Source organism: Molossus molossus, unplaced genomic scaffold, assembly GCF_014108415.1.
Source record: "Molossus molossus isolate mMolMol1 unplaced genomic scaffold, mMolMol1.p scaffold_m16_p_8, whole genome shotgun sequence".
NCBI classification, from domain to species: domain Eukaryota; kingdom Metazoa; phylum Chordata; class Mammalia; order Chiroptera; family Molossidae; genus Molossus; species Molossus molossus.
Genome location: NW_023425402.1, coordinates 48166405 through 48743120, shown reverse-complemented (window position 1 = coordinate 48743120; position 576716 = coordinate 48166405). Strand labels below are relative to the sequence as shown.

Sequence of the window (576716 nt, the reverse complement as noted above, 5' to 3'; positions counted from 1 at the left end):
CTGTGTGGCCATGACTCAGCAAAAACTCTGAGCACCCTCCAAATTCTGAGAGTCCCCACACAGTTCTAGTGCAGTCCACCCTCTCCCTGCCGGAGCCCAAGATGAGTGTCTGTAGCTAATTTAGTGCTCCGTCCTGGCCCTCTGTGCTGTGGAGCCGGCTTGGGGTTTTAACCCTGGGAACTGCTCACAACTAAAAGAGCTGCTGTCTGTGGGCTCCCAGACCGCTTTCTCGTACCACCGCAGACCTACCAGGCTCAATTCAGTGTTCTTTTTTCCTGTCCCTGCTTATATGGGTCCTCTCCAGCTGCTTTTCTGTTGCTTTTCTTGACAATTTTTCTTTATTCTAGTTGTAATTTCAGTTTGGTTTTGGGAGATGGTCTGTGTAGCTTCCATTCACTCTGCCGCCATTTTGGAAAATCAAAAAACTTAGTATTCTAAAGATACGGATTCTTCCTAAGTGAATTCAAATTGAGGGTTCAAATAAGGTAGTGATATAGTACAGGAGGAAATGATCCTACTAAATATAAAAACGTATCACAAAGCAGTTATATTAAAATTATGTAGTATCGGTATAGGGACTAATGGAATATAACAGAACTCAGCAACGTAGACACACATTTATGAATACTTGACTTATGACAGAGGTGTTCTTCAGATCACTGATTAAGAAATACTTATTCAAAAATAGGCTGATGTAACTAGCGATTCTAATAAAAAGATGAAAATGAATCTTCAACTCACACCATACATAAAAAAAACAGTTCCAAAAGAAATAAAGATGTAAATATAAAAGATAAAGCTCTAGAATTGTTGGAAGAAATTATAAGATGACACTTTAATAAATTTGAGGTTGGGAAGGATTTTTTTTTTTTATCCTCACCTAATAATATTTTTTTATTTATCTTCAGATAGAGTGGGAGGGATAGTGAGAGAGAGAGAGAGAAAGAAACATCATACATCAAGTATTCATAAATGTGTGTCCATGTTGCTGAGTTCTCTGTTATATTCCATTTGTCCCTATACCGATACTACATAACTTTAATATAACAGCTTTGTGATAAGTTTTAATATTTGGTAGGATCATTTTCTCCTGTACTATATTACTACCTTATTTGAACCCTCAATTTGACACATCAATTGCCTCCCGCATGACCCTGACCAGGGCCAGGAACTGAACCACAACCGAGGTATGAGGTATGTGCCCTTGACCGGAATTAAACCCACAACCCCTTGGTCCACAGGCTGATGCTCTTACCACTGAGCCAAACCGGTCAGGGCTAGGAAGGATTTCTTTTTTTTTTATTTTTTATCCTCACCCGAGGACACTTTTCCATTTTTTGTTCAGATAGAGTGGGAGGGAGAGGAAGAGAGAGAGAGAGAAACATCGACGTGAAAAGGACACATCGAGTGGCTGCCACCCGCACGACCAACCAGGGCCGGGGACAAACTGCAACCGAGGTACATGCCCTTAGCGGGAACCGATAGGAAGGATTTCTTAAACAAAAACCAAATGTGTTGGGGGTGGGAGTGGGGAGGAGGGAGTCAATGGGGAAAAGGAAGGGGAAATCTGTAATACTTTCAACAATAAAGAAAAAAAAATGTGTTAACCATCAATGATAAAATTGATAGATATATCTATGAAGGAAATCAGAGTAGGCTACTTTGGCATAAATATTATTTTAAACTGAAGGCAATGAGAAACAGCAGATGCAGTTAAAAAAAACTCTCTACTCTCCTCCTTTCTGCCTAAAGGCAGGGTGCAAATTTCCCTTGTGAAAGTGTTTTTCTGGGGTAGAGTGGGGCAGTGCCCTGGGCTGTGGATCCCCAACTTGGTTCAGCAAACAGCCCTCTGCCCGTTAGAACAGGAAGGCTATACATAGTTAACTTTTCCAGTAGTCTGATGGTTCTGATGTCCATTATGGATAAGATTGGGACCCTTCCACTTGGAAAAATGCCACTATCTTCTCAGGAAGCTTAAATTAAGAGGCAAGCTGCAAAGAATTAACAAGAAAACATTGAAGACTCAGAAAAAAATGGTGTGAAACACAAGAAAATTCTTACTACAGGAGAGTTAAGATGAAAAAAATTGTAATAGCTTGTACCAGCAAAGCTCTGGGTTGACCCATGGACGTAGAAAATCTTCCTGCCCTCCTGCCCCATGTGAAAAAAAATTAACAGGTTTTCTTTTTCTACTTTTTTAAAATTGTGATGTTTTTAAGTGTTGTCTTCCTTTTGATCTCCCACCCTCAATAAAAGTCATTGTCACGTTAAAATAAATTGTGACTTAAATTTTTTAAAAAATTTTAAAATGTGGCAAAGCCAGGAAAAGAAGAACCATCAGCGATACTGAACATCCCAGAGACTGTAGGAGGCTGAGTCTGCATAACAAATCTTATTACAATAACCCTTATCTTCTACTGATTTCCCCCACATATTTACCTTTCCACAATTTACCACCCCTAAAAGTCCAAACCCCATTTCCTTTGTCTTGTCACTTCTGCAGCATCACTTCTCCCCTTTGCACTTCTTGTCACTTCTCCCCTTTGTTTATTGTCCTTTGTTAAGATGGTATTTAATTCACAAATTCTAAGCAGCCCTTTGAGTTGCTCAGCATTGAGTTCTCACATATATGCATGTTGCATACATAAATAAGGTCTGTGGGTTTTTGTTTTTTCTTCTCCTGTTAGTCCGTCTTTTGTCAGTTTAATCCACAGGGTGGCTACACTGCACTACTTCATGAGTGTCATTTGCACTGCACTGAATGTGAATGATGCTGCAGAAGAGTATGCAGTGAGTTCCTGGACTAATGCCCAAATATGTGATACTGGTATTTACCTTCGGGGGTAGGCAAGTGGATGGAAAAGACAACTACATGGAAAAGTGGGCAAAGGATATAAATTGGTAGATTACAGAAGAGAAAATCTGAATATAAAAAGATATTCAATCTTACTAGCAATTAGGAAACATTTACAAACTAAGACAAGTTACCATTTTTCATCCATGAGATCGGCAATATTTAAAAATCTGATAACATGAAGTATTAAGAAGAATGGGGAGCCCTGGCCAGTTTGGGTCAGTGGTTAGAGCTTTGGCCCTCAGACGGAAGGGTCTCAGGTTTGATTCCCAGTCAAGGGCAAATACCTGGCTTATAGTTTCTTTTCTTTTTTTTTTTTAATTTTATTTTTGTTACAGATATTTCTCCTTTTTAACCCCATTGACACCCTCCTCCCTATCCCCCCCTGCCCCGTCCCCAGCTTTGTTGTCCATGGCCATTGGTTATGCATACATGCATATAAGTTCTGTGGTGTATCTCTTCCCTCCCCCCACCACTCCCTCTTCTGAGGGTTGTCAGTCTGTACCCTACTTCCGTGTTTCTGGGTCTACCCTATTCCTCAGACAGTTATATTTATTATATTCCATATATAAGTGAGATCATGTGGTATTTGTCTTTTTCTGCTTTGCTTGTTTCACTTAGGATAATACTTTCCAGGTCCCTCCATGTCATCTCAAAGAATAAGAGATCTTTCTTTCTTACAGCTGCATAGTACTCCATTATGTATATGTACCACTGCTTTTTCATCCATTCATCTACTGATGGACACTTGGGCTGTTTCCAGATCTTAGCTATTGTAAATAGTGCTGCTATGAACATGGGCATATATTCATTCTGGTTGGTGTTTCAGGCTTCTTTTTTTTATCCTTACCCTAGGACATTTTTTTCATTTTTTGTTTAGACAGAGCAGGAGGGAGAGAGAAGAAGAGAGAGAGAGAGAAATATCGACGTGAAAGGGACACATCGAGTGGCTGCCACCCGCACAACCCAACCAGGGACAAACTGCAACCGAGGTACATGCCCTTAGTGGGAACCGAACCCGGGTCTCTCTGGACCGCAGGCCAATGCTCTAACTGCTGAGCCAAACTGGCCAGGGCTGTTTCAGGCTTCTTAGGGTATATTCCTAGAAGTGGGATCACTGAATAAAAATGAAGTTCAATTTTTAATTTTTTGAGGTAACACCATATTGTTTTTCATAGTGGCTGCACCAGTCTGCATTCCCACCAGCAGTGCACTAGAGTCCCCTTTTCTCCACACCCTCGCCAACACTTGTTGTTTGATGATTTGTTGATGGCAGCCATTCTGACAGGTGTGAGGTGATACCTCATTGTTGTTTTAATTTGCATCTCTCTGATGATTAGTGATGTTGAGCATTTCTTCATATGTCTCTTGGCCATTTGTATGTCCTGTTTGGAGAGGTGTCTCCTCTGCCCATTTTTAAATTGGGTTCTTTGTTTTCCTTTTGTTGAGTTGTATGAGTACTCTATATATTTTGGAAATTAACCCCTTATCTGATGTATCATTGGCAATGATGTTCTCCCATACAGTGGGTTGCCTTGCCATTTTGATGGTTGTTTCTTTTGCTATGCAGAAGCTTTTTAGTTTGATGTAGTCCCATATGTTCATTTTTTCCTTAGGTGTTACCTTAGGTGATGTATCAGTGAAAATTCTGCTGCGTATGATGTCCAAAATTTTGTTGCCTACATTTTCTTCTAGAATCTTTATGGATTCACGGGTCACATTTAAGTCTATTATCCATTCTGAGTTTATTTTTGTATATGGTGTAAGTTGATGGTCTAGTTTTATTTTTTTGCATGTAGCTGTCCAATTTTCCCAACACCATTTATTAAAGAAGCTGTATTTACTCCACTGTATGCTCTTGCCACCTTTGTCAAATATGAATTGAGCATATTGCCTTTGGTCCATTTCTGGGTTCTGTAGTCTGTTCCACTGGTCTATATGCCTGTTCTTGTGCCAGTACCAGGCTGTTTTTATTACAGTCATTTTGTAGTATAACCTGATATCCAGTATTGTGATCCCACCTACTTTGTCCTCCCTTTTCAAGATTGCTGTGGCTATTCGGGGTCTTTTTTGGTTCCATATGAACTTCTGAAGTATTTGTTCCAGTTCTGTGAAATATGTCGTTGGTATTTTGATGGGGATTGAATTGAATCTATAGAATGCTTTGGGTAATATGGACATTTTAATGATGTTAATTTTTCCAATCCATGAACAAGGTATGTGCTTCCACTTTTTTATATCTTCCTCTATTACTTTCTTCAGTGTCCTGTAGTTTTCTGCAAATAGGTCCTTTACTTCTTTGGTTAAGTTTATTCCTAGGTATCTTAATTTTTTTGCTGCAATGGTAAATGGGATTGTTTTTTTTAGTTACCCTTTCTGTGAGTTCATCATTGGTGTATAGGAATGCCTTCGATTTCTTGACATTAATTTTGTATCCTGCTACTTTGCCATTTATTAAATCTGGTAGATTTTTGATGGAGTCTTTAGTGTTTTCTATGTATAATATCATGTCATCTGCAAATAATGACAGTTTCACTTCCTCCTTTCCAATTTGGATCCTTTTTATTTTTTCTTCCTGTCTGATTGCTGTGGCTAAGACTTCCAGTACAATGTTAAATAAGAGTGGCGAAAGTGGACATCTCTGTCTTGTTCCTGTTCTTAAGGGAAATGTTTTTAGTTTCTGCCCATTGAGTATGATGTTGGCTGTAAGTCTTTCATATATGGCCTTTATTATGTCAAGATATGATCCCTCTATTCCCACATTGCTGAGCGTTTTTATCAGAAATGGATGCTGGATTTTGTCAAATGCTTTTTCAGCGTCTGTTGATATGATCATGTGGTTTCTATTCTTCATTTTGTTTATGTGGTGTATCACATTTATTGATTTGCAAATATTGTACCAGCCTTGCATCCCTGGGATGAATCCCACCTGGTCATGGTGAATAATTTTTTTGATGTATTGCTGGATCCGATTTGCTAGTATTTTGTTCAGAATTTTGGCGTCTATGTTCATCAGGGATATTGGCCTGTAGTTTTCTTTCTTTGTAGTTTCTTTTTCTGGTTTTGGAATTAGAATTATGCTGGCCTCATAGAACGAGTTTGGAAGTCTTCCTTCTTCTTGAATTTTTTGAAATAGTTTGAGGAGAATGGGTGTTAGTTCTTTTTTGAATGTTCGGTAAAACTCCCCAGTGAAGCTATCTGGGTCTGGGCTTTTGTTTGCTGGGAGAGTCTTGATTACCTCTTCAATTTCCTTAGTTGTTATTGGTCTGTTCAAGTTTTCTATCTCTTCCCGGTCCAGTTTTGGGAGACTGTGTGTTTCTAGAAATTTGTTCATTTCACTTAGATTGTCGAATTTGTTGCCATATAATTGTTCATAGTAGCTGTTAACGATCTTTTGTATTTCTGTGGTATCAGTTGTTACTTCTCCTCTTTCATTTCTGATTTTGTACATTTGGGTTCTCTCTCTTTGTTTCTTGGTGAGTCTAGCTAAGGGTCCATCAATCTTGTCTATCTTTTCGAAAAACCAGCTGTTTGTTTCATATATCCTTTGAATTGTTTTTTTGGTCTCTATGTCATTTATTTCTGTTCTGATCTTTACTATTTCCTTCCTTCTACTTGCTCTGGGGTTTTCTTCTTGTTTGCTTTCTAATTCTTTAAGTTGTGCCCTGGCCGGTTTGGCTCAGCGGTTAGAGCGTCCGCTTGCAGTCCGGAGAGACCCGGGTTCGGTTCCCGCTAAGGGCATGTACCTCGGTTGCAGTTTGTCCCCGGCCCTGGTTGGTCGTGCGGGTTGCAGCCACTCGATGTGTCCCTTTCACATCGATGTTTCCCTCTCTCTCTCTTCCTCTCTCCCTCCCACTCTGTCTGTACAAAAAATGGAAAAATGTCCTCAGGTGAGGATAAAAAAAAAAAAAGAAAGATAATTCTTTAAGTTGTGAGGTTAGACAGTCAATTGGAACTTTTTCTTGTTTCTTGAGGTAGGCCTGTAGTGCTATGAACTTCCCTCTCAGAAATGCTTTTGCTGCATCCCACCGATTTTGTGTTCTGTGTTTATTTTCATTGGTTTTCAGGAAGTTTTTAATATCTTCCTTGATCTCCTTGGTAACGCATTCATTGTTTAATAACATGCTATTTAGCCTCCATGTGTTCAAATGCCTTTGCATGTTCTTGTTGCAACTGATTTCTAGTTTCATGCCATTGTGATCTGAAAAGATGCTTGATATAATTTCAATCTTCTTGAACTTGTAGAGATTTAGTTTGTGTCCTATCATGTGTTCTATCTTTGAGAATGTCCCTTGTACACGAGAAGAATGTGAATTCTGTAGTTTTGGGGTGTAATTCTTTGTAGATACTTATTAAATCCATTTGGTCTAGTACTTCATTTAGAGTCTGTGTTTCCTTGCTAATTTTTTGCCTAGTGGATCTATCCAGTGATGTCAACGGGGTGTTGAAGTCCCCTGCTATGATTGTATTGCTATCGATTTCTCCTTTGAAGTCCTCCAGAAGATTTTAAATATTTTTTGGTGCTCCTATATTGGGTGCATATATGTTTATCAAGGTAATATCTTCCTGTTGGATAGATCCTTTCAATAGTATGTAGTGGCCTTCTTTGTCTCCAGTTATGGTCTTCGTATTGAAATCTGTTTTATCAGATATGAGTATTAATACCCCAGCTTTTTTTTCCTTTCCATTTGCTTGGAAAATTTTTTTCCATCCCTTCACTTTCAACCTATGTGAGTCTTTTGTTGCGAAGTGGGTCTCTTGTAAGCAACATATAGATGAGTCATGCTTTCTTATCCAATCAGCTACTCTGTGTCTTTTTATTGGAGCATTCAGTCCATTTACATTTAAGGTGATTATTGATATGTACTTATTTATTGCCATTTTTGTTTAGTTTGATTATATTTTTCTTCTTATTTCTTCTACTAATTAAAGCAGTCCTTTTAACATTTCTTGCAGTGTTGGTTTGGTGCTAATGTATTCCCTTAGCCTTTTTTTGTCTGGGAAACTCTTTATTTGACCTTCTATTTTGAATGATAGCCTTGCTGGGTAGAGTAGTCTTGGATTCAGATCCTTGTTTTTCATGACCTTGATTACTTCATGCCATTCCCTTCTGGCCTGTAGTGTTTCTTATGAGAAGTCAGCTGAGAGCCTTATGGGGTTTGTAACCTGTTGCTTATCTCTTGCTGCTTTTAGGATTCTCTCTTTGTCTTTAATTTGTGGCATTTTAATTACTATGTGTCTTGGTGTGGGCCTGTTTGGGTTCTTCTTACTCGGGGCTCTCTGTGCTTCTTGAACTTGAATGACTTCTTCCTTCACCAAATTAGGGAAGTTTTCTGTCACTATTTCTTTGAATATATTCTCTAAGCCTTACTCATTTTCTTCTTCTTTGGGGACTCCTATGATGTGAATATTATTACGTTTCCAGTTGTCCCACAGTTCTCTTAAGCTCCCTTTCTGTTTTTTAATTTTTTTTCCCTTTTGGTTTTCTGATTGGTTGATTTTTTCTACCCTGTCTTCTAATTCACTGATCCGGTCCTCAGCTTCCTCTACTCTGCTCTTTAGACCTTCCATTGTGTTCTTTATTTGTGATATGTCACTCTTGATCTCTTTCTGGTGGTTTTTAATTTCAAATTTGTTTATTTTCAGCATCTCTATGTCCTTACTCATGCTGTTGAGCTTCCTCAAGATCATGGCTCTGAATTCTAGCTCTACTGTATTAACATGCCTAACTGCTCCACATTGATATCATCTTCGGTGGAGGTCTCTTGTTCTTTCATTTTGCTTTTGTTTCTGTGTTTCACAATTTTGGCAGTCACAGTGGGCTTTTGAGCCTGCCAAAGTTTTCCCTGTGGGTAATGGTGTTCTGCTGTTTGTGGCTCCCTCTCCTGGGTTTAGATAAGCGAGGGAGGACCCACATTAAACACCACTGTCAAGTCTTACTTTCCTGGTTAGAGTTGCTCCCCCAGAAATGGTACTGTTATCCTCTAGCTTTTTGCCTGGAGGCTAGCAGTCCAGGTTACTTGAAGAATTTTAGGTTGTCAGTTGATTGAAAAACTCCCTCAGGTGCTCAGCATAAGGGGATTTCCCGAGGGTTGGGCAGATGCTGGTTGTTAATGGGCCTCAATTTGCAGGGTGGGGTTGGATCTCCAAGGGAGGGGCTGCTGCCTCTCCCCAGAGCCCTGGGGAGGAGCAATATGGCCACCATCCTGTGTGGCTGCACCTCAGCAAAAGCTCTGAGTGCCCTCCAAATCCTGAGTGTCCCCACACAGTTCCAGTCCAGTCTTCCCTCCCTCTGCCGGAGCCCAAGGTGAGTGGCTGTGGCTGTTTCAGCCTCTGTCCCGGCTCTGCGCTGTGGAGCCGCCTGGGAGTGTAACCCGAGGGTGCTGCTCCCAGCTAAGGCTGCTGCCGAGCTGCCGACCGTGGGCTCCCAGCCCCCGTCTTGCACCTTCGCAAGCCTACCAGGATTGAGTCAGAGTCCCTGGTTATATGGTCCTCACAAGCTGCTTTTCTGTTGCTTTTTCCCATCGATTTGTCTGTGTTTTAGTTGTAATTCCAGTTTGGTCCTGGGAGATGGTCTGTGTAGCTCCATTCACTCCGCTGCCATTTTGGAAATCCTGGGATACAGTTTCAATCCCCAGCCCCAGTTGGGGTCATGTGGGAGGCAGCCAATCGATGTGTCTCTCACAGCAATGTTTCTCTCTCTCTCTCCCACCTTCCCTCCCTCCCATTTTATCTATAAAATAATGGAAAAATAGCCTCAGGCGAGGATTAACAAAAAAAGAAAAAGAAGAATGGGGAGATATATGACTGTCATGAGCTTGTGCAACTGTAAATTAGTATAATTAGGCCATGTTTGGAAAGATGAAAGACAAACACACTTGCTCTAGGACCCAGAGATTCTTATTCTAAGCAAACACCCTAGAGAAACTTTCACTGTGATACTCCATGCCCACTGCTGCGGTGTTTGAAAGAACCTAATTGTTCTTCAGGAAAGAAACTGAGAATAAGAATTCTGGAAAGAGACTTCCAGTCAAGATAGTGGCGTAGGTAAATGCGGTATCGCGTCCTCCCACAACCACATCAAAGTTACAACTAAACTACAGAACAACCATCATTCAAAACTGCCTGAAATCAAGCTGAATGGAAGTCCTACAACTACAGAATTAAAGCAGCAGCCGCATTGAGACTGGTAAGAGGGGTGGAGTCGGATGGGCTGGTCCCACACTCACATGTGGCAGATAAAAATCAGGAGGACACCTCGGCTGGGAAGGTCCTCCCTGAAGACTGAGGGGACCGTGTCCCACACCAGGCACCCCGCTTAGAGTTCCAGTGCCAGGAAGAGAATCCCCATAACTTCTGGCTCGAAAAACCAGTGGGAACTGAGGCTGAGGAGGCTCGAGCCCCAGGCAGCTCCTCTTAAAGGGCCTGAGCACAGACTTATCAGACTCACTCCCTCTAAGCTTGGAGGGGAGGCAGCTCAAGGGGCACCAGAGACATACAGGGAAGAACTGAGCTGTTTGGCATTGGAGTGAGGGCTGGAGAGGCAGCTTTCTCCTGGACAGACGTGCTGTCAGAGGCCTTTGTTCCTGTGGTGAGCCCTTCCCTGGGGCAGCAGACAGTCGCCATATCTGGGACTCCAGCAACCTGGCTCACACTGGTAGCCCCGCCCTGGTGATTCCCTGAGGCCCTGGTGATTCCCTGAGGCCCTGCCCCACCTAACTTTCATGCCCACCCCAGCTGTTGACAGTAGCTTAACCATAGGATTGGCCTATCTTGGATCCTGCTTCAGGTTTTCCTAAATTCTATCAAACGAGCAGTATCTGGTCTCAGTTAGCCCCATACCTCCAGTTAAGTAATATAGAGAAACAAACACAGGGAAACAGCCAAAATGAGGAGACAAAGAAACAGGTCCCAAATGAAAGAACAGAACAAAACCCCAAGAAAAGAACTAAGCGAAATGGAGATAAGCAACCTAACAGATGCTGAGTTTAAAATACTGCTTATAAAGATGCTCAATGAACTTAATGAGAGCATCAGCAAACTTAGTGAGGGCCTCAAGAGCATAAAAAAGGACCAGTCAGAAATGAAGGATGCACAGTCAGAAATGAAGGAGGCACTAACTAAAATAAAGAATAATTTACACAGATTCAATGTAGAGTAGGTAAAGCCAAGATACAAACCATCGATTTGGAATATAAGGAAGCAAAAAACACCCAATCAAAACAGAAAAAAGAAAAAATAATTTTAAAAAATGAGGATAGTGTAAGGAGCCTCTGGGACAACATCAAGCGTGCCAACATTCGCATCTTGGGGGTGCCAGAAGGAGAAGAGAGAGAACAAGAAATTGAAAACCCGCCCTGGCCACTTTGGTTCAGCGGTTAGAGCGTCGGCTTGAGGTCCAGAGAGACCCGGGTTCGGTTCCCGCTAAGGGCACGTACCTCGGTTGCAGTTTGTCCCCGGCCCTGGTTGGTCGTGTGGGTGGCGGCCACTCAGTGTGTCCCTTTCGCATCGATGTTTCTCTCTCTCTCTGTCTCTTCCTCTCTCTCCCTCCCACTCTATCTGAACAAAAAATGTCCTCGGGTGAGGATAAAAAAAAAAAAGAAATTGAAAACCTGCTTGAAACAATAATGGCAGAAAACTTTCCTAACTTGGTGAAGGAAACAGAAATATAAGTCTAGGAAGCACAGAGAGTCCCAGACAAGATGAACCCCAAGAGGCCCACACTAAGACATATCATCATCAAGATGCAAAAGTTTCAAGACAAAGAGAGAATCTTAAAAGCAGCAAGAGAAAAGCAGTTAGTTACCTACAAGGGAGTTCCCATAAGACTGTCACTTGATTTCTCAGAAGAAACTTTGCAGGCCAGAAGGGAGTGGCAAGAAATATTCAGAATGATGAAAAGGACCTACAACCAAGATTACTCTATCCTGCAAAGCTGTCATTTAGAATTGATGGCCATATAAAGAGATCCCCAGATAAGAAAAAGTTAAAGGAGTTCATCATCATCAAACCATTATTATATGAAATGTCGAAGGGTCTTTTTGAAGAAAAAGATAAAATATATGAACAAACAAAATGGCAATGAATACATAGCTATCAACAATGGAATCTACAAACAAAATGAACAGGCAGAACAGAAACATTCTCATAGATACAGAGAACGTTTTGTTGGTTGACAAATGGAAGGGAGGTTGGGAGAATGGGTGAAAAGGTGAAGGGATTAAAAGAACAAATTGGTTGCTAGACTGACAAACCTCAAAGGGAAGGGAGGTTTGGTGGGGTGGGAAGAAATAAACCAATGAACTTATATGCATAATCAATGGACACAGACAACAGTGTGGGAAAAGGCAGGAGGGGGGCGGGATTGGGAAGGAGGGGGATCAATGGGGGAAAAATGAGGAACATCTGTAATACATTCAACAATAAAGATAAAAATTAAAAAAAGAATTCTGGAAAGAAGCCAAAATGTGTGTATAAACATGAAATGAATATGAGTGGAGTTAAACAAGTATCACCATATTATTTTTACTCAATTTTTAAAATTGAAAACTATCTCATATATCTAAAATAATTAGAACTTGTTACACATTTGTATTGCTTGTGTGCTGACAGGAATGATCTAGAAGAGTGAGAAAGATTGAGGAAAAAGAAGAATCTAAAGAGTAAGCCCTTTGAGCCCTGGCCAGCTTGGCTCAGTGGTTGAGTGTCGGCCTGTGGACCAGAGAGTCCCGGGTTTGGTTCCTGCTAGGGGCATGTACCACAAAAAAAATAAATAAATAACTTTAAACTCATTTACAGGCCCAACCACAGTGCTGTCTGATTTACTCATCTCTTTTTTTATTAAGTTTTTTTTCTTCTTTATTGATTTTAGAGAGAGAAGGAGAGAGAGATAGAAACATCGATGAGAGAGAACATCCATTGGCTGCCTCCTGCATGCCCCCCGTGGGGATTTGGCCTACAACTTGGGCATGTGCCCTGACCAGGAATCGAACCGGCGACCTCTTGGTGCATGGGTTGACGCTCAACCAGCTGAGCTGATTTAATTATCTCTCTATGTAAGACTAAGTATTTAAGCTAAATTAAAAGCTGGAGCCAGATTTGTAGACTCCACTCCAAGCTCAATTCTGTGCACCAGTGCAGCCCCGATGAGTGAAATGAGAACTTAGTCCATTAGGTGTTCTAAGCCTCTAAAAACTACAATTCCCCTAATGCATTAGAGCAGGGGCTGCTTCAGAAGAGGAAAAGAAATGGGGGGTTTCTGTGAAAAAAGTTAAAAATCATAAATAAGAAATAAAATATAGTCACTATAGTCAAGCTATTAAATTACTGACATCAAGTGGGTTGAAGTATGAGGAAACAATTCTATTCTTGTTTTACCGAGCTTGGGAATTTAAACTTTTAAACTTTCTAGTTCTGCATCAATGCCTGGCTATACATCAAACCTCCAGATCACCATCTGATTACCCACTGAAGGATTAAGGAAAGAATGCTCATGTTTCCAGACCACTTGACATCCAGTATCCAGACTACTGGTTGTCCAGAGCAATACCATCTCAGACCAATCCAGGGGCTAAGAATGCAGGACTGATTCTCCTTCGGGATGTACTTTTCACCATAAGAACGCTTTCTGCTTTTCTTGCTTCTTCAGAACACTCTGGATCTTGCCTAATTATATTTCCAGTTTGCAAACCCTAAGACCCTTGAATAAATATTTATCATTTATTTCCAGCCTAAACCTTCTGATTCATTTATGCTCAGTACACAAACATACTACTTATTAATCTCACAGCAGTTCTTAAATATTAATTAGCAGTTTTATTTTTTATTTTATTGTTGAAAGTTAATTAGCATTTTTAAGTTGAAAATTTAACTTGATGCATCTAATGAAATATGTATTATTTTAAAGGACAATGACCACCCTGGAGAGTGTGGCTCAGTTGGTTGAGCTTCAGCCTGTGCACTGAGAGGTCACCGGTTCTATTCCCAGTCAGAGCACGTACCCGGGTTGCTGGCTTGACCCCATTAGGGGCATGCAGGAGGCAGCCAATCGGTGTTTCTCTCTTTCCCTCTCCCTTCCTCTGTCTCTAAAATAAGTAAAAACATATTAAAAATAAATTAAATAAAAGCCAGTGACTAAGTTGATTCTATGTAATCCAATAGTGCACAGTATTCTTTTATCTCCTTCCATGGTCATGCATGATCCTACAGCAATTTTGTCAGTTTATAATAGTACTGATTAACCTGATTATTGGAAGATTTAAAAATATATCTGTATTCTTTTACAAACTACTTAAGCTAGTAAATGCAACTATGTATCACCTGTATAGAATGTCAACAGTATAAACTGAATTGATATGAAGTTGTAATACTGTTGTAATTAGCTAGTTAATAATAACAGGAAAGGAGCAAAGGGAAGGCCAGATGTCATTTGGGCAGCTTCACCAGGAAGCTACAACTTTAAACTCCCCAGGGGTTCAACAAAAGGAAGGTAGATGCATGCCCATTAAAGTTGGGGGGACTAGGGAAGGTGCTTATTGTCAATCACACCTGGGGACAGAGATGGTTGCCAGAATGGGCGTGGCCAATGCAAGTAGAAGGAAATTTGGGCCATATAATCCCATAACCAAAGAAGTTCGCTCTCTTGTGTACTCTTAGCTCTCTTGGGATTCCAGTGATTCTGGGCTTGTGGGGCTCTTTCGGTCCTGCTTCTCTTCATATGGTCCACAGCCACGTGGAACCCACACACAATGCACTAGTGGACTGTAACTAGCCGGATGTTGAACTGGATCTGGCTGCAACGTGAAATGGAAACTCTGGACACTGGCTTTGCTTCTAGCTCTACTGAAACCCCAGCTATACTTCTTCTATGACTGGACTAAGGGAAATGGACTTTGCAACCCCAGGGTTGTAATTCCACAGAAATAAAGCTTTCTACCATGTCTCATTCTCCCATGGGTACCCCAAGAACCCCACTCCCACGAGCAATAGGGGAAGACAAGGCATGTTTTTCTCCAATAACAGTTGTATCACTTCAGCAATCGAAACAATTTCTTTTTTTTTAAATAAAACATTTTATTTATTTACTTATTTATTTTTATCCTCACCTGAAGACATTTTTTTGCATTTATCTTCAGATAGACCTGGAGGGGGAGAGGGAGGAACAGAGAGAGAGAAACATCGATGTGAGAGAGACACATCCACTGCAACCAAGGTACGCGCCCTTAGTGGAACCGAACCCGCACTCTCTGGTCCACCAGCTGATGCTCTAACTGCTGAGCCAAACTGGCCAGGGCAGCAAATGAAACAATTTCTAACTTCTTTTTCTGATTATGCGAATGCAATCAAGTAGTCACTGTGTGAAGCAGTGAAGACGCAGTGAAATGAAAGTGTGTAGAATGGGAAACGGAAGGGAGGTCACTCTGAAAACAAGAAAAAAAGACTTTCTAATTTAACAGAGCATGTATCTTCGTGAGCATTTATGTGAACATGTATGAAACTTCATGCCACAGGCTGTCCCTTGGAAGTTCTTCCTTTAATTTCTGGTTTTTTACATGGCAATAGGGCTGTTTCCACAAGGTCCACTTGCTAAGCAATATTTTCAGAGTTGAAGTTTTGTTTTATTTTATGATATCTAACCACCTACTGCCTGACCAATAAACTGGACAGGTATGACTCAGTTGATCTTTCTTATTATCTTTCCATTGATTTTTTTTTTTCTGATAGAGAGGGAAGGAGGGGCAGAGGGAGAGAGAGAAACATCCATGTGAGAGACACACCCATTGGTTGCCTCTCCCACGATCAGGCCAGGGATTGAACCTTCAATTGAGGTATGTACCGTTGACAGGGAATCAAACTTGGGACACGTCAGTCCACAGGCTGATGCTCTAACGGATAAGCCAACCAGTTAGGGTGACTCGGTTGATCTTTTAATCTCTTTACTCTCCCTCCCCCCTTGTTTTCTTTTTTAAATATTTGTATTGCTTTTTAGAGAGAGAGGAAGGGAGAGAGAGAAACAAATATCTATGTGAGAGTGGAACATAGATCTGCTGCCTCCTGCACACCCCCTACCAGGAATGGAACCCGCAACCCCCGCATGTGCCCTTACTGGGAATCCAACCAGCAACTTTCTGGTGCACTGGAGGACGCTCAACTGAGCCACACTAATCGATTAGCCAGGGCCAGGGCTAATCTATTTACTCTTGAAAAAAATGATCTTTACTTCCTTTATATTGTCAGTAAATTCTGGTGGGTGTATATATTTTCCTGGGGACAACGTCTATAATTCTCAAAGATGTTCCAAAGGGTTGGTGACTCCAGAGAGGCCAAGGCCCATTCTATTAACATAAGCTCTCTTCAGCCACGTGGGACAACTGCGCCGGCTTCCGCGCTAGGCGTAGGGCCGGCGTGTCCAGGGGAGACCCTCCCCGCGTAGTCCTCCCAGGCGCGGCTTCCAGCAGGGGTCGCTGCGCCACCGCCGCGCCCGTGGGCGCTGCCCGCTGGTTCTCACCGGAAGGGGCGGGTTACGGGCAGGGCGGTGCCTGGAGGCCGGAGGTCGGCCGCTGCGGGGAGGGAGGGGGAGGAGCGGCTCTGACGCGCAGGTAACTGCGCCCCTGCGGGCGCGCCCTGCCCCCGGCCCGTGCCCCTCTCTGTTGCTTCACCACGTGCACTGGTGAATTGGGGCTCGGCGAGAGCTTCTGCCCGCCGGTGCTTCTGCCGGATCTCCGCGTGAGTCTCCCGCGTCTTGCCCCAGCCTCGGGACGCCCCGGGGGCTAACGGGGCCGAGGGAACCCGGCGGGCGGGCCGAAACTGGCCGCCCCTGGGCTCGGCACCTACTGCTGTCGCCAACCCAGACCCGGAGCTCGAGGGCGCAAGTGTTCAGTTCCCCTTGACCTTGAGCACCCGGACGGGCACAGCCCGCGGGCGTGGGGAGGGAGCGGGGAGAACCCAGCCCCGGCCCTGCAGTCAGTCCGCCTCGGGGCCCGGGAGGAAGGAGGACTTTTCATTGAGTGGCCCTCCAAGCAGTTAGAACCGGTTCTCCTTCCGGAGCAGTGAGCAGGCTCAGGAACGCGGCCGATACCCGCAGGTCAGCCCCGCGTTGCCTCATACAACTTTCGGTCAGGTCACAGATCTTGTATCTTTTCTGAACATCTCACCTGAAACTGCCGTCGGGCTTCTTGCCCTGATCACCCCTGTGCTTACGTCCATATTGTCGCCAAGGAAGTCTTTTAAAATGCACTCCTGTCTGGTCACTTACCTCCTTAAGACCTTTGGTGGCTCCCATGCCGTCTGGGTTGAGGATATCTAAGATATGCAAGGCCCTTGGAGATCGATCAATCAGTCCATCAGATTGCCCATCAATCAGTCCAGCCCCATGTTTGTTCTCTTTTGGATTTATACGAATGCCAGTTCTCCTGATCTACTTTCATTCCACAGTAATTAAGTACTTACCGTGTGCCGGGCACTATTCTGGGCACTTCGGATTCAGCAGAAGAAATAATATAGGTGAAGATCCCTACCTTGTGGCGTTTATATTCTAGTAGGAGAAACAAGCAAAAAATAAACATAAAAACCACCAGTAAGTTATATAATATGAGAGCAGGTAATAAGTACAATGGGAGAAAAAAAGTGAGTCTTCAAGTATTCACTGGTTTTTGTGTGTTGAGCAGATTGGGGATGGGAGTGAGGGATGGGGCACAGTTCCTGCCCTGTCACTGTCCTTAGAGTCACTTCCATTGGGAGATAATAGTACAAAAGCATACAGCCTTGGTGCAAAGGGAGTTTGGGAAAGGGCACGGTGAGTGTGGGCAGGGGAGGATGGAGGAGGATGGTGGATTTTGTGTGGAGCCTGGAAGACAGGAGGAGGCCATGTGAAAAGGGCAAACATTTTTTCAATAGTAGAATCCTTATTTTCCAATGAAGTGTCAGGAAGCCCAGTGCTCACCAGCACTGCTGTTCTGGTTGAGGGGTTGGGGCTGCTTAGCCCTCCCCTCTGGCTCTCCTCCTCCTCTGACCGGTTCCAAAGCTCGAGGCACAATCTGGATTCTCTGACTCCACCTCTGTGGCCCTGGGTGTCCACTGCTAACTTCTACAAATGGTCATCATCTCCAGCCACAAAAATTAGGTTAATGTGTTTGCTCAATTTTATGTGTATAAATTTTATCTAAATTTCCAGCATTTACCAACACATGCCTGCTGGAGAGGGAAGCGGCAGATCAGAAAGAGAGGGAGTGAGTAGCTAATAAACAGAGGTACAGTAGTGCTTGGCATCCCATTTTGGTTATGTTTGTTGTAATGACATATGAGTGTGATTTTAAGGTTATATTGTGCTTGTAAAATTTCCTAGTGTAGGTAACTATAACTATTTGAGATGCATGCAGAGAGCACCATCATATCCAGGCATTCCTCATAGAGACAACAGTGTGGTACAAAGGCAGGACTTTGGGGAGGGGTATGTGGGAGTCCAGGCACTGATATGTAGACATGACTTCCCTCCCCCAGGATGTCGCCTCTTAGGATTTCTTCTAAGTCAGGGCGACACTTCCACGCCTCTGTTCTTGAAATTCTGCATTCTCTCTACTACTGCAGTCAGTGAAGGTTAGCTTTTGTTAAAAGGAAAATGACAAATGTCATGGTGTAGCAGAAAGAGCAGTGGATTTGGAGTCAGATTGGTGGGAGGTTCAGCATGGTAGTAGCCTTGATTAGGAGCCAGGGAGCCTGGGTTTGAGTCCACTTAATAGCTGTGTGACCCTGTAACTTAGATGGGCTTGTTGGAAGGAATAAATGAGTTAATATGTAGAGCAATGCCTGACCCCATAGTAATCAATGAGTGTTAAGAAGACTTGGCATTGGAATCCTGGCTATATCACTAGCTCTATGACTTAGAGCTACTTGTTAAATTGCTCCAAGTCTCATTTGTACTCTTCGGTAAAATACGGGACCTGCCCTGGACAGTTTGGCTCAGCGGTTCGATTGTCGGCCTGCGGTCCGGAGAGACCCGGGTTCGGTTTCCGCTAAGGGCACGTACTTCGGTTGCAGTTTGTCCCCGGCCTTGGTTGGTCGTGCGGGTGGCAGCCACTCGATGTGTCCCTTCAAGTCGATGTTTCTCTCTCTCTCTCCTTCCTCTCTCTCCCTCCCACTCTATCTGTACAAAAAATGGAAAAATATCCTCGGGTGAGGATAAAAAAAAAAAATACGGGACCTGCACTGAGTTATCCCTGAGAGGCTGCCTTTGTTATCTCTGTAGACTCCAACAGCTCTGGGAATATTGTTAATTGGGGTGGAACATGCAGGCTGGTTCTGAGCTCCAAGGCCTGAATATGGCCTTCAGCATTTTACCTGATGGCAAAAAATAATTTGCTGAAGTCACTTAGACCAGTGTTTTTAAACTTTTTGTTTATTGTGGTCCACAGTAAATATATTACATGATGACCCTGTGTGTGTGTGTGTGTGTGTGTGTAAATGTAACAAAAATTTTATGAAGCAGTATTTACTCATACTATATGTGTTGCACTGTAATATTTTCTATACCCTTCAGTTATAGCTCTTAAAAAGTAAAAATTTTAATAATGGCTCATGACCCACAGTTTGAAAAACACTGACCTAAAGACAGGCAAATGATTTTTGTTGTTGTTTTGGTGTTTTTCTTAAGGTATTGTAGTTTTATTATTATTTTTAGTCCTCACCCAAAGACATGCTTAGAAGAGAGGAAGGGAGAGAGAGAGAAACATCGATGTAAGAGAGAAACATCAGTTGGCTTCTGTATGTGCCCCAACCAGGAATTGAACGCACAACCCAGGTGTGTGCCCTGACCAGGAATTGAATTGGAAACCTTTTGGTGCACAGACAATGCTCAACTAACTGAGCCACTCTTGCTGAGCCAAATCGTTATTATTAATGTTAGTCTTCATCTTCATTACATGAACATCTTATAAACCAGTCTGGTCTAGGCCCAAACCAGGGGGTGATTTCAGCCAGGGCTGTCTTGGCCCATAACTTAGACATCACCTGGATAAATTCTAATGAGTCTAGAACTGAAGCCCAACACAGAATTCCTGAGGTTGAGCTCTGGCCACTTATGGTTAGCCTGCCCATGTTTTGGTTGTGGTTAGGTATGAGAGGTTCTGCTTATGAGTGAATTATTTTTCTTAAAATTTTACATTGTGAAGAATATATGTCAAAAATGTTAACAGTAGTTATCATGGAGTAGATTATTGATAGTTTGACTTTATATTTTTTTCAAAACAAGTTTTTAAAATTATTTATTGATTTTTTTTTTTTGAAAGAGAAATAGTAACCTGTTGTTCCACTCATTTATGCATTCATTCGTTGCTTCTTGTATGTGCCCTGACCGGAAATTGAACCCACAACCTTGGCATATTGGGATGATACTCCAACCAACAGAGCTACCCAGCCAGGGCTCCTATTTTCTAATATGAAACTATATTTCATATATAATCATCGAAATCTTCTTTCTCTTAATTATATTAATACTAAAAATCCTTACTTGGCAAAATAAAGAATAAAAAATATCTTTACTTGGCAAAGTAAAAAGTAGTTCACCATTAGGTAACTTAAAAAAATTGATTGTAGTGACCCTTGGGAACTACTAAAATAAACTATTTTCTTTTTTTTTTTTTTAATTCTCCCCCGATGATATTTTTACATTTATCTTCAGACAGAGTGGGAGAGAGAGGGAGAGAGATTAACATCAGTTGGTTGCCGCCCGCATGACCCCAACGGGGTCTGGGGATGAACTGCAACCGAGGTACATGCCCTTGGCTGGAATCGAACCGGGACTGTGGTCCGTGAGCCGACACTCTAACTGCTGAGCCAAACCAGCCAGGGCTGAAATAAACTATTTTCTTCCTTTACCCCTGCTGATATAAAATTTAAAGTTCTTTCTATGAATGATTATTATCTATTCTGTATTATATTAGATAGACCATATATACAAATAATATCAGTATTTCTCTTTAAGGTGCTTCAGGTGGTTTCTATTCAGTATTTTAGAGTACTCTAGAGATTTCATAGCATTTAAAAATTAGTTCAAGTTATAGTTGTGTTTAAAAATAGCCCTTAAATTGAGCCTGCTTTATTTCTCAATCAAGACTCACACTGGGGTCCCAAGAGCACTAAAATAGAGTTGAGCTTCTGTAGTCTGCCTCATTCATGCCAACAAAAATAAGGCCCAAAATGTTAACAAATATAATTTAGAAGTAGCTAGCTATGTGCTATTGAGTGGCTCACAGGTAATTGCTGTTGTCAGCTTTGTGATGAATGGAGAGTAAGAAGGAAAAATCATGTGAATCATTATCAAATCAGTCTGAAAGTATAGCCTTGGCACAAAGGAAAGTCATTTGCAGGCTTGAAGTATGAGGATATCGACCATATGGCAACCCTTCTTGCATTACTATTCATGGTGTTAAAACCATCTTGATGGACTTGGGAAAAGTCTGCCACCATCATAATAGTTTCTGCTGCTTTTGAGACAATGTAGGAATTGATTGCTCTCTGGCATGTCAGCACCTCAGTGCCTCAGGAAACAATTACCTGATTGTGGGTCTCCAAGCCTCCAAGCCTCTTTCTCCTCTGCTAGCTGATGCCTCTGCTAAACAGTGGGAAGATGTAAAAAGTAATGGAGGTAAAATGTGTATCTGTCCAGTTGGTTCATTCCTAGCTCGGATTTGCTGGGGTTGGAGGTTGAAATAAAGTTTACAGATTCACTCCGGGTTTTACGAAGTTATGATCTGATGTCCTTCCTTGGCAAAGTCAATATTATAAGGATGTAATATATGTGAGTAAATAGTCTTTCTCTCTATGAGATTTTTCTTTTTAAAAAACAAATCATCGCCCTGGCCAGTTTGGCTCAGTGGTTGAGAGTCGGCCTGTGGACCAGAGAGTCCCAGGTTCGGTTTCCGCTAGGGGCACATACTACAAAAAAAAAAAATAATAATCGAGAACTATTGTTAATATTTTTCAGTAGCAATGAGTACTAAGCTAATTTGGGGGTTGGAAAGAGTAGAACCAGTGTTTTTACACATACAAATATCTAGTATGACCCTCATGACCATCCTATGAAGTAAGCATGTTAATTATTGCTTGGAGACTCACCATCATACAGTGCATGGCCCTCCATGCACACAAATCAATGTGGCCTTTTGTAAGGGAGTTTAAGGACAGTACTGGATATAAAATGTCCATGGTGCGTATGGTTTATGTTGTAAGAATTCCATTTCTTACATTTATGCATTTGTGAAATAAAACTGAATTATTGTCTGTTGCAGGTTATATGCACCATGGCAATGACTAGTGTCAGATTGCCCACCAGTATTTTAAGAAAACCAGATACCTGGATTGGTCTCTGGGGAGTGCTGCGAGGGACACCTTCACACAAACTCTGTGCTTCCTGGAATCGATACTTATATTTTTCTAGTACCAAATTAAATGCATCAAATTATAAAATACTTTTCTATAACATTTTCTCACTGAGACTCCCAGGACTTTTAATATCTCCAGAATATATTTTTCCATTTTCCATAAGACTCAAAAGTAATATAAGCTCAAAAAAATCTGCTAAAAAGACTCTGCAGAAAATTGAAGATGAAGAGGACTCTGATGAAGAGAGAGACTCTAATGAGGTGAGTGAGCAGGAAGAGCTCGAGGATGACCCCAGCGTGGCCAAAGACTACAAAGACCTGGAGAAGGTGGTGCAGTCTTTTCGGTACGATGTTATCCTGAAGACAGGCCTAGATGTCGGCAGAAAGTAAGTATGATGTGAATTTTATTACAAAATCACTTGTTGGTTATTTTAATGTAGCATTACCAGTCACTCAGCCCATATTGTAGTGAAGAGTATCCATAGATATGAAAAGACCTTATAGGAAACCTGTTTCAATTATTTCATTCTATTGATGAGAAAATTGATTCCCAAAGAAGTGAAGTGACTGCCTGCAAATCCTATGTGCCCTATTTCCTTGTTCCTGAAACTCCCATAAGACGAACCATTGATTTAGTAACATCTTTGAGGAGAAAAGGAATCACCGTGTTAGATGTATATAACAAGCATAAATGCATCTGGGTTTCACAGATGGTACAGTGTGAAAAAATACCTCTTGGAATCAACAGAAGCAAGATAACATGGTGGTGAAGAATGTAGTCTCTGCAGCCAGACCGCTGATGTTTCAGTCCTGGCTGTGTGACCTTGAGTGGAAATTTACTGTGCTTCAGTTTCCTTATCTGTAAAATGGGGATAATAGAACCTGCTCTAGAAGGTAGTTGGTGGGATTAAGTGAGTATTTCTCTATGTATTTAAAGCACTTATAGCAGTGATTGGCATACAGTAGGTACTCAATATATGTTATCTATGATGATGAAAATACTGTGTTCACATATAGTGCACAGATATTAAGTGTAACTTTCAAGATTTCTTTAATCTCATTCTCTTCTAGACTATAATTATATAAGAGTAGTGACCCTCATTGTTCATTCATTCTTGTAGCAGTCATTGTGTGCATACTGCATACAAGGTAAGAATTGTGGAATGAATGATAAATTCAGAAGGATTTTCTTGTATAACTTGCATTTTTCTGACCTAACTTAATGGCATAGTTTAATTTTTTTTTAATCCTCACCTAAGGATATATTTTTATTGATTTTTTTTAAGAGAGAGAGGAAGGGAGAAGGAGAGAGAGAAACATATCAGTTGCCTCCTGTACGTGCCCTGACCGGAAATCGAACCCGCAACCAGTCAGTTGGAACAATGCTTCAACTGACTGAGCCACACTGGCCTGGGCCATTGTTTGATTTTTCAATCTGTGAAGCTTAGGGACTAATAACGGTGACTCTGAGCCCACAGGCAACCTGACTGGGATTTGTTGAATATTCTTTAAAATCTGGCAAACTCTTAAGGAGTCCTCTCCTTCTCCCAGAGTAGTAGCTGTTGCTATTATTAAGTAGAAGCCCAGATGTCAATCACCTGGAATCAGCATAGGAAGAAAGGGCACTGATTTTTGTCTGCATCTTCCCCTGGTCTAGTTGCCCCATTGATTAAATTCAGAGAGAGCAGCAGCTGCTGGATTGGCGTTTTCCCAACCTCAGTGCAGACTAGTAGAGGATTCCTGAATGGCCCCACTTTACATGTGGTGCCTGGGTTTTCTCTCAGGGCACAGAGCAGGTATGTGAGGGGAGGGAGTGCTCGCTGACTTGTGGTGAATCTCGGGAGCTACCACGTTGAAGGTGGTTGCTGCACAGGGAGTCAGGTGGAGAACCCAGGCCCTGCCCTAAAGGGGGCAGGTGCACGTGCTGGGCTTTCCGAGAGGGCAGATCTTTGCAGCAGGTCAGCGTCTATTCGGGGGTACCCTTTCGTCTCCCTGTTTCAGATACATATACGAGCTGCTGACTTTCACTTGCCCAGCACCGACACTAGATTTTGTGGGGATATAGGTCACTGTCAGAATAAGCATTAGTGGCAGGTGTGTTTCTCAAGCTTGTATGATGGTTTTGAATATATTTCTATTTTAAAGCACTTTGACTTTTTTTTTTTTAAGCAAAGTGGAAGATGCATTCTACAAAGGTGAACTCAGGCTGAACGGGGAAAAATTATGGAAGAAAAGCAGAACGGTGAGATACTAAGACAGCCAGATATTTTTATCTGTTGCTTTGCCAGCACTCAATTAATGTGCCCCTAATTTACCCTCGGGCTCCTTACTTGGGGCATCCTTGTGTCTGTCTTACCATTTCTAAGGTCTCCCTAGGGCCTGGTCACGCTAGTGAGAATCACCAGCTGGCTTCAGTCACCCAGATCACTTGCTGTTTTGCAGCCATAATGACTTTGAGGTGAAGCTTCCCCATATTTCTTTAAATGTAAGATGACAATCAGAACTGGCAAAAATGTATTTTTTAAACTTCTTAGTCATTAAATCATAAATATCAGGCTAAAAAGAAACATTTGATCCATGGAGAGGTTTTCTTTGGCCTGCTGTTGTTACCTGAGCAGATGTGTAATTCTGTGCAGCCTGGCAGTACGCCCCTCCCCCAGCACTGCTGGGTACATTGCTCCGTGTGCAGGGCGGTACCAAACAGGAGGGTCCGTGTTTTCTGATCAGTACCACAGCTCCAGATCAATACTACTGTTAAGTGGAAGAAGTCACTTAGAAGTGTTATAAAAAAGTGTATTTCTAGTATCCAGTGTTATAATAAATCATAACTGTTAAATATATGTATTTTTGTAAAAATAAATTACATAAATATATACAACTAGAATTAAATTATTAATATTACTAATATTTTTAGGGGCATTACAGGTTATATTTTCTTAATTTTTTACAAGTATGTATCACTTTCATAATTGGAAAAAGCAATAGTGAAGGTAAAAGTTAACAAAACAAAAAAATGTATGACAAAGACCCTTAAAAAGTTTGGAAAACACAAATCTATGAGGCATTGGCAGACATACTGTAACTCTCAGTGTCCAGGGAACAAGACACACTTTTGGAGGTTATTTTTATTTTAGCTTCTCTCATATTTCAAAACACCCCAGAGGCTGGAGGACCTGAGCTGTGTCCTGTTGCTCTGGGACATGGGAGGGTGGGAGCCGATGGCCCTGGACCTGGGTGAGCGCGGAGGCTTTCTTCAGTCTTTTCTCCCAGGATCAGTGGGGACGGGAGGGGGACTCCTCAGTAATTGCGTCAGCCGCCAAGTCACAAGGCCTGTGATCCCTCTGATGGCACCTGACCCAGCGGGTCCTGACTGTGGCTGTGTGCCGTCCTGGGGAGCCGCAGGCAGTCAGGCACTCCAGCTGCGCTTCTGGAGCTCAGGCTCTTCTGAACGCCTGTGCTTTGGGGCGCTAGCCCAGCCCCTTCTCCACAGCCACGGTGCTCCAAAGGCAAGACCTGGTCTTGGTGCAGTGTGCGGGGTCTCATTTACAAACACCATGAGTCTGTTTTTCTCCCTCTGCTATGAGATACTGTTAACTACAGCCTAATTGCTCCTTCATTCTGCCTTGGGTGTTCTGTTGTCTTGGCTGCCTTCCAGATTTCTCCTGAGGGTCAGCAGAGGAAGGGGCCAGTATTAACACTCTGCTGCCTTGTTACTAGGAGACCTGGTAGCCATAGTAACTGTAGCTAAGGAGAGATTTGAAATGTAGGTATTTGGAACTGCCCCTAATCCCAGCTAGTTTTGCTTTGTGTCTGCTGTGCGTCTCCCACATTATGAAGGACAGGGCCTTGCAGGGAATAAAGAACACCTCCCCTTCCATGGCCTGCGCCGGGGGGCCTGAGCCTGGTGCTGCAGCTGTAACCCTCGCTGCCTGCAGCTGAGCAAAGCTGTTCTGTGAGCTGCAAAGCAGTTGGGCCCAGAGTGCTGTGGGTGCTGAGTAACTGTTGACTCAGACAGAGTATGTGGAGCCCAGGTGTGGGGATTCAAACCTTCCTAAACTCTGCTCTCCCTGGGATAGGCTGGGTAAAGGACAAAGATTCCTTCCCACCTTTCTCTTAAAGGGCAGGCGCCACTCACAGTATGTCTAAGAAAGGACACACAAGAAGGGTTGCCTTTTCTCTATATCCTTTTGTACCTTTTTGTTTTGTTTTGTTATTAGTCCTCACCCAAAGATATTTTTCCATAGATTTTTAGATAGAGTGGAAGGGAAGGAGAGAGAGAAACATTGATGTGAGAGAGAGACATTGGTTGGTTGCCTACCACAACTGGGGCTGGGGATTGAACCTGCAACCCAGGTATGTGCCCTTGACTGAGAATCGAATCTGTGACCCTTTGATCTGTGGGCTCTAACCACTGGGAAAAACTGGCCAGGGCTCCTTTTATACCTTTTAAGTTTCATATCATGTTGCATATATTACTTAATAAAAGATGAGCTCTCGTGAAACAGAGTTATGCCAAAAAAGGTAAAGCACAGTCCCAAACCTAGCGTTTTTGGACATTAATTCTAAGTGTCCACACAGTTGGAGCTGTGTCATAATTTTTTTTTTAATTGAACCCAGCAGAACTACAGGAGGATTCCTCCCCTAAGCCCCACTCCCAAGTGATTTCTAGGTCAGTCCATCCACCAAAGCTAGGGGAGAAAGTTAGTGGTTCAGAACAGGTGTGCGCTTTCATCGGGCTGCTCTGGGCTGCCTGGCCGGACCAGCGGAGCATTGTGACGGGCAGGTGTGCAGTCCCCGGTTGCAGCCTGAGTGTTGAGCCGACAAAGGCCATGCGTGGGTAGGAGAACAGATGTTCTGAAGGCATGAAATTATGACTGCCTCAGAAAGCATTCATTGGAAAATCAGATAAAAGTCAGCATTAGGCGCCAAAGTTCTTAAACAGAAGCCTTCCAGTAGGCTTTTAAGTGGCCCACACATGGGGTCCCCCTTCCTCTTGGAAGAGTGGTGAGCAGTCTGTGATGGCCCCTGGTCATCCCTGGCTTGTGTTCTAGTAGAAGAAGCACATGGCAGGCGGGTCAGTTTAGCCCCTTCCTGAGTTGCTGGGCAGATGACCTGGGATCTGAAATCACCAAGACCAGGTATCTATCCTGGGCGGCCAGCACCCGGCAACAAAGATATAGCGCCCCAGGGCATGCCCTGCACCAGCTCAACGCAACGCTCCCATCAGGACGAGAATGGGTTTGACCTCAGCCCTTGAACCCTCCAAATCAGCATCCAACTCGACCTTCTTTTCTGTGGCATTCCATCTGTGTGAGTTGAGGAGTCCTGTCTCTCTTTTTTAAAAAAAATATAATTGGTATATAATATTATATTAGTTTTAAGTGTACAATGTAGTGATTCAACATTTTTATACCGTATAATGTGATCACTCCACTAATTCTAGTAATTATCTGTCACCATGCAAACTTATCACAGTATTACTGACTATATTCCCTTCACTTTTTTTTTTTTAATCCTCACCTGAGGACATGCTTAGAGAGACAAAGGGGGAAAGAGAGAGAAACATTGATCAGTTGCCTCCTTTACACACCCCAACTAGGGATCAAACCTGCAACCCAGGTATGTGCCCTGACCAGGAATTGAACCACCAACCTTTGTGTTGTACAGGACAATGGTCCAACCAACTGAGCCACCTGGACTGGCCTTGTTTCTCTTTTTTGATGATGTGGCATCACTGAGGCCGATCAGGGCTAGAAGAACAGTTTCGTCCATTTCTTTTTTTTAATTTATTTTTTATCCTTACCTGAAGACATTTTTGCATTTATCTTCAGATAGAGCTGGAGGGAGAGAGGGAGGAAGAGAGAGAGAGAGAAACATCAATGTGAGACACATCAACTGGTTGCCACCCACACAACCCCAGTCGGGGCCGGGAACAAGCTGCAACCAAGGTACGTGCCCTTAACGGGAACCGAACCCGGGTCTCTGTGGTCCGCAGGCCGACGCTCTAACCACTGAGCAAAACTGTCCAGGGCAGTTTCTTCCATTTCTTTAAGAGCTACAGCTGACCACCATTCCACAGTGACTTCCAGCCAACTGCCTAGTGCTCAGTTGTGGCTTATCTGGATTGAAATCAGTGAAAAGTGTTGCACTGGACATTGTCTTCTCAGGGCATATAATAAGTAATTGCTGTGCACATAATCTCTAAGATTGTGTCCCACTTTTTGTCTTTGTCATTGTTATCAAAATAAATGCCTCTAGCCCTGGCTGGTTTGGCTCAGTGGTTTGAGTGTTGGCCTGTGGACTGGAGGGTTGCATGTTTGATCCCTGGCCTTGGAGGGGGTCATGCAGGAGGCAGCCAATCGATGTGTCTCTCACATTGATGTTTCTCTCTCTCTCCCTCTTTCCCTTACACTCTATCTAAAAAGCAATGGAAAAATATCCTCAAGTGAGGATTAAAAATAATAATAATAATAAAAATATAAATGCCTCCAGCCTTGGCTGGTGTGGCTCGGTTGTTTAGAGTGTCATCCTGTGCACCGAAGGGTCATTGATTCACTTCGCAGTCAGGGCCCTTGCCCAGGTTGCAGGTTCAATTCCTGGTCAGGGCATGTATGGGAGGCAACCGATCTATGTTTCTCTCTCATATCAATGTTTCTCTCTTTCTCTCTCTCCCTTCCCTCTCTTGAGTCAATGAAAAACATATCCTCTGGTGAGAATTAAATAATAATATAAATAAATAAATGCATCCATTCAAGTGTTTCCTTAAATCATCCAAAGAGGTATTTGAGCCACACCACACAAGGACAGTCCACAAGCTGCCAGTAGTCAGGCTCTGAGGGAAGGGCGCTGACCGGCACAGAGCCGCACGTGTTTGAGGCACTCAGAGAGTGGCCGTAGGCACAGTGGCTTTGCAGGGCCATCAGGGCCGTTCCTCACCTGCCCTTGGACGGTCACCTGGGAGAACTCAGCGCAGAGACGTCTGTATTGGCCTGCGTTTCCCAAGATGTAATCAAGGCTCAGTTTTTGTTTTGTTTTTTAATTTTCAGGTGAAAGTGGGAGATACTTTGGATCTTCTCATTGGAGAAGATAAAGAAACAGAAACAGAGATAGTGATGCGGATTCTTCTGAAAAAAGTGTTTGAAGAGAAGACTGAAAGTGAAAAATACAGAGTGGTCTTACGACGGTGGAAAAAATTGAAATTGCCTAAAAAGAGTACGATTAAATAAATGGATTGCTTTTTAGCGATAAAGCTGTTTTCTAGTGGTGGGGAAGGAGGCAGCTCAAAAAGCAGACGTTTTTATTGAAATAAAGTTCTATCATTTGTGGAATTTGCTGAGCCGTTTTGTGGAATCAGGATCATATCTTGGAGACACTACCTGTGGCCTGGATTTCCCTCCTGGGCTTCATTTGTGCTTAATTTGACATCATGAGCATGAGTGAGATGTGTGGAATGAACTCTGCCCAGAGGGCTTTAGTGACTGGCCTGCTGTCTCCCATGTTAACCACCTCGGAGGCAGTGTCAATAAACTGGCCTTGGCGTTAGTGTTTTTATTTCAACTTTATCCCTGTTGGCCAGCTTCCCTGGATTCAGGCTTCTTAAGGCAAAACCAAGCCAAGTGAAGGTCACCCTTCCTAGTCTTGGAGGAGCATGGGGAAAACTCCACCGGCCTTTCTGAAGGACCAACTGGTTCGCTTTTGTTCCCCCTTCAGCTTGTCTTCAGAAGTATAGACGAGTCAAGTTCCAACAAATACCAAATGGGCTAGTTAGGGCCCATTTAAAATGGACTTTTTAGGGCAGGGGTTGATAAACGGGGCAGCCAGAGGCCTTCTGCACAGCACTCGAGTAGTTTTACATTTTTAAAGGGTTTAAAAAATAAAAAGGACTATATGACAGAGACCTTATGGGGCCCGCAAAACCTGAAATATTTACTATCGGACCCTTTACAGAAAAAATGCGGTGACCCCCTGGTAGAGGGTAATAAGCTGAGGGTTTAATTTTCAAGTGAAAGTAGAAAATACACAGATTTTTATCAGTGAAGAGAATAAAGAACCAGAGACCGAATATTCTGATTCTCAAGAATGTTATAAAAGGGCCCTGGCCCGTTTGGCTCAGCGGTTAGAGTGTCGGCCTGTGGTCCAGAGAGACCCAGGTTCAGTTCCTGCTAAGGGCACATGCCTTGGCCCTGGTTGGTCCTGTGGGTGGCAGCCACTTGATGTGTCCCTTTCATGTCAATGTTTCTCTCTCTTCCTCTCCCTCCCGCTCTATCTGAACAAAATGTGGAAAAATGTCTTGGGGTGAGTATAAAAAAAGAGAATGTTATAAAAGGGACAAAGCCTAAATATATAGAGTAGTATTAGAAGGAACACACGCAAATATACATCATCTAAGGAAAGGTCATCTGCATAAATAAATGAGTCCGTAGATTCCTAGGAAGGGTCAGCTCAGATAGGTTTATTAGGCTGCGTACTGTCAGAAAGACCAGCTGTGTTTGGCTCCGGGAATCCTGGGGGATCCAGGTTCACTGATGGTGAGGGGACACTGCTGTAGCCTAAGGCATGGGGCTGTTTGGGCCCATGAACAAGCTCAGATTTCAGAAGACCCGGGACCATCAATTAAATAAGCTCTCAGAAAAAAGTATACTGTACACTGTAACAGAATTTTTCTATTTTACCATTTATTAGTTGGGTTTTACTAAGTCATCAGTGAAAATAGTACATTGAATTTCAACATGAGCGAGTTATTAATTGTAGTTAGATTATATTGATAGCCACACTTTTTCTCATTTCCTTCACCTCTGTCCATTTCTCCCTCTCCCTCCTTCCTTCTCTCTCTCGCTCTTCTCTTTGGAAAGTAACAGGAAGCCTGAGAAGTCTCGGAGGGTGAGGGACAGCGTGATCTGGATGTGTGAAGGGTCCTGGTTTCTAGGTTCAGTCTTGCCCTTAGCAAGTTGTGTCACCTTGGTCATAGTTTGACCTTAAACTCTCTGAGCTTCGGCTTTTTCATCGGTCAGATGGGGTCAGGATACTAATGGCCTTACCTGTGTCTTTGAAGGAGGAAGGAAATTAAAATGTACAAGGCAGATGAGTTGGTGGTAACTAGAGAGCAGGAAGGGCCACTTGAAAGGCTTTGAAGCTATTGGTGATTAGCACCTAACTTAACTGCTGGCAGGGTTGGGCCCATTCCAGACTTCTGTTTTTCAAAATCAAACTAATGCTGTGGCGGGTTTGCGCAGTGGTTAGAGTTGGCCTGCAGACTGAGGAGTCGCGGGATCCATTCCCAGGCAAGGGCATGTGCCTGGGTTGTAGATTCGATCCCCGGCCCGGGTTGGGATAATGTGGGGGGCAACCAATGGATGTGTCTCTCTCACATCGATGGTTTTTTTTTCTCTTCCTCCCTTCTACTCCATCTAAAAGTCAATGGAAAAAATATCCTTGGGTGAGGATTAACAAAAAATAATAATTAAAATAATCAAACTAAGAAAGAAGCAGGTGGTAAAAACCAGAAACAAAAGCAGTTCATAAAGATTTATAGAACTCTCTCAGCTCGCACATCCATTACTCCACCCAAACGGCCGCTGCTTTACAGTGCTTTCCTGGCAGAGCCTCCTCACTGAAAGTGTGGCTAACGTGATGAAAAGAGAAAAGATTTGGCTGTTTTGCCTGGCCAGTGTGGATCAGTGGATTGAATGAAAGTCATCCCATGGACTGAGAGGTCCCAGTTTAATTCCTGGTCAGGGCACAAGACTGGGTTTCGGGCTCGATCCCCAGTGGGGGGTGTGCAGGATCCATATTTCTCTCTCACGTTGATGTTTCTATCTCTCCCGTCTTCTCTCTCTAAAACATTTATTAAAACATATCTTTAAAAAAATCAATAACAACATTATATAAAAAAAGATTTGGATCTTTCTAATGAAGTGATTCTCAACTGGGGGTGATTTTGCCACTCGGATACATTTGGCAATGTCGAGAGAGATTTTTGGTTGTCCGAATGGGGGTGGTATGGGCATGGAGTGGGTAGAGATCAGTGATGCTGCTAAACATCCCATGATGGCCCTGACCAGTTTGTTCAGTGGTTAGAGCATTGGCCTGCGGTCCAGAGAGACCCAGGTTCGGTTCCCGCTAAGGGCAGGTACCTCGGTTGCGGTTTGTCCCCAGCCCTGGTTGGTCGTGTGGGTGGCAGCCACTCGATGTGTCCCTTTCACGTCGATGTTTCTCTCTCTCTCTCTCTTCCTCTCTCTCCCTCCCACTCTATCTGAACAAAAAAATGGAAAAACGTCCTTGGGTGAGGATTAAAAAAATATCCCATGATGTACAGATAGTCTTCACAACAATGAGTTATCTGACCCAACATGTCCATAGTGATGAGTCTGAGACACCTCCTCTAATGGGAAGACAAGGAAGAATTGTTTTCAATAGTTTTGTGTTCCCAGGAAGTATGAAAATGCTTCGTGTATGTTTGCAGTTTTTAAAGGATGAGCAATTTAAAGTTATGACTGGGTAGAGGCCTATCTAGCCTTTTACCAGAAATGGCCAATCCTTTCAAAGAAATAGCTTTTTTCCTAGGAAATATGGTGCTAATTGCATTTCTCAGCCAACAGTATTTATATCTTTCCTGGAAAGTTAAATAGAGGGCTAGGCAATAGTTCCATTATCTTTTTAGCATTTGGAAGAGAAAAGTAGACATTTGGGGGAAAAGTCATGGTTCATTTGGTCAGTAATGACTGGGGAGATGGAAATATAACTACTATTTTTCAAGAAACTAAGAAGAAAACAAATTTTCAGTTGAGGTGATACTGCGTGGTCCATGAGCCTTAATTAAAGGGTGTGCAGTGTATATGACATTCTATTAAAGTTCTGCCTTATCTTGGTCATATATATTTTGACTTTTAAAAATTTACTTTCGAATTATCAGAAACTTACTGACAATCTCAGGGAGCAGTGAGGGAAACTGTATACTCCACAAGCAGACTAGAGAGCGGCGTGTGCGTGTCTTCCAAACTGTTCCCTTTCAGTGAGTCACATCGGTCGCTTAAAATCAGCCTTCATGGTATTCTCACCTTGGCAATCAGCAAACACCATGAATCAGGGTTTGCTTTCCCCTTGGAGAGCCAGTTGTTCAACATTTACCAACATGCCACCGGGTGGAATGGGGCTGCACACCCACTCGTGGTTCCACTGGGAAATGCCCCGTCGCCAGTACCCACCCTCCAAGTTTGCCCACGTCATTTCTTCTCTCGTTTCCATGTATTTCCACAGGTCCTCCTCCCTCACTTTAGCCAACTGTTCTGATGTGTGTAATGTGTATCTCGGTTTGTATGCATTCTTGTAAAATGTGTTTTGCTGTTCTGTGCACATATATTTAAATTTCATAAATGGCATTACTACATTATTTCCTGTTGTATCTTTTCTCGCTCAGTGGTTTTTAAGACCCATCTAATGGCACCATAGGTACATCTAATCTGCCGCTTCTCTCTGCTGCATAATAAATCCCAGTGTCATCCACCACATTTTGCCTATCCGCTCTTTTTTTCTTTTTAAGAGAGAGAAAAACATTGGTTTGTTCTTCCACTTGTTAATGCATTTATTGGTTGCCTGTTGTATATGCCCTGGCCGGGGATTGAACCCATAACTTTGGCGTATCGGGACGATGCTAAAACCAACTGAGCTACCTGGCCAGGGCCTTACCTGTCCGCTCTTTCAGTGACCTTCCAGACCCCACGCCCCCTCCACAAACAGCAGTGCTTACCTACTCTCCACAGGGCTGCACCAGGCAAGTGCCCGCAGACCCACAACCTCACCCAGTCCCTGGCATGATCCAGCTTTCTGACTCTTGCCCGTCTAATATAGGTCTAAAGCTATCTGGTTACTTATAAGATCCACTCTTCTTAAGTTCTCCTTTCCTGTACATGTAAGTGGAGCAGGCAGCTGAACAGCACGAGCAGAGAGCAAGGGTGGGCCAGCTGCCGAGGGTCACCAGTGCCAGTAGCCCGAGGTGCCTTGCACCAGAAGCCCTTGCAGAACTACGAGCCCTTGCACAACCGCTCCCTTAAGCATTAACCCCTTGAAGAGGACATCTAGGCTTCAGCTGTGTGTCGGCTCCAAGTCCAGAAAAGCAGCAAAATCAGAGGGAGTAACACCATGACATCAGGACCAGCTGCATTGACTAATGACCCCCTGTCCCCAACCAATCAGTGGAGACCCTGAGGAGACACACTGGGAAAACTGATGAATGTTTTATTGAGATCCTCCCCCTGAGACCTCCAGATAAAAGCCCTCAGAGTGGAGGTCCACTCAGGAGGCATTCTCTACAGAGCGCCCCCCTCTTTGCTAGCACGGACACCTCTCCTCCCTCACGGCGCAAATCTCTCGCCCTCTCTTCTAAGCTCTAAGGGCCCTTCTACTACTTCTGTGACTTTCTAAATAATCTTTCCCTTAAGTTCCTTGGCTCTGAATTCTTTCAAGCCAAACTCAAGAACCGAGGTTGCTGAACCGAGATCCCGCCTAACTCGCCACTAACGCCTGGTGCCGTTTTTCCGCCGCTCACACGAGCCCCCACGGCCTGCTGCTTCTGCTTTTCGGTAGGTACCCCGCCTATTGCTTGGAAGTTCACTGAGGGCTCTGGAAGGGCCTGCAGCCTTCTGAGACGGCCATTCCCCTGTTGCTCTCAAAGACATGCGTGCTGGCCCTTTAAGGTTTTTCTTCATCCTTACTGGTTAACATTCCAGGTACAGCAAAAGCAGGATGGTGGAAGTCTACGATTTTGCAAGGTCCGGAGGACATGGACCACTCTTGATTCCGTTGCATAGATGTCAACTGCACCCAGGGGGCCTTCCAGCTGGGTCTTTAATTCATAAAGTAGCTGGAGGGACCTTCCCCAAGGCAGACAAGGGAAACCCCAAAGACTGTAGTCAGGGTAGAGTAGCAAGTGTCTAAAACAGGCAATTTCTATGTAGAGGTCTGGACTGGTTATAACCATTTCTGGATAATATATCCACCCAGAGGGGTTAGATACTATGAGATACTTCCCGACAGAATGTGTACAGAATCCTTTAACTCTTGATTCTGAGACAAAAGTGAGGCTGAAATAATAGCAGCAACCCTGGATCAAAGCAGCACCATCACTATTAGTAACCTGAAGAGAAGGCACCATCACCCTGGGCCTACATAGGCTGGAGTATATGCCTTATTGTGCCTGGAACTGTGCCTATGCTGAGACTTCAGCTCCTCAAAACCAAGGAGACTTGGGTTTAATACCTTGCATCAGGAATAGTAGGAACCGAACCCCAGAAAGATCAGAGCTACTGAGTTCTGCAGCCAACATTCACACATATGTAGCAACGGTGTTAGTCTGTGAGACACAGGAGAGTCGGGAAACGAGAGCTCAGGTGTGCCTCAGACCAGAGCCAGCCCAGCCCCAGCTGGGGGGCTTCAGCTGTCCGCACTAAGGGGAAGGGTCCAGGCCTTGGTCTGCTTACCCCCATGTGCATCTTGAAAATTATTTTCAGGCAAGAGATGTAAGGTTTTGTGCTATTTACCATCAGAACCTTCTTTCCAAGCTCAAACTGGCTTAACTACCAAGTAGTGAGGTTGGGACTTGTTAGAATCATGGAACAGTGCCCAGAAGGTAGCAGGTGTTACAAATGGTTTTCCTGGATGAACTTTAGAGGCAGAGATGATTCTTCCTATATTCCTTGTTCTATTTCCTAGGGCATTAAAAGGTTTTGTGGGTCAAACACTCTCTCACTTGGATGGATCTAGAAGCTCAGAGACTGGAGAGTTAGCAAGAGCTCAATGGCAGGGGACCTCTAGGTAGAGAGATGGAGGAATTTACTCCACTTGCTATCAAATGGCAGCACAGAAATCAAGAGCACAAACTTGAGAGTCATCCTGGCCATCATTAGAGGCCCCAGCTCTGCTACCTACCTGTACGACCTTGACCAAGTGACTTAACCTCCAAAAGCATCCCCTTTTGTAACATGGGGGATATAAATATCTAGCCCACAAGGCTTCTGTGAGGATTACATGAAATCATGCTTGTGGGGTTCCTAGCACATTCTTGGCCTATTACAGGTGCTCAAAAAACGGAAGCTTACAAAAAACCGAACTCCCTGTAATTTAGGGACCTGTTGTCATTTCTTTTTTTTTTTTAATCCTCACCCGAGGTTTTTTTCCATTTTATCTTCAGATAGAGTGGGAGGGAGGGAGGGGGAGAGAGAGAGAGAGAGAAACATCAACATGAGAGGGACACGGTTGCCTCCTGCACGACCCCGACCAGAGCTGGCGGTGAACCACAACCGAGGTACGTGCCCTTGGCCGGAATCAAACCTGCGAATCATTGGTCAGCAGGCCGACGCTCTAACTGCTGAGCCAAACAGGCCAGGGCCTGTTGTCACTTCTGAATATACAGCTGTCACATGGCAGGGGCTTCTGGAAGGAGCGCTCAGCCTCTGTGAAGGACACAGTTCACCACCTGGACAACACTCTCCATTTAGAAGAACAAATGAATCCTTACTCCTTAAAATAAAATCAACAGACATGCTTCGCCACACAGAAATGTTCTGACAAAAGGTATCACATTTGGCCAGTGCCCCTAAGCCTCGATGCTGAGCATCTGTGAACCACCTCTTCCTACTGACCTGAAAGCTAAGATTTCCTTTACCACCAGTTAAGAAGTAGTCAGTTTTATTTGAACACAACAGGAAACCACTTGTTTCAGCTCAGCTATATTTCTAATGATCAGGAAAGTGCTAAGCCTTCAGTTTCTGTATATAGAGATATTCACAACGAATTTTGTGAAGTTACTGTAGTGCAGTAGTTATCTGAGTGTGGCTCCCCAACATCAGCATCACCTGGGAATGCAAATTCTTCTTCTTTTTTTTTTTAAAATGTTTTTCCTCTATTGATTTTAGAGAGGAAGGGAGAGGGAGAGAAAGAAACATCTATGAGAGAGAACATTGACTAGCCCCCCAACTGGAGATCGGGACCACAACCTGGGCATGTGCCCTGACCGGGAATCGAACTGGCGACCTCTTGGTGTATGGGTCAGTGCTCAACCACTGAGCCACACCAGCTGGGTGGGAATGCAAATCCTTAGGTCCCACCCTAAACCTACTGAATCAGAACCTCTGAGGGTGGGGCCCAGAGATCTGGTTTAACATGCCCTCTGGTGGTTCTGCCCTTGTGGGTGCTGATGGAGTTCCACCCAGATCCCCTCTGCCACTGTGCCCATCCTGTAGCTGTTGAGGGCCCACAGCCCTTCTGGAGCCAAAGAGAGCCACCCTGCCGGGCGAGTTAACCTTTTCCCATGGGAAAGACCTCAGACACATCATTAACTGGCCCTTTTGCCTTAACTGAGACTGATTCTGCCAATCAACTCGTATTCCAGGGCTTCTCAGTAGGTGGGAATAAAGCTAGACTGCAGTGGAAACACACTCCTGCTCGTGACCTTCCCTGGCCCCATCCGGCTTCCCCCACGCCCGTCTCCTGACAGCATGCCCTCAACCAATTACACAAGAACCCCCATCTCAGGCTCTGCTCTTCGGGAATGCGATCCACAGCAATTCATTTCACAACTTCAAAAAATGTACTACTCCCAGACATGTCTGCCCACAATTCCCCGTTATTTCACCCAGGGCAATTCCAAAACCCACACACCCATACCCAGGCCCCCTCGAGGCTTAGCGGATGTGGGTGACAGGACACCAACTTGCAATTGTTTTTGGATCTGAACGTTTGTATGTGGTGGCTCAGGGGGTGTTGAGCTCCTGAGACTGTGCAATATGGTCGAGACAAGCTTGGATTCACATCCTGGCACTGTGATTTGCAGGTTGTGTCAACTCGGACAATAAACCTACTTCTCTCTCCTTCCTACCAAGAAAATAGGTAACAGTGCCCAAAACACCGAGGTTCTTATGAGAATTAAATGAGATGGCAGACACATCACTCAGGGTCTTACCTTTCTTATTAGGCATAACTATGGCCTTACCTCATAGGGCTCTTGAGAGGATTCTTAGACGGTCCAGGTACAGCTCTGTGTGCCTGGCACATGGTATACACTGAATGAATGCCAGGTGCCATTGTAACAGTGGTTCTCAACCTGTGGGTCACGACCCCTTTGGGGGTAGAACGACCCTTTCATAGGGGTTGCCTGAGACCATCGGAAAACGCATATTTCCGATGGTCTTAGGAACCGAGACACCGCTCCTCTGTGCATCTCCAGGCGGGTCCGCCCACATGCAACATGAGGAGCTGGATTAAAGGGCTGCGGCACTAGGAAGGTTGAGAACCACTGCCTTCCTTATAAATAAGGAGCACACTTGATAAATGCTCCTTTCTTTCCCAGTGGCCGGGGTAGTTTAGACTCACCTGGAGACTCCTTCGAGCCCACTGCACCGCCCATTCAATGACAAAAGGAGCTGATCTGGGTGGCGCTCCTATCTCTGAGAATTAGGTTTCATAAGGAAGCTCGCATTTATGAAAATTCTCTGCACGTTCTCCTTTTTAAATCCTCACCCAAGGATGTTTTTCCATTTATCTTCGGATAGAGTGTGAGGGAGGGAGGGAGAGAAACATCGATGTGAGGACACATTGATTGGATGCCTCCTGCATGACCCGGCCAGGGGCAGGGACTGAACTGAAACCAAGGGACGGGCCCTTGACCAGAATTGAACCTGCGACTCTGGTCCATGGGCCAAGGCTCTAACCGTTGAGCCAAACTGGCCAGGGCTCTGCATGTTCTTTTTGGTAGAAAACAAAGATATTACGGCTAGAAGGGGCTTAATGAATTTAGCCTTCCATCAAGTCTTGCTTAGACTTGCTCATGTATTTCGCCTGTGGGGCTCCAGGCCTTGACCAGTCCTAACCTGCATCAGTTTAGGGCACAGAAGTATCAGGACTCACAACAGCCAACATTTGCCTAGGAAAAGTGTTCCAATCACAAGCCACAATTTACTTCACATACTGTGATCCTTGGGCCGAAAAACAAGTTCTCTGACAGCTTGAGACATTATTTTTACTATGAAATATTAAAGTCGATGATTTATAATTAGCCAAAGGGTGAGAAAAAACATGCATCCTTTGGTTACCAGTAACACTTAGCTGAGAGGACTGACCTCCCACTGAATCGGAAGGGAAGAGAGAAAGGAGGCCCCGCCTGCTTGGCCAGGGCAGATGCTCCTCCCACTGTGCGGCCAGGAAGCGGTGTGTGTAGAAAGGGGCCAGGATTTATTTGGCGACTTCTCAGTCATTCAGCTGTGACAAACTGAAATCCTGTGAGGTGCAGCCCAACACCCGTGTGGAAGCCCGGAGGCCGAGCTCTGAGCATTCGTGTCTTCCCCATGGAGTGGGTGAGGCGGCCGCGTGGAAAGACAAACGGAACGACACGTGTCCTGAGAGACCTCTTCCCTACGAAAATAAGATGTTACGAGACCATATTTTTTCTGTTTTTTTTTTTTTTAATAACATTTTATATAACTCATAAAACAGTGCTTGTATAAAAATTCACACAAAGTTGCTAGAGAGCATACAATTTCCAAAAATGTCCTGGGTTTTTGTTACATTCAGTTTTCTAAGGATGCACTCAAATCAATGGTAAAATGCAGACATATTGTGATATTTCATTATCTTTGGTAAAACTATTCTCATTATTTTGTCTCCTCACAGTATTAACTCTGATATCCACTTTGTGCAGGGTCTGCTATCACTAGGATGTCAGAAAAACATTAAGGCTGGATCTACTCGAGGCAAGTATTTCCAAATGGCAGTATAGCCCCTTGGCCCCCACCCCACTTCATATCATCTGTCTACACAGGAAGGGTGAGACCTCAGTGACCTCCAGTCAGGGGTCTTGAGACCCCTGCCCCAGTTAGGCAAGAGGCGAACATTTGGGGGAACGGTGGAAACTGAGGGCATCTCTCCAGGAACCCAGGGCCAAGCTGCCGTAGGTCAGGCCAGTGACTCTTACCACTTTAACAGCTAATCCATTCATCACTAAGTAGATCCCATTGGTTGGTTGATGATTGCTGCTGATGTGATCCCTCCCCCCACAACTTACAGAAAGCAAGGTTCCGGGCGGACACTGGATGGGGAGGGGCCCACTAACGCCCACGACACAAGACACGACTTGATTCCCTGTGAAATGGTTGCTGTCATGTACACACAGCCAAAGTGAACTGAAGCAGGATTAGAACACTTAGTACATTCAGGGCTATCTTCATACATTCTTTTAAAAGTTCCTAACACACAAAATGAGGGACACTACCGCCTACAAGATTTGCTATTTCACTTATCAGAATGTGTCTGTGCTAATTCTTTAGTTCTCCAGATATGGGGGTGGGGGGGCAAATAAAACCCAAAAAATTTAGATAGAGGGAAGGGATTTGCCAACAGATTTTATGGAAAACATTAAATTTTTTTGGGGAAAAAAGTATTTTGTACTTGTATTGCTTCATGTAGAAAATGCCCCTGTGTGGCTGAGGGCGCCGAGGGAGGGATGCAGGACCTGCACGCACTGCCTGCTGCCGGTCCACCTCCTTCACTGAAAGGGACTCTAAGATGGGGGGGGGGGGGGGGCAGGGAGAAGCCCTACACAGTAAAGTATTAAGGAAACCATCAAAATACGGTCTCCAAAAACTGAACAAGCTCTAGGTTATACTGAGACATAGTTCATCCTTGGAACCTAGAATCTTTGATTTAACGTGGGTAGATAGGATTTTTTAAAATTATTAATAAATGATTGTGCTTCTGAAGTTGCAGGGTCCCATTCCACCCTCTAGAAAGCAGGACAAGTTTCACATGGCTTGGAATCCTCGAGACGAGAAAGAATCCCACAGTGCCCTCCAACCAACACGGCTGGCGGGAGAGCGCCGCTGCCGCCTGTGGGGAGGGCGTGCGTGCGTGTGCGTGCATGCATTTGTGTGTCGGGGAGACTAAGGCATAGAGAAAGGCCCAGGTGAGGGGGGAAGTGAGCCTCCCGGCTGCTCCAGTCCCTTCTTTCCAGGCACAAAGAGGTTGAACTCGTTAGGTAGGTCCCTGTCACCTCACTTGTTTTTTCGTAAGAAACGCGTGTGTGCATGTGTGGGTGGGTGAGGGAGTCATTAAATCCCTGTGCATTCCTCAGTTTCAATAATTTAGGCCTGCAGTTCCAAGAGAAATAATCTATAAATGACATTTAAAAGCAAATTTACTAAAGTTAGATCAGCATGTAGACATTGCTCAAAATTCTGTCATATATATATTTTTAAAAAGCCCGCTGAGTGCAGGCAAAATTCTGTCATACAGCCCCTGGAACTGAAGTCCTTATCAGCTGTATAAAAACAATTCACAGACTGTTTCTATTGTTTCTGCATTTTAAGGTAGCCAATTACTAAGCTACAAGGGTTCTATGACTACCCTGTGTGACTCACTCATTTTTCCAGGTTTCTGGTATGATGTATTTAGTTAGACTGTTTCCTTTCCCTCTTAGGCATTTGACCCCCAAAGCCAGGTAAGTAAAAGCACTGTTTTCAAGGACTTGAACTATTAGGAATTTCCTGGCGGGAACTCCTGGAGAACATGCCACTGGCCTGAAGTTGTTTGACTTTCCCAAGCAGTAGGGAGAAAAGAAATGTCTCACCCCAAGGCCAAGGGACCAGCCAGATGTAGGGCAGCAGGACCTTCTAGGGTTCTGAGGAGAAGCTGAGTGAACCCTAGGAAGGGACATGGGAGCCCCATTTGAGATGACCTGTGTCCTTCCAATACCAGGTATCCCCAAGAGGGCCTGCAGGTCTGGGCCGCCCTGAGGAACAAGGACGCACACTGACTGGAGGAGCTAACACAGAGGTGTGGTGAAGTCGCCAGACAGCCCCCAGAACCCAGATTTTGTACAAATACACACACAGAAAGTAAACAGGTCTGGTGAGTCCAAAGGGACCCATCCTTACATCAAACAAGAAGCCAATTATTCACACACACTATTCTCCAAGGAAATGTGTCTGCCCCTCCAGCCAGCACCCTCATGTGGAGAGGGAAGGGGGCAGTGGAAGGACGCAGCTCAAATGACATTTGTGAACGTGTTTCCACGTCTATCTACATTCATATCATCATCATCCAGTGTTCTTGTCTACTTGTCTACAGAGAGTGAGCACAACATTCTAACGACCAAGCAACGACGAACAGGCCAGGCCATGAGTAAGCCCCTTCCTAGGCACTACAGTGAAGGGGAGAAAGCGACCACGGTCAGAAAGGACATCACGCTATCCCATCCCCTCTACTGCCATCCAAGGGGCAGCTTGACTCTTCCAAAATCAGATGCAAAAAGACAAGGTCAGTAAAGTCGGTCTCTATGCCACCTGAAACTATTATTAGCCATCATGCATAAACATGGCCATTCTATAAATTTCATAAATCTGAAACCATCTTAAAAAGAAATCCCAGCAACTGAAGTCATCTAACAGTATTTCACCATGAATATTTAAAATATTTTTTTTTCCTAAGCAAAGTGGCCCCCAAAGAGCCCAATGATCTTTTTAAAAAAGGGTTTCCTTTTAATGAAAAAACAATTGATAAAAATGGAAGATGTAAAATGTGGGAAGAGGAACAGGGAATTGCTGACGTTGCATTTCAAATTGAGAAGAGGGGAGGGCAGCCAAGGAGGGGAAGCCCTGCTCCTGTGGCCTGCAGGCTCTCAAGCTCAGCCATCCCCAAACTGGCTGCACCCCTGGGGAACTGAGGAAAAGGCTGAATGCAGGAGAGACCAAATGTAAGGCTTCTTTCTTGTGGTTGGGTGGGTGTTCGTGTGTGCAAAAGTAGTAAGCCACTTCCCACTGACATAAGGTGCGTGTCTGTGGACCATACACGTGCTCCAAAGGAAGGCTCAGGCCCCAGGGTACCCATCACTTCTCCACTTTCTTGGCTTTCTTGAGGATGTCACATTTTTTCCTGTTGGGGCGGCGGCACCGTTCGTCGATGCTAGGGATACATTCGTAATGCCACACCTCCTCCATCTTCTCCACGGGGTACACCGCCTCCACGTAGTGTCGGATGAGCCTGAGCCGCGTGGGGTCCAGCTGCTTCTTGTTGCAGGCCCCAGAGTGGTTGTACTGCAGGCGGAGGTTCTCGGCGGTGAAGAGTTCGGGAAAGAGCCGGACCAGGAGGCGGGCGGCGAAGTTGCCCACCGACAGGCTCTGCTGCACGATCTCGCGCACCTCCTTGTCTGACAGCAGGTACAGCGAAGGCACCGGGAAGTCGGGGGAGGGGACCACCAGCTCGTCCAGAGGGATCTTGCAGAAGTCTTTGCTGCTTCTTTCGGGGGGCAGCGGAGGCCCCTCAAATTCCTCCCGAAACCTCTCGGGGTTGATTGCATAGCTTGCCAGGTCTCTGCACTCGGGGCCCGGCACGTGGACCTTCCGCTGCTGCTGGTAGGAGCGCCTCTGCTCCGTGTCCCGGCGCCGGCAGCGCTCGTCCAGTTTGCCCACAAACTCCAGCGTCCAGACCCGGTCGTTCTTGGCCCGGGGGTAGAGCAGCTGCACGTAGTGGCGAATGAGCTTGATGCGGGACGGGTCCAGCTGCTTCTTGCCGAGGGAGCCGCTGCAGTTGTACTGTTTGCGCAGGTTCTCGTGCGTGAAGAGCTCGGGGAAGAGGTGGACCAGCAGGCGCGAGGCGAAGTTGCCGATGGACAGGCTGCTCTCATAGATGCTGCGCAGCTGCTCCTTGCTGAGCAGGCAGTCGGCGCCCGGCACCTCGAAGTCGGGCTGGGGGATCTCCAGCTTGTCAAAGTCGATGGGCACCAGCCAGATCTTCTTGGACCTCCGGCCGGGCCGCTCACCCTCGAAGCTGTCCTCCACCTTGACCACGGAGATGTCGTCGGGCAGGCTAGAGGAGTCGTAGCAGTCGTCCCGCGGGGGCTCGCCCTCACTGCCCCCGTCCAGCCCCAGCCCCTCCAGCTCGTCGTTGATGCGCTGGGCACACTGCTGCAGCCAGGCCTCCTCCTCCTGCATGTCGGGGAAGTAGATCTCCGTGTAGTTGCGGATGATCTGCAGCCTCTGCGGGTCCAGCTCCTGTTTGCTGCCATCCCCGTAGCAGCTATACTGCTCGCCCAGCTTCCGGTGGTCAAAGAGCTCCGGGAAAAGCCGGTGCAGAAGGAAGACTGCGAACTCGCCTGGTGATGAGGCTTCGTCCAGGAACTCGGTGAGGTCCTGCGTGTCCACCACGTGGTCTGAGGCGATGGTGCTGCTCCGATCCAAGGACAGGGCCTCCTCTTGGTCTTTGTTGTCCAGGAAGTGGCCAGGGTCCACCTGCTCAGCCTCAAAGAAGCTGGCGACCTGGCCCCCAGGCTGGCTGTCCTCCATTTCCCGCTGGGCCCAGAAGCGGCTGAAAAAGTCGTTGAGCTGGGGAAGGCACTCGGCCTGCCACACGGCTGTATCCTTCACCGAGGGGTAGTAAACCTCCACGTAGTTGCGGATGAGCTGCAGGTGCAGCGACTCCAGCTTCCGCTTGGCCGCAAAGCCACAGGCACTGCAGCCGCGGGAGAAGTCCACGTCACTGAAGAGCTCGGGGAACAGCTGCACGAGCAGGCGGCAGGCCAGGTCACCGCCAGACAGGCTCTGGTCCACGATCTGCTTGAGCTCGGCAGGGGTCAGCTGGTACTCGGGGGGCGGCTGGAACTTGGCCACCATCTCCGTGGGGCTCACCTGCTTCTTGATGCGGCTCACCTCCAGGGACAGCAGGTCTACCTTGCTGTGCAGCTGGGACATGTTGGAGGAGAGTGTGTTGAGCATGTAGAACATCTTCTGGATCAGAAAGTAGATGTTGGGGTCGCCATCAGTGGTCATGGCTGCACTGCCACCGTCCCGCTTCTGTGTCTCGTTTAGGAGCCGCAGCGGCGAGGGGCTGTTGCTGGGGTTGGCCTTCTCCAAGAGCTCATACGTGCTGAGCACATCCCCCGCAGGAGGGTTCTTCTTCTCCATGATCTTGTGTGAGATGCCATACAGAGGCTTCTTGTAGGAGGGGGTGGTCACGTCATTGCAGGGCTCCTCCTCACCCGGCCACACAGAGACCAAGGTCTTCCCCCTGCCGGCCTGCTCCCCATTGCCCTGGCAGGGTGAGCTGTTCTCCCGGTTCCTCATGCCCGCCAGGAGCGCCTAGAAAACAAAAGCTGTGTTAGGGCGCTGTTCTCACTTACTACACTAGACACAGGTCTGTGTCACACGCACGGGGGCCAAGGTCAATTGCGGTAGCATGTGAAGAACTGCTTCCCTCGCCCTCGAGTCACTCTGCCCGTCCAGGATGTACAGCGAATACGAGCCTGCATCCCAATGCCAAACCTGCCCCTACCTCCTGCATCCTCAAGAGAGGCTCAGACTGGACATGAAAGGCTTCAAATTGTTGCAGGACACCAGCTCTGGCCTTCCTGCCCACAGGCCCGACAGAAGACGGAGCACAGTGCTGACAAGGCCAGGCAAGAACCCCGCTGGAGATGGGAGAGAGACCACGGGACCGAGGAGCTCCTGTGCCCCTGCCATGGACAGGTCACCTCACTGACCCAGGGCTCAGCGGCCCTCAGACAGGAGTCACGACTCCTGCCTGTGGCAGCTCCCCAGGTCCTCTAGTCCGCAGCCTCTAGAACAGGCGTCTCCGCTCGGGACACCTGAGATGCACAGTAGTGGGCACAGAACTGGTCTAGACAGTGGCAGTGTGCTGCCAACTCTACCACAGCCTGGAATCACATCTTATCTGGGACTGGAAAAGGGCAAGCCCAGAATTTTCCAGAGCTTGTGTTACTGTGGGATTCTGTGAAATGATGGGGCCTCCTGGGTTTCTAAGTCTTGGTCTCCTTTATTGGTCCAGCAGCCCTTCTCAACCAGAATTCCAGGAGAGAAGCAAGGCCCACTGTCCTAAGTCCCCACTGGATGTAATGAATTAATGTGTATCTTATGCATCTAGAAGGGTTCTTGCTATGTATTATCCAGCCTTGCTCAACAGAGGTCTGTGAGAGAATTAAGCCCTACCAAAAAAGACCTGAGGGGTGGGTTCCTCCACTCACCCAAGGATGGCACACTCCACAGGTCCCTTGTTGCTGGACTCCCAGGGAAGCTCAAGGACCCCAAAGCTGGACCTCATATTCTACCACTGGACAGCAATCACCCTAATCACTGGGGACCAGAGTTCTCAGTGCTTTCATCAGTTTTCCCTACTGCCAGGCCTAAACATTTTCAGAGGCTTACTCACATAGACATGGCAGGTGATTTTCAAGAAAGGTCCAAAGGCAAGTCAATTCCACAAATGATGCTGGTTCATTCCACCATGATCCATACATAAAAACAAACTCAAGCCCTGGCCGGTTTGGCTCAGCGGTTAGAGCGTCGGCCTATAGTCCAGAGAGACCTGGGTTCAGTTTCCGCTAAGGGCATGTACCTTGGTTGAGGTTTGTCCCTGGCCCTGGTTGGTCGCGTGGGTGGCGGCCACTTGATGTGTCCCTTTCACATCAATGTTTCTCTCTCTCTCTTCCTCTCTCCCCCTCCCACTCTATCTGAACAAAAAATGGAAAAATGTCCTCGGATGAGGATTAAAAAAAACTCAAAATGGATCATGGAGCTAAATATAAAACCTAACTTAAAATTCTAATACTTCCAGAAGAAAACATAAGAGAAATCCTTTGTGACCCTGGTTTAGGCAAATGTTTCTTAGAACACTACAAGCATGATCCATAACTGGGAGAGAACAAACTGATATACTGGACTTCATCAAAATAAAAAACTTCTGCTCTTTGAAGGACACTGTTAAAAGAATGAAAAACAAGCCCAGATTGGAAGAAAATACTAGCAAATCATTGATCTGATAAAGGACTTGAAACCAGAATACTTAAAGAACTCTCAAATACATTAACAGCCAACCAAATTAATTATTTCAACAGCCACTTCAAAGAAGATATATAATAGATGCTTATTAATAACATGCAAATAAAAACCACCGTGAAATATCACATCACCCCCACTAGAACAGGTATGATAAAGAAGACAGACAATACAGAGTGCTGGAGAAGAGGTGAAGGGACTGGAACTCTCAGACTCTGCTGGTGAGAATATAAAATGACACGACCACTTTGGAAAACACGTGGTTCTTTCCCAAAAAGTTACACACACATGGACCACATGATCCAGGTATTCCATTCCTAGGTATTTATTTACCAAGCAAAATGAAAGCACAAGAGCATATAAATAAATACTTCTAAAAGCAAATGTTCATGACACCCTATCTATAAATAGCCCCAAACTGGAAACAACCTACTTTTTTTTTTTAATCTTCACCCGAAGACATTTTTTCCATTTTTTTGTTCAGGTAGAGTGGGAGGGAAAGAGAGGAAGAGAGAGAGAGAGAGAGAGAGAGAGAGAGAGAGAGAGGAGAGAGAGAGAGAGGAGAGAGAGAGAGAGGAGAGAGAGAGAAACATCGATGTGAAAGGGACACATCGAGTGGCTGTCACCCGCACGACCAACCAGGGCCGGGGACAAACTGCAACCGAGGCACGCGCCCCTAGCAGAAACTGAACCCGGGCCTCTCCAGACCGCAGGCCAACGCTCCAACCGCTGAGCCAAACCAGCCAGGGCCATTTTTATTAACATGTAATAAACAAAAGGTTATATTTATACAATGGATTACTCATAATAAAACTGTTACACATAGTACTCATGATAGATCTCTAAGTAATTATGCTGAAAGAAGCCAAACAAAAGAGGCCATTTATATGATTCCATTCACATATATTTCTAGAAAATGCAGTCATATCTATAGTGACAGCAGATTATTGGTTACGTGGGGGGTGCAGGGAGGATGCAAAGGGGCACAACACTTTAATGGTAGTTGATGCTGGATACGTTTATTATCTTGATCGTGGTGATGGCTTCACTGATATACATGTGTCAAGACTTATCAAATGACATTTAAGTATGTGCCACTCACTGTATTTCAGTCCTAACTTTATAAAGCTGTGTTTGACAAATGTTGAATTTGACCCAAAAATGTATGGGACTATATTTTTGAGGGTTTAATGAAGCAGAAGAGCACTGGTGAGCACTGGTGGGGTCAGGGGAGCAGGCAGGGTTGAAGTACAAAGTGTTGCTTTCACACAGGCATGTGTCCCGGGCAACTGTGGAACGGACAGGAACAAAGTGCATCCTTGGACGCTTCCACGCCCGGGAACACAGGTGGCTTAGTCTGGCCTGGCCCAGTGCTTCTGAAACTCTAGTGTGAGTCACCTGGGATCGTGCTAGAATGCAGATTCCGATCCCTGCGTCTGCTTTTCTAACAAGCTCCTGGGTGTGCTGCTGGTCCTGAGTCGCCAGGCCCGCAAGACAGTGCCCGCTCTGTTTTTCTCATGGGGGCAGATTCAGTGTCATTTGTAAGCCTTCAGGTAAGTAACGCCAGCATCAAACCACACATGATGAGGCTTTTCTCTTGCAAAGAGACGATTTCAAGAGGCGAGGTTTACAACAGCAGGTGAGCAACATGGCACCGAGAACAGGTAGGCCCAGGCTGAAAACAGCCCGTGAGGCCACGTAAACATAAAATTCTCATCTTTCTGAACCTCCCAGGCTATTTTTCATTTAAATTAATAAATTACTTCCTTGACCCTCTTAGATAAAACAATGACTCATTACAGAAAGGTTCATTTTTTTTCTTACATCTGTTAACCATGCAAAAGAAAAGCTATTTTACTCTCCTCAGAATCTGAAGATATAGGACTTCTAATGTTTTAATTATCCCACAGAACTGCCCAATGCTTTCTCAGGGTTTGTTTGCCTGTACCTCACCACCCCCGTGCTTCCTAAGAGCACAGGACCAGGGGCATGTTGGGGTCCTGGAGCCTGCTGCTTGCCATTCCCTCCTCGGATCTTCTCACCAAACTGTCCCATCTTCATCCCACTGCAGGATGGTTACATGACCCATCCTGAGTCCTGTAACACAAGACCCGACCACTCCTGAGTCCACCCCAATGCCTAGCAAACTGCCCTGGACCCAGATGAGCTCAACGAATGTCAGTCAACCACACACGTGGATGAGTAAAGCAGAGCAAGGGGTTCTACCACTGTCACACACATGCTTAAGGCAGAGCAGCGGTTCGGACAGGCCACTCGCTTCACGAATAACATGACTGTAGAGCGGTGAAAATGGATAAGCATTCAGCTCAACCGTCAGACTGTCCTCGGTGTGACCTTGGCCGTATTACATGACCTTTCACACCTCAGCTTCCTGTGTTTAACTCAGGGATAAACAATGGTACCTGTTTCACAAGGGTTGTACGGACTCAATAAAATAATGTACATAAGTACTTAATATTTATTATTACAATATGATTATTATTAAACAATGTATTCCCAAGCCAGAGCAGAGGTAACACTATAGGCCTTTTATAAAACGAGCTGTAATGATTATCTCAACCAGTGGCCAGGAGAGCTCTCCTGCAGCACCAGGAGCAGCGTGAGTCGCTCATGGAAGACACAGCTTAGAGGCCTGTTTGCCTGGGAGGAGTACAGGACAACTGAGCTGAAGTGGGGTTTTACGCTCTTTATGCTTTTTTGTTCTGCTATCTGGCAGAAAGCAAAGGATTGAGAAGGAAGGAAGGAAGTCCCCCTGTCCCCCAAATACACACATCAGAAACTTGGGAATAGGAAGGAATAGAGATTGTTGGGAAAAGTTTTTTTTTAATATGTTCTTTTTATGTTTTTTAAAAAAAATTATTTCAGAGAGGGGAAGGGAGAGGGAGAGAGAGGCAGAAACATCAATGATAAGGGAAACATCAACTGGCTGTCTCCTGCATGCCCCCTCTACTGGGGATCGAAGCCAAAACCAAGGCATGTGCCTTGATCGGGAATTAAACCAGGGAATTCCTGGTGCATAGGTTGATGCTCTACTTCTGAGCCACACCGGCCAGCTAATATGTTCTTTTATAATTAATTTTAGAGTCCGGCTGGTATGGCTCAATGGTTGAGCGTTGACCCATGCACCAAGAGGTCACCGGTTTGATTCCTGGTCAGGACACATGCCCAGGTTGTGGACCCGATCCCCAGTGGGGGGCATGCAGGGGGGGACCAATCAATGTTCTCTCTCATCAATGTCTCTATCTCTCTCTCTCTCCCTCTCATTTCCTCTCTCTGTAAAATCAATAAAGAAAAAAGTTTTTAAGTATATTAAAAATAAATAAATGAATAAAATTAATTTTAGAAAGCAAGAGAAAGGGAGAGGGAGACAGAGAAACATCGATGTCAGAGCAATACATCAATTGCCTGCCTCCTACACGCCCCCAACTGGGGATCAAGCCTGCAACCCAGGTATGTGCCCTGACAGGGACTCTTACTGGCAACCTTTTGGTGCATAGCACAAGGCTTAACCAACTTAGCCACACTGGCCAGGGTGAGATAGTTGAAAATCTTTACCCCTAATGCAGTGCATTTGGAATGGTGAGTCATGACCATTAGTAAGTGGTGAAAATGACTTGATGGATCCTGACTAGCATAAGAGGGAGAGAAGGCAGAAGTGTGAAAGAGAAAAGACAGGAAAGAAAGAAAACAGGATAGAAAATATCAGAGCTCATTGCACACAGTAGTTAAATTCGGGAAAGTTTTATTCCATTTCTCTGTGTGTAGCTACATAATTACATGTAAATCCATACCTGTGAGCTGTATTTCTCTCTAAGGTGGATTTATGACGGTGGGTCACTGTTGAGAAGCACTGCCCAAATAAATTCAAAGTGCCTCACTTGTTAGTTCTCGAGGACTGTAAATTAGATATGTAGCAACTTATTCACCATTAAATTCTATTACACCAAAACAATTTGAGGTCCCATGGATCATGAGATTACCACGAGATTTAATTAATATAGAGAAATTTGAGTTTGTAATGCCAATCACTAAAGCAATCATAACTGCATTGGGAGTGACTTTAGAAACAGGGTCTTTGCTTTACAAGTGACCCCACTAATATTTCTAAAAAGATTCTGTGCAGAGAGATCACCAGAAACGCACATGCCATGTAGCAAGAATACATTTTTAGAGGGAGATCTGACCTAACCAATCCCCAGCGCAGAAGGCAGGCAGAAGGTCAGAGTATACTGGAACTGGAAATCCCCTCTATAACTCTCAATATTCAGTCTCATTAATAAAAACATTTCAGTTTCTACCAAGCATGTTGGAAACACTGCCACCAGCTGAAACATTTTTGGCTAACTGGCTTGAATAAAAAATTAAGTTAGAGTCCCAGTAGAGGGCAACATTCCTCACTCCCAGAGACCTTGGATACACAATTCAACACAAAACACAGCACAAACACCAAAGAGAAGGTTCTTAGATATCTCCACACTGGTGTCCTGTCAACTCAGTGCTCTAATTAATTCCACAAATGCTGACAAGGTGACGATGGGCTGGCTGCATTTGCAGCTGCTGATAAAATCTCTGCTCAGCTGTCTAGGAGTATCAAGAAATCTTAAATCTGTGCTACTTGGCACTGGGTGGCTGGCTGACACCATTCGTAATTCTCCAAGGCTCATCTTCCAACCATATGGGAACTCTGTGGCATAGCTCAGGCTCTGCAGTGCCAGCATCTATCCTGGATTTGATCAGGGCATTTCATTCTACTACCAGCATCCTTAGACTCAAGAGGCAATGCCCAAATCTCTTGGCTGAAGAATGTGAACAAAAAAGAGGATGATGTTGGGTTACAAGTGAAGGGTAAGTAGACTACATAGGAGAGACTCCATGTGTCTGTGCTCAGTGACATCCCAGGGATTGGGTCACCATGGAGATGCTCTCTGGATTAAACAGCTTTCTCAGGACTCCAAACCCAAGAGCAGTCACTGAATTCAGTTCAACGAATGATGTGTTGCTAAATGGTGCCGAGAGTCAGCAAACTGGAACACCAAGAAAGCAGCATGCCTTCCAGAGGGCAGGGAACGAAGAATTAATGTGGTATCAAGGGCAGACCCATATGAAATGCCTCCGGGGGGCATGCATCGCCACCCCTCCAAATAACTGAAGCAGGGGTGATGCTTACCTTTGCATTTTCAACGGGATTTTCTTCTTCACATATCATCATCATCATCATCATCATCTGATGAGATATAGTTTAGCAAGGTATGGAAGAGCTCTCTAGCACACAGAGCCAGGAAACAAATATTACTGAGTGCCCTGCATCTGGCAGGCACTGTGCGAGGCCACGGACACACGGGGAATGAGCCAGACACAATGTCTGCCCTCACGGCTTTTCCCCTTGGGGCTGTCCTTACACTGCCAACAGAGTATGGTGAGGACGAAGAATATGCCATGAAGCCCAAAGAAAGTGGAGACAGAAAGCAACTATAATGGACAGAAGAAAAAAAAGGGACAGCAAAATATCAGGGCAAGAGGCCCTCTACGGTTCCTCACAGCACCTTCTAAGTACCCCAGGGCCCTCAGGGCTCCCACGGCGTGGAGCTGCAGTCCTGAAGGGGGCAGGCTGGGCAGTGCTGACTCCCTGAGCCTCGTGAACGTGGGAATGGCCGTAGCATCTATCTGCTATGGTTGTTGTGGAACCTAGTCTAAAGCCCCAGCTGGTACCACAGAACGGACAGCGAGGTGTTCAGGACATTTGCACTGAATGAAGACATGGCATTTCCATTCTCCAGAAACAAACCAGTGACATTTTAGGGTTAAAAACAAACACAAAAACGAACGCCCCCAGAACAAAGCTAATTTCTGCCTGGCATACAGCTCTTGAGCATCGCTCCCACTCCATGAACAAAAAGATGATTTCCAGTAAATATGTTGGCCACTCACCTTCCAAATCTGCTGTGGTGGCCATGAGCCTTTTCCAGCGGAGGCGCCACGTAAGTCTGTACATAACCTTTTTTTCGATTTTTTGAGGGAGATTTTCTTTTTCTTCTTAGTACTGTACTAAATGTCACTCATAAAAAGGTCATCAGCTGTGATATAAGGGTGCATGTGACGTCCCTTTAGCACCAGAGCTACCACTCAAATCCTCCCCTTCCCCTGGGTTTGGGGAAGAAGAGAGAGGTGGTCATCTATGCTCCGACTTGAATGGTGCTCAGAACCAAGGGTGCTCAGGCCTGGGGTGTCCTGAAGGGCACCAGATGGCTGCCCTTGGAGGGAGGCAGCTGAATATTGACCACGAGGGGTGGCGTTCGATATGGGGGCAGGGGGCAGTAAGCAAACCTTTCTGAAGGCTAACATGGACCAGGCCCTGTGCTGGGTTCCTTGTGTGGGCATCTCAGGGGTCCACACAGGAAATGAGGTGAGCAGTGTCACCGCTCATCACTGCAGAGGAGTCTGAGTCCAGGAGGTCACTAACTGGCCAAAGGTCCCATGGCGAACCCCCCCTTATCTGACTCTAGAATTTGGGCTCATTCTAGTCTTTACTGTTCCTATGGGCTGGATCAGAGAAGGTGGGGCTCAGCTGCCTGGACGGGGAGCAGGGAGCCAAGTGTCCCAATCACTCTGCACCAGGAACAAGGCTGCACCTCTGGCCTCTGGCACTTTAACTCATGTGCCTGAGTTTGCTCATCTGTCTGGTGAAGATATTAATTCTCTCCCATCACTGATGTGGTATATGGATAAAGGAAATAAGAAATGGTGGGATTTGTTGAGTAGGCACTCAACAGTTTATTTTTTTTTTACTTTAAAAAAATTTATTGGGATGATATTGGTTAATAAAATTATATAGGTTTCAGGTGTACAATTCTATGATACACCACCTGTATATTGTATTATGTGTTCACCACCCCAGATCAAGTCTCCTTTCATCACCATTTATCCCCCTTTCCCCCATCTCCTCTCCCCCAATAACTGTTAATACACTTCCTTCCCACCTTACTGAATATTGCTTGTTTCAGCCTCCTGGTTCCTTGGGTCTCACCTGGGGATGAAAGTGCCTAAGAAAGTGGATGGACACCTCATCTCCACCCCCACATATGTTAGAAGGATCAGAGAAAATTCAGGGGGCGAAGGATAAAGGACTATTCACTCTGAATTAGAACTATCAACATATACTATAATTTCATAAAACTGATGGATTGTTCTGAAGTCCCCAGGGTTCAGAGGCTGCTGATTAATTGAAAATTCGACTTACACAAACTTTAGAAGGAAACACTGCCTTGAAATCACATGACACCTTTCTACAAGGAGCTCAAGAATTTCAAAAGGTTTTACTTACATACATTCTTTTTACAGAACAGGAAGGGGTGCAAGGATACCAACCTCACTTTATATACACTAAGGAAAATGAACAAAGCTAATAAAACACCCAAAATAAAATCCAGGAGGAAACATGTCTTTTCCTTGCCAAAATCTAATGAGTTAGAACTGTAGCAAATCTACTGAAAAGTAAACACGGGACCAATTAGAATATGTAAGTTGGACGAGTCATATTAGAACTATTTGAATACATTTTGGTTCCCTTTTCTCTGAACATGTCGGAATTCCCGGCGAGGCAGAAGCTCCGGCCTGATAGAGCAGGCTGCCTCACAGCTCGGGGTGGCACTCGAGACCCAGCACATGGCTCGTGTGACATGGGCAATCCCTCCACCACGGCCCTCAGTGCGGTTCTAGCCCAATGCCACATCTTTTCTGACGTGCTTCACATCCTGGAGGATTCAACTAAAACACAAATCTTAAGAACCTTCTCTTTACCTCTCTGCTCCAAGAATACAAAGATGCTCCCTTCTCTATGATGCCATGACAACAAAAATGTATTGAACAAAGGGACAGAGTGACACCACGTGTGCACTGAGGCAGTGGGACCACCTGGGACTGTCCACAAAGGCCATCGCCCAGGCCTCACGTGATTAGCACTCTCTCTAGATGCGGAGCTTGTCTGTACTGTCGTGAACTGTTTATGAAAACAGCCACCCTAGTTCCCTCATCCTGTGTGAAAGCTCTTGGCAATGGGACTTCGTTGCTCCTGCCATCAGGGGTGGGGGTCTATTTTCCCACCCCTTGCATCCAGGTTTGGCCACATGACTAGCTTTGACCTGTGGGACATTAGCAAACATGAGGCAAACAGAGGCCTGAACAGTTTGCACTCCAGAGCTTGTCCCGTCTTGCCCCAGGAACTCTTCCATGTCACGCGAACAAGTCTGAGCTGGCCTCCCAGAGGGTGAGAACGTGCATAAGGGGGACGGTCCAGTCATCCCTGCCAGCCCAGGGGAGCCTGGACACGGGGGAGAGGACATCCCAGACCACCTCACCCCAACCGTGTCAGGCCAAGTCAGGACAACCACCAGCTGACCCACACAATTTTGAATAAAATGGTTGTGGTTTTATGCATTTTTTTTGAGGGGAGGGGAGGGGGGTTGTTACATAGCAAAAGTGTTCTACTTCTTGAACTCTGGCTTTACTCACGAACATGAAGGATTTTGTAGGCTTGATCATAAGCAGGTGACAAACAAGAATTTTTAGGAGTTCCTTTAGGAACATAACATAGTGCTTCTCGAACTTTTCAGCATTTTCAGAATAACCTCTAGGAATCCACCCATAGGGGCCCTTACAGAAGGGCACCAGGTTCATGTACATGGATGGGCGTGTGGCACTACTGTGACAGTATAAAGCGCAAGACACCTAGGGAAAAGGATAATAAGTTATGTCTTAAAGTAAAACATAAGAAAAAGCAAATGGAGAAATGTTTTTCAGCTATTCTACTAACCATCTTGCCACAAAAGGTATTCATCAATTCTTTGTAAAAAAACAAAACAAAACAGGTTCATATAGGTATAAAAAACACCAATTCTTTTTCTGGGCATTATAGATTATTTTAAATGTATTACTCGAGTATGACTCATGATAATCAAAAAGTGAAGCAACTCAAATGTCCATCAGCTGATGAATGGATAAACAAAATAAGGTATATTCACACAATGGAACAGTATTTGGCCATAAAAAGGAATGAAGTGCTGACACATGCTACAGCATGCATGAACCCTGAAAACATTTGCTAAGTAAAACAAACCAGACCTAAAAGACCACATATTCTATGATTCCAATTATAACACATTCAGAACAGGCAAATCCACAGACACACACAAGGTAGATTAACGATCGTTAGGTGCTAGAGGAGGGGAATGCAGAATGACTGCTGTGGGCACAGTATTTCTTTGTGGGGTGAGGCAAATGTTCTAAAATTTGTTGTGGTGGTGGTTGCACAACTCTGTGAACATACGAACAACCACTGAATTGTACAATTTAAATTGGTGAATTGTATAATATGTAAATTATATGTCAATAAAACTGTTTTGGGGGAAGGGCCTAAACAAATAGGTAGGTAGGTAGGTAGGTAGGTAGACAGATAAATGTATCATCGCTCAATGTTCCACGATGTGGAATACAGGTCAGGCCTCATTATAATGTAATGTACACATGCATATTTTAAGTCCTGCTGAAAATCTTAACCTCAACATTTTGCCATTCAAATAATAGCTTTTACTTACTGCAGACTCAGTCTCTAAAATCTATAAATGACTAATTTATTTGGATCTGCCCCAGCATTTAACAGAGGAGAATTAAAACAGACCAATAATAACCCAGAGAGTCCCTGAATGACACCCCATGGTGTTCTGGCTAATGATAATAAGTCTTGAAAATGGAGGCTCTTTTGGATAGACACGCAGAAATTGAAACAACTATCTGGAAGACCCAAAGATGGGGGTAAGGGCCTGGACTGGAGAGTTCAGGGAAATGTTGTAAGGTGTAAACTGCTGGTCCATGGAGACATCCCAGGCTGGATACCCCTCGTCTCCCAAAGCTGCCTCTCTCTCCTCAGTCTGCACTGTTTTGTGTACGTGTCTCATCTCCCATCTGGACTACAGGCTGCTAGAGGGGCCACAATGGCAGTTCCATTTTCTCTCTCAGAATTTAACAAAGTTCAATATAATCGGCAGGTGACGAAGAAATAAAGTAAATTCATAAAATAGATAACTTAGGAATAACAGATACAATACAGAAGAATCCTCCGCTTCACAAAAAAAGGTTCATGAAAAGTTTCTTTAGGCAACAAGCTCCCCAATAGACATAAAAGATGAATCTGATTTGGGAAAAGACCTGCTGGCCCGGGCTGGGAATCTGTGTTAAGAGTGTACTACGTGGAATGTAGGCTGCCGTCTGCAAGCTCTTACCTTCCCTTCTGTAGAGCAGGGCAAAACAAAGAACTCGGAAGCAGATGCCTGTGAAGACTTACCCACCCTGGCCCCCACTCCTGAACCCAGACACAGACGAGATTCCAGTTAAGGACACTTTCCGGACACTCAAGCCAGAGATGGGATAGCTGAAATGAGGGCCTTTTTCGGCCCAGGGGGTTAGGAGTTGCCCAGATCCTAGGAGTAGAGATTCAGCATCTCCTCAGAGGGTCAGAGCCCAAACAGTCATGGAAGGGGCTGGGCCCTCACCTCAGGAATCAGCCGCCGCCTCTTCACATTGGAGACGGCGTCTGGCTGGCCCTCGCTGCCCGGCTGCTTTCGCTTGCTGGCGTCCTGGAGGGTGGTGAAGACGCTGTCCAGAGGGTGCTTGTCCGAAGACCTGGAGTTCACTGAGCAGTCCAGAGCAGCATCCTCAGTTTCCGTCTCCACTTTCACAGTGTTATTTTTCAGAACTGTGGCAGAGAAGAGAGAGGGCTCAACAGGAGACCACTGGGCCGCTCCGAGGTCAGCAGGGGGCCGTGAGCGACAGGCTGTTTGTGGGCCGTCCTCTGACACTACCGCTCAGATGATAAAGTCTAGTCACAGTAAAACCGCACCTTCCAACCAAGCACTTTTCATCTTACCGCGCTACTGCTATATAATAAAACCATGTTCCAAGAACATTTTGTTCAAAACTGGTTTTAAAGTCTTTCTGGAGGGTGAGGGGGGAGAGAGGAGATGGAGGGCAACAAATACTATCTTTTAAGTGATGCTTTTAGAAAAAGTAAACTCTGAAAGGTGCATGGGTACCAGGAGAGGGAGACTTTTCAATGATTTTTCATTTTGTACCTTTTTATATTTTTGAACCATGTGAATGTATGACCCAATAAGAGTATTAAATTAAAAATAATTTTTAGTAAGTTTTTTGTTTACCTTCTTCTACATCTTCACTGAATTCAGTTGAGTTCATCTTCTATTCCACTACATAAAAAGACAAAGACAAAGTCTTGATTTATTGCTTGATTTGTTTCTTAATTTCCCCCACAATGAGAAATCCCCTTCCCCTCCCCACCCTGGCTCTGGGCAGTAGGAGGTTAACCGTATCCTCTTATTCTCGTCTGCAGTTGCTCCGAGCAGCCAGGCCCCTGTGCACCTGCTGGGGGCGCTTCTCCAGGGCTCTATGTGGGCCGAACGGGGCTCAGGGCTTTTGCTGAGAGCACTCAGGGAGCTGGGGGGACTTTACTGAAGAAAATCAAGTCTTTTTTTATAGACTCCAGCTTAAATGATCTGTTAGTCCCTGCTTTATAAATTTCAGCCACAAAAAATGAAAAGGCTGATCAAGGATGGAAGCTGTGAATCCCGTGGCCTGGGCTGAGGTGGCCCGAAGAGACCTGTGCTGCCCTTGAGTGTCCCCACAAAGCTCCGGAGGACTGGAAATGTGCCCGGTCCAAATGGAGATGTACACTCCAGCTTGCAAAGACTTAGCAGAGCTAAAAGAGTATAAAATATCTCATTATTAATTTTTATACTGATTACATGTTGAAATGATAATATTTTTGATTTATTAGGCTAAATAAAATACTTTATTAAAATTAATTTCACTTTTTTAAAATGTGGCTACAAGAAAGTTTAAAATTATATATGTGGCTTGCATTATGTTTTTATTGGATGGTGCTGGTTAGACTTTCCTTCAGAAACAACTTTCTCTTTCAGAGAAAGAGGCACTGTGGGTTTTCAAAGCTCTTGACCTCCACACAGTCTGGTCCAAACCCTTCTTTTTATTGACAAGAGAATGAGGCAGGTGAGGTGGAAGGTGCCCGACTCCCACGCCCCGGCTGGAATGCAATGGATACCATGACTAAAAGCACCATAAGTCTCTGCGATCCCTCAGATTACATAACAGCACGTCCATATAAACGATACGGTATAAACGAGGTAGTGCAAGAGGACACATGTGACCGCCTTTACTACTGACACTGAGTTGTGCTTCCCACAATTGATTGAGCGGACAAATACCAGTCTCATTTTGGTTAAGGATCAGAGGAGAGCAAGACTCAGGAGCACCTCTTAAGAAATTTCTATAAGGAAGAGGGATGCCATCTACAAAGTCCAGTAAAGCATCCGCTGAGTAGCTGTGGAATGGGGTGCGGTCCTGTTTTACACCACTGAGTGGAGGGCTGGGGGATGAGGCAAGACAGAGGAGCGTCCAGGTGATCTCGGCACAGATAATTTCCAAACCCACTCGCACAGCGCTTCTGACATGGCGCACCTTCTCAGTGTGTCACGTTATCTTTTGACAGGGACAATTCCTTTCATCCCTGCACTACTCATTTTCAGAGTGTGAATAAGAAAATTTAAGATTTGTCTGAAACTGAAATTAACACCACAAGTGACTTACCAGCCTATCTCCTATCTGGAAAACATAACACACAAGGTGATACTGTGGGGAAATAAATGATAAGTAAACTTCAAAAGTCCAAGAACAATTTTACCAGAGGTGAATTCTAGCAAATACGACTTGTATTCCAGGCAAACACCCCTCATCATGCTCGAGGACATCGTCTGACCTGGGTCTCTGGGAGAGGCATAGGCAGGTAGGTGGGAATTTCCCATTTGCAAGTCAAATAAATGCACAACTGCATTTCAGACAGGAGGGTGACCAACGTTAGGCAGAAATCAGGCCTCCTATGCCCAGCCTAGTCACAGGCCTCTCAAGAGGAAGACTTCAGGCTGCCCCCGAAGTGTGGCGACTGCCCTTGGATACCTGCCACAGGGTCAAACCACCGGTTCCCTCAAATCCAGGGCAGAGGCGAGCGCAGCGGGGAGAATGAGAGAACAAGGGGGCACACTGTACCCAAGGCCCATTCTGGAGAGAAAAGGCAGGAAAAGGAGTAGATGGAGGATGACTTATTGGGGGGGGAGGGCGGAGTGAGAGAGAACTACAAAGACTCTGGCTAAGTAGAAAGCATTAAAAGGTCGAGTCAATCCTAGAAGAAAAGAAAACAGGAGTGGATGAGAAAACACAGCAGACAGAACCACAGAGCTGAGCAGGATGGTATGGTCGGCTAATATTACATCCACCCACCCATAGTTCGCGCAGCGGGGGAGGGGGGCAGGAGGCTGACAGCTCCAGGCCTGGAGTCAGGGCTGGGTGTGGTCTCTGCTGGGCTGTGGCTCAGTGAAGCAGGAAGGGTATTTTCTGAACCACCATCACGTGACATGACAGCAGTCAACTTAGCACCTGAATTCTGAGCTCCTAGGACTGTCTTGTCAGAAAACCATGGCGGAGCACCCCCTGGAGCCACCTGTGGTGTGAGGAGAAGCAAGGGGGAGCTGGGAAGGCTCACAGGGGGGAGGTGGGGAGGACAGGGCGGCTGGCTTTCGTGGGCATTCAAGATGCCCAGCGTGCATCTGCTTTGGAAAACATGTCTGTGTTCATTTATAGACCAGTGACAGATGCTAGATCAGCACAGAAGTAACCCAGAACGCAGAATGGCGGCCCCTTCCCTCTGGGCCAGCAAAGAGGCCATGCTTTTTGGGAAGCTGGGGAATTTCCCATTCGCAAGGCCTGAAAAACCCACAACTACATGGTGCTCATGTGGTGGGGAGTGGGGTGAGGGTCCTCGGTAACACCTGCAGCCCACGGGCCGCATGCCGGGCACTGCTGAGCACTCTGGGTGCCTCCGTCTCACTCTGAGCCATTTTAATCCCGATTTCACCGATAAGGAAACCGAGGGCACATGCCCCAAATATACACAATTTTTATTTGTCATTGAAGCTAGAAAAATATTTTTATATTTTGACTAAGGAAATAAAATATTTGAATTCTGAACAAGGGAAAGGGGAACAAGGGAGGTAACTTGCCAGTGTCACACACACAGCTGTAAGTGGCGAACACAGTGCTGCAACGGAGTCTGTGTCTCTCCCGTCAGCCACCGGAGAGGAGATGATACTAAGCGAATGCTCATTCTTCTGCTGAGGTTCTGCTGAACACAGGGGCCAGTTTTCAGCCTTAGATTTCTCGGTCCAGCAGCAGCTGGAGCATCCACATCTTTCACCTCCAGGCAGCTACCTGGAAAACCAGTGTCCCTGTGCCTCTAAACGGACACCAGCCCGAGCTCAGACGTTTCTGCGAGGCGGGGGTATAGGTCACTTCCGGGCATCCTGAGCTGACGTGGCGACAGCACGCACCACATCAGGGTTGGGGGTGAGGGGACGGGCACGGTGTTTGCTACCTCCACTTCCTGGTCATCTGCAACATGAAGGTCACCGGGTTGCTCATCCTGGGTGGATACTGAATATCCGGATGCCAAGCATGCCACAGAAATTCCTTCCGTTACTTAACTATAGGTTATGGAGGAGCCACCAACTACCACAGCTCCCGCCCACCCAGGCTGCTAAGATTGCAATCTCCTCTGCCTGTGGACTCTGCAGAATTTTAACATGCGCTCCTTTTCAAAACCTCCTTCCTCTCACCATGAATCTCAAATTGTGAGATGGTCTACGCATCCACAGCTTTCTTCCCAAGGGCTGGCTGTTCCGTGTCCCTCAAAACCCCTGACCAAGCCCAAGGGAAGATGATTTCACTGCCTGAAGGGAATGTGTATCGAGACCTGTGTGGCTTGCTGCTGCCTCTAGTTAAACCAGCACAGGTTCTGAGACCCCAATGAGCTACCAAAGGGTAACTCTCCAGTGGCTAATCTAATAAGTGAAATGCTCTTTAAAAAAAAAAAAGCCCTAGCCCTGGCTGGTTTGGCTCAGCAGTTAGAGCGTCGGCCTGCGGTCCTGAGAGACCTGGGTTCGGTTCCCGCTAAGGGCACGTACCTCGGTTGCAGTTTGTCCCCGGCCCTGGTTGGTCGTGCGGGTGGCAGCCACTTGATGTGTCCCTTTCACATCAATGTTTCTCTCTCTCCCTCCCACTCTACCTGAACAAAAAATGGAAAAATGTCCTCGGGAGAGGATTAAAAAAAAAAAAGCCCTGGCTGATGTGCTCAGTGGCTACAGCATCAGCCTGCTCACTGAAGGGTCGCAGGTTCCATCCCTCGTCCCCATCCGGGTCTCTCTCACACAGATGTTTTTTCTCTTTCTCTCTCCCTTCTCCTTCCCTCCCTTCCACACTCTCTAAAAATCAATGGAAAAAATATCCTCAGTTGAGGATTAACAAAAAATCAAAAAAACAAAACACACACACACACACACACACACACAAAACAAAAAACAAAGAGGTTAGGAAGCCTGAGGCGAAGTGACTGTCATTGTTACCAAAAGGTTTTCAATGTTGCAGAGCATGTAGGAGTAGATATAATTTTATTAAAATGCCGCCTAGACTTTACCCTGTGCACAGAGTGAGATGGACAATATTCAATTTTCCACACACGGGTGTGATTCTGTTTGTGGCTGAGGGAAGATCAGAATGTCATCAGAAAAGCCTTCCGTTTACAAAAAGCATGAAGGAGAGGGTAAAAAGTAATCCCAAATGTTCACGAATAAGATGCTTTAGCCACTCAAATATCAAATTCCAAAGGATAAACTGGTTCAAGTGAAGGCATAAACGCAGTCTCGGGCAGAGCTGCCTCCGCGCCTCACGCCGGAATGAGGCTGAATCTGAACCCCGAGTAGCAGCATGCACCTGGCTTGGGCAGGAAGAGACTGAGGAGGGAAGGAAGTCTGTGAAGCCAGACAAGGAGGCAGAGCAGTGAGAACCGCTCACTGGTGCTTAGAAAGAACCAATTCTGCCCGGCCAGTGTGGCTCAGTGGACTGAGCGTCATCCCGTGGACTGAGGGGTCCCAGTTTGATTCCTGGTCAGGGCACATGCCCGGGGTTGCGGGCTCGATCCCCACTGGGGGGCATGCAGGAGGCGGCCAATCAGTGTTTCTACCACTCCCTTCTAAAAAAAAAAAAATCAATAAAACCATATTTAAAAGAAAAACAAAGAAAGAACCAATTCTAAGCGACGCCAAAAAGCAATGGAAAAGCTGGAAAGATTTTCAATTAGAGGTCAATTTATATTTTTAGAGTTCATTTTAAGGGAAGACTCTTAAAATCTTTCATTTTTTTTCCTTTTTGACTAGGTTATACATGCACAAGAAACAAAATTGAAAAGCTGAAAAAGAATATTTGGTTGAAAAGTCCACTGTCCTCCAGTCTGGAAGTAACCATGCTGTTTTTCTTGCGTGTCCTACCAGAGATATTCTGTGTCCATGGTTCTCAAAGCGTGTTCCATATACAGTGGCTCACTGCAGCCGACTCACACCGGCTTGTACACTCTTTCCCCAACTTCACTGTTAGCAGGGTCAAGCTCCTAGCTTCTCATCGGCCATAGTGGGAGTATTTACACCATGGAGATTGGCATGTGTACAACCAGGGCATTTTGTCTTTCTTTCTGGAGAGCAAGTTTACCAGTACATCCAAGACCCTTGCAGGGAGTCCATGAGATCAAAACTGTTTTCATAATAACACTGAGATGTTATTGCCCCTTTTCTCACACAGGTATGCAGGAGTTTCCTTGAGGCTCCGTGATTTATTAGTTTGCAGGAGACTGAGTACAGAGGCAGATGTGAAAATTCAGGTGTCTTCCATTAAGTCAGATGTTAAGGAGTTTCACAAAAAATGTAAATGATACCACTCTTTTCACTAAGATTTTCATTAAAATGTTACTGATATTAACTTGTAATGAATTTATTATGGTTATCTTAAAATGCATTAATATTTAAATATTTTTGTTTTAATTTCTAACACAGTAAATATCAACAGATATAACCCATATAAATAAGCTCTTTGGGATCCTCAACAATTTTTAAGAGTATAAAGGGATCCTGAGAATAAAAGGTTTAGGATCCTCACTCTTGGAAATTTTACTTCTTTTTTTAGTTTGAGTTCCCCCAGAGGCAAACTGTAAGGCAAGAATTGGGAGTCGTTTCTTTGGGAAGAGAGAGCGAGGGCTGAAAACCTAGGAGGCATATTAACATGGGCTTCCAGTGGGGAAAAGCCCTGGCTCCAGGCAGTGCGGATGGCACTAGGATGGCACTACTGCCGGTGTCCAACGGCCTGTGGGAGCAGAGGGCCGCCCCCGCCCCCGGGCAGCTCCTGGAAGGCAGCAACCCTGCTGGGCCACCCCTTTCTGGTACTTACCACACTGCATCCTACACTGTGTGGAAGCTGCTGTGTTAAGAGCTTTACAGTAAACTGAACCTAACAATCCTATCAGGCAGAAACCTGTTTGTCTCATTTTTTCAAGTGAGGAAACTGAGGCACTGTTTTAGAGCCAAAGCGACCTCAGAGACCAGCTTGTTTCACAGGTGTGGGACCCAGGGCTCAGAAAGGTTATGAACACGCTCAAGATCACACCTTCAGGAACGGCGTCCTGTCTCCCTGCCCTGTGCTGTGGTGGTCACAGGCCCACAGTGTGACAGGAGCTGCTCTCTGTGCAGGGAACCCGCCGAATGCACCGCTTATCCACAGGGACCACCACCAACACATGGGAGGACCGGGGGATGCAGGGGAATCTCTGGGAACGTCGGAAGTGGGGATGAATAAACACCAGAAGGTGAAAGTAACAGGAAGGAAAGAGCAGTCAGAACCCCAAGGTTAGTAGAGAGTACATTAGGGTTTCTATAACAACTAACACATCTAGTAAACACAGGCTGCGGGCCATGGCAGTGCAGACCACCACCACGCTCACAATTCTGGGCTCTAGATACAAACAGTTTTACACTTTAACGTTTACCTACAAGACTTTTTTTCTTGCAGGGGTGAAATCTTAATCCAAGAAAATTCTAGGGGGGGAAAGTCTACTTGGAAAATAACTTTGTCAGTGTTCACATGGGTATATTTTGATTTTCCTCATCACTTTCAGTTTACGAAGACCTGAAACCAAATCTTTCTGTCACTTACAGAGCCTCATACACTTGACAATTATATGACACGCAGTCGGGACGATGAGCAACAGCCAGAAGGACTAAACAAAGTGCCTGGACCAGCAGGTCTTTTACTTCACAGTGATCTTAGGTTAAGACAGGCAGGAACTCCAGGGTGAGACTACTCCTAGTGCACAGCACGCCTTCCAAAAGCCATGGTTCATTACTGATAAATTCCGCAAAAGGCTGCAGAGAAAGTGGAAGGAACAACCAACTGAATGTGACCTGGACTGAGACCATCACACAAAGTCAACATCTGCCCGTTTCCTCAAAACATCACTTCAACCGCTGCTGACAGAAGGAGCCAAGCATTCAATTATGTGTAAAGACTCAAAATCAACTGTTCATTACAGGGCTACCCAGTCAAGAACAACATACTTCCAAGTGCACGGGGATATCTCAACTACGTAATTAAAAATGCCATAAAGCAGCTGGAGTGAAATATGCCAAAATGGTAATTACTTCCAATTAGGAGGATTATGGATGATTTTTTTTCCTTATGTTTTCCTCTACTTTCTAAATGTTTTACAGTGAGCATGCAATTCTTTGGAAACAAAAATAAATAAAATTTTAAATGAAAAAAGAAGCACAGTAATTTTTACTAGTAAGGTCATATTCTGAGTTAGGTCCACCAACAGAAACAAGTTAAGAATGTAAAATCATTAAATTTCAACAAATGACAAACTAGTGAAGAGCTTTCATGTCGTAACTGTCCCTAAATTATTGCCTCTGAAGGTATAAAAAGCTCCTCAGTATGGGCTATCACAAAACATGCTCAGTCACAAACCCAGGTATGAGTAAGACCAGCTTTGTCATTTCCTGGTGGGTGCATTATAGGCTCTATCAATGCATTTGATACTTGAAGTATTTATCAAAATAAGCCAAATTTCACAGGAGGAAAAAAAGATAAAACCGAACCACCTTCTGGACGAGGGCTCCAAGCTGGGTGCTGAGAACCAGGTCGTTTGGAGAGTGTGTGGCTGCCGGGGACACGGATGGACTGCAGAGCAGCTCAGTGCCCCACCAGGCCCCCTGCCTAACCTGCTGGGCGTCTGCATTCTGGATGGCAGACGACCGTTACATGTGGTCCTTTCTTTGGGGATCTCTGGTGTCTGAGCATCCTGGGAGATGTTCTGACCCCCTCCTTCCATAACACCTAAAAGCTGGACCAAACTGGGCAATGTGAGGCTTGTTCCAGGGGCCTGGATCCAGGGGGAAGCAGCAGGCAGCACTGGGGACAGAGTCTGCTGAGAAGTGGCCAGGCCACAGGAAAAGGAGGGAGTGTAGGAAGGTCACTGGTTAAAAATGGGTAATAAGGAGTCACACAAGAATCGAATTCCGGCCCTGGCCGGTTTGGCTCAGCGGTTAGAGCATCGGCCTGCGGTCCAGGGAGACCCGGGTTCAGTTCCCGCTAAGGGCATGTACCTCGGTTGCAGTTTGTCCCCGGCCCTGGTTGGGTTGTGAGGGTGGCAGCCACTCGATATGTCCCTTTCATGTTGATGTTTCTCTCTCTCTCTCTCTCTCTCTCCCCCACTCTATCTGAACAAAATATCAAAAAAAAAAAAAAGAATCGAATTCGGGGTAAATTCTCCTTTTTAAAAGTTGGATACAAGCCCTGGCCAGTCTGGCTCAGCGGTTAGAGTCCTGGCCCTCGGACCAAAGGGTCTCGGGTTTGATTCCAGTCAAGGGCACATACCTGGGTTACACGTTCGATTCCCCAGACTCAGTTGGGGTCATGTGGGAGGCAACCAATTGATGTGTCTCTTTCACACTGATGTTTCTCTCTCTCTCTCTCTCCCCCCCCCCCATCCTTCCCTTCCAATCTATCTAAATCAATGGGAAAAAACATATCCTCTGGTAAGGATTATCAATGACAAAATAAAAGATCTGGGTTCAAGACCACAGCAACACCCAGGTATGGCGATTCCTTGGCAAAGGATCATTGGTCTCTTCCTTAATGTCCCTTAGGTTTCTAGAGGAAAATGTCCTCTAGCCCTGCCACAGGGCGTTGACATTGATCTGTGGTGTCTCTCTACTAAGTTCTACAAAGAGAATGGGCCACTCCTGAGCAATCAGCGAGACCAGGCCTCTGGTAAGAGGAGAACAAGGCTAATCAGAGGCACCAGAGGCTTGTGGCTGGCCAGTGTCACACAGGACAAACGGCAGGCCCAGAAATGGGAAGTACTTGGGCTTCCTGAAAGCCTGAGGTTCAAATCCCAGCCAGCTGACTCAGGATTCCTCCCTGTCTCCACTAAATCAGAAACGGCCACTGAAGGTAGGATTCGCCTCTGGGCTGAGGTGCAGGTCCGGGAACAGCTGGCCCCTGCCCTGCAGCCCTGACCTCAGGCCACTCGGGGCAAGTCCTCCTCACCTCCCAAGTCATTTTCCAGGTGTAAAGCGAAGCAAACTCTCACCACTGCACGAGGGCTCCTTGAGAATGTGAGCACCACAAGATGAATGTGACTGGCTCCTGAGACCATGGGGACCGTACTAGTGTAGCACTGCCACATACAAAAAGTACAGCAGAGAGCCCTGGCCGCTTTGCTCAATGGTTAGAGCACTGGCCCACAAATCAATGAGTCTCGGGTTTGATTCCGGTCAAGGGCACGTATCTCGGATACAGTTCGTCCCCAGCCCTGGTCAAGGCCATGCAGGAGGCAATCCGTCAATGTGTCCCTATCATGTCAATGTTTCTCTCTCTCCCTCTTTCTCTCTCCCTACCACTCTATCTGAAGATAAATAAAAAAATATCCTTGGGTGAGGATTAAAAAAAAAAAAAGTATAGCAGAGAGAATATGCTCACACCATTTGGCAGGTGTTATTAATAAAACATACTCAAGAATTTAGAAAGTTTTACTAAGACCTACCTAAACCTCCCTCATCCTTTTCTCAACTGTCACACCACATGATCTGATTTCCTGACACCTCTCTCCTGCAGGTCATACTGATTTTTAAAAACGAAACAGAGAAAAGGAGGACAGCAGCTGACATTCACGTAGCATCAGCTCCACGGTCCGAGTGTTTCACGTGTTAGCCCACACAGTCCTCACAAGAGCCCTCTTATGCTGCAGATGTAGGACCAGGGGGCCAGCAATCTCTGCCTCACTTGGGGGAGGGTGCTGCAGAGAGCAAGCAGAGGGAAAGGTGGGGTACACACCAGCTGATGGTCTCATTCTAGTCTTCCAAGCAGAGCTGGGACCCGATGGGGCATGACCACCCCTTCCTGCTGAGCACCCATCTGGAGGCTGGGCTCAGATGCAAGAGCAAGTCAACTGGCCACATGGACCCTCAGACCACCAACATAGGGACTAGTGTGGCTGATCTCACAGATAATGGGATTCCCTACTACACTTTAGAGTCAGAAAGAACTGGGTTAAAACTCTGGCTCCACCTACGTGTAGTTTCTAGCATTGGGCAAGTTGCTTATCCACCCAAATCCTGGTTCTTTCTTCTGTAAAATGGAGCTGAACACACTACCTCACTTAGAGTTTCAGTGAAAACCAAAAAGGAGAAAGTACCTGGCACACAGCACTCAGTAAATGTTACCTGTTTTAAAGCCTTTTAAAAAAAGATGTTTACAGTACATCTTCATAGTGACTATTTTTTTAAAACTGCAAAATTAAATGACTTAAAGCTTTTGAAAAGGTTAGTATAGCTTGCCTTTCAAAGGAGAAGCTGGGAGTGAAATCAAATCGAATGCTCTCCCTAAGGACAGGAGGAATGTTCCCATGCCACGCTCTCCGCGGTCTCTGGGCTTACAGGAACGGCGGGGAGCCTGAGGGCTCTCAGAACCGGCCTCTCGGCAGTGGCATCCTGCCCATGGGACTTGCAGGACATGCTTGCAATTTGTTTTTATTTTTAGACACATTTGCACACGCTGTTTGAAAAATACCAGTCCTCACAAAACCAGGGCAATTTCCCCCCGAGTTGTTCCGAAGCTGTAATTGTCAATGCTGTCCTTACTCAGCCAGGGCACAGCCTCATCATTCAGCACGCAGCGAACCACAACCCTGCCTGTCTGCGAATCAGCGTCTTGCCCTCGTGACACTGCGTTTTCTAAATGGGACTAACCATGTCTTCCTGAGCGAAAGCAAAGGCAACCACGCTAGGCGTCAATGGTAAAAGGCATAAGGCTGCTTATAACTTTAACCTTGGCATGCAGAAGCTGGGCTCAAGGAGGAAAAGAAGGCCAGCACATCCCAGCAGCCAGCCACCCATGTGACTGACTGGACAATGGTGACTAATTTTCCTAGGAGGTATAAGCTGAGTTTTCTCTGTACTTCCCATTTTTTCAAGTATGCAGTCTTATGACTACATGAGCTAATTAGAGTTGGGGCATAATCTGGTGTAAACTAACCCCATCCCACCCCTAAACCTCCATCCTTTGCTTTACTAGCTCCATGCCCAAACCAACAACCCCTGTATACAAGACCACCAAGCAATGTATTCAGCTGAGCAATCAATGTCCTTATAGAGACTGAAACAACTGTGTTTCGCTGGCCAGCAATAACTGAAATCAGTCAAGAAGAGAGGAGAGGTGGCTGTTGGTAGAAAACAAAACACTATGAGGGCTAACTACATGTGTTGCAAGTTGGATTAAAAATGGAGGCAAGGCATGTTACCAGGTGAGCTGCTGAGAAAAACTGAGCTCTGAAACAATCTGGTCACTCAGTGATGAACATAACCACCACTCCGAGCGAAAGAGCACCCCTCCTGTTTACACACCAAAGGCCTGATGCCAGTAGGGAGAGCTCTTAGCTTGGCATGTGCAGGTCATCTGTAGCAGCTAGTTCCAGAAACCACAAGAGCTTTGGGCTGAAATAATAATGTTGCAGGAGACACTGGAGCATCAGAAGGGGGAGAAGAGCAAGTATCTAATCTAGAAGGGGAAGAAACAGCAAAAGTAAGGTGATGTGCCCAGTTGGTGTGGCTCATTGGTTGAGCATCAACCCCATGCACCAAGAGGTCGCTGGTTTGATTCCCAGTCAGGGCACATGCCCAGGTTGTGGGCCCATCCCCAGCAAGGGGGGGGGGGGGTTGCAGAAGGGGGCCAATCAATGTTCTCTCTCATCGATGTTTCTATCTCTCCCTCTCCCTTCCTCTCTAAAATCAATTTTAAAAAATTGTTTTAAAAAGGTGATGTACACAAAGCACATTAAAAATGTCCATGTTTTTGGCATGTGCCCTTTATGTGACTTCAGATTTTATTTTTAAAAATTATCATACAGTAAAATTTACTTTCTGGAGAGAAGGGTGTCCAATTCTATGAAAAGGCACATGTAGCCCTTGTTGGTTTGGCTCAGTGGTTACAGCATCGGCCATCAGACAGGAGAGTCTGGGGTTTGATTCCCAGTCAAGGGCATGTATCTCAGTTCCCAGTTTGACCCCCAGCCCCAGTCAGGGTCATACGGGAGGCAACCAATCGATATGTCTCTCTCGAATCAATGTTTTTCTCTCTTTCTCTCTCCCCCTCCCTCCCTATCTGAAAAACTCAATGGAAAAATATCCTTGAGTGAGACTTAAAAATAAAAGAAAGAAAAAGCACATGTATACATACAACCCCGTAACCACGAATGAGAGGATACAAAAAGGTTCCATCACCCCAAAGATTAATTCTACAAGTCCTCCAAACTTATTTTAGCCAATAATGGGCACAATGAATAATAAGGGTAGCAGCCATAATTCTCCACTTGCCATCAAAATTAAGTGCCTGAAACAAAACACTGCCCCCAGCCTTCTGGACATTAACACCAAATTGTTTTTGCTGGTTGGCCGGCAACTTCCTTGCTTCTACATTATAAAATCTGAGGTTCGGGTTGTTTCTTTCCTCAGTGCTTCAGAGGCTTTCTGGACAGCTCTAAAAAAGGGGTAGGCGAGACATTCTGCAAGACATTCATTTTTTTCACCTAATCAAACCTCTATCAGGGTTGATGCCAAGTTTTCTCTTCCTAACTATCTGACATTCTGCTGTTCCTCTGCTTACATAAGGGATGCTTAGGAACTTAGAAAGTGACCAAAAGGGAGTGTGAAATTAAATGTGTCGATGTAATACCCTTCAACAGATTGGGAGGATGACTATTTTGTCTGCTAGGTCCTAGCTGGTCTCTCTCGCTGTTATTAGCGCTTTAGTGGTAGTGGTGGGGAAGACGTAAAACTTTTCTCTTAAATTACTTCAACAAGGAGAAGGCATCTCTGGTAAAACCCACCTTCAGTGGCAGTTGTTTTCACGTGACAAATTTTAAAGGTTCTGTGAATTTCATTTTTTTTTTTTCATTCTCACCTAAGGATATTTTTCCATTTATCTCCGGGAGGGGAGGGGGGGCATCCACTGGTTGCCTCCTGCAACGGAACTGCAACTGCGGGAGGTACGTGCCTTTGGGCAGAATCGAACCCGGGACTCGGGTCTGAGGGCTGCCTCTCTACCGCTGAGCCAAACCGGCCAGGGCTCTGTGAATTCCATTTTAAGGGCCATGTACAGACAGGCTAACCCACCAGCAGGAACAGGCTGCACTAAACCCACCTCTCTTCTGGAATCCAAGAGGCCCTCCATTCATTTAGCAAATGCTTGCCTGAGCACCTACTTAGTTATCAAACACCGGGTTGGTGGCTAAGGTACAAAATCTTGTGCAAATCTCGAGGGTGAGGGAACTGACAGGATCCTGTATGGTGATACAAAGCCACAAACTAGGGATGGTTGTTTTTTTAAAAAAAAAGGGGGGGGGGTTGTTGGGGATGAGGATAGCGAAAGAACCTCCTCCATCCCTCTTGTTTGTGTACCGAGCCAGCCCAGAGCTCAGTTCCTTGCCTCAGTTTCCCGCAACCTTCGCTTCCTGGCACCCTATGCGTTGCCCATGGCACATTAAACATGTCCAAGTTACTTTAAATGGGTGAAGTTGCACATTTCCGACGCTGAAGTGCTTAGCACTATTCCACGCACCCTCGTCTGCTTAGCCCTGGCGCATAACATTCTCCCCGATAGGCCACCTGAGCAAGCACTCTTTCACCTCTGTAAAAACACCTTGTACAGAAATGTATGTCTCAGTACCACAGGTCCTCACCGGGGCTGCTGCACAACTCACCGATAAGGCGAGGGCAAAGTCTGCGTGGGCAATCACGTTTGCAAGAGGAAAAGGGGAAGGTCAGGGGCAGCGGCGAGCGCCCCAGGCTCCAGTCCGCGGCCGGCCGCGAAGGCCTCGCGCCAGCCGGGGTGCACACCCAAGGCGCCGGGCCCGCCTCCAGCTCCCGGGCAGCGGGAACCGCGAACCGCGCCGTGGACTACGGGGAGGGAACGCTGCGCCCCCTGGCGGCGGGGCCTGTATCCGCCCGCTCCCGGCCGCCGCCGCCGCGGGCCGGCCTCACTCCATTTGCAGACTCCGGAGACAGCGTCCCTCCGAGCCGCGGCTCCTCTGGCCTCCCGCGCCCCGCTCGGCATCTCCCTCCAGTCCCCGCCCCCTGCTCCGCTCAGACACCCCCCTCTTCACGCCGAACCGTCCCCCGCCGCAGCCCGGCCGAGCGTGAGCACCGAGCCCCCACGGGCTCCGCAGAGCCTTCCGGCGGCCCCGGCTGCTCCATCGCGGCGCCAAGCGGGGGTGCGGGGCCGGCGCGCGGCGCGAGTGGGGCGGGCAGCGGCGGCAGCGCGGACCATTCCACTCCGCGTCTCCCCCTTCTGCCCCCGCGCGGCGCGCGTGCTCCCGGGGACGCCATGGAGCCGCCGCGTTCCGAGCGGCACAAAGGGGTGCGCGGCACAATGGGCGCGGCGAGCCCGTGGGCGCCGGTGCTCGCTCGGCGGCTCGGCCCAGCACGGGGGTGGGCGCTCCTCCCGCCGGGCGCGCTCAGGGCAGCCCCCCTTCGCGTCCCCTCCCCTGCTCCCGCCCCCACCTCAGCATGGATGTTGCAGCCACTCTCCCGTCCGTCTGCCCTGAGCCGCCGTCGCCTCGCAGCCGGCTTGATCCGCCCCGCACTTACCTGGGACACGAGTTCTGTACTTTGCAGAGCTGGCCCGCGCCGAGTTTGGCGCCACGTGGGGTGCGGGGTAGCGCAGGTCCGGGGAGTGGGGGACGCGCGCGGAGGGCCTGGCCGGGGCGGCCCGGGGAGTTGCTGGGGGCGGCGGGCGGGCGCCGTGTATTTTCCCCTCTCTTTGTGTGTGTCCGTGCGCTGCGCTCTCGCGTGACGTGACGGGACTCCGTGTGTCATTTCCGCACAAGGACACAGGAGCCCCCGCCGCATTAGAACCACAACCCCTCCGCCCCCACCCCTGGCCCGCCCCTCCCCCTCAGCGGGGCACACGCGGGACCGGCGGCGGCGCTCGGGCGTGAACGGCCGCGGCGGGGAGCTGGGGCGCGCACTCCAGGGACCGGGACGGCCCGGCGCGCTCGGCGGGTGCCGCGCTGCTCCACGTGGGCCGGCGCCGGTTGCCCAGGCGGGGGGCGGAGGCCGCTCACCCACGGCGCTCCGGGGCAGCGCTGGCTAACAATGACTGCTGCGCCCCGTGTGTGCTCCCCCCGCGAGTCCTGTCTCTAAAACGTGGTTCCTCAGACCCGAGGAGTTTGACCTGAAAAGCCTCTTTTTCTACTTTTTTTTTTTTTTCCTCCGCGGGACGGCGACTGTGCGGGGCGTTTCCTTCCCGAGCGTCTCTCTCGAATTCATGGCATTTCCGTGGTGCCCTGGGCCCCCGGGCGGGTGTTCCCGCGCCAAGCTCGGCACAAAGACATCGGGGGCGCGGGGACACCAGTGGCCCCTGCGACCCAGCGGAGCCCGCATGGAGTCGAGGGCTGCCGGAGAGCGACCGCAGCGCTGGGAAACGCTGGCTCTGGCCACTCCCCCAGCGAGTGGCCGCCCTCTGTTGTGAGCCTAAGAGCTAAAAATCTGCCTTCTACTTGTAACCCGAAGTTTGGAGTTTTGAGGCTGCAAAGCGAGAGATTCGGAAGTGCGCGCGCTCACAGACCCACATGCCGCAGACAAACCCACGGGATATCCGCGCCCAACGCTTAAAATAGGCACGAGTCGCTGTCTGAATAAAGGCTGATTCTTTAGACTCCTGACTCTGGACTGGAGATTTCAACTTGATAAATATATAACCTACCCCTCGGGTATTTTCTCTAATCTCAGTGACTTGAAAGGGGTATGGTGGGTGAGGGTCAGGGTAGCCCAATCTAACAATTAAATCGCGTTTTTATTTTAGGCAAAAAGAGAATGTGATTTTTTTTTTTTTTTTAATGCTTTAACTTGTCTGTCGAAGAAAATATAAGAAAAATGCAAATGATCCCATCTGCTGCTCACAGCTGGACTGGCTGCAAGAGAAGACCATGTGGCCCAGCCCTGAGCGGTCAGTGAATAGGTAGAATAGATTCTAAAATAAGGCATATGCTGGCTCCTTGTTGCCCAGTCTCGGGAGGGTTTGAATGAACGTATGGCTTTGCATTACCGTATCCTCCAGACCACTCCAATTGGGAATTTAGTCATTATGTAAGTTCCTCCTCTTCGGGTTTGAAATAAAGCACAGGGTTATCCATGACCTCTGAGGAGCTACGTGGGACATTCACGAACTGTACTTGGATAACCCATTTCGAGAAGTCACACTAATTGCTATGCAAAATTAGCAAACTGGCAGGAGAATGGAGCCCTGCATCCAGGGGGTGGTTTTATAAAAGAATCCATACATGCTCAGTGTCATTCAAAACAGGATGATGAAAAGAATGGAGCCGAGATAGCAGCCCTTCAAATTCAAAAGGCTTGAGTCGCCCTATCTACATTTAAAATAGGGCGGAGGGAGGAAGGGAGGAGGACCGCAGGGGGAGAATGGTTAATTTATACGTTCCCAGAAGACAGAATGGAGGCACTTAGATTTCTGCCAGGGACTTGACTTTTACACTCGCACATTAAATAACCCATATGACATAGTGCGTCGCTTGATTTAGTTAACAGATACAGCAGTTGTAGTCTCACCTTCAATTTAATGTGACAGTCATAATTAGAATTTTAAAAGTATAAATTGCATTTCATTAGTTCAGTTTTCTAGGATTTCCCAACAGGAGAGTTAGGAAGAGTTAAGACTAGCACTTAAGCTCACTTTGCATTTTTAAACAACTGGTTTTAAAATGCAAAGTGGTTTAAAAATGTAAAGTGACTTAAATTTTTACCACGGGAACTAAATGAAATGTGTATTTTGAAAGATATATCTTTAGTCAGTCACTGTATCAACTCAGGCATTTAAGAATAAATTAAATAATACAAGATAACAGAAGTAAAATAATAGAAATGCACATTTCATATTGTTTGAAACCAAAGATGTTGTCAAATAGAATGATTTTATTAAAAAATAGCATCTAAGGCAATCAACATGCTTAACTGACATAGTTGACTTTTCAAAGTACACTCTTAAACTAGACTCTTAAATTATATGAGAGTGAGAATTATAAATATGTGTCTTAATTTGCACAACTGGATCAATCTACTTAACAAAATAAGCTCTTCATTCCAAATAAATTATTAACAGAAATGGAAATCACTGCTACCTAGGAAAGAAATCTATCTAACTTCAAATGGTTTTGTATGTTTATATGAGTTGGGTTTTTCTTTTTAATAAGCAGTGTTTACAAAAAATTCAACCAAGTAAATTTGAAGATTTAATTGGCTCTATTTAGCAATTCATGAATCAGGCAGCACCTAAAAGAAGGGTGGGGTAAGGGAGCTATTAAAAGAAAAGAAAGGATTATTTTTAGGCCAGGACATCTTCTTTAGGGGGGAAGCAAATGGCAACCGTTTTTATCATGCAGATTGCCTCTTCTTTCTATTGGGGTTGGGGGTGGGATTGAGGGCCCACGTGACGGATTACCTCACTGGTGCTTGACCAGAAAATTTCAGTGTAGTTGTGTAAGATTACATTTCTGGGAAAGGTTGAAATTGTAATTAGATCAGGTATTAAATCTACGTTTGATATCATGGGCTTTTAGCATGAGTGACACCATTTGGGGCCTATGATTTTTCTCTTTTAACAGGAAGAAGGGAAACTAATAAATAAAGGTAAAGCCAACTGCATTAGAATAGTTGTATTTCAGTTGTATTTTGGAACCTTTAAAAAAATAATAGTTCTGAAAATGCTATTGGATAAAAGTAATGCCTTATGAATGAACATAGAATAAGGTGAGGAGAGAAAAGAGGTTCGAAAAACAATTGGTGCCCAATCCAACCCAAAGAAAAGACTGTTCGTGGTTTATAAGGATGTGAATGAAGTCCTGAAAAAAAAACAACAACCTGATTTTTAGAACTCTGCTTGATTGGAAATTTCTTAATTAGAAATGTGTTTTTCAAGATTTCAAATTAGAGTTGCTGCAGTTGATCTAATGAACTCATTTCCAATTTTATGAGTAAAATGCAGCAGGGGGGAAATTGGCTACTTGGCCATATAAGGGACTCATATAAAACACTAATTGTAAAATCTCAAATGGAAAATTACACAGCATTCAATGAGGAATGGGATGTATATATGTGTGTGTGTATATATGTACTATATATACATATATGTGTGTGTGTATATATTGTGTAAATATATATGAGTGGTGGGCAGACAGACATTAGGTTTCAGGTATCTTAACGATTATTCTAAAGGTTTTATTGTTGCTAAAATATATTTATAGTTGCCAAGACAATATTTAGTAGGGCTTTTTTTTTCATTAGTTAACTCTTAAAACAACACAACAGATTTCACTGTTACTTGTGAGACATTTCCATTTTATTTCTTGCCTGCTGGATGTATAATTTTGCCAAGTCTTCAACTTCAAAGAGAAATAGCTGGCAGATCCAGATTCCGTGAATACTCAAAACAGAAAAGTAAGGGAGAATGAGGGGAAGAAGAGCACTATTAACCTTATTGAATGGAACTTGAAAGACACACCTCACTAAATAACTTGCAAAAATGATTTTTGGTTGGGAAGTTGGGCCCAAGGAGTTGTTTGCTGAGGGGAAAACAACTACCTTTAGTGGAATCAGGAGCAGGTAAATGACACACTATGACACAATGCAGGGAGTGGGGGGGGATGAGGTTTTGAATGAAACGCTGAAGAGAATTGTGCTGGGCAGTATTTCTTATGTGTAGAACTGTTTAATAATTTATAGCAGCTTGAGATGTGAAGTACCCAACACAGCCATTAGGATCTGATTTTAGTTGAATATCTGGCTTGCACAATAGGATCCTCAAAAAGATACTAGGGAGAGTGAAAACTACTGCAATCCCACCCAATTTCAAGCCCTTGAGAAAACAAACGCCAAGCCGAACTGTAACTCATCGTGAGCCCTGAGTGCTGGCTGGAGGCGCTGCAGCCACCGGGGCCCCTTGCCCAGAGGGGCGCCCACGGGCCTGCAGTCAGGAGTGTGCACACTGATCACAAAGCTGCAGCAACTGGCAGGAAGCAGGGAGCATGGGGAGGCTGGGTCCCCGGCCAATCAATCAGACCCCATTAAAAAAGAAGAAAAGGACACACATACTGCTCTAGTGATTGTTTGATTTAAAAAAATGTATTTGATGCTGTGAATGAAAAGACTGTAAATGAAATGTATACATACATTCATAGATAGATGAGAGAGAGAGAGAGAGAGAGAGAGAGAGAGAGAATCTTATTTGACTTGCCTAAATCCTTTTCTGTAAAATGAAATAAACTCAAGATCGAGTGATTCTCCATCTAGGAATCTGTCCCTAGGTAATAGTCAACAGAGCTACATCTACAGAGATGCCCACTGCAGGATTGTTCATAATAGCAAGAAAATTTGGAGAGAACTTGGTAAATAGTTATTCATTTAACTATTTCCCATACCATGTGCCATGGTATACTATGTAGGCTTTAGAAAAAAAGAAGTTACTCTTTTTGGCTATGATAAATTGAATAAAAGAAGAATACTACAGCCCTGGCCAGTTTGGCTCAGCAGTTAGAGCGTCAGCCTGCGGTCCAGAGAGTCCCAGGTTTGGTTCCCACTAAGGGCACGTACCTAGGTTGCAGTTTGTCCCCAGCCCCAGTTGGGGTCATGTGGGTGGCAACCACTCAATGTGTCTCTCACATGGATGCTTCCCTCTCTCTCTCTCTCTTCTTCCCTCTCTCCCTCTATTTCAAGATTTTTTTAAAAATGCAAAAATGTCCTCGGGTGAGGATAAAAAAAAAAAAAAGAATATTACAGATCTATATATAGTGTAATCCCACTTTTGTAAAAAAAAAAATTACATATAGCCCTGGCCAATTTGGCTCAGTGGTTGGAGCGTTGGCCTGTGGAACAGAGAGTCCCGGGTTTGGTTCCCACTAGGGGCATGTACCAAAAAAATATATATATAAATAAGATAAATAGATAGATAGATAAATCTATATCTGGTGTCAGTAAAAAAGGTATGGGGAACATAGTGGTAACCCTGGATACCTCTGAGGTATAGGATGGTAGCGAGGAAAGGGATTTTTACTTTTTCAGGTTATACTTTTATGTAATGTTTGACATTTTTTCCTCCACAATATATGAGCATTTATTGCTTTTGTGGCCCTTTTCTGCTCTCACAGAGTGGTCACCATGGCCTAAGGAGCAGAAGTCACCCTGGAATAGCTGAGCCATGCCAAGCTGGTGTGAGAGCCTAGATTTATTCCTGTCACCAGTCTCCCCTTTATCTACATATTCAATTGATTTAACGAGAGAGAGAGAGAGAGAGAGAGAGAGAGAGAGAGAGAGAGAAGGGAGAAGGGAATAAATCTTAGTAATAATGCTCCAAAAGTAAATATGATTTTGCTACAGAATCCATGGCCCCCTTTCCCAAAGCTTCTATAGTGTCAACACAATCCGGCCAGTGTGGCTCAGTGGTTGAGCATCGACCTATACACCAAGAGGTCGCCGGTTCGATTCCTGGTCAGGACGCATATCCAGGTTGTGGGCCTGATCCTCAGTGTGGGGCATGCAGGAGGGCCAACTGATGTTCTCTCTCATTGACGTTTCTCTCTCTCTTCCTCTCACTTCCTCTCTGGAAAATCAATAAAGGAAAAAGAAAAGAGAGAGAGAGAGATCTTTCTTTAAAAAATAAAGTGTCAACACAGTATTTTAGAGCCTTACCTGTAAGTCTGAGGATTTCCCTAGAATCATGACACATTAGGGCCTGAGAGATAACAGATGCTGACTGCCTGATGCGACCAACCAGGAGACCGAGGCAAAATGAAAGGTGGTTTGCCCGAGGCACACTAGCCTCTGGAACAATGTTTTTGGGTTCCTCTTTCTTTTTTTTCTTTTTCTTTTTTATCCTTACCTGAGGACATTTTTCCATTCTTTATTCAGACAGAGCAGGAGGTAGAGAGTGGAAGAGAGAGAGAGAGAAACATCGACGTGAAAAGGACACATTGAGTGGCTGCCACCTGCACAACCCAACCAGGGCCAGGGACAAACTGCAACTGAGGTATGTGCCCTTAGCGGGAACCGAACCCAGGTCTCTCTGGACCGCAGGCTGACGCCCTAACCGCTGAGCCAAACCGGCCAGGGCGGGTTCCTCTTTCTATGTTATTTCTCTGAAAGGCCAAACATTAAAAAAAATAAATAAAAATATCAAATTCCACCATAGAGTGAAATATACAAGGTCTAGGCCTCAGAGTTGTATTCATTTAAATGAACAGCCCCTGAGTCCAGCCTCATCTTTTAGTCCAGAGCAACTTAGATCTGTTTCTCAAGAGGCCTCCTATGTCCCCAGTCTGGGTTAGAGTCCCTGTTCTGCCCTTCCAGGGCACCTTATTCTTCCCCTGTGGTGGGGACTGTTTTGGATTGAATTGTGGCCCCCACGTATTCATGTTTTCAAGTTCTGTCCCCCAGTCTACCTCGGAAGGTGACAGTATTTGGAGGCAGGGTCTTTTAAGAGGTAATTAAGGTTGAATTCAGTCATATGGTGGGCTTCAAGCCAGTATGACTGGTGTCGTTGTAAGAAAAGGGAGAGACAGCAGGCACGAAGGAACGGACGCAGAGAGAAGGCAGTGGTCTGCAAGCCGAGCGGAGGCCTCAGAGCAACAACCCTGCTGGCACCTTCGTCTTGGACGTCCCACCTCCAGAACTGTGAGGAAAGACCTGTGTTGTTGAAGCCCCCAGTCTGAGGACTTCTGTTTTGGGATCCCGAGCTGGCGAATGCAGGCACCCTGCTCACCGGAGCTGTACTGGCCTTTTTATGTGTCTGTCTCCCCAGCTCGAATGTCTCTTGGAAGGCAAGGCCCTTTTGGCCACTCTGTCTCCAAAGACCCGAGACACAGCTGACTGGTGAAAGAATAAATGAATAATTGTTAGATATCTATCTTCCAGTCCCCTTCTATTTTATAGAAAAAGAAACAAAGGGTCAAAGATGAAGTGCAAGACTGTCCTAGTCTATATCAAAGGCACCTCCTGGACTGGTACCCCGCGACACCTATGCAGTCACGAGGGAATATCCCAAAGACAGCTCACTCAGGGCAGGAGCTGGGCCACGGGCCAGAGCCCCGCCCTCCCACTCTAGGGCTCCCTCCGCCACGCCACACCAACTCTGAAACAATACCACCTAGCTGTCACCTTCTTCCCCTGGTTGTGTCAGTCTGCTCAGGCTGCCATAACAAAATACCAGACTGGGTGGCATAAATAACAGCAAGTTATTTTCTCACATTTCTGGAGGCTGGAAGTCCAAGAGCAGAACGCCAGCACAGTTGGGTTCTGGCGACAGCTGTCTTCCTGGTTTGCAGCCCACCACCTTCTTCCTGTGTCCTCACAGGGTGGGTAGAGAGAGTAGGCCTTCTGGTATCTCTTCTTATAAGAGCACTAATCCAGCCTGAGGGCCCCACCCTCCTGACCTCCCGAAGGCCCCACCTCCAAATACCATCACCTCAAGGGTTAGGGCTTCAAACTTATGAATTTGGGCAGGACACAAACATTTAGTCCACAACAATAGTGTTTTCACATTCTGTTATCCTGTTTGCTCTTGATCGCAGGTCTGAGAGAGGTGGAACAGGTAGATCACCTCCCCACACCAATCCAACCCACTTTTAAACTGATGAGAAAAAAATAATGTCCAGAAACATTGCATGGGTTGTCATTCGTTCCTTCGTTTAACAAGTAATTACTGCAAGGCTAACGTGCCAGGCTCTAGATACACGACTGGCAATTTCCTTGACCTACATTATATCCAAGTATGAATTCTGCTGTTTTCCAATTAAGTCTAGTTGTTTCCCAGTTTAATTGCTCAAAACGTAATCTTTTCGTTTTAGAAAATTCAACTCTACTCCAAGACACGAAGGTGTGCTTACACACTCCTTCCTACTCAGGATGAGCGTGACTACCTCCTCTGCCTTTGCTCGTGATGCTTCTACAGTCCTCTTGTCAACTCCTATTCATTCTTCAAAGCCCAGTCTCCACTGTGAGCTTTTCACCATTCCCCTTCCGCACCAGAGGTCACAGCACCCAGGTCTATGTCCCGACGGTGCTCTACTTATGTCTTTATTACAGAGAGACCTTAGTTCAGTTTAACTGGTATTATTTGGTTGCACTGTTCATTCGTATCTTTCAAGGTGCTCTTTTTAATTTCATTTTAATATATATTTTTTTAATCCTCATCAAAGGATATGTTTTCACTGATTTGAGAGAGAGAGAGAGAGAGAGAGAGAGAGAGAGGGAGATATCAATTGTCTTTCTTCCGCACGCATCCTGACTGAGGACCAAACCTAAAACCTAGACGAGAATCGAACCTGCCACCTTTTGGTGTACCAGACGCTCCAACCAACTGAGCCACACTGGCCAGGGCCCAAGATGCTCTTGTACTGGACCCCATGCAGCTGCAGAGCACGCCATCCCTCCTGTTGCCTTGCTGTGCCTGTGACACATGCACCGGACACTCCAGCGGGCTCACCTGGGGGCCGAGGCTGAAATGTGGGTGGTCATTCACATCTGCATGTGGGTCATGCCAGCCCTTGTGGGGTGGCTTGGTGCCAGCCCTGCTCAGGAAGAGGACTCTGAGGTGGACAATGACAAACCCATACAACCAAATCTTCTGGCATTTTCTTTCCTAGGGTTTGCATAACAAAGTTCCACAAACCGGGTAGCTGAGAACATCAGAAATGCATTGTCTCACAGCTCTGGAGGTAGAAATCTGAGATCAAGGTAGTGGCCGGGTTGGTTCCTTCTGAGGGCTGCGAGGGAGGTCTGTCCCAGGCCTTTCCCCTAGCTTCTGGTGGCCTCAGGTGTTCGCTGGCTCACAGATGGCTTTCTCCCTGTGTCTTCCCATCGTCCTTCCTCTGTACATGTCTCACTCATGTCCACATTTCTCCTTTTTATCGGGACACCAGTCATATTGGATCAGGGCCTGCTCTGATGCCCTTTTATTTTCCTGGTTGATTTTTAGAAATAGTGGAAGGGAGTGTGTGTGTGTGTGTGTGTGAGAGAGAGAGAGAGAGAGAGAGCGAGAGAGAGAGAGAGAGAGAGACATCAGTGTTGGAGAGACACACTGCCTCTCAAACCAGGACCAGGGGTCAAACCCACAACCCAGGTATGTGCCCTTGACCAGGAATCAAACCCGAGACCCTTGGGTCCGTGGGCCAGTGCTCCAGCTGCTGAGCCACATGGGCCAGGGTTGACGCCCTCATCTTAACGTAATCACCTGCAAAGAGTCTATTTCCAAGTAATGTCACATTCCCAGGGGCTGTGCCGCAGTATGTTTTGGAGGACACAATTCAAGTCGTAATAGTTGGGAAAGAGTAGCATGCTCCCTTGTACTCAGCCCTAATATCACGGGAACACTGGGTCCCAGAGTGATGTTCTACTCACAGGGTGGCTTCTTGTACTACAGTTTTTACTCCAGAAGTTCTTGCAAAACACTGTCATTGCAGGAATCTGCCTTACCTTCTTTTCTAAAGAATATGCCTAGCCCTGGCCAGCTGGCGCATTTTGGTTGGAGCATCGTCCTGATGCACCAAGGTTGCAGGTTCCACCCCGATCAGCGTTGGGGCACAAGCAGGAGTCAACCAGTGAGTGTGTGACGGTGGAATAACAGGTCGATGCGTCTCTCTCTCTCCCCCTTCCTCTCTCTCTCTAAAATAAATGTTAAAAATGTAAAAATCTTAAACAAAAATTAAAAATACATTTTAAAATAAAGAATGTGTGCCTAACTTACTTTTGCTGCTCTTTGGGAACTTGACCACTTGAGTTCAGATCCCCGCCCCTCCCCGGGCGCACGGTCCTGCAGACAGCAGGTGGTGATAGAGGCTGTTGCACTTGCTAAGTGTGGCGAGCAGGCCTTGTGAAGTCCGACGCCTCTGGATTTGAGTCCAGGCTCCAGCATGTACTCAGCTGACACCTTAGGAAGCCGGTGAAACTCTCAGCTTCCATTTCCGCATGCACAGCACGGGGCAACCGCACCTACAGGGCCGTTGTAACGAGGCAGTTGTGTATAGCACTGGTACAGTAGCTGGCATAAGGTTAGTTCAATAAAGGATAGCTGTTATTTTTTATTGGTTATATATAAGGTGAGCAAACTGTTGAAATAACCAGCGCCCAGGCACATAACAGTTAGGGTTTTGAAAAACACATTTCTAGTTCAGCAGCAAAAGCACAAAGGTTCACAATGACCAGCCCGAGTGCTGTCTGGAAGACACCATAGGATCCTGCTTGACATCCAGGCTGCACCCAGAGAGGAAACAGATACCACCATATCAATTTAAAGTACGTGATGGTCCCCAAACCACAGCTGGAACGCTCGTTCGCCTCACCCCACCCGGGAGGAAAGGAAGAGGCGTCTCTCCCGGGCCAGGTCCTGCAGCCTCCATCACGGTGCACGCTGGTGACCAGCCTCCGAGCTGGCGAACAAGCCAGCCCCTGAGAAGGCAGCGGTAGGGCGTGCACATCTCAGGCCGTGCATCTGTGAGTAATGAAGTAACTGTTTTCATCACTTACTTTCTGCTTTGAGCCCCATTGTTGTGGAGTCCGTTCCACCCCCAGTGGGCTTCCAGGGGCCTGTGCCCTTCAGGCATCTGCCCACACGGGCTCATTCCGCCCACCACTGCCTGCAGCAGCGGCTCTGTCATGCCCAGCCGGGGACAGGGTCATCTCTCTGCAAGGCTGCCTAGAACAGGGATACGTGAGGCAAATGCCTAAGGGAACAGGCGAGGAGAGTTCATGAGTGAAGCAGGAGGTGTGCCTGCTAAACGCGGAAGAACATTCTTCGCTTCTACAAAGACATGCACTAGCTCCCCTGTTTCTTTCAACAGGAGCCATCTCCAGCCTACCTTTCGTTTCCCACTGATGGAAAAAATCATGGGTAAAGAGAAACACCGTCTCCTGTCTGGAACACGATGAGCGGCAGCTATGGGCGAGGGCGAGGGCGAGGGCGAGGGTGGAGGTGGGGGTGGGTGGGGGTGGGTGGGGTGGTGGGGTGGTGATAAAGCCAGGACTTGGGCAACGAGAGCATTCATTCCTTATCCCCCCGGGAGCCGGGACAGCCGGAACCCAGCAGGGCCAAATCTGCCAGTTATCCAAGAAAAGCCCACACCCAGATTTTTCTGTGATATTGCTTAGATTTTTAATGCTGACTGAGAGTTATATGGGCAAACAAAGTCAGACCTAGCCCACAGGCCTCTAGTTTGTGGTCACAGCCCACAGTTACATCTTCTTTGGGAGCAGGCCTGTCTCCGGGCCAGGGGACTGGAGAGCCCGCCCAGCAGCCCTGCTGGTCCCAAGGCCCTGCCCAGTGTCCTCCTGCTTCTGCCCATGACATTTTGCCGATGGCTCAAATCTCCTCCCTGCTGGCGCTTAAGCTTTTAGAAACAAAAGCTTGAGGGCAATATTGGCTTTCTGGTCCACCTCATCCCTGTCACCAAGACAATAAACCCAGATGGGAATATGTGCTTCGAGGCAGAGGAAACACCAGGAGAAAATAGTGTAGAGTAATATCTCAAAGATTTTATCTTGCCACACATACTGACTAAACATATTTGATCTGAGGTTATTTATAACACCTTTTCAGAATTTCTTTATGCTGTGGATTCTAAGGAAGCACTAGGAAAATCTTTTAGGAAGAAATTTCCAATTCGGCCAATTAATCAAAGATTACATTTTTCACAGTAAAATGTGTGTATCTAACACAGCATCTACTTAATGATATATTATGATGTAACATTTAGTTTTATTAGTATAGTACCCTGTTTTCTTGATTCTACCATGGGTAATTTCGGAATGCAATACTAACGTTTTTGAAAAAATATGTAATACCTTGAAGATTTATCCACTGAGTTAATAGTAAACACATGATACTAGTTATTACTGAGCCACCGTTGGTTTGAAGGACTAACATTATGACTGAGCCATTACTGGTTTAAAGTACTAAAGCAATATAACCCTTGTGCTCTGGGAAGAGGATACATTTGGAAGCAGAAAGTTCAGACTCAAATTACCTTTGTTTGATCATTTTCTTTTGTGATGGGGAGAGATGCTGGTTTTACCAATACTGATTAGAGTGGTCAGGAGTGGGGCAAGAATATCAGAAGTATACCCGATGAAAATCCTTCAAATACACAACCTTATCACCCTCCCGACCTATATACTCGGCATGGAGCAAAGAGGAATCATGGCCCCTTGGAACCCAAGCGTGTGAGTTCGAGGGAAAAGGGGCCAGAGGCAACAAAGCCTATTACCTGCTTCTTCCCTCTGAATAGTTTACATTAGAAATTAGAGATGTTTGGGGTGACTTTCCTCCAATAACATTAAAAACATTTTTTTTTAAGGGAAGTGTCCGCATCAGCAGAAACAAGTGACCCAGGTACGGTAGCAGGGAGAAACTCACAAGTTTTGGGACTGACACGGAACTTACGTTGTGATTCTCTAAGACTCAGACATTTGGTGTTTCCTGAATTCGCCTTCTGAGGATACTGATGTTTTCAAATGGTATATAAAATAAAATATATTACATCCAAGTTGATATCTAATGATTTAATAGCATTTAAATATTAAAAAGTTAAGGCACAAGAGGCACAGCTCCTGTAGCCGTGAAGACCCTTCCTGAGACGCTTGCTGAGGTCTAGCTCAGGCAGCCAGCTCTGCGCTTGTGGAACCTGCATGTGTTCAGCCTTGACATTAGTGAGTAAGTTATTTCCGTGCCCAAGGGACCTCCAGTCTAAATGAATGTTTCTCAGTGCCTACAATTCCAGAGAGTTTTTGCAGTGACAGAATTTGGCTCGTATCAACTGCAGAGAGCTGGGGGAGACCCTTGGGTACTAAACAGAGCACCCATGCAGGAGGCAGGCGAAGGTGAGATCACTTTGGAGGACGGCCTGACCAGCTTTAATATGACCAAAGCTTTCAAAATTTAATGAATACTTATTGAACACCTATGACTGCAAAGCTTTGATTCTTTGGGGAATTAAGGAGTGGATAAGGCCCTGGCCGGTTTGGCTCGGCGGTTAGAGCGTCGGCCCGAGGACCAAAGAGTCACGGGTTCAATTCCGGTCAAGGGCACGTACCTCAGTTGCAGTTCGGTCCCTGGCCCTGGTAGGGGTCATGCTGGAGGCAACCAGTCAATGTGTCTCTCTCACATCGAGGTTTCTCTCTCTCTCTCTCCCTCCCGCTCTATCTGAAAATCAATGGAAAAATATCCTCGGGTGAGGATTTAAAAGATGAATTAATTAAGGAAGGTCCCTGTCCTCACAGAGCTTTCAGCCCACCCTAACAATCGATCGTGAACCCTGAAAACGACGACGTAAAGCAGAAGGTGCACCAGGGTGGGGCAAGTGAGGAGCCGGCAGAGCCCAGGAAGGCCCCGGGAGGAGCCAGCTGCCCTTGGAGCCCCAGGCAGGCTGAGCAGGATTCTGACCCACAAGGGCTGGGTGTGGGGCATTCTCAGCAGCAAAAACTGTAGGCAGAAGCTGAGGTAGAAAACTGCAGGCTAATAATGGAAAACTATAAATAGCCCTTTTGAGTGAAAAACAGACAGCCTTGAAGTTAGAGGGCAGGCAGAAGGAACAGGTAAGTCAGAGCGATAGGTGGTGGGCAGATTAAGGCCTTCCTCTGGTCTGTGCCACAAATCTTCGCAAACACTCAGCTTGGTGCTTGACAATTTCATTGAAGACAAATGTGACCTCCGCAGCCACAAGCCAAGAAGACCTTGATCCCAAACCGCTGGCTCTGCTGCTCTCAGCAGCACAGGTCTCTCGGACGCCTGCCTCCGACTCTGAATGACTCAGCTGTAACTCAGAACTGGGAGGATGCCAGCAAGAGGGCTGGGGACAGACGGAGAACATGACCAGTACGTAAGCACTGTCCCTCCACAGACTTGCTCTTTCATGCACCTTCCAAAGAGCCCCGTTTGTGCGTTTGGGGTCATGCTTAAGAAAAACTACAGTAGGGTCACCTGTTTACACAAGGAAGGAAAAGCTAATCTAACAAACCATGAAATTTAACAAAGAAGTAACCAAACTAAGAGTTTCCAACCGAGCCTGCTGGATAACATGAGGTCATCCACAAAGGCAACTGTAAATTTAAAGTTTCATGGCATTTGTGCAATGGTGTTAATATTCCCTGGATGGAATTTTCCACCTTTGCATGTCTTCCTTTTCTTTTTTCCTGCTTGAATATCAATTAGCCTCAGCCTAATAAAGGCTTTTTATAGCCAACCAGAAACACTTACAGTAATCGAAGGCTTTAAAATAAAAAATATAGTGCTATTATGTTGTCAGCGTTTACAGGATCCTTGATAAGCATAGTGAAACCCCATGATAATGCAATCATCAAAAATATAATTTTAGAGCCCTGGCATATGCCGTCAGTTTGGTTCAAATAAACTGTTAAATAGATACAAGGGCAGGCAAAAGTAGGTTTACAGTTGTGAGTATGCAAAATAGTTTATTCTTGTATTAGGTATTTTTCCATATCACAGTTGGCAATTAGCTCCCATTTCTTGCCTAGTCCCTGTTTGAGAACAGGGAAAGAATTGGGGTGAGAATTAAAGTTCTATACTAGGGATGGGGATAGGGGTCTCAGAGTAGAAGCCAAGGCCATGAAGGTAAAGAAAAGGGATGCAAACTCATTTTAGAAAGAGAAGAGGAGAAAGGTGAGTTTCTGGCCTTCATTATTCTCAGAGCCGAATCTCTGAAACTGGCCAACTAACTGGGATGTTTCTGGAATCACTTGATGCTATCCTGCTGGCTCAGGACTGAGAACTGTCCCCAACAATATTTAAATTGGAGCCACCCCCTACCACCAGGTGGCACCAAATCACAGCTGAGTCTGGCATGAATTTCCATAGGGCAGCTGGACTCCCAGAATTCCTCAGCCAGCTCCACAGTCTCACACTGCTTACTTCATTGTTAATCTTACAAAAAAATTGAGGCCTTGCCCTGGCCGGTTTGGCTCAGCGGTTAGAGCGTTGGCCTGCGGTCCGGAGAGACCGGGGTTCGGTTCCCGCTAAGGGCATGTACCTTGGTTGCAGTTTGTCCCCGGCCCTGGTTGGGTCGTGTGGGTGGCAACCACTTGATGTGTCGCTTTCACGTCGATGTTTCTCTCTCTCTCTCTTTCCCTCTCACTCTATCTGAACAAAATATCGAAAAATGTCCTCGGGTGAGGATAAAAAAAAAAAAAAAAAAAAAATTGAGACCTCACATTTTACATGACTGAATTCTGATCCAGTTACAACAGGGTTTTACTGTATTAATTTATGAAAACCAAAAGAAGCAAGTGCTCTCTTAGTAAATACCAGAGGAGATTAAATTAGACATTTTTCTATTTGTTTATATAAATGGCTAATTTAATGCCTTCAACAACGTATGATGTATAGGTTGAATGATGTGAAACTACCATTTTTATAGGTCAAATGGTCAACTATCAACATTTTCACATAGTTAAATCTAATAGTTGTTATTAAAATATTCCTTCCGTGCTAAATTCTATATATACCTCTTAGTTTGAGTTCATTAATTGTATTATTCAAAATTTCAACATGTGCACTCATGTCTGCTTGATTTATCAATTTCTGAAAGATGTGGTCAAAATCTTTAAACTACAACTTTATTTCTCTCTGCATTTTTTTCAGTTGTTTCTTGTATATTTTGAGGCTGTATTGTTAGGTGCATACATGTTTTTTGTTTTTTGTTTTATCCCCACCGAGGATATTTTTCCATTTTTTGTTCAGATAGAGTGGGAGGGAGAGAGAGGAAGAGAGAGAGAGAGAGAAACATCGACATGAAAGGGACACATCGAGTGGCTGCCTCCCACACGACCCAACCAGGACCGGGGACAAACCGCAACCAAAGTACGTGCCCCTAGCAGGAACCGAACCCAGGTCTCTCTGGACCACAGGCTGTCAATCTAACTGCTGAGCCAAACCGACCAGAGCTGCATACGTGTTTTTGATGGTTATATCTTCTTGCTCTATTGTTTATTTTATCAGAATATAACACCTTTTTTTCTTTGTCCTTTTTTTGTCTTATATTTTATACTGTCAGATATTAAGATTCTTCTCATTTTCTTTTGGTTTATATTTTTTTCCATCTTTTATTTTTTATCTTTCTTTGTCTTTTTTTAAGTTTTTTTTTTTTTTTTAGACAACTTATTATTGGATTTTGCATTTTTTTTTCTTAATCCTCGCCCAAGGATATTTTTCCATAAATTTCAGATAGAGAGGGAGGGAGGGAGGGAGGAAGGAAGGGAAGAAAGGAGAGAGAGAGAAACATGGATGTGAGAGATACATCTATTGCTTGCCTCCTGCACGACCCTAACCAGGGCCGGGGATAGAAACACAACCAAGGTACATGCCCTTGACTGGAATTGAACCTGTAACTCTTCGGTTTGTGAGCTGATGCTATAACTGCTGAGCCAAACCGACCAGGGTGAATCTTACATTTTAAGATAACCTGAGAATTTGTTTTTTAATTGATGAATTCAATTAATTTTTATTTATTATAATTCATTATGTACTCATTTCTGCCATTTTATCCTATATTTTTCATTTACTACACAGTCTTCTTTTCCTCCTTCTGCTTTCTATTGGGTAGATTTTTTTCCTGGTATTAATGTTAAGCATTCCAGTCTGCCTGGAATCTGTTACTTCAAAGCTGATGTTCTGTTTGTTGCACAACACCAAGAGTAGATGTCAACGGAACCCTAGAAATTTGCCTTTTACCCCAGTAGATCCAAGACTGGGATATTTATGAGAATTTCTTGGAAGCTTATGAGAAATGTTGATTCCTGGGCCTCACTTTCAGAGATTCTGGCTTAGTAGGTCTTTATACACCATGATTATAATGCAAGCCCCTGATTTAGATGCAGGTAGTTCACAAACCACACTGTGCAAATACTGTTCCCATCCAGCCCCATAACTTTCCAAATGGTAGGCTTTACACTTGTTCTTTGCCCTTTAAATGTACATCCCTAGGAGGGCTCTAATCATCTCCTTTCTGGATCCTTTCTCACCTTATATTGTCCTATATGTTACAAGTAGTCTCTGGACCTACTTTCACAATCTGTATTCTTCTAATTAGTTTGTAACCCATTGTTCCTTTACTAGTAGTCTATTTCACTTGTTTGCTGCATCATTATAAGAACGTGTTTCCTTTAACATTTACTGAGTGTCAACCTCTGTAACAGGTGCAGTGATAGGTGCTTTCAGACCCTGAGCAGCCACCTCACCAGGGAAGCATGACTGTCTCCATTTTTACAAGAAAGCAAGAAAAAACTTGGAGAATTTGCTTTATATCACATTCAGTGGAGAAGTTAGGATTTGAACCCAGATTTTTCTATTCTACTTGTTATATCTCACTACTTTCAAAAAGAATGTGATCCCGCCCTGGCCGGTTTGGCTCAGCGGTTAGAGCGTCCACCTGCGGTCCGGAGAGACCCGGGTTCGGTTCCTGCTAAGGGCATGTACCTCGGTTGCAGTTTGTCCCTGGCCCTGGTAGGTCGTGTGGGCGGCAGCCACTCGATGTGTCCCTTTCACATCGATGTTTCCCTCTCTCTCTCTTCCTCTCTCTCCCTCCCACTCTGTCTGTACAAAAAATTGAAAAATGTCCTCGAATGAGGATAAAATAAATAAATAAATTAAAAAAAAAAAAAAAAGAATGTGATCCCAAGAAGCCCACAAAATAGAGGGGAAGACACAGATAATCTCAGTCTACGGTCATCTTTGCATCCAAGACGTGCTTTGCACATAGTGACACTGAATAAATGGCAGTAGAGAGAAAGCATGCATTTACCCTGTTTTTGTTTGTTTTTACTTCTTTCTGTATTGATGAATTTCAAGTCAGGGGAATCACAATTTGGTAAAGTAAAGAAGAAACTAAGAGGATTGCTTGGGAAAACACAAATTTGAAGACAAAATAGAAAGAGCCTATTTCACACTGTGAGTCTCCTCCTCTGAAGAGCTACCATTAAATGGTCATCCAAGTCCCATTATGTGAAAATGTCCATTATAAAGCTAGGGCTACTTTTGCACGCTTTAATTTATTTTTCTAATTAATCCAATAAAGTCTTTAAGCAATATAAAAATGTAATATTAGTACGACTTTCTCCTTCCTGAACTCAATTTTTTTTTTTTTTTTTTTTTTTTATTATTATTATTTTTTTTATCCTCACCCGAGGATATTTTTCCACTTTTTGTACAGATAGAGTGGGAGGGAGAGAGAGGAAGGGAGAGAGAGAGAAACATCGACGTGAAGGGACACATCGAGTGGCTGCCACCCACACGACCAACCAGGGCCGGGGACAAACTGCAACCGAGGTACGTGCCCTTAGCGGGAACCGAACCCGGGTCTTTCCGGACCGCAGGCCGATGCTCTAACCGCTGAGCCAAACCGGCCAGGGCCTGAACTCAATTTTATAATGCCGTTGTTGAACTCAATAGAGCAAGCAACTACACGTAATTGTAGAAATTATTGCTGAGAATTTGCACATGAAATACACACCTTTTACTGTCTTTAGTTGGCATTGTTAACTAGGTAATAAAGAGTCCAGCTGACACACTGCGAACAGAACACACTTTTTGATGGGCACATGCTATGAACGGAAGAAGTGTTCAAATACAGTGTTTCCGTTGGGAAGCTTTCATTAGAACCAGCCAAGGGTGAAAGTGATTTATTTCCTAATCATAACCTTGCTTAAGAATCTAATCATATAGAAAGGTTTTTGGAAAAGCTTTCTAAAAACAGCTATTTATGCTACTGTTTAGGTAAACAAGTGATATATCCAGTCTATAAACATATCTGATAGTGTTGATGGGCACTTCAAAAAAATTGAGGCCCTGGATGGTTTGGCTCAGCGGTTAGAGCGTCCGCCTGTGGTCCGGAGAGACCCGGGTTTGGTTCCCGCTAAGGGCACGTACCTCGGTTGCAGTTTGTCTCCGGCCCTTGTTGGTCGTGCGGGTGGCAGCCACTCGATGTGTCCCTTTCACATCGATGTTTCCCTCTCTCTCTCTTCCTCTCTCTCCCTCCCACTCTATCTGTACAAAAAATGGAAAAATGTCCTCGGGTGAGGATTAAAAAAAAAAAAAGAAAAGAAAATTGAGCTACAAAAAAAAAATAGAAAAAAAAAACAAAACAAAAAAAGGAAAAGAAAATTGAGCTGTTCCTTTTGGGTTAAATATTCTCTTATGTACATATGTGGACAGGCAAAGGAAGTAACAGGACTAAAATATAAAATTGCAAAGTGAAGATAAAGCTCATACTAGGTCATTTTGCTGACATCCTCTATTGGAATTTGAAAAATGTAAAACTATTTTTAATTTGTATTTATTTATTTATTTTTTAAAATAATTTTTCTTTATTGATTTTTGAGAGAGAGGAAGGGAGAGAGAGACAAGAGACATCGATGAGAGAGAATGATTGCCCGCCTCCTGCATGTTCCACATTGGGGATCGGGCCCACAACCTGGGCATGTGCCCTGACTGGGAGTCCAACTGGAGACCTTTTGGTGCATGGGTCAATGCTCAACCACTGAGCCACACCAGCTGGGCTAAAACTATTTTCTTTAAAATATATATATATATATTTTGTTTGTTTTTAATCTTTACGCAGAGATTTTAGAGAGAGAGGAAGGGAGAGAGAAACATTAATCAGTTGCCTTCTGCATGCACCCTGATTGGGGATCGAACCCAAAACCTAGGTACATGACCCGACTGGGAATCGAACCCGCAACCTTTTAATGCACAGGACAACACCCAACCAACTGAGCCACTCGGCTAGGGTTTAAAAACTATTTGAAAAAATTTAACTATTGACACAGAACAAAAATATGTGATTAATTTGATTGTATGACCATAAAAATTATAATTATTAAGGCAGTATTTTTGCTAGTGTTTTATATTGCTAGAGGGCAAACATTCAATAAAGGTTATTGAGATCTGTTTAGTCATTACAACGAGTAGGTATAAAGACCAGTGATGACTTTTGTAAATGACAAATATAACATTTGCAAACATCATTATATTTTTATGAGCTGTAATAATTTGGTTTTCAAAGGTTTGGGTTTTGTTGTTGTTATGGCTGAAAAGCAACTACGATACAGAATTTTAATGCTCAACCTCTCATCCAGATGACAGTAGAGGTGAGGGGGCTTGGGACAACATTTTCTTCTTACGCCTTTGTTTGTAGGCATCTATATTTGCCTGACTGCCTCGATACCATGGCGATAGCTTAGCAACAGCCAGATACAAATTAAGGTAATCTGTCATGCCAGGCACTGATCATAAAAAGTTGGTAGGTAGGACACTAGAAAGAGAAACATAGATATTTAATCAAAAAGAGACTTGCCGTCTCTACTACTTGTACTATATACATATAGTACATTTATATATATAAATTACAAACTCCAGTGTTATAATTGATGAGATAAAATTTAAACCTTCCTTAAGTATGGAGCAAAACAACACATTTTAATCTTTCTTAAATAGGAACTAGATCACAACGATGCATGGAGAACCATTTCTAAAGGATTTTGTCATACTAATTGACATTTGATTTCTGGTGACAGCGATTAGGAGGACAGAGTTACATGAACTATCATACAACGTCTTTGGCCTGGCAGATGTGGAGGACGCAATGGGTGCTGCATTTCTAAAGTGCACACACTGTGCGATGCCTTTCATTACCGTATTGTGATCATTTACACGGAAAGCAGATAAAGGAAAATCACCTGCAAGGAAGAGCATCCCACTCGGAAATCCAGTAGTAAATAAAATCACCTTGATTTTCAGGGCCATTGTGTTTATTTCAAACATTCCAAAATGGTAAAAATAGAGGGTAAAGCAAATAATTATCTAGTTGAACAGAGATGGCAAATAGACTCTGGCTTGTGTGATAGCCTTGATCTATTACTGGCTGCCTGCCGTGCTGTGTTGAGCAGGACTCTGAGGTTCTGTAGAAAAAAGGGCTGTGAACGATGAGTGAACGTCTGTTAGGGCTGGGAGGGGGCAGACCAGAGGGTAAAAGACTGGTCAGTGGGATGGGGAGGTGGGTGTGGAAAGGAAGGAGGGTTAGCCCAAAGCACCCAACTAAAAACTCTAAATTTATTTCAAGTCTTACATTTTATATAAAAATAAATGCAAATCTTACATTCAGTTCTATACTACATGTCCTTGGTATGCCATAAACATTTAAAATACCATTTGTAGTTAAATTACCTAACTTCACCTCTGTGAGGAGAAAAAAAAGTGTTCCCAGTCTATGTGCACATTCATCCTGTGCACCCCTGGGAATCTCTGGACCTCATCTCGTCTCCGAAGCCCACACCTAGAAGATGGATAGAAATTAAAGGGTTTAAATTTGTGAACACAAATATAAGATTTCGAGAAGTTAGGCAACCTGCTTGCCAATGGTGAGCTTCGATTTGAGGACCCTAAAGCTCAATTTCTTAAAAAAGACCGTCTACAGCTGTCCTGCCATATCTGTGTCTTTGCGTTTGGCAATTTCAATGCCCCGCAGTCAAAAGTATTAAATGGAAAATTCCAAAAATAAACAATTCATGCTTTAAATGGTGTGCCATTCTGAGCAGTGCGATGACTCTCACACTGTCCCCTCCCTCTCGTCCAGGGTGTGAATGGTCCCTCTGCCCAGGGTAACACGCCATACACGAGATCCTCCCCTAGTCACTTAGTAGCCGTCTAGGTTATCAGATCCACTGTCATGATGTCACTGTGTTCGTGATCAAGTAACCGTTATTTTACTTAATAATGCCCCCACAGTGTAAGAATAGTGATGCTGGTAATTCAGATATGACAAAGAGAAGATGTAAATGGCTTACTTTAAGTGAAAAGGTATGTATGTATAGGAAAAACAGTGTCTGTAGGGTTTGACACCATCCTCCGTTTCAAGCATCCACTCGGAGTCATGGAACGTAACCCCGTGTATAAAGGGGGGCACTGTCCCTCCAAAGACAAGTACCAGGATTCCCTAAGATTCAGAGGTTCGTACTAAATTACTGATCTGAAAAAACACTCGGGGGCCACAGAAGACCACACAGAAAGTAGTAAGTTGGCAATTTCAGTATTGCTGTTAAAAAGAAAAACATGGTTTCTCCCTTTGGGGTGATGGGAAAGTTGTGGAAATAGTGCTGGTGGTTGCACAACTGTGTGAATGTCACTGAATTGTAAGTGACTGAAATGGCACATGTCACGCTAAATACATATTGCCATAAAAATTATGATTCATAGATTGGAAGATTAATATTAAGATGGCAATTATCCAAAACTTGATCTATAGATTCAATGCAATCCCAATCAAAATCCCAGCATACTCTTTCGTAGAAATTTACAAAATGATCTAAAAAGCTTTATGGAAATGCAAAGGAACCAGACTGGCCAAAGCAATGTTTTAAAACAATTTTGAGGGGCTAACTCTGTGTGTCACCAGAAAGGGGACCTGGCCCTGAGCAGGTCTGTCGAGGGCCAGCTGCTAGTGTGTGGGTTCTTGGCTTTGCGCAGAAAACATTTCACAACATGAGTCCAGGTTACTTTTTTGGAGGACATTTATTAAAGCTGGGGAAAGTGAAACAAGGAAGGCCTGGGAAAATGAGCCTAGGCGGGGCTGCTTTGCTCATTGAGAAGTCAGAGAAAAGGAGGCCTGGAGGACAGGTTCAGGGGGTTTGACTGGGACAAACTGTTGCTGCCCATTGCTGCCCTGGTTACAAGCCTCATGGGGTAGCTTGAGTCTAGGAGATGCTGCCTGTGGGGGGAGAAGGGACGGGGGACGCACATGGACATGCTCCTGGGAGCATGTCCGGGACCATTTTATTTTTTATTCTTTTATTAATTTATTTTTGTTACAGATGTTTCTCCTTTCCTCCCCCGCCCCCTGCAGATGCCCTCCTCCCGACACCCCCCCCCCCCAAAGCATTGTTGTCTATGTCCATCGGTTACACATACATACATATAAGTTTTTTTGTTTGGGACATTTGTTTTGAGGGATTTTAAAGGCTGAGCATTTATGGGAGGATTTCAGTGGAATATTCATCAACTTTATACTGATGAACCAAAATGCGATTTATTCTCTCTTTTTTTTTTTTTCATGTTGTGTTCTATTTTTTTTTTTTATCCTCACCAAGGACATTTTTTGATATTTTGTTCAGATAGAGTGGGAGGGAGAGAGAGAGAAATATCGACGTGAAAGGGACACATCGAGTGGTTGCCACCCGCATGACCCAACCAGGGCCAGGGGCAAACTGCAACCAAGGTACGTGCCCCTAGCGGAACCGAACCCGGGTCTCCTCGGACCGCAGGCCGATGCTCTAACTGCAAACTGGCCAGGGCGCAATTTATTCTCTTAACTTCATCTGTCCTTGGGTGTGGTTAGCAAATAGCACTAATTGGATTTCTGCTGTCTTCCTGAGTTGGGTAATTTAATCTATTTACTCTGGTTGGGGAGAAGTGCAAACCATTTACTCTTAAGTGTCCCTGGTTTAGGGAAGATAGGATTTACCAGGTGGCTGCAAACAGCTGTTTAACTATCTCGGTTTCCCTATTCTGCTTATCCTGGTTTACTGGGCTGTCTCAAAAATAGATTACATGTGATATATGTCTTTCTCTGATTAGTTTATTTTGCTCAGCATAATACTCTCCAGGTCTCTCTATGTCCTTTCAAAGGGTAAAAGATCTTTCTTACAGCTGCATAGTACTCCATTGTGTACATGTACCACAGCTTTTTTATCCACTTATCTACTGATGGACACTTGGGCTGTTTTACCAGATCTTAGTGATTGTAAACAGAACTGCTAGGAACATAGGGGTGCATATATTCTTTCTGATTGGTGTTTCAGGCTTCTTAGGGTATATTCCTAGAAGTGTAATCAGTGGGTCAAATGGCAGTTCACTTATTTGTGGAATAAAATGAACAAAATAAGCTGATGAACAAAATAGACACGGAAGTAGGGGAAAGACTGACAAACCACAGAGGGAAGGGGGTGGGAGGTGTTAGCTCTAACTTCCATATTTCTGCCCCAAGCCTCTTAAATCTTTTATTTTCATAATGATGCCCTAAGCCTCTTATCTTTTAACCTTGCTCTAAGCCTCTCATTCCAGGAAACCAAAACCCATCACTCCAGTCAGGAGGAACAGAATGATGGAACCACCCTAACCCACCCCAAACTGCAAACAGTTAGTCGCTCGACAAGAAAAACAAGTTTCAGGAGACCCCAGCCCCAACCAATCAATGACGACCATGACTCCTCGGCTGAATGACCACCCACCCCAGCCCTAAGTTTAAAAATCCTTAGTCTGGACGAGCTGGTTGCTATTTTCTCCTTAGAGGTAGCCCGGCAGGTCTTTCTCTCAATAAACCTGCACTGTTCTGGTTACTCAACACCGCCTCGTTCTTACAGGAGGGCGGGAAGAGATAAACCAAGTAACTTATGTGCATATATGCATAACCAATCGGCACAGACAACAGTACGGTAAGGTGGTGGGGGAGTGGGGTGGAGGGTGTCAGTGGGGGGAAAAGAAGGGACATCTGTAAAAAAAAATCATAAAAAGAAAAACAGATTACAGACTCAAATATCAGAGCTAAAACTACAATTTTTTTTTTTTTTTTTTGGTACGTGCCCCAATGGGAACTGACCCCGGGACTCTGGGCTGTAAGTCTGTAAGCCAGCTCTCCAACTGCTGAGCCAAACTGGCCAGGGTAAAACTGCAGAATTTTTAGAAAAGAACATTGGAAAAAATTTTGGTGACTTTAGGTTAGGCAAAGATCCTTAGACAGGACACAAAAAGCATGATCCATACGGGGGAAAATATTGATTAAACTGGATCTCATCAAAATGACCTTTACATTTCAAAACACCATTATGAAAATGAAGTTAAGCAATGGATGGGGAGCAAATGTTTGCATGCCATATATCTGATAAAGGACTTGAGCCCAGAATGACTATGATGCAATGATAAGACAAACTGAGGTAGGTTGGTAAGCCAGGACTGAGACAGAGAGAAAAATGGCCAAGCAGTTTACAGCCATCTAGTAAACCCTCAAATGTTATCTCCCCTAACCAAGGACACTTAAGAGTAAATGGTTTATACTTCTCCTCCCCAAACAGAGGGTAAATAGTGTAAAACCACCCTACTCAGGGAGAGAGATAACAGAAATCCAATTAATGCCATTGGCCAACCACACCCAAGGACAGATGGAGTCAAGGGAATAAACCCCATTTTGGCACATCAGCATAAAGCTGATGAATATTCTATTGAGATCCTCCCCTAAGACCTCCCCTAAACCCCAGCCTTTAAAAACCCTCAAAACAAAGTACCCAGCACATACTGTCCCTCCCGGGAACACACCACTGCCTGTCCCTTCTCCCCTCGCTTCCCCCCAGGAACCCAACTCCTAAGCTCTAGGAGCCCCCACGAGACTTGCACCCAGGGGAGCAGTGGGCAGCAGCAGCTCATCCTGGCTGACCCCTGAACCTGCCCCAAGGGTCCGTTTCTCAGACTCTCCAGGGAGCTGACAGCAGCCCACCCTGGTTCACTTCTTTCCCTAATGTCTCTAGAGCCAGAGCAGTCTGCCCAGGTCTCTCCTGCTGCTGCTTCTATCCCGGCCCGTCCTGGTTTCTCTGTTCCCAACTTTAGTAAAGCACTCCCCAAACCACCTGGACTCGTCTTGGGAAATCCTTCCTGCATGGAGTAAGAACCCACACACTACACACACTGTCCCGAAGCACCCCACGCCAGGCCCTGTCTGGTAACAAAACAACCCAATTAAGAAATAGGCAAAATATTTCAACATATTTTACCAAAAAATGTGTACAAATGGTTAATATGTTCATGAGAAGATGCTTAACATTGTGCTGTCATGTTTATAACCCGTAATTGATGATTGGTAAATTATTGTGCTGCTCCATAATTGATGATTGGGAAAGTCACTGTATGCCCTCAAGCTGAACCCGGTTAGTGAAAATAACCTCAGGAATTTGGAATACTCCCTGAACCAAAAAATTGTTGGGAGCTGGCTACATGTCTAACAGAGTCCAGAGATCCTGGAGGTCTTGAGTCAGAGACTCAACCTCGCCTACAATCTCAAGGAATCAGGCTTGCATTGTGTTTGTGCAGCTCGGGGCTAAGTGCGACCCAATGTACCTCGAAATATTTGAAATACCTGGGTGTGCCTGGGTGTTCCTGGGTGTGCCTGGGTGTTCCTGTCATCAGCAAGGCAAACTAATTCTATACAGCATTGTTGTAGCCCTGGGCATTATATCAAGAAGATCCTACTTGCTGTAAGGTCTAAAAGGCATGTAATGAAGCATATCGGGTCTGATTCCAAAGACTCTATCACAGGGGGTTCGGAATCAGACACCGGCCGGCTAATAAACGGCTCTTATTTGGACTGCAATTCTCTAGTGGGCTTTCTTTGACTCTGGCGCCACAACAATTGGAGGCCCCAGGGCTGGTCTCCAAGAACTCGGGGTCAGTCACTGGCCAGCTTTACTATTTGGCTCTGGTGGTCTCTCGGTTCTCTCGCACCACAACAAACATCATTAGTCATCAGGGAAATGTAAATAAAAATGACAGTGAGATACCATCTCATTCCTACTGGAATAGCTATAATAAAATGGGAAAAACAGGCTGGCAGGGATGTGAAGAAATTGGAACCATACGTGTTGCTGGTGGAAACGTAAAATGACACAGCTACTTTGGAAAACAGTTGGGCAATTTCTAAAACGTTATCCGTAAATTTACCATGTGACTAAGCAATTTCACTCCTGAGGATCTCCTTAAGACAAGTGAAAACATATGTCCACACAAAGACCTGGACTTGAATACTCAATAGCAGCATTATTCATAATAGGTAAAAAGTAGGAACAAACCAAATGCCAACCAACCAGGAAATGGATAAACACATGTGGTATATCCCTACAATGGAATACTATTTAGCAATAAAAAAGAATGAAATAATGATTAGTGCTACATGGGTGAATCTCAAAAACATAATATTGAGTGACAGAAACCGGATGCAGTAGACTAAATATTGTAAAATTCTATTTCTATAAAATGCCCAGAGAAGGCAAATTGATAGCGGCTGAGAGTGGGCTGGTGGCTGCCTGGGACTGGGTGGGAATGGGGGTTGACTCAAACATGGGACGTTTAAGACTGAATTGCTGATGCTTGCACGGCTTTGTAAACTTACTAAAACTCATTGAACTGACACTTAAACTAGGTGAATTTTATGGTATGCAAATTATGCTTCGATAAAGGCTGCTTTTAAGAAGGAAGGCAATTTAAGCAATTCTAATGTTCAAAAGAAGAAGGGAAGGAAGAAGGCAAACCCGCTGGTATGGCTCAGTGGTTGAGCGTCGGACCCATGCACCAAGAGGTTGCCAGTTCGATTCCCAATCAGGACACATGCCCAGGTTGTGGGCCTGATCCCCAGTGGGGGGCATGCAGGAGGCAGACAACTGATGTTCTTTCTCATCGATGTTTCTATCTCTCTCTCCCTCTCCCTTCCTCTCTCTAAAATCATTAAAGAAAAAAAAAAAAGAAAGAAGGCTAAAAGGAAAGAGAAGCAAGGTATAGAACTGCATAACGAGGCAGCCATTAGGAAGTTCAAAATAAACTGATCATGTTCCAGGTAAAGTAGGTTTCGGTAGCTGCGATGCATGCTGCGCAGGGCGGGCGGGCACGGGCATCGGCACCGCGCCCAGAATGTGAGGAGCGACACAGACAGTGACAGTGACGTTACAAGGGTTCACTGGAGGCAGGAAAGGCTGCAAGTGGAGCTTAATTCTTTGAGCTGATGTCATTTTCCAGTTCATTTGAAAGCTCAAAAAAAGACCCAAATAAATCAACAAAACACAATAAAGCTCACACTGTTATAGCATGAAAGATTTTAGTCAAAGATCATTTTGTTTTCCTTCGAACAAACCCTAGGAATTTCCTTCTCCCAAATCTTTGAAGAAGCAAAGACGGCCTCTCCTCTCCTACGAGATGGTGACTCCTGGTCTTGGCCAAAAGCAGAAGCTCTGACAACTGCCTAACGCCTCTGTCCTGCCCTGCGAGGCTGGGAACGTCAGCGGCTAGAAAGAAGTCGTCACACTGAAGTGCGGCTGGCTGAGAACTCACAGCCACGCAAAAGGAAAATCGCAGGGTGGGAGTCCATCCTGGGCTCCTCTCGCCGGGATGGGAGCCGTCAGCTGAGGAGATGAATCATCCAAGTTGGAGAATTTTAAGGGAATTGTTCCACAGTTTTAATCTGCTGCCGCGGAGGACCTGCAGGGAGGCACCATTTCTCCAAGGCAGAGGTCTTCTTAGCAGGTCGGGAAGTGGACTTAAGTATCTGCCAAAGACCCGTTTACAGCGGAGAAACTAACCAGGAGCAGAAATCCAGATGCTTGCTTAGAATCGAAGCTACTTGTCGATTACGGCGTGAGGACGACAGCACCGTGGAACAGCGTTCAGGACGTGCCATGTGAGAACAGCACGGCTCAAAGTTGGATTTATACCACGACAAGCATGTGAACGGGAGGGCTAGGAGAATTACAGAAGAAACAGTGATACTGACTTGTTAGCGTGGTGAGATTGTGAGTGACTGATTTTATTCTACTTTCCAAAATTTCTTTAAAGTGGTTATCGACTTAAATGTACTTAAAAAGTGAAATGTAAGCAATTCCAAAAGGCTGTGCAGTGGCGAACTCGTGTGCGCAGGGACGGGCGGTGATGGGCGCCGTTAGCCTTAGAAGTGAGCAGATCGAGTTGAGAGAAAGCTAATGTAGTTCTCCCAGGAAGATGGCGTCAGCATTTCCAGAGTAAAAGAGTAAAAGCCTGAGAAACTTTCTCTTTCTATGGAAGAGAAAGAAATATATACCTCGAAAGAACATTCCTTCACTAATAGAGGTCTAACACCTAGCATGTCAGAACTCCAAGAGCAGGTGGGGTGAGCGAAAAGCTATCAGCTTTGACCCCGCTTGACTCTCCCCAGGTGACACCTCTTTTTCAGTTGCCTACAGAAGTATGTTATCTCCTTAACGGAAAGGCAGGGCCCGTTCTGGGAAAATACAACAGTTCATTTCAGCAGGGATCAGGACTGAGGGTAGAAGAGAAAGAAGTAAATGATTATCTTGTTAGATGGCTTTGTGTTTTTAAAGAAAGTGCATAACTTGATTATTACTAAGACATGACTAACAATAATGGGAACTATTAATAATAATGGAATGACAATCATGCCCTCACAGTAAGTGGATTAGAAAACCAAGCCCATCCATCTCTGCCTTTTGTGCTGTGGGTGCCCTCTCTGGACTGAGAGGCAGTCATTAGAGTCTAAAGATAAATCCTGGAGCTTCTATTGGCCAGAAAGGTGATCTTAACAATAGGATTTCAGTGGGAAGACAACATGAAGAGGCAGAAAAGGATCTTCCTGAGACTTAAGTCTAGGAAGGAGACTGAAAAGGGTTTTCTGAAAAGCAAGGTTTTTCCTTATCAGAGATGGACGTGCTGATTAGCTAGAGTCTTTTTTTAAAAAAGCATCCTTTAGCTGCATCAGTTTCCCCAAACCTGCTTGCCCAAAGAGATCTATCCATGTTGTAGTAGCAACCTGTCAGGTTTTGAAAGGTGATCATATAATCAGTTTATTCGGATTACTTTCTGGTCACCTGAGTTCAATGGGTTGTATCTGTCTTTTACCCCAAGTGGTATAAGTGGTATGTAGGTATCACCCACCTCCTGGGCCATAGCAATAACACTGCACAGATAAGATAAAGTCTCCAACATGGAGAATGAGACCTGGACCAGGAAACAAGTCACTGGTCATTTATTTGTGTGTGTGATCAGATAACCACATTGTATGAGCAAGAAAACCTAAGAGGATCTGGTGTTATCATCAGGTAAAACTTGGATCAAAGTTCAATGATAAGCATAATCCTCATCTTTCAAAGTGACTAATCCTGAATGCCAAATAGCTCACTATCTAATCTAATTGATATTCTTTTTTATGCCAGAAAAGTTTTTTTTAATTGGGGAATTTTTAAAAAGAGGACTTACTGGGGCAGGAAACTGCAAAATAGAATTTAAATGGTTAGAGAGGAATGTCTCTAGGGGCAGGGTTAAGAAAGAGATGTCTGAAGGGTAGTCAGAGAAGGGAAGAATCCAAACAGATGGGGTGCAGGTGCCAAGGCGGACGTTTCAGGTAGAACGTGAAAGGCAGTCAGTCCAGGGGTACGGCGTGCAAATGTCCCAGTACAGCCATCCTCTGGGGCTGTGTCTCCTGGAGCTGTGCAGAGACACCTGATTTGTTCAGCACGTATTCTTCGAGTGTCCACAGCGTTGCCATTGGTCCAGATGGTGGGGACCTGGGGGTGATGACCAATTGCAGGTTGAGGAGTCAGCAGCCTGTAAGAGGGGGTGTTGGTGAAGCTGGGAGGGGAAAGGTAGAGGTGGATGGGTAGACGGGCAAAGGGAGTACTCTTATTTCAGGGACAGGGCGAACCCAGCTCATTCACAGCCAGCAGAGGAGACACTGAAGATTCAAGAAGAGGACGTGAAGGAGACAGGAGGATACAGGCTCGAGATTTTTGGGAAGGAGAAAAGAATCCTATTTGGAAGAGAAGTAAAGGAAGTGAGAAAGAGGTACTATCTGGAAAGACTCTCAGTTGGGGAGGCGGGGTGTGAGGTTTGACAAAAGCCTGCCAAGAGGTGGGGGAGTGAGAGCTCCTAAGCAAGGCCTGAAAGGAAGGGAGGCCCCTGTGGGCAGAACAGAGCTGCCACTCAACAGTGAGGGCTGTGGCAAGGTCCCCAAGGAGGCAGAAAGGTGGCCGTTGAAGCAGGCGGCCAGGACTACATGTCATACAAAAGGGGGCTGGAATACTTCAGGCCACCTGCGAGGCAGCTTAGCAAGACGCTGGCCGTGAGTCCCTGTGTTCCTTCAGACCCTCTCTTTGGGCTTCGCCTCCCCTTGTCCTTGAGTCTCACATAGCATCTTTGTTATCTAGACAGTCAGAAATGGCAAACTTTTAGGAAATAAGGCAAAGCTGGAAGGGACTTCATACACTGTTGTTGAACCTTATTTTATAGATGAGGAAACTGAGGATCAGAGAGAAGTGACTTGCTTGAGGTGACACAGCAAACAAGCTGCTAAACCACAATCAGAAGACCCCTGGGGTCTTGCCTTGTGTCCTGAAGCACCTGGCCCTCTGCCCAATAACCTACAGCTTACTTAACTTTCTGCGCACCCACACAACACCATGCACACCCACACACCATGCGCGCCCACACAACACCATGCACACCCACACAACACCATGCACACCCACACACCATGCGCACCCACACAACACCATGCGCACCCGCACAACACCATGCGCACCCGCACAACACCATGCGCACCCGCACACCATGCGCACCCGCACAACACCATGCGCACCCGCACAACACCATGCGCACCCACACAACACCATGCGCACCCACACAACACCATGTGCACCCCACACCATGGGCACCTGCACAACACCATGCGCACCCGCACAACACCATGCGCACCCACACAACACCATGCGCACCCACACAACACCATGTGCACCCACACACCATGCGCACCCACACACCATGCGCACCCACACAACACCATGCGCACCCACACACCATGCGCACCCACACAACACCATGTGCACCCACACACCATGCGCACCCTCACAACACCATGCGCACCCACACACCATGCACACCCACACAACACCATGCACACCCACACAACACCATGCACACCCACACAACACCATGCGCACCTACACACCATGCGCACCCACACAACACCATGCGCACCCACACAACACCATGCGCACCCCACACCATGGGCACCTGCACAACACCATGCGCACCCGCACAACACCATGCGCACCCTCACAACACCATGTGCACCCACACACCATGCGCACCCGCACAACACCATGCGCACCCACGCAACACCATGCGCACCCACACACCATGGGCACCCACACAACACCATGCGCACCCACACAACACCATGCGCACCCACATACCATGGGCACCCACACAACACCATGCGCACCCACACAACACCATGCGCACCCACACAACACCATGCGCACCCACACACCATGCGCATCCACACAACACCATGCACACCCACACAACACCATGCACACCCACACAACACCATGCACACCCACACAACACCATGCGCACCCACACACCATGCGCACCCACACAACACCATGCACACCCACACAACACCATGCACACCCACACAACACCATGCACACCCACACAACACCATGCACACCCACACAACACCATGCGCACCTACACAACACCATGCGCACCCACACAACACCATGCGCACCCACACAACACCATGCGCACCCCACACCATGGGCACCCGCACAACACCATGCGCACCCGCACAACACCATGCGCACCCGCACAACACCATGCGCACCCTCACAACACCATGTGCACCCGCACACCATGCGCACCCGCACAACACCATGCGCACCCATGCAACACCATGCGCACCCACATACCATGGGCACCCACACAACACCATGCGCACCCACACAACACCATGCGCACCCCACACCATGGGCACCTGCACAACACCATGCGCACCCGCACAACACCATGCGCACCCTCACAACACCATGTGCACCCGCACACCATGCGCACCCGCACAACACCATGCGCACCCACGCAACACCATGCGCACCCACACACCATGCGCACCCACACAACACCATGCGCACCCACACACCACCATGCGCACCCACATACCATGGGCACCCACACAACACCATGCGCACCCACACAACACCATGCGCACCCACACACCATGCACACCCACACAACACCATGCACACCCACACACCATGCACACCCATTCAACACCATGCGCACCCACACACCATGCGCACCCACACACCACCATGCGCACCCACACACCATGCACACCCACACAACACCACGCGTGCCCACGCACCACCAAGTGGCCCACACACCACCAAGCATGAGCCCCTTGTGGAAGTTAATCATTAAAGCCTAGTCTGTTCAAAAGCTTTTAACCATAGTTACTAATTAAGCCAGTTTCTGTGAGAAAAGACATTTCAAATACAAAAGTGTTCTCTTAAGCTAAATCTATAGGCCGTCAAATTGTAGTAGCATAAACTGTACGATTATATTTCAAGTATACTTGAAAATATTTCATAATGTAATGCATCAACCTCTGTAGCCTTGGATGTTCTCTTCATTGCAGGCCTCGTGCTGGGCCCTGATAAAATGGTTTTATAACTTTGGTGGGGAGGAGGGCGGAATTTAACTAAAATAACTTCACTTAGTGTTGGAGTGAACAAGGTAATAAAATCTGTTTGCTGTGTCCGCTGTCTCCAGATAGGGTTGTAATTACACCGCATGAGGAAGAAAGGTAGCTGAGTCTCAATCTAGACCATTTATGTAAACTCAGCCTCCTTGTCAACGGTGTTCTCATATTACACGCACGCAAACCGCACAAATCTCTCGGAGCCCCACAGAGACAGTGTCCACTTGCAGGCCTGTGAGCTGGCTTATATTCTTTCTGAAACTGGTGTGTGTGGTTCAAAACCAAAAACTGACATTCTGAGGTTTAAAAAATGTATTGCCAATGAATTCCCCAGGGCAACAATTACATAGATATGAAACATGTAAAAATTAAAGGTATCCTTTACGCCAAAGTATTACACAAAAATGCATTTTGCTTGAAAAAAGTATCTTGTTCAGCTTTTTAAAAAAGTTTCGTTCTTTAAAATGAGTTTGAAAAGAAAACTGGTCTTTAAGGAAGAAAAACAGGCAATTCCTACTACAACCAAGTTAACATTTGATAACATTTTAATCTCTTAATTCAAATATTTGGCATTTTCCCCCAGCAATTCCCCTCCAAATCATACAAAAACCATGAAGCGCAAAGTATATTTCTACTGTATCTATAAATACAGAGACATTATTGCCAGGTGACAAAGCATAGTTTTTTCCTCTGTTATGACAAATTGGTCACTGGTTTTTAACCCGAAGGTCCCCCCCGGCTGGCGCTGGTCGTGTTTCTCTCGACACCTGCAGCTCCCAGCGTGCTCTGTCCTCTCTGCAAGGAAAACCACAGGCCACCGCCCTGGCGCCATCCGCGGCTCGGTCCAATCAATAAGGACTTATTTCCTGTCCATTTGCTGAGGTCACAGGAGCGAACCTCATTAATTATTTCTGCTACTGCAGCCTCAAGTGTGCTTCTGACGTGACAAGTGAAAACGGCTTGACCTTTTTTCGTCTAATTTTGTTTGTAGCAGTTCCAAAAAGAAGGCAGTATTCATTTAGCGATGTGATAAAAGGAAAAAAAAAAAAAGTGTATGTTTTTCAAGTCATTAGCAAATTTAGATATTTCATTATGAAAGCTCCCCGGATCACCTCATTCCTGTATTTTCAGCTAATGAACAATAGTGTCTTTTTTATTTGGTGTCACGAAAATCTGGTCACAGCAAACACAATGTTTTCTAAAGCAGATCTGGCCTCGGAGGGAGGGAAGCTCTCCAGGGCTCCCAGTGCCTTGTTTCCATGGTAACGACACAGGTCAATAGCTGAAGTCACACCTTTGCCAGCTTTGATTGTTTCTCGCAACTGTTAAGAAACAAATGCACAATAAAAGTCAGTTTTTAAGGTACCACAACTAAATTGGGGAAGGGAGGTGGAAAACAAAGCAGAGGACAACCAGTCTAGATTGCGTTTCTGCTACAGCCTTCTGGGGTAAAGAGGACACGGTTCCCCGGGGTTCCCCGGGATCTCGAGGCGCTCACGTTCCCCGCGGCTGCCCTGTGAGTGCGCCCGGAGGAGCACGCAGGCTGCGACCCCCTGATACACCTCCCGCCCCGACATCTTGAAATGCGCCCCACTGGGGTGGCGGGACTAAGGTGGAGGCACCCAATCCCGGGCATTCTGAAGGCAGCAGCCTGATTTTCTCGAGGGAGGAAGGCGTCATCAACACCCCGGTGTATAACTCATTTCTTCTATACTGTATGTTGACACAACAGTCCATATGAAAATTCAAGAAAGATACCACATTAAAAAAAAATGAACACTACATTTTTAAAACTAAAAGACTTTATTTGGGAAGAATGAATTTTAAACACCCTTTGTAAAGACTAAAGGTAAACTCTTGATAATAAACAGAACTGATTTCCAATAAAATGGTTACACTTTAGGACTGAAAAAGAGTTGGTCTGTCCGCCTTACCATTGCCCCGATTCCATCTTCTCTTTCTCAGTGACTACCTCAAATGTCCGCCTAAACCCCTGGTCAGAAATCTGGGAGTCCTCCTCCATCCCTCATATCCAGTCAGGCACCATGGAGCACCAGAGTTGTTTACCCATGGCTGCACTTTCTGGGTCCCAAAGACTGGGTGGGGCCAAGTGACAAGTTCCAGTCCATGTGAACGATGCGTGTCACTGTGGGCTGCAGCATGTAATTGTCCATGTGAGTCCCTCCAGAGCTTCCCCTATGGCACATCCACAGCCACACTGGAGGCGCCCCTCAGCCTGGATCCCAGAGGGACCACCATGACCCCTCCGCCTCGTGCCTCTCCCACCAGAGCAGGACATGCATCGTGGGCGAGAAACACATCTCTGTTGCTTGAAGCCCCAGAGATTATGAAGGTGTCTGTAGCCCTCTTGACTGATACCGTCACTAAGTCCTAGCCATTCTGTCTCCTTTAAAGCTCTCAACTTTATCCTCTGTTCTTTATTCCCATTGACACTACGACAGCTCAGGCTCTTATCATGCTTCACCTGGGCTATTTTTTTTTTTTTTATCCTCACCCGAGGACATTTTTTGTTCAGATAGAGTGGGAGGGAGAGAGAGAGAGAGAAACATCGATGTGAAAGGGACACATTGAGTGGCTGCCTCCCACACGACCCAACCAGGGCCAGGGACAAACTGCAACCGAGGTACGTGCCCTTAGTGGGAACAGAACCCGGGTCTCTCTGGACCACAGGCCGATGCTCTAACCGCTGAGCCAAACCGGCCAGGGCTTCACCTGGGCTATTTTTCACAATCACCTCCTAAAGAGTCTTCCACCACCAGTAAAGAGTCTTCCCACCGCCAGTTCTGCGCCCCCGGAACACATCAGTTTCCCCCTTTCGTCATGTATTTAGGGAAACTACTTGTAGATCTCATCTCCTCTGAGACTCTCTTCATCTCTGCACCCAGCCCCCAATCCCACCTGGCTGGATTGCACTCAGCTAGGATGACAGCCTGCGGGGCTAGCTGCAACTCTTCCCAGGCACGGCTGTGGGGCCCTCTGCAGCTGCAGGACAGCGTTACCCTGCAGCGTGGTAATTCTGCATTCATCCATCTCTCTCTTCATTAGACGTTAAGCTACTGCATAATTCATGAAATATATAGGAGTAAAAGAAATAACCTGTTTTATTCCTCTAACTATAAGAGACGACAGAACAGAGGTCCTGGGAAGCTCAGTGGCTCAACCTGGATCATAGATGGGGATAGTGGCAAAGCTGAGATGACAAGCCAGGTTTTTCTTTTTCTTTATTGGTTTTAGGGAGAGAGATGAAAAGGGAGGAGGGGAGAAAAGAGAGGGAGAGAAAAACATCACTTTGTTGTTCCACCTATTTATGCATCCATTGGGTGATTTTTGTATGTGCCCTGACATATCAGGATGACGCCCCAACCAACTGAGCTACCTGGCCAGGACCCAGAGGCCAGGTTTCTCTAACACCCAGCCCGACAGCACTTAATAGTATGCTCCACCAGACTCTCAAGCACTCCACGGATATTTCCACCCTGCATGTGAACATGGGGACTCTTGCAGCCTAGGGTTCCCTGGTCTCTTGCCAATCACTGAATGCATGAAGACACTAAAATGGGGCCGGGCATCAGAGGCAGCCAGATGTAAACTCCCATTCTAGCTGTGTAATCTTAGGAAAGCCATTTAACTGCTCTGAGTTCTAAATGGAGAAAACATCAGTCCCTTGAAGACCGGCTGGGAGGACCACACGAGACAGCAGAGTGCTTGACTGTGCTAAAACACTACAGAAGTTCCCAACGGCTTAATGCTTCTTCCTCCCCAAGTCCTTAGCCACTGGCCCATTTTCATCAAGTTGTGCAGGAACGAAACCATGCCCATCCGTGGAAGTACTGTCTGGCGGCTTTTGTGCTGCAATGGCGGAGCCGAGGAGCTGCCAGGGAGACTGCTTGGTCTGCAAACCCTCACATGTTTGCACTCTGGCTTTTGTAGAAAAAACTCTGCTGGCTCCTAGACTAAATCAATAAATATCTTCTACCTAGGTTCAACAATAGTTAATATTTTGCCATTTTTATTCTGTGTGTGTGTGTGTGTTCTGAACCATTTGAAAATAAACTGGGGGCAGAAGCATGCTGCTAAATTAGCTCTCCAGGGGAGGAAAAGCTCTATTTGTAACATCTGCAGAATTTTGTGGTATGAATCCTCCCATCATGGAGTTTCAAGCTACCAAGCGTTGTGGGCTCACAAAATCCTGGAATATTTAACAATAGGCTCCAAGCTGGTAGGACCTGCCTTGGACACACCACGAACACAGATGCTCGCCCTTGTTTTGATATGCATCTCCTAAAATAAGAACTCCCCTGACGTAACCAGTTTACCATTACCACAGCTAGAAACGGTTCTCAGCAATTCTCTAATACTATCTAGTATCTACTCCATGTGCAGATTTCCCCAATTGGCTCTAAAATGTCTTTTTTAGCTTTTAAAATTCCAGCCATGATCAATCCTGGTTTACATACTGCATTAGTTTGCTATGACACTTTCATCTTTCTTCCCCCTATGACATTTCTCTCTCTTTTTTTTTTTGGACATTGCTATTTTGAAAGGACCAGGCTGTGTTGTACAGTGTTCTACATTTTGTATTTCTCTGACCGTTTCATTCGGTTTGGTCTTCTATTAACCTCATTCAGGTAGGCTCACCTGAATAAAGGTGGCTCATGGGGCTGTAACCCTACAGTGAGGGGTAATTCAGACTGGGACAAGAAAACACCCAGGAAGGCATCACTGAAAGTTACTCACATCCTAAGAGTTCACTTCTCTCATCCAATGACGATTTTACTTCCAGTTAATAGCTGAATCTGCTCTCTCCACAGAGGTGGGCTCACAGGGCTTTTTATACCAAGGGACCTGCTAGAGTCCAGGTGTAAAATGCCCATTTAATGACTCACCAGTAATCTAATCTTTCATGCAGGTATTGTTCCTCACAGTCATCTGTAAACACCTCCATCAACTACACAAACTACTGGCTCAAAGGAAATCCTTTAGATATAATTAATAGTCTATAAATAAGATTCATTTTATATTGTAAATTAAAATAGGCAATGGGTTTATTCTGGCACAACAACCTTGTCCTATTTATATAACTATGACAAACAAACAAACAAAAACATTAGCTGGGGTTCCCAAACTTGGCTGACCATAAAATTCACCTGGGGAATTTTAAAATGCAGATGCTTAGGCCCCATTCCTAGAGATGGAGTCAATATGATCTTAAATAAATGGTTCTTAGGTTATTCCAATGACTAGCCAGATGGAGGAGCACCTCACTAGCTGGGGCATGCATTTTGAGTTACTTTATTTTGTATTGGGTTTATACTGTTTCAGCTACACTTCCAACTGGATGTCTTTGCAATGATCTAATTCAATTCAACAAGCATTTGTTGGGCACCTATGTGGCCTAGGTATACTGCAGGGGCTGGAGATACAGAAACACTGCCTCTCAGGACCACCTGTAAGAGGGGCTGTTATAGGGCTACAGGACCAGAAAGGATTAAACAGAACACAGAGGGATTGGACCTATAACCTTAGTTCTAATAGCTGCAAGAGAAAAGACCATAATTAAAAACATCCTGCCACTTTTGCCTTCACCTACATTTTGACTGGGCAAAGGCCAAATTAATACAGAGACAGACTTTCCATATTAGGATGTGGCTAGAGAGCTAGTGTGTCCTCACTCACCCTTATGACTTGAAAAACACTTTAGCTGATAAATAACACACATACACACACACCCCCCAAAGGTGAATTATTAGTCTGTGTTTTACTTCCCTGATATAGCACTTTAGGGCACTAATATAATTAAATCTCCAATTAATTCCACTGAGTAATTGTATAATTGTGGCATCACCTGAAATAAATTAAGTCCAATCCCCTGCTAGAATATCCTATTAAAGACATTAACACAGAAGAGGATGTGAAGTACTTAAAGTTAAGTGCACTATTACTTAACATTTGTTAAAAGGTGTTACTAAACACCTTTTCAGCAATAAATGTTGCTTTACGAGATCCTTTTGAGAAAATCATTATATGTCTCTAAAAACCATTTGCTTCAAAAGCACAAGCCCCTGCCATGGGGTCTAAGTACCTTCAGGAGAAGTGGAGACAGAAGTCACTTCTGTCCAATGAAACGAGAAAGAGTTTAAGACCTAGAAGAAACCCCAAGCACAGTCTTGTCTTCTCACTTCATTTTGCAGGAGATACTGAGATGAGAGAGACTGCACATGGAATTTGTGAAACAGACTGGTTTCATTTCTCACATCCAGGGCTCTTCCACTCGGTAGCACTGGAAAAGATTAGGTCACCCCACGTTTTACTCCACCCAGCCACAGAGTGCCTGGAGAAAACTGAGATGCTAAAACTCGTCTGGAACACGAAACAGACCTTGTTCTGAAGAAACTGGATAATAGAGTAAGAGTATAAAACAATACATTAAAGTTTTTCTTTAACATTTGCCCGAAACCCGGGCAGGTGCCCTGACTGGGAATCGAACTAGAACCTCTCAGTCCATGGGATGACGTTCAATCCACTGAGCTACATGGGCCAGGCACGTTTTAAAACAAATGTATTTATTGATTTGAGAGAGAAACTTTGATTTGTTGTTCCACTTACTGATGCATCCATTGGTTGATTCTTGCAAGTGCCCTGACCAGGGATCAAACCCGCAACCTTGGCGTATTGGAAGATGCTCTAACCAACTGAGCTACCCAGCCAAGGCACATTAAAGTTTTTTTAATGATTGAAAACACCTGGATAATAAGGGTAAAAGAAAACAAATGACAGCCATGCTGAAATGGAAAGAGACCACATCTTAATCCGGGGCAGAAGTGGACCATGCTTCCCTCATGGAGATTTTGAAGTGAACAGAAAGGTAAGAGGCGGGAATGACAAGGGACTTCAATCTTTGAACATCTGCTAAAACTCACATTCCATAGTTGACAAATTCTTGGTGTGCCTGATTGATAATCTTACGTATCAGAAGACAGAAGACGTGCTTCTTGCTTAATTATGTCAACATAATTGGATGTAAAGGTGACAGGAAACTGGCAAAAAAGAGAATGCCATCTTGGTATTAGACTCAGGTTGAGAAAGGACCGGCAGGCACGGTTTGAGACACCGGGACTGTACTTAGAAAAGTGCACTGCAAAAGCTAGTGAAACGAGCACCATGACTCTAAGAGATCCTAAGTAGAACTACAAGGTGGGGCCAAAATAGGTTTACAGTTATTTGTATAGAAAGTAATACAATAGTTAATAAATAATAATACAAGAATAAACTCTGTGTTTCACATACTCACAAGGGTAAACCTACTTTTGCTCCACCCTGTATAGTTTAAGGGTGATAGAGCCTCTCAAAAACTAAATTCCAACAGTGGTCAAAATTATGAACAAAACCAAAATAAATGGCTACAGACTAAGTTGTCTCAGGGCTCAGACTTGAAAAGGTCCAGGTGTGAGAGGAGGGGCAGATCACCCTGCCACCGCTGGGCCCAGCTGAGCACCTGCTCTGCACACAGCAGCCCTCTCTATAGAGACAGGACACTACCCCTGACTGGGAGGAGCTACCCCTGACTGGGAGGAGCTACCCCTGTCTGGGAGGAGCTAACCCCTGACTGGGAGGAGCTATCCCTGACTGAGGGGAGCTATCCCTGACTGGGAGGAGCTATCCCTGGCTGAGGGGAGCTATCCCTGACTGAGGGTAGCTATCCCTGACTGGGAAGAGCTACCCCTGTCTGGGAGGAGCTAACCCCTGACTGGGAGGAGCTATCCCTGACTGAGGGGAGCTATCCCTGACTGGGAGGAGCTATCCCTGGCTGAGGGGAGCTATCCCTGACTAGGAGGAGCTATCCCTGACTGGGAGGAGCTAACCCCTGACTGGGAGGAGCTATCCCTGACTGGGAGAAGCTACCCCTGAGGGGAGCTATCCCTGACTGGGAGGAGCTATCCCTGACTAGGAGGAGCTACCCCTAACTGAGGGGAGCTATCCCTGACTGGGAGGAGCTATCCCTGACTGGGAGGAGCTATCCTTGACTGGGAGGAGCTAACCCCTGACTGGGAGGAGCTATCCCTGACTGTGAGGAGCTAACCCCTGACTGGGAGGAGCTACCCATGACTGGGAGGAGCTATCCCTGACTGGGAGGAGCTACCCATGACTGGGAGGAGCAATCCCTGACTGGGAGGAGCTGATGAAGGAGAGGAATAAAGCTGTAAAAAACGGTGTGGGAATCCACCAGTAAGTCTGTATTATCATCAGGACACTTGTCTAAAGTTCCATTCCTCATAGAAATATGTTCAGAAACAACTAACTTTGTTAGAATCCACAAAAAGTGATGGATTCATGGGGAAAGAATAATAAGGGGCTTCGAAATGTCAAGGCTGAGTTTAAATAAAAACAAGTAAGCTCGCCTGGGCCTGTGTGGCTTAGTTGGTTGGGCGTTGTCTTGTGCACTGAAAGGTCACCAGTTGGATTCCAGGTCAGGGCACATGCCCAGCTTGTGGCTGTGATCCATAGTAGGGGGCGTGCAGGAGGCGGCCAATGGGTGTTTCCCTCTCATGTGAATGTTTCTCTCTCTCTCTCTCCCCTCTTTCCCTTCCTCTCTCTGAAAATCAATTTTAAAAAATCTTTGAAAAACAAAACAAAATAAGCTCAAATAGTTGCAAAAGATGTATTAGTAAGAGAAGACAGAGAGGAAACAGAACAACTAAAGAATGAATTAAAATTGTAATGACTAAGATAAGTTCCATGAGGAGAGAGGCCTTCAAGGATGAAATGTGCATTCACAAAGCCCATTACAAGTGGTGAGGGAGGCCCTGGATTCAGCTACCATCTTGGCTTTCTTCTGGCATCTGGTGTCCTTCACTTTCCAAGACCACCCACCCTCCCAGCGCAAACACATCTCTAGGACAAGTACCCGAGAGCCCCCTCCCCACCAGCAGCTCTCTCCCTCATTCTGTCTGAAGTCCCTGTTGGGCTTCCATCTTCTGGCTCTTCCTCCCTCTGTGTCCTCCTCACTCTGGAGACCTGGCTCCTGGTCTGGCGCATCTTCCAGAGGCACCCAGCCAGCTCGTCTGCTCCTGCCTGCTTGGAGTGCACCCCCAAGTCCTTCCCACTAACTGAGAGACAGAAATCCTAGAGATGGTGAGATTAAATGACTTTCAACATAGGACAAAAGAAATGAGGAAAAAGGTGCACTCTGGAACACAGACATGTGGATTTATGAACAATTAGGGCAAAATCCCAGAAAAGGTTATTAAATGGTTTGTGGGTTCCAGAAAAAGGCGGTGGTGACTGCAGTCCCAGGGTAGGTCACAGTGAACAAGTAAGTCAAGACAGAACTCTCATTTGCCTTTCGATATGATCACTTGGCTGTTAGCATCAGAAACAGTAAAGATAAGAGTATATTCAGGTTTTGGAAACTTAGTCCTTCATGGATAAGGCAGAGAAATGGAGTCCGGATTAGAGTATGGTATTATGGATCTGAATATGTAAAAGAACTACTCCTAGGAAATGGTTAGTAGTGAGCAGACAAGAGATTTCGAGTATTGTGCTATATAAGACTAAATACCTGGTTTCTTTCCCTTATCAAAGTTCTGTGCTTTACTTGGATGAAGATGGAGAAGAAATGCATTTTAAATTTTAATTTTCAGATGTCATACAGCCAAGAGAGAGACAGCTAACACATGGATAGCATCAAAATGTTAATGGTTTTGAACATTGAACAATAGACTGATACTAGCCAGATGAAATGTAACAGGGATAACTGTATAGTTGTGCATTTAGATTTCAAAAATTAATCATAAAAGTGTAAGCCTCTGTTTGGCAGTGACTTATTAAAAAATGCTGAGACTCTTCCCTGGCCGGTTTGGTTCAGTGGTTAGAGTGTTGGCCTGCAGACCAGAGTCCTGGGTTCGATTCCCGCTATGGGCATGTACCTCAGTTTCAGTTTGTCCCCGGCCCCGTTTGAAGTCGTGTGGGTGACAACCACTCTATGTGTCTCTCTCACATCAATGTTTCTTTCTCTCTCTTCCCCCCTCTTTCCCTCCTGCTCTACTGAAGATAAATGAGAAAATATCCTTGGGTGAGGATAAAAAAAAATGCTGAGACTCTTTGATAACCACATTCCTTAAATAATTCAAGACTATAATGTAGATTTTTTTTTTAAAAAAAGCAGATGTAAACTTTGGCAGCATCAACAGATGTACATTTCCAAAATACAGGCAGGAATGGTCATATCACACTCTGATGGTCAGCTCCTGTTTAGAAAACTATCTGTGCCTGGGAGCCACTGTCATGTGTGAGAGGGGCATTCAAGACAGACGGGGTCCAGGATCAGGATGAAGAGCATTTGGCGACATGTCATCTAAGAAAATGTTTAACCTGGAGGAAAGGATTAAAAGAAATTATGAAAGCTGTTTTCAAATATCTAAAGCAACTAAATGGAAGAAGGAGCAGTCCTGTTCTATATGCTACAGGGGACAGGACAGGGTGACGAGGTGAAGTCCTGGGAAGAAGATTTCAATTACAAATATGAAACAGCTTTCAATGACTAGAGTTGTCTAACAACAGAACAATTATTTTTGACAAGTTGCGAACTCTCTATTAATCAAAGTCCTTAGCAAATGGATCATGTCAGAGAAAGTATGAATGAAACAGCAGGTGTGGGAGGTGGGCCAGCCTGCCTCCAAAGTCCCCTCCAGCTCCAGGTTCGGCTGACGGCGCTGCACGAAGGCCCGCCCACCGCTGAATGGCAGGCCTGCACAGCGGGAACGGCTGCAGGGGAAACCTTCCTCTATATGATCGGATGTGAAATGTACTGCCAACAGCATAAAAAGCATTCCTTTTTACTTAGAGTAACAGATTATTTGCAAGCATCTATAGGGGGAAAATCTACTAATCTTAACTAAATATCTTACTTTGGCAAAGAAAGGAGACAGAAATAAGAGAATTCTTAGTTGTTTTCTCAATCACATGCAAAAACAATAAGAATTATATTAAACTGAGGCTCGAGAAGCAATCAGTGCTTTGTGCTTTTCACAGGAAATCTTAATGATTTATATTGTAAATAATCATAGCTTTATCCATATTCTCATTGAAAGCAAAATTTTAATTTTGGTGTCACATGCCAAAGAGGAACTTAACTCTACATGTCGAAATTCAAAAAGCAAAACTGGGACCGTGAAGCCTGTTAGGAAACTGTAACAGAAATTCAACAGCAGAACACAGCGTAGGTTGTTGAGTGAAGCAAGGAGCCACCCTTGCCGGTAGCTTTTTCAGGACTGAATCAGTAGGTAGCAAGCTCTGTACTCTCACGACAAATCCTATGCTGGTTGTTTGACTGCAGAGAACACTGAGGGACGAGGACACTCACATCATGTAGGTGGCAAAATAGTCCTGGTGGTTATTTGAGGAAAACATAAGCTACGTAAGAGTGAATTTGGGTTTCTGTTATTTTACTTTAGTCCGTATCTGACTTACACATTTCTTAACTCCTCAGGTCTCAGTTCGCACCTGCTTTAGTATTTGGTTGCTGATATCACTTCCCTCAAAACTACTTCCATTGCCACCACCATCCACATGGCCCTATATTCCTAACATCCTAACACGGATCCTGATAAAATGAGCTTAAAACACATTTACGACTTCCATCTCTAGAAAGCACCTCAAACTACATTCCGTGAGAGGAATGACAATGAAACAAATGTGTACCTCAGCCAGGTCTTCCAGGCTGCACCCGGCCCGGGGAAAGCAGGATCCGTGTCTGAGCTGAGAATGGCCCTCTCTGTGCCACGTAACCGTCAGCACATCTGCAGGGGCGACACCTCTTCCAGACCTGAGGCCTCTAGTGACAGTGTTATAGGGGGTATGTTTATAAACACAGACCCCTGCCTCCCTCAAAAGAATGATGATAATTGTTTTGGTTATATCTATAAAACTTTCTTGGAAGAATGAAGAATGCTTACCAGTTTTCAAAAATATTGTAATAGTGTGGCTGGTGTGGCTCAGTGGATTGAGTGTTGTCCCATGGGCTGAGAGATCCCGGTTCGATTCCCGGTCAGGTCACATGCCCAGGTTGTGGGCTCGATCCCCAATAGGGGGTGTGGAGGAGGCAGCCAATCAATGTTTCTCTCTCACATCGATGTTTTTCTCTCTCTCTCTAAAAAAAAAAAATCAGTTAAAACATTTTTTTTTATCCTCACCCGAGGACATTTTTCCATTTTTTGTTCAGGTAGAGTGGGAGGGAGAGAGAGGAACAGAGAGAGAGAGAAACATCGATGTGAAAGGAACACATTGAGTGGCTGCCACCCGCACAACCGACCAGGGCCGGGGACAAACTGCAACCGAGGTACGCGCCCTTAGCGGGAACCGAACCCGGGTCTCTCAGGACCGCAGGCCGACGCTCTAACCGCTGAACCAAACTGGCCAGGGCAGTTAAAACATATTTTAAAAAATCATAATAATTATTGCACTGGTTCAGCAAATATAAATCCTAAGAGAATCTTTTTAATAGACAGTCACTGTTTCTGAGACCAGAACTATGTTAGGTTACAGAGCAATGCATAATGTGTTCTGGATGCCGTCAGACCAGAGCCCGCAGGCTCTCCCCTACTTCTGGCTGCGGCGTGTCTGAAGCACCTCGAGAAGCACTGTGGCAGTAACACGGTAGAGTCAGCAGACCTGGGCAGGATTATGATTCCGTGCTATGTGAACAATGTTAGGTCATTTGTTCACGTCTCCATAAAATGAAGGACTTCAGAGATAGAATTTGATAGAAACATCTGATCAAGTGTGTTTCGAACAGAGTGCACACTGGAGAATATGTGCATGATGGCATGATGGCATGCATCATAGAGAGATCACAGCACGTACAAAGGCCTGCAATCTTTCCTAACCAGTGCTCACAAATGTCAGAATGGATCACAGATAAAAGTTAGCAGAATTTCCTGAGATCTAGAACAGGGAGACCTTCCATAGGGGGCACCCCTGCGCTATGCAGGAATCAATCTTCGGCAATACATCTTTGGCTTTACTCTGACCTGGTGAATAGGTAACATCTTTCATCAAGCCCGGAGGTCAAGGACTTGGGGGAAAGGGACAGAATCCTCCCAGTCATAGGGCCGCTGAGCAGTGCTTTGGGTCACTGGTTAGGAAACACGGCTTCAGATGCACCAACAAATTACAGGTTTCTGATAGAGCAAACATCCTAAAATCACAAAATCCTTAATGCTGTACAAAATGAGGCTGTAGGGTTAGTATATAAGTTTGGAAATACAGTCATCCCTCGCCACTTCGCACTTCGACTTTCATGGCTTCACTCTATCGCAGTGTTTTCAAATACAGTAGTATAGTAAATAAAGAATCCTACTTCGTGGAAATTCACTTATTGCGGTAGAGTCTGGGACTGATTAACTACGATAATCAAGGGCTGAATGTATCAATCTAGGTCATGACAGACTTTTAAGTTACTAAGACCATATTCAGCATCTACACAGAAGTGCCTCTCTTTCCTTTCTCTCAAAAAATATAATTTTGGAAAACCCATGTTTCTCCATTGTATCTGTTTTATGACAAGGAAACAGACACTCTTCCCTTCAGCTCTCTCAGAACTGGTTCAGGGACTAGACAGGCTCCTCAGTGGGACAGAAGGCTCTGTCCTCCACATAAAGGCATATAGGCTCTGCCTGTGCACAGGTGGCTCCTGACACCACAGACTGGGAGCAATAATTGAATCCAGCTATCCCATGGTGCAGAGCATTTACCCACACAACCAGCCTGGGAGGCATGTTTAGTTAGCTTTCTCGACTAAGATTCGAAAGATTATTCCGATTAAAAATATAGTTGGGGGGCCCTGGCCGGTTTGGCTCAATGGTTAGAGCGTCGGCCTGCGGTCCGGAGAGACCCGGGTTCAGTTCCCGCTAAGGGCACGTACCTTGGTTGCAGTTTGTCCCCGGCCCTGGTTGGGTCGTGTGGGTGGCAACCACTCGATGTGTCGCTTTCACGTCGATGTTTCTCTCTCTCTCTCTCCCACTCTATCTGAACAAACTATCGAAAAAAAAAAATGTCCTCGGGTGAGGATAAAAAAATATATATATAGTTGGGGGAAAATAACAGGAGCAATGGTGGAGTCAGATATGCCTTATGAATTAAAAGTACAGAATATAGGCACAGACATTTGGCATACCTTGGTCATTCATTCATTCAACAATAATTCAACAAATATTTATTGGGTACCCAGTACGTGCCAGGCACTGCATTAGGCCCTCAGGGTATATAATGGTGAGCAAAACCAGACAGGATTCCAGGCTTACAACCAAGAATGGGTCACTGACAATCTCAGTCTGCCCAAGTTTCCTGGTAAATGTTAGTTATTACGTAAACATGTACTTTTTTTAGGGGCCAGTCATTCAAAATGGCTGATTTAAGAATGGGAGAGATTGCCCCAGTAAATATTATTGTTATGAACTAAGTAATTTCACTTTTTTTTCTTTATTGATTTTAGAGAGAGAGGAAGGGAGAGGGAGAGATAGAAACATTGATGAGAGAGAACATGTATTGGCCACCTCCTGCATGCCCCCTACTGGGGATCAGGCCCACAACCTGGGCATGTGTCCTGACCAGAAATCGAACCAGCGGCCTCTTGGTGCATGGGTCGACACTCAACCACTGAGCCACACCAGCCAGGCTAAGTAATTTCCCATTTTATATATATAATTAGAAACCAAAGATCACAAAGTAGGAATATATGACCTGAAGAAAAATAAAAATGACAAATGCTTAGAGGATTTAATTAAAGTAGTATTAATAGTATTAGGCTAACAAGTGAGAGGGTGGCATACTTCATGATGTCATACAGAGGCTTGTTGATACTATTTAATAATTTTATTCATGATGCACAAGGGAATAAAGATCATGATAATTAAATCTGTTGATGCCATTGAGGTGTGTGGAATTGCTAACACCTCAGAGAACAAGAATCTAATTTAAAAATAACATTAAGAAATTAGAAGAATAGATCATCAAAGAAAGATGATAGCCACCGAGGACCAATGCAAAACAATATACTAGGAGCCTTTAAGAGGAAAAACAAGTGTGATGGTGAGCAATGAACAAATGTCCAGAGGGAACTGCTTTGCAAAATGAACTGAAGGCTCATGATCAGGCACACTCTGGGTGAAGGCGGCAGTGGCTGCACATTTGATTAGAATCTACTTTGATTAAAAGTTTCACATGGTACAAAGGCTTCTAAGCTTTATTGTGAACAGAAACTAATCAATGATTATTTTTCCATCATTAATAATCATAGATTGAAGGAGATTTGGAATCAGAGCAGTAGTTGCAAAAACTGATTTTATTTTTTTAATTTTTTTTTTTTTTTTTATCCTCGCCCGAGGACATTTTTCCGTTTTTTGTACAGATGGAGTGGGAGGGAGAGAGAGGAAGAGAGAGAGAGGGAAACATCGATGTGAAGGGGACACATCAAGTGGCTGCCACCCGCACGACCAACCAGGGCCGGGGACAAACTGCAACCGACGTACATGCCCTTAGCGGGAACCGAACCCGGGTCTCTCCGGACCGCAGGCGGACGCTCTAACCGCTGAGCCAAACTGGCCAGGGCAACAAAAACTGATTTTAGTAAATGAATTATCCTGAAAACCAGATTAAGCAAAGTCCATTCATCATTATTGCTGCAAGGAAAAACACTTGTCTGAAGTGTGATTGCCAAAAGAAAAATAACTGGTTGTATCTGTTTTTTTTTTAAAATTAATTAATTTATTTTTGTTATAGATGTTTTTCCTTTTTTTCCCACTGATATCCCCCTCCCCCTTCCTCCCTGCCCTGTGCCCAGCTTTGTTGTCCATGTCCATTGTTCATGCACACATGCATATAAGTTCTGTGGTTTATCTCTCCCCTAACCCCCTCTTCTGGGGATTGTCAGTCTGTACCCCACTTCCACGTCTCTGGGACTACCCCATTCCTCAGACTGTTATGTTCATTATATTCCACAAATAAGTGAGATCATGTGATATTTGTCTTTCTCTGCTTGGCTTGTTTTGCTTAGGATAATACTCTCCAGGTCCCTCCATATCGTCTCAAAGGATAAGAGATCTTTCTTTCTTACAGCTGCATAGTACTCCATTGTGTATATGTACCACCACTTTTTTATCCATTTGTCTACTGATGGGCATTTGGGCTGTTTCCAGGTCTTAGCTATTGTAAATAGTGCTGCTATGAACATGGGGGTACATATATTCTTTCTGATTGGTGTTTCAGGCCTCTTAGGGTATATTCCTAGAAGTGGGATCACTGGGTCAAATGGAAGTTCAATTTTTAATTTTTTGAGGTAACTCCATACTGTTTTCCATAGTGGCTGCACCAGTCTGCATTCCCACCAGCAGTGTACTAGAGCCCCCTTTTCTCCACACCCTCACCAACACTTGTTTGATGATTTTTTTTTTTATCCTCACCCGAGGATATTTTTTTCCATTTTTTGTACAGATAGAGCGGGAGGGAGAGAGAGGAAGGGAGAGAGAGAGAAACATCGACGTGAAGGGACACATCGAGTGGCTGCCACCCGCTCGACCAACCAGGGCCGGGGACAAACTGCAACCGAAGTACGTGCCCTTAGCGGGAACCGAACCCGGGTCTCTCCGGACCGCAGGCCGACGCTCTAACCGCTGAGCCAAACCGGCCAGGGCTGATGATTTGTTGATGGTGACCATTCTGACAGGTGTGAGGTGATACCTCATGGTTGTATCTGGTTTTTAAGGAAACAAGGAGTGGGGATTCTATGCTTCCAGGTGGCAGCTCTGGCAGGTTCTTCCCAAAGGGCACTGTGCTCTGGTCAAACAAGGCAGCACCTGCCCAGGGCACTGGGCTCTCAGCCCCCTCCACGGCCTCCAGCACCTCCAGCACCTCCAGCACCTCCAGCACCTCAGCTGCTCCTGAGGCCTAGCACACTTCACGGTGTCAAAAAACTTACATTTTCCAACTTCACTTTTCTGCCTACTGCCATAGAAGCAAGCAATTCTTTAAGAACCTAAACATAAATTCTGATTATATCACTGAAAACACATTTTTTCAATTCTCAGTAGCCCAGGTCATAATCTAAAAAAAATTCCAATTCAAATCAGAGTACACTTTGAAAACCTTAAAAAATCCTTTAAAAATACAATGCATTTCTTATTTTAAACATGCTTAAATGTTGTCACCTTAATGCCTTCATTTACATTTGTACATGTTGTCTTCTAGTCTTTACCAAGCATATAACATTTTACATAGTTGCATCCATGTCACAGTGGTATTTGTTTGGATGATTTCTTTTTCAATTCTATAGGGTAGAGCAAAAGTGTGTGTACAGTTGTTTGCATGGAAACCAATACAATAATTAATAAGTAATGAAACAGAATAAGCTCTGTGTTTCCTGTGCACCTACTTCTGCCCCACCCTGTATTATAAACATCTGATCTAATTGGACCACAAGTCCTTTATGGAAAAAGATGGGAGCAGGAAATGTCAATGCTTCTACTTAGTCTTCATAATTATCACTAAAACAGAAATCCTAAATGTTGAGACAACTTCCAGAGGTTAGAGGAAAGGAGAGATTCCATGCCCCCCGAGATGCTGTTTGGGATATTCTACCAAATGAGCTAATGTAAAGTCCCAGGGTAGGAGAAGTAGCATCTGCCCAAGAAAGGGGTACAGGGAAGAGAAAACACAGCAACATCTGGTCTTTAAACATGCCAATGTGAAAAATCCTCATAGCCAATTTAACTAGGGTTCGGGATAGAATGAGCAGGCAAAAATTGTCTGCCAAAAAAAGAAAAAAGAGCCTGGCTTTGTCAGTAAAGACAAGACAGTAATATTTATAGAAAATTTTCTATAGTCAAGGTTCAGAAAAGGAATTTTGGACTCAACATGCAGCGAAATGTTTGACACAATCTATGTGTAACAGAAGAGAAGAACCAGCTAAAAGGGCAAGCCTTGGAAAGAACCGTGACCTGAGAGAAAGGCTCTTTTCTTCTTCAAGGGAAGCGATGATATGTGATCATGCAAATGCAAATGTCTGCGGGCTGCACTGTTAGAGGCTGGAAGAGAATTTTAATGTGTATCCTATGCAAATAAGTTTTATAACAAAACAAAATGTGCAAGGCCTTCTGAGGGCAGGGAGGGAGGAGGGCAGCAGCCGCTCCAGACGCCTGCCGGAGGACCGAGCCCCGAGAGTGTGCTGCTTTGGGACCCTGAACACATGCCAGGAGAGAGCAAGTCAAAAAGCTACTCCTTTAAAACGATCTCTTACATTTGACTGAGGACTGGATGCCTGATGAATTAACACCTGCAAGATCTTTCTTTACCAAATGCTTATCTTGAGCAATTCTCTGTGCTTAGAGTGAAGGCAGAGTGAGAAGACATTAGAAAGAACACCTCAGCTGCACTGAGTCATGGGGGAAATGGTATGAACTGCACAGCAATGACTGGAGATGAATATAAAAAAAACTTTTGTACATTTAGAGTCTGCATGTCAAAATTAGCATGAATGTCAAAGCCCATTTAAAGCTCCATCCCAGGCACTTGTGAAAGAATAGTAGGAGGCTGGCTCAGTGCTGACAGGGTTTGGTTCTGACCAACTGATATTTATATGTATCTGTGTATATGAAGCAATCATAAAAAAGAAATCAGGAAAAAGCCTGCATTTCTGTGATGGAGATATTTAAGCAAGCCATTCTGAATGTGTTAAAAAATTAAAATTGTAGAAAGCCGAACCATAGGTGCCATGTTTTGCCTGAAGTGGTAGAAATACCATCTGCCTGTCTTTTAGCAGCATGCCTACTTCACGAAGCCATGGCTCAACCGCAGGCATACGCTCGGCTCCAGCTGGGGAAAATACACAGACGCTAAGCAAAAGCAGTCAACATATTCGCTTTCAGACATATATATTAGTTACCATAGCAAACCGAGTGTGACTGGTCCGAGAAGCTTCTCCACCAGTCCCAACACATGGCCACACATTCCTACAGTTCGATAGGTGGCACTCTTCCCTCTAGCACGGAACGGAATCACCCGTGCTTACCCTGGTGGCCAGAAGCCCCCGGAGCATGGCACAGTCTGAGACATACACACCTGGGCTGCAGACCAATCGCGGTAATTAAGATCCCCATGGCATTGTGCATGTGAGCGAAACTGTGAGCACCTGCTCCTTGGTCACAATGCATTTCTGGTAACTACATTCTAATGGAACTCATCCTGCAGTTTTAACTTGGTAGGTAAGCTGTTTCCTGTGTTTCCATTTTGAAAGCTACTGGGCAGAATCGCCTTCCAGTTAAGCAGCGACCTTCCCTGCGCAGCCCCTGGTTGGACAAGTTTCAGGCGTGGGCAGAGCACTCCTATGCGCCTGTTCCACCTTACAGAGGCGGGAGAGACCTAATGAATTAACAGCTGTCAAGTGCTTTGATATCTTCAGATGAAAGGCACTGCAGGCCGTGTAAGACATTCATATCCAGGCTCGACTGCAACAGGACTCAATGGAGAAGTAATTCAGTTTCTTATCTGCGTGTGTGAATACAGCTCACTGTTGTGCTGAATGTGACAGACATCCTCCAGGTCCTGCTAGGACTGCTTTTGAAACAGTCCCTCTCCTGCCCTCCCCCCACGGCCTCGTCCTTCTGAGAATAACAAAATCTCAGAGGTGGCATCCTACAGCCACAAAGCACACGGCCATAACGATCTCGTATGGTCCTTGAAACCTATTTTTTCAGATAAAATCTTGCTTTTGAATACAGACTCACAACTTGGCCATAAAGAAATTTCCAGCCACAAATAAATTTCATGACGGTCTCTAGAAATGGCCACTGAATTTCAAATGTGGTGCTTGCAGTGGTCAGTATGAGTGCCGTGACCACACAAAATAAGAGATGAGTCGACTTTAGGTCGTGATGTGTACACCACGTAAGAGGATACGCAGCTGCACCTACGCCTCCTCCATACTCAGCAGAGACGGATACAGTCTTTCTTCCCCATGTGACTTGGGTTTAGGTCTGTGTGAGGATTACAGGCCTGGATTAATTACCTAAAGTTATGCCCTTAACTTTCAGACTATCGCCACCTATGCCAGGGTGGTGGGTTTCTGTTTTACTGCATGAGAAATATTGTCACTGGGCACTTGGGAAGGTCAACGTAGGGCTCCTGGACATGGAATGGACTGTGTTATATAGTCAATATACTCTTTAAAAGGCCAATTTGAGCCTACAGTTCTTGAGTCCAGAGTTCTCATGGTGTCCTGCACTTCTCCTAGCATAACACGGATGCCACACTCATCCACACGCACACCAGGCCCTCCTACACGTGAGCCTGTGCTGGGTGCAGGGGATGCGGCCAGGAGCAGAGAGTCCCCGTGCCTTCAGGGCTCTGACAATCTAGTAGAAGAAGAAAAACACACACAACGGAATAAAAATGATAAATGTTAAGAAGAAAAACAAAAGGGCAGTGGGGAGTGGCTCCTCCAGCTAGGGTCCGAGTGCAGGAGAGTGCCGGCCAGGCCTGTGCCAGCCTGGTCGCGGTGGCAGCCAGCGCCCGCACCTGCCGCACACGCACCAATGTCACACACAGTGTCGGGGGACGAGGGGGATGAAGGAAGGCATCTGGACCTCAGAAGCACACAAGATAAGAATGCCCCGCCCCCACCCAATGTCTCCTCTCAGATTTGGAATGGGCCTAAGGGGTAAAGCAGCACGGCTCTAAATTGCTCGTTTTATACTAAAGAAACTGAGAGAAGACTAAGGAGGTCAAGTGACTGATATCAGATTTTGCAGGGAGTTGGTTGGTTGATCTGGGCACCATATTTTTTTCTTTTCTTCAAAACTTTTTCATTGTCATGTGCTTCTGCCAAAAGAAACCCTAAAGGAATTCTCTGAGTCATAAACAAGAGTCAATGATCAACAGTTACTCGACTGCCAAATTGTGATGTCTTTTCCTTCATAAATTAGCTTTCTCTTACTATCACAGTGAAATCCCAGCCTTTATCTCCACACTAGTTTATCACAGCCTTCCTCAGCAGCCGTCCAATCTGGCTGATTCCTGCAACATGTGTCCAAGCTTTCCTTTCCTCTCTGATTGAGATACAAACCCGACAGTCGTCCCTGCCACTTCGCGCTTTGACTTTCGCAGCTTCACTCTATCGCAGTTTTTTCAAATATATTGATTAAAAAGTTGATCAAGACAGTGAAAACAATACAGCGCGTGCTTGGTTGTGAGTCAATTATACAGCCCTGTATTACAACTAAAATTAAAATTACTGTACGTATGGACTGTGGGCCTATGTATTCGAGCACCCCAGGAATCCTTCAATGCCAGGTGCAACCGCTAGAGTCTGGACCAAATTAACCACGATAAACGAGGGACGACTGTGCCAGATTTCCTCCTGCAGCTAACTTCATGTGTCTTCTATTTTCTTACTCACGGCCTCACTCACTCACTCATTCACACACCATTTGACAAGTGCCAGGCACTGTTAGGTACCAAGTGTACAAAGACAAATAAGACACTGTCCCTGCCCTCAAAGAGCTCACAGTCTATGATCTGTCTCACAAACGGCTCATGATATCAGAGTAAGCCAGTGACTGAGAGATCCACAATGTACTGAAGACTGGAGGAATGCACCTCGTCCAGGCTGGGAACCAGGGAGGACTTCCTACAGGACATGATCCTAAACTAAGCCTTACTGGAGGAGCAGGAGGAGCCAGATAAAGGGGGAAAAGCACCCAGCCGGTGTGGCTTAGTACTTGAGCATCAACCCATGCACCAAGAGGTCGCCAGTTCGATCCCTGGTCAGGGCACATGCCCAGGTTGTGGGCCAAATCCTCAGTGCAAGGCATGTAGGAGGCAGCCAATAGATGTTCTCTCTCATCCATGTTTCTATCTCTCTCTCCCACTCCCTTCCTTGCTCTCTAAAATCAATAAAAATAAATAAATAAATAAATAAATAAATAAATAAATAAATAAATGGGAAAAAGCATTCCAAGCAGAGGGTTCAGTGTGAGTCAAGGCATAAAGAACAGAAGCAGCGTGTTTTGTGTAATTTGGTGCTGCAGAGGGTAGAGGAGAAGCGGGAGCGTCCCTCTGGGAGTGAGATCACACAGCCCCAGTCTAGCAAGCTCTGAAACTGCTTTACCGACAACATGGAGCTAATGAAGGGTTTTAAGCTGGAGTGTGAAACTGTGAGATTTGTGGTTTAGACATTGTGAGTGGTAACAGATTTGCAAGGACACGGAGAAGCAGGGAGACCCGTCGGTAGGTTTTCCAGTGGTTCAGATGAAGAGCCTTACACTGAGCAATGGAAGGAAGATCAGAGCGGGGGTTGGAGTCAAGAAAATGTAGGACATAGAACTGGCATGACAGGAGGAAGGGAGAAAGAGCACTCTAGGCTGACTGGTGGGATGCCAGTGTCAACAGCAGGAGACCAGAGATGCAACGCTAAAAGTGGACCCTAATGCACACGGTGGACTTTGGGTGACAATGCTGTGTCCATGTAAGTGCATGGACTGTAACAGACATACCCCTCTGCTGCAGAATACTGATAGTGGGTGAGGCTGTGCGTGTGTGTGGTTGGGTGGGAACTCTATACTTCTAGCTCAATTTTGCTGTGAACCTAAAGCTGCTCTAAAAAATAGTCTATTAAAAAAGTAAAGAGGCCCTGGCCAGTTTGGCTCCGCGGTTAAAGCGTCCACCTGTGGTCCGGAGAGACCCGGGTTCGGTTCCCGCTAAGGGCATGTACTTCGGTTGCAGTTTGTCCCCGGCCCTGGTTGGTCGTGCGGGTGGCAGCCACTCGATGTGTCCCTTCACGTCGATGTTTCTCTCTCTCTCTCCCTTCCTCTCTCTCCCTCCCACTCTATCTGTACAAAAAATGGAAAAATATCCTCGGGTGAGGATAAAAAAAAAAAAAAAAGTAAAGAGACCAGAGATGTCTGGGAAGATGCTGAGTTCTGTTTAAGACGCACTGAGCTCTTGCCTGTGGGAGACCCACGAGGATATGTCCACAACCCACATTTGGGTATATGATAAGACTCAAGTAGACATCTGAGACAAAGTGACAGATATGGAAGTCCAAAGTCACAGATACAATGCTCCTATTATCTCATTTTTCTTGAAGGAGGCAAAATTTGTGAAACAGAAAAGGAGGGACTGCATTTCAGGCAAGGAAAGGAACAGAGTACAGGCGTGGGCCCCCGTGCGTGCCTCGGGGCGGCCAGGAGGGCCAGGGTCCGGGTCAGCCCTGAGAGCGCTGTGGGATTCAGCGCCCCCTGCAAGCAGAACCCTTACAGATCGTAGTTTTTCCTCCCTGTCTTGGAGTGCAGGTGTGCTCACACCCTGGCTCTATTACTGCTGTTGCACAAACCAGATGCTTACCATGTTCCTTTAGCTAGGCATCCCACACACCTGCTAAAATGTGCCATTTGTCCTCGAGGGGGAAACGAATGTGACCCAAGCGTGTTCCTAGGCGTCCCTGGTAAACTGAAATCTGAACACCCCAAGCAAGTTTTAACCGAGGCTGTGTGTCGAATGATCTGTGGCACTAACCACTCTCTGCCAACCACCGGCCGCAGGCATCTTTCCAGCAACGCTTCTGGACCTTACTTACCCTGTTTGTTTTTTTCTTCACAGCACTACTCTCACCTGACATTATATTATGTATCCATTTAGTTTTTTATTAGTTATCTGTCTCCCCAACTAGATCATAAACGTCTTGAACAAAAGACTGAATCTGGCTCACTGTTGTGCTCCCAAGACTGAGCATGGTGTCTGGAATGAAGCAGGCACTCAATAAACTTACTGTTGAATCAATCTTATTTTACCTGCTACTGCCTGATGCTTTACAGGAAATATCCCTCAGCTTTGAAGGTGATTATTCCTTTACCTTTCAAATATAAACAAAAACCAAACACCAAACTAAAATATATAAAACTGTGTAGTATAAATACAATCTACCTACCTTAGCATAGTCTAATCTTCCTTTTTCTTGAGCCTAAAATAGAAAAGGGAAAATTTAATTCATTAGTTCTTTAAAAATTATTTAGTGCTTCCATAACTTTTTTTTATTAAAATTTTTTTCTTTATTGATTTTAGAGAGCGATAGAAACATCAATGAGAGAGAACATCGATTGGTTGCCTCCTGCATGCCCACCACTGAGGATCAGGCCCTCAACCTGGCATGTGTCCTGACTGGGAATCAAACTGGCGACCTCTTGGTGCATGGGTCAGTGCTCAACCACTGAGCCACACCAGCCAGGCAGTGCTTCCATAACTTTTCTTCTCAAAGAATAAAAGTCAGCTCCCTCCTATTTATTTATTTATTTATTTATCCTCACCCGAGGACATTTTTCCACTTTTTGTTCAGATAGAGTGGGAGGGAGAGAGAGGAAGAGAGAGAGAGAGAAACATCGATGTGAAGGGACACATCGAGTGGCTGCCACCCGCACAACCAACCAGGGCCGGGGACAAACTGCAACCGAGGTACGTGCCCTTAGCGGGAACCGAACCCGGGTCTCTCTGTTACGCAGGCCGACACTCCAACCGCTGAGCCAAACTGGCCAGGGCCCTCCTTTCTATATATCTCTACATATCTCCACAATGAACTATAGAGATATATAGTATATATGTATATATTTGAGTATATAGTCTATATATAAAACATTCAAACATATTGAAAAGTTCAAAGAAGAGCACATTGAGCACATCATGTGCTCTATCTAGATTTGACAGTAACGTCATGACCCTTAACCCTTCCGTGCTTTAGCACACATCTTGTAAGCATAGATCTCATACACAACCACGTGACTACTATCAAAGTAAAAAAATGAACAATAATGCCGTGTCATCTAACATAAAATGCATATTCAAATTTCTCCAATTGTTTCTAGAATATCTTTTATAGCTTTTTTTCCTACCCAAACCAGAATTAATCAAGGTTCACACATGGCATTTGTTTCTTTTTTATTTTTTAAAATGTTTTTATTAATTTTTTTTACAGAGAGAGGAAGAGAGAGAAACGTTGATTGGCTGCCTCCTGCATGCCCCCTTCTGGGGATCAAGCCCACAACCCGGGCATGTGCCCTGACTGGGAATTGAACCGGGACCTCTCGTTCATGGGCCGATGCTCAGTCCACTGAGCCACACCAGCTGGGTAAAACTTTTTTTAAAAAATATGTTTTCATTGATTTTTTTTGAGAGAGAGAAAGAGATAGAAACTTGATATGAGAGAAAAGCATCAATAGGCTGCCTACTTCACATTTGTTTATTTTACTAAACTTCATTTTTGTTGTTGACACTATTACAGATGTCCCTATTTTCTACCCCTTTGACCACCTCCACCCAGCTCCCACCCCCCTTCCCTCTGGCCATCAACTCGCTGTTGTCCTGCGTCTATAGGCTACGCACACATGTTCTTTAGCTAATCTCTTCACCTTCCTTCATCCAGTCCCCCCATCCCCTCCCCTCTGGCGGCTGTCAGTCTGATCCATGTATCCATGCCTCTGGTTCTGTTTTGTTTGTCAGTTTATTTTGTTCGTTAAATTCCACATATAAGTGAGATCGTATGGTACTTGTCTTTCTTTGACTGGCTTATTTCACTTAGCACAATAGTCTCCAAGTCCATCCATACTGTTGCAAAAGGTAAGAGATTCTTCTTTTTTACAGTTGTGTAGTATTCCACTGTGTAAATGCACCACAGCTTTTTTATCCATCCATCTACTGATGGGCACTTGGGCTGTTTCCAGATCTTGGCTATTGTAACTAATGCTACTATGAACACAGGGGTACAGATACTCTTTCTAATTGGTGTTTCAGTGTTCTTAGGATATATTCCCAAAAGTGGGATCACTGGGTCAAAAGGCAGTTCCATTTTTAACTTTTTGAGGAAGCTGTATACAGTTTTCCACAGTGGCTGCACCAGTCTGCATTTCACCAGCGTTGTACTAGAGTCTCCTTTTCTCCACATCCTCGCCAGCACTTGCTGTGTTTTGATTTATTGATACTAGCCATTCTGGCAGGTGTGAGGTGATATCTCAATGTGGTTTTAATTTGCCTCTCTGTGATGATTAGTGATGTTGACAATTTTTTTTTCATGTGTCTGTTGGCCATCCGTATGTCCTCATTGGAGAAGTGTCTATTCATGTCCTTTGCCCACTTTTTAATTGGACTGTTTTTCTTCCTGATGTTAAACTATATAAGTTTTTTTATATTTTGGAAATTAATCCCTTATCAGATGAATCATTGGCAAATATGTTCTCTCATATAGTGGGGTCCCTTTACATTTTATTGATGGTTTCTTTTGCTGTGCAGAAGCGTTTTAGTTTGATGTAGTCCCACTTGTTTATTTTTTCTTTTGTTTCCCTTGTACTAGGAGATAAATCAGCAAAAATAATGCTATGAGAGATGTCTGAGATTTTACTGCCTATGTTTTCTTCTAGGGGTTTTATGGTTTTGTGACTTATATTTAAGTCTTTAATCCATTTTGAGTTTATTCTTGTATATGGTGTAAGTTGGTGGTCTAGCTTTTTTTTTGCATGTGTCTGTCCAATTTTCCCAGTACCATTTTTGGAAAGACTGTCTTTACTCTATTGTATGTTCTTGCCTCCTTTGTCAAAAATTAATTGACCATAAAGATGTGGGTTGATTTCTGGGCTCTCTGTTCTGTTCCATTGATCTATATACCTGTTCTTATGCCAGTTTCAGGCTGTTTTGATTACTATGGACTTGTAGTATAGTTTGATATCAGGTATTGTGATTGCACCAACTTTGTTCTTCTTTCTCAAGATTGCTGAGGCTATTCAGGTTCTTTTTTGGTTCTATATACATTTTTGGAATATTTGGTCTAGATCTGTGAAAAATGCCATTGGTATTTTTATAGGGATTGTATTGATTCTGTTGATTGCTTTGGGTAGTACAGACATTTTAATGATGTTAATTCTTTCAATCCATGAGCACGCTATATGCTTCACTTATTTGTATCATTCTCATTTTCTTTCTTCAATATCCTATAGTTTTCCGAGTACAGGTCTTTTACCTCCTTGGTTAAATTTATTCCAAGGTACCTTAGTTTATTTTTTGTTGCATGCATTTGTTTTTCATTTCTCCATTAAATCTAGACTAGTTCCTCCTCATTTTTCATGAAAAAATATAAAACATTACTTTTTTCATAAAAATCACTGTCTTATAAAATGTCTCTTTTTGGGTATTTGTCATATTACTTTTTTATTGTGTCATTTTACTTGTCCCTATTTTTATTTCTTTTTCCCAAATCCTCACCCAAGGACATTTTTCCATCTATTTTCATATACACAGTGGGAAGGAGAAAGGAGGAGAGAGAGAGAGACAGACAGACACACATTGACTGGCCGCCTCCCGCATAACCCTGACCAGGGCTGGGGACCGAACCGCAACAAAGGTATGTGGCCTTGTCCAGAATCAAACTTGCAACTCTTCGGTCCACGGGTCGATGCTCAAACCACTGAGCCAAACATGCTAGGGCCAACTTGTCCCTATTTTGCTTGCACTCTGAAAGCCGGGTCTGAGGAAGCTTGCTTAGGTTTAGGTTAAACATTATTGGCAAGAACACTTTATGGGGAACATTATGTACTTCACATTGAATCAATTCAGAAGGCACAAAATGTCATGCTGTCCCACTCTTAGTAATGCTATAAATTTCATCACTGGGTTAAAGTGACGACTATCAGATTGTTCTACTGGAATGACATATTTTCTCCTGTATACTCAGTAAGTAATCTGTGGGGTCAGTTTTTTTGTTTTTTACTTCCCTTGGCATGATTTTTATTATGTTGTATTATGTCAAAAGACACTCACATCCACTCCTTACCCCCACCAGGAATGAGGATAGGAAGAAAAAGTGGAGGTGAAGATGTCCCATATAGGTAAACTTTTTTTTTTTTTAATCCTCACCCAAGGACATTTTTCCAGTTTCTGTTCAGATAGAGTGGGAGGGAGAGAGAGGAAGAGAGAGAGAGAGAAACACTGATGTGAAAGGGACACATCGATTGGCTGCCACCCGCATGACCAACCAGGGCCGGGAACAAACTGCAACCAAGGTATGTGCCCTTAGCGGGAACCAAACCCAGGTCTCTCCGGACCCCCGGCCGATGCTCTAACCGCTGAGCCAAACCGGCCAGGGCTGAAGTAAACTTTTTTTTTTTTTTTTATCCTCACCCGAGGACATTTTTCCATTTTTTGTACAGATAGAGTGGGAGGGAGAGAGAGAGAGAGAAACATCGACGTGAAAGGGACACATCGAGTGGCTGCCACCCGCACGACCAACCAGGGCCGGGGACAAACTGCAACCGAAGTACGTGCCCTTAGCGGAAACCGAACCCGGGTCTCTCCAGACCGCAGGCCGATGCTCTAACCGCTGAGCCAAACTGGCCAGGGCTGAAGTAAACTTTTAATTAAAAATATTTTTACACCCAGCCGGTGTGGCTCAGTGGTTGAGCGTCAACCCATGCACCAAGAGGCTGCTGGTTCAATTCCCAGACAGGGCACATGCCCAGGTTGTGGGCCCGATCCCCAGTGGGGGGCATGCAGGAGACTTTTAATTAAAAGTTTGATTCCTGGTCAAGAGCACATACCTGGGTTGCAGGGGACAAGAGCACAACCAGGGCCGGGGTCAAACTGCAACCGAGGTATGTGCCCTTAGCGGGAACCGAACCCAGGCCTCTCTGTACCGCAGGCCGACGCTCCAACCGCTGAGCCAAACCGGCCAGGGCGAGAATTTAGGGTTTTCAATCTGCTCTTTGAAGACTTTGGGGGGATTTAGGATTCTCAGTGAACTAAGAAGAGTTTGAACTTAGTGCTGAGCTGTATTATACCAACAGGAATATGAGTCAATTCTTACAGAAATGTGAAAATCAAGATTGTTCTCCTCTCAGATATTTTATATTTACTTGCTCTGTCTATGTACGAAAACGCAGCAGTTTACCTGTGCTGACCATCCCTCGCCCCCTGTGGCCCTGCGGAGTGGCAGGAGCCTCAAGCACATCTGCGTAGGGCACTCGCGCCCGGCCACTCACTCAGAGGCTGTGCAAATGTGAACTGACCTTGATCCTATGAATAATCCATGGCTTGTGACCAAACTTTCAGCAGCAGCATTTCATAATATGCTTAGTCTTTAAGTTCTCAAACTCTTAGCTGTCTCTTGTATTCATTTTAGGTTAAGAGATATGACATTGAGCTGATCCTGTGGTTACAGGTTTTCCACCTTTTCCATGGTTCATCCTTTTTCTTGTCTCTTGCTGATCAGTATGGATTGCCCAGGCACTGCATGTTTTAAATGATGCAGAATCGTTCCTGCTCTCAGAAAACTCACTCCTGAAAACATCTGCTATCTCCTCACTACAGCTCCTCATCATTCTGGGTCTTTCAACATTCTCATCTTTCCGTGTTTAACACAGAAGACGTAAAAAGGGTTGAAAACGGTATTTGTTGAAAATTAAGAAGTTTAGGAGCTTTTTTTGTGTTTTGAGATTGCAAGGCAAAGTGTGGAGGAACTACATAATTGACAATGACTTAGGGTGGATGCTGCCTTCAGGAGGCATTGAGCCATGAAAACGGAAGTCGACAGTGTTTCTTCAGGTAGTAAGAGTGAACATAATGCTGCTTATAAATAAGGACATCTAGAGCAGTCCTACTATAAAACCACTTTTTCTGTCACATACTTCGCTTATAAACTAATCATCTCAGAGAATGCTATTAGTCTGAAGTGTTTGTGCTTAATCAGTCATAAGCTCTTTTCAAACACTCTCATTTTATTTTATATTCCTAGCTCAGCCACCACCCTTCCACCCTTTGCTGGGGAGGATGACAGAGAAATACCATGCGTATAATCCACGTGTGTTCCGGATCAGCCCTTAAATGTTTTGAAAGTTGAGAGGTTAGGAGGCTCCACAGAAACAGCAGCACGGTGGCCATGGCACGGTGACCACAGCACGGTGGCCACAGCACGGTGGCCACAGCACGGTGACCACAGCACGGTGGCCACAGCACGGTGGCCACAGCACGGTGACCACAGCCAGCGCAGCCTGAACAGACTGAAACCCGGGTGGGCAGCTCCCCGGGGTGCCCTTTCATGTCATAACCACACTAACTCTGTGGAACCATTTCATCCTTAGCTGCTTTAGCTTATGCATAAAAGAACCATTTATTTTATAAAACAAATATCGTAAGTATTTAAGTCTGAAGTACATATTCTGATATAAAATTTTTTCACCAAAAGCTTTTAGAATAAAAATACAGCAAATAAGAAACAGATGCAAATGATGATTTAATCCCCGACATAAATAATATTTCTCATTAAACACTACCTATTCCATATTATTGTGTAAAACTGTTCATTTGGGAGGGGCCACAGTTTCTATTTCACCTGATGGATGCCAGCCACGAAATAATTGCCCATTGTACAGTTATTAGGCTTAAGTACCAGAGACACAGCTGTGAAAAGACCAGGTCACGATCTCTGCCTTCCTGGAGCTTGTACTTTAGGGGTTGCGCTGTCTTGTATTAGACAGGCTTCACATACAACCTCCTTTAGAACTAAGGCTCCATGAGAGTAGGGAGATTTCCCTCCTGCTCACAACTGTATTCCATGTCTAGATCAGTGCTAGCATATAGTAGATGGTCCATAATATCTGGTGAATGAATGGATGGATGCTTTTTCTTTATGTGTTGGTTATGTGCACTGTCTATTCAGAAAACGTACAAAGCGGGGTTCACTTCACTCACTCCTAGTTCTGGGAAAGCTGGGTGTTTAGGTTCAAAGCCAGTATGTAGCAGATGTGGAGACATTAGATGTGTCTTACAAATAATGTTTACCCTTACTGAACAGCACCATATTTTCACTTCATTACCCAGCTTCTATTTATAAGTAGACTAAGGAAGGGAACCCATAGAAAAGAATGCATGAAAAGCCAGCCACAGAAGGGTGGGACAGACGAACGAGCCTGCAGGAGCCTCCTCACAGAGGCACTGGTTTAGTGTAATTAAAGCAGTACGTTCAAGTGAACAGAACCCGGAGTGCAAGTCAGGCGACCTCAGGAGATTTCAAGATGCACACCCCAAAGCCTCTGGTGTTGAGTAGGTCTTATCTACAGAGAGCAAGTGGCCTACGAGCTTAACTGTGACCACTCCAGAAGGATGGATACGCTGGGAGGCAGAAAATATGGTTTCTAGTCCATTATAGGGTAATACCTTAAATAAATTAAAAAACTTATTTGGGCCTTGTTTTCTTATTTTATTTATTGTTTCCCATCATCATTTATCCCCTCTCTGGGGCCTGTATTTTCTTATCTATAAAATAAGAGTACTGGACCAGAGCAGACCAGCTGTTCCCAAATGCTGGGCTCTCACAAACACCGGGCGGGCTGTATCAGAATCTCTTGGGCAGCTGGTCAAGCACACAGATCCTCTGAGCCTGGCCCTGAGATTCTGATTCATCTGAGGACTGCTGGTCTAGCCCACGTCTAATGTCCTTTCTGCCTTTCCCTTCTGTATGCACCCGTGTTTACTTCAAAGGTTAAAGGAGAACAACTTTATAAACTCAAGTCTCAAGAAAGTGGAGTGCTGTAACTTCCTCCTTTTTCTGACACCTGCCACTTATCATGGGTATTTCTAGCAGAGCAAGATTTTATTAAAAATAACTTTCTCACTGGGGCCCAAAATAGGCCGATGTAAAAGAAATGCAGACTGTATTTCAGCAGCTGGCAGTGCCAAACCTGTTTCTGCCACCCTGTTCGTTTCCAGAAGCCACCGAGAATTCTACACACCGCAATTCCCGAAGGGCTTCATTACTAGGGTCTCTAAAAGGGACTCACTAATCTTTCTGCTTCCTGTAGGTGTGCTTCTTGTCAGTCCAGGTCATGAGAAAAGAAGAATTTTTTCCAGTCTTTAGCAGTTCGCAGAGAATATATGGTTTGAACCTTGTTTTATCTTAAAAACATGAAATAGGGGGGATCTGAGACGGCAGCAGAGTAGCAAGAAGCTACACTCACCTCCTCCTAAAACCAAACTGGAATTACAACTAAAATACAAAAAAATCAACCTGAATAATCAACAGAAGACTAGCTGAAGAGAAGTTAATAACCAAGGATTTACAGAAGAAGCCACATCGTGGAGAGGGCTGCCCCCAACCCCCCATGGGCAGCAGTTGAGATTCTGGAGGGATAGCTCAGCTGCCGAAATTTCCCCCCCGAGAAGAGCAGGGTCTCAACCCTAAGCCGGGCTCCCCAGCCCAGAGCACCAGAGCTGGGAAGAGGCAGCTACATAATATCTGTAAAAATCCATGGGGATTCTGTCCACCAGGGAGGGACAGAGTCTGCCAGAGACACAGGGGCCCTCTTAAAGGGCCAATGCACAAAATCTCATTCCCAGCCACTGGGCCTGGCTCTGGGGGAGGAAGGGTGGAGCAGGCCAGAGTTGTGGGAGGAAAGACTGGGGTTTGTGGATCTGGAGAGAGCTGAAGGGCCAGCCACCAGGATCCCTGCACAGAGTTCCTCTCTCACACTGCAGATGCCATGTTTCCTGGGTGGAGCACTCCTCAGTGGATGAGTGGATAAAAAACCTGTAGTACATTTACACAACAGAATACTACCTGGCCATAAAAAAATAAGAAAATCTTACCTTTGTGATAGCATGTATGGACCTGGAGAGTATTATGCTAAGTGAAATAAGCTAGTCAGAGAAAGACAAGTATCATATGATTTCACTTACATGTGGAATCTAATGAACAAAATAAATTAACAATCAAAATAGAAATAAACTCAAAGATACAGAGGAAAGACTGACAGCTGTCAGAGGGGAGTGGGGTTGGATGCAAAAGGTGAAGGGATTAAGCAAAAACAACAACAAAAAACCAACCCAAACAGAAACAAAACCCAAAACCAAAACCAACCAAACAAAAACTCATAGACACAGACAATAGTATGGTGATTACCAGAGGGGAAGGGGGGTGCCCGGTGGGGGTGGGGGAGACAGAAGAGGATAAAGGGGGATAAATGACTTTGGGTGGTGGACCCACAATAAAATATACAGATGATGTATTACAGAACTGTACACCTGAAACCTATGTAATTTTATTAACCAATGTCACTCCAATAAATTAAAAAACAAAACAAAATTATGTGAAATAGACAAGATAGTGTGCCGGTGCTCATGACTATGGAGGCCTCCTCAGACAGCCACGGTGAGCACTGTAAAACAATATTCTGCACAAAAGCAAAAAGAAGCCAGCACTCTGAGAGGATGCACAGAGGGATTAATTCCAAAGGTTTATATACCAGTCTCTGCAGAACAAAGCCAGATAGATTCCCTGTTGGTAAGTAATAGATGTACAATGCGGTCTTTTATTTTAAGAAGCAAATGCTTTTTTTATAAGTCAGGTAACAAAGAAGGATTGGATGACATAAATGAACTGTTTCCAATTTCCAACTACCGTTATCTGGACTTGAAAGCTAGGTATTGGGAAACCTTTTTCTAAAAGCAGAAAACTAATATTCCACAGCACGGAGTCCAGAAATTGCTACAGACTGATCATCTCTATATATCATGTTATTCTTCCCCCATGCTATCAGCTACATTTTGGAATAACAGTATTTTTTTAAAAAGAGACTCTTTTCTTAAATCTTCAGAGAAAACTACCCTTCTCTCAAAATTAAAAAAAAAATCTTTTTAAATACAGTAAAACCTTATTATAACAAACTAATTCAGGCAAGGGGGTGTCCATTAAAGCCAAAAGTCTGTAATATAATAAAGGTTTTCTGAATGCATATGTTAAAAATCTGACAAATTAGCCCTGGCCGGTTTGGCTCAGTGGTTAGAGCGTCGGCCTGCGGTCCGGAGAGACCCGGGTTCGGTTCCCGCTAAGGGCACGTACTTCGGTTGCAGTTTGTCCCCGGCCCTGGTTGGTCGTGCGGGTGGCAGCCACTCGATGTGTCCCTTCACGTCGATGTTTCTCTCTCTCTCTCCCTTCCTCTCTCTCCCTCCCACTCTATCTGTACAAAAAATGGAAAAATGTCCTCAGGTGAGGATAAAAAAAAAAAAAAATCTGACAAATTAGTTAGTTTACCTGTTTTTACTTATGTAGACATGTTTGTATAATTAAAATTAAGTATGTATGAAAAGTTTAATTTCACAGAAAAGTTTTCTATATGTATTACTGCAATTTTAAATTTATATCAAATAGGTCTAGTAAATGGATGCATTCACCAGGCACCGTGAGTGAACAAATGCACACGGCTGGGACGTGGCTTAGCGCATGTGGGAACATCAACTGGCATGAGTTCAAACTGCTGCAGAAAGTCACACCACACAACAGAACCAATTACTGAGCGACATGCAGTGTGATCACGTGCTAATTATTCACCATTTATGAGTGGTGACTCTTGGATTTAAATATGTAGACTATAATTGCAGATATGTAATATTTACTTATGTTGGCGAAATTACTACAGTGTTTTTTCCAACATATGGCCTGTTTGTTAAAATCCGTTAAATCAAGGTCTGCAAAATCAAGGGTTTACTGTATGTTTTTAATGACCTTCCTTCCTTCCTTCCTTCCTTCCTTCCTTCCTTCCTTCCTTCCTTCCTTCCTTCCTTCCTTCCTTCCTTCCTTCCTTCCTCCCTCCCTCCCTCCCTCCCTCCCTTCCTTCCTTCCTTCCTTTCTGTCCTCGCCCGAGAACATTTTTCCATTTTTTTGTTCAGGTAGAGTGGGAGGGGAGAGAGGAACAGAGAGAGAGAGAGAGAAACATCGATGTGAAAGGGACACATCGAGTGGCTGCCACCCGCACAACCGACCAGGGCCGGGGACAAACTGCACCCAAGGTACGTGCCCTTAGCGGGAACCGAACCCGGGTCTCTCAAGGCCACAGGCCGATGCTCTAACCGCTGAGCCAAACCGGCCAGGGCTCGCTCTTTCTTTTTTTAGAGAGCGGAAGGAAGAGGGAAGAGAGAAACATTGATGTGAGAGAGAAATATCGATTGGCTGCCTCCTGCATGCCCCCACTGGGGATTGAGCCTGCAACCCGGGCGTGTGCCCTGAACAGCAATGGAACCAGTGACTTAAAAAAAAAAATTTTTTTTTTATCCTCACCCGAGGACATTTTTCCATTTTTTTGTTCAGATAAAGTAGAAGGGAGAGAGAGGAAGAGAGAGAGAGAGAAACATGGACATGAAAGGGACACATCAAGTGGCTGCCACCCACACAGCCCAACCAGGGTCGGGGACAAACTGCAACTGAGGTACGCACTGGGAAGCGAACCTGGGTCTCTCTGGACCGCAGGTCGATGCTCTAACCACTGAGATAAACTGGCCAGAGCAGAACCAGCTGCTTTTTGTTTCATAGACCGACACTCAACCAACTGAGCCATACTGGCCAGGGCTCTCTCAAACATTTTAGTTGAAAGAGTATAATAAACATCCATTTGCCCTCCACCTAGATTTACCAACTGCTAATATTTTGCCATATTTGCTTTCTCTCTAGATGACCATTTGTTGAGTAGATGAGAGTAATTTGTAGACATCATGATGCCTCATCCCTTCAAAGAACAAAATGGTGTTCTACATAACCCAAACCCATAATCACATCCAACAAGTGTAACATTTACTATAATATTTAAGATAAAATCCATACTCAAATTTTCCAAGTCAACCAACAGTGTCCTTCAGAGCTGTTTTTATCACAATCCAAGATCAAATTAAAAATCATACATTTCTAAGGGATGTCATTCATGGCTTTTCATCTCTTCTAATGTGCATATTTTTGACATACCTTTTTTTTATTCAAATACCATTCTGACCACTCAGGTCCAAGAACTTTCAAATAATAAACCAAAAAGAAACAGATGTTAAAGATTGGTTTTCAAACATTATACCCAATGAGGCCATGCTTTCCTATGATCTGGCTGACAGAAAATCACACCCACACCTCAGTGGCCTCCAAACCATTCAGCAGAGCTTCCTTAACTGTGAGTTCTTAGAAGTTACCAGTTTGAGCATTACTATTTTTTTTCAAGCTCTGAAACACTGTAGAGATCTTGGCAGAGGCTGGAAAAAGCAGTTCAACCTTGGCATAGTGCCAAAATGTGGCCAAGTGAGGCATTTACCAGCATGGGGTTCTTCTTGGTGAGGTTATGGACAAATTGGACCATGATTCTAGGATGAAAATTCTGTAGCCTTGAATGGCTGGTGCATATCCAATATTGGCATTTTCTTTCTTTCTCTTTTTTTTAAATCTTTATTGTTGAATGTATTACAGATGTTCCTCATTTTTCCCCCATTGACCCCCTCCTCCCCACTCCTGCCCCCCTCCCACCTTTTCCCACACTATTGTCTGTGTCCATTGGTTATGCATATAACCAAGCTCTTTGGTTTATTTCTTCCTACCCCCGAACCCCTTTCCCTTTGAGGTTTGTCAGTCTAGCTATGAATTTGTACTTCTTAATCCCTTCACCTTTTTTCACCAATTCCCCCAACCCCCCTCCTAAATGGCAACCAACAAAATGTTCTCTGTATCCGTGAGAATGTTTCTGTTCTGCCTGTTCATTTTGTTTGTAGATTCCATTGTCGACAGATATGTATTCATTGCCATTTTGTTTGTTCATATATTTTATCTTTTTCTTCAAAAAGACCCTTCATCATTTCATATAATAACAGTTTGGTGGTGATGAACTCCTTTAACTTTTTCTTGTCTGGGAAAGTCTTTATATGGCCATCGATTCTAAATGACAGCTTTGCAGGATAGAGTAATCTTGGTTGTAGGTTCTTACTTTTCATCACTCTGAATATTTCTTGCCACTCCCTTCTGGCCTGCAAAGTTTCTTTTGAGAAATCACCTGACAGTCTTATAGGAACTCCCTTGTAGGTAACTAGCTGCCTTTCTCTTGTTGCTTTTAAGATTCTCTCTGTCTTGAAGGTTTTGCATTTTGATGATGATGTGTCTTGGTGTGGGCCTCTTGGGGTTCATCTTGTTTGGGACTCTCTGTGCTTCCTGGACTTGTATGTCTGTTTCCTTCACCAAGTTAGGAAAGTTTTCTGCCATTATTGTTTCAAACAGGTTTTCAATTTCTTGTTCTCTCTCTTCTCCTTCTGGCACCCCCAAGATGCGAATGTTGGCACATTTGAAGTTGTCCCACAGGCTCCTTACACTATCCTCATTTTTTTGGATTCTTTTTTCTTTTTGCTGTTCTGATTGGACGTTTTTTGCTTCCTTAGATTCCAAATTGATGGTTTGCTTCTTGGCTTTACGTACTCTACTATTGAATCTGTGTAATTATTCTTTATTTCAGTTAATGCCTCCTTCATTTATGATTGTGCATCCATCACAATCTTGACTGGTCTTTTTTTATGCTCTTGAGGCCCTCCCTAAGTTCACTGAGGTTCTCACTAAGTTCGTTGAGCATCCTTATAAGCAGTATTTTGAACTCAGCATCTGTTAGGTTGCTTATCTCCATTTCGCTTAGTTCTTTTCTTGAGGTTTTGTTCTGTTCTTTCATTTGGGACCTGTTTCTTTGTCTCCTCATTTTGGCTGCCTCCCTGTGTTTGTTTCTGTGTATTACTTAACGAGAGGTATGGGGCTATGTGAGACCAGATGCTGCTTGTTTGAAAGAATATAGGAAAACCTGAAGCAGGATCCAAGACAGGCCAATCCTATGGTTAAGCAAGTGGCAGCAGCTTGGGTGGGCCTGAAAGTTGGGTGGGCGGGGTCTCAGGGAGTCACCAGGGCGGAGCTACCAGTGTGAGCCAGGTTGCTGGAGTCCCAGGTATGGCGGCTATCTGCCGCCCCAGGGAAGGGCTCACCAAAGGAACAAAGGCCTCTTACAGCACGTTTGTCCCCGAGAAAGCCCCCTCTCCAGCCCTCGCTCCAGTGCCAAGCAGCTCAGTTCTTCCCTGTATGTCTCTGGCGCCCCTCGAGCTGCCTCCCCTCCAAGCTTAGAGGGAGAGAGTCCGATAAGTCCGTGCGCAGGCCCTTTAGGGAGCTGCCTGGGGCTCCAGCTGCGTCAGCTTCCTTGAGCCTCAGTTCCCGCTGGTTTTACAGCCAGAAGTTATGGGGACTTCTCTTCCTGGCACTGGAATCCTGAGTGGGGCGTCTGGTGTGGGACGGGGACCCCTCAGTCCTCAGGGAGAACCTTCCCAGCCGAGGTGTCCTCCTGATTTTTATCCGCCACACGTGGGTGTGGGACCAGCTGGTCCGCCTCCGCCCCTCCTACCAGTCTCGATGTGGCTGCTGCTTTAATTCCGTAGTTGTAGGACTTCCATTCAGCTTGATTTCAGGTGGTTTTGAATGATGGTTGTTCTGTAGTTTAGTTGTAACTTTGATGTGGTCGTGGGAGGACGCGATACTGCGTTTACCTACGCCGCCATCTTGACCGGAAGTCCAATATTGGCATTTTCTAAGAGTCCAGGTTAGTTGCTCTACAGAATGTCCTTTATCCTGGATTAATGTGATTGTTTTCTCATGATTAGATTAAATTTAAAACATTTTGGCTAAATCATTATCTAGATGATGCTGTTACAATAGGAATCATACGATACCTGTTTGTCTCACTGGAGAAACTAAGTTTTTTCAATGTATTTAGTGTGTTATCTACAGGGTGCTTTGAGTCCAAGTGAATATTTTTTTCCCTATTAACCATTCATCCAATTGTCTCAACCAATTACCTATCAATATCCTTGTTTGATTAAAAGGTTACATTGATGGCTACAAAAATAAAGACATTTTAAAGGTATTTTCCCTTGGCAAGGGCAGAAATATCATTGGTTCTTTTAGAGAAAACAGGCGTTACCGAAAATAAACTCTCTGTACATTTGCACTGGTATTAAGAGGTAGAATTTATACATAAAAAGGAGGTTTGTTGGGGGACAGAAGAAGGAAGTATACCTTCATCCTCATCCTAGAATGATTTGGGTATAGTGTATGAGGATTTAAAAAGGTCACAAATCAGAAATCTACGACGTTTGCAGGTCTTGCAGTTGAAACAGCCAGTTGAGTTTTGGTTTGGTAGAAGAATCAGGCCTTCTACTGTCAGGCTTTCCAGTGACAGAGCTGGAAAGATATTAGAATATAAAGAAACAGGGCAGGACTCTTTGCTATCTTGACCATCCTTGACTGCCAATAAGAAAGCACAGAGGCATCTGCAAGGGAGTCTACACCATTTGGAAGTGGACTGCTCAGGCACCTCATTTTATCATCTCTTTCGCCTGGGAAAGCTAATCTTTGGAGGCAAATGTGAATGTCCATGGATTAACTCTCTCATATTCTTTTCCTTTGTTTCATTGAGAAAAGAGGAAGCAACAGACAGGTGCAGAAGGCTGTGGTGCCCAATGGAAAAAGAAAGAGGAGGAGCTTGTATTATCTACATAGTAAATCTCTCTGTTCAAAAGTCTTGTTATTCCTTTGCAAACCATTTTTCTTGCTCTCTTAGAATCTGGAAGAGACATGAAATTTAAAATTGCACAATTTGCCCTCGCCAGTTTGGCTCAGTGGTTAGAGTGTTGGCCCATGGACCAGAGAATCCCGGGTTCAGTTCCTGCTGAGGGCATATACCTCGGTTGCAGTTTGTCCCTGGCCCCGGTTGGGGTCATGTGGGTGGCAACCACTCAATGTGTCATTCTCACATTGATGTTTCTCTCCCCCTGCCCACTCTATCTGAAGATAGATGCAAAAATGTCCTCAGGTGAGGATAAAAAACAAAAATAAAAAACAAACAAACAAATAAAAATAAAATTGCACAATTAGACCAAGGAAAAAAACCTACCCAAATTGCAGAAAAGCCATGAGGAAGGAAATTAGGTTGACAGTGGAACTGGGTTGTTTCCTCCAGTGGCCAAGTCCCAAGGTGATGGCCACCAACCCTGATGGTACACCTCAAGCTCACCAAACTGAAACCAGTTTTTCCATTTCACTTTTTTATTTCTCTTCATGATAAAATTCTTCCTGATATCCAAGTTCAAAATCTTGGTTTTGGCCTCTCCCCAGTATACAACTCCCAGCTTTTCCCTATCATATCACTTTTCAGGTTCCATACATTTTTCCCTCTGAAAAATTCTTAATCTCCTTACCTTCCCATTCTTGTTGCTAACACTGTGACTGGGACTTTTCTCCTGTACTTACCCACAGGTTCCCCCAAACCTCCTAACTGATCTCCTTCTCTATAGTATCCCCTTGTTCCTTTCATCTTATATAGAAGGTACCAGATACACCTCCCTAAAACACATTTCAGACTTTGACACTACCTGGCTCAAAAACTTTCAATGTCTGTTCCATGACTTTTCAATCAAGTTCATTTCCCACAGGCAAACATCCTAAAGTGTTTTGTGTTTTTTATTTTTAAAGTTGAGGTAAAATTCACAGAACATAAAATTCACAATTTTAACCATTTTCAAGGATACAATTCAGTGGCATTTAGAACATTCACAATGTTGTACAACCATTACCACCATGTAGTTCCAGAACCTTTTTGTCATGTTGTATTTGTATCAGTACTTCATTCCTTTATGTGGCAGAGTAATATTCACTCGTATGGATATACCACCTTTTGTTTATCCACTCATTATTTGATGAACATTGGGTTGTTTCCCTTTTTGGCTACTGCTGATCTGTACATTCATGTACATGTTTTTGTCTGGACTGAATTCTTTACATATAGTCATTATGTACTATTTTAGATCAATTCTATATCTCCCCTATACTGTCCCATGTTTTCCACATTCCATCCAAATGATAACACTTGTTTTTCTTTGAATACACTGCACACTTGCCCATCTGCATCCCTTTTTTGTGGCCCCCATTGCTCGGAAGCCAGCCCTTCACTTCCATCTTTGTTGTCAAGGTCATCAAGGACCACCTCAGACAGCACCTACTGCACAAACCCTTTCTTGACTTTCCCAACTCAATATGAACTCTCCTTCCTCTGAGCTCCTTATATGTGTGCTTTTCTCATCCCCTCTTTACCGGGCCAGTGACAAGCTTTAGGCAATTTACTGCTAGACCTCCTGTGATGAAGCTCCCTGTCCTTAAGGGCAACAGAAAACCTTAAGAAAAAATTTTATTTAGGTGATATCTAGAACCATTTCATAGGCTTTGTGGTTTCATATACAGCCCTTTCAGATGCCCTCTATGGTAGAGGATATTGTCAATTTTACTCCTTCTGAAATAACTCAAAATAACTTAAATAATTAGAAGAATATCACATGACATTTATGAGGACTCTATGAATGTGCATTTTCTCTTTTGTTTATAAATATGCATGTTATGTTCATGCACACCAGCCTTGCCTAACGATCTGTTTGCCTTTTTGAACAATAGTAGATATCTAGAGACAAGTGAGTTACAGCTTAGCAATGGTAATGTGTAGTTCACTTAAGGTATTTTATGGCTGGTTATGACAGTGTCAGAATGTCACAAGCCTAAGTGACATTTCAGTACTTTCAGAAATAACCAAGAAAATATAATCATAATTCTTATTTTTTCAGGTGACTTATAATGGCAGCAGAAAACTAGAAGAATCATTAAAAATAAAGCTGCTGACCTGCAATAGCCTCTGGACTCCCTGAGAGACTCAGAGCTCTGTGATTCCCTGAAAGATGCTACTTTTTTTTATTAGGAATCAAAATGATAACTGAGTAATGACTTCACCTCCCTAGGGTGAGTCACCCATTCACTACCAGTATTTTTACCTGATCATTATTTTTCAGCAGCTACAAATTTAAATTTAAAATTAAGGAAAGAAGAAATCTGTAAAACTTAGTGTGGAGACATTACCCAACAAGTATTTTTCAGCTGTTTCAGGTCTGGCCTGGTGCCCTAAATTGCCTTTTATGAAAGAGTATTGTGTGTGGGTGTGTGCGTGTGCGTGTGATTGCACATGCCTATCGATGTGATGGAAGAGGGCTATCTAATCTTAAGATTTTTTTTGCGGGGGGGAGAGGGGGGATGGGGTTGGAGAGGAGGAAGCAGGTCTGATAAAAAAAAATTCCAGAGGTGCTCTTCTTCCTGGCTTCACAATGATACTGAATGGGCACTAAAGGTAAGTCATCTTCTCCCTTCCTTGTCGAGTCATTAATGCTCACTTTCCCCAAGCAGGAAATCAAAAGAGTGGATGAGACACAAACCCATCTGAGCAGAGTGGGCATGTAATTTCATATGTGATAATAAGAAATCATAGGTGACTTCTATCATCGGGAGCAAGACTTTTCTATTTCTCAGTGTCAAAACTAGTATTAAGCTTCTAATAGAGATAAATATTTTTCTTATGATGCATCTCTTGCCTAAGAGACCTACTTTTTAGAGTTATTTAGGAGCTACAAGGGACCTTAGAAATGATCCAGTTCAAATGCCATCATTTTACAGAAAATAAAAAACATGAAAGGGTGTGATTAAGGTTATACAGATGCTAACAGAGCCCATCTAGGTCTTCTGAATCCTGATCCTCTATGGGCCATTTCTACTACACCAGCTCGATGTTTCCTATTTAACAAAACAGGGCTGCCATCCAATATAGCTTACCCTGCAAAGACCACACCGCAAATACTTTTTTGACAAGTATTAACTGAATGACTACTCCAAGCAAGTCACTACGCCAGGTACTATGTATGAATAATGCAAAGGTGAATTCCCTATTATCCTTAAGGATCTTGCAATAAAATTCAAAACCTGGGAGAGGGAGTGGAGGAGAAGGATTGCAGAAGAGGTAAATTTCACAAAAATATTGGGAAAAGAGTACTAGAAAGAGCCAATTTCAGGATTAATAAGAAACCTTGAGATTTAGGACAGAATGCCTCTCTCAAGTGTTATGTAAATTGTGTCCCTAACTCATTCACAGAGCAAGATCATTACCTTATAGAGCTTTATATAAACATGAATATTATAATTTAGAAGATTAAAATAAACTTGTTGGATGTCTTTAATCGGAAGAATGTTGCCACCTGCATGACAGAAACTAACATTTACTTGTTTCAGATGAATTCATCTTCTCTCATTAGTGACCCTGTTCATGACTCAGACACGTAGATGCAGATATAAAGAGAAGGATGCATAGATCATATGGAAAAGATATCCCTTTGAATTTAAATCAAGTTGGGGATAATGATTTGGGAATAGTTCACCAGCTGTTTAGGAAATCCTGGACTCTCATGTTGTCTACATTTACAACTTGCAAAGAAACTAAGAGGTAAATATGTTCCTTTTCTGTGAAGCTTCTTTAAAATGTATATCTATGTTACTCTTACATGTATATGTATATATGTAAATAGTTGGTAGGGAGAGTTGGTAGCTTTCATTGAATATATTTAGCTGTATCTTTTCAACCAAAATGTAAATCCGTAATGTATTCTAATGTAACTCAATTAGAGCTACTAACACCATCTGTATATATATTTTCAGTTCAGCTGTCAAAAAACACACAAATATACCCTAGTAATACAATATTCAATAGTTGTATAATATTTCAATGTAGGATACTTGATTTAACCTTTTTCTATACTGAAATGCATCAATTTTCGTTTTCTTCCTTTTATTACTTTAAATAATTTTTTTCTTTATTGATTTTAGAGAGAGAGGAAGGGAGAGGGAGAGAAAGATAGAAACATCAATGAGCCCAGCCGGTATGGCTCAGTGGTTGAGCATTGACCCATGCACCAAGAGGTCGCCGGTTCGGTTCCCAGTCAGGGCACATGCCCAGGCTGTGGGCCAGGTCCTCAGGGGAGGGCATGCAAGAGGCGGCCAATGGATGTGCTCTCTCATTGATGTTTCTATCTCTCTCTCCCTCTCCCTTCCTCTCTCTCTAAAATCAATAAAGAAAAAAATTTTTTTAAAAAAGAAACATCAATGAGAGAAAACATCCATCGGCTGCCTCCTGCATGCTTCCCCTTTAGGGATTTGGCCCACAACCTGGGCATGTGCCCTGACTAGGAATTGAATTGGCAACCTCTTGGTGCATGGGCCGATGCTCAACCACTGAGCAAGTGTGGCTCTTTTAAAACGTGGGCCCAAATTCTTAGAAACTCTTCCCATTGATAGGTGAGGACTACAGCCCCTCCCCTTGACTTGATAGGAGACCACGGAAAGGACTGCAACCTGGGAGGCTGGTCATAAGAAAGGGTGCAGTCTCTGTTTTGTTTTCTGGAACACCTGTGTTTGGAGTTCTGCTCTGGCAAATAAGAAATCTGACCACTCTGCCACTGCTGTGCCATGAGAAAGCCAAACTAAACGAGGGGCCACGTGTGAGCACTCTGGTTGGTCAGCAGCCTGGTTTTCTTGACATCCCAGTCCAGGGGCCATGTGAGAGTGGAGCCTCCAAATGATTCCAGGCCCCAGGATTATTGAGTCACTTCCAGCCACTGGGTCTTTCCAGCTAAGGCCCCAGAAATCATGGACCAGTCATCTCCTCCATGCACTGTCCAAGTTTCTGACCCACAGAATCCATGAATATAACAAAATGATTATCTGAAGCAGCTAAGCTTTGGGGCAATTTATTCCGCAGTAACAGTAACGGGAGCCCTTACTTTTCTATGTGCCTATCATTAATTTGTCCCTAAATTCTCCAAATTCTCCATATGATCACATTAGATCATATGATCAGTACCATATTTTTCCTTGGAGACAGATCTCCTGGAGATCTCTGTCCTCTTGTCCCAATCTAGACTGGATGCATAGCCATCACCTAGAACTTGCTTGGAATAGAAACAGTATAGCATGTGACTTTAAGGATGTGGGCCCTGGAGCTAGGCTACCTGGGTTTGCATCCTGGCTCCACCACACGCTATCTGTGTGACTGCACACAAGTCAGTTAAATCCTCTGTGCCTCAGGTTTCTCAGAACAGTTCTTGGCACATGGTAAGTGCTTGTACTGTTTGCAATACTGTTGCAGTTTAATATTCTTCCCTTCATATCGTCCTAGGATTTCTCACTGCCTCACACCTATGTCTCACCCCATTTCCTAAATTCCATGTTTTCTTTTTCTTAGTTACTCTCATGCCTTGATGGAATATCTCACCTGCTCCCTGAAAACAGATGCTTGGAAGGTAAGTTTTTTGAGACTTTGTTTATCTGTTTTAAATTGTCTTTATTTGCCCTGGCCAGTTTGGCTCAGCGGTTAGAGTGTTGGCCTGCGGTCCAGAGAGACCCAGGTTCGGTTCCCGCTAAGGGCATGTACCTCGGTTGCAGTTTGTTCCCGGCCCTGGTTGGGTCGTGCAGGTGGCAGCCACTCGATATGTCCCTTTCACATCGATGTTTCTCTCTCTCTCTCTTTCTCTTCCTCTCTCTCCCTCCCGCTCTATCTGAACAAAAAATGAAAAAATGTCCTCGGGTGAGGATAAAAATAAATAAATAAATAAATAGTCTTTATTTAACGTCACACTATAACATGGTTGGCATAAAATTCTAATTCGGCAAGAAGTGTCTCTTTGAATGCTGACGTAAACTCCATCGTCTGGAAGCTTTCAGTGTCACTACTATGGCCATTCTGATGCTTTTTTTTTAAGTCCCTGACCGGAAGTGAACCCACAACCGTAGTGTGTTGGGACGGTGCTCTAACCAACTGAACCACAGGGCCAGGGCCCCATTCTGAGTCTTGATCCTTTGCAAGTAGGGTTTTCTTTTTCTTTCTGTAAGTATTAGGCTATCTTCTTTATCCCCACTGTGTGATGTGGGTCTTTTAAAATTCATTATTTAGGGCACCAGTTCAATTTGGAGGCTCAGGTCCTTTAATTATTAGAATATTCCTTTTCTTTTAATTCTGATTTCTAAGTCTTGAGTTGTCCTTTTTTAAAGATAGCACCTGCTCTTATTTCACGGATTTAATATCTTATCTCCTCAGTATATTGATTATAGTGCTTCCTTTTTTGCACTATCTTTGTTTCTTTTAAGTTCCCTCTTTTTATCAGTCTGCATTCGACTCGTTCTTTTTGTTTTTTTAAATGTTAGTTTCTGTCTTTTATTAACCCATATACAATTACTTGTCTTGAGGTTTGTTGAAGCAATAGGTCAGACATTTGCCACAACAGTGTCTGTCAAAGCGGCTGCCAGAGAAACTCCAGCACCACATTCACCTGAAGGGCACTCCCGACCAGGGCGACTGGTTTTGCCATTCTCATCCCATCCACCTTTTGTAGGACTTCAGGACAGCCAGCTTAACCTTCTTTCACTTATGCTTCTTCTTCTTGGAAGTGGTGTAAGACTTCTTCCTTTTCTTAGCACCGCCACAAAGTCTCAACACAAGGCGAAGAGTGGACTCCTTGGATGTTGTAGTCGGATAAAGTCCGTCCATCTTCCGCTTGCTCGCCAGCACAGGCCAGTCTTTGCTGGTCAGGAGGAAGTCCTTCCTTATCCTGGATCCTGGCCTCTACATTTTGTGTTGTATCCGAGGGTTCAACCTGGAGAGTGACGGTCTTCCCCATAGGGTGTTCAGGAAAACCTGCGTCTTGGCGGCGATTCCACCACAGATGACGGATCGGAAAGGGAAGAGCCTTGACTCTTTTTTTTTATAGCAGAGGCTTTACTCAAATGCCCAGGGTCCTCTCGTACCTATTGTACTGCATTTGGATTCTTTGAGGCTTATCCACTAGTGTCAGGAACATGGCACGTTTACTGGGGGAGCCTCAATCATTCACATCTGTAGGTCTTTTGGCCTGGGTTTGACAGTTTGCCCAGAAAGGAATCCTGTTGTTTTCTACCTGGTGAATATGAGAGATTTTAAGATGGCTAATAGCATTTTGAGAGCCAGTAAGAGAAGAGGGGTAGGTGAGCAAAAATCGTATCTTTCTGATGCAGATATCACTTAGGACCTCTCTGCTTTAAGTATGGTGGCCAGCCTCACCTGTGCCTGGCTCCTTCCCCATGTCAGTCTCAGATTAACCCGGTCAATCAGATCCACGAAGCTAAATAAATTACATGAAGCTTTGGGTAAAAGGGCAAGAGCTTTTGTACTAGAGTTTCTGGATTAAACAAAAACCAAAAAAAGTTTATTTTCATCACCACAACTTCCCCAAACCCAAAAGAGGGAAATTTAGACGCTTTAAGCCCCTTGTACCCCTCCCACTTAACCATGATTCCCCCCTATGAAAATGCCTCAGAACTCGAATATTCTCCACGATTGTTTTAAAATAACCCAATGAGCTGACAGACGGACCTCCTGGAATTCTGCAGCTTGTGCTAGAGTCTACAGATGGAAAATTGCCGTCAGTTAAAGGGTGGTGCTATTACCACAGCCCAATTTTCGAAAGCCTTTAGAAAATAAAAAAATCATCTGAGTTCATTAGTATTCACCACAGGCACTAGTTTTGTGTTGCAGTATTCTAAGAACTCAGATAATAACAAACACAGCATCGCAATTTCTAACTTGTAACTAACAGTTTACCTCATAATGTAGGTTATAAAGCAAAACTTTTACCTGTTACATGATTAAGCCCTTATATGGCTGATCTATATGGCTGATGTCTTAGATCAGCATAAAATAAAGTTATGTTGTAAAATCAGCTAATACTACTGGCATCTAAAATAGGAGTGATTTCATTTACCTCGCCAATCTGTCTAATCCACAAATCTCTTCCAAGAATCTCCTGATGTAAGACGACAGGGGCTGAGTTCAGATTAAAAGTCATGGAGTCACTGGTTTTTTCTTTAATAAAAGGCTGGAGATCAGAATTTATCTAGAAGAAGCAGTCAAGAGTTAAATCAGTGAAACACAGGCACTAGTATGCTTTGGTCATATACAAAAAGCACTATGCAATAAAATGAAAAGTCAAACTTAATGAATGCAGGTTTTAGATGTCCTATAATAAGCCAAAGAACACTATATGATTAACAATAATCTTTAAAATATTTAAAAATAGTTTTTCTCTAACGCATTCCTTTTTTATTTGGCAGAAACCTTTATTATATTCTAAGTTCAAGGTAAGAGTTTACAAAAATATTTAATAAATACAATTGCTTAACAAACTAACCTAAGATTTAATTAAATATATTTTAAAATCTGTATATATTCCATTTATATTAATATATTTCCCCCTCCTATGAGCTATTTAAGTAACACCTAAGGTATATCTATATTAAATGAAAACTTACAGTTCCATATACACATAGAAAACAATATAACAACTAATCTTAGGGCATTTTATATTTCAATATGCCCATTCAAAAGGATCATCTATTAGAATTAAAGCTTTCAATTTTATTCAATGTATTTCCAAATTTCATTAACTTTTCACAATCTGTTTTACATGAGGAACTATAATGGAACTGTAATAAAAGTGAAGATATTTTTCTATTCTATAAATGGTAACATTACATGTTATTTAATAATTGCAAGAGTTCTTTTAAGAACCCTTTTAGCTGGTAAGACAAACATCACAAATATGGTTAAAGTAAGCTGTAGCTTTCTGTCAAAATTATACACTATCCACCAATCACACTGTTTATATACCAATCACTGCCTAAGACTGATAAGTTTCAAACACACATTAAACATTTTTTTGAGATCTAAATGCTTATTAAGTGGCCAAAGGTTTCTTGTGTATCACTTTAGTTCTTTAAGTACTGAAAAGGAGAAAGGGTGTGCAAATACCTTGTGACTCATGGCCATGTGCTTCCCATACTGGAACGCCATATCCTGAACCTCAGCATCGTGCTTTGCTAATTCCATTGCAGCTTGGCAGCTCTTTGCTAATAAGGCACCATGGGAGAGAAAAGTCTGCTCCTTCCAAGTTGATATTCCAATGTCATTTGTGATATAATTTTCCTAAAAAATGCAACAAAAGCCATAACAAAAAAGGTGTGGGGAGTAATTTAATTGTTTTGGTTTTAGAAGAATAAGAGTTAAGATATAAACTATCCAAAACATTCATGCTATTGCAACAAGACAGAACTAAGAGATGCTGAACTACCTAAAGAAAACTAAGGAGGCGAGAACTGCCTTTTTTAGGGTGGCAGGGTAGGGAATGAAAAAAAAAAAGCTGAAGCAACTTTTATCTTCAGCTGGCGACTTCTATGAAAATATATTTATAAAATAAAGCAAAATTAGAAATTAGGACCTCTAACTCCCTTCTATATTCATACCAGTTCTTAAGTGCTAGTATTTCAAAATACAAGAATCCTATTGCCTTTAACTTATATGAAAACGTCAGAGACATAATGACAGAACTGTGTTTTTTGTTTGTTTGTTTTGTTAATCCTCCCCTGAGGACATTTTTCCATTGATTTTTAGAGAGAGTGGAAGGGAGGGAGACAGGGAGACGGGGAGAGAAAGAGAGATATCGATTGGTTGCCTCACACATGAACCTGACAGGGGCCGAGAATTGAACCTGCAACCCAGGTACATGCCCTTGACTAGAATCGAACCTGAGACCCTTCGGTCTGCAGGCAGACACTTAAACCACTGAGCCAAACCAGTCAGGACAAACTGCATTCTTTTGTAAACAGTTATATAAAAAAAAATCAGAGAGGCAGCAACCCATCAAAATGGAGTATGGTTAGATTAGATTATTCATCAAACTTTATTCCCATAAGAAGAAACAATGTGATAAGGGAGGATAGAACTCTAGTTTATTTGATTTCATCCTTTTAGATGATGAAAATCATTGTAGTATCTGTATGTATACACACACTTAGTGATGGCCAATAAATGTATAATGTAAGGCACATCTGCAATTTAAAATTTGCTAGGCAATACATTAAAAAAGTGGAAAAAAGGTGAAATAAATCTTAATGCTATATTTTATCTATCCCAATATACCCCAAATATTACTTCTATATATAATCAATATAAAATTATGAATGTGATATTTTATTTTTTCATACTAAGTTTTCAAAATCAGTGTGTATTTTACACTTACAGTACATCAATAGCCACATTCCAAGTACTCAACAGGTACAGGAACTAGTGGCTAGCCTATTGGACAGCTCTGCTCTGCGCAGTGAGCTCTCTGAGGACAGAATGATGAAGTAAGTACATAAAACAATGTTTATTTTCTGGTGTTTCTTTGAAACCTTTAACTAGAATCCATCGAGAAGGATTAATTAGCCAAAACACTTTACTTCCTGCTGTTCATACTGTAATCCTTCTTTCACCATTATTTGAGGACGAAATAACAAATAATAAGAAAACTTTAAAAGGAACCATTATTAGGTCAGCTCAGATTTAGCCCCACCTCTTTCACCATGCTGAAGGGAATCTTTAGCCGACTGATCAGATCAAATCTTTGGCTTAGTTTATAAAGCCTTTAAACAAAAACAGAGTTCCACTTATAACAACAGTTGCAAATATGTAACACGGCATTCTCTAATAATCAGAAAAGTTACACAAAGGAGAAACAGTGTATAAAATTAAGATCTGCTTTACAAGCATTAGGCATAAATCCAAACATTTAATATCAGAAATCTGAGAATGTTATTTTAGGATGTGCAAAGTTAATATATTATATTAATAAACCTAAGATTAAAACCATTATCTTTCCATAGATACTAAAGAGGCAGATGACAAAATTCAACACCTATTCTTGATAAGGAATAAAAACACAAATAAAATAGGAACAGATGTGCATTTCTTCAATATGACAGGTATGTGTGTGCATGTATGTGGGTACACATGCCAAAATAATCAGCAACTACTTCAGGGAAATACATGAGCCATTCTTCCTAAAATCAGTAATAAGACAGGGATACCCATACCACCACTGCCTTTCACAATGTAATGGAAGAGGCAGAAAAATGACAGATGTATAAAAATTAGGAGTTTATCATTCTTTGAAGCCAACATACCTGTATATTGGGAAAAAAATAAGAGACAACCAAAAATGATTACAAACAAGAAAATAATTCAGTAAGCAACATATAAAATTAATTTATAATTAATATAATAAATGTATTAACCATAGCTTTCATACACAGAAACTAATCAGAAAGTAGTATAAATAAGGTCTTTTCTTCTATTACAGCTATGAAAAGAAAGATAAAAAAGCTGGGAATAAACTTAGAAATATACAAAATTGCTATGAAGAAAATGTTAAAATACTACTGAAGGAATAAAAGTAACTTGAATGAATATAAAGACATATATGTTTTAAAATAGTAAGATCCAACTTCTTAAAGTTACTTCAATAAAACTAACCCTCTTACCCTACCCCTTGCACCAGGCAAGCTGATTGTCAAATTCATGTGGGAAAAAACCGACAAGACAGAAAAACTGCAGGAAAAAAAAACAAAAACCCACCACTGGGGCAGGGGGTTATGGATGTCTGGCCCTGCCAGATATTATAACATACTATAAAAAGCCTCAGTAATTGAAAAAATAGTGTACTCTTAAAACAGACTAATAATGAAACAAAACAGACAATCCAGAAATCAATCAAATTTATATACAGGAATTTCCCTATATTTTAGAGAAACGCCGGGCTTTTCAGTAAATAGTGCTGGTATAACTGAATAGCTATCTGGAAAAATAGACTGCTCTGCATTTCACATCATTTACCAGGATAAACTCCAAACGGCTAAAACAAATGCAAAAGAACCAACCACAAAACCAAAGACAGTGTTAGTAGACAAAAGACAGAATGGAAAAGTATTTTCATTTCCTATCACAGACAGATGGTGGTCAGTTAATAAGAGGCCCCCCACAAAGATGTCCACATCTTTTTTTTTTTTTTTTAGAGAGAGAGAAGAAGGGAGAGAGAGAGGTAGAAACATCGATGTGAGAGAGAACCATCGTTCCGCCGCCTCCTGCACGCCCCCTGATTGGGAATTAAACCGGAACCTCTCAGTCCATGGGACGACACGCAATCCACTGAGCCACACCAGCTGGGCAGATGTCCACATCTTAACCCCTGGAACCTGTGAATGTTACCTTACATGGCAAAGGGGGCTTTGAAGTTATGATTAAGTTCAGAATTTTGAGCTGGAGGAATTATACCAGATGAACTCAGTGGGTTTACTCTAATCAGAAGGACCCTCATAAGAGGGAGGCAGCAGGGTCTGAGTCAGGAAAGGTGACAACAGAAGGAGAGAGATTGGAAGATGCTATGCGGGTGAACTTGAAGATGAAGGAGAGGGCCAAAGCCATGGGATGAAGGTGGAAAATAGAAAGGGAAGGAAATGTATTCTTCCCTTGAGCCCCAGAAGGATTGCAACTTAATTTGGGGGCTTCTGACCATGGAAAAAACTTTCCACCTTCCCAAAGTTTCACTCTTAGTGTTGGTGAAGCTAAATAGGCCCCTCAAACATGGCTGGTGGCTGTGGAGGCGGGACAGAAGTTTCCCAATAGCTATCATAATTACAAATGTATTTGCCCTGTGACCCAGCAATCCTACTTCCAGAAATGAATTCTACATATAAGCCCATACACACGTGAAATAAAATACATACAAGGTTACAGTCTACTGTTTACTCAGCTGCCAGGGTGATAATTTAAAAACATAAGCCAGGACAACCACCATTATTATTAGCTCATCCGTTAAGACTTGTGAAGTTGCAACTGTCCTAGAAAATTGAGGGCACAAGGTTCGGTATTCAAATCCAGCGGAAAATGAATCAATTACATTTTCTCTTACTGGAGTTGCATTTTTATTGATAGATACTAAAGAATGCTTTATGTCAGCTGAAGAAATATTCCTAGGCAAAACTGAAAAGTTTATTAACATTCACTAAAATAGATTTTTGGTTCTGTCTGCTGCCCTCCATGGGTCCGAGGAATGGAAACTGATGTTCAGGAGTCAGCAGTGACTCCTGGGCAGTAACTTACAGACACTTCCACTACACAACACAGTGAATGCTATTAATCTTCTGTGCAGGATAGCTCAGATCACCTCCAAACTATACATAGACTGCATCTGCTACATACAGGATGATAACAACTAAAACTTACATCATTGAGCAAAGTCCTATTTGGAAAACACTTCAAAAGATAAAACTGAGTGATTTATTTAACCCAATTTAGAGTACCAATTATAAATGTTCTTTTAAAAGAATATGAAAATAATTAGACCAGTTGAATTATAATGTTCAAATATATATTTACTTTAAAGATTTTTAAAATTTAAAAACTAAAAGTGGAAAACAAACAAACCATAAGCCAGACAGAACCACACTGCCTTCGAGCTGTTTCCCAGGCGCCCCAGGCGTGATTCTCCTTGAGGCCTCTGCACTTGCTACTGCTCCATTCCGCCCCACCCCCACCCCCAGGCGTTTGCACGGCTTCAGTTCTCATTGTTTTTTGGTCTGTAATCAAATTTCAATTCCACATCCCTACCCATCACTTGCCCTCTCTTTACCATGCTTTAAACATTGATACTACTGGCCCCCTGACATGGTTATTTGTCTGATGTTTTACTGCTTGCCCCCTGACTAGAATGCCAGCTCCAGGAAAGCAAGGACTTTGTTTTGCCCTCTCTGAGCCATCAGTACCCAACAGAGTGCATTAGGCGTGCAATAAACACTTGCTGAATCTCTATCTTTCTTTTGGTGTCTTTCTCTTTCCCTTCCACCTCCCTCTATCCTTCCTACACTGGATATGATAAAGGACTGAAATAGTGCTCCCTGAACGCTTCCCTACCACCCAGAGAAGCAAGGTGAACTCTACAGTACAGCTTCCAAGGCCCTCCTTTTCGATACCAGGCAATACTTCTGGTTCCATCTCCTGCCCCAAACATCCCCTTTGAGGCCTGAATTTTAGCAACACAGGACAATTTGCTGATTCTTGAAAAACATACGTATTTTCATACTTGTGTGAATTTAAAAATATCATTCCTTTCAAAGGGAGTAGCATCTCCCACTCTCTGCCCACTAAACTGAATGTATCCCATTCAAATATCACTTCTTTGAGGAGCATTCTCAAATACTGCCACAAATATTTTCCTCTTTAGGCTAACATTACCTTATATTTCAACATAGCACTTAATTCTGTCTGAATTGTATGATTTCTTCTTTGTCTGCTTCCTTGAGGGCTGGATATGGATTTTAGTCATTTTTATATTTTTAATTACTTAGGCCATCTTTAATTTTTGTCAAATGTTTGCTAAACGAATAGACTGTATCTGTTGTGTTTATTAAGTAGTTGTGTGTTCATTAAAACATTTTAAAGGTTAATGAGTAGATATATCCATATAATGGAATGCTATTCAGCAATAAAAAGGAAAAAATTGCTGACAAATGCTATGCCATGGATGAACCATAAAAGTATTAACTTGCCCTGGTTCGTTTGGCTCAGCGGTTAGAGCATCGGCCTGCAGACCAATGAGTCACAGGCTCTATTCCGGTCAAGGGCACGTACCTTGGTTGCAGTTTGTCCCAGCCCTGCTCGGGGTCATGCAGGAGGCAACCAGTCGATGTGCCTGTCTCACATCAATGTCTCTCTATGTCTCTCTCTCTCTCTCTTTCTCTCTCTCCCTCCCTCCCACTCTGTCTGAGATAAATGGAAAAATATCCTCAGATGAGGATTAAAAAAAAAAAGTATGAAGCTAAGTGAGCCCTGGCTGGAAGAGTCACAGGTTCAATTCCAATGTACCTGCGCTGTAGGTTTGATTCTTGGCCCTGGTTGGTGTTGAGTAGGAGGTAACCAATCAATGTGCCTTCTCACATCAATGTTTCTCTCTCTCTCCCTCTCTCCCTTCTACTCTATCTAAAAATCAATGGAAAAATATCCTTGGGTGAGGATTAAAAAAAATTTTAAAAAAAGGACTAAGTGAAAGGAGCCAGCCACAGGGGACCACATACTACTGCACATTCCATTTATCTGAATTGTAGGTTAGTGGTTGCCTCAGCTGGGGGTAGAAACTAAAAATGACCATGACGGACCTTTTAGGGGCATGTTTGAAAATGTTCTAAAATCAATTTATGGTGATGATTAAATGACTCAATAAAGTTACTAAAAATCATTAAATTATATAGGTAAAATGGGTAAATTTTATGATGTCGAATATATCTCACTAAAGTTGTTCAGAAAGAAAAAAAGGTAATGAGTATAATTTTACATTTCTTGGTCTCAAGTGCTTAAATGAACATTAAAAAAATTTATACAATTCTGAATTAACCTTTTATGGTTTGTATGCTATCTTCCTTTAGCCGCATAACAAACATTTATTTTGGTTCTACTATGGGTCAGGTTGTCTGTGAAGCAATATAGATCGTACACAGCCTACCCTCCAGGAGCTCACAGTTCAGGAATGGTATGTGTGTATCTCTGTATCTTTATCTATATGTGGTCCTAAACATAGATGACTCAGTACAGTTCTGTGGTTGGCAATTAGAGGCATGAGCAGAGCAAGGATGATGGGCCAGATACAGAAGGTCACCAGAGCAGAAAGCCCCAGGTGCCTAGCAACAGGAAAAACTGGGATGTCCCCTAACAAATTGCTGGTCATGCAGTTTAGACACCCTGACCTTTCATATCGCTGGTATGTGGACTGGACCCTCCCCTGACCTGTCCTCCCCTGGTATGTCACTAGTCATGTGGGAGATCCCCTTGGAGGAGGAACAAGGGGCAGAAGAGTGGCCTCATGCAACTCCCATGTGGGCTTTTGCATGTCCACTCCCTTAAGCATTGACCCCTAAGGATAACATGTAGGTCTCAGTTGTGTTTCAGCTCCAGGCCCAGAAAGTGGCAAAACCAGCCCTGGCCGGTTTGGCTCAGCGGTTAGAGTGTCGGCCTGCGGTCCTGAGAGACCCGGGTTCGGTTCCCGCTAAGGGCACGTACCTCGGTTGCAGTTTGTCCCCGGCCCTGGTCGGTTGTGCGGGTGGCAGCCACTCGATGTGTCCCTTTCACATCGATGTTTCTCTCTCTCTCTCTCTCTCTCTGTTCCTCTCTCTCCCTCCCACTCTACCTGAACAAAAAATGGAAAAATGTCCTCCGATGAGGATAAAAAAAATAAATAAATAAATGAAAGAAAGTGGCAAAACCAGACAGGTGATGCCATGGCTGACATCAGGACCAGCTACAATGACTAATGACCCCTTACCCTGAAATAGACCAATCAGTGGAGACCATGACCTGGAAAGTTAATGAATATTCCCTTTAGATCCTCTCCTGGGACCTCCCCTAAAATCCCTCCCACCTTTGGAGTGCAGATGAAAGCCTTCAAGAGGAAGAACCCAATGCAGTTCTCTGCATGGAAACACCTGTGCTTTGCCCACCTCCTTCCCCCAGGCACCTTCCCCCAGGCACCTCTTCCTTGCCTCTTTTTCTCCTAAGCTCCAAGGGCCCTTCTTTTGCCTCTGTAACTTGTTTCCTGAGCCCTTTTCTTCTATGACTCATTTCTTCTACCTCTGTGACTCTCTAAATAAACTTTCTCTTATAGTTTGAGTCTTGGCTCTGAATTCTTTCTTAGCCAGAACTCAAGTATGGAGGTGGCTGAACTGAGGTCCAATCGCCAGTAACATTCTGGTGCCATTTCACTGCCAGCAGTTCTATTTTAGAATAATTCTTCAAGGATATCCAATGATCAAAGATTAGTTTTGTTCATTATATTTTCCTTATTGTGATGAAGACATCTTATTATTCATCATTTCTATACTTTTAATTATGTAATACATGATCACTGAAAAAAGTTAGAAAATTCAGATAACCAAGAAACAATTAATTGTCTGTTGAAATCTGCTACCATAAGTTAATCAGGTCACAAGTGAATAATTCTGTTCCTAAGTTAGTCAGAAATTCTATTATTTGAACATTAAATTATTACTTATTGTGAACTTGGTTACAAATGAAACAGTCGCTCCATTAATTTTCATCAGCTTGCCATTATATATATATATATATATATATATATATATATATATATATATACATACACACACACACATACACATACATACACACACTAAGAGAGCATGCTCTATTACAAAGAAAAAGTTAATGTACAATTGTAAAATACATGAAATTTGTTTGCTAATCACATCCAAATCAGCATCTTCAGATACCAGATGTATATTTTTGGTGTGAAATGAATGAGTGCTATCAGGGTAAATGAGATTGAGACAGACTCAGAGCATCAAATGACATATGTGCAATTTTTACTGAGTATTTATTATATATAAAAGGAAGATACATTCAGTAGATATTTATTTTTGGTGGGATTCTCTTTTTTTCAGAAAGGTAAATGTATACCAACATATCTATGGAATGACTGTCAGACATAAGTACATTAATTTGGAAAATGTAGGTCTCATTCAGTGTCGCATGACCTTTTTGCTCAAGTAAGGCTGGTTCAGAAACACACAGGAAAAAATCCTGAAGCTTGCAAGACAGTGTTTGCCCGAGACAGTGGCACCAGTGGATTTGCTCACATATAATATGCTGTTCTGCTAGTGCGATGTCCGGGGGATGTGTACTTTGAGCTGCTTTTTCAACAGTAATGATACATTTGTACATACCTATTCGCATGACACCAAAGTGTGTTTGTAAAAGTGGCTGCTCGAGATTAAAGGTCTGGTCCATGGCCACAGGAAAAGGGCAAACTAACTGACCCAGGAGATGTCAAAGTCCCAACTAGAACCTGCCATAGCAGAAGGGTTTAGAAAACCAAGAAACTAACTACCTGTTGAATTAAAAGAACTTTAAAGAAGGTATGCAAATATTTCCTGTTCTCATGCTTCCTACTTCAGATTCATACTTTGAGCCCCTATCTTTATAAATAGAGCATAAATTTGAATTTGATAAGAGATCAGATCCCTTTAATGCCACATCAGACCTGTTTAAATGTTTGCTTTGAATTGCCCTTTTCAGCTATTTTGAGAAGTTAAATAAGAGCCAAACAGTTTACTAGCCTTATTTAAAAAAAAAAAAAAAAAGTCAAGTTTAAGAAATTTTCAATAAAGACCTTCTAAATTTAGGGGTGAGAAGACAACATGGCAGAGAATAGAGTCTATTTCCTGGGAGCTAACTATATAATGACACTTTCACATTCATTATTATATTACCTCTCAAAAATTCAATTATCATTATTCCCATTTAATAGGTAAGAAAATTTAAAGACTGTATTTTGACTATGATGAGACATTAGTAAACGGCAGACATGGGTCTCAGATGTATAGCAACTGGATTCTACTTGCTTAATACATAATAGAAACACATGCAAAATATCTTATAGTTTAAAAAGTAGGTTGTGAGAAAAAATAAAATAAAATAAATAAAAAGTAGGTTGTATTGCCCAGCTAGTGTGGCCCATGGACTGAGAGGTCCTAGTTCAATTCCCAGTCAGGGCATACGCCTGGGGTTACAGGCTCGATCCCCACTAAAGGGAGTGCAGGAGGCAGTCAATTGATGTTTCTCTCTCACATCAATATTTCTGTCTTTCTCTCCCTTCTTCTCTCTCTAAAAAAATAAAAACATATAAAAATTCTATTTTAAAAAGTAGGTTGTATTTAGGAGTAAATTATATGTTTCATCTGTGTATCCAAAAAGCATTTTAGCCCTGGCCGGTTTGGCTCAGCGGTTAGAGCGTCGGCCTGCGGTCCAGAGAGACCCGGGTTCGGTTCCCGCTAAGGGCGCGTACCTCGGTTGCAGTTTGTCCCCGGCCCTGGTCGGTCGTGCGGGTGGCAGCCACTCGATGTGTTCCTTTCACATCGATGTTTCTCTATCTCTCTCTGTTCCTCTCTCTCCCTCCCACTCTACCTGAACAAAAAATGGAAAAATGTCCTCTGGTGAGGATAAAAAAAACAAAAAAAACAAAAAGCATTTTAAACCTGTCACTTCAGTCTTTAATAACATCCATTGAAGAGATCCAAGAGTCTAAAGCATATAAATAACAAAATTACACATAGCAGATATCCTAAGTATTTTTTCAGGAATCTTAAGGAAGGAAAAAAAGAATACTATTTTAATAGCATCAGCTAATAGGATGAAATAATTTGCTCAGATTTATAATGCAATCACGTTGGAGAGAGTAAAGTAGGTATATGAAAACTTTACATCTATGTAAATCATGGAGAAAAAAACTGGTAAGATTTGATAAATGTACATAACTAAAGTCTGTTTTTAAAAGTGCTTCTATACAATAAATAAAGCTATTAAAATTTTACTGACAAATTAGAGAGAAGGGTTGTGAGGGAATTTAAAAACCAGTAACTCATTGGTCTAGTATGGCCAGCCAACCCCTTCCGACCCTCCCCACTAGTCAGCTCCTGCTGAGATGCATGGGAACGACCATGCTGAAGAGGGGTCAGGATGAAGAAGGGAAGACCGTTTTATAGCACAAATCCTCTAGCAGGGGTATCCTTAGGATGGGGCAAGCTTTCAACAGCTAGAGGGCAGCAGACAGTCTTCAGATGGGTTGTACAGTAGAAGCAGCAGGAATACTAATTCTTTGAGAAGAACAAACTGAACAGCACCAAAAAGAAACTTGGCTTGCTTTGAAACACTGTGTATGCTGGTACTTGACATACTGTGTAAAAGTAGATGCAGTTCAATTGATTGTGTGTGTGCGCCTACTACATGCCAAGCACTGTGCATATTACTCCTTATAATTAGGCATTACTCCTTGACCTTTAGTAGAAGTTCAGCAGGGGAGAAACACAGTAAATAGTCAGGACGTAGTTTGGTATGTGAAAGGAGAGCTACGCTTACAGCACAGAGAAGGGAGTGACTAATTCTACCAAGGAAGGATTAATGAAGGCCAAGTCTGGTTCTAAATAATAAACTGAAATTAGCCAGAAAGATAAGGTAGGAGATGACGTTGGGGCAACCATATTAGTTCCATGTTGTTGAAGCCTACAGTGGGGAGAGGTAGGCGAAGAAAGACAGGACTAGTAAAGTAGTTAAGAGGTCCAGAGGCTGGATCTCATCTAGGTGTTAGGAAACTGTTTTCAGCAGGAAATATGATTACACGTGCAAGTCAGATGGGTTGCTCCAGAGACAGTTTACACTGGAGGGGCAGCAACTAGAAGAGCCATTAAGGCAGTGGTTCTCAACCTGTGGGTCGCAACCCCTTTGGGGGTAGAACCACCCTTTCACAGTGGTGACTTAAGACCATCGGAAAACACATATTTCTGATGGTCTTAGGAAATGAGACACCGCTCCTCTATCCGTCTCCAGGTGGGTCTGCCCACGTGCAGATACGCCCACATACAACATGAGGAACTGTATTAAAGGGTTGCAGCAGTAGGAAGGTTGAGAACCACTGTATTAAGGGGTAAAGTGCTACATTCGAGGTGAGCAAGGATAAGGCACAGTGGTGGCTGGTGGGGGTTGAGGGGCACAAGCAATATCCGTAATTCACAATGGGAAATAAGACAGTTTCCTACTGTGAACATGACAGTCCCTAATCCAGGGTCCATTTCCTTCTCCCTCCTTATTTTGTCCAGGTGGCCACTGTTCTTGCCCATGATTAATTTAGAAATATACACAGGTTCTATTCTAGGCAATGAGACATGAGGGAAGTAAGTCTACCAGAGAGCTCCTAGAAAGAGACCCAGGTAGAAGTGGCAAGTTTTTTCTTTGGACGTTGCTCTGCTTTGGTGAGACACATCCAAGACTACTGTAGCCAAACTGCCACCAACGTGACAATGAACAGGACATGAGGAGGCAGAGCAGAGAGACAGAGAAAAAGTTGATAGCATCATGGAATTGTCACATTAACTGTCCTGATGCCTGACTACCTCGGAACGTTTAGGGTAAAATGTATTCCCTTACTGTTAAATCCATTTAATTGGCCTGTTTTTTTTTGTTTTGTTTTTGCAGTTGAAAGCATTTCAATAAATTCACTCCTTAAGATGAAAAATGTTTATATTATATGAAGTCTATACAAACTAAAATACTTTAGGAAGAATTTCCTTAGGATGGTATATTAGTTATCCATCACCACATAAATTACTCTGAAACTTAGCATCTTTTTTATTTTTATTTTATTTTATTTTTTATCCTCACCCGAGGATATTTTTCCATTTTTTGTACAGATAGAGTGGGAGGGAGAGAGAGGAAGGGAGAGACAGACAGAAACATCGACGTGAAGGGACACATCGAGTGGCTGCCACCCACACAACCAACCAGGGCCGGGGACAAACTGCAACCGAAGTACGTGCCCTTAGCGGGAACCAAACCCGGGTCTCTCCAGACCGCAGGCCGACGCTCTAACCGCTGAGCCAAACTGGCCAGGGCGAAACTTAGCATCTTAAAACAACAGCGACACAAAGGGACTGGAGAATCTGTACTCAAGCTGTTGGCAGTAGGTGTCAGTTCCTTGCCACGTGGATGGACAGCTCCGCAGGGCTGGTCACATGACATGGTAGCTGGCAAATGATCCAATAGAGAGCCAAAGCATACCCCAAAAGGAAGCTTCAAAATCTTTTATAACCTAATCTTGGAGGTGACATGCCACCATTTGTGTTGTGTGCTATTGATCACCTAGACCAACTCTGCAGATGTGGGAAGGGACCACACAAGGAATCCCGGGTGGTGGTGCTCACCGAGGGCCAGCTGAGGTGCTGGCTACAACAGAAGGAGTCCATGATTACAGCACTGGGTCAACAGCCCTGAACAGTTTAGTCTCTTAAAGCACCCTGCAAGTTGTTTTATAGAGTCTTCTGATGTACACATGGACCAGCCAAGTTTGAGACTGTCTGGCCACTAAATAGAATTATTATTTTACTTGTGAAGTTAACAGGTAAAATGTGGCATTTCATTTAAATATGGGGAGTCACTTCATTTACTAACCATTTGTATTTCCTCCACTTATTCATTTGTTAAAGATTTACTGAGTATTTTCTAAGTACAAGGTATTGTTTTAGGTGCTCACGCCAGTGAGCAAAACCAGAGAGTCTTTGCAATCATAGTTCTTATAGTCTAGTGGGGAAGCCAGACAATTCCATAACCTCACAAATAGATACATACCTTCAAACTGAGATACTTCCAATGGGGGAAATGAATCTGACTGAGACTGGGGCTTCTGACTATGTTATCCTGAGGAAGTGACACTCGAGCTAACATAGGAAAGACAAATATCATAAAGAAGATGATGTATGTTCTAGGCTTCAAGGACTGCATATACAAAGGAGAATGGCACCTCTGAGGAATCGAAGAAGGCTGCTGGGGCTGATATGCAGACAGTGAGGGGGAGAATGATACAAGACAAGGCTGGAGGGACAGACTGGCATCAGACTACGCAGGGTCTTTTGGGTCACTTTCAGGGTTTTGGTCTTTATCCCGAGGGATGGGATGTCTCTAGGGGTTGAAGTGGTAGCACAACAGCATCAGATTAGCATTCTGAGATCCCTGGTAGTATAAGGAAAAGACCAAAAGGTGGGAGATGTATACAGGGAGATGAAGGAGGAGGTTATTGGAGGAGCTCAGGCAAGAGCTGACAGAATCTTGGGCCGTGCAAAAGGTGTAGGCCTGGGGCAAAACCAGGCTGCAGTTTGTGTGTGTGTGTGTGTGTGTGTGGGGGGGCACGGCATACACAAGGTACTGCTCTTGACTGTGGCTATGCACTGAATGCATATGTCCCTACCCAGTTCATATGTTGAAGCTCTAACTGCCAGTGCACTCACATTCAGAGTAAGGGAGTAATTAGGGTTAAATGAAGTCATATGGTGGGGTCCTGATCCAATCCGATTTGTGTCCTTTAAGAAGCACCCGAGAGCTGGCTCTGCTGGCTCCACCATGTGAGCACGCAGTGAGAAGGTGGCCACCTACAAGCCAGGAAGAGAGCTCGCACCAGAAACTAAATTGTCCAGAACCTTCGTCTTGCACTTCTAGCTTCCAGAACGGTGACAAAACAAACTTCCGTTGTTTCAGCCACATAGTCTATGGCATTTTGTTATGGCAGCCTGAGCTGGCTAATATAAGCACCTTCTAATAAATCTTAGGATTCAATCAGTGATGTTTTGAAAGTATATTTATACTGTTCCTTGCAACAGCTTCTCACTTGATCTTAACAACCATCACATTAACATACTACCTTAAAATTTGTTGGAAAGAGCTATATTCTGGTTATCTATCTCTGGACAAGAAACCACCCCAAAACTTAGTGGTATAATACAACAACTATTTTATTATGCTCATGGATTCTGTGGGTTAGGAATTCAGAAAGGGAACAGAAAAGATGGTTTGTCTCTGTTTTAGGATGTCTAGGCCTTCAGATGAGGAGACCTGAAAAGCTAGGGCGATTCAAAGGGCTGGAGCTGAACAACTGAGTGACCAGGGATCCACTTCCAGTGAGACGGCTTATTCACCCACCCACCCACCCATCGGGCCCACCTGGGACTGCTGACTGGCGCACCCATGGTCTCTCCTCCTGGCTTCTCACAGCACGGTGGCTAAGTTCTGAGAGACAGCAGACGGAGGGAATGTGTCGACAGTGAGCTCTCCTAGACACCCTTTAAGTCCCAGCCTGAGAAGTCAGGAAGCATCACTTCTACCACACTGTTGGCTGAGGCACTCATAATCCCACTGAGATTCAAGGGAAAGGGACACAGATCCTCATCACTTGACGGGAGGTGATGAGAGGAGAGTAAAAGAATTTGTCTTGGGGACTTCCAGTCAAGATGGTGGCATAGGTAAATGCGGTATCGCGTCCTCCCACTACCACATCAAAGCTACAACTAAACTACAGAATAACCATCATTCAAAACCGCCTGAAATCAAGCTGAATGGAAGTCCTACAACTACGGAATTAAAGCAGCAGCCACATCAAGACTGGTAGGAGGGGTGGAGGCGGACAAGCTGGTCCCACACCCACGTGTGGTGGATAAAAATCGGGAGGACACCTCGGCTGGGAAGGTCCTCCCTGAGGACTGAGGGGTTCCTGTCCCACACCAGACGCCCCACTCAGGATTCCAGTGCCAGGAAGAGAAGTCCCATGGCTTCTGGCTGTAAAACCAGTGGGAACTGAGGCTCAGGGAGGCTGAGGCGGCTGGAGCCCCAGGCAGCTCCCTAAAGGGCCTGCGCATGGACTTATCGGACTCTCTCCCTCTAAGCTCGGAGGGGAGGCAGCTCGAGGGGCGCCAGAGACATACAGGGAAGAACTGAGCTGTTTGGCACTGGAGCAAGGGCTGGAGAGGGGGCTTTCTCGGGGACAAACGTGCTGTAAGAGGCCTTTGTTCCTTTGGTGAGCCCTTCCGTGGGGCGGCAGACAGCCGCCATACCTGGGACTCCAGCAACCTGGCTCACACTGGTAGCCCCGCTCCGGTGACTCCCTGAGGCCCCGCCCACCCAACTTTCAGGCCCACCCAAGCTGTTGCCACTTGCTTAACCATAGGATTGGCCTGTCTTGGATCCTGCTTCAGGTTTTCCTAAATTCTTTCAAACAAACAGCATCTGTTCTCAGATAGCCCCATACCTCTCATCAAGTAATACACAGAAACAAACACAGGGAGGTAGCCAAAATGAGGGACAAAGAAACAGGTTCCAAATGAAAGAACAGAACAAAACCCCAGGAAAAGAACTAAGCGAAATGGAGATAAGCAACCTAACAGATGCTGAGTTCAAAATACTGCTTATAAGGATGTTCAATGAAATTAGTGAGAACCTCAGCGAACTTAGTGAGGGCCTCAAGAGTCAGAAATGAAGGATGCACAGTCAGAAATGAAGGAGGCACTAACTGAAATAAAGAATAATTTACACAGATTCAGTAGTAGAGTAGGTAAAGCCAAGAAGCAAACCATCGATTTGGAATCTAAGGAAGCAAAAAACATCCAATCAGAATGGCAAAAAGAAAAAAGAATCCATAAAAATAAGGATAGTGTAAGGAGCCTCTGGGACAACTTCAAGCGTGCCAACATTCGCATCTTGGGGGTGCCAGAAGGAGAAGAGAGAGAACAAAAAATCGAAAACTTATTTAAAACAATAACGTCCCTAACTTGGTGAAGGAAACAGACATACAAGTCCAGGAAGCACAGAGAGTCCCAAACAAGATGAACCCCAAGAGGCCCACACCAAGACACATCATCATCAAAATGCAAAACCTTCAAGACAAAGAGAGAATCTTAAAAACAGCAACAAAAAAGCAGTTAGTTACCTACAAGGGAGTTCCCATAAGGCTGTCAGCTGATTTCTCAAAAGAAACTTTGCAGGCCAGAAGGGAGTGGCAAGAAATATTCAGAGTGATGAAAAGCAAGAACCTACAACCAAGATTACTCTATCCTGCAAAGCTGTCATTTAGAATTGACGGCCATATAAAGAGTTTCCCAGATAAGAAAAAGTTAAAGTTCATCACCACCAAACCGTTATTATATGAAATGATGAAGGGTCTTTTTTTTAAATTTTTTTTTTTATACAGACAGAGTGGGAGGGAGAGAGAGGAAGAGAGAGAGAGGGAAACATCAATGTGAAAGGGACACATCGAGTGGCTGCCACCTGCATGACCAACCAGGTCCGGGGACAAACTGCAACCGAGGTACATGCCCTTAGCGGGAACCGAACCCGGGTCTCTCCGGACCGCAGGCGGACGCTCTAACCGCTGAGCCAAACCGGCCAGGGCGATGAAGGGTCTTTTTGAAGAAAAAGATAAAATGTATGCACAAACAAAATGGCAATGAATACATATCTGTCAACAATGGAATCTACAAACAAAATGAACAGGCAGAACAGAAACATTCTCATAGATACAGAGAATATTTTGTTGGTTGCCAGATGGGAGGGGGGTTGGGGGAATGGGTAAAAAAGATGAAGGGATTAAGAAGTACAAATTGGTTGCTAGACTGACAAATCTCAAAGGGAAGGGGGTTGGGGATCGGAAGAAATAAACCAAAGAACTTATATGCATAACCAATGGACACAGACAACAGAGTGGGAAAAGGCAGGAGGGAGGCGGGAAGGGGGCGGGAATGAGGAGCAGGGGATCAATGGGGGAAAAATGAGGAACATCTGTAACACATTCAACAATAAAGATAAAAAAAAATAAAAAGAAAAAAAAAGAATTTGTCTTTTTTGTTTTTAAACCAGTACACTGTACTTTTTTTTTTAAAATCCTCACCCAAGGACATTTTTCTATTTTTTTGTTCAGATAGAGTGGGAGGGAGAGAGAGGGAGAGAGAGAGAGAAAGAGAAACATCGATGTGAAAGGGACACATCGAGTGGCTGCCACCAGCACAACCCAACCAGGGCCAAGGACAAACCGCAACCGAGGTACGTGCCCCTAGCGGGAACCAAACCCGGGTCTATCTGGACCACAGGCCGATGCTCTAACCGCTGAACCAAACTGATCAGGGCGAGGCAGCGGTTTTAAGGATGACTTTTAGGTTTTCGACTTGAGAATCTGGATGAAAGTGGTACTCACTGTGAAGAAAGAGAACAAGGAATGGTCTGGAGGGAAAGAGCACGTATCTGGTCTTAATATGCACTGAGCCTGAGATGCCTGTGATACCCCTGAGTGGAAATGTTGAGTAAGCAGCAACACATTCAGCTCTCCATCTCACTAATCTGGGATGAAGATATAAATTGGAATTCACTGGCATATAGACAGATGGTAATTGAAGGCTTGGGCTTCGTTTTCTGAATGGTCTATTCTTGTCCTGGGATCAGAATGGCATTCTATTAAACAATTTACATGCTTAATAGTGATGTTTCATCTCTCAGGAAAATAAACTGCCTTTTAAGATGTTTTGCTGTGATAGCTGTCAGTGAGTGACCTCGAGTGCCTCTAAATGGTATATAAATTCAATTTAACATTTAGCAAATAAAAACATTCACCAACCAGACCCACTCTAAACTCGAGGGTTTACTTAATCAAAAGGGCCATTATGTGTACTAAGCTTACTCAGTCACCAATAGCTTTTCTGCCTTCTCATTATCTGTATCAACCTTCACTTGACCACCTTTGCATATCTAACCTAATACTCCTATATCTGAATTCTAATATATTCCCTTCACAATACATTTACCGCTTTTTCCTTCACATAAAAACATTTAGTAAATTTAAAAAGATATACAGTATTATTTCTTAAATGTGGTGGTGGGTACCATGTGAGTGATATAAATTTGAACAGATGCCCATGTTTTATTGGCTCGTAAATACATGCCTTGGGTATAGTGTGAGGGGCAGGTTATAAGTAAAAGTACCAGTGAAATGCACCCCAGAGTATCTTAATGCTTTTATATAGCATTCACTGTTTTACTTTTAAACCTTTGGAAATATAGGCTTTCTTTTAGAAATAGTTTTTACATGTATATATACTTGGGATATTTTTAACTTCAAAGTGTGGATAATAAAGTTTTCCTATTTCTAACCTACAAAAGAAAACTTTCAGTATGAGCTCCCTTCTACTTTGATAAGGTTAATTAGCTTCTTTGAACTCAAACTTATTGCGTCTCTCTCTTAGTAACCCTCCCATGGCCACCTTCATCCATTTCTATGGGAACAGTCTACAAAGCTCTGGATTTCCCACCACTGCTTGTGCTTCTGTTTGCACACTGCACTACAGGTCCCCACATGGCTGCCCGGGAGCCACTGCCATCATGGACAACACGGCAACTATCCCAACCAGGAAGTTCATGACCAACCAAATAGTTCAGGGGAGGCAAATGGTCATTGATGTCCTTCATCCTGGGTAGACAACAGTCTCTAAGACAGAAATTTAAGAAAAACTCACTAAAATGTACAAGACTACCCTGGAGTCATCTTTGTATTTGGACTCAAAGCCCGTTGTGTCAGTAGCAACACAACGGGATTAAGCATGATTTATGTTTCATAAACCCAAGTGTGGACTTGTAAGACATGGCCTGTATGAAAAGCAAAAGACCTCAAGAAACCAGTGAAAGAAACACAAAAGCAGATTGAGGAAGTCAGGGGCCCACAAAGGCCAATGTTGGTGCTGGTAAAAACAGGGAGCAGATTTTACAATGACTTTATCTGTGGTAACTGTGCAGATTCTTCATAATCAGACTAATAAACTATAAAGACGTTAAGAAAGGCACAGAAAACAACAACAACATGGAGGTGCTTCAGGAACAGCCCTCACGTGGCTTTTCTGACACTCCAAGTACTAAGCCTTTGCTCTCTCCAGGCTGGGGAGGGTTGGCATTCCCTCCTGAGTGCTCCTAGCCCTGGAAGCAGGGCTTCGGTCCTCAGGCTGGAAGCCTGCCTTCAACTCCTCGAATCAGACAGGCTGAGCCTAGACCTCCAGGTCCCCACAGGTTCTGACTCTAGGTCACTATTGGTGAACCTACCCCCAAACTCAGTGCCTTCAAATGATTACTTACTATTGCTCATGTGTCTGTGGATCAGCTAGGATTTAACTAATCTAGACTGGTGGCTCTGCTTCTCACACCACGAGCCATCAGACTCTGGGGTGGCTGGAGAGGCTCTGCTCCAAGTGTCTCTCACTCTTCCTGGGCCAGCAGTCTAGTCAGGACATGTTTTTCTCATGGTGATGGCAGAGGCCCAAGAGAACCTCCAATTGGCCAAAGCAAGTCAAATGGCTAGGACCACAGTTAAGGGCATGTAAGTACACCTGTCCCACCTACTGATTCATTGATCCTTTTAATTTTAAAAATGGGTTTTTATTAATTTTTTTTAGAGAGAAAGAAACATTGATGTGAGATGGAAACATTGATCGATTGCCTCCTGCACACAACCTACTGGGGATTGAGCCTGCAACCTGGGCATGTGCCCTGATGGGGAATTGAACCAACGACCTTTTGGTGCATGAAATGCTGCTCACCCACTGAGCCACACTTGCCAGGGCTCATTTATCCTTTCGAAAATTATCACTCTTTCTCAGCAGGGCCCCTTTGCTTCAGCTCTGACTACAATTTTGTGTCCATCTCAGCTCTCAATTCAGGTCATCCCCGTTACATGGCAAAAGACATGGATATGTGTATGTTACCTATTGCTGCATGATAAATTACCCCAAGCTTGGTGGCTTAAAACAATAGTAAACATTTATTATGTCTACAGTTTTTGTGGGTCAGGAACTCAGGAATGGCTCAGCTGGGTGATTTTAGCTTGGGGCTGCTCATGAAAGACTAGAACTGCTATGCTATATTCTTTTTTTCCCCCTTTATTATATTGGGGGGGGGGGGGAGAAGGAGAGAGAGACAAAAACATCAATGAGAGTTAACATCGACTGGCCGCCTCCTGCATGCCCCCCACTGGGGATTTGGCCCATAACCTGGGCATGGGTCCTGATCGGAAGTCAAACCAGTGACCTCTTGGTGCATGGGTCAATGCTCAACCACTCAGCCACACCGCCTGGGCTAGAACTGCTATATTCTGCTGACAAAGAGGCTGAAATAAACCCGTACAAATATGCTATAGTTCTAATTATTGTCCATTACTTTCGAAAACATATTTTTGTACAATGCAATAAATTTTATAGGAAAATGCTGTTTAAAGGGTATTTAGAACAAAAATAAAAGACTGTGATATGTCAAGAACAGGTTAAAAGATCATAAACGTTGACCATTCCACAAAGTTGAGAGACAGAATACCTGCCTAACTCCTGGGCCCTTGCCCTATACTTGTTTCCAATGCCAACAATCTTGCCTGTTGCTTTACATTTGTGTTACTTCAACTGGTCTCTCTGCTTCTAATTTCTCTAGCTTCCAATTTGTTCTATTCAGAACTTTGACAACAATCTTTATCAAAGATCTTCTTATTGTATAAGATCCTATGGTGCTTTCGACCTGTTTACTGTTTTAATTCCAAACTCCCCCAAACAAATGTTCAAGATCTACCAACTGATTCATTGATCCTTTTTAAAATTATCACCCTTTCTTAGCAAGGCCCTTTTGCTCCAGCTCTGACTAGAATTTGTCTCCATCTGAGCTCTCAATGCACAGGTACGTCATTTGTCTAGCACAGCTGCTAGCATATACTAGGTACGCAATAACATTTGCTGAATGTTATTTAGGTAACTAAAATAAAATCATAGGTTTCTTTCCTTAGTTTTAGCTGAACTTGTGTCCAAAGCACCTTCTTGTATAGGTAACATATATTTTCTTTATAATTTTTTTTCCTTTATTGATTTTATAGAGAGAGAAAGTGAGCAGGAGAGAGAGATGAAAACATTGATGAGAGAGAACATCGACTGGCCGCCTCCTGCATGCCCCCCACTGGGGATTTGGTCCACAACCTGGGCATGTGCCCTGACTGGGACTCAAACCAGCAACCTCTCGGTGCATGGGTCAATGCTCAACCACTGAGCCACACCAGCCAGACAACATATATTTTCTTTCTTTCTTTTTTTTTTTATCCTCACCCAAGGACATCTTTCGATATTTTGTTCAGATAGAGTGGGAGGGAGAGAGAGAGAGAGAGAGAAACATCGACGTGAAAGGGACACATCGAGTGGTTGCCACCCGTACGACCCAACCAGGGCCGGGGACAAGCTGCAACCAAGGTACGTGCCCTTAGCGGGAACCGAACCCGGGTCTCTCCAGACCGCAGGCCGACGCTCTAACCGCTGAGCCAAACCGGCCAGGGCAACATATATTTTCTTAATACCTGTCGACCTCCCTGAACTTACCTCCAACCACTCCTCTGTTCATCAACCATGTTCCAGCTGGGAGGGCCTTCCTTCTATTCCTTGGACACATTAAGCTGGTTCCTCTCTCTGGCCTTTGCCTGAGTTGCTTTCTCTTCCCTGGTATGCTTTTCCTTCTTCTTTTTTTTTTTCATTTTCATTTTTTCTCACACAGCCAGCAGCTATTTGTCATTCAGATCTTAGCTTAAGTTATTTCCTCAGAGAGGATTTCAATGAACATACAATCTAAAGTAACTCTCTCAATCTGTCACTATCACTTCTCCCTATTTAGTTCTTAGTTATGCAGTATCACTGTTAGCTATTTCTCTTGTTCATTTATTCATGTGATTGTTATAGTCAGCCTCTCCGCTAAGATGTGGCTCCATGAGGCAAAGCTGTCTGGTTCGCTGAGCACTTGTATTATTAGTGTCTGCCCCACAGCAGGTGCTCAAAAGACATGTTAAGTGAATAAATTAACAAATCTAACTTTCGAGATAATGTTCAAAGCCAATTTCCCGATCCAAGCAAACCTCCACTACTCCTAACACCTTCTAATGTTCAACTTAAAAGAAAATGACCTCATTCAAGAAGATTCCCCTCTATGCTGCTGATTCTTAATTCTGCCCCTTCTTCTACATATTTAGCCTGTACTGTACAATTTTATTTGTGGTATTAGGGTAATTGCTGTCCCGTGGTTTTGAGTGCATGTTTTCCTGAACTATAGCATCAGCAGATCCTTGGGGGCAGGTGTGTATTTTTTGGTGCATTCTGTTTTGAATGCTCCAGTAGCACTTAGTGTGTTATTGTGCACAAGCAGCATTTCAATACAATTTCCCAACGTGCACCAAAATATAGAGCTGTATCAGGTACTTTATCAAGACCGCCCACTCAGTAGAGATCTAAGGCTAACGTAGGATTCATGATAACAAACAATTCAACCAGAATCCAGCGAGAAACACTTCATTTAAATTTCCCCAATACAATATCTTTATTATTACTATTATTTTCAATCTCTTTATTACATTAAAATATCAGGAGCTTGAATCTTATTACCTGTTTTCCATCAAAAGAAGTATCTTCACTAAGATATACATTACTACATGTCCTCTGATTTCGGAGTACATGGTGGGAGAATTGGCTATTTACAATTTTGTGTTGAAGGTACGATTCACTGTATTTGCCAATTCCATTACATAAGGGCCTATCACATATATTCCTATTTATTTGATTTTAGGGGAACATTTCTATACAAAAATTGTCTGCAGCCTTAGTCATCAAATAATGAAATATTCAGAATACAACATATTTCTCTTACAGTCTTAGTTGGGGAAAAACTGTCAAATTCAAGTCCACCTACAGCACATCCTGGTACTACTGATTACCATTTCAACTTCCTTTCCACATTCTCCATCCTATTTTTATTTTGCTAAACGTTTTTGTTTCTTTGAATACCAAAGTCCATCTACCTGAGTCCACAGAGAGGCATTCCCACGCCCACTCTCGGGAGCTCTTGGCTTCCCGGGAGTCTGCCAGCCCCTCAACATTAACCTGACGCCAACTAAACTCCTTCACTTCGCTCCGTAACCACCCCTCTTTTATGTTAAATCCATCATCATTTCTTTTTTTTTCTCTTCTGTTCTGCCAGATGCAAAACAGTGGTGCCGTTTCTGATTTCTTAATCTCATGGCTAAAGTGCCCAATAGATACACTAAAATAAGCACTTAGGGTACCAGCAACACAAAGGTACTATAAAAATTATAGGGGACCTTTTTATATTTGTTATTTTTCAAAGTCATTAATACGAATCAAAAAATAAAATCATGATGACTGGTACTTCCAGCAAGATGAAGCAACAGGATTGGATTTACTCTCCCATCTGAAACAACTAAAACACTGATGAAATATATGAAACAAGAGCTTTAAGATACTTGCAATATGGCAACAAAGAACAGTGATCTTTGAGAGCCGTGAAATAAATGAGACTTAGGTTGTTTCAGTTTAGTGCCTGGAGAGAATTCAAGGCGGCCGTAGAGCCTATATTCTCCTTGAGTTGAGAAGACGGCCTTGGGTGTCTGGAGAGGCCACAGACGTTAGAGTTAGGAGCTTGAGATCACAGGGCAGAGGACTAGAGAAGAGAGATCTGTCCAGAGAGTCTTTTTTTAAAGATCGAATTTATTGGGGTGACATTGGTTAATAAAATTACATAGGTTTCAGGGTGTCCTGAGAGTCTTGAAGATGTAAAGAGGGTTTCCCTGAAGTCTTCAGCTGAGTAGTACCAATACCCGGGTGCAAAGGAACTATCGACGTCTAGGAAAAGTCTCATTCAGAAGGTATAGAAGGAATAATCTCTACAGCTCACACAGGGCCAAGAAGAGTTCCTGTTCCGACCAGTCAGAGTAGAAAAACTCAAAATTCACAGGGTGTCAATAGACTACTTAGAAATATTTAGCCTCAGCAGTGGAGAAAATTTGCCCTAGACCAAATGCTACTCTGGTCCTGCCTAACAAAGCTTAAAAATAAGACCTAATTGCCAGATGGGAGGGGGGTTGAGGGAATGGGTGAAAAAGGTGAAGGGATTAAGAAGTACAAATTCATTGTTCGACTGACAAACCTCAAAGGGAAAGGGGTTAGGGGGTGGAAAGAAATAAACCAAAGAACTTATATGCATAACACATGGACACAGACAATAGTGTGGGAAAAGGCAAGAGGGGGACAGGAGGAGGGAGGAGGGGGTCAATGGGGTAAAAATGAGGAACATCTGTAATACATTCAACAATAAAGATTAAAAAAAAAAAGACCTAAAAAGGATCAAACTGTTTCCAGTAACTTAATTTCATTCCTGAAGGAGGCTCAAGAATATTTACAGAGATGCAAAAATATCTAGCATCCAACAAAATAAAATTCACAGTGTCTGGCATCCAATCAATAATAAGCAAGCATGCAAAAAAAAAAAAAAGGCAGGAAAATATAACGCATAATGAGGAGAAAAACCAGTCAATTGAAATCAACTTAGAAATGACACACAGATGATAGAATTAGTAGACAGGAATATTAAAACAGTTTTCATAACTGTATTCCATATGGTGTAGGAGCTAGAAGAAACATCAAGCATGTTAAGTAGAAACATGGAAGATATAAATTGGTGAACTTGAATGCAAACCAATAGAAATTATCCAACATGAAATGCAAAGAGAAAAATACTAAAAAAAAGAAAAGAATATCGTATCAGTTGGTTATAGAATAAAGTCAAGCAGTTTATTACATATGTAATTGGAGAGCCAGTGAAAGAGAAGAGAGAAGGAAAGACAGAAGAAAATATTTGAAGAAATAGTTATCAAAAATTTTCCAAATTTGATAAAAACAATAAACTCACAGGTTCAAGAAGCTCAATGAACCCCGATCATAATCATGAAAAAAGTGACACAAATTGCTCAAAACCAGTGGTAAAGAAAAATGCATACAACCAGCCATGAAACTTAGACACATTATATAGAAGAACAAAAATAAAGATGACAGCAGCTTTCCTGTTGAAAACAATGTAAGAAGATAATAAAGCAATATCTTTAAAAAACTGAAAGAAACAATTTCAATCTTGAATTCTATATCCCATGAACATATCTTTCAAAAACAAGGTCAAGCCCTAGCTGGCTTGGCTCGGCGGTTAGAATGTCAGCCTGCGGACCAGAGAGTCTTGGGTTCAGTTCCCGCTAAGGGCACATACCTCAGTGGCTGTTTGTCCCTGGCCCCGGCAGGGGTCAAGTGGGTGGCAACCACTCGATGTGTCTCTCTCACATCGATGGTTTTCTCTCTCTCTCTTCCTTCCTCTCAAAAAACAAAAACAAAAAACATGGTCAATACACACAAACTGAAATAATTCATCACCAGTAGAACTGCACTATAAGCAGTATTAAAAGAAACCTTTTAGAAAGAAGAAAAATAATACCACATGGAAATCTGGATTGACACAAAAAAAATGAAAAGCACTGAAAATGTTAATTATGTGGGTAAATATAAAAGACTTAAAAAAATTAAAATCCCTAGATCAACGGAACAGAACAAAGAACCCAGAAGTTGATCCAAGACAATATGCTCAATTAATATTTGACAAAGGCCCTGGCCGGTTTGGCTCAGCGGTTAGAGCATCGGCCTGCGGACCGGAGAGTCCTGGGTTCGATTCCCGCTAAGGCACGTACATGGGTTGTAGTTCGTCCCCGGCCCCAGGTGGGGTCGTGTGGGTGGCGACCACTCGATGTGTCTCTCTCACGTCGGTGTTTCTCTCTGTCTTCCTCCCTCTCCTTCACACTCTATCTGAAGATAAATGCAAAAAAGTAAAAAAATTAAAAAAAAAAGGTTGGAAAAAAAAATTTTTTTGACAAAGGAGGCAAGAGCATACAGTGGAGTCAAGATAGCCTCTTCAATAAATGGTGTTGGGAAAATTGGACAGCTACATGCAAAAAAAAAAAATGAAGCTAGACCACCAACTTATACCATACACAAGAATAAACTCAAAATGAATAAAAGACTTAAATGTGACTCATGAATCCATAAAAATCCTAGAAGAAAATGTAGGCAGTAAAATTTCAGACATCATATGCAACAGAATTTTCACTGATACAATGCCTAAGGCAAGAGAAACAAAGGAAAAAATGAACACACGTGACTATATCAAACTAAAAAGCTTCTGCACAGCAAAAGAAACAACCATCAAAATGGAAAGGGAACCCACTATATGGGAGACCATAATTGCCAATGATACATCAGATAAGGGGTTAATTTCCAAAATATATAGAGTACTCATACAACTCAACAAAAAGAAGACAAAGAACCCAATTAAAAATGGGCAGAGGAACTAAATAGACACCTTTCCAAACAGGACATACAAATGGCCAAGAAACATGAAAAAATGCTCAACATCACTAATTGTCAGAGAGATGCAAATTAAAACAACAATGAAGTATCACCTCACACCTGTCAGGATGGCCATCATCAACAAATCATCAAACAATAAGTGCTGGTGAGGGTGTGGAGAAAAGGGGACTGCTGGTGGGAATGCAGACTGGTGTAACCACTATGGAAAACACCATGGTGTTACCTCAAAGAAATTAAAAATTGAGCCCTGGCTGGTTTGGCTCAGCAGTTGGAGCATCGGCCTGTGGACCAGAGAGTCCTGGGTTCAGTTCCCGCTAGGGGCACATACCAAAAAATAAAATAAAAATTGAATTGCTGTTTGACCCAGTGATCCCACTTCTAGGAATATACCCTAAGAAGCCTGAAACACCAATCAGAAATAATATATGTACACCCATGTTCATAGCAGCACTATTTACAATTGCTAAGATTTGGAAACAGCCCAAGTGTCCATCAGTAGATAATTAGACAAAAAAGCTGTGGTACATATACACAATGGAGTACTGTGCAGCTATAAGAAAGAAAGATCTCTTATCCTTTGAGACGACATGAAAGGACCTGGAGAGTATTATCCTACTAAACAAGCCAAGTAGAAAAAGACAAATATCACATGATCTCACTTATTTGTGGAATATAATGAACGAAACAAATTGATGAAGAAAACAGATCCAGAAATGTGAAAGTAGGGTACAGACTGACAAACCTTAGAAGAGGGGGATGGAAGGGGGCAAGAGATAAAGCACAGAACTTATATGCATGTATGCATAACCAATGGACATAGACAACAAACCTGGGCATGGGGTGGGGAGGGGGATGGGGAGGAGGGTGTCAATGAGAGAAAAAGGAAAAACATCTGTAAAAAAAATAAATTAATAAAAAAAAAAATTCCTGCCTGGCCGGTGTGGCACACTGGTTGAGTGTCGACCCATGTGCCAAGAGGTTGCTGGTTCAATTCCCAGTCATGGCACATGCCCAGGTTGTGGGCCAGATCCCCAGTGGGGGTCATGCAAGAGGTGGCCAATTGAAGTCTTCATCGATGTTCTTTCTTTCCCTCCCCCTTCTTCTCTCTCTAAAATCAATAAAGAAAAAATATTTTTAAAAATTAAAATCCCTTTAAAATTTAATAGAATGTTTGAAGCAACAATAATAACAATGTGTTATGGGATTTATAACATACAGGTATCCCTTGCTTTTCAAAAGTTTGTGTTACACCACTTTGCTTTTGTTTTTTAATCCTCACCTGAGGACAGTTTTGCATTTATCTTCAGATAGAGTGGGAGAGGGGAGGGAGGGAGAGAGAGAGAGAGAGAGAGAGAGAGAGAGAGAGAGAAAGAAACATCAATATGAGAGAGACACATCGACTGGTTGCCAACACATGACCCCAACTGGGGCTGGGGATGAACTGCAACCGAGGTACGTGCCCTTAGCAGGAACCGAACCTGGGACTCTGGTCTGCGGGCCGACGCTCTAACCGCTGAGCCAAATTGGCCAGGGCCCACTTTGCTTTTTGAAAGACCTACATTAGTAGCTATTTTTGCTAACTGAGAGAAATACAAAGAGAATTTTTGCTTTTATAGAAGGCAAAAAGTGTAAATAGTGTTTGCTTTGCAGCAAGCCATTATAGAGGTAGTGGGTACCGGAGCTGCAAGAGTGGTCTCACCAAGGTATTTCCCTGGAACTACACTCAGCATCAAGTTGCCATAGGTTTGAACTGTGTCTGTGAGCACATGTGCTTCATCTCAATTTATTTTGTTATCTATCAGCAAGAACTGTGCCCTGAAGTATCAGAAAAGCCTAAGAGAGCCTGAAAGTGTGTTCCATTTTGTGTAAAACTAGATGTAATTGAGTATTTCAACTACAGTAAATGAGGTGAAGACATTGTGCATGAGTTGAATGTGCCTATACCCACAATTCATACTATTTACATGCAGAGAGAAAGATTCTTGAACGCTGCCAAAGTTACTACTGGTTATGCTAGTAGTAAAGTGGTCTCTGAGTCAGCACCCAGTAATAGATAAAAATAGAAAGTCTACTGCCTGAGTGGATTGATGGGTGTACAAGGTATTGTGTTCTGGTAAGTTATTTATACTTAAGGGGAAATTGGTTAGTCTTTTTCATAAGCTGAAACAGAAAGCACTGGATGATGATGATAAAAGTGTTGCAAAAGTGGAATTTACAGGTAATTCTGGGTGGTTTGATTGGCTTTTGAGGTGAGGGTAGTTTCAAAGTTTACTGGAAAAAGTGCTTCAGCTGTTACCAAAGCTGCTGAGAAGTTCCCAGAAAATAATTACAAAAAATGGTTATTCATATAAGCAAGTGTTTAACTGTGACAAAACTAAAATTTAAGAGAAAAAATTGCTGAGCAAGACATTTATTGGGATAGGAGAAAAGCAGGCTAAGAGACACAAGGCACTGAAGAATAGATTTACCCTAATGCCTATTAATGATACCGGTGATGCTTTCCTTAAGCCTCTACTATTATACCATTAAGAAAAACTGAGCCCTGGCCGGTTTTGCTCAGCGGTTAGAGCGTTGGCCTGCGGTCCCGAGAGATCCGGGTTCGGTTCCCGCTAAGGGCATGTACCTTGGTTGCAGTTTGTCCCTGGCCCTGGTTGGGACATGCGGGTGGTAGCCACTTGATGTGTCCCTTTCACGTCGATGTTTCTCTCTCTCTTCCTCTCTCTCTCTCCCACTCTATCTGAACAAAAAATGGAAAAATGTCCTCGGGTGAGGATTAAAAAAACAAAACAAAAACTGAGGGTACTTAAAGGTATTGATAAAAAGAAATAAACAACCTAAATAGCCCAATAGGTTTTTATTTTTTTAAACTTATCTTTATTGTTGAATGTATTACAGATGTCCCCCCTTTTTCCCCTAGTGACCCCCTCCTCCCCGCTCCTGCCCTCTTCCGCCTTCCCCACCTATTGTCTGTGTCCATTGGTTATGCATAGAAGTTCTTTGGTTTCTCTCTTCCCAACCCCCTCCCCTTTCCCTTTGAAGTTCATCAGTCTAACAACCAGTTTATACTTCTTAATCCTGTCACCTTTTTCAATCATCCTCCCAAGCCCCCCCAAATCTGGCAACCATCAAAAAATTTTCTGTATCTATGAGTCTATTTCCATTCTGCTTGTTCATTTTGTTTGTAGATTCAATTGCTGATAGATGTATATTTATTGCTGTTTTATTTTTCATATTTGTGATCTTTTTCTTCAAGAAAACCCTTTAACATTTCATATAATACTGGTTTGGTGGTGATGAACTTTAGCTTTTTCTTGTTTGGGAAACTCTTTATATGTCCATCAATTCTAAATGATAGCTTTGCAGGATAGAGTAATCTTGGTTGTAGGTCCTTGCTTTTCATCATTTTGAATATTTCTTGACACTCCTTTCTGGCCTGCAAAGTTTCTTTTGAGAAATCAGCTGACAGTTTTATGGGTGCTCCCTTGTAGGTAACTAACTGCTTTTCTCTTGCTGCTTTTAAGATTCTCTCTTTATTCTGAACCTTTGGCATTTTGATGATGATGTGCCTTGGTGTGGGCCTTTTTGGGTTCATCTTGTTTGAGACTCTCTGTGCTTCCTGGACTTGTATGTCTGTTTCCTTCACCAAGTTAGGGAAGTTTTCTGTCATTATTTTTTCAAATAGGTTTTTAATTTCTTGCTCTCCCTCTTCTCCTTCTGGCACCCCCATGACGTGAATGTTGATATGCTTGAGGTTGTCCCAGAGGCTCCTTACACTATCATTTTTTGGATTCTTTTTTCTTTTTGGTGTTTTGATTGGGTGTTTTTGCCTCCTTTTATTTCAAATCGATGGTTTGCTTCTTGGCTTTACCTACTCTACTATTGATTCCCTGAAAATTATTCTTTATTCAGTTTGACTGTGCATCCTTCATTTCTGATTAGGCCTTTTTTTATGCTCTTGAGGTACTAAGTTCATTGAGTATCCTTATAACCAGTGTTTTAAACTATGCATCTATTAGATTGCTTATCTCTGTTTTATTTAGTTCTTTTCCTAAAGCTTTGTTCTGTTCTTTCATTTGGGACATGTTTCTCCTCCTTTAGGCTGCTTCCCTGTGTTTGTTTCTATGTATTAGATAGAGCTGCTATGTCTCCTAGGCTGCCTAGGGTGGCCTATTGTAGTAGGTGTCCTGTAGGGTCCAGTGGCACAGCCTTCCTGATCATTCTATTGTGCCCTCAAGGTGCACCCTCGTGTGGACTGTACACCCTTCTGTTGTAATTGAGTCTTGCTGTTGGCATGTCAAGGGGAGAGTTTTTTCCTCAGGCTGATCAGCTTCAAGGACTGGCTGTGCCCACTGACCACTGGCCTCTGACTACCTTGGAGGATCAGCTGTGTAGGGGCTCACCACACAGAGCAAGACTTACTACAGCAGGGCTCTGGCACCCACTGAGTCCACTCCTTGAGTAGGTCGCTTATTGGGGTGGGGGGGGTTCTTTGACGTGGTCTGAAGCTGTCCACTGGGTATACTGGCTCTGGGGCAAGGTCAGCCACTGCCTGTGTTCTACCTGGGGCCACCAGGCATAAGCTACCAAGTGATCTGCAGATGGCTGCTTCTTGTGCCAGGCCTGGGGTGACTTAACGAGAGGTATGGGGCTCAATGAGACCAGATGCTGCTTGTTTGAGAGAACTTAGGAAAATCTGAAGTAGGAGCCAAGACAGACCAATCCTATGGTAAAGTCACTGGAAACACCTTGGGTGGGCTGGAAAGTTAGGTGGGGCTGGGCATTAGGGAATCACCAGGGTGGAGCAACAGTGTGAGCCAGGTTGCTGGAGTCCCAGATAAGGCCCTTTGCCAGCCCCAAGGGGTAAGGGCTCACCAAAAGAACAATGGCCTCTGCCAGCACATCTGTCTGGGAGAAAACTGCTTCTCTAGCTCTCACCAGATGCCAAACAACTCAGTTCTTCCCCATATGTCTCTGGTGCCTTTCAAGCTGCCTCCCCCCGCGCTGGAGCCTGGAGGGTGTGAGTCCAAGTAAGTCCGTGCATGGCCCTTTAAGAGGAGCAGCCTGGGGCTCCAGCCACCTCAGCCTCCCTCAGTCTCAATTCCCGCTTGTTTTTACAGTCAGAAGTTATGGGGACTTCTTTTCCTGGCACTGGAACCCTGAGCTGGGGGGCCTGGTGTGGGACGGGGACCCTTCACTCCTCAGGGAGGACCTTCCCAACCAAGTTATCCCTCCTGACTTTTATCCGCCACATGTGGGTGTGGGCCCAGCCTGTCTGCGCCTCCGCCCCTCCTACCAGTCTCCATGTGGCCTCTTCTCTAATTCCGTAGTTGTAGGACTTCCATTCAGCTTGATTTCAGATGGTTTTGCATGATGGTTATTCTATAGTTCAGTTGTAATTTTGATGTGGTTGTGGGAGGAAGTGAGTACCATATTTACCTGTGTTGCCATCTTGACCGGATAGTTTAGCCTGATAGTTTTTAAAGCTATTGATTTTTAGTAAAAACTTACCCCCCCAAAAAGGTCCAGATGGCTTCACTAGTGAATTCTATCAAATGTTTAAGGAAGAAATAGTACTAATTTTACACAAATTCTTCTAAAAAATAAAAATACTTCCCAATTTATTTTGAGGCTGATATCATCATAGTACTCACACCAAAGACATTACAAAGAATTAAAAATAACAGACCAATATTCCTCATGAATATAGATGCAGAAATTAACAAAATTTTAGCCTATCAAATCCTACAATATATATAAAAAGGATTGCATCATGATCAAGTGAGGTTTATTTCAAGTAAGGTTGGTTTAACATTTGAAAATCAATCTATTAATTCACCATATTAACAGACTAGAAAATAATCTAAAAGAGAAAAAAAACTAAAAAATAAAATTATGACCTAGCTGGTGTGGCTCAGTGGTTGAGCATCAATCCATGCACCAAGAGGTCGCTGGTTCAATTCCCGGTCAGAGCACATGCCCAGGTTGTGGGTCCAATCCCCAACGGACAGCCAATCAATGTTCTCTCTCATTGATGTTTCTATCTCTCTCTCCCTCTCCCTTCCCCTCTCTCTCAAATCAATAAAGAAAAAAAATATTTAAAAAAATAAAAATATGATCATGTCAACAGCTACTGAAAAAAACTGTCAGAATCCAACATTAATTCCTGATAAAAACTGTCAGAAAATTAGAAATATAAAGGAACTTCTTTACTAATTAAAAGCCTCTACAAAAACAAAAACCTATATCACATTTAATGATACAATATTGAATGTTTTCCTTCTAGCATCAGGAGCAAAGCAAGGACGTTCATTCACACCATTTGAACATTGTATTGGAGGGTCTAGTTGTTGGGTCTGAGATTTGATTTTACCCTACATATTAAATAATGAGTTAGCCTGTAACTGTTTTGCAGATGCTAACAGAAGACACAAGTCTGGGTCAGGCAAAAAGGACTTTATTGTTCATGGCACAGCAAGAAGCATGTACATCAGCATATTTGTGTTGGTGACCCTTGGCCCCAAGTCCTGCAGGGGCAATACAATGGGATCAGATGGATACGGTGCCTTCAGTGGATTAGTGTTATAGCTAGAGAACACAGAGTTTGGGGGACCTACTGCTTTTGTAGCAAGCAGTAAGCAAGGCTGCTCTTTGGGAGTGATGGATATTTTTATTATCTTTTATAATATATATTTTTTAATCCTTAACTGAGGACATTTTTCCATTTTTTGTTCAGGTAGAGTGGGAGGGAGAGAGAGGAACAGAGAGAGAGAGAGAAACATCGATGTGAAAGGAACACATCGAGTGGCTGCCACCCGCACAACCGACCAGGGCAGGGACAAACTGCAACCGAGGTACGCGCCCCTAGCGGGAACCGAACCCAGGTCTCTCAGGACCGCAGGCCGACGCTCTAACCGCTGAACCAAACCGGCCAGGGCTATTTTTATTATCTTGATTGTGATAGTAGCATTGGTGCACACATATATCAAAATACATCAGACTGTGCACTTTAAATATTTGCAGTTTTTTGTACATCAATAAAGGTATCCAAAAAAATGAGAAAAACCTTCCATTCCAAGCATTCTAGACCTTTCTATAGCATTAATTTAACCAATATTTTTGAGCTACTACTAATGTGTTAGGCACTGGTCTGGAATACAATGGTAAATAAAATCCCTCTTCCTACTATTACAAGCTACTATTCTTGTAAATAACAAGTAAAACACCAAAGGATAATAACTGTGATAAAAAAAAAAAAAGAGAGAGAGAGAGAGAGAGAGAATTAAGTAGAGTAGTTACTTCAGGTTGGGTGGTGTTCTCTCTGGGAGGGTAACACTGAAGTAGAGATATGAATATCAAGAAGGGTCAACCAAGTCAGAGCACCTCTGGCCTTCATTATTATTTCGGCTGCCTGACTATTCTCATTTCCCTTCAATCTCTTGTAAATGACTGCTGAATTAACTTTCCCAAAGGTTAATCTGATCATATAATTCCTTTGTCCAAAAGCCTTCAATCTCTTTCTTATCTCAATTATTATATGATATTAGCTCTACATTCTGGCATTACAGTCTTCATGCATGTGATAAAACCTATCTTTCTATTCTTCTCACTATTCCTTTATTTTCATATTTTACTTGAAAGCTGCCTGAGAGGCAAAGGAAGATAAGCATAAAGATAAAACAAATAAATAGACAGAATTTATTTTGTCCCATAAAAACATAATAATGAGATAACATAATAATAAACATCATAAGAGAATAATCTACTGAAAATATAATCTGGCTTGGGAAAAAAAATAGAACAAATGTTGCACTGGTCCGTTTGGTTCAGTGGTTAGAGTGTCGGTCTGCGGACCAGAGAGGCCTGGGTTTGTTTCCTGCTAAGGGCACGTACCTCGGTTGGTTTGTCCCCGGCCCCAGTTGGGGTCATGTGGGTGGTAATCAGTTGATGTGTCTCTCTCACATAGATGTTTCTTTCTCTCTCTTCCTCCCTCTCTCCCTCTCACTCTAGCTGAAGATAAATGCAAAAATGTCCTCGAGTGAGGATAAAAAAATATATATATAAAACGGATGTTTACCATTTTAGTGACTTGGTTAAAACCAGTTATTTTCCAAGAGAAATGGATTCTCTTTAAAACCTTTTCATTGTCCTGAGACTGGGGCTAATCCAACATAAGCAAACCTTCTGAAGATAGGGGAGAGATGTGCTGTTCCCCACCTCAACACCAAAATGATTTGAAGACAGTTCCCTTGCAGAAGCCTTGATTAGATTCTTAGGGAGTGGGTAAAAAATAAACAACAAAGAATCAGAAAAAGAGTGTGTTGGGGTCCCCAAGACCACCCCCAGCTTTGATGATTTGTTGGAAGGATTCACAGGACTCAGCATATAGTTAGACTGACAGTTATGGTTTATCACAGCCAAAGGATACAAAGCAAAAACAGCAAAGGAAAAGGGTACATGAGATGAAGTCTGGAGAAAACCAGGTGCAAGTTTCCAAGAGTCCTTCCTCTACCAGTGGAGTCACACAGCATGTGCTTAATTCCTCCTGTATTAACACATGTGAACTAACATGTGATAACACATGTGGAATGTGTTATCTACCAGAGAAATTCATTGGAGAATCAGTGCCCAGGTTTTTCACTGGGGTTGGTCCTGCAGGCATCCTTTGAATTTCAGACTCCCAGAAGGAAAGCAGGTATTCAGCATAAACTACACTGTTTGCAGAGACAGTTCAGGTACACTGAGCTGCCCTTATCATTAGAGAATGGTGGAAACATTCCTAAAATCCAAGTTCCCAGATGCCAGCAAAGGGTCAACCTTACAAGTAGGCTTTTCTGCACAGGGATCTGCAATATGAGTATCTTGCAAATCTGCATATGCAATGTGAAAAGATTCTTACTTTTTGATCCAAAAATCTCACTTTCAGAATTTTTTATATACAAAATGTTCATCACAATATTGTTTACATTAGTAAACAAAGTAAACAAGGTAAGTGTCCAAAAATTGTGCAATGATTTAGTAAATTATAGTACAGTAGTATAAAGAAATATTAAGTAGGCATTAAAATTATATTTTATATATCATCTATATCTATCTATCTATCTATCTATCTATCTATCTATCTATCTATCTATCTATCTATCTAATAACTCCCAAAATGGGAGAAATCCAGAAGAAAATACATTAAAATATAGTAATGATTCATTTCTGGAGGATGGTTTAGATAAAATAATTTTTATTTTCCTCTTGATCTACATCTATGATCAATTTCTTTTTTTTATCCTTATCTGAGGACATTTTTTCATTTTTTGTTCAGATAGAGTGGGAGGGAGAGAGAAGAGAGAGAAACATAGATGTGAAAGGGACACATCGAGTGGCTGCCACCTGCACAATGACCCAACCAGGGCCGGGGACAAACTGCAACCGAGGTACATGCCCTTAGCAGGAACTGAACCCGGGTCTCCAGGGGCCGCAGACCGACGCTCTAACCACTGAGCCAAACCGGCCAGGGCTATGATCAATTTTTATTTGATGAACATGTATTTACTTTTCTAACTAGAAAAGATTATAATAAGATAGTTACATTAAAAAGATTTTAGATATAAAGATCTGGGTATTCAAAGCCAATTTTGCTAATGTGTTAAATATTTAGTGTGTATAGTGAGTAACATGAGTACAATGTATAAGGCAGCTTGATTAGAGAATTCTTAGAATGGCAAACGACCATTTAAAATGAGATTTTTCTATTTAATATGCTTTTTTCTTCAATTAGCTACCATAAAAAAAAAAAGTAAAGAGAGGGGAAATTTTATAAACATTAAAGAAAGCACAGTGGCCCTGGCCAGCCTGGCTCAGCGGTTAGAACATCGACCTGCGGTCCAGAGAGACCCAGGTTCGGTTCCCGCTAAGGGCATGTACCTCGGTTGCAGTTTGTCCCCGGCCCTGGTTGGATCATGTGGGTGGCAACCACTCTATGTGTCCTTTTCACGTCGATGTTTATCTCTCTCTCTTCCTCTCTCTCCCTCCCACTCTATCTAAACAAAAAATGGAAAAAAATGTCCTCGGGTGAGGATAAAAAAAAAAAGAAAGCCCAATGACTAATTTTTATTGTGAGGAACAAACGGTTTACAAATTAGCAAGTGTAAAAATAAAAATGCTATTTTTCAATGGCTAGAACAAAGAATAAATTTCCTAAATTTCTTTCAATGTTTACATGATCACAATTTACAATCTGTTAAGTATTACTAAAATAAGTCACATACATTTTCATAGTTTTAAGGAGGGTTAGATAATTACTCTACAAACCTCGTCTGCAGAAGGTGATTTCAAACTTATCCAGGTCCAATTCCCCTCCATGTGCTTAATGCATCTACCCTCATTACACAGACACCGCTCCACAGAAAGCTATTGTTGTACTGCCCAGAGAGATTCTCTAGCACTGCTGTTAAGTAGCCATATAGAAAACAGACCACTATTGTCTCCTCTCATCCCTAGACAGAAGAAGTGGTTTGCAGCTTCTTTTAAATCACAAAGCAATTCTTTTGTGTACTGAATTGGCCCACGGCTAGGGAGGTTGTGCAACTCACTTCCCGCATGACCTCCACTTGAGGAGGCTCCCAGTCCTGCCAGAACAGGAAAACCTTGAAGGCCCTCCACGTGGGCCAGTGCTTTTTTTGCCTCTGAACTGATTCGTGGGCCAAGTCAGAGAAACCAAAGTCTGAAAAGCCATTTCAATGGCAAACACACTCAGAGAGGGCGAAAAAGCCAGAATTTGTATGGTTAGGAAGAGAAATGTGGTTAACCTACATTGGACACGGGGCATGAAGGGTCATCAAAAAGCATGCCTACTGCCTCAGTTCAACTATGCATTTTTCCTCTCTATATATATATATTTAAAAAGCCCTTTAAATAGTTTGGCTATATTCAGAGATGTAACTACTTAAAAAGGTCTCTAGTGTATTAAAGGATTGTTTTGGGGGAGTGACAGGGAAAGAGGGCGGATGAACCAAGCATGGTTACAGATGCTTTTGAGTAAAACTTATTTGCTAATCAAGGTCAGCCACTTGCTAATTGGTGCTTTATGTATGACCAACAGTCTTTCAAAGATTTTGCTGCTCATCTTTTCTTCTTCCCAGGAAGAAACAGATTATATAGGACTTGAAGTAAAAATCCCGGGTTCAGTTCACAGCACTGTCAAACATGCATTAACAATTTCCAGGCGCTATGTTTTCCTGCCATTTGTCACTTCTGAATTTCGGGCTTTACCTCTATAAAGTGGGTACACCAAGAAATGTCACCCTTTCCATAGGTGATTATGTAGGAAGAAAGTATGTATAAGCAAACTCTAAAGAGCTATCCGAGCATTTACTATGATTGTTGCCATTAGGTCTTCTTGACACATAGAAAGTACTTAACAAATGTTCACAAAATTACTAATGAACTGGGATAATTATGGTAGACAAATGGTAAGAGTGGATAAGTCATGAACCTTTAAGCCAGTAACACATTTACTTAAAAAGTAATAGATATTTAACTAAGTTGAACACCTTGAAAGTATCCTGGGGAAAACAATGCCTCAGCTGCCAGAAGAGGTCACTGTACTCATCATATACGGGGGATCCTAGGTATGGCAGATGGATACTAGCAAATCAGGTTTCATTAGGGTACAGAGGCAGTAGAATGAGAGGTTAAGAGCCTCAGCTCTGGAGTTTAAATCTCAACTAACAAGTTGTGTGACCGCAGGCAAATTACTTCATCTTTTCTAAACCTCAGTTTTCACCTATGTAAAAAGGGGATAGAGTAGTATTTGCTAGTATAATTTCTGTGAAGATTAAGTGTCAAAACACAGGTGAATACTTACCACAGTGATGTCTGGTTAGCTATCTATCTTCATCATACCATATACAGGATGGCATTCTAGAAGTAGAACTAAACCAGGAGCCCTCCATTTTACAATCTGCTATTAACCTTTAGCCATGGTGAACTATGGTCCTATATCCTGCCGGTCTCCACACACCACAGTGCTGCTTGGGTGGACTCAGATATGCTTACTGGGAACTGTAGTTCCCTCAACCAAATATTAGCAGATGTCCAAGGTATAATTCTTCACATTTCACTAACCACTCTCTGAACCATCCAGAGTCCCTGGGTTATACTTTTAAATTTCTTATCCAAGTTGCTCATGCTCTATGTTTCATTTCTAGTAAAATTTATCTTCCTTTTTTCAAATGAAAATGTCAAAAGCTTAAGATGAGCATACATGCATATTTTTTCTCATTTGCAGTGAGTGAAATCTTGCTAATACAGAAGATAAAAAAGTTAGAATAATGAAACACTATGATAGGAACCCCTTATAATAGGATATACCACATTAAATGATGATGGTGGTCAATGAAGCAATTGCTTCACATTCAATATCCTACTGAAATGTATTAACTGCATTAAAAAAAATAAAATAAAACCTAACCCTTCTTGAGATGTCCTGCCAAATGAGTCAAAAACCTTAATTCTAGATCTATAAAATTTATCAAAATAACCCAACTGTGAAACCACTGAAATTCTTTTCATAGAGAATTTAATAATGCAGTAAATTCTGGATCTTGGATATAAAAGACATTCCTCCTTCATGCCCCCAACAGTCATCATCTGGAAATCACGTCTACTGCTTTGGGACACGAGAGGCCCCTTCCTCTGGGGAGAGGTTAGCCCCAGCCACCTCAGCCTGAGCTGTTCCTCCAGTCTGCCTGTCTTGTGACAGTGCTACCTGCCAGCCAGCAACGTCCCGGTGTCTACTGGGCAGCTGCAGATTGAACAGACTGTGAATCCAGCTAGAGGATAAGAGGTTGTTTTAATTGGCTAAAGCTGCCATGTACTAAGCGTATGGCCATGAATTTGTAGCCAAAACACTAATCTAAAAAAAAAATGTCATGTGCAATTAAAACAGAAAACAAAAATGACATTTTCACTCGTCAATTCCAGTTTTGCCACAAGGGTTTTTATCCTAACATTTTATAATGACTACCAAATCCTTACCTTTGCTGAAGTAGAATTTTCATGGTATACTCCTTGTACCAAGTCCCTAAGGGCACTTGCTAAAAGTTCCACAACCTAAAAAAAAGATCAAAAAGTAAAATAAACCATTTAAAAAATTTATCCACATTTTTACCTCAGAAGGCTTAGAAGCAAGGCAGTATTTGTGTTTGATAGAAAAAAATAAAAAAAGAAACACAGCCCACAGGGTTATGTGCAAAGATTCTGGCAAACAGCATTGCCCACCTGGATATTAAGTGCTGTGATCCAATTTTTCAGTCACAATTTAAGCAACAACAACAATAAAAAAAAACAGAAAGAAAGAAAAAATCGTATAAGCATAGCATTTAACTAATATACATGTAAACCCAGTAATAGCCATTTTGAACATAAACTTAGATTTCAGACAACTAATGAAATCTTAACCCAATTTATTTTCTGTATGTTTATTTCTGTCAGGTGGATACTTTTTCAATATCCCCATTCTGTGAACCATTACAATGCTAATTTTCATACTTAATACAGAAAAAAAAGCAAATGCAAAAGAATGGTCAACCTGTCAAATGTGTTCATTCTGTTGTACTTAAAATGCACTGTGGATATATTCAGTGTAGGAACCCTGGGTCAAACATACCTTATTTTTAAACCTGAAAATTTTTACAGAAACATAATATTGAAATCGTATTCATCAAACCTGTATTATTTTCAAGGCTCAGACTATTAAAAAAAAAAAAAAAAATCAAGCAAAATCAAAAGCTTTGAACTTGTTCCAGAATGTAAAACAAGCAGAAAACAGTAAATGGTCTCTTTGGAACTACTGTACAATTTAGAGTTGTTTGCATAAATCATCTTAATTCAAAAGGATAAAATAGTGCAATTTATTATAATGTTCACTGCAGCCATTTCAAACAAGAATTCCTCAAGGCAATCCTATCCTCTTCTTATGAAGTCTTAATATCGTGTATATTTAGCTTTCAATATTATGCAGTTCCATATCTGATTCTCTTTGTTTCCTAAAATTTAGCTCAGTTCTGATTGAATTAAAGGATTTTGTTTCAGCTTTTATCATTCTTGTAATTGAAGACATTATTAAGCCAAAGGATACAGACCCAAACAACAAGGTATTTCAATTTCAGGTACCCTAAATTTAATAAACATTTTCTTACAGACAAATTACATTAATTTGTAGAAAGACTTGCCTTAACATTTTAACACATGAGTATTTATCTCCAAATTTATATTTATATGTATACTGCATAACATACACAAGGCTGCTGATATGGAAATTTTGATGATTAAAGGCATGCTTTTTTTCTAGTCTGCAAATAAGTTAATTTGTAAGACCTATACAAAGTCTTTTTTTTTTTTTTAAATCGCATTGCCCTTTAGGTAACCAAATACTTAAGAAATATTGTAGCAATATGAGCTGCAGAGGAACTGGAAGGACAATGATCCTACAGTGTTACCAGATGTGTTGAGTTATTTAAGTGGGGAAGAGAGAAAAATGAATGGATTTTTTCCCCCTGAAGGTATCAGATAAGCCCTATTCCCAAATCCAGGAGGATCGCATATCACCAACAGGTCTATGAAAGACTGTAACGAAATGCGCAGCATCAGATTGAATTACAGTTTATACAAGCAACATCCCAAGATCCTCCTGATGGCTGGACACATAATACAGATCACTCACTCACTAAGAAATGTTATGGTTTTGAAACAGTTTGAGCTCTGAGACCAGCACTGGTAAAGGAAGAGGGAGTTACAAAGAGAAAGTCTGACACTAAATGTCAAAATGATGGTATGAACTTTTAACAAAGAATCTGGATCCATGTTCCTTTACTTCCCTGAAATTCCAGACCAGGCAGAAGCGAGAAAAACATTTTATTCTGACTCATCTTCTCTTAATGAAATCAGCATATACAGGCAGGCCTGTACTTACAAGTTCATAATTTGTAAATGACCTATACTTCCTATACAAATGGCCATACTTACTTGAGCAGAACACACCTTCATAGCCAATGACAATCATCAAGGAGAAAGTTTTGGAATATTGTGGGTTAACAAGTCCAGGAAGATAAGAGATTACGAAAGGCAGGAATAGCCTAGAGGAGTTGAATGTGTCCCAGGCAAGGGTGACTTACTCAGTGCACACATAAATCTCTTTCCATTGCCTGCAATGTTTATTTTTAAAATTATACCAAAGAGAGATGTGTTTAAGTATCCTCTTCCTTTAAAATCGCAAATATTTACAGAAAGACCACAGGGCTACCAGCCACCCGTGCTTTAACAAAACTAATCTTCTTTTCACTGGATAGTTTACTACCTCAGGCATTCACCTATTTAGATGCTTGTTGTACTACAATATAAGAAAGCAGTTGCTGCCCTGGCCGGTTTGGCTCAGCGGTTAGAGCAAAGGCCTGTGGTCCTGAGAGACCTGGGTTCGGTTCCCCCTAAGGGCACATACCTTGGTTGCAGTTTGTCCCTGGCCCTGGTTGGGTCGTGTGGGTGGCAACCAATCGATGTGTCCCTTTCATGTCGTTGATGTTTCTCTCTCTCTCCTCCCCTCCCTCTTTCCCTCCCTCCCTCCCACTCTATCTGAACAAAAAATGGAAAAAATGTCCTCGGGTGAGGATAAAAAAAAAAAAAAAATAAGAAAGCAGTTGCTTAATGACATTTTCCCCCTCAGATTCTTGAGAAATAATTTGTTCAAGCAACCCAAAAATGGTAGCAAGGACAAAGGCAGCCAGAGACTCCAGAAGCCTAAATGCTGGATGTCCTCAGGCTAAGAGCCCAAGGCCCAGAAATCCTGTGCTTTACACAAGAGCAACCAAGAGCAACCATGAGAGACATTCAAGGACTTAACAAAACAACGTTTCTGAAGCCCAGGGCAGCAAGCAAACACTTTCTAAAGGAAGACGGCCTTAATGAGCCTGATGTTAGCCACTCTGAAAAGCCCAACAGGTTAGACTGGGAGGAGACAGAGCAGGTGATGAGCCAGAGGATCTAGATTCTACTGCAAGGCCTACTACTTATTTCATTGTAAGATTTTGGGCAAATCAATGAATCTCTCTAAGCTTTGGTTTTCCTCAACTATGAAATTAGGAAAGTTGCAGAACATAATTCCTTCAAGTCTCTTCCAGTTCTAAGGTTCTGAGCTTCTAAAAATGTAAATCTTAGTATTTATAATTAGCCATGTAAATTTAAAAACTACTTTTCGGCAATCTGTTCTTTTCACATTGACCTTTTCTTCTGTCTGAACTTGTCTGATTATCCGTGAAACTTTTTGTCCCCAATCCCCCTTGGTTCCAATTCCTAGAATCAAAAGGAAAAACATTTCCGTTTTTTTTAAACCATTATGACTGGTAGTCTATTCCATCAGCTGACAAAAAAGTCCTACATGAGTCAATTAAAGATCACATTGCTGAGTTCCGGGTCTCGAACGGCTCTAAGGCTTGGGAGTAATTCACACATATCAGATTCAGAATGACATCAGGTTTAAGTGCAAAATTGCATCAAACAAAAAATGGCAGTCATTGGTCATATTACTTCCTTCCCTAAAAAGTAAATATGTAGATCATTTATTTTATTTTATTTTTTTATTTAAATTTTTTTCTTTATTGATTAGAGAGGGGGTTGGTTAGAGGGAGAGATGGATAGAAACATCAATGAGAGGATACTGATTTGCCACCTCCTGCATGTCCCCCACTGGGGATCAGGATCACAACCTGGGTATGTGCCCTGACCAGGAATCGAACTGGTGACCTCTTGGTGCATGGGTTGACACTCAACCACTGAGCCACACCAGCTGGGCTGTAGAGCATTTAGAAAAGCATCTGGAACATAAGTTTTAGTGAGTGTCAACTTATTAGTCTTCTATACTTCTATATTATTACTCTATATTCAGTACAAATCTTAGATAGATGAAAGGCACTGTGTGAAAAGCAAGATTACGGTGTCTTTTACGTTGTGTACACAAACATTTTAGAAGAAAGTGGGGTTTAATTCAACAACAGAACACACAAAAAGACCGTTTCAACCAAAATCAGAGACTTCTGTAACACTGACTTGTTGCATTCTGAAATAATTTCAGATTATATGACTTTCACCATCAATGTTATACAATTTACTTCAGCAGTGGAGAGGAAACAAAAAGGAGATAATTTTCTTCATTTCTGCATTTCTGGAGGTTGTGGGAATAGCAGAATTGCTCACCTGTACATTCAAATGCAAAAATGCTTTTCTCTTCAATTTGTGCCATATGCTCACATTGGACTGCACAGCAATGCCATACATATAGCAACCCCAGTCTAACACCTTGGATTTCAGTGAGACAGAATTGGTAACCATACAAATGTCACTGTTATGAGCTGGCCTCCCCTGCTACCTCATTTTTTGGCTACCAGGAAGGCCATATAGAAAAGTAAGTGAACAGATACCTCCTTCCAAATGGTATTCTTAAGCAAATGTTGCTCTTTCTCAATTCACTCACTACCCTCTCACCAAAGACAAGGAATAGGTAGTATTCATATGCACCTAAAACTTAGCATACAGAGCTGATATCACTGACCTTTGGAATAAATTTCTTAAACTGTAAACCAGAACACTTTGGTTTGGTCGGAGCACCTATTCAAAGTTAAAAGTACAGTGCAACTAAATCTTCAGAAAAAATGTTAACTATAAACGAATGTGGCCCAATTAAAGTTAGCCAGCATAGGCTAACTAAGTTGATGCAATAAAGCAGTGAGTTGTATATTATTTCACTTTTAAAAAGTTGCTACATACGCAATTTGCTTGGTAGGTATATAAAAACTGTGGAGGCCATTACAGATTTATAATCTTCTTTCAAAAACGTGTACTGGAAAGGTTATTTTAATGACGGTTTTTACTGCAGTGTGGCATGACAAGACAACATGTGATCCATCACGCTATTTAGGAGGCATATGAACACATGGCCCTCAGCCTTTACTACTCTTCACAGCTGCTAGCAAAGGAAAGTTGCGTGTGCACGCATCTGCAGTGCTGATGGCATTAATTACACGCAAATTTACTGCACGCCTCCCCCACCCCCGGGAACAAATAGCGGCGCATAGAGCAGTAGCAAAGGTAAAGTGCCCTTGGGGAAGAATTATTTCGCATATACATCGTGGGAAGAACAAAAGATGAATTTAATGTAAATATGTCCTTTTCAAAGAGCTTTGGCACTTGAATGGATATTGTCAAGATTTTTTTAAATCCATGAAATCTATATTGTGCATGGACAGGTCTTACAGAAAAATACATTTATAGATGAAGGACGCTGAATAGTCTGCTAATGGTAATCAGAGCAGTTAGCAACACTCTTTAGTTCCTCTTCATACAAGAGAGATGCAGGCAAAGACGGACAGGTACGAGAGAGAGGGAATGGTTAAGGAGTAGTATGCACCCATACAGAGACCATTAATAACCTCTGATATTTGTAAAGCACTTTATCATTTATAAACTGGGTTTAACCAAGTCCATCCATGTGGATTCAGTCCCCAGTGCTCAGCCAGAGCTACAAAGCTGGCAGGAAGAAGCAACCTCAAAAGAACACGGTGAGCAGCAGCAGTGGCCAAATAAGGGGTGAATCTCCTCACCCACCACCTGGGCACACAGAACCCAGATGAGCCCTAATATGCAGTGCTGATTAATATAAATGAGTGGCTTTAATAGAGCCATTGATGAAGTCTACGAAAGAATAGTTCTCTCCACTCCTTCCTATCAGACAAAGACTAGGTTTAATGACGACAGTGATAAAAGGTCTGTTGCCATAAACACACCACCAACTCACAGGAGTTCTGGAGGAACTTCTAACTTGGCTTTTTGAAGGGAGCCTTTTCAGTGCTGCCAAACGTGTAAGGCCGAGCTTACTTGTGGGAGGGATGGCAATCTGTTCTCGGGAGCTGGAAGTTCTTTCTGGCTCAGGGGGAAGAGCTGCGAGAGAAATGGCACTACCAGTGGGCCAGGTGCAGCAAAAAACTAAGCAAATTGATAATCTTAATTTTTAATTTTGAACAGCTGATACATTGGTTTATAAACTCTAACTACTAGTAACATTTGTCAAAAAGGATTCAGGAAAATTTAAAGAAAAGGATAAAATCACAACTAATAGAGTTTACAAGAAAGAGGCCACAAGTTCAGGAAAATAGCTTGAATCTGAAGGGTTGAAATTTAATATTATTATTGACTAGTGCACTCATTCTATAAACACTTGCTGAGAGGCAATTATGTGCCTGGTATGGACTAATGAAAGCAGTCACAGCCTCATAAAGACAAACGCCATTAATTTGTGTTTGATCACTTAGAAGATTAAGTCATAGGTAAGCTACATGACCTCGGGCCAGCCACATCAGTTCTTTGGGGCTCAGTTTGCTTGTCTAGGCAAGAGGTGTATGCTTTATCAACAGTAAGCCCCATGGTCAGAAATAACTAAATGAGCAGCTGTATACATTTTTTTTTGTTCAAAACAACTGTAAGGAATAATTATTTAGCCAGAAATGTGGATTCCTTTTACTAAGTAAAAGGATAGCCCAACAATATGTTTACCTTTTGAATGAAGGTACATCGTTCTTGGCCGTTTGTCTGTCACTGAACAATGACAAATAATCATTTATTTATTTAAACAATGATGAATTTCCTGAGAAAGTGGCAGATCATTAAAAATGCTTGAGTCAAGATGGACTTTACATAAGAAATAAAGAAGGAGAGGCCAAGTATCTAGCTTTACTACAAATAGGTAAATAGCAGCTGAGAACTGAGTGTTTAAGACATGAAACAAAGTGATTCTGACATTATCATACAACAGCTGGCTTTGTGATCCTCCACCATCTTCTATGTGGGAATGACACGCATGCAGTCTGCTGTACTCAGGGGGTCCCACATTAGGACGCTCCGCACTCAGAGGCACTGCTGCACCTTGCTCTGGCCAAACTTCCTCTGACAGAATTGTGTGTGCCGTTTCAGTGATCTGCCCACTTTTTCCCATATGGCTGATAATCTCCATTTTCTTTCAGTTATGTTAAGTGATGTTTTCCAAGTGTGATTTTACTTAAAAGTTAAACTGGAGAAACACAAGTTCACACTGTGAAACATCAACACCAGAATCATAGTACAGTATTTCATTCAGCTGAATGGATGCTGCTGGCTAGAGCACTGCCTAACAGCACTGACTTCCAAAATTTTATTATTATTATTTTTATTTTTCTATTGCTTTTGGGGGGGGGGTGGCAGAGAGAGAGAGAGAGAGAGAGAGAGAGAGAGAGAGAGACATCGATGTAAGAGAGATACATGGGTTGCTTGCCTCCTGCACAACCCTGACTAGGGCTGGGGAATGAACCAGCAGCCCAGCTACGTGCCCTTGACCAGGAATGAAACCCGCAACTCTTCAGTCTATGGGCCAGCGATCTAACTGCTGAACCGAACAGCCCAAGGCAACTTCCACATTTTTAAAATTGCAACCACAGTAAAAACTGTATTTCACATCATGACAAAGTATGTGCATACATATAAAAACGAATAAAAAGCTTTATTCTTCCTCTATTTTCTACTACAATCCACTAAAAACAGTGTTGATAGTGATTTGCTAAATTGATTTTACCACCCACCGATAAACAAGATGTGATCTGTGGTTTGAAATATCCTACATCATGCTGATATGTGTCACTCACAGCTCCCACCCTGGTTAGCCACCTTAACTGCACATGAAGTTCCCAAATTTTTGTTATTCTGAAATATGTTTGTAAAGGCGTTAATTCTTTTATCATTTTGTATCAAAACATTTAAATTAACTGAATGTAAACAGAGGTAGGAGGCAGGATGAAAGAGAACAACTCTTGGGTAGTATGGGGTTCATTCTGTTAGGTGCATATCAATCTTGTTGGTTTACATACCTGGTGTTGACTCTTAGCTTTAATCTGACAAGATTTATAAAAAACAATTGCCTGAGACCACATTTGGACAAAGAGTAAAAAATTTCAGGATTTTTCTGGAATTCACACATACATCTGGAAAATTCTAAGTATACTGTATCTTTTGGGTAACACAAGTCACTTTTTAGCTCAACCAGTCCCCTTTAAATTGGGCCACACTAAAAGGCGGATGTTTGTAATTTAGAGACATCCTAAGGTTTGTGCTTCAAAGGCAGCCACAGAAATAAAACATGAATCATATGCATTAAAATCCATGCATCTTGTCTAAAACTGTAATTGTATTTCTTCCAAATACCTCCACAGCTCTCCAAAATGTGTGATTCAATGGAATTCTAAAAATAACTTGGCTCCACTGGTACTACATTCTATAAATTCAGATAATCCTTTTTTCCCCTCCATAAACATCAGGTAGTAGAAACTTGAGACTGACTGCTTTGTATCCTTGAATCAAATATTGGGTACCCTTGAATTAGGAATTCTCGTTTATAAAGATGCACATACAGGTTTTTAAACTGGTACCTTCAATGCTTCCTTAGCACAATGCACACAAAAATTTTGTTGACTTGCCAATACTGTTCTAGTATGTAAATTAGTTATATCAATATAACTATTTAAAGACAATTTACAGTTATCATTTTGTTTTATCACTATTTTCAGAAATTTACATTTGCGTATCACCTTATAGCTTTTAAAGTTTTGAACAAATGAAGGGGTATAAGTTCCTCATCACAAATCTGCCATAAAGGTGAGTTTATTGCTCTGGCTGGTTGGTTCAGTGGTAAAGCCTTGGCCCTCACACCGAAGGATCACGCATAGTTAAGGGCACATACCTGGCTTGCAGGTTTGATCCCCAGCCCCAACCTCGTGGGAAACAACCAATCAATCCCCAACCTTGTGGGAAGGAACCAATCAATGTCTGTCTGCCTACCTGCCTGTCTGTCTCTCTCTCTCTCCCATCCTCCCTCCCTTCCTCTCTCTAAAAATCAATGAAAAAAATATTCTCTGGTGAGGATTAACAACAACAAAAAAGATGAGTTTATTAATTTAGGGTATTGCTTTAGATCACTGAATTATGCATCTATATCTGTGGATCTCTTGCATTTATAAAAGATTTTGGATTCTCTATTATATCTCTGATTTTATATATAATTTTTCTTGATTTTCTTTTATTCTTTCATAGATCTAGTAATACAGGTTTAGACTCTTTCCTACAATACTCAGAATTACAGAATATTGGAGCAAGAACCTACGTTAAGAACCTACGTTAAGAACCTAAGATAACGCTGCCTTATTTTACAAATGAGAAAACTAAGAAAATAAGTTGTCTTTGCTTAATAGTTATTTCTCTATAAAGTGTTTCCAAAGCCCCTATTGATGTTTATATTGAAATATTTATTCCAATATTTAAAAACTACTAGTTGTTTAAGATATAAATTCCAGCCCTGGCTGGTGTGGTTCAGTTAGTTGGGCATCATCCTATGCACTAGGAAATCTTTGGTTTGATTTCCGGTCAAGGGCGCAGGCCTGGGCTTTGGGCTTGATCTCTGGTAGGGGGTGTGCAGGAGGCAGCCGACAGATGTTCTGCTCTCATATTGGTGTTTTTCTCTCTCTCCTCTCCAAAAACCAATAAACTATTTAAAAAAGGATATAAACTCCAGGGTTGGTAATTGCAAAATTGCTGGCAAAAAGTCATGGCTCTTTGTTGGCTTGTTGGTTCTCTACGTTAGTTAAGCATGAGGATTTTAGAGCCAAATGACCTGGATTTAGACAGCAGCTCTGCCATTCAGTAGCAGCAGTGCTGTAAAGAAACTACCTAACCTTTCCTCAGATTAAATGGGTTTATATGCGTAAAGCACTTACAACAGTGCCTATGACATAGTAAGCACTCAAAATATACGTTAATACTGTTTCAATGTTTGGTAGTAATTTTTATAAGTATTAAATATTCTACATTATGCCCTGGCCAGTTTTTCTCAGTGGTTAGAGCATCAGCCTGCGGACCAATGAGTCGCGGGTTTGATTCTGGTCAAGGGCACATACCTTGGTTGTGGTTCATCCCCGGCCTTGGTCGGGTTGTGCGGGAGGCAACTAGTCGATGTTTCTTTCTCTCTTTCTCTCTCTCTCTCTCTCTCTTCCTCCCTCCCTCTCACTCTATCTGATGATAAACAGAAAAATATCTTCAGGTGAGGATTAAAAATATATATATATAGCCCTGGCCGGTTTGGCTCAGTGGCTGGAGCATTGGCCTATGGTCTGGAGAGACCCGGGTTCGGTTCCCGCTAAGGGCATGTACCTCGGTTGCAGTTTGTCCCCGGCCCTGGTTGGGTCGTGCGGGTGGCGACCACTCGATGTGTCCCTTTCACGTCGATGTTTCTCTCTCTCTCTCCCTCTCTCTCCCTCCCACTCTATCTGAACAAAAAAAAAAAGGAAAAATGTCCTCGGGTGAGGATAAAAAAATATATATATATATATATATATATAATTTTATTCTACATTATGAGGTTTCTAATTTCATTTGTAAAGTGGGATAATTAAAACATTAGATAAAGAGTCTGGAAAACAAAAACAAAAACAACAGATCTGAACCTGGAATTCTGAGAGGTAAAATGAGCTATCCAATGTTAAATGGCTAATTAAAAAAAAAAAAAAAAGATAGGGATCAAGTCCACAGACTTCTACCTCAGAGCTCTTTCCACTTCTCTTACTAGCTGTCTGTCATCTCCGAGGAGCGTAAAGTAGGTGAGTGCCTCTGTAGCTCAACACATTATGAAAACATAAGTGATCCACAAGGGTGTAGCTGAAGCTGCTTAGTAATGAAATAGGTAACCTGATATTCTGAAGAGGGAAACTGGCCTTTAAAAAACGAAAGATTGGACACACAGTGTAGTTGTGGTGTTGACTGATGTCTGACTCACTTACTAAGCCCAGTGAAAATGGCTCCAAAGACAATTAAGCCACATGAATAATAACAAACAATTTAATGCATTTTCCAAACTGCTTAAAATGAAACTTCTTTGGCAGAGCTATACTTTCCAACAAACTCACTTTAATGTTTTCACAGTTTACAATATCAGAAATGACCTCAGGGTCAGGCATTTGCCAGTTAATGACCTGTTGGGCTAATGGCCCTCAGCTTTGCCTTGGGCACACCAGTCCTCCAGTAGGCCATTAGCTGCCAGAAAAGGCTCTTCCCCAATCACTATTGCTAAATAAATAAAATTTGCTCCTGGGTTAAGGCCTCATAAGCCAACTTCAGCTTAGAGTGAATTTTTTTGTTGAGAAGTTACAACTCTGAGGATTCAGGAACATGGTGGAAATGCTAAAACCAAAATTATATCAACACAACTGAGTTATATGTAGTTACCAATGAAAAGTGGTCACACAGATCCTTTTGGATGCCCTGAAATTTTATTTTGCTTATAGTGTTCAAATTCAGTATTAGTCTATACAGGAGGCACCATATTACAAATGCACTGCATTAAAAAATTTCATCTATAAGTCAATTGTTTGGAGCTCATGCCCCATATTCCCAATATACAAGATCATAAATGGTGGTTAGGTTCCCAGGACAGCCCACAAAAGCTTGGTTAGGCCATACATTAGAAATTCTATATACTTGTAATTAAAAATAGATTAGAAAACCACAGTCATCCAATAACTACAGTTAAACAAAATAGGAAAACAAAACCAAATAGGAAATGTTTTAAAAATGATCTTTAAATATAAATATTGATAGTTACAGATAAATTTGGTTTGATAAGAGGATCATGGTAGAGAACCTGGTTCTATCTTATGCCTACTGCATTTCTAATTGTATGATTTTTCTTTTTCTGAACACAAGAGTATTCCAAGCTTTACCTGATGTTTTTAAACTCTCTGTGAAGTTTCTTGGTTTATTTTTCCTCTTGAAAGGAGCAAGGAGAAGGCAAAAAGTGGATGGTAATTTTTCTGAATAACAGGTGAGAGTAGGAGTGAGAAACCGGAGGAAGAGAGTTGAAATCGACTGAGTTGTGAACAGGAAGAGACAAAGAAAGGGCACTGTGCACAAATCTACCGGGAGAAGACAGGAGGTAAGGTTGCTGAGGATGCCACGGAGGGAATGAGCTGTTCATTTGCCCAGTACTTTTGTAAATTCCTAACTCAGGAAATTCCTTGAGTAAAATCATTAGAAAGGCAAAATGAGAGCACTGAATAATGCAAGCTGGAAAATAGACTTTTGGCTTTGGAGAAATAGAATTTATGTCAGGAAAATAAAGAGGGGAAAAGTTGGTTTAATTCATTTTATTTCTGGATAGTAGAAAAGGGGAATTAAAAAAATTGAGGTTTCCAAGTATACTATAAAATTGCAGCAATCAATATATTTCTATCTCTCATGGCCAACTATGGTGTGTGTGGGGTTCAACTCCAGCAGTCTCTTCAGAGGATGTATTTTTGTGGAACAGAGGCTTTTTTTTTAATGGGCTTCTATGAATGTCAGACATATGGAAGAAACGCTTTCCTTGCTCTGCCTTCTCATCTGTGTGACACAGACACTCAGAGAAGTATCCATATCCATTCTGCATGATGGCATTTGACCTTCCTATGCTGAAAAGGTACTTTGTTCCATTGTTTTATGGCACCAAAAGGGCAAAGTTCAAGGTTTTAATGAGATAAATTTTAAAAGAACATACTATTTTGTCTTCTTATTTCTAGTACACTTCTCAAACACTAATTGCTTATCACTGTTACTTTAAAGATCAAGGAAGCAGGCTCAGAAAATATGTGTCAGTTTAATGTGTGGCTATATAAGCAACTGATAAGAAAGAACTGTGGAAAAATTAGTTTGGAGATTTTGAAATTGTAGTTTTATGATGGCGTTTTGACTTTCCTATTTAATTGATATGAAGATGGTTTCCTTTATTGTTACAATATATGACACCCCACTTAACCTTCTGTACCACATTTACTCTAGTCATGAAATCTGTACTTGAGTGGGTCATATGTAAAAAAGAACATTAATCTTGGGTGTCAAACTAGGGTAACTAAAAGATATTAATTCAACACTTTCCACAAGTAAAATAGTGCTGACAAGACTATAAACACACAAGATCACAATAATGTCTATTTTTAAATGATAGAGAAAAACTTAAATTTCATATGACATAGCATGTTCTTAGGTTTCACTTAAAACATGAATTTTCAAATAAAATTAATATAGCAGATAAGACAAACATCAAGTAACCAATAGCAGGCTTTTTATTAAAATATATAGATGGTATAAAAGGAGGTGATTTATGTGTATAAATTAAGCATATTTATGCAAACAAAATTCTTCCTTGTAAACAACATATTTATGCCTTTAGGAAAACAAAGTTAACATACGGAAATACATCAGCTATGTAAAGAGTACATCTGTGCCACTGGTTATTTTGAAATATAAATCACTAATTCTTAATAGAACTGCCCCCAGGAGTGACATCATGATAATGTTCTGGGTGTTTAGACAAGATTCAGGCTGACTCACAGTCTCTCATCTGATGTATAGTAATAGGCCCTTTAAATGAAAATGACTACAAAGATAAAAAATAACATTGTAAATTAAATGCTTTAAATACTAGGGTTATCACTAGATATATAAAATAAAACACTCTGTTTGTTTGTTTTTTAAAAAGATGGTAAGTCGTAATCCGCAGCCATATTTGCACTGTGGCTTAATCCTAAAATACAAATCCAGTCTACAAAGAAACACTGAGACCAGGGGAAACCTGTAATGGTCAGCCAGATTTCTAAATTATAATACTTTACTGCTTCATGATTTCTCCCCATTTATTCAGCATATTTCACTGATAGCCTGATGCTCAAACACTTAAATTTTAGATTCTGGCATGACCCCATCATTCAGCATTCAATGACATTCTACACGAACATAATATTGAGCAACTTATTTCAATGGTCAGGGAATTTATGGCTCAAAAAGAGGCATCCTGGGGTCTCTCAGTGCAGAGTCTTTACATAGTGAAGAGCTAGAATGAAAATTTGCCCTTCGAGTCCATAATTGAAAATCAATGAAAACCCAAGCATTAATTTTTAAGCTCACTATTGAATCACAAATCTTATTAATTCACACTTATGTGACTACAGTTATAACAGTAAGACAGTTATGAGAGGATTAATATATCAATTTCTATACTTAGAGATGTTTAAAAATCTAAGTGTTACCTAAGGCAATTACCTCAAAGACCCCTAATATCTTCAGGGAAAAGCCATAGGGAGAATAACTGACTTTGCTAATTTTACCCTTGGCAATTACAAAAAGCTCTGAATTCATATGACTGCAGAACACTTCATCTAATGGTCTGCCCCAGGAGAAGTACAGAGATAAACACACTATACAGAAATTCAGCCAAGAATCCAGTGGCACAAGAAAATGAAAAACTGGTAAAAGTTACAAAAAATTAAAGTTGCTATAAATATGCTAACTTTAATTACCAAGTTAAATAGACTCCCTGAAAGAAAGAGCAGGCTGCCACTGCGGGAAGAACAGTGCTATCCTATATGTACACAGAAACCCTGCATTAAGTTCTGCTGCTCACTCGCTGCCCTGGCCTCTATTTACATTTCTGTTGCTGCCGATTTTGTTTTTATAAGAGAAAATTAAAACATCATTAAATAGAAACCTAACTTTACCAAGACATTAACCATATGTAGAGAACTTAAGAAAACTTAATACTGCCCCAAAGAAATATTTATCATCACTTCCTCTCTTCCCTTCCAAAAATCCTATTAATGGTTAGTATACTCAATCAACTTAAGCTTCTGGGAACTCATTTAATAAAATTAGTCCTCTTCTGAGATATAACTACACTTTCCTTAAAAAAAAATATGATCAGAATACTGCTAAGTATTTAAATGAAAGAAACTGGTTTTGAATATGAGAGATTTGCTTTATCAAAGAAAAATCTTGATTTTCAAACATTTTAGTTACCCCTTAAAATATCCTCGGTTTAAAATACTGATTAAGTGATTTGGAAATCATCTATTATGATTAAAAGAGGGGTACTAAAAGCCTAGAGTTGCAGAAGATCAATTATAGACCCTGGACACGGTACGCAAGGTCTTTCACAAAAAGTGAGCCAGTGAAGCATCTTTTGAAATTGACCTTTCGGAGCCTTCAATGTCCCTTTGGAGAAAAAAAAGTGCAAAAGATCCATGTTTTGGATGAACAGGAGAGTTGTATAGAATAAGAGCTTCAAGTCAACACACAACCATCAAATTTAAAAAATACTATGGTCTAAAAAGGGGGGGGGAAATCCCTCACCAAACAAAGGTTAATAAAATGCAAATCTAAAAGTATAAACCTGGGCAGAGACCAAGATCTGCAGGGCTCACTGAAGGGAAAGAAAATGCTGGTCATTTTTATTTCAAAGAGAAGCTTCAGGCTGAACTGTTGTTTACATATGTTAAGTTTTTGGTTTTTTTTGTTGTTGTCTTTTTTTTGGTAAATCAAGTAGTGCTACTGAAATCCAGTGCCCAGTGGAGCAGATGGCGGAGGTCTTAGATTCTGGAACATTGATAGAGATGCATCTGAATGCAAAACACCAAGAGTGGATTTCACAATCTGTGAATCTGATTTGATTTTGATGGGAGTAAAGTCTCCATTTTCTCTGAACTTGAACCATGCTGAAAGAAAGAATGTGTGAATGACACAAGCTAGCTAAGAAAAAAGAACACATTAACTATTATTCCCATGAAGTGAAGTAGTTGAAACAAGTGACTACTTTTTTTGTGTCATTAAAGCATGATTATATTTATACTTTATATAATATTTTCAGAATAGCTTAAAGTCAGCCTTGGTTTCTTTAAGGCAGGGGCCAGGTTGAGGGCTAATTACTAAAACGTTCATCTAGTGACGCTGTCCAGAACATCTCTTCCTCTCCGGCATGTGGGTCTAGTCCATGAGTGGCAGTGTTTGCGGCTAGGGCTAGTCAAGTGCTATTCAAGGCACCCAGAAACTACACCAGACCTACACTTTCTGAGACCTCCACCTTCTCCAAGACTCAAAGTTCATCACAGGCCACAGCAGGTGTGGTAAAGAGGGAAGATGGACGCTGAGCCAGAGTGGCTTCCAGGGACAATGGCTCACTCAACCTTCCGCTAACGTGGATTCCAGTGAAGGAGAGAATTTAGTAAGACCCGTCAAAGCAGACTATACACATAGAAAATAGAGCAATTTGAGGGTGAATAAAAAGAAAAGGAATGCCAATGGTAATAAATCTCTGGAGGAAGATTTGAGATGATTTATTATTCCATTTATATGGTGATTCATTTCTTACTTTAACTTTCTTTTCATATAAATATAAACTATGTAGTACATAAAGGTGCTATTCTATTTTGTCCCTGAAATCCAGCAGGTCTGTCCCATGGACATGTGCCAGCCAAAAGGGTGATGGAGATGTAGGACAGAAAGCTACTCGTCTCCCATGATATATTCTCTCTGTATCTCCCAGATTTGTGGCTGGACACATGGCTACTCACAATAAAGTTTACATTTCCTAGCCTCCTACACCATTAAATTCTGGCCAATAAGATGTAAGCAGAAGGATCTCAAATGCCTTCTTAAAAATGTCTTTAAAGTGGTGACATTATATAATTTAGCAGCCAATCTGGGATATTTGGGAGTAAAAGAGTGTGGTAAAATAATTAAAATTTTATACTTTTGAAATGTATATTTATTAACTAATAATTGATTTTATTATATTGGTGGACTTGTTAACTAGTTCTGTTAAAAACTATTTGCAAAAATAAAATTGCAAAAGAAAGAAAAATAACATATATTCATATATTAAAACAAAAGAAAAAACTTAAAACTTCATACTGATTATCTGAATAAAAAAATAGTCAAAATTTTTGGTACACATTCACATACTTTAATTCGTTTCTTAGTCATACCTTTCTCTAATATGTCACTGGCATTTTTCTGAAAAATGTATTTTTAAAAATATGGTAGTTAAAAAGAAACTTTCAGCAATATTCTTCATAGTTGCATTTTATGATTAATTAATTTGAAATTACTGATACCTTCAATTGACTCTGAGAGATAGACCATAATGTTTTTTTTTTTTTTTTTTATCCTCACCCAAGGATATTTTTCCATTTTTTGTACAGATAGAGTGGGAGGGAGAGAGAGGAAGGGAGAGAGAGTGAGAAACATCGACGTGAAGGGACACATCGAGTGGCTGCCACCCGCATGACCAACCAGGGCCGGGGACAAACTGCAACCGAAGTACGTGCCCTTAGCGGGAACCGAACCCGGGTCTCTCCGGACCGCAGGCCGACGCTCTAACTGCTGAGCCAAACCGGCCAGGGCGACCATAATGTTTTTAATTGAGAAAATGCTCTTCCACAGTTTCTGGGTTCCCTGGCAAGCTCAGACCAATTGTAAATAGAGGAGATACTCAATTCTAATTTTTTCATATTGAAAAGTGTAACTATTCCAGCTCATATATTTTCAAGTTACTATCTTTTTGCTTCCTTAACAGTACCTTTCGTTGACAAATATGTTTATAAGACAAAATTTGTCAAATAAATAGTCTCCTTATGATTCTTTTAAATGTTTTGCAAAATCTGGGCTGTCTCAATTAGTTTCATTCCTGTGTAATGTATAATTTATTCAAAATAAAAGCACCACCAAAAATTCTTCCTGCAAGACAAGGTACTCCAAATCACAATAATAAAATTGCAAATTTTAATCTGGTGTAGCACTGGAGTTCTTGCTATTTATTTTGTTCTGTTTCTTCCTTGCTTTTGTAGGAAAAAAATCCTAATGTAAGCTTTTTCTTTAATTGTAATTCTCTAGCTTGGTGTCACATTTCCTGAACTCGATATAAGATTTCCAACTGATTTTGAATAAAATGTCACCAAAATTTTAACAACTCATTTAATATAACAAAATTCAATACCATTGTTGGATATGAAGGTTTCTAAAATCTGATTGCTGATGGCCAACAGAGAGAGAAAGCGCATGCTGCCATGCTACATCCCCAAATCCTGTAGTCCAGAGACTCTGACTGTGAAGATACTTGTACATTTTATATCAATAGCTTCTATTTCAATTTGTAGAATGCTGACACTTGTTTGGATGCCATTATGAATTATGAGTATGCCACAAACAAGTTCAACTACTCCACAGGTTTCTCAGTGTAGTAAGAACATTGTTTTTACCACAATACTGTGTGTGCTTCAATAAAATTTGTACTTTTATTATTATAAACTAATAATTTTATCTTCCATGGTGAAGTTTTAAACTGATTTTTCAATTTTACTCATCATGGCTTTACCTCTAATAGAATATACTTCCAAAAGCTTTACCTTGATTTCACGAGTGGACGGAAAAAAACAAATATTTGGAGAATTAACTAAAAAAATTTAATTATTTGAAGTATCTGATGCCATTCAATTAAAACTAGAATTATTTAACTATTTGAAGTTTAATAAAGAAAACGAAGCTAAAGAAAACATAAAGCTATTGCTTCCCTTTCCCTATGTGCATAAAAAAGCTTGTAGAAAGTGAGTGAAATTAATTTAGAAGAACAGTCAGTTATCTAAGTAAAAGTTAGGCTTCACAGAGTGGTATGCACATGTACCTTCTGCAGCTATGTGTTGGGGAGCCTTTTCAGAATTCCCTTCAATTAACCACTCACATTGGAAGTAGATCCTGACACTTTTCAGAAAATCTGACTCTTGTTTTCATGTGTTCAGTGATACCACTATGGCCACCCCACTGGACAGTAAATTTCAACAAACATTTGGTGCAAGTTACACATTCCTTATCAACTTTCTTGAGAAACAAAAATCCAGTACTTAAAAAAATGACATATAGACTTTTATTGCAAAAAAAAAGTGTTGCCAAATAATAAAATAGTCATAGCTCTACATTATACAAGCAAGCAAGCTCAGTGTACTCTCTACTCACTCTCTACAGACTTGATTTCACATACATATTCCATAGCTAGCGAACCTCTACCCTATTTTGTTTCTCACTGAGTTTTTGGACTGGTACCTGATGGCTTTGTGGCCTCGAAGGCCACGCATGGGCCACAGTACACTGGGTTGTACACTAAGTGGCCCGTGCAGCAGCAGCATCCAGTACTTCTTCCTCCTGAGGCAAAGGAGCTCACTGTCCCTAAACTCTTTATTAGTAATTGCCCTGCATTCTGTCCTTGATTGGAGGTGTCCAAAAGGTTTGGGAAAAGAGGGAAATTATTGCTGGTTACCTTTTAGATGTAATATTACACCTTAACATAACTATCCTGTGCACTGGTTTCACATACTATTAGCCTACACTAGACAAAAACTAAGGCAGAGGCTGAAAGTGAAGTGGAGACCAATAAAACCCATGCTGGCTTATTCTAATATAATTAGCGATTACTCTCTGTTAAAAAATAAAAATCCAGGACAAATGCTAAGTCAGATGGGATTCTGGGACGGCAGACTTACACTGAGACTGACCTTAGCAAACCAGGATGTACAACTCACTTGACCTTCAAGGGAAGGAGATCTGCCCTTCTCTGCCCTTCCTTCTCCTCCTTCCTATTAACTAGAGTGAGAATGCAATGGTAATTATCTTGGGACACAGAGCAGTAAGATCAGGATGGCAGAGCAGTCAGAAGCAGCCTCAGTTCTTGACTTCGTAGAATCATCATGCCACGTTAGACTACCTACTCCTGGATGCTTTTACCTGAGAACAAATAATCTCCTATCTTGTTTTAGCCACTGTTATTTTATAGTCACACCTAATCCTAACTGATATATAAGAAATACCTCTACATTTTTCTAGAAAGCAGCTTGGTATTGTGTATCAAGAATACTTAAAAATGTTTAAACCCTTTGAACAAGTTCTAGGTATTTATCTTAAAGAAATAATCCGGAATGAGAAAAACTGATGTGTAAAGATGTTTACTGAAGATCTATTTATGACAGCAAAAAAATCAGAAGCAACCTACATGTCCAAAAATGAGGAATTAAATAAATGATATTACATCTAAATAATTATTGTGCAGCCATTAAAAAGTTTATGAAAAAGTTAATAATGTGAAAATGGCCACATCATAATATGAAGTGGGAAAAATAGTCAGGATTAAAGAAAAAACCTTATACATGCAAGTTTTCACCTATGTTACTAAAAAAGTCCATATATATAAAAGTAAAAATAAATAAACAAAAATGACAGAGAGAAAATACACCAAAATATTAACTAACAATGATTATCTCTGGATAGTGATATTTATAGGTAATATTAATTTATATCTTCTTTATAATGAATATTTAACATTATAATTAACAAATAATTTCACCTGTAATCAGAAATAGAATTTCAAAATTATTTCTTAGAATTTACCAGTTTTATCTGGTGTTGACACTGCCGCCATCATCATCATCATCATCATCACCATCATCACAACTTTACTGAGCATCTACTGATGGGGACAGAGCTGGGGCAGCAGGGTGCACAGACTTCTGTGGCTTCTGCAGTCAACCAAAAGCCACCTGGAGGCCATTGAGACACAAGCAAACCCCGTCCAGTTTTACCTTGGTGTTCTGTAGCACAGCTAGTCCATTGCAGGCATTTGCTAGAAGAAAGTCTCCACTCAAGATAGCTATTTTATTTCCAAAATGCATGTCTTTCAGTGGCCCGTCAGAAGATTGCAATTCATTTAAATTTACTATTCCACGATGTACAAGGAGAGCAGTATGGATAAGTTCTGTGATCTCTGCCAAACTTCTTTGACTAAAACATAAAGGTAAGACTTGTCTGAGTGTCAAGAATACTATCTTATCACTAATGCCAGACTTCAGTTTTCAACAATAAAATAGTTATAGATTAGCCTTTTTTAGGTTGTTTCTTTTTAATGAAGTTTTTAATTGAGACATAAATGACATATAACATTTATATTAGTTTTAGGTGTACAGCATAAATGATTCAGCATTTATATACATTGTAAAATGATCACCCCAGTAAGTCTAGTTAACATCCATGGCCACAGTTACATGTTTCTTGTGATGATAAATTTTAAGACCTACTCTCAGTAAATTTTAAATATACAATGCAATAATATTAATGATAGTCAACATGCTATAGTACATTATCTATTCCCATGACTTATTTATTTTACAACCAGGAATTTGTACCTTTTGACCACCTACACCCATTTCACCTACCTCCAACCTCCTACCTCTGACAATTACAAATCTATTCTCTGCATCTAGGAGTTCAGGTTTTTTGTTGTTTTGTTTTGTTCTTAGATTCTACATATAAGTGAGATCATATAGTATTTGTCTTTCTCTGTATGACTTAGCATTTTGGAGTTTGTTGCTTTTCTTTGACGGTTTCAAATGCACTTTATTTCTTTAATCGTGCCATATTTTAATGGGTACACAGTGCTTTTTAAAAAATCCTCACCTGAGGATATTTTTTCATTGATTTTCAGATAGAGTGGGAGGGAGGGGGGGGAGAGAGAGAGAGAGAGAGAGGGAGAGAGAGAAAGAAACAGCGATATGAGAGAGACACATCAATTGGTTGCCTCCAGCACGACCCCAACCAGGCCAGGGATCAAATCACAACTGAGGTATGCGCCCTTGACCAGAATCAAACCCGGGACTCTTTGGTCCACTGGCCAACACTCTAACAGCCGAGCCAAACCGGCCAGGACCACAGTGCTTTTACTTGGCATCAATTATGGGTGTTTTTTTAAAATACGTTTTTACTGATTTTTAGAGAGAGAGGGGAAGGGAGAAACATCAATGATAGAGGAACATGGATTGGCTGCCTCCTACATGCCCCCTACTGGGGATCGAGCCTGCAATCTGGGCTTGTGCCCTGACCAGGAATCAAACCGGTAACCTCTTGGTCTGTGGGACAATGCTCAACCACTGAGCCATGCCAGCTGGGCATGAGTTGGTTTTGAAACAATTCACTATTATACAAGCTGGGATGATTACTGATCTCTTCATTCCTTTGAGGTAACTGCCAACAGGGGACAGGTTCCATTGTATTCCAATTTGTATTGCTGCATATGTCCATAGAGTGGCTCCACTAGCAAATACAGCATTACCATACATGTCATGGGAATCAGGAATAAGTTTCTGGTGGCTGTGCCTTGCTGTTGTCTACTGAATGCTTTGAACTCAGAGATGACTTGGTACATTTTTGGTATGTCATAAAGCTCAAGACAGAATTGTGGCAACTATAGCTACTGGTTTGGTGCAACTTTGAGTCAAGTACCCTTGCTAAAAGGCTTTCATGAAGTTTTTAATAGGGGCCTCTCCACCGGGTATTTTGGGATCCATGTATAAGCCGATCTTGACAACTATCTTCTCTACAACATTCCCCACTCTTCATTCCCACGAGTCACAGGATTCCCAGAGAAGCTGTCCAGTAGAGGGCTACTCTTCACAGTTCCGTTTACTCTGTTCTCAGTATAACTTTCCCATGTCTGTAATTTTAGGATCTCTGAGAATCCTTACCAGCATCAAACAGAACTCCAATGTAAGTGGGAATGTAATTTGTGCCAGACATTAGGCTAAGCACTTTTATACATTATCTTATTTAATCCTAAATACAAAAGAAGAATAAATTCATGGTTTAGATTTAAACCTCATCACATGCCAGATTTAAACCTCATCACATGCCCCCGCCCCCTCAAATCACCAAGGAAGAAGCCTTATAAGACTGAGAAATTAACAGAAAATATTTTTTTTAAAAGGAGCAAACATTTAAAATTATCCTTTAAAAAGGCAACTAAAATAAAGGAGTAAAAATGTATTTTATTAGTACTCTGCAAATGTTTTCTAATTTGCAAACCCATTCACTATAAAAATCTATATTGTTATATTTCACAAAAATTGAACAATGAGATTATGGGTAAGTATAAAACTCAAGAAAGGTTAAGCACTGGATAAATCTTCCATGCAGCTCAGCTTGTAAATGTAAAATCAGGCAAGCAAAAGATGGTAGTTATTTTGAATTACCCTAAGGATGAAATGAATTATTGTGAGCTTTTAATAAAGACATCTGTAATCATAAAACAGCATTCATTAAATAAATAAAAATCTTTAAATGCCACATGGTCAGAAACAATAAAAACCGGTGATAATGAAAGTGAAAACCCATCATTTTGTACAGTACCCACCATTTACAAATAACTTTCATTTATGTTATCTACTTGTTATTGTAATTATAGCAGGTCTGGAGAGGTGAAATACCTGATTGAGAACATTCTGTTTATAAAGGACAAGGTTGGAACTCAGAGTCACCATGTTTTAGTGACCAATGACAATTCAAAATGTGTATTTACCTAATGAATGTAAATGGGGTGGGGTGGGACAAAGTTACCAATGCCCATCACAAATATGTCTAATTTTTATCCTTAAGTTCTAAGCACTACAGAAGAGAAGTTTGCTAGGAGAAAGTATATTATGAGCAGACTTGACTTTTTTTTCATAGTAACTGGGAGAAGTAATCAAGTTGTTTCCTTGATTTGGTCAGAACCAAATCAAGGGATTCAGCCCAATCAGTAACACAGATAACAGTTCTACTTTCGCCAATAACACCAGGCAAATCCCTTAAACTCTAAGACTCATGGTCTTCTTACCACTGAAAGGAGAGGAACTGGAGAAACAGTCCCTTCCAGTTCTAAGATTCAGGGATTTCAGTTCTAAAATTTAATATTTAGTTCTAAAATTCTAAGATTTGAGGGTTTAAAAAAATTACCTGGACTGGCAGTTGATAGTTTTATTAAAAGACCACATTATTGCTATTATTGGTATCTACTTTTCTATAGGAAATAGAAATAGAATGATTAGTCACCTTGAAATGTGTCCTGTAATTCCACTATCTAGTACTGTGCTCTTAACTTACAAGATTTTAGCATCAGATAAACAACTCCAGATCACATTGTGCAAGAGCCTAATTTTGTGTACAGCAGTTAAGCAGTATGAAAGCTGGGAATATTTTTCTCATTATCTTATTCCTATTTTAGTAACCCAAAGCAACATAGTAAACTTTCAATGCACTAGATTTAAAAAATTATCTTAAATAAAGGTCTTCATGCCATTTCATGCACATATTTTAGCACTCTTGCATTTTTTCTACACTAAATCTTGATTGGAAAAGTATCACTAATGAATACCACTTATGTTAAGTAATCAGAGTAAGGAAGTAATTACCATATTGGACATAACCCAGAGGATTAATCGATGTTTTCTTAAGAATTTTTACCAAATTACGTTCTTTCAATTGTATGTTAAACAACTTCATCTGTTTTGATCCATTTTCTTCCAACATTTCTCAATTTTTTTTAGCATTCTAAGCTTTAGAAATAAGGATGGCATTGCTAGTTACCCATTCGCTCTTCCTTCTTCACTACTAACACACCTTTGATTATATTTGGAGTGACAGTGTACTCATTTAAAAACATTGGCCTCTCCAAGCTCCCCAGAGGCTAGGAGTGATCATGTAGCACAGTTTGGCCAATGAATGTAGGTAGCAGTTCACCAGGTAAAGTGTCTGAGAAATCTACTGAGTTCCTGATTTTTGGGCTTACCCCTTCTTCCTTTCAGGAATATGGCCCAACTGTCTGGAGGCATAGTAGAGACCTAAGGATCCTAAAGAGGGCTCCAATCAAAGAATGGTGAGCAAGAGGAAAGAAGAAGCCTGGGCCCTTGATGACTTCTTGCAGTCAGCTCTGATGTGCCCATCTCTAGACATTTTGTTATCTGAGTTGAATATACACTGCATTCCTTTAAGCTACTCTTTGTTAGAGTCCTGTTATCTACAGCCAAGTAAATTCCTCAATGATAGTCAATAAAAACTATTCCAGGAAAACGGGGAAGACGTTTTATGTTCATATTTCTGTACTCTGGCTTTATTCACCTAATATAATCTCTTGGAGAGAGTTCCACATATTATTTACAAATAGAGAAGTTCCCCATTTCTTACAAATAGAGAATCTCCCTGTTGTATTTAACATCTATCTCTACAGAGGCTCACCGTGTGCATGTCGTGCAACTTTTGCTGCTACAGGATGAATGGCAGACCTATATTTGTTTACAGTACTTTTAAGAATCAGCCCCCGTGTTACTTCTGTGAGGTCTTCCCTCACTTCCCCAGAGTTAACTCCTTCTGTGCCTGAACGCTCTGACATAGCTCATTTACTGTACTGTACTGTAATTATTCCTTTAGCCATCCATCTTCCTGCCATTTCTCTCCCTCACTACACTGAAGTGTACTATCCTACTGCCCTGGCTGCCTATAAATATTTGTTCAATGAATAACTCTTTACTTAACAATCAATTATGTAAGGCAGTGATTTTCAACCAGTGTGCCACAAGAATTTTTAAAACATGCCAGACCTGACTATTTAGTCAGGGGCACTGACTTCTTTTCCCTTAGCCTGTCAAATAAAAAAATGACAACAGCCCTGGCCGGTTTCGCTCAGCGGTTAGAGCGTCGGCCCGTAAACCAGAAAAAATGACAACAGCCAACACAATAGCTGTCTGGTGTGAATGAATCAAAATTATACCTATTTTTTTTTTTTTTTTTGCCAGATTGGCAAAAAATATTTTTTTTGGTGTGCCACAGGATTTCAGTTATCAGTTTATATGTGCCATGAGACGAAAAAGGTTGAAAATCGCTGGTATAAAGGTATAGGGGATTGTTATCATTCTTAGTTTCAAAAGGGAAAAAGTGATATAAACTAAAGTCAGGTTTATGGGATCGGAGATGGAAGTAACCTTAACTGACCCCTTCCAGGGATGAGCAATAACAAACTACACAGGAGCCAGGTCTGCTGATGAATAGTTTTAATTATTTGAAATTGTTCCTTATATTAACTTGAAATCTCTTTAAATGTTTTACATTTTTAAGTCGGTGTCAAACTAGTAGAAGGGTCAACTGTGTTTCAACACACAGACAAGGGAGTCTTTTTTTCTCCTTTTCTTGTTTTGTCCTTTTCTTCCTCCTTGCTTCCTTCTTTCCAGAGGTTTAACAAAATATAGAAAAGTTCAGAGAATAACATAATAAAAACATAATATTCCACTTAGAAATAACAAATGTTTACATTTTGTCTTTTTTAACAGTTTTAAAAAGAACATTAATTAAAACCTTATATTTTGGGTATTTTAAACAATTCAAAAGTGGAAAGTACAGCAACAGCACTGCTGTGGACCCTCATCTTGTTTCGCTACACCTTTCACAGCGCTTCCAGATGATTTTTAAGCAAATGTCAGACATAATGCTATTTCATCTGCAAATATTACTTCAGATATCCTATCTTTTAAAATGCCTAATTGAGATTATGGCTTTCACTATCTAAATTAATTACTTTGAGCCAATGAATTACTGTATGCTGAACACTTTTATATGAAATAATTTTGCAAGCATAATAGCAATTCAATCAATAGATTAATAAATAAAATAATGTAAAACTCTTAACAGCTGTCTGAGGCAAGCATTATTATCTCTACTGTGCAGGAGGGAGCCAAGTTGGCAGACTAACTCGCTCAAGTTCATGTAGCTAGTAAGCTGCACAACTGGATTCAAGCCCACAGCTCCCTGATTTCAAAGCCCAGTCTCTTTGCATATCAATAGAAAACTAATAAGAATCCCAAACACAAAATGTAAAAAAGTCAGGGTGTCTCTGAAAGCATTAAAATGGTAGGTAAGAGTCATTTTTAAAATAGATTTTTTATTGATTTTTAGAGAGAAAGGAAGGGACAAGGAGAGAGCCAGAGAAACATCAATGAGAGAGTGAAACATCGATTGGCTGCCTTCTACATACCCCCTACCGGGATTGAGCCCCAAACCCAGTCATGTGTCTTGACCAGGAACTGAACCCTCAACCCTTTGGTGCTCAGAATCGTGCCCAGCCAACTGAGCCACACTGGCCAGGGTAGTGAGAGTTATATATTTAAAATCATTTTATTTGAATACTAGAAGATTATTTAAATTGTAATACTGACTTTTATGTTCATATAGAAAGAATAAATTTGAAAATTACAAAAAAAATTTTGGAAAAGAAAATATAAGGCCTGCCATTCTAGAATTGAAAAGTTATTATGAAGCTACCACAATTTAAAAAACTATAGTACCATCACAGGAACAAATTAATAGATTTGGAACAAAATCCAGAAAGAAATCCAAAGCTATTTGGACTATAAATTAATTATGGTAAAGATATCATTTCAAATTGTTAGGGAAAAGATTAATTATTCTAACAAAAGATGTTGGGGAAACTTGCTATAGATTAAGAAAAAAATTACAAAGACCCCTACCTTACTCCATAGGAAAAAAAAAAAAGATATTTTGGAATAAAGATCTAAGTATGAAAAAATAAAAGCAGAAAATTAAGTCAAAAGGTAGAAAAGAAATGCAATACTGAAAACCTATTTAAAACTACAGCTCTGTGGTTCATCTTGATGGATATAAAATACCATTATTATTTTTTTAATTTAGGAAAACACTCTTAAGACCTTGGGATGAGAAAGCCTTGCAAAATAAAAAAGAAAGTCAGGAAGTCCTTAAAAAAAAGAGAGAAGTTACAATAGATAAAATGTTTACATAAGCCATAAAAAAGACCAAGGCAAATACAGACTTGAAATACAGTATTTGGAACACATACAATAGACAGAAGATTGTATTAAAAATGTGTGATGCCCTGGCCAGTCTGGCTCAGTGGGTAGAGCGTCGGCCTGCGGACCAGAGAGTCCGGGTTCGGTTCCTGCTAAGGGCACGTACCTCGGCTGTGGTTGTCCCTGGCCCCAGTTGGTGTTGTGCAGGTGGCAGCCAGTCAATGTGTCTCTCTCACATCGATGTTTCTCTCTCTCTCTTCCTCCAATTCTCCCTCCCACTCTATCTGAAAATAAATGCAAAAATGTCCTTAGGTGAGGATAAAAAAAAAAATGTATGGACTTGTCTGGCCGGTGTGGTTCAGTGCTTGAGTGTCAAGCCATGCACCGAGGGGTCGCTGGTTCAATTCCTGGTCAGGACACATGCCCAGATTGAGGGTCTGATCCCCAGTGGGGAGGCATGCAGGAGGCAGCCAATCGATGTTCTCTCTCATCGACGTTTCTCTCTCTCTTTCCCTCACCCTTCCTCTCTCTCTAAAATCAATAAAGAAAAAAAAAATGTGTGTAGCTTGTCCAAATTGGACAAGAAATTGATAAGGAAAAGATAAACAGCTCCAGAGCAAAATGAGAAAGAATATAAAGAGGTGATTCTAGAAGTAAATAGCCAAAAACCACATAAAATGATGCTCAACCTCACAAATAATTTGGAAAAGTAGTATTACAATAATAATAATGAGATATTTTTAGCCCATTAGCTTTGCAAAAATGGAAAAGATCAGAAATTAGACAAGCAGGAAGATGAAAAAACTATTAAACCCATCACTTAGCTCCCTGCTCAAAACCCTCCAGTGACTCCCTATCTCATCAGGGTAAAAGCCAAAGTCTCTGCAATGGACTCCAAGGTTGAATGCAACCTGCCCAGCTCCTCTGCTCTTACTTCTCTGACTTTGTTTGCTACTTACTTCCTTCCCTGATAACTCCTGTCCAGCTACATTAGCCTCCTCTGTCTCTGGAACATGCCAAGCCTGTTCTTGCGCCAGGGCCTTTGCTCTTTCCTCTACCTGGACCGATCTTGCCTTACATTTCTGCAAGGCTTAGTCACTTGCTTCCTTCAGGCCCCTTCAAAGTTCACTGGATCAGTAAGGCCTTCTCTGACTACTGTGTACAACTGCACCCTCCTGTCTCACCAGCACTCCTCCTCCCAGTCTCCACTTCCTGCCTCCGTAGGACTTGCTGCCATCTGACACACTAGCTGTTTTGTGTTTCGTTTCTTTCTCCAGGGCGCCTTAGAAGAAAGCTTCACAAGGACAAAGAATGGATTGGGGAGGGGAAGAAGCAGATAAGAGCAAACGAGTTTCTAAGACATACTTCAAAAATATCCAAATTCAGAACTAACAAGGCATATGAATAATAATAAAAAGGTAAAATATAGGTTCTTAGTGCCGGTAAAAGAATCTTTCATGGTGATAACCTTTAACTAATTATGTGTTAAATATTAATTTTTTATAAGTAGGCCAGACCCAAAATTCTAAAAAATTCATTCAATTCATTACAATAATTACAGAAACATAATGATTTTCCTCTTTTGCCAATGATTCATGTTGATAACCTAAGTGAAAATAAAACTTTGAATTTTGGGTTTGCTATGATCACAGCATTCAAAACTAATCTTGTTTCATTCTTGCATTTGGAAATGAGAATTTTAAAAACAGGTGACTGAAACCAAAAATTTCAACCATTAAAAGCAAAGTGCCAAAGCTATAGGCTGTAGTAATGGTGACCTCCAAACAGAGATGGAGTCACAGGTTCAAGGGCTGAAAAGAAGGACGAGGCCTTACTTCCAGCTCTGACCACACGCACTAGGCAATCAACCAAAGTACTAAGGGCTCTGTGTCTTTCTTAGGAAAGCTGACCTGTTCTCAGTTAGACCAGCTCTCATTCAAAGAGATCAGATACTTGGGTCTATGTTAGAGGCTTGCCATGCTATGAAAATACAAGGTCTAGAAGTGAAAGGGAAAAAGACAAAAATCAAGTAGCGCGTCAGTAAAAACCTTTAAGACAAAGTTCTTTCATATTCAGGACTGTAATTTTGTACTGGGAGTTCTGAAGAAACATAATTTAAAAATAATCATAGCTTAATACAATGACTTCTCTCTCTTGATTTATTTCCAAAAATTAAAGCTCAGTATTTTTTATATTTTTAAATAAAATTATATACATTTAAGGTATATACCATGCTGTTTTGATAAACATATACATAGTGAAATGATTACTATAGTCAAGCTAATTAACATATTCATCTCCTCACATAGTTACTGTCGTGTGTTATTTTAAAGAAAGCTCAGTATTGATGTGTTCTGTAATTAGTTCTCTCCATACCTGCTGCCCCATCTACAAAGAGGTAAGCTGCCTTCTTGGTAGTAGTCATACGTGAGAAAGCAGAGGATGTTGCAACTCAGCAAGAAGTCACCATGGTTATTACCAGAGATTAGCTAACCAAACGAAATGTGTAATTCATGTTGTCTTTATGCATGAACATAAAGTGCTTAGTGATCAACTAACACACCTATGAAACTAATAAAGCATAAACAAGCCAGGTAACTTAGTGTATTTAGGAATATTTTCAGAAACATTATTTTTAATAACTGGACACAAACTTGACACTGTCAACACATATTATCCTGCAGGTCCACCAGATACTCTTCATGGTGAGGGAGAGGGGTAACTAACAGCATCTGGTTTCTGCAAACAGTTTAAGCTGGCCTGTTTTCTGCCAGAGAAGCAAAGGGAAAGCCTAGCTGGCATTGTTAGCTGGGTCTTTAAAATTACTTTCCGGTTTGGGTATCACAGAAGGGGTTAAAAAATACTTGAGACTACCAAAAAAGCCTAACAAGACATCTGGGTGCTGCGGCTGTCACTGTTAGGGCAGCCCTCGGAGGGAATGCCCGTATCAATTCGGTTTATCAGATGGACAGCTGATCAACATTAAACAGACTTGCTCTGGGCAGACTGAGCTGAGCTTCCTGACATGAATTCCAATGAGAGCCCTCTGCACTTTACCACCGAGCTCTGCCATTTTTTACTGTTGCAGCTCCCTGGACATATGGGAATCCCTAGCGATGAGCACATAAAGCTGCCTCTAACTCAAGTGACGGCTCATTTCCCCCGGCTGAAGGCAGACATTAATATCCTGAGGAGACCAGACCCGCCTCTCTGACCCCCATCTACCAAAGCAAAATGACTGTTCTATTTCTTCATTTAATAAGCTTTTAATGAAGAAAACCAAAACCCCCTCTCTGACTGCACCACAGTTCTACATGAAAAGGTTATACAAACACATCCGATTCCATGTCAAAGTTTTCCGAAATATCTGTCCCCCTCCCCACTGGAGAGTCGTCTGTCACTCGCCCTCCCAGAGCGCCCCTTCTTCCTGCTGCAGGACAGGAGTTCTTCCCTCCGCAGATCATGAGCCATCTCCACATTATGGCAGGTGGAGAATTGGGGAACTGGTTACAAAGAACGTACTGGTGTTTCCACTTTCATTATGTACCTTTTTCTTTGAAGGTTCAGCATTTAGCTATGGAAACTGCTTTAGGCACCAGACTGGGAGAAATGACAGTCCAGTGACAACCCAAACAATACACCAGAAAATGCTTCTGAGCTAATTTAGAATATGAGAGAGCTAAAAATATTTGGTGAATTGGAGTTGGCATACATACTTTGGTTTTAGGAGGGATAAAAGCAAGGATGCATGATGGCAAATAAAGAAGACAAGCAGATTTATACCTGTTAATCTTGAAGGTGGCTTAAAAATGACAGAAACCTGAATCATTACTGAAGTTAAGTGCTGGGCCCACTGCCTACTGCCAGGCTCTGTGAGTTCTGAATCGCTTGGTGAGGTTTGAGCTTCTCTCCATGAGAAAGAAAGTAGGGGTGAGGAGAAAAGAGACAGGCTGTATGTTACATGGGGCGCAGGAAGCACTGCAGGAGAGAAATGTCATTCTGCAAAGACCTCTCTAACTAATAACAGGAGGCAGCGATGAACTGAAAAGGGAACCTTGGCAGGCTTCATTTAGACCACGAAAAATGTGTAAGGCTGGGAAGGTCAGGTAAGTGTAACAGGGAAAAGATGTTTCCTATGAAGAAAGTGTCAGGGCATAGACTGTACAGTGATAGGTTTTATATCAGATTGCTTACACTGCTATCTAATCAACCTAGGTATCTAGGGACATAAGAACAAATCCTAAATGTTCCCCCAAATATTTCATCAGGCTTTTTCACATGTAAAAGTAGAATGGTTCCCCACAATGTTTAAATCACAGACAATAAATGCCATGAGCAGATTCCGTGCACAGGTTAATGTACAATTAACATGCTACGGCCCAGATATTATGATTTTTTAATATAGTACCTCATTTAATCTTCACCCCATTTAGTTAACCCTGTTTTATAAATGAGGACATGGGTTTCCACAGGGAAAAATGTCAGACAGCCTTTTTAGGAAATATTATCCAGGAGAGGGCAAGACAGCAATCTGAATAGTAAATGGAAGGAAGATCTAAGATCAAGTGACGGTTCCAAATACTTCTTTAAACAATCAGATCTACAAAATACTTTTGTTACTATGCATTAAATTATTTCAAACTACAGACATGGCTATAAAAATTCTTAATAGTATCACTGAAGGCTATTTTTAAAAAAGAACTTTATTGAGATATAATTTCCATATCATAAAATTCACCTGTTTTTAAGTGTACAATTCAATGAATTTTAGTATTTATAGAATTGTGCAACCATCCCTACAATCTAATTTTAGAACATCTCCCTAAAATATAAACCTCATGTTCATTTAGAATCATTCTTTATTTAGGCTGTCTTTTCATGTATTTGGATTTTTAAATAAAATTACTATAAACAGCAACAATATAAAATGGAAATGTCAACATACTTTTACTGAAAAAAAATCACAATCTGTGGCAAACAGTAAAATGTCCATATTATATATGTTCTTGAAAGCCAACTATAAGGGACAGATTAGGTGTCTGAAAGTAATGCTTGTTTTTAAAAAACTGACTAAGGTATCTCAAAGGACAGATGCAGAATAATATCCATATATAATGTTCAAGCAAATTACTTTGAAAGGCAAATACATAGTTTATTTTTTCACCAAAAAATAAACCTTAGTTACTTTATAATCACACCTTACACCCCAGGCAACCGTTACGTTTCACATTTCTTTATGTGTTCTTTGTTTACATCTACCGAAATAACAGAAACCTTCAAAAGGCTGCCACAGCCTTGGGAGGAAAGGAGTAATACATACATCAAAGTAATGAAAAAGTCTGTGAATCACAATTTAGATCCTATTAAAAGCTAGCTCCATTCATTCTTTCAAATTCCATCACTTTATTTAATTCCAATATGGACTTAATGTGTATTCACTGAGATGAAAATCCATGACTGCTGATTTCAGTGAAACGAGAGTGCCATCCAAATCTCCTTTCCATAGAAAAGTGGCACAGGAAGATGAAAAGGTGAGAATAAAAGTCACCTTTAAAAAAAATCACAATTATTAAAAGGTCTACTTACAATGAGTCATGCAAGTCAGATGAGAGCATATACTTACTGTAAAAAAAGCAAAACCATATAGAAGTATATAGAGCTAAGCTGTTCAGATGATAAATATTAACCACATGTAGCTGTTAAGCACTTGAAATGTCACTGGTCTGAATCCAGATGTGCTATAAGAGTTAAAAACATAGTACAAAAAAATTTAAATATTTCAATAATAAGTGCTTTACACTAATGACATGTTGAAATGATAATATTTTAGATATATTCATTTAAATAAAATATATTAACATTAATTTCACTCACTGGTGTCCTTTTATATTTTTAGCAAATTTAAAATTATATTCCTATGAGGACCCACCAGGTTCACCATCTCTCCATCCTACCTTCTTTCCCAGAAGTTCTCTCTTCTACATTTTAGCATATTTTCTTTAAGACTTCTGTTATACTTTTAACATATGTTTATAAGTATATAACAATGCAATGCATTTATAAACACAGCAAATACATTTTTCCATGAAAATGAGTTCCTACTATATATACTACACTATAACTTCAGTTCATACTATACACTTTTTACTATATTGATTTAATCACTTAATATAGTTTGAAGAATTTTCTTGTCACTGCATATGAGACTTCCCAATTCTTTTTAATGATGGATGTTTATCCATAGTATGGATGTACCATAATGTTCTCCAGACCCCATTAATACAGATTTAGGTCACTTCCTATTTTCTATTATTATAAGCAATTCTGCAATGAACATCCTTATACATATATCTAGGAGCATATGTGGGAGTATTTCTGTAGGAATACCCCTAGAAGTGAAATTACAGGGTCAAAGAGCATGTCATTTAAAATTGGGTTAGATATTGCTAAATAAACTATTCTACTTTCCAAATAAAAAGGTAAATGATCTGGTTTGTGAATGTCTATAATTGCTCTGAGTCTCCGATATGATAAGGACATAAGCTTCATGTCAGGGATTATTGAGTGAAGAAAAATTATTCTAACCTATGCCCTGAAATCAGACTAGACTTGGCTAATCAATTGTTCTGGTGGACACCCTCGAGGTGACTGCCTTGATAATGATTTCTTTTTCTCTGGAAATGCTGCTTCCCTACCCCCAATGAGATCATAAGGCGGGTGGCAGCTGCCATATCTGTTCTGCATGGCCCTCAACATCCCCTATGCTGGCTGAGTGACCCAGAGCTGAGCACTTGGCATAACCACTGGCACTCAGATTCTTTCTCCAGGGAATTTGAAATTCAGGGTGATCTAGGAGTTGCTAAAGGCAATGCTCCTAAGCAGCATTTATGAAGTTCAGCTAGTGACTTAGTACTTTTGTCATTTCTGCATATACCATATGAACTCTTATGTAGTTAAGGTTTTTCTTTAAATCTTATCTTTAAATCCTCTTTTAGGATTTTTTCTAGAGACACCATATAGCAAAGAGCTTAAGAGTACCGATTCTGGAGCCAGACTGCCTACATTCATATCCCAGCTCTGCCACTTACTAGCTGTGTGATCTTGAACAGTTTGCCCAACCACTCTCAGTGCGGTGTCTTCATCTGTAAAATGGAGGTAAACACAGCACATACGTCACTGCTGTGGGGGTTAAATGACTGTATATATAGTTCTTAGAATGGTAACTGCAAACAGTAAGTGTTCAGTAAATGTTAACTATTATTGCTTTTATTTTTTATTTTATTTTTATCCTCACCCGAGGACATTTTTGCATTTATCTTCAAATAGAGCGGGAGGGAGAGAGGGAGGGAGGGAGAGAGAGAAACATCTACGTGAAAGGGACACATCGAGTGGCTGCCACCCACACGACCCCAACCGGGGCCGGGGACGAACTGCAACGGAGGTACATCCCCTTAGCGGGAACTGAACCCGGGCCTCTCTGGTTTGTGAGCCAAACCAGTCAGGGCTCTTATTGCTTTTAAATCAATTCACATTTCTATTTAAATAAATCTCTACAGGAAACTTTACACTCCAACTATCTGGTTAGGACAGGGCAAAAGTGAGTCAGCCGCAGAGCAGCAAGACCTGAAGCCGTGATGACAGTCACCCGTTCCACTACTGCAGGCATTCTTCAGGGGGCATCCTGGGCTTGGTGTGGACCAGAGTCCGTGAGCTTCTGGATGCCTCCCTTTGGTGGTGGGCAATCCTTTTCTGCCCCTTCTAGTCCCATCCTCACTCCCTACCCCTGACCAGCCCTTGAAGTTCTTGCATGAATCTGTGAAAAATAAACTGATCTAGATGAACACATCTATGGTACAGATGAGGAACCAGAAGACCCACAATGTCTTCTGCACTACTTAAGGGCCCAAGGGTTGTAAATATTAGAACTGAAATCAGGTGCGCTAACTCCCATCCAGGGCTTTTCCTTTTACAGTCAGTAAATTGATTTTAGGGGCTGAGAAAAATATTCTTTTTCCCTTATTGATACCTTACCTTCTTGAAAAGAAAACTGCTAAATGTTTCAAGTAATCTCAACGGTTGAACCAGGTACAATTCTAGAATGGTGGTAAACTTAATTTCTGAGTACCTGCCTCCTCACAGCACTTATCATCCACCTCAGGTATCTTGCCTCCCCACATCAGAACCTTGGGGATGATCCTGAGTCATTTGTGCTTTAGGGTCAGTTCAGTTTATCTAAGCAGTGAGCTTTGTTATCAGAAACCTATGGGACTTCCGGTCAAGATGGCGGCGTAGGTAAACGCGGTATCGCGTCCTCCCACAACCACATCAAAGTTACAACTAAACTACAGAACGACCATCATTCAAACCGCCTGAAATCAAGCTGAATGGAAGCCCTACAACTACAGAATTAAAGCAGCAGCCACATCCAGACTGGTAGGAGGGGCGGAGGCGCGAGGGGCGGCGGAGGTGGCGGCGGGACGGGCTGGTCCCACACCCAAGTGTTGCAGATAAAAATCAGGAGGATACCTCGGCTGGGAAGGTCCTTCCTGAGGACTGAGGGGTCCCCGTCCCACACCAGGTGTCCCGCTCAGGGTTCCAGTGCCAGGAAGAGAAGTCCCCATAACTTCTGGCTGGAAAAACCAGCGGGAACTGAGGCTCAGGGAGGCTGAAGCAGCTGGAACCCCAGGCAGCTCCCTAAAGGGCCCGCGCACGGACTTATCGGACTCTCTCCCTCTAAGCTTGGAGGGGAGGCAGCTCGACGGGCACCAGAGACACACAGGGAAGAACTGAGCTGTTTGGCACTAGAGCGAGGGCTGGAGAGGGGGCTTTCTCCTGGACAAACGTGCTGTCAGAGGCCTTTGTTCCTTTGGTGAGCCCTTCCCTGGGGCGGCAGACAGCCGCCATATCTGGGACTCCAGCAACCTGGCTCACACTGGTAGCCCCGCCCTGCTGACTCCCTGAGGCCCCGCCCCGCCCAGCTTTCAAGCCCACCCAAGCTGTTGCCACTTGCTTAACCATAGGATTGGCCTGTCTTGGATCCTGCTTCAGGTTTTCCTAAATTCTTTCAAACGAGCAGCATCTGGTCTCAGCGAGCCCCATACCTCTCATTAAGTAATACACTGAAACAAACACAGGGAGGCAGCCAAAATGAGGAGACAAAAAAACGGGTCCCAAATGAAAGAACAGAACAAAACCTCAAGAAAAGAACTAAGCGAAATGGAGATAAGCAATCTAACAGATGCTGAGTTCAAAATACTGCTTATAAGGATGCTCAATGAACTTAGTGAGAACCTCAGTGAACTTAGGGAGGGCCTCAAGAGCATAAAAAGGGACCAGTTAGAAATCATGGATGCACAGTTAGAATTGAAGGAGGCATTAACTGAAATAAAGAATAATTTACACAGCTTCAATAATAGAGTACGTAAATCCAAGGAGCAAACCATCGATTTGGAATATAAGGAAGCAAAAAACGCCCAATCAGAACAGCAAAAAGAAAAAAGAATCCAAATAAATGAGGATAGTGTAAGGAGCCTCTGGGACAACTTCAAGCGTGCCAACATTCGCATCTTGGGGGTGCCAGAAGGAGAAGAGAGAGAACAAGAAATCGAAAACCTGTTTGAAACAATAATGGCAGAAATCTTTCCTAACTTGGTGAAGGAAGCAGACATACAAGTCCAGGAAGCACAGACAGTCCCAAACAAGATGAACCCCAAGAGGCTCACACCCAGAGACACATCATCATCAAAATGCAAAAGGTTCAAGACAAAGAGAGAATCTTAAAAGCAGCAAGAGAAAGGCAGCTAGTTACCTACAAGGGAGTTCCCATAGGCTGTCAGCTGATTTCTCAAAAGAAACTTTGCAGGACAGAAGGGAGTGGCAAGAAATATTCAGAGTGATGAAAAGCAAGAACCTACAACCAAGATTACTCCTATCCTGCAAAGCTGTCATTTAGAATTGATGGCCATATAAAAATTTTCCCAGACAAGAAAAAGTTAAAGGAGTTCATCATCACCAAACCATTATTATATAAAATGATGAAGGGTCTTTTTGAAGAAAAAGATAAAATATATGAACAAACAAAATGGCGATGAATACATATCTATCAACAATGGAATCTACAATCAAAATGAACAGGTAGAACAGAAACATTCTCATAGATACAGAGAACATTTTGTTGGTTGCCAGTTGGGAGGGGGGTTGGGGAAATGGGTGAAAAAGGTGAAGAGATTAAGAAGTACAAATTCATTGCTAGACTGACAAACCTCAAAGGGAAAGGGGTTGGGGGGGGGTGGGAAGAAATAAACCAAAGAACTTATATGCATAACCAATGGACACAGACAATAGTGTGGGAAAAGGCGGGAGGGGGGCGGGAGTGGGGAGGAGGGGGTCAATGGGGGAAAATGTGGAACATCTGTAATACATTCTACATCCAACAATAAAGATTTAAAAAAAAAATAGAAAGAAAGAAACCTATGTTTTTAATTCCTAGCTTAATTTCCTAAGATCTGCAGGATCTTACAAGTTATCCCCCCCCCCCGCCCCCGTCTTGGTTTCCTCTCTATTGAAAATGGGGTAATTAACAGGTACTGCATAGGATTTTTGTAAGGAGGAAATGAACTTCAGTGAGCAAACAACAAAGATTTATGTAATACCAACTACTCGCTGGGGAGCAGACAAGGCCTTTTCCCTATGACACCAGTTGCTCAGAGGGACAGACAGATAACACAGGTCTTCTCTTGTTTCCTTTTCACAAAGCAGACCTAGCATTGTTTATTCATTCAAGAATCATTTATTAAGTACTTGTGACATGGCAGGTGCCACTCAGAGCACTGGTAATGCACAGTAGACTAAAACAGGGTTCCAGCAACTTGTAGTGGGGAAGGGGTTTGACATTCTTCTTAGATCTTCCTAAGCTAGACACCAAATTTAAGACTTTTTCAGAGTAGAAAAATAACGAGGACCTTGGATGACCAGCCTGAGATCCTGCTCTTTCAGTTACGGACATAGAAGTCAAAGTTCAGCGATTCTAAGTACTTTGTTCAAGGCCATACAAGTAGTTATCCATATAGGTAACTAGATGTACAATCTTCATCTTCTAACCTTTTCTATATATTATGCTGCCCCAAGAAGCAGACAAAATGGTTTAAGTGTAAGTTTTCTGGATGGAAGCTTCTCAAAAATGGCAAAATAAAATCAGGGACTACAACTTTTTTTATGCTGAAATGCATATCTTCCAGAAATTACAACTTATTAGAGGTATGTAGATATTTCATTATACAGAACTTTAAAAAATTGAATTAATATTTGACAAGCAATCTTAAAAATCAATTAACATTGATTACATGGTACTAAAATAATCAAAGATAATCACAGGGATGAATTTTGTTATTCAATTTGTGAAATCTCTCTTTCTACATAATAAACAGAGACATCTGAAAATGACCCCTGTTCACCTCAGAAAATGTGTTAATGTATCAGAAATATGTTAATTTTGCATATTTTAGCTGCAAGCCCCAAACAGTTATAAGCATAAAGATCTTATTTATTTACAGAGACCTCCAAGACCACATTACTTTTGGTAGCACCTTTTCCTCCTCCTCGTTATCTTTCTCTTTTCCTGTATCCAACCGTAACTTCCATCCCTACCTTCTGGATCCACAGTGCTCATCTCTCTTTCTGGGAAAGGCAAGTAATATGGCTTATTAAAATACGTACACATCCTGGGCTGTGTGGGTCAGTGAATTAAACGTCGTCTCATGGACTGAGAGGTCCCGGTTCAATTCCTGGTCAGGGCACATGCCCGGGTTGCAGGCTCAACCCCCAGTGGGAGATATGCAGAAGGCAGTCAATCGATGTTTCTCCCTCACGTCAATATTTCTCTCTCTCTCTCTAAAAAATCAATAAAAACATATTTTTAAAAATATCTGGCTCAGCAATTACAGTGTTGGCTCTTGGACCAAAGAGTTGCAGGTTCAGATCCCCAGCCCTGGTCAGGGTCATGTGGGAAGCAACCAATCGATGTGTCTCTCACACATTGATGTTTCTCTCTCCCTCTCTCCCCCTCTACTCTTTATCTGAAAATCAATGGAAAAATATCCTTGGGTGAGGATTAAATTTTAAATATGTATACATCTTAAAAACGTACATTTTTAAAAAGAAATAACTAATGAAATGTACTTTAAAATGAGGGCCAAAAAAGCCCTGGCCGGTTTGGCTCAGCGGTTAGAGCGTCGGCCTGAGGTCCAGAGAGACCCAGGTTCGGTTCCCGCTAAGGGCATGTACCTTGGTTGCAGTTTGTCCCTGACCCTGGTTGGGTTGTGCGGGTGGCAACTACTCGATGTGTCCCTTTCACATCGATGTTTCTCTCTCTCTCCCTCCCACTCTATCTGAACAAAATATGGAAAAAATGTCCTCAGGTAAGGATAAAAAAAAAAAAGAGGGCCAAATGTACACATGGTTCTGCCAATTTTGTACTTTGTGAGACCCTGTGATGTGCCAGGTACTGGGTTTGCTGCCACCTTTACATGGCAAACACATCACAGTCCTGCTCTCAAGGAGCTTAACGCCCACAGTAACCAAAAACAATGAACAGAAACAGAGACATCTGAAAATGCCCGTTCACCTCCGAAAATACACCTGCATTGCAAAGGAATACAGCCACACGTTCCAGTCAGCAGACCTTTCCCCTCGTGCTTCCGGCTGAGATACCAGGAAGCTTCTTAACAAGTTAAAGGGTTTAAAGAATTAAACAAGAACTTTAAGCACACTGAAACACTTTCATCTCAAAGAAAGACATTTCTACTCCAAGATCTTCTTTTGTAAACAGGCAGTTGAGAGTGTGGCTGCCCTGCTTCTTCTGACCAAACTGTACGGTGTCATCCCACATTTAATCACCTCGGCACTTTGCTACCATTACTGTCTTCCCTATGCCCCAGCCTAGTTCATTCTTATGTTCACAGTATGGTTTCCATTCACCACTCTGCATTCTTAGACATTCTTCTAATCAAGTCCAATCACTTAAAGCCTACGGTAATTATTTTTACAATACTGATGGTTCCTCTCTTTACAAATGAATGTATTTGTAAATAAGCTTTAAAAATAACAAGTCTGGTAAGGAACAAGATAAAGCTGTAATATCTAAGGATAAGCTACCAACTCCCCCTACTGAAAACCTTACCAAGGAAGAGATCATATATGATATATGCATATCCCATGGACACAGACAATAGTGTGGGGAAGGCCTGGGGTGGGGGTGGGGGTAGGTGGAGGGGGAAAAAGGAGGAAAAACGGAGGACATCTGTAATACTGACAACAATTAAAAACAACAACAACCACCTTTCTGATAGTTGATGATAACAAATGATGCATAAGCCAGTTTGGATGTCAAAGGGCAGAAGAAGAAAATAGTTGTTTAATAAACACTAGGTTCAGATTACACATAGTCCCATTACAACAAGCTAAAATATATATTTCACAACCATGTGAAATGGCCCACTCCTGAGTTAATTTATGGGAGAAAAACTTTAAAAATTAAATATTTTAATTATTTGTAATTTGAAAGAGAACAGGTGAAAATCGAGACAACTGTTAACCTGGATTTTCTGATTATCATTATCAGCAACAAAATTATTATTATTATCTTAATTTAATTTATATTTTTTTCTTTATTGATATTAGAGAGAGAGAGAGAGGAAGGGAGAAGGAAAGAGAGATAGAAACATCGATGAGAAAGAACATCGACTGACCACCTCCTGCATACCCCCTCACTGGGGATCAGGCCCACGACCTGGGCATGTGTCCTGACCAGGAATTGAACCGGCAACCTCTTGGTGCATGGGTCCATACTCAACCACTGAGACACACTGGCCAGGCCCAGCAACAAAATTATTAATAGAATACCTAGTATGTGTCAGATCCTAAAAATATAAAGTATAAAAGTGTTTTTGTTCTAGTGACAGTATGTATCAAAGAGTGAGTGTTCATGTATTCTTTCCTTGAAAATAGTTTAAGACATGTTCTGTGCCTGAAGGCTCATGGTTTAATTGGGGATACAGTACAATGACATAAAAAGATTCAACAAGAAAACCTTGAAGTATATCATAAGTGTCAAATGAATGCCATAGTCTGTAATTGCTGTTATGATCACTAAGGATTTGGGGGTAGTAATGAGAAGAGGTAACAGGGGAGCTGGCTTTTCTTGGAAGAGAAGCGCTTAGATCAATGAGAGCAAGGATGCTGCTGCTCCCCACGGAGTCATATGCGGCTGCCACAGCAGTGCTGAGGGTGGGGATGGAGAGACTCTCTAGTCAGCTTGCTGCTGCTGGTCCCAACAGGGATCACCGCCCCTGCCAGACAGTGAACAGAGTCGACAGATGCCCTGGATGGTTCGAGAATGGCTGCAGCCAGCAGACAGAAACAGGAATATGGGCGGAGCACAGGTTTAGGACAAAGGCTTGCGTGTCTCCTCTCAGACATGGCCTGAAAAGAAAAGAAATGAGAACAATACAAAAAGGAGAAGAAAAGTCCAGGAACATCCTTCATCTTCTTGCCACGGCCCCAAATGACTTAGATAAATTAAGGAGAACAAAATGACTGAATTGCTACTATTTGCCAAAAAAACACACATTTTCACACAGAGGCAAAAGAATATTAAATAACATGCTTCTTATTTATATTTTGTTTAAGTAAGACTACCTAAACCAAAGAAATGTGGGTCTTAGATACGCTGTAAAATATTCACTGCCAGTTAATTATCAGACTGTCAGTTCATTACACTACCTAATTTTGCCAGCAGACTTTCATCTGGACACAAGTGCCCTGCTTGGGATCTAAAACAGAGGCCTACATATTAATCAGAGTGGTGTGATACAGTTAACTCAGTCTGAAGAGAGCAGAAAAATGAATAAGCTAATTTAGCCCTTTGTCTTCATTCAAATTCTGAAGAAAAGAATGCAGTGAAGAATCTATCAGGGGAGGTGATACAGAGAACACCCTGCTTGCTCTTTTAGCAAACCCTCTTCAAAGATACAGATGTACCCACAGTTCAGCCACCAGGGCCTGGAGTTTAGGGAATAATTTAATAGTTCCTAGTTGAACTGTCTACCACTGTAAAGGTCTTACCCTACCATAAGCCCTTCTCCATAGGGAAAAAAATCAAGCCTGAGTCCCGAGAGGAGGGATCACTGGTGGAACCTTGGTGCCCAAGTTGGGGAAAGGGAAGGATGCTGGGCTGTTCCTCTGGTGGCAGCTAATGGTAGGCGGCTGTCACTCTGAAATCCTAGTAACACCAGCAGTTCTATTTCTCTGTGTTTCTACAAGGACCTTCTAATTATTCCAATTATATTACTGATGGCATACCTTGAGTTACCATATTTGTTGTTAGATATTTAGCATGTTAAATCATCAATTACAGGCATTTTTTCATATAATATATCATTTAAATCCTAAAACAAGATCTAGCATAACCTACCCAGCAGTACCTGAATATGGTTTTTTACAGTTTTATAATATATGAAGTAAAAAAAAAAAAAAAAAGGCAATAAATCCTGCTCATTACAAAACACATTTAACATTCAAGTACATTAAGCAAAAAATAAGCATGTTTTTAATATTCTATTTCTTTTTTCTCTAAAGTTCAACTTTGATAAGATTTTGAGTAAAAAAAATAAAATATTGCAGTTCTTGAAGAGTTTGTAATCTGATAATGAGAAAGATAATGTCAACAGAGCATGGTAAATATATTCCAGTTATTAAGAATATCTGTTTGTCTTTCTCTGCTTGGCTTGTTTCGCCTAGGATAATACTTTCCAGGTCCCTCCATGTCGTCTCAAAGGACAAGAGATCTTCCTTTCTTACAACTGCATAGTACTCCATTGTGTATATGTACCACAGCTTTTTTATCCATTCATCTACTGATGGACATTTGGGCTGTTTCTAGATCTTAGCTATTGTAAATAGTGCTGCTATGAACATGAGGGTACATATATTCTTTCTGATTGGTGTTTCACTTATTTGTAGAATATAATGAACATAAAGAACAGGGTAGTCCCAGAGACATGGAAGTAGGGTACAGACTGACAATCCCCAGAAGAGGGGGTGGGGGTGGGGGATAAACCACAGAACTTATATGCATGTATGCATAACCAATGGACATAGACAACAAAGCTGGGGACAGGGCGGGGAGGGACGGAGAGGAGGGTATCAATGGGGCAAAAAGGAGAAACATCTGTAACATAAATAAATTAATTAATTAAAAAAAAAAAAAGAATATCAGTTTGGAGTAAGAAAGACGGTTTAAATCCCAGACCTGCCACTTGCTGGTGATGTGATCTTGGCTCAATTATTTAACACTTCCAAGTTTTACTATCCTCATCTACACAAAGGGGATATTACTACTGACCTTTAAGATTGTTGTGAGGCATGAATGGAATAACACGGGTAACGTGTTTTCAACACAACGCCTGGCACACAGTCCGTGCTCAGTACATGGGAGCTATTAGCGCTGTTACCACTCACGTCTGTATAGACCTACGCACAGTGTGCTGTGGGAGCCCAGGAAAGGGGTAATTGGCTCAGCCTGGGGGTCAGGCAAGGTTTTCTAGAAATGAAGGCTGAGCTGTGTCTTAAGAAATAGGTAAGAATTAGTCAGGTGAAGAAAGGCAAAATAGTGTATGTAGGGCACAAGTACTTACAGTGAAGTATTTGCTAGCACATAGTGCAAGGACAGTTATCACTTTCTTTTGCATTCAACATCATAGCTGCTTCTCCCTCCACAAGGTTTACCATCTATCCTCCCCAAAAACACCCACCTAGTGCCTGACAGTTGTGGTATTTGTCCTTCGAGGATAATTCAGGACTACAAAGGAAGGTAGACCAGGCCTCTAGAACCCTCCCAGAATCTGCTCTTCCCCTTGGTTTCAGCAGCAGGAGGAGGGGTAAACTGCAGACAGTGGAGCTCGATGGCAAAGAGTCTGGGATGTAGAGTTAGACCACCTGTGTCCAGATCCTGGCTCCTCACTGTCATTCTGGGAATCTGCTTCACCTCTGTATGCTCCAGTTTTTCCAGCTGTTAAATGGGGATGATAATACATCTCTTAGGGTTCCTGTGAGGAGTCAATGAGTTAATGCATGTAAGAAAATTAGAACGGGTCTGGCTGCTAATAAGTATTAGTAATTATAACCTAACAAAATTAAAATTTCTATGTTTTATAGACAGAACATTCTTGAGGAAGTAGAGAATGCTCTAGATTAAAAATGTGGTCATCTGTGGCAGGCAGAAGACAGGAGGGAGAATAAAAGAGAAAAAAAGGCACAATATTTATTGAGTACCTACTAGCTGCCAAAAGGACTGCTTAACTACTTCATGGTTTTTTAAATCCTTTTAACAGCTGTGCTGAGAGGTGGTATTGGCCCTATTTTTACACATGAGTACACTGGGGCTGTAAAAGGTCAAGAAATTTGCAGAGACATGTGGACAGAACCACAATTCAAAATCACAGGTAGATGAATACAAAGTCCACCCCTCCCCCCACTCTCCGAACAGCTACTTCTCCTCTTCACCATAATGGTGAATATGGGCCTCTATTTTTTAGTTTAAAAATGATGATATCAAACTTCACACTGCTGAGAAAAATCCTGAAATCTGCCTAATTTTTTACACGATATTGTAGGCTTACTCCAGGACATATAAACAATTGCTCAAGTTGAGATTTCATATGCTAAGCTGAGGACTATAGAATAAAAATCATGAATTGTAGTACACAAACCAAGAATACACTTCCTTGTCCATAAGTTTAGAGCACATTACAGTTAAACAGAGGGTAACAAAAATACTACTTTCTTTGAACTCCAATTCTATGTTTTCAGACATAATCAACTATGCTTGCATTAGTTTTACAACACAAGATAGACCCAGCTGTAATCTTTAATTTACATTTTTTCAAGCCTATATATTGTGTAAGATATCCCATGGACCTTTAATATCCATAGGATTCATATTTCATAGTAATCTGGCATCTTAGATATCCTTTTATCCCACTAAAATATTAATTTTTAAAAATTGTTAGTTTATTTTGTGTATTAGATTCCACATGTAAGTGAAGTCACATGGTACTTGTCTCTCTCTGACTGGCTTATTTCACTTAGCATAATACTATCCAGGTCCATCCATGCTGTTACAAAGGGTAAAATTTTCTTCTTTTTTACAGCCAAGTAGTATTGAATTGTATAAATGTATCACAGCTTTTTTATTCATTCATTTACTGATGGGCACTTGAGCTGCTTCCAAATCTTGGCTATTGTAAACAATGCTGAATGAACATAGGGGTGCATAAATTCTTTCAAATCAGTGTTTCAGATTTCTTTGGATAAATTCTCAGAAGTGAATGGCTGGGTCATAAGGCAGTTCCATTTTTAATTTTTTGAGGTAACTCCATACTGTTTTCCACAATGGTTGCACCAGTCCGCATTCCCACCAATGGTATATGAATGTTTGTTGATGACAGCCATTCTGACAGGTGTGAGGTGACATCTCACTGTGGTTTTAATTTGCATTTCTCTGATAATTAGTGACACTGAGCATCTTTTCATATGTCTATTGGCCATCTGTATGTCTTCTTTGGAAAAATGTCTATTCAGATCCTTTGCCCAGTTTTAAATTGGATTGTTTGTTTGGTATTTTGGTGTTGAGTGTTATAAGTTCTTGATAAATTTTGGATATTAACCCTTATCACATGTATCCTTGGCAAATATGTTCTCTCATTCAGTGGGCTGTCTTTTCATTCTGTTGATGTTTCCTTTGCTGTGCAAGAACTTTTTAGTTTGATGTAGTCCAATTTGTTTATTTTTTCTTTGGTTTCCCTTGCAGGAGGAGATATAGCGGAAAAAATATTGCTACAAGAAATGTCCGACGTTTTACTGCCTATGTTTTCTTTTAGAATTTTTATGGTTTCCAACATTTAAGTGTTCACTACATTTATTCTTGTGTGTGGTGTAAGAAGCTGGTCTAGTTTCACTTTTTTGCACATCTGTCCAAATTTCCCAACACCGTTTATTGAATAGACTATCTTTACACTATTGTGTGTCCTTGCCTCCTTTGTCAAATATTAATTGACCATAAAGGCATGGGTTTATTTCTGGGCTCTCTAGATGTCTGTTTTTATACCAGTACCACACTGTTTTGATTACTATGGCCCTGTAGTATGGGTTTGGTAAAATTCACCTGTGAAGCCATCCAGTCCAGGACTTCAGTTTATTGGGAATTTTTAAATTACTGTTTCAATTTCATCAGTTGTAATCTGTCTATTCAGATTTTGATTCTTCCTGATTCAGCTTTAGAAAATTGTATATTTCTAGGAATTTCTCCATTATGTCTAGATTGTTCAATTTGTTGACATATAGTTATTTGTAAAAAACATTAATTTCTTATAACAAAATAAAGTTAGGAAAAAACAAAGTTAAAAAAAAAACATGGAAAAGTTGAATAACATGAGACTCTGTAGCTATAAAGCAGTAACCACATGAGCTGAAACCAGAAATATAAATTACAGCCTTATGGATTTCATATATACAAAGAAGGAGCTTTTCACATTGTCACATCTTTGCCAACAGAGATGCTCTTCCCCAGTGTGGAGGGAAATATCTCTCCCAGTCACCATCCCTCTCTCAAACACACAGGCCCTATACTGATAAAAGAGCACCAATCCTCAGGGGAAGCTTCAAATACTCTAAAATAAGAAGCGGCACGGGGGGGAGGGGAGCAGGCAATCCTCTATAGTGACTTTTTATATACATATATACTATTTTTTAAACTTAAAAATTATATAATTTTTTCTTTAATTACAGTTTCCCATATAATCATTAGTAGGTTCCAGTGACGCAAGCCATATTTATTAGAGGCAGCATGTCAAATAGGGGTTGACAATTACAGTCTCTATCAATACATATTATGCCAGATGGTAATGAGCCATCCACAAAGGGTTAGCCATCCAAAATAATCATGCCGCTTTCCAGAGAAATGTCGAAGAGGTTATGGTTTATTACACAGTGCTCATTAGATATACAGTGGCAGCATTAGCAAATTTTCCTTCATCTGCGTCTCATTCAAGGATCTGCCCCCACAAGCAGTCAAATTAGTACACAAGGTTAAAACCATTATGCCCAGAAAAGAAATAAGTTGCATTTTATTTTACAGTAATGGTGGATCAAAGGTCCTTGGAATCTATTATTTGCAAAACCATTATCTAACATGGAATATTAACAAAAGGGAAAAGAAGAGCAATGCCCTGCCAGCGTGGCTTTGACAGGAACAAAGACAGACTGTTCGAGATACGCAAACACCACATTATTTAATTAAATACCCCTAAAAAAATGATCTTGAAATAACATTAGGGTGTGACACTGACTGACAAAAGTTACAAAATTAAAGTTGACGAAGCGTCAACTTCTACTTTGAAATGCCTCGTTCATATCAACTTATTTTTGCCCAATATGGTTGTAAGTTTACTTACTGCTATGAGTATTTATTTCGTTAAAAAAGATAACTTAGTTTCTCATCTTTATGGCAAACTCACATTTATTGATATTTAATACATTGAAAATTTAGATATCACTATCATAACCAGAGAGATCTGGTCAAGATGGCAGATCTTACAGTAAGTTACGAAAATGAAAACAGATACTGCTAAATAATGGCTGATTAATGGACTTTGTCAAAGCATCGCATAACTGATTAACAGCATCTGAATTACTGACAGGGTAAACAGCTGTAACAAAGAAATCTTTTGAAGAGATTTCTGAAGTCCTGATCGGTTGTTAATAAAATGTTAAAATTCATCATAGTTAGAGGATAATATTTCAAATATACTTTCCTCATATTTTATTGTTAATAGGCTGCAATTGCAGTGAATAGTCAAAGATCTCTTGCTTTCCCTTAATGAACATTGTCGAGAGCCTGCCACATGTCAAACCCTGTGACAGCCTCTGAGAATGCATCAAAAAAAAGGGAAAAGCATCGTTCTCTCCTCAAGAATCTCAAGGCCAGGTCAGTGAAGGATTTAGGCCGGAAACCAATTTCAATCCTGGGCAATAATTGCTATCAAAGAAGTAAACACAGGGTACCAAGACAGCCCAGAGGAAGGGAACCTAACCCAAATCTTGATGGAATAAAAGGAGGATTTCCAAAGGAAGTAACACTTAATGTGGGACCTAAAGGCTAATCTACCTAGTAGAAGACTGTGGGAAGAAATACGCTGAGAATGTGAAGAGTGAGGGGCTGAAGTGGGATCGTTTACCTCACGTAATCAGAATATACAGTTTTAGGGCATATTTTTTAATAGCTGAACCCAAATTAGAAGAAAACACCCTGAAGTTGGAACGACAGACTTTATGATTAAATTTCTGAGTAAATTTATTATCCATTTAATGTTAACTGTAAGTCTGACTGAATAACATGCCATGGTCAAAATTTGAATTTCAATGGCTAGTGTAATTGATCTTTATTCTTCTCAATATGGTAAGTATCTTTGTCTCTTTTCCCTTAAACATGATGAAAGTGTGAGACAATGTTCTATTTCTAATATATGTGTGTCTACTCTCAAAATAGATAATAAAACTCTGAAAGGACTGAAAGTAGATTGATTTAATTTGGGGGGTATGATACCTAGTACCAGATACCTACACAAACCTTTTATTCTGATAATAATAATAATAATAATAATAATGTCCTAGCACAGAACTATATATAGCTATCGTCTATGATATAGTAGATTCTTGAGTGGATTGTGGCATTATGATAGTAAAACTTCATTTCTTCCAAATTATCACAGATTTCTTCTTTTTGTGAATATTGTGGTATTTCTTTTTTTATTTTTATTTTTTTTTTATCCTCACCTGAGGATATTTTTCCATATTTTGTACAGATAGAGTGGGAGGGAGAGAGAGGAAGGGAGAGAGAAAGAGAAACATCGACGTGAAGGGACACATCGAGTGGCTGCCACCCGCACGACCAACCAGGGCCGGGGACAAACTGCAACCGAGGTACGTGCCCTTAGCGGGAACCGAACCCGGGTCTCTCCGGACCGCAGGCCGACGCTCTAACCGCTGAGCCAAACTGGCCAGGGCTGAATATTGTGGTATTTCTTAACTAGGTCCTATATATCTACACTGACTTAGTTTTTTTATTTGACTACCATTTACCCTTCCTCAACAGTGTTTTAACTCAGCAGTATTTGACCTTCTAAGATTTTCATCTATTAAATAAATAAGTATAGATTCCAAAGATGTTAAAAACTACATCTGTAACTGTGTACATGTTGTATACATAAAACTGTGTGTAAATGACTGCAGCATCACTCCTGACTGAATTTCACATGGCCCAATTTGTTTCCTACCAGGAAAAGCACCAGCTAAAGAACATCAGAAGTCACTAAAGGCACAGAGCATCCTGAGATGATAATCATAATACAACAAAAAGCCATACAGTTGAACTACAGAAAAGGAAAACAATGGGCCCCATACTAGTCATTTATTGCTCTAAATTCATTTCATTACCACATGTAATTATGAATTTCAAGGACTAAAAGAAGAACGAGACTGCTGAAGATGGACACGGGAAGAAGATGGGTGGCACACCTCAGGGCACCCAGAGGCCCGGCAGGGTGGCCATTTTGTCAGGGTGCCTTTCCTTCCCACCACTCTAAGGACGAATTTATTCATCTGCTCTCACCTCTGTCTTATTCCAGAGAATTTAAGATGGTTAGGTATTCCTAGATGGTGTTCAATTAGAGACAAAAAGCACAGCCAGTAGAAGTGGGGAACATGAGACAAGGGTGTGACAAGAGATAAAGTTGGGGTACATTGAGAAAGAAAGGCACCAAAGGGAAGGGAGGGGAACCAAATAGCCATTAGCTCACAGTCTAAATGACAGACTTTAATGGAGCACCCGGAAATACAGCCCTTTTCTGTGTGTGACAAACCTCCTATTGTATCTCAAAATGTAACGATGAGTTTTAGGTTAGATGGCCATGCGCTCTCCAAAGATGGTGCATGAATTAAAACCTTGCCTGACCTCCCAGTTCGAGGAAAGAAGAACTCTGTCTTGGAAACCATCAGGGCTTTGGGCTACATCGCCAAATCCTATCCCATGGGTACAAGTAAAAGCTTCTGATATAATACGGATCATTTATAACAATAACAGAAGGAATAACTTTTTACTGTTTGAAAATGCACTAAATTAGTAGTGGTCACCATTTCTATAGCAAAAATATTTGATCACTTATTGTTTGATGATACTGTTTAAATCAGTGGTTCCCTGTCTGGATTTCCCAGGTCTTTAAGGATTCTTCCCAGTAGATAAAGAATCTTCACAGAAGTGAGTTATTGCCCCTTTACAATATGTCTAAGGAAAGCCATCCATTCTCCCCTGGATGAAGGTACACTTGTAAATAAAAATACCAATTTTCTTTAGTTTGGTACTCATTAATAAGATATGATAGTCATAGTTATCTCCTGGTCATCGCATGCCCGTACTGTCTGTTACAAGTCTTATCTAATAAAAAATTAGAAAATCAAATAATCACTATTTCACACAGAAAGTGTGTTTGGAAAACAGACCCTTTTTTTACAGGAGGGTAAGAGAATGCAGAAGGAGTTCCAGGTGGTAAAAGGACTGGGAGGTTATCATCACAAAGTCTGCACTGGCTAATTTCCCTCCACGGTTCCCCTTTCTTTCACGGAGGCATTCCAAGAGAGCAGCCATCCCCCACAACCACACCTCTAACAGGAGGCCAGGAGAGGTCAGTGGAGAGCAGTTCCAGGCACTCTGTCTTCCTACCCAGAGGGGCTGGGCTCCAGCACATCTCAAGTCTAGTCAAAAATGGAAGAAGCTAAGAAAACAGAATAAATCTTTACACTCATTTTTGAAAAACTTTGAAATAATTAGAGATGTTTAAAGGCTGCTGTAATGTTTGCCTTAAAAAAAAGAAAAGGTTTAAAGTAGAAAATAAAGAAGTTCTCCAATGTGGTTGTAAAATACAAGGTTTTACAGCTAAAGTTCCCTAAAGAAAAAAGTGAGAATAAAAATAATAATGCCTTGATACTGATATGTAATCCTGTTTTCTCTAATAATCCTTATTTCTCAAAACACATGAATTGCAGGCATACAATAATTCTCATTCAAATAAATATACTCAATATCTGACTACTGTTTATGGAAAAAAAACCCAATATGTGATAAATAAAAACTGATTAAGTATTAAACAACCCCTATCTTCTAAATTAATCATAAAACAAATAGGAAAACAGAGAAATCAAACATGTTTTAAACATTTAAACATAAAAATGTCATCTTCTAGCTTCAGGGAAATATAAACTCAATAAAAAGCAACCCCCACCCTGACCCCACCTTTCCCATTTAGAGCTGAAAAATTAGAAGGAAAAAGGCTGCAGACTTTTAAATATCAGTTCTGGTGTTTTTACTGGTCTCTCTTAGGAACTTCCCTCATCTATAAGATACAGCACTTAAAAGCCAGCCTTAGCTAGTCCTTTACAGAGCAGTTAACTTTCCCACCAAAGGGAAGGCCATGGTCAGAGGCATATTTATTGAGTACAAACTTGCAGTAGTGTATCAGGCACAGAGAGAATGTAAACCACAAAATATGATGTGCTACCTGACTTTAGGGGCTTTGTGAAGCTAACAGGGGAACCAATAAGATTAGAAAAGGGTAAGAAAAGACCTAATATGGGTGGTGTATATTCAACAGATTACAACGAGGTCCAAATTACCGTGCCTACACCTCTAATTGTTCCTGAGGAAGACGAACTTCCAGCCAAAGTGCTAAAACAAAATTTACAAAAGGTGCGTTTTAAACTAACGAGTTGCCTATTGAACACTGCAGATGTGTCAATAACAAAAACAGGTTTTGCAAAACTGAAGCCATAAATTTAATTAAACCCTAATATTTAGTACTATTGCATTTAAATTCCCTGACAATTCTGATTTTCAGCTTGCTTTTGTTAAATTAAAATTGCTCCAGCCTATCTACAAAGAGAGATTAAAAGTAAATTCCTACTTTTTAACGTTCTGAATTGAATGATAATAAAATTAAATACAGAAATGCATTTTAAGTGCAAAGTATCCTTCCACTGTTGCCAGAAAACAACTAACAAAGGGGAGTTAAGTAATTTCACCACCGTATTTTCTCCCTCTCCTTTACTGAGAACACAGTCGTTTGTATGGCATAATAAGCTGCAAAGTATAAACATTTTTACATAGCCCTGCTGCAAAGAAAAGTCTGCCAGCTTCTACTACATTGGACAGTGTTCAAGTGATTAACTACAGCTTTGGAAATAAGGGGTGGAAGCTTGTTTTGCATCTCAGCTTGTTGTTTCTCTTCTGCACAGCCTCTAGAAATCCACTACACCATTTCTGCAATGAATATGTAAGTAATTATAATAGAGTGATAGAAGTTCCACATTACTATGGGATGTAAATTACCCACAGACAGCAGCAAACCTTGTAGGTGCATAATTATCCAGGTATTTCCTTGAAACAGTGTCTCCAATGAGTATGAATGTAATGGTTTTTAATAACAAAATTTGTAGCACCAAGCATTTCAGGACTAAAGACAAATGAAATACACATTGTTCTTTGTCTATATGGGAAGCCCATTAGGCAGACATCTGCTTGGGGCACAAGTCTTTTTTTCTTAAATAGTTCCTTTATCAAAGAAAATATACAAGTATCATCTTGGCCAGTTTGGCTCAGAGGTTAGAGTGTTGGCCCACGGACCAAAGAGTCGCGGGTTCGATTCTGACCAAGGGCATGTGCCTCGGTTGCAGTTCATCCCTAGCTCCAGTCGGGGTCGTGTGGGAGGCAACCAGTCAATGTGTCTCTCACATTGATGTTCTCTCTTCCTCCCTCCACCTCTCCCTCACACTTTATCTGAAGATAAACGGAAAAATATCCTTGGTTGAGGATAAAAAAAAAGAAAAGAAAATATATAGGTATCTATATCCCGCAACAGATCAAGAATAAATCTGTAAAAGGAAATGTGCAGTAAAAGATATATAGCCTGAAAACATAAATTTAAAAAAAAATTATATAGAGCACTACCATGATCCATATTCAACCACAAATTTAAAGGAAATTTTATCTCAATAAATCAGCAATAATTCATGGAGCACCTGCATGCCCACCCAAAGGGAAAAAAAAATCCTATAATCTGGTTTCTATCCACTGCACAATTCAACACCATCTAACATAAAGATTTGTGCTCAGTGCTGAGGATGTCAAGATGAGCAAGAGAGTATATTCAGGGCACCCTAATCCACAGGCTGACGGTAATAGGGACAGTATGGATTCTATTCAAATGGGGTTTGAATCCCAACTCTGCCATTTACCTACACTATAAACTTCATCGAGTTATTAAGTTTCTCTAAGTCCGTTTCCCAAGAAAAGTTCATCAGTGTTCTAAGAATTAAAGGAGTTAATATGTAAAAAGCACATAGGATAGTATCAGACTTACAGAAAGCTTGAAATGTGTTATCTATAGTAATAATTAATATTTTTCTATTTTTATTAAAGTCAACTTTGCACACAGCAGGTGCTCAACAGGTGTCCACTGAATGAATGAACTGGTCAAGGACTGAATGAACAACTCTAGTAGAGGGATAAGATAGGAATCAAATTACTACAAGACAGACATGGAGTGCCCCCAGGTACAAAATAAGTAACAGTCTTAGTGGTAGGAGAGGTGCCGGGCTGGACGGTGACTAAAACAGGCTCCGGTGGCGAGAACGCACTGCCCAGTGGAAAAACATATACACAAATCTATCGTTACAAAACAATGTGCTAAATGTTCTAGAAATTCACAGAACATTCTCTCTGGTTCTGGTTCTAACTGAGCCATGGCTTTTCCTGGGTACCCCATCCGTGTCTTTGCAAGTGGATATACTTAGCCTCCTGCAAACCACACCCTGAGGAGTTGAGAGGCGGGACCAGTGCTCTCACTTCACCGCCGTCCTGAGAAGACCAGTTCTCCAAAGCCAGCTCTGCCCTCTGCCGTCGCTCTTCTCTGTCCACTTGTATTCACGGAAGTCTTTGGCATCATGCTCAGTTCTGTTCTCCTGGTTGACTTCAATCACATGAACTGTCCACTCGATAGCATCCCAATCTACTCAATTCAGCCTCTACTATATTCCGCCAACCCTACTCTCAGGAACAACTGGAGCTTTCCACTCAAAACTGTTCTACCTCTGAAATGTTCAATTCAAATATCCTGCTTTCTGTCTATAATCTTCTAACCTCCCAGCCCTCTCACAGCTGTACTATCTCTGAACCCGTGATAGGAATCATCATGACCTCCAGTCCTTAATCACTATTTTCTCTCTATTTTTGGCCTCCCATCACCCACTTCCTTCCTGCTTAAGCCTAAACAATCTCATTAGGTCAACCATTCCTTTGCAAACACCTCTTTCTTGGTGAGCAAAGAAAAACTACGATCATGCTTTTGCCTTCTTGACTTCTTACTCTAGGGCTGCTAGGAAGTGCCTGTTGCTGTGCTAGAGAATTTGTCCTTAATCCTTTAGGGAAGGGAACACCACTGAAGAATTAAAAATATTTTTCTCCACTTAAGAGCTTGAGCAGAAGAGGAGGGAATCTCAACAATAGAAAATGGTGAATCAAGATGCCAGTAACAGCAGAGAGGAAGGGTGCCACGGTCAGAAATAAACCAACCTGAGACTCTGCTCCCTGCCTCTGTTATCACCACCACCCAGCTACATAGTCCAAGGGTAAGAAGTCCAAGGACACGGTGAGGAAGGAGTTCCTCAGCACTAAGCCACCTGTAGAGCCAGTTCTCTCTCAGCATCCTATGTGAGTGGTAGTAAGGACTATTTGTCTTTAGTTTAACAAAGGGCTGCTGGTGAACATGGGATTATTAGCTCGATAGTGAATATGATTATAGTTCTAGAAGTGAAGTTCCAGAGTTCTAGAAATAAAATTGCATCAGTAATGTCAGAAGGCTGCTAGATGCATAATTTGTTTCCTTACTTTGTCACTTGAGTTCAAAGACTACTTATTAATATTTGCATTTCCCTCAATTCTCAGCCCTGTGCCTTGCAGACAGGAGCTGGTTAGCATGTGCTATAGTGGACCACACGGTACTCAAACCTAGCTGGATATTTGTCCCGTTAGGTTCCCTCATTTGAAGCCCATTATTATCCCTATCGTATACATGGGTAATCACACAGAGTGATTAAGCAGCTTGTGTAAGGTTAAATAACTAATCAGTTATAGATTTGAGACAAGAACACAGATCTCTGGCCCTTAACTCATGTCTCTATTACACAATACTGTGTGTCACTGGGGGTGCCTTGAGTTTGGGTTCAAAAGATCAGCATTAAGTCATGAAACTATTAAGCAAACGCTGCCACTAAACATTTTAAGTAACTACAAGTCTTCTGCATAAAAATAACATTTTACTAAGATAAATGTCACGGATTAAACTGTTTAAAATGCAGAATTAGACACGGTATTGCCTTTGACAGTGGTTTCTTACTAGTCAACATACGGGCCTTCTTTAAGAAAAAGATTTTTACTTCTTCACCATTAACAAAACAATTAACGCAGCCTGTTTTTTGCTATGATGTAGTCAGGCAGGCTATAGCAAGATATTTATATACGATAAACTAACTCTCAGCTGAGTGGGTTAGTAGCCAAGCCCACCTACTTTTGGTGGTTAATTATACTTGTTTTGTAAGAAGCTGTTCTTATTTTATGTTTCCTTCCAACAGCCCTGGTGAAGTAATGACTTCTGATATACAGTATGTTGAACATAAAGAGCCTTCCCTTTTCTTGTTCAACATATAATTGCTGCATTTGTGCATGCTGTGTAAGTTGAAAACAGCAATAAAAAGTTAATGAAGAGAATAAGTACTGGTTGTAATGAATTAGTAATATTGTTAGGTTTGTATCTGGAGTTTATTTTTATTGTTTAAGTGGAATACAATCAAAAGGAATATGTAATCAAACTATACATGCTTTCATCTCTTGAGATCTCTCTGAAAAGGAGCTAAGCTATCTTTACCTTCAAGAGCCTACTCTAAATTCAATTCTTCAGCATAATCATTTGAAATAAGCACTCCCCATGTTCCAGGTTCTCGTAGTACAAAAAGATACATTTCTTAAAGAGACTTTCATTGTTTTCTAAGTATGAAATATAATTTTCTTTTAATTTTGAAGTTAATTTTAATTATAAAAAATATGAGTAGATTCTCTTTATTTAAAAAACTGAAATATTACAAATAAAGTTCCTTTTGACTTTTACCCTATATATCTACCAGTTCCCAAATCTCCCTCCTCCCCAGGTCCTCCAACCACTGTATTATCAGGTAGATGAGGTTTCTTCAACTCTTTTTTTTTTTTTAATTTGTTTTTATTGACTTTTAGAGAGAAAGGAAAGGGTCAAACCGGTGGTCTTTCAGTGCATGGGCGATGCTCAACCAATGAGCCAATAGGCCAGGCTCTACTCTTGTCTAACGTTTACATGTCATCCTCATAATGAAAAACAACAGTTTCTCTTAATGCTATATACTTCAATGTTAATTATTTCACATTAATATAGTTGAGTCCTAAATAAATAATATGATCAACATATTTCTATTTAAGCCTCATTTTTTAAGGTGTTTTTTGATTTGGTCAATCCCCAAGGGAAATGTAGTTGGTTAATTTTGTTTGGCACTTTTAAGTGCCAAATTCTAACCTGTGAAGGTGAGGATTGATAGTAACAGCCTATTATTACTATAAGTGGAAGTCATCAGAAGCTAATTAGTACCACATTAAAATGATAAATTATGAACTATAATATCTACAGCTGAGACCCAGACCAATTCCCTACATTTAAAGATTTATTTAAAAAACCCTAAACCTGCTTTATTTATAGCTTTTTATATTCTCCACTTCTCTTCTTAAAATAAGATTTCATATAGGCCTCCAAATATTCTACCACTTTTCTGTAACAGCACATCAAGTCTGACCAATTTTTCCTTAGAGGAGAAAGTAATGCTAAGATAAGTAAATTTAAGGTGTTTTCTATATTTAACTTATGGCTATGTATATAACACTTTTTTGTGATTAGTTCTTGAAGTCCAACAATTATTTCAGCACATATATCATGAATTTAATCTTAATCAATTGAATAATAAATACACTGCGTTGAAGAAGAATTAGCACAGTTACTGACAAAATGATGGTACCTATTTTAACATGGATGGTAAACCTAAGAAACCTAATCTAAGGACATAATTTTGCTTCACTCCTGCTTTCTTTATTAAAAAAAAAAAAAAAAAATCTATAGTTTACCCATGTTCATAGGATATTTGATCTTGTCAAAGAGGGCAAAAGATAAAAAATTCAGATCAGCTCAGGGACTGGGAGGCCCTCCCTCATTCTAATAACAAGACTAGGCTAACTAGCTTCATTCAGCAATTAAAAACAAACAAACAGTTTTTAAGGAGTGTAAATTAGTAAAACATGTATACAATTAAAAATAATTCAGACTACTAAAGAGGACATAAAATGAACAATTAAGGTCTCTCCTCCCATTCCCCCACCAGCTGCCTCTCCACAGAGGTGACCCCTATACCCAGCTCTTTGTGTCTCATCTGAAACATTTTCCATGCATGGAAAAATCCAGTGCCCACCCATTCAGGCCCCAGTGGGGTCAAACTATAATATGTTTCTGTAAATTGCCCTTTTTTTTGTTTAATATTTTTTCTTTATTGATTTTCGAGAGAGAGGAAGGGAGAGGGAGAGATAGAAATATTGGCCGCCTCCTGCATGTTCCCCACTGGGGATTGGGCCCACAACCTGGGCATGTGCCCTGACAAGGGATCGAACCGGCTACCTCCTGGTGCAAGGGTTGACGCTCAACCACTGAGCCATACCAACCGGGTTGTATCTTGCTTTTTTCACAAGATTCTTTGAGACTTTTTCAGGTCAGCACATACAGATCTCCTTAATTCTTTTTTTTTTTTTTTAATTTATTTTTTAATGAGGATATTTTCCCATTTATCTTTAGCTAGAGAGGGAGGGAAACATTGATGTGATAGAGATACATTGATTGGTTTGCCTCCTGCTGGACCTTGACCAGGGCTGGAAACCGAACCACAACTGAGGCACATGCCCTTGACCAGAATCGAACCTGCGACTCTTGGTCCACAGGCCAACACACTAACCACTGAGCCAAACTGGACAGGGCATCCTTAATTCTTTTAGACAAACATGCCCTATTGGTGGACACTTGATTATTTCCTTTTCTTCTGGAGGGGAGGGGGTTGTTGTTATTCTTGCAAACTATGCTACAAAGAGCATTCTTATACATACATACATACGTCAGCATCCAATTTTGCTAAATCAAAGGGTAGTTAGATAAAAATAAAATTTAGAGCTATTACTAAATTGCTAAGTAACTATACCAAAAAATGTCCCTACTAATAAAGCATTCAAGTGCCTACTTCCCCCCACTCTTACGAAATATCAAACTTTTAACCTTTGCCAGTGACAGGGGAAAACTTGATTTTTGTTTTAATTTGCCTCTTAGATGAAGTCTAGCCTTTTTCTCCGTTCTGTTTACTATCTATGATACTTTACCAAACAGCCAATTCCTACCTTTTGTCCATGTTGTGTTGTGTTATCTTCTTCTTGATTTATAAGATCGTCAACTGATTTGTTTACTAAAACCTGGCCCTTTGTTATATATGCTGCAAATATTTTTGTAACTTTGGCAATTATCTTGTTTTGTTTTGTTTTTTTTATCCTCACCCGGGGAGATTTTTCCATTTTTTGTACAGATAGAGTGGGAGGGAGAGAGAGGAAGAGAGAGAGAGAGAGAGAGGAAGAGAGAGAGAGAGAGAGAGAGAGGAAGAGAGAGAGAGAGAGAAACATTGACGTGAAAGGGATCCTCACCCGAGGAGATTTTTCCATTTTTTGTACAGATAGAGTGGGAGGGAAGGAGGGAGGAAGAGAGAGAGAGAGAGAGAGAGAGAGAGAGAGAGAGAGAGAGAGAGAGAAACATCGATGTGAAAGGGACACATCGAGTGGCTGCCACCCGCACGACCAACCAGGGCCAGGGACAAACTGCAACTGAGGTATGTGCCCTTAGCGGGAACTGAACCCGGGTCTCTCTAGACCGCAGGCCGACGCTCTAACCACTGATCCAAACCAGCCAGGGTGGCAATTATCTTTTGACTTTGTAGGAATTTTAACCCACTGAAGAATTATCTTTTTTTTTTTTTATCTTCACCTGAGGACATTTTTTCATTTTTTGTTCAGATAGCGTGGGAGGGAGAGAGAGGAAGAGAGAGAGAGGGAGAGAGAAAGAAACATCGACGTGAAAGGGACACATCGAGTGGCTGTCTTCCGCACAACCCAACCAGGACTGAGGACAAACTGCAACCAAGGTATGTGCCCTTAGCGGAAACCGAACCCGGGACTCTCTGGACTGCAGGCCGACGCTCTGACCGCTGAGCCAAACTGGCCAGGGCAAGAATTATCTTTTATGTAGGCAAATGTGTTCACCTTTTTCTTTGTAGGTTCAGCGTTTTCGAACCTTTTAGCAAAGACTTCCTTGCTTTAAGATTAAATAATTATAGTTAGTTATTTTTTTTCCAGCCACAATCAAGCAGTCATTGGCTGCCATCTATGTGCTAAGAGCATACTGAATGCTGGGGTGATATGGAGAAAAGAGAGCATGTCAGCTATGTCTAACAGCACACAGGGCATAGTCTTCTTGCACCAGCATTAGAAGTAAATACTGAAAATGATCAGTCCATAGTTTTATTCTTAATCATCAGCTGACCTGCCACCTAGAAGGAACAATGTCATTGCACTGGTCTCCCAGCAGCAGGTCGTTCTCCTCCTTCTGGAAATGGAGAGAGGGCAACACAAACTCAGTAAAGTCTAAAACCTATCAGTAGAACTGACTTCAAGCCATAGAGACACCAGAATGGAAGCTGAAGACAACAGAGGTGTGTAAATAAAATGTATTATAAGAAGGTATAGGTCAAAATATGAAGGAAAAAACTTGGAATTAAAAAAAATTGCTAGATACCTTGTAACATTTTTTATGTTGTGCTATTTTTTTGTGTGTGTTTTGGTGATATTCCACTAATACTGTAATTTTCTTTCTTTAAATGTCACATTGCTTTACATAATAACTAAGTTAAAAAGTGAAGACTGTTCCATGGAGAGTGCTTTAGTCTGATTATAGCTCACATCCTGAATTAGAGGTTGCAAAGGACATAAGAAGGTACAGCTAGTCACCGTAAGACATGGTCCATGTTAAAGTGCTCTAAAAGGCACATACTATAAATGTGTGATTCAAATGTTTATTTTGGTCTAGGACACTTATGTTAACAGAAGATTTAGTTATCTAAAGATTTAAGTGAATACTATGTCCAAGGCACTGGCAAGATGTACAGATGTGTGAAGTTGGCAAATATAGTCTAGCTGAATACTGAAAAAGAAAAGAAAATGTATTTGGCAGATATGTTTCAACCTCTTCTACTAGAGTTAATAATAGGCTCTGGGAAATTTCAGGCAATGAAGGTAGGGTGAAAACATGTGGTCTGTTTACAACTGCTAGTTAGATGAAAAATAACTGAGTCAATTATTGTTAAAACAACGGAGAAATATGAATCAGTCAAAAAAATTCACCTAAAATTTTTTAAACTTAATAATCATGTTACATTAGAGAAGTCTATACTTTGAAATGTTATATTTTATATAGGGTGTCCTAGAAAATGTATATACAACTTTGAATAATTATAAAGCCAGTGTTAATTAAAATATATTTCATTTTCAAAATGTAATAGAATCTACAGACATCCTGTATAATGTAAATATCTATTCTTTAATACATAAGAGTATCCTATTATTAACAGAACAGGAAGTTAGAAACTTATTTCTCGGGAGTGGCTAAGGATACTTTTACATTAAATTTAGTAATTTTTTTGACTGATTACCTTATTTTTTTTTTTTTTTTTTTTTTTAATCCTCAACCGAGGACATTTTTCCATCCCTTGTTCAGGTAGAGTGGGAGGGAGAGAGAGGAACAGAGAGAGAGAAACATCGATGTGAAGGGACCCATCGAGTGGTTGCCACCCGCACAACCGACCAGGGCCGGGGACACACTGCAACCGAGGTACATGCCCTTAGCGGGAACCGAACCCGGGTCTCTCAGGACCGCAGGCCGACGCTCTAACCACTGAGCCAAACCGGCCAGGGCCTGATTACCTTATTTATTTATTTTTCTTGTTGACACTATTACAGATGTTCCCCATTTCCAGCCTCCTTTGCCCTCAGCTACTCACTCCCCCTCTCCCGCCTTCTCCCCAGTTGTCTGTGTCCATGGGCTATGCACACACGTTCTTTCACTAATCTCTTCGCCTTCTTTCATCCAATCCTCCCAAATCCCCTCCCCTCTGCTATCTAAACTCAGGACTGGTGGAATAAACATACAGCCCATAGTCTTCTTGGCAAAAGGCTATGGTAGATGTTTATAGTACATTTTTATAAATGTGGCTCCCTTACCTGTTTTTCAAAATTACATTTTAACCTAAATTCTGCCTTTCTTGGCCATATAATAAGTTCACTGGATAAACCTATCCATCAGTTATATCCTTAGGCCAAACAAAAGAGGTCACCTAACTTACCTTTTCCCTTAGGTAATTTACTCAGGTCCCATTATCTGACATCAAAGTCAAGTTTATGAGAGAAAAACGCCAACAATGTAAATCCCAGGAGTTTGGAGGTGAATTTTAAAAAGCTCCCCAGTCAGTACTTTACCCAAATGTTAAATAATTCACTGTTGCATTATAGATACAAGCCTCCAGCAAAAGTTACACTTGAACAATTAAGAAAGCAGAAGCCAAACAAATGACTTCAGGGATAGAGAAAGAGAAACAAATTAATGGTTTCTCATAGTACTATGCCAAATTATGTTTTCACATTAACAAGTGTATAAAACACCCAAGCATCACCAATAACATACTGGATCAAGTTTAATTACAGAAAATAGCCCGAAACCAGGATTATTCCCTAAATGTAATTATGGATTCTATACACTTGGGTATTACATTATTTGGAAAATTTTTATATTCATAATGCACCACCTACTCTTTTGCAAAGTTCTTTTATAATTGCTCGTGTTACAATGACCATTTACCAAATGCATATGTTCCGGTGAAGGCTCAGAAGGTGATGCAGCTAGTTCTTGGAGACTAGGTAAGAAATCTGAAACACAAGGTCACATCACAGTGTACTGTATGCGTATAGATAAGAGCACCTACCTAATAGAAAGGGTACATACTTTAGAGTAAAACCAGAATTTAATTCCCACTTTTACCTAAAGGATTTTAGAGAAGTCTTACTAGTATTACAGTCGTCCCTGCCACTTCGCACTTCGACTTTCACGGCTTCACTCTATGGCGTTTTCTCAAATACATTCATTAAAAAGTTGATCAAGACAGTGAAAATGATACAGTGCGTGCTCGGTTTTCTGAGTCAATTATACACCCCTGTATTACAATTACAATTAAAATTACTGTACGTATGGACTGTAGGCCTATGTATTTGAGCACCCCAGGCAGGAAATCTTCAATGCCAGGTACAAACGCTAGAGTCTGGAACGGATTAACCACGATAAACGAGGGACGACTGTAGCTTCTTTTTCTGTAAAATGGGGTTGATTCACTTATACAACAAATATTTATTGAACACCTGTTACGTGTTAAATAGTATTTTACATGGGTTATTTTGGATTCAGAGATAATGAAACTTGGCTAGTGTTCATTAGAGGTATATGATTACCCAGTTGCAAGAACAGATGACTGATCAATAAAATGGTCAAAATCAGCAGACTGAAAACCAAAGGAATTCCTAATAGGAAGCAGAGATACATGGGATACAAGGTGATGTGAAGTCTATTGGCTTTCCAGGGATTAACAGGTTATTGGTATTTATTATAGATCCTTATGTGTTTTCTCAGTTATTTCAACTAATCTCAGGCAAGAGCTTCCTACAAAATTTACAAGGTCAAGTTTTGACCTCTAATTCAAACAGTTTGGGGGAGGGATGTAGGTGTATTAAAGATTTGCTAAGTTTCTTTCAATCAGGAGTTTTTCAAAGAAATACAAGAAGACTTTTTGGGGGCATATTCATTTAATGGTTAGTCTAATCCACAAGTGAAATAAATTATTTGAATCAGACTAGAAAATCAGAATGGAATCAAGAAGAAAAACACATGAGATTTGTAAGTAAACTATAGTTAGAGCCTCAACTTTCCTCAATTGTCAGTGGTGCCATCTTGAAAAAGTCTCCAGATTTTTTAAAAGAATAGTTTATTGATTTTTAGAGAGAGAGGAAGAGAGAAGGGAGAAACATCAATGTGAGAGCGCAACATCAATTGGCTGCCTCCTGCCCACCCCCTACCAGGGATAGAGATCGCAACCCAGGCATCAAGACCACAACCTGGGTGTGGGCCCTGACTGGGATTCAAACCAGCAACCTTTTGGTGCACTGGACAATGCCCAACCAACTAAGCCACACTGGCCAGGGCAAGTCTCAAGACTTTTAATCTGTTTTCGCAGGAGTAGAATAAGTAACATGAAACCTACAGAATTATTTTATGGCTTAAATAGGATCACTGTCATAAAAATAATCAATAACCTACCAAACACTAAAAAATATAAATTATTTCAGAGTGAATAAAAACTAAAAATGATCCCAAGATATGTCTTTTAGTGAAGATACTTATATGGATAAATGGTAAAAGGGCTGCAAAAATTATCCTGGCTGGAGGAGGGGTCATCTGTAGCCACAATAGTAATACATTTTGCTTATTAATGATGAAGGATGACTGGACTTTGTAGCTGGCAAGCAACAGTCATTTCTAAATATTATAAAAGAACAAAACACTTATGGATAAGACCACTAGGAACAACAACAACAAAAATCTAAGACGTGGATTGATTTTTAAATGAAATCAATAAGATACATCAGCCATAAGTCAAAGTTTCTAGAAATGCTTCTTTTTGTGAGAAAAATTTCCTTGTCAGCCAAGTTTTTAGGGTGGTTTTAATTTCATGTCCACCTGCAGATTGTTACTTCTATAGATGCTTTTCACACAGTGCCAAGCACTCTGCTAAGATTAAATAAAGTTATTGTTGATATACTATTACTAAAATATATGCAGTAATTTTTTAACAAAATAAAAATGTTAAGTTTGTTTTATATGCAACAACTTTATATGCAATTACTAATACATACTCATAAATTTATTTTTAATCTAAATGGGTGAGATGTAAGAATTTCTAATTCCAGTAACTTTAGTAAAAACCTCTTCACCATAAAAATAAGCAAAATAAAATAAATGATATAGTACTGAAGTAGACTACTTCTGCTAAAATGGTACTTGCATCATTATTTTACAACTATATATCAGTTTGAGTAGGATGAAAAACATAAAAAATCCTACACTAAGTGACAGAGATGTCTCTACAGAGATATAATGATGATACCATGATGAGGGAGGAGGAGTAGTGATGAATAGAAAATTTTATTTTATTTATTTTTAAAATATATTTTTATTGATATTTTTAGGGGAGAGAGAGAGAGAAACATCGATGTGAGAGAGAAACACTGATCGGCTGCCTCTTGCATGCCCCCTACTGGGGATGGAGCCCGCAACCTGGACGTGTGCCCTGACTGGGCATCAAACTGGGATCTCTCAGTCCATGGGACAACACTCAATCCACTGAGCCACACTGCCTGGGCTGAATAGAAAATATTATTTTACTTTTTATTTTTTGTTAATACTCACCTAAAGACATTTTTCCATTGATTTTTTTAGATATAGTGGAAGGAAGGGAAGGAGACAGAGAGAGAAACATCAGTGTGAGAGAGACACATCAATTGGTTGCCTCCTACACAACCCCAACCAGGGCCGGGGATTGAACCTGCAACCCAGGTACGTACCCTTGATTGGAATCAAACCCATGACTCTTTGATCTGCCGGCAGACACTCCAACCACTGAGCCAAACCAACCAGGGCTAATTAGGAAATTTTAAATGCCCAGGGTAGTAATGCAAGTTTTTGACACACATGTATGGGTAAATTTACCAGAGTTATGCATGGAGCAGCCAAGACCATCAGATTTGTTAACAATAAAAATCCATATTTTTAAAAGCTAACAAAATATTGTAGTCTACCTTTGAATCAGAGAATGACAAAGAACTAAACAGTGACTTCTGCTATCACTGTTCAATAAAATAAAACATAATTTAGAAACCAATGTCAAAGAATATTTCTTACCATGAATAGATCCCACTAACCAGGTCATAGTTCTGACTTGAGGCCTTCACTCTGCTGGGCCCAGCTGCTTTAGAAATAAGTAGTACCACCAAGCCCCTCAACTGGAGGTTATTACGGCTGTCTTGTACAAGCCCCCTGTCAACAAATGAAATAAAAAAAGATTAATATACTTTCATATCATAAGATCAGATTATGTTAGCAAAAAGTATGCTTCTCAAATCAGACAAAGGAACCTGTTGAAATAGGACTGGGGAAAGCAAGAATTAATAGGAGGAAACCCTGAGTTCAGCAAAGGCTAGTTTTAATAGTGACAATTGCACACTCTAAGGCTTGATGATCTGGCTTTCTCCTCTCTCTGGGTTGTCCCACTGTCTATACCCTACCTCCCAACAGCATCCATTTGCTCTGATAACAAGAGGAACCCATAGTTTTGTTTTTTACTTATCCTCACTGGAGGACATTTTTCCATTTTTTGTTCAGATGGAGTGGAAGGGAGGAGGGAGGGAGGGAGGGAGGAGGAAAGGATAGAGGGATTGGAGAGAGAGAGAGAGAGAGAGAGAGAGAGAGAGAGAGAGAGAGAGAAACATCGACATGAAAGGGACACAATGAGTGGTTGCCACTCGCATGACCCAACCAGGGCCGGGGACAAACTGCAACTGAGGTACTGCGCCCTTAGAGGGAAATGAACCCGGGTCTCTCCGGACCGCAGGCCCATGCTCCAACCGCTGAGCCAAACCGGCCAGGGGGGGAACCCATAGTTTTAAACTGCTTACAGTAACTGATAGCAACTAAAATGAATACAAACTGTAGAAGAGATCTTATTTGATGATGGTGGTAAAGGGAGTGATAAAAAATGATTTCAGTCTTCATAGCTAGAAAAGAAGCTCAGAGAATGAAAGGATTAAACCTAATCCAAATGATTTAAACATTTATTTCAGAAGTAAAATGGAAATGAATGCCATGAGCAAATATCATGCCATTCCCTATTATTTATGCAAAGTATTATCATTCTAGACAACGAGGCTTTGATTTAGAATGTCTTATTTTTTTGCTAGAAGTATTGAACTTTTATAATTTCTACTATAACTAAGGCCAGAAATACTTTCCTGGGATACACTATTTTGATGTTTTATTTTTAATTATTGCAAATGGGCGGCATACAAGAATTAATTGGCATCATTGAAAAAAGAAAACTATGGGTAATATAATAAATTAATACTTAGAACAATGTTCATGACAAATCAAACAGATTATATTACAGCATATATAAATAATACACAAATGTAATTCTTCATTGTGGTAATAATTTTATTATAATATTTCATTGAATTATTAAGACTTCTGTGGTGAATTCTGAACAAACCAATTAAAATTAATTATGTTAATTAAGCCTCAATTGATGAGTTAGTCTATTACTTAAAAAATCTTTGCTCCTCATGCCTCCAAACAGAAATTGTGAAAGGGCGCCCCCGTTCTTGCTCTTTCATTACTTCCAAAATAAGAGAGCTCTTCAGACTCTTTACAAAGTGAAGTTATAGCTATTTCTCCACTTAGATTTTCTCCTCAATCTAGTAACTGATCTTCAGCAAGTTAGAAGGGTTAATAATTTTTAAAGTAAGTTCTGCCTGGCCGGTGTGGCTCAGTGGTTGAGCATCAACCCATGCACCAAGAGGTTGCAGGTTTGATTCCTGGTCAGGGCACATGCCCAGGTTTCAGGCCCAATCCCCAGTGGGGGGCATGCAGGAAGCGGCCATTCAATGTTCTTTCTCATTGATGTTTCTATCTCTCTCTCTCCCTTCCTGTCTCTCTAAAATCAATAAAGAAAAAATATTTAAAAATAAGTTCTAATTTCCTAGGAAAGAAAGTTAAATTAAGGTAATTAAACTGTGTCACAGTAGAAAGCATCCTATTTTAGAAAAAGACAATTTACAGTGGGAGCTCTTTTTAATATTTTTGCCTTAAACTACAAATTTTAACTTACGTTACTTATCTTTATGTATTAACTAAGGTGAATCTTTATTCTTCCATTTCTGTATAATAATAATAAAGAGAAGGTCTAAATTGGCTCCTAATTCTAGCAAGGGAAAAGAGGAAGGTGAGGTTGTGTGTGTGTGAAAGAGAGAGAGAGAGAGAGAGAGAGAGAGAGAGAGTGTGTGTGTGTGTGTGTGTGTATTCTGGGGCTTAAGTCTGGTTAGGGATGAAGGGTATGATAACACAGTAAGAACCCTGAGACAAATCTGACCAAGTCAGGCTGATGAAACAGCCCTGGCAACAATTCTTACAACACCTTCCTCAAACTTCTCAGAGATAAGACCTTTCACGGGGGACATGCACACAAATTACTAACAACAGCAGCAGCAACAAACACTTACAGTCCTTTATATATGTCAGGAACTGTTCTAAGCATTTTTCTATATCAACTAAAACTAATTCACAACAACTCGAAGAAGAAGGTACCCCGGTTATCCTGACTTTACAAATGAGGAGAATGAGGGAGACAGATGAAGCAACCTGCGAAGGTACCAGAGCCAGTAGGCCTTAGAGCCTTGATAGAGCCAGGATTTGAACGCAGGCCCATGGGCTCTAGAGTCTATAGTGACTCTCCATCTGCTTCATCTCATTAACAAAACTATTTGCTCAGTCAAATTAGAACAGTGCTGCTTTAGAGCCAGGTTGGAAAAATCCTGCCATTCAGTACTTGTATGATTCAGACTGTCACTTTTTCTATAAAATGAGGTTAATAATGTCTACTTTCCATAGTCATTGGTATGGCCGAGACAACATGAGTAACATATATAACACTGTGGAAGCTCATGGTAGGTGATCAACTGATCACAAAATTACGTTCTCTTACTATTTTTCTGCCATCTATTTTATCTCAACTCCTATTTTCTCTTTCTTCTACTCTGTTTCTCCTTCTATCTCTCAAAGCCCTCCCTCCTGCACCAGCATATATAACTCCTATAAATACTGTTTCCTTTCTACCTCCCAAAATAACAAAAGTTAAGCAATCTTCCTAGCCCCCACCCCAAACATCATATATCATTAAAACACCTGCCACTTTCAGAATGCATTACTGAAAAGGTGCAGAAAGGAAACTGTAGTGGACTGGTTAACAGAAATCAAGAGAGCAGTCAGAAAAGCACACCTTCCAACCATTAATTTTCTCTTAAGACTGTAGGTACCAAGCTGGAGAATACATTAACAGCTTGAGTAAATTAATAATTATTTCCAAAACACCTCTTCTGTAAATTCACTTCATTAACACCCTTAAACACACACACACACAACCAAGAGAGTAAGAAAATTTGCACCTGAGCACAAAAGTGCCCCCCTCCCCTCGGGCTCTAAGTCTAGAGAGATAATATGTTTCATGGAGCCCAGGTCACACTTCAACTGGAGCACTGTATTTATTCTCAGTGCCTCTCTCAAGGAAGGACACTGACAAGCTGCAGCATATCCAGAAGATGGTAAAATCATGCATGGCTGAAAAGAACAAACAATGGATGTTAGCTAGGAGAATGGTAAAGTTGATGTTCTCAAATTTCTTCAGTCGGAAATACAGTGAATGCTACTATGTGTCAGGCACAGTGTTAGAGGATAACATGATGAGCACTGTGAACTGTGGTTCCTTTTGTGTGGATAATACAGTTGGGATTAAAAATCATAATAAAATGAGGCACGAGCTACTTCAGGGGATAAACAAGGGCTGTGAAAGCACAGAGGAGGGGCAACTAACATAACGGGGTGAGGAGACCTCGCAGAGACCTCCCTGAGCCCTAAAGGATAATGAGGAAGTAGTCAGCAGACTTGAAGAAGAAAGGGGAAGTGAAACAGGTGTTCCAAAGAAGAAACAATGTGTGTGATGGTTTGGAGAAGAAAGGAGGACACAGCCTCTTCCAGAACCAACACCGCAGAAGCACAGTGTGTGAGGGGAAGAGTTGGGAGAACTAAGACTGAAGGAGTACGTGATAGTGTCTATTCATTTGAAAAGGTTCTGTACGGATAGGAGGTAGACCTACTAGGGACCACTTTACAGATTGATACTAATGAACAGCAAATATAGCAGGCCAATTTGGGCTCAACATGAAGAATTTAAAAAGCAGAGCTGCCTCTGTTAATGCTGAGTCCCTTGTTAATAGAGATGTTTGAGAAGCTGCAGAGCCTCTGACAATAACACATGAGAAAGAAACCTGGACTATTTGATATCTGAGGTATTTTTCTTACTCTATAATGCTTTATGATCTCGCTTTACTACATTTAATTTTTTAATATGCTACAATATGTATAATTCATTCATTCTTTCATTCATTCAACTAATACAGATGGAACACCTTCCATACATCAGGTTAGTAGTGGCAGGCATGAATGCAATGGTGAACAAAACCAGGCACAGAGCTTATAGGGTTTACAATCTAGTGGACAAGACTGGTAATAATGAAAGAATCACAAATAAGTATAAAGTTATAGTGGTAATAAACGTCACAGAGGAAAAAAGAGAGATGTGGTGAGGGTTTATAATGAGGGAACTACCTTAGCCAGTAAAGTCATAGGCTTCCTTAGGAAGTGAGACTGAGTTGGTATCCAAAGCCAAAATAGACATAAAAGAAGGGTGTGGAAAAGAAAACAGTAAGAGGAGTGTATCTGCAGCACAAGAACAAGCATATGCAAGGTTGAGAGCACTGTATAAAATGAGGTTGGGCACTGGATGGTTTTGTTCAGTGGTTAGAGTGTCAGCCCGTGGACCCAAGGGTTGTGTATTTGATTCTGGTCAAGGGCACATACCTGGGTTGCAGGTTCAATCCCTGGCCTCGGGGTTGTGCCAGAGGCAACCAATCGATGTGTCTATTTCATATCAATGTTTATCTCTCCCTCCTTCCCTCCCTTGCACTCTCTCTAAAAATCAATGGAAAAATATCCTTGGGTGAGGATTAACAAACAAATAAATAAACTCAGCCAACCAAACAAAAAAGAAGCTGGAAGCAGCAAGAGGCTGGGCCACACAGGTCCAAAAGACCACAATAAGAGGTTAGGTCTTTATGCAAAGAACAATGAGAAGCCGCTGCAGTATTTTAATAAGCAGCTGGTGATATATCAGATATTTTACAAAACAAACCCAAAACCAAAACGATCCTCTGTCATCAGTGGAAAAATGATAGGGGAGAAGAAGACAAACTGGGTATGAGACCCGTTAAGATGCTTTTGCAATAGTCAATGAGAAGTACGTATAGGGGTAGCTTGGTGGACAAAGCAGAAATGGGTCAAATCTAAAAAAATCTTTTAACTCAATTTGGATACCATGTAGTCCTGGAAAATTAGCTCAAAAGGATCTATTACTAATTTTAAATAGTATCACCATGAAAAATCTCTAAGTTGAATTTTTTGTGAAAACACCTGGCTCCTCCAAAATTCTCCTCTAGAGCTACAATAGATGAACGATAAATACTAATATTCTAATATATTCTAATATATAATTGCATGTAAATGAAAGTGGAATGAATAGGTGAAACTTTGTCAAACCAGTTTTTGTTTTTATTTTTATCCTCACCCGAGGACATTTTTCCATTTTTTTGTTCAGATAGAGTGGGAGAGAGAGAGAGGAAGAGAGAGAGAGAAACATCAATGTGAAAGGGACACATCGAGTGGCTGCCACCTGCACGACGACCCAACCAGGGCGGGGGACAAACTGCAACCAAGGTACATGCCCTTAGCAGGAACCAAACCCGGGTCTCTCGGGACCACAGGCCAACGCTCTAACTACTGAGCCTAACCATCCAGGGCGTAAATCAGTTTTTTTCATACCCTCTCACATTACAGTTTCTAAGGTTAACTGCAGTTCTCATTGCATCATCATCTTTCCACAATTATTAGCTAATTTATCTTCCTTAACCCAATCCAAAAGTATTTCAAATCCTTAAATCACAGCAATGGCACCTTTCCATATATGCTCTCACATTCTATTTCTTCGGTGCATATGCATCAAGCATGAGAGGTATACAAAGAAACAGAGGTGTAACCAAAGAGCTGTAATTATAGGCTCAAAAATGGTTCAATTGAATAATAGAAGAAAAGATAGTTCAGTAACAAAAAGCTATCAGTATACAGAAAAAGAAAGAAAACTGCTTCTTGGTAGAGGTGCCCCTCTCAGTAGATGTAGAATTCAGACCGAGCCTTAAAAGATGTCAACTTTCCCTGAACAGAGAATGGAAGGAGAGAGAGAGGGTTGCTGGAATGGGAAAAGGGTTTCTCAGGAGAAATAAACAGGCTACACAGTGATAAGTAAGTGGAAGAATGGGAAGCAGGTTCAGGAGCTGTGGTGCTATCCATTTGGGCAATGTGTGTAGGTGAACAAGCCCAGAAAAAGTCAGCCTAAAGATTGAAGGGCCTTCCAAGTGTCCACCAGTAGACGAATGGATAAAAAAGCTGTGGTACATATACACAATGGAGTACTATGCAGCGGTAAGAAAGAAAGATCTCTTATCCTTTGAGACGACATTGGAGGGACCTGGAAAGTATTATCCTAAGTGAAAGAAGCCAAGCAGAAAAAGACAAATACCACATGATCTCACTTATATATGGAATATAATGAACATAACAGTCTGAGGAATACAGTAGACCCAGAAACATGGAAGTAGGGCACAGACTGACATCCCTTAGAAGAGGGGGTGGGGGGGTAGGAAGAGATAAACCACAGAACTTATATGCATGTATGCATGACCAATGGACATGAACAACTAAGCCGGGGACGGGGCGGAGGTGGGGTGGGGTGGGGGGTGCCAATGGGGTAAAAAGGTAAAATATCTGTAACAAAAAAATAAATAAAAAATTCATAAAAAAAAAAAAAAAAGAATGAAGGGCCTTAAATGTCAGGTTTAGAGTTGGGACTTTCTTCTGAAGGCAATCTGAAGGCATGGATGGTTTGTCAGCAAAGGAGTAATGTGATTAGAGCTAAGGACTAAAACAGTTTCTCTGACAGTAGAGTGTGGGGTGCAGTGAAAAGGAGAGGACAGATTAGTGAGGAGTAGCATCTTCCAATAGTCCAGGTGAGAGATGATGAGAGCCTAAACTAGGTTAGTGCCAACAGAGATGGAAAAGAAAAACTGAATAATGGCAGCAGAATGGAGGAGGAATAGGACAGTCAACTGCATCAAGACGGCATCAAGAAGCAAAGGAAAGGTAAGGGCTGAATTTAAGATTCAAACATGTTTCCTGGAGGTGAAGATGCTAGCATTAGCAGAGACTGGGAAAAAGGAGAGCTAATGGAGAATTAATGAGTTCAGTTTTGGACATGTTAACTTTGAATGCACTTACAGATGGAGATGCCCAGCAGGCAGCTGGAAATGCTGTGGGTAGATTTGGGAAGCGCATTCACAGAGGTGATGGCTGAAGCAGCGGGAATTGATAGATGACTTTTTGAGGAGAGAAAAGAAGGGAGGAGAAAAGGAATCTTGGAGCATTCATGTACTTAGGGGACTGAGGAAGGATGAGTAACCAAGATGAAGGAACACAGTAGGTCCACAAGCAAACAAACAGGGTCTCCACAGCCCCTCGGAAAGTGTACACATACACACACAGGGGAGGCAGAGAACTAACAGTGCAGGAGACAGAAACTAGCGCCAGTAGTTGCCCTTTCTGTGGGCTTTTATTGTCCTTATAAACCTCTAACTGGGCACTTAAAACAACGAATAATAAAAACAGTAACAACAGTGATACAGACAGCGACTACAACATACTGTAAGGCCAGGCATATGCTGTTTTCCATGCATATGTCTAATTTTCACAAGGTAACTGGTAAATCTCTTTACAGATAAGGAAAATTAACAAGAAGGCTTAGAAAAGTTAAATAATTACTAGTCACATTGGTCAACTAGTAAGTGAAAGTGTCAAGATTTAGACATAATTTGGACTCCAAAGCCCAGGCTCCCTGTGCTTTCGGCTGTGCTATTTATTATTTGTTTACAGGTACTCCTTCCCAGTGTGAGAACCTTGAGGGCCCTCAGGCTTAGTCATCATGATGCCCTGCATGCAGCAGAGTAACTGACACAGAACAGGTCTCCAAAAAATGCAAACGAGAGGATAAATAGCTTCCAGAAGTACAGCAGCAGACTCTCCCTGTGAGATATCTCACGCAAAAAGACCTGCTACGCACTATTTCGAACTTTCCTCATGTCTTCTGGTATCCATTTGCTGTACCCAACCATTCAGCTCCGAGGTCTTGAGTCCCTCTTCCTAAATCATAGCGGATTCTTTAAAAGTGATAGCTAGACAGGAGAAAAGCCCCAATAAGTTTTAAAAAGAATGATGAGATTTATTTTAATGCTACATCAAAAAGTTATTGTATATAAGAATCATGCCAAATTAGAGTACCTATTTCTTAAGTTTTGAATAGAGAGAACTCAGTAGTTGGAGTGTTTTAGTGCTGTTTCTTCATTTAGGAGGATCAGCTGAATTGGCAGCTGCATCAGTGCCCGTGGTAGAGGGCTGCCCTCATTTTGAACAGAAAGTAGTGGTAGTTCCAGATGGAGAGTTGAGGTAAGATGGCAGAAATGGGGCATGAGAGAAAACCTCTGAGATTTATGCTCAAGAGTTTTAACTTATGCCAGTGATTCAAACCACCATCTTTTGGTAAATTTGAATCAAATATTAAGGAGACAATCTATCACCTTCAGGGGTCCATCGCCTTTGAGTCAGCTCAAAGCACCTTAACGTCAAAGTGAATGGGAAAGAATTAGTACTGGCCAGACCTCCATGAGGGGAAGAACTCTCTCCATTGATAACACCTGTATAGGTATGGAATTTGTTTTAGTATTTTACTACCCACTTTTCTATATCAAATTCCAATGAATCAATCCAGAAAATGTAAGCATAAAAGATGGATGTCTTATCTAACATACATGAGATGTGTTGATTGATAAGATTCCTAATAATGCTTAGGACTATAGTTCCCAGTTAAAATTTTTAAAAATTAGCCCTGGCCGGTTTGGCTTAGCGGTTAGAGCATCGGCCTGCGTACCATAGAGTCGCAGGTTCAATTCTAGTCAAGGGCACATACCTAGGTGTGGGAGGCAACCAATCGATGTGTTTCTCTCACACTGATGTTTCTCTCGCTCTCCTCCCCGCCACTCTGTCTGAAAGCACATGGAAAAAATATCCTTGGGTGAGGAGTTAAAAAAGAATTTTAAGAAATTAAATACAGATAACTGAAACAAAGATTTAACTACAATGTGCAATTTCTGCCAAAAAACTATAGGAATACTGACCTTTTTTTTGGACTGACTGCAACCTGCTAAATTCTGTGACCCACTAATTGGCTGCACCCTGCCATTTTTAGAAAAATGGTGTTTTAAAGTCATGCGATAAATTAAGTATATGATAAATTAAGTCAAAAGAACTGGAAGTATAATATAAAATTAATTATGTAGGAATAAAATTATCACTATTTAAAAACAGAAAATGTGTCCATACACTAGAAAAATTAAGTGTTGCAACAAAGCATTACAATGTTTTAATGACATGAGAAAATATTTAAATGTTAACTGAAACAAGACAGAAGAATATAAAACTGTATATACAATATGATCTCAATTATGTTCAATGTATACATATATATGAATATATACAAGGCCAAGGACAAAAACTAGAAAATAGTATGGCAAAACATTAACATTTAAAATCTGGGTATCTTTATATAGGTGTTCAACATACAAAGTGTCCTTCTATTTTTCCCGTGTTTAAAATATTTTGTTTACAAAGATGAAAAGAAACAAGATAGGAAGAAAATATGCCCAAATGGTAACAAGTGTTAGTCAGTGGGTTTTTAGATTAAGGGAGATTTATTTCTAAATTGTATAAAAGCACAGATTTCTTTGTGAGTCTGGAGAAAGAAAAAAAAACTGTATTTTAAAAATAACAGAATTTTAAGAAGGCTAATGATTTACTACATTGTACTTGTGTTTCTCATTGAAAGAAAAGATGTAACCCACATTTAATAAACCCCAGAGTCCTACATTGGGTGACTTTTGAGTTTTCACATTTCACCTTAATTCTCTAAGATTTAGACACAAGGCCAAAGTTTATAAACTTCTAGTTTGGCACTAGAAAGTTTAAATGGTATCAAAGAAGTGATATTAAAGAATATATGTATAATTAGCAATTCAAAGACAGTGATATTACTCAGTTGTAACAGAAAATAATTAACATTCATGGACATTGTTTTTTAAAGAACTATAATTTGAGGAAGTCTAAAAATAGTCTGCATGTCACAGATTTTTATATAAAATTAGCAGAAGAACTGGAGGTTAATTTCCATTGACAAAATGACCCAAATTGTATTATTCCTGCCATGTCTATCCTGAGACAAAACTGCCGTAGACTTGAAACACTTTAGGGCCTGAGGTGACCAGCCTCTAGAATCTGGGAGCTGTAGCAGCTCTGACATGGCTCGAGGGCCACATGTACATCCCTCCCGAATTAAATCCCTGAGGGACAGCTGGGCCAAGACACTGCCTCACCAAAGCCCTCCCAAAGCTGCAATTAGGTTTGATGGGCATGTGGCAGAAGACAGGCGCTGGAAAGAAAGGAAGCCAGAGAAGAGAAAGCAGAATGGGGGTAGGGCAGAGGGGTTGTTCAGCAGGGGGAAATCAAGCAGGAGCTTTTCAGAAATGGTTACCAAACACCAGTAGTTTAATGAAATATGACTGAAATAGAAAAGAAGTATAAAATAATGCCAATAATTGAGCAAGTTTACAGCAGGGTCTAGGCAGGCCACCTTAGAATTAAACATCAGAAAAACAAAAACAAAAAACCCACAAAGATTTCCCAGCTTAAATGGTAATTGAAGATGTATTAAAAACACTAATGTAGTAAAATAGGGCCATTTAAAAAAATAATATTTTGGTCACACTGAAAAGCCTGTTAAAATGATCTCATAAAATAATTTTTTACATATAGAACCCTTTTGTTCACATTAAAAAAACCAATTTAGCGTTGAAGCAAAGGGGCAGAAAAATTGATGCTGGAATACAGGCATCATTACACCACACAGACACACGAGGCTCACACCAGCACTCAAGCAGTGACACTGGCTGAGCTACAGCACAGTGAATTTCCCCTCCCACCACCCCATCCCTCTACGCAGGAATAAATCAACCAAACGTGAAGAGTGCTCCCTAATGCTCAGTGCTTCTCTCAACTTGCAGTTCTGATTTCAATAGACAGCCACTCAAACGCAAGAGAACTGCTCTCAGATTACTCTTCTATAACGTTCTGTGGTTTTATTCAGCTAGCACAAAGCATGTTTTTATCAAAAAGAATGTCAATGTAAGTATTACATATTTATTTAGTACTTCACATATCCTATTATCTAATGAAGGTGGTTCAATTGTGCAAAAGTTAAGAGTATTTGCATTAGAAAAAGTTGGAGAATACAATTTGGCTTTTACATAACTTATTATCAAGAGGCCAAAGCCAAATGTAAAAGATACAAGAGCAGATGGGAAAAGCCAGTAAAAACAAGCAAGTTGGAAAGAAATGATGAAACACTTTATAGAGAAATAATACCTCAAGGGCAAACTGGAGTGGGGTTGGGGAGGAACAAAGTGAAATATATCATGGATGCTTAGGAGGAGACATTTGTTTTTTAAAAATTAATAGAAAACAATCAAAACCTGAAGCTATATTATTGCAATGTGATGATTCAGAAATTAACCACAAATTTTAAAGAAAAATCTCATTTGTTTTTCCAAAATCAACACTTAAATCAAGGTATAGGAGACCAAAGCACAGGAGAATTAGAAGTGACAGGTGACAGGGCACAAACTGCGTGTGACCATCTTCCACAGTAAGAATTTACACCAGAGAAAAGATCCTATGATTGGCTGCCTAAGTTCAAATCTATTAGCTCTCACAATCACAAATATCGCCTCCCAAATAACATTAAGACCTTACAGGTATTTAAAGTAGCCAACAACAGAGGTAGTAAAGGGAAAAGATTTCTATAACAGTGGCATCTCTGAAATTATCTGTCAACAGAAAAACATTCGATTTTTTTGAAGTTTCATTTACCTGGTATTAATAGAATGGCATCAAATGAATGAAGAGAGAAATGCTTGCAATAAATTACATACAGGTTATTCTAGTACATTTAATCCTCAGAAAACAATCACACTTCTCCACTCTAGTAGGTCAAAAGGTCTGGGGGAAAAATCCCTCATTTACCAATTGCCAGCAAGCTACCTGGAGGCGAACTGTGTCATCCACCCTAGTACATCCCCAAGCCTTCATGGTACCAGCTCATCTTCACCTGACAGTCACCCTGTGTGGTGGTAGTATTCCTCATTTTATTGATGAGGACACTGAGGCTCACATGGATAGTTTATTTTTTCTATAGCAATGATTATCACTGATAGAGTACATATTTGCATTCATTTATTTTGGTTATTATTTCTCTTCCTGGACAGGAATGTAAGCATGTTACAGCAGATTTACTTGTCCACAGTTGTATCTCCAGTGCTTAGAATAGTGTCTGGTATACACAGATACTCAATAAATATTTGTTGAATGAATTAACAAGGTAACCTACCCAAAATTATATAGCCAAAAATGAGAAACCTGTGTTTCAATTCAGATGTCTGTCTCCAAAGCCCACATTCACCCAACCTAGAGAGATAATGATCACAGCTGCATTAGAGTAAAAGGGAGTGATGGCTTAGAATCAGGGCTTACAAAGTACCTTTTAGGTTAAGAAGTGTGAAAAAGTTTTCAAAGTTCATTTCTCCTAAGCACCTCGAAAGAAACTTCTCTTGATTATAGGTCTGGTATACTGAGAGATGGACAAGCAGCTGGGTGCAGCCTTCTCCTTATGGGCAAGCTCAACAAGACTCCCAGGCAGGACAGAGCCAGAGGATTTGCGGTCCATTAAACACGGGGCCATGGGAAGTCTTGAATAGCCCATTCACACAGATGCTGAGAAAAGTTTGCACTGCAGTGAAAGTGCTGTCCAGGTTAAAAACCACAACTAAAAAACAACAACAAAAACCTTCAGACTGCAGGAGCAGCCAGGGTCTGCACAGCAGCCAAGGAGTCTCACAGTGAAATGAGGATCTTCTTAGGCCCAGCCTGTGGTATATGGCCCTGTGCCCCCATGGTGGTCTGTGACAGTCATTCTCTAAAATAGTCCACAAAATTACAACTTTTACAGAAGGAGATCACATTTTTCATCGTTCTTTACTGAAAACCTTGGGTTCTTTCCTTGAAATCGGACAGAATGTGAATCTCTCCATGGAAATAGTTGATTAAAGGGCTACTTAGTTAAAAGAAACAATTTATACACATTCTATATTTTTATTTCTAGGAATATATTAAAATAAGACAGGAAATTTATGTTTGAAGACTTTTTGTTCCCGTCCTAATAGCTGTATTTTGTCCTAATTCATGCTAAAATAATTCATTTTTAAAAGGTAAAAGAGAGTAAAGGAAAGTACTATAGCTATAAAGTGCTGGGAAATGTAAAAAATGCTGTGGTCATCATCAGGCACTGTTTTATTAGGCTGCCACTCCCCCCCACCCCCCAACACAAACAGTTTTCCTTCCCAAAATGTTGTGGGGCATGGGCTGAAAATGACAGCCTTCATTTCAATAGAAATGAGAAAAAAGCAATGATGTTAAGTCATAGATTCTCCCCTCTCCCCAAATAAAGCAATGGAACTGATGGACATCTATCTGCCTATCCTTTTGACTGACATTTCTGGGGCAAGGGAGTGGGCAATGGGAGTGAGAGGGTAGGGCGCAAGCTACTCTTGTTACAACACATGCTGTGGGCTACACATTTTACATGCACTCAATAACTATGAAGTTGGTACTAGAGTTATCTCCAATTTACAGGTGAGAGAGCTGAGACTTAGAGAGAGGTTAGTTTCTTGTCCAAGGTCAAAAATAAGTAGGCAAGTCAGAATTCAAAACTGGAACTGTTTGACTCCAAAGCTACTGCCTGAATTACTGTTTTTTTCGTTGAAGTTCTTTGGTTCCCAGCGACCAATAATGTTGAGGCAAGGCTATGACTCCAATATGAAAAGGTGGATGGATTTTAGGAACAAAACAAGCTAGGCTTTGTTTCTTGTTGCTACAAAGCTGAAGAGCTTGTAAACAATCACTGGCATATCAAACTAAAGTAAAAGAGCTACTACTAGTCATTTTTCAACTCTGTAACTACACAAATAAAAAAATCAATGTCTACATTTATTTCAGTGTCTACTTCATATTTTTAAACTGAAATCTTTCCATCAGTACAAAGGTCACTTTATCACAGCAAACAAACAATAAATAGTCCAAGATTCGAAACACTGCTCATTAACAGACTACAGACCCAATCTTGGCCACTTTATACTAGGAAGGTAAAGTAATAAACCCAAATGACAACTATTAATCTACTGCATGCACTACTCTTACCACTTTATGTTTTTACTCACTTAAACCTCATACAGGGTTGTATGGTAACATTTTTTATCCTAGTTTTACAGATAGGGAAACTAAATAAAAAAGAAGTTAAGTAAGAGACAGGGCCATAAGTCAGGGCCATAATTATGACTCAAGAGCGTATTATTCAAGAGCAAAAAAAGTACTCCATAATATATAAGCACTGACAATTCTTACTGTATACTTTGGTCCCCATTCAATCTGGTCTCAAAATGTGACATAAATAGTGTGCAAGCTATTGCCTACATAAAAAATATTAAAAATTATAATAAGTACACAATTAAGTATGTATAAAATGTCTAATAGTCTCATTCTTTCCAAAAAGCTATCATTCTCTATGTCTGCAATCTTTTGAAATGTTCTTTAGTTAACTATAGTGAGATCCAGAAATTTCCTACCAAACAGCATTAACAGAACCATATATACATTTCTGAAACAATCTTCCTATTAGAAAAATATTTTCATGAGATTTTAAGGGAAAGGGCTAATAAGCTAGGACTTTTTGGTAAGAAACCCATGAATCACAGAAACCTGATTAACTTTATCAGTTCTGGGGCCTGCTGAGTTCCATTTCACAATATCACAATTTTAAAAGGTTGCTAAGAAATGTATTTTGTATTAAAGCAAAGCTTCATAAGAAAATGCAGCAAAACAGTCATATTTTTAAAAAAGATCAGAAAGTTAACAAAAAATATTAAGTTAGTATTGGTATTATGAGTTTATCTCAAAAAGATTCTTTAACTTTGTAAGAATGGGCCATAATTGATTATCTTCTAATTTTTCAGTATCAGAGAAAAAAAAAATCACACAAGCTTAACTATACTAAATATTCCTATACAAGTCAACAATAGGAAAAACAAAAAATAGAAAAACCTTAGTTTGGCATTTACAGTTGAATACATGAAAATCATTATTTTCTCCCATTTTTTAATCCTCACCTGAGGATATTTTTCCGTTTATCTTCAGATAGAGTGGGAGGGAGAGAAGAAGAGAGGGAGAAAGAGAGTGAGAGAGAGAGAGAGAGAGAAACATCGATGTGAGAAAGACACATCAACTGGTTGCCTCCTGCATGACTCAGACCAAGGCCAGGGACTGAACCACAACCAAGGTATGTGGCCTTGACCGGAATCAACCCTCAACTCTTTGGTCCTCTGCCTGACACTCTAACTGCTGAGAAAAACTGGCCAGGGCTTTCCTCTCATTTTTAATAAATGAAATTCAGTAGATGAGTCTAAAATTCTATTATTAAAAATTCTCTCTTAAGAATAGGTAATTTTGCCCTGGCCGGTTTGGCTCAGCGGTTAGAGTGTCGACCTGCGGTCCTGAGAGACCCGGGTTCGGTCCCGCTAAGGGCGCGTACCTCGGTTGCAGATTGTCCCCGGCCCTGGTCGGTTGTGCGGGTGGCAGCCACTCGATGTGTTCCTTTCACATCGATGTTTCTCTCTCTCTCTGTTCCTCTCTCTCCCTCCCACTCTACCTGAACAAAAAATGGAAAAATGTCCTCGGGTGAGGATAAAAAAAAAAAAAAAAAGAATAGGTAATTTTAGTGCTACTTAGACTAAATATACCCCATTTGTTACATTATGTTGCAAAAACAGTTTTCAAAATCCTGGCTAAAGAGGGCTATCATAACATACGGGTTCTGCTTAACAAAACTAGAGAATAGCTGGTATTAGAAATGATGGGGAAGACGGAGACAGCATGGGAAGAGCAGGGACTGGTTTATGAACTATTTCTGCTAGAAAAAAATTAAATTGCTATCGGGGGTGACTGTAATTCCCCCAGCACTTTGACAATGTCTAGAGATACTTGTTTTCACACTTGGGGTTATGCTATTGGCATTTAGAGAGTAGAGGCCAGAGTTGCTGCTGAACATCCTACAATATATATCTGATAGTCTCCCATAACAAAGAACTATCAGCCCAACATGTCAGTAGTACCAAGGTTGAGAAACCCTAATTTATGGTTTCTACAGACTGTACTATGTACTTGTAACACTTACCTCATAGGATTATTATGAAGCGACAATATAAACATTTAACATGTAAAAAGCTACCTACATAGTACATGTAAAAAAGCTACCTACATTGTATTGAATATACTCAAACTATTTAATAAATTTATATACTAACCACAATGTGTTCAATATGCATTAGTTATTACTCTTATCAGTATTACTACTGTTTTCCTAAATCAATGATTTTGGCTTTCATGAAAGCTATAATAGATGCAACTCTATTTTACTTACCCCAGTGTAAAAATATTAATAATAATAATTAAAAATAATAATAGCTTTGAAGACATTGAAAGAAAGATGGTTTCTGAAGAATACAGCAAAAATTTTCTTTAGTATTTATGTAGACATGAGGTTTGTATAAACAAAACATGTGGATATATACAACCATTTGAGATTAAGAAAAATTAATTCTAGATTTTTATTTATAGTAAGAACACCAGTAAAATATATACAGGATGGGGCAAAAGTAGGTTTATAGTTGTTTGTATAGAAAATAATACAATAATTAATAAATAATAATACAAGAATAAACTCTGTGTTTCACGTACTCACAACTATAAACCTGCGTACCCTGCATTTTACTTCTTCGCTAGGTAAGATTCCCAGGAATATCAATAGATTTTTTTTTCTTTTTTAACAATAGCCACAATGCTTAAAATCAGAACCATTCTCTTTACAGCCAAGTACTTCCCTGCAATTATTTTTCTGATATTAGCTAATATGACAGCAATAACAAAACATGGTTAGCCACTGTAATCACATTACAACTGTCTTTCCTCCCCAGTCACCCTGCTATTATATTTGTTACCTCTTCAGATTCCTTTTTATTCTTACACCAATAAAAAGTTTTTCTAAAGAAGCAAAGCCTTTACTTATAAAAAGATACGTGGCACCCCTCAATTGGATAGTGTTAACATTTTCTCCACAATTCTTGAAAATGCCAAAGATTCTCAAATTAAGAGTCCCTCAATTGAAATTCGTAAAATCCTGAGGCAAAATATCAAACTAGATATAATAAATGAATTTTACAGAGAAATGACTTTTAGAACATCACTGGAAATTTTTAAATGTATTTTTCTATTCTTCTACTCAGGAAAAAAGCTTGACTTTAAAAGGTTGGAGAATTTAAGCAAACACTCAGTGGTTTTGGAAATGTAGTTTCCATGGCAACCAACATGGTCTTCTTTATATAGCATTATAAACAGATGGTAAAGAGTGGTCATGTTTGTTTCTTTGCCAGTATATCAATAAAACTGCAATAACACTGTATTGAATATACTCAAACTATTTAATAAATTTATATACTAACCACAAAATCTAGTAATTTAGACAGACAAATATAATTAACTAGTATCTGGGTTTTTTCTTTTTCTTTTTAATAAACACATGAAGATCTTAAACAGTAAAGTCACTATACTCCATAGAGTCAACAGTCTTCCTTGGCAAGACTTTGCACAAATGTTTTCTCAGCACTTGCCATGCAGGGCATATCACCACAAATATGAATCTGATAAGGAGAATATAATGGATTAAAATAATCAAAGTGGAACCGTGTGTGTGTGTGTGTGTGTGTGTGTGTGTGTGTGTATTCCTTGGCCATCTCCTCTTAAACAACAAATGAGAAATTAAGAAGCACAAAGAGTTTCTTTACAATAAACAACAGGTTGTAAGCAAACGGCAAAACTGTTGTTTAAAAGTCAGATTCCATTCCATGTGCATAGTAGAGGCTTTCAGAAATCAGGTGCTCTGAATTCCACTGGTTTAACTGTGGTAACTTGCTAGGTACTATTTGCTAAAAAACTAAATTAAGCCAAGAAACTATAAATGTGGTTAGTCTGGCAGTAAAAGTTTGAACAGCCAATTCCTGCATGTATGTATGATCAACACATCTGAGGCAGGACCCTGTACCTGGAAGGCAGGCGGGCAGACAGGGCTGTCAATGAGCCAGTGACACTGCAGGGGCACTGGCGACTCTTCCTAATAGGCCCATCTTAGAGGCCTTAACTTGTTTTCCAAACTATATGAGGAATGCTTACCTTAAAAAAACAACAACTTGGGACAATATTTACTATTTTTAATTTTATAAATGGCCATTTTGATTACACTTATAAAATCACATTCAGTAAATGTCACCTGTCCTACATTCTCCCTCTCATGCAACTATCCCTAAATTTGCTGATTTTTATCTTTTCTAAATTCTTTCTGTGCTTCTCATATCAAAGTAAGTTCACTGGAAGTGAGTTATTTCATTGTGTAAAACAATCCATGATGGGAATACAGAAAAAGGATACGCATATTTATGAAAGCAGTGCATTGGATGATGTCAAATATATTATGGTTTAATTTTTTAAAATTTCAGTTAAAACATTTTAAGACTGGTAGAAACTGTCCTAGATTTATATTTGACTCAAAACGGGGGGGAAAATTTTAAAGTTATGTATCTTGGATGATCTACAGTGAACCCCACAGTCTACCTAAACTCTTGCCATAATATAGCTTTGGGGAAGTATTTAAAACTGGAGAATCCAGGAAAGAGCCTCCTTTCTATATGAGGCTGGAGAGTCTGCTATAAAGTACCAAGCTCATCCACTCCCAAAATATTCCACCTATAGAAAACTTGAGTGATCACTTGACCAGAAGCCCTTTACAGAAGGTTTTCAGTATGCCTTCTTCTATAGTACTTGTAGTGTAGGAAACTAGCAATGAAAACCCAGTTTAGCTTAACTTCTAAGGCTAGTTCTCAACCCTGGTGACAAAACAGAATCACATGAAGAACTTTCAATATAACAATACCCACATCCTAGCATATGCCAATTCATACAGAACCACAGGTGCTGGGGTCAAGGCACAAGTATTTAAAAAATACCCCTCAGGTGTAATTCTAATATATAGCCAGTGTTAAAATAAACAAAAAAAAAGCACCAGAAAGACTGATTCACATTCTTTTTACACCCGATGAGAAAGAGATCTCAAATCACCATTATCTTTTCAGGATACACAATTCAGTGTTAGATTTCTTTTTCATTACAGAGAGGCACAAGACCAAAGAAAAGGCATTGTTTTATTTTACTTTTAATTTTTAAAAAATTTATTGAATTTATTGGGGTGACACTGGTTAATACAATTATTGTAAAGGAGCTCAATAAAATATAAGACTGAGGTGTGAAAAAGCTTTCCTTGTGAACTATTTCAAATAGTAATGTTCACCTCTTACAAAGACTATCATTATCAGGAAGACTTGTGAATAGTGAATTTATTTTCACTCTTTTTGAGATGTACTCAGTGTCTGAGCTGGTTACCAAAATAAATGCTCTTTGGGTTTCCAAAGCACTAAACAGATATTCTGAAAACCCAACTTAAATGATCGGCAGTTTAATTCTCACTTATTACTTCCCAGATATCACATTCTCTTTTTCAAGAATGACCTTTAAACTATCACCAACAGTAGTAAAAATACAGGCACTTGGAAGAGGAAAAGCTGCAGGGGTAAAAAGGACACCATCTATCTTCTGTAGCACATATAGAAAAACAATTTTTAAAAACCTGCCAATATACTGTCCCCTCAAGAACGTAGAAATGAATGCCATAGATCACAAATGTTATTGCAAGATCTCACCCATAACAAAATTCTACCATGTAGAAAAATGCAAATGTGTGATAGATTGTGATAATAGTTCTTTATATATATGGTTTTCTCCTTTCTAGTTATGTACAAGAAGCCCAATATCTATTAATATCTATTTGCTAGATATTAAATAGCAATAGAGAATTGTAAGTAACAGAGATTAGAGAAAAGAGGGCACAGTTAGGTAATTTCAGAGGATAAACCATAAGAATATGACCTTAGAATTGATTTTTATATTTTTGTTTGTTTGTTTTCTTACATTTCCATCGGCTACTAAAATTTCCATGTCATTTATTCTTTCCCTGAGAAACTGTATTTGGCTATTTGTGTGTCTGGTGCTATTAACTCATCATAATTGTACATTAAATCCTCATAATATAACATAATTGAGGTTTAATTCTAAAAAATTTCAAAACACACAAAACAGGAAAAAAAAATCACCCTAATGCATTTGGGAAGAAACAACCTATTAAAGAGAATAAGTGTGTCTGGCAGAATTCTAGAGATGACAGAAAACAAGAGGAAACATTTCTTAATGTTATTTAAATATGCACACAGGAGACAGGGAGATGTGCTAGAATAGAGAATCAACAGGAACTCTAGTCTTCCTGCACATAAAATAGGGCTTCATTAACAATAAAGGAACAGGTGTCTTGGGACCCGTTTATACAGGCTATTAACTATTATGAGCTGCTGGTATCCAAATTTATTTTAGTACTAGGCAACTGATTAAAAATAAATACAAATCGAAATTTCACTATTAGCATGGGAAAGCAATGCCTAGCTTTCCAAAGTCTAATTTAATATAAAGGTATTTTTCTATGGACCACAGAGGATTGTGAAGTTCATATACAATATTTCCTAAGTCCCAAAACAAAGATCTTCATATCAAACCTTATTTGAATGTAAAAAATTGACGAATGGCCTTTTGTCTTGACCTAACAAGACCAAACAAGTTTTGTTTACTAAGAACTAAATTTTTACTCAAACTTAAACACAATGGAACAAATATGTATATCCATCTTCTAAAAAAATAGGGGAGGGAATCACACACACCAATCTCTTGCCCTAAATTCAGTGCATTTCACCACATTTTATTCTACTTGTTTTGAGAAACATAAATGGCAATTATTATCCTGATCATTTTTACTGTCTCATCTATAATTACTGAGTAATAAATTAAGTATTTTGAACATTTATACAAAACATCTGTTATCTTACTAACAAATATTTAGAATGTTAGAGTTGGAACTGCGGCAGGGATAATCTATTTTAAAACACTTTTTTACAGAATAAGAACAAAAGGTAGAGTAAGGCAAGTAATTTGCCTAAGGTAAATATAATAGCAATATTTGACCACACAAATGTCAAAATCGTATTATACTGTAAAAGCAGTACCTATTGTCCAAAGATATGAAAATTCAACGTGCTAATTGTTGTTGATGATGTTACTTCAAACAGCTACATTTACCGGAATCTAGTTTTCAAAAAAATCATTTGATTTACTCACTTATGTATGTTCTGATATTGATGTTATTTCCACTTATTCCAAAAGTATTAAACGATTACTCTGGTTTTTGTGCCACAAGCTACAGAGAATAAAAATGGTTACAGCATGGTCTACATCCATGTATCTAGAAAAAGCTACTGTAGAAATGAAATGGTGAAAAATTTGAGAGATTGGTGAGCAAGCCAAGTATAAAATCATGATTCTTATAAATACGGTAATTTAAATGGAAATACTTTAATGAGACCAGGATTTCTTAACGTCAGCACTTATTGACATTTCTGAATCGGATAATTCATTGCCGTAAGGGTTTGTATAGCAACCCTAACCTCTACACTACATGCCAACAGCATCCCCCACTGTTACAACCAAAAATGTCTACAGACACTGCCAAATGTCCCTAGGGGGCGAAGGCATCCATAGTTGAGAAATACTGGATAAGACAAATATATCTTAAGTTGCTTTTCAAGCTAGTGATGCCTTAGTATTTAAAGATGGCTTCAGTTCTAATGTATAAAGCATTAGAGTATTGAGAAGAGGAATAAAATCACAAATTTAATATCAGGGTGTGGCTTGGATTTTGATTCCATGGTTTTCTACTACTAACTGCCAGAAAGTCCAGAGAAATACGAATAGTTCCATTTTGCTTATGAGGGAGAGGTTATTATTCATTATATTAAGGTTTCTCAAATTAGAAATAGCTCCTCTCTCCCCCACCAAGAAATCCATAGCACTTTGTTTCTGACACTTCCAAAATACAATACATGCCATTTTGCTAAAGCACACATTTCAGTCAAGTACAATTGCAGGCTGGTGTTCAGGGGCAAGCCATTTAATTCATGTATAACCTATTTGATGACCTATGAGTATTAAAACAATGTGCGTTTATTCTCTGTAGATTAATTCTGTGGGGGGAGGAGAATCATTATAAAACCATTCTCAAATTTCACACTTTCCAAAGATCTCAAAAATACTGAAGGTTTATTATACTGGAGATTTCAATGGACACAGACAATAATGTGGTGAAGGCAGGACGGGGGTGAGCAAGGAGGAGGGGGTCTATGGGGGGAAAAGGGGGACACACCTTAAAGAAATAAAAGACTCAAATAATTGAGGTGGTAAGCACATGCCAGGTCTTTGTAATATATGCACCTAAAGAACTGATCTTGCCTCATGCATCTTCCTCTGTTGCTCTCTGTTCTAGCCTTCACACCTGCTGAAGTATGAAACTCTGAACCACTGCTTCTTAACGGTGGTGCTTTGTTAAAAATCTGGAACATAAGGCATATGAAAATATTCTATAAGACCACTAAGAGAGAAAGATGGAATGTTTCAGAATCAGCAACCAACCAGGAGTTGTTGGCCCAGGATCAGATTTTAAAAGTATTACTCCCAAAGGAGGTACAGTCCATGAGACAGGCCTGATGTTAGTGTCCCCTTTGCTTATAGGAACCTACAGGTTGGCTGTACATTAAAATAAAGTATGAACAACTGATGAATTTGAGAATCGTAATCATCAAGAGGACAGTGTAGTTCATTTTGGTTTTGCCTTCACTTGAAAAGTTACTAAGTGGTCTCCCTTTCTCTAGCTTGTTTCTTCAACATTGTAAAAGAAGAGTGCGGCTGTGTTTTCACAATGAGATGCCTATAGACTGAAAAGTTCTGTGAATAGTGTTTTTGTTTTGACTCTAAGTATAGTGGTATCTTCAACATTAGAAATTTGGACATAATCTAAATCTGAATTTACATACGGGGCAGTATTTCCTTTAACAAAGTCTAATTGGAATAGCATTTTATGGTACACGATAATTTAATTTAAAATGTTAGAGACAGATAAATCTGATTTAGATAAAAAACAATTTATTTTTAGTAAAAAAAAAAATTAAATTCCAAAACTATTTTGCATTTAACACTATAATTTACATATATTATAATATTCTATCTTTTCCTATTTGGAAAAATTTAATTGTGAAAAAAATTAGAATTTTAACAAAATGGCACTTCACATTTTAAAGAACGTTTTCATTAAAAAAATAAACATACCAATTTGACAAATGATATTAAACTTATTACTAACAACTTCAGATTCCTTTGCTATTTCTTGAATAATTCTAAACATTAAAGGTAAACACCACATATAGTATGCTAATAAATTTCTAAATTTATAAAATAAATGAGCATCCTGCATTTTAAGTACATATTGTGAACAGTTCACACAGGTACAGGATTAATTTAACAAGGCATTCTTTAGTTATAGCAGTCATTATGCTGCCACAAACTAAAGAAGAAAGTACTCTAAAATAATTAATGCTCTCTGATCCGTTTCACTTATAAATTTGTGTTTCAAGGAAAAATCTACTTGACCCTACAAACATCTTTTATCCAAAGTATCATTTCACTTGGTTAACAAATCATCTAATTACCTAATTCAAGAATAAAAGAAAAAACTTCACCACTGACTCTACAGAAATGAAAAGGACCATAAGGAAATACTTAAAAAAAATTTTTTTTTCTTTATTTATTTTAGAGACAGAGAAAAGGAGAGGGAGAGGGAGAGAAACATCGATTGGCTGCCTCCTGCATGCCACACACTGGAGATTTAACCCACAATCTGAGCATGTGCCCAGACCAGGAATCGAATTGGCAACCTCTTGGTGCATGGGTTGACGCTCAACTACTGAGCCATACCAGCCAGTACCAAAAGGAAATATTATGAACAACTTAATACCAACAAATTAGACAACTTATAAAATGGACAAATTCTTAGAAACAAATCTCCAAAACTGACTCAAGAAGAAATAGGAAATATGAATATCTATAACAAGTAAATAAATTGGATTAGTAATTGAAAACCTTCCTACAAGGAGGATCCCATGCCCACATAGTTTTGTTGGCAAAATCTATCAAATATTTAAAAAATAAATACCTATCCTACACAAATTCTGTCAAAAAACAGAGAAACTTCCTAACTCACTCAATAGGGCCAGTACCACCCTAACAACAAAGCCAGACAAAGACATCACAAGAAAACTACAGATCAATATCCCTCATGAATACAAACACAAAAATGTTCAATAAAACATTAACAAATGAATCCAACAATATACAAAAAAGCTCATATATGATGACCAAGTGGGACTCATCCCAGGAATGCTAAATTTAACATCCAAAAATTGAGTAATGTAATATACTGCATTAATAGAACACAGAACAAAAACACATAACTATTTTAATAGATACAGAAAGAGCATGCATGATAAAATCCAACACACATTCATGATGAAAACTCTCAATACATGAGGAACAAAAGAGAACACCCTCAACCTAAAAAAGGCCATCTATGAAAAACCTACAGCTTACATGATAAAATAATTAAAAACTGAATGCTTCCCATCTAAGACTGGGATATAAGTAAAAATGGCAGTTTGAGCTATTCTATTCAACACTGTACTGCAGCCAATGCAATAAAAAATTAAAGGCATTCAGATTGAAAAGAAAAAACGTATATTTTTTTTGAGGATGATAATGTATATAGAAAATCCTAAGGAATCTACAATGAAAATACTAGAATTTATACATGAGTTTAGCAAGGCCTCAAGGATATATAATCAAGATACAAAAATCAATTATATTGCTATATTCTAACAAAAAAAATACAAAAATAAAATTTAAAAACATCTATTCAATACAAACGAATACAAACGAATACTCAGCCTTGGCCGATTCATCTCAGCAGTTAGAGCATAGGCCCTCAGACCAAAGGGTAGCAGGTCTGATTCCTGGTCAAGGGCACAAACCTGAGTTGCAGGTCTGATCCCCAGCCCTGGTTGGGGTCATACGGGAGGAAGCCAATTGATGTCTCTCTCACATAGATGTTTCTCTCTCTCTCTCCCTTCTGCCCTAGCTTAAAAAAAAAAAAAAAAAAAGGAAAAATATCCTTGGGTGAGGATTGAAAAAAAAAAAAAAGAACATTAGAGAATAAACAAAAAAAGTGAGATAAATTAAAGGTCTAAATAAATGATCAATTAGAAACAGCGGCACTCTTAACACTCTTGTTTCAAGTCAAATCCTAGCAGCAAAGTAGTTCTAAACTCATTTCAACCCAGCAATTTTCCTGTCAACTCAACAACTGTCAGACTACTTATGTCATCCGGGTCAATGTGTCAGTTCCATTAGATTATGAACTAAACTGAGGGGGAGAGATTGTTTTATTTATCTCTTCTATATTACAGTGTTCTATACATTATGTGTCTTTTAATAAACAGGGACTTGGTAGTATAGTTCCCTTATACTACCAAGCTCTTTATGCATTTGTTCTTAAAATTCACCTGTTGCTTGAACAAAATGTCCCTTTCAATGCCTAAAACTTATCTTTTTTATTAATTTATGTGAGATAGCTTCTCCACATTAAAAGAATGTTAAACCAGGAGAGTATTTCAGCTTAGAAAATAATGAATCCGTTTTATTTCTCAGATACCAAAGGCAACTGTGCAATATAACGGGACGGTGGATTTTAAGTCAAGCAATCTGGGCTCGACATCAGCTTGACCATTTACTACCTAAATGGTTCAACACAAATCACTTGACTTCTATGAGCTTCAATTTCCGTATTAGTATAATCAGGATAAAATCTACTCACAAGGTTTAGTGAAGATTATAGAAAATAGCCTGGAAATAAGCTCCCCTAAGTCTTCACTGCATCTGAGCACCAAAGAGTTAAATTGACTTGACCAAGAATTCAGGTCTCCATTAGTGTTCTTTCCACTTCATTAAATACAGAGCGCCAGAGTAAATCATTGCCAGTCCATTCAGAGACTTCTCTTACACAAGAATAAACATGGTTTACCAAGTGTTCGGTATATCTTTGAGATAAAAAGAACATGTATTTATGACATTAAAAAATTAATCTACTATCTTTCAGATCCAGCTTCTACATGTTCTTATTTAGGCATTCAATTTGTTTTCCAGGCTACATCATCTCTTTACATAGATCAAGTGAAACTTATGGTACTGGTACTTTATTAATACACCACAATGTGTTGGAGGGTATTTCTTTATTTCTTGTTTTCACATGAGAGAAATTAAGAGTACACACACATGCACATGCACACACACACACACACACACACACACATCTCTAATGCATGACAAAAGGGCTAATATCTATAGGGTAATTTATAATTGAAATCCTGGAAATAAAAGGCCAAATAAAAAGTAAATGGTTAGATCCAACTGCACAGAATGTTAGACAGCTGTTAAAAAATAAATATGAAAACTATAGTAATATGAAAAATGTGTAGAACACAACTACATATAACCACACCCATGTAAAACATTATAAATATGAATATATTTGCAAAAGAAAAATACTGAAGGCTGCCCAGAAAAACACATATATCATGATGGAATTATAGGGACATTTATTTTCTTTTAGTACTGATAAGATAAATATATGTTATGCATTTGTTTGTTTTGACCCATGATAAAGCTGACAAATTTTTTCTGGTCAATCCTCACCCAAGGATATTTTTCCATTTTAGATAAAGTGGAAGGGAGGGAGGGAGAGAGAGAGAGAAACATCGATGTGAAAGAGACACATCAATTGGTTGCCTCCTGCATTACCCTGACTGGGGCCGGAGATCCAATCCAGAATCGAGATACGTGCCCTTGACCAGGAATCAAATCCGCCACCCTGCCCTGGCCGGTTTGGCTCAGCAGTTAGAGCGTCGGCCTGCGGTCCAGAGAGACCCGGGTTTGGTTCCCGCTAAAGTCATGTACCTGGGTTGCAGTTTGTCCCCGGCCCTGGTTGGGTCGTCGTGCAGGTGGCAGCCACTCGATGTGTCCCTTTCACGTCGATGTTTCTCTCTCTCTCTCCCTCCCACCCTATCTGAACAAAAAATGGAATAATGTCCTCGAGTGAAGATAAAAAAAAAACAAAAAACCCGGCACCCTTCAGTCCGAGGGCCAATGCTCTATCTAACTGCTGAAGTAAACAGGCTACGACCTGACAAATTTTTTAAAGATATTTTTAGCTGCTAGGAAAAGGAACCATTAGAAAAGAGACAATATACATATTGCTACAAAACTTATTACTATTAAGTGATTTAAATAACTTAGTGTCACCAATAAGCAATTTTATAGTACAGAAAGAATCCCAAAATACCTTCAACAATGAGACATAATTTCTGAAAAAGAAACCAGAGTTTTGAACTTCTGAATGTGGAACCACTGAAAAGGTGAAGTGATGAAGGAGCAAGAGACACCTTTGAGATCATCATCTCACATCCTGTATTATAGTTAACTCTGGATTATGCTAGAGTTGTGGCAGGTTTGCTAAAACTTTATAGAATTATCATCCTGCAGTCCAGATATTTTTAATGCAAATTACTGACAAGGTCTTGAGTAATGAAGAGAATATTCACCAATGATTAGTGGCATGAGTTTAGTGAAAGCATTGGCAACTCTTCACTAGGTTTGTTTATTTTTTTTCAATTTAATTTTTTTTTTTTTTTAAAACATGGTGCAGCTGTGTCCAGATTAGGATTAGTTCAGATTCAGCCCATAAATCCATTGTGTGGGTCCTACATGGCTGTGGGCCACTTGGGGAAATGTAGGGCGTGGGAGCCCCACAAACTGTCTGGCAGGGAAGACGGGGGGGGGGGGGGGCGAGAATGAAGGGAGGGAGAGAGAGGAAAAGAGAAAGAGAAGAGAGACTCTTCACTAGATCTTTGCACAAGATCACCTTCATAAGTGATCCCAACTTGATGAAAACAAGACCATACAAAGATCTGAATACACCATCACTGAGAATTTCATCAGTGAAACAAAGCTTCATGATCTGCACTTTCCACTGGGAACTTTGTGCTCAATAACATCTGCAAAATTAAAGGATCTCCAAAGATAGCATGGTGTGGTTTACAATGTTGAATTTTAAGTCTGCCATCTAAGCATAGCTGGGAGGGTGTTTCAAAGATAAGGAAGTGCATATTAAAGAATAATGAAATTTTAATTTCTCTCTCTCCAGTTACAATGCAGGGTATTGAAGTATCAATTTTGTTCTTTCTCATTTAGCAAACTTCAATTCTAGACTGACAGATAATGTATTTTATCGCCTCCTCTCAAGATGCAGAAGGCAAGATAGTTCTTCATGATGCTAAGAAAATCTGGGCCTCCAGTTTCCAGTTCACAATCAAAGCAATCCTCTTTTCTACCTCTTAAATATAGATGTAATGAATGTTTTAAGAAAATGTCAACTACCAGAAGCCACAGAAAAGCATACTGAATATGAGGTTTCCTTGTAAAATATCATTAAGAAAGGTCTATTTATAAGTTACCACAGTTATTCAGCTTGTAATAAATGGACTAAGTTCTTTTTACCAAAGGACTGAAATACCCAAAATTCAGGTATAATGGGAAAAAAAAATAGAATATTTTATTTTTTTCTTCCTAACTCTCATATTAAGGGGAACAAAAAGTCCAAGCTTAAACCAAATATAGCTAGATTCAAGGACCATCAGAAGTGGCAAAAAAATTATCTACAGGTTATATGTTCCCATATTTTTACTGAACTCAATTGACAGTTTTCCTTATAATTCTAGCTCTTTTCTCAAAGTAAATGTTGAATGCTCCCTGGCAAGTTGATTTAGGTTATTTTAGAGTGAAAATACTCCTGTGGAACATAAACATGGTAACTATTAATTAGTAAGAATTAGTAAGCATGAAGGAAGACAGACAACTCCTAGACCAAAAAAATTCAGCTGGGTCTTAAAGTGTCTTAGGATCTATGATACTATACATGCCAGTTCCTTAAGGAACTACTTACAAATTAAACAATTTGTAAAGTCTAACAAGAAGGGAGGGATCTGTCATCTGTTGAGTTCCTATTCTGATGTAGGCACATGCTAGGAATATATGCATTATCTCATGTAATCTTCATAACAACCCTGACAGGCATTTTTTTCTCCTGTCTTACACATAAGGAACCTGATATTCGGATGAATTGAGTAACTTACAGTGGGACAAGGGCAAAACTATTAAAGATTCCATTCTTTTAAAAGATTGAGCTATAAAGAAAGTAATAACCACTTATTATATCTTGATGTTATGGACTTCCTATATTCTACTGGGCAGTCAAAAAGATGGTCAACAAACTGTGCGCTGGAGACAAGATGCCCAGGCAAAGGTTTCAGCAGGTCCAAGCTTTCTTTTCTAACCTAGCTCTTGGTTTCTTTCTCACTGTCGTACACTAGTGATTTCAAGAATCATGGTCGCCCTGGCTGGTGGCTCAGTTGGTTGGAGTGTTGTCCCATACACCAAAAGGTGATGGGTTCGATTCCTAGTCAGGGCACAGACCCAGGTTGCGGGCTTGATCCCTGGTCAGGGCATGTGTGGAGGCAACTGATCAATGTTTCTTTCTCATGTTTATGTGTTTTGTCTCTCTCTCTCTCCCTTTCTCTCTCAAATACATTTTTTTTAAAGTTTAAGAGTTAAAAAAGTAAATAAAAAGAACCATGGTCATTAAGAATGAGTGAATCACAAAGTTCGGTAGTATAGCTATTCTAAAATTCTAGGTAGGCCGATTTTAGAGAATATTCATAGCAATTAGATTTAGTTATGGGGACAGGGCGGGAAGGGAGCAAAAAATTCTCTCCTTGATCAAAAGTATATTTCATCAATATCATATAAATTCATGCCAAACCATAATCCTTCTATATTAGTGAGTGAAAAAAATTTGAACTATCTGGTCCAGTCAAATGAGTAATAAATTTAAAGCAGAATTTAAGTGACCACTTTCAAATTCTAGGTCTTGATGTTTTATGTTTCCCAGTATATACAGGCAACTGTAATAGAGCTGTAAAACTAAACCTATGCATTTGACTTTTTTTCTTTCACTTGATAAATCTAATAATCCATTTCATAAGTATGTTGAGTAATGTTGAATAATTTCTTAGTCTATAAGGCTGAGTGAAAATAATAGGCCTTTAAAAGTTTAAAGAATTAAAGCTTAAGAAAATGAGTTTAACTCAAAGAAATAATTTTACCTTATTCACTGTAATATTTTTACACTACTATGATTAATATTACCTATAAACAGGAAACAATTCACATTTTAGGGCTTGTTCTGTTCTCCACTGTTCTTGTATTCTCATATGATCAACCAAGAATTCTCAAGCTGGGCCTAATCTGTTTTTCCTACAAAAGTACCATCAATAACTTTCATAAGCTGAATGGAGAAAGAACCCTATTCTCTTCCCTGGAGCCACCAACTAGTCTAATGTCTCTCTACAAGGACCTAAAGGAGTTATCCCCACCTCTCTCTGCCAGAGACCACAGTTCATAAAGCACAGAAGCTATGGGTCTGGGATCAAACCTACTGCTTTTTCTCACTCTGGATGACAGATATAGTAAAAGTTTTAGCATGGCCCTCTGTTCCATTTCCAGATCTGGACTACTACTTAGGACAGGAAGGAAATTTCTTTTCCCTTAAGCAAATGAGTAAGATTTTCTCTTCAAAAAGGAGGCTCCTATGAACATCTTATAAATGATCACCAATTAAAGCAAATAAAGACAACTAATACTCTTAAGTACTGTTGCCAATACTCATACACAAATTTGTTTCCTTCATCCAAACTGATGAACTGAACTAAATTTTTATTTTTATAATTTAACATGAAATTATGCACTCTTTATTCAGCTCAACAATTACTGAGAACCTACTACATGTCAGGCACTGGACTAAGCCTTGGAAGTAAAAAAAATAGAGTTCAGTTGCTACCAAATCCATGTGTTCAAGACTTAGATTGGTTAGAGGGTGAGGAGGAGTGGGCCCTAGGGCATAAAATTCACCATGTGTTATGTTCTACGATAGTGGTTTGCACGGCTTATATAGAGTTAAGTACAGGAAACACTTCCTGGAGGAGATAATGCTGAACTTGAGCCTTTTTCATAGTATTTTTTCTTTAACTTTGGTTTATTTCCCCCTCTTCAATCGTTTTTAAACATGTATTTTATAGCCCCTTTCCTATTTTTCTATTTCTCAGGTTCCTGAGGTGCTAACTCCCTGCTTCCTTTTACTTAATAACTTCTGTTTGTGATTTTACCACTAGCTATTATTTTCTTTGCGGTAATCTTATATGGCCTGAATTCTGGAAGTGTTACTCCAAACCAGTCTTGCATTTGTTAACACTGCAGTTCCAGCAGACCAAATTATGGTGTGGTAACAATGGAACACCCACTCCTGATTCTGGGCTAGAGGATCTCATACCACATAGGATAAAGTCAGACTCAAAACTCACAATAACACACAGGTTTGGGGATGATAACAAACTATCTTTTCCAATTTGGCTACAACAACATCTGCCATTTCAAATGTTCTTCACACAAGACTCTGACATCCCTTCAAGGAAGTGGTAGGATCCTGTGCTCTCCCTCTTGAACTGGATGGGCCTTTGTAACTGCCTCAACAAATAGAATACAGTAGAACTGACACTGTGACTCCAAAGACTAAGTCATAAAAATGCTACACCCTTCATTCATCTTGTTCCTTTAGGGTGCTCATTCTCTTTTTCAAACTGAATTTATTGGGGTGACATTGGTTATATAGGTTTCAGGTGTGCAATGCTATAATATATAATCTGTATATTGTACTGTGTGTTTACCATCCCAAGTTAAGTCTCCTTCCATCACCATTTATTCCCACTTTACCCTCTTTTACCTCCCCCTACCTTCCTTTCCCTGTGGTAATCACCATACTGTTGTCTGTGTCTATGAAGTTTTGTTTTTCTTAATCTTTCACCTTTTCTACCCAGCCTCCAAAAGCCCCTTCCCTCTGACAGCTGTTAGTCTGTTCTCTATATGTATGAGTCTGTTTCTATTTAGTTTGTTAGTTTATTTTGTTCTTTAGATTCCACATATAAGTGAAAATTATATGGTACTTATCTTTCTCTAACTGGTTTATTTCACTTAGCATAATACTCTCCTGGTCCCACAGCAATCAGACAAGAAGAAGAAATAAAAGGCATCCAAACTGGAAAAGAAGTAAAACTGTCATTATTTGCAGATGACATGATACTATACACAGAGAATCCTGACGATTCCACCAAAAAACTACTAGAAATGATCAATGAATTCAGTAAATTAGCAGGATAAAAAATAAATCTCTATAAATCGGTTGCATTTTTATTTAAAATTTTTTATATATTGATTTTTAGAGAGAAAGAGGAAGAGAGAGACAGAAACATCGATTTGTTATTCCAGTTATTTACGCATTCATTGGTTGCTTCTTTTTAAAAAAAATTTATCTTTATTGCTGAAAGTACTACAAATGTCCTCATATCCCTCCCCCCCCTCCGCTGACACCCTTCTCCCTGGTCCCATCCCTCCTTGCCTTCACCACACTGTTGTCTGTGTCCATTGGTTATACATAAATTCTTTGGTTTTTCTCTTCCTGTCCCCGCCCCCCCCTTTCCCTCTGAGGTTTGTCAGTCTGTTCCCTACTTCCATGTCTCTGGATCTATTTTGTTTGTCAGCTTATTTTGTTCATTATATTCCACAAATAAGTGAGATCACTTGTCTTTCTGAGAGGCTTATTTCATTGGTTGCTTCTTGTATGTGCCCTGACCGGAGACTGAACCTGCAACCTTGGTGTTTCAGGAGGGCGCGCTAAGCATTTTTATATATCAATAATGAACTATCAGAAAGGAACACTAAAAAAAAACCCCCATTTATAATTGCATCAAAAAAATAAAATACCAAGGAATAAATTTAGCCAAAGATGTAAAAAACCTATATACTCAGAAAATTATAAGACATGAAGAAAGAAACTGAAGAAGATACAAATAAGTGGAAGCATATATTGTGTTCATGTATTGGAAGAATTAACATCATTAAAACATCCATACTACCCAAGAAATCTATAGTTTCTAAGCAATTCCTATCAAGATACTAATTGCTGATTTCACAGAACTAGAACAAATATTCCAAAATTCATGTGGAAATACAAAAGACTCAGAATAGTCACAGCAATCTTGAGAAAGAACAAAATTGGAAGAATCATGTACTTGACATCAAACTATACTGCAGGGCCATAGTAATCAAAACAGCATAATACTGGCATAAAAACAGACATATAGATCAATGGAACAGAATAGAGCGCCCAGAAATAAACCCACAACTTTATAGGACTAATTAATATTCAATAAAGGAGGCAAGAACATACAATGGGGTAAAGGTAGTTTATTCAATAAATGGTGCTGGAGAAAGTGGACAGATATATGCAAAAAAAATGTAACTAGACCACATTAATATACCATACACAAGAATAAACTCAGAGCGTATTAAAGATTTAAATGTAAGACTCAAAACCATAAAAATCCTAGAAGAAAACATGGGCAGTAAAATCACAAACATTTCTCATAGCAATATTTTGCTCTGCTGTATCTCCTTGGGCTAGGGAAACAAAAGAAAAAATAAACAAATAGGATGCTCATTCTAGAAACTCAGCCAAATGCTGTGGGGAGGTCTAATCAGCCCATAGAGAGGCTCATGTGGAGAGGAACTGAGGCCCTGGTCGAGCTCCCAGATGAAGCCAGCAGCAACATGCCAGCCATGTGAGTGAGCCATCTTACAAGTGAATTCCTCTGCCTTAGGTGAACCACCTCAGTGCCATATGAAGCAGGGATGAGCTGTCTCTGTTGAGCCCTGACAAATTTACAGTTTTGTGAGCAAATAAATGACTTGTTTTAAGTCACAAAGTTTTAGAATGGTTTGTTATGATGCAATAGATAAATAAAATAGAATCTCACCTTTTATAGAATGTTTCACCTGACTCCAAAGCAGATACTGTTAAGGAAATATGTTCCTATAATAAGGCAGTGTGCTTTGAACCAATACATAATGGAAAGGTTTCACTGGATAACCGATATAACTTCTTTCAAATGTATGTTATCAGCACCCTTGTTAAATTTCCTTTATGAAATTGCTAACTTAGAATACAAACTTCAGCTACCCCTTTCCTCATATACGTGCCAAGTCTCACATTCTCTACCAGAGGTTCAGAGGTTCATCCTTCCCTGCTGATCACCAGGAAATTCCTAGGGTGTGAGAGTGTCTTCAATTGTACTTGTGCATATTAAATAGCCTATTATTTTGATGTATGAAGGAACCAGAGTATGGTGATCCCCAGCTTCTGGCTGTCTTCCTTCTTGCAACATAGTCCTTATAATTCAAAGTCTTATTTTAAAATTCTGAATCTGCGGCCTTATTTTCTTCAAGACTAAACCATTTCTTATAGTCTTTCTGAGCCAGCAGAACGTTTCTCTAGATCCCCTTTCTCTGTGTCTGCAGCACGCCAAAGGTTTCAGTTTTATGCAGGGGTATGCAACTCTTTATATCGTAAAAGCCCAAGTGTTCATTTTCTGTCCCTGAATGGACATTAAAACTCAAGCCCTACTCAAGAGGGTTCAATATAATAACATCCCCTTCCTCCAAATACCATCACAACATTAGCTTACAATATGCTTATTGCTGTGACTTTGAGACGCAGAAGTGAGCAGTTGTTAGATTATAAGCACTTTGTAAATACAAACTCAGGAGCTTGAATCTTTCCTGCAGGAAATGGGGAATCTTTCCTGCAGGAAACACCCAAGAGTGTTAAGACATATTTCAAGAGATTGTGTGGATAATGGAATTGGTTTGAGGTGGGAGCTGGGGGAGCTGACAATAAGAAGATCACATAGTTATCTTCTGGGTGGTATGAAAAAACAGGCCAAAGATAAAATGTGAACAATGGCAGTAATAGCATATTTTCCTTCTGGCATTTTGAGATTTCCCTATTTTTCTTGTGAGCTAAGTAAGCTATGTATTTAAAATATGTTGTTTTTCTTATATATTATCTGGTATTCTTGGATATGTGTAGCAAGGGGGTTCCATATTATCTTATTCTACCATGCTGTTAGAACAGTAAGTTCCTCAGTTAGCCAAATAGAGAGAGAAGGAAAAACATCCTAGATAGAGGCAACAGCATATGCAAAGACTCAGAGCTGATCAACAACCTGGTACCTCCCAGAACCCTAAGAAATCTTCTGTTGCCCTGGCTGGTTTGGCTGAGTTAGAGTGTTGGCCCACGGACGACAGAGTCCCGGGTTCGGTTCCCGCTAAGGGCATGTACCTCGGTTGCAGTTTGTCCCCAGCCCTGGTTGGGTTGTGTGGGTGGCAACCACTCAATGTGTCTCTCTCACATCGATGTTTCCCTCTCTCCCTCCCACTCTATCTGAAGATAAATGATGATGGAACTGGGTTGGGGTGGGAGTTTGGAGGAACTGACAATAAAAAAATCATATACTTACCTTCTGGGGGCGGTATTAAAAAACACGCTAAAGATGAAGATGTGAACAATAGCAGTAATAGTAGTGACTGAAAGAGTTTAGAAATTTAAGGAGCTATAATGAATAGGGATCGGAGAATTAGGAAGAAAGAATATAGGCTATCTTCCAGATTTGTAGTTTTAGCAACCAAATGGATAATGAGACCAACGGGAATGCAGGAGAAATGAGTTTGATATCAGGAATTCAATTTTAGACACATGGTCAATATCCTGATAGAGATGACCAGTTCTGGGAAGTTAGATGTACTTACTAAAGGGGAACTGTGGGAAATGGAGGACATTAATTCCACGTGGATTCCATTTTTATTCTAGGAATTCACACTCTGAACACTATCCAGTGGACATTAATAGTATCAGGAAGCCCAGAGTGGTGGCTGGGATAACCTTGTCCTAACAACCTGGGGCCTGGAGTTAAACCCTGGAATTCAGTATCCAAGATATAGCTATGACAATCATATGTCTCAGGTTTTCTGAGACACTCAACTTCTGGTTAGAAAAACACCTTTGCTGAAGCTATATCATTCCAACACCTGTACTGAGGAAGACTTTAAGCCACATAATCCCTGAGAACAAAAGGAGCACCGAGTGCCCAAGAAGAAAAAGCATGGTCCAGGTCAGAAAGAAAGGTGACCTTCTAAACAGCCCATATGCTTATCAGATGATGACCCAGGGTGTTGATTTTTATTTTTAAAGCCTGTCCTTTCCTTTCCCAATGAGACTACAAAGGAAAAGAAAGATTTATAAAGTCACCCAGGGAAGATAGGTATTTATTAATATTTTTCCAAGTGCCTAAGAGTAAAACTCCTTCTCTTTTATTGAATAACTTTAACTTTTTATTTTGATATAATTTTAGGCTTACAGAAAATCTGTAGGACTAGTACAAGAAATCTCTATATACTCTTCACCCAGATTCCCCAGATGTTAACAGCTTACCAATTTGTTCTATTATTTTCTCCATATAAAATACTCATTTTTGCTGACATGATGCCCCTTTACCCCTAAATAATTCACTTCCTAAAAACAATGAGTCTCTTACATAACTACAGTACAAATATAAACATCAGGAAATTAGCAGTAATTCAATATTATTATCTAATCAACAGACCTCATTTAGCTTTGCCAATTGTCCCAATAATGAATAATATCTCTCACAGCAAAAGAAAATCCCAGATCACACCCTGCAGTCAGTTGTCATGTCTCTTTAGTTTCCTTTCATGTGAAACAGTACTTTAGTCTTTTTTTTTTTGCTAGTAAAATTTTTGAAGGGTATAGGCTGGTTATTTTGTAGAAAGTCCCCCTCCCCATTTTGATCTTTTCTAAATCTCCTCATGATTAGATTTCAGGTTAAGCATTTTTGGCAAGAATACCATGGCTATGTTCTTTTCAGTACATCATACCAGGAGCTACACAATGTTAACTTGTCTCAATATTGGTGATGATGGGTTTGCAACTATGCTAAGGTGGTGTCTACTAGTTTTTCCCAATTATTGTTTTTCCCTTTGTAATTAATAATATTATGGGTAGAGACTTTGTAACTATCAAAATATTCTATTACTGACCAAACTTGTACTCACCAATTTCAATAACTATTAATGATTTTTTCCTAAAATAATTATTACTATGAGAGATACTAGTGATTTTTAAAATTTATATTATTCCTTCTACTTTTATACTTGGCATTATACTTTCACAGAGAAATTTCCCTTCTCTCTTATCTATCTACCTATCTATCTGTTTTGTTTTGTTTTTCTTGTATGAACTCATACATTCCTTTTTGGTTCAATGAATTATATAATTCATTATTTTCACTCCTTTAATGCTCACATTGTTTGAGATTTGGTCTTTGGGAGTTAATTCAATCTGGCTGTTGTGTCCTTTGGACATGTCCTCATAATTTTTTTTAGCACTTCCTACTTTTTGTCACAAAAAGATGTTCCAAAGTCATCCTGCATTTCACATGGAGCCCTGGTACTTTGCAGTGGCTCAGGTGTTTAGAAACCAATATATGACAACAAATGTACTCATTTCTACTGAGGTACCATCATTTCTAAGTCCTCTCTGCAAAAAGAGGTAGGAAATAGATTGGTATGTGTGTGTGTGTGTATGTGTGTATATATATATACATATATGTAAACATATTTATATATCTATATGTTTCTATATAACTAAAAAATAAGTTCCAATTCAACTGCTGGAAATGGTAAATATGAAGGTAAATATAAAATTCAGTTTTTTTCTTATTTATAATTGTTCTAAGAGATAAATGAATCTAAAAATAGTAACAATATGTTGTGTGTTTGTAACATACATAAAAGTAAAGTTTATAACAACAGTATTACAAACAATGGAGCAAAGAATTGGGAGTATACAGTTGTATGGCTCTTACACTATACGCAAAGCAGCATAAACTTATTTGACAGTAGACTATGATTGATTAAATAGAAAACTACTAGCAAGATAGAGTTGAATTCAGCTATGTCAATAATTACTTTAACTATAAATGACCTAAATACACCAACTAAAAGACTGAAGTTGTCAGGGCAAATATAAAAGCAAGACTCAACTAAAAGCTGTCTATAAAAATTCATCTTTAAATATGTAAACAGGTTAAAATTGAAGAATGGAAAAATATGTAAAGACTAATCAAAAGAAAGGTAAAGTGGCTATATGAATATCAGACAAAGCAGACTTCACACATGGATTACTACTAGTGGAAAAGGGTGTTTTAAATGTCTTTTGAATAATATAAGAGTCAATTAATCAAGAAAATATAACAATCATAAATGTACTTTAACTCTTAATTTGCTTCAAATATATGAAGGAAGATTGACATACCCTGATATTGAAACCAAAGACAGTATGCCCTGGCTGGTATGACTCAGTTGGTTTGAGCGCAGTCTGGTACACCAAGAGATGGAGAGTTCAATTCTGGTAGGGGAGCCTACGGGAGTCAAACAATGAATGTTTCCTTCTCACATGGGTTTCTCTCTCTCTCCCTCTCCTTCTCCCTTCCTCTCTCTAATTTTAAAATAAAAAAAAAGAAAGCAGACACAAGAAAATTATAAAACAATATCCTTCATGAGATCAGATCCAATAATCCTCAAAAATATTAACTAATCAAACACAGCAATATATAAAGACGGAAGATAGAAAATCCCTCGGTCTTATAAAGAATATCTACAAAAACCCTTCAAGTAACATATTTAACAGTGAAAAAGTAAAAATTTCTTCTAAAATTTGGAACAAGTATAAATGTCCACTCTCACCACCACTATTTAGCATTATACTGGATATTCTAGGAAGTATAATAAAGCAAGAAAAAGAAATAAGAAGACATACAGATTGAAAAAAAAAGTCTCTATTTGTAAAAGACATGGTTATCCACATAGAAATCCTAAAGAATCTTTTATTAAAAAGCTAATGCGCCCTGGCCGGTTTGTCTCAGTGGTTAGAGCATCGGTCTGCGGTCCAGAGAGACCTGGGTTCGGTTCCCGCTAAGGGCGTGTACCTTGGTTGCAGTTTGTCCCCAGCCCTGGTTGGTCATGGGGAAGGCAGCCACTTGATGTGTCCCTTTCACATCAATGATTCTCTCTCTCTCCCTCCCACTCTATCTGAACAAAAAGTGGAGAAGTGTCCTCGGGTGAGGATTAAAAAAAAAAAAAAAAGCTAATGCAGCTAATAATTAAGTTTAGTAAGGTGACATGAAACAAAGCCAATATACAAAAACCAACTGTATTTCTACATGCTAGAGATGGGCAAGTAGAACCTGAAATTTTAAATGCATACCATTTAAAATAGCACCAAAACCCATGACATACTAACACATAAATCTAACAAAGTATGTTCTAAATTAGTAAACTGAAATATAAAAAAGCACTGATAAAAGAAAACAATAAAGACTTAAGTAGAGAGATACTATGTTCTTGAATTAGAAGACTCAATATTGATAAAATATTCATTTTTCCCCAAACTGATCTAAAGATTCATTCTTTTCTGTTTCTAATAGGATAAATTTTGGTATATTGTATCTCCCTTGGAATTACTAATTCATTTATACTTTAAAATTTATTTGCATAGATGTCTGTAGAAGTTTTCTTAGTTTTTTATTTTTTAAATTTCTTGTGGTCATTTCTACCTTGTCATTTCTTAATTAGTAACTTTCTCCCAATTTGATTAAATTAGCTATAATTTTTGTCTATTTAAAAGTTTTTGTTTTATTAATGTATATAGTTTTCTGTTCTCATCTTCATTAATTTCTGTCTTATGGTTATTATTTCATTCTTTGTAGAGGTATTTTCATTTGGTTTACTTTGATCCCCAAATTTTTATTTTTAAAAGGGATCAAGGCTATAAATTTTCCTTTGACCATTGCTTTAAATATATCCCATGGAATATGTACAATTTGTTGTTGTTTAAGTTACTAAAGTCCACAATTTCTCTGGATTTTATTAGTTTTTAACAATGTCCCATTTTCACTCCATTTATCTTTTCCATGATCCCATTCAGGATAACTAGAGTTAGCTGCCATGTCTCCTTAGTCTCCTCTTGGCTGTGACAGTATCTCAGCCTTTGTTTTTGATGATCTTGACAGTTTTGAGGAATATTTGGTGGTTTGTAAATGCCTCTCTATGGAAAGTAGTCTAATTTTCTCATGATTAGACTGGGATATGGAGGGTTATAGATACATTAGTATCTATATAGATCCAACCTAGAGTTCTGATTTCATCAATGGATATCATCAAGAAAGTCAATAACAGTTCAAGATAACTCAGATACTAAGCTAAATTTTTTAAAAATTCTTTTTTCTTTATTGATAGTAGAGAGAGAAAGAAGAAGAGAGAGGGAGAGAAAGAAACACTGATAAAAGAGAACATTGATTGGCTTCCTCCTGCATGGCCCCGGGTGGGGACTGGGCCCCCAACTTGGCATGTGCCCTGATGGGGAATCAAACTGGTGACCTCTTGGTGCATGGGTCAACAATCAACCACTGAGCCATACCGGCCAGGCTCAACATTCTTTATCACTATTGATGCTTACCTTTATCACCTTGGTTGAAATGGTATTTGCCAGGTTTCTCCAATGAAAAGTTACTCTTTCCCTCCCCACACCAACTTTTCATACTGTACTCTTTGGAAGGAAGTCATTATGTGCAGCCCACACCTAAGAGTGGGGGTTATGCTACCTGTCCTTGAATGTCAAATATCTACATAAATTATTTGGAATTCTTTGGTGTGGAAGGTTTGTCTCTCTTCTCTTTCTTTTCTTTATTCCATCATTTATTTATGTCAGCATGGTTGTTTATTTTATACTTTTTTTAAATTTATAAAATAATTTCCAGCTTTACTGCATTCTGATTAGAGCACGTAATTTGTAATATTTCTACATTTATCAGATGTTTACTTTTGTGACCTAATATATGATTTTTTGTGACCATTTCATGTGCTCTTGAGAAAAAGATGTATTTTTTTATTATCAAAGCTTAAATATATATACACACACATACCTATCAACAGGGTGAGGCCAAAGTAGGTTCACAGTTGCATGTGAAACAGAGTTTATTCTTGTATCATTATTTATTAATTACTGTATTGTTTTCCATACAAACAACTGTAAACCTACTTTTGTCCCACCCTGTATTTGGTTATGCTGTTTAGGCCTTCTGTATATTATTTTTGTCTGTCCTGCCTTATATTGAGAGTGGTACGTGTTAACATCTCTCATTTTAAATTAGTATGCTTGTATGTCTTATATTTTTCCTTTATAAGTGTGGCTGCTGTGTTAATCTGTTGTATAGATATTTGTAACTGTTATATCTTTATTCTGAATTTGGCTTTTTGTATTGAAGCGTGTTCTTCCTTATTTTTAATACTTTTTGGTGTAAATTCCTCTTTTTCTAGTATCAAGATTATAACCCTTGCTTTTAAATCATTTTCGGGTATTCCTTCATTTTTAGCTTTTCTAAATCATGTTGTTTTAGGTGTGTCCCTTGTACATATCACATAGTTGTTGTCGTCTTGGCTAAATTGAAAATACTTTTTGTTAATAGGCGAGTTGAGGCTATTCACGTGTATTGATATAAATCATGTTTGGTCTTAAATATGCCACAGTATTTGATAATTAAGTATAATATGTCTGTGTGCTATATTCTCTTTATCTGTTTTCTTTGGCTTTTTTTATTTATAAGATTTCTTTTATATTTAGGAAAGACTGTTTTTCCTCCTGTTCTAGTGACTGCCCCTGTGCTTTACTGTGAATAGGCTTTAGTGTGAGATTTTATGTTTATCTGGCTGGGAGTTGGGCTGTAATTAATATTTGCTGTAGTTATAGGTGCCAAGAGCTTCAATTTCCTCTAGTGTCCCCTCCCCCCCCCCCTTTTTTTTTGGTCTCCCCTGTTATCTATGGGTTTCCCTAGAAATTCTTTCTTAAATAGGGTTTGTGTCTCTCAGTTGTAATCCACTGTAAGTTTACAGCTCTGTTGAGGGAGTGGGGAGGTATTCTTATGATTAAATCTATTTTTTTAGTGGGCCTGAGCCTCTGTGCTTTGGCCTTTAGAAGAGTGTCTTAGTGTTTTTTCCCTTCTCTTACGTGAGACAGGAAGGCTAGAGGGGGCTGAGTGGCCCAACTGCCCTTTCCTTAGGGCAGACGAAGCCCTCGCAGTGCCCTTTGAGAGCTGCCCTTCCTTCCTAAGAATAGAACCCCGGGAGCATTTCAAAATGGTTATTTCCCCCTCTACCTGTGAAAGCATGGGGGACAGTTCTCAGATCTTCCATTTGAAAAGGTGTGCTCCTGGCAAGCTGTGATTCTCTATATTCACCTCTCTCTTTTCAGAGTGGTGATGTACCCTGTGATCTCGATTCTCTGACAAATCTGTGAAAAGTTATTGATTTTCAGTTTTTTTTCTTTTTATGAGAAGGGGAGTTATAACTCCCAAGCTCTTTATATGTCAGAGCAGAAACCAGAAGTCTCCAAAGATATAGATTTATTTTTCTACCATTTCGTTCTTTCCCCAAAAGTAGTTAATAATCTGAATTAAAGAACAGAGTGTGCTAAAAGAGATAAAAGGAAAATTTAAAGGTTTATTTTTATATGGGAAAAGCAGTACCCATTGGACTGTATTATATGCCATCCTTTATTTCTCTTTATCAGTCTATCCTATCACCCTCTAGACTGTGAACTCCCTGATAGTAAACGACTTACTGCATCCCCATTGTATAAAACAGTGTGTGACACATAGTAGGCATTAATACTTTTTAGATTATATAAAATTTTTTTTCTTTTTTCAGAGAGAGAGGAAGGGAGAGGGAGAGAGAGATAGAAACATCAATGAGAGAGAACATCGACTGGCTGCCTCCTGCACTGGGGATCGGTCCACAACCTGGGCATGTGCCCTGACTGGGAATCGAACCTGCGACCTCTTGGTGCTTGGGTCAACGCTCAACCACTGAGCCACACTGGCCAGGCAATATCTGTTAGATTAATGAACTAGGAAATAAGGGGCTTTCCTTGACTCTGATCGTCATTACCATAGGGCTGCAAGGGGCCAAATCCAGCCTTTGTCTTTCATGTTTTTGTGCTCATCACCAGCTGAGACAGGAAGCAGTTTTAAATCAAAGAGCTTTAAGTGAAATATTGTTAAATATTCAGTAACAACAGAATTTTTTTCACAGCAATAGATAGTTGACTCACCCTCTAGCCCATTTTGAAAATTAGATTTCTTTTAATCTTGTTCATGGACATGTTCCATTTTCTTATGATGCTGCTTGTTTACTGACTGTATCCAAGAAATTGAAGTAAATTCACTGGGTGTTGTTTAAACAAACAAGGGAGTATGGTCAAAGGCACAATTTAATACTTCAGAACATTTGGCATATTCAAAGACAATTAGAACATTCTGGTTAGACATGCTATGATCTGGCTTCATGCAATTCAACTATAACGCTTTTAATATGAAATAACTTTTGCTGCTGTACTTTTGTTGTTAATTCTCACCTGAAGATATTCTTCCATTAATTTTTAGATAGAGTGGAAAAGGGGGGGGGGAGAAACATTGAGGTAAGAGAGATACATCAATTGGCTGCCTCCCACACGTGCCCAGATCAGGGCCGAGAATTGAATCTACAAGTTAGGTATGTGCTCTTTTTTTTTTTTTTATCCTTACCTGTGGACATTTTTCCACTTTTTGTTCAGATAGAGTGGGAGGGAGAGAGAGAAACATCAACGTGAGAGGGACATATCGAGTGGTTGCCACCCGCATGACCTAACCAGGGCAGGGGACAAACTGAAACTGAGGTACGTGCCCTTAGCGGGAACCGAACCCGGGTCTCTCCGGACCGCAGGCCGACGCTCTAATTGCTGAACCAAACCAGCCAGGTACATGCTCTTGACCAGGAATCAAACCTGCGACCCTTTGGTCCAAGAACTGATGCACTAACTGCTGAGCCAAACTGGCCAAGGCACTGCTGTGCTTTTTGATTTCCAGATTAGTATGTCAATATATTCCTTTAATAGTCTTCATCCTACCTATAAACATTCATTAAACTTATAGCATTTAATTAAGCATATTCCAGTATACAAGCCAATAGTGGTAATATACAGGCCAATATATTAAGATAAAAAGAGCCTACTGCAAATTTTTTATATCTACAGATGACTTTGTAAGAGGTTTAATACTAGCTACACAGTTTATAAGTAGTATTTGCAAAGTAAGATAGCAGAAAGATCTGGAAACAGCCGAAGTGTCCATCAGTAGACGAATGGATAAAAAAGCTGTGGTACATATACACAATGGAGTACTATGCAGCTGTAAGAAAGATCTCTTATCCTTTGATACGACATGGAGGGACCTGGAAAGTATTATCCTAAGTGAAACAAGCCAAGCAGAAAAAGACAAATATCACATGATCTTACTTATTTGTGGAATATAATGAACATAACAGAATTAGGAATAAGGTAGACCCAGAGACATGGAAGTAGGGTACAGACTGACAACCCTCAGAAGAGGGGGGTGGTGGGGGAAGGGAAGAGATAAACCACAGAACTTATATGCATGTATGCATAACCAATGGCCATGGACAACAAAGCCCGGGATGGGGTGGGGGTGATGGGGGGGTGTCAATGGGGTAAAAAAGGAGAAACATCTGTAACAAAAATATTTAAAAAAAAACAAAGTAAGATAGCAGAGAACTTACTAGAAGCTAATGTTTAAAAAAAAGTTCAAATACAATTAAAAGAGGGACTTAAATTTTATCCTCAAAGTAATGGGAATCACTGAAGAACTTTAATCAGAAAAGTAGCCAGGTTATATTTATGTTTTTCATAAGGATTATTTTGTAATTCCCTGAATCACACTATCTAGTTCTTCTTAACTTATTTATTTTGTTTCCCCAACTAGAATGTAAGGTCCATAAGACGACAGACAGATCATTCATTATTATATCACCAATACCTATATAACACCAGGGGTAGCAGGTGAACAAACAAAAATGGCTGAATGACTTAATGTAAAGAACCAGTTAAGAAGCTATTTTTTTGGCCTGGTCGACAACAAGAACAACAAACAATTGAGATCCTAAACCAATAAATTGTTAGAGGGACACAGCTAGACCAGTCTGAAAAATATTAAAACGTGTTCATTGAAAACTGGTGACCAAAAAGATGTGGGCAAAGAGAAATGGTAAAAGGTAAAAACTTATTTGTGAGATTTTAAAACTGACCACAAAGCTACAGTAATAAAGACAGTGTGGTCATGGCATAAAGATAAGGTACACAGATCTATCAAATAGACTTGAGAATCCAGAAATAAAGCCTTACATTTATGGTCAATCAATTTTTCACAAAGGGTACCAAGTTCATTCAGTGGTAAAAGAATGGTATAAATGGACCAGGAACAACTAACTGGGTAGCTACATACAAAAGAATGAAGCTAGACCCTTACCTCATACCATATATAAAAATTAACTCAAAACAGATAATAAATAGACCTAAATGTAAAAACTAAAACCAGAAATTTTTAGAAGAAAATATAGGAGTAAATCTTACTAATCTTGGATTAGGCAATGGTTTCTTAGATATGACATGAGCAAATAAAAAGAAAAAACAGATAAATTAGACATCATCAAAATGAAAACTTTTGTGCTTCAAAGAACACCATCAAGAAAGTGAAAAAACATCCTACAGAATGGGAGAGAATATTTGAAAATCGTAGAGCTGATACAAGATTTATATATAGATTATATAGAGAACTCTTACAGCTCAACTATAAAAAGACAAGTAACACAATTTTTAAGTGGGCAAAGAGCCCGGCCAGTGTGGCTCAGTGGATTGAGCCTTGTCCTGTGGATTGAGAGGTCCCAGTTCGATTCCTGGTCAGGGCACATGCCTGGGTTTCAGGCTCGATCCCCAGTAGGGAGCGTGCAGGAAGCAACCAATCAATTGTATTTCTCTCACATGGATGTTTCTATCTCTCACTCAAAAAAAAAAAAAAAAAAAAGGAAAGAAAAGAAAAAAAAAATGGGCAAAGAATTCAAATACTATTTCTTTAAAGAAGATACACTAATAACCAACAAGGACAATCCTTAAGCCTGTAAACTGAAATATCTTTAAAAAATAAGAAAGAAAATGGTCAATTCACCACTAAATCATGAAAGGAAACAAAGAAAAAGCTGAATGAAAAAGCTTAACTAAAAGGAATGTTGGCATTTGGGAATCCTTACAGAGGGGAGGGGTCAAAAAAGGAAGTTGCATACAGCCTTTCAAATATGAACCCTCTGATTCCTGGTGGGATGTGACATAAGGAGGAACAAGGAAACCAGACTTTAGATGATGATGATGCAAAAAGAGAAGTCCATTTATGTTTTTGTGCCATTCAATGGCTTTCTCTGTGCCTATTCTAAGAGACAGACCACCACACTAGGCCGAACTCAAATCGAAGAGGACTTGTAACACACCCTTAGGTGTCGGTGCCCAGAAGCAATATTATGTGGCCTGGAACTTTAATCAAATCTGCAAGTTTCCAAGGGCTGCTGATTCCACCTTTAAAAAGCACTACTGCCCTGGCCGGTGGTTTGGTTTAGTGGTTAGAGCGTCGGCCTGCGGTCCAGAGAGACCCGGGTTCAGTTCCCGCTAAGGGCACGTACCTTGGTTGCAGTTTGTCCCCGGCCCTGGTTGGTCATGTGGGTGGCAACCACTCGATGGGTCCCTTTCACATTGATGTTTCTCTCTCTCTCTCTGCCTCCTACTCTATCTAAACAAAAAATGAAAAAATGTCCTCAGGTGAGGATTAGAAAAAAAAAACACTACTGTATGTCAGCAAAAACAGCCCAAAATATGTAACAGGCCTGCTTAGTAGAACTCGGGCTATCATTCCTTGAAAATTACAGTTCCAAGTCTACAGAAAATTATATGTAAGATTTAAGATCTTACAAATTAACTGTTGAGTAAATACATCTACCTTAGAAATTCATATTAAATAAAGTTAAGGTTAATGACCCTTTCTCTATCCTCTTTATTCTCTAGCCTGTCCTCTAAAAAAAAGATCTTTGGAAAGATAGCTACAATTTTTTTCCCTCAAAAATCAACTCAAACACATTTTTAAAAATTAAGATTATATTAATTATTTAGTTAATAGTTATGTATGTTAATAGGGTAAAGAATCTGGCACTGAACACAGTGATCTACTTTTCTGGGTTTCCATATACGGGAATCAAAACAATTTACAAAAGGATATCTGTACAAAAAGGAATAATAGACTTAAAAATTCAGAATTATTGATATTGAAAAGTAATTTCATGCATATTAGACACACGCAGAAAGGTTATAACTATACTCGACATGTAGAGTCCAAAAAAACAAACAAACAAAATTTAAAACTGACACGTTGATCCTACATTAAAACATCATTTGAACATGGTAAACATTATTCTGTGTTCTACTAAGGTTCACAGCAGGACTAGGCTTACATTTAAATCATCGACATTATTTGGTAATTATTCATTTTAGGTTAAAATCTAATATGGCCATTTTGTCATCAAACCACAGACTTGGAAGATATCTGAGAGCTCACTAGTCCAAATCTTGTCATTTTACAAGAGAATTAACCAGGGTCAAAGAAATTTGACTGACGTGCCCAAAATGCCTGGTAATCTCAAGATTAGGGCATAGTCTAGTGCTAGTTGTAATATTTTAACATTAAAGCTAACCAAATCATATTAACCAGGAAGAAATATTTTTCAAAGGCTTAATTAATTTTATTCTTTCATCATAAAGTGATTTTTCTGAGTTTAAAAGAGAACATAAAGTTTAACTAGCAATCACTTTTGGTAATAAAGAAAATATTCAAAGTATTTCCCTAAGATCTAAAGCAATGAAAAGTTTAAAAACAAGCCAGAAAAAGTCCAAAGTTAGGATTCTCCCTGCTATCCTTCTCCCATAGTAGTAGATGTACAATAATCTTACATCTGAATTGGAGGTAAGGAAAAGAAAATCACTAGTAGAGCAATTCAATCCAGAATCTACCATCTCCTCAAATAAACTGATGGGTCTGTCAATTTTCTGCCAACCACTGCACTCTGCGTTAGTATTCTGACCACTGTGAACCACATCTAACTTGACCTGCCTAGGCCCTGACATCTAGAAACTGTACTGTTCCCCAGCTTCTCCCCGCCACCTGTGAAAAAGACCAGAAAGACTGGTTGGCTATTCCTGAAGATGAGATGACAGACCTCCAAATGCACTTGTGGCCTCTGACCTGTGAGCAGTGTTCTTACCTGTATGACTGAGTAAAGCAGTAGCCTGGGTTTCTAGAAATACTAGTTTTCATTTAAATGAAGTCTCCAGAGACCCTGGGTAGATAACATGAATGAGCTGCTCGAAAATTTTGTCAGCAAACCTTTAACTCTCATTTTTTCTGACAACATTATTTTTGTATGAATAAGAAAAAGTCGCCCTGGCCAGTTTGGCTCAGCGGTTAGAGCGTCGGCCTGCGGTCCGGAGAGACCCGGGTTCGGTTCCCGCTAAGGGCACGTACTTCGGTTGCAGTTTGTCCCCGGCCCTGGTTGGTCGTGCGGGTGGCAGCCACTCGATGTGTCCCTTCACGTCGATGTTTCTCTCTCTCTCTCCCTTCCTCTCTCTCCCTCCCACTCTATCTGTACAAAAAATGGAAAAATATCCTTGGGTGAGGATAAAAATAAAAAAAAAAAAAAAAAAGAAAAAGTCATTACAAAGATAGGAGGGAAAAATTTTTAAAAGAAAAACATTGTTTGCTCTATCTGGCTTCAAGATAAGGCAAAAAAGGCAGCCACCCAGGGCTAATACAAAGCATGCCAAAGGTATAACTGAAAGAGCTAACCCCAGAATTCAAAGCATAAATAAGAAAATTAAAGCAACATGGGGGCATAAAGATCTGAAGGATAACAGGTTCCCACAGTGATTGGGCCAGAGTTCCACAAAGAAGGCTTTCTGGCCCTACTGACCATCCCTAGAGGCATCAGAGAACTACATTAGAAGCTGCAATGATTTCATTTTCTCCATTTCTTGAGATATTAAGAAACGTCCAAATTACAGTTGAGTACTAGACTAACCATAAAAAAAAAATGTGCAAAATTACTTGTGGTGCCACTGAAGAAAGTGAAGAGACAACTAGAAGGGTGGTATAAAAATGAGTAAGCTCACAAAGAGGCTGGCATTCATTTCGGGATGTCAATCCAATTTAATTACTTAGATTCCTTTTATTTATTCCCTTAATCCACCATTATTGAAATTAGATGATCTAAAATCATGCTCCTAATGAGGAAAATCTTACCTCTCAAAAAAAAAAAAAAAAATCCTGGACTCAAATTCCTCACCAACAGAGTCACAGAACACAAGAAGAGAAGATAGACTATGTCAACATGTTTACTTAACACAGCATAGTTTTTCATCCAAACCAGGGTGCTGTTGGAAGTGAAAGGGGGCACTATTGAAAATCACACTAGGCAAGGATGCAGAGCAACAGGAACTCTCATTCATTGCTGATGGAAATGCAAAATGTTAATAGCCACTTCAGAAGACAGTTTGGCAGTTTCTTACAAAGTTAGACCTAAATTCACCATACAACCTAGCAGTCATGCTCCTAGGTATTTACCTAAGTAAACTGAAAACTTAGTTTGTGCAAAAACCTATATGTGAATTTTTATAGCTGCTTTATTCATAATCACTACAAATGAACCAACCAAGATGTCTTTCAACAGTGGACATCCATACAATGTACTACTATGCAGGGATAAAAAGGAACAAGCTATTGATTCACACAAGATGGATTAATCTTAAATGGATTTTGCTAATGAAAAAAGTCAGATAATTCCATCATATGCATTCTAGAACAGGCAAAACTAAAGGGCCAGAAAACAATTGATTGCCAGGGGTTGGGGGAGTGAGGAATATAACTTTTAGGGTGATGAAACTATTCTGTGTGGTACTAGAATGGTGGGTACATAACACTATATATTTGGTAAAACCCAAAGAATTTTATAACACAAAAAGTAAATTTTAATGTATGCACATTAAAAAATAACAAGAGTTTGGGGACCCTAGGATGGAATATAGACTGTGTCAAAAAAATTTAACTGTATTATAAATGTGTGACATAATCTCAACTAAGGGGGTAAGGGAAAAAGAGAGAACTGACCTAGATAACTTTGGGAAACCACGTATAGACTGAATACAGGCAAGAGGCAAAAGAAACTGTACATAAGCACTATTTTCTAGCTGGTAAGTTGTTCCTCACAGGGTAGGAGTTAACATTTCTGAAACTGCTTTACATGTATACTACAGTTGAATAAATAAGTAAATGAATGATGGATGGTGGACGTCAACTAGATAGGAAAGTTACAGTAAACAAAGGGAGAAGACTAGAAAGAATCCTGTGGTACAGGATTAGAGTCAGCACCATTAGTATGAACTAATGTTAAATTGTAGTTTAATATAGATACAGATGGAAAGATTCATAAATAATTATATGTGTGGGTATATATACCTATATACATATATCTCCTTGCCCGGTCTGTTGAGAGGCCCTAGAAACAGTAACACTCCAGTAGCAATGAGCACATTCACTGCTCAGATACTGGTTTCTAAACACTACAACCTAATAAAAGAAACCAGTATTCCTTGGCGAAATGGCTGGTTCTGGGACTAGGGTAGGGAAAATACAAAATGAGCCCAGATCATCTTATAGTAGCAGAGAGTAAGAAAGTGTTAAAAAAAAAAAAAAAAAAAAAAAAAACCCACACCCAAAAGGATGGGGGTGCATCAAAAGGATATAGGAGCCAACCTAAAAGAATTCCCAACAGCCGAAGTTGGAACCATCTGAGCAACAAAACAATGTAGTAATGAATTTTAACTCAAAAGTATAAAATAAATAAACATGAGTCTATATTGATATAAATAAATGGTTGAAGAAATAAATAAATGGGGGAGAGAAAGACAGATCTTATTTACAGAAGAATTTCATATAATTGATGTAGATACTCTCTAAGAGCTTAATCTACCTTCTCCTTTTGAGTGTGGGCTGAACTTAGTGACTCGCAAAGAACAAAGTATGTAAGGTGCGGGGTAGCTTTACAGTGGTAAAGCCTGGCAAACACTATTCTTGGCCAGATGCTCAAGGTTAATATCAACAATGATAAATCATATTGATAAAATGTACCCCTAATATTATGTGATGAGAAGGGCAATTCATTTCTGTGGTATCATTTCCAAAATACTGTAAGATCAGTCTATATGAGAAAAACATCAGGCAAACCCAAACTGAAGGATACTTCACGAAATAGTTAACCAATACTTCTCAAGACTGTTAAAGCCATGAAAGATAACTAAAGACTGATAAACTGTCACAGAACAGAGTAAGGAGAGATGACATCTAAATGCAATGTGATATCCTAGATTGGATAATGGAACAGAAAAAGAATATTAATGGAAAAGCTAGTAGAATCTGAATATAGTTTGGAGTTTAGTTAATAGTAATGTACCACTGTTGATTTCTTAGTTTGACAAATGTACCATGGCTATGTAAGATGTTAACAGGAGAAATTGGGTGAGGAGTATATAGAAACTCTCTATAATATCTTTGCACCTTTTCTGTAAATCTAAAAATATTTTAAAATAAAATATGTATTAAAAATTATGCCAGGAAAATTTATATGAACCAGAACTGTCCTGGAAGAACCAGGACATTATGCGCATCTGATGTCTGATGTCTGATCTGATGTTTACCTTCACTCACAACATCCTGTGTTCAAAATCTAGAGAAGAGCAAATATGTTTGTGTTCTTCAGTGATCGGTGAAAAATCTAAATGAATTTTATCACTGCTAAAAATTTTTTTAAACTTTTTTTTAATTTGTAGCTGCACAAAGTACAAAACAATTCTTTAAATACGCTTCCTTTAACTTGTGAGAAGTGGGGAATGCAGGGAAAAAAAAGACAATTTATGATGAAAAGACTTTTTATTTAGAACTTCCTTTCTGTTCATGTTTTATATTTAGGGCTTAAATATTTTATTCTTATGAAAGAGATAACAACATGACCATCAGAAACAATCCCATTAGTCATAAGATCACAGGTGAACTGGAAGTCCCACAAAACTATACTTACAGCTCAAGAAAGGTAAGAAACAAATTGGTAGAATTAACAACAAAAACAAAAAACACCACTTGGATAAGAGGTAACAGAGGAAGATGCTGAAAACTGACTAACCATTTTCTGGTTGGTTGCAAAACAAATTATATTTTTAATTAACTCTTTGTATGACTCTGCTGTAGTAAGGACCAACTTTCTGTTTAGAGAACTCCTGATGCTAGAAAAAGTTTCTATTTTGAGCAGGGGGTAAAACTTACAGAGAGGGTACAGAAATCAATTGAAAGCAAATATTTTCTTACTGCTTCTCCTCCTCCAATGGCCACATGAGAAGAATAGGTTGTTGTAGGGAGTTAGAGGTATTTCTAGTATACTAAAATGACATAAACCCACATATTTCATTTGTGGGTGGGGAGAAACTAGAATTACTGCCAAAATAACTTCTCAGTATGTGCAATACATTAAAGTACGTTATAACCAAATCCAATATAATATTAATACAATAAATATTAACCTTGAGTTTCCTACAAAATCCATTTTATTCATTCATTTATTCAATAAATACTTGCTTTATGTTCCTTAGACATTAGGCACTTTTAAAATAGCTCTACAGGTTTTGGAAAAAAAAATACATGCTCATTATTTTAAAATTCAAGCAATTCAAACAAGTACAAAAACGAAAGGGGGGAAAATCAACCTAAAACCTACTACCTAGATTCTCACATTTGGTGAAAAAGAATGTAGACATCTCTCTTTGGCAGGCACATTAATAAACAGTTTATAAAAAAACACTTTGGCCACCTTTCAAATAGGAAGAGATTTAAAAAATAAATAAAAATAAAAATAACCAGGCATAAAGTTTGAATTTTATATCAATATTAGTCTTTGACTCTTCTTATATTAAAAATAATCTGAGAATTCAGCCCAATTATTTTCCTTCGCCTAAAATATGCCTAATAGAATTTTTTTTCTGCCTATTTCTACTTCGTAGAAAATAAAATAGTTGGCTACTACCTGCAGCAGTACTAAAAAAAAAAAACCAGTAAAAAAGAAAATAATAATAGTAAAACAAAAAACAACCATAAAATATTGTTGAAAATCACCTTAAAAGGGGGAGGGGAAGTACACAAGCAGTTGCATATTTTTTTTTATTTTTAGTTCCATGTTCATCTTCAAACTTTTCAAAAGAAAATATTTTAGGCCCAGCTGGTGTGGCTCAGTGGTTGAGCGTCAACCCATGCACCAAGAGGTCGCCAGTTCAATTCCCAGTCAGGGCACATGCCCAGGTTGTGGGCCCAGTCCCCAGTAGGAGACATGCAATGCAGGAGGTGGCCAAACAATGTTTTCTCTCACAGATGTTTCTATCTCTTTCCCTCTCCCTTCCTTTCTCTCTGAAATCAATAAAGAAAAAAAGAAACAAAAATATTTTAGGCATTTTCTTACAAAATACAATTTTAAAATAATTTGCACATGATTCATTAGCTTAAATCTGAGAGCGAAATTTTTAATGCAGAAAGAGAGTCAACAAATTTTTCACAAGGGAAAAACCAACATTAATCTCTTGTAAGTAGTAGGTTATTTTCCCCCTCTTCCTTTCACTCTGTTACATCATTATCAATAGATGACTTGTTGGGTCCTCTGACTTCCAGACTTCCATCCTGGCCTCCCTTCACTTTCTCCTCACCTCACTGCAGTGTCAGAAGTGTAGGTACAGGTACACCCACCAAGAACTCAAACTTGGCACTTCCCTTCCTGAAGCTTAGTCCCTGTTTTGGCCTGCTCTGTTACTGCCGAATACCTGATAAACTATCTTTATGCCCAACTGGGACTGCCTATGTCTCGATCTACTCTCCTCAATATCATTTCTGATACTGGTGGGAATACTGATCTTTTTTTTTTAACTGCATTTCATTTTATTTATTTTTCTCTATTGTTTGTCCATTTTCCACTTCACTGGTTTCTGCTCTTATGCTCATTATTGCATTCCTTTATTTTTAGTTTCTTTGCTCTTCTTTTCTAGTTATTCAGGTAGAATATTAGACCATTGTTTTAAAATGATAAATTCCCCTCTAGGTATTGCTTTACCCACATCCCACAAATTGACATGCTGTTTTTTTCATTTTTACTCAAAATACCTTCTAATTTTCCATGTGATTTCTTATTTTACCCCTGAATTACCTAGAAGACCATTGTTTAATTTCATAGTATTTGAGAGCTTTCAGATATCTTTTTGTTTTTTGTTGTTTTTGCTTTTTTTTTTTTTTGTAATCCTCACTGAGGACATTTTTCCTTTTTTTGTTCAGATAGAGTGGGAGGGAGAGAGAGGAAGAAAGAGAGAGAGAGAAACATCGACGTGAAAGGGACACATCGAGTGGCTGCCACCTGCACAACCAACCAGGGCCGGAGACAAACCGCAACCGAGGTACTCGGGAACTGAACCCGGGTCTCTCTGGACCGCAGGCCGACGCTCTAACCACTGAGCAACCAGCCAGGGCTTTGCTTTTATTATTAATTTGTTTTTGTTACAGATGTTTCTCCTTTTTCCCCCATTGACACCCTCCTCCCCAATCCCCCACCCCATCCCCAGCTTTGTTGTCTATGTCCATTGGTCATGCATACATGCATATAAGCTCTGTGGTTTATCTCTACCCCTCAAACCCCCTCCTCTGAGGCTTGCCAGTCTGTACTCCACCTCTATATCTCTGGGTCAGTTTTGTTCATCAGTTTGTTTAGTTCATTATATTCCACAAATTAGTGAGATCATGTGATATTTGTCTTTCTCTGCTTGGCTCGTTTCGCTTAGCATAATACTCTCCAGGTCCTTCCATGCCATCTCAGAGGATAAGAGATCTTTCTCTCTTATAGCTGCATAGTATTATAGCTGCATAACATAGTATTTAATTGTGTATATGTACCACAGCTTTTTTATCCACTCATCTATTGATGGACACTTGGGTTGTTTTCAGATCTTAGCTACTCTAAATAGTACTGTTATGAACATAGGGGTACATATATTCTTTCTGATTGGTGTTTCAGGCTTCTTAGGGTATATTCCTAGAAGTGGGATCACTGGGTCAAATGGAAGATCAATTTTTTATTTTCTGAGGTAACACCATATTGTTTTCCATAGTGGCTGCACCAGTCTGCATTCCCACCAACAGTGTACTAGAGTCCCCTTTTCTCCACACTCTCGCCAACACTTGTTGTTTAATGATTTGTTGATGGTGGCCATCCTGACACTTGTGAGGTGATACCTCATAGTTGTTTTAATTTGCATCTCTCTGATGATTAGTGATGTTGAGCATTTCTCCATACGTCTCTTGGCCATTTGTATGTCCTGTTTGGAGAGGTGTCTAATTAGTACCTCTGCCCATTTTTTAATTGGGTTCTTTGTCTTCCTTTTGTTGAGTTGTATGAGCACTCTATATATTTTGGAAATTAACCCCTTATCTGATGCATCATTGGCGATTATGGTCTCCCTTATAGTGGCATCCCTTTCTGTTTTGATGATTGTTTCTTTTGCTGTGCAGAAGCTTTTTAATTTGATGTAGTCCCATATGTTCACTTTTTCCTTTGTTTCTCTTGCCTTAGGTGTTGTATCAGTGAAAATTCTGTTGTATATGATATCTGAAATTTTGTTGCCTGCGTTTTCTTTAGAATTTTTATGGATTCATGAGTTACATTTAAGTCTTTTATCCATTTTGAGTTTATTCTCATGTATAGTGTAAGTTGGTGCCAGATATCTTTTTTTTTTTTATCCTCAACTGAGGACATTTTTTCATTTTTTTTGTTCAGATAGAGCGGGAGGGGGGGAGAGAGAGAGAGAAACATAGATGTGAAAGGGACACATCGAGTGGCTGCCACCCGCGCGACCCGCAGGGCTGGGGACAAACCATAACCGAGGAACATGCCCTTAGCGGCAACCAAATCCGGTCTCTCTGGACCGCAGGCCAACGCTCTAACCGCTGAGCCAAACTGGCCACGGCCAGATATCTTTTTGTTAAAGAATTCTAATTTAATTCTGGGTTTGGTCAGGGCACATACTCTGTGTGACTTGAAAACCTTTAAATTTATTAAGACTTTTTTTCTTCATTTATTTTAGAGCAAGAGGAAGGAATAAGAAAAGAGGAATAGAAACATTGATGAGAAAAAATGACTGGCTGTCTCCTGCATGTCCCCCGCTGGGGATTTGGCCCACAATCCTGGGCATGTGCCTTGACCAGGAATCGAACCAACAACCTCTCAGTGCATAGGTTGATGCTCAACCACTGAGCCACAATGGTCAGGCTATTAAGACTTTTTTAAAAGCACTCTGAATATGATTAATTTAGGTGAATGTTTCATGTGCACTTGAATGTTTATTTTTCAGTGTTAGCAGGCAGGATCTATAAATGTCAAGTAGGTCAAATTAGATGATAGTGTTAAGTCTTATATCCCTATGCATTAAAAAAATTTTTTTTTCTTTATTGATTTTAGAGAGATATAAAAACATCAATAAGAGAGAACATCAATTGGCTGCCTCTGCATGCCCTGCACTGAGTATTAGGCCCACAACTTGGGCATGTGCCTGACTGGGAATCGAACCAGTGACCTCTTGGTGCATGAGTTGACACTCAACTACTAAACCACACTAGCCGGGCGTATATCCCTTTGCATTTTATTGTACACTTGTTCTATCAGTTAACTGAAAAAAGGGAAGTTGAACTCTGCAACAGTAAACGTAGATTTGTCTATTTCAGCTGTCAGTTTCTTCTCCATGTACTGTGAAGCTCTATTATTACATGCATATATATTAAACACAGTTATACCTTCTTGATGAATTGACCCCTTTATCATTTTTAAATGTTCCTCTTTATCCCTTACAATATTCTTTCTTTTGAAGTCTACTTTGAGATTAATATAGCCATTGTAGGTTTCTTATGATTAATGTTTATTTTGTATATATTTTTCTCCCATTTGGTCTTTATTTTTAAAATAAATTTCTTATAAGCAGCAGACAGTTTCTTGTTTTTTTTATTAAGTCTGAAAATCTTTGCTTCTTAACTGGAATAATTATAGTTAATACAATAATTGATGAGATTAGATTTAAATCTACAATCTTGCTATTTGTTTTCTATTTGTCCAATTTGTTCTTTGTTTCTTTCCCCCCATTTCCTGCCATTCTCTAAATTGAGTTGTTGTTGTTTTTTTTCTTACTTGTTAAGTATTCCATTTTATCTCCACTATTTGGCTCATTAGTTCGCTCTTTCTCTCTCTTTATTTTTAAAGTGGTTGTTCTAGGATTTGCAGTATGCATTTTTACTTATCATAGTCTGCCTTTAAATAATACTTTACTCTTTTGTGTATAACTTTTCAACAATATATTTTCATTATTCCCCTTCCATCCTTTGTTCTATTGTTTTCATACATTTACTTCCTCATATGTTATGAACTCCATAATATATTGCTATTATTTTTGTTTTAAACAGTGAATTATTTTTAAATTTTTAAATGAGGGAGGAAAAAGAGCTCTATTATACTAACCCACATACTTAGCATTTCCAGAGATCTTCATTCTTTTGTGCAGCTCAAAATTTCCATCAGATATCATTTTCCTTCTGTCTGAAGAATCCCGTTGAACATTTCTTGTAGCAGTGGTTTGCTGTTGATTAATTCTCTCAGCTTTAATTTGTCTGAAAAAGTACTTTAGCTCCTTTAATGAAAGATACTCTCAGTGGGCATAATAAGTTAGGTTGACAGGTTTTTCTCCTATCAGTACTTTGGAGATGTCATTCGGTTACCTTCTGGTTTTTATAGTTTCCAGAAGTTAAAATAATTATTATCTGTCTTCTGTACTTAATGTGCCTATTTTTCCTACCTAAATTTTAGGTTTTCTCTTTATCACTTTTTTCCAGCAATTTGATTATAATGTATTTCAGTGTGATTTTCTTTACAATTATCCTATTTGGGTTTGTTAAGCTTCTTGTATTTGGAAGTTATGCTTTCCATCAAATTTGGAAATTTTGGGATGTTATTTCTTAATATATTTTTATCGTCCCCATATTCTGAAGCTCAAATTATGCATACTTTAAACCACCTGATATTGCTGTAAATATTAATGAGGGTCTGTGAATTTTTTTAGTCATCTTTCTATGTTCATTCTGGATAGTAATTACTTTTTCAAGATCACTGATCTTTCATTCTGAAGGATCTAACTTGTCTATTTGTAATCCAATAAAATTCATTTAATATACTTCATATTTTATCACTTTTTTGTTGAAGTCCAATTTGGTTCTTTATATCCTCCATTTCTTTACTTGTTAATATTTGTTCATGGTTTCCTTTAATTACTTAAACATTTTGAGCATATTTATTGTAGGTGTTTCATCATTCTTATCTGCTAATTCCATCACTTCTACCATTTCTGGTTGTGTTTCTATTTTGGTTATGAGTTATATTTTCCCACTTCTTAACATGTCCAGTAATTTTTTTTATTATATGCCAAATACTGCTGATGTTATGTTCTTGAGTGTTAGATTTTGTTGTACTCCTTTAAAGAGGATTGAATTTTGTTCCAGCAGGCAGTTAAATTACATGTGAACCAATTTGATCTACATGGGCTTATGTTGGGGGGGGGGTCTAGAAGAGCCTTTTTTCTAAAGCTAATGGTCCGACTACAAAGGTGCAACCCTTCTGAAGTCTCCCCTGAACAATCTATGTATTCTATAAGGTCTTTTTACTCTGGTGATAGAAACTCAAATGATTTCTGTTCCTACATGAGCTGTGGGAACTGTTCAGCTTACAGCTCCTCAATAACTTTTCCCTTAACTTGTTCTGTGCCTAGTCTCATGGAGTTTCACCATACCCATGTGGAGAACTCAAAGGAACTCCTGTACAGACTTCTAGAGATCTTTCTCTGCATAACTCCTTCCTTTCTGGTACATTGCCCTGTAAATTCTAGCCACCATAGCCTCCCCCATCTCCGATCTGTGTTTGACACCACTCAGCAATACCACAGGGTTCTATTTGGGTTTCCCCTCCTTGCAACTTGATCTGGAAATTGCCTCCAGGCAGAAAGCCAAAGCTATCACAGAGTTCACCTCTTTTGTTTCCCTTCTTCTAGGAATCAGTGCTGTGTTGCCCATTGTCCAATATATGAAGACAGTTGTTTCAAGTATTTTGTTCAGTTTTCTAGCTATTGATAGAGGGACGGCAAGCCCAAATCCTGTTATTCTCCCATGGTGAGAAGCAAAGGCCCTTTTTTTTTCATATTTGATTATATGTCAAATACTATATATAAAATAACTGTAGAGACTGTAGTTGACGGTATTTCCCACAGAGGATTGTCCTTTCTTCTGTTGGGCAGAAAGAACTGAGCTGGGTTGGGACTGGAATGTAGCTTTAGTTAGACTCCATTCACCTCTATTTTCAAACATCTCAGGCATAAAACTCTCAGGTGCTTGTTGCAGGTTCATTCCTCTAAATTAGTGGTTCTCAAAGCACAGTCTCTAAACCGCCAGAGATGCTTGAGATTTTTTGAGGAGGGAGTCCATGAAAAAAAACTATAATATAGTAGTTAAGATATTATTTGCCTTTCTCATTGTATTGACATTGATGGTGCAAAAGCAACAGGGGTAAAAATTGCTGAAATCTTAGCACAAATGAAGGCAGTGACACCAACTGTATAATTATATTCTTCAGTGCCATGTACTCACAGTAAGAAAAATACTAGTTTTACTTAAGAATATCCGTGATGAAACAGTAAAAATAGTTAATTCTATTAAACCTTGACCCTTGATATACACCAATTTTACACTCCAATTTACAAAATTAAAGGCATGTGTAAAGCATTCTGCTGTATGTTAAAGTATGGCCAATGTCTGAAGGAAAAGCACTTGTGTGATTTGTTGAGTCGCCAGCTGAATCAGCTGTTTTTTATTTTTCCCCCCATGAACACCATTTTTACTTGAAAGAACAACCAATAGACAAATTATGGTATTTTAACTTGAATATTTAGCAGGCATTTTCTCAAAATGATGCAGTGAGCCTGTTATTTCAAGGGATAAAAATAACACTATTTGTTGCCAACAATAAAATTTGAACATTCAGGCAAAAATTAGAATTGTGGAAAACTTGTATCAGCCACCACAACTTTTCAATACTTAATGAATTTTCTGACAAAAATCACCGGTGATATTAACAAATACGTATTTTTTTATATTGTATAATAAAACACGTCAGTATTTGGAAGACTTGCATACCTCAGTGAACCAATATTTCCAAATGACCAATGCATGATACAAAATTATGAATGGCAACTGCTCTCAAGAAAAAAACAACTAGCCATCCAGAGAAGGATCGTCCCTCTCCAGAATCTGAGTTTATCTCCACCTCTTTGTTTCTTTCTTATAACTTTCACAATAAGATTTTTGGAGTTTATCCATTTTTTGCACAGGAGCTATGGCCTGCCACTTGTTACTACATACTACTCAGAAGCCTTAATTCACTACCAAATAACAATAGCTAACACATATATCATTTATTCTCTGCCAAGCAATATTCTAGACATTTCAGATAATACTTAGAACTCATTTAATTCTCAAGACAACATAAGTGTCCTCACTGAAGTCACACAGCTTGTAACTGATGAAGCTGGCATTCAAATCTAGGCAGTTTGGTTTCAGAGTCTATGCCTTTAACCTCTAATCAGCTACCTTTTGCCTTCTATCAACCTACCACACTTTCTCCTTCAGAAAATTTAGGCCATTTAAAAAAAAACTTTTTTTTTTCATTATTGATTTTAAAGAGAGAGAGAGAGAGACAGAAACATCGATGAGAGAGAACATTGACTGGTCACCTCCAGCATGTCCCCAAAGGGGGATTTGGCTCACAACCTGGGCATGTGCCCTGACCAGGAATCGAACCAACGACCTCTTAGTGCATGGGTTGACACTCACCCACTAAGCCACACCAGCTGGGCAAATTTAGCCCATTTTCATGGTTGCTACAATCACCTCCAGGTTAAAGATGTCTGAATTTTAATCTCCAGGTCTAACGTGTTTAACTGTTTGTTGAACTTCAAACTGGATGATCAGCTCTCTAAAATCAAAGCATCCTCTTCACTCCCCTAAAACCTTCCGTTCCCAAGCAATGCCCTTTCACTGGCACAAGTTCTTCTTCCAACCTTTCTACCTTTCGTCAACTGAGAAAATTATGACTTTCCCTTCCTCTAAATTTTATAAACATTTATATCTATACCAATAATCTCTAATGCTGATTCACAACCAAGTCTACAATGGTATACAGAAAAACAGTAATATAATGAGCTGTTCTTTAAAAAAACCTGTCCTTAATTCTGAGATAATTCTTACATGTTACTATTAGAATGTTTTCCTTTTATGAAATAGTAATAATAGATAAGTTTTTTTTCTTTGTAATCCTCACCTGAGCATATTTTTCCATTGAGTGTTTTTAGATAGAGTGGAAGGGGAGGAGGGAGAGAGAAAAAGAAAGAGAGAAACATGGATGTGAGAGAGACACATCAATTGGTTGCCTCCTGCACTACCCTAACCCAGTTTGGGGATCAAACCTGCAACCCAGGTATGTGCCCTTGACTGGGAATCAAACCCCAAACCCTTCAGTCCACAGGCTGATGCTCCAACTGCTGAGCCAAACCAGCCAGGGTTAGGTGAGGTTTTTTTGTTGTTGTTACAGATGTTTCTCATTTTTTACCCCATCCCCCCCACCCCGTCCCTGGCTTTGTTATCCATGTCCATCGATTATGCGTACATGCATATAAGTTCTGTGGTTTATCTCTTCCCTCCCCCCACCACCCCGTCCTCTGAAGGTTAAGTCTGTACCCTACTTCCACGTGTCTGGATCTACCCTATTCCATTCACTCTGTCATCATATGTAAGTTTTTTTAAATAATTTTTTTTCTTGGACAAAATAGGTGGGATCACAATACCAGATATCAGATTATACTACAAAGCTACTATAATCAAAACAGCCTGGTACTGGCACAAGAACAGGCATATAGACCAGTGGAATAGAACAGAGAACCCAGAAATAGACCCAAGACATTATGCTCAATTAATATTTGACAAAAAAGGCAAGAGCATACAGTGGAGTAAAGACAGCCTCTTTAATAAATGGTGTTGGGAAACTTGGACAGCTACATGCAAAAAAATGAAACCAGACATCAATTTACACCATACACAAAAATAAACTCAAAATGGATAAAAAACTTAAAAGTGACCTGTGAATCCATAAAAATCCTAGAAGAAAATGTAGGCAACAAAATTTTGGACATCATACACAGCAAAATTTTCACTGATATATCACCTAAGGCAACAGAAACAAAGGAAGAAATGAACACATGGGACTACATCAAACTAAAAAGCTTCCGCACAGCAAAAGAAACAACCATCAAAATGGAAAGGCAATCCACTGTATGGGAGAGCATCATTGCCAAAATAAGGGGCTAATTTCCAAAATATATGGAGAGTACTCATACAACTCAACAAAAGGAAGACAAAGAGCCCAATTAAAAAATGGGCAGAGGAGCTGAATATACATCTCTCCAAACAGGACATAAAAATGGCCAAGAGACATATGAAGAAATGCTCAACATCACTAATCATCAGAGAGATGCAAATTAAAACAACAATGAAGTATCACCCCACAGCTGTCAGAATGGCCGCCATCAACAAATCATCAAACAACAAGTGTTGGCAAGGGTATGGGGAAAAGGGGACTCTAGTACACTGCTGGTGGGAATGCAGACTGGTGCAGCCACTATGGAAAACACTATGGTGCTACCTCAAAAAATTAAAAATTGAACTTCCATTTGACCCAGTGATCCCACTTCTAGGAATATACCCTAAGAAGCCTGAAACACCAATCAGAAAGAATATATGTACCCCCATGTTCGTAGCAGCACTATTTACAATAGCTAAGACCTGGAAACAGCCCAGTGTCTATCAGTAGACGAATGGATAAAAAAGCAGTGGTACATATACACAATGGTGTACTATGCAGCTGTAAGAAAGAAGGATCTCTTATTCTTTGAGACAATATGGAGGGACCTGGACAGTATTATCCTAAGAGAAACAAGCCAAGCAAAAAAAGACAAATACCACATGATCTCACTTATTTGCGGAATATAGTGAACATAACAGTCTGAGGAATGGGGTAGACCCAGAGACATGGAAGTAGGGTACAGACTGACAACCCTCAGAAGAGGGGATGGTGGGGGGAGGGAAGAGATAAACCAAAGAGCTTATATGCATATACGCATAAGCAATGGACATGGACAACAAAGCCAGGGACGGGGTGAGGGAGATAGGGAGGAGGGTGTCAATGGGGTAAAAAAGGAGAAACATCTGTAATAAAAATAAATAAATAAATAAATAAAATAAAAATAATTTTTTTCTTGGTGGACTAAAAAGTTGACAACACTATAATGATTCCGAAAGTTATTTGGTTGATTTGTTATTTACTGAACTAGGAATTTAAAAATCTGAAAGCTACTGGTTTATACCAGCTTTATCAAATTATGGGGATCTCTCTTTGGCCCTCCCACCTCTTCTGTAATACAGTCAGGTAGATCAAGTCAGGTGTCTTGCCTGAATAGGCCCAAACAAAAGTAATAAAAGTTAACAACTCTTGTGGCTGTATCACAGAGTTATAATATACACTGAAATTGTTTCCAAGTATTATCAGTTGGCATTTTTCAAAATGCTCAAAAAGAAAAAAAATGTATATACATACACACACACACACACACACACACACACACACACACACATACACACCACATGCTTATTGCTTTTAGACCCAGTTAACCATTCTAAACTCATTCCCTTCTCACTATACAGCCCCACTTAACTATATAATAAGGAATTAAGTTACTCTATTTTCAATGGCTTTGCAAAGAAATCTTTTTTTCAGTCTTAATCATGGAAAACCACCTTTACCAAGCATTTTCTGATAAATAATCTTATTTTATTCACAAACTCCTAAATGGATTTCTATCCATTTTTGCTTTTACCACCACACTGGTAGCAAGTAGCATATTTTGAGTGATAGAATATGTAAATTAGAAGAAATTAAAAATATCTTATATACCAAACTCATCATTTCATAATTGAGAACATTGTAGCTTAAAGTCACATAGCTAGTTAGTGAATGACACAGCTGAGACCAGAAAGCTAACCCTTCTGGATATCTAAGGAGTTACAGGAAGAAGGCCTAATTCACAGGAGAAGAACCTAAAGTTAGAACCAAATCAGAAACTCCGGAGTTAAGCAGGAGCCTGGGATAGGATAAGATGGGACTGTACCTACAACAGCTTCACTGATAGCCAAAGGAAGCAGAATTGCTCTGGGTTCACAATGACTGAAAGTCATGCTGACTGCAGTGCTAGGCTCTGGAGGAGATAAAGGAGCAGGAATGCCAAGAAGGGCAATGAACCCAAAAGAATCTACGCTTCTATTTAACCACTAAAGGAAAGTGTAGTGTAGTGAAAAGATTAGAGTTAGATCCATCAACAGATAGAAAAATAAGCAAAATGTGGTATATTTATACTATGAAATGCTATCCAGCCATAAAAAGAATGAAATTCTGACACATGCTACAACATGGATGAACCCTGAAAACATTACTCTGCCCTGGCTGGTTAGGCTCATCAGTTAGAGTATTGGCCCAAAGACCAAAGGGTATGGGTTCAATTCTCGATCCAGGGCATGTACCTGAGTTTCAGCTTCGATCCTTGGCCCTGGTTGGGGTTGTTCAGGAGGCAATCAATCAATGTCTGTCTGTCTCTGTCTCTCCCTCTCCCTCCCTATCTAAAAAAAAATCAATGGAAAAATATCCTTAGGTGAGGATTAACAAAAAACAACAACAACAACAACATTATGCTACCTGAAGTAAACCAGAGATAAAAAGACAAACACAGATAATTTCATTTATATGAAGTACCAAAATTAATGAAGCAAAGGGGGTGAGGCTGGGGGAAAGGGGAAGACAGAGGAAGCCAGATAGCCTGGAGTGCCTCTGCCACACCTACAGACATTGCCAATTGTTGCCACACGAGTCATGCTCTGCCTTCTGATTTTTCAAAAGCTGGAAATTCAGATTTTTCAACTTACAGGCTGAGCAAAACAAATCTGAGAACCTCAAGTAGGCTACAGGCCCCTGTTCGTGCTTTGCTCTATGCATAGCCTTCTCTAAGCTATGAAGGAGAATGACAGGAAACAATACTTCCTAGTTATGCATATTTTAGTTTGGATCTAAGGACTCTAATTTCCTGAGAGTAGAGCAGCTGGCGACATTAAAGGAATGCAAAATAAAGAAACCAAAGGAATAAACCAAAAAGGCAATTTCTTAATACCTATTTAATATTTCAAAAGTAAAAATCTGACACTTAAAATAATCTACCAACTTTCAAAATGTTAGGAACTGAGATGAGGCCATGGTAATTGGAGAACACTGGAAGAAAACATAAGCAGCCAGAATATAATTTTTAAAATTCTCCAAGGCCACCCTACAAATCACACTATAGGAAATATGACCCCAGTGATTCACAACAAACCTGTTCTTTATGTCATAACATGAACTGTCTGTTGTATTATTTTGGATCCCACTGTCTTGAATTCTACCTAATTTTTACCACTTTAGTTGCTATGACAAATATAGATCTGCAAGTATATGTATTAAATCCCAGATGCCAACTGAAAAATTTTATTTTATGATTAAAAAACAGCCTGCCATTGAACTAAAAAAAAAAAGAATTGCATCTGGAAAAGGGAAAAAGTACTTTTATAAAAAAAAAAAAAAGTTTTCTTGTAGTTTGATTTAGACACAGGAACCAAGAACATTGGATGAGTAAAAGCTAGTTTCTCTTTCTCTTTTCACAAAAAGACTAGCTACTCCTCTCCAAAGGTACTCCTTTCTCTGGCCAAGAACAGTCAGAATTATTCTTTAAACCTTATCTAGTTAATTTATTCATAAACACTATCATTTTCTTCTACTAAAAACAAAACAAGACACAGTAGGATCTAATTAGCATTATGTGCTTACATGCTAAGTACATAGCATGTATCATCTCATCTAATCTTCACTACCCTCTAAAATGGGTACTTTTTTCTCTGAATAAAATAGAAAAGGTCCCTGCCTTCATAAGGCTTACTTTCTGGTGGGAGAGACAGCCATTAAACAATCCCAACAAAGAATGTACAAATGCATATATGATCTGAGTTAGAAAGGAAATGAACACGGCATTACCAACGGAAAAGGAAAATTTGATCTGGATCCAAGGAGTCTTCTCTGTGGAAGTGATATACTGCTGAGATAAAATCATTAGCATTTAACTAGGCAAAGTCTCCAGGTAGGGGAACAGCATGACTAAAGGCCCTATGATGGAAGGAAACACAATGAGCTGAGGTAGAGAAAAAAGGCCAGTGGGGCCAAAGCAGAGAGAACAGGGGAAGCACGCTGTGCAGCAAGGCTGAAGACACAGGCCATCCAGGGCCTTGCTATTCACATTAGAAGTGTCCAACTTCACAGCAACAGAAACTGCTTAAGTTCGGAGAAGGGGCAGTAAAGATGATGGGTTGTGTGGGTGTTTTTATGCATTTTTAAATCAAAAGAATATAAAATAAAAGTATACTGTTACAGTCCCAAATTGTCACTGTCCCAAACTGTCACTATTACCTGATTTCCCTCCACCACTACAGGTAATCAGTTTTAGTCTTTCTTATGTAGGTACCATGTATATCCTGTTATTAGCACACACACACAAACACACTCACACTCTTCCCTCCTTTCTTACACAGAAGATAGTGTGCTAACATACAGGTCTGCACCTTACTTTTTTCCCTTTTCACATATCCTTTTTTTCGCACCTCACAGCATTCTTTTGTTTGGATATACCACAGTTTATTTAACCAGTCCCGCATGAATGAGAAGAAAAAGCCCAACAAATGCTACTGGATTTTGCTTTTATAGATAATCTTGTAAGTAAGCTTGCTGGGTCACAGGGTAAAGGCATTTGAATTTTGACATATTGCTAAATTGAGCAGCCCTACCAACAATGTACGAAAGTTCTTGGACAACTGACTGAGTTACCAACTTTTGGATTTTTACCAATGTAATAGGTAAGAAACATATCTTATTGAAGTTTTAATTTGCATTTCTCTTTTTTTAGGTAAGGTTGAGCATTCTTTCATATGCTTAAGAGCCATCAATATTTCCTTTACTGCAACTATCTGTTCATGTCCTTTGCCCAGTTTTCTACTGTTTCTATGAGCTCTTAATATATATACTTGTCTGAAATATTAATGGCAAATTTTTTTCTTCAATTTATATTTCTTTTTTAAATTAAACATTTCAATTGAGTTATAATTGAAATATAACAATGTATTACTCTTAGGTGTATAACAATGATTTAATATATGTATATGCTATAAAACAATTATCACAATAAATTTAGTTAACACCCATTACCACACATAGTTACACATTTTTTTTCCCTTGTCCAGAAAACATTTAAGATATACTCTCTTAGCAACTTTCAAATATACAATACAGTATTGTTAACTATGCTCATACACTATACATTATATCCCCAGGACTTACTTATTTTATAACTGGAAGTTTGTACCTTTTGACTACCTTCCCCCATTCCCCCTCCCTGCCCTGCTTTGGCAACTACCAACCTGTTTTCTGTATTTACAAGTTCCGCTGTTTTTTGTTTTGCTTTAAGATCTCACAAATAAATGATATTATATAACAGTTGTTTCTCACTGACTTATTTCAGTTAGCATAATGCTCTCAAGGACTATCCATGTTATTACAAATGGCAGGATTTCCTGCTTTTTATGGCTGAGTAGTTTACCATGGTGTCTGTGCACGTCTGTGTGTACATCACACTTTCTTTATCCCATCATCCGTCGATGGACATAGGTTGTTTCCATGTCTTGGCTATTGTGAATAATGCTGCAATGAACATGGGGGTACAGATATCTTTTTGGATAGTGATTTTATTTCCTTTGGATAAATGCGCAGAAGTGGAATTGCTGAATCATATTACAGTTCTATTTTTAAGTTTTTGAGTACTCTCTATATTGTTTTCCATAGTGGCTGCACCAATTTACATTCCCCCACACACAAGGGTTCCCTTTTCTCCACATCCTGGTCAACACTTATTTCCAATAGGTGTAAAATAATACTTTATTGTGGTTTTTATTTCCTTTTTCCTGACGATTAGTGACACTGAACACCCTTTTCATGTACCTGTATGGCCATTTGTATGTCTTTGGGAAAATGTCTATTCAGATCCTCTGTCCAATTTTTAATTTGTTTTTTTTTGCCTATCAAGTCATATGAGTTCTTTATATATTTTACATATTAATCCCTTATCAGATATATAATTTGCAAATATTTTCTCCCATTCAGTGGTTGCCTTTTCATTTTCTTGATGGTTTCCTTTGCTGTACAGCCTTTTAGTTTGATGTAGTCCACTTGTTTATTTTTGCTTTGGTGCCTTTGCTGTTGGTGTCAAATCCAAAAAATCATTGCCAGGACCTATGTTAAGGAGCTTATCCTCTATATTTTCTTCTAGTTTTATGGTTTCAGGTTTTATGTTCAAGTCTTTAATCCATTTTCAGTTGATTTTTGTATATGTGTAAGATAATGCTCTAGTTTCATTCTTTTGCATGTTGTTGTCCATTTTTTCCTAACACCATTTATTGAAGAGACTATCCTGTACCCACTGTACATTTTTGGCTTCTTGTAAATTAACTGACCATGTATGCATGGGTTTATTTCTGGGCTGTCTATTCTGTACCAATAATGGATGTGTCTGTTTTTATATCAGTGCCATATGATTTTTTTTTTATCCTCACCGAAGACATTTTTCCATTTTTTTTTCAGATATAATGGGAGGGAGAGAGAGGGAGAGAGAGAGAGAGAAACATCAACGTGAAAGGGACACATCGAGTGGCTGCCACCCGCATGACCAACCAGGGCAAGGGACAAACTGCAACTGAGGTACATACCCTTAGCGGGAACTGAATATGGGTCTCTCTGGACCGCAGGCCGACGCTCTAACTGCTGAGCCAAACCGGCCAGGGCAATGTCATATAATTTTGATTACTATAGTTTTATAACATAGTTTGAAATCAGAAAGTATAATGCTTCCAGCTTTGTTCTTCTTTCTGAAGAAAACTCGGCTATTCAAGGTCTTGTGATTCCATATAAATTTTAGGATTTTTGTTCTACTTCTGTGAAAATTGCCACTGGAATTTTGAAAGGGATTGTCATGAATCTTGTATTTCTCTTTTGACTTTGTTTATGGTGCATTTTGGCCACACAGATTTTTTTTTTTTTAGGCAAATTAACCAATCTTTTTTTTTTCTTTATTGATTTTAGAAAGAGGAAAGGAGAGGGAGAGGTAGAAACATCGATGAGAAAGAACATCGATTGGCTGCCTCCTGCATGTCCCACACTGGTGATCAGGCCCAGAACTGGGCATGTGCCCTGACCGGGAATTGAACTGGCGACCTTTTGGTCGCCATACCGGCCAGGCAACCAATCTTTTTGAGTTCAGAATTTTGAGTCATAATTTTAGAAAGACTTTGCAACTCTAAGGTTATAATTAAATTCTCTCATAGTTTCATGATTTATATGTTTAAATCTCTGACCAATCTGGAGTTTATCCAAGTATACAATGTCAAGTATGGTCCTAACATTTTCTTTCCAGATGGCTACACAGTTATACCAATACCATTTATTAGAATCCATCGTTACTCCCACTGATATGAGATAATGCTTTTACCATATCCCAAGCTGCTATATTTTCTAGTCTAATTCTAAATTTTCAATTCTGCTCTATTACTGTCAACTCATATACCCGTAACACTGCTTTAATTGAAGCTTTATGGTATGTTTTAATATCTGGAGGGCAATTCCACCTCCTTCCCCACCAATTGCTCTTCTTTTTCAAGGTTATTCAGGGTTCAGTGTGCACTTTATAATTAATTTCTCTAGTATTTTCATTGGGATCACTTTAATTTGTAAATTAAGTATAGGAGAATTGCCATTTTATGATGCTGAGGCTTCTTCATGGTATGTTTTAAAATATGTTCACGTCGACTTCTCTGTTCCTCAACAGTACAGGAAGTAGACCAGAAGAAGGCAAGGAGGGTATGATTAGACTAGTGCAGATCGTTTCTGGTAACTGAAGGGTACGAAAGGGCTAAGCTGGAGAGAGTACAGTGATAAGAGGGCATAGCAGAATTCAAGCATTGGATAACCTGCCACAGAGGCGGAGAAGAAATGTCTAGAAAGTCAGAATAAAATCAAGTAAAGAGTGTTTTTCAAGAAAAAAAGAAACTGTCAGTAATACAATTAGGACAAAGACTAAAATAAATCCATTGGACTCAGTGATATAGAAGTCATTAGTAATCTTACAGCTACTTGGGGGAGAATTATAAGGCTGGAAGCCAAAGTGGGATTTACATTCTAGTATTGCCAACTATAACTATTTTGCTCTAATTTGATCCTTAAAAGCTCTTCCTGAAGGTAAAAATGCCACTAGATTCAGACTACAAGTGTAAAGTTATTACTCCTAAAATGGAATTCAAACACAGTCCTAGAAGGGGGTTCTTGAATAATTCATGCAAAGAATGCACAGATTCAGAAAATACTGCCAACAGCAGGAAATATCAGGAAACAGAGTAGGAAGTAACACCTATAGAGCAAAGGGAATGGCAAACATGAAGTAGATTTTCTCCAAAGCACACTGAGCTATAGCTTCACAGTAGGATTTGGCTTGGAGTTAGCCCCTGCTAACATTCTCAAGCACAGCCGGAGATCCAGATAAAATAGGTGGCTGCCTAAACAGGATGCACAAGACAAGCCCTGGCTGCTCAGAAATACTTCCATCTGCATCTTGTCAAGAAACCACTCTCTCCCACCCTGCCTCAACCTGATCCCAAAATCCTAATTGTGGTTTCTCTTTTAGGTTAGTGCCAACAGAAGCATACTGATTTCCCTAGTAGGAAAGTAAAGGTATTGGTAGGAAAGTTAGGGTAAGATTTATTCCTAATTCTTTCCTAACATTCAGACAGGATAGCACACAGGATCTAGCTTCCAGGGGTCTGGAAACGAAGAAGTCAATAAAATGTAACAATGCCTTGATCAGAGCTAAACTGGGTATGAATTCTTCACAACAGAAAAAACTTCCAATCTCACCTAAGCAGATTTGCATGCCAAAACCAATTTCCAATGTGAAAAAAATATAAATAGACCAATATATTTTTACCTTCTATTTTAACACCAATTTAGACCAAGAAAGGAAATAAAAAATCACAGCATGATTATATAGGCACATTCAATGTGACAGCATTATACCAAAACACTAGTGAGATCTCTTCTAGGTTGTAAGATCCTTGTTCATGAATAGAGAATATCTCAGATAAGGATTATTCTCCTCTTTTGGTTGCTAAAGATACTAAGCAGGATAGGTAGATTCAACTAAAATTATTAAAGTAGACATCGAGGAGAGGAAAAAAGGTGTCGGAAATAGAGAAGGCAATGCTCACCTCTTTACTGTAACTGCATGGAGAAGTATAAATAACTTTAAATTGTGCTACACTGTTTTGTACCTCTCACACTTTTGCCCCGTGCCAATGCCCACCCAAAATAGTGCTATTCAGAAAGACTGGGGTCAAATGTGGAAATGCAATGCTACAACTTCTAAATTATTCTGTGGAAGTAGGAGATACATTGTTCATTCTGCAATCAGCCTTACATGGTAGAATCATAAGACAATACTGCATCAGAGAACTGCATCATTTGGCAAAATTTACTTCCTGAAACCAATTCTTTGCTCAAGGTTGTTTCAAAAAATAAAGGAAAAGGAACAGAGCTGGCTGTTATTTTAGTTTAATTTGCATGTCTCCTTTTTGGAACCAGTGAGAAGTAAAAGAGGACATTAGAGAAAGTGGTGGTGCAAAGTTTTTATTTTTTTAATAGAATTAGAATTGTGTTACCAGGACAGCAGAGAATAAATCACATATCAGTATATTATAATGATGGTTTATTCTATTTACTGTTAGTGAGGGAAAGTGCATTTTATTTTTATGATAAAGTGAGAGAATTCTGTTTTCAGGCATGTGCCTAATCCGCCTTTCAAGAAAAAGAAGTAAGCACAGGACTCCACCAACTTATAGCAGGCGGGGTGGGGGCATATGAGCCATGAAATGGGAAACAAACAGGAAAGAAACCCGGCACAGGCATTTGAGGGTAATAAATATGATAGCAATCTAGAAGATGAACGGTTCATGTTGTTTATGATTACAGACTGATTATTCCTCTAAGTGCAAAGGCTATCCAATAAGTCATATCCGGGTTGATTTGTTAGCAAGGTACTTTTACCAGACAATAAATTAGAATGCAATTAAAGTGCATTCTGTCTGTTTATCATGGACTAAGATAGCTTATCATCATCCTCAATTATCTGGACGAACACACAACATGACAGCGCAGTGAAGAAACCTTCCAGCAAAGGGCAATAAACATCTTAGGAATGCACTAAAATTGCTAGATTTCTTCTCTAGTTCTTTTTTAAATGTTTCTAAGTTTGATAAAGTATGTAAACAGAACCAAATTAATTTGGTACTTGCTTTGATACAGTAAGTCATACAGTAAGTCTGGACTCATAAGTCCCCAAACTTCTCAGCTTGTCAGCCGTTTGCTAAGGGCAGTGACTAAATCATAAAAGAAAACAGAACTGAATATTTACTGCAAACCTTTGTGAGGTGGAAAAACTTAAGTATAGAGAAAATAAAAGAATCACAAAGGCAAAAGATACAAACATTTAAAATGTAAAAACATGCATTTAAAACATGTAAAGCATATAATTCAATTTCACTATATAAAGATCTCAGAAGGATGAATAAAGAACTCAGACCATGAGGAAAAAAAGGAACAAAACACACAAAGTAAAGCTAATAAATAGAAACAAAAAAATTTTCAAGTAAATTAAATTTAAATCAGAGTAACATTTTTTTCACCTAATTAGCAAAAAATATTTTAAATGATAATGACCAAAATTGGCAAAGACATAGTGACATGGGTACTTTCATACATTCTGATTATGTCTTATAATAAAATGATTAGAATGCTCCAAAAATACAATTTGGCAATTTTAATTAAATACTATAAAATGTTTAGTGTTTAGCTCAGTATTCTTACATCATGGACTCTATCTCACAAATAAAAATATTAATCACAGCTTGATCTATCAAGAATCTGAAACAACATAAAATCCAATAATAGGGTAAAAACATAAAATATGGTATGATCATGGATGGAATATTACGTAGCTATTTAAAATTATAGTTATGAAGACTAAGTAGAAAAAGATAGAAAACTGTGTATGTAAGATGATCCTATCAAATAAAACTATACATATTAAAGAAGACTAGGAAGCAAACTAGCACAGTGATAATCATGTTAATCAGGTATGGTAGGCTGTATAATTGGACCCCTGTCCCCTGCTGCCTCCCAAAGATGTCCAGGTCCCCCCAGAATCTATGGATGGTACTTCACTTGGCAAAAGGACCTTTGCAAATATCTTTAAGGATCTTGAGATGGGGAGATTATCCTGCATTTAATGAATGGGCTCAATATAATCATAAAGGTCCTTAAAAAGGTAGAAGAGTCAGAGTCAGAAAGGAGATGTGGCAACAGAAGCAGAGGTTGCAATGATGTGGCAACAAGTCAAGGAAGAGGGGCATTCTCCAGAAGTTGGAAAAGGCAAGGAATGGATTCTCCCTAGAGCTTCTAGAAGGAAGTCAGCTCTGCCAAAACCTTAATTTTATCCCCATAAGACCCATTTTAGACTTCTGACCTCAAAAAAAAAAAAAAAAAAAAAAAAAAGCAAGGTAATAAACCTGTGCTGTTTTAAGCCACTAAATTTGTGTAATTTGTTACAATGGCAATATGAAACTAATATAAATGGTAAGACTGCCCTTTCTAAACTTTCTGCAATGTTTGTATTACTTCTATTGATAAATTCTAATACAAATGTAGTTAAAATTTATTGGACATTTTCCCATTGATGAAAACTTACTCTGCTGCAGTGATTCTCAATCCTAGCTGCATATTTAGTGTACACTAATCGGCTTTAAGAAAAAGAAAGAATACCAATGCCATGCTTTCTCCCCATTCCCAGGGATTCTGGTAGAATTTTGTTAGGCTCAAGCATCAGTACTTTTAAAAGCCCTACATGCTAATGTGCAGCCAAGGTTGAGAATCACTAAGTTTGTCAACTCATAACTGACAAGTCTCCCTACCCCAAAGCAGGAATATATGTCAACCTAAAACTACATTTCTTTCAAGAATTCTGCAAATAAAAACACTCAGCAATGGTCTATCTTAGCTTAAGGACTGGGAGCTGTGTCCTAATTTAACTGACAGTGTCAAAGAAAAAAATAAAATAAAACCCCTTCCTCTACTTCCTCAATGTTTCTCACCTGTAGAGTTCAAAGGACTCTTCAGAGTTACAATACTCCAAGAAAAAGGTTCTTGTTAGCTGTTACCCCAAGACTCCATATTTAAATTAGAATAATTCTTAAGAAGAATTGTGAATGCTTCCTTCACTTTTCTACTGACAATTGACTTTATTTTAAAACTACGTAAGATCTTTAGTCTTTGACTTGTTACAGTATGTTTTAGAAATGGCGCAGACTAGCCAAAAGAAGGATTCTGTCAAATTCCTCTGATACTCATTCTTTAAAGTCATATTTTCCTGGTAGCAAGCTCATACATTAAAAACAAAACAAAACACACACACCTTTTAGTATATTTGTGAGTAAATGTGTAACTTAAAAGTTTTCAAATGTGAGATTCTCAGCTACAGAAATTACTGACAAAGTCTTATGCATCTCTTGGTCAACTCATAGCATCACCTCATGTTATTTCAGCAGCAAAATCCACACGAGAAACATCGTTATCAAGCAAGTATGTCCAAAGATTGATTTCCATAGCAACTGTAACTCTGCCAGCCACATTAGTGTATAAGGCATAAGAGTTAACAACATGCACACAAAGTGTTGGTATTATGTAGTCCAGACTGTGGTTGCTGTAGAAACCTAAACCTAAGTCCCTGACAACAGTGAGTAAAATGAAAACAACAGAAGGGTCCTGGAGTACTAAGCCATCTACTCTTTTGTTTTCAAGCAAGACAATGCCATTCCAAATACTGTGTAACAAACAGTCTTGTATTGATACCACTAAAGGAAAATTTTCTCCAAAATTAATTTTAAATGTCTTGTCTCTGTTTAATATTAGGACCAACTTCCTATTCCCTAAAAAATTCTCCCTTCCGCCCTGGCCAGTTTGGCTCAGCGGTTAAAGTGTCGGCCTGTGGTCCAGAGAGACCCGGGTTCGGTTCCCACTAAGGGCGCGTACCTCACTTGCAGTTTGTCCCCGGTCCAGGTTGGTCATGCGGGTGGCAGCCACTCAATGTGTCCCTTTCATGTCGATGTTTCTCTCTCTCTCTTCCTCTCTCTCCCTCCCACTTTATCTAAACAAAAAATGGAAAAATGTCCTCCAGTGAGGATAAAAAAAAATCTCTCTTCCAACCTGGGTTCAGTTTGCCATTCAGAAGCTCACCCAAACAATACTGTAACCTTCTCAGCCAGAGCCAGTCTCACACACAGGCAAGCTGGAGAGGTGCCAGGTCTTGCTGTCACCACTACCAGACATATGACAAATACAGAAAAGGTTATTATTAAACAATTTTGTAAAAGAAGAATAAAGTAGGAGGAATCACTTTATTTGACATTAAGTCTTACTATATAGCCATCATAATCAAGACAGTGTGGTAGAGTGTGGCGAAACAATAGAGACATAGATCAATGGAACAAGAACCCAGAGATGGAGCAATACAAATACACCAATTAAGTGTTGACAAAGGTACAAAATCAGTTCAGTGGAGGAAAGAGCATTTTCAACAGACTGTGCTGAAACAACTGGATATCCACAGCCAAAAAATAATGAACCTTAACTTAAAACTATGTTATATACATACGCCAGTAAAATGGATCATGGATTTAGATGTGAAACATGAAAATATAAAACTTTTAGAAGAAAATATAGGAGAACATCTTGGAACTTGGGGCTAGGGAGTTCTTAGATATCACATCAAAACTCAATCTATAAAAGAAAATCAGTAACTGAATTTCATAAAAATTAAAAACGTTTACTTTGTGAAAGACCCCATAAACAAGATAAAAAGATGAGCCACAGACTGGGGGAAAATACTTGTAAATCACATATCTGAAGGACTTGTGTCCAGAACATGTAAAGGACTCTAGATTCAACAGTAAGAAAACAATCCATTTGAAAATGGGCAAAAAAACTTGAATAGATACTTCACCAACACTTAAGATAGAAGGATGGCAAATTAGCACATGAGAAAATGTCCAACATTAGTCTTTAAGGAAATAAAAATCAAAACCAAGATGAGATATTACTACATGCCTATTAGAATGGCTAAAATTTTAAAAAGACAGAACTGACAATACCAAATGCTGGTAATGATGTGGAGGGACTGGATTTCTCATATATTGGTGGTGGAAATGTAAACTAGTACAGCTATTCTGAAAAACAATTCAGTAGTTTCTTATAAAATTAAATACACAGTCATCATATAGTCTAACAATCACATTCCTGAGCATTTATCTTAGAGAAATAAAAACTTATATTCACATAAAAACCCATATGTGAATGTTCATGGTAACTTTATTTGTTAATAGCTTAAACCCAGGATTTATGGTAAGTGAATAAATAAACTATGGTACATTCAGACAATGCAATATTAATTAGCAATAAAAGGGAATAAACTATCGACACACAAAAACAACTTAGGTGGATCACAAAAACATTATGCTGAGAGAAAACAGCCAACCTCAAAAGGTTACATACTATATGATTCCATTTCAAAATGACAAACATACAGAGATGGAGAACACAATCGATGGATGCCCAAGGTTAGAAAGGAGGTGAGGATGAGATTATAAAGGGGTAACACTAGGAAGTGTCTACAGGGGGATGGGACAGTTCTATATCTTCATTGTGGGAGTTACACAAATCTATATATATATGATTAAAGTTTACAGAACACACACACACCCAAATAAATGCATGTAAGAAATGGCAAAATTCAACTAATACCTGTAGTTTAGCTAACAGTATTATACCAATGTAAATTTTCTGATTTTAATAATGTTCCATAGATATGCAAGATGTTGCCATTGAAGAAAGTTCAATAATGGGGACAAGGAAGGTTGCTGTACTATTTTTGTAACTTCTTATGAATCTATAATTATTTCAAAATAAGAAGATAAAAGAAAAAAAATTCCTGTTCAGCCAAAAACCGTAATAAAATTTAAGACTGGGAAAAAGCACATTTGAGAAAAACTAAAACCCTTAATATACACAGAGTTCTTGTATGTATGTCAATAAGGAGATAATAATAAACAACGCAAAAAAAGTTGACCAAGCCCGGCTGGCGTGGCTCAGTGACTGAGCGTCGACCCATGCACCAAGAGGTCACTGGTTCGATTCCTGGTCAGGGCACATGCCCCCATTGTGGGCCAAATCCTCAGTGTGGGACATGCAGAAGGCAGACAGTTGCTGTTCTCTCTCATTGATGTTTCTCTCTCTATCTCTTCCTCTCCCTTCCTCTCTCTCTAAAAATCAATAAAGAAAAAAAAAATTGACCAAAAAGTGTAAGAAAAAAGACTCAATCTCACTAGTACTAAAATTTTTTTTAATATAAAAAAAGTTTAGCCCTGGCCAGTTTGGCTCAGCGGTTAGAGCATTGGCCTGCGGTCCAGAGAGACCTAAGTTCGGTTCCCGCTAAGGGCACGTACCTCGGTTGCAGTTTGTCCCCGGCCCTGGTTGGTCATGTGGGTGGCAGCCACTCGATGTGTCCCTTTCACGTCGATGTTTCTCTCTCTCTTTCTCTTCCTCTCTCCCTCCCACTCTATCTGAACAAAAAAAAAAAATGGAAAAAATGTCCTCAGGTGAGGATAAAAAAATTAATTAAAAAAAAAAAAAGTTTAGCACCTACCAAATTGGCAAAAATTGTCAATATCCAAGATTAGCAGGAACAAGGAAAAACAGGCACTCCCATATACTATGGATAGAAATCAAAATGTAAAAATACTTTTAAAAGAAACTATGCATATCCTTATTTCCCAAAATTCAACATCTAGAAATTTATCCTAAGGAAATAAACATGTGTGCAATGACATACAACAGTGAAGATTTTAGGGGGGAAATGTCTAATAAAAGAGTATAATAAATTATATTATGGTGTATCCATATAATGGAATACCATGCAGCTGTCAAAAATTATGTTTATCTAATATTAAAAGCAATTCTTCATACATTGTTATAAGAGAAAGGCAAAAAACAAAAATACACACAAGGGGCAAAGTCATTTTGATAGTCTTACAGTCCATATACTAAAATACTAATACTAGCTATCTCTGAGTGGTAAAATTATGGGTACAAAAAAATTTCTGAATTGTCTGACACAGACATATTTTATATAAAAATGAAATTAATTTTTAAAAATCAAATAACACATACTAAAGAAGGCTCTTTTCAATTAGAGATTTTTATAAATTATAGGGCTAAAAACACTACTTGCTTTTTAGTTTCATAGAAACTAAATTACCCTGCCAGACAGAACAACATTTGCTTTTGCTTTTTCTCTTTTTTTTTTTTTATCCTCACCCGAGGACATTTTTGCATTTATCTTCAGATAGAGCAGGAGGGAGAGAGGGAGGAAGAGAGAGAGAGAGAGAGAAACATCGATGTGAGAGAAACACATCGAGTGGTTGCCACCCATATGACCCTGGTTGGGGTTGGGGATGAACTGCAATCAAGGTACGTGCCCTTAGTGGGAACCGAACCTGGGACTCTCTGGTCCGCGGGCCGACGCTCTAACCGCTGAGCCAAACTGGCCAGGGCAACATTTGCTTTTTCTTTACGATTCCTCTAGGTTCCTGAAAAGATGTCATTGATTTCTAGTCTAAAAATAAACAAAACTTGACCAGATTTGCTTTAAAAAACAATCCATGCAAGCCAACGACTGTGTATATCCATTCACCATGAAGCTTATAATTCTACATCTCTATCTAATATCTAATTATAAGTAGCAATGAGTATAGGTATAGATATTTTTTAAGCAGATAATTTATTAAAACATACTGACAAGTAAGTATACTCTACAATAAATATAGTAAAGGAAAGACAAACAGGAAAAGGGGTAAGAAAATACAATGACAAGATAATATCTTCCTTGACATAATCTTGAGAAAAATACAATCACTTTAGTGGACCTCTGATTTAGGTCTAAGTATTTCTAAGACTGTAAACTTTTGTATTTACTTATTTTATTAATTCTCACCGAGGATATTTTTCTATTTACCTTCAGATAGAGTGGGAGGAAGGGGGAGAGAGGGAGAGAGAGAGAAACATCAAGTGGTTGCCTCCCGCGTGACCCCCGACCAGGGCCGGGGATGAACCGCAACCAAGGTATGTGCCCTTGACCGGAATCAAACTTGCGAGTCTGGTCTGAGGGCTGATGCTCTAATCGTTGAGCCAAATGGATCAAGGCTGTAAACTTTTTTAAAGAGATGTATTTTGTCTTTATATTCCTGTTGTCGGCATATACTTGACACTAGGAAAGCCTTTAATGAGCACTCCCAGAACTAAGTTGAATGGAGTAAAACCTGTCCTAACCAAAGGAATTTTGCCCTTTTTCTCCTTTGCCTTAGGCATTAATTAGATCATAATGTTTATTTTACATATTATTCTTCATAGTATAGAACATCAAGGTTGAAGGAAGTGATCAACTGTTTCTGAAGACAGAAAGAAAAGATGCACTTAAAGTATAGCAGGATTGGTTAACATTAGGTAGGGACACTTCTTAGTTATAACATTTGTTAGGAATGAATTATCACGAGATGCTGTTGCAGCCTTTCATTTAAAAATCTTCCACATAATTAGCATACACCTTCTTGAAGACAGAGGGAAGAACAACATCAAATTCCCATGAGTCCGTGCACTGCACCAGTCATCTGAATATTTCAAAAAATTTTGCATCTAACATATAGTGTAAAAATATATTAACTTTAGCCCTGGCCAGATTTGCTAAGTGGTTAGAGCAATGGCCCATGGACAGAAACATCTGAGGTTCGATTCTGGTCAAGGGCACGTACCTTGACCAGAACCTGGGTTGCAGGTTCAATCCCTGGCCCCATTTGGGGCATGTCCCTCACATCAATGTCTGTCTGTCTGTCTGTCTGTCTGTCTCTCTCTCTCTCTCCCTTCCTCCCTCCCTCCCTCTCCTCCTCCCCCTCCTTCACTCCCTCACTCCCACCCTCTCTCTAAAAACCAATGGAAAAATATCCTTGGGTGAGGATTAACAAAAGAAATATATATATAAACTTTAAGACATTATAGATTTAGATAGACTTTGAGAACAAATTTTAATCAGCAGGTGCACAACTTTTGCAAAAAGTAAAATTTCTCATTCCATAATTTGCTCCTTTATAAAAACCAGATGTCTCCCAACAGTGGTGCTTCGTACTGTTGGCAAATTAATTACAAATGCAGGAAGCAATCCTTGTTTCATATGATTGTAACTTGTAAAAATACTTTAGATGTAAGCCACCTACAAACCATTTCTTTAGTAAAAATCCTATCTACACCCTCATATTTTGTCATGATTAATGAGTGTAATAGTTTAGCTTTTGGAACTTCCAAGCAGAAATATAAAAAAGGGCTTGTTTAGGATGGAACAACAAACATTTCTAATTGGAAGGGTCCTCATTTTTATTTTTGCCCTCACCCCTTAATCAAAACCCAAAGCAAAACATCTGGAGTTATTTAGGCAGTATAACTATTCTTAAAAGAATAGTCCCCTAATCATAAAACTTTTCTGGCACTGAAAAGTGTTCTTGGATAAATCGAATTCACATGATTGGTAAAGAATAGCTATGAATTCATAAGATTTTCACAAATCATGAGTGTGAAGTTTAGGTGTATTGGGAATGGAGACCAGTGAGTTGTTCCTTTGCTTTAAGAGGAAAGCAGTGCATTGGTGCACAGGGGTTATTCTCTCAGGTTTTCCCTTAGAATAGTCTCCAATAAAGGTAGCTTGTTTCTTGTTAAGTGATGGTTGTTTTACTTTGAATGACATGTACCAAAGGTAAAAATTCAATTTTTATCATTTTTTCACATTTAAACGAGTTTTGCTACAGAGAGACACAAGAGAAAGCAATGCCCTTCAAAGCCCCCATCTTCATCCTCTGCTTTGTAGTTCAGTCCCTAAAAGTAAGATGGACGGTTGGGAGGACAAATAATAGCTAAGGGTTGAGCTGAGTTCTAAAGGTGAAGCAATATGGATATAGATGGTTTACTTCCTGTGGCCGTCACTTAGGGTGAAAAATGGTCAGTGACAGAAGTGACTAGAGAAGAAGGGATGTTTTGCCATGCATGGGACAAACTATATCCTATAACATAGGAAGCTACTGAAGAGTCTATGACTCCACATCATAGAAAGGTAGAATTTATCTATCTGCAGAAAACTTCATACTAAACTGTCACTCAGTGGTATTTCGAGATTTCAAAGGTATATAAAGAGGCAGGTACTTTGTTTATAATTCATAAAGCTAGATTGGGCATCACGCTACCTAAATACTTGTCTTAGGCCCCTGACTATTGAGATATGTACGTGCTCATATGGTCCCAGCAGCAGCAATGGTTGCTTAAACAGAGAAACAGTCAATTTATCCCTAGAGAAGGGTATACCAAAGCCACAAAGAAAGTTTTGTGAGATCTCCCATCCCTAGATGTTTCTCCTTTACCCTTACCAAGGGTAAAAACTGATAATACCTTATTCATTGCTAAAATGACTTAGAGATTACAAAATATCGACATATATTATTGTCACTCATCTAAGAGACCCTCGGCTCCCTATTTTCTACTTTGTGTTTGTAACATATCTACAGCAGCTAACTGTATTATTTTTAGCTCCTTTCATTATACTAAAACCACTCTGACTTCAGTTGTTTTAAAATCTAATTCAGGCCCTGGCCGGTTTGGCTCAGCGGTTAGAGCGCCCGCCTGCGGTCTGGAGAGACCCGGGTTCGGTTCCCGCTAAGGGCATGTACCTTGGTTGCAGTTTGTCCCCGGCCCTGGTTGGTCGTGCGGGTAGCAGCCACTCGATGTGTCCCTTTCACATCGATGTTTCTCTCTCTCTCTCTTCCTCTCTCTCCCTCCCACTCTGTCTGTACAAAAAATGGAAAAATGTCCTCGGGTGAGGATAAAAAAAATAATAATAATAAAAAAAAAAATCTAATTCAGGGTCATATGTTAACTAGCAACCTCTACTTTCTTCACTCTCCTAACTCATCAGTCATCCCCCTAAACCATGTGATTCATAAATAAAAATATAGTCAACTCTAGTCCATAAGTAACCTGTATTTTGCTTCAGAAAGGACGCTTGTTTTTGCCAAAGACTTCCCTTTCTCCAGTTAGGAAGGGGGAAAAGAAAACTAAATTGTTGCCTAGGCCTTTCTTTTCTTTTCTTTTCTTTTTTATATAATCTTTTAAATAACATATGATCTATTATTATTCAAGGATTATTATATATTATATATATATAGCTGTATATCTCCTAAAACAAGTTTATAATAAACTGACAACATATTTATGTTCTCTTTTCTAAATGTCTTTCTTTAAATCATTTTTTATTTTTCAATTACAGTTGACAAACAATATTATATTAGTTTCAGATGTACATCCCAATGATCAGACATTAGTAACTTATTAAGTGATCATCCCGATAAATCTCATACTCATCTGACACCATACATAGTTATTAGAACATTATTGACTATATTCCCTAGGCTGTACTGTATATCCCCATGATTATTCTACAATAACCAAGTTGTACTTAATCCCTTCACCTTTTTCACCCATCCCCCTCCAACCTCCCTCTCATCTGGTAACCATTGTCAAAATGTTCTCTGGCCCTGGCTGGTTTGGCTCAGTGGTTAGAGCATTAGCCCACAAACTGAAGGGTCTTGGGTTCAATTCCTGGTCATGGACATGTGCCTGGGTTGCAGGTTCAATCCCTGGCCCTGGTTGGGGTTGTACGGGAAACAACCAATCAATGTGTCTCTCACATTGATATTTCTCTCTCTCCCTCTCTCTTCTTCCCTCCCACTCTATCTGATGATAAATGGAAAAATATCCTCAGGTAAGGATTAAAAATGAATAAATAAATAAATAACAAATAAAAATTTAAAAAATGACAGAAAACTTCCCTTACCTAGTGAAGGAAATAGACATTTAAGTCCAGGAAGTGCAGAGAAACCCAAACAAGATGAACACAAAGAAGCCCACACCAAGACACATCATAATTAAAATGAAAAAGGTTAGACAAAGAAAGAATTTTAAAAGCAGCAAGAGAAAAGCAGTTAGTTACCTATAAGGGAGCTTGCATTAGACTGTCAGCTGATTTCTCAACAGAAACTTTGCAGGCCAGAAGGGGGTCGCAAGAAATATTCAAAGTAATGAAAAGCAAAGACCTAGAACCAAGATTACTCTACCCAGCAAAGCTATCATTTAGAATGAAAGGACAGAAAAAGAGCTTCCCAGACAAAAAGAAACTAAAGGAGTTTATCACCACCAAACCAGTATTACATGAACTGTTAAAGGATCTTCTTTAAGAACAATAAAATGGCCTAGGCCTTTCATTCAAGCCTCATAATAAGATGAGTATTTTTCTACAAGATAGGTATAATTATTCCTATTTTCACTGATGAAAAAACTGAAGCTCCGAGTAGTTAACTTGGCCTAACAGCAGCTAGTAAATGACAGAGGTCAGATCTGAATAGGTCAGTCTGCTTCCAAAAACTATGTTCTTCCCATTGTACTACATAGCTTCAACAACCACTATTTCTAACTGTCACAGTCCAATACTACATTACAGTGCAGTATACCTTTCAAATCATTTTCATCTGTAATATTTCTGTGGGTTCTTAAAATTATCCAAGCAAACTTAGGCAAAAAAACAAAAAACACAAAAACTAACCTAAGATCACAGAGAAATAATTATTTGCACAAATGATAGCTAAAAACAGCAGCTACGTTTATTGAGCACTTAAGCTAAGCATTTTAGTGTGTTGCCTCATGTAATCATTGTTGTAATCCTGTGATACAGGAATATTAGCAAGTTAATCTGTCTTACAGATGAAGTAAAAAGGTTCAAGGAATTCTGTAGTTCACACAGCTAGGAAATGCCAGCGCTGGAATTCAAATCCAGGTACTGGTAAGCTCACAGGCCCACACTCTTATCTGTAACCTCATTCATTACTGCCTCCCTGTATCACAGTGCTCTCTATAGACTATTACTGTGTTTTCCCAATAGTGAATAGTGATTAAGTTAAACTCAAATTAGTTGGAATTCCAACTTAAAATTAAAATCAGTTTGCATTCCCCAACTCACTACTAAATGAAAGTGGTAGAAGCAGCAAACAGGTGGCAGAATAATATATACCATGAATTGAAAAGAAAATTTCACTGGATAACTGACATATAGATAAATCAGAAACTCAATATAATTTGGGAGGGAATCAATTCATCAAGCTCCCAGTAATGCCTACTGTGAGGGAAGAGACATTACCCTGACCATTTAACAAATAAACCCGCTATTCTAACATCCTATGAAATAGTAAAAAATCAACTAGGAGGGAAAAAATCCACCCCAGTTTTTTCCTAAGTTAACTGGGTATATTCATAAGTATTTTTAAAGTTAGATTAAATGCTGGGACCAGGACCAAACTCTAGCTGTTCATTTCCAAAGGTCCTTTTTATGTAGTCATAAAATTATACCATACATACTCTATTATCATATGTTCACACTTTTTTTAAATCATGGGTACTACATAATAAAAAGTATGTGAGGAAATAACACTTAAAAATAATCACACTACATAAAGATGCTTTTAATAAATGTATTGTATATACTACAGCATTAATCCTGTGAAACTAAATGACATTCTTTCAACACAGAACAACACAAAAGAAATAGCTTAAACTTAGAGAGGAAATAGAAGATTCATGAAGCCATTTTCATTCTGAGGCTAACATAAGTTTCATCAATTCATTTAAGATATAGAAAGCACCTGTCACAAAGGCCCTATAACTATCAAACACTATAAAGAACATGTTCATGCAAATTGTTAATGTTTAAAAATTCAAAACACGACTGAGCTTTCAGAGCAGGATATAATATTCACTAGACCTATTTCTAGCCTCACAATTCTGAAAATAAAACCAATTTGGTCTGTTAAAAAAAAATCTTTGGAGCAAATGAAATAACCTTCCAAGAAGATGCTGAGAGAATGATGATTTTAAGGTTATTTTTAAATATTTGTTTAAATGAAGTTTCAATATATGCAAATAGAAAAAAAGGAAAGGCTTTGAGAAGACTTTGGTGAGTCACAGGAAGAAAAGGAAATCCAGCTGCACTCCGTAAACTGATTTGTATCTAGAACTGCGAATACGTATTAAATCAAAAACAGCTATCTGAATGGTTAACATCTAGTACCCATTTTTAAAACTTACTGTAGGGTAGCTTTTTTTTGAAAACCATTCATTAAACTCTTTGATCCAGAAGCACAGATGAATATTTTTTGTTAACTAAAGGGCCTATAAGGTGTTTAAAACATACACACACAAGAAAATTCTGAAACCTACAGAAGAATAAAGGGATGATTATAGAATATAATATCAATAAAAAGCAGCTGGAACTACAGTAGTAGTGCAATATGAGAAGAGAGATGTGGGTATCTGAGTCCTAACTTGTTAGACTCTACACAAAGAATTAAGTACTATAGCCCTTAAAACACTATGATCAATTTATCCTTAATAACTGGGCCCAGAATTAAGAAGACTAGTCAGTATTCCTCAACCATGAGTAATATATGAAATATTTTTTTTATCTTCATCCGAGGACATTTTTGCATTTATCTTCAGATAGAATGGGAGGGAGAGTGGGAGGGAGAGAGAGAAACATCAATGTGAGAGAGACACATCAACTGGCTGCCACCTACACAACCCCAACTGGGGCCAGGGACAAACTGCAACCAAGGTACATGCCCTTAGCAGGAACCAAACCCGTCTCTCCCGTCCGCGGGCCAACACTCTTAACTGCTGAGCCAAACCGGCCAGGGCTGAAACATTTTTAAAGGGTAAAAATTCAGTCATCCATTCTTACCTTAAATAATTTTTGTTAAAATTTTATTTAAATATGTATAAATATAAAAATTATAAACACACAATGGTTATAGTTCTTACACAACTAAAATAAATAAAATTACAAATTGAATACAAAACTTATTCAAACTGGCATTAATTTACTATGACAAATGATGGTACTTGACCGAAACTAAACTGCGATTCCCAGTATGAAAATGGTTTTGGCGGTCTGAGTAGGTTCTCTGGAATAAGGGAAGCCTATGATGAAGATGCTATTCTCTCACCACTTTTCTTTACACAAAATATATAAAACTTTTATCCATGTAACAACTGCTCTTAGAATGTCTCCCTACTGGTCCTGGAAGATTCTCCCCCCCCCCTTTCTTTCCCCTCCCATCTTTTTTTTTTTTTTTTTTAATTCATTTACTTTTGTGACAGATGTTTCTCCCTTTTCCCCCACTGATTCCCACTCCCCTCCCCCGCCCTGTCCCCAGCTTTGTTGTCCATGTCCACTGTTCATGCATACATGCATATAAGTTCTGTGATTTATCTCTCCCCTACCACCTCCTCTTCTGGGGTTTGTCAGTCTGCACCCCACTTCCACGTCTCTGGGACTATCCCATTCCTCAGACTGTTATGTTCATTATGTTCCACAAATAAGTGAGATCATATGATACTTGTCTTTCTCTGTTTTGCTTGTTTTGCTTAGGATAATACTTTCCAGGTCCCTCCATTTCATCTCAAAGGATAAGAGATCTTTCTTTCTTACAGCTGCATAGTACTCCATTGTGTATATGTACCACTGCTTTTTTATCCATTCGTCTACTGATGGACACTTGGGCTGTTTCCAGATCTTAGCTATTGTAAATAGTGCTGCCATGAACATGGGGGTACAAATATTCTTTCTGATTGGTTTTTCAGGCTTCTTAGGGTATATTCCTAGAAGTGGGATCACTGGGTCAAATGGAAGTTCAATTTTTAATGCTTTGAGGTAACACCATATTGTTTTCCATAGTGGCTGCACCAGTCTGCATTCCCACCAGCAGTGCACTAGAGTCCCCTTTTCTCCACACACTCGCCAACACTTGTTGTTTGATGATTTGTTGATGGCGGCCATTCTGACAGGTGTGAGGTGATACCTCATTGTTGTTTTAATTTGCATCTCTCTGATGATTAGTGATGTTGGGCATTTCTTCATATGTCTCTTGGCCATTTGTATGTCCTGTTTGGAGAGGTGTCTATTTAGTTCCTCTGCCCATTTTTTAATTGGTTCTCCCCCTCATTCTTGACGCAAGAAATAGATTGGTAAAGGGCACACCACAATCATTACTAATCATGTTAGTCAGTGGCTCTTGTTTCCAGGGCTAAGGATTTTAGTGGGAGGGACTCCAGCTGCAATGGACGCCCTGAACTCAGAAAGGGACGGGAGGACGGGAGGAGCCCAGGGGAGGCTAGATCCAGGTGGCAGCAGTTAACTGCCAGAAGCAAAGTGAGCATGGTGATTCTAACAGGCAGCAAGGTGGGAACGGGATATTAGGTAATCTGAGGTTTTGTTATGATAGGCAGAAATCCCTGTCTATATTTCATTAATCAGATCCAAGAATTCAAATCAACAGGCATTCCACTAAGATATGTTTTGATTTAAGTAACCAAAAACAAACAACTCCAGGTCCAGTAAACAGAGACCTATCTGAGACACTACTGTAGAGAGCTGCAGCCTCTCACCCAAATCTGAGACCCACAGTCTTGAAGGAAGGCCTTTCACAAGGCCAAATCCCTTGTGAAAGATTTTTTTCCCCAAATGGACCTTTGGTCACTTCCCAGGTAATCATGAGCTGATGAAAGGAAAATACCCAAGTCTCTTGAGGATTGGTTTGGAGAAGGGAAATCTGGATAAATGTCTGGGAATATCTGCGTCCCATGTGACTTCTCAACAAAACTACCACGATTGCGAAGAGGCTCTTAATAAACAGAAGCGTAGGATTAACCATCACTGACGAAGTGAGCCACTCTCCTTATCTAGTCAACTCAGCACCTGACAAGGCAGCAGTGGAGGCAGATAATGGTGGCGTTGCCTGTGTTCAAGAGCAGGGATTTCCTCCCACTAATGCTGATCTGATGGCTGTAACTGCTAAGTGTCCCAATATGATATACTACTTCAGGCAAACCTGTACCTCATAAGGCATGGACCCAGCAACCATTTTCACCCTGGAGAGGTGAGAAGCCTGTCCTCTTCAGAAGAGACATTTATTCTGTCTGGATATGATTTCTTGTCATGCTTCTACCAATGTTACCATCTGTGGACCTACCTGCGTGCTAACATGTTTTTTTGTTGTTGTTGTTTTTGGTACGTGCCCATAGCAGCAACCAAACCCGGGACACTCTGGTCCACAGGCCAACACTCCAACCGCTGAGCCAAACCGGCCAGGGCGCTAACATGAGATCTTACTTGACAGTGTCTCTGATGAAGAAAATCACTTCCCAGCAAAAGTCATTCAGTTGGCTGATGACCAAGAGCTTCTCTAATTCTTAATTATTCTAATTCTCTAATTATTTCACACAGTGGTGAAATAGCCTATGACAACACAGACAAGGGTCCAGCTGGGAGTTACCATGTTGGGAAACTGAGCTATTGCTGCAAGATGCAATTTATCAGCTGATCCAGCCTTCTTCCAGTTGGGTGCTGGATGTGACACTTCTCACAGCGATAACTAATGACCTCTCAACATTGTTTCCTGTCTCTAAACAGAATGGGAGCTGCTAAAAGTGCTTGTGCCCAAGGACAGCGTACTTCCACCAAGATATATAATGGGGCCTCTCAAATAGAAGCTGCTATTGCTGAAATAATCCATATTCCTTATTTGGTGCATAAATTAGCTAGGATCAGGTATTACTGATTATGATATAAAAGTCAAAACAAAGTTTAAGCAATAAGTAGTATATACTTCTTTCTCATGTGAAAGAAGTCTGGAGGGGGTAATCCAGAACTATGTGGAAACTCTGCCAAGACACTGTGTTCCTTCCTTCTCTCCGGTCTACCATCCACAGGTTGTAGCACTCATCTTCACAGCCAAATATGGCTTCTAGAGCTCCAGACAGCATGTCGGCATTCAAAGCAGCAGATTAAAAGAATGAACAAAGAGGGATAGGCTCCCTTCCTTTAGGAGACTTCTCAGAAACTCCATATACTTCCACCACCGTCTTTTGGGCCAGAAATTAGTCACAGAGCCATACTTCTTTTCCAAGGTGTAAAGAGATCGTGAAAATTGAGAAAGGCAACCAGCAGTCTCTACTATGGTGTGTCAATAGTTTTTGGTGTTTCCTCTATCTTGCTATTTCCTGTGCCTATACAGATAATAGTAGTGGGAAATTTTACCACTTAGCACACAGGCTGAAGAATAGAAAAAGTGGATCACAATAAAATGAAAGAGAGATCAAACATCATTCAAGTCCTAGACTTGATAGTGAGTTATCTCTTTGAGGAAGTAGTATGTTTTTAGTATAAGTGATGAATAACATTATTTTAGATGGGAGCATCTTTTAAAATGTCTATACAGTAAGAAAGTGGGGAAGGGGCAGTAAATTCAAGCAAGGGGTGTCCTGCCCAGAATCTGTCCCCCTTTTTTTTTTCCTCATAACAACATTTCATCACTTTTCCTTTATGGATATTCTTTTCCCTTATTCTGTGAGGCCTGAATACAGCAGTTTACCCCCCAAATGCCCAAATGAGTGGCCAATGACTCAGGCAGAGCCAATCATACTATATCACTTACCAGTAAAGGAACTGACCTACATTAGGAACAAGACAAAAGAATGGCCAGGTAGACCCTCTCTCTTAGGAATTTGAGCCTTGAGCAACCATATAATAATAAAAGGCAGTCAAAGCCAAAATTTCCTCACAAAGGTGCTATGTGGTAGGGGAACTATCTGTGAATTCCTACTTCTGATGTCCTTTAGAGCTTCCCCAGATGCCATTCTTCCTAAGTTTGATTTTTTTAAATTCCCCATTCAAAACTATGATCTACCTAATGTCCTTATAATAAATTTCCTATTTTTGCTTAAGTAATCCAAAGTCAATTTCTTTGCTTGCCACCAAATAACCCTGATATAATTCTATATTATGAAATCCATTATGTCCACTTCATCTCCATCACCACTGCATATCCCCAAGAACATCTACTCAATGTTCAATATTCAACTGAAGTCATCTCATTGAGACTTTCTAGACATTTGCCCCCTGCTGACTGGACCACTCTATTCTTTGTGTCTTTATTTTGCTTAAAAACACTTTTAGCTTAACATTTGTAACATTTATTGCACGTTTTGTTTTACACATCTATTTCCCTTATTTGAATGTAAATCCTGCTGAGGGGTCTGGGGGATGCAGTTCAGTATCTGATGTCCTTTGTATCCCCCAGTAATAAGCACAGGATCTGGCCATTAGCAGACATACTTGATTAGCTGCTGAAAGGAAAAATAAACAGAAAAATGAAATTGGACCCCTATCTTTGGTGACTCACAAAAATTAACCTGAATAGATTAAAGTCTTACATGTAAGACCTGAAACTGTAAAACTAGAAAAAGTATAGAAAAAATCTTCTTGACGTTAGTCTTGGCAATGGTTTTTTTAGATATGGAACCAAAAACAAATGCAAAAAAAAAAAGTAGGACCGGAACTACATCAAACTAAAAAAAATCTGCACAGAAAAAAAAAAATCAACAAAATGTAAAGGCTACATATGGAATTGGAGAAAATATTTGCAAACCATGTATCTCAACAGAAAAACAAAAAAACAAAACAAATAACCCAATGAAAATGTGGGCAAAGGACCTGAAAAGACATTTTTCCAAAGAAGACACACAAATGACCATTAATACATGAAAAGGTGCTCAACATCACTCATAATCAGGGAAATGTATATGAAAACCACAATGAGGTATCACTTCACACCTGTTTGGATGACTTTTATCAAAAGGACAAGAGATTAGTGGATGTGGAGAAAAAAGAGAACTCTTGTACACTGCTTGTGGAATGTAAACTGGTGCAGTATTATGGAAAACCTTAAACAATTAAGATAGACAGACTATCATACGATCCAGAAATTCCACTTCAGGGTATATACTTGAAATAAACAAAATCACTATCTTGCAGTGATATCTGCACTCCTGTGTCCATTCAGCATTATTCACAACAGTCAAGATATTGAAACACCCCAAGTGTCTATTGACTGATAAATGGACAAAGACTATGTGATACACACAATGGAATATTTATCAGCCATGAGAAAAAAGGAAATCCTGCCATTTGCAAAAAAAAAAAAAATGGATAAGCCCAGAGGACATTATGCTAAGTGAAATAAGCCAAACAGAGAAAGCAAATACTGTATGATTTCATGAATGTGGAATCTAAAATAAAAAGTCAGACTCAACCTACAGAAACAGAGTAGAATGGTCTGGGGAATAGGAGAAATGAGGAGATGCTGGTCAAAGGGTACAAGCTTTCAGTTGTAAGCTGAGTAAGTTCTGGAGATCTAATGTACAGCATGGTAACTATAGTCAGTAATACTGTATTGTATACTTTAAATTTACTAAGAGGGTAGACCTTAAGCATTTTCACAATGTGAGGTGATGGATGTGTTAATCGGTCTGATTGTGCTCATCATTTTACAACATATAACATATATCAAATAATCACACTGTACACTTTAAATATATATAACTTAATTTGACAATTATACCTCAGTAAAGCTGGAACTGGGGACGAAGAAATGAATAGACCATAGCAAACTTCTGCTAAGTCTTCCTGCCTCCAGTTTTTCTTTTCTGCAATCCACAACCTCCACAGCTGCAAGTCAGCTTTTAAAAAGGCGTATCTAGATTCAGATCTCTCTTAAACTTTATGGTCTCGACAGACTTCAGGGTAAAATTACACCTCTTTAACATGACATACAAAGTTTCTCAAAATCTGGCTAAAACATTTTCTTTCTTTCATTTTTTTAAATCAACTTTATCGGTTCATAGCAGCTTTATTCACAGTAGCAAAATACTAAAAACAATAAAAATGTTCATGTAAGGTGAACAAACAAATTGCTATATATTCATGCAATGGAATAACTTTCAGCAATAAAAATGAATAGATTACTGACACACTCACTAACATTTATATACCCATTTATTTACCCATTTTAAGTATATAGTAAAATGTTTTGTCAAATGTATACATCTATGTAACCACCACCAAAATAAAGATATAATACATTTCCAGTACCTTAAAAGTTCCTTTGTTCCTCTTTGTGGCCCCAGGCCATCAACTAAAATGGATACTTTCTGGCACTATAATTTTACCTATTGTAGCTTTTTCATGTAAATGAAATCATACACTATGCCCTCTTCCGTATCTAGCTTCTTTCACTCAGTGAAATGTTTCTGAGATATAGCAATGTTATCAAGTACATCATAATCCATTCATTTTTATTTCTGAAGGGTATTCCATTTACCTTAGCTAGACATTTAAATTATTTCTAGTTAATGGCTACTGTGAATAAAGCTGCTCTGAACAATCATGTTAAAATCTCTGAAAACACATATCTTTTTATTCTCTATTATTTCAATATCCAGGAGTGGGATTGCTGGGTCACATGGTATAAGGATATGCTTAACTTTCTAAAAAATAACAAACAGTTCTCCAAGGTGGTGTATCATTTTATATTACCATCAGCAATGTACGAAAGTTCCAGTTGTTCCACGTCCTTACCAACATTTGATACAGTCTGACTTTCTAAATTTAGCCATTCTCCTTTGTATGTAGTGGTGACTCACTGTGATTTTACTTAGCATATCCAAATAACTAATGATGCTGAGCATGTTTGCATATTTACTGGCCATTCAGATAACTTCTTTTGTACAACTTCTAAATCTTTTCCAATTTTTAAAAATTGGTTGTCTTCTTATTATTGAGTTGTAAGACTTCTTTATATGTTCTGGATACAAGTCCTTTGTCAGACAACATGTATATTTTCTTCCACTCTGTGTCTTGCCTTATTTTCTTTAAAAGAGTGGAGTTGTAAAGTGTGAATAACTCTAGTTTACAATTGCTTTCTTTTACTGTTCATGTTTTTTGTCCCCTAAGAAATCTTGGCTTACACCAAAGTCACAAATATTTTTTCCTGTGGTTTCTTCAACAACTTTTGTAGTTTAGGTTTCTTGTATAGGTACAAGATCCATTTCAACATTATTGTTCTTTCTGGTATGAGGTAAGAATTAAAGTTGGAGTTTCTTTTCCCTACCACCATGTGTTGAAAATACTATCCTTTGCCCACTGTAGTACCTGCTATCTTTGCCACAAATTGACTGATACACATGTGGGTCCATTTTTGAATTCTTTACTTGGTTATACTGATGTATATGCCTATCTTTACACTGATCCCACAGTCTTGCTTATGATAGCTTTACAGGACTTCTTGAAATCATGTAATGTAAGTCCTACAACAATGTTATTTTTCAAGATCTTTGCAATCACAGATACATTTTAAAATCAGCGGTTAGAGTGACGGCCTGCAGTCCGGAGAGACCCGGGTTCAGTTCCCGATAAGGGCACCTACCTCGGCTGCAGTTTGTCCCTGGCCCTCGTTGGGTCGTGTGGGTGGCAAACACTCGATGTGTACCTTTCACATCAATGTTTCTCTCTCTCTCTCTCTCTCCCCCCCCCCCACTCTATCTGAACAAAATATCAAAAAATGTCCTCGGGTGAGGATTAAAAATAAATAAATAAAATCAGCTTGTCAGTTTTGACAAAAAAAATAACTGCAGGAATTTTGACTGGGCTTATGCTAAACCTGTAGCTAAATTAGGGAAGAAATGAATATTAAATGTAACAATATTAAATATTATTTTGATAATATTTAATATTATTTTAATAATATTAAATATATTTTAATATATTAAATCTTTCAATCCATTAACATGGGATATTTAGGTCAGGTTTTTTTGTTTTTTGTTTTGCTTTATTGATTTAGAGAGAGAATGGGAAAGGGGGAGAGAGAGAGAGAGAGAGAGAGAAACATTGCTGAGAGAAAACACTGACTGGCTGCCTCCTGAATGCTCCCCACTGGGGATCGGGTCTACAACCTGGGCCTATGCCCTGACTGGAAATCAAATGGGTGACCTCTTGATACATGGGTTGATGCTCAACCACTGAGCCACACTGGCCAGGCTATTTAGGTCATTTTTTATTTGCTCAATGTTTTATAGCTCTCAATATAAAGATTTCGTATATACTCATTAAATCTATTCCTCAGCGCCCTGGTCAGTTTTCTCAGTGGTTAGAGCATTAGCCCCGTGGATCAAAGAGTCGTGGGTTTGATTCTGATCAACTGAGGCATGTGCCTCAGTTGTGGTTCAGTCCCCGGCCCTGGTAGTGCAGGAGGCAATCAATCAATGTGTCTCTCTCACATCATTTCTCTCTCTCTCTCTCCCTCCCTCCCACTCTCTCAAGATAAATGGAAAAATATCCTCAGGTGAGGATTTAAAAGACAAAAATTGATCTCGCAGAAGCTCATGTTTTTGATACTATTGTAAATGGCATTGTTTCATAAAGCCAGTTTCCAATTGTTGGAATATATATTTCATAATATACAGAAATACAATTAATTTGTATATTTTGACATTATTCCCTCAACCTTGCTATATTCACTTGTTCTAGTTGTTTTTTTTTTTTTTTTAATAAATTCCTATCATTTTCTAGTGCATTATAATGTTACCTGGTAATAAAAACTTTTCTTTTCTAATCCAACATGCCTTTAATTTCTTTTTCTTGACTGGCTAGAAATTCTGGAAAATTTTTAGCAGAAGAGTTGAGGTAGAACATCCTTCTCTTGGTTCTTATTCTAGGGGGAAAGCATTTAGTTTTTCACCATTAATAATAATATTAGCTATAATGTTTCACGGATCCCGTCAGGTTGAAAAGAGTATCTATTGCTATGTCTTCAGTTCACTTATTTTTCTCTTCTACAGGGTCTCATCTGCTATTGGGCCAGTCCAGATAATTTTTCCTTTTATAGATTAAAGTTTTAGTTATAGAAGATACAGTTGATAAAATTTTTTTCATTATTCATGTTTTCCTTTAACTACTTGAACATAATTATAATGAATCCTTGTCTGCTAATTCCATCATGTCTGTGTCTTATGGATCTGTTTCTACTGACGGCTTTTTCTCTTTAGTATGAGTCATATTTTCCTGCTTCTTGAAATGTACGATAATTTTTATTGAATGTTAGATATTGTGATGTTTTATTGTTTAGTGTCTGGATTTTACAGTCTTCCTTTAAAGAGTTTTGGTATGCTGTGGCTGGCAGTTCAATTACTTCTGGGTCAGCTTAATCCTTTTGAGACTTGCTGTTTAGCTTTGTTAGAGTTTATCTGAAAGGATGGGTTTATCCCTATCACCAAGGCATAACTTTTCTGGGGTCTCTAGAGTGTCCAGCAGTTCTTTCTACAATGTCCGGTCAGAACTCAAATGTCTCCCAATTCTAGAAGAACCCTGAGAATTGTACAGCTTATGTATAGTTCCCCAGCCTTATGGAGTTCTATCCTATGCATGTGCTATTTAGTTTTCAACAGACTCAAGAGGGAACCTTAGATTTCTGGAGCCTTTCTCTGCATACACCCTCCTCTTCTGTATTCTGCCCTACAATATCCACCTGCCTTAGCCTCTCCAAAATATGATCTGTCTCCTATACTCAGCAGTACCACCATCCTCTGCCTGAGTCCCCTCTCTCTATGCTGTTATTTGAAAAGTACCTCTCAGCAGAACATTAGAGTGATCCTAGTCCTCACCTCATTTGTTTTTCCACCTACAGGAATCAAGAATCTAGTTTCAGCCCTGGTCGGTTTGGCTCAGCGGTTGGAGCATTGGCCTGTGGTCCAGAGAGACCCGGGTTTGAGTCCCGCTAAGGGCATGTACCTCAGTTGCAGTTTGTCCCCGGCCCTGGTTGGGTTGTGTGGGTGGCAGCCACTTGATGTGTCCCTTTCATGTCGATGTTTCTCTCTCTCTCTCTCTTCCTCTCCATCCTACTCTATCTGCACAAAAAAATGGAAAAATGTCCTCGGGTGAGGATAAAAAAAAAAAAATCTAGTTTCATTTATTTTATCCAGTTTTCTATTTGTTTACAGTGGAAGGCCAAGTCTAGCATTATTTACTGTATTTCGACAGTAGACATTTTCAAGCCTATCCTTTTTGTCTCATCCCATCCCATGTTCATTCCATACAAAACAACTACTTCCCTACATTTTGCTAAGCAATTTCTTAGGTCTTAATTTATTTTCCTGTCTGGGCCATTTCCTTCTCGTTGAACATGGCCCAACTTTTATGTCACCTCATCTTTGAAAGTCTTCAGTTTTCTCTCAAGACAGATTTTTTCTTCTCCCTCTCTGTCTCTGCAGCACACTGTTCACACATACTATAGCATTTATCTCAAGGTACTCTATATGCATACTCCCCCACTAAAATTAATTTCTAATAATTATATTTGCTAACATTTGGATACTTTCTATGTGTCAGGTACTAGTCTAAGCACCTTACCTATATTTGCCCATTTAATCCTCACAGAACCCTAAGATATAGGTACCATCATTATCCTCATTTTTTAAATGAGAAAACTAAGGCACAGAGAGATTAATTAAATTGCCTGAGATCACGGAGCTTGGTAGTGGTACAACCAAGATACGAATCTAAACAGTCTGATTCCAGAACTTATGCTCACTATACTGTCTCTCATGAATTCCTGAAGGGCAGCAACTATGTCTTATTCTTGTTTGTACACCTCGTGCCTAGGGCACCTCAAATATTTGTGGAATGAATTAAAATTTATAATTTTTTCCTAGTCATCCAAGAAAAAGTCCTTCATAAGTAATGTAGGTTTTCCATCAGTAATTATAGAACTGAATCTAGAAAGGGTCTTTCATAAACATGGGAGACTAAAATTAAATTTCTAATAATAAATTCAAAGAGCTCTGAAGAATTTTACCATGCAGAAAAGACTAATAAGGTTTTTTAGGTAGCCAACTAACTGTAGTGAACTCAGTCAGGAACAAAAAGTCTTTACCAAGGAATCAATACCCCCTAAGAGAGAAACTAAATGCCATCATTTGTCCCCAGTAAATGCATACTAAATTAATACCATCTATCTAAATCTGATCAGTGTTTTAAAGGCAAAAGTAAAAAGTATTTACACGAAGATTTAATCCTAAGACCAACTGTGTCAAGAGTAATCAGTGAAAACAAAGCCACAATGCTCAATATAATCAGCTGTTCAGGCAACAAAAATGTAATCAATTTTATTAAAAAGTATTAGTCATCACTTTTAAAACAATTAAGAGTCCTTCATATGATTATAAAAAGCATTAAGTTCTTTTTTTTTATCCTCACCCGAGGACATTTTTCCATTTTTTGTGCAGATAGAGCAGGAGGGAGAGAGAGGAAGAGAGAGAGAGAGAGAAACATCAATGTGAAGGGACACATCGAGTGGCTGCCACCCGCACGACCAACCAGGGCCGGGGACAAACTGCAACCGAGGTACTTGCCCTTAGCGGGAACCGAACCCGGGTCTCTCTATACCGCAGGCCGACGCTCCAACCGCTGAGCCAAACTGGCCAGGGCAAAAGCATTAAGTTCTTGACAGTAGATATGAATTTATAAAAGCTCGAAGTACTTAAAAATAACGATTTATACAGAAATTTAAGTGATTAGAAATAAAAAATATATTTTGCACAAGTACATTTAATTAGTGAGAGTAATGAACCACAGGGGGCAAGTAGCACTGGGAAGAACTGGGTTGATGTGCTGCCACTACCTTCAGCTTCTCCCACACTATGAACTTACATCACATAGCTGGGCTTCTACTGCATCCTACATACCACTGTACTGCCTGGACAGGCCCACAATCCCTCACCCAAAGCCCCCGGAAACCAGTATCTTTCTAAATTTAAAATTTTTATTTTTATTTTAGGAAGGTGCATTTCACCCAGCACTCCAACAGGATATGGGGCAGTACTCTGTAATCACACACATTATTTCTGCAGCAAAATGCAAAAAATATTCACATTAAGTGGAATAAAGAAAGACTATAAAATAATCTCATCAGTTTGAGTCAGGTATACGAGTCTGAGAAAACATTGTCTTCTGGAGCTTTTAGGAGTTTTAAATAGTAGGAAAAGGACTATATATTTGTATCACCATATTGCATTCAATCTGCTCACTTCCTTCTTGAGAAGTGATGATGGCTTCCTTACTTGCCAAATTCAGTTATGATACTAATTTCTACACTAGTCTAGAATTGGCAACACCTTTGGAAATCATTTAGTCAAACTCCTCACTTTATTGTTCAGGAAACGAAAGCCCAATGAGATATAATAACTTCCTAGGGTCACACAGTTCCCTGCTGACAGAGACGAAACCAGAACACACAGGTCGCCTGTTTTCCAGGCTTACGTACTATTTGTTCGATCGTTCATTCATTCATTTTTTTCTCTTGATATAAAGTTATTTTTTTAGCTTTCCAAAATAATGAAATAATTATAGACTCACAGAAAGTTGCAAAAATAGTATGAAAAAAGAGTTCTACGTATCCTTCATCCAGCTTCTACCAATATTTAGCTGTAGTACAATATTGAAATCAAAAAAATTACCATAGGTAGATTAATGTTAACAAAACTACAGAGCTTATTCCATTTTCATCATTTTGTTAAACTGTATTTATTTGCACATGAGGGTATATACAATTCTATGCAACTTTATTCCACATATAGATTCATGTAACCACCATCTCAATCAAGATACCAAACTGTTCCATCACCACAAAATACCTCCTTGTATTTACACTCCCCCCTAATCCCCACACTGTCCGTGACTCTGGCAACCACTCATCTGTTCTCCATCTCTATAGTTTTGTCATTTTGAGAATGCTGTATAAACAGAATCATACAGCATACAAACTTTTGAGACTGAGATTTTCCTTAATTGTGATGAAATACATATAAAATTTATCATCTTACCCATTTTTAACTGTACAGTTTTAAGTACATTCACAATGTTGTGCAACCAATCTCCAGAACTTTTTCATCTTGTAAAACTGAAACTACACCTATTAAACAATAACTTCCCATTTCTCCCTCCTTCCAGCTCCTGGCAACCACCTTTTTACTTTCTCTGAATGTGACTACTCTAAATACCACATATAAATGGAATCACACAGTATTTGTCTTTTCATAACTGGCTTATTTCATTTAACATAATGTCCTCTAGATTCATGCATGTTGTAACGTATACCAGAATTTCCTTCCTCTTTAAGGCTAAATAATATTCCATTGATCTACTGATAGACATCTGGGTTGCTTCCACCTCTTGGCTATTATGAATAATGCTGCTATGAATTTGGGTGAACAAATATCTCTTTGAGACCCTGTTTTCAACTTGTTGTTTTTTGTTTTTCTTTATTGATTTTAGAGAGAGAGGAACAGAGAAGGAGACAGAGACAGAAACATCAATGACAGAGAACACTGATTGGCCACCTCCTGCATGCCCCCAACTGGGGATTTGGCCCACAACTTGGGCATGTGCCCTGACCGGGAATCGGACTGGAGACCTCTTGGTTCACGGGTCAATGCTCAACCACTGAGTCACACCGGCTGGGGCCTTGTTTTCAATTCTTTTGGATGTATATCCAGAAGTGGAATTGTTGGATCATATGGTAATTCTATTTTTAATTTTCTGAGGAATGAAACTGATGTTTTTCCATCAGAACAATTCTTTTGAGATTCATCCAAGTTGTTGTAAAAATAGTAAGTTTCTTTTCATTGTTGAGTAGCACTTCATTGTATGAATTTGTTGAAAAGACTATTCTTCCTTCATTGAATTGCTTTTGCACCTTTGTTAAAAGTCAATTGGGTATATTTGTGAAGATCAATTTCTGGGTTCTCTATTCTGTTCCATCAATCTGTCTTTTCTATTCCTCTGCTAAACCACACTATGTTGATCAAGGAAGTTCTATATAAGACTTAATAGTAGGTAGAATGATTCTTGCCACTTTCTTCTTTTTTTAACATTGTTTTAGCTATTCTAGCTCCATTCATTCTGCTCATTTTACTTTATTCACTGCTTATCCTTGCTTTAAGGTCCTCCCTATACCTTGAAGAGGTATGATAGCCTGAGGAAGAAAAGAGAAAAAATAATCATGAAGGAAAAAATATGTAATAGACTACCATGACCCTAAAATATTACCCATGTAATTTCTCCCCATCCATCTCTAATTACATCCCAATTTCTTCATGTAAGGTTCTTTAGTATTCCAGGCCACTTTGCTATCTCTAAATGTAATAGCTAATATATCTCTACTACTCATTAGTCACAAGTCATTTACTTACTTCTGTCAGATATTCATAAACACAGGGTGGGGCAAAAGTAGATTTACCACTGTGAGTACAAGAAATAGTTTATTCTTGTATTATTATTTATTAATTATTGCATTATTTCCATATGAACAACTGTAAACCTACTTTTGCCCAACCCTATATATTGGTGTCCAACAAAATGTCTACTCATTAAGGGAAACCATGTTTTATATTTCTTTATATTCCTTTATAAGCTTCAATAAATAATTAAGTGAGGAGTATTTATCTAATTGGGATTTAGAGTAATGATATCCTAAAAAATCTGGAAGAATAAGGGCTACATTGTTTCTAGCAATAAGATCATTATCTTACCAAATCTCAATTTAATTTAATGTCACTTCTGAATTAAATGGTTAAACAGTATAGTTCTAGGATCTTTTCCCTTTTCTTGATGAGATGGCTTAGGAGATGGTTTATGGTGATTTCTTTTTTTCTCCTGCTGTTTGCCAAAAATGTCACCATTGATCTAAATTTTAGGGCTATTAGGTATGATTCATTCCTAACATACTATGTAGATTTATCCAAAAAGTAAAATGACCCAATGGGTTAGAATATCAATTTAAGTAGATAAAAGAAACTCAAATGTAAAATGGGACTGTAAAAGAATTACCAAATCTGGTTTCCTATGGTCCTATTTCAATTACAAGGGGTCTTTGTGTCCTTTTGCTCATATGCTGAGATCATCTTTCTCATTAATTATCAATGCTTTGCTGACAAGATCTCAACAAAGTAAGGTGCATAATATGTGAAATAACATAGTTGCCTAATCCATGTTTTTAGCTATAATTTACAATAACCACAGTCTTTCTACCCTATGGATCAAATGTCTGCTCCTTTGCTAAAACATATACACAGTATATAGTGTATATAGATAAACAGGGTGTGGCAAAAGCAGGTTTACAGTTGTGACTACACGAAACACAGTTTCTTCTTCTTTTTTTTTTTATCCTCACCCGAGGACACTTTTGCATTAATCTTCAGATAGTGTGAGAGGGAGAGAGGGAGGGAGAGAGAGAGAGCAACATCGATGTGAGAGAGACACATCGACTGGATGCCACCCACACGACCCCGGGGTTGGGGACAAACTGCAACCGAGGTACGTGCCCTTAGCAGGAACTAAACCTGGATCTCTCTGGACCGCGGCAACACTCTAACCACTGAGCAAAACTGGCCAAGGCCAGAGGATATTTTTCTACTTATTATTAGATAGAATGAGGGAGAGAGAGAGAGACAAAGAGAAACATCGACATAATAGAGCCACATCAACTGGCTGCCTCCTGCGTGACCCGACCAGGGCCGGGACAAACCATAATCGAGGTATGTGGCCTTGACTGGAGTCGAACCTGCACCTCATTGGTCCGCAGGCCGACGCTCTAACCACTGAGCTTAACAGGCAAGGGCTATTCTTATATTATGTATTACTTTCCATGTGAACAACTGTAAACCTATTTTTTTTCTTTATTTATTTTTAGAGAGAGAAGAAGGGAGAGGGAGAGATAGAAACATCAGTGAGAGAGAACATCATTTGGCTGCCTCCTGCATGCCCCTCACTGGGGGTTTGGCCCACAACCTGGGCATGTGCCCTGACCGGGAATGAAACCGGCAACCTCTTCATGGGTCGATGCTCAACCACTGAGCCACACCAGCTGGGCTAAACCTTTTTTTAATATGTTTTTTTAATTGATTTTTTAGAAAGATAGAAAGAAACACTGATGTGAGAGAGATGCATCCATTGGCTGCTTCCTGCAGCCCCCTACTGGGGATGGAGCCTGCAACCCCGGCATGTGCCCTGACCAGGTATCAAACCGGGACCTCAGTCCATGGGACCACACACGGAGCCACACTGGCAGGGATATAAACCTATTTTTGTCCCACCCTATACATATATATGACGCCACAAAAGTTTTTTACTCATCAGCTACCTATGAATAGACTTTAAATAATTTGCAGCACACTATTAAATATAATGAAACTATATGCAGATTAGCTTTCTTTTCTTACAAAATAAAGCAATTCATAGATATTACTACAACTTTGTTGAAACTTATTTTGTTCTCCAATTCTTTCACTGTAGTGTGAAACTAAGTATGCTACAATCAGGAAAGTTTCAAAGCCGTCAGTCTTACAGGCTTTCATCTAGTATGTTTCTGGTGGTCTCAGAAGGGATCTTCTCCAAGACCCCATTTGATAGTCTGGCAACTAACTAGATGAATTGGGATTCTCAGGATGTACATATTAATAAGGCTCTTTTTATTTATTTTTTTGTCATATTCAAGTAATTTTATTATTTTTATTTATTTTAATTAATTTATTTTTGTTACAGATGTTTCTCCTTTTTTTCCCCATTGACACCCTCCTCCCCATCCCTCCCACCCCGTCCCTGGCTTTGTTGTCTGTGTCCATTGGTTATACATACATGCATACAATTTCTGTGTTTTCTCTCTTCCTTGCCCCCCCAACCCTCTCTTCTGAGGGTTGTCAGTCTGTACCCTACTTCCACGTCCCTATTCCTCAGACTGTTATGTCCATTATATTCCACAAATAAGTGAGATCATGTGATATTTGGCTTATTTCACTTAGGATAATACTTTCCAGGTCCCTCCATGTCATCTCAAAAGATAAGAGATCTTTCTTTCTTTCTTACAGCTGCATAGTACTCCATTGTGTATATGTACCACAGCTTTGTTATCCATTCATTTACTGATGAACACTTGGGCTGTTTCCAGGTCTTAGCTATTGTAAATAGTGCTGCCATGAACATGGGGGTACATATATTCTTTCTGACTGGTGTTTCAGGCTTCTTAGGGTTTATTCCTAGAAGCGGTATCACTGGGTCAAATGGCAATTCAATTTTTAATGCTTTGAGGTAACACCATATTGTTTTCCATAGTGGCTGCACCAGTCTGCATTCCCACCAGCAGTGCACTAGAGTCCCCTTTTCTCCACACGCTCGCCAACACTTGTTGTTTGAAGATTTGTTGATGGCGGCCATTCTGACAGGTGTGAGGTGATACCTCATTGTTGTTTTAATTTGCATCTCTCTAAAGATTAGTGATGTCGAGCATTTCTTCATATGTCTCTTGGCCATTTGTATATCCTGTTTGAAGAGGTGTCTCTTTAGGTCCTCTGCCCATTTTTTAATTGGATTCTTTGTCTTCCTTTTGTTGAGTTGTATGAGTACTCTATATATTTTGGAAATTAACCCCTTATCTAATGTATCATTGGCAATTATACTCTCCCATACAGTGGGTTGAATAAGGCTCTTTTTAGCTCTGCCCTTTTCACTTCAATGCTTTATTACAGAGACTACAATACACACAATGCAATATACTGTTACAACTCCCATCACTAACACTATCATTTCCATCAAACACTCACACAGTTTGATTAGCAAAAATTAAGAAACCTTATGGTGCGCCCTGGCCGGTTTGGCTCAGTGGTTAGAGCGTTGGCCTGCGGTCCAGAGAGACCCGGGGTTCGGTTCCCGTTAAGGGCACATACCTCAGATGGGTTTTGTCCCTGACCCTGGTTGGGTCATGTGGTAGACAGCCACTCGATTTGTCCCTTTCACGTCAATGTTTCTCTCTCTCTCTCCCTCCCATTCTATCCGAACAAAAAATGAAAAAATGTCCTCAGGTGAGGATTAAAAAAAAAGAAACCTCATGGTTCTAGTGTTGTGAGAACATAGAGTAACCTGAGTTCAGATACTGCTCATGAGAGTGTAAACTGGTACAACCACTCTAGAAAACAATTTGTTTGGTATTACCTACTAAAGCTGAACATGTGCATATACTCCTGTATCGATTCTCTAAGAAATATACCAGGAGACATGCAAGAATATTCACAGCAGTATTTTTCATAAGACCAAAAATGTAAACAACCCAAAAGTTGTATGAGAAAAGACTGTGGCATATTCACACAGTAGAATTTTATACACTAATGAAAAACTAATGAAGTACAGTTAAACACAACACAATGAATCTTAGAAACAATGATAAATTAAAAGAGCAAGTCATATCAGATTATATGCAATAAACTACCAGACTAAAAAATTTCAAAAAGAAGAAAAATTAAAGATATTATTACTTAGGGAAACACTCATGCAATTTTAAAAAGAAAAAATCCAGTATACTTGGGGTCAGGGAGATGTACCAGGAAGTAACTCAGCTTTAACAGGATTGGTAAAATTATAGTTCTTAAACTGGGTGATAAACTCTTTAGTTCCATTATTAAGCTTTAAAATGTGTGTGTATCTGTGTGTTAGGTGTCTGTCATATAGACTCTCTGGAGAACTAGCATTCCAGCTATAGGACAAGTTTAGCCCACTCATACGATGACATTCTTGATAACTGGGAATAATGCTAAGAAATAAAATCACTCTACTACTGCTATTTAGTAACATCTGTAGCAACAAAGTAGAGGTGTCTCAAAAAATTAAAACAAGCGGTGGGCAAAGGTAGCGGTGACTATATAAGAGCAACATGAGGAGGATACCTTGTAGTGATGGAAATGTTCTGCATCTTGACTATCAATATCAATATTCTGCTTGTGATATTGTACTATAGTTGTGCAAGACATTACAACAGGGAAAAACTGGCTGAATGGTACATTGGATCTCTCTGTATTATTTCTTCCACCTGCAAATGAATCTACAATTATCTCAAAATAAAAGTTTAATTAAAAACAAGGAAACATAAAAAAGGATAATTTTTGTCCAGGGTTTCTCCACCTTGGTACTACTTACATTGTGGGGCACATAATTCTTCATTGTTAAGGGCTGTCCTAGCCACTGTAGGGTGTTTAACAGCATCCCTGGCCTCTATCCACTAAATTCCTGTACCACATCCCAGTTGTGACAACATCTCCATGCTCTGCCAAATGTTCCACAGGGGGCAAAACTGTCCAATTAGAGAACCACCGCTTTAGTCATAAAAGGAAAGAAGAGCTGTGGAAATGTTCCTCAAGACTGAAGGAGACTAAAGAGACAGGACAACTAAGTGTAATATTTGACCTTAGACTGTATCCTGTATTAGAAAAGGAAAGAATGCTCTTAAGGACAGTATTAGGTCGATTAACAAAATGGAAACAAAAGTTGTGGTCCTTAAAATCCTGATGGCAGGTTTCACAGTAGTCCAGCTTAAGTGATAAAAATCCTAAGAGCATAAAGACTACTGACTGGATACATTCGTATCTCAACCCTGGGACATTCGTTGAAAAGAACTGTCTACCTTCAATCTATCTTCCTTCCCCATTCTTTCTAGAGGTGACCTCTTGAATAGTACGGAATCCATCCCACGTTTTAAAGACCATTTCTAGCAAGTGACTCAGACTCACATCCCTATTCAGTTCCTCCACTAATCACTCTCAATAATTAAGCAAAAACGCAAAAAGCGTACACATGTTTCTCAAAAGAAAACCACTTATCCGCTCAACTGAGCAAACAGGAAAAATGTTACGGTGAAGTGCACTAAAGAGACGACATCCAATGTCTAGGAGGGCTGAGGAAAGGAATAAGTAAAAAGAGGTAGGCAGGAAGCCAGCCTGAGAGAGGCAGGAATGACCAGGGGGGAGGAGGGAGTAGCTCACCTGGCTGTGGTAAGCAGAGGGTGCTGAGTCCCCACCAGCTTCCGCACCTGCATAGCAATGTTGCTGAGCTCGTCGCTCAGTAGGCAGCGGAGGCTCATAAAGGACGTGGGATAGCCCACGATCTTCTCCGCCTCTGACACCACCTGGTTCCAGTAGGCCGGGGACTTGGAAGACTGACCACGCCAGGAGCCCACGGAGATGGTGCCGAGGGACGGGGACCACCCCAGGCGACGCGGGCGTCCCGAGGCCCGGAGATAACGGGGCAAGCGCAACGGCAGTTGCGGAAGGCTCATAGTTTGAGTCTGGGAGTGTCAGGGACTTCAGGGGGTCCGGAGGTAGCGCGGGGAAACAAGCCAGGGGCGGAGGAACTTGCAGGGACTAGAAGCGGCTACTCCTGACTCTCAGAGGCGCGTGGGTTCCTTGGAGCTGTGACCAGAAACGAACTTGAACTGCTGCAGAACAGCTCCGTCTAGACAGATAACTAGTTGCCCTAGCTCAGCACTGCCCCCGGCCAACTAGGGCAGAAACCACGGCCAAAAGCTAAATGGGGGACGCCATATTTAGAGGCGAGGAATGCGGCCTGTCGTAAAGATGGAGGCGGGCTGTTCTGGAGCTGAAACTGTTCCCTACCTTACGGCACAGCCGTGAAATCCCGAGGGGGCGGGGCTCTGGAGGTGAGCCGCGGGAAATGAGGTTGGGTGAAAGCCTCGGCTTCTCCCACCGCCTGGTCCTGGCCTGCGGGGGCCGAGGGCGGTAGGGATGCCGGGGTGAGTGCCTACGGTTTCCCCGGAGCCTGGTGTCTAAGCCGAGTGTGAGTCACCAGAGCCTCCCCAGCGCCCAGCACACAGTGGGCACACATAAATATTTGTGTTGGGACCGTGGGTCTTTTTTGCGGCCCCCGGCCTGCCCGGAAAGAAGGGCGTCGGCCACCTTCTCTGGAAAGCCTCGCGTAGCTATCCATCGCCAGCACCTGGCAGTGGTCTGGGACCGGCGGGATGGCGGCTCTGGGGCTGCGGGACATCAGGAGCTGGCTCAGTGGTGGTGGGGATACCGAGTTCCTGCGTGGGTCTGAACCCTCGTGCCCTCGGCTCCCAACCAGACGGAAGGTGGCGTGGCCCAGCCGAAAGGGTTCTTTTTCCCAAGGAATGTCCTCTCCTTATCCGAGTCACTGGCCTCCTTGCCGGGGCTCCTTTCACCCCTGTGTACAGCTCAGGCAGAAGCAGCTGGACCTCCCACAGGGGTGCGGAGAGGGACCTCTTGAGAAGAGCGTACCATCCAGGACTCAAAACCGTACCACTGACCCTAGTACTTTATTATAGCTCGTGTATTATTTCACATAATCCTCAAAACAGCCAATTTAGGTAGAAAACATTAGTATTCTCCATGTTTTATATAAAGAAACTGGGGCACAGACAAGTCCTATAAATTGCCTAAGTCCACACTAGGCAGGGACGTGAACTCAAGCAATCTGGTTTCTAAATCCATGCTCTTAGAACTGCAACATTACAGCCTCTCAAAATAACAGGTTACCAACCATTATTGTTTTCTTATTGCTGTCAATGTAATTATCATTTCTATAATGCTACCTATTCTCTTTTCAAGTATGTCTAACATTCTTATCACCCCAAACAAGTGTTAAAACCCGTTAATAATAAAGGATGTATTATGCATTTTTACACTTATAAAAATAGCTTGCAAAACTCTCTTCAACTTTCAAAATCCCTTCAAATTCATTATTGATGTATTTTAGCATCATAATGCTGGACTAGACTTGGGCTCCATTAAAAATCAGACTTTAAAAAGGGCAAATTAAAGAATAATTATTCACTTTGCAAAAAAGATGCTTTTCTCTACAAAAGGTTTAGCCTTAGACTCCCTTTGAATGGCAAATTTCCCTTATGATTTAAAAATCAGATTTTATTGCCAAACATTCAGTTTAGGCATAATTCTTCAGGGGTACATTTCAGATAAATGGAGTTATGCTCATAAGTATTAAACACAGTCTGTGACCACAAAATAAGTAAGGCAAACTAAAGTTCAAAAATAATTCCTTTGAAAGAGATAACAAACAACTGGCAATAAAATTCGGGTCTGTTCTAGATGGAAATAAATGAGGAGAGTGAGATACCTTACCATTCCAAAAAGTTCCAAGGCCTCAGCTTCTGGGTTATCCAAGGTGAAAGAAGTTATGAAAAAAAACAGGAGAGATAAAGGCTGAATGTGATATATATCGTGCACCTGAGGCTGTTTCTTCAGAATCACAGTACCTTAAGACTAACTTTTCATGCAATTTCCTTAATACCAATTCACAGCATGTACTTTAATTTCTCCACAGAAGCCAAGTGCATTATTCTCTGGTCATACTCTATTAACCAAGTTTTTTATTATTCATGGGACTTTTGGTCCCATTTATTTTAAATAATCAGCACTTTCCTTTATACTTACAGTTAAAAGGTTGCATTATACCTAATGATAATCAGTTTTTAGAAGGTTAAAATGGTATTTGTTCTTTAATCTTCCAGATATATATATAACTCCTTAGAGTCTCTCTGACTAAAGAGATTTTTGAATTGCTGGTGACTTTCCGAGGAGCAGGGAGAGGGAGTATCTGTGATTCTGCCCTTCCTCTGCCACTGACCACAGTCATTTTAAGGATGTCTGTGAATGTGTGCATAAATAAAGCATACAGCAGCGTTTCTCAACCTCGGCTTTATTGACATTTTGGACCAGATAATTCTTTGTTGTTGTGGGGAGGGCTGTCCTGTGCATAGTAAGATGTTTAGCAACATCCCTGACCTCTACTCACTGGATACCAGCAGTGCCCCTCTCCAACTTGTGACAACCAGATTTTTTTCAGAACGTTGCCAAAATGTCCCCTGGCGGGCAGAATCACCCATGAAGATACAGGGAAATGGGAGAAGCTAGAGAAAAAAATAATTTCCATTCATGATATTTACTTTTACAAAGCAACAAAATAAAAGGTCCTGGGTGTGGGCAGCCCTGCGGATTAGAGAATGGTCGTTCCACCACCTGGAAACCTCCAGCCATACACAGGGATATCTTCTGCTTGGCATTGGGGTTATTCTGGAGACAGCAAGCTGACAAAAGTTCTTCCTCCTCCACTTTTCTCGGGATCCTGAAGCTGATCAAGTACCAGTGGACTTCACTTACTGTTCTCTCTACATTTTGCTGACCTTAGAAAGAAATGAAGTCATATTTGGTGTCCCTTTTTTTTGGTTGGAAACCTGAACCAGCCTTTGGAAATACAAAGTCTTAACAAGGATGGTGTATGCTTTGGGCTTTGGCATTTCCATGATTAGGTGAGTGGAAATAGATAGGGACACTGCAGCCACCCTCCTCTACCACCGTCAACACAATCACCTATTGTTAATGCTAAGAGAGTTCTTCCAAAAGCAGATGAAAGCATCGTGGTATATCTCGGGGCAGAATGATAAAAGGAGGCAAGTAATAAGATTAGCAAAAATCCAAAAGTTTGACCACCTACTGGGTTGGCAGACTGTGAAAAGGAAGAATACATATCACCAATGAGAGTGTAAAATGGAGCACAGCACCTATGGAAGGGAATTTGATAATCCCTAGAAAAATTACATATATATTTACCCTTTGACCTAGAAATCCCAAAATACAAAATGACTTATACACGAGGTTATTCATTGCAGTGTTATTTCTAATAGCAAAGGATTGGAAACAAACCAAATAGCCACAAGTAATGGACTGGTTGAATAAACTAGGGTAGAACCATACAATGAAACACACTGTGCAACTCTGAAAAACGAGGACCATGTCTTTAAAATGATGTGGAATGATTTCCAGAATACATGTTTTAAAAAAAAAAAAAAAGTGCAGAACAGTATATTATGCTTTTTTTGTAAGCCAGGTGAATTATGAATATATATTTGCATATCTTTGGGATGGGAGAAAACAGGTGGAGGAGAAAGGCATGGAAACAGACTACTCTGAATATACCTTGACTATACTTGACTACATAGTTTTGACTTTGGAATCATGTATATATTTTACATATTCAAAGTACTTTAAAATTCAGCCCTGGCCGGTTTGGCTCAGCGGTTAGAGCATCCACCTGCGGTCCGGAGAGACCCGGGTTCGGTTCCCGCTAAGGGCATGTACCTCGGTTGCAGTTTGTCCCCGGCCCTGGTTGGTCGTGCGGGTGGCAGCCACTCGATGTGTCCCTTTCACATCGATGTTTCCCTTTCTCTCTCTCTTCCTCTCTCTCCCTCCCACTCTATCTGTGCAAAAAATGGAAAAATGTCCTCGGGTGAGGATAAAAAAAAAAAAAAGATCAAAGTACTTTAAAATTCAAAAGAAAAATGTATTTCTTAAAATTTGAAAACAACTGAAGCAAATGACCTAATTGTATATTAAGTTGGTGGCATAGCCACACCAAGTAAACAATTAACTGACTTTAGAAAATAGTGTTTTCACTGTACATAGTGGAACATACATAATGAATTATGTTCTCAGGATAAATAGACCTACAAAGAAATCTTAAACTTCATTCAGTAGTCTTATTGCTAGTAGACATGTAGATATTACTACTTTCAGACCATTTTTGCATATTACAAATGATGGTTTTCAGAGTAAGTAGAATCCAGGTAATAGTAAAGGTATATTTGAAATAATATGAACTTATGGTTTTTCCTTTTAAAAAGTATGTTTCTAATATTCCAATAAGAAAATTACATATTGCCCTGGCCAGTTTGGCTGAGCAGTTAGAGCGTCAGCCTGTGGTCCAGAGAGACCCGGGTTCAGTTCCCGATAAGGGCACATACCTTGGTTGCAGTTTGTCCCCAGCCCTGGGTGGGTCGTGTGGGTGGCAATCACTTGATGTGTCTTTTACATGTCGATGTTTCTCTCTCTCTCTCTCCCTCCCACTCTATCTGAACAAAAAAATGGAAAAATGTCCTCAGGTGAGGATAAAAACAAAATTACATATTTATTGAAAAAAAACAACAACACCATACACTTGCTTTATCCCTTGAAAAGGCCTCGAAGTAATAGTAATCTTGTTGCAATCTTTAGCAGTCATTATACTCTCAATATATCATTTCTTATGAAAAAGAACGAGACCCTTTGGAGGAATGGCAGCTATTAGGTCGGGGCAAAAATGTGCACGAGCCTGAAACACCCTGTTATGCAAGAAATCAAGGAAGCTATTAAAGTCTAAAGTCTAATGGGACAGGTCAAAGGGACAAAAGGATCAGCATAAAGAAGCTTCCACTGGCTGAAAAAGGGACAATCTGAGCATGAAAAAAGGGTAGAAACTACAACCGATTGAAATTCATTGATGACATATAAATCCTTGAGTTCATTATTAGACATAACTAGGGCAATATTTGCAATATAATGAAAGTATTGAGCATTTATCCTGCCTTTCCTGTATGAATTATATTTAGTGGTATTTTAGCCTGGCTTACACCCTTGAAAGCTGAACCTGAGACAAGGGCTTACTTTTAGGTAGTTTATTTTGGACAGCCATCTCAGGAAACAGCAGTGAATGACGAGAGTGAAACAGGGAAAGTCAATACAAGGGTGTTCTCAAGTTAGTCATCCCTGTGGGCAATAAGGCCTTGAGTCTTCTGGGACCCTTTGACTTGCCATGTAGAATACACTTCATAATTGTCAGCTTGATGCAAGAGAGAACCAGTTATTTGCCAGCTCCCATTTCCCATGGGTCCAAATTTCCTGCTTGGGGCCTTACTCCCTGACACTTCTAAGCTTCCATATAAGTGCTAGGCAGATATCCCACCCTCATGGAGTCAGGAACTCAGGGGCAAGACGTGAGGTGTGTGCAGTGCACATGACAAGTGCTGTTAGGCTACACCTGCAGAAAGCAGGCGGCTTCAGCAATGGCTGTAGTATGATGCAGCTGAGAAGACGTGAAACAGGGAACAAGTCTCTTTTAATGGGGTAACCAAACAAGCCAGGCTGATGAGGGATAATGCCATGTAATAAAAGAGGAAAAAAGATAGAATTAGGAAATTACCACATTGTAATTCCTTATGAAATAATTGATTCAGGCAACAATGATCAATAAGTGAGAGGCTAATGGGGAACTTTGCAAGGGTGGCCTTGAGCTGATAGCACCTGCAACCCCTAACCAATCTCAGCATCATCAGGAGTGGAGAGTCAGTCCGCATGGGTGCCTCCTGATGTGCACAATGAACTACATAGCACCACCTAGGAAGTATTTCTGCCAAAATAGCTGAATCCTAATCTCATGTGGCCTTTAGGACTAATTTTCCAATTTTCTAGAGACCTAGGAGGGAACAGAACAAGTGAAATAGCTTTACAAAGAAGCAAACAGATCAATCCAGCATATCAGATATTCTATAGGCCAACTGACCAGGCTTCTTCAACAGGAAAAGGGAATAAGATGGGAGTGAGTAGAAGGACTTCTCGAGATTGAAAGACTTCAAGAGGCATACCAGACCAAGTGTAATGTGTGGACCTTGTTTGGATCCTGATTCTAACAATATTAACTGTAAAAAGTAAATTCTGAGACAAGCAAAGAAGTTTGAATTATAGTATTGATGCAGGAGATATTGCAAAGGAACCATTATTAATTTTATGTGTAGGTCTATAAAATAGCCACATTTTTAATTTTTTTTTTTTTTCAATCCTCATCCGAGGACATTTTTCCATTTTTTGTACAGACAGAGTGGGAGGGAGAGAGAGGAAGAGAGAGAGAGGGAAACATCGATGTGAAAGGGACACATCGAGTGGCTGCCACCCGCACGACCAACCGGGGCCGGGGACAAACTACAACCGAGGTACATGCCCTTAGCGGGAACCGAACCCAGGCCTCTCCGGACCGCAGGCGGACGCTCTAACCGCTGAGCCAAACCGCCCAGGGCTAAAATAGCCACATTTTTAAGCAATATGTACTAAAGTGTATAGAAATAAAATAATACAATGTCAGAGATTTGCTTTAAGATACTTCAGGAGGAAAAAATAGATGAAGCGAGTGTGCTAAAATCTAGAAAGTTGTTGATTCTGAATAATGAGTGTATGGTATTCCTTATACTATACTATCTGTGTATGTTTGAATATTTTTATAATAAAAAATTTTAGATAAGTAAATATTCTCATCTCTCTCTCTCTCTCTTTTGTTTTTACAAATGTAAGGAGTCAGATGACTTGCTCTAAATCATAAACCTGGGAAGTGGTAGGGCTAGAATTAAAGCTGAAACTCATCTCAATCTTTCCCCTGTATCTTGTTTTATTTACTCAACATATTTTGCTGAGATTTACTCATATTGTGTATAGTGGCAGCTCATTGGTTTTGACTGCTATATCACATCCATTGTACACTCAGAACTGAATGTAGTTATTTTCCAACCTCAGGCACACATAATTGTGACACATAAGAAGAGTTATAACACACTTTCATAATTGGTTCATGCATTGTTCTTTTTTTGTTTTATTTTGGTGGTAAGCAGCCTCCAAGATGGTATCCAATGAGGCTCCTGCCTTCTGGTAGTCATACCCTGTGTGGTTCCCTTCCACATTGCTTCAAGGTTGGTCTGTGCGATCAACAGCATCCACAGAGATGTCAGTGTGTCACTTTCCAAGGTTAGTTTTATAAAGGACATGGAGCTTCCATCTTAGGTTCTCTCTCTCCCTCTCTCTCATTACTTGATCTGAGATAAGCCATGTCGTGCCACGAGTAGTCCTATAGAGAGACCCAGGTGGCAAGGAACTTTGCCTCATGCCAACAGCCATGTGAGTGATCCATCTCGAAAGTGGATCCTCCAGCTTCATTAGAGACTGCAGCCCTCACTCACAGCTTGACTGTAATTTCATGTGAGACCCTGAGCGAAAATCACCCAGCTAAGGTGCACCCAGATTCCTGACTCTCAAAACTATATGAAATAACTATTTATTGTTTTCAGTTGCTAAGTTATGGGATGTGTTATGCTACAATAAATAACTAATACAATTATCTATTAATCTTTGTGTAAAATAAAACACACAGTAAACCTACCACCAACATAAGAACTAGAATTTTGACAATAGCTTACTTCAGTTTGTGTAGGCTACCTTCATGTCATTCTTATTTCCTCAACCTAAAGTTATCTTTATCCTAATTCTTGTATTTATCAGTGGCCATGATTTTTCAAAAACACAGTTTTAATAATAATATATGTATTTTTAAAAGGTATATTATTTAGTTTGTTATTTTTAACTTAAAAAGAAAGCTCCATGCTAGATGTAATTTTCTTTACTTTTTTATTTACTCAACATATTTTGCTGAGATTTACCCATATTATGTATAGTGGCAGCTCATTGGTTTTGACTGCTATATCACATCCATTGTACACTGTCCATTTTCCTGTCATTGGATGGCTTCTGGACTTTTTTTTCTATTACAACGTTTCCACAAACAGATTTACAAATGCCTCCAGGTTCACCTCAAGAGTTTATGTCTAGCACTGTAATTACGGGATATAGGGTAAGTGAATATTGAACTTGAATAGATAATGACAAACAGCTTTCCAACATGGCTTTACACTTCCACCAGCCATTTACAAGAGATTCCATTGATTAAACCCTCTCAACATTTGATGTTATCCAGCAAATGGGTGTAAAGTGGAATTTCATTACAGTATGGATCTGCATTGCCCTTGTCACGAAAGAGATTGCCAAATGTCCTTCCCATTTTGCAGATTAGCCCTCAAAGATGATGTGGGAAAGCATATATGACTAAAAATCTTCACTGTAGTTTTCTTTGGGTTTAATTTTTAGGTCATCCCTTCTCAGATCCTCACTTCCTGTATTCACAATGGTTCTTTCTTGCTATCTCGTTGTAATGTTCTCAACGTTTGACCTAAAACAACTGTAGTTAAGGAGGAAATGGACCAAGACCAACACTCCTTTTTTCCCAGTTTCTCACCCTACAGTGCAACAAAGTGGAATTGACTAGTAATGCTGCTAGTTAATTTCACACTAGGATTAGCTCAATTAAAAGTTGGCCCTTTTCTTTTACAAAGGCTTTTTCCAGGAGACAATTTTCTTTTAGGAACTTGGAATGCAGGGAAAAAAAATCTGCTGAGAAGGTTTGTACTTGAACACAGACAGCATTATAAAATGGTCAGCAGCCCTGGCCAGTTTGACTCAGCGGTTAGAGCATTGGCCCAAGAACCAAAGAGTCGGGGGTTTGATTCAAGTCAAGGGCACATACCTCGGTATCTGTTCCTCCCTGGCCCTGGTTGGGGTGGTGCAGGAGGCAACCAGTCGATGTGCCTCTCACATCGATGTTTCTGTCTGTCTCCCTCTCTCTCTCTCTCCCCCTCCCACTCTATCTGAAGATAAATAGAAAAATATCCTTGGGTGAGGACTAGATAAAAATAAATAAATTAGCCCTGGCCGGTTTGGCTCAGCGGTTAGAGCATTGGCCTGCGGTCCAGAGAGACCCGGGTTCGGTTCCCGCTAAGGGCGCGTACCTTGGTTGTAGTTTGTCCCCGGCCCTGATTGGTCGTGTGGGTGGCAGCCACTTGATGTGTCCCTTTCACGTCGATGTCTCTCTCTCTCTCTCTCTCTCTCTCTCTCTCTCTCTCTCTCTCTCTCCCCCACTCTATCTGAAGAAAAAATGGAAAAATGTCCTCGGGTGAGGATGAAAATAATTAATTAATTAATTAATTAATTAAATGAATGAATGAATAAATAAATAAATAGAATGGTCAGCAATCTGGGTTATGCAGCTCTGTCCTGTATGATCATAGGCTAGACATCAACGTTTCTCAGTTTAAAATGACACATCTATAAAACAAAAGCAGGTGATCTCTTAGGTCCAGTTAAATATTAAAATGTTTTTATTCCATGAATGAAATTAACTAGTAGACTAATCTGGTCCTTATGATCATTTTATTCTCTCTAGCTCTTGTCTCTCACTGAACCAACCTGATTGACATTGGCATTAACATTGGTTCAAACTTGAGGTCCACAAGGTAGATGTCAGAGCAGGTCCTATTATTCTTTTTTATTGTTTTGTTTGCTGCTGCATCCTTATTCTTAATACAGTGTCTACTGAAAAATAGACACCACATAAATATTTGTTGGTCAGTTGAGTGAATAATGAATGAGTAAGCTAGGTATTTATTCTCCATTCTCATCTTTACTCCAGCATCCCACTAAAATTTTTGAGTTGTATTTTATTTGTGATAAGATCAGGAAGCCCAAAGTAGAAAATTTTCTCTATCATTACAAATTCAGCTAGTTCTCCATTGCTATTTAAATATTTCTCATAAAGACCGAAAGGTCACCACAATCATATGAAGCCAGGGGTGAGAATTACTATTGTAGAAAATTATAATATAGTCTATTTCTGTTATTTCTAGCTGGTTCTCTCTCTTTTTGTCTTCTTCTCTTCTTTCATTTATTTCTTTGTTTCTTCTTTTTCTTTTTTTTTTTTGTTCAGATCGAGTGGGAGGGAGAGAGAGGAAAAGAGAAAGAGAGAAACATCTACGTGAAAGGGACACATCGAGGGGCTGCCTCCCGCACGACCCAACCAGGGCCAGGGACAAACTGCAACTGAGGTACATGCCCTTAGTGGGAACTGAACCCGGGTCTCTCTGCACCGCAGGCCAACACTCTAACTGCTGAACCAAACTGGCTAGGGCTGTTTCTTCTTTTTAAAAAAGAAATATCTAGGTCAAATGCTATTCCCTAGAGTTCTAGAGTAATTTTGATTGAATTCTATATACAGAAAACCCTTCTTTTGTTGCATAGAATGCTTATATAGGTAATATCAAGTATAAATAAGGGAGTCAAGATATCCTTTATTTATTATATGTATAAAGATTGCCACTTGACACTTCAAATTATAGAGTGTCAAGGCATCTTGTCAGTAACTGCTGCTCTATAGTAATAAATTAACCCCTAAATTACCTGAAAATGTTTTTCCTGTATTAAAATGCAGTTTTCTTCTAAAATTAGAAAATGTTTCATTCAGGGATGGATGTATCTATGATGAACAATCAAATCAGTAAGGTTAGTTAATTCTAAAATGTCACTTTTCAAAAATTTACTGAAAACTTTGTCAGGCCATTCTTTTCATAATTTCAATGACCAATTCAGTTAAATAAGTTAATTTGAAATCCCATGTAGACTCATGCTAATTCATTTCTAAAAATACCTATTAAAAGACTCTCAAATTAAAGTCACCATATTCAAAGGTTTTTATGATGTGGCCCATATATTAAGAGACCTTATAAACATTTTCCCCCAAAATAAAGACAATGTATCTGAAATGAGAGAAAGATATTTCATTATTAACTTTGGCAATATGGAGCAGTAATATCAACTTACTGGGCTGAAAAGAATTTGTAAAAGACCATCTGAGAACATCAGGTGATAAGAAAAAATCATGTAAGGTCATTTCCCGGAAGCTGACATACACATAAGACAGCTGTCACCGCAACCACTAGTGTCAGAGCTGTTTCTCAAAATTATCCAGTTTAAATCAATAAGTAGAGTTTGCTGCGATATTTTCTGTTCTTTGAAATCATATCATAAACAAACATCTGCAATAAATATGTTTGAACATCATAGGGCTAGTGTGACTATGTCTGGAGAAATAATTTTGAAGTGCATGACAAAATAAAGTAACTATTCTGATGTCAAAGAGTTGCTTTATTTTTCTAAGAATGAAAGAGACAGAATCCCCAGGGTCTAAACAAAGAACAACTCTATGAAACACTCTTTCCATGTGACTAAGGGATCAGACACAAGCCAGACTCCCTGCATTCGAACACAACTTTACTATTAACCAAGAGTGCAACATTGGGGAAATTATGTAATTTATTTTCAGCACTGTGGTTTTGTTAGTTGTAATATGGGAAGAACAACAACATTTATGTCAATGGGTAATTTTTAATATTAGCATGAGTTCACAAACATAAAGTATTTAGATCAGTACCTGGAACATAGTAAGCTTATGATATGAACACTTCTTTCTTCACTATTCAACCCTAGCTCCTCCTACTTTCAAATCAATTAAAAATCAATTAAAAAATATAGAGATAAAGTGTGTTTGCGGCTTACATTTTTAGGAGAACAGCTGTTTTTAATTCCAGGACAAATCATACAATTTTCCCAGTGTAAACATATGTATACATACAAAAGACAATTGAAATAGTGTGTTGCTTATGGATATGACGGTAATATTGTTTTAAGGATGTTGCAAGTTATATGACTTAGAACTTATTTTAGATGGAAATCTATTCACTGTTCAAGACATCTTTTGATTTCTCTTACAGTGTTTTATTGTGGTGTTTTTAAATGTTTTCCTTTTCATTGTAGTTTTTACACTTTACACAAAAGTGGAAAAATTAGAATAATGATACTCAATGTACTTATTAGCCTGTTTTGGCAATTATCAACATTTTGCAATCCCCTTCCCAACAATGCTAAAGTATTTTGAAGTAAATTCTAGAGATCATAATACTTTGCCTGTAAATATTTCAGAATTTATTTGTAAGAAATAAATACTCTTTGAAAAAGTAACCACAATACAATTACACCTAAGAAAATTACTGACATTCCTAATACTCAAATTGTTTCCAAATGTCTTTACAGAGTTGATTTGTTTAAATCAAGATCCAAATAAGGTGAAATGGGTAACTTAAGTTGAAACCATTTGGTTTTATATTTTGGAAGATGTTTCAGCTTTATACTTATTTAAAGGGAAATGAATGACCATGACTACAATCTGAAATTGAAATCATCATAATAATAGAGAAGGCTGGAGTGAGAAATGGGAGTCTCACAGACGGTTTGGATTTTACTTGTAACACTGGTCATATTCTTTTGTTACAGTAGAAAGAAGAAAAAATAATTCTTCTGAAGCTGCATGAACTAAAGTTTCCATCTGAAATCCCATGGATTTAGAACTTACTCCTGCCTCTCATATACCTCTTTTCTCTTCCTTAAAAATATTTCCAGAGGATTTGTTTGTGACACTTGAATCTTGGTCCTCATACTCACAATCATGTTTCAGGTATTTTTCTTTCTGTACAGGACTCTTTGCATGCCTCTTATGGCTTGAATGTAATGTTTTTATTAGACTTCATTGTTTTTAATATAGATTTAATATTACTACCACTGAGCCCTGGCCGGTTTGGCTCAGCGGTTAGAGCGTCCGCCTGCGGTCCGGAGAGACCCGGGTTCGGTTCCCGCTAAGGGCACGTACCTCGGTTGCAGTTTGTCCCCAGCCCTGGTTGGTCGTGCGGGTGGCAGCCACTCAATGTGTCCCTTTCACATCGATGTTTCCCTCTCTCTCTCTTCCTCTCTCTCCCTCCCACTCTGTCTGTACAAAAAAATGGAAAAATGTCCTCGGGTGAGGATAAAAAAAAAAAAAAAATATTACTACCACTGAAACTTCCAAGTGTTTTTACAAGGAGAGACAGATACTTTATAGTGTTACTCATAATTTCCTTTTTAGGTTACTCATAATTATCAGAATAAATGAGATTTCCCTTTCAACGTATGTGGATAGGAAATAAGTAACAAAGGTAGTACTTAAATAGATAAAATGTTAACATATTTGTATGGTGTGGGGGGAATCTAAAAATAAACGAACCCACATCCTTCTGTGGATTCTTGCAATATAACCTCCTGCAACTATGAAAGCTAATGAGATAATCATCTTTATTGATCGGAATCTTAAAATAGTCGGAGTCTTTTATCTTGCTTACTTCTTTTCCTCAGGTCTCATTTATTACTGTAAAATTCCCATTGCTTCTGCATTTTTTTGGTAATGCCATCTGGAGTCTGGTTTGTTAAAAATCACATAGAGCATTAGTTAACATCCTAGGCTCTGAAATCAGACAGGCTGGACTCAAATATTGGCTTCATCATGTCTTAGCTGTATGTCTTTGGGCAAGTCACTTAACCTTTCTGTGTTTTGGTTTATCCTTCTGTAAAAATGGGTGTAAAATACCTATATACCTACCTTATTATATCTTTGACTATAGTTAACTCAATACTTAGTCCTGTCTCCCTTGGGGTAGAGTATTTTTCCTCTCTGTCAATGTTGGTCTTGGTCATGGGAGGTGGGTAGAAGTGACTGTGCCTGTTCCAAGCCTGGCATCATGTGTTTTCATTTGCCCTCTTGCACTCCTATCATCACCATAAGAAGAACATACCCCAGGTAGCTGTTCTTCCCAGAATAATGAGAGTCAGATGGAGCAGACTGAACCCTACACGCACATACCCTGGAGCCAAGTGTCCCCTTCCACAGCCTGAAACAGAGCCATGCGGCAGAGCTTTGCTTAGTCACCCAAAACTGCGGTTGGCCTGCAGTCTTATGAGAAAGATAATAAGTACCTGTTGCTATAAGTTACTGGGCTTTTGGGTGGCTTGTTACAAAGCATTACTGCAGAAATAGCTGATTAACACATAAGACTACTGCAAGGAGCAAATGAGATAATTTATGTAAATCATTTAGCAGTGCTCTGCTCAGCTAATGTTTACAATTATATTATTTTCATCATCATCACTATTATTATTATTTCTGGGTAAAAATATCCAAGTTATATATTGTGATTAATTTATAACAGTGTTAGACCATACACTGTGAGCAATGCTCTGAGGTGGCTTCCACGAAGCTCCTGGTATTGAAGCAGATGGTGCCTCATCTGGCAGATGCTGATACCTCTCTGACGCCACTTGTGGCTCGTGTGCTTCCCCCCTTCCCTCCTTCAGCCTATTCGGCCTCTTCTCTAGTTTGGGGCATGTGTGAAAAACTTGTTTCACAAGCATGCATTCAAATATTTTGTCTTATGTTTATGCCAGTGGCTACTGAACTCCGTTTTTGCTATATTTGTTCTCCGGTGGCCCTCTCCAAATAATAGAAGACTAATATCTAACTGTATGGGCCATGAAAGGGGACAACAGATAGAGGAGGAAATCCATTGAAATATAAGTAAAAAAATCATATGAGATAGTAGGGGAGTGGGGACAGATGAGACATAATGAAAAGTCACAGCTTACTTTTTTATTAAGTTTGAATTTGCTCGCTCTATAAAGTCTAGTTTCCATTACAGTTAATACCTAAAGTTATACCATTACATTAAAATGCTAAAAAGAATATGTGTTTGTCAAGAAGACTCTCACTAAAAATATGAACTCCACATCATCATGTATATAATATCAGTTCAACAAATATTGGGTATCTGCTATAAATCATGTGCTGATATATAATAAGATATGTAATATACACCATATTTTATTGATTTTCACCTGCACTTGTTCATATTAAAATCTCTGAAATCAGCCCAGTCGGTGTTGCTCAGTGGCTTGAGCGTCATCCCTTAGACTGAGAGGTCTCAGTTTGATTCCGGGTCAGGGCACATGCCTGGGTTTCGGGCTAAATCCCCAGTAGGGGGCATGCAGGAGGCAGCCGATTTTTGTTTCTCTCTCACATAGATGTTTCCTTCTCTCTCTCTCTCCTCTCCCCTCTCTCTAAAAAAATCAATAAAAACATGTTTTTAAAAATCTCTGGACTTCCGGTCAAGATGGCGGCGTAGGTAAACGCGGTATCGCGTCCTCCCACAACCACATCAAAATTACAACTAAACTACAGAACAACCATCATTCAAAACCGCCTGAAATCAAGCTGAATGGAAGTCCTACAGCTACGGAATTAAAGCAGCAGCCACATCCAGACTGGTAGAAGGGCAGAGGCGGATGGGCTGGTCCCACACCCACGTGTGGCGGATAAAAATCAGGAGGACACCTCGGCAGGGAAGGTCCTCCCTGAGGACCGAGGGGTCCCCATCCCACACCAGACATCTCAATCAGGGTTCCAGTGCCAGGAAGAGAAGTCCTCATAACTTCTGGCTGGAAAAACCAGCAGGAACTGAGGCTCAGGGAAGCTGAAGCGGCTGGAGCCCCAGGCAGATCCTCTTAAAGGGCCCGCCCATGAACTTACTGGACTCACTCACTCTAAGCTTGGAGGGGAGGCAGCTCAAGGGGCACCAGAGACGTACGGGAAGAACTGAGCTGTTTGGCACTGGAGTGAGGGCTGGAGAGGGGGCTTTCTCCGGGACAAACGTGCTGTCAGAGGCCTTAGTTCCTTTGGTGAGCCCTTCCCTGGGGTGGAGGACAGCTACTATATCTGGGACTCCAGCAACCTGGCTCACACTGGTAGCTCCGCCCTGGTGATTCCCTGAGGCTCCGCCCCACCCAACTTTCAGGCCCACCCAAGCTGCTGCCAGTTGCTTAACCATAGGATTGGCCTGTCTTGGATCCTGCTTCAGGTTTTCCTAAATTCTTTCAAACAAGCAGCATCTGGTCTCAGATAGCCCCATACCTCTCGTTAAGTAATACACAGAAACAAACACAGGGAGGCAGCCAAAATGAGGAGACAAAGAAACAGGTCCCAAATGAAAGAACAGAACAAAATCCTAGGAAAAGAACTAAGCGAAATGAAGATAAGCAACCTAACAGATGCTGAGTTAAAAATACTGCTTATAAGGATGCTCAATGAACTTAGTGAGAACCTCAGTGAACTTAGGGAGGGCCTCAAGAGAAAAAAAAAAAAAAAAACAACCAGTCAGAAATGATGGATGCACAGTCAGAAATGAAGACGGCATTAACTGAAATAAAGAATAACTTACACAGATTCAATAGTAGAGTACGTAAAGCCAAGAAGCAAACCATCGATTTGGAATATAAGGAAGCAAAAAACGCCCAATCAGAACAGCAAAAAGAATCCAAAAAATGAGGATAGTGTAAGGAGCCTCTGGGACAACTTCAAGCATGCCAACATTTGCATCTTGGGGGTACCAGAAGAAGAGAGAGGACAAGAAATTGAAAACCTGTTTGAAACAATAATGGCAGAAAACTTCCCTAACCTGGTGAAGGAAACAGACATACAAATCCAGGAAACACAGAGAGTCCCAAACAAGATGAACCCCAAGAGGCCCACACCAAGACACATCATCATCAAAATGCAAAAGGTTCAAGACAAAGAGAGAATCTTAAAAGCAGCAAGAGAAAAGCAGTTAGTTACCTACAAGGGAGTTCCCAGAAGACTGTCAGCTGATTTCTCAAAAGAAACTTTGCAGGCCAGAAGGGAGTGGCGAGAAATATTCAGAGTGATGAAAAGCAAGAACCTACAACCAAGATTACTCTATCCTGCAAAGCTGTCATTTAGAATTGATGGCCATATAAAGAGTTTCCCCTACAAGAAAAAGTTAAAGGAGTTCATCAGCACCAAACCATTATTATATGAAATGTTGAAGGGTCTTTTTGAAGAAAAAGATAAAATACATGAACAAACAAAATGGCAATGAATACATATCTATCGACAATGGAATCTACAAACAAAATGAACAGGCAGAACAGAAACATTCTCATAGATACAGAGAACATTTTGTTGGTTACCAGATGGGATGGGGGTTGGGTGAATGGGTGAAAAAGGTGAAGGGATTAAGAAGTACAAATTCATTGCTAGACTGACAAACCTCAAAGGGAAAGGGGTTGGGGGGTGGGAAGAAATAAACCAAAGAACTTACATGCATAACCAATGGACACAGACAACAGTGTGGGAAAAGGCGGGAGTGGGGAGGAGGGGGTCAATGGGGGAAAAACGAGGAACATCTATAATACAACAATAAAGATTTAAAAATCTTGAAAAAAAACTCTGAAATCAAGATGCAGTTTACAATTGTGGCATTAAGTTTAATTGTCATAGCTTTTGTTGCAATTATCGATATCTCAGTGGCTTACAATAACACCTATTTCTGGTTCACATTATGTAGGACTATGTGTGTGTGTGTGTTTTTATTTTATTTTTTAGTTTTTAATTTTATTTTTGTTACAGATGTTTCTCCATTTTTATCCCATTGACACCTTCCTCCCCACCCTCCCATCCCCCGCCCCATCCCTGGCTTTGTTGTCCATGTCCATTGGTTATGCATACAAGCATATAAATTCTGTGGTTTATCTATTCCCACCCCCCACCACCCCTCTTCTGAGGGTTGTCAGTCTGTACCCTATAGGACTGTGTGTTGACTGTAGCTCCACTGGCCTTTGCTGCGGCTGGCTTGACTGGGCTCAGCTTAGCTCTGCACACTTACATGTCATTCTAGAATCCAGGTGGAATAACTAGCTAGTATCTGGGACTATTTTACCACTCTCTCACGGTAGAGAAAAGGCACAAAAGTTGTCTCTAACCTCACAAGCACATTTCAAGCTGCCTGAATATGGCCTTTGTCACATCCACTCCCATTCAATTGGCCAAAGTCATAAGGCCAATCCTGACAATAGAGTGGGGAAGTGTACCCCACCCTCTGTGAGGCTGGGTAGGAGCCGTGGGTACAGACATTGGGAACAATAACATAATCTATCATAGCAGCATTTTTCTTTTTTCATGGTACATAAAACAATGGTATATTTCACAATAGTTGGCATTTTAGAGCCAGTGTAATTCAATAATCTATATTAGGATTTAAGAAAATCTGTTCTTTAGGCATAATCTTTTCATGAGGTTTTTTTTTCCTAGCTAGGTTTTAAATGCCCAAAGCAGAGATTCATTTACTGTTTTCATGTTTCTTTTTCTTCATTAAATCAGAACACTTGATAAAGGAGGTAAAAGAGACTTGTTGGCATTATTTTGTTAATCCTGAGTTAAGTCATTATTGTTACCTAATTTATCCTAATTTCAGTGGTTAAGGAGGCTGAACTTTTAAAAGTGACCAAAGGACTAGGTTCTTGGCATCATTTATTAACTCATTTGTTTATTTATTCACACAAGAGATACTTATAGAGAATCTACTATATATAAAAAGCAGTTTCTTGGTACTGGAGATTCAGCAGGAAATAAGGCAGACAGGGTTCTTGGTCTTATGGAGATTGTATTCCAGTGGAGAATGGCAAATAATAAAATATAAATGAGAAAATTTCAGATGCTGATGAGTGCCGTGATGACTAGAACTCATGATTCTATAATGCAGAACAACTGAGGGAAGGGTGTTTTAGATAGTACAGATGATAGCAAGGAATTCGTCATGGAGAGATGTAGGGAAAAGCATTCCAAGCACAGGGAACAGCAAGTACAAAGAACTCAGGGTAGCAAAAGAGGAGAAAGAGGACCAATGTGGCGAGAATGTGGTGAACAAGTTGCTGAGTATCAGCTAAGGTATAGGTTGGGCTGTTGTTATAAAGAGACCAAAAATATATGACTTAAATAGAGCTTTATGTCTTGCTCATGTAAAAGACCAGACAGACAGCCCTGTTTTGATTGTACTGGGGGGGTCTGGGCCCTTTCTATCTTGTTGCTTTGCCATGTTTACTATATGACTTCCATCCTATGGCTTGAAATGCTGGTCCAGCTGTCACCCTTTTACCATCAGACTGGTATTCCAGTCAGCAAGAATGAGGGAAAGGGAAACAGAAAGCCTATCTCTTCCATTTAAAGGGCAACTCGGAGGTTGCACACATCCCTCTTCTCCCATCCCATTGGCCAGAATTTGCCATGTGACCATATCTAGCTGTGAGAGAGGCTAGGAAATGTGGTCATTAGCTTGAATTTCTGTAACTGGTTAAACTTTGGTGACTCCTTCTAAACAAAGAGGAGACAAATCGTAGGTAAGGGACAACGAATAGTCTTTCCGCAAGTGAGTGGTAGATAAAGCTAGTTATCTAGGCAGCATCCTGAGTATGTGGGGCCTTGCTGGCCAGGACAAGGAGCTTAGGTGATATTGTAAGCGTGTGTATTATCTATTATTGCTTTATAGATTTTCCCTGGAATGTAGATGCTTAAAACCAATATTTATTACCTCATAGTTTCTGTGAGTCAGAATCTGGGAGCCACATGGGTGAATGGTTCTGGCTCAGGATCTCTCAAATAAATTGGAGTCAAGACATTGACTAGGGTTACAGTCAGCTGAAGGCTTAACTGAGGCTGGAGGACTTGCTTACATGCTGGCTCATTCACGTGGCTGCTGGCGAAAGGCCTCAGTTATTGGCAGGGTCTTCAGTTCCTTGCTATGTATAGACCCTTCCATAGGGCTGCTTGAAAGTCATCATGACATAGTAGTTGACTTCCCTCAAGTGAGTGATTGAAGAAAAGAGAGCAAGAAGAAAACCACAATGCCTTTTATATAATAATCTTGGACATTATACACCATCACTTTGGCCACATTCTATTTCTTACATGTCAGTATAAGTATAGCTCCCAATCCAGGGAAGGGAAATCAGGCTTTATGTTTTCCAGGGAGAAGCATCAAAGAATTTATGGACTTGTTTGGAAGACCATAAGGATATGATGGGAAGTCACCGGAGTGTTTGAAGCAAGAGAGTGCAAGGTCTGTTTCACCTTTTTTTTTTTTTATCCTAACCCGAGGACATTTTTTTGCATTTACCTTCAGATAGAGCTGGAGGGAGAGAGGGTGAAAGAGAGAGAGATACATCCATTTGAGAGAGACACATCGACTGGTTGCCACCCACACGACCCCAGCTGGGGCTAGGGACAAACTGCAACTGAGGTACATGCCCTTAGCAGGAACTGAACCCGGGAATCTCTTTAAAGAATTAGTTTGGCCCTGGCCGGTTTTGCTCAGCAGTTAGAGTGTCAGCTCGTGGACCAGAGAGACCCAGGCTCAGTTCTCGCTAAGAGCACGTATCTCGGTTTCAGTTTGTCCCCGGCCCAGGCTGGGGTCTTGTGGGTAGCAACCGGTTAATGTGTCTCTCTCACATAGATGTTTCTCTCTCTCTTCCTCCCTCTCTCCCTCTCGCTCTATCTGAAGGTAAATGCAAAAGTATGTCCTCGGGTGAGGATAAAAAAAAAAAAGAATTGGTTTGCCCCGAGCCCATGTGGCTCAGTGGGTTGAGCATTGTCCCATGGACTGAGAGGTCCCAGTTAGATTCCAGGTCAGGGCACATGCCCAGGTTTCGGGCTTGATTCCCAGTAGGGAGCATGCAGAAGGCAGCAGATCCATGTTTCTATCTTTCTCTAAAAAAAAAAAAATCAATAAAAACATATTTTTGAAAAAACAAACAAAAAGAAGAATTGGTTTGATTACTTTGTGGAGAATGGCCTGCACGGGGCAAGAGTGGAAGCAGGGAGCCCAGGTAGCTGGCAATTCCTTAGTTTTGGCAAATGATAAACGGGCCTAAGATTAAGATAGGTGCAATGGAATTAGAAGTGATGAGACTCAGGAAACGCTTCGGGATACAGCAGACCGGATTTGATAAGATATTGCTAAATCTAATGTTACCAGGTGTCACTCCTTTTCACATTTTCAACTGTAGTGCTTTTCAAAGGGACTGACCACCAGAATCTTTGGATAGCTTATAAAATACGAACTACTGGTCTTCACTCACAGTCTACTTTAAGAGATGGGGAGATGCCCATTCAAAGCTGGAATCCACTGCTCCAAGTGTTCAATGAGCTAGTTAGAAGTATAATTATTATTGTTTCTGTAAAAAGAGATAGTCACTATGCTGTGGGCAGTATTATCCAAATACTCATTTCTTCACATACCCTCCACCCCGCCCCCATTCAATCAAATACCAGTTCCTATGGATTCAGTCTCTAAGGTAACTAATTCATATAGAGAAAAAAATTCCTCCCAATCAATACTGTGCTAGTCTAAGCCATTATTTATTACCTCTTAGACTACTGCAAACACCGCATGTAATTTTTTACCTCTGGTCTCTCCTTGCCTTCCACCTGCTGTCAAAGTAATCTCCCTATCCCATATCCAAAAAGACTCCGTGGCTTCTGAGAACTCTTAGAAGAAGTCCACACTCCTTTAGGGTGGTATTGGAGGTCAGTGACAATCAGGCCTATACTACCTTTGGAGTAACCTCATAGCCCCCTTTAACATATTCATCCCAGGCACACCAAATTATTCACTCTTTCTTTAATTCTATTTGTACTTTCAACTCTTGGCACCTTGCTTCTATTGTCCTTTCTGTCTAAGATGTTCCTTTTTCTTTCTCCCTCACCTGACAATATCCTGCTCATCATCCTTAAGACCCAACTCAGAGGGTCACCCCTTCTATCCCTCACTCAGAATTAGTCATCCTCTTTCTTAATTCTGTCTCACTTTTAAAACACTTTTCCTATTTATGTTTATGTTCGCAGTGCCTAGTAGTGTGCTTGCCCTTAGTGGGTTCCAAATAAAACATTCATATAGATAGAATTTATTCCCTCCTCTTGATAATAATTTTTATGCAATAGAGAAAAAAAAAAGGCAAACAAACTCATGTCAGAGGTTTGGTTAATGAAATGTACATGACATGGAATATATACCTTAGAAATCGATACACATTTAGCACAGTCTACACCCACCATACTTTATGGCCACAAATGGTGGCATTTATAATTCTGAGGCATTGCAAACCCTTCACAACCCAAATATCTTATTAAGAATTCTAGTGACAAGATCTGAAAGATAAAGGTTGGTGGTTCTTTTAAAAGGCTTAATCACATTTAGTTAGAAATTTAAGTTAACAAGAACATTCTATTCCCTAAACATTCTAATTAATTGATGTTTAGCATATGGATTACCAAATTTATCTTTTTAAAGTTTACAGTTAGAGACTGCAAATAACACCATTAAGATGAATTTTCAGGTCAGCCAGGTTTTGATTTGCAATATTTGATGTTTGCACAATTCCACCTTGCCTGACCTTTCAAAATTATTTTAACAGACCTACATTTACTTTCCTAATGAAATGATTTGCTACAAAGTAGCTATGGTGGGTTGTCTGGGAGGATACTGTAAGGTTCCTTTGCTGTCAAAATCCATCTGTCCTTGCATTTGGGGGAATTCTTCATTGAGCGTGATCTTGGGATATAAGAGCTTGCCTTCTACTATGGACGCCAAAGAGTTTGACTTTCATTCTTAGCACACCCTGGGGTATCAAGTAGGAGCCCCAACACTTGACAGTGAACTCTCCCACCTAGGCTTGTACACCCCGAAATGAGGGAAGAATATCTGGGGCAGTTCATGGGGCCAGTATGATGCCCAGTGGTGGTTTCTAGAAGGAGCGGTAGTGCTGCAGAAGCAGGGTGGCAGCATTTTGGTTAGAGTCTTTGTATGGCCTGGCCTCTTGAGGCCCTGGGTCCTGGCCTGTTTCCTGTTCTCTCAACCTCTTGGAATCTATAAGCCCCCTTTTCTCTAATACATATTTTTCTTTGGTGTTTGCTTTTGATACTTGCAAGCAAGAGTCTTCACCGATACATTGGTACTACAAAGTGGCAGAGAGCGTGCTAGACCTTGGAGCCAGACTGCTAGCCCATTTACTGGGCAAATGCTTATTTTTTTTAACCTTCAATGTACTCATCTGTAAAATGGGACCAAAACCAATAGTTATGTCATCTGTGTGAGGACTGAATAAAACAATCTCTGCAAAGTATTTAGCATGATCCCTGGTGCATAAAGAAGCATTAAATAAATAGTGGCTTTTGTATTACTAAATTCTATGTAATTGTCCATGTGTTCAGACCACAAAACTCTACCACTCACTACACAAAAGATGCCCCAGTATATACTGTGTGTTCAGTATGGCACTTCATTTTTTTCTTTTAAAAATTTACTTATACGTTTTAGAGACAGAGAGGAAAGGAGAGAGAGAGAAACATGAATTTGTTGTTTCACTTAGTTGTGCATTCACTGGGTGATTTTTGTATGTGCCCTGACCAGGGAGGGAACCCACAACCCTGGTATATTGGGATGATGCACTAACAAACAGAGCTACCCAGCCAGGGCACTTCATGTATTCCCATGCTGGTTTTTTGTTTGGTTGCTCTGTTTTCTAGTTTAGGACTTCAGTGTCTTCCCACACTGTCTATCCTGAGACTTTCTTGGGGAGTGCAGCTTCCGGTCACTGCACCTGATCTCTCTTCTGTCTGCCCCTGACAGCTCTGTCTCAGCTCCAGGCCTTCAAAACAATGAGCTGTACTAAAATCACTGACTTCAGATGGGAAGGGTAACACTGAGCTGAAGCATGAGTCCTTCCTCAGCTTCTGCTATACAGATTTAAAAGCTTGAATGCAATAAAAAACCAAAGAAACAAATGTACAGCCTATATCTCAAGACTTATTATGGAATCCTTCATTTATCTACTTAGCTTTTGATGAATTTTTTTCTTCCACTGAAATATATAATGTCCTCTCATAGTTAAACTGCAGAATCTTTTCCACTCAACTTCCTCCCTCTGGGATGTAATAAAGAGACAACTTATGGCCCAACAGCACATTGGAGACAAATTTTCTATAAAAGAAAAATGTTTCTTACTACATGTAATGTTTCTCAAAGGAGGTGGGTCAAAACATAGATATCAATCCTCTGTAACCATTTACTGAATACCGTATTTGGTTTGAGAATATTAAAATGTAGTATGTCACTGTTGAAAGGTAGAGTATTTTGTCATGGGCTCTTATAATTTCTATAACAGCCATGTGTAAATTAAAGAAAAATTAATTTACCATATCAGCATGCTATGAGGTGAAAGCATACCTTGCCTGACTGGGAGTTGGCAGACTGGGGACTTTTATCCTGGATTGGCCACTTCCTAGTGTGACCCTGAGCTCAGCCTCATTATCCTAAGTTGTGAAATGGGGACAGTTGTACTCCTGAGGATGATTGTGAGGTATAAATGTCATAATGTGTCCAAAATACTTGACTTATAGCAGGTATTCAATATATGATAGGTGATAACTTCTCTCAATTGCACTTGATTATTTATCTTAAGGAAATATGATATTATTGCAAATTTACATTAGTATCTATATAAATCAAACCTAGAGTTCTGATTTCATCAATGGATATTATCAAGAAAGGCAATAACAGTTCAAGATAACTCAGATACTAAGCTAAATTTTTTTTCTTTATTGATATTAGAGAGAAGAAGGGAGAGGGAGAGAGAAAGAGATAGAAACATCGATGAGAGAGAACATCGATTGGCCATCTCCTGCATGCCCCCCACTGGGGATCAGGCCCACAACCTGGGCATGTGCCCTGACCTGGAATAGAACCAGCGACCTCTTGGTGCATGGGTTGACACTCAACCACTGAGACACACTGGACGGGCTAAGCTAAATTTTATATTTACCAGAATTTTGACAAATTACTGAAAATGTTCTGTGTTTAAATTGGTCTTATTAAGCTTTAAGGCCAGCCCTGGCTGGTTTTGCTCAGTAGTTAGAGCATCGGCCTGCGGACCAGAGAGTCTTGGGTTTGGTTCCCACTAAGGGCACGTACCTCAGTTTCGGTTTGTCCCCAGCCCTGGTTGGGGTCGTGTGGGTGGTGACCACTTGATGTGTCTCTCTCACATCGATGCTTCTCTCTCTCTTCCTCCCTCTCTCCCTCTCGCTCTATCTGAAGATGAATGCAAGAGTGTCCTCAGGTGAGGATAAAAAAAAAGATATTAAGGTCAGCCTGGCTGGTGTGGCTCAGTGGATTGAGCATCTTCCCATGGACTGAGATGTCCCAGTTCAATTCTCAGTCAGGACATATGCCCAAGTTGTGGGCACAAACCCCAGTAGGGTGTGCAGGAGGCAGCCAATCAATGTTTTTATCTCTCCCTCCCTTCCTCTCTCTCTAAAAAAAATCGATAAAACATATTTAAAAAAAATAAACCCAAAGAAACTATTTTCATTTGAGAGCTACTATTTAAATATTAAATAATTGGGCAGATAAGACCTCAATTTTACATCAAACGTCAGAAAACTCCATTTTTTAATTGTTTAAAAGCAAATTTGAGTTATAAGGTAAATATATGTGTGAGCTATAGGTATCCATGTAAAAAGCTCAGATATTTGGTGCATGTTTATTTCTTTATCACTGAACTCAATTTCTATTTCACAAGATGACTATACTAGACAATAGAAATAAAACCTCCACATAACCTCAGTTGATTCGGTCTTCTCGAGTGCCTACCCTCTGTGATTTTCTCATGTGCTGGCATCTATATGGCAGGCAGGTGGGTGGATGGGTGGGTGGCATTTACTCCTCAGCCAGTCTCTTCTTCAGCTGGCATCCTTTGAGATGAGAGCCGTTGTGGAGTCTCTAATCAAACATGCTGGGCCTAGGACTATTCCAATTCTGCAGTCTCTCAGAGCCACACCTACACCACTCTCAGCCACATGTCAAACACACACATTATGGCAAGTGAAGAGTGTATACGGCCACCCCTGGACTGTGCCCAGGCTCCTTCACGCCACTGTGCTTACCCCCACTGCGCCTGACGGTGCAGTGTTGGGCTGCTCTGTTCTGTAAGGCTCACTGCTGTTCCAGGCTTCATTTAGGAAGGGAGGCACAGCTCACTTCTGCTCTGCTTTCTTCCCACTGACTTCAGATTCTCTCAAACCCAGCAAGAGTTCCAGTTGCCCTGGCTGGGAATTTACAGTGAAGCTCCTTCCATCATCTAAGCTCCTTTGCTGCTTCTTGTTCCCAACCACACAGAATTATGATCTTTTCCTGGGTTGGGAAAACTCCTTTTGGCTTACCTTTTTTTCCCTCACTAAATCTACTTTTTATAGTATAAACTTTATAATCTAAATCCTTCAGGTCATTAGGTCTTGATACTCAAAATCTAGACTTTTGAAACTCAAAGAAAAACATTTTCTCTCAAACTATTTTTCCTGCATCGAATTTCATAAGTCCATTTAAAATTCCGAAAGTCATGGGCAACTCATACTTTTCTGTGAATTTCTTTTATAACATCCTTACCCTGAAGCAATGGATGCCAAAGTGTAGTTTGAATGAATAAGAGCATGGGATAGAAAGGAAATAGCAGGTACAATAAAACAAAATACTTCTTGATACATCAAAATATTATCTCACCATGAATGGGAGCTTCTTTATTCCTTGATCTAGTTTCTTGTTAGTTGTCTGGCCTAAATTATTTTCTAATTAATGGCTTGAGAGACCAAATGGACAAATGGACAATGTCCAGACCATATAAGTCAGTAGAACTCTGACCTATAACCTCTGCAGCAATGAGCCAGAGAAGCCAAACCACCTTTCCTGCCGTAATCACCCACAATGGTTAGGACTGGTCAATGACTGCCAGCTTCCCAGTTCCTCACCACCACCACCTTCCATGTCAGGACCAACTAGAGAAAGGCAAATACGCACTCCAAACTGATCACATAGGATGCCACATGAACAACCGCCCGTTAGAACACACTGAAAGCCTTTTTTTCACTCTAAAGCTTTCCCACCTCCATGTCTGCCTTCGAGACTCTGCCAAATGCAAGTGATGGTGGCTGACTTCCTTGCTCTAAACACACCTTTGTTTGTCCTCATTTGGGTGGTCTTCATTTATTTCCACAGGCTTACTCTACCTAAAGCTATTATATTCAGACGTACACATTGATAGTTGAGTTTAACTTTTTTGTTGGAGCATAGAGATTCTTGGGGTAAATAAATACTGGGCTTAGATCTCTGCTTCAATGGATAAGAATAAAAAATTATAACTGAAATTGACCTTTTCTTTGAATTTATGGGTACTGGTATGCTTGTTTTAAGGGGTGCACTTTTATTATGCAGGTGATTATTCCGCATGTATCAGATTTCCTTACATTGGCCCACATCTGCATTGGTCAGTGCATATTGTGAAAATTAATCAAGACCTCCACCAAGACTGGACACGGAAGGGCCTGTAGGGGGAGCTCTCATGCCCTACCACTCATCGTCAGTTGTCCCAAACAGGAAGAGACTGCCTTGCATTTCCAACAGGAAGATGTTTTCCACTCTACTATCCCAGTAGGCGGAAGGAAGATTTCCTCCTCCCCCAGCAAAGGCCCAGCCAATGAGAGACGGTCAAAATCCCATCAAAGAAAAGCTGCTACACTTCCAACTCCCACTTCCCTCCAATGTACTCTTTGTAGATAGAGAGCCCCTACCAACTTCCCCTTTCTTCTATAAAAGAAGGTTCTTCTCCTTCGTTCTCTGGACTTGCCTATGGTTTTTCCATAGCTTGCATGTCTTTAATTGCAATTCTTGGCTGTTCCTGAATAAACCCATGTTTGCTGGTTAAATCACTAGTTGTTTTATTTTTAAAATCAATAATATAAGCTATTGTAAAACAATAATGATCCCCAGAAGAGCAGATAATACACATTTACATATAGACATGTGTGCAGTTTATTTTTAGTTCACTTTAATGGACATTATATGTCTTAACACAACACTCCAAAATAAAACTTACTAGTTTCATTTCACAAATGAAGACTAAGGTAAAATAACTTGTACAAGACCTCATGAAAGGATGAAGCCTCTTATCCTCTCACAAAGAAACTTGAGTCTGTTGGAAGCTACTCACTGGGGAGCTTCTTATATCCCTGTGTCTGAAAGAGGCCCACATTTTTCTGGGAAGGCCATGGTCTTCTCCTTGACACCATGACAAAGGGGGAAAGGATGTTCTTTGAACAGCAAAGTGGAGAGGAAATCCTCATTCTGGGATGTGTCCATCTGGGTTAACTTGTTATTTAATGGCAGAGCTAATGACACATACAAATAATGAAGCCAGAAAGAAACTTGGGCTTTCCCATGCAAAGGAGGGTTTCTTTGCACTGTGTACATGTCCACATTTCTCTTAAAATAAAATTCTGATTCTTTACCATGAACCACAGGTTCCATATAATCTGGCCTCTGCATTTCTCTTTCACTACTTCTGTTACTCTCCTCCTCATTCTCTACACTCCGGATACCTTTCAATTTGTCAGACATGCTGAGTGCATCTATTCTTCAGTTCCTTTACAATTCTGACCAGGATACTTTTCTCCAGGGTTCCAAGATCTCTGCATGGGCAGTTCCTTCTTATCTTTCCTGTTTCAGGTCAAAGTTCTCTATATAAAGGTTTCTCATTATAATTTTAGCAGACCCCTGACCCCAGTACTCACCCTACTCCAGTTTATATCACATTGCTCTTTTGTCATCTATCTATATCTAAAATGATCTTCTTTATTATTTGTTTGCTTATTTATTGTCTCCTCTCCAGATTGTAAGCTTTGTGATATTTGGGAACCTGTCTGTCATGTTTGCTACTGGACCCCAAGCACCCAGAACAGTGCCTGGAATATAATGGACCCTTGATACATGTTTGTTGAATAAAGGAATGAATAAATCATGAACCCCGATTGAGAATATGATGACAGACATAAACCCATTCCTTGGAAGAAATGCTTTGAATGTTTTGTATATGATTTCAGGAGGTTCCTAAGAGACCCCTGGTTAAAACCCCTGCATTATAGTTATACTGTTTTATTATGTTTCTTTTTTGTTGTTGTTGTTGTTAATCCTCACCTGAGAATATTTTTCCATTGATTTTTTAGACAGAGTGGGAGGGAGGGAGGAAGGGAGGTCAAGAGAGAGAAATAATGATGTCAGAGAAACATATGGATTGATTGCCTCCTGAACAACCCTGACCAGGGCAGGGGATCGAACCTGCAACCCAGGTACGTGCCCTGGACCAGGAATCAAACGCATGACCCTTGGGTCCATGGACCAGTGCTCTAATTGCTGAGATAAACTGGCCAGGACTCATAATGTTCTTTTGATATTGATTCTGAATATTGTTTTTAGAAATTAGACGTGAGCATACACTTTAAAAGTATGTCTTAGGTAGAACACAACAAATCACAGGCCAATTGTTGCTCATTAGTTTTGAATAAAATAGATCCCCGATATTTACATTAATTGATCCTAAAGATCATATTTCATTGAATCAGAATGGCTTTGTGATATAAACGTTAATTGCTTACCCATATCCAGATCTCCTCTCCTTTAGGAAACCTGGGAGGATTAACCTTCCCAGTTTCCCTAGCCATTGGGCAGAGCCATATGATTAATTCTAGCCAATGGATTGGAGGCAGAAGTGACATGTCTCAGGCAGGCTGGTGCATTTAGTTGCTGGTGTGAGACTTTCCAAGGCTCCATCTTCCCCTGTAGTAGTAACTGAGGGAGCACATGGTGGTATGGAGGTGCAATGCCAGGCCATCACATGGGGGACAATTGCTCTGGAGCGTTACACAGCAGGCTTTGTGTGAACAAGGACTATAAACCTTTGTTGTTTTTGGTCCCTGAGATTTTTTGATCTGCTATTACAGCATAACCCAAAATATACTGTTGGTTGAAAAATGTGCTATTATTTTATATACCACTGAGGGAAAGTAAGCTGTCATTTATAATTGTAAGAATTCATTATAAGATACATTACAGTCTCAGAGATGTTAAAATATGAAAAATGTGAATCTTAAATTAAATAAAATACAGATTTTTAAAATGAATTCACTAAAACAGATTAGCATAGTGTCAAGAACTCCAAATCTAGAGTCAGACAGAAAGATGGGTTCAAATCTCACTAGCTTGTGACTTAGTAACTTAGCTCGTGTAAGCCTTAGTTTCTTCATATGTGAAATAAGGATAACAGTAGAACTGCCTCATAGGATTTTGTAAATATTAAATTAGATAATTCTTACAATGTGTTCAGCATAGTCATTATTCCACATATTTGAGTCCCATGTTTGGTTAGATCACAATGCTTGTTCAAGATCAGCATTAATTTCAAACAACATACAGGAAAAGCTCTTTCTAAGTTTGTTGTTATGTCATACTAATCAATCAGTGAATACTTATTAATTCCTTACCAGGCTTGAGGACTGGGCCTTTGAGTTAGGTGTTCTCTGGTGTATTTTCCAGGTGAACCAGGTTAAAATGAATATCAGAGTAGTCTTGATGAGTAAATGAAGTCACAAAAATATACCTGAGGAATATATAAAAGGTCAACTGTGTACCCATTTTGGTGTCTGGTAGGATGGTAAAGTGAAAATTGAAGACCATTTCTATGTCCAGAAGTGTGTGTGTGTGTGTGTGTGTGAGAGAGAGAGAGAGAGAGAGAGGGGGGGGGGAGAGAGAGGGAGAGCGTGCTGGTGGGTGGGGAGCATAAGGGTAAATCTTAGTAGCAAAAGAGTGGTTCTTCTGAGATATGTATGAGATTGTTCCTGTCCACATAGGGTTATACTCCTACTACATATGCTATGAAGTAATATAGGGAACATTATTGGCCTCATGGTATGTCCAAATTCATAAAGCAGCAACTCTAGTTACTACTGTCTTCATCTATAATATATTTGAAGAAACCTACACCTTGTCCTTAACAAGGTATAACAATCATTGGTTCTGAAATTCATTCTAGACTAAAAGTTTTCTCACACATACATTATGAGCTTTCATTCTGTCACTGGAGATATGCATTGTGGATTCTAATACAATGTTCTCACATCAGTTTTCTGGAGGACATATGCCTGTGAAGGAACAGGTGGCTGATTAATATCATTATTTTTATTAAATGCCTGAACCATTGCAGAATAAATACTTTTATTTAAAGGAAGTATAGCTGCCTCTAAATATAACTCTGGGCTACAGTTCACCTTTTCTGTTTATTTTATTCTTAACTTGTGAAACTGTATCTTAGGGCTTGGGGTATATAACTTGTTATTTGATATCAGCTGAACAACAGTGAATCAATTGTAATGGTTCTGGCACCAAAGGAAATGGAGGGGACTTAAATATGTTTGCAGAAGACAAAAAGCTTCTCTTTGTGTACACTTGAAAACATATGTTACAGTTTTAGAATATTCAAAAGTCCAAAAAAGTTTTCTCACTACTTCTCGTTAAAGACCAAGAGACCAAAACAGAGAAAACAAACTAATTCCAACCCACATATTATTTATCAGATTTTTGGATGAAATTCAGACTGAAAACCCCCAAAGACCTCCTCTTCTTTTCTCCCTTCCGGTAACAGCATTAGGATGGTATTCCTTCCTTTGAAATACACCCACTCTCATACACTTGTGTTATCGGCCTAGGAAAGGGGTGGGATGGGGTTAGTCCAAACAGGTTTGGGCTCCTCTTGCATGAGTCGTTTTAGGTTCGCTGGGGGCAATAGCAAGCTCCAAGACCTGGTCAGAGAGAGGGCTTGGGCTCACTACCTGTGCATCCCTGGATACGCTCCCAGAAGCTACTGGAAACATCTTGCTTAGGGGATGACTGTATCGCAGAGCGTTTCCTAAAATCTAATCAATTCCACTTTCTTGACTTCTCGGCTTCCGGGATAACCGCCCCAGGATTTTTAACATTTCTCGTGGCGAGAGTTTCTCGCCAACCCCTTTCGGGAGCGGACCAGGTTCACCGGGCTCACTCTGGCCTCCTGGCTCTCCTGGGGGTCCAGCGAGCCAAGCAGAGCAGGGTGCGGCTTCCCCCCGCTTCCTCCGGACAGGGAAGAGAAGAGGCGAGGGAATTGTTCAGCTCCCCTGGGTGTACTCCCAAGTATTGGTAATTGGGCATTTACGAGAAAAAAAGAAAAAGAAAAAGAAAAAACAATGCTAAAATACAAAATAGCCAACGTGGAGATGCTCAGCCCTCCGAGTACACTCCCAAATAGCTCTAATTTGACATTTAAGAAACAAAACAATGCTAAAATGCAAATTAGGCAATATAATACCCAGAATGAGCCTCGTTTGACAGGCCAGGCTGAAATTTTAATGGAAAGCTAACATATATACCCACAACGACTGAATTCTACCTTTTAAGTTAAAAAATGTGTAATTTTAAGTTCCACCACTGTCATAAGAAACGCTCCACAACAACAAGCAGTGGAACAATGGACACCCCCATATCGCATTGTGTCAGGTAATTACGAAGTGTCGCGGCGCGGGAAAGCGAAGCCGGGAGCGTCCGCGTGTCTTCCACCACGCGTAAGAGCGTTCAGGGCTGCGTGTCTCATGGAAGCCCCATCAAACCGTTCGTGTCAATGCTTCAAACCCAGAGGGGGACAAATACAGTCCAAGCTTGGCCCTAGGCTTGGCCCGAGAGGACCAAAGAGGGGGCGCGTGAGCGCAGACAGAGCCTACTAGAGAAGAGAAGTCCAGAGGAAAGCGTGGAATCCAGGGGAGTGGGTAGGATCCACCCGGGGCGTGGCGCCGGCGTCCCGACTCCTGGAGTATACGAGGTTCTGCGCGGGTCCCTGTGCTCCCAGAAGCACCTAATTTTGGGGGTTAAACCCAGGGCACCGGGAGAGGGTAAAGCTGAGACACGTGTGTGTGTGTGTGTGTGTGTGTGTGTGTGTGTGTGTGAAAGAGAGAGAGAGAGAGGGAGAGAGAGAGAGGGGGAGAGAGAGAGAGAGAGAGAGAGAGAGAGAGAGAGAGAGAGAGAGAGAGACTGGAGGGAAAAGAAGAAAAAAGAAAGAAAAGGGGACTAAATGCCGAGATGTCCTACTTCTAAGTGGTTCATTGAGAGGCAAAAGCTTTCTTGCAAGCGCAGCCGTAGCCCGCGCCGCTTTGGGGACCCGCTGAGCAGGGTGCGGGGATCTTTCCGAGGGACCTCCACCCTCCACGTGCCCTGAGGTCACTGTCAGGGGGACACTCTCTCCTGGCAGCTGTGGGGAGGTCAGGACTGAGGTTTCCTTTCCCCATGACCCTGGCTCTGCAAGTGGAGGCGGCAAGCTCAGTCGACCTTGCCCCAGGGTAGGAAGGGATCCCGCTAGCAAAGCGACCTCAGGTCCCCACGCCCTCCCGCCGCTCACCCCCATTCATTTTTCCTCAGCAGCTCTGGGACGGGCCACCCGACCCACAGCTCGGAGCTTAGGGGAACGCCTAGGGTCGAAGCAGGCCCGGGGGGCGTCGCGCAGAGGTGGCGGCCGCGAGGGGCGCCGCATCCCGCCGGTGTCCGCCGCGGATGAGCAAGGCAGCCGCAAGCAGCCCCCGGAGCCGCGCAGCATCGGCGTACACAGTGACGGTAGAAGCCACGCCCGCTCGGGAGCTGGGGGCTGTCCTAGGCTCCCCACCTTCCCCCTCCCTCCCGCCCCCTCCCTGCCCCAGCTCCCTCTCTGCCCCCTCTGCACGCCGGCCCCCGGCCCGCCCCCCGGCTCGGCTCGCGGGAGGCGCTGGGCGCCGGGGCTGGCGCGCTCTCCTGGGCGCACACACACATCCACGCACGCACGCCCAGAGCAGCTCTCTCCGCGCCGGGCCCTCGTCCCCCTTGCCCATGCAGACGGACAGAGCGACGGAAGATGGCTGACGACTCCACGGGGCACCGAGGATGCAGCCCGGCGGCGGCGGCAGCGGCCGGAGCGGCAGAAGGAGTGGCGGCGGCAGGGGCAGCGGCGGCATTGGCGGCGGCGGCGGCGGCAGCAGGAGCAGGAGCGGCGGCGGCGGCATCCCCGAGACTCCTCGAGCTACCTTTCCCTCTGACAGCCACTGACGTTCTCCGCCGCTAGAAGAGACCCCGCTTCTCCGGCGCCTGCCTTCCCTCCTCCCCCCCACCCCCCAGCCCCAGCCCCAGCCCCGCCAACACCGCTACCTCCGCCAGCGCTGCCACCATCAGCACCACCTCCACCACCACCACCTCCACCACCACCACCTCCACCACCACCACCTCCACCACCACCACCACCACCACCGCCGGCGGCGGCAGCAGCCATTTCATCTCCACAGAAACCAGACACAAAAACATGGCAGAAATGGAGAAAGAAGGGAGACCTCCGGAAAATAAAAGGAGTAGGAAACCGGCTCACCCAGTGAAAAGGGAGATCAATGAGGAAATGAAGGTATTTTTGGACTTCGGGGTTGGAGAGACGGAGCTCTTTCTTTCGCCCGCTCCTTTTGGGCCGTTGTCTGGATTTGGGGGGTACAGGGGAGCGCTTGTCAGTTTCGGTAGGATGCCCTGAACGCCTCAGCTCCTCCTCCAGGTGCAAAACGGAGGCCAACTCGCGGGTTGCATCCCGGGATTTGCCTACCTCCAATTTGATGGGGGTGGGGGCGGCCGGAGAACCACATACTATTTAACCTTATAAACCCCAGTTTGGCACAGACGCGTTTCAGCGGGAGGGGTCCGGGAGCCCAAGTGGCGGTGGGCATGGCGAAGAGGCTTTCCTAGTCTCTTTCCTAGTCGGCGGTGTAGTTTTTTCCGCTTGTTTGGGAGCCATCCCTCGGATCCCTCCAAAGTTAGGAGCTGCCGGGCCAAGAACCCCGGGAGCGCTCGATTCCACCCTTCTTCTCGGCTCAGCTCCCCGCTACTCGATCCCGCTTCCCCCCAAGTAGCCAGCTGTGGCGGTGTAAAGAGGCTGTCAGTGCCAGGGAGAGTCGCGGCCCGGGCTGCGCGGGTCTGGGTACCGTTTTGACGTCCGGCTCGCCTCGCCCGCCCCTGCCCGCTCTCTCGAGGCTGCCTCCGCCTCCCTCTTGCCTTTGCATGCTTCACTTCCCAGTTAAGCAGACCCGAGCAAGCCCTGCTGAAAGATAGCTGTATGCGGGGCGGCCTTCGCAGAGCGCCTGCCCATTGTTCGGAAAGGCCAGCCCGGAGTCCGCTCGGCGAGGCCGGGCTCCCCGCCAGGCCAGCGGTGCTCCAGAGGTGGCGAGCGCTGCAGCCTGGCGCTCCAGCTGTTCACGTTGGAGCGATTGCACAAGGGCACCGCTCAGCTCCGGACACCCCAGCCCCTATTTTCCATGAAGTTGTAGCTTTTGCCTGGCGAGGGTTTTATTCTGCGATTTAAGGAGTCTCTCCCGATTTTAAAACATATTTTATTTATTTACTTTTTCTTCAAGTTACAAACAAGTAGCAGATATTTGAGGACTTTAGTTTTCATCTTGCAGCTGTCTTGGTGGTCTCCATCTCCTGCGTAGAATCCTTAACACTGTCAAGTTTGTATTTAAAAGGCAAACTGGATGAAAATGTCACGCAACTAAGTTGAATTTATCCCGTTTTGATGTCTTCTTGATTAGAACAAACATATTCTATGAGAGTGCCATATGTGAAGTCCATGCTTAGAAAGGGACACATGGATAAATATATCCTATATGTGTACTTCCAGGAAATTTCCATACAATCTAAATTTTGGACGCAGGGTCCTTATTTCTGGATGAGGAACTTAGTGCTTGGAAGTAGGAGGTGCCGCTTCAGTCCTAAGAGAGTTAAGATTTGCCATTGATTCTGATAGTAGATAGAGAAAGAGAGGGACAAAGGGGTGGTGGTATTCAGACAATCTACAATCACCATTCTTCCTCACTTACCCTTCCTGCGTTTCCAGATTACTTTTCCATTTCATTTTAAATTGGGGGTGGAGGAAGAGGAAAGGGGTGAAGCCTCCAGGAAATCAGTGTGCACTGGCCCTTTAAAACACTGCCTAATGTGATCTATATGGATGGCAGCTTTTAAGTTTCATAGGTTCTAGAATTACAAATTAGCTAATTTTAATCAAAACATGTGAAATGTTATCCCGCCTGGATATAAAGGCTGACTGTGCTCGATGCTTGGGGCTCGCGTTGTTGACTTTGGCGGCGGGCGCACTCCGTGGTTTGGGAGATAGTTGTCCTTCTACAGTATAACAGATGTTTGTCTGAACTGGTGAGGAAGAAACAAAAACAACATTGTGTGAAGGGGAAAAATTACACAATTTTTAGCCAATGCTGCAGGACTAAGTATGGAATTAACCTCCGTGCACAGAATTTCCTCTTTGAAAATGTTATTTTTCTTCTAAATCATCACTTACTATTTGAAGTTTTAATCCTTATAGTTTTAGTCCATTGTAGCATTAAATGAGAAGTTTTAGCCAGCAAATAGTTCAATTGCCTGTATCATGGTATTTTCTCTCTGGTTGGGAACAATGTATCAGAGACCCCTGGCCAAAATCTTCAGTCATGTCAAAGCACACCATGCCAGTGAGTCATGAAACCCCATTTCTAGTGGAATTGTTTAGTAGGCATTCCTCTAATATAATAGCACTGAAAGGCTTCATTTGAAAAGTGATTTTTTCAAAGGTGAAAGGGTTATTTTGAACTCATTAAAATTTTTCTGTTTTTAATATGAATAACCACATCAATAAAACCCATCCCCAAACCTCCTGGTATTATTACTCCTCCATCTAAAGTGTAGAGTAGCATAACACGTTGGTTGCCCTGTATAAAAATATGTGCAACAAAATGTCACCGAGAACACAATGTGGCCTTGTGCAGCTTCATATCGGTGCTGCTGGAGCTGCCTGGCTGTGTTTGCCTTCATCTGAACAGCTTTCATCTGGACCAGTGTAAACTAAGCCCTGGTAAGTAATCACTGCCCGGCAGAAAGAAAGGAATGTATACAGCTAGCACGGCCTAAGCTGTAAAAACGGAAACTTGAGCCCCCACCGCGGATCACATATCAAGGCTTGAAGGTAGGGGAAATGAAAGGGGGAAAGAGGAGAGAGCGAATGGAAAAGTCAGCCTGGGAAGTGGAGGATCAGGAGGAGGCCCCCCTTAGGGAGATTTGGCTCAGGGATTAGGGAATTTTATCATGGTGTACAGTGACCTACTCAGGTTTCAACACTGGTTGGATCAAGTTGCTTCTCTGCAAGCTGAAAGAAAAAGGACTGGTGTGTATGTGATTTTTTCCCCTTCTGGTAATAGAAAGGACATTGGTACAAGTATCTATTTTAAGTACAGCAAATGCAGGGCACTGAGAAATCAGCAACAAAATTACCTCTTCATAGAGACTTCCTTCAAGATTTCCTAATTGAGATAGTCACATATTTATTTAAAAATGGCTGGAGAACACAAACTGGCTGAGGTTTAGCTGACACCAGTAATGGCATTGGAGATTGCCTTCATGTGGCTGGGAGCTAATGTTGGTTGCTGTTTCACTAGATCAGATATTGAGTTACATTTTCGTTATCACTGGTTTAATGTACATGGCAGTTGTAACAAATTTAAATTTGATACAATATAATTTTGTGTGTGAGAAATACATGACTTGGCATAGTTTGCTTATAGTGTACTTTAGTGACAATATCTTCAAGCAGAAATGTTTGTCTCATTATGACCTTTACAGTGTTGTTGTTTTTTTAATCTTTCTTTTTCTTCTCCCTTCATCCTGTTTTTTTTTTAATTGATTAAAAAGACTCATTACTTTACTCTAGGTACAATTAGTATGCCTTACTTAATTAGTGGCCAACAGAGGATATTTTTAAAAATGTAATTTACATTTGACTACTTTTGTTTTCTAAAGTGAATATTGTGATCTAATGTAATATGTATTCGTTATACTGTCAACTCACAAGTATCATAATAAATGGATGTTAGGAGGGAATTCTGACATATGGAAGGGTTAATTTGTTTCAAGAGTTCATCTAGACTAGAGAATGGTAGATGTAGTATAAAAACTAGTTTGTATTATTGGATGTGAAAATGTGAATAGATGTGTAAGTGTAAATATATGTGCACATAGATCTTAGTGAACATAATTAGTGGTTATCAAACAGCAATGCAACTAGGAAAATCTAAACTATGAATAAAGATAACGAGTAAGAATCTTTCAAAACTCTGACAAAACCAACATGATTAGATTAAGCACTCTTGCCCGAGAACTTTAATAAACAAACCATAATTAATGCATTTACAATGTTTGGCTTCTTTATCAATTGCTAAACTACAAGATATTCTGTGTTAAATCTCTAGGGTCTTTTTTGCTGAAAAAGTTTTTTGTCTACAAATATTCTAAGTAATTTGTACCTAAATTTATGCTTCAGTCCTGATGCCTACAGTTAGAGTCAGTCACATCTGTTAGAGTTTAGTAGTAAACTCACCACAAGATTTTCTAGTTTGGTTTCTGATGGTCTCCATTTGGCATTAAAAATGACCTGTGTCAATTGCGTAGATGATAAAACAACTTGCAGAGCTGAGCTGGTGAGTGCAGTAAGATAAATACCTTAGCTTTAAAAAAAAAAATAATAGAGAAATCAGAGTATAGATTAGAAAAGTCAGCATGGGTTGAAATCAGTTACTAAAGCATGTATATTTTAAGTTTTGCTGTTGAAACTTTGTCCTGGTGTCAGATACAGTGAGTCTCAGGAACTTAGAAAGTGGGCTCAGACCAGATCACACTGTGGCATTCACAAATTATGTCATACTTCAGTGGCCTCAGGTGTGCCACGTGGCAGGACTGGGGACAAATGTCAGCCGGGGCATGGCCCTTGCCCCTTGAGGTGATTTAGGATATTCCTGAGCCCACCAGCCTTGTTCTCTGCATTGTTTCCAGTTGTCTAGCTCAGTGCTCCAGCCCTAACCCCATAAGAGGTGGTCCCGGAAGGAAACGGAGAGCTGTGAATTCTGCCCCGTTCAAACTGGAGGCTTTCTGAAAAGAGTCTCTCCATCTGTGAACCTGTGAATATGATGTGTGGTAGAGAGAGATTCTCAAAGCCTTATACAACTCGCAGGTTCCAGAGACGAGGAAATGGAAAGGAACCACTCCACTTCCTCCCAAATCTGAAATAAACATTTGAACTAGAAGAAAATGAGTCTGACAGACTCATTCCCTTCTGCGTTTCCTGCCTCTGTGCTTGCCAAGCACTGCTCTGAGAAGCCAAGCCCTACTCTCCTTGTGTGAAAGAGACTCATGGAAACCAAGAGGCAACAGAGTTTTTAAAGGAAAGTCAAAAACAGGGCCTCAAAAAGCGTAAATATCAGTGAGCACAAATAACTATCTAAAAAAGTAGAGTTCCAGGGAAATATAGTGTTTTGTTAGGGGGGCTAAACTTTTTATATCTTCTAAGGAAGAGTTTTTTTTATTAAGAGTATTTTTACTTCTTTTTAAAAAAAATTATTAGAAGTAGTAGAAGGTGGGTCATATAAAAATCTCTGAAGTCTAAAACTTCCTCTTGTGGGATGGGAAGTCAGCCATACTTGCACTCTCGAGCTAATAAGATTATTGAATGTTTTCCTAAAAGAGAAGGGATATTACAGGGTAGAATGAGAAAAAACTAGAGTACTTTGTTTTTGATGGTGCCAACTGAAACATGTAAACAGACATGAAAGCATGGGATGAGTGAGATTTTGAATGTATATTTTAGGATCTGTAGACCGATGGGTGTTAGTATCTCTTATATAACCAAAGGGCTGTGGAACTCTGTCTTGCTTTAAGACCAGTGGCTTTGGCACAGTGAGGAAAACAATGTAACAAGTCTTGGCGATTTTTAGGGCAGTTCTGCAGCTGTGATAGGCCACAGCTGCACACAGCTGCACACCTGCCGTGCCTGCCACAATGTTAGTCTGAAGGCTGATATCCACAATTTCACAGCATTTGTTTGACCTTTTCAGGATATTTGATGTCCTGGTCAAAGATTAAAATGTGAGGACATAATTGTCTGCTCTGTGTCACAATAAGACAATAAGGCAACATAGATTTTATATGCAGAAGCACACAAGTTCGATTTCATATGCCAATTATACAACCATTCAATTCAGAATATATTAATAGGAGAACAAGACTTTCTCGTTAGGCCCGCTCAAGGCTGGAGTTGGAGTTTAGTGTTAGGATGTGTCCTCTGCCCTTAGAATTACATCGTAATAATTGTGTTATGGATGAGAAAGTGCTGCAAAATGACCCTAATGGAGCTCAGTGACCATCTTCAAAGGATTTCAAGCTAAAGAGTTGTAGTTCAGGTAAAGACAGCAGGGCTCAATGGGTAAAGTCTGCATCAAGAATGTGGATCTGGCCGCTCTTACTATTTCATGCATGTGAATGACCCTCTAATGGGTCATATGTGGGGATTGTCCTTAGTATACCATCTGATCCAGTGGGATCATGAATGTGGAAATACTTTGTAATCTATAAAGGGCTCTTCTAATATTTCTTTTGCACTATTTATTAAATTTATTTTATTTTTTTATCCTCACCTGAGGATATTTTTTGATATTTTGTTCAGATAGAGTGGGAGGGAGAGAGAGAGAGAGAAACATCGATGTGAAAGGGACACATCGAGTGGTTGCCACCCACATGACCCAGCCAGGGCCGGGGACAAACTGCAGCCGAGGTACGTGCCCTTAGCGGGAACTGAACCCGGGTCTCTCTGGACCACAGGCCGACGTAATCACTGAGCCAAACCGGCCAGGGCTCTTTTGCACTATTCAGATTTTACCTCCCACCTTGGAAAAACCGTAAAAATAAAATCCATGTTAGAGCATCGGCCCGAGGACTGGAGAGTCTCAGGTTTGATTCCAGTCAAGGTCACGTACCTCGGTTGCAGTTCAGTATCAGGCCCAGGTTGGGGTCGTGCGAGGGGCAGCCAGTGGATGTGTCTCTCTCACATAGATGTTTCTCTCAATCTCTCTCCCTCCCTCTCTCTGATTCTATCTGAAGATAAATGGAAAAATATCCTTGAGTGAGGATTAAAAAAGGAGATGATTTAGGCTCAGCCCTATGCCAACAGGGGAGGGGAGCGCTAGAGGCAAGCAGTACCTCTAATCAAGTTCAATGCCTACTTTCTACAAAAGAAGTGGACTCTTTTGCATATTCCTCCCCCCACCTCCATTTTAAATGTCAATTTTTTTAATCCTCCCCCTAGGACATTTTTCCATTTTTGTTCAGATAGAGTGGGAGGGAGGGAGAGGAAGAGAGAGAGAGAAAGAAACATCGACGTGAAAGGGACACATCTAGGGCTGCCACCTGCACGACCAACCAGGGCCCGGGACAAACTACAACTGAGGTACGCGCCCTTAGTGGGAACCGAACCCAGGTCTCTCTGGACCACAGGCTGACACTCCAACCACTGAGCCAGACCAGCCAGGGCTTAAATGTCAATTATTGAATCCAATGATACTTAATAGAAATCTATCCTAGAAGTTAGTACACATGGAGGTGAAAAGGGAGATAAAATATTTTCCAAAAATAACCATAATTCTATTATTAATAACCTTAACCTTAAATATTCAAATTTTTTCTGCCTTTTAAATTGTTCAGGATTGGGGTTTCCTTTTCCTTTGAAAGAATTTCTTACCCGCTTCAGTTTCTTGGATAATGTGTGTCAGAATGTGTTGAAGTTAAGTAATATAACTGACAGAGCCTTTCTATTGTCACTAGAATTGTGAATGTGGCTGACATGGTTGTCCATGAGAAGACTATGTGTTAATTAATTTTTATTAAAACGTTTATTTTTACAAAAATAATAGATGGACATGACAGAAATAACAAAATAAGCAATATAAATAAGCAAAAAGAAAAAGCCTATAATTTTCCCACCCAGACACAATTACTCTCAACATTTTGATGTACATCTTTTAATGCCCTTTTCTATGTTATATAATATTTTTTAAAGAAACAAAATGGTCTTACAGTGTACTAGCCTTCCTTTTAAAACTTAATATATTTAATAGCTTTTATGGCAGTAAAAATTATCTACAGCATATATTTTAGTAACAAAATAGTATTCCATGTTAGTCATTCTATGACTAAGCTGTAATTTATTTAACCAAATTTTTTATTGTTTGGAATTATAGTATGTTTCTAAGAAAAATAACACTGAAATAAATGTTCCTGAACATTGCATATTTTTGCAATAATTTCTTTAGACTAGTTTCTATAATGACTAGAAATAATATTGCTGAATCAAGGGGTATGTACATTTTTAAGGCTTTTATTTTTATTGATTTTAGAGAGGGAGGAAGGGAGAGGGAGAGAGAGACAGAAACATCAATGAAAGAAAACATCGATTGCCTGCCTTCTGCATGCCCCCCACTGGGGATCAGGTCCACAACCTGGGCATGTACCCTGACCGGGAATCAAACCAGCGACCTCTTGGTGCATGGGTCGACACTCAACCACTGAGCCACACAGTCCAGGGTGCAATTTTTAAGGCTTTTAGTGCATAGAGTCAAGTTACCTTTTCTAAAAGAGTGTTGTATTAACTTAAATTCACAATACTAGGAGAGTCCTCATTAACACTGGATATAATTTTTTAATGTGCAAATATTTATTTTTAGAGTCAGTTATTTTGAATTTTGTTTGATCATTTTTTTTGATATTTGTGAATACATTCAAATGAATTAGCACATTTCTTGAGTACATTCAAGTGCTAGGCATTGTGCTAGGAGAGGCATAAAATGAAATAAAAGATTTCTGCCCTCAAGTAACTTAGTGTATTTGGGATAGATGACATATTTTATTAGAACTGGAGTTGGGCCCTGGCCGGGTGGCTCAGGTGGATGGAGTGTCATCCCATATACCAAAAGGTTTCCCCTTTGATTCCGGTCAGGGCACCTACCTAGGTTGTGAGTTTGATCCCATTTGGAGCATGTATGGGAGGCAAGTGAATGATATAAAAATCAATGAAAACATATCCTCAGATGAGGATTAAAAGAAAAAAAAAAGAACTAGAAGTTGGAGGGAAAATGGGAATTATGTTTGTGCGGAGAAGGAGGACATGGCTTTTCCTTCATTTCAGTGAGTCATGGGAGCTCTTTGAAAATTTTCTGCTCTCTGGGGTAGGATACAAAGTTGAAATCACATTGACATTCAGTTATGCAAGGCCTGAGATGAAAGAAATCAGTGATACCTATGTATATTTTAAAATCTGCTTGTTGTTTTCAAAATAACATCATTAGTCCTTTTTGAAGACCTTGAACTACCTGTGTTGCAGAGGTATTTTGAGAATTTATAATGATTGTTATTTTCAAAGCACATTGGAACCAACTCTTTATTGGTAAAATGTTCAATTAAAAATCATTTGACTGAACTTGGATGTTTGTGCAGTACTTCTAGTTGAATGAGGACAGTATGTAATGAATGTACTGGGAATTCAGTTTTGACCAAAATAAAATTTGCCAGTATATAAGGAACTCAGGGTAGTGGGGAAATAATAAAATGTCCTGCCTTTCCACTATCTTTCTGTGACTTTTTTATTCAATTCTAGAAAGAGATTATGCTTTCAGACTAAATGTTAGGATTGTCTTCTTTCCTTAGGAGTTCTGGAGGTGAGAGGGAGAGAAATTGGAAAGAGCAAGAAGAGGTATGGGAATAAAGTAATAGAAGTGCAAAGCAATTAGAGTCAGATGTGATGTCAAAACTTGTCAAATGAGAAGGTGAAATTTTAGTTATAAATTTTGAGCACCCCCATTTCAACAATACAAATAATTAAGGAGAGTAGGGTCCAATGATCAAATCTGAAAGAAAGCTAAATTTTAACAGAGGTAGTGATGCCCGAGTTGGAACGCTGTTTACATGTGATATTAACATCTTCTGATATGATTTTTTTTTGCAACTCGTTGATTGGTCCAAGGAGGTAGCTTCTTTGGAATTGCTGACACATTGGACGTTACAGACTTTGTAACAGAAAGAGACCTGGTATAAGAATCTGTATTTTCATTCTGACTTTACTAGGTGATCTCTCATGCCTGCCATTTACCTTCTGGATGCTTTCATTTCTCTTGTAAAATGAGGATGTTACATAGGTTCACCAAAAGTTTATTGTGGAAATCAAATACCTAATTCATAGGGTTACTGAAAGGAACAGGAGACTTTTAAAGGATGTGGAAACACTATAAAGTGCTATAAGAGTGTTAGACATTATCATTATAATTATAGTGACCTATTTTCCAAACCCAAATTGGACCACATGGTATGAGAGAGGATTTTTGTGCCACTTCCAAGGGCGAGAGGCTGTCTGCAAAATGTGATTCAGATGCCAGAATATTGAAATTTCTGGCACATTTTGATGGTTTATGGGAGCAATGATAAACTATTTGAAATAGTGGCTGTTTAGTAAAATTTATGATGTGTGATCACTATAATTATATTTCTTTGCAAAAGGTATTTTATTTCTCATATAAGTAGAAGTTCTTTGGTTTCACAAAGTCTCAGAGCTTGGAAAGACTTCCAGGGCTCTACTTCAGCTTCCCAGTCTAAGTCTCCAGGGCAAACGGTGGGTGAAGAGTTAGGGGGAGCACGTTGTGCGGTCGGTCTCCCTTAGCACAGTAGCTTCTCTTATTGTCGAGCATCCTTACCTCAGCATCTCTGTATTTTAACTCTTATCACCTTTATTTGTCACCTATTTCAAAAAACATAATGGACATAAACTTATGTAGGAAAAGAATAATTTTTTTAGTAGAAAACTTCTTTTGGGTAAAGGATAACAATACCAAAAAATGTTGAAAAAATAACTGTGGGAATTCTCTTTCCGAAGGACTTAAACCCCTCATGGGCCATAAACATTAAATTCGTTTCTCCTGGAATATGTTATGTTTCTTGGATGATAACTACAAAAATATATTTCATTTCCTTTGGTTTAGCACCATAATGAGTCCATATGATATCTGGCATCAAATTCTACCTAGAAATTTAAATTTTTAAGTTATTTATTCCTTGGGGTTCTTCTCTCTCTCTCTCTCTCTCTCTCTCTCTCTCTCTCTCTCTCTCTCTTATATAGAGAGAAGCATCAATATGTTGTTCCACTTATTCATTCATTCATTGGTTGATTCTTGTAGGTGCCCTGATGAAGGATCAAAGCCACACCTTGGCATATTGGGTCCATGCTCCTAACCAACTGAGCTACCTGGCTAGGGCTGCTTTCTCTCTCTCTCTGTCTTTCTTTTAAATCCTCACCAAAGGATATGTTTTCATTGATTTTAGAAAGAGAGGAAGGGAGAGAGAAAGAGAGAGACAACAATGTGAGAGAGAAACATTGATTGGTTGCCTCTGATACATGCCCCGACCTGGGGTCAAACCCACAACCCAGGTATGTGCCCTGACGGAAGATCGGACCCACCACCTTTTGGAGTATGGGACAGTGCTCCAACCAGCTTAGCCACCCAGCCAGGGCAGGGTTGCTTTCTTAATATAATAGTATAAGTTAGAGGTAGTAGTCTATTTCTTATACTGTAAGAAACTCTGGTATTCATTTTCTTTTTCTTTCAGTGAAAGTCTTGTTCCTCCCTTCATGAAAAGTTTGAGATTTATGGCTTGAGGCTTTATAAATCTTTTGTTTTCAATTTTTGCTATCATATATTAAAACATTAAGGAGTTTATTTTATTTTCAATGACAAGAAAGGGACTGTTTTAGAGTTTATTTTCATGGACATTTATAGTAACTCAAAAATCATGGAAGAGATAAGTTCATATTGATTGTTCCATGAAGTATTTGAGTTTTCAGCACAAACCATAAACTAAGTGATGCAGTTAAGGTGCCCAAATAATATGAATTTGGTGTTAATAATCCAGTTGATATTTCAGTTTTTATCCAAATGTGTGAAACTTCTGAATTTCATCCCTGGGATGGATTCTAAAAGACTGAATGGCTTTGCGGCTAAACTAAAACAAACAAATCTATATGCTGACTGGGAGGTTGCTCCATGAATGATGCATCTGTGGCCTGCGTGTCACTTCAGGGCTTAGAACTGGAGAGAGAGGTGCCCAGATACACCTGGTCTGGAAAATTGGATATGGTGGCCAGGAGTTACTATGCAGAAAATTTTGTCTTGACATGGTTTTTGTAAAAATTGGGGCACACAGCATACAGACTAATAGAATGGCTTGAACTTGGCTTTTAACATTGTTGAAATTGTTTTTGTTTTTTTGGCTGCAAGGAGTGATCCTTATCCTTGGAGATTTCTGCTGCCAGACCACTGATGGAGGACCTCGATTTGTGTGCTCAGGCACTGTCAGTTTCCAGTGCAGGCACTGAGCTTAGTGAAAGAAACTGGGTGTTAGGGGAGACCGATGCCTCATTAAAGGGATCTCTTTTGATTGAGCAGAGCAGCATTTAGCGGCGTCCTCCTCAGTGGTATTCAGAAGTTGCTGAGCTTATTATACATATCGATCATATCATCTTTGTGCATTCATGAAAAGAATGTCTATTTAATGTGGACATGACCAGCCATCAGAGAGAATAAATGCCTCACTAGAGCTTGATATGGATGACTGTTGCCCTCGTGGATGGTAAAACTGAATCAATCTGGCTGGATTTTTAAAAATTGCTTGTGCACGATACTATCACAGGTAGAGCCAGTTGGAGCTCTAAGCTTAAGTGGGTACGAAAGCACAAAATCTAGCATCCTGTGGGTGGTTTGAAATGCCAGGTTTGTTTTTGTGGAGAGAGTAGTGTAATATCTTTTTTTTTTTTTAATGCAACCCCTGCTGAAATCTAAAGTCGTGAAATTTAAGAGAACATAGAACTCACACGTTGAGGCTGAGCACTCTGGTTTCACCTGGGTGCTTTGTTTCAGGTATATAAATTATATATCCCAGTGTAATTCAGAAATGACAGCTTCTAGGAAGAATGAGAAAAGACTCTTTGAGCCTCAGAGAAGGTTAGAATATATATTTTTCTAGCTCTGTCTAGGAGGCTCAGGCTGCCTTGCCAGACAGAGAGGCTTTTAAAAATTAATTCAACAAACATGTGTTAAGCTCTTATTCTGTAGTGTAGATTCCTTCTTTTTATTTTTAGAAAAATTTCCAGCTTTATTGAGACATAATTGACACATAACTCTGTAAGTTTGAGGTGTACAAGGGGTTGATCTGATACATTTATAGATTGCAGAATGATGACCACCATAGGGTTAGCTGCTACCTCTGTGCATAGTTTACCGTTTCCTTTTGTGTAAGATCTCTCTTAGCAACATTCACGTATGTGATACAGTATTATTAGCTATAATCACATGCTGTACATTAGATCCCCAAACTTTTAAATCTTATAACTGGAAATTTGTGCCCATTAACCAATATCTTTCTATTTCCCTGGTAACCACCACGCTTCTCTTTATTTTTCAGACAGAGATTCTTTGAGGCACACAAACATGAAGATCATTAACAAACATAGTCTCACATCTTGCTTCCAGATCTAGCAGTTGATAAGTTCATAAAACATAGTCAACTGAGATTAAAGCTTTTAAATCTGTCCAAGTATGTCCATTATTGTCACAGTTTGATATCTATAATAGCAACAGCACCTTATATTTAGATATTGATTTATAGTTCAGAAAGTGTTTTCATATGTTATCCAAAATCTGGGCTGACTAGTAACCTTAAAATTATTTGGTACTTTTATATTATATCTCAAAAAGACAATCACAATGTTCTTTGATTTCAGGGAGAAAAACTCACTACAAGTTGATAAAGCAAATTAGGCATTGATTTTTAAAGAATACTCCTGCAAAAGGGTAAATCAAAAAGGGAGACCATTGTAGCCAATTTAGCTTACTGTGTGGTAGTGGTTGACAATTTTTTTCACTGAGATTTTGCTTTATCTGAGATAGGTTGTGTTAAGAAACATCTGAATCAGAAAGCAACTTTAATTTACATTAATCTGAGCCACAAAAAGTCAATTAATTGTTTTTATTTTCAAAATCATTTAAAGCTGTTTTTGTGCTAATTTCAATATTTTTGTATTAGAATCGGATAGACATTGCAGAGGAATATGCTAAAACTGTGTTTCTGTTTGTAAGCAAAACTGACTAATACCTTTTTTCTTATTATCTTTAAATTGCAAATGTCTGAAGGCCTGTCATAATTTGATGCGTCATCCAGAGACTTAAATGCATTACAATTTCTGAACATGATTTGAAAAATGAACAGGACCCTAGGGGAGGTGGGTAGAGGCTGGTAGTAAATGAGTAGTGCAAACAGAATTTGATTTATGTATTCTTTTCAAATAATTATTGATTATATAAATAAGTAGCCTATGCTTCCCTTTCAGAACTTTGCAGAAAACACTATGAATGAACTCCTTGGCTGGTATGGCTATGATAAGGTTGAATTGAAAGATGGTGAAGATATTGAATTCAGGAGCTACCCTACAGATGGAGAGAGCCGGCAGCACATTTCTGTTCTCAAAGGTAATGACATTTAATGTCCCTTTGTTCATGCCAAGAAGGATTAACTATCTCAACCTGCCAGAATTGAGTTGCTTTGGGACTCATTTTGTTGATTATGCCAATGGTTGATTTACATGTACATCCCCAGTAGTGCTTTCCCATAAGCAGAATTCCACAAAATATAAGGGCACAACATAAAACAAAAGTAGATACAGCTTGATCTCTTTCCAGCGATGGGAGAACTAGCCAGACAAGAGCTAGGGACCGTAAGTGCTGTCGTCCTGCGCATGGATTTATAGAAAGGGATGTTTGCTAACTTCTCGTTTCCTAAGCCCTTTGATATATGAATTGTTGGGGCCTGGTGCTTTCTGTGAAGGGAACCGCTAGGTTTAGATGTTCACACTGCAAGAGAGAGTCATGGTTACTGTGTGTGTGTGTGTGTGTGTGTGTGTGTGTGTGAATTCTTAAAGTCCTGTTTCTGTTTAGAATTTGAAGTTTTCATCCTTCCCATATCCCCACACCTGTGGATAAGGTAGATTGAGGAGTAAGAAAGCAGTATTTGATTGGATCCTGTATTATTCTATAGAAGTTCCTTAAAGCCCAGCCAAAGAATGGAAATTAGAGGCTTGACAGCTGAATTAACACAGATTCTACTGGTGGTGCTAGATAGCGCATGAGGGAGATCAGAACCATCAGTGGGTGTTGGTGTGGATACTGAACTTACGAACCTAAATTTGAAAGGAGTCTTTAAAAAAAGAGGAGTATGTGAAGAAGCAACTCATTTGGGGAAACTTGAGTAAAATGCGGGTAACACTAATTATGTGTCATTGTTGGCAATTTGATCAGTATTTGCTTTGCATTCAAAGTCTATTGGCATAAACTACCTGTTCATGCATTTTGTTCCCAGCGTCTAAAATAGCACTTTTCCTTCTTATATGCCAAGCCACGAAATGTAAATGAGCTGTCCTGCAGGCATGTGGAATCGAACGTACGTGACAAATTTTATGTTAAGCTTGCTATGAAATTGTACACATCATGTTATAGCAATAATATCAATTTCATTGTAAATGAAAAATACAACTTGTGAGTTCATATTCTATAAACTAATAGCTCATAAAATACTTGGACTAGGTAATAATCTTTCCCTCTGGGGAACAGGAGTGCCAGGTTATGCAATTAGAGGGAAAAGGTTGTTTTCTATGGTTGAGTTTTTAAAAAATGATTAACACGCAAAGATAAATTTCACAAAGTTCATATCATTGTAAGTTTTCTTTATTTTCATTTTTGTTAATTTTTAATTGATATTAATGGGTTAATTTAATGGGTCTACCCCATGCAATAAGTTATATTCATTTGTTTCTTTTTATATTGGTGCTTTTGATTATATTATGAACCAAGTTTATGATACACTGGGACCTAGTTACAGTGCTGAGTAGGTGGGGGGCACTTTTTACGTATTCTCCTTGGTAGACAGAGAGTGATGCCTGCTATATATCACTTTGTACATGGAAAAGGTTAATTGCCTCTCAATTTTCTATGGGCTTTTACAGTGCTCAAATTCATCATCATGATACAATTGGGATGTTAGTGGGGCAAATTATAAAAGAGTCCATTGGAGATTTATAAGCCTGAAAAGGTCCTGGATGGTCTGTAGAGTTTTGGTAAAATGTTTAAAGGCTTGCAAGGAAAATTTGTTTTGTTACATAGCTATTTTACTTGAGAAAATGTGGTCATAAGGAAAAGAAGGTCTCTTGTCATATTGAATGTGATTTTTTTTCTCTTACAGAAAATTCTTTGCCAAAACCAAAATTACCTGAGGACAGTGTTATTTCACCATACAATATAAGCACAGGCTATTCAGGGCTTGCCACAGGAAATGGACTCAGTGACTCACCTGCAGGGTCAAAGGATCATGGCAATGTGCCCATTATTGTACCTTTAATTCCTCCACCTTTCATAAAGCCACCAGCAGGTAAGTCATTACTGAGGTTTCCAACAATAACAGATCATAGAAAGTTGTTTTAACTATTTTATAAATAATTATTAAGTTCAAGTTAATTTTGAAAAAGACTTTTAGAAACTTTGTAGATAAGAAATGTTAGTATATGTATTCTTTAAAGTAGTGTTGTTATATTAAGCAAATTCCCCAATCTATTGCTTAGGCTGTAAACTTTCAACCTACAATAAACTTTTTCTGCCACTGGCTACAAAAAGTTATTTTCCATCTCTGAAATGATCTGTTTAAAATAAAAAAGGATGAAATAATTTTTAAAATAAGATATATACTGACTGGTTAGCAAGAAAAAAAGTAAGCATGGTTGGTGGTCTTAAGGGCCAGGTCTCCTCGGTGGGTTTCTAAAGGAAGGGGCAGTTTTATAAAGGGTGTGTGGTAGGCTTGTTCTTCAAAGTTCCTCCTTCTGAATCCACTTAAGAAACCACCTAGATTAGCCATCTCCGCCATAGAGTTATTTTTAATTCCCAGTAAGCTCTTTGAGAGCTTAAAAAAAATAGAGATCTGAATTTCACTTGCATGAAAATGTAATCAGTTCTTTTACATTTCCAGAAAATTAGATGGCAGTATATTAACTTGATAGCAGTGGACAGAGCATGATGTGACATTGCAAGCTAGGTTTCATATCTGTTCTACACAGAGAAAGAAGTTCAGTGATATTGTATCTGGGTTGCTGTAAATGTTGGAATTATGTTAGAAGACTTAATCGCTACACTGGTTTATTTTTTTGTATATTGAATTAAACAGTGATAAATACTGAGTTTTGATTGTAGTATTTACTATAATTTCCTAAAGTTAATGGTTGTATTTTTTTTAGGGAAGGTAGGTGTTTGGTTATGTTTTCCTATCAGTGAAGATATTTGTAGATATGAATTTCTGGGCTTATGTTATAGATATATATGTGCCATATTCTAAGTGTTACTAACATTTTCTTTCATGATATGGACACATTCTCCTCTTGGCCTAGTACATTTTAGCAATAAGTGTCCTTTCATACTGAGGTCCTCAGGTATATTAATAAGATCCATTTACCTGTCAAAGTCACTTATAATGGTGTTAGTCAGCTAATTACCAACATAATTTATGTATCATATAAAGCTTGCCTTTTTTATGCCCTGTTCTCCTTTGTTTGATTGTTTTGTGATACAGAGAGGCTCAAATTTATCTTCCAAGGCTAAGGAAAAGAAGAGGGGTGACTGATTTTATAAATGTGAGGTTCACGTTTGAATGTATGTCCAGTGGCTTAGGTGAGAGGTGATGAAGGTATGTTAAAGCAGTGTGACTAAATGAAAAGAACACAGCCTTCAGATTCAGGCAGCTTGGGTTCAAATCTAAGCTTTGTCACCTACCAGCTCTGTGAACATGAACAAATTATATAAGCTCTCTTCTCCTCAGTTTCCTCATCTGTAAAATGGGGATTATAGTTCTGCCTCAGGGGATTTGCTGTGTCCCTAAAATGAGAAAATGTATGCAAAGCTACCTAACATAATGCCTGCCATATAAAAGCCATTTAATTTTTTTTTTCAGTTTTTAGTTGGCCCTAGAGTTATCGTGCACATAATTTGCACATAAAAAGGTGTGCATCCAAATGCAAATTCCCTTGTAAGATTTATTTGAGGGAAAGCAAACAGCTTTAGAAATTAGCATAGCTGAGGCTAACATGAGTTTGGCATGCCAAAAAACCTGCCCTGGAGTTTCCTGCTGAGCCAGCCACGTGGAATTCAAGCACACAGCTCCTATTTAATTCTAATTCCACATCAGATCAGGAAATAAATATGCAAAGGGATAGAGGCCAAAAACTGAGCCTTGGAAGTCTTAGACGTTGGAACTCTGAGGAATTACAAGCCAGAGTAACCGAACACCAGTGGTTTTATGCTGTCTTCCATGAGACTCCAAGGCGCGCTCATCTGTTCAAAGCAAAATGTGGGGAAGGACGTGTTTAATTTTCTGTATCTGCTCTAAACCTGACTCGAGCCTACTCCAGGGTTCTAGGCGACAAGACAAAGACACAGAAAAGTCCTCTGCTTTCAGCAGATACTTACAGGAGAGATGAGGTTTGATGTAGTCATATTCTCTAGTTCGGGGACTAGCAGACTTCTGTCTGTACATGGCCAGGTAGGAATTCAGGCTTTGGAGCTGTGCTGTCCCTGTCACAGCGACTGAGCGATGCTGTGGCAGCAGGAGGGCAGCCATAGACAACACACAAACACATGGGCATGGCTGTGTTCCAGTAAACTTCATATTTAAGAAAGGCAGTGAGCAGGGTCCGGCCAGGGACCATAGTTTGGTAACCCTTGCTTTAGGATGAGATTGGTGAAAGTCTCATGATAGCTGGAGGGTGAATAGCGTTTCTAGGAGTCGGCCGTGAGCTCTGCCAAGGTCCTCTGTGGAATACCGCGAAGGGGAATAACCAGGGCTGGAAAATAGCGGGGTTTTCCCAGGTATGTGGTGAGCTCTGACACATAGTGAGTGCTCCACCAGTATTTGTTGACTATATGAACACTATTCAAATTCCTGTCGCACATATGTAAGACAATACGGGCTACTTTGTTGTTGAATTAGTCCCGACCTGTCTGACCTTGACCATAGCCTCCCAGACAGTTATGTGAGTAATCATCCGTGGATAAGTCAAGTCCACAAATTATCCCAAAACTTCTGTGTAGGTAATCATTTCACTAGTTAGTCATTTCAATATTTTATTTTGCTAAAACTTTGACCGGAATTGTTATTCAGGGTGACAGAGTTGAGGCACGCTGGCTGTCAGTTTTATAGCCGTGTGCAGGGTGATGGGCATTCCTGCGGGGACCAGGGAATGGTAGAATGGCTAGAAGCACCAGGCCCCTGATGATCAGCGCCGGGATAATTTATTTATTTTTTAAAAAATATGTTTTTATTGATTTTTTTTAGAGAGAGAGGAAGGGAGAGAGAGATAGAAACATCGATGTGAGAGAGAGAGACATCAATCGGCCCCCTACTGGGGATCGAGCCCACAACCCGGGCATGTGCCCTGACTGGGAATCGAACCAGGACCTCTCAGTCCATGGGATGACACTCAATCCACTGAGCCAGACCGGCTGGCAGCCCCTGAATAATTTAGGTAACTGGATCATGCAAGTGCCCACCTTTCAGGATAGGGAAGATGAGGATCATAGTATGCTTTGGATTCCTGGAAAGAAAATAACTATTAGTGTTCAGATTATTGTCATTGTGCTATGAACTGCTTATGTGAAAATAATAGTACCTATGTTTGTATTAAACCCTTTAAAGTTTATGAAACTCATTCATACTTACTATTTTTTTCTAATTTGAGCTTTACAGTGACCCTGGGAATTAGCATGTTAGATATAATTAAATAAAAATCTGAAGCTCAAATCAGTGAAATGGTTTTCTCAATGTCACATGGTTCTAAGTACTTAAGCCAAGACTAGTACTAAGGTCTTCGGACTCCTAATCCAATACTCGTTTTAATGGAAAGTTGTGCTTTTAGCATATTTGTACAAAACTTCCCTAGACTGTATCATAAAAGAATACTTACTAATCTGCTACTTCGGATTCCCCAGTGACAGGGGTTGCAACCCGTTCTTGCAAAAGGCTATTTTTTAAAGTCCACATCTTTTGGGAGACTTGATGAGTTCTCTCACCCTGAGAATCAGTGATTCTGTGAACTGGGATGACCTAGTAGGAGTAAGACCCCAATTTGGTTTGAAAGTGGTAGCCATCATGAGGCTGTCTGCTGCTTCTCCGAGGTACCAGAGGGCTCTGTCTGGTCAGGCACTGGTTTCAGAGTGTTTCATGTGCTCAGGCGGGCTCACCCCTGGACCCCATTCATGTTTGGCAGGCTGTGGGCCCAGTGGAATACTCGTGATTGGGAACATGGTGATACCACACGCTCCTGGATCTCCACTCTCCTTCTGCACAGCTGCACACAGAAGTGTGGGTGTAGCTTACTTGTGTGCCTGGGGAACTGCTTTTCTGTTCTTGCCCCCCTTTTCTTCAGAGAAAGGGAACTCCCTGTGCTTTAGTGAGCACCACAAGTATTGACCCTCCTTTGGCCGCACATGTTTGCATCCAGTTTCATCTGATTTCCGAAGCTGAGCTGCCCTTCCCCACTCAGAAACAGAATTTGGCCCTTGGTGTTGGGTTTGTGACATCACAGTTGTTACTATGGTAATAGACTTGTTATAAACACAGGATAATAGCCCCGATTTTGCTTTTTAATTTTTTTTTTCCTCTCCAAGCAGTGAAGGGAATCACCGTGATCCTTAAATAAGAATCACAGACTGTTTTGCAGACTCTAGGAAGTGGACAGAATACGGTTTCACCATACAGAGCAGCCTTTGAAAGAAAACCCAAAACACAGTTATAGGAATAACATTAGAAAATAGTTGAGAGTATTGACCAACTCTTTCTTTTTATGCAAAGATTCCCTTATTCTATTAGTTTGAATGAATATGAAAACCTCTTTCTTTGCCAGTTTTAAAAATCACAGCATGAGCATAGTCTGAAGTGGCAGAATATCTATCAGCAAGAGTTTGAAAGATAACTCAGGTTAATTACATTGTAACCTTGCTGTACTTCTTCTCATATTAGAGATTTTAATGTGAGTTCAGCTCTTTGGGACTTCATTCAAAGAGGATTGTGCCAGTAAAGGGCTTGCAGCGTGGAGTGTAAGGACCGAGTTCTAGTGTCTCCAGCAAAATACTCACACGTTTGATGGAGACACTCTACTACTCCCTACTCCCCTGCAAGTTTGAATATGGAAGTACATTAAAAATGGATTTTAAATATAATTTTTTTTGTTAATCCTCACCCGAGGATATTTGTTCCATTGATTTTCAAAGAAAGAATGGAAGAGAGGAAGGGAGAGTTAGAGAGAAACATCAGAGTGAGAGAGACACACTGATCAGTTGCTTCCCACCCATGCCCCAGTTGGGGCCAGGGATCAAACCTGCAACCCAGGTACATGCCCTTGACCAAGAATCAAACTCGAGACCCTTCCGTGAGTGGGCTAATGCTCCAACGACTAGACCACACCAGCCAGGGCAATATAATAATAATGATAATAATAATAAACAGAAACAAAGACCACCTGCTGGTCTTGCTGCTTTATAAGTGAAATAGCACTTGGCTCCATTGATCAGACATAAGTCCTCTGCAGTGGTTGGGCAGGTTTGGGTCTGCCCACCTTGTCTACCTACGTCTGGTCAAAGTAACCAGTTGGGACTCGGATCAGGATTTGTAATATCTCAGTCTCAGACTTGCCCTATGACACCATTTTGCTCCCAAGAATTACATAAAAATCCATTAAACTCTTAGTCATTATTTTTGTTCATGAGGAAAAGATGAAATGCAGCAACTTCTTAATGAAAGTTTTACTGAGCCCTGCTGCAGAAACTGTATCATTTTAGATCTGAGTCTTCTGACAGGTTTTCCCAGAGGCTACAACTTGCCTATTACACATCCAGGATCCCTCTAAGTCCCTGAATACTTTTAAGTGAAATGAAATATGAAAAAAGGAGGAAATATATTTCTCTGGATGCATTTATGTGGCAGTTTTGAATAAAATGTCTTTTACTTCAAATGGTAAGTGGTCATATTCTCATTCCCACCATGTTCCCACATGTGAGGTGAAGGGTAGGGTCCATCCACACAGGACACGCAGGTTTGTGTGGAGGGAGATGAGATCAAGCCCCTAAGACCAGCTTGATTTCCTGTGTGCTGGAGCATCTTGCCTTTCTTTGAAACAGTGACCATTTCCTGTCTTCCAGGATGGTTTGCTTTCAGTGAACTTTCCAAATTTGTGTTCAGTCATAGTCATGGAAATATGATATATTTTTTCAGGCAAAGCTTGAAATTCTTAAGGGGTTATAAGAACGGGACTCTAAGGAACCATTAGCTTAACTGAGAATGTGGAAACTTCACGTGATCTGCTAAGCTCTATGTATAAAGCTGAGTAACCCACAGTTAATAAGCATGTTACTTTTTGGCTCTTATAATTCTTACATGGAGTCATACTTGCAGGGAAATGGGAATCAGAATGTGGTTTGCATTATGATCATTATTTATTTTATCTGTTATTCAATATTCTTGGGGCTTGCAATGCATGCTGTATTCCAAATAGCCATTGAGAAAACAGGATTTAATCAAAATTGCTTTGCCACTTATTTATGTGTCCAACTTTTAAAATATGATTATTAAATAAAATTACCTAGAGTTAATGGGATTTGGATAACTTACTATTTATGTAGCAGATACATTCCTCAAAAAAAAAAGAAGAAGAAGAAGGAGAGGTTTACTGAACCCTCAGATTTGGAATTTTCCAAGTCACTTAGGACAAGGACAGGAGAAATTATGGTGAATGGCAGGATGGGAGTAGTTAACGGTAATGATATAATCTCATCACAGCTAATAATTTTTGAGCACTTATTATGAAGCTGGCATTATTTAAATAGACTATCTTACTTAATTTTTTTAAACAACTCTGCATAGTGCTGTTATTAACCTTGTTTTACATCTGAGGTAACTGAGACCCAGAAAAGCTAAGCAACTTACCTGAGGTCACACAGGTAATAAGTGGCAGAGCTGATATTTGAACTTAGGCATGATGTCTCCTTAACCCATATTTATAACCACTGGATTATCTAAAATGCTATGTCAGTCTTTCAGTCACTTACGCATTTACTGAATGGTTTTCACGTGGTACCAGATACATCATATATATCATCATCCCTGACCACCAAGAACTTAAGAGTGTAGTTGTTATATAATCAAAACACCATTAGAGTTTGACTTTGGAAAGTATGATATAATTTTAGCAGCATTTGGATGATGCATGGTGGAGATAGATGGGCGGTTAAAGTGGAGTAGCAGGAAGTCGGCAGGCAGATAAGACCTGCTATATTTGCACAGTTGAGAAATGGGATCTGAAATACAATGTAGGCTAGAAGATAGCCATTTAAAGTTCAAATGATTAAAAAAGACACAAAAGCCTAAAAATGTTATTTCCTATGACATGGGTCCTGTTTTATCTTTCTTTAAATCATTAGGGGCAGTCTTTAAAAAATGTAGGCCAGATTTCTTTATGTTCAGTCATTCTTACTGCCAAATGGAATGTGTAGTTTGAGTGGAAAGATTGTTAGAGCAAGAACCACGAGGCCATGGTGGCTAATGCTCTGCCATTTACTGGCCGTATGATCTTGGAGAAGTCACTCAGCCTCCTGAGCCTCAGTTTCTCTATCTGCAAAATGTATTGAGTTTAGGTAATCTGTACTTTCCCTACATTTATTAAATCCTGGTTTATGACTTGTATAGTGAAATATCTTCCTGATTTTGTGATCTGAAAGGGTCGATTTTAATATGCCATAATATATATTTGTTAATCAATTGAACATATTTAAAGCAAACTCAACTTTGTATGTAGTTACAGGCAGCCAAGAGTCTGATGAAAGATTTATGCTACTTAGGACAACTTTCAGTAATTGTTAATTTTTACTCTGGAAGAGTAATTTGAAATAATAGATTTAGAATTTATGAAAAGTGCCAAAAATGTGTAATGTGAATGAATAAAAATATTATATCACACATATGTTACTAGATCAAATCATTTGATGTTATACATAAGTAGTGATCACTGCCAGTAAGTCTGGGAATTTCTGCAAAAGAAAAGTCACATTATGTCTAATTTAATCCACCAAAACAAGAACAGGAAGAAATAGAAAACCCGAATAATCCTACATCTATTAAAGAAATTAAATAACTAAATCCTTTTTTACAAAGAATATTCTAGACCCAGATAGCTTCAGTGGTAAGTTCTACCAAACATTGAAGGAAAAAATAAAACCAAACTAAAAGAAACTCTCTTAGACAATAGACAAATAAGAAACACTTTCACTCATTTTATGATCCCAGCATAACTTTGATTCCATCACATGACAAGGGCATAATAATTTAATGTAATTGGGTTATATTAAAATGGAAAGCTTCTACTCATCATGAACACTGATTCAAAAATTCTGAACATAATTATAGCAAACCAAAGCCAGTGATATATATATTCATGTATGTGTATATATACACATATACATATATACACACATAAAAGGGTGCTACTACATCATGACTAGGATTTTTTTTAGGAATGCAAAGTTGACTTAAAATGTAAAAATCAGTCAATATGATTAACCACATTAACAGAATAAAATAAAACTTTATGCAATATTCTCAATAGATGCAGAAGCATAATTTGATAAAATTTAACAAAATAAATAATAAAAACTCTTGGCAAAGTAGGAATAGAATGAAGCTTCCTTAATATAACAAAAAAAACTACAACAAGCATCATACTTAATAGTGAAATATTGAAAGCTTTTCTCTTATTTAATGCTGAAATATTGAAAACTTTCCTCTTGAGATCAAGAATGAGATAAAAATGACCACTATCACCACTTTTATTTAATTTGGTCAATTACATAGGTAACATAATAAGGCAGAAAATAGAAGAAACAAAAAATATAAGTTTGAGAGGGAGAAATGACATTTTGCTCAGAACAGAGTGCCTCCTCCACAGTGTGCAGGCAAGCACTGGAGATGTTGTGGCTTTGATTCCAGACTCCCACACTGAAATGAATATTGCAATAAAGAGAGTCACATGATTTTTTTGGTTTCCCAATGCATATAAAAATTATGTTTATGTTATTCTGTAGTCTATTAAGTGTATAATAGCATTTTGTCTAAAAAAGGTACATATCTTATTTAAATAATACTTTATTGCTGGTGAAGGGTCTTGCCTGGATATGGATAAAAATGCAGTATCTGCAAAGCACAATAAAATGAAGTGCACTAAAACGAGGTATGCCCATTATGTTTAATGAGTGCATTAATCAAGGTCTCTAACAGTTGATACCCCAAATCCATTATATTTCTATATACCCACCACAAAAAAAATAAAAACAGAACTTAAAAGTATCTATAAATACCATTTAAAATAGCATCAAACCATTTTTACCCAGGGGGAAACAGAACAAAAATATGTACAAGATTGTTAAACAAAGAACTATAAACATTGCTGAGAGAAATAACAGAAGACCTAAATCAGTGGAGGGAACACACCAAGTTTATGCATTGGAGACTAAATATTCTAAAAAGGCAGATTCTTCCTAAATTGATTCATATATTTAATTCAGTGCTATAAAAATACCAGCAGGAAATTTTGTGGAAATTAAAATACTGTTCCTAAAATTACATGGAAATGCACAGGGGCAAGAATAGCCAAGACAAACTGAAGAAAAAGAAAAGCAAAATTGGAAGACGTATACTATCAGATCTCAACAATTATTGTAAGATTATAATAATTAATAATTAAATAGTTTTATTCTATTAGTAGTTATAATTGTTGCTGCTGCTGTTATTCTTCTTTTGACTGTACTTTAAATGAGACTTTAAGAATCCATTAATGTATATATTTGAGTCATAAAAGAGAAAAGAATACTTTGTGTTTCTCATGTCAATTCTTTTTTGTTTTAAATTTTTAAGAAGAAACTGCAATCATGAACTATATTACGTTGGAAAAATGCATAAAACATAAATGTATTCTTTTACAAGTAATGATCCTTGTCAACTCATAGCTTCTTCCCTCCTAGTGGTAATCACTTTTGTGGTAATCATTGCCTTCTTTTCTTATATGGTTTTTAAAAATTTTATCTTTATTGTTGGAAGTATTCCAAATGTCCCTCCTCTTTTCCCCATTGTCATCCTTCTTCCCCATCCCACCCCTGCCCCACCTTCACTGCCCTGTTGTCTGTGTCCATTGGTTGTGCATATATGCATGTATGTTCTTTGGTTTATCTCTTCCCATCTCCCCCCTTCCCTCTGAGGTTCGTCAGTCTGTTCCCTACTTCCATGCTTCTGGTTCTGTTTTAGTTGTCAGTTTATTTTGTTCATTAGATTCCACAAATAAGTGAGATTATGTGATATTTGTCTTTCTCTGACTGGCTTATTTTGCTTAGCAAAATAACACCTAAGTTTGCCACCCCCTAAGAAAAATAGTTTATTTTGCCAATTTTTGGACTTTAGGTAAAGGAAATTATGGTAGCCTGCTTCCAAGATGACCCCCAGTGGTTCTGACCTCCTGTTGGCCTCTTCCTACATTGAATCAGGGATGGTCTGTGTGATGAACTTCTCAGGCTGCCATTAAAGGTCATTACGGTTTCTGCCTAGTTCTCTCAGACTGTTGACTCTGGGGGGAGCATGGGGAAACTCAGGCAGTGCTGTGAAGAGGCCCGTGTGGACAAGAGCTGAAACCTCCCACCGACAACCAGCAACAACTTGCCAGCCTTGTGATTGAACCACTTTAGAAGTGGATTCCACAGCCCAAGACAAGCCATTAGATGACTTGGGTTATCATAAAAAAATACCATAGCCTGGGTGGCTCGAATAGCCAAAATTTGTTTTCTCACAATTCTGAAAAATGTAAGTCCAAGATCAAGGTCATTGGGATTGGTATTTGTATTCCCTCTGTAGGTTGCAGATGGCCACCTTCCCCCTGTGTCCTCACATGGTAGAGAGAGAGAGAGAGGGGTTGAGAGAGCGAGTGAGAGAGCAAGTTCTCTGGTGTTTCTTCTTATAAGAGTTCTAGTCCCATTGGACCAGAGCTCTATCCTCATGAGCTCATCTAACCCTAATTAACTCTCAAATGCCCTGTCTCCAAATAGTATCACAGTGAGATGTAGGGTTTCAACATATGAATTTTATAGGGACACAAACATTGAGTCCATAACAACAAAGATGATAATGTAGAGTAGTGAGGAAGAATAGTCTTCAATAAATGTGCTTATGGAAAAAATGTATATGGATTCTTTACTTCACACCATTCACAAAAGTCAGTTCCAGATGGGTTGTCGACCTAAATGTGACATACAGAACAATAGAGCTTGTAGAAGAAAGTCTAGGAGAATATATTTATGATTTTGTGTAGGCCAGTATTTCTTAAACTATGCACTAAACGCACTAACCATAAAGGAAAAGGTTGATTAAATAGGCACTATTAAATTTAAGGATTTCTGCTAATTAAAAGACGTCTTTCAAAATTATGAAAAGACAAGCTGTTGAGTAGGAGATGAGGTTTGTAATGCATGTTCCACAGAAGACAGATATTCACAGTATATGAAGAATCCTTTGTAAATCAAAAGAAAACAGCCTAATAGAAAAATGGGCAAAGACTATAAACAGGTACTTCACCAAAGAAAATATCCAGTTGGTTTATTAACATATTAAAAGTTATTTAATCTCAGTTAGCAGAGAAATAAAATTTAAAATCATAATGAGGTGCTAGTACAGAAACACTAGAATGTCTAAAATGAATAAGACTGACCATGACAAGTGCTAAGGAGGGTATTCAGCAACTGAAACTCTCATTCATTGCTGCTGAAAGTATAAATCAGTATAACCACTCTTGAAAGTTGATTGCCGATATCTGTTGATGCTGAAATACACATATCCTGTTATCTGATAATTCCATCCTAAACATGTACTTAACACAAATGTGTATGTATGTATGTGAGACTTATTTATAATAGCTAAATATAGGAAACAGTCCAAATATTCGTCAACAATAGTTAACATGTTCTCCTGGGGGTTCCTTGTATGGGCTTAGGGGGGTGAGTGTAGGCCTTGAAGTTGAATGTGAAATTGTGCGTATATCATATATGTATAATTCAGGGAAGAAGAACCTTGTCTCAAAAATAACTGAGTCCTTGACTTAGAGACCTAGATTTTAAAAAAATTTATTTTAACACCTTCCTCTCCTAATTTAAGCAACTGATTCCAAGAATGTAATTTTAACATTTTCATTTTATATCTAGCCTTGTAGTTTCCTGAAATTTAAATCTTATTCCTTGTTATTGAAGTATTATCTATTTAAATGAAACACCTCATGGCCAAGCCTATAAATGACGTTACAGGCGTAGGCCTAAGTATCCCTCACAGTGGTCTGCTTGAAAGCTGCTGTTGGTATGGTACAAAGTGAAGAGAAGTGAAGGGGCCCGAGGGAGTGACAATAGGATACATAGCACACCAGGAGACACTTGGCAATATCTGCAGGTAGTTTTGATTGTCACAACTTGGACAGGGGGCGCTACAGGCATATAGTGAGTAGAGGCCAGGAATGCTGCCAAATATCCCACAATGCACAGAACCACCCCACAAAAGGAATTATCTGGCTAAAATGTCAGTAGTGCTGAGGTTGAGAACCAGGTTCTAGAGTGATGACAGCTGCATGTATGGGACACCTCTTGCACACCGCCCCTGATCCTGTGGCCCCACATCTTACTTCAGTGGTTGCTGTGGTACTTGGACAGCTTCAGCAGGTGCATGCTGAAGGAGGCTGGCCTCACGCCTGTCTCTCACCACTTGCTCTGGGGCTTGTCTGATACGGCAGCATGGACATCGCATACATCCTTTTGGCACTTGCTCATACATATGCAAACCAGCAGTGTGGGCAAATTAACACCCAGACCAATGGGACATGAGAGCTGATGAATAAATACTTTTTCCTTTGTCCCCTGGGTGATTGGTTATAAAATGTATTTCATAAACTCCAAAAAGTGTTCTTTATGATTGAATACCAGCCCCCTTTAGTGGTAACCAAATCAACAACACATTGTTCTGTTGGCTTTTCCTCCTCCCCAGGTTCATTCCCCTTGTCCCTCACTCTTACTTCCTGGAATCACATGCCCAATAGACCACCTGCATGCAAGTCTTTGTTTCAGATTCTGTTGTGTGGGAAACAAGATAAAATACCATGTGTGGAAGTACACAGTGAAAGACCAGAGATTAATGGAAAAGAATATGAAAAAAGTAGAATTTTATGAACATTCATGTTTTTCCTGTTAAAGTCAAATATAAATATATAATAAAGGAGCAAAAAGAGGGTACCAGATTCTTGGTGGTGCAAATATTGGAGAGCTCAGAAAGGGCCACTTCTAAAATTGTCTCCATTAGTTAAAGACTTTTTGAAGCCTCTGATGGTAAGGGCAAGGGACAACAGTGGTGGCTATATAGAAGGAGAAAAAGAAAAAATATTAAGCCAAAGATTTTTAAAAAAACAGGCAAAGAAAAAGAATATCCTGTGCCCAAAGTCTTTTAAAGGGATCTTGTTATTTTGAGAGGCTTGGAATCCTAGCATTTTAATTAGAAGGGACCTAAGAGATCATTTAGCTAAATGCCTTTTTTTTGTAGATGAAGAAAATGAGGCCTGGAGAGGATTACTGACCTTCCCAAGGTCATTCAGTTGGATTCATGGCAGAATCAGGGCCAAAATTCACTTCTGAAGTGGGGTTGCCATCTAAACAGGGATTCTAAATCACACACGTCTGTGATTCTTGAGGCAGTCCAGAACTTCTGGCGTTACCTAAACTCTTTTGGGAGATATGACCTAGCTAGGATAATACTTTTAGAACACCTGCCTCAGGTCACCAAGGAGCTAAGATGCTAGCAGGAAATAAGAGGAAATGTCAGCTATGTTTTCTCTTGCGTATAGAGGGTGGCTGTGTGTCTGAAATTAACCTAGACTTGACTGAACTGTTTCTATTAATTATTTGAAGGTATAAATAAAATTTGGTTAAGAGAGAGAAGTGATGATGGAGTTGGTAACTCTTGTTATTCTAGGGACATTCCCAATTCTGACTTCTCAAAGTCCCTATTAAGCTGAGAAGGCTTAGTTCATGGACTTGGCCAAGGAGAGTGGAAATAACGATTGCATTCTGTTCTGGGGCTTTTAAGTGGTGTTTCCCTCTAAGGCAGCTTTGTTTTGAGTGATTACTAAAGATGGTGCCCTTGGCTCCTCCTGCTCCCCTGCTCCCACTGTGCACCCAAACAACCAAGGTGCACCTAGTCAGGATTCTGCTTTTCTCCTTTCTATGCTGAGGCCCAAAGTGGACGTTACCTTTTAGTCAACAAGACAGACATGGTCTCTGTCTTAAGTGGCTCACAGTCTGGTGGAGGAGACATGTTTAAAAAATAATGTTAAAAATCTCAATCAAGTCTGAAGATGATCAAGTTCAGAGTGCTATGGGGTCTGACCACTTTGAGGTCAGGAAAGTCCTCCCTAGGGTGAGGTTGAAGAAAAGATATAAAGGATTTTGAGGTTGTGGGTGAGGAAGCAGTCCATAGAAAGGCTCAGAGTGAAGAGAAGCTCAAAGAAAGTAAAAGAAACTAGAGTCCAGAGAGGAGTCAAGCTGAGAGGCCGGCCTGGCCATGGGAGTCATGGAGGCCACGCCAAGGAGTTCCAAACTTCTTGAGGGCAGTAGATGCCTCTGAGGGGTTTTAAGCAGGTGACAGCAATGGTGAAATTTGTGCTTCCCTTCGTGCAGTTGGAGGGAATGGACTAGATGGGAGTGAGAGAGGAGGCCACCTGTAGTCTGGGCAAGAGGGGTTGGTGGCTTCACTGGAATAAACAGTGAATTCCATGAGGAAGGAGCACCAGGAACAGTGCCTGGTACATAAGTAGACTTGATAAGTATGAATGAATGAATGAATGAATGAATGAATGAATGAACATATTATGAAAAGATTTAGGAGGACCTGGTGATTAATCAGAATATGGGAGGGAAGTGGGAGGGACGAGGCAGGAAAGATGCCAGATTTCTGCTAGCAGGTAACTGCATGGATGGTAGGACCAAGAACGGAGAAGGGAAGCACAGTGAAGGGGCAGGTTATGGGGAGAGGTGTATGTGCAGCTTTGGACATGATGAGTTAAGATGTCTGGGAGGCGGGTGGAAATAATATCCTATGAGAGATCATTCTTGGTTTGGAAGTCATCTTAATGGATGATAACTGGAGTCACAGGAGTCCATAGATGACATGACCCAGGGGGAATGTGAAGAAGAGAGGAAGACTCTGAAAGATTTCCCATTGGTGTGACCCTCTGCTTTGCCCATAGCTGGGCTGTTTTGGCATGCTATGTCTCATACTTACTCTTGAGTAGGGATTGGCATGGAGCCCTTTCAGAGAGTCCCTCAATCATTAATTATTCTCATTCAAGAAATCTAAATAGATATTTCAAGATGGGAAGAATGAAGAGGGAAATAAATGATCACGTTGACAATGTTCCAGCAGGTTCACCTTGGTTCTTTTAACAAAGTTAGTACAGTGAAGTTCTTACTCTTCAATCTGCTGAACTCGTAGTTCAGGGCATGAAGAGAAGAGGAGGAGCGGAGGAGGGGAAAAGCAAGCGCTTTATGTGAGTGTTTTACGCCTTTCAGGTGTCTCTCTGACCTGAATCTCTCACTTGTGAGTTCGCCTCCCCTGGGATGGTGTCCCAGCATGGTATGCTCCTTGGCAGGACTGGCTAGAATGCCGAGGTGAGACTTGGCCTTCTGGTCAGTCATGATGCGGCTGCTGATAGCTCTCTCTGTGGTCACCACGAACACCTGGCTTCTGTGGCGACAGAGCCCTGGGAGAAGGCATAGCTTTTCCATGGTCCTTTTCTACTGCACTTCAACATTCAACACTGGGGGCAGCCATAGAAAGCTCCTTGAGGGCTGGGATCATGTCCGTCTTGTTTGTAGCATATTTCTAGGTCCTAGTGCAGTGCCTGGCACAAAGTTGAGTGAATAAATGAATCCTTTGCTTACAATTAAGGTTTCCCCTTTGGGGAGATTTGTCAACCACTGTGGGGCCCAGTAAGTGTAATTAATGGTATGACCAGATTTCAGAGGGGAAAATGAGCCCTTCACATAAGTGGTAGGTGTTGGGAATACTTTTTTTTGCTTTGACATCCTATGTAAAACAGCTTGACTCTTTAGTTTTGTTATACTGCTGTTGTACCTCTTTGGAGATGATGCTCCTGTTTGCAGGACAGGCAGGGCTTGGAATTACTTTCCCAGCTGTGATGGCTTTGCTGGTGCACAGTCTTTGACCTTGCTCCTTGTCCCTAATCATGTGCAATTGTCAGCTAGCTGCTGGGGCTCAGGGAATGGTCTTCAGCCATACAGGACAGAGAGGTCCAGTGGAGAGCAAACCCACGATTGCAGCTTCATTGTCCCTGGGCCTCTTACATTGGTCAGAGAGTCAGATCCAGGGCTTAGGGATGGGGGGACAAGATTTTACTTGAGCGCCTTATCATACCCACCGAATGTGAGTTATTCAGTGTCAAGAGCAGTATTACTCTCCCGTTACCTTAGGGATTTCTGTCATTTCCCCTGTAAGAAAGGAAGAGGGTGCCTTCTCTATATTTGATGCATATAGCTGACACCACAGGATTTTGTGTACCATGGGTGTCTTAGTCCAGTCTGGTGGTATTTACTGAGGGCTGGTAGGCAATGGTCAGCACGTCCAGCACTGGCCACATGGCCGCAGGCCTTGTCTTTCTGCCCAGTGCAGACAAAGGAGGCTCTTGGCAAGAAAGATCCAATTTTGGGCAAAAGAGAAGAAACCTCCCTGATAATTATGACCCACATGGAAGTGCCTGTACTTCAGAGCTAATGTAGGGCAGTGGAGCAGCGTGTCCCAGGGAGACTTTCTCAGAAGCCCAGTCTTGGGGCTTCTCTCTGTGAAAAGGCATGTCCATGGTCAAATTGGTGAACTGCAGCACACTGTTTTTCCCTCTTGAAGATCATACATGCATTGCACATACAAAAAGTCTTACAGTAAAGAGTCTGTTATTTAACTTTGTTTACCAGTGTTCTCCACATATGTTTGGCTGTGGAAGTCTTTTTAAAATTAACACCCATTTCAGTGTCCCATGGGGTTGGTGTTCTGTGGCATGTGCTTTGGGAAGTGTTGCATAGAGGACTCAGTTTTCCTTACTCTCAGGTTCTGCCCTTTTCTTTTATTCCGGTTTTTTAGGGTCAGTACATAGAATAGACAAACTTTCTACCGTGAGTATTGAGGAGTGGAGGTGAGGTTGGCAAAGAGGTTTACAAGAAGACACGCCTTCATTGGCAGATCAGTGAAACTGTGGGGATAATCAAGTTCATGCTGAGGAGCTGCAGGCACATGACTTCGTGTCTTATTATTTTATTTATTTATTTATTTATTTTTATCCTCAGATGTTTAGAGGACATTTTTCCATTTTTTGTTCAGGTAGAATGGGAAGGGGAGAGAGAGAGAGAGAGAGAGAGAGAGAGAGAGAGAGAGAGAGAGAAATCGACGTGAAAGGGACACCGAGTGGCTGCCACCCGCACGACCAACCAGGGCCGGGGACAAACTGCAACCGAGGTACATGCCCTTAGCAGGAACCAAACCCAGGTCTCTCTAGACTGCAGGCCAACGCTCTAACCGCTGAGCCAAACCGGCCAGGGCAACTTTGTGTCTTATTAAAGAATCCAAGTCAGTATGGTATTCAAGAGAGAATTACTGCTTTGTCACTTTATGGGATTTTGTCTTGTTTATCTTCTTTTCATTTCCACTGTTACTCTATAGGGTTGGAACTTCATCTTCTTTCCCCTGAATCATCTATCCATCCATCCATCCATTTATTCATTCACTCAACACGGTTTAAGCACTGCTAAGTAGTAGGCACTGAACACACAAAGATGAATGAGACATGGAGCCTGCTCTCATGTTGCTTTCTGAGGCTTTTAGATGTGGAACAAGATTCCAATCTTTCCAAATTCTAGTACACCTTATTAGAGTAACATTTCTCAACACATCTCTGGTCCTGTCACGTCCTACTGATAAGTGTTCCAGAGCTCTCTATTACCTGTGGAATAAAGATGAGCCATTCAAGGGACTCCTTGTTCAGGCCCCACCAGCCCCAGTCTAATCTCCTACTTTTGCCTTCTCACAGTCTTGGTCAACTGCCTGACTTCAGGAGTCCTCCCCATCCTTGAGCCTGTCCACCACTCCTTGGCTCCTGCTATTCCTTCTCTTGAAATTCCTCCCCCTCCAAACCCTTTAAGACCCAACTCAAATGCTGAGCTCCGTGAGCTCTAACAGATTTCTGAACCTCTCTGACCGCATTCTACCTGTCACGTAATGAGTCACACTCTTTCCTGTCTGTTCTCCTGGGAGCAGAGCCATGTCCCATTCAGGCCAGCTTTCTTGACCAGTTACCTAGTGCAGCCACCTGCGTGTAAATGTTTAATTCATTCTGCAATCACATTTTTACCTATCTATATCTGTATCTGTATCTGTATCTGTATCTATATCTATACATCCCACACACACATATATTTCATACATGTATAAATCATTAAAATGGCTAGAAAAATTCCATTAGAAAATTGAAAATTATTTTAAAATTTTATCTTTTTTCTGTTATTTTGAGTAATATGGGCTCATTTCTTTAACTTATTGGAACCAATTTCAGGTTTAGATTTTATTTTGGTGCTAAATACTACTCTAGTTAGAGAGGTGCAGACTATTTAAATTTTTGAAATTACTTCAAATAATGCAATTATCATAGTTGTATGGACCTCTGTCATTTAATTGCATCTATCCTTTTAATTAACAAGAAGTGCAATACAATTTTATTAATTCAGACTCTATTATTTGGCTTTTTTTCATCTTCAAGGACACTTTTCCGTCTATCTTCAGATAGAGTGAGAGGGAGAGAGAGAGGAAAAACATTGATGTGAGAGAGACACTGCTAGCCAAACTGGCCAGGGCAATTATTTGGCAAGTTTTAATAGTTGAGTTACCAAGGTGGCAGACATTTTCAGTTGTTACTGTAATACTTTTTAAAAGAGCAGACTTCTCAGGCACTTCGATCCACCCATGTGTGGATAGTTGATGTAATAATTACAAAGAATTCCCATCTATTAATTACAGAATATCTGGCAGTACTGTGATATATTTGGCAACACCTTGTCAACTATTAATTCAAGTTAAGTAATTTTTTGAAAGAATAACTGTATGCGAAGCTTTTATTAAGTCTAATGGCTTTACTCTTAAATAGTCTGAGTTAGTGAAATTTAACCAATTACTGGGTTGTTCTTTGTATTCAAAGATAGTAGTTCTGGAGGTGCAATCCATAGGAGGGAATGTAATTGAAGTGACTGGTGCCTGGGCATCTGGGCCTGTCCAGATTACAACAACCAACACCTTTCCTTTCTTTGGGCTCTGATCGCCAGTAATTCTAAGGAAGGTTCATGTACACATAGAATGTTCCCTTTTTTTCTCATTTGACCCTCACCACAGCTATACTTAGGGTGAGCATTACTGTCCCCTAAGTGACTTGCCCACATTACACAACGAGAAGGGACAGTATTAATACTTTACCAATGTCCTCTGTCTCTATGTCTCTGCACTCCACCACACTGTCTTTCAATACTAGTGACTCAGGTCTGCAAAGCACTGTGTATCTGTTACCTCACTTGCTTTAAAAAGTCACCCCCTTGAGACTGTAGTAAGTGGATCTGCCTGTTGCTTTTTTTCCCTAGTGATCCCTAGCTATATGCCATTTCTTCCACCTGCTTCAACTTCTACTGTGCTTTATATTCACATCTAAAAGGGACTCTGAAAATTTTATATTGTGCCACAGTATGATCGGACAGTATTTTCTTCTGTCCACTCTGCCTTCACTTGGCTGTCCTCAGCTTGTTATACCTGTAGGTCCAGAGCTAGACACAGCAGAGTAGTGACCAGAGGCATCTTGTGCCCTAGTCTGTCCTGTCTCTGCCTTCCATCTTTCTCATTAGATCCCTATACTCAGCCCTTTTCCCCACTCTCTGTGAAAACTTTCAGAAAGAATAACCAATTCATTGTAAAGCATAAATCATTTTTGACACATATGTATTGAATCTTCTTGCTTTCAGGGAATTTGTGTTTTAATGGGATATAATAAGTATTTAGTCAAAGAAAGTACTCTCTAATGGTAGAATTTGATTTTGGTGAGCAGTTGAAGATAATTTTGAAGCTAGGATATTCTTCGTGGGGGGCTTTGAAATGACAGATAAAAGTGATTCTCCACTTGACCCACATGGAAAGTCAATCTTATCCATGCCCTACTGTTGATCCCTCCTTACAAAAGAGAAAGCTGGGAAGAGTATTGCTTGCCTGTGGGTAGAATGACTGTATCCTGAGATTCAGATAGTATTGATTCTTTCTCATCATTTAATGTTTAAGTGGAACTTGCTAGTGAAAGTTCAGATAGCATGTTTGTAGCCAATCCAAGTCCCATAACCAAAAAGAAACCAGGCCTTCAACTTTATTTATTTATTTATTTATTTATTTATTTATTTATTTATATTCTCACCCAAGGATATTTTTCCATTATCTTCAGATAAAGTGGGGGAGGGGAAGAGAAACATTGATATGAGAGAGACACATTGACTGGCTGCCTCCTGCATGACCCTGACCAGGGCTGGGGAACAAACTGCACCCGAGGTACATGTCCTTGACCAGAATCAAACCCACAACTCTTTGGTCTGCAGGCTGATGCTCTAACCACTCAGCCAGACATGCCAGAGCATTTTTAAAAAAAATCAGTTGACAAATATTGATTTACACTTCAGCTTTCTTCTCAAAAACATTTTGACCTTTTTGATTCCATTTTCTTTGTCTATTAGTGTGTCCTGGAGCAGTGTCCTGTGTAAGTAGCAGAACCCGTGGCAGCTTTCTGTACTTTCTGTAGAGGGAGGTCTGCGTGGATGGTATGCAGTCTCCCATGCTTAGAAAGGCTGTGCTCTTAGCTTGGGCTCTGAAGGCAGACGGCCTGGTGTGCATCCAGGCTGTGGTATGTACTGGCTGTGTGATCTGGAGCAAATGACCTAACTTCTAAACCTCACTCTCCCCGTATACACAATGGGCATAGTACCTGCCTGGGGGTGGTGGTTGTGATTAAGATTAAATGATGGATTTAAAGAATTTTTCACTGTGCCTGGCACCTATTAAATACTGAATATTAGGCTAGCTATGATTAGTTTCCTTTTGGCTCAGTGGTCCAAATTTTCTCTGGGTATCCTTAAATGTTCACTTCTAGAACACAGGAAATTGTACAGAAGTTTTACAGGGCTCTGTCAAAACTCTTAAACTAGACTTCCTTAGAGTTTTTGGAATTCAGTTATTCCAAAAAAAAAAAAAAAAACTGAAAAGAAAGCAAACTTTAACCCTGGTTTCTTGCCTGCCTTCCAGGCTATGTCTTCATTCCTGTTCTTAAATATAGCTGCTCCAACAAATAGATTGACAGGGTACTGCCTGTGACATATTTCTATTTCATGGTGTGTAGAAAACACAGGAGTCACTTCAGACTACCTTGCAACTTGCCTCAAATATAATTCAAGTCTTGAAGTGGTTATCTGGACATGGACATTCTAGGAACTATTGGAGGAGAGAAACATCACTAGCAAATATTTTCAGATTTTTTGCTCAGTCTTGGACTCCCATGAGAGCTACAAAGGGATGGTAAATCTATAGTTTAATCACTTGGGGTCCATTAAGGCCCTCCTGAGTATCTTTGGGCTCTGGTCAGGTACGCTAGTATGCATGTCCATAGCCAATTCAAATGCCTTTAGAATAGCACTGACCGATGGCCGTCTCTATTTTTAATAACCACCAGGTAGTGCAGTTTCTCAAACAACTTCAGCAAAGGCATTCCAGAAATGCTTGATATTATACTTCTCTGCTCTATGATAAACAAACACGATTTTGGTTAGAGCAATGAATCCGAATTTCTCCTTCTGGGATGTAAAATCAAATAATTTTCTATAGTTCTTTGAACATTAGATTGGAAGGAAAATGCTCTAAACATTTTGCTTAATTAAGTCCTAAAGAGGTAGTACAAACTTCATGATTAATTAAAACATACATATTTTGATTGATGTATATTTATATGGCATTATCATATGAAAATTTTTATCATGTTTTAAAAGCTATTCACTTTGGGAATGTGATTTAATGCTACAAATATTTTGCATTAGTTGTTGCATTGTTCATTACAAAAACGGCATAGGCCAATGGCCCTAAGAAAATCTGTTACATGAGTCTTCTTTGAAGTAATCTCAAGTCTCTAACCACTCAGACCTTGAACCTAAATATAAGATAGGAAATCAGGCTTTCCCTAGTTTGAAAAACTATTTTTTAAAATAAAACAAATTTAAAGCAGATCAAGTTAGAAAAACTAAAGTGCTGGGGCCTTCTATTTTGCCAATATAAAGCATGTACATAAGTCCCAGGTTTCAGGTTAAAAAAAAAAATTGTGGTTGTTGGAATGAACCAATGCCTTTAGCTTTAAGTACTTAAGAAAATCTCACTTTTCTAGGGGTACAGTCACACTATTTAAGAGGGGACACCATTTCATGTCTGATGGCAGAATTTTGAGCTGTGTTTTAGCTGACAAAATTAATGTATATAATTACAGATCTTCCTGAGTTTCCTAAATATACTGTTAATAAAAAATGACTTTCATAAGTCTAGAATACCTGAGATATCTAAAAATGTTCTCTTGAGTTTTTGGAATAATCCACTTATCTGACTCTTCTTTGGAGCATTAGCTACTGATCACAGCTTGATGACAGCAAAAGAGAAATCTGATGGAAGTTTTTCCAAGTGTTGCCCTTATGAAGTGGAGTTTCATGAAAAACGGATGGGGATACTGAATTATTAAACAAGGCAGATGCTAACCACCATTCTCAGATTTTTCCAGTTTCCAGATATAACAGAACACAATTTGTTGTTGTTGTTTTATCTACCCACATTGTTACTTTGTGGTACAAATGATTTCTAAAAATTACCTGCTTTAAAATGTTACTCTTTGTTCATTTGTTAGGTCTATTGTTTGTAAGAAAGTATCCTTGCCTTCCCTTATAAAATGACAAATGATCTGGCTGGTGATGAAGGAGTGAAGCTGAGGAAGACCTGCGAGCTGCCTTTTTGCCCCAAGCATCGTTCCTCCGGGCAGGCCGGAGCGCAGGCTGGGTGCCTGCCCTGTAACAGCTTTGCACTCTGTTCTTTGTCATCTGTTTTAGTCCAGTACAGTGAAAGGCCAAGGACTAAAAATCTTGTATGTTTTGTTTTCCAAACCAGACCACTTAAAGGAAGAAACAACAAGGGGAACCTAACGCATGTCCTAAAGTTCCTTCTTGGGAAGTGGGTTCTCCTCTTTGAACTCTGAGGCCAAATAATTTCCCCCTAAAATGTTTTTCCTTACAGATTTCACCAGAGTCAAGTTTATTACCACCGGATCATTTGTGAGAGTTCTGCTGTATTACCTTTTTTTCTTCTTCAGGAATTTAAGATTTTAAAGCAGCTAATCGATTGAGAATATCATAAACTATTAGTGCTAGTTAGTTTAATAATGACAGACGATTATTTAAAAAGTATACCATTTCTAATATAACTTAATAAAACTCCTTTGCACTTTAATGTAAATTATAGAGTTTTGTTAATTCTTCATACCATTTAAAATGACTATAGACAGATGCCATATTAGAGATCATACAAAATACAAATAGAGCTGACTTTGAATAGAACAAATTATTAAGTACAGTAATTGTATGACATTTGAACTCATGTTGACTCCTTTTAAAGAAACTTATGTTATAAGAAATGTATGATTAACATCAAAGGTCACTTTACACTGTCTCATTTATTATAATTAATAATAAATTACAATATGTAATTGTAAAATAAAAATGGTAATTAAAAGGACAATATTCCATTAAGGTAAATAAAATGCTGTGCATGGTTCTGAGTGATGATACTCAGGGGGAAAAGCCATATCACTGCACTTCAAATTAGTTTGCTTCTAATTTTGCAGGCTGATGACCGCACTGCCTCAAACTAAATCTTTCCCCTGGAAATGGAATGATTGAATGACAGACTCTATGAGCCATGAACATGTCAACAGCTCATAGACCAGGCCTTGCTTAGCAATTAGTCTTTGGGGGATTTTATTCAGAAATCAGACAACACTATACCAGAGCTTGTTGGGGATTTTGTGATTACCATTCATGTCTGGAGCACGAGTCTGGGTTAGTACAAAAAAAAAAAAAAAAAAAAAAAAATTCATGAAGGACAAAGAGATGTGGCTAAATAGTGGCAATCAGTCAGAGACACACTTTGTCCTTTGGGAGGAACAAGAAAATTCAAGATATAGCAAAGGCCTATAGGAGACAGTAAAGAAATATTTCTTAGACTTTTGCTTAAAGTTTCCTTTTAGACCCCCTCCAAAGTTGTCCAGACTTCAGTCATTTGAATATCACCATCACATGCTTGTCATAACTTCTTACTACCTGCACTGCAGTTTGCTATTACATTTTATTAACTGACTCACTTTAAAAGCCTTTATTTGTTTTAAGCAGTAGTATTTGTGATATCATGGATTTGTTATACTACTTAAGTTTCTTTTCTTACAAAGGAAAAGAAATACAGTATTTTAAATATTGAAATTTTGGGCATACCACCTAACATCATTCTGAGAATCCCCATGACATGGGTAATAGGTCCTATCGGAGGTGTGAGGACCGCCAATCTGGCTAAGAGTGATCTGGGCATCATGTGACCTCAGGTCTCATGGCTGACACCCCATTACTATCCCTCCATCCAGGGACCATGAACCACACACATGGAGAAGAATTAAATCAGGCGCGGGATCCCTGTGTGGGAAGGATGCATCACAGGAGATTACCGCGGGAGCCAGGGGACTACCTTTCCATCAGCAGAATCGGGCCACTCAGATCTTCCCTGTTTGGACTATTCATATCATTTGGGAATCATTATATTGCAAGAATAAACAATATCCCATATGTAACATTCAATAGGGAACAAGACTGATCCTGGCTCCTGACGTCAAGCTTCGGATCAGGACATCACATATAGGGGTGTGGTGTCCCATCCAGTGTGGATCTCTCAGGCTTTCAGCGGTACCGATGAGAATGGGTCATTTTATAAACTTCATTAGTACTGAGGCTGGTTTAACCAGGCAGAATAAGCATTTTGACCAGGCTAAGAAACCCTAGGAACTTTCATGGCTCTGTAATCATGCTCTGGTTTTTGAGTAAATGATGTCTTTTGGAAACTTAAAAGCCAATCGAAAAAAAGGGGAAGAAAAAAAATAAAAAATAAGCACGAAGTCTTCCCACGAATAGCTGGCTACTCTCCCAGGCCAGACACTGGTGAGGCGCGGAGAGTAAAATCAGACCTCGAGTAGCTCTTTCAGGTTCAGGGTGTGTCTAAGTTTGAAGGGATGTTTGCTTCTGATATGAACATTTTTCTTATACTTTTGTTATAGAAGATGATGTGTCAAATGTACAAATAATGTGTGCCTGGTGCCAGAAAGTGGGAATCAAGCGCTATTCCCTGAGTATGGGAAGCGAGGTGAAAAGCTTCTGCAGCGAGAAGTGCTTTGCAGCCTGCCGACGAGCCTACTTCAAGAGAAACAAGGTAAGAGCACGTAGGGAGAGGCGGCCACGCAGGCCTCACCAGCCCTCGTGCGCATGTGCCTCTTAGCCTCTAGCTGAAAACACTGCGCACCTTTTATTCTTTCTGTTTTGTTCTGTTCTCTTTCTCTGCCATACTTAACCTTTTGGAATAAGGAATCCCCTTCTAATGTATAATAACCTGTTCTTCAGTTTCTCTTGTCTTGGTGTTTGCATTCTGAGAGGGTGAATGAATCTGATGAGGACATGGTGATTGCAGCTGGTATCCCGAGTGACAGTACTCTCTTGCAGTAGAATGCAGTAGACTAGAATCTTGAAAGGTCAGTGGTAGAGATTTCTTATAAAGGCTGAGAAGCTAGCCATAGGTGCATAGCCAGGAAGCTTTAGTCTACTCAGTTTAATACTTGTTCCCAATGGGAATATTGCTCTGGCTCTTTCCAAAATCTGATCCACAAATTTTAATCAAGAAACACGTCAAGGCTCTCTTGACACCTTATATTAACGTTGATTGATATTGAGAAAAGGGAAAAGAATGAGTACATGAACCAGCATTGCTCACATAGCCAAGCATTTGTGAGAAGCATGGTGGGTGAACACAGGAACGGCTATAGTCATAGTCGTTTCTTTTGTTTGTTTGAAGACATCTCAGATTTGAAAATGTCCTTTTAGAATAGTATTAGCCACCACTGATGGGAAATGGAATGCATGATGTTTTTACAATTCCCACACCCATCCACACAGCTAATTTCTTAATCTTTAAAGAACCTCTACAGCATTTTGCCACCAATTACTAAAGTAAATTGCTAGTTCTTGATTATTTTCCATTGATCTGTAAAGCTTCCTTAATTCATAAAACTGTCCACACTTTGCTGAGCATTTCCATTTCCATAATACAAGAGCAAAATCTGTCCTTTCTTGAAGCAAACAATTATTATTTTTAAGTCTGATATTTGCAATCCTGAAATGCTAATCTCGGGCTCATTGCATTACAAGAAGCACTGTTGCAGCAAATTATCTCCTGCAAATTTGGGTCACATCATTTCTGCCAAAAAGCATAATGCTGAAAGAATTAGGCTGCAGGATTCAGTAGGGTGGAATTTAGTAGCAGTCTCAAAGAATTAGGCTCATAATCTTCACTGGAACAGGAAGGCAAGTAAGGAAACTGTTTGCAGTTCTTTGGGGACAGTCAGTTTCCCTTGGGTGGGGCCGGAGAGACTTCAGAGGAGGGTGCTTAGAACAACGCATGGGAGACATGGGTTGCTTTAATATACGGGGATTAAATGATCTCTGAGACCCTGGGGCTCCTGTTTTGAATGCTGAACACTAGGGTAATGATCACAGGAATGGACCCAGCACTTTTGTCTTCAAAGCCCTACTTACCACAACAAAATACTTTGCATTCCATCCTAGAAGATGGCTGGAGAACAGGGGTTTTTGTCTTTCCATGATTCTGAAGGGTTAAGGATCTGAATCTTGATAGACTGCCTATAGTGAAGCAAATCCAGCAAGATGAATTTGTCACCATCCTGGTGATACATGTTCTACTTTGCAAAGTGGCTTTACTTTAGTACGCCTTTGAAGAAGGCATCTGACTCAATTAGAAAACAGCCTTGAATTTTATATATATATAACCATATAAAATAATACCATATATAAATTTACACCATTATACATCATATGTAATATTGCATCATTATAAAGTGTAAGATCAAACTGAATTTAAACTTCCATAACATACAGTTTTGGAAAATGGATAAATGGGAACCATGATGAGAATTAGCATTTGGAATACTTTTAAGTCAGCTGGAGGAGGAGAAGCATTCCCTTCACTTCTTGCAAACAGTTATTGGGCTAGATCTTTGAACATCCTGTAAAACCTGGGAGTCACAGTGGCTTGAAGTTTGACGGTTGATCCCAGCAGCCCATTAGTGTACATGCAGCGTCTGTCTTCTCTGCAATCTTCATGCTTATTTATGTATCCAACGCTCTGCCACACTATATATGTTCTCGTTTTTCAAATAGAGAAATAAACTGGTCACATCACTGGCTGGATTCTTTTTTTTTAAAATTTTAAGAGTGTTATCTCGTAACAATATCCTATTGTATTACAATAAACATGTACAGCTGCTGCATTTCTGTGACCAGATAGGATTTTGTGGTCATTTCATTTAGGGCTTGAGTTTCCTAATGGATTATATTAGATACCAGTCTCCATCCTGCCATTTCTAAGAACTGTCGTAATGAGCCCCAGGGTGTTCCCCACTGAAGACAATAGCAAATAGCCATTTCTCTTGTATCATTTAACAAAGTCTTTAGTCCTCATTATGAAAATTGTGGACTTTCTTAATCTTAGAAAAAGGGCAGAATTTTTCCCGTTCCGAAATAAAAGATTTTCTAGCTAAATTCTACACTTTGAAATATTGAGAAGTGGATGGAAAACAGAGTGAATAATGTGTGTGCAGAAGAGAATTTTGCCTTAGGTATGATGTAGATGAAAAAAAAAAAAACATGTAAAATTAACTATGCTGTAAATTATGCTTTATAATGACAGCCCGCTTCTTGGTGGGTAGCATGCTGGGATCTAAAAATGGTCTCTAAGTTGAACCCAAATTGCATGCGTTTCTTCACAAAGAAAAATCCTTGCAGAAAAGGTAGCTAATTAGGAGCAGTATTCAGCTGACCTCTGCTTTGTGTCTGAGCAACACCTGCATTTGTGAATGTAAATTGGACAGCTGTGCCTGAGATTCCCCTGCTATCCTCTCACAAATGCTTGGGGATAGAAGCAGGGACTGATTTTCTGCTAAAAACAAGGACAAAAATAGCCCGACGCTCAAAATGAAGGCCCCCTGAAAAGTGACTTTTTAAAATTTCATTTGCTTCTCGAACCTTCTTTCTCTCTGGGTTCATTTGATGGGGTAGATTAGGACTGTCACACCCCTCTCTTACAAACCCTGGCATGGTGAAGCAAGGTGGGATGGGTTGAAGTCCACTGACCCCTTTATGGCATGTAGCGTACATTTGTAAACCACATGTAAAATGCTATTTGAAGAGTTGTTTGGACTGCTGCAGGAAGGTAGGCTTTCTTCACCATGTGCCTGCTAGGGGAGGACGGAGAGCACAGCCGATCCATTTAATGAACCTAACTACGGGCTTACACATTTCAGGATGTCGGCTCTAAGAAGCGGATAGTGTTAATTAATAATTCTATTTTGTGGAATCCTTATCCCCAACAGGCTCAACTGCTGCCTCAAAAATTTTTGAAGCAGTGGGTAAGAAAAATACTTTTGTAGTCTCTGGGCATTGGCTGAACAATGGGATGTCAATCTCATTACTAGATGCACGAGAGACTTGTCAGGGAACTAAGAGCTCACTCTCTTCCCAGCCCCCTTTGAGGCCACAAGTAGAGAAAAACTTGAGAAGATTTCTAGCCTAGTTCTTCACCTAGGAGCTGGAAAATTGCAGAGACTGCTTCGTGGTTTCGCAGGAGATGCTGAAGTGTTTAGTCCAACTAATACCAGTTTTACTTGGCACAATAGCAGACACTTAAACATACTCTTTACTAAGGGAGTACAGTAATGCCTTGTAACCATTATCCCTATAAGAGTGAGAGTAACAAACAGGACTACAAATAGTAGTCATTTACAAATATCCTGTGTTTGTTTTTTTCCTTCTGCAGAGGAAATATCCTGGCTTCTAAACTAATGTCCGAAAATCAAGCAGGAAATCAAAACTCAAGACAGATGGCTCAGGCAGGCAATGTCAAGGATGCTTCTTTTCTGTCCTTGTTCAGATCTCAAATTTATAGTGTCCTTTATGGATTAGTGGCATTGATACTTTAGTAATAGACACAGATTCCCAGGAGTACAAAAATGTTGCTTCCTTGTTCTAGTTTTTATATAATTTGAGACAAGAATAGATAGAAATACTTCTTCAAAATTATAATGTTGCTGTTCCCCCAACAAACCGTAGTGGGAAGAAACCTATGTGGATAAGAGATAAGGATGAATTAAAAATAAAATGGTGAGTCCGGCCGGTGTGGCTCAGTGGTTGAGCATTGACCTGTGTACCAAGAGGTCGCCGGTTCGATTCCTGGTCAGGGCACATGCCCAAGTTGTGCGTCAAATCCCCAGTGGGCGGCATACAGGAGGTGGCCAGTCGATGTTCTCTCTCATTGATGTTTCTATCTCTCTCTCCCTCTCACTTCCTCTGTCTCTAAAACCAATAAAAGAAAAAAAATGAATAAAATGGCAATATAAACAAACACCACTTGCATATTATGTCATTAAGATCTAACAGTCATGATAATAATGACAAATATTCAATGAGGGGATATTGTATAATAAGCATTTCTTTTACTTTCAAACTATATTCCTGGGTACACAGCCATCTCTTCTTAGAAGAGATCTCTTTTGGAAGAACCTGTTGCTACTTAGCACATATCATCATATTATTTGGAGTTTTATTTAGACTGTTGGTCTTTTTTTTTTTTAATCCTCACCCGAGGATAATTTTACATTAATCTTCAGATAGAGCTGGAGGGACAGCAGAAAGAAGAAAGAGAAAGAGAAACATCAATGTGAGAGAGACACATCAATTGGTTGCCACCCAACTGGGGCCGGGGACAAACCGCAACTGAGGTATGTACCCTTGGCCAGAATCAAACCCGGGACTCTTTGTTCCATGGGTGAGGCTCTTACCACTGAGCCATACCGGCCAGGGTTAGACTGTTGGTCTTTTTATTAAACTTGAATATATCCTGGGAAAGGTTCTCAGTTTCAGACTTAATTACAGAACCTAGTAGTGTAACAGTTGCCCTGTTAATCTAGTGATTCACCTGTCTACTTTTTACCTTTAAACATCTGCAAGATTTAATTTGCAAAATGGCTATCATTCATGAAGGTTTGGGGAAGGACGTTAAGAAATTACTTGTAATTAATGTCCCTGGACTGCCAGAAGCTCAGGCCACAGGCTTGCTTCTGCCAGTTGCTTGCAAATATTCTTGATTGACAAGTAAATGTGCCCACAGAGCACCAGAGTTCTTCCCATGGATTCACCTTGTTTTTTTTTTCGGTTGGGGACACCAAGGAGCCTGTTGGGTCTGTCTCCCTGTATGATGATTGCTTTGCTTCTGCGGTGTCTCTTGGAACTGTGCCTGCATGTAGGGTGGCCCTGCTTCCCAGGCTTCAGCCGGCAGGCCAGTGGCGCAGTTCCCTTCGGGTCACAACAAACAGAGGAACTCTGGGGAGAGAACAACGAACCCAGTGGTTTTCTTCTCTGGTGTCTTGAAATATGGGATGGAATTCCGGTGAGCTGCTGAAAATGAGAACCTAGGAAAAACGCAGTAGCAGAGGAAGGGCAAGGTGTTAGTTAGCCCTGTGAAACACATCGAGGCTGGGGTTAAGCAGGAGAGTCTGGCCAGTGAAGTAAGATGTAGGTCAGGTTAAAGTGATGCTTAGGCTCCTGAAGAAAGCCAGAGGACTTCAGGCCGAGTGGGACGCCATGCCCTAGGAAGCCACCAGCAACTCTGGGGGAGACACGTGGTCTTTTTGTTTCCGAGAACACTTGAATGCCACTTGAGAAATGCTGCTCTGAGGGGCGCCTGGGACACAAACACCATGGGGCAAGGGACTGTGTACTGAGAGAAAGCAACAGCTACCACATCTTGTTTTTAATGGGCTACATTTTGGGAGGTTGTGGAGGAAACAGAGAAGTAATTCTGATCAACTTCCCAGAATGGATGTCAACTTCTGAACAATATTAGACATTTTAGATGAAATATGAAGATACGATAAAAATTCAAACAGCTTCAAGTCCCAATCTGTTTTTTTGTGTTTTTTTTTTTCAATGAGCTGAAGGAAGAAGGGGATTTTTAATAGATCTGAATCCAGACCCTCGGAGATCAATGCACAGGGCTATTGACATACAGTATATACTTGAACGTTAATTTTCAGACATAGCCCATCTTTAGCCGTCCTTCTGGTGGTGATTGCTAATACTATACACTTAAATCAGGTTTTTCTCATCTGAACTGCCAGTAATTATCCAATCCATCTCAAAGGCACGCTCCCTTTTAACATTAACCACGGTGTCAGATTGCATCAGCTACGATGTGTCCCGGTGACTGCGGCTGCACAGTGATGAATGTGCGTGCTTCGAGGTCCTTGTCCGGCTCCCTGTCAGTGAAACCAGTGGTCAGGAAGGGATCTAGTTATTTAGGACATGTGTTCTCCGCCTCCATCCAGTCACTTGCATTGCCAGCTTCTCACCTTGTTGCTCAGTGTTCAGGTTCATCTGGAGAATGAGCATTTAGAGAATTATCGAATGGGCCATTTTGATGCACTTCTCCTATCATCAGCTACCTCGAGCAGAGTTCCTCCTCGTGCCTGACATTTAAAGGAAGGTGTCAGGAGATATTATTATATTCATAAAGACCAGGGCAAGGAGACATTTCTGAGAGGACTTAGTGCACTGTCCAGAGAAACCATGAGAGAATAATTGTGCATTTTCCTAGGACTGTAGTTATGCTTTGTTGATTCAAATGCTTTGTTAAAAATGCTGTCTAAATAAGTGTGTGCAGAAGCCAGGCCAGGTGGCTTGCCTTGAGATATTTTAAGGTAGCCGTGTGAGTCCAGAGTTTCTCTTGTACACTTGCAGTGTCTGGGTTCGAACCCTAATACACCCCAGAGTGCCACATGCAGGAGGGGCCCACGGTAGGCACACCTGTGGTTATTTTTATTTCTCCCCACCTCAGTGCCTCTGGTTTGTTCACATAAGCAGAAGTGTGAACGGGGCAAACCATGTGTAGTTCTTTGTTCCTTGGGCTCCTTGTTCTTTGTTTATGTTATTGAGGATTAGGATGGAATAAAGAAAATCTTCCTGCAGATGACCACTTAATATCTGCCCCAACAGTTCAGGCTGAGAAGGGGACATTCCCTATTTTACAATCCACTCTTCCCGTGGCTGTGTAATGACAGACCCGTAGAATCTGATGTCCACTGACCGACTGCCTTTGGAGATGACAAACATCAGTCTGTTGCATTCTCTGCAAACACAGGCTGCGGGCCAGAGCTGGGCACGACTACAAGCACTGGAAGGCAGATCAGTGGCTTAACGAATCTATAAAAGATGCTTGAACTCTGCTGCAATTTACTGAACACTCTAGTTAAATGAAACTCCTGTAGCCTTTACAAAGATGGAGACAATCGGTGGCTGAGGAGGGAAGCCAGTGCCCAGTCGTCAGAAACCCCCAGAATGTGTGTCGGGGTGTCGCTGCTCACACAGGGCTAGTCAGACCCAAGCCTCGATGTTTGAGCTGCATTCGGCCCGGAGATGACATCATCATAGTTGTGTTGCTTCTGTGAGGACTATTTTTTAAAACTATGGAACGTTATTTAAATAGCATTTCCTTAAAGCAACAAGATTAAGCTTAAGGATTAAATTTATTCTAACATGTAGTGTCTTTGTAAGGCATCCCCATGATGAAAAGTAAATAAGGGAATAAAATCCATTCATGATTAAGTCTTCAGAATGTCAAATTGCATAGTGTTGGAGAACCCTGATTAATCCTTCCCTGGTGAAATATTCCTCATTAGTTTGCTGTGGCTAAGAGTTAACCACTCCTATTATAAATTCAGACATTAATGTATTTTCTGCTTAATTCATCTCCTAATAGAGGAAAATATAGTTGGTAGATATGAATTTTTTACTTCCAAATGTGCTTTGGAAACATTATACTGATTTATGAGAGAGATTTGGAGACATGGAGGAGAATTTCTTCATAAATACGTTGAAATGTATTTAAAAGTATTTAACCACTTTTGATTGGGGAAAAACTACAGCCTTGACTTTGAAATAATTATTTTTTTTCCCACAGAGTTAGAATTTATGATGTAAATAAAAGATTTTTATATCCAATTTTTGCCACATGAACTTTCTTAGTGTTTCACTTTCTTGATTAGCTATTTAACATTAATTCAGCTAAGAGCTGAATCCTACCCCAATAAGTGCATTTGGGGGGGTCCAGCAGGTAAAAGGAATTTTGAGGTCTGATAACTGTTTATCTGCTTCATGCGCTGTTTGCCAAACATTCCATGATAAAGTAGCGACTTGTAACCTGTGTTGATACAATGATTTCATAATTTAAAATATAGTGAGCAGGTCTGTGGCTGCACAACCAGTCCTGTTATAAGAATCTTTGCAGGCCCTGGTACTTGCTGCAATCATTTGTAGGGTTAGGCTTTTCATAAATTGGAGCAATTTAAGTTATTGGTGTCACAGGGTTTAGGGAGACAGAGACCCAGGGGTAGGTGAGACAAAGCGGGAAAATAGTTGAAGACAAGGAAACAAGTTCCTCTATGATGCCTTCTGTTTGTTTGTAGCCAAGAGTTAAAAAACAAACAGCCTTATTATTTATTCATTCATTTGTTCTTTAAAAAATAAAATAAAGCCTGGCCGGCGTGGCTCAGTGTTTGAGCGTTGATCCATGCACCAAGTGGTCGCTGGTTCGATTCCCAGTGAGGGCACATCCCCAGTGGGGGGCACGCAGGAGGCAGCCAGCCGATGTTCTCTCTCATCGATGTTTCTATGTCTCTCTCCCTCTCCCTTCCTCTCTCTCTAAAATCAATAAAGAAAAAAATAATAAAAATAAAAAGATATATTGAGCCCCTATAATGTGCTGTTTTAGGTTTGGTGGATTATTATTAAACGAAAGAAAAGTCTCTGTCTAAAAGGGACTTACATTCTATTCTCTAAGGGAGATAGATCACTTATATGTTAAAAATATGTAAAAATATAACACAACTTCAGATATTGACAAGTGCTATGAAGAAGAAGGAGAGTGAGGGGATGGACAGTGATGGGTGCTGTGTCATATCTGGTGGTCACAGAGGTTCTCTTTGAGGAGGGGATGTGTAGGGAGGGACAAAAAGAAGTGATGGAGCTGCTCATTTGAAGAGCTTGTAAGGAGAGTGTCAGAGAGGAGGGGAGCGAGTAAAAAGCAGAGGTCCTCAGGCAGGAACAGGCTTGCCATCTTCGTCAAGAGGGTCAGGCTGGAGTTGAACGATCAAGGTGGTCAGGACCAGATCACATAGGCCAGAGAGGTAATAGTTTGGATCTTATTCCAAAAGTGATGAGCTACTGGGAGGTGTGACATTATCTGATGTTCAGCGTTGATTGGATTTCTGTTAAGAAAGTAGCACATTTAATATTTAAGATCCTGGATGCAAAGGGAATTTGGGGAGTAACAAAGGCAACAGCATTCTTATCGAAGTTGATCATGTCTGGCAATAGAAAACTAAAAATATCATATTCACTGAATTATTCACTAGTGGTTATGAAATGTTTCCCAGTAGCAAAAGTGTGTTGAACCAATTTAGTTAGTTTTTTTTTTTTTTTGCTTTGTTTTGAAAGTGTTGGAGAAAATGAACCAAGGATGGATGGTGTTGATTAAATGCTCTGACTCAGCGATTTTACTTCTATAGAGTAGATGGCACTGGCCCCCAACCTAGTGGGGAGGTTAGGGCCTCAGAAGGCAAGCATGACACAGAACCCAAGTCTTTAGCATCCACAGGTCTTCTCAGTCTCTACTAGAAGTAGTGTGATAAAAAAGAGATGATACTTTGAAGAGAGCATTTTGGGTAAAGGAATTATTCTGAAGTTTATTTTATTCTAAGAGTAGACTTAATTTGGTGATTAGTTATAAGATGTATCAGGAATTTTTATGCAAGTAACAGAAGACCCAAGTCAAACTGGTTTAAATATTATTTAAGACATCTTTTATTTGATGGAACTGTGAAGTCCTAAGTTAGGGTATACTTCAGGTAGGTTGATCCTGCATTGCTGTGGTCTTAGCATGGTCTCACATCTTCCCATTTCTATATTCTTCTGTATAGGGTGTTGGCTGTCTTCCAAGGAAGCTCCTCGGAGGTCATGAGATGACTCCTAGCAGCGATCAGGGCTATATGCTTCTTTATTCACATCCAGTAGAAGATAGAGTGACTAGCATTCCAGGCAAGAATCTTGAAATGCACACTCATTGTCTGTGCTTAGGTCACAAGCTCATGCCTGAACTAGGGACTATGTCCAGGGCAATGGATGTTCTGATCAGCTGAAGCCAATCAGGGCTTCCTTCTGATGTTGGAATTGGACTCATTTTTCTCTAAAACCTGCATGGGGAGGGGTAGTCACATGAATGAAAATCTGGAAACTGTTAAAAGAAGAAAGGGTCAGAATGGTAACTGATGGCAGGTGTTAGCAAATGTCCACTAGAGAGATGCTCTCCTGAGGTTATCTCATGAAGTTGAATCCTACAGTGAACATCATGCCCATCTACTCTTGTCATGTGGTAAAAGGAATCTGGAATCCAAGTGTGGATTGAAAGATAAAAAACGTGGTTAACATTCATCATAGGGCAGTTAACTTAGATGAACTACTTCTATCCAGGACCATGTGCTTTGAAAACCTGATTAGAATGTTGGCTTTAGTACCAGGACCAAAGTGCTGACTTCTATATTTTTTGTACTCTGTATAACATGAGACTGCTCAGAGCTAAGACAAAGGGATTGTGTATAGCTATTAGATATACTAACTTATGAAGAGGAACAATGGTGCATTTAAAACAGCAAGCCCAGTATGTACAGGACGGGGTAAAAGTAGGTTTACAGTTGTTTGTATAAAGAATAATAAAGTAATTAATAAATAATAATACAAGAATAATAGAAGAATACATACTTACAACTGTAGACCTACTTTGGCCCCACCCTATAGTTTCATCAGTGTAAGCGCCTGGGAGGCATTGGCCAAGGATCACATCAATCGTGGGGAGGCCGAGGCCTGGTATGGGATGGGTGATGGGATGATGCAGCTGTTACCCATCAAGAGTTAGCCTGCCCACCCACACATTTAAGCTACTTCCTCTGTGGCTGAAAACTGTGTGCTAAACAGAAGGGAAAGGGGAGTGTTCAAACAAATTGTGATTTAGTCTGAGGCTGAATGCATTAAGTGCAGGTGGCCAATGGAGCGGAGACCCTGAAGGCTATACCTTTCAATAATTAATTAATTCAACAAATATTTGCTGAGCAGCTACGTGCCAGGCCCTGTGCTAGTTAGTCATGGAGGAGTTACAGTGGACGACAGAAACTTGGTTCCTGCGCTCATGAAGCTTACAGTCCAGTGGGAGAGAGACAATTATTTAAATAGTAACACAGATGCTACTATGACGAGTGCTATCACGGTGTGGGCACAGTGCAAAGAGAGCTCCTGGCAGGGAGATTTGACTGATTAGGAGATCTGACAGCTTCCCTGCGGAAGTAGGACTTGAACTGAAATAATAAAGATGAAGAGATGTTAAACGGGTGAGGAGGGGAAAGGAGCTATTGGGCTGAGGACACCGCAGCATGATATCTGATTCTGGCCCCACTTCTTGGCTAACTTCATGTTATCTGTGAAGGAATGGAGCAGTCCCTACAAACAAGAAAACAAACAGATATTCCCTGGAACAGTAATCCCATTTATCCATTTGCTTGTGTATTCATTCATACATTCATTCTGTCAGCCCTTGGGGATTCGTTTGTTTCTGCCTTCCCTGACTTTTCATTCAGCTATAGTTAGCATATTATTACTAATTTATTTCAAGGAGTATATTGGTAGCTTGTCACTCCTGAAGGTGGAAGCATTTTATCAGCACAATCATAATAATAAAAATAATGATAACTACAGAAGCCTAAGTATTTTTAATGATCAAATGTATAAGAAAAGCAACAATGGCAAAGAAACAGAGAAAAGATTGGGTGAAAATGCACTGATTTGAGAGAGGGGGGATAATGTAATTACTGTCTGACAATATGGTTGGATGAATGAAAATAAACGGGGTAAGTTCCTTTGTGATGGAAAGAGCCACAGAAAATGCAGGTCCCACTCTGCTTCCTGCTAGGTGTGGGAAGGGATGTGGTTTGGTTATAGAGAGAACAACTATAGAGCAATGTTAACATTAATGCAAGGCTACACAAGGAAGTTTGGATGATGATACATTCCAGGAGAGAGGACTGCTTATTGACACTCAGGTCCCCGGACAAGACGACTGTGATACAATGGAAACAGATCAGCATGTGTGCCGGCCCAGTAACAGAGGGCGAGTCTCATGGCACGACGGTGTGGTGGGAAGGAAGGATTCTCCCTTTCTTTGTATTCTTTGTTTCAGCCTGGTATCTCAGGTAGCGCCTAGGATCACGGTGACAGCCGTGTAGAAATGTAGTGATAAATAAATAGGCAGATAAGTGATTCAGATTTTATCTTCCTGGGTCTTAACTGGGTGATGTGGAGATGGGTGTTTCAAATGACAGGTGTCTGCATCGTTCTTCATGATGCCAAAGGGAGGAGCTGGCCCTTATCAAGGCTCGCCGTACCTCTGCACCTGCCTCCGATGACTGCACGGGGACCGCAGTGCGGTTCAGCTGGAGTCAGCAGCCCCCTCTCCGGTTCCAGTAACTTCTGAAAACCTCATCTAGTGATGGTTGTTTCCAAAAGAGGCTGATTTTAAAACTGTGATGAAAATGGCTAACAGCAGGCTGAAGGTTAAAGTAAAAAACTTAAAAACCATAAAATCTGCCTGGAGGCTATTTAAGCAAACTGTTTTAGAGGCACAGATGGTTCATATACCTCTGCGCCAAAAACAAAAAGTAAAAAGGGGACAGTAAAGCTGGCACGATTAAGCAGACAAATATGAAAGTTTTATTAGTACTAAACAGGCATTCTTTAGAAAAGTGAAAAATCTGTCTCAGGAAACTTGGAAGACCTGTTAAAAACCAGAGGGGAACGGGAGGACAAACAGGTGACATTTTAAAAAGCAACCAAAGATAGCAAAAAATTACAATATGCTTACGTACTGGGGACGCCAGGAGGTGTGGTGTCAGGAGATCTGAAAGTAGTGTGAGACATCAAATAATTATAAAAAACTTAAATATCCAGTAATGGGAGAATTAGTAAAGAAATTGGGGCACATTTTACTGTAAAACACTGTGTATTCACTGAAAAATGGCCTTGTAGCCCTGGCCGATTTGGCTCAGCGGTTGGAGCATTGGCCTGTGGTCCAGAGAGACCCGGCTTCCCGCTGGGGGCATGTGCCTCAGTTGCAGTTTGTCCCCGGTCATGTGGGTGGCAGTCACTCGATGTGTCTTTTTCATGTTGATGTTTCTCTCTTTCTCTCTTCCTCTCTCTTCCTCCCACTCTGTCTGAACAAAAAATGGAAAAATGTCCTCGGGTGAGGATAAAAAAGTAAATAAATAAAAAATAAATTAAAAAAATAAATAAAAATGGCCTTGTAAAAATATTGAATGATGTATATTTAAATATACATATTTATGTATTATACATATGCATGTAAAACTAACTAAATATTTACTCCTGTCTTAATGTAATCCATTCCAAAGGTTTAAGCACTCATATTAGGGAAGAATAACTCATCAGGATAAAAATGCTTGGTCAGAAGTAACATGACAATACATATTTGTAGCTAAATATTTGAACACATTCATAATTACTTCTGGTGAATAAGTATATATAGACTAAATATGTAGAAATGACATTGCTGGATCAATGGATATACAATTTTTTTTATGACTGTCAGATTGTTATCCATAAATTCTATCAATTTACATTCCCAAAACACAATATGGAGAAGAAGAAAAAAAGAAGAAGAAGAAAGAAAGAAATGTAAGAGAAAGATCAGTAGGTGTAGTTGGGTGTGGCTTTCTGACCTGTATTTTTGACGTAGAGAAGTTTTAAGAGGGATTTTGATGCAACTTAAATGGGGATTTGAGTTTCCGAGGAAAATCAGCTGGAACAAATCTAAGGAGCGTAAGTGCCATGAATCAGAAGGTCCAAAGCATGGGAAGGAAATAAAGTATGGTGTGCTGGTCGTATTATTAAAAACTGTAGCATACCTGAGAACTGGGGAGTCAGTGGGTCGGAGGGCCTCTAGCCTCTTCCACGAGCACCTCTGAGTGCTCATGGGTGCAGTCCTCTGAGTGTGCTCCTGTGCCCGTGCTGGGCACACACATACGTGCACACAGCAAGTCTCTGGATTTGAGACTGGCGAGCCACCATTGTCATTTTGAGAACAGTCAGATTCTGGAGAACAGAACCCTACCATGTTTTCAAAGTTGCCATTTGACAAGCCTCCCCTGAGGAAAGAAGAACCGTACTTGTGTCTTGAGTTAGCATGCAATAGAAACCTAAATAAAAATGACCCCATACAGCCATGCAAAAAGTAAGGTAAGTTGTTTAGCTTGAAAAAACCCAGATTATTCACTTAGAGTTTGGCTGACTCCCTCCAAAAAGGACCCTAGAGGAAAATAAAGAACCCAAGGCAAGGAATAAAGCTTTGCCTGGAATTCAGAAACTGGATGAGGACTGGATGCTACTCGTGAGAATACAGCTAAAGGAACAGCATGCCATCCCAGGGATTTGTATTAGGGTTAGTGACACTTAAATACTGGTTGCTTATTTGGAAAAAGATGACAGGAAGGAGGGGAAGTTTGCTACTTTCACTAAGTTGCTTTCATTTTAAAAACCATAGAGGATTACCTCTTCCTCCCACCCACCCCCCACCCCAAAACAAACCCTGTTCTACAAATATGTAGGTATAATGAGGTGACCTGACTTTAGATTCAGTTCCATTCACTGAGCTGTCGGCTAGCACACAGGGACCAAAAGCTCAGTCCTCGTACTTCCTGATGCACGCCGCCTGTCAGCATCCCCGGAGAAGGGGGTCAGTCCAGTGTGAAGGGGGTGCAACTATGTTCCTTGACTAGAGCGAAAAAAAAGGTTTTTAAATATTTGCATTAAAGACAGTTTTTTAAAGTGGACAAAAGTACACCAAACAATGGGCTGATCATCAAGCATTGCCCCATCTTCACAGGAAATGTGTAGTTTATCCTTCTTTAACCTGCTTTTTACAAGAGGCTAATGCTCAACTTTAGGAGAATTGACATAGAGGATTAAATATATTTTCATTAGACTCCAGGCTATACAAATATGGGATATAAGAGCCTGAAAAGGTATACTGTTGAGGACAAAAGAACCAATAATACAACTAAAGAGTTGGTAAAGATGAATGTAATGCAAGTGTGCCTCTTAACACTCAGGGGTAACCTCTGCAGTTGGCCACCAATGGAGAAAGACTGGGTCAGACTCCGGAGCCAGATGGTTTAACACCCAGTGCATGTATTAACCCACCAAGGCAGCCCTGGAAAAGCAGGCAGGTTGTTAATGGTCGTGTATCGCAGTTGCGAGCTGCTCCTGCTCTTGCAGTGAGGTATTCAGATGACATGCTTCAGGGTTCAAGTTGATGAGTTTCTGAGCTGGGAAAACATTTCCCCCTTCGTGTTGCACTGCACAGCTGATGAGGCATGCTCCAGGGAAGGGGTGATTGGGACCATTTTAGGTGAAGGGAAGAGAGAAGGTGGATTCACACGCCAGGTGCGTAATTTAGCTTGAGGACTTCTTACGTCTGGTTAAAGTGGTAGCATAGAGAGTGCATCAAGTATGAGGAATTTGTGAACCAGATGTGAAGGCAGCAGACAAGGATGCTGCAAATCGAATGGAACTTTAAACCCGATATGCAAGTCAACACTGATGAAAAAAGCAGCAGCCCCAGTCGTATGGCCTGCTGGCCAGAGCAACCCTCGCACCAATGGTAACTTTTCATTTTTCTTTATCCTGAATGGTTGAATAAGTAGAAAAAATATTGGCCTCCCAAATTCCAGAGCACTAAACTTGACTGAAAGCGTGAATTACAGGCAGATAAAGCCCGGAGACTTCATTACGAAGGGCATACTCCCAAGCCCTCTTCCAGGGATGGAGCTCAGAGAAACTATCTGTATTTATTGAGGCTTCAATCAAGACAACTAGAATTAAGTAGAAATTCAGGAAGAGTTGGATGAGAAGTTTAGATGCCTTACCACGTTTCATCGAGGGCATCGTTTCGTATTAAATGTGATGAGAGGAGGAAATTAAAGTGCACAGAAGTAAGCAGAGGTAGAGCTTAAGTTAACGTTCCCATCTCCCCACAACCAGAACTACCCTCCTCAGTCAAGACCTTTTGCTCACCTCCTTTACATTTCTAATGCAGCCATTTAACACGTCATAATATCAGTCACATTTAATTCCTCATGAGCATGTAATTCAGCCCTGGCCAAGGAGATCTGCGATGTCCCCAGGGCCTACATATTTGGCTGTAGACTTATTCAGGGTTAGTCATGGTGGTGTGAACCTCAATTTCTTTCTCTCTCTGCAGATAGGGACATGGGTGACGTATTGAATAAAACCTACATCAAATGGTTATTACAATTTGCCCCCATCACTTGTACTCTCCAGGGACATCCAGGGGCCCAGCAAGTGGTAGCCACTGCCAGGTTGTGCTAAACCAGCTGTGCATGGGAGACGCGGAGAGAGGGGCCTCATTCATTCCTGGGCAGGCCAGTACCCCTGGGCCCCCTCCTGCCTGTGCCTGGAAGGCCACGCTTGCTCCTAGTGGGGACAGGAAAGAGATTCGTTTCTTCCATCTTGATTTTGGGTCCTGAGGCTGACATAAGTGTCACTCAGCCCCTTGTCAGGGACTGCTGCTAACAGGGCCAGGTACAGGTGGCTTAGGCCAAGAGACCGGATAGATTGGAGAAGTGAAATGCTGGAGAAAAGCACAGGAATGTGTATTTGGGTACAGATCAGTGTCTGTGCAACGAGGGAATGAACCAGCCACTCAGTTAAACCGCAGAGGCCGAGACCTATCTCAGGGCTGGATGCCATGGGACATGGAGATCTCAGACGTGGTTTATGCTCAGAAGAATGTCTGCCGGCGTGGGCGGGTTTTCCTGTGCTGGTGTGGAAACGGACCTCACGCTGCACATGTATTCACTTATTTATTCAGCGTCCACTGCATGCTGGCCATTGTCCTGTGGCTGGGGATACAAAGATAAATAAGGAGAAGTCTCTGCCTCTAAGGCTCCCACAGTTGAATAAGGGAAACTGACAAGTATAAATGATACAGTCTGAGGCTGGAGATGTGAATGAGAAGAACTGGGGACCATGGAGTGACTTCCCCGTCCCAGGGGCCAGGCTCTGTGCATGAGTGAGCACCTGCTAGGCTGGAGACCGCAATATAAATTCAGGAGATGGAATAGGTAGGGAAAAAGCTATGGACAGGGAGGCAGAACAAAAGGATCCGAGTCAGGAACGAGAGCGCCACATGTCGTTCATTAAAACACAAATGTATAATCCTTAGTGTAATTCCCACATTACGTTCTCCCATTTAAAAATATTACAGACTTTATAGGAATACTTAAAACCATATTACATGGCTTAAAATTTGATGTTTGACATCATTTTGTCTTCGGGGTGCATCATGAAGACGTCTACAAGAGCTAAAGGTGGCAGAGAAGTAGAGGACATACAAACAGGTCTCATGGCAGACGCGTGGAGAGTTGACGTTTGTCTGTACGCTTCCTGGACTATTCAACTGAAAATGCCATCAGAAAGCTTCTCTGACGTCTTCCTTTTACGGATGAGAAAACCGTGGCCCTGAGGAGTGACTTGCAGGGTCACACAGTTAGTGAGGAGCGGTTACCACAGATGCTGTGACAGGGTGTGATCTCTGACATCAACAAGGGGAGAACTGTCATGGCGGTTACCCGAAGAGCAAGAGAAACTGCTCTTCTTTATGATTGGTTAATATCTGGTAAGTGTACATACAAACAATATAAAAGGGCTCTCTGTGTGCCATTTTTTAAAGTTTTATTTACCATGAGCCTATAGCAAGAAGTACATTTTGCTTTGTAATTTAGTGTACACACACATACACTCGCACGCACATGCAAACTCATGCACACACACTCATGCAAACTCGTACCCTTTTCATAGTGTCTAAGTCCCTTGGATGCTGGCATTTTCTTGACTTTACCAGAAAGTGTCAACAGAAGATTTTCACACAGTTATGTTACAACTGCAACCTGGCTGACAGCAATTGTGAAATGCGTCGTGATTTCAGAAGTATTAAAACATGAAAAATGTTTAGAGTACGCAAAACAGGGCATATCTATTTAAAACTAAAACAAAGTTTCATGAAACAATATGTATATTTCTATATGACGCGCTTTGATATTTTCTGCTTTATTCTGTTCCATTTCCTTAAAAAATTCCTGGTTGGGACTCATCAGTGGGTTGAGAACCCAGCTTAAAAATACTAAATGAATAGATCAATTTGTATGAAATGTAATTATTATGGCAGAATCATGGGGCCTTCAAGTTCTCATCATTGGATTCTTCTTGACCTTACTGCTACAAGGTAATATAAGGTATTTCTATCAGTTACTCTAAACTTGCAAAGTGGACTCTCTTAATGGAGTCATATTTATCCCTTAAAATGGCCAATGGGCCCTGGCCGGTTTGCCTCAGCGGTTAGAGAGCTTCGGCCCATGGACCAGAGAGACCCGGGTTTGGTTTCTGCTAAGGGCACGTACCTTGATTGCAGTTTGTCCCCGGCCTGGTTGGGGTTGTGTGGGTGGCAACCACTCGATGTGTCTCTCTCACATGGTTGTTTCTCTCTCTTCCTCCCTCTCTCCCTCCTGCTCTATCTGAAGATAAATGCAAAAATGTCCTCGGGTGAGGATTAAAAAAAAATACATAAAAATTAAAAAATGGCCAATGGCTGCCCCATTTATAGTTTGTTTTTAAGTATGCATTTGTCTAATGGAAAACTAGAGCCGACGGTGTGTGATCGAACAGTAAGAGGAGGTGCTCAGACTTTACAATGCGCTTTGTCCAGCTCTTGGACCCGGCAAGAGTGAGTGAAGAAGAGCAGAGGTGACGGGGGGGGGGGGGGAGAGCAGGGGTGCAGGAAGACTGGACAGGAGGAGGAGCCTCTTGAGCAGCTCCCCACAGTGGTTCCAAGCCTCAGGCCAAAGAGGCGAGGAGTGAAATGGAGGGACAGACCTTGCCATGTTTGGCCTGGTCGTCATGCCACAGTCAAAGAGATGATGTCCAGGCCTGTTGCACAGAGCTGTGCTATATTTATCATGGCCTGAGGCCCCCTCTCCATCGGGACTGGCCTACATCAGGGGAGCTGTTGGGAGGACAACTTGACTACTAAGGAGAAAGAGCGGTTGAGTCTATTTTAAAGTAGGCTGATAAAGAAATAATAGCTATGCCCTGGCCAGTTTGCCTCAGCAGTTAGAGTGTCGGCCTGCAGACCGATGAGTCACGGGTTCAATTCCGGTCAAGGGCACGTACCTCAGTTGTGATTCATCCCTGGCCCTGGTCTGGGTCATGCGGGAGGCAGCCAGTTGATGTGTCCCTTTCACATCTGTGTTTCTCTCTCTCTCTCTCTCTCTCCCTCCCTCCCACTCTATCTGAACAAAAATGGGAAAATGTCCTCGGGTAAGGATAAAAACAGAGAGAAAGAAAGAATAGCTAAGGTTTCCCCATTTAAAGAATTAGATGCTCATGGCCAGATTACAGGGGGTGGGGTGGGATATAAACCCACATAGAAAACTGTCTGGGGCAGAGGTGCTTAACCTTTTGTTTGAATCACGGCCTTCTTGAATAATCCAAAGACAACTTTAGGATGGACCCCTTGTCCAGGAAATAGACGTACACTCGGGACTCGACAGGTAATTTCATGGGTTCATGCAGTTTCTGAACTGAAATTTATTCATGGGCCTTTGAATCCAGGTTTAGAATCCTAACTAAGGGTTATTGGATGTGGGAGAATTCAGCTCCCCATCTGCTCTTCTAAAAACCAGAGTTCTTCTCGAACTGGAGATAAAAGAGGGAAGCCTTTGACCTATGCAGCCGGGTTGGGGGCTCAGAGCAGGTGGAAGTGAGCTGTAAACCTGTCGGCATGAGAGGCAGTGAAAGCAGACAGGGGATTGACTAGTGCCGCTTTGTGTGCCCAGGTAGAGTTCTAGAATAAGCATCCACGAATACACTTTACAACGGAGGAAAGGGGACACTGCCTCAGTGGTGGAGGGGACACTCCTTCCATGATGTGAGAATCAAATGACACAGTTTTTCGGCAATTTGTCCAATACTTAGAGCAGACAGGTGCTTCTCAAAATGGATGTCAGTAAAGTCACAAAACCGGTGATGTCCTGGACAGATTCTTCCGTTCACAGTACAGAGACACGCGGACGTGGGAGGCTCCCAGTCTTAGCGAGATGTTGGGGTAAATGACGTTGCTGCCTGAATGTCCTGTCAGATGCTTTGGAATACTTAACAGAACTCCCTGCCACCTCGTAAAGGAATTTACACTGTCAGTCCATTTAATGCTCGTCGCTAACATGAATTTTTTTTAGACCAAGCCAACTGAGCTTAATTTACCAAGCTATCGCTTCTTGTGTAGGGGAGAAAGCAGGCTGGAGTCCGCTGGAGCTGTTCCTTTGCAGAAGTCTGGACACACAGGACACCCAATGGGTCCCAGTGGGTCACTGTGCTATTTCTTAAGGAAAAGTAATGCCACCCTGCTATTGTCCCCACTCCTGCTCTGGAAAAAGGTGTCATTATGCCACCATTCAAAAGACATGGGAATGATCTCAAGTAGTTTCTCTTAAGTTTCTAGAATGGTCCAAGCATTGACCCTTTTTCCTCCAGGGTGGGAGTAGGGTTGGGAGAAACGACTGTCCGAGAGCCTGCCTGGGACCGTAGGTGGAGGGCTTGGTCAAGGGCAGCAGCATCTTTGTGCCACAGTTAGTGCTTTTACTTGTTTTTCAAAATCCCCTTCTGAGGGAAATCTGTGATTACATTTTTTTTTCTCTGCACAGGTGCTAGAATGCATTGCGCAAATACAAACATATCCCACTTCATGAGAAAATTTGGAAGTCATTTTCCTTCCATCTGTCTGAAGTAAACTGTGCTCTAAAACTGGCCACCCACCCACCCACCCATCCTCCCACGCACCTTCTCGGTGACAGGGAGGAGATGGCATTGTAAGAGAATGAAAAAATAAAAAATAAAAAAGATAAACCCCGCAAGGCATTTAAAAGGATGGCTTATTAGTATCATTTGGACAGCTATGAATAACACATGATAGCTTCTGGGGCTGCATATTATTCACAGAAGAGTAGCCTTAATGTTCCCTCTCTCCTCTTTGCCATTCCAACGTGCCTTTATTACAAACACCGTTTTAACATGTAATTCCCAAATCTTTGCGGAACCAGAGTGTTCTTTGATCACAGATCATTTTCCGATGTCCGCGGTGAGTTCTCGCCCCCGTAGCTAGGTGAGCGCCGAGCTCTCGAACGGAGGCAGCGCGTTTGCAGGGCCTGCAGCTGTGGGCGCTCCGCAGTCAGACAATCAGAGTCCCAGCGGGGCACCTTCCGCGCAGCTGCACAGACCCTCGCCGGCTCTCCGGGCCCTGCGCCCTCCGTGCGGATTCCAAGCTACATTTAACACAATTGCCCATCAGCACTTAGGAAGCAGTTACCACAGAAACCCAGCGGAGACCAATTAGTCACATGATTAAATTAATTAAAATCACCCAGGGCATCTGCCATCTTGCTTCTTTCTGCAGCGGATAGCGCATGACCCAGACAGAACCGTAATTGGTTAGCAATACTGTTGTGTCTCCTCATCCTGGAATTGTCTTCTTACCAAAGAAGGGGCTTCTCCTGGTTTGCTTTTCTTTCCACAGAACTCTCTTGGGTTGTTTTGGAAGATGGTCCTCCCCTATAAGCCAGGCAGCATCACATTTACAAAACATTAGATTTGATAAACAATGGTATTTGTTATGTTGGGGATAAGAGGGTTTGGAAGCATTTCCATTTGCACAGTTGAAAACTTCTGGAGGTTTTTTGTTTTTGTTTTTTTTTAATGAGGGCTTTAACAATACACGCCAGAGGGTGCTCTGTAATCTGCACTTACACCTGACCTAAGAATTCTGTGGCAAGTCAGGGAAACCAGCCGTGGCTCTGCTCGTTCAAATAATAGAGACGTTATAACGGGCACAGGTGGCCTGTGTTCTAAGACGGTCCTGAGTCAAAGGTGGTGTCTAATGATCCCACTCAGTGGCTTATCATTTGCAAAAGGTGGAAATGCACACTCTGAAGCTAACTCTGTACATCAGTACTTTGTTCTTGATATGCTGAGTGACCTGATCGAGGCCTCTCCAAAATCTCCATGTAGTCAGAGGTTTTCTATTATACCAGTGCCATACTTCTACACACACCCAGACACACACCCAGACACACACACCAGCTTACCTTGAATCTCACAGTGCTTACAGCAGCATGACTTCCATCATCTCAGGCACTTTCTGGAGGCTCTGATCCGTTGAACCTGAGAGCAATGACTACACAGTTTGGAGATATCCAAGCAGGTAATGGCGTGGATTCCCAGTGATTTTTCTCTCTGAATTGGCTTGACAAAATGGCATGAGTTATTTGGTCCGGCCGCATTAATTTGTACCTAACAAAGCAAGTGGCACAATCTCGTCTACAAAACTTGACTCTGAGCAGGAGAATCACGGTTCTACATACATGAAGAAGAGGTAGCATGTGCATCGTCAGCAGGGACAGATCTTTCAGCAGCTGTAGGCATGGGTCTAGTTTGAACCTTATTTCTTCCTAGGTGAATCAGGCTAGTCAGACCTCAGGACAGATGTCCTCCAGGCAATTCTGAAAATCAAGTGGCTGGTAAAAGAGAGTCACATGGTAATTCCAAAGCCGTGGCCTGATATATGGTATAACTACCTTCAAAAGAAATGAACTGATAGGATGTCAACAATAACAATAAGAAAAATATACATTTGTATCACATTTCATCATTTATAAGGCATTTATATACTTCCAGAGTTCAACTTAAACTCTCTTCTCTGATCCTTACTATTTCTTTTATTTAATGTATATACATTTTGTATGCACTTGGTACACTCATTTTATAATCCATTCAAGTGATTATTTTGTGAATAAAATAAACATGGTATGAATGCAAAGCAGAGCTAAAACTAAGGTATAGAAAATGTATTTTTTGTTTTAAAGTTTTTCCCTTTGAAGTCAACAGAAAAATGAAAATAAACTTTCTTTGCATAAGTTATTAATGAATAACTCTGCCAGAATTTATTTGAAAAATAAAATACATTTTAACTTTTTATTATTAAATATTAAATATTTAAATGAGGACATTTTCCCATTTATCTTCAGATAGAGTGGGAGGAAGAGAGAGAGAGAAACATCGATGTGAGAGAGACACACTGATAGGCTGCCTTCCGCATGACCTTGATCAGGGCCTGGGACTGAACCGCAACCAAAGTATGTGCCCTTGACCATAATCGAATCCACGACTCCATGGTCCATGGGCCAACACTTCAACCGCTGAGCCAAACTGACCAGGGCTTAAATACAATATTAATAAATTTATTAAATAAATATTAGTGCTTCTATGCACTATAGACTTGTTTTTACAAGCAGATATCTGTTTCTGTTGTCTATATATTGAAAATTTTCTCAAACTATTAAAAATTATAAAAGATATAGCCATTTAAAAAGTTAATGGCTACCTTTCGGGAATGACAAAATGAACCACAAATCAAAGTTTATCATGTCCTTTAGTTGTATAGGAGGCTTGGTCAAAATACATCAAGCATTTAGAAAGTTATTATAAAATGTTTCAGTAGATAGACACTGCATGCCAAGTAGTGGATTTGAAACAGAGATTTGACTTTATTTGCTCACATTTGGTATAGAATACACTTGTTACCCACACATTGACTTTTCATTGCAACACAAGGGGTTGCGTGTCATCATTATTCTGAATTCTGGCTACTAAGAGGAACTTTGAGGGGCTGAGATTGGTTATGGAGGGGGTATTGATTGTGCATGTTCCACTGCAGTTTTTAGGTTATCCTTTGTCTTGCGTCGTGCTGACTTCTCCCATTCCACCAGGGGGGATCAGCAAAAGACAATTGTGCATAATTTATGAGTCATTCCTCCCTTCCTGCGCCTCTGCCCTCCCCTGTCATACTGACATGAACTTGTACGTCGTTCGAGTGCAGCATCTGAACGTTTTCGGTTAGGATGCTGACTCAGGATCAGTCCTGATATGCGCTAAGACTGCCACATTGTGAAAAAAATTGCAAAGTGAAATTTCTAGGAAAATTGTGATTATAAGTAGTTGCTGCCTGTATTGATTTTTAGCCTTTTCATTAGATCTTCCTGGAAAATTTTGGTTCTGAGTACTTCCTAACACACTTAAATTGTCAAAGAAATCAACTTCAGCTGAGAGAAAATGAGATAGTTTGGAAATAAGTTTTGGTCTCTATTATTTTCTTGTTTGTTTTTAATTTATCTTTATTGTTGAAAGTATTACAGATGCCCCCCCCCCCCCATTGGTCCGTACCCCTACCCGATCCCACTCCCACCTCCCCCTGCCTTAAAGAAGATCTAGTTCTTTAATAGCACAGGAGCAGGGCAATTTGTACAATTTATGGTAGGTCCACCATAAATCCCTTCTGAAAGGAAATTCATAAGGAAAAACTGAATAACAAAAACTGCAGAATGTCATGGCTAGCATGTTTGTTCTAACATGCTAAGTCACACTCAGGAAATGAGAAAAAAGTTAAAAGTCGTCTTAGTGATGTCAAAAATTGAGCACTTGTTATTTTGTTCAACAAATACCTTTTAGATCAGCAGCCACATTTCCTCTTTTGCTTCTTACAACTGCATTTCTTTTCATAATGTATAGTAATACTGGTTGTCATATATTTTATAGGTGTTTGTCTGTTGTCCATACTTCCCATTATAATAAAACCCCGTGAAGATAGTGATTTTTGTCTGTCTTATTTACTGGTACAGTATATGCCATGCCCAGTGTTTAAAACCGTGTCAGCAATATGAAAGATTCTTGATAAATATTCACTGAGTGAATGAATACAAAGGTTTGAACTAAATAAATTGGGCCTGACTTTTTAAATAAGGAGCATTGAAAGGAATGTTAGTGTGTTTATAAAATTAGATTTATTAAATGTTAAAAAGAGTCAATTTGGGCACATCAAATATTGGGTGCAGTTTTTGAAACTGGGAATGCATCGTACAGAGGAGGTGGATGTAAAAATAAAGGATACACCAGTGATCATCCTGGTTTTTTCCCTTTTTGATGTACAGATCTTTTAGCACAAAGAGTCTAAATGGATTTGAGAGAAGAATTCAGATGGAATTTATTTTAACTAAGAAAACAATAGAAACAGACATATAATCAGAAAAAAAAGGAGATATTGGAAAAGACGGAGAATATGAGTAATCCTGTCTGGGGTAAATGGACCTGAGTCAGGGGGTACTTAATCTCCTAATCACCCACCTACAGAGCTTTGTGCCTAAATCATTGGGCTGTATAAAACCGTCGCAGGTTAACTACCCGTCTTCCCGGTTTTGTAGTAGTAGGAATAATGATCTTATTCTCAGCCCTTCAGTGGCATCACCGTATGAAACTTTTTATTTTGTATTGTGTAAGAGAATATGGATTTGGTTGATACATAGATCGGATTATTTTCTCTTAATACCATCCACATGTAGTTTGTACCTTGAAGCAAACACAGACTCTTGTATTTCTAAAGTAAAAATCTCAGTCATCAGTCCCTCATTGGCTTGCAACATATGTGTCAATTTCTTTCTCCTTTGAAAAGAAATGTGTTTAATGCATTGTGTAGAAGTGACTTTATAACCTTTTGGGAGGCACTTTGGGGAGTGGTGGTGGTCTGATGCCCCAGTGTATATCAAATGGAACCCAGAAAAAGGTGAAAATAACTAATTCAAAATAACTAATTCAAGTTAACTGTGTTCCATAAAAGAACCTTTTTTCCCCCCCCTCTTGTCTGTCTGGTGGTTTCTACTCTCTTAGTGGCTTCCTGACTTCATCTTGCCAATCAGCTTGTAAGAAAGACAATTTGGGGAGCCTTACCTAACTTTCCTCGTCCCAAGTAATGTTCAGATAAGCTTTATGCAGCTCTCTCTCCTGAGTCCCCTGGGTAGATCTTCATGGTAAGGAGAGGACTAGCCCAGGAAGGATCTGAGGGTTTTCCTGAGGACATTGCATCACCAGGAGGGAGGTCAGCCACATGCAGGAACTCTGCCTGCTCCCCCTCCGGGGTCTCACCTCTGCCCACCCTCAAGGGTTTCCTTCCCTCTGGTTCCTCTCCTTCTAGGACTTAGCTCCCAAGATCCATCTCATTTTCCCGAAATCCTGGCCCCAAAAGCCTTCTTGATCCCCAAGGGTTAGCATGTTAGTACCCTCTCCATTCACCTGTGGATACTCATAGTTCTTCCCATTTTTAAAGTTCTCATTACATCAGACACTGGGCTAAACACTTTTGTTTAATTCTCACGACATCCTGATGATCAAATGTAATTCATCCACATCTTACACCAGAAGCAGCTAAAACTCCGAGAAGTTCAGTAATTTACCAAGGTCAGAAGGCCCCTAAGTGACCAGGCTGGAAATGGACTCCACTCTCTTTCCACATCAGACTCTACTTTTGACTCTCCCCTAACAGGTGGTGCATGGCCAGGGCTGCAGTGGTGCCCTGTACACCGTCCCTGCTCTGTTTGGTGCCTTATCTTGTCTCCTACTGATGCAACCTAAATCCCTGGAATAACCCAACCACCTTTTCAGGCTTTTTCTGAGGGTCTCAGAAACGTGTACTGCAGCAGTGAGACCACTGCCAATAATTTATTGCTTTCGGTTTCATAAACACTTCTGATCCCCTCTGTCTGGAAGGATCTGTTTCTGGGGTTATCTGACCTATCAGGGCTGTTCCTAACCTAGCAGCATAAGGACTGTGGGCTCATCAGAGTCTTCCTTGAGAAAGTCCCAGCTAGTAGACAGAAGTTTAGGCGAATGTTTCTTCCTTCCAGCTTAATTTGAGCTGGAAGACATTATGGAAAGGAAAGGAACTAGCATATATTTCATGAGGCTTCTTTACAGGGAAGGAAGAAAGCAACAAAAAGAACACAAAAAGAAGTTCAAGCTCAAATTTTATCATTGTTGAGAGAGAAGGTGGACTTAGTGTTTTCAGCCAGATGTATGAACCATTTCTCCAACTGTAGCTCTTTCATGGGAATTACGATTTCCATTGCCTTTCATGTCCTTGCGTGGGCTGTGCTTGCAGAGCATGGCTTCACAATCCCCTGCCCTGGGCGAGGAGGCCTTTCTCCATGCAGCTGAGACAGATCCCTGGGCTGGGCTGGCCGGGCCGTTCCTCTGAGGAGGCCCTTGTCTAACCTCGTCCTGTGCGTGCACAGAGCGGCTGGTGGGGAGTTCTGAATACAATAAAGAGCTTGGCTGGTCAGATTCCTTGTCAGGTTAAGAAGCCCTTTGTTTCTGTTTAGTTTTCTGAAACAAGACAAATTATGATATTTTCTGTTAATTTCTTTCCTTAATGAGTTTCATTAAAAACAAAGCTTCCAGAAGACTGAACCTTGACAGCTGTCTACGGGCTGTTTCATTTACTGGGGGTTGCTTAGACCGAATAATTATTACAGCTTGATAGTTTAAAAAGAAATAAGAACTACAGAGGGAAACGTGTGTTACATGTTACTATTTCTTTCTGGTGTCTGGGGTTCTGTGGCGTTCAAAAGAGATCATTAAAATCATGTATTCTTTGAACTGCAATATTATTAAATCATCACACGTTTGCTTCTTAATGGCTCCCTGGTTTTTAAATACTGAATTGCACTAAATGATGGTATATTAAAAGGAGGCCTTTTAGAGGTTAATGAAAAAATTTCTAAAGGAAAGATGGTCTTTGGGCACTGGCAGCTCGTTGGGCACACGCTGCCATGATGTCTTGATGGGAATAAGGGCAGCAGCACATTATGGCAACTGAGTAATCAGAGTGGTGCACATTCACTGTCTCCCCCAGATAGTATTTGTATGCCAGGTTGGTATAACAAAATAGACTTTAAATTCATGGCCAGAATTTCATATTTTGTGATAGAGTGTTCTTATTTGTGAGTCCAACTCCCGCCATGTAGAAATGCTGAGATCTCAAAAAGGAAAATAAAATTATATCAAAATTAAAACCTGATAGAATGAAATTTATACTGCTGTGTGTGGGGATGAAATGTCTCAGAATACGGTAAATACTTTTGTAAGGAAAAGAAATAAAAGAAGGGATGAAGTAAATGGGGTAAGGATTTGAGAATTGTTGAAGCTGAGTGATGGGAATTTGGAGATTCACTATTCTATTATCTTAATTTTTGTATATATTTTAAATTTCTATAATAAAAATGATAAAATGTTAATAGGAACATGACAGGTAATAGGTGGAAAAATAAGAATCATGGATTGTAGGAATTTGATGAACCAAAATGATTTCACAAGAAGAGCTTTACATCACGTGAGAAAAAAATTATAGCCTTGTGAAATCTACATCATTGAGAAAAAAAATAATGAGCCACAACTCCAGAATTCTTCAGGTTCTGATTCTTCTCAGCAGATATATTATTCAGGAGAAATTAAGCTGGGGAAATACTTTATTTTGGGGGGAAGAATTTCTAGGAGCAGATTTAAATTTCTTTTTTAAAAATTATATTTTCTTTATTGATTTTAGAGAGAGAGGAAGGGAGAGGGAGAGAGAGATGGAAACATCGATGAGAGAGAACATCAATTGGCTGCCTCCTGCATGCCCCCCATTGGAGATTTGGCCCACAGCCTGGGCATGTGCCCTGACCAAGAATCAAACCTGTAGCCTCTTGGTGCATGGGTCAACGCTCAACCAGTGAGCCACACCAGCTGGGCCAGATTTAAATTTCATAAAGGAAGCACCATTAGTAAAAATGAGTTTAGTGGAGAAAAAAGGTAGGAGAACCCTGGCTAGTTTGGCTCAGCGCTTAGAGCATCGGCCTGCGGTCCAGAGAGACCCGGGTTCGGTCCCTGCTAAGGGCATGTACCTCGGTTGCAGTATGTCCCTGGCCCTGGTTGGTCAAGCAGGTGGCGGCCACTCGATGTGTCCCTTTCACGTTGATGCTTCTCTCTCTCTCTCTCTCCCTCCCACTCTGTCTGAACAAAAAATGGAAAAATGTCCTTGGGTAAGGATTAAAAAAAAAAGGTAGGAGAGACATAGTGAGGAGCAAACTGCAGAGAAGACTAAGCATTTTTATCGTTTTTAGTTTATCCCCAGCTATTTACAAAACTTGTGATAGACAAAAGGGCACTGCTCAAAGATGCACCAGTATGCCCAGAAAAGCCACACTCCCCATGAATGTGGAGGTTCAGGAAAGCAGAGGGCGGCCCCCAAAACTTGAGAGCGAGAGCCCACCAGCCCCAGCTCTTGGGGGCATCAGTTCCTTTGGCTGTGGCAGCCCTTGATGACACCCCACAGGATTGCTTTGGAACACTTCCAAAGACTGGTCTCCATTTCCATCTAGTTCCATTGACTGATGGAGTTGGATGTGTCGCTGGACCAGGGAGTCTCTAAGTTTCCTTCAGATTCCGAGATGCTATGATTATACAAGACAAAGAGAAAACATCCTCAGCAGTAACAGTTGGATACAAGATAGGTGTGTCAGTGTGTGTGACGCCGCCGGTCCTCGTAAAGGAAGACGCAGCCATATTGTGAGCTGTGGGCTGGCTGCCCACCAAGTAGCAGACTGAATGTAATCTGGCCCTTCTCTTTCTTAAAGCTTTTAATACGAAGGAGCCTGGTCTCTCTCAAGAACTCCCCATTAAAGTATAAAACACTCTGCCGGAGTCGCGGCGCTAGGAAGGCGCTCTCCTTCCATAAAGTCTATCACTATCTTATAGAAATCTCTCCCCCAGGAGGTCACTGAGCCCAGGGCTGCAGCTGTGTTTTAATAAGGGCTGGATAATTTTATGACCAATAACATTTGTCGTTACACATGCTACAAGAAGGTTAATCAAATCTCAGCCTTCAGGGCATAATCTAGGTTCCCACAGGAATTTTCCTGCAGAATTCTGTGTTTGGCTGGGGACGCTTCCTCCCCTCCTCACACATTAGCTGTTGACCATGGTTCGTAGGGCTGGATTTGTGCCGCAATTGTGTCTGACTGTCGCTGCGTGTTCCCGATTGTGTCCGACTGTCGCGGCGTGTTTCCGTAGTAAACTTGTTTGGCGGGCACAGACCTGAGCGGCATGGCTGTAGAAGGCTGGCTTTGGGCGCTTTTTGCTTCCAGGCTGATGCTTTATTTTTCAACTTGTAACTTTAGCGAGGCTGGAATATTCAATCTATCTGTTTCATTTGTGTTGGGGGAGCCAAAGTTTAAGGCAACTTTCAGACCTGAGATACCAAATATTTTTCCAGCATTTCTCTGTTGCTTAGGAAACTCATAAACTGGTTCAAACATCTCACTTGGGGAAATATTGAAGTGACATTTAACTCAGAAACAAACCGCCTTTGGTCTGCTAAAGAAAACAGCGTTGCTGCCTGAAAGGGCACCCGATCAAAATAAAGAGGGCAAGGGAGAGGGGAGATGGCAATGGAGAGCCCCAGTGTAGGTGGCTGCTGTCCAGATTTGAGATCGTCCATGTTTTCTCTTTGGTTTGGATTATGTGGCTAGATTGACCTGCGGTATTTCGACTCTCATGTGATGAAGGAGTGAAGTTCCCATGTTATTGAAGGGTCAGGAGACCCCAAAAGTCTCATACTCAGGACTCAATGATATTTCATGCAGCAAAGAACACAGACAATCAGGAGGACCCAGCTGGGTTCCAGAGTCTGTGTTAGGCCCCAGTGAGCTGCTCTCTGTCTCGATCTGCTGTGGGCTGTCTGCACAGGGCTGCCCTCGGGTTTGGTCTGACTGAGGCCAGGTTGCCTCAGAGTCTCCAGCACGGTAGGACTTCTGTCTATACCCCTGCCCCTACTTGCCATGCTGTACAAATCCAGTACAAGGCAGGTGCAAAGGATCTGACTCAGATTGAGTGATTACTGGAAGGTGAGTGTGTGTGTGTGTGTGTGTGTGAGAGAGAGAGAGAGAGAGAGAGAGAGAGAGAAAGGAGGCCTAAAACTGATTCAGTTTCCATGTGGTCATCTGGGTTGGAGCTGAGTTGGGCCTATTCTAGATTCCAGGGCTCGTGGGTCGAGAATGGAACTAGGCAGGTATGAGATGGGGTGTTTGGGGCCCAAGGAGAGGGGGTAGCGCACAGGGCGTAACCCCTTACTTCTTAGCACTTTCTTGGACTTTGGCTATATACTAGAGGTATCTGGAGATAAGTGAATGAATAAAGAATATTGACTTAAAAAACAAAAATGAGGTTCTATTACATTAAAGAGTATACACCTAATCTCTAGGCATTAGTGCAGAGGCAGAAACCAAAAAATCAAAGTGAACCTAATCTGAGTATTCAGATTAATTGACCAGTCTCTGTACCTTTGAAAACTGTCACCTGGATTATGTGAAATACAAAGAAAGGCAACCGGGGTGGGGAGGCACCCCGGCTCATCCCCCCTTACTGGACAGTGAAGGCAGTTGAAGTTCTTCAGCTGCTTCAAGCATAATCTTGTACTTTCCCCCAGTGGGTTTCAGTTCAGTTTGTGTCAGTTTATTTGTACAAATAGATTTTTTAAAAATTGTCTCTTGCTAAGGGACCTGACATCCGCCACTCTCAGAAATTAGAAATGACAGGCGCCCTGAAGGATGAGGGGCCACGGCTGATTTTCCATAAAAAAATAGAATCCACTCCGACTCCACTATTGTGGAGTTGTCTAATCTGCACATTTCGTGGCCATTTCAGGGGCTGAAGGAAAATGCACAGTCTGGTTCTGCTTGCTCACACTGCCGTCTTCTCCTGCAAAGCAAAACAAAGACCGTTCGCGCACCTGCCTTCCCTTTCTAAGGTTTAGTGCAGTGTCCAGTCCGGGACCCAGCGGGCGATGGCGGTTTCTGATGAGATACTTGATGGTTCTGAAATCCTCATGCTTGCTCATCCTTTGAGGTGCCTTTCATCTGCAGGAGCCACTTGCCCTGTGCACCCCGCCATGGGAGAGAAAGAAAACAAGCATCAAGACTTTTGATAGGGAAGAGAGTGGAGTTAAATTGAAGACAGAAGATGTTCTGTCTATTTTAGCCTGGCTTTTTAGGAACGGGGGGCAGGAATTGGAACCAGAAAGCAGTGAGAACGAAGGCAGCTTTAGGGCTTGGCTTCTCTCCACCTCTTGTCTCGTGGTTCTGATTTTCTCTGGCTGTCTGCTCCATGTTTTTCTGTGTCAACCAGATTTCTTTGCTTCCATATAGTTCCTGGTCCTCAGCATTTCAGCATGTACACCTCCATCATGGCCTCTCCAGTTCCTCTCAATGTTGTGACCTGTTGGTTCGGCTCCCGTCATGATCTGCCATAGTCTTCCGGCCTATGCCTGAGAGAGGAAGTCGGAATTAATCAGTTTATATTTTGGCAAAAGGCCACATCATGGGTGGCTGGACACCTAATCTAGTGGCTGTCCTGGGTCATGTGCATATTTTTGGTCCAATCAGCTAAGGCTGGGTCACATGGTACAAAACATGGTACAGTCCCTCAGAAGGGGATGTGGTGGGCAGACACCTTGATTGCTCTCTTAGGTCCACGGCTCAGCATTCATTGAGTACTCACCTGTGTCAAGCACTGTGCTAGGCATCAAGGGTGATCAAAAGTCTTGCATTCATTTTCTGCTTACGTAGTAAAGAGGGAAGACCACAGGGCCACAATTAGAAGCAGATAAGAAATAGCAGGGAGCACATGGGAAGATGGTAGAAGTGTGGGGCTTAATAACTCGTAACCAAAATCCAGAACACACTTTCTTCCTCTTCACTCTTGCTCTTTGAGTGGGAAAGCTGGACAGGTCCTTAAAAATGAATAAAACTCCTAGTGAAAGCTATGTCCAGGGCTCAGCTAAAATCCCACCTTCTCCTGAGTACCCCAGCCCACGAGGATGCCTCTTCCTCGCTGCTTGCCTAGCAGGGTCCACAGTTAAATAAGAATCTGCCATTTTTTCCCTTCCCTCTAATGTGTACATGTTTAATCTTCTCAATTAGGCAAAAAACTCCTTGAGAGAATGGACCAGGTCTTATGCATCTCTTCCCCACAATTGCCATAGTTGATGTTCTGTGAGTTGAACTAAAATGAATTCAGAATGCTGGAATAAGTTCTGGGAGGAACCTTGGTTAATGATCGAATATACTATGTATTAAAATGCAGTCCAATCCAAGAACTTGGTAAGTGAGATACGCAGGGATTTCGGTGATAACAAAACAGAAGAGCAGTACTTGAAAAGACCGGGAATGTAGACTTTGAGGGGTAAGTTCTTGGCTGAGGGAGGACATGGTGTGGAAAGTCATTGCTCACGGGAGGGTGAGCTGTGATGCTGAAGGTGAGCCTTTGCACCGGGAGGCCCGGCACACCAGGCTCAGAAGGAGGAGCTAGAAAAGACTCTGCAAGTGGCCCAGACAAAATCCCCACCTCTGCCTTTTCTGACTCTGGAGTGGGTGTGTGGAAGGAGGGGCAGTATTTGAATTCAACTGGCTGGTTCTCTTAATGACCTTGTTAGAAGGTCCATTTCAGGGACTGAAGGAAAATGCACCTGGGGCTTTCTCCAAGTATGCAATAGTTCTTTCCCTTCAGTTTATATATAGTATTCAGAAATCGCCATCTAAGAATTTCAGATATATCCATACTAATGATCACACCTTATTATTAATAGAGTTAAATGGTAAGACTCATTTCTAGTTATTGCCTTTATTATAGTTTCTGTGTATTTCAGCTCACTGAGAAAAGGCAGCCACAAACACCAAACAAAGAACAAGAAGAGGTAAACCAAAGGACTTACACGCATATACGAGTAACCAATGGATGGACAGTAGTTTGGGGAAAACAGGAGAAAGTGGGAGTGTGGGGGGAGGAGGTCAGTGCGGGAAAATAGGGGAGACGTCTGTAATACTTTCAGCAATAAAGATTTAAAAAAAGAAAAAGAAAGCTGGACGAGGTGCTGAAAGTGCGGAGGGTATGTCTGTGGACTTCTTATAAAGCACAATCTTTAAGTATGCATCTCATTGTTTCCAGCAACTTGACAAACTAAAGCCATATTGAAAATGAACAAGGGATGGAGCCGAAGCAGCTCCAACCGCCCACCAGTGTGGGGTTCGCTTCTGTCCCGCCCACCGTTTGTGAGAGGGTGCTTCTCAGTAACGTGGACACGGACTCGTGAATCCTCCGCACAGAGCGAACGAGAAAAGAGCCACACACACTCCAGCATTAGTAAGCCTGCTGCTCCTTCCTGTAGGACCTCCGGGGCTAGGAGGGGAGCGATGTGTCCTCCGATGAGGAGCTGCTGCTGGCAGCTGGTGGGGACAGTACTGGGCGTCACTCTGGGTCCCCTCTGCGCTTTTCCTTTTGTGTTATTCTAAGCAGTCGGTGTCCTGACATATTATGACCCCACGTTATAATTTTTCTACACATTTGGTCGGATCATCTGGCTATAATTCAGTGTTTTTCATTGTGAAACAAGGAGGCATTCCCATTCCCGGCCGGCTGAAAAGGAGCGCGAGAAACCTTAATGCATTGACCCCTATTAAAAATCGTCTTCATGTGTTAAAGAGACCTTCACATGCTCAGGCTTTTTTTCCTACTCACGTACAAGGCTAGTAGATAAAAAGGACTGTCTCTGAAGTGAGGGAGGATTTTTATAGCAAGCCCCTTAATGAGGGGCCAGTTGGGTTTAAAAATCATTACGTTACTTGGGGGTCAGGGAAAGGAAGGGAGGGTCAGAACCATCTCCACGTGGCCCCTTTAGGTCCCAGTATACAAGAGTTCTGAACCCTGCGCGGTGTCGGATTTTGCTTTTAGAGACACTTAGGAAGTGAAATGATGCCAGTGACGGGCGAAGGGCAACGGCATCCCATTGCAGGATGGTGGGCTGAAGACCTCAAGGCAGCACGGAGGACAAACAGCCATTTTGTCACCACCCCTGCCGAAGTAAACTGGAGGAATTTCTCTGAAAAATCTTCCATATCAATTTTAAACATTTCAATTTTAAACAGCAGCAATGGACACAGGCAGAGGTTCGCAGAGAGCACTGTCCGTCCGGGAGGGCAGCCCGCTCCCTGGGCCCAAAAGCGGGGGATGAAGTGGAGTGACACCCCCCCCTCGAGTCCCCACCTCGCAGAGCCGCCTTTGTCACGAGGAGTGTGAAGCACATGCCTTAACTTTTAGTTACTTCGGCTTTTTTGGCTGGTGTCGCATCTTCTAAGTCACAGTGTAGCTTCTCCTGTCCGTATTTTTACTGCACAGAAGGTCTCCCAATTTGCAAGCATTTGCAGCACGGCTGGGCCTGGAGAGAAAACAGAATGTGTATGTAGTACAGTATGCGTTCAACTGATGCACGAGACTCTTCCCACCATATGTGCAGAGTAGTGTGCTTTTCACTCCAGGTGCCGCAGCCAAAACTGCCAGGAGCACAGAGTAAGTGCAGGGACCTCGCACCGCCACGCACCGCACCGCCACCACGCCTCGCCCCTACTTGGGAGACCCTTGCTTTGAGCGGCAGCCTGCAGCTTCGTCCCCCCTCTGGCTCATTTGTCACAACGCTTTCCACTCACCTTTACACAGCCCTAACCTCATCCTTCTGCCTCAGCCCTGCCTGGGGTGCCAGCCATCGCTGAGGTCAGCGTGGGGTTCAGGTTGCCCTTCCAGTAGGTGAGGAGAGGGGGTAATTAGCACTTATGCTAATGAGGATGACAAGTCTGGTTAAAAACTCATCAGTTACATTAATGACACGAGGGAAACCAGCTGATGTTTTTTCCTTTCCCTTGAATGTTTATTGTCCTTCATCTCATGCAAGGCATAGCCTGCTGAGCCTTTTTACAGGAAAGTAACATCGGTCTGGGCTTTGTAGCTAAATCTTCTAGTGGGACACCTTTCATGATAAGAAAAAAACGTGAGTGATCTAGAGGAATTGTATTTTTCACTCACCTCTTTGAATGTGTCTCAAATCTTCTTGTGATAACATTTAGCCTAAATAAACCTAACTAGAGATTTTTTCCCCCAATTTTTATTCATTTATTTCTGTTACAGATGTTTCTCCTTCCCCCCCCTAGACACCCTCCTCCCCTTCCCGCCCTCCACCTAGCATTGTGTCTATGTCCATTGGTTACACATACGTGCATATAAATTCTGTGGTTCATCTCATCCATCCCCCTCGCCACCCTACCCTGAGGTTTTTGCTGCCTAAAATTTGAATCCTCACCTCCTTTGGCTTTACTGAAAACTTAATCTTTGTTTGAAAGCATACAGTATTTCTGACCAAAAGATATTGGTGGACGCACAACTCAGACCCATTTCTTGAGCTAGACCATTGGTGTTACATGGCAATTACAACTACTCTCATTCAACCAAGTGTGGTAACAAGCAGTACATACATGGATGGGAACAGTCACAGGGCAGTAACTTCCTTCACCTGTCCTTCAACTTTTCAGCCAGCAGTCTGGGAGGTGGGGTTCCTCTACCCATGGGCCCTGCAACAGGGTATGTCCGACAGACAGGAGGGGTTCTGTTTTTGATGGAGGTCACCTGCATGTAGTAACAGTGCTATAATAATCCATGTGTTGCAAATAAGCCATTGTCTTAACTCTCTACATTGACTTCATTTGTATTACTTGCAGGTGTTCTCCCCCAACATGTTAACACATAACCTTCAGGCCAGTAGAAAGTGTGCTTATTTGGTGTGTGCGTACATTTTTTGTGAATGCTAAAGGATCCGCTGCGCTCGCCTGTATCCACAGCACAGAGCAGTGTGTGGCCCTGTGGTCTGCCTGTGGGCTCCCCCACCTTTCCTGTCCAGCAATCTGGGGAATCCCTTGCCTGTGAGGATACACTTGGAATGGCAGTGCTCTTGGGTTTCAGCGTTGTCCTTTGTCACCGTGGGGTGTGGTGGAAAGTGCTGCACACCACAGGGGAAGGAACAGGCTGAAGGCAGAGCCTGCCTTGTGCACGTGGAGATCCGAGTGGGACGGGAGGCAGCTGTGCTAGCGGCTGCTCAAAGAGCGGGGAGTGCTGTGTTCTGGGAAGATCCAGGACAAGAGACGGGAGGAACTTTGAGCTGCCCGGGAAATCTGACTGACCGTCTGTGCTGGCCCTGTTGGAGTCTTCATGCCTAAGGGCTGGAGCCAGAGGGGAAAACTCCTGCATTTTAGCAAAGGCTCTGTAGAGCCGGAGCGGCTCCTGGGCCTTGGCCAGCACCCTTGGCTGGGGAGGAGCCACCGGAGCCTCCCCTTCAAGCCCATGGGTGACAGTCACCCTGGAGCTCGATTCTCATTCATTTGGTAGTTGGTTATTTTATTTTATTCTTATTTTTTGCATTTATCTTCAGATAGAGCAAGAGGGAGAAAGGGATGAAGAGAGAGAGAGAGAAACCTCTATGTGAGAGAGACACATCGAGTGGTCGCCACCCACACAACCCCAACCGGGGCCAGGGACAAACTGCAACCGAGGTTTGTGCCCTTAGCGGGAACCGAACCCGGGTCCCTCTGGTCCACAGGCCGACACTCTAACCGCTGAGCCAAACTGGCCAGGGCAGTAATTGGTTATTTTAATACAAACTGTGACCAAGGAACATGATTACACACCTGTCAGCCATATGACGAGAAAGAGAGTCTGTGAGCAGAGGAACAGGCCGCGTCTTTACCTGGGTCTCCACGGAGTCTTCTCCATCAGAGATGTCATTTTTCATTTTTACCTCGAAACAAGACAGACATTACAGCTACGGCCTTGTCTGCATCATTTATAGGAATTGCTGCCACAGATGCTAATCTAAACTAATACGATTTTATTTTGATTATGTCTTTGTGCACATCAGATCCTCGAGCACAGGCGGGCAGGGCATCATACGAAGAAACAAATGAGCATAAACAGTATGTGGTACCTGTAGAGCAGCTTCCTGTGACAGGGCCCGGGGTGGGAGGGATAGAGATGACAGTGTTTCCTACAGGGAGGACGATTGCAGATGAAATAAATCTTTAAAATAAAAGAAAGCTGTTTGCGAATGCACAGGTGACTAAGGGAGCGGATTCTCATTTTGGAGATGAGGTTGCCGGGTGACTCAGAGTCCTCAGGGCTCCGGAGGACAGACGAGGTGTCAGAAACAACCCCACAAAGCTCAAAGGCAGCTGTTTTGAGCTGAGTTCTAAAATGAACAAGGACTTAATATATACGGCAACATTTAGTTAAAAAAAAAAAAAAAAGCCCTAGCCTTTCGAATAAAAAAATATCCACTCATTTGCACATTTGCTGAAAATGGTGGAATAAATACCATGTTAGATTGTTCTTGTCTGTACCTGTCTGGTTCTGCCGTTCAGCTCGGGGAGAGTGTGTGCGGTCACACATGTGTGTCCAAGCTTGCTGAGCACTCAGCACGCGATACTGGTGTCCTCTGCTACTGCGTGAGAAACGAAGTTGATACATAGTGAAGTTAGTAGCTCGAAAATAATAAAGGGAGATGACATGAATGGTAATGAAAGTAATCAACGGTGAAACATTAGCCAAGCTACAGTTGGCCCTCTGTGTTCACATTTTCCACATCCGAGAATTGAAAATTTGGGGGATAAAGTTATGTAGTTGTTAATGTGTACTGTGTTAGTCAGGCCTGCAATTGGTCATGTCCGACTGACCACATACAGACTTTTTTTCTTGTCATTATTTCCTAAACAATACAGTATAACAATGATTTACGTAACATTCACATAGTATTGGGTATTATAAGTAATCTGGAGCTGATTTACAGTACATTGGAGGATGTGCATAGTTTATATGCGAAGACTATGCCATTTTATATAAGGGACTTGAGCATCTGTGGGTTTTGGCATCTGCAGGGCGTCCTGGGACCAATCCCCATGATACCGAGGGAGGACCATTTGACAGAAGCGTGGTGAGGGCCATGGAATGTAACATACAGCAAGCAGTGCCCACCAGCGCTGGCTGCTTAATATGGACGAGAGCTGCTCAGCCAGCATGGAAAGTGTCTTGATAGAGATGCCACTCATGAAACAAGAAGAAATGAGATAAAACGAAAACAAAACAATGCCTTATTTGCAGAGAGTAAAATGGTCAGTAGATGGCTGAAGAGAGATAGAAGTGGTCATTCAGTATTGATGTGTCCAGGCTGGGGAGAGGGTTAGGATCCTGATGAGTGGGTATATTTCTGCATTTCTAAAAGTCCCCAAGCCTTCACCAGTGTCTTCTTATTGGCATTTGCCTCTGGGTGATAAGCATGCGCTACTGTTGCACACAACTCAATTTTAATCAAGACTCAAGACTTTAACAATAAGAAAAGATAGTGGGTCTCTATTGACTTCCTGCCAGCTGAGTTTTACTCTCCAAGAAAAGAAAGTAGTTTTGTGATATGTAAATAACTGTCATCTGTTGAGTTACTTACTCTGTGCCAGGCATTGTGTAGGACATATGATGGATGACATCATTTAATCCTTTCAACAAATCTCTGAGCTGGATGTTATGCATCCCATCCCCTCCATTTTACTGGTGGCATCGGAAATCAAACTCAGCTCAGTATTGGCACCAAACGCCCCTCTTCACCCCTTTCTGTACAAATATTCTCAATCAAATGGCATGTGGAGTGCTCAGCCTTTAAGAATTTGTTTGCACTTTTTCTTGCTTTTTACTCCCTTATAATTCTTGTCTGCTTACAAGAATATTTTCTACTTCTTGCCTTTTAAAATTTTTTAAAAATTATTTTTCCATTTATCTTCTGATAGAGTGGGAAAGAGAGAGAGAGAGAGAGAGAGAGAGAGAGAGAGAGAGAGACATCAATGTGATAGAGCCATGTTGACTGGTTGCCCCATGCACGACCCCGACCAGGGCCAGGATGACCTACAACCGAGGTATGTGCCCTTGACTGGAATCGAACCCAAGACTCATTGATCTGTGGGCCAACCCTCTAACCACTGAGCCAAATCAGCCAGGGCTACTTCTTGCCTTTTGTGGTTTACTTTTATTTACCTTTTAAAATTATAATTTTTTAAAAATCTAAATTTTAAGAAGGATGTAAATGTATGATATTTGATGCTCCAAACTGTATTTGGTTGCACCTTGGCAAGGGATCATTTGTTCTAATATCATTGAGCTTGAAAAATTAAAATATGTTGAACATGTGTGCTGACTACCATTCATTTTAGATGCTAGTTGTTTGATTGTCTACGGTTGCCAGGCACACGGTAGATGCTCAATGAATGAATGATAGATATATGGATGGATGGATGGATGGATGGATGGATGGATGGATGGATGGATGGATGAACTGAATAAGACCTAAGGAAAAAGTTATGTAAATGCCCTTGTCATTACTGTTGGCGTTCTGTGGTTTGGTATAAATACAGAGTTAATGGAATTGGGCAAAACATTTTTGCAATTCAAAGGCAAAGTCTGTCGTTCTTTAAGGCAAGTAAATGAATGAAATTGTTTTTATCACACTAGACAGCGTGTAAACACTGCTTGATTTTGTAAAGAAGCGAAGGCTAATATTAGTACTACTTATCAAATGATCTTAACTTGATAAGTATTCTTACTCCCCTTTCACTATTTTCCACAGCCAACCATACAGTTTTCTGTTCTATAATTAGGCAAGAACCACGAGAAGAGTTCTGTGAATATAGAATTCTTTGTTCTTGAAAACTTGTCTCAGTTTATCTTGATACCCAAGAAAAGATTCAGGCTCCCACTCTCACCTTGGGATCCCATAGTCCTTCATTTGTAGGATGTGCAAATGAAGCTGAAATATAGGAGAAATTTCAAGATGAGCAGGCCCTCGAGGGCGAAGTCTGTCAGTTTCAGAAAGGTGTCCTTCCCCATCTCCACACAGAGTTTCTCCTGCTGTGGCTTGCATCTTCCCCAGGTATTCCCCATCCTCCCTCTCTTCCTATTCCCTCTTTTCTGCCTCATACCTCAAGTGCAAAATACCTGGAAAGGCCATTGACCGCCATCCTGGGGGCTTAGGGTTTGGATCTGATCAGCCGTTGGCTGCATTCTTATTGCCTGTTTTGCCTTTGGCCTGGTAGAATGACCTTCAGGCCTTGACCCCCAGGGAGGTGCTCACCTTCACCATGGAGAGGGGAGACCAGAGGCAAGATTTTCCTCTCTCCTGCAAGGACCCACAGGGACAATGAGTCATGACTTCTCTGCCTTCTAGTAATATCAAGCTGCTGCTACTGACTGCCCCCTGGAAGAGCCAGCGTGGTGTGGGCTTGAGCCTGTGCCTGACGTTGCGACACACATGCTCAGAGCCCAGCTGGGCCATTCTGAGCTCTCTAGCTTTGGACAAGTTATTTAACTTCTCCACACTTCAGTTTCCTGGCTGGCAAAGTGGCGGTGGGGATGGTCACACAGACCTCATCAGGGTTTGGACAGCTTGGACGAGCCAGCGTCTGCAGAATGCTTGGCATGGTGCCTGGCACAGCACGGGCTTTACCCTGATGTTACTGTCACGGGACTTCTGGGTTGAGTTTCTTCCTTCTTGGTGACAGCTCCTTGAAGTGGTCATTGAGTTGGAAGTGTCTGGAAGTGGTGGTAGTCCCTCCACGCAGTCCGGTCGGTGGCTGAGAGCCTCCTTCCAGGGTGGCTCCCGGTTCTCTCCCAGAACTGCCCCGGGCCGTTAAGGTAGCAGGTGCAGAGGAGGCGGAGTAGTTTGGGAATTTCGGTGACCAGAAAGGTTGGGTGGGCGAGGGAATGGAGCAAACAGGAGGGGCAGCCGCTCACGGTGCAGGAAAAACCCCGTCTTGTTGCCAACTACACGAAAAAAGGAGGTGATGTGAAGGCTCAGGTCACTTCTCGTCCTTTGTCCCCTGGGTTTCAATTTTAAAATATGTATACCTCATATTGATAATGATAATAACAATGGTTAATAATAATACTAATGTGACAGAGGAGCAACTTTCAGATGAAGTTATCCTCTAAAAATGAATCTTCACCCAGTACTCCGCTGCTGGCTTCCACAGACTTCCCCCAGCATCCAGTTCTGCTCGAGTGATTATCCCCTATTTAAACATGCCACAGTCCCACCTTTTATTACCTCCATTCATCATCTGCAGAATGGCTGGGATTTTAAATTAAGACTCCGGAGAGAGTCATTTGAGCAGAGGTTATTATTTCTGACGCCCCTTTGCTGCTACCTTTGCATTTGGCTCCTCAGAGAGGCTGATGGGTCCTGTGTTCAGCCAATTTAGACTTTGTTCCCTTAAGCCTCTGTTAACAGGTCAGGTGGCACGTGGATCGTGACTGAAGCTGTCAGGAAGACCATCCTGCTCAGAGTCACACCCCCACCTCGCACTCCGAGAGCCCAGGGGCACTGAGTGGCGGTGTCTCCGTCTTCCTCCTTTGCCTACTTCCACTGGCACACACCACAGCGTCATTCCTCGTCCGTCGGGACACTGGTGTGCACAGTGCACGTAACAGTCAGGATTCTTTTACTCCTTGTCCTGGTCTTTCTTCTTCGTGTCCAGGCCAATTTTAGGTCTTTACAAACATTGCATAACTCTCACTTCTGTTTCTTGCAAAAGAAATCTTATATTTAAGATAAATTTTATATGGGGCATCATTATAGGGTGTTGACTATAAAACTGTCCCAGGCCAGAGCAGTGACGTCCAGAGTGCAGGACTAGAGTGGCCGGTCCAAGGCTATGTTGGTGAGGGGACAGCAAGCTCCAGCTCGGCCAGTTGTACAGCTCAGAGGGCCCAAGGCAGGGCAGGAGTCAAGGATGAGGGTCCAGAGCTGGGGATGATATGGCGGGGGCTCGAGCCAGAGCTGGAAGGGAACCAGTGACAAGGGGGTGATTACTAAGAGCACGCCGGGGCATCTAAAGGCCCACTTTGTAGGTTGATGGGCACCCAGGGGATCGGGGGGACTGAGGCCCAGAATAGGAACCATCCAGAGAAGATGTAGGCAGCCCTGTTGTATTCAGACCTTGTTTATGGCACTTACGTAGTTGCTGGTGGGAGTCAAGAAAGTTAAGTTGGGCGAAGTGGTGAACCTTTATTACAGATAACAATTGTGACATCATGGTCTTTGACAAGTATTGTAGCTAATTCAGAATTTATAGTCCTGGGCCTCAGAATTAGAGCTAATTCCAGGACAACACTTGTTTCAGTTTGTGACTCATAGCTGTCCACGACCATCCTCACTGGGGTATGCCCTTGGAGTTATTTCTTCCAGAAGTAGTGTGAGACATGCACTGATTCATGCACACGCTCCCACATGTTTCCCGGTGTCCATCTCCCCCTTGCCAAGAACTGTATGTGTGTGGTGTGGTAGGTCATGATGAAAGGTGACTGGGACACAGAGCAAGCTTAGCGTTCCCAGGAGGACTGTGACCCAAGCCTCTTGCATCATCTTCCCACCAACTGAGGTGATTAGCCATTGACCTGATCAGGGCTGCATTATTGATGCTCTGTCTCAACTATTTCTAGTAGTGGAGGGTGTTGTGAAATGAGCAGAGGCTGGTGAACTGGCTGTTGGGTCCCCGCATACTTGAAGAATCACCACTGTACAGGCCTGTTTCTCAGCTAGGCAAGTCCACGGACTCAATTTCACAAATTTGTCCAAAGCTCTCAGCTGCTTTGATGAATTGACTCATGTTAACCAAAGTCACAGTCTGCATGTATATGCCAGAGAGCCAGGACTAAATGAGATAAGACACACAAACATCCTTTATAGTCTGTACAGCATCCTCTATGGGATCAATAAAAAAATAATATGATAATATTGATAATGCTTTTAGCATTTCACCAAGGAAATTGTGAGAAAGGATCTGAATAGCTGGGTGAGCTCTGAGGGACATGTCCTGCTGGAACTGATGGGCTTAGGTATCAGTGATCCAGGGGTATTTCATAAGAATCAGGTTAAAGAGGTTGGTTTGAATTAATTTTATGATTTTTAAAGTCCCTTAGGCGGTGCCAGAGACCTCCTGACTCATGCTTGGTTTGGCCTCTCTTCCTGGGCTCTTTGCAGACCCCCCTCCCCACCCCCTTCAGGTGTATTTGTCATTAAATACCCTCCTTTCTTAATTTCCTTGCTGTATTCAATCTCGGATTGCTAAATCCAAAGAATAATGAAAATCTCCCTTAATTAATGACACGTATTTTTAAATTGACATCAGTATTTTCAAGTTATTCTATATTCATTTTATTTCTTTTTCTTACCACTAGCAGAGAGGTAGCAGATCACCGGGGTTCAGAGTGGGGATCTGGAGGTGGACTGCCCAAGTTTGAGTCCTGGTCCCATCACTTGTTAGCTGTGTGACATTGTGTAAACTACATAATCTCTCTTCTGTGCTCCAATTCCCTTAAAAAAAAAAAATGAGGCTAGTAATTACCTCATCGGTTTTGGTTTTGGTTTTGGTATATGTATGGGTGTGTGTCAAACGGGCTAATACATATAAAGCCTTTGGAACGGTGTCTGGTGTATACATAAGAGCTGGAGGGATGTTAGCCTTTCCTATGAAATCCTGATAATATCCAGAGCAGTATCTTTGTCTGGTTCTGGTGTGTTTCCTGTTCCCCTTTGAGGCCAGGTTACTTTGGGGGAGACTTCCTGTGCATAGTAAATCTCCTCCACAACGTCTGGATCCTTTCCTACCCTTGCAGATGAGGTCCTGGAGCCCCTCGCAGCTCCTGCCTGTTTCGCATTATCTCTGATTTTTCAGGTCCATCATGAGGCCTGTGCATAAAGACAAGAGTCCAGTCCCCTCTGCCTAGTGATTTCCGAGAACAGGAACAAAAGGACCACCTGAAATGCCTAGATTAGGCCAATTATTTGAGCATTTTATAGGCGCCAACCAGTAGCAAAGTGGAATCATCTGTGTTTCCCTGTCTTTTGTTTTCCCCTCAAGGGTCCCTGGGTAATAGATGCAAATGAATAGTAGAAAAGCCAAAAGGCAAGCGGTGGGTGGAGGCAGGAGGTGGGGGAAGGGAAGCAATTGAGTAGCCTGGATAATCCACCGTGGATCAAGGGTCCGGGGATAATCAGAAGCTGCCTGGGATGGGATGGCGGTGCGCGTGGCTTTGGCAAAGAGAAAAGGATTGGGCTGCGTGCTCCGGCTGCTGGGCCTCACCTGTGGACCCTTTGAAAAAACAGTTCTCACCAAACAAAGGCACTCAGCTGACCTGACAAAGAGCACTGCAAGATAAATCCAGAAGGGTCACCTGTCTAACAAAGGGAAAAAGAGATGAGAATACATGAAAAGCAAAACGAAGGATTTTTCAGAGCCACTCAGCAACTCCTCTGATTATTCTAGACACAGCTGGAAGGTAGTGGGACGAGCATGATATATTTCAGTCCGAGAGGGGGCTGTAATTCAGGCTGAGGTGGAATCTGTTGCCATGCAGTCCATTAGGGCCCCTGAGTACGGGCAGCCATCAATCAGCCGCCAGATCAGCCCGGTAGCCTCACACGCTCGCAGCGCCGAGTGGCTCTGACCTGACATCATTTAAGGAGAAACTCACGGAGGCCGTAAACATGATTCGATTCCCATTATCTTCATGTTGCGTATTTGTTACCGTTATTCTTTGAAGACTCCAAATTGGATATGAAAAATTTATGATATATATAAAGGTTTGCAGGGAGTGAATAAAATAGCCCCAGCCAATCAGTCTCTGTCGTCCATCAGCATGTGTGAGCTGTCAGAGGAGCTGAAGAGGTACAGAGAGCTTCTCCGCCTGCTGGCTGAAGAAGGAGAAAGGATGTCACTGGGGAAACAGCTTCTCCCTTGGCTCACATGCAAAATGGACATTTAAATACGTTTTGTTACAAGACCAGAGTACAGCCCAGCCGATGTGGCGCAGTGGTTGAGCGTCGACCCATGCACCAGGAGGTCGCTGGTTCGATTCCCGGTCTGGGCACATGCCCCGGTTGTGGGCTGGGTCCCCAGTGGGGGGGCGTGCAGGAGAAAGCTGGTTGGTGTTCTCTGTCTTCGATGTTTCCATCTCTCTCTCCCTCTCCCTTCCTCTCCCTCTGGAACAATAGAGGAAAAAAATAAAAATAAAAAAAAGACCAGAGTAAAACAGGAATTCCATAGTCAATCTTCGATGATGAGCTAATGAAAGGGTGGGCAAGGGCCTCTGATGTAAACATTAGTAGTAACATGAACTGAGCAGATGCTTGGGGCCACACATGCACGCGTCTGGGTGCTTGGGGTATCTCCAGATGAGGGAGCCCTATGCCAGGTGGGAATCCTCTGTCCAGGAGAAAGATCTCTGCCACACGCCATGCAGCTCTCTGTCATTCGTGCAGTGACTTGAATATTTGCATAGAAACGACTCATATTTAAGAGGTGTTTGTTGTAGAAGTAGGCAGGTCAGAGTGGAGAAAAGCAAAAACACTTCTGAGCCACCCTGGCATAAGGAAGAGCAAAGGGTTAAAGAATCCATTTCACATATATTTACAGGAGTGTTTATTATACAGTGTACTCTGCTGCTCATGGGGGCTTCATCCATGATGCATGGTCTCTGCCCTCAAGCAGTGTCCAGTCTGGCAGGGAAGATAAGACAAGAGTCATAACCAGGATGAGTTACTCCAAGGAGACCCAGACTGACTTGGAAACTATAACTAGTGACATCCGGGAAGCAAGGCACTGGGTTGGTTAATCCAGGAATGGCTTTTCAGGATGAGACAAAAACCAGAGGTTGTTAGGCAAAGATCAGTTTAGATGGAAGGCAAAGTAGAGAAACATGTGGAACAAAAGGATTATTGACCAATTATTGAATTGAGTAGAAGCTCTGCAGTGAGGCTAAGACCCTTGTGTCTACCCAAGTGGGAAGGACAGATATTGGGCAGAAGTGCATGGAGCAGGCAGTGAAGGCCCAGCTGTGAGGCAGGTGCCTTCAGAGAGCTCTGGCAAAGGCCTGCTGAGGCTCAGGTATGGAGACAACGCCTGATGTCCAGGGGCAGAACGCTTACCTCTGGGGACTGGAGTGCAAGGCAGCATGTCCACTTGCTAGGGTTAAGGATAGGAACCCATTCATTCATTCACTCATCACGTATGGCGCTCTTACAATATGCCAGGGACTGGACGAGACTCTGGAGGTTTGCAGCTGAATAGAACAGTTTCTGCTCTCATGGACGTCACAGGTTGGTGTGGAAGGCCAACACAGATGGTCATAATACAGTGTGATGTATGGAATGGTTACAGAGAGGGACAGAGGGGCACAGAGCCCAGGTTAGGACCATGGGGAAGAGGTCTTGAATGGCCTCCTAAAGGAGCTACAGTTGGAGCTAAGGATGCATAAAATTTTTCCAAAAGTGGGGAGGAGAGGTGGAATCTGGTTTTACCCTGAGAAAATGAGGTAAAGGACAGGAACTTTGTTGACGTGAACTGGAACATTAGTCATGAGGAGTTGGGTCACCAAGATGAGAATAACTGGGCAGTAACTCATGTGGGCGCAGGAGCTGCTCTGCAGGCTCTGTTTGTTATTCCAGCCCAGGGAACGTCACTGAGGGGCCAAGAAAATGGGCTGACCTCACTTCAAGTTCACAGCACACTGACAGGCCCACCTGACAGCTGCCCTTCATTCCCCCTGAGCTTCCTCAGGAGAATGTGCGTAGGCATTTGACAAAGGAAGGATAGACCAGAAATGGGATATCTAAGGTGAAGTTCTAAGGGTTTTCAGAAGTGGTGTCCCCCTGCTTTTATCTTGAATTTTGAAAAAGAAATTGTATCGTTTCTGGTTCAAAAAGTTATTTATAAAATGTAATTTTCCCCCTCTACAACTAGTCATCTCTAAACTTATTCCCACTTCATTGAGAGGCGCTATTTCCGATGTTCCCAAGGCCGGTCACGACACCACATGAGTGAGCCGACCTGTTTGCACCTGCTGCAGCCTTGGAACGCTCAGGCTGGAGCTCTGCAGAGCCCTCCCCAGCTCTGATTCCAGGCAGAGCCAGTTCTTGTTTCCCAGAGCAATTCTGGAATCACAAGGACACGCAGGTAGACTCCCATTCATTGCAGGGACGTGTTGACTCTGAAGCCGAATGACCTTTATATTGAAATGGTAACGGTGTGAACCTTTTCCCTGAGTCAGAAACATCTCACTTTTCTAGGGAAGGTTGGGTGGAGCTGATTTTAGAAGGCTCCACATTGTCGAATGGAGTCCTTCGGAGGAGAAAGAAGGTTGACCGTGCTTGAACAGGCGCATGGCACCAAGGCTTTGGCCCAGGAAAGAAGTGGATTCTTTGAAAGAGAACTGAAGTTTGCTGTATGTCAGAATCAGAATAAAAAAGTGAATTAGTGATGATTCGCAGGAAAGAGAGGTGAATACTAAGTTTGTTTGAGCCAGAGGTTTTTGAAGCAGAGAGGCCGTCTAAGTTTCTCACATAACCTAGTAGGCACGGCATGAAAACGGATGCGTGACTGTCAGCAAGACAGGGAAATCCCCGTGCAGTTTAAAGGAAGGATTTTAATTTTATGGCAGAAGTAAAGGTGTCTTAGAATAATAGATAAAAAGCGCACCTTTGGTCTGACAATTTTTTTTTGTAGTCAAATGCAAAACAATAGTTTCCCATTTGCTTTGTCCCATGGTTGGCATGAATGTCTAACATATTAGTCAGAATAAGGGTGTTGAGAATACGACCCATGGAGAGAGTTAGTTCATTATGACGTGTCTTGACATTCCTTCTGTCAGAGCCGGTCATTCCAGAACAAAGTCCGACATCAACACAGGTCCCCTGGCCCAGTGGGTACCCAGAGCTGGCAGTGGGGTGGTCTGCCCGAGACAGGCAATTAGGGAAAACAATGTCTGCAGAGAGTTTAAGGACAATACTAAAATCAGCTGAAAGTCGGTCTGCTTTATATTATTACCGTGACCAGTGATTCTGAACATCTTCAGGGTTCAAATACCCCTCCCTGAAGGGGCCGTCAGCTCCCTCCATCCTCCCACCCCTTGATATGCTGTTGTCTGTCAGCCAAAATCAGGCAGATGGAGAATGAGGCACTGGCTTCAATGTCTGAGAGGTTCTAAAATGTTCTGAAATGATTGGCTACGAAGGGTAAGGATGTTGCCGTGGAATGATAACGGAGCCCTAGCCTACAGGGCACTTGCAGCACCAGGCATGGCTGGACCCAGACACCGTCCTCCTCTTGGGGAGCTCCCAGTCTATTGGAGGAGGCAACAATCACACCAACCAGTGGAGGGTGCACCTGTGTGTAGTCTAAGAGAGGATGGAGTGGAGACATCTGACTTAGATCAGTGGTTCTCAGCACCTCCTGAGCATTACCATCCCGAGAGCTTTTTAAAAAACCCACTCATGCCCTGGACAGTTTGGATCAACGGTTGGAGCGCTGGTCCGCAGACCACAGAGTCCCGGGTTTGGTTCCCGCTAGGGGCTCGTACCTCGGTTGCAGTGTGTCCCTGGCCCCTGTTAGGGTCATGTGGGTGGCAGCCACTTGATGTGTCTTTGTCATATTGATGTTTCTCTCTCTCTCTCTCCCTCTTGCTCTATCTGAAGAGAAATGCAAAAAATAAATAAATAAATAAATAAATAAATAAATAAATAAATAAATAAATAAACCCACTCATATCCAGGCCCCACCCTGGACCGATTAAATCAGGATCTTGGAAAGGTGAAGGGAGAGAGAGGAGGTCAGGTAACACTATGTTAGAAAAATAACCAGCCCAGACAATTCTAAAATGCAGCCAAAATAGAGAACTACTGCCTTAGATGAATGCGATTATTTTAATTTAGTCCGGTAAGAATAGTTGAAAGTTTGACCTGAAGGAACTTCAGAATGCACAGGTGTGTGAGTCGTGTGTGCACCCACTTGAGGCTGACTGTGCCGGGACTCTTTGCACATCGTGTGCTGTCCATCTCTGGCATGTGGTGGAAACGCAGGGGATGGCTGGAGGATGGAGTTTCTCGGACTCGAGTCAGGCTGAGTGTCAGAGGCAGACCATTCCCAGGCTCTGGGAGTTTGCTGCAGAGGCAAACACATGCCTCAGTTAACAAGCAGGTTTCTGGCTTTCTCTCTCTCTACTTCCAATCACCCCGATTCCCCTCTTCTTGCTCTAACACTGCTGCTTTATTTAACCTCATAAACTATGAGGCTTTATATGAAATTTACAGCCTCTTTGAGGAAGCACATTCAAGCCTTAGATTTTTTGTGTGTGTCCTTTAAAAACATAAAAAGCACTGTGAGCACCTTACATGTAAGTGAAATGAATGTATTTTTCCCACTAATGTTGAAAATATCCCTAGGCATCTGGTGTGTATGAATGTGTATAGATAGTACATGCATAATAAACATATTCCACCTTATGAATATTTATACACAAGATACATATATATTGAATATAGACATACATATGTAAATAGTAGCCCTTGTAAACTGCATGCAAAGTATGTTTCCAAGCATATGTATTATAGCGTATCAGGAATATAATAAACCTCCCACCAAGTTTAGCATATTTTGAGGTGGCATTTTCTGCAGAGTTGTTTATGGTAGGATCTAGTTACAATCCTTCTGTGGGTTCTTCCCACCCCCCATCACTTAAATATTTGTTAAGTATCAACTAAAAATAAGGCACTGGGCATGACAGAGTAAGAAAGATACAATAGATGTCCCTGCCTTCAAAAGATCTATACCTCACAGAGTTGCTTGAAATGCAGTTATGAAGAATCTATCATTGTCCTGCCCATTGGTATCTTACTGCTTTCTTACAACTGCCTTTTATTTATACACACCACTTTCAAACGGGTCCCATGTAAGGCTATGTTAACGGAGTTGCAGACTAATACTTTTGCGGGGAGAAGAAACATCACAGCCATTGGACTTGCTCAACACTTACTCCTTTTTTTCTGTCACAGATAGTCCAATCTTTTAACTGTTTTTTATTTTACTCTGATTTGGTGGCAGTGGGGGTACAATAAAAAGCACTAAACCCCAGAGGTATTGATAAATCTCAAAAATGAAATCAAAACAGAGCAATCTCTCCCCCTCACAAACTTCTTGAAACCCATATATTACTGCCTGTGACATTCCACTTCCAAAGCGAATCCAGTTCCCACCCTGCAGTAAGCAGCAGAAGCCTTTATTAAAAACATGCTACACATTCTCCAATGTACCAAATATGGATCCCTTCCTGGAGTGACAATCCCCGGTCTAGCCGAGGCACTCTGAGTGATGCTTGTCAGCGGGCAGATTTCACTCCATTAGAGGAGAAACCGTACATCAGCGCTGTCATCGCGGTGCCACCGACCGACGCTCATTGTTTTCTCCGCCTCAATCCATACATCACAACAGGTAGTTCTCAGCTGTTCCCTTGGTGCCAGACATACATTTTATCTAAAGAGACAGCAGACAGAACTACCTGCTGCTTCCTGTGCAGCTCTCCCTGTGTTTCTCTCCTTTTTCCTACTTCACTTGGGCTTTAAAAAAGCAGCTGGCAGGGAGCCAGGAGCTCATCATTTTAATGCAGTGCAAAACGGAATATGCATAATTATATGCAAGCCATATGTGAGGGAGACGGCTCAGCTGTGAGTTTCAGGGGGCCAGGAAAGAGAGAGCAGTTAGGGCGAAGATGAGATGAGAGCGGAGCCGAGTGCAAGTGTCGCCCAAATGAGTGATTTAATGAGTGTGCTGCAGACACGCCTCCTTCCACCTACCTCTCCCTTCTCCCACCGACGGAGATTAGAAAGAGAAGACTGTGTGCAGGCGGGATTGCTGATGGGTTCTGTTAATGTCTCCATTTAAACTTCCGCTTTCTTAATTAACAGTGTAGACCAAAATAAGCAGTAACTTTTAATGCAGCTTCTTAATGAAATCTATTTATTTTTCCTGCATTTGATTGAAGAATCATTGTTCTCACTAGATCATTGCTCCTTTCAGATTTTTATTTAAAAATGGAGGGGAATCAGTTTATCTCTAATAGTATTACAATGCAAAATATAACTATGCAAATTGCTTTTCTTATGGCCTTGCTATTAGAATTTTTAAAAGGTGCGTTATCTAGAGATTGCTTAAGCATGCCAAAACGTTTAAACACGTGTGTATGTCATAGAATCCTAAATGTACAACCGAAGTCACTGAAAGACTAAAGTGGTGGTAATTTCCAACGAAATTATTTTATTTTGGTTTGCTTAATATTTAAAACGTTAAATTTTACACCACAATGAATTTGCATGTTCAAACTAAACAATGTAAAGAAAAATAAATCCCACATTTTGATATCTAAAAGGCGTACTGCGTATTTAAACAAACTTCTTAATAATGTTGTTATTTCTGGATTCCCGTTTGTTTAATGATCTGAGCTGTTATGCTTTTAGCTTTTTTTTCTTCCATTATTTGTAAGTCCCTAAATAGGCCATTATATTTCCCTTCAGGCTAGAGATGAAGATGGACATGCTGAAAATTTCCCCCAGCAGCACTATGCTAAGGAAACTCCAAGGCTTGCCTTCAAGAATAACTGCGAACTACTTGTAAGAATAATATACTTACGACAAGTCTAGAATGTTACTTTAGCACAGTGAAAACAGTTTTTGAAAGGGTTTGTTCATTATTACATAATTTATGAAGTATTATAGTTTTTCTGTATAGAGTTCTAAATGCTAATTCTGATGATCACTGCATATTAATGATAAGATCTCACGTTGTTTGCAAATCTTTTATATCTGATTATAGAGCTTGGATGGCCCTGTCTTTATGAGCTTGTTTTGTAGAGTGGTTTATAAGCAGCCATTTGGAGAATGGCTGGTAAAATTAAAAATATAGAGAAATACAGTTGATACATGTAGCTTGGAAAAAAACAATCCCACCTCCGCCCCTCCTCCTACTTCATAATTGTACACTATTTTAGGAGACGACATGGTAATATTTTGTTCTGCTAGGAAAGATAGCAGAGTTGACACGCAGTACTCCCTTTAGAATTCAAGTATTCCTACACTATCTTGCCAAACTCAATCAGGCACTTTCGTCTCTCCTAAGGAAAAGTCAAAGCAGCGACAGGATGCGGGGATGTTTACAAGTCGTGAGAGAGAGGATATCAGCTGTGACAGGGACTCCGTTCCAACGCAGGGTTAATTTGCTGTTCATTTTAGCATTTACAGCGAGACAAGATGAAAAGCAAGCAGGAATGCCTATTATATTTCTATTAAATGAATCTGTTGGGACCTAATGTTCTTGATTAGCTTTTGAAAATGAGTGATCCGCAATGCATTTTCTGTTTACCCAAAGTAAACAGAGAATGAATTGTCATTTATTTAGAGATTCAAACACTGCTTTGGAAAATGAAGCTTTATGAGGGATCTAGCGATGTTGTCCCTAAATGTTCTTTTCTTTGCAATTGCAGTAAAGCAAAACATTTGCTTCAACTAAATGAAAATAGGGAAAGAGAATGAGGATGCTCAGTTGTTACCTTTTGAGGTAGTCTCGTTGCTGTGCAGTTTTTTGGCGGAGCGCAGTGGTCCTCTGCCAGGTCTCAGCATTAGGAAATCCCACATGTAACAGTGTTTGGACTTAGCTCTGATACCAAGTATTCATTAAAAACAAAGTGTCCAGAGAGCAGGGGAAGAGAGAAAAGTAGTTTTTACCCATTCTAGCTGCAGTAGTTAGATGTTGACAGCAAGTAGCTCCTTTCCGAGTCTGCACAGTTACAGTAGCACCACTCATTGCTTGACCAAGCCATCTGCGGGCCAGTTCGCTGCTTGTAAATGCAGTTTTCCCCCTGAAAATTGAACTCACCTTATATTTTATCTTAGGGCTCTTAAGCTTCCAGGCCTGCTAGCATTACCTATTTGGGGGAAACCCTTTTTATTCGGTTCCGTTTTAATGTTTCAGTCCATAGCTGTGGTTATCCCGCAGAAGACTATAGGGGCCATTTAGGCTGTGTTTTGGTATCAAAATGCTTTTGGGAGTTGCTTACTACTTTTTGGAGAAATTGTTAAAAGTGATATGTCATATTTGATTTTTTTTTTCTATTTACTAGAAAAATTAATATGCTCAAGTCTTGGTTGTGATCAGTTTTGACCCGAGGAAGTAAAATGTATATGTGAACATCTCGTCCAGCTATCTTTCGAGAAAAATGTATGTTTAGTCCTTGCTGTGCTTAAACACAAAATTGTGTTGGCAGTCGTTTTGAGAGATTGGTACAATCTTAGTTCTTTTAAGCCACTGTTAGGAAATGTGTTATTTTGGTCAGCATATGAGAAAAGAAAAAGGAGAGTAAAGAGAAAAAAACATGTAAGCTTATTTCTCCAAGGAGACATTGAATTTTTTTTCAGCTGCAAGAGAAGCGATGGTGTTTGGCTGGTTATGAAGCCCGGAGAAGCTAGGCTTCTATATGAAAGAGACCTGTTCATTGTTAAGAGAGAAATAGGAAGTCCTTGGAGTTTTCTTAGTGCAGCTCAGAGCAAATTTTTAAAGAATCCACGAGAGAAGATTGCAAGCTCGCTCCAAAGTGCTTTCTTAGTTTACGGGTGGTTCTGCCATCTTGCACAGTTCACTGCGGCAGGAGCAGTGGGGGTTTCTCCCAAGAGCCACCAGTGCCCCCCAGGGCTTCCCAGGGCTTGGGAGAAAGCGCTGAGGGCACAGGTGACTCCTAGGCTGCCAGGTGATCAGGAGCATGTGGCTGGAAGGCTAACCCTCTGGGCCACAGGTGTTGACAGAAGGTGCCCTGACCAGGTAGCCTCTGACTTTATTATTGACTGTTGATTGTCTCTGTCCTCCACCCACAACCCAGCCTCTGCTTCTCGGAAGCGGGAGGAATATTAAGGAACCTAAACAAAAGCAAAGTAAAACCGTTGTCTGGAATACACAAGTGTGTGTCATCAGAAGGCACCAGGAGAGGAAGCATTGCCTGGCATCTGCTATGCAGCCGTAGATTTCCTGTAGGCTATTTATCTTTTCATTTAAATCCCAAATTGTGATATGTGCCTTCACACTTAATGTACAACACAGAGGACTATTTAGTTCGGTGGCCAAGGTTCTCTGGCTGGTGATTGTGCAGCAGCTCCCTTATGCTTTTTATTAATTTTGAAAATGTAAGGCTGTCAAAGCATTAGATACAACTTCAGTACTATATGATATATCACAATTCAGTGTGGCCCCATCTACCTCTTCATAGATAGGTTTGCGCGCGCGCACACACACACACACACACACGATATGTTGCGGGCATGTCTAAATTTATGACCAAGGCAAATAACTTTCAATAAAAGAAATGGTAGGAAATTCACTTTACATTAACACTGCAGCAACATGACTTATGGGAGCCCAGAGGAGGGAATATTTAGAGCCAGGCATGGGTGACTAGCCTTTGCCCCAAATTTCAACTCCAATGCTGGTCCCTTTACCATTATTGCCTCATTCTTTGGGGACTAAGTAGGCCTTCTCATTTACTCTATTAAAATTCTCACATCGATGGTGGGAGTTGGATTAAGAGCTAGAGAGGACCCTAATCGTATTATGAGCTCACACCTTCTCATGAGCCAGTACTTTCTCAGTCTTTGAAAACCAGCTGGGAGTAAGACCTTGCAGAATTATAGCATAAGCAAGGTCCTTGGAGGGAGAGGACCTGTAGCTATAAGAAGAATGTTGAAAGGGTTTTGAGGAAGGAACTGAAGGCAACTGAGCTGATTCCCCAGTTCTTAGGGCCAGTCCAGAGAACATCACTGCATTCAGGAAAAAGGTCAAAATATAGTCATAGAACAACAGCAGTGATGCAGTGTGGTGCAGTTGGAAAGAAGGAGGTTTAGGAAGTCCGGAAGGGGAAGTGAGAGAAAGGAAACTCGGGGGAAGTCAGCCGGCCTCCCTCAGTTTCAGATTCCCAAGTCATCATCGAGACAAGTCTGACTCCCTTTGGCTTTTCCTAAGCTCGTGAGGGATGGGGTTTTGCCGAGGGAGAGGGAGGGAGCCCACAGCTGGGAGGTGAGATAAAAATAGCATGGGGGAGAATTCTTTCTGGTCACTTACAGTGCCAGTATAGAGAGATGATACAAACTATTTTGGTTTTGTGGCCTTCTGAACAGAGATGGTGGGGAGGAGGGATGCTTAGGGAGTTCTGTGCGCTGATTTGTTCATCTCCTTTCCTTGGGCTGGCAGACAGGTCGACTACGAGCACTGAACACAGTTCATCATCAGAACTGCTAATGCAGAACTGCTCTGTAGTTACAGTGTTCAGTTAACCAGACATTATTGAGCATCTTCTGTGTATAAGGCACTGTACCAGACAGTGCTTATGGGGGACACAAACTAGAAAAAGACACAGTCCCTCCCCTGAAGGAGCTTACAGTTCAGTAGGAAGACAGTATTATTTCTAGTCATCAGGAATGTGGACTCTTGGGTCTGTCTGAAAGTGAGAATTTTGCCCCAGCTAGACTTTAATTTACGTCACTGTGGTGGTATCGCGTAGGGATCATGGATACACAGGCTTCAGATTTATGGTGACACATTGGCGTCACCACTGGATCTGTTTCACCCCCGGACTGCTTCAGATCTTCATCTGTTAAATGTAATAATAAATGGTAGTAACCTCAGAGGATATTGTAAGGATTGAAAGTGATGACATATTTAAAGGGCCTGGTACATGGTAACATTCAGTACTTATTAACTGCTATTATTATGATTCTTCTTATTCTCGTGATTGTTATCATTACACAGTGAGCTGTGTCCCAAGAGAGCACCAGCAAAGTTCTGGAGTACAAAGGAGGAAGAGATTACTTCCATGTGTGGTAATTAGAGACTGACCAAAGGGGGTACCTTTGATGCAGGCCTTACATGGTTTGGGTTTGGATAATTGGAGCAGGGGTGTAAGGGAAGAGGGCATTCCAGGCGGAGGGAAATAGCGTGGGCGAGGGCAAAGAGGCGGGAGGGTGCAGGCCAGGTGACCCACACTCAGCTGGCATCCAAGTTGGCTGGAGGGCAGAGTGCCTGAAGGGTCCGGGGTGAGCGGGCGGGCAGGCCCATTTGCAGACATCTCAGTAACGGACACCGCCCTATCAAGCCTGGACATAAGAAGCTGTACTTCATGGAAATTCCTAGTACTTCTGTGGATTAAAAAAAAAATCATTACGGACAAGTTCAACATATACAAAAGTAGAGCAGAGAGAGTCATATAATGAACCCCATGTACCTGTCACTCAGCCTCAACAGTGGTCAGTTCTCAGTCTTGCTTCATCTGTCCCTTTACCCTCTTTTATTCCGCTGGAGTATGATGAAGTAAACATACTTGTTTGTTTGTTTTTTTGTAAACACTTTAGCACCCCACTTCTCTGGCTGGAAAAAATTCATTGACATTGATTAAGTGGGGGGGATTGGAGATGTATACATGAAACAAAGAAGTCTTGGTTATGGGGTGTGCTTTTCCCTCCCTGCTCAGCACAACCCTGTGAGGCGTCGACCATCAGATCCAGCTGAAAAAGCCCTTCGGGAGAAACACAGACCACAGTGCCAGGGAAGACTTGAGCGCTCCTCACTCTCAGACCCCTGGTTCTAAATGCATTTACTTAAAAATAAGACCAGACCTCTTTGCAACCCAACCCAGCCCGTCACTGCCGGTGGCCTTATCACAGCGATGGGGAGGAATTCTGGATTGCTGTCACATGTTAAGTGTTGCTAGGACTTTCCTGCTAGATCATGGAGCCATCATGACAGCCCCCAAAGGTGATATAAACGGCCACATTTCATTTGAAACTTGATAAGCTTTGCAAAGTAGGCACAGTTAACCAAAGATCCCCTTACAGAAAGCCAGATTCATGTCCCAGCTCAACTTGAATTTATACAGTTTCTTGGATGTTACCGCTGAGCGGCACAGGCACTGAGAATGAAAATTCCTGGGGACACACTCGGACTCCCATCACATCGTATAAAATCACATATGACATATGCATATATGTCCTCTGTGTACCAGTTTTCTGACAGAGTAATAGTAAAAGCCCCCACGTGTACAATGACCCACAAAACCCCAGGGATTGGTTGCCGTCTAGAGAGAGTTGGCCTGGGCCACCATTTTTCTCTCATACCCTCCAGATCCCTTTAGTCTGGGGCTATTCCTGTGTACCTACAGTTTTTTGAGCTATGTTTCAGAAAAATAAACATTTTTGGAAAGACACGGACTAATGTGAGACTGAGCAAGGGCACACGCGATAGAGGTGGCACAGGTGTGCTCTCCAGCAAGCCCATGGAGGCTTTAGCACGGGCAGAAGAGATGGAGTCCGCCGAGCCACCTGCTCATCCCTCCGCTTCCACCTGTGCCTTGCTTCACCTTGCTCCCCAGCTGGGTCTGCTTCTCTCTTCTTTTCAGCTTCTTGGCGCCCACAGTGGTTATGGTCTCATGGTTCAGAGCCTTTTTCTTCTCTACAAAGACCTGTACCACAGTAGACCATCTCCCTTCATCTCCTGCCCATGCAAACCCCATTTTAACTTGTTGTTTTTAGTGTATTTAGGGGAAGAGCCATCTGGGGGAGGGATAGCGTTCCCCAGCGTCTGCCCTGGTCAAAGGGCTTTCTCTGGGTTAGGGACCCTGACTGGATTGGAGGTCCTTGCTTCCTAGCAAGATCCCTTTCCCAAGGCACAGAGATCTTTGCCTTTCTAGTGGCAGGGCCATTGCACGAAAGGTCAGAGGCCTAACCGTTTGGTTTTCATGCTGGCCTTTCACACAGTACACTGCAGTGGTTCTTAGAGCCAGAGAGAGGTATCGAGGACCATGTGTCCTCTAAGGGAGACCCCGTGTTGTGGTGGATAAGAGTGGGTGCCCGATCCCAGCTCTGTGGATATGCCAGCTTTGCAACCCAGGCAAGTTGCTTAACTGCCCTGAGCTCAATGTCTTTATCAATAAAAGGAGGATAAATATAGTCCCTACCTCCTAGGGTCGTCTTGAGGAGTAAATGAGATCATGTTTATAGAGCACTCAGTATGCCTGGCATGCCATGAGGCTTTAATAAGCAGTAGTCTTATTACTAATAAAATGGAGCTAAAAGATGGCATTAGTTCATGCATAGTCTTAAGGCAGGTGCTGGAAGTACTGCCCCTGTTCTGTAACTAGAGTCTCTTCCCAGTTGTTTCGGATAGAAGCCCATATGTAATATTTTAATTTAGAACAAAGAACCTCAGAGAACCCCCTGCACATCCATCCACCCAGTTGCCTTTTTATGCTGAGGGCACTAGAGATGCTGTTGGCTGGCCACAGAGCAGATGTTGCTGATTTGTGAGGTAGTGCAATGTTGGAATACTTTCCAAAGAAGAATACAAAAATTCCAAAAAGTAGTATGATGTTGTAGTGAAGAGCGTAGACTCTTGAGCCTGGGTGTTTGGTTCAAATTTAGGAATCTGCACTACTCCACCCACTGGTCCTATGACCTTGGGCAAGACACTGGATCTCTCTGTGTCCATGTCCTTATCAATAAAAAATGTACCTATCTGGTAGGGTTGGTGTGAGGCCTAAATGGATGAGTACCCATAGGTGCTTATTAGAATGATATTTGGCAGACAGTTGGCACTCAATCAGTGCTGCGATTATGATTATAATTATTTCTTCTAGCTAAGGTTGCTTACTTTCAAGCACATCATAGAATAGCACTTGGCCAAATTTTCTAGCAATAGATTATCTGAAAGTCTTGAGTATGCACATTAACATGCAAAAGTTCACAGAATTGTCTTGTGAACAATGAGGGGGACAAGATACATCATGCAGATAATTCTTAGAGCTAAGCTTTTAATGAAAAATGTATATATAACTCTCAAGGAAGACTCTACATAATCCAAAATCTCTTTGTCTTGCCCTGTCATTTAATAGTAAAATCTTAGAACTATGTAACTAAGAAAAATGAATGCAAAGGAAAAAAATGTAATTTACACATGGAAGTATATCTACAATAGCAAAGGGATGGGCTTCTGATAAGCCTGTGGAGGGAAGGAGACAGGAAACCATCCTTTATGGGGTACCTCCAATGTGCCAGCATGGTGCTCAGTCTCTAGAGACCTTTTTTAGATCCTTTGTTCTCCACAGCTTTGCTAAGTAGATAGATGTTATTTCCATTGTATGGATGGGGAAGTTAAAACATTCAGAGATGTTACATTCTTTGCTTTGGGGGAGGGGAGGGGACCAGCAGTCATAGAGGTGAGGGATGACCCACGTCTCTGACCTGTGCTCAGGACGAGACACACAGCCACCTTCTCAGGGCAGGGACCCGGTGGGATACAGTTTTCCATCTCAGGGCTACAGAAGGGATTCAATCTATGTTTCTGGAATGAATGAATGAAGAAACTAATTCAGAATCACACTTTCTAGCGTCTTTATGGTAACAATTCATTAGTAGAATTCTGAAGTTAGCAAGAACATCAATAGGAATATTAGAAAGGGGAATTTATTCAGAAAGGCATGTCAGTGTTTGAGAATTCCCAGTGCATAATAAATTGTGGGAAAAGGAACCAAAACGTATGTCTTTTAATTTGGTAGGCTATAGAAAACATGCTTTTCAATGTGATATAAGCTTTTGAGTGTATTATTTTTATCTGACAGCAATAGATTGCGTATGGTAAGTGCTAATTCTTCTTTTGAAGATTTTGATTCTTTTTATGATCAGTAAGGTCATTTTTAAAAGCCTTGGACTCTTGATTTGGTACAGTTGTATTCCTCAGAGTGAATTGATCTGTTTCATCTTTGATAATTCTGGCCATCAAGTAGCATACTGGAGGTAGATGTCAATTGCACCCTTCCTTGTTATAATTGCTGGAACTGAACAATTACCTAAAATACCAAAGACAATATGCCTCTGATGGTTTCAATGGAAACTCTAGGTCATATATCAAGCAAAACCAGAAAATCAGATAGGATATCAATTATCAATATCAAATCGTGCAGGTGACCAGCCAGAACTAATATTAATCGTATTCAGTCACGTGCTTGGTTTATGGCTTGAAGAACAAGCTAACGGGAGTCTCTTGGGGGGGGGGGGGGGTATAAAAAATATTTGGAGTTGAGATGAATGACATATGTGAGTAATAAAGGAGCCAAGAAACTGGAGATGTGGTGTGGGGGGCTGGTGAGAGGGAATTTTACAAGGGAAGAAGGAAGATAGAAGCCCACGATTAAGCTACAAATGAGCAGATTCAGGCAAATAAGAGTATTTAAAATAGTGTACTTTCTCATTGCATTTGGCTTGAAGTGTCTTTAATAATCGTGGTTTTGGTACACTCCCTGCTCCTCTGGTCTGAGGTGTCAGGCTTTCCTGGAGGCCTTTTTCCTAGCTGCTCCTCCCTCCTGCATGGCCGCACGTAACCAGGAGTTGAGATGTCTTTTCATCCCAGACGAGGCTCCCTTTGGCTGAGAGCTCAGTGAGGCAGAAGATGTCTTGTTCCTCACTGTAGCCCTCAGAACCATGCTTGTCCACACCGTATCTCATGGGCTCTGAGATGCACTGTTCCCCTCGAACACTTCAACGTCTCAGAAATGGGATTGCGTACTACCACTGATTGGATACTGCACATATGAAAACATTTTCAGTTGGCTGTGTTTTTTCCTAGTGGTATAAAATAACGGCATCTTAACAATCAATGGTGAATGAATGTGGAGGCAGGTGCGCAATTATAACTTGTCGAATGAATGTCCGCAGTAACATTTCCTCCTGGTTCTAGTTCAGGTAAAAAGGAAATGCTTAAGGTTGTTCTGGAGTGTGTGGCGACCCCTGGCAAGGTGGCGTGGAGGGCTGGCCTGTGGCTGTCTTGCTGAGCATTTTACTCCTGTGTGTGTATTTACCCTTCAGGGGGAGCGGAGAGATGTCTGTGCTCGTTCCTTCAAAGAGAAACGGTGACCAGTTAAGACATATCCCAGAAAAGCCAGTTTTAAAATAATAAGCAGTGCTTTTGTCTCCATTATCCAGAAAATTGCTTAATGTTCTACTTTGGATTACACAGTTATGAATATTTCTCTTGAAAATTGATGAAGATAAATTGGTAGAGGAGCAATGATTTCTTTCTCTCGATAGAACAAACTGTAGATTTCATTAGGCTAAAGCATCTTTTTAAAATAAATTAGGATGCCTTTACTCATCACCGTCACCATTATCATCATCTCATAGGTCCCGACTGATAGAAGAGACAAGTACACATGGGTGTATTTCCTGTCCTTCATATTTTATCATCCACACTCAGAATATCAACTTGTATAGGTAAAGTCACACCCTAAGCTTAATTATGTGAAATATTCGGCTGTTTTGTAGCATTAGATCTGAATAGAGTGTGGTTTCCTTTGAGTGGAAAATTTGCATCTGATTCTGATATTGCAGCAGGATGTGATAACTTCTCTGTGTGAACAGGGAAGAGAAAAACCGCAGGAATATATGTGAGTGTTAAAACCTGAGACGGGAAGGGAGGAGGCGTTTAAATACCAAAGATGTGCTAGAATAAGGCCTTTATATAAAAAGTATTCACATTATTAAGATCTATGAATACTTTGGGGGCCTCCATTATATAGCCATTTTAACGAGTGGTGCTTTTAACTTCTAAATTGTCTGATAAATGTGTAAGGACACTCCCAGGGAACTAAACACTATTTATGGCTTAGATAAATATTTATATAGTTGCCAGGTAGCTTGAATTTTTGGAAATTTGCAACATCAAATACAATATATGAAGGCAAATTTATATATTGTACTTAGAAACATGGTGAGGTATATAAAGGAGAATAAAAATAAACTAGGGCCTCACAAAAGTACTGATCAGCCTATGGCGGCTACATCTCCATCACTGATGCAGTATATTTTCTATAATAATTTGATGTTTATATACAAACACAAAAATAAATAACATGGAAAAATACAGTTGTAATGAAATTTTTATTTTCATTTTTTCTTAGCCTTTTGATTTTTAAACCATGTTCTGACTGCCATCAAATCAGCTGAGTTGAAAATTGAGTTGCATCAGCAGAGACAGCTGGTTTCGATCATTCAGACCAAAAGGACTTTTTCTTGAGGGATATTTTCTCCCTGGTTTATTTGGTCTGAATAATTTTTTAAATACCTCTTTTGTATACACTGCATGAAGACAATGTCTATAAAAATTTAAAACCATTTTTACCTCTGGGTATTTGGTGTCATGGACACATCTCAGAAAGTGGAATTAACATGAGACCAGGTGCCTGACTCCGATTTTGAAGACCTTGATTTTTCAGGCTCCCCAGGCGGTGCTACAAAGTCACGTTGCAGTGCAAAGTATAAACCGTGGGCCCTTCTCAGGAGTTTACAGACAAACTGAGCTCATCTGAACTTCCAGCGTATGGTGAAGTGCCAGGTGGCTGGTGTGGTGATCAGAGAACAGACTCACATGTGAAAGCGGTATACGTGCATTAAGGAAGTAGAGGGTCTTTAATGGGGTTGAGGTGGCAGCTGGAGCCCTCAGGAATTGTCTTCAGAGGAGGTGGGGCCTGGGCTGGTCCTGGGGGGTAGGTGGGGGGATGGCAGAGTATCGGGGTGGACGGATGGTGAGGGGTTGAGGAAGCCAGCACACAGGGGTTGAGGCACAGTTGAGAGACTGCCTGGCATCACTTTAAAAGTGGTGAGAATAGCAGTAACTTGGTAGGCTGCAGTCAGATAATAAAAACAGTAAGACCTAAGCAGTTAAATGGACATTTGGTGTTTCGGGCTAAGGGCGTCTGTGCTAGGTACCTGTGCTGAGAAGCACTATTATGAAAGCAGCCCTTTCACAGGTTGGGAGCAAGGAGCCTTCTAGAAAGCAGCTGAAACTGTCCAGGCACAGTGTCAGGAGGACAAAGGCTTCTCACAGCTGGAAAGGCGAAAGAGACACTGCAGATGATTGTCCAGAAATATTGGTCATCAAGTTCCCATGACCACGTTAATATAAATAACTGACAAAGGTTTCATCTCAAGCCAATTTGCTTGTAAATTTAGATTTTGGACAACAGTCTCTGTTGAGTAGCTAGTTGTGTGCGATGGGAAAAACAGGATCAAAGTAGAAGCAAGCATCCGAAAGTTCAAAATCTTTATGATCCAGAATGATTCAGGAATCAGTGTGATTTAAACTGTAAACATAAAAATGAGGGATAAAAAGTGTTCTTGAATTTGGGTCATTTAACGAGGAACGGGATCTCCCTTTACGAGAATGCCTTAACCCCTCCCTCTGAAAACAGCACAGAGGAGGCAGTGTGGGATGTGCGTCCTGGAATCACACCGGCTGGTCCACGCCCTGGCTGCGTGGTTACTACTTTGTGGCCTTGGGAAGGTCAGTTTCTGCATCTGTAAAACAGAAGTCATAGCTCGCTACCCTCTTTAGGGTGCTGGTAAAAGCTAAAGGAGATAATGCATATACAGTGCTTGCATGTAATAAGCACTGAATACAAGGTAACAAAGGGAATAAAATCCCTATTTCACTCAGCTTTTAGAGAAAGAAGGATACATTAGTAAGTAAAACTCACATGAGTATTCAGAATCCTTATCTTTTAAAAAGGAAGAGAAAAAGCTTATGATGTGTGGCTTTTGATTGTGCGGACTTAGTTTATTCTTTACAATTTGTACATGCACAGGAAGGACTAAGAGAAGATCTGGGAGCTGAACGATTTTCAAGATCTTCACCAAAGAAAAGACATCTTACTGAATGTATTGTGTTTATTAAGAACATTAGATCAATATAAAATGATGGGGGGGGGGGTGTCTCACACAGAAAGGGTTTTCTAGCTAAGCTCCCAAATTAAATTTCTTATAATCCCATATTTCTTGATTATTTTCAGTACCTGATCAGTTAGAATTTCACTTTTCTTTTGGAAGTAAATACTATCACCCACTTCTTTGCCCATTTTCTCTTGTTCATATGCTGGGAAGTCTCAGAATATATAAATTAGGCACTTTATAGATTTGATAAGTCAGTTTTCTTTTAGTGTGAGTAACTGTCTGGAGAACATTTGGGATTTATAACAGTTGTAAAAATGAAAAACAAAGAAACAAAAATCTAAAATAATGTGAGCAAAACGTCACTTACTGAACATGATAAAGCTAGAGAGCATCTTTCTTGGATAGAACTCTTTGAAAGAGTGGGGGTGCCCCTACATGGATTCTCAAGGTCATGTTGAAGATTAAAATGAGCTGTGGGACAATAAGTGACCCATTACAGCAGAAAAACTTGCAAACAGAAAGTGAGACCTAATGTCTCTCTGCACACTCTGATTTGTTTTCTTTCTGAGCCTAATATACCGATTTAGTCTAAAGTTTTAGCCTTCATTATGCTTTCTAAAATCACAATGTGTGTGTGTGAAGATTGGAATTTTTTTCCTCTAGCAGGAATTAAGGTGTATGCAAAATGCCTTTCTCTCCTCCTGCAGGGAATGGCATCCCTCTTGCTCTCTCTGGTCCGTCTGCAGTAGGGAACGCATCTCCTGGGGCCCATGATAACAGTGATCCCTCCTAGAACCAGCAGCCGCACAGTCTTGGGTTTGGTAGACTGGCTGTCATGTTATCAAAGTGTTAGGCTCAGTAAACAATGGAAATACAACTATTTCTTTTTAGATTGTGAAACTAACCATACAAAGTTATTTTTAGATTTGATACAAGTTCAAAAAATGAAAGTGGTTGAATCTACTTCTTAAAAAATGACAACAATACATGGATTTACATTTTAAGGTTTAGACTGCCCGAGAGAAATGACAGGGCTGTTAAGGATGCTGACGGTTGGAGCAGAAACCTGGGAACAGGTCAAGGTTCTGGAATCAGTTCTCCACTCTCAGCTGCTGTCATCACCCTCTCTTTGGTTTATCTGGGCCAAGTGTTAACATTTTTAAACTGTTTCCATAAATTAAATAGAGAACTTTGCACAAGTGCCACACATGCTTTCCTCAAAGCCCGTGTCATTGATGTCTTCCATCGTTCAGTGAGCACGCTTTTATCGAGTGCTTACTATGTGCAGGACACAAGATCATCTTGGATGGGTCCAAAATGGACTACATCTTTACAGAATCCCACCTCTAGTTTTTATAAGATCTTTGTCCATTTACTTTATATATCTAATATAGAGGCACATAGATGGATATAAAATCATCTAAATGAAGACTTTGAATAGGAGCTCAAAAAATGCTTACTGTCTGAATAAATGCACAGGCCATACTGGTGTGGCTCCCACTGGCGGTCCCATGGCCTGCGCAGACTCCAAGGTCTCCGCGTCTGGGGGGTGTCAGGAATGTCTGGAATGCGGAGCACTGGCGCTGCAGTTCCTCGGACACATCTCTGAGTTGACCGGCTTCTTGGGCAGAATGAATAGCAGCAGCAGATGTGGAAGCTACCTGTAGACTCCGAGGGTCACTTGGGACTCCCTCCCTGAACTACGGCACGCCTCATCCTCGTCCCCACCCCAACTGCCCAAGCTTGTTTCCCAAAAGAGAGAGTAGGGCCTGGAAAGGATGTTCTCCAAATTGTATTTTACTCTTCGTATTCATGTTTATATTTGACTTTAGCTATAGACAACGTATCAAATGTAGTAAATCAAGGCATTAGATTTAAAAATATGTTTTTTCGTCATTTTTGAACTATTCAGATTCAGTTTTTTCGATTTAACTTTAAAATTTTTATTTTTCAATTACAGGTGATATTTAATGTTATTTTATATTAGTTTCAGGTGTACAGCATAGAGGTTATACAGTCATATACTTTACAAAATGTTCCCCTGATATTTCCAGTACCACCTGGTACCATACATAGCACAATATTATTAACTGTATTACCTATGCTGTACAGTATATCCTCATGACTGCCTTGTACTTCTCAATCCCTTCACCTTTTTCACCCAGTCCCACACAGAATAAGATTAAGATTTTAAGTGAAAGGATTACTTTGGAAACACTACCATGTTCCCAGGTTTAAGTGAGATTGTCACTCTGGCTGGTTTAGGATGGCAAGCAGAGTTCTAGAACACCTCCCCCAGGGGATTTTCACATAAAGTGTTAGTGGGTCCAAGACAGTTTTCTCTGGAACCCTCATTCTGTTGAATTGGCCCCATAGAATTATCACATTTCCTTTTGAAGTAGAATATGCAAAGCCCTGAATTTTATTACAGCATTTAATATCAATAATTACTTAAAATTTAATGAACTTCACTACTGATTTAATTGCTTTTGAGTAGTTCCACTTAACTTATCGAAGAGAAGCAAGGACGTATGCATGTAACGAGCAGCAGAAGTCTTGCCCTCACATCTGCCTACATTCTCTTTTCAATTAATCAATTATAATCTGATGCTGTGTAATTATACATTAAGAAAGTTATTGGATAGCACAGCATGCCGGTCCCTTGGGGCTCGTGAATACACTAATATAACACACCTGTAATGGCCTGCGCTCATTTCTTCTGCTAAATTAAAATGAGAGCAATTACCATTCGCTTTTGAGTCATATCTAGTCAATGTGATCTAAAGGGAGAAAGTGAAAAGGAAACACAGGGAAAAGTAAAATGGAAGGAAAAGACTTTATCTGCAAGTATAAGTCATCTGTCTTTTGAAAGGAGCTTCTTGAGACCGAGAACTATTGCAGCCCGAGGACCAGTAGTCACCCATCTGAACTGTGTCTACTGAATCATACCAAATACTTGACAAAAAACAGGCCAGCACTGTTTGAACCCCAATAGTGACTTGTTTTTCAGCTTTTCTCAATCTCCTGATGAGAGATACAAGAAAACCTTTTGAAATCACATTCAGGCAAATTTGCTTGGCTTGTTTCAAATCAAACCAAAGTGTGGAACTGATCCCCATACAGGAGCGCTAAGCCTCTGCATAGCAACTAAGCCACGTTGCAAAAAAGGGCGGGGAGAGAAAACCCACTAAAAATGCAACACAAAGAGCAAATTTTACTACATTAATGGCCTAAAGGCTCTGGTTATGTGAAGGGGTCTATTCCCGTATGTCCTTCTGATTTATGCTAAATCAGTAAAACTCTACAAGAACCTCCTAATCCAAATTATATAGTCAGAGACATTCCAAATGCTTAAACCAACCAGTGATTTTAAGCAAAATGCCCTGTTAAAATAAGCTTTTGATGTCTGCACAACTCCAACTCAAGAAGCAATCTGTTGACATTTTCAGCAAATGCTATCTTAGTCTGAGACAGAGGCAGAGTGGCTTCTTCAAAGTGAAGTGATTCTTCCCTTCACACCCTCCTCCTCCAAAAACACACACACCAAAAAAACCTTGCTTCTGTTATCTGCTCATTGAGTACTGACAAGGTAAAGTCTACTGTGATTAATGGCTGTCTATCAAAACAGAAAGGATACATTGATACTCAGCTAGCAGATGCTCATGAACATGCAAATGAATGTGGTGAGCCTTCTTGGTAGGGAAGGATTTGCTTTGTTGATGTTTTTAACTGCAGCCAATTTGGGGCATTTTGTGTGCCGTTTTCCCTGCTTATAGCCACTGGCCATGCACACCCCACCTTCACCCAAGCAATGCCTGCCTCTCCGTGTGCCTCCCGGGGATGCCCAAGACCCCACTGGCCCCGAACAGAGGATGTGGTTTCACAGCAGAGACACCCCATGTACTTTCAGGGTGTGCCTTTTCCTGGTACTCCTGGCCTGTCGGGACAAATGTCTGTGTCCAAGGGGCCATCTTCCTGTGTGGGCTCCATTTGTGGCATCTCATGGGGTTGAATTGTAAATAGTGGCCACCACATAAAACATGCCATCTGTACCCCTGTGGGAAGTAGGATGGAACACAAAGAAGATTCTATTCCAGGAATATGAACTGATGTTTACAGACATGCCAGGGCTGGAGTTTAAAACACAGTGGAAAACTGTCTCAAAAGCAGTTTAAGTACCACGTAATAGAAGCCTGAAAAAAGTGTTATAGGAGCGTGAAGGAAACCTCTACGCCCAGAGAGATGTACCAAGCTGGTATGTCCACACCAGTCCCCTTTGTCCAGAAATGTGAGGTGCAGGGAGGTGTCGTCAGGAGTTCCTGGGAAAGCAGGGCCAGAAGGCTTTGGGGGTCTAGAGTCCCTGTAATAAATTCTTAAAATCTAGAAAATAAGGAGATGTTTGGATTGAGCAAATTGGATTGCCACAGGAAATTTTCTTATTTGCTGGGCTGAGGATTCAAGGCTGTTTGAGGGGGCTGTCTTTATTGGGACATTAGACCCACAGGTAGACAGAGGGACCTTGGCTGTTGGAGTGATGACCACATGTCCCAGGATTTTCATGACCTTCCTAATTTCATTTGTGTCTGTCTGTGTCCATCAGTGGTCCACAAATGGGTTCAGGAGCCCAGCATTTGGAAATGGTGTCCCTCTTGAAAGCACCGTGAATTGCTGACCTATTGAGTGAACTGGGAGTGATTTTTGTCATCTGTAACACACATAAGAAATATTAAGTCATAAACAGGTTCACAAATATATAATCAAGCTGTCTGTCTAAGTGGGATTGACCGCTTCCGGCGTCCATTAGTGTTCCTCTGCCGCCTGCTTGTTGGTGTTGTTCCTGGATCGCTGGCTGGCAGAGACGGCGACCTTGGTCTGTGAGATGAGTCCTTTCCGAGTGAGGCTGGGCAGTTCTTGTCTATGCAGACTGCAGTTACGGTCTCGAGATGTGAGTGCATTTCCTGGCTCATTCTGTTCTGGACGCCTGGCCACTCTGGTATGAAGATACTGGGGTGTCACCTGGAGGGAGTGGGTCTTACATTTCTAAACCCAATCCCAAACCTCTGCCCCCACCACTGTTGCCACCTATCTCCCCTTCCCACTTCCTTCCCTTCCGAAACCAAGAAGGGTGTGGGCAGGGGACAGGCAGGCTCTCTTGGTTTTCAGTACAGTATGCCTAGGAGGGCGCCCCCTAGTGATGTGTGGTCTAATAACACCCTCCACGTTGGCCTTGGAGTTGGTCCTGTGTCTGGATCCGCGCCTGTGAATTGTGCCTCCACTTTGGGGCCTGTAAGTTTGATATTTTAGATTCTTGAGCCAGACTCTGGAGCCTGTGTTGTGTGGGTGTCCTCACGTGCATGCAGTAACTTCCACTGAAGGTTCAAGTTAGTGAGGGCTTTTACAGTACTGTGAAAAGTTCAAAGTTCCTTGGCCGCCTGCCCGCCCCCGGGAATTTCCCCCTGGCCACATTTCCCTGCAGGTTCCAGTCACCTGTCAGCCTGCTCAGAGCCATCTCCCCTCCCATTCCCTTCCCTCGCACGCTGCCTGCTCACCCCCATGTGCAAAATTTCCTCTAGAGGGAGAGAGAGAGAGAAAGAGAGAAACATTGATGTAAGAGAGACACATTGATTGGTTGCCTCCCACACAACCCCAACCAGGGCTGGGACCGAACCACAACGGAGGTACGTGCCCTTGACCAAAATTGAACCTGAGACTCTTTGGTCCACGGGCTGATACCCTAGCCACTCAGCCAAACCAGCCAGGGCTCCCTCCATTTTTTAAGCTGGACAGACCAGCTACCAGCCAGGCAGCCTTGGGCTTCCTGTGTTCTCTGGGTTCGGTTCCACTGTTCTCACGCATTATATGCTGTAATATCTTCTTTGAGTCCCAGTGGAAGTAAAGCAAGTTAACAGAGGGCTGATGCTTGTGCCAGAGCCTTCGAGACCAGGTGGCTGCCATCCACAGACCATGTGGGGCCAGCAGGGATGAAGCAGGAGGAACCCAGGGTGGTGACCTCAGGGGTCACTGCCTCTTGCTCATTTAGCTGCCCTGCTCCTATCAGAGATTATCCTGTCATGGCGAAATCTTGAAGGCTTCTAATTAAAGCTGAGGCAAATATATAGGAGAAAAAACAAATTTGCAAAATCAGTATATTAACATTTCTCCCCAGTGGTCTGGGAGAGAACAAAAGTGGTTTGATTGCAGTAACAACTCCAGCTGGCTCAGCTTCCAGGCAATCAGTGTGTCCTCAGGAGCAGAGTTTGAGAACCACTGCCCCCAACCTCTGAGAATGTCCCAGGGAGTTCCAACCTTCGTTCCCTGGTGTGCCTCCCAGACTTCTTCCGTCTCCGGGAAGCAAACCAAATCTTTCCTCAGACCTTACGCCCTGGTTTCAGGTTCAGAAAACATGGTCCCCTTAGCTGTGGGTTGACCTTCCAACCCCAAGTTGCCTGTACACCCTCACTACTCAAAATGTGGTCCACCGCCCTGGCCGGTTTGGCTCAGCGGTTACAGTGTTGGCCTGAGGTCCAGAGAGACCCGGGTTCGGTTCCCGCTAAGGGCACGTACCTCGGTTGCAGTTTGTCCCCGGCCCTGGTTGGTCGTGCGGGTGGCAGCCACTCGATATGTCCCTTTCACGTCGATGTTTCTTTCTCTCTCTCTTCCTCTCTCCCCCTCCTGCTCTATCTGAACAAAAAATGGAAAAAATGTCCTCGGGTGAGGATAAAAAATAAAAAAAAAAAAAATGTGGTCCACCCACCAGCCGTGTGGACTCCACCTAGGCCCCTGGTCAGGATGCAGTCTCAGGCCCCACTCAGCTGCCCTGAATCAGAACCTGTGTATTAACTAGCTCCTGGGGGATTTGTGTACACGTTGAAGTTTGAGAAGCTCTGGGCTAGGGTATGATGACTGATTTTTATCCTGTAAATTTGGGTCTGCTTCATTTGGTTCCTTGTAATTATAGGACAGAGGCCTACAACATATTCACACACACACGCACACGCACACACCCCCCCCCCCCCAGAATCTCTTTCACAGCCATTGAGAAACTTATCATGTGCAGCAGACAGAATTCTTACCCGCAGCTGAGAGCGTGTCTTGCTGGGAGGCTCTAGCAGAAACAGGTTGGGGGCGGGGGAAGGTGGGCAGGCATGGCGATGAGGGACACAGCCCGGACAGAACGCAGCCCCTGGGGAAAGTCAGCCCACAGCTGCTCTGCATGTTTGACGTCTGAGTCTTAGGGCTCCAGTTTAGGAAGAAAAGGTGAGGCAGCTAGTGAGAAACTAAATCCCAAACTGCTGCTAGTGTCTGGAATTGGGGCTTCATTGTTTGACTCCCGGAACATGAAAGAGGGCTCCCATCCCCCAACTCACCGTGGAGGAGGTAGCCTCTGCTTTCTGCCTGCAGGACCAGGAGAGGCTGGGCTCAGCTGGCCTCCCTCTGCTCAGGCAGACAGTAAGCACGTGCTGGGGGGAGGGTAGCCAGGGCCAGCCCAGCCCCCGCCCCTGGCTGCAGGGTAGCTGCAGTGGTGCCCAACTTGGGGCTTATCAGCACCCCCATCTCTCCCACCTCTCCCCACCACGTGCAATGAACAGGTGAAGGAGGTTAGCACATGGAAGGCTGGGAGGCCTTGAGTTTCTCATAGTCTAGGGACAGTCTGTTGTCCACGCCAACAAAGAGGACGGGGGAGAAGGTACGAGTGACAAGAGATTGGAGCCAGTGAATAGTTGAACACAAGTCCAGTCCCAGGGACATGTTCTGGGTGACGCTATTGATAGAGCTACTCTGCATTTTCCAGAACACCTGATTTCAGATGTTCTGCTTGTTGTCACTATAAATCACTGAGGTGACTTGGGGCTCTAACTACATTTTCCAGTCTGCCTTACACACCCCACCCAGCAGAACAAATATTGGTCAGATTATGTGTCTTGATTTTTTTCCAGGCAATTAGTGACAGTTTATTTCACAACAGGAAGTAGACAGTTAACTTAAGGGATTGTGTCTACGGCCACCTGGGCTTTCTGGGACAGGCTGAATGTAAAACATTCTGGCCTGTTATCACTAAGCTCCCCAGGAACATTGATGCACTTCCAGCTGGACCTCACGTTCCACTGCTGATGTCAAATACTGGCATTGTTGCAGAAAGAAATGAAGTTAATGAATATAATTTTTTTGGGTTAATCCTCACCCGAGGATATGTTTTCATTGCTTTTCAGAGAGAGTGGAAGGGAGGAAAGGAGGGAGAGAGAGAGAGAGAAAAAAACATCAGTGTGAAAGAGACACATCAATTGGTTGCCTCCTGCATGACCCCAGGGTCATGGATCAAACCCACAACCCAGGTACATGCCCTTGACAGAAATCGAACCTGACACCCATGGATCGAAGCTCCAACCGCTGAGCCAAACTGGCCAGGGCAATGAATATAATATAATTTTTTGTTCATTTAAGAGTTTCTTTTCTGCCTAGCAAGTAGCTCACTTGGTTGGAGCATCATCCAGTACAGCAAAATGTTGCAGGTTCGATTCTCGGTCAGGGCACATACCCAGGTTTTGGATTCAATCTCCAGTCAGGGCACGTATGGGAAGCAACTCATCGATGTTTCTCACATCAATGTTTCTCTCTCTCTTCCTTCATCTCTCTAAAATCAATAAACATATCCTCCAGTGAAGATTTTTTAAAAAATACAGTTTCTAATTTTTCTTAAGCATTTGGTATCTCATACCTATTTCAGCAAGCATGTGCCAGCACTTGACAAACCAAATAAGCAATAGGAAGGATTAATGGGAAGGACGCAGAAAGAGCTGGTCATGTGTAGTTCAGCAGCCTCGGTGTGCATGTGGACAGTATTTGGCTTGAGGTTGGGTTTTCTTGATGAAGCACATGCAGTGTAGTCCATATAATCATAATTTCTGGGTATAACATCTTTAGTTCAAATGATGGAATTATCCATATCAACTTTTCGTGGGGTTCTGTACAGAGCTTTGCCCTCTGATCAGGTATAAGAGACCCTACGTCAATCCAGGGTCCTAAGGCTGCTGGAGCTTTGGCCCTCTTGAAGAACTAGCTCTAAAGGGAGGAGGATTCATTTGTAGTCATTAATATTGCTGCGATTTGAGGGGCTACTCAAGTGGAGGAATTAGCCACCTATTCACCTGAAATTCCACTATTAGAGGTTATTTTCTTTGAGTTTTGAATGCTTTCTAAATTAAAAGCCATATAAGGATTAACATTTTGGGTTTTATTTGCTTCGGATCAAGGGCTCTGAAAGAAGGATAGATAACCAAGGGACAGACAGCCTGATGAACTCTCATACATCAGAGTTCTAGTCAGAAATGGGTTTGTCTCTCCCTTGACCACCCAGATCCTGAATGGTGATCTGTGCACTGGGCCTGATGCATGAGGGTGTTGTATGGGCACTTTGTATGAAGGCAGAGTCACTGGTGCTTTGAGCTTGAGAAAAAATGGTAAAGAGGGGTCCGGTCCCAAGGAGGAACAGGTCATGTCCAATTGCGGAAGGAAAGCCTGTTAGACTTGGCATCAGAAAGCTCCTCAGGCTGACGCAGAATCACGGGGTATCCAACACTTTTGATCTGTTCTTCACCCCCTCCCCAGTGAAGAACCTGGGCAGTACATCAAACATGCCCCCCCAGCTATTCACACCCTAACCTGCTACTTTCAGCAAGTATTTCATGAAAAGTGAAGCCAGACTGTCCCTTAGATCTGTGATCTCAGCAGGTTTCGATTACACACCCCATCAGTGCAAACGTTAGACATTCTAATCTTTTCTTTGATCATGTCAGTGGATTGCGCTAGAGAAGTACGTGTAGGCTGTGGCAGGAAACTGGCTTTTGTAGTAACAAGTCTTACAGATAAGAAAAGCCCCAAGATGTATACGGGAGCCCACACATTCTGCTCCTGAGCACGCCCTACGAGTGCACTGGTGTCTGTGGAGGGCAGAGAGGTTACAGAACAGCTGTGAAACATAATGCAGAGACCCTGTGTCACAAGTCCACTCGGAGTGTGGGATCTGTATTGAACACATAGGCAGGAGACACATTCCCAGGACCTCTCTGCGTGGTCCTGAGGCGTAAGGACTGGGCAATGGGGTCATGCTCTTAAAATGTTGCCCACATCCTCCAGGCCTCAATCATCTGTGCTCTTTGACCTGTTCCTGACCAAGGGCCTCCAGCTCTCTGAGGACCCCCCAAAAGACAAGCCCCCCAATTCCATAAGCCAGGCTGGGGCCCACAAAAGACTCACTTCATAGAAATTCATTTCCAGACACCTCTTCTTAGTCACATCTCTCCCAGTTGGAGGCTACCTGCTGCCACATAGATTGTAAGCTCTGAGAAGGCACTCAGCACTAGCAAACCTCTGTCAAGTAGCTACCAAAGGTAGGCACTTGGGAAGAGCTGGGAGCAGAGGGGAAGGGAGACAGAGTCTTCCCTTCCCACAGGTCTCATTTGGTCCGGAGCTGTCTGGACCCCCCTGAGCAAGACAGCTGGGCCAGGACTGCTGAGGTGGCCCGTCTTCTTTCCTTGGGGCGGAGCCATAACACCTCCTGGACTGTCTCCTGTGAAATGTTTCATAGCCAGAATCCTTGCTAGCTCCTGAAGAGGGGGCACATCGAGGGCACCTGACCCACAGAGGAGGCAGGGGTGAGGAAGAGTAGTTCGGAAAAGAAGGACACACAGCACATCTGAGCAGCCAAGGGTCCGTGGCCGACTCATGGCCTTTGCTCCGGAGGCCCCAGCAGGTGCCATGTGGCTGCCACACAAGTCCTCGGGGAGGCCCCACTCCCTGCAGAGCAGCTGAATCAGAATTCCTGGGTGGAGGTGCAGGGAAGAAGCCCCTGAGTGATTCTAATGTGCTCCAAAGCCCTTGAAGCGCTAAAGGAGTTCAGGTCCTGTTCCAAATAAGTTCTTCTGGCTGGTTCTGAAACACCTAAACCAACTATGACATTTGCTCCAACCCCCTCCCCCTCATCTCTGTCCCCCCCCACCCCCAAATCATGTGTAAGAGAGAGGAAGAGAGAATAATAAAGGCAATTGAACACTTGCCTTGAGAGGAGTTGAACATATGCTCAAAATACATCATTACCGTAGTTACCATTTGCTAGGTGTGAATTTAATACCTGGGAAACGAAGTTATCCCCGTACGCGGGAGGGAGCAGGCTGTCTTCTTGGCTGGTGCAGGTGTGGCTGCCGACTGGATCCCACACAGAAGCCTCACCTCGGGTTTTCACTTTCCAGCCTGCCCAGCCGGTCCCATCAGGCTCCATCTTTTACTGCGGAAGCTCAGATGATTCTGCCCCCGGTCCCTGTCCCAGTTCCCTCGTCACTCAGGTTGTCAGGGGTGGAGGCCTGTGGTGATAACTGAGAACCAATGCGAGGCCTCTGTGGGACTGTCAGAGCCTGGGGTGTTCATGATCATTCGGAAGGGTGTTCTCCCAGGGAGGGGAGACAGGAGGGGGCCCTGGCCTAGCCAAGGAACGGGAGCCAAGGGACAGTCATCTGCTTCGGGAAAGGAAGACGAGGGCCAGCAACGGCAACAAAAAACTGCAGATGTGGAACTCGAAGGACCCCAGAGAGAGCCAGCCTATTTTTAGCAGGAGGGAGAGTGCACACTTGATAAGCGCCACGGGCTGCTGTCACTAACATTTGGCTATAAGCAACATTTTCATATTTAAACATGACAACCCTGCAACTTGAAAAGAACCAACACTTTCTCTGCATGCTGAGTAAAAGCTGTCACCTCCCCTGAGCCCAGTGGGAGGACCTGGTCCACGTGATGTCTAGCCCGGCCAGGCATCGGGTTTACCTGCGTTGCCGAGGCTGTTTACATGTCAGCCACTGATGGCAGGCTACTCAGCGGTGGTGACAAGGATGCTGTTCTTTCCAGGTAAAAAGCTGTGCAGTGTTACCTCTGTAGGGAACATGTTCCGCGCACTTTGCTCAATTAAGCATGCGTGTGGAAATACAGCACTCAAATGAGCAGGGATAAAACTATATTAGATTTGAAGAAGTTAAGTACTACCATTGGGAAAAATCAATGAACTTGAGGTGAACCCAGCAATGTCAAAAAAGAGAATCCCAGAAATGTGAGCTCTTCAGCAGTTCACCAGACCCCGAACGAGACGTATGCATTACATCCTCTCTGCCCTGTACGAGCATCTCGCCCAGATCGATGTCTGGGAGACTGGCACCCAGGTTCTTTTGGAAACCTTAAGCAGCAAGCACTTTTCTAAGTCCTGTTAGAAAATAATTTACTGTGAAGGTAGTGAGTTTGAATTTTGGGGTGGGGGGCAAGATTTCTGAGGACAAGGCCTGGAAGATGAGCTTGCCCCTCCCCACGCCCATCCCGGCTGGCACCTCTTTCTACCCTGCTGAAGTTGGTGTTAATTATTGGCACACCGACTGGTCAGCGGTGGCTGAAAACTGAGTGAGAAGGAGAAGGGGAGGAAGGTACCAGGGCAGAACCGCGAGCCTGCGGTCAACCCGCCCGCAGCTGTTTTTATTCTTTCCAGCCCGTGTTGACATTGCTGTATGTGCATACGGTCTGAGCTTTTCTAGACAATCTGCAAAGTAAAGCAAGACGAGAAGAGAGGTCGAAGGGTTTGCTTAGCCTCTCTGTGGGCTTGGAGCGGTGGCTGCAGAATGTGGTCTCCACAGCATCAGCGTCACCTGGGAACTTGTTTAAAATGCAGAGTCTTGGGCCCCATCCCAGACCTGCTGAATGACTAACTCTGGGGGTATGGCCCAGGAATCTATGGGGTTACATTTTTTAATATTGGTAAAATATATGCAGTATACCATTTTCCATTTTAAGTGTATAATTCAGTGGTATTCTCAGTGTTGTACAATCATCGCCACTATCCGCTTCTAAAACTTTTCATCACCCCAAAAAGAGACTCTGTAATCATTAAGCAAAATATCTTCTCACGCCCTTAGTCCCCAAGCCCTAGATAATCTCTCATTCATTTGATGTCTCTATACATTTGCCTGTTGTAGATATTTCATAGGAGTGGAACCAAACAATATGCGGCCTTTGGTGTCTGCTTCTTCCGCCTAGCGTAATGTTTCCAGGATTCATCCGGGCTGTAGCAGGTGTCAGTACTTCATTGTTTTGATGGCTGAATAATATTCTATTGTATGGACATGCCACATTTTGTTTGTTCATCTGTTGATGGACACTTGGGTGGTTTCCACCCTGTGGATTTTGTGATTAATGCTGCAATGAACATTGGTGTACAGGTATCTGGAACTGGTACTTTAACCAGCTCTCTGGGTGATTCTGTTGTATACTCAAGTTGGAGAAGGCCTGGCCCAGAGCCCCGGAGCTGTCTCTGGGAGCTGAGAGCACTCAATGAGGCTGTGTGCCGACTGCAGCCTTGTCCATCCCAGCCAGGGGTCCAGGCTGTGGACACTTGCATCTCATTTGTGCTGCAGAGACCAGTATTTAGAGTTTCTCAAAGGTCCTTTGAAGAGGGATCCTAGAAGAAAAATACCTTTCCAGAATTGGGCTTCTCTTTGACTCTGTTTCCTGGGTGATACCTCAAAATATTCCAAAGGGATAGCAGAAAAACATTTATTAAAAATACATAACCGCCCTGGTCAGTTTGGCTCAGCGGTTAGAGCGTCGGCCTGCGGTCCGGAGAGACCCGGGTTCGGTTCCCGCTAAGGGCACGTACTTCGGTTGCAGTTTGTCCCCGGCCCTGGTTGGTTGTGTGGGTGGCAGCCACTCGATGTGTCTCTTCACGTCGATGTTTCTCTCTCTCTCTCCCTTCCTCTCTCTCCCTCCCACTCTATCTGTACAAAAAATGGAAAAATATCCTCAGGTGAGGATGAGGATAAAAAAAAATATAAAAAAAAAAACATAACCATTTGGTTGTTGTGGAGTGGAGTTTCACTCCGGTGTTTTGTCCCTCCACAACTATCTAGATTTTAGCGATAACAAAGACCCACTCTGCTCTCCGCTGGAGAAATTGGGGTTGTTTTCTTCTGAGCATAGTAGTCAGTGGGGAAAAAAAGAGAGAAGGAAACATTTTTTTCTATAAGTTCACAGATAGTTGGATAATGTTTTTTTTTAATGATTTTAGAGAGGGAGGAGGGAGAGGGAGAGAGAGATAGAAACATCGATGAGAGAGAATATTGACTGGCTGCCTCCTGCATGCCCCCCACTGGGGATGGGCCCACAACCTGGGCATGTGCCCTGACTGGGAATCAAACTGGCGACCTCTTGGTAGATGGGTCGATGCTCAACCACTGAGCCACACCAGCCGGGTGGATAATGTTTGATGATTATTGTCTTAAGAATTTATAGACCCCAACACCTTATTCTTAACTAATTAACTCCTTCATCTTCAGAGAGGTAAAATAATTTGCTTGAGATTGCACAGCTAGAAAACGAAAAAGTCAGGATTAGAATTCATGTCTCAGTCCAAAGTTGAATACTGGCTGCTGGTGGTTTAAAATATTACCCCTTAGGAGATATTTGGATTTTTAACAGAGGACTCCTAGATCTGTAATGTTTTAGCCTAAGAAGTAAATATCTAAAGGTAGAATGTTATACTTGAGGAAGAGGAAGGGAAGACCTTTCCAGCAGTTGCAAAATCGCCCTGTGTAGTCTGCAAGCTCAGCTGTTAGAGGGCAGGCCCACAGGGTGCTGTGTTGCATCGGGTGTGTCACATACTGTGAATGAAATGGAGGTGACCTGGAGGCAGCCTAGACGATGATGGTCTGGAAGTCACGATGCCTTAAGGACAAGGGAAGCGACAGGATGAAAGAGCAAAGGGAACACACACCCCATTGCCAGATGTGAAGGGTGGCCATGTAGAAGAGAGTGCAGTCGTGGGAGTGGCCGTGAGGGAGAGGGCCAGGCCTGTGGGAAGGGGCTGGGGGAAGGAAAAGCTCTTGTCGGTACCAGAAAGGGTTTACTAACAAGCATAGGGTGGGCACCCTTGTGAAGCGGTGAGTTCCCCGTTGGCAAAACATCACAGTTGAGTCAGATGACCTGCATTGATTGGAGGGTAGGATGAAATGACTCCCTGATGCCGGTTCAACTCCAAGGCATTATGACCTTGAACTTCCAAAAGTTGCTGAGTTGTTGTTATATGTTGACTACAAAATCAGTATTAAAAGGGAATTTGATATTGATCTATCATTTTCAGTTTTTAAAGTATGTCCCGCTTTTAAAAAAATATCATTCAGCATCATTGATGGGAGTTTCTGAAACAGAGTTAGTTAATTACTCTCTGAGGATTTCCTCTCCTATTTACAGATTGTTGTAGTGGAAGCTTCATCTTGAGTCTTATGATAATGCTGAACTGCCCAGACCTACTGACATTTCCCTGTTCTTTCTTTCTTCTTTAGAGAGAGTGAGAGGGAGGGAGAGGGAAGGGAGAGAGACATCAATGTGAGAGTGAACCTGTGACCTGCGCTCCAACCACTGAGCCAAATGAGCGAGGGCGGGCATTTCCCTTTTAAGCTAATAATTTAAAAAACTCAGTTGGGGCCGCTCCGTGGGTAAGGAACTTGGGAGACAACGATGCAGCCGGGATCCAGCTGGAGTCCAAGGCACACAAGGATGCTTGTGTCATTGTTCCTGCTGCATTCGGCTCACATTGGTGGCTGGCATGGTCATGGTCTCCAGACATCTGACGACGTAAACACCGAGGACGGAAGGAATTTATAGCTCGAGACGAGGGCATATTTAGGGTAGGAGTGATGGAGTGAAATTAAGCAAATAAAGATTTAGACTGAGTATTAGTGGGGTACTTCAAGCAATAGATTTGTGACGCTTTTAGATGTTTTCTAGGGACTGCTATTCTGTCGTTTCCAAGTCAGTTGAAAATCAGAGGGACAAAGGCTGACATAACTTTGAGGAAACCAGAGCTCTGGGGATAAGGCCAATGGAGAGTGCTTAGCATTCTCTGTTTTCCCCTGGTCTTTCCTATAAACATGACAGGCTCAGCAGGGTGATCCCCTTCTGAATGGCTCTGTCCACCTATTGGCAAGTGCTTGCTCTTCTTTTTTTTTTCATTTATCTTCAGATAGAACGCGAGGGAGAGAGGGGGTAAGAGAGAGAGAGACACACATTGACTGGCTGCCACCCATATAACCCCAACTGGGGCCAGGGTCAAACTGCAACCGAGGTACGTGCCTTAGCCGGAACTGAACTGGGACTCTTTGGTCTGCAGGCCGAAGCTCTAACCACTGAGCAAAACTGGCCAGAGCTGCTTGCTCTTCTTAAAACCAGGAGTTAGTCCGGCTAGTGTGGCTCAGTGGTTGAGCGTTGACCCCTGCACTAAGAGGTCGCCAGTTCGATTCCCGGTCAGGGCACATGCCCAGGTTGTGGGCCCAATCCCCAGTGTGGGGCATGCAGGAGGCGGCCAATTGATGTTCTCTCTCATCAATGTTTCTGTCTCTCTCTCTCCCCCCTCTGTCTTCCTCTCTCTGTAAAATCAATAAAGGGAGAAACAAGTTAAAAATAAATAAATAAATAAAACCAGGAGTTATTCAAAGGTTGGTGTGCTCCTAAAGAAAAAAATTGAATGTGAGAATCAGAGGAAAGTTCTGGAGAGAATCTGGCCTGACTTCTCCACCTGCTTGTTGGTCCTGCCTCCAGAGGGCAGGAAGGGGAGGCCAAAGCCATCCGTTCCTGTGAGTTCCTGTGATCGGTGGGCAAGGGTCTTGAACCACTGGGTTAAAGGAGATTCCGATTACGGGGAGCATCGAACACTGCTGGTTGAGGAACACGGAGGCCTCAGCCATTGCAGAACCCTTTCTAAGCCCCCAGCTCTGCCTCTGGAGCATTTCCCTACATGCACGGAATCGATTTGTCCCTTCAGAAGTCCAGTCCAGACGACTCTTCCAGGTGGACCCAGCCTCTGGGCACCGCCAGCCACTGTGGTAGAACGTGCTGCCTTCCTGGGCACCACACATTGCCTGGAAGGTGCACGGGACCCAGGCTTCCTTCTGAGACAAATTAGAGACATTTGCATTTAGGCATTTTGCATAAGCCACTTAATAGTACTGACAGGTAAAGCAATAGAAAGATATGCTGACATTTGGTAGAGAGTTTCTGTTTAACCCCTGGAGTGTCACTACTTCCCACTTCCTCTGTGGTCACAGAGGTGGGCAGCTGAGGGCTCTTTTTTTTTATTACAAGGGGAGCTCCCATGTAATTTTCCACTTTGAATCCTACATCTTTTTTTATTGAGTAAAATGGTGTTTTACTCTTTAAAATAGGCCATGGCTGGTCTGTGCTACTAGCTTTGTCTTAAAAGCGAATAAAATTCTTAAATTGAAACCAAATTGGAAACTGTTCTAGGGAGCGCTCTGCGAGGGGCCGAGCACACACGGTCTGATGATACATTTGACTGCAGAAACCTGGGGTCCACCATCCCCGGAGCAGTGACCCTGGCTGCCTCGGGTCTCCCGTCCTTGGATTGACACAGCCCTAGCTTGCCCTGCCTGACGTCAGCTCCCGTCGTGTTCAGGCTTTTGGGAAGGCCTCTCTGTGTCCTCTGGATGTTCTGTGTTTGAGCCGGGAGAGGACGGACAGGAGCAGAGCCGGGTCAGAGACCCCCAGCCGCAGAGAGAGGCACCTGGGAGCTGTTCGCAGGGGTGGTGACCGGGAGGAAGGAAGGACACAGTTCACCCAGGAAGGTGGCTTCCAGGCACCAGGGAGAAGTAATGGCTGGAGGTCATTGTGGAAGGCAGGGGTAGCCCTTAATGAGGTTTTTGTGTGTGTTCCTGTTTTTGAAATTTTATGCTGGAGTCTCGTCACAGTGTGGGGTAACATCCAAGGAACCGCTCACACGCCTTCCTCCTCCGCTCCCTAACCCTGGCTCTGAGGAGGGCTGGTGCTCCCCACCCCAGACGTCTCCAGGGGCCCTCTGAAACTCGCAAACAAAGATTAATTTGGATTCTTGCTAATTTAAAAAAGTCAACTAATGATGAAGACTGTGTGTGTTAAAAACCAGAACAAGCCACCTTCTAAAGGGTGGGGTAATTTGGGTATAGGGTTGAGTTAGTGTCGCACTTGCTGTCACTGAACAGCAGAGATGTCTTCCATTCTCAACACAGTTGTCTGTCTCAGTGTGATTCCCGTTTACTGCGTGTCGAGCTGCAGGAAGTCCAGCTGATGTAAATAGATTAATATTTAAAAAGTAATACAGAAGAACGAGGTTCCAAACATGTGATGTTTAATTATTAAAAACCCATAATGGAATTTGAATCCAAACTCACGTCTCTCTGGTATGCAGCAAAAAGCTCAATTAGCCGGCGAGCCGTTCACACCGTGGCTCATTTGGACCATCACAGCCCCAAGCCCGTGTTCTCTGAAAATCTCTAGCAACATAGATGTGGGCATAGTGTTATGCTTTGTCATTAGGTAATTGTTGCAACTCTTTTATAGTCGATTTGATGGGTAAAATGACTGTACATTGTTAAAAGGACTTAGAAAAGAATCTGAGTTACTTCCAAGTGGTAGGACTTGGGAGAGTTAGGTTACCTGTTAGAAATCACAGTATTAGGACATTCCTGCTCCCACCGAGTTTATCGGGGCTGTGAGTATGTGTTACAGGATGCAGGTGTCTGATTAGAGGATTTACTTAGTCCAGGGATAGTTAATTACCCATCTTCTTTTTCAGACCACAGTTCTCATGGCCCTGTAGGACACATGTGTCACTCATTCTCGATAAGGGCCAATTTGCCCAGAAGCCTGTGGCAGAGAATGGCCAAAGGAAGCGATAACATGATCAGTGTAACTCAGAGTATACTAAACCCTCATAGACCAATCAAATCTATTTCAAAATCAGTGTGCCAGCAAGACTGGTTGAGGCAGTAATTCTTGATTTTATCTATATCTATATCTATATCCATATCCATATCCATATCCATATCTATATCTATATCTATATACATATATGTAAATATATATGTGTATATATATATATATAAATATATATGTATATATACTTTTATCCTCACCCGAGGACATCTTTCCATATTCTGTTCAGATAGAGTGGGTGGGAGAGAGAGAGAGAAACATCGACGTGAAAGGGACACATCAAGTGGCCGCCACCCACACAACCCAACCAGGGCCGGGGACAAACTGCAACCGAGGCACATGCCCCCAGTGGGAACCGAACCCGGGTCTTGCTGGACCACAGGCCAACACTCTAACCACTGAGCCAAACCAGCCAGGGCTTGATTGTATATTTTTATCAGCATGACAGACAAGGAGTGCCCTTTGTGTGTAAGTCCTGGTATGCCATTTGTGGTGCTCTGAGAGTTTGCCCCTCAGTTGTGGTGGCTCGTTTCCCACGAGATGCTCATGAATTCATCTGTAAGGCAGAAAATGCAGTGGGGTGACCTAAGATGCTCTCAGGGGGAGCTCCAGGGTTTGGAAGGTCACACGCTTGGTAACGGTATTTATGACATCCTGCCGGGCTCTCGGGCTGTGTGGGGTAACTAGAACTGAGAGGACAGAAATTGAGTTTGTAGTGACTGCAGAAGCAGAAACCACAGGATGAAATGTAATAGGGGGCTTGGTGAGCACAGGAAGCAGATGAGAGGTGAGGGGGGAGCTGTAGGGCTGATAAAGTGCTACAAGGGGATGAGTAACCTTGAGTCCTGGTGGGACAGAGCCTGCAGAAGGGTAAATAGCAATCACCTCCACCTTCGCTACAGTTCAGTCAACAACCAACAGTGGTGTGTGGAACCCTTAGCACGTGCAAGACAGCGTGCCAAGGTGTAAAAATTTCGTGGGACCCAGGCCTTGGTTCCCTGGCTCTGTCTTATATGTGTCCACCTCATTCGAGTGAGATTTTCCAACGCGGTTTTCTACAGGATCTGACTAGAAGTGGGGTTCTATATTTGGAAGGCTGAGGAAACTCTGGATTAGTGAAGTTTAAACATGCTTCTTTTCTGCAGAACTTCTCAGAGGCTTAAATGTGGCTGCGTGCCATGTGAATCTCCAGCGGAAAGAGGCTACCCAACATTCTCCAGACTCAGTTGACCATGAGTCCTCCTTTCAGGGGCAGAACATGGACGGGACTAGTGTTTTCAGAATGTCCTTTGGGTGGTAGACAGCTGGGGCAGGAGCGGTCACAGCAGCAGCAGTTGCAGTGGGTTTAGGGATAGGCAGGGACCTGATGCAGGGACCTGATGCAGCGTCACATTTCCTTTCTGGGGTGGCCTTCAGAATAGTGCAGATAGATACACGTAAGAGGCGTGTCCCCGTGTCAACTTCCTGCTTCTGAACCCACAGAAGACACTGCCTCCCAATCGTTAGGTGTCGGTTGGCCTACCCCAGCCCTGGGCTGAGGGTGCCCTGGGCACCCCACACCCGAGCAGTGTATGCAACAGTAATGTGTCTTCAGGAGCTTTTTAACCTCAGGGAGGAAGTATGGGGGGATTATGCAAGGACTTTGTAGTCACTGTACCTTTCTAGATTTTCCTTGTCTCTTAATGGATAGTAATACCTGGAAGAGTCATGGTAAAGATTAAATCAGAGAACGTGGATAAAGCTGGGTTACATTCCTGGTTTTCCTAAAGTCATGGAGACTTGTTATAAAGCCCAAAGAAATAAACGTGATGGGATAGCCACTGCCGTCTGTCCTCTCGGAGCTCGGGACACTGTTCTGGCAGTGAAGAGAGTCCCACCGTGCCAATAACCTGGCAGCCGGACTGTCGCGTTACCCCCAGGAGCAGGCATCATTGCTCCCTGCTTTAGCATATGGCCTGTTAAGGATTTGAAACTCCCTGCCACTTGACTTCTACTCCAGCCACTTCCAAGCCCCTTCTCCCCCTCTTCCTTGTGACCTATGCCACCCCATGGCTTCTGCTCACTGCCTGTCCTCTGTGGTCCTCTGGCTTTATTCCACGACCACCATCCCACCACTCCTTAGTCTCCTGGTGTTACCTTGATTCCCAACTTTCCAAAGAAGAAATCGTATTGGTTTGTTAGATAACTCTGTCCCCCATTAGGCAGAGCCACACCAAGGTCTTAAGGTGCCTTCGGGTCCAGGCAACTATGGCCAGGGAGGCAGCGGGGCTGTGGCCATGGCAGGCGATCAGTGTCCACTGGGTTCTGTGCTGATACGAAGGTAGTTAGTGCGCAGTTCTTTTCCTCCTCCTCTTTCTTCCCGTTTTTGTTCCTCCCACTTTGCACGTGCCAGCCTGTACCAAGGGCATGCCTTGGTTTGGTAGCATATACTCAATATGCCTTTTATTTCACTCTTAGATACTAAGCACTAGAAGAGGGGCCCATCCTCATGGATTTAGATTATCTACCAACTATGCCTTTCTTTTGTGTTTTTTTTGAAAAATTTTTTTCTTTATTGATTTTAGAGAGAGAAGAAGGGAGAGAGAGAGAGAGAGAGAAACATCAATGAGAGAGAACATCGATTGGCCGCCTCCTGCACACCCCCCACTGGGGATCGGGTCTACAACCTGGGCAGGTGCCCTGACCGGGAATCAAACTGATGACCTCTTGGTGCATGGGTCGATGCTGAACCACTGAGCCACATCGGCCAGGCCTTTTGTATTTTACTGGATCTTAGGCTCACTGCACGGTCCGTTTGGATTAGGCTACTCTGTCACACTTACGTCTTTCCACACAGGAGCCAGGAGTCCAGTGGCATAATGGGTCAAGTGGAAGTCTACCTCCCCATTTTGTTTCCTTCTTCAGAGTAGAGCAAAGAACATTGTCATTAGTTTTAAAGAGGTTATGAGATGGAGGTTTTTACCCAAATACTGATAATTTATATATAATTGTGAGTAGTCTTAATAAGGCATGTTATCTGGCTGCTTGTCTTTTTACAGACTTCTGGTGAGTGGTATTGTGATTGTGTCTGTTGAGCCATTTGAATGTACTGGAAGAAAGGAGTTATATAAATAACAGATGTGTTTAAATATATACTGGTTGCCCTGCTTCATACCATTTAGCACTTCGGACATTCCACCTAGATGGGGAGATTGGGTTGGGCTGGCCCAGGCTTTGCTTATGAGGACAGAGTTGTCAGATGGGTGCTCGGTGGAGAATCTGGCATTGGTGAACTGTTGGCTTTCAACCAGGTAGTTATCACAGCAGGATGGCTAAATTCATAGAACAAAGATGAAGAGAACTAGGCAAACCAATGTTCACAAAGATCCAGGAAGTTTCCAGAGACAAAGGAACCAACATGTAGATCCGAAGTCAGAAGTAGTCAGGACTGCCCTCTGATGCTTAGGAGACGATCACCAAGCACGCACTGCCACACAGGTTTTAATGAACTAAAAAGGCAACCTCAGTTCTTTCATTTCCCAAATTTTGTGACCCCAGCACTCTGGGCCTTTTACATTTGCAGTGTTGTGCACCAGATGCTGTAAATGTCACATTTGCAAACAACCAAGCAGAAAGGAGTTAGTCTGTTGGTGATTCTGGCTTGGGTGACTGGTGCTGGCCTGAAGCTGAGCCTAGGGCTAAGTCACTGGTAGCGAGCTTAGGACCACAATTCGGCTGGCCTGCAAGCCTCCTCATTATTGCAATTATGTTGCTGTCAAACACCCCACAAGCCGTTAGGAATACAGTGGAAAATTTGGGGATCCAGCCTTTTGTTGATTTGGGTTTCTGGATTTTACTTTTGTGGTATGCTTTTCACATGGAGTTACACATCATAGGAAAATTCGTAGTAGTGAGTTTTCTCTTTGTTTTCTATAACTGAAATTTAATAGAAGAATAACGGGTAAGAGTAGAGTGTAGGTAGACCAGTTGGTTGGTTTAAAAAAACTATCTGAATGTTATTTTCATGCATTTATAAAAATAAAATGAAAATATCTATATTCCTATTTTTCAGAATGCTTCCATTTTTACTATTTGTTTTGATCATTACAATAGACCTCGAGAGACCAAGTTACCCTGGGCACAAAAAGATGAAAATGGTCTCAGAGATACCTTTAGGTCATGAGACTTGGAGGGAAAGTTATCCCTCGATAGACTAGAGCTAACAAATAGAAATAAACATAAAACTACATGCCAACCTTGGCCGGTTTGGCTCAGCAGTTAGAGCATCGGCCCGCAGACCCACGAGTCAAAAGTTCGATTCCGGCCGGTCAAGAGCACGGACCTCTGTCGCGGTTCATTCCTGGCCCTGGTCCGGGTCATACAGGCCTAAACCAGTCGATCTCAATGTTTCTCTCTCTCTCCCTCCCTCCCACTCTATCTGAAGATAAAGGGAAAAATAGCCTGGGGTGAAGATAAAAAATAAAATTAACATGTCCCACCAACATATCTAGTAGATGAGTACAATTCAGTAAGATCTATCCTTGTGTAGTAATGCATGCATTTGAGGGCAAATGCAAAATGGGAATATTAGGAAAGGCACAGCAAACGTCAAAGGAATTATTGTGGGGTTTGAGGACAAAATCTAAAGCAGACATTAAAAACTGATTAATTAATACAGAAACAAGATATGGGGCAATTTACATAGATAACGGCTAATAATCACATTCTCTTAAAAACAGAATAATTGATTCTTCTTCCTCGTGCCTTGGGGCTAGTTCTGAGAAGATAGAAAGCAGTGAGAGGAATCTTCGTGTGAGCACCGTTTTCATTAATGTAGAGAAGAGCTGCTTGGCATGTAGATGGAGAGGGAAGTGACCCAGCCATCATCTTGGAACGTTCAGTGGCAAAGGGAGAGAAGGCTGGATATGATCAGCCATGTTCCCTAGAATTTAGAAAAGCCAATTTTTAAAAAGCTCTAAGGAAAGATGGATTTGGTCCCACAACCAGAGGCTCAGTGTGGTTGTGGGGAGCAGGGAGCAACGTGAGGGTGGGAAGTTTAACAAATGAAAGGCTAGGGAGCACGAGGGACTCAACCCTTAGGAACTGCCTAAGGTAACAAAGGGAGCTATTAGGGCTATGCTCATGGGAGGGACAGGAAGTAGTTGGCTAGCTCAGTGTTTAGAGCAAGTGGTGTAATGTTTAACAGAAGAGGATGAGAGGCAGGGCTGGGCAACTTTTATTTGGTTTCTCTTTCCATAGTCTCCATAAAGAGAATGTTCTCTAGACTGGAAAGTGTAGGACAGATGCCATAAAGAAGGCTATGAATCCCACTTGGGGGCAAGGGGATGGAGAGCACATGGTACGCTGAGCAGATTCAGATCTCCCAGCCCTATGAGGGGGTTTGTAGATAATTTCATATCTATGTTTGGTAATCTGTGCTCTATCATGATGAATGGGAGAGGGTTCAAAAAGACAAAAATGGACAAATGGTGACCAGATTTTCAAATTGGGGAAGAGTTTCTGATCTCTGAAACACCAGACCAGTAGGCTTGATGGCTTACCCTCAAGAGTCCATCAATATTTCATTAAAGAAATGGTGGATGAGCACTAGGAGGAAAAGGTTTTGATTGACCAGAAACTCGGAGTGAAGCAAGTAGCATGTAGAGTGAAAAGAAGCTGTGTTGGAAGTTCTGGATCTGGCTTCTAGCTCCACTATTTGTAGGCTCTAGAGTTTAGGGAAGCCACATCATCATTTTTAAGTAACATGGGAAAAACAGTAGCTTCTTTATAAGTTTGTTGTCAAAATTAAAGGAGATAATTTAAGTGAAAGCTTCAGGTTTGGTACATAACAGATATTCAATAAATTTTTTTTTTTTTTTTTAAAGCAAAGATCTGACAGCAGGACGTGACTGCTAAAAAGTTACATGCTGTCTCGGGTGGCATTAATGGAGGTATAGTATTCCATGTGAGGGAGGGGAGAGCACCGTGGACTCCATGCGGGTCAGGCTGCTGCATTCCGTTCTGGACTCCACCCTTGAAGAGGGGCATTTCCAAGGTGAAGTATATGCCTGGGTAAAAGGCACAGGACAGGCAGGATAGGAGGGCTCTGGGAGTTTGTTCCTTGGGGAATGAGAGAAGGAACTGGAGATGTTTAAAAATAGCAATCCAGGGAAACTGTGATGGCTCTTTTTTAAGCATTTGAATGGCTGAGATTTGGAAGAGGAGCTGTCCTGTGTTGGGAGACCCCGGTGAACAGAACTATCAGTGATGGAAGTGACAGGGATGTGAAGTTGCTAAATTTTCTGATAATCAAAGCTGTCTGGCAACAAAACAGGCTGCACAGGGCTTTGCAGTTATACTGCAACCCTGTTTCGAAGGCTGCCAGAGAAGTCGGGAGAAAGACCATGATGGTGTGAGTTACCCTTTGGCTGTGTGGAAGCATCTGGAGGGTTCTCCCTGTCACAGGAAGAATGAGTGCACACTGAACACCATCTATGTGTGAACAGAAATTCAAGCTCGCTGGAGGTTGCTCTTGCCTTTGATTCTGGCACCTCAAAGTTATTATCAAATATTAGTTAAATATCTTAATCCTGTAGTTTTTAAGTAAAATGCAAAAATCCTTGAGATAGTGGGGGCAGTATAAGCTTTGAAGCCAGACAGATATGTCTGGATCTGCCGTCTACTGTCTGCATAGGTAATCTTGGGCAAGTTACCTACTATCTAAACCCCAGTTATCTATATGTAAGGTACTTGTGGAAATTAATGAAGTAATCCATAGAACATGCTTAGCATGGTTACTAGTGCTTAAGTAATGCTGGCTATTGTTACTAGTATGATCTATTATTATTACATCAAATTGGGGCTTCCAGTAGGCACTATAATAAAAGCCATACATTTTTATGGAGTGTCTTGGAGAGATCTGAGGACTGAGCAGAGATGGGCTGAAGTGGGTCAATCCTGACCATCCACAGGTAGGACGTGGTTCACTCAGGGAGCAGAGACATGTGCAAGAGACTGTTAAAATGAGGCATTGCAAGTAAAGCCCTTAGCCAGGTGCCTGGCAGATTCGCAGCAATCCGTATGTATATGTTGGTAAGTGAATGAGAGGTCACCAAGAGCAGCTGCAAGCCTTCGAGAAGCAGCCAGAGAGTGAGCCAAAGTGCAGGACTGCCAGGGAGGCTGTTAATTCTGCCCAGCAGTGCCCTTGACCTGGACCACCTGCACACACACAGAGTTAGGATTATGGCATTTCAGTGGTGCTAACCATTGCCGATGCTAAGGCAGGTGAGGGGGCTGGGAGGCAAATTCAAATAAAAATCCCTAGGGAAAAAAGACGGCTTCAGATATTGCAGAGAATAACTGCAGTCCTTCCAAAAATTTCCCTCATTGATATATGATTACCTGTGTTATTTAGCTAGAGCCACAGGTTTTGAATTATGATTTTTGCCATTTCCTACAAAGTCTGCATGAAGGAAGAAATGAATGGGGTGAACAGCCACAGATAGAAACTAGATAACTAGCATGTTTCACTTTTAACACATCAATTTGATGGGTCTCCCTTTATACTCAAATACAACCCAAGGTCCCTCCCCTCAAATTTTTTTTTTAATTTATTTTTCTTTTATTGATTTTAGAGAGAGGAAGGGAGAGGGAGAGAGAGAGAGACAGAAACACTGATGAGAGAGAACATTGATTGCTGCCTCCTGCATGCCCCCACTGGGGATCTGGCCCACAACCTGGGCATGTGCCCTGATCGGGAATCGAACCCGTGACCTCTTGGTGAATGGGTCAGTGCTCAACCACCGAGCCACACTGACCAGGCCCTCCCCTCAACTTTTTCAGGTAAAAAAGAGGCTCTTCTAGTCATAAATAGTGAAACTTCAAGTATTCAAGTATGCATAGAAAACAGAGAGAGAAGGGATAAATGAGATCGAAGCTACATTTGAAAAGAGATACAAATAAATATTTTGAAAACAAAGAGAGTTACAATGAACAAGGTAAATACAAATCTGAAGAAAATTCAGATGTACACTGTGAAAAAGAGTCACAGTGCTGGGTTATAAGAACAAAATTGAGAGAGTAAAATATTGATTACTTTTTAGTTAAAAACTGTTCATTTTAACCTTTAGAACAAGCCTGTTGATGGAGGGTGTGGCACACCTCTGGGGAAGGAACTGTGTGCAAGTCTATCCCGTGACCGTTAATGACAGATTTGAGGTCCTTGAGGGTCACGGCCCAATGCCTTTGTGAGCAAGCTCAGTACTCATTTTTAAATTAAAACACACAAAAACATTACAAATAGGAGCCCCGTTTTTCCTCACGCTTCATTTTGAAGCAAAGATAATGAAATAAAAATAAAACAAAAATGTGCAGATGGTTAAATAAAAACAAGAAAATATAAGCTGTATGAAGTCAGGTGATGTTTCTTAACTCGTATCTCGGGTTCCCAGCACAGTGCCTGCCCGAGGTGGGTCTTCAGTAAATGTTCACTTGTGAATGGACAAATTGGAGTATGTGATGGCAGATTTCCAGAGCAGATCAATTATAATACCTGGAGTTGATTTATTTTTAAAAAGGAGAGAAAGCCCTGGCTGCTTTTGCTCAGCGGTTAGAGTGTCGGTCCACAGACCAGAGAGTCTTGGGTTCAATTCCGGTCAAGGGCACGTACCTCGGTTGCAGTTCAGTCCCTGGCCCTGGTCTGTATAGTGCAGGAGGCAACTAGTCGATATGTCTCTCTTTCACATCGATGTCTCTCCCTCCCTGCCTCCCTCCCTCCCTCCCTCTCTCCCTCCCTCCCACTCTGTCTGAAGGTAAATGGAAATAAATATCCTCTGATGAGGATTAAAATAAATAAATAAACAATATATAAAAAAGGAGAGAAAATCGAGTCACGGGGCATGGCAGTGGGAGGTGGGGTAGACATCGCTCTGCTTTTATGTGGCATGTTTTTCACGTTTGAGTGGTTCCAAAAAAATAAGGTATAGTATTGATGACGTGCTGGCTCGCTCTTTCTCATGTTGTTTCCCCGGGCGGTGCTGTCACTGTTGATTTCATTTCCCAGCTGGGCCCCTGAGGCTCAGAGTGGTTAAGGCCTTGCCCCACCGGAGCTGGAGGGTGAAGGGTGAAGGAGTGGACTAGATGATCTCTGAGGTTCCTTTCAGGGCTCAATTTCATTGCTCCGAGTTGTGTTGGGCTATTTCTGTGTCCTCTCGGGGTCAGATACCTGGAAAACAGAGCGGCTGACATTTGGCACCAGGTAGACCAGACTTTCCAATGTTTGAATTTTTCACTTTCCATATGGATAACTTGTGCTAGGAAGAGGTGAGTTGGCTTCACCCAGCTTAAAGCGGAGAGTTTCGTGATGATAAGCGAATGTTCTCAGGCAACCTAATACATTCAAAGCAAAAGGAAAGAGCAGCACCTTCGGAATCTTGTGTTTGGCTGTGAGGGTGAATCCATATAGGCTAGGAGTCTACCTCCTGCTTTGGCTGTAGAAATAGAGATGTGGGTGAGTAATGAGCCATTTGTCAAGCTCATTGAGATCCGGAAGCCAGGCCCATCTCTGTTCCCCGCACAGAGCTCACACGTGAGCTGAAAGGGGTCGCCTGCCCTCCAACCTGGGCCCAGATTTCTGAAATAAGCTTAACACTCATGATACGCAGAACTCGAGTCATGGTGTAAAGTTTCTACTGGGCAGTTTTCTCATGTGATTTTCAGTTCTGACAAACTCTTCTTGAGTTCCACATCCCATCTGCACAGAGGGAAGAGAGGAGAGAAAAAGACAGACACTCTGAAACTACCAAGCAAAACAAAAAACCGAAGGAGAACCTTAAATAAAAAGAACTATGTAGCAGACATCATCCTGTTGGCATTTAAGCCGGCAGAAAACTTATTTTGAAAATGAACTTCTTCACGAATTTGCTTTTTAAAAAAGAAGCAATAGCTCTTGCGGTTCTAAATCCCTCTCCCGATTCCTGCATGACTTTATTTATCTATGGTTAGGTCATCTTTTTCCTTCCTACATTGTCTAGTCCAGTATTGCAAGGAAACTTGGAATGGTGGGCTTGGTCCCCTCAGGTTTGGATGCGCCCCTCCCCCCTCCGAGGAGGCCCACCTCACAGCATTCTGCCTGTCGGGGCTCCGGTCATCCTGTCTTCAAGGCATTTGATGGATCCAGCGGCTCTGGCCCTCCTTTGGAAGATAGTTCTGCCATGTAATGAGTCAAGCAGATCATTCATCAGCTCTATTTTTTAATAAAACATGAATAGCACAGTTTATGGCTTCCACTATTCAAACAGCAGTTGAGCCTAAGAGGAATGATTCATTTTAATGGTTCTAACACTCATTTCCAAGCAGCCATGCTGCTTTCTCAGCTTTTGCCTGAATTAGAGATTGACTGGCCTTGGAAAAAGAAGACGGCTCAGCAGGAGTTGAATAGAGCCTTCTCGGGATGGTGGGCAGCTGGACGCGGTTTCTTGTCCCTGCAGACAGCCCCTCTGTTACCTCTGGGACAGTCTTCTAGGAATCGGCTGGGGGGCTGGTGTCTGTGAGGTGCAGCATGCATTTGCCCAGAGAGAATGCTCTGTTCTTTCTCAAAAGCACGCAGGCTCGTAGGAAAGTTGTGGACGGAAATTTTCCTTTTCCTCCTCACACTGCCATAGAAACATCCTTCCATTAAAGTTAAAATGAACTTAAACATATGGGATGTTCCTGGGAAATCAGCAGCCATGAGGGGAACAGGCTAGGGACTGAAAAAACACACCATACAAGCTTCATGATATGCCTGACAAACAAGCAGTACTTGTTACTACTATTAGCTCCATTCACAGAAGGAGAAACTGACACCGAGCCTTTCATACATACGATTTCACTGCTAGTAAATAATGGAGCCCAGACTCAAACTCACATCTTCTGATTCCAAATCCCATGTGATTTCTGTAGCATCCTTTGCCACCCAAGTGCCCTGATGGTGGCAGTATCTAAGACCAAAGGAACAGTTAATGGTGGGTCCATTGGACTCCAGGGTCAGACTGGAAGCAAGTGTTCAGGTGAGGTCAGTCTGAGGCCCCCAACTCTTGCTGCAAGGTGCCAGTTTACAAGTAGGGCAGACCTCAAACCCTTCAAAGCACTGATCACCCCACCCAGTCTCTTCATCCTCCTTTGCTTCACCCTTGTGTGAGCTCATGATTCTTTGACCTAGCTTGGGGTGTAAGAAATGCCACATCTAACGGGCCAAGATATAAGGAACCAGCATCTTATTACAAGTTAAAATTTCGCTTAAGGAGCTACAGCTTCTGAGCTGTTACCTAGGTCCTATATTTGTGGGAAATCGGAGCATGTGAAGGTTTTGTTTTGTTTTTCTAATTGTTGATGGCATTCAAATGATTGTTAATATCATTTTACTGTTCCGTTGCTGAGAATGTCTTTGCCTAGATAAGAAAGGTTTCAGCAAAAGGATTTCTTAATTAAATATTGCCCAATGCCAGATTACCACTCAGAAGACAGTGGTGGGTTCCATTAAAGAATGAACTTCACTCCCGCAGCTGACAGCTGATTAATGTGTTAATTAGGAGCCCAGTCCCCCTCCCCCAGTCACCCGGATCCTCTCTGAAGCCCAGCAGAATGTATATATGTGGGTAACCTCATGGCATACTTTGGCTTTGACTTTGGACATTTATATAAAAATAACATGAATAGCTTTCTTTCTTTCCAGGGGAAATACAAGATGGAAAGAGTTATAGGAACCAGAAGTCCTGCCTTTCAGTTTTCTTGTATCAAGAGCAAGTGATATTTCTGCTGAGGCAGTGTCTTTGGAGCAGTTTAGCGGTGTAGGTTGCCACACATTTATTTCACAGGAAAGGAGTGAATCCATCAGGCCACTGAGCTTATAAGTACTACCCTGGCAGCCAGCCACCAAAATATAAATAGTCTAAATGGACTAAAGGAAATGTTCATTCTGTTGTTTAGAATTGGACACATCCCAGGAAGGTGAATTTAATCTTTTTGAGGACTGCTGTTACGGGGTTGAATGGAATACGCATTTGTTTATCTCCTTTGTGATCTTTTTGTCGTCCTGGTGATACATTATGTATTTGTGATACGAAGCATTTCAGCTGCCTCACTCAGTGGCGTTGCATGAGCCGATTGTTCGGTCCCCAGATTGCCATCGTTAAACAGCTTTAGACTCAGCTCTGTCCAATCTGGGACCTGTTAGGGAGAGAGTGGAACCGAAGGGGCCAGATTCCAACAGAAACAAAGCCGGGGTGGAATTAGGGGGAAACCATCCCAGAGCCCAGTGCGTTGAGCTCTGCACTTCTTAGTCTTTATCTCTTAAAATATCCGAAGGAATTTTGGTCCTTCTTGGCATAATGAGGAAACAATAATGCCTCACAAAGTTAAAAAAAAAAAAAAAAAAGAAAGGCTGTCTTTGGAAAAAATGGGAAGGATACCTCATAACACCACAATTCAGAAAACCCTAGTTTATGAGACACACACCGTGTATTTCATGGGTATGCAAATGTTATTTTATTAAAGAGAGAGATCTACAGTGTATATTTTTGCCTAACCACCACATCTTAAGTAATCAGCTCAGGCTCCTATGAAATCTTTAATCACTAGAAGTGTGTCATTAGTTAGATGTCGAATGAATGATGGTACTGCGTTTTACTGCCTCACATGATATAGCCATTTGTGCCATAAATTCATTGACCTCATCTTAAATGATGTATCCTGTAAGCCAGGCTTGATTCATTATTTCTTAAGTGACAGTTTTTTTCCTCTAATAATTTTTTGCTTCCTCAGAAAGATTGCTTTTCTGTATTTTTGGATCAGTGTTCTGAATGGAAATGTCATAAGTGAAGGATATACACACATTCACACTCACATTACCCTAAACGAGATAATCAGACTATCACACTGTTACCTAAACACTTTGTGATGTTGCAAAAGATCAGGTAGCTAAGTATTAGGCCTTTGCTTTAACTGGAAAGTTTGATGAAATAGAATTTTGCTTGGAACTTTGATGTCTGTAATTCTTGTTATGTGGAAATAGACAAAATATGGTGGAGACTTCCCATTCAATAATTGGGGTGGGTCTATGAGCATTCCTTACTTATCAATAAATTGTTGAAAGGGAAAGAAGTGAAGGGAGAACATTTAAATTAAATTTAGATTATTTTCTGTGACTCCACTTGAAAATATTTATTTAGCTTGAAGAAACAGAGGGATTCTCTGGCGGCAAATAACCCAATCTGGCAATTTAAAAACCAATTAAGGATTTCAAAAAACTCTTTCCCCTTATGGTTAAAGAAGAAGAGCCCAAAGAAATATGCCAGAAATTTTGATATATTATTTCAATTAGTTCAATGCATTGATGTTTTTTAGTTCATGATTAAAGAAGTCATATTTGATCCTTTTCTTCAAGCTTATAAATTGATATTTTAAACTTTCTATGGATGCCTAAAATGGAAACAGAATCAGGTGGCTTTATTTCATATTGGAATTTAAATGTCATATCATTATACATTGATTTTATAAAAATAACTTACATGTGTCAAGTTTTCACTATAGCTTGTCTATTCTTTATCCAGATGATAATTTTGAAGGTCTGACGGATTCTGTGTGTCCTCCCATCAGAGGAAATTCTTTACTTCCCTGTAAACTAGACATCTCAACTATGATTTTATAAAGAGCTCCCTTAATTCTGGAGAAAACTGAAACACTGTTGTGAAGCACAAAAGTTTATTAGCATTGGAATTATTCGTTTTTGGCAACAAGTATTTTGAAAGAGTAATTTGATATGAGACCAAATAAAAAACTAATGTGTGCCAATGAGTATTTCTTATTCAATCTCACACCGTGAAGTCTATTACCTGGAAATATTGGTTAAAAAAAAAAACATGAGAAGGAAAAGAGTGAATTTACACTTACAGACCCACATCTGCCATGAGTGTGTGCACCCACAGTCACACACTAGCATGCCACCACTGTTTACAGTCAAGGAAAGCTGAGAGTCAAATGAGATGAGTAATCAGATGCTCAGCATATGTTGTTTTTGCATTGTTGATGTGACCAATCATTATTGAAATTTATCGTCTTTTAATGCTATTAATTTATCATAGTTAAAAAACAACAACAACAAGGGAAAAACAGAGACCCTCCTCAACAAAAGCAGGGTTCCATGAGAACAATATTGGAACCCTTGCTTTAGTGAGGATAGACTCAAGTTCAATGGACTCACCATTGCACTGCATTTCAGAATTCTACTGCTGCTGCTGTATGGATTGAGTGCTGAGGAAATGATTTTTAAAAAAAAGAAGAAGAAGAAAAAGAAAAAAAATTGTGTGTGTAATGTTCAGTCAAAAAAGTAAGGCGCTGAAAGAACTATTGAAAAATTTGACATCTGTTTATCTGTTTATAGCTATGGCAAGATTACTCATATTAATTCTTGTTTAAAATGCCATATGAAGGAAAGACATTTGTGCAAACAAGAGTCATATTTGAATTGTAGATCATGCCTTCACCATCTGTGAGAGCTGATGGTGTTGCAAAATTAATGTGTTAATGAAATCACAATAATTTCTCCAAAGTAATGGGTTCTGAAGCCGAGAATGACTATTTTTTGAACTTTGATGTCTAGTGATTTCCAATTGGGAAAAGCTCTCAGCCTTTAATTAGTTTTGCAGCCCAACTTTAAAATAAATTTGGCGATGCCTTTCTTTTGCCAGGAGTAGATTTGAAGGGGGGGAAAGCCATAACAACTTTGGAAAATGTTCTCTGGTGTTTGAAAAGTTGTTAAATAAGACTGCATGCCAAGAAATGTCACCAAAAATTCTGACTACTGAGAGAGAGTGGGCAAACAGCTCAAAAAATAATTCTAGCTTGCTGCAACATCACAGGTTGGGAATAGCTAAACCTCACACAGACTTCATGACTAATTCCAAGTTTCCCCTTGGAAGGCAGACATAATGATGTTCAGTGCTTTGTGTTATTGGTTAACACAGCACACCCTTTCCAACTGTATTATCGAACACAGTCAATAGTGTAAAGTGACTTTGCATGAGGAGAATTTTAAGGGGCTATATTTCAAAGCCCACTGAACTTTCTGGAGGATCCTTCTCTTCAAAAGCTATTTAGATTTGCATTTACAACGAGCCTCTGACAAGTGAAAATGTGTGGGCAGGTATTTATATTCCTTTTTGTCAGATCCACCTTAAAGGGGACAACACAATTTCTTATTTATTTTTTTTTAAAGTAGGAGATGGTGATAATTGCTGTTCTGAAGGGTTGATATTAATAAAGCAATTCTGGCTTCCAGGGAGAAATCATTTTACAAACATTTAAGAATTTTACCTTTTAGAAGAAAACACTTTCAGCCTGTTTGAAAAACTGTGATAAAGTTTGAAAGAACCTTTATGTGAAACATGCAACACCATCTACCAAAGGGCATCGCTTATCTTACTTTCTTTCTTTTTATTACTGTGTTGTAGGTATGTGACTGGTGTAAGCACATCAGACACACAAAAGAATATCTGGATTTTGGGGACGGGGAAAGAAGGCTTCAGTTCTGCAGTGCAAAATGTCTCAATCAATACAAAATGGACATTTTCTACAAAGAGACACAGGCCAATCTTCCAGCTGGGCTGTGCAGCACATTACACCCTCCCATGGAAAATAAAGCAGAAGGCACCGGGGTGCAGCTGCTCACTCCAGACTCTTGGAATATTCCTCTAACAGATGCTCGGAGGAAGGCACCCTCCCCGGTGGCTGCAGCTGGCCAAAGCCAGGGCCCTGGCCCATCAGCGTCCACCACCGTCTCTCCATCTGACACTGCCAACTGCTCTGTCACTAAGATCCCCACGCCAGTGCCCAAGTCCATGTCCATAAGCGAGACTGCAAACATCCCTCCTGTCTCTGTCCAGCCACCTGCTAGCATCGGGCCTCCTCTCGGTGTCCCACCCCGAAGCCCTCCCATGGTGATGACCAACCGCGGCCCGGTGCCGCTGCCTATTTTCATGGAACAACAGATCATGCAGCAGATCCGCCCGCCCTTCATTCGAGGGCCGCCACACCACGCCTCCAACCCCAACAGCCCTCTGTCGAACCCCATGCTCCCTGGCATCGGGCCCCCGCCCGGAGGCCCCAGGAACCTGGGCCCCACTTCCAGCCCCATGCATCGGCCCATGCTATCGCCCCACATACATCCCCCGAGCACCCCTACCATGCCTGGGAACCCCCCAGGCCTGCTGCCCCCGCCGCCCCCGGGTGCGCCCTTGCCGAGTCTCCCCTTCCCGCCGGTGAGCATGATGCCAAATGGCCCGATGCCCGTGCCCCAGATGATGAATTTCGGGCTGCCGTCGCTGGCCCCGCTGGTACCGCCCCCCACCTTGCTCGTGCCATACCCAGTGATCGTGCCCCTGCCCGTGCCCATTCCCATCCCTATTCCCATCCCTCATGTCAATGATTCCAAGCCCCCCAATGGATTTTCCAGCAACGGGGAGAACTTCATTCCGAGCGCCCCTGGAGACTCCTCGGCGGCAGGAGGCAAGCCAGGCGGACACTCCCTGTCCCCCCGGGACTCCAAGCAGGGCTCGTCCAAGTCCGCGGACTCGCCGCCCGGCTGCTCGGGCCAGGCCCTGAGCCTGGCGCCCGCGCCCGCGGAGCACGGCCGGGGCGAAGTGGTGGACCTGACGCGGCGCGCGGGCAGCCCCCCGGGCGCTGGCGGCCAGTGCGGCTTCCCTGGCGTGCTGCAGGGCCCGCAGGACGGCGTCATCGACCTGACCGTGGGCCACCGGGCCCGGCTGCACAACGTGATCCACCGCGCGCTGCACGCGCACGTCAAGGCGGAGCGCGAGCCGAGCGCCGCGGAGCGCAGGACCTGCGGCGGCTGCAGGGACGGCCACTGCAGCCCGCCCGCCGCCGGCGACCCGGGCCCGGGCGCCCCCGCGGGCCCCGAGGCCGCCGCGGCCTGCAACGTCATCGTGAACGGCACCCGCGGCGCCACTGCGGAGGGCTCCAAGGGCGCGGAGCCACCGCCAGAGCTGCCCCCGCAGCCGCCGCCGCCGCCGCCCGCACCCTCCAAGAAGCTGCTGTCGCCCGAGGAGCCCGCACTGAGCGAGCTGGAGTCCGTCAAGGAGAACAACTGTGCTTCCAACTGCCACCTGGACGGGGAGGCGGCCAAAAAGCTGATGGGGGAGGAGGCCCTAGCGGGGGGCGACAAGTCAGACCCAAACCTTAATAACCCCGCGGACGAGGACCACGCCTATGCTCTGCGGATGCTGCCCAAGACGGGCTGCGTGATCCAGCCTGTGCCAAAACCCGCGGAGAAGGCTGCCATGGCGCCCTGCATCATCTCCTCGCCCATGCTCAGCGCCGGGCCCGAGGACCTGGAGCCCCCGCTCAAAAGGAGGTGTCTCCGAATTAGAAATCAGAATAAGTAAAAGGTTTGTATGTCCACGCAGGCACTCCTCCACACGAGCCAGTGCGCCTCTCCTTGTTTCTTGCAAGGCAGGCAGAGGCGAGGGAGTTGAATCGATAATCATGATTTTACCTTACATGTTTTACGATACAGCTTGTATGGTCACTCACGATAATCATTTTGGTCCAACATCATCCCCATTTTACAGCTGATGAAACTGAGTCACAGCATATACGTGCCATGCCCAAGGTCACTACTTCATGGTAAAGCCCACTCTTGAACCTAACTTGAAACGTTGTCTTCTTAAGTGCACTTTTGTTATTATGCCCTGTAATTCACTATATTGAAAAAGAGGAGGATGTTATGGGAGGAAGGAGAGATTACTTGGAATAGGTAAATGTTCAGTCAGGAGGTTTACAGGGCTATGGTAAAAGGTAAACTGGTCCACTTCCTAGAGCTGGTTTACACATGGGCAGAATGTCCCAATTCACCAAATTTTCTCAATAACCACCGGATTCCATTTGCAAGACGAGAATAAAAACTACCTTTCTTATATGCTTAATGCCGATTGAACCCAAGCCACTAAGTCCCCTTTGCCTGGCAGGGTGTTGGAGCAGTGGCTCATAGCTCGTGTTCATGGGATCTCATCCTTCATTTGTCACCAACCACATTTCCCAGGTCATACTTCAAGCATCACTGACAAGCTTTGCTTTCTCCTGATCTTGGGGCTCAGCAGCTCAGCTGGTGGGTTCAACTCTTCAGACAGTGGGAGGCTTTGACAGAGAAAAGGGGCGCGTTGCTGAAGCGGATGAGAGTGAACCCTCTGACCTCAGCAGGGGAATCCTGCTTAATGCCAAGTGAGCCATTGATGAGTCCAGAGTTTCAGTAAGGGGGAGGGGAACGCGCATGTGTGGCATGCCTCCGAATAGTCACATGTGGCCTCCTTCGATCCTCCCCCCAGTCCTGGTTGGACGGGCATCTGCCTCTTACCAAGGAGGAAGATGAAGCTCCGAGATGTTGCCCAAATCAAAGCTAGTGGGTGGGGGAACCAGTAGTCAACTCAGGTCTGCCAAACCCAGAGCCAGAGCTCTCTCCCCTTCCCAAGAGGGAAGGAAGCTGACATTCAGTTGAGGTTTATTAACTGTATGCAGAGGAAAGGATGAGAAATGAACATTCACTGAGCACCAAACTGCACAGCTCCTTCCAGAAGCTGGGGAGATGCCCAGGTGAACATGATGCAGAGCCTGCCCTTGAGGCAGGTATGGTGTGTGGGGATGTGAACCCAGGAAGGAGGAGCCTGGGTAGGCGGAGTGGAGCACAGGAAGAGCAAGTGCTCACATCTGTGTGTCCAGGTTGTCTTCTAAGGGTTTTTCAGTAGTCTTTATTCAGATCCAGTCCATACAACAATTATTACTGTCTTCATTTACTGATGAGGAAACTGAGACAGAAATTAAGTAACTTGCCCAAGATCATCAAGTTAGTAAGCAGCGTCAAGATTTAAATCCAGCCTGTCTGACTCCAGAGCTACATTTTCTTTAAACCACCGAAAGGGACTAGGCTAATTGGCCCCCTTATTACAGTGCTTAATAAAATTATTTTATCCACCTCAGCTGTCTTAGGGAAAAGTTCCCAGAGAAACACCAGGCCTACCTACCAACTTCTCTAAGTGTTCAGACAGGGTTCCATTTTTGTTTGTTTGTTTGTTTTATTGACAGTGTTCAATTCTGTTTTTACAACAACAGACCTAGAATAACAACCCATTAGTCCACAGTGAGCAATGTAGGTGTGAACCAGAACACTTGATGTGGTGTGTCAGACCGTTGTCTCTAAGTCCAGCATATTTACGTGAGCACCTGTGTAACTTACAGCCAGAGTTTGCCTGGGAAGCACAGAGCCAGAGCAAGGAAGCTTGTTGGGTGGAGCAAGAAGGGATTCCCAGCCATCATACTTTGAGGTTCCCTTTTCCACTGATGGCTTTGCCAGTACGAGCAGAATACTTAAAATCAGTGTGCCGTTTCTTCTGGATTTCACATCTACCAAGTTCTGCTGTCTGAAGACAGATGGCCTCAGTCTTTTCGGAGTCACCTCAATTGAAAACCCCTGATTTCTCTACCAGAGTAATTTCATCTGGTTGACAAAGCAGTGAGTAATGGGAAGATGTGCGACCAACAAGGTGACGGACTTCAGAAGGCATTGGGAATTGTCATTTTAAACATTCTAATATCACCCATTCAAATGACATAAAAGGAAGAATGGGAAGGTGATAGATTTTACTGCCATTACCGGAGTGAGAAGTGACCAGGTCAAGAATAGTGCCACTGGCCCATAAGTAGCATGGGGCCAAAAGAACATAAAAGTGTGAAATATATGATGGCTATTTGGCTGATACATGTTTCTGAATAAAGAATTAGGCGAGGGTCTTGTGTGTGGACCAGAGTCGTTACTAAAAATATTAACCTGGCTTTAGCCAATTTCAGAAGATGCAATGATGAAATTACCCATAGCCCCTTGAGATTAGAGAGTTTTTTATGATGTCCCCCATCCCCCTCGAAATTACAGCATTTCTCTAAAGTGAGAGACACTCAGGCTTAGCCGGTTACAGCGGGTGACAAGGCACGTGATTTAAGATGGGGGAAGAACCGCCTCTCCTCCACTAAATCACGGTTTCTCTTGCCCTGTATAGTTCCGTGTCACCTCGAAGCACAGTCTCAACCTGCCATAACTCACTCACATCCTCTGGCCTCTCCTGATTTTCTGTGCACACGTGGTACTGTTTTTCTTCTATGCCTTCAGAAACCCAGCCCATGGGTATGGCTGTGCAAACTGGAAATGCATCTGTTAAATAAAGGACTATGTGGCTTTTGTGCCCTAACAGTGAACACTGTTTGGTGATGAGTTAAAGCCAAAGTGGAAAACAGTAAGAACCACAAAAAAAACCTGGGCTGAGTTTTGTGGGTGAGGTGCAGGTGAGTGGCTTTTCCATCTGTTTGTGGTGACTCGTTATATTATTTCTCATAGGAAAGTCTGTCAGTTACTTCAATCAGGGCTCTTCATTCTTTTCACTGTACCACCACTCGCATATTGTATTACTTTTTTTTTTTCCGTTTTAAATAGATTCAAAGCAGACTGTATCTTGAAATCAGTAATCCAGGTAACTGCAGTTGTCTTCAAAGAAGTAACCATATTTGCTAGTTCTTGTGAAATTATAGTATTTCTTTCCCCATTTTGAAATGATTCTGTTCCTGGTTACCTGACTTTATGCATTCTTATTTGTTGATATGATTACAAATTTTAATGGGCAGATATTTTCCCAGATGCAGAACAAATTAAGTTTAGTTGAAAGTTTTAAAAGGTTGTAAACTTCCTTTAATCTTCAACTTTGAAGGCTCCAAATTCCAGTTCTGCAGCTTCTGTAAGCTGGAAAAATTATCCCCCCAAATAATAAGGAAAACAATGTTTAAACATTTCCCAAACTCTTCTATCCACAAAGAATTCCATTTACAAATGGAATATACCCTCCTCTTCTTTGCCTTGGAGCTTGGGGATAACTGTTTGTATTTGCACATTTTCTGAATTTCTACAGTTTACACTTGTTTATGGTACATTGGGGAGTTCAGAGTAACCATTTGCATATGTTTGAAGATATTCAAAAGCAAATATCCCCCCTCCTCGATTTTCCAAGGAAATGACATATTCTCTTTAAGTAAAATAATCGATGGAAAAAATGTGTACCGGGAGTAACCCCTTCACCCCCACTTGTTCCATTCCTGAGGAGCCACAAGTTCACACAACTTCCCGCGTTGGCGGCTCCCCGTTTTCTTACGTGTTCCTAAAACTAGCAAGAAAATTCGAGACTCTTTCCCCGGCCCCAGTTCCGAGGTGCTCTCAGCCGCAGCGCAGGGCGGCCCCCACTTCAGTTTTCTTTAGGAGAGCTGGAGGACGCAGCTGCAGTTTGGGCTTCTTGGAGCTAAGAGTTTAATGATTAGTCTGGTCCTGGTGTCACAATCCCAGAAAGGGCTAGTGTGGGGGGGGCTCGCCTCATGAGGACAGCCGGAGGGTGGGGGTGACAGGTAACTTGCCAGTTTAGTTTCTCCCGTTGAGAAGTTTGAGAGAGGCGTAGGCTTCCCGGGCAGTCAAGTTAATACCTTTGAAATATTACTGTGGGTGCCAGTTCAAAAGTAAGAAAAAGAAGAAAAAAGAGAGTGAGGGGGAGGAAAGCAATACAAACGGGATGTGCGAATCCGACGCCAGACTTGAGACTTTGGATGTTTAGTACTTGGTTGTTGGAAATGTTCATGGCCGACATCATCCTTGACGGCAGGTTTCAGCTGCCTGTCCGGATGCTGGTGGCTGTCCACTTCTGGGTGCAGCTCATCCAAAGAGCCAGTGGGAAAGCCCAGCTCTCCCGCCTGCACCCACGTGAGCGGCGAGGGCCGGGGAGACTGCTGGCTGTGAGCATTTCAGTCTCGTAGAGGAGAGATTTCTGGAATAAACAGTGTCGAGATCAGCTCTTGACACATCTCGTTCAGTGCTGCTGGGTCTGTTGTAACCCTTAGGACAGGGGATTGAAGGAGGGCTGTTAATGTGCAGGCATCTGGCTTTGGATTTTATCCCAACGCGATTATGGTGGAGAAGGAAATGACATATGTGACCGGGTATTTATTTCTTTCAGATGTAGCCATTCCCCTCCATCTCCAGCAGGGCTGGGACTAAGGTAAGCAAGAGAAGTGCTCAGTGCACACACTTGAAAGAGGAACCCACTCTCGGGGTCATGCAAAGGCAGCACTAGCCCTGGCCCCGATCTCCAGACCTTCTGACCCCCATGGCCCCTCCCTGAAGCGGGTCTCCTGGCTCCATGGACTAGTCTAGGGATGCCCTTTAGCAGTTTCTTCTAGAATCACCTGGAAAGTTCTATGTGCCTGAGCACAGAGGTATTTTCTTGGGAGGAGAGGTTCATAGATTTTGGCTTCAGAAAAAGTATGCCTTACATCTCTGAAGGATTATCTTATATTACCACCAAGAAACATCAGAGTTGGATTTTTTCTTGTTACTCTGAGGAAGCTGAATTAATTGTAAGTTTCCTTTAAAACTAAGAATTCATTTTTAGCAATTTTTGCTGTGGATCTAATATTGCAGAATCACTGATGTAGCACTAGTCTCCGTAAGATTACCTTGGTGAAAAAATGCAAAAGGTTATAGACTTTTCTTCCTCACCATGTCCTGTGAGTGCCTGTGGTGTGAGAATAGGGAAGCAAGAAAAGAAACAGGCAGGTACTTCCCTGCACTGGGACTTTCCAAGTTCACACTGTTTGGAGAGACATCGTCTTGCAGTGGAAAACCCTCCGCTGTGCTGTTGAGGCCGGGAGAGTAGAATGGCTAGGGTCCAGTACGTGGCCGGCTCAGTAACCCCAGTGCATTGATGTGGCCATGTCTGGGGGCGCTCCTATTCTCCCCAGCTCTCTAGCATGCTTCTTTACCTGGAGAGCGTGTGTTTGGAATGGGGGAAGCATTTGACTGGCTATTAACAAGCCATTGCCCAGAAGAGCTCTGGAAATAAGCTCCCCATCTGGTTTCCAATGAATCACTCCCTTGCCGGCCTGAGCCGCTGCCTGGGCATCATGGTTCAATCACTTACACCTACCTTCATGCAGACAAGCGTTGCGGAGGGGCAGAGGTGTTTGAAGACCAAAATATACTGCAGCATGGAACACTTACCTCATGTCGTGGAGCACTTACCTCCACCCCCATCACCCCATCAGGCCTTTGCCAGACTCTCTTGTCAAAGAGATTGTGCCAAAGGGGCAGAGGCTGGGCATTCTCTTTTCCTTCACCCAGTCCCAGGCAGATGCTTTTGTATTCTTCAGTTGCCATTTTAAATGCATAACACTTATTGTGTGGATGCATGTTAAGGCAATGTACTCTTCATGTGTAAACTGTTTTTAATGCCTCAAAAGCATCAAAGGCATCCATTTCAGAGAAACAAATAAATTAGCCTTTAAAGATAAACAGTGTACCGTCTGGCATCAAGGGGAAGGAGTAAATGCCATCTCGGATGCCAGCTCTAAATACTAACCGCATCCAGTTGTCCAGATTTGTGAGTTTCCACAGCCCGCTGCTTGAGAAAAATGCAGGGTGGGGCCAGGATTCACAACGTGAGGCCATCATCGAGGAGGGGAAACACACGAATTATTTCAAGAATAACTTAAAAGATTCTAGTGAAAATGACTGGAGCAAAAGCAATAGCAACAGAAACTTGGAATTAGTCCCTCTTGCTTTAAAATAGTCCCGAATGTACTACACATCCTTATATTGGAAACCAGTCAAGTTGCCCCTGAAATCTCTTAACTCGGAGCTCTTAGGACTGAGAGCTAAGCAGCAATATGCTTGTGAATTTTACCATGTTGCCCAAATGTACAGCTTGGGACAGGGAGAAGGGAACGAGGGCAGAGCTAGCTGCCTTTCCACGCAGCCGTGGGGTCAGGACTGTGACTAATCAACACTGTGCCGTGTCCCAGGCTCCCCAGCCTCACCCCGTCCACACAGTTGGCTGCCTCTGCTAGTTGTCTCATCATTTCCCCTCTGGACCTCTGGACCTCTGGTTTGTTGTCTTCATTTGCTAGCAAGCTGTGTTTTGATTTGTAAAAAGGGAAGTAAGAATATGACGGATAGCACCAAAAGAACAGAAGGGAAAAACATACCTGATGGACTCATTTGATATGAAACATTGACCTACCGTCCAAAAACTGCAATAAAAAAGTGTATCTCTCCCTCATTTGCATGGCTGACATCCCCAGACATGTTTCTGGTATTGAAAATGAATGGTATTCCCGTACAACATGTGTCTCAATTTGTAATGATATCCCCCTTGCAGCTGGCTTAGTTCTCCAAGTGTTTCTAAAACGTTACTGTCTTAAATTTGAGCCAACCTACAATAACAAATTATCTAGAAGCAAAGTGGCTAAGCTGAATTTGGTGAGAGAAGGGGAAACCCTATATTTCATTCTTCCACTCTTGTTTTGGAAATTCAGACTGTAACACGATCTTCTTCTACAGAAATCTACGCATGCACACTTTAAAAACTGTGCGGCTCGGGTGTTGTGGGAGCAAGAGTGATCAGGTTCAAGTCGCTCTGCAAAGCTCTGCATCCCATCAACAAGGCCTTTTGATATTTTAAACCCATATTTAGAGTAATTTCAAGATATTTGGAGCACATGTGGTTAAATGTAAAACTTTGTCATTATGATTTGTTAGATGCTTATACTTTAAATATTTATAAGCCATATTTAAGTACTTTATCCAAAAGCGTTCCCCCAACTAGAATACCCTGATCGAGTGGTCTCTGCGCATCGCTCTGTGGAGAAGATCCGGGCGAGGTCACTGCAGCAGCCAGGCACGTTCTCTCTGCTTTTCTGGTTTGAATTCCAATGCCGCTTTTAGGAGACTCAGCTTATTTTAAAAATGTATGAAAAGTCACAAATAGGGTTTTAGTCCCCTAAAGGTAAAATGTTCCCCTTGAATCCCACTTTTTTCCCTTACTCTAGGGGTAATTAGTGAAGTTTCCCGTTAGTGTCTTGGATCTGAATCTGTGTCCGTGTGAACTTAACGTGACCTATTGTTTCTTCCAACCGTCTTCGGGACGATTTACTGGTGGTTAGATCGAAATCTTTACTATTCACTTCAGCCACCTTGGGAACCGAGACCGAGGATCCTGTCTTTATCATAGATAGCCTATTTGTGCACTTAATATAAAAAAGAGGAGAGGAAATTTTTTTTTTCCAAACTTGGAATCCATTTAAGCTTAGGAGGTTATAAATTTCAAACTGACCACAGGCCTCTGGGGCTCACACTCTTTTATGGCTGGCAAAGTAGAACTTTCTCGTAAGGACGGGGGTGGGGAAGGATGGCTTAAAAAGGCTCATAAACTTGCTTGGACATCTAATAGCTCTTACCGAACAGAATTTTTCATGAGTTAAGTGTAAATGAGTCAGAAACATATAGATTGAATGTCTTTTAAAATACACATGGGTTTAAAAATGAAGGCCAAAGTGCCTGGCAAAATAAGTTTTGGTTTTAGACAAACCCCAAATGTTTGAAAGAATAGTTCTACAATTTGCCAAACCAAAAAACACACCCAGGTCCCTCTGTTCCTCTCATTTAATAGGATGGCATCAGAAATATGGGACTTAATATCTATTTCCTTGCCCATCAAGTTCTGAGCAACATGAATCCCAAATGCTAATTGAAAAACTATGAAAAAAATGTTGTAAAAAAACATTATGACTTTGCCGATGAAGATGAGGGGGCACCGGTTCAGGGTTCTAGTTCTTATTTTAACAGCACCTCTCACTGATCATCTGATCAGCTTGTTCTCTCTCTCATCTGTGTGTGTGTGTGTGTGTGTGTGTGTGTATGTGTGTGTGTCTGCGTGTGTGTATGTGTGTGTGTTTACGTGTGTGTGTTTGTGTTTGTGTATTTGTGTGTGTGTGTGTGTGTGTGTGTGGCCTAAGCACAGGAATAATATGTTTTTTTTAAATCATATATTTAGAGTTTTTAATTTATACTTAATTCACATATTACAGCCCATAAAACTTAAACTTCTTATCGTAACCAAACACAGGGAGGCAGTCCCTTTCATTATATGTGGTTCAGAGATAGTCTTCAATTATTTCCTAAAGGATGAAACATATTCATTTTCTTTTCTTTTTTTCAATCCTCACCCGATATGCTTTCATTGATTGTTTTAGAGAGAAAGGAAGGGAAAGCAGAGAAAGAGAGTGAGAGAGAAACATCTATCGGTTGCCTCCTGTACATGCTCCAACTGGGGGTTGAAACAAGGTATGAGCCCTGATCAGGAATTGAACCCACAGCCTTTTAGTGAATGGGACGACGCTCCAGCCAACCGAGCCAGTGGGCCAGGGCGGAACATACCCATTTTAAACTGACAGTATTGAACACTAGTTTCATGCAGGTCCCATAAAGCAGGTGATTTGGAACTAGGTTCTGAAACAGGAGGGACATGGACTGGCAGTCAGGAGTGGAGGAATGAGGGATGTAGTGGGACATCAAAAGCAATGGATGCAGAGAGAGCAAGTCACATTAGGGATGACTGTCCCTTTCCCTGGGCGGGAGCAGGGGGCTTGGACTGCAGAGGGAGAGGAGCGCGGGGCTGGTGGAGAGCAGGCAGGTGGAGGAGCAGGCGTTTGGCGAATCTGTGCTCCACGCATGAGGCAGCATCACCATGACCTCGAGCAGAGCAGGGACAGGGTGAAATCTGTTCGAGGACAGTTACTTTGGTTGCTCTTCATAGACTGGAAGGAAGCAGGAGGAGCTGGCATCACTAATGCTGATCATTGCATCCTAACCACGTGCTCATTACCAGCGGGTGATTCTAAACTTTGTGGAATGTTGTCCCCGGTGTGAGGGGTGGCTGCCCCATCTATGCTTTAGGTATGTAAATCCATTGTGGCGGTGTCGTGGGAGGAAGAGCCCCCTTCTTTGTGCCCAGAGGGGGACCTGGGAGGCTCCATAGCACCCGGTGGAAGGAAACCTCACAACCCACGAGCACGCTGAAGTCCAGTCAAGAGGGATGCTGGCTGGGCCCCAAATGCCACGGAAGCAGGGGCTCCGCCCTTCTGACCGGCCAGCTGCTCCGAGCCGTAGGCCAGCAGGGCAGGGAGGGCGAGGTATGAGCTGTGGTGTGGCCCACAGAGGCAAGTGGCAGCTCTCTTCGTCACCTAGAGGACTTCCCAGATGATGAACACAGACTGGGCAATGGCCACAGTGGTGCCCAGAGCTGTGTCCCTGGACTGAAGAGCAGCCTTAAGGCTTGGCTGGCTTGCTGTACCTCTGACACCTCCAGAGATGTTCACAGAATCTGAATCAGATCCTCCCCAGGCCTGCAGGTACTTCTCAGGGAATTTGGTAACTTTTGGAGATGTCCTTTTATCTTTCATAACCTCCCATGTTGTAGACCTTCTGAAGCTGCCACGTGTGGCAACAGTGGATCCCAGTAGTGAAGGGAGGCAGTGGTGTGGTTTCGTGGATGAGAACATCTGGCTCGGAGTTGGGCTAGCCTGGGTTTAAATCCTGGCCGCGCCGTTTACTAGGTGAGAGAGGAAGTGATTCAGCCTCTCTGAGCTTTGGTCTCTCGGTCCTAGGAATGGGTAAACAAACATGCAGAGCGTGGCCCATCACAGGTGTCCTAGAAGCAGCAGCTATGTCCTACCCGAAGGGCTGCGGTGCCTGGGAGAAGAGTCCAGGGCTGGAGTGAGACCTGCTGGGATTTGAAAACCAGCTATGAGCATTTGGACAAGTTTTATAACCTCTTTGTGCCTGCATTTTCTCATTAATTGTGGTAACAGCTAATATTTGTTGAGCACTTTCTATATGTAGACAGTGTTCCAAATGATGCATGCCCACAACTCCTCCGTGGGGATACTTTTACAGATGAAGACACAGAGAAGCTGTCTCCTACCCGGTGTCATTGGCTAATAAATGGCAGCGCTAGGATTTGACTGGCAGTCTGGCTCCAGAACCACCATGCAGAACCGCTTCATATACAAAAGCATGAAGCAAATAACCCCTACTTCATGGCATTCTCAGGCTCCAGTGTAAGTAACAGAAGTTTAAATTCCCACACATTACCTGGCACATAGTAGGTGCTTATTAAGAGTCGTCATGGTGGCCGCTGCAGCCCAGCACTCCTTCCCTCGCATGTGTGACGGCGGGTAACGAAACACTTGCATGCTGTCCTCGGAGGTCAGGGAAACCATTCCAGAAATTCTCGTGAGAAGTCTGGTTCCACTTTTACACGTAGGTACTGGGACAGAGCAAATAATGCTCAAGGTCACAGAGTGGCGCAGCCAGGGTTAGAACCTGAGTCCTCATCTGCCTTTTCCCCTCTGTGAGACACAGGAGACGGCCCGAGCTGCTTGAGTTACACTCCCTGTGCCAAGGACCAGAGTCATGTTTTCGCCACCCATGGCATCGCTTCCTCACATCGGGCAGCTGATTTCAGAGCGTAAATAGGTTATACCTGAACATCTGGGGCTGCCGGGCTGCGGAGTAGCTGTTATTAACCACACTCTGCCTTCTTGGCTGTCAGGGGCCTGGGCGTCAGAGTGGAGGGGGAATCAGTGTGCTCCCTCTTACTTTTTATAGTGAAGTTGTAGGGAATACGAAGCCATCCCTTTCTTCCCTGCTAATGGGCTGGTTGCAAAGAATAAATACAGTGTCAGAAAGACCGCTCTTTCAGACCTCACCTAAAATCTTACAACCTTTCATTGATCCATAGACCATAGTCACTTGCCGCATAAAGCTGCTTTGTTTTTCTGGGTTCTCTCTTTTTCTTTTCTTTTTTTTAAAACTTAGAATGCCTGTACTCAAATAATATGTAGAGAGAAATAACAAACTCCTTCTTAATGAACATCTACTTCTTCATCTAAAGCAGAGTTTTTGGAAGGCATATGAACCAGCATCAGCTAATTTGTGTATTGATGGGACTTGAATGAAAACACAATTATTTTTTATTAAATAACTTTTCAGAGTTCTTTTTTTGCAAAGCAAGGAAGTTGGACTGTGTATGTCTCTAGTGCCCCTTGCAGCTCTACCATTCTGACCCCGCTTGTCAGAGAAGGGGCAGAGATGAAACCTGAACTAGGGGCAGCGCCCCCTGGAGGGGAGCATGGACTTTGGGAGCTGGACTCCAATCCAGCTTTGCCCTGTTCTAGCGGTGACCTTGAGCAAGTCATTTCCTAAACCTTCCTGGGGAAATTTTCTCATCTGTAAAATGGGGATAATAATCAATATTTTAGTAACATTGTTGTTTCAATGAAATAAGTGTATAAGTGAAATAATTATGTAAGTTATACTTGTTTTCAAGTGAAACAACTATATAAAAGTGCCTAGCACAGTGTTTGACAGAAAGTAGGTGCTCAATACAATTTGACTCCTTTCTTTGGAAACATTGCACCATTCCCAAACCACGATAGGAAGTGTGTGGTCCTGTGAGCCAGGGGCATAGGGCCCCATGCTCTTCTTCAAAATTTCGGGCAGAACATTAACCACATCATGTAATTCTTCTCTATTTTAGTTTTCTCTTGTGAACGGATGTGGCTACCTGCTCCAAGGCCTTTGTAAAAATGTACACTGTTAGTCATAAATCCCTCCGTGCTTTTAGAAAAGGGCCAGAGACAGGGTCATTTGGTTTGCTTAAACTCCCGGGTTCCAGAAAGGATTTGAGATAGAGAGAGGATCAATCGATCCATTGTCTAGGGTGAAGATACTTTTGTGAGTGCACAGAGGGGGTTCATGATTCAGGATTCTTCGTCCCCCAGGAACTTTTAAAGGTCAGCAAGAAATAGCAGTGATGACTTGTAAGAATAAACAGACCTCTCTGTCCATCTAAACTCATAGAACCAGCTAAGCAAAGGAAGTCAAAGTTTTAATTTATGAAACGAAGAATTAAAGATGGAGTTATCCCAGCAGTGGGTCTTGTATGGTTGTGATTTATTGATTAAAGAGTAAAATAAAGGGAATTGCTAAAGAAGCATTTTTTTTTAAAAGCAAGGCCAGTGGTTTAAGAAAAAAAATATATATATATATATATGTGTATATATATATATATATATATATATATATATATATATGTAAGCCTTAGCTTGTCAGAGCCGTGATGTAGCAGCACATGGGTGATGAGGGGATTTGGACCGGACGACCAGAGCCCAGCACTGAGCTAAGCTGAAGCTGACCCTCGGCCCCCTTCCTCACCATGGGTCATTTCCCATAACAATTGCGCAAGTAGGAGAAGGCACTTCTTAATGACTCTCATCAATGACTGAACTGTAAGAAAAGAGATCCCACTCACTTCGTTAATGAAAATGCTTTCCATTTTGGTAAAAGCCATTTCAAAACTCTTCAGGAAGCAATGGTTGACAGAGAGAGAGAGAACCATTTTTGGGCAAAACCTCACCAAGCCATAGCTCTGCCTGGGATGACTTGGGCGGGAGACCACTATCGGGCATCCCAGCCAGGCTTATCAGCTGGCGCAGGTGGCTCTGTTGATTGAGCGGGGCTCTACCCTTGTGAGTGTCCCAGAATAGCTGCAGCTACCTGAGAGCAGTCCAGTCCTCGGGGACTCGTTATTGTCCCAGATAAACAGCGTGGCTGAGGCCAGCAGTTAATGGCTGTATTTAACTGTGATAAGTGATGGGTCGACGTGCCCGAGTGAGTGGCGTCACTGGCAGGGCCTGGGTAATTGGACAAAGGCTAGTCGGCTTGGTAACAGGCATTTCTCGCACATCACAGAATTGATGCCCCAGGTTTTGGACTCCTGGAAATAAATATGACAGACATGGGGAGCTTGTCTTTTAAACAGGTAAGGCAGGACATACCTATGAGATTTTGATTCTGCTGATTACCAGGGTATTTGAGGAAGGAAAGAAGAATAAAAGTTTGGAAAATGGATTAGACTAATTGAAACAGGCTTCCTGGGAGAGGTGGACTCCAACACCACGGAGGAATGAGCTTAGAAATGTTGGGATATCGAATAAGACAGGCATTTTTCTCTGGACACACATTTGTTTTGGTGAGTGGTTGCATAGAAATGATAAGATTTCCTTTTAAATGCAACCAGCGTAAGTCTCAGGCTGTGAAATCCAGAGAAGAAGGAAAGAATGGCCACATTTTGACAGTGTCAATGGAAAGAACTTATTAGTGCTCAGGCACAGTTGTGCTCGCGATAACGGTGGAAGTTCTGTGATAAAGGAGGATGACTCACGTTCTTAGCAGCGCTTTCCTGCTGGGAGGGAGGTGCCCGTTGGACAGAGGCCCTCCCCACGCGATGGATGCGCAGTTATGATTCTGTACGGAGGACACGTCCTCCCTCTGGCCGAAGGGGCAGTTTGGCCTGGAATTTTGAAGGCACCTGGCCGTACATGCCTGCTGGAGGCCATGCGTTGTGGAGCTGGTCTTCATACACAGTGCATACACGGTATATGGGAGGCCATGCGTTGTGGAGCTGGTCTTCATACACAGTGCATGCACGGTATATGGGAGGCCATGCATTGTGGAGCTGGTCTTCATACACAGTGCATACACGGTATATGGGAGGCCATGCGTTGTGGAGCTGGTCTTCATACACAGTGCATACACGGTATGTGGGAGACCATGCGTTGTGGAGCTGGTCTTCATACACAGTGCATACACGGTATATGGGAGGCCATGTGTTGTGGAGCTGGTCTTCATACACAGTGCATGCACGGTATGTGGGAGACCATACATTATGGAGCTGGTCTTCATACACAGTGCATACACGGTATATGGGAGGCCATGCGTTGTGGAGCTGGTCTTCATACACAGTGCATACACGGTATGTGGGAGACCATACATTATGGAGCTGGTCTTCATACACAGTGCATACACGGTATATGGGAGGCCATGCGTTGTGGAGCTGGTCTTCATACACAGTGCATACACGGTATATGGGAGACCATGTGTTGTGGAGCTGGTCTTCATACACAGTGCATGCACGGTATGTGGGAGGCCATGCGTTGTGGAGCTGGTCTTCATACACAGTGCATACACGGTATATGGGAGGCCATGCGTTGTGGAGCTGGTCTTCATACACAGTGCATATACGGTATATGGGAGGCCATGCGTTGTGGAGCTGGTCTTCATACACAGTGCATATACGGTATATGGGAGGCCATGCGTTGTGGAGCTGGTCTTCATACACAGTGCATACACGGTATATGGGAGGCCATGCGTTGTGGAGCTGGTCTTCATACACAGTGCATACACGGTATATGGGAGGCCATGCGTTGTGGAGCTGGTCTTCATACACAGTGCATACACGGTATATGGGAGACCATGTGTTGTGGAGCTGGTCTTCATACACAGTGCATACACGGTATGTGGGAGGCCATGCGTTGTGGAGCTGGTCTTCATACACAGTGCATACACGGTATGTGGGAGGCCATGCGTTGTGGAGCTGGTCTTCATACACAGTGCATACACGGTATGTGGGAGGCCATGCGTTGTGGAGCTGGTCTTCATACACAGTGCATACACGGTATATGGGAGGCCATGCGTTGTGGAGCTGGTCTTCATACACAGTGCATACACGGTATATGGGAGGCCATGCGTTGTGGAGCTGGTCTTCATACACAGTGCATACACGGTATATGGGAGGCCATGCGTTGTGGAGCTGGTCTTCATACACAGTGCATGCACGGTATGTGGGAGACCATGCGTTGTGGAGCTGGTCTTCATACACAGTGCATGCACGGTATATGGGAGGCAGGGTGAGTGAGGGATGTTCCATGTAACAGGGCCCTGCCTTCAGACAAACCCCCGATGCAGAGGAAAACCCAAATGCAAGGCATGAACACAGCCACTTCCGCAGAACCCCTTGCATTGAGGGACACTCCAGAACTCTGCCAGAGGTGAATGAGTTTGTGTGTAAGCACAAACACCCTATAGTCACAGGACATGAGAGATGGAAGATGTAGAAAATCTCACCCAGGCCCATTTCACAGAGAAGGAATCAAGGGGAGGGTACGGAATAGGTCTAGGGGTCACACCAGATTGTAACTTGTGTCACTGTCGCACTATTTTCCCCATTTGCTCAGATCAAGACATTCAGACAGAGAGGACAGACTTTCCGTGAGATCCCTCAGTGTGACGAGGGCGAAGCTGGAACCGGCTCAGGCTCTGGAACTTCCTGCCATGTTCACTTTTCCGAACTCCAGGCTTGCTTCCTCCCTACGCTTGAGTTGCCTACTGAGAACTAGCAGGAAGGGGGAGCCCAAGCATGCCTCTTCCTTCCCATTGACTCCACTCTAGTCCTGTGTCCCCAACAAGCCAAGCGACTGCTCTGAACCCGTGCCAGGACGCCGGAGGATGGCTTCAGTACCACCCCCTCCTCAAATGTTTTCAGCCGAAAGGGACTTGTACTGCCACCATCTGGCCTTTGTGTGTGTCCCAGACCTGGCAGATCCCTGGGAGCGGGAAGGAAACAGCACACGGTGTGGGCTCTGCCTGCTCTTCAAGGGCTCGGTGCGAGGAGGCTTTCCCAGCAGCGGGGCTGCAAAAATAGAGTGGTGCAGCTGCACCCTTAGAACTTGGGGGGAAAACACATATTATTTACCAGACAATAATAGATACCAGAGAATAATGATGATTATTATAGTGTTTGGGATGGCAAATGCTGTAGTTAAGGTTCCAGAATGGCTCTCATTATAATCCCGTTCTCCCAGTCCCTTATGAAAGCCTTAAGATTTCCTCCAAGTAGGCTGATGCTGTCCATGTTTGGCCCTTGTCCAAAGGTGATTTGAATACAAAGAAACTTATTTGAGAAGCGACGCTCTTCTGGGGTCATGAGTACATTCCAGAAGAAAAGCTCCGTCCCTGGAGAAGCAGCCACGGCACTCTCAAGTGACTCAGAATGGTGGTGCATCCCGGCCCGAGGGAGGTGGCAAACATCTCCCCCTTTTCCTTTTCAAAGAAAGGGTTCCGAGGCTCCGTCTGAGCATAAGGTGTGATCGCTCTTGGAGCCAAACCCGGAGGAGGGGATGGTTCCCCTACTTCCACAGCAAGTTTCAGGCTGTGCTCCCTAAGTGAGAGAGACTTGTCCGGGAAGAAGCTACACTTGTGCGTGTGGCTCTGTTTGTCATTCCCGAGTCTCCTTCCCAGGCCTTTGTGGTCTTTCATTTGATGGTGGCTCTTGGTGCTCTTGTTTTTGTGACCCTTCTTACTGTTGTCTCATTCTCAAAACAGGAAGGGGGGTGGAGGAGAAAGGAAGGAAGGAAAGAAAGAAAAGAACGAGAAAGAAAGAAAGGAAAAGAAAAGTGAGCTCCTTATTCAGAAACAGACATCCACATTTCCAAATCTGACCATGCCAAACAGGAAGGTTTCCATGGCCTTGTAATTCCGCCCCCGTGGCATATTTGTGGTGTTTTGCATTTTCACTTTGGTTACTTAATATACATATTAAATGCACACAGATCTGGCGATTTAATGTGATTGGGAAACTCAGGCGTTTCCTGTCGTGCACATTCAGACTTTCAAACCTTGTTTTTGGTTGATCATTATTATCGTTACCATTAACACCAGGATTTGGATAGCAGGGTTCAAAGCACAAGCTTGTACTTTGTTCTCCCAGCGGGTACTTGGACCTCCTCACACTTGTGCTGAATTCATGCTGCAGACACCCTGAGCAAATTTCCAAGGCTCTCTGTGGCCTCCACCTCTCCATCTGTAAAATGAGGAAATTATAGTATATTGTCTCTGGGGTCCCCTCTAGTTTTAAATTCTGTCACCTCTCTGATATTATTTGTTCATTGTTCTAGGGATAATCTCAGCAGTTGTAAAGATGTTTACGAGTCCTCTGTCACCGCCTCATGTTAGCCAAATTTTACCCATGCACGTCTCCGACATCCCCATTTACTGGCAAGGAAAAAAGGGTACTGTTTGGGGCATGAGGCGAGAGCTGCTTGACCCTCATTCATTTGACAAATGTGTGTTGAGCGGACCTGAGGGCTGGGTATAGAGACGTGAGCAAAACAGACACAGCTCCAGCCCTCGGAGACTTTGCAGTGGCATTGGCAGACTGGTCAGTGGCTGCTTATTGGGAGTGACTGAGTGTCCTTAGGAAGTTATATTTTAAACCAAGGGACTGGCAGCAAATGAAATTAAACCAGTGAGATCAGTGAGGCAGAGCCTAAGGTCTGCGGTGAAAGTTGGGGTGGGCATTCCCCAGAAATGGACTTTCCTGGTGAACAATGCTGGTCGGACCCTCTGCCCTGGGACCCCAAGGCCTGGTTGCTTTAGCCTCCCAGTCCCAAGCTACTGTCTGGTTTGGATGGGAAGAGATATGAATGGCTCACCTTTGTCCCACCCGACCCACAGAGGGCATTCCTTCTAGCTCAGCTCCTCCATTGGAAACCTCTGGGAAGTCTGTGTCCACAGGAACGGTTCATGTGCTAAGTGACTCCCTTGGCTTTCCTCCTTTGCAGCAAACACCAGGGCTGTTGCTTGAGTACAAGGGTGAGGTCCGGAGCTCCAGGGTCCCGTGGTCACTTTGCCGGGCTTTGAGGTGACCTTGGCAACTTAAAACACCTCCTGCCGGTTGGCGCAGTAATGGAGGGTGAACGTTTCGGGGTCAGGTGGCAGGGGATGCTGCTGTGGTCTCCAGGCCAGGGTGTGGTGCACCATGCTCCCTGCGGTGTTCCAAACAGCCACTCCAGCTTCATTTCCTCCAAGCTGGCAGGGCTGACCCCGAACAGAAACGTGAATGAAAGTCATGTGGAAATCGTGCCGTGCTGCCGTAATTCTGGGGACTCACCCTAGGCCTGGCCGCTGGCTGGAGAGAGTGCTTCTCTGACTCATGCCGGGGTCTCCCACCTGGGGGCGGGTGTTCGTCCGGTGGATTCTGACGGCCTCTCTCCTCTTGTCTAGGAACACTCACAGGGTACCTTGCATGGAGAGAGGGCGCAGAGCAAGCCATGTCGCGACATCCAATGACACCAGCTGGTCAGCTCACCACCCCCTCTGGCTAAAACTCAAGCAAATAAAGCCGCTTCCTGTCATTACGCATCTCAGAGGAAGCAGCCCTCCCTCGGTGGCCTCTAAGCCCAGAGAAGCCAGCACGTCTTGGACCCAGCAAGCGGGCCCAGCCTCCCTGCTGCCTCCATCGCTGCTTCTCCCCGGAGGGATTCAGGGCTTTCGCCCTTGGTTTTGAAACAAAACAAAACACCAACAAGCCACAAGGACCAATGTAGGTATTCTCCCTGCTCCATCCTCGCGGCTCAGAGGGTGAGGCTGGAAGATCAGATGGATTTGGAAACAAAAATCCTTTTTTTATACTTTTTAAAAACTGCTGTGGTTTTGCTGCTACACTAAGAATTGTGATTTGCATTGTACGGTTTCGGACTAGACTGTTCACGTTTCGACGGCGGAGACGAAGCGCACTGGAGTCCCGACACTGCGGATTCATCTCTGTCCTGCGCGGGATGCACTTTTAAACGAAGAGTTAGAATATTTTATTGGCTGATATACTTTTCTTGTTATTTTTACAAAGGCCACCTTTATCCTTTTTAATGCCATATTTTCAGTGTTACACTTTTATGGCTTTTAATTTTCGATTTGACAGATGTAAGAAGCAGCATGAATAGTTTATACTGTGGTTTTTCAGAGACCGAATGCCAAGAGAACTCGGTAAATGTTTATTCTTCTCAGCTTTCTCTTTAAACTCCCCTAAATAGCGCCCCATTTGGGAACAGAGCAAGAGTGTTGAACTGAAGACCAAAATGCCCTCAAGGTGTAAAATAATCCGAGGGGGAATATTTGCTGGGCGTCACGAAAGACTCGGATGAAATTTCAACCCTGATGGTTTTCGGTGATCCAGGAAGTCAGTGAAGCAATCTCCCTATACGCAGAGCCCTTTCATGATAATTAGAGTGGTATGGACAAACCAATGAAAACAAGAGGGGAAGTGAGAAAGATCACCCATGATTCTGTTTCACTGTTTGCTTTCTCCTGTCATGGTTAAGAGAAATGTGCAATTCGATCCTCAATCAGTGGGTGGAGGATAACAGGGTAGATTTTCTTGTGTGCACTTGTCCAGTTGTAGCTGCAAGTCCAGAGTCCTCTAGAGCATGTGTCCTGGCACTGAGTTGGTGAGACAGTCGTGGAGTATCCCATTCTGATGAGTACAGAAAAAAAAAAAAAAAAATAAAAAGAAAAATAAAAAAAAGCGGAAAAAATGAGAAAAAATCAAAAAAAAGAAGAAACCAAAAAAAAAAAAAAAAAAAAAAAAATCAAATCACCTTGTGATTCAGTGTATCTGTTTACTAACTCAAATAAAGCAATTGTTCCCTCTGGAGGGGTCCAGGTGCCCGGCGACGAGGCCGCGGAGCCGGCCACAGGAGGTGCCGGTGGGGCGGAGGCAGGCCGAGTCTGTGCCATGCCGGCCTTGTAGCACCACGGCCGTGGATGCGGTGTACATACTGTATTTCTATATTCTCTTTGTACAGTCACTTAACAAGTCAAGCTACTGTTTTACAGGTGCTCCTTATTTATTAGAGCTGTGAGAGCTTGGGGGACACACCTGGCGAGCGAGCTCGCTTTTTAAAAATGAAAGTGGGGGGCAGGGGGAGGGAGGTGGGGGGGAGGGGAAGCTCGCAAGCCCGGGAAGAGATTTATAAACGTGAACAACAGGAAAACTTCCAGCAACAAATTAAACAAACCAACCCCAACACCAACCCCACCCATGCAGGAGGCAGCAGCCCTTCCTCTGGGTGCTCATTTCCCTGCGGGGCTCCCAACATTCTCCTCTCCCCCGACCGGTGTCAGATTCATCAAACAAAAATAAATCTCTAAGAAAAAAATGCACTTACATGTGCTTATTTTGCTTTTCTCATTATTATGACTATTGTTATTATTTTTCTTGTTACCGAAGGTGTTCATTTCTTTCCTCCAGGGAAACATTTTTAAAAATAAATCTAGTAATTTGAAAAGATGTTGAGGTACAGGGTTGGTGCTGGCCCTTCCTCACCTGCTGCGAGTCGCACTTTTCTGCAGACGAGAGCCCACCGGTCTGTCGGAGGGTCTGCTGCTGACCACAGGCACTGCATGTGGAGTGTTCTGGGGCCTGAGTAGGACTCTCTGGGTCCTGACCTTCAGCCCCAAGGCTTCAAAGAGCCCCCTCCCGGATGAGAACCATCTCACTCTGTGGGCTGGGAAGTGCTTTTGTTTAGCTTTATGTGAATGGGGTGGGGTTAATCTGGTTTTTCCTTGGTACCTGAATTAAGCATTAGAAAGTTTCTAAGGCAGAAAGTATGTTCATAGATAGGTCTAATCAACGTAGACCTTGTCTAGTCCTCTCGTTCTACAGATGAAAAAACTGAAGCCTAGAAAAGTGAACTGGCCCTCGCGGTTTGGTTCAGCAGTCAGAGCGTTGGCCTGAGGACCAAAGAGACCTGAGTTCGGTTCCCGCTAAGGACACGTGCCTCAGTTGGAGTTTGTCCCTGCCCTGGTTGGGGTCATATGTGTGGCAACCACTCGATGTGTCTCTCTCACATCGATGTTTCTCTCTCTCTCTCTCTCCCTCCCACTCTGTCTGAAGATAAAATGCAAAAATGTCCTCAGGTGAGGATTTAAAAAAAAAAGAAAAGAAAAGTGAACTGACTTGTCCAGAGTCCCACACTGACTTGGTTTAGCCCATCAAAAGACAAGTGTTCATTAAAAACTCAGGCATTATCAGCATTTTCCTCTAAGTGCCCGTCCTAGGAGTGGACTGGAGAGCTGCTATGTTTCTCTCGTGGGACCTGAGGGAATCTCGAAGGCTCCTGGTGTGAGTTGTTTATGATGACAACCCATCAGAGCGCCACAGGCTCAGCTGAGGACGTGCCGGGGCGGGGCATCCAGCTGTGGCTGTCTGCTGCAAAGTTCCCGACAGCTTTATTCATCTGGACTTGGCCATAGAGACAATCATCCGGGATATTGATTTTGCTTTTGTCTGTAGTCCAAGATTGTCGAGCAAACATTTTGACCCTTCTGGAAACAAAAGGTACCTTTGTTTCAACATGAAAAGATTCCGTGGCATCTCATTAGACATCAGTACACCTTTTCCTCCTTCTCTTCCTTCTCTTAGTCTTAGTGTTCCCTGAATACACAATCCTCTTGGGCTAGCAAAACTATATATAAAGAGAAATAGAGATAATAATGCAAACAATTATAGCATGTATTGAGCATATACTATTAGCCTCATTTACTATTCACAGTAACCCTCTGAGGAAGGTCCTGTTATTTTCCCATTTATTACACATGAAGAAGCAGAAGTCCAGTATGTTTAGTGATTTCCTGAGATCACACAGCCAGTGAATTGCAGAATGGGATTCAAACCCAGGAGGCTTGGTGCCCGAGGTCACACATCCAGTCTGGAGAAAAACTGTTGGCATCTTCATGCGGAGTCATTTGACTTCCTATAAGTTTGTGGCCGTGACTCGGTTTTGCTGCAAAGTGGCCCTCATTTTAAATGAAGCCAGAGGGGTTGAGAGTTCCTGGTTACCGGCCGCCACAGTTATTGGGTGTGGGGAAGTGCCCAGGACACTGCTTTCTGAGAAACAAGTCAGGCGGTGTCTTTCTTGGTGGTTATCAAACCCCCATGGAACACAGGGCCCCATGTCTGATGCTCAGGGCACACTGGAAAAGAATCAAGTTCAAGGCCCCCGCTTTGAACTTGACTCGTAATGGGAAGATGCGGCTGTGGGAAAGGTGGACCACTGAGTCTCACCATCGCACCAGGGCTCTCTCTGGCTGTTTTCCAGGGTTTAAGGAATTGCCCCTCCGGAGCCTGGACCCACAGCTCTGCACTGCAGGTGTTCCTTTGGCACTGAAAGGGCAGCTTGAGCTGCATGCAGGCCCGTAGGTGCCAGCTCACTCCGCCCACACGGCCCAGCCAAAGGCCGGGGCTGAGGCCCAGTTGCAAAGGCACCCAACACTGACATCCACCCCCTCTCCTCCTTGGCTCCTCCTGCACCCAGGGGCCAGAGTCTTAGTTTCCTTGACCACTTTCAACAGCGCCCCGACCTGGCACATGTCAAACCCTGCTTATAACTCTTCAGTGGTTCCTGAGGCATACAGAGGCAAAGCCAGGGTCCAGGGTGGCAAGCACAGCCCTCTCAAAGGCCCTGCTCACCTCTCAGCCCCACTGCTCGCTGCCCACCAGCCCCACCTGCACTTCACCCACGCTGAGCTAGGAGGCGTTCCTGATGCCCAGCTCTCTTTCCCCCTCTTATGTCTTCGCACGCGCAGCTGTCTCTCCCTCGGTGGTCTTTCCCTCATCTTCCCCGGGGCAGTTTCTGCAGCCGACCAGGACTCGGCCGACTGCTCGGGTGATGCTGTCCTGGGGAGCCTGCCAGACCCCTCGCTCCCCCACTGCTGGGCAGCTCCTCTCCATGCCCACCCCATCCCAGTGCACATCACTCTGCTCGTCCAGCTGCTTACCTGTCTCGCCCTTTGCCAGCCCGCCAAGTCTGGATGCTGGGGATCCCTTCTTAACTGCCTCGCATGGCCTAGGCCCAGCACAGGGAACACCCTCCCTACTGTTACTGTTACTGTTAATACAATTCATAAGCTACTCCTTTCAAAGCTCAGTTTCTATGCCACCCTCTCTGAAGTCACACCTGATTCCCCTGAGGTGTGGCTGTTGCTTCGCTCATGGGCTCCTATGGCTCTTGTCTAAACAGGCGAGGCCCCTTTGTGCACTGCTCTTCCCACATGTCACTGGGCTCCTTGAAGGCAGGCACAGTGGCCCTCACGGCGTCCTTGAAGAGCTGTTCTCCACCCTTGGGATGGAGTTGAGGTACCTTTATCCCACTAGCTTGGTGGTGGGAGGGAACAGTACACCCTGAAAACCAGGGCAATTGTGCGGCGAACAGAAAGACTGCGGGGTTTCCTTCTGCTCCGGGGCTCCAGGGAGAAAGGTGCAGAGCCCCCGGGCCCAGCCCGTGAGCCTCCCCTGAAGGGGCCAAGACCCCCTGGAGTGTCTGCACTGTGCAGTGACTCCAGGCCACGGACTCCTACACTCTCCACTCGGGACAGCCTTGGAAATTAAATAATTTTTTGACCCTTAGACACATATATAGGTGGAAAGTTAGTCTTCAGTACCCAGAAAGGGCCTCATGTTCTGCCTTGACTGTGGGTAGAAGGAACACTTGCCACCAGCCTTGTAATTCCAGAGAAAGGCGGGACCTCCACTGAGCTAGGAAACAGCTTACATCCATCGCGTGCTTACTCTGTGCACGGCCCATGTACAGGTTCTGCACACATTCACTTACTTAATGATACCACAGCTCTGTGAGGGAGGTGCTAATATTATCATCATTCCCATTTCACAGCCCAAGAAACGGAGGCATGAGGATGACAGGGTTTCTGTCCACGGTGCCATGAACAGGAAGAGGCAGATGCCGGCAGTGGCTCAGCGTCCACACTCCCTAGCTGCTGGGCTGCTCACTGGGCCCGGGAAGCCTGGTGGCCAGGCTGCAGATCCAGGTCATTTACTTGGGGCCTAAACCATGACAGTGAGCGATCTTTAACCTTTCTGTATATTGTGTTTGGGGAGAAAAGAGATCTACTGCTAACCTCTCCTCACACCTGGTTTTGACAACATCAACAACACCGCTATTGATGTGTCTGTGGGTGAAGTCTGAGGGAGGGGAGGTGGGTGCCAGCAGCTCGGAGAGGAAAGAAAAGGGAGAGGCACCTTGGCACCCACGTGGTTTCCCGGGACACGTGGGCCAGGGGCTGTTCCCACTTCCTGATGTTGGAGTGTTTGAGCTGCAGCTGGGCGGGGAGATGTCGAGGGCAGTGGGGGGCTTTGGGCACCACACAGGGCTGCGTCACTTTGCCCAGAGTGCAGGGCCCGAAACCTCACAGCTGCCTTTGGGCTAAGCCACTGGATCCCTGGCTGACTAGCTGACCAAACAAATGCAATGTGGACAAGCTCCATGTCAGACACCACAAAAGAGGCAGTCACGCAGCCTCCCTCCAGCAAGTCTCACAAAACCAGAGGCGACGCAGGCTTCGTTTCGGGACGAGGGAAAGACAGTCCGGGAAGTGATCGGCTGGGGTCACCCAGCCCATCGGTAGCAGCCGAGAGCCGAAGGCTCTGCCCACGCGCAGTAATCCGCCCGGGCCACGGCTGCAGAAATAACCCGCGTCAGTTTAGGTCCTAACTCAATTCGAATCTGAATCAGCCAAAGGGACACATACCTGATGATGTCATTGCAGCCTACCTCCAGAGCTCAAAGAATGGATTGCGTTCTCTTTCTTCAGTTTCCCTCACGTGCAGGGTCGGCCAACCCGACAACAAACCCCCCCAGGTCGGAATGAACACCACGGCTCATCGTCAAGACGTTGATCCAGTGCGTACTAAGTGGTATTTGGTTGCATTATTTTACTTATGTCTTGCAACAACCCTACCAGATAGTTACTGTTATTATTCCCATTTTACAGATGAGGAAACTGAGCACACAGAGGCTAAGTAAGTGACAGAGCCTGGAACTGCATGTGGGCAATCTGATACAGAGCCTACACTTAACAAGTACACTACATTCCAGCCTCCCTCTTGTGGATGGATGGACGCCTGCGTGCACGGCCAAATTGTACACCAGTCACTTTCACATATGTCATCTTATCTCGGAAGTGACAGAGGAGCACAGAAGTGGTCCCCTTGAGTTACAGAAAAGTTCAGTTGCCCATATCTTCTTTGCCTAGCCTCCAATAAATGTCTGTCCAGAATACGCGCTCTTCTTTGCAAACACTGTCAGCCTCGTAATCCACCAAACGGGAATGCTCAAGGGGACTCGCTCCAGGGCTCTTGACGTATTTCCACTCACCTGCTTTCCTCTGAGAGCCTGGGAGCAGGGAGCAGGGCTGAGCCGCCTTTGCATTTCACAGCACTAACTCCACGTGAAGGTCTGAGCTGTTTGGTGTGTGGTGCTGGCCTCCGCCCACTGCACGAGCAGGGTCAGTTGCGACCCTCAAATCTCCTCCACACCCTCTGCGTCTTCAAAACCCCCTTTCCTGTTTCCTGCTCTGGGCTTCCCTCCAGAGGTTCTGCAGTTGGGGCTGGTGGGAAGCCCTGGTGTCTGAGCAGCAGGGGAGGGGCCATGACCTCCCCAGCTGTGTGGACAAGGCCAGCCCAGGAAGGGCACCCGAGGAGAAGCACACAGTCTCAGCTGGAAGGCAGTGGTGTCGGGATAACAAGGAGAACCCCTAGTCGCTCCCCTTTTCCTACTTCACAAGCAAATATCACATTCCATTGACATGGTCCATATAAGATAATTCCTGGTGTTGGAAACACTTGAAAAAAGATTTGTTCAGAAAAGGCTGGTGTTTGAGTGAGCTCTGGAGAGCATGCCCTTTGACCTTGGTTAAGAAAGGGAGAGGAGATGCTGAAACTTATTTAGCCAGAACCTTTAGACTATGGGGTAATATTTTTCTCCTTTCGAGGTTTATTTAAACAAACGGGAAAGATTATCACAAAATAAAAACAATGAAAACAATTACAGGTAGAAAGAAAGAAGAGTTTTCTAAGACAACAGCGCCCAACAGAAACCCTTCCCATTTCACCTTCCCCAGCACCCTAAGCCCCGGGCTGCACTCAGACCTCTGTCCCCAGTCTCCACCACTTGGCTCGCAGACTCCCCTTCACATACAGTAGCTGGATTAGAGCTCAGAACCAAAGGCCAGGAATGCAATAAGATACTTTTATACTTATTGATCCTTTAAAAAAGAGTTTGTTTTCATGAAACTTTAATTCACTTTTTTTTTCTAGCTTTTTAGCCTAACTGCTACACATTTTATCCCTGTTCTTTGTGAAATGCTAATCCAGCCCGGGGTTTTCGTTTTCCGGGTGTAACTTTTCAGAAATTGTATATCTGCATAGCAACCCAGCGAGGGCTGCCTATGTCACGGTATCGTATGTCAGAGAGATGAAAAGCCTCCAAATCTAAGCTCTCCGCAAACTTGGCCCTCCAATCCCGGGGCGAGAGCTGCTCGGCCTTAACATAAATGGCAGGAGAGCCATTTCAGGGCCAGAGAGGTGCAAACTTTTATCTTGTTGATGACAGAAAACGACACATGACCTCGGCGCAGCTCGGTGGGGACGATCAAACCACAAACAAAGGCCGTATTTTTCTCTGCTCTCGTCCCTGCTGTCAGCTTCCAAGTGCAACCTGAGCCTGGATTCCGAACCCAGTGTCCAGATTAGAGATTGTTGACTCAGATTTAGTGGTGAAACGTGAGCCCGACTCTGTTGATGGCAGGCCTTGAAGGAGCAAGTTTACTTAAGCCAGGAGAGAGATTGTATGTCAGACGAGAGCCTGGCTTCTCTTTATCACAAACTTCCTGATCTGCCTCTGTTTTAATAGTTTCCACCACCACCACCACCACCACCACCAAAAGACACAGCGCAAGAGAGAGACAAAGAGAGAGAGAGAGGAGGAAAGAGAGAGAGGAAGCACCGCCCTTAGTCCCATCTCCTCAGTGTCATAAATCAGGAAATTAACAAGTATGTTACTGGCCTTTGCCACAGTCCAAGACAATGAGCTTTCTTGTGTTTCTGACCGGTGGCTAGCACTTAATGTAATCAATGAAGAGCTCTACTCAGAAAAGATGAAAAATGGGGGCTTGATCTCGCCATTTAGAGGTTATTTCCCGATACTCGGGCTCGTGGCTTTTCTGAGGCTCAAACACAGCTCAGAAACTCGCCTTTTGGTCTGAAGGCAGGTCATTAAGAGAAATCATTACATCGCTTTCCCTGTCTCTGTCGCTCTCTCCATTTTTACTTTGGCACCCTCCCTGCTTTTCCTTGGCTTCTGATCTCCTCCCTCTTAGATTCTCTGTGCCTTCGGTAATTTATGTGCAAGATATTTTCCCAACCTCCAAATGTTTTTCCATTTGGCAAACCGTGTCCTGAAGCTTCCACACAATGGAACTGTGGAGTTCATTTATACTAGAAAACATAAGCTTGAAATGGAGAAGCCGAACAAGCCAAGATGGGTGACCCTGGGAGCCACCCCTGGGGGCACGGGGTGGGGGGGTGTCAGGGAGGAGTGCCTCTTCCAGGTTGCCACAGATGCTTGGCTCCCACCTTCCTCGTCTCTGAAATGGGAAGAATTCCTTCCAAGCCCCTTTCTCGTATAGTTTTTGGAAGCTTCAGGGCACCATATGGAGAATCATTTCATGATTCTCCTGATGGCTTTTACGTGAGCAGCTGTAAATTGGATGGTTTCCTTCAGGTCTGATAGCCCTGTAGTACCTGCTATGGATTGTCGACAGTAGTCACTGAATACGTTAGTTCTGTGCTGTTCGTGGTAGGAAAGAAAACCCAGACCCCTCCTGGCAGAGGACACTGTTACTTTGGGAAGAGGAAACTGGGGAGGGAAAGAGTGGGGGTGGGGCATGTCACTGGGGCATGCCTTTACTATTGGTCACTAGGGCTGTTTACCTCAATGACTTTTTTATTTAGAAATTGTGGATTTAGGGCTGAAACAGAAGTGGAGGTAATGCCTCTTCCCCACTGTAGTGCTCGCTGGCTTCTCCCCAGAGCTTGTAATAAGCCAGGCTGGGCTGGGCCACGCGGTGAGATACCGTCGGGGCTAATGGGCTGTGTTCATGTCCAGTCACTCACAGGGCACATCTAGCCAACGTGTTGGCTTCCGAAGTACAAGCTCTATTCAGTGAATAACTGGCAGTTTTCTTTCAAAACAGTTGCAATGACACAAACTCCCTACATTTTATTTTTATTATAGGTGGCTCATGAAATGCTCTCTCAACTCTTGACCCAATACTTTGTTGATTTAATAAGCAAATAAAGGCAAAGAGTCATTCTAATAAGGATAAGACTGCAGGCGAATCTTTTCAGGGTGTTTATTTTGCTTGGATAGCATTTCCCCAACTCACTGACTGCCTTTGGCCCCACAACTGAGCGCCAGGCGGGCGGAGGTGGGAGCGTCTGCTCTCCTGAACCACCGGTGAACGGGGAGCCGAGCCCTTCCACTGTCTCTCAAGTACATCTGCAAAAAAAACACACACAGAAATCAGTACTGAAGATTGGTGGGCTCTGGAAACTCATTCACTCAGATGTATTTTTAGTCTTTTGTTTATCTTTCTTGATTGATAAAGTAATTATCAAGATGCGCTAGAAAATAATAGCCAACTGGTGAGAAAAGGAACAGTTGGAGGAAGCAGAGCAATGGAGGAAAAGCAGCCACAGACTCACTTTGGGCTTCCCAAGGAAACCCCATGAGAGTTCATCTTCTCTTTTGCCTTTCCCTTCTTTGGGGGGCTGATCAGGGCTCTGGCTTGATAAAGCCTCCCCCATCACACAGTACCTAATGAACCCCCCTGGAAAGCCTGCTCGTCTTCCCTTCCCCCAGCTCCCTTCTCTCCCCTGTCTCCATCCCTCTCCACTCTGAAGTCTGCCACAGGCCAACCAGAACCCCAGCAGATGTTTGTGTTTTATGAACCAAATGGGAGCCTGAAGGATCAACCAAATACCAGCCCCACTGAGAGGTGGAACCAGGCCATCTGACATCAGACGCACAGTCTGCCCGTCCAGCCGGGCCGGGGCTTCCGGGGAGCAGGCAGAGGGCTAGATAATTAGCTGGCAGGGCCTCTGATTGGCCCATGGCTCTGCCCTCTCATGAGCATACAGAGGCTGTTTGTGGAGGCTCAGGGCAGTTGGGCAAGACCCTCCATGAGTCCACTGGCTGGCGGTCCTGGCCCACAGCGGCCTCTGCTCGTGCCAGAGCACCATGTGTGCCCCGACTGCAGCTGCTGGCACCGGAATGAGCAGAAGCGTAAGGACCACTACCATTGGTAGCTTGTAAGTGCCATGGGGCTCGGTAGATGTCACTGCCCCCCCCCGCCCCCCGCCACCCCAGGACCAAATAAGGAGAATGGACGGAGTGTGGGTGTACAGATGGAAGGTCTAAGTGTCCATCTCAGCTCCACCATTTTCTTTAGTGTGCTGTTGGGTGTGCTGGTTTTTAATGTCTCTGAGGCTTGATTTCTCATCAGAGATACGAAGATTATATTACTTACACTTGGGGTCATTTCCAGGATTAAGTGAGAGTATATGTGCTAACTCTGGGCTTGCTTTTTCTCAGACCCATTCCTTAACTTTCCCCGATCTGCCCTGGAGGCGGGGGCCCTGACCCTGGCTCAGCTCAGCCAACGGGAACTTGGGAGATGTTTCCTTCCCTCGGCCTCAGGAGCTTCTCCAGCAGCACCGTCCTCTCTGCCGCGTCTCCAGGTCCCACTGAAAAGTTTCCCCTCGGCACTGCAGCTCCCAGAATGACCTCCCTTGGCCCCTTCAGCTTCAGGGTTACCTCATGGTCCCCCGTCCAACTTCTCAGCTTACCATCACCTTGTCGCCAGGCCCCTTCCTTGAATTCCCTTGCACGTAGATGTCCAAGGTGCTTTCTGTTTTCCTGGTTGGACCTTCCACTGGTCAACTGTGTGAACATGTAAATGTGTCACACACCTCAATGGACACAGACGCCCCGGAGAGCTCATTCCACGCAGTGCGAGGGGGCAAGGCTGCTCACCGGGTTCTTCTCGCCCTAAGCTCCAGATCCTGAACTTCAGCCATACGGTCAGGATCCTCCTGGGCCAGCTGTCAATCTGAAATAATGTCTAGAAAGGTTTCGGACTGTAAACACTTAGGCTTTTATAAGGACAGAAAAAAGGGATAAGAACTATGTATGTTCTTGCCCTGGCCGGTTTGGCTCAGCGGTTGGAGTGTGGGGTCTGCGGACCAGATAGTCCCGGGTTCGGTTCCCGCTAAGGGCACCTCAGTTGCGGTCTGTCCCCACCCCGGTTGGCGTTGTATGGGTGGCAGCCACTCGATGTATCTTTCTCACATCGATGTTTCTCTCTCTCTCTTCCTCCCTTTCTCCCTCCCGCTCTATCTGAGGATAAATACAAAAGATGTCCTCAGGTGAGGATAAAAAATAAAAATAAAAGAACTATGTATGTTCTTAAAATTATATCTTAGTTTTAAAATAGACACTATAATAAAATATATCCAGTGGACTTCTGATGTGCCATCGAGTTACTTTTTGCTAAGGAACCTCCAGGTGATGTGGTCTAAAGTGTCTAGACTCTTCTAGGTTCTGCTGACAATCTTCTATGTCTCCTTCTACTCCTGATGCTCATCAAGTAGCAGTTCCCTGTCCCCCGGCCCTGTTCTCATCTCCGTGGGTGTGTTTAAAAGTTGTCTCACCACTGTCCTACTGAGGATGTCGCCTCCATCCTCCTGCTCTGTCCTCCCGGAGTTGCTCTGCCCTCGGTGCTGTTTCTCCTCACTGCCTGTCTTCTGCTCCTGCCGTGCGCGGAGCTGGGGAAGGCTGCACCCCGCTCCTTTCGGCAGGAACAGTCACTTCCTCATTGAGGTCAGAATTGAAAATGGATTTTCCCATTGGGCAGAGGGAAGGAGGCCCTCACTTCCTGCGCAGTGTTATTAACCAGAGCCCCGCCCCTGCCTGTGGCTGCCCGGGCTCAGGACGGTGCCTGCTTAACCTTTTCCTGCCCAGCACTCCGAAGGCTGCACAGGCACCGCGTGAGCTCTCAAGGGCTCTCTATTTAATGATTATATTTTGTGGGCCATCACTCGGGCACCGAGGAACCTGCATGTGCTAGGTGGGGGCGGGGCGGGGGGAGGGGGTGAGGACAGAGGTGGCCGGCCCAGGAGCAGACCTAGTGCCGCTGTCTCACCCACAGGCACAAGTCTGCTCTTTCCTCTCTGACTGACAGGTCTTGAAAGGCCTTCTTTATCGGTACAGTTTCTCTCCTTCCCTTTGGCTGGATTTCATGTCATTTCTATTGAAAATATAATAACAAACTCATGGAGGCATTTGAAACACCTCTGTGACCTCACAGATGACGCTGGCACTCAAGTGTCGAGTTGGGAATCCGTAGGTTGGTACGTTTGCACTACTCAAATCTCCTGGATTACGGTCCTGCAACTTCAGAATCCCTTTCTCACGTGGTTATAAATCATAACAGTTTAGAGCTGGAATGGACTTGACTGCTCATGTTGTTCAGTGCACTCGGTTTGCACATAGGGAATGGAGATACAGACAGGTAGCTGGTCTAGGCTAGCTATAGGCTAGACAGGTCCACTGGCAGGTGGTTCGTGAGTGGCAGTAGCAAGATGAGAACCTGGTTTCACAGACTCTCAATCTAGTGCTCCTTGCGGTAGCCACCAAGGCAATGAAAACCAACGAA

At 41.8% G+C, this 576716-nt stretch overlaps 4 protein-coding genes, 1 long non-coding RNA gene and 2 pseudogenes across 6 annotated transcripts; 3 read left to right on the top strand and 4 right to left on the bottom strand.

Annotated features, from left to right (window-relative positions):
• Positions 1-16418: 16418 nt before the first annotated feature.
• On the top strand, positions 16419-29555 carry MTRES1 (mitochondrial transcription rescue factor 1). 2 transcript variants are annotated; one of them, XM_036249430.1, is made up of 5 exons: positions 16419-16579; positions 18027-18102; positions 22138-22616; positions 24400-24472; positions 29277-29555. In XM_036249430.1, exons 3-5 carry the CDS (start codon positions 22150-22152, stop codon positions 29454-29456), a joined length of 720 nt encoding a protein of 239 aa, XP_036105323.1. In that variant the 5' UTR covers positions 16419-16579; positions 18027-18102; positions 22138-22149; the 3' UTR covers positions 29457-29555. The 2 variants fall into 2 exon arrangements, with proteins under 2 accessions (XP_036105323.1, XP_036105322.1); XM_036249429.1 differs by lacking the exon at positions 18027-18102.
• A 13545-nt stretch (positions 29556-43100) lies between these two features.
• On the bottom strand, positions 43101-72376 carry BEND3 (BEN domain containing 3). The gene is made up of 4 exons (XM_036249199.1): positions 72352-72376; positions 58289-58336; positions 57626-57828; positions 43101-45347 (listed from the first exon to the last, which is right to left on the bottom strand). Exons 2-4 carry the CDS (start codon positions 58323-58325, stop codon positions 43101-43103), a joined length of 2487 nt encoding a protein of 828 aa, XP_036105092.1. The 5' UTR covers positions 58326-58336; positions 72352-72376.
• Positions 72377-107579: 35203 nt separating this feature from the next.
• On the bottom strand, positions 107580-368789 carry PDSS2 (decaprenyl diphosphate synthase subunit 2). The gene is made up of 8 exons (XM_036249222.1): positions 368229-368789; positions 261243-261377; positions 215836-216034; positions 195326-195400; positions 155613-155786; positions 154567-154698; positions 130991-131023; positions 107580-108317 (listed from the first exon to the last, which is right to left on the bottom strand). The coding sequence occupies exons 1-8, from the start codon at positions 368519-368521 to the stop codon at positions 108159-108161; spliced, it is 1200 nt and encodes a 399-aa protein (XP_036105115.1). The 5' UTR covers positions 368522-368789; the 3' UTR covers positions 107580-108158.
• LOC118621818 lies at positions 142913-143201 on the bottom strand (annotated as a pseudogene).
• LOC118621252 lies at positions 157597-159974 on the top strand (annotated as a pseudogene).
• Positions 368790-402691: 33902 nt separating the features above from the next.
• LOC118621248 (sine oculis binding protein homolog) lies at positions 402692-564600 on the top strand. Its single transcript, XM_036248598.1, has 7 exons — positions 402692-402842; positions 416724-416862; positions 418628-418813; positions 444021-444172; positions 496499-496594; positions 542989-544941; positions 563373-564600. Exons 1-6 carry the CDS (start codon positions 402747-402749, stop codon positions 544936-544938), a joined length of 2619 nt encoding a protein of 872 aa, XP_036104491.1. The 5' UTR covers positions 402692-402746; the 3' UTR covers positions 544939-544941; positions 563373-564600.
• An 8739-nt stretch (positions 564601-573339) lies between these two features.
• LOC118621875 lies at positions 573340-575876 on the bottom strand. Its single transcript, XR_004957816.1, has 4 exons — positions 575713-575876; positions 575036-575123; positions 574849-574942; positions 573340-573499 (listed from the first exon to the last, which is right to left on the bottom strand). It is a non-coding gene; the product is annotated as an uncharacterized LOC118621875 (long non-coding RNA).
• Positions 575877-576716: the final 840 nt, after the last annotated feature.

Excerpts from the sequence above, each read along its gene's own strand:
- LOC118621248 (XM_036248598.1), top strand. The coding sequence starts at position 402,747 with ATGGCAGAAATGGAGAAAGAAGGGAGACCTCCGGAAAATAAAAGGAGT. Across the intron at positions 402,843-416,723 it reads AGATCAATGAGGAAATGAAG|AACTTTGCAGAAAACACTAT; the intron begins GTATTTTTGGAC and ends CTTCCCTTTCAG. Across the intron at positions 416,863-418,627 it reads GCACATTTCTGTTCTCAAAG|AAAATTCTTTGCCAAAACCA; the intron begins GTAATGACATTT and ends TTTCTCTTACAG.
- BEND3 (XM_036249199.1), bottom strand. The coding sequence starts at position 58,325 with ATGAACTCAACTGAATTCAGTGAAGATGTAGAAGAAG. Across the intron at positions 57,829-58,288 it reads CAGTGAAGATGTAGAAGAAG|TTCTGAAAAATAACACTGTG; the intron begins GTAAACAAAAAA and ends TCTCTGCCACAG. Across the intron at positions 45,348-57,625 it reads GGCGGCGGCTGATTCCTGAG|GCGCTCCTGGCGGGCATGAG; the intron begins GTGAGGGCCCAG and ends TTTGTTTTCTAG.
- MTRES1 (XM_036249429.1), top strand. The coding sequence starts at position 22,150 with ATGGCAATGACTAGTGTCAGATTGCCCACCAGTATTTTAAGAAAACCA. Across the intron at positions 22,617-24,399 it reads GGCCTAGATGTCGGCAGAAA|CAAAGTGGAAGATGCATTCT; the intron begins GTAAGTATGATG and ends TTTTTTTTTAAG. Across the intron at positions 24,473-29,276 it reads TATGGAAGAAAAGCAGAACG|GTGAAAGTGGGAGATACTTT; the intron begins GTGAGATACTAA and ends TTTAATTTTCAG.
- PDSS2 (XM_036249222.1), bottom strand. The coding sequence starts at position 368,521 with ATGAGCCTTCCGCAACTGCCGTTGCGCTTGCCCCGTTATCTCCGGGCC. Across the intron at positions 216,035-261,242 it reads GTTAGTGGGATCTATTCATG|TCAAAGAAGTTTGGCAGAGA; the intron begins GTAAGAAATATT and ends TTTATGTTTTAG. Across the intron at positions 195,401-215,835 it reads CTGTGCTACAGAACACCAAG|GTTGTGGAACTTTTAGCAAG; the intron begins GTAAAACTGGAC and ends TCTTTTTTTTAG.